The following is a 487,587-nucleotide window of genomic DNA, read 5'->3' as shown; positions in this document are numbered from 1 at the left end:
CAACCCCTGTGTTTTCTTGGTAAAAAGATCCATTGAACTGAAAAAAATTTTGTTGTAGAACTAACTCAACTAAAAGACATAAATTATCATTTATAATTGGGAAATATTGGCACAGTCCTTAAGAAGATCTCTCTCCAACAACACACAATCACCTGGGGGGATACTTGGGAATAGATTAGAGACCTTAAACGAGACTAGAAAAGTTGCGGATGGTAAAGTTACATCTTTTAATTCATCCTCTAGTTCTGAAGAATTTTTTATAGAAAAGGAACTCTTAATTTTAGTGGGGGAAAGTAAAATGTGATTTAGCCAAGAGCCTAAGTTTTTCACAAGGAGAAGAACAGTAAGACACCATATAGGACGAATAGGGATGTTTTGCTTATGGATTTTGGGAAGGCTGTATAATAGAGGAGTGGATTGGTTAATAGGCGTGAGCTTAAACTTATTAGTCCCGAAAAATTCTAAGGTGCCTGCTACTTGTTTCAGTGTATTTTTAAACTTGAAATGTGCGAAAAATTGTCAGAAGACAATAATGAATCTACTTTTTCGACGTATTAAGTCCCATTCAAAATTACTAGACAAAGGCATCTGTCTGCTTTGGTCAGAGTCAGATCATAGCTCTTTATTTTACTTTTTAAGTCCGTTAAAGTTTTAAGATTTGGATCAAATCTAGATGGTAAATTCTTTAAATTGTTGTAATAATTGCTTAAACAAGAAACCGTCTGAGACCTAAGAGTTTCTTTACGGGTAAATTATTTAAACCAGAGAATATATTTTCACAGTCGATCGCCAACAGTTCTAAATCTTGTTTTTTTGGACTTTAAAAATTGTATTTAATTCCAGAGTTTAACAGTTGTATTTCTTTATCTGTAAAGACAGTGTTGCTTAAACTAAGCGATCTAGGGTGAAAATTGAAATCAAGAGTATCATGAGTTTTTTTTTTTGAAATTCAGACATAAAGAAAGAATGACTAAAGCTTAAGTTTGTAATGGATTTATCACTACCCTCACAAAAAGTTGAATTAAAACATTCGCTTTTAGCCGAGTAACGGTCAAGATAGACTGTGGTTTGGTTTTGGTTAACTGAAGTCGATTTTTTTTTCTAGATTTTAAAATATGAGCTTTGTTTTTTAAGCGATAGAATTTAATATATTTTTGATCATAAATAAAGTTTAAAAATTGTAAAATTAAGGTCTCCCATTCAGCATCATGCAACAACGAATTTAATCTAAAATATAAAAATTTTAGTTTGAGATCAGAAATGTTTAAAGTAATGTTTCTTAATTTCTTCTTTTAACCCTACTTTTGTAGCTGAATTTATAGCTTTAGCGGCTAAAGTTAAAGGGTTGTTGGCCTTCAGATTGACAAAATTAGGTTTTAGATTATTTCTTACACATTCTTGGTTGAACCAAATGTAGATTTTCTAATTTTTAAATAAATTTAGTGGAGAATGACAAAGTATTTTTAGTTACCCATTGAATTCCCATTAAGTTAGAACATATTTTTTGTTTTATTTTTGTAGTAATTGGCTAACCAGGTTTATCGGAAATTTTTTATAAATTTTTGCTGATTTATAAGAAAAAGATCTCTGAAACATGGAGCTCTGATGAGGTAAAATTGAAATCCTAATATTAAACCTAATATTCAAGTTAAGGTACAAATCAGAAACATGATCAAATTTTCGAAGTAAATAGATGAACTTCAACCAAGACTCTCTCTCCCATCTCCAGAAAATCCATAAACTGAATCACTATAATTAAAAGTTCTGTGAAAAGGACTCTTAAGGTGTTTTTTCAATCTCAGTTGATCGTCTAAAATAACTCCCAAATTTTCAGCAGAGCTTAAAAAAATTATAAATTTGCTTATCGTCAGCAAATGTCTGCATCTTACAATGGTTAAGGGAATTTAAAATATCTGCAGTATAAATTATGAATACTAAAGATCCGAAAATAGAACCTTGAGGGACACCGCAAGTAATACTTAGTTGTTAATAATATGATTTTAATAATAAACATGAATCAATATTCAAACGGTAATATTTAAGCATATTTCTGTTCCAGGCTCTAAATATCAGTTACATTAGAAAGTGCTACTAAAAAAGTGTTAAAATGTCTTCTAAAGCCGCCTTGCGTATCTGGTATCATATGATTAGGAATACAAGATACAGATATCTGGTTATAAAAAATTTGTTCAAAAATTTTAGGGACTGCAGGCAACATACTTAAAATATGAAGATCATTAAAGATTGCAGGAGTAGAAGTTTTAGACAGAAGTTTTCCCATTGAATTTTTCTATTAATCGGGAAAGTAACTTACTTCAATACAACAATCAAAGATGTATGATGAATACAAGTCAATAAATGGGCTGCAACACTTTAGCATTACTAAGGAAATTTTATTAACGCGTTTGTTTTTGTATTATTTAAAATTTGGTTAACTTCTTTCGTATTTGGGCGTAGTCGGCCGCCATATTAGACTTCCAACTTTTAAAATTTTTCGACAGATGACGCAAGTAATATGTTATTTATAAATCGTTACTTTTGTAAAAGTCCACCGTTGGCTGTAGCGCCACTGTAAGCTGTGGGTAGAGGGAAGGCGGCGGCGGGTGACCAGACGGAAATAAAATTCTGGGAATTATATTTATTTCATTATTTGCCTTTATTTTTGGTTTGTACAGAACCGTGTTGTTTTGAAGGGTAAGTTACGTGACCAGTAGCCCTTACCAAGCATGTTAACCGGACCTTAGCTAGTAACTTCTATGCTTATGTAGCCAACGCCTTTTTAAACTTATAAATATACCTTAAACTAATTTTGTAAACACTTCTCTTTCTTGTATCAACCTTTGTACATTAAAAAGTCGTCCTGTATATTAAAGTTGTTTTTTTTAAAAGAAACTTGTCTTGATCAACCACAAAACTGGCGCAGTCGATGGTAGGATTTTTCCGAGAAACTGGCTAACCTTTTCCAAGTTTCTTTCGCGACGCGATTTACGGCAAAAACGAACAGTTTTTACAAAAAAAGTACGGTCGTCTGATCTATCGTATATCACCGGTCAATTGGGACAAGATACCTGTACAAGCTGTAGAAACTAAGCGATCGAGGCAGTTTCCTCAAGAAGAAGCAACAAATACAGTATCCTGGGAGTCAAAACCTATAGGAGCCCTAGACGTAAGCTAGATTAAGAAGAAACCTCAGAAAATGCAAATCGTCATGATAATGTGAGTAATATTGTTTATTTTCCAATTGAATTATCTATTTCTTTGGAGTGATTTATATTTGTATTTTTTTATCGATATATTGAGAATTTTCAAACGTATATTGAAAAAATATATTTAAATTTTTAATTCTAAGAAAAATATTTTAAGTTTAAGTTGAAATTATTAAAAAAAAATGGCACAAGCAAATAATGCTGCAGCAGCCGCTGTTGAACCAGCCATTAACTATCAATTATTTAAATTATATCTGGATGCAATTCCAAATTATGAAGGTAATCCCTACACACTTGCTAACTTTATTGGTAATTGCGAAAGCCTAATTCAAAATTTTGCCCGTAGAAATGATGATCAGTTTAATAATTTCATTCTCAGAGCAATTTTAGGAAAACTTGGTGGAAGAGCTTTAATGATGATAGGTTTTAGAGTAGAAATTAGAGATTGGCAACAAGTAAAAGATTCTTTAAACCTCTGTTTTGGAGATCAACGCGACATAGATTGCCTAGTCCAAGATTTAATTGCTTTAAGACCAACTAAAAACGAGAGTCCATATAATTTTGGTATGAAATGCCAAGATACACGTAGTCTTGTTATTTCTAAATTAAATACTCTTACTATACCTAATGCAGAAAAAATTATTAGACAACGTAGTTACGATGATTTAGCCCTTAAAACTTTCATTAAAGGTTTACCTCCTTCTATACAAACTACTATTCGATTAAGAACACCCGACACTTTAGAGCAAGCTATGGCATTCGTCATAGAAGAAGAAAACTTTTTGTATAGCTCTAATAGATCAAATTCTCTAAATACACAAGGACAAAATACACTTACACCAAGACACACACCCATGGGAAATAATATGTATTCCCAACAAAACTTTCAAAGACCAATGTTACAACCCATAAGATATAATAATTTCCCTCCTATAAGACAACCTTATCAATCAAATTATAACCCCCATCAAAATTTTCAAGCACAAAATCATTTCCATAGAGAAAACCAATCCCGACAATTCAGGTTATATCCCAACAATAATAATCAATTTTCACAACGACCACAAACTAATAATTTTGGTCCTTTCAATCATTCGAATCAACAAAACCGACAATACTTCTTGCAAAGACCTCAACAATTTCAAAATAATAATCAACCTCAAAGAGATAAACCAGAACCGATGGACACATCATCTGGCAATACACATTTAAAACCTAATCCGAATAAAAGACCTAGATACGAATTATATCACCAACATATTATTAATAACATGCAATTTGAAAACCCATATAGAAATAATGATTATTATTCTGATAATAATTATATGTATTCCAACCCACAATTACCATATGATAACGAAGAATTTGAATCTTACTATGATTATACTGAACCCCCAAATTATTCATACCCTGTATATGATAATCCTTATCCAAATATGCCTTATGCTGTGACGGAACAAAATAAAAATTTTGATACATTCCCAATACCACCCGTTATTTTACCCAGTAACCCAAATCAAAACGATTTAGACGATAAAGAAAATTTTTGCAACAATGTCTCTTAACCGAACCTGACCTAATAATAAATTTAAATGCAATCAAAGCAAATCTCCCGTATATTTTTATACCACAGATTAATGCAAATTTTTTAATTGACAGTGGCAGCACAAAATCTTTAATAGACCCAGAATTAGCTCACAAATTTTATCGAAAATTTATATATAAAGAAAACTTTCATATTCAAACAGCACATAAATAATGAAGTAGTCGAAATACCCATTTATAAAATTTTCAATTTAAAAGAATATCACAAATTCTTTTTGTTTAAATTTAGCGAAAAATTCGATGGTTTAATAGGTATTGATTTATTAAAACAATTAAATGCTAATATTAACATGAATACTAAAGAATTAGAGACACCATATTCAACAATAAAAATTATTTTTGAACCTGAAAATTCCGACCAACTAATTGAAAAAAGTGATAATAAAATAAATAGTTATTCGATAACTATTGAACCTACAGTACAAAAGATCATAAAAATTCCTGTAACACAAAGAAATGGTATAGGAATATTAAACTATTTTTCTTTTCAACAAGGTTTAGAAATGCCAAAAGCCTTAGTCAATATAAAAGATAATTTTGCTATAACCTCTCAAATAAATTCAAATGAAATTCCAATAAAAATAAATATTCAAGAAATCTTTTGAAACAGAACCATTAAATTTAATTGACGTAAATTTTATTGAAAAAATGGAAGTAGATTTTAACCCAACTCTTGAACATGATAACTATCTAAAAGAAAATTTAAAGAACCTTAGATTAGACCATTGTAATAAAGAAGAGAAAGACGCATTAAGAAAATTATGTTTCGAATATAGAGATATTTTCTATTGTGATAAAATCCCTCTTAGTTTTACAAACGAAATAAGACATCAGATACAACTTACCGACGAATCCCCGATATTTATAAAATCTTATAGATTACCTGAAGTCCATAGACAGGAAGTAAAAGATCAAATTAATAACATGTTAAAACAAGGTATCATCCAAGATAGTAACTCACCCTGGTCCAGCCCCATTTGGGTCGTGCCAAAAAAAATGGATGCCTCAAAAAAGAAAAAATGGAGACTTGTAATTGATTTTAGGAAACTAAATGAAAAAACAATCGACAATAAATACCCCCTACCCAACATAACTGACATTTTAGATAAGCTAGGTAAAGCTAACTATTTCACTACCCTTGATCTTGCGAGTGGATTCCACCAAATCGAAGTCGATAATTTAGATATCCCTAAGACAGCCTTTAGTACCGAAAGTGGACATTACGAGTTTAAACGCATGCCCTTTGGTTTAAAAAACGCCCGGGCAACCTTTCAACGCGTAATGGATAACATACTTCGAGGCCTTCAGCATGAAATATGTTTAGTTTATTTAGACGACATTATTATTTTTTCCACCTCTCTAGAAGAACACATTTCAAGACTAAAATCAATTTTTGATCGTCTAAGAAAAAGTAACTTTAAACTTCAATTAGATAAATCCGAATTTCTTCATACCACAGTTCAATACTTAGGCCATATTATCACACCCCAAGGAGTAAAACCAAACCCCGACAAAATCTCTGCCATTAAAAGATTTCCAATTGCCCAGTCACCGAAAGATATCAAAAGTTTTTTAGGTTTACTTGGATATTATCGTAGATTTATCCGAGATTTTGCTAAAATAGTCAAGCCAATGACTAAATGTCTTAAAAAGGATGGTAAAGTCATTCATGATAAAGAATTTATTGACTGTTTTAATACCTGCAAGCAAATTTTAACTAATGATCCCATATTAATGTACCCCGATTTTTCCAAACCATTTATTCTGACCACTGATGCTAGCGATTATGCTTTAGGAGCTATTCTTTCACAAGGTACTATTCCACACGATAAACCTATCGCTTATGCATTCAGAACACTTAATGAAACCGAACTTGTTCGATGGAGATTAAAACTCGAGGAATTTGACTATAATATAGTTTATAAAAAAGGAAAATTTAATACAAACGCCGATTGTCTTTCTAGGATTAATTTAAACGCCTTATAAACAGCATCTATCGAAAATAATCCAGGTGACATAGATCAAGAAATATTAGATACTATTCGAAATGTTTCCCAAAACTTACAAACCTTACAAAACTATCAAAATCCTTTAATAGAATCGCAACAACAAACAAATCCTCCGAAACGTAATGAAAATATTAACATCCGAAAGAAAATAAACATAATATCTGACATCCAATTAAACCCACCAGACATAATAAACAAACCCGGAACTTCACACTCGTCTACTCAGCATTCTACCGCTAACTTTACGACAAATGACGGAATTAAAATATACGATGAAATTATTAATAATAAAGTGAATCAAATTATCGTTATGCCTAATATTTACCCTCAAATACACATATCTCGTGATACTTATGAAAACCATAAAATAACAACAATAAAAATTCCTCCTACGGATAATGAAAAAATAATTTTTAATTTCTTAAAAGAAAATACTGACACGAAAAATGTATATTGCATTTATTTTCATATAGACCAATTATACATAGATTTTTGTAACGTTTATCTTAAATATTTTTCTGAAAAAGGTCCCAAGATAATTAGATGTACAAAACGTGTTAATACCATTAAAAACTTAGAGGAACAAATCATGTTAATTAAAAACCATCATGAAGGTAAAACTAACCATCGCGGCATTAACGAAACCCTTGAATATCTTAAGAGAAACTATTATTGGAAAAATATGAAAACATCTGTAAGTACATACATTAATTCTTGTGAAATATGTCAACGCTCAAAATACGCCCGAAAAACACCGTACGTACCATTAATGCTGACGCAAACAGCTTCGCGACCATTTGAAATTGTACATATAGACACATTTACTTTTAATAATAAAAATTATCTAACTATTATAGATGCATTTACGAAATTTGCCCAAGCTTTATGTATAGATGGAAAATCAGCCATTCATATTGCTGATGCTTTAATAAAGTATTTTACATGCTTTGGCGTTCCACAACAAATAATATCCGACAATGGAACTGAATTTAATAATGACGCAGTAAAAGAATTATTAAAATTACACAAAATAAATGTGCACTTCACAACACCAAATCATCATGAGTCTAACGGTATTGTAGAAAGACTTCACTCTACGATTATCGAACACTTAAGAATATTACTAGAACTTTTGCCTAATGAACAAAAAAATATAATGGACTATGCTATAATAGGATATAATAGTTCCATTCATAGTGCCACCAATTATACTCCATTTGAATTAACTTTTGGTCATTCCCTATCAAGAAACCCTAATGAAATATTTTTGCCCCATACTTTTTATAGTGATTACACAGAAACCCATAAAAATATAATGTCCCACGTTTATAACGAAGTTTCAAAAAAATTGCATTCCGGAAAAGAAAATATAATAGCTAAACATAATATATACGGTAATAATAACGAAATTTTTAAATTAGGACAAATAGTATTTAAAAAGAATCCTAAAGGTAGAAATAAAAAAGACAACAAATTTTTAGGTCCCTATAAAATTACTAGAATTTTAGACAAAAATTGTGTTGAAATATCTACTAATAATAAAAATGAAACAACTCATATAAAAGAACTTAAAAAGCCCCCTGTTGTTACAGATCAACCCTCTGCAGCATCGCAGCAGGAATAAAAACACCAATCATCCACAATCTAAATTCCAATCCTGGTATACTCCCTTTAAAATTGGGTAATGCTCAAAACAAAATAGACTCATGGACTTTTATACAAATATACGACATTAATAACATAACTAAACAATTTAAGTCATTACAAGTTTACTACACACTCATAAAAGAAGTAATTACAAATAATACTAACGAACATAAATTAGGAACAGAATTTTATAACACTTACCACATTGTAGAAATTCTTATAAATAAAATACATTCTCAAATTTTTCAAATAAATCCACATTTTAATAGAAAGTCAAAAAGAGGATTAATAGATGGTCTTGGATCAATTATAAAATCAATAACAGGCAATTTAGATCAAAATGACGCTGAACGTTTTAATCAAGCCATTGAAGCTCTAAGAAATAATCAACAAAATATCAAAACTCTTGTAAAAGATCAAATAACTCTTTTTGAAAAATCAATACTAAACTTTCAAAATACTACAAAAACATTAGAACGAAATCAATTAATATTAAGTGATCAAATAAAAGAATTCCAACGTTTTATTTTAGAAACTCATAATGAAAACCTAATAACTTATTATTTTCTACATTCTCAAACCATTATATCTCAATTAATATCTTCTCTTCAAATAATTTATGATATTCTAGAAAGAATTGAAGTAGGAATAACCTTCTCTAAAATAAATACTTTTCACAATGCAATTATTGATCCAAAAACATTACTGAATGAAATTAGAAGTGTAGAACAACATCTAGTCAATAAAAAAATCCCTTTTCCGAGCATTGTAGAGAATATTTTAATTTACGAAAAAATCATAGAAATCAAAAGCGTGTAGAGTGTAAAAGTGTAGAAAATCAAGTTACGTTTATCTTAGAAATTCCAATTGTCGAAGAGAATAAGTACAATTATTATCACTTATAATCCATTCCTACTCCTCTATCAAATACCTTCAAAACAATTATTCCGAGTTCCAAATACCTTCTTTTAAATGAGCAAAATTACGTACTTGTTAATGACGCTTGCAAAGAGGTCTACAACCAAGAATACTTATGCCTGGACCTCCATACAACAAAAAATGACAACCTAGCTCCATGCGAAGTAAAGCTGTTACAATATGATAAAAACACCTCCAGTTGCAGCCAGATTCCCATGAAGATTCAAGATATAGACATTCGCAGAATTGAACTAAATAAATACATTGTAGTAGTGCCAAGTGCAGTTGTTGCTATCCAGAATTGTGACGGAAATAAAGACAATATACCTTTAAATGGCACCTATCTAATCGAACTAAGCAGTGATTGTGAAATCAATATTAAAAATACTATTTTACACCGCTTTAAATATGCAAAACCTAGTTTTAAAAACATAGAATTACCTAATTTAAGTTTTAATATTTCTGAAAATGCTGACTCTGACATAAACTTCCAAGATTTAAAACTAGAAAATATAAATAGTAATGAAATAAAAACAGTTTTAAATACCCTTAAAATACAAAAGCAAAAACTTAATGAATTTTCGGAAATTCCAGCTGTACGAATAAATAGTGTTAGTTTTTATACTATATTACTTTATATTATTATAATAATTTTAGCATTTTATGTATTGTATAAAACATGCTGGATGAAGAGAAAATTCTTGAAGACAACCCCGGAAGAAACGGTCCAGAACATTAAACTAACCGATTTTCCAGAAGAACTCTGACTACCCCATAGTTCTCCAACTCAGAGGGGAGGAGTTACGTGACCAGTAGCCCTTACCAAGCATGTTAACCGGACCTTAGCTAGTAACTTTTATGCTTATGTAGCCAACGCCTTTTTAAACTTATAAATTTACCTTAAACTAATTTTGTAAACACTTCTCTTTCTTGTATCAACCTTTGTACATTAAAAAGTCGTCCTGTATATTAAAGTTGTTTTTTTTTAAAGAAACCAGTCTTGATCAACCACAAAACTGGTATAAATAGACTATAAGCTGTTTGAAAAATTAAAATATTTTTGTTTTTGTATTAGTAGTCAATAAGAAAAATATTATATATTGATTTGTTGAACCCAAAAATTATGAAAGGTTTATATATGTTCTATGCAGGGTGGAATCAGGACAGATATGATTAAATAGCGAATGCTTTCTAAAATTAGGAATATTTTGGTGTTTTCCATTCATAAAAGGAGCACTGTATGTAATCTTTCTGTAGTCTAATGGATACATTCGGGGTAACGTAACTAGTAAGTTGTATTTTACTAAAGTCTAGATTTTGTATTTTGCAGATAATAACACCTTAGAGCAGCCCTCGGAGCAGCCGATGATCATAGATTACTTCGAAAATGAACAGATAGCACAAAAGATTGAGGTATCGGCATCAACAGAAAAAATACTGTGTGAAGAACCAGAGCCGGAAATTTCTAATACAGTTTTCACAGACCTCACTAACTTAAATTCTGAAGGTTTAGGTTTTTTACCCGATGGCGATGGTAAGCCAACTAAAAATGAAAATTTTAAATTTTTACAAAGACGTAAACACCTATTGTATTTTCTTCAAAACACATGCAGAATAGGGAAGTTTTAGAGATCCTTTCACAGTCCAGTTATACTTCTGATCCTAAAGAATCATCGGACTGTTCACTTAAGGATCCGGATTATAGGGATGATTCTTCCTCTACGTCTTCTAGCTCATCGTCATCTTCTAGCTAATCATCATCAGAAGATTCATCATCTTCTGGCTCATCAGAAGAAGATATTGATGATCCAGATCAAGCCGTTGCCGAAGTAGAAATAAAAAAGACCAGAAAAAGGAAAGCGAAGTCAGTCCTATAAAACTCTTGGTAAAGGAGACAAATAATGTAATGACACATGCTCCCACAAATGCAGCAGCAAGTGTAACGAGGAAAAAAGAATGACAATATTTAGTGCCTATTGGAAAATAAGAGATATCTTTAAACAGCGCATATATATATATCTATATATGTCTATATATATATATATATATATATGCGCTATATATATATATATATATATATATATATATAATGTCTAATATATATATATATATGTATATATATATATATATATATACATATATATATATATATATATATCAACCCTTATACAAGACATTAATCCTAAATATAGGTATACCCATGACGGTAATGGCAGAAGGAGCAACCACGCATTTTATTTTCTTAAAGACGATACTAAAATAAGAGTATGCAAGCAGTTTTTTATAGCTACTCTGGGCATTACTAGCCGCTGCATACGTACGGTAAAGACTAAAATAAAGGACGGTACTTTAGGAGACGATAATAGAGGGAAACATGCTAATCATAAAGGGGTTTCTGCAGAGATTAAAAATAGTGTGCGCTCCCATATTTCTTCTATACCCACTATAGAGAGCCACTATACCCGAGCCAATTCTGAAAAGGTTTACATTGAAGGGAGCAAAACCATAGCTCAACTTTATCGGGATTACAAATTAGATTGTGAAGGCAAGGGAAAACCCTTTGCTAATCTCACTATGTATAGGCATATTTTCAATTACGAATTTAATATTGCCTTTTTTTCTCCTAAAAAGGATCAATGTCAGACATGCGTTTCCTTCCAAAACTCCAGTGAGGATGAGAAAAAAGCCTTAAGGTTATGGAAGTAGATTATACTTGTCACATTAATGAAAAAAATTTAAGTAGAGAGGAGAAAACCAAGGACAAAGGCAAAATTTCTTCATTATTTCAAGTGGCTTGTTATGATTTACAGGCTTCTCTTCCAACACCAAATGGACAAGTATCATCGTTTTATTATAGATCGAAACTATTTACGTATAATTTTACGGTATGTGATATAACAAAAAAAGGACAAGGATCCGTTAATTGTTATATGTGGCATGAGGCCGAGGGAAAAAGAGGGGCAGTTGAGATAGGCACATGTTTACTACAGTACCTCAAAGAAAAAGCTGAGATGGCTAAAAGCAATCAACTGGAAATTACCTTGTACTCCGATAACTGTGAAGGGCAACAAAAAAATAAATTTATTATTGCTGCTTTTCTTTATGCTGTGGCAAATTACAACATAAAATCCATTACTCAAAAATATCTAGTAACTGGACGCACCCAAAATGAAGATGATAACGTTCACTCGGTAATAGAAAAACATATAAAACGTGCACTAAAATCTGGCCCCATTTGTACGCCATCACAGTATGTAGGCTTAGTCAAACAGCTAAAAAGACAGGAACCCCATTTAAAGTGTTTTAGATAGCACATTCAGACTTTTTGGATTTAAAAAATCTGACAGAGCAAACCTGTTCTACTTTTAATAAAAACACTTTGGGAGAGAACTTTAAAATTTCTGATGTTTCAATACTTAGGGTAGAGAAAGAAAATTTAGACTGCTTTTATTATAAAACCTCTTTTAAGGATGATGAATTCAAAGTTGTCAAAATTACCAATGAAAAACGAACAAGAAAATCGGCCAGTTCAGTAGGTTTGACAAACTTTCAATTCAAACAAGCTTACACTTTAGCTATTCCAATCGCTAAAAAAAATACGATAATCTCATGTTTTTATTACGAACAAATGCAATAAATAAGACTCATAGTCACTTTTATGAAGGGTTAACATTTGAATAAAAATGCCTAGTTATAATAGGGAGAGAATAAAAAGTTTATTTTATAAATTTTTATAAATAAAGCCTAGGTATGCTTTGCTTATCGTGCTGTTATATTTATTTTATCCAAATAGCCTATTCTTCATACATGTATATGCCGCAATATTATTGTTTCAGTTGAAAATACACAAACATTTACAAACAATATTACAAACTTTAATTTCGTCAACAGTGGCACATCTTACAAAGGTCGCTTTTAAAAATAAAAATAACAAATACCATTATTTTCTTTCAATTTATGATTGAAAAACTTAACAAGAAATTACTGTTATACTTCAAATTTCTTTGGGTATTACACAAATAAATACCTACTTAAAATCAATGAAATTTAAAAAGTCATTTTACTCAAATATTTCACTTTTTGAGTTGTGCCACTATAGTTGCCAATGAGCGATATGTGTATTATATTTACCTTTTACCATCTATTGTATCACAAACATTTTCTCCCATAGTGTTTCTAGTATCAATAAAACCGTTGCTTAAAAACTGAATTAAAACTCATTTTATGTGGCGACCTAAACATTGATTTTTCCAGTGTGTGTGCTGCTCAAGAATCTCTCCAGTCCATTTTCGACTCTTTTGGCTTAATCATGCACATTAAATCACCTACCAGAATAACTAAAACCAGCTCTAGTACAATAGATTATGTCGTATCTTCCTTTGAGCCAGATTTCGTCCATTGTACTGTCTTAAGCCCAGGTTTCTCAGACCATGAAGCAATGTTAACAAAGTTTTCCATAACTAAATTTAAAAGTAAAAATGTTCCACGCAAATTAGGCCGTATTTTCTCGGATAAAAATTTTTTACATTTTAGGCACCTTTGTCAATCAACTGACTGGAATATTCTCTCTGACGACGTTGATTCAGAATTCTCTAGATTTGTAAAAACGCTATCTAGTCTTTCTCACAAGTCCGTTCCTTTGAGACCTCTTAAAAAGAAGCAACATAACCCCTGGTCTACCCAAGGCTTGCGTACATCTGCTAAGAACATGCGCTTATTATCTCATCTTAAGAAATTTTTAGACAGCGCTTTTTTTCATGAGTACGTAAGACTTTACAAAAAGATTTATCAGAGAACTTTAAAAGCCGCCAAGGATATTTACTATAATAGGAGACTGGCTAAATCTAAAAATGTGGCTAAGGAAACATGGTCGATTGTTAATGCTTTGAGAAATAAGCCTTCTTTGTCGAATACTATCTCCACTTCATCTGAAAACCTTAATGATTATTTTGTAAATGTGGCAAATAATTTAATGAGTACCTTAACTCCTTCCCATGATCCACTTTCATATCTTCCCATTGCAAATGAGAATTTCCACAGCTTCTTCTTTACGCCCGTAGTGTTACCAGAGCTTTGCAGTTCAATTAGGGAAATCAAAAACAAGGGCTCTTCTGGAATTGATGGAATTACTCTCAAAATGTTTTCAAATCTGCCCGAATGTACATTATGTCATCTTATTACTCTAATTAATCAGTCTTTTCAAAAAGGTGTTTTTCCTAACTGCCTTAAGTTGGCGATAATAATTCCACTACATAAAGGAGGAGATAAAGATCAGTCTTCCAACTATCGCCCTATTGCTCTTCTTCCCACACTTTCAAAAATTATTGAAAGATTGGTTAAAAAAAGACTTCAATCATTTTTGCTAAAATATAAAATACTTACTTCCCATCAATTTGGATTTTTAAATAACAAATGCACAAATGATGCTATGTTTTCTCTTTTTAATAATGTATACTCTAGCTTAAACAACCAACACCCTACAGCAACAATTTTCTGTGATTTTTCTAAAGCCTTTGATTGTGTTAATCATGACATCTTATTAAAAAAGTTGCAATATTACGGGTTCAGAGGAGCGCCTTTTGAATGGTTTAAGTCGTATCTATAAACAGAAGTCAAGCTGTGAGAATTGATTCGACTATGTCTTCTTGCAAGCCAATACAAAGTGGAGTGCCTCAAGGTTCCGTACTTGGCCCTATTTTGTTTCTTATCTTCATCAATGACATTGCTAATCTAAATATTAACGGTAAAGTCTGTCTATTTGCTGATGATAGTAGTTTTACCTGGAGTGATCCGGATATTTCTAAACTTCATAGAACCGTATCAAGTGACTTAACTACTATCAAATCATGGTGCGACTCTAATCTCCTTTGTCTTAACATTTCCAAAACTAAAATGTTGTCCTATAAAAATACCTTGCAATCTTTTGTACTTGGTAATGCAACAATTGACGAAGTTGATTCTGTAAAGTTTTTAGGGCTAACTGTTGAAAACTCGTTAAAATGGGACACACATATTGACTTTTTATCAAGAAAATTAAGTTCCGCTTGTTTTGCGTTAAGATCAATTTCTAAGGAGCTTAGCCTGTCTACTTCTAGAACAGTTTATTTTGCCCTTTTTGAATCGCACCTTCGATACGCCCTTCCATTCTGGGGTACATGTAGTGCAACACAATTTGACCGTATTTTTAGACTACAAAAGAGAGCTTTACGTTATACACTGAGACTTAAATACAGAAGTCATTGCCAGCATTTCTTCAAAAAATTTCAAATATTAACTTTTCCATCTTTATTCATATTTGAGTCCCTTTGTCTAATACGCAAACACGGTTCAGCATCTGATAGGCCTTCCCATAGTTATCTACTTAGATACACGGAACATGATCTATACCTGCCTACCCCACATTCAGAGTTGGTCAAAAGTTCCATATTATATAATGCAAAAAAAATGCACAATCATCTGCCATTGGAAATTAAATCCATCACATCTTTTTTTGCATTTCGTAAAGCATTAAAAGCATTCTTACTGGAGAGAGCTTTTTACACAGTTAACGATTTTTTTTTGTAATCATTGATTTGAAATTTCGCACTAGCAGATTATGTATTTTTACTATCTGTACATGTTTAGGTATACTGCTTTTTGTAGCTATTTTAGGATTTTCTATAATTTTTTACTTTTTTAAACATTTTTTACATTTTTTTTTAACGTAGAGAGATTTTTTAATGATCTTTTTTTTTGACATTGTATACATTAAATTGTATATTTTATAATAATATTTTTGACTACTTACAATTTCTAAATTGTATTAATCTGTATATATTGTAGATAATCTATTCTATTTATTTATTTATATTTTTTTAAATTTTGTTTTGTTTTTCTTTTTTTTAATTGTGTTTTGTTTGTTTTGTTTGCATTTTTTTTTTGTTTTACAGCTTTGTCTACAAATTGTAACAATTTCTTGACAATAAAGCATTGATTGATTGATTGATTGTAAAATTGATTGTCTGCTTGAACGTGCGCCTGTAAATCTTAAAGCTGCAGGATCGTTCCCTACTTAAAATATTTTACGTTTTTATCTGTTTATTTTTTATATATTCTTGATTTGTTGTTAGTTGTAATGTGATCTGTGTAGGTGGTAGGTAAAATAGTAGATAATATAGGTAGTGGTAGGTCTAGGTAAAAAGTTATTTTATAAGCGTTCTTTCTGAAAGATTTTTTATTTATTTTTAGGTCTAATGATGCTTCGATAGCAGCGAAACACGTGTAGCATTTATAATTATATTTATTTAATGAGATCATGACTTTTTTTTTTGGTCTTTTGAAGAAAACTGGACTATGTTTCTATAAGTACATAACATAAAATCCACTAATTTGCGGATGGCAGCTCTCTTATAAATCCTCATCTAAACGAGAAAGAACTTTTTATAGACACTGTAATAAAATTTTATATCTTGTATTAAAGTTTTCCGTTGTTATATATCGTCTTTTTAATAGATATTTGTTTCAATTTAGCTTTCAAATTTTATTGAACATATTATGCCTTTATGAAATTTATAGTTGATTTTTGTTACATTTACTTTCATCTTTTTATTATATTTATTAAATTTTTGTGAATATCCTACTTTTTAAAAGAAAAGATATTTTTTGTTAAAACTGGTTTTATAGATACTTTGAGTTGTATTCCATGAACAATATTGGTCTTTGCAAATTTCGAAGCAATTTAAATATGCAACGCAAAAAAAACGGACTCGTCCGGACTATTCCGGCTAGTTAAAATAAAATAGATGATCATTATTGGCAATTATAATCGGCAAATCTACGCTCAAGTTTATTTAAAGTAATTTTGTTTTAAATTGAATTAAAGAAAAGTTAATTAAACGACTTATCTTAAGAAAATTGCATATGTTGTAAATTTATCTTCATGCAATGTTTTTATGTGCACCAAAGGTTAACGAATTATCGCAGAAAACGTTCTTAATTATTAATAATTGATTTATAGCAAAACAGATTAGTTCTGCCATCGTATTTGCGCAAATTTTACAGTTTAAAAGTCATTTAATCGAATAAACAATGTACGTTCAATTTCTTTTTATTATGGGTTGTTTTTTTGTGGTTTGTGCTAAAGGACCTTCAGAAATTGACAAATTAAGAACGGACTTTTGTTATATTAAATCTGCACATTATATCGTTCCAAATAAGAGGATTTTGCTTCAAAAATTTTATGAATTTGACCAAAAAAATATTCAACCTGTAGGTATATTTTCTGTTTTCTTAGATATTTTTTAAAGTAATTTTTCAAAAATATTTTAGGTTTCCAGAAAATATTTAACGTCTTTTCTTAATACTGATAATAAAACTGCTACTAAGATATTACGGTATAACTTAGAAGAAATTGAGATGGGATATAACAAATCTTTAAGACATTTAGGAAGTTATGTAGATAAAGTTTCTACGCGAGAGTCTACATTAAACTATTATCTTTCAAGAGGTTCTCGATTGATTCAAACCAGTTTAATAGACATTTTCGGAATACTGGGAGATGTTTTGAATACAACTTTAAAGGTTATTTAAAGGATTATTATGGGTGCTAAGAATTATATAATTTTTAAAAAAATATTCTAGAGGTATCTCATTTTAAAGGTAGTTCCATATTTCTATATTTAAATTTTAAAATTCATATATCTATTGCTAAGAGTCCTAGTCAGCAATTGATATATCAAGTCTACTGTAGCATGATAACCATTACTTGTTTTTAATATTGTAACGTAATTCAGTATTCAATAAATTCACTCTTTTTTTGCTTACTTGTTTCCAAGGTAAAGAAAACAACTGATTAGAATGTAATGAAACGCGGTTCCTTTTAAAGGCCCATGGAACAATGTAGAAATTTTTAGAATTTTCTACATTGTTTTTGCCGATGGAGAGATAATAGTTCTAAAAAAACACTGACAATCAAAGCAAGCAAGTTAACAAATTCTAAAAAATGTTTAAACTACAGGGATTTAAAATAATATAACCTAAATTTGGGCAGAAATGGGGTACTCAAACAAGATCATTTCCTAAAAACTAAACACTATAGGTAAAAATAAAAAACTAAACGTAAGTAGACGTTTAACTAAACTTAACTAATCAACTTACGTATAAAATATTCAAATGCTCTAGTGTACTCGACGTACTCAAAGGTTTTAGTTTTGTGGTGTCTCCCAGTAATAATATCACAAACGAAGTTCATTACCAAATATTTTCCGGGCGTTTACCGTGTCTAATTGATTTTCAGCAATTGGCATAGTTATTAAAACTCAAATTTCCTTCCTTGGTCCGACTGGATCTCTCTAGGGACACCTAATCGGCATATCCAGTTGTGAAATAGTTCTTGGTATGGGATAAACTTCTGAGCATTTCTTAAAGTAATCCATAGCAACAAGAGCATGTTGATTTCTGGATCTGCTAATAGAATTCGTTCAAAGGGTGCACCAACACGATACTGCATCATTTTTCCTTTTGTCCGAGTTCTTGAACTCTTGATTAAGGAACATTGCTCAGACTGTCGGCATTAGCGTTATCATTATAACTATTCAACCAGTAAAAACTTCATGACTGTTTAGCCAGTAAAACGTTTCTCTCACTTTTGCCAACTAACTTCAAAAGGTCCTCCGTCAACACTGTCAGCTTCAAGAACTTGAGATCGTTTTCGAGAAAGAACTATAAGATATGTCTTTTCTATCTACGCTCTCCCAGACTCTATTTAACAATCAATCTTGTATAACCAGCAAATTTTATTGAGACCAGTAAGCTTTTAGTTCTGAGGATTTGTCAGAAATATCTTGCCATTGCGGCTTTGCTATTTATCAAGATTTTACCTTATAAATTAGTCCAAATACTGGATCATCACACTAACTCTGTATTAAACGAGTTGCGTTTTACTCTTCAGAATTATTAAGGAAATACGATGACAAGCAAATACCTGTGAAAGTTGCTTTGATTCCTTTTTAAGACCATGTTGACATGTTCTAATGCAACATCTTCTGGATTAAGCATCAGGCGTTTGGTGATATTCGGCTTTCCTATTTTCTATTGTAAAATGACACTCTTGTAATCGTTAACGCCATCTTGCTTTTTATCCTTTAGGGTTTTTGAAATTAAATAGTCACTTTAAAAAAGCATGGTCAGTCCTAAGGATAAATCGTTTATATGGTCAAATATTTCTGAAAATGTTTAATAATGGAAAAACCCAGGTGTATGGCCTGAACCAGTCTCTAGTTTTCATGCGAGGCAGTGCTGCAACTATTTATTGTTGCTTTTCCCATTGTAAAGCTTACGTTAAAGTCTACGTTAAAAAAGTCTTGGCTAACAATAGGGCTTCAAATCTCTACAAAAAATCTGCTTCCCTCCATACTATCAGAAAGCATACTGACTGCCCAGTATATCACGCGTACTTCAATTCTTATCGTTCATTGTATCGAGATCTTATCCGCTACCAAAAAAATTGCACTATTCTAAACAATTGAATGAGAGTCCAAACAAACTGAATAAGCGTTGCAGAATAGTGAATGGTATTATCTGCAGTAAAAACAACTCCAAACCTGCTGCAAATGCAAAAATTAACATTAACGAACTTAATATTTTATTCTGTACAGTAACCTAAAATCTCCAACAAAATCTTACTACATTAACTAAACCACTTAGCTATCTCACAAATTTAATAGTTCAAGATTCTTTCTTCTTTTTACCTTCTGACTTAGAAGAAGTAATAAGCATTTTAAACTAGATGAAAAACAAAAATTCATCAGGTGAAAATGAGATCACGGTCAAGATTTTACTTAACTTGCCGGATATTGCTCTAATGTCTCTTGCTAAAGGAGGCGATTGGTTTTTCATAAAAAATGCGCGCCTTTTCTGGTTTTTTGAAGTTCGCCAAAGTGATTCCTATTCACAAAGATGATAATCTGGATGATCCATCTAAGTTTTGGCCTAATTCTCTTCTTTGTACACTATCAAAGTTCTGTTTTTATCTGAAGGGTTATCAGCGAGTTTTTGTAGGTTCTGAGATCTCAGAAAACCACGAGATATCTGGGGTGTACTACACGGATCAGTCTTGGATCCAATCCTTTTTCTTTTGTATGGACCTCCAGAGGATTTGAGACTGGTTGACTCAAATAGCTTGTCATTTAACTTCAATAAGATCAAAATTTTACAAAATTCTGACGTTTAGGAGTAAACTTGGGGATGTGTCCATTGGCGGTAATCAAGTTGCTGAACACTGTAGCAGCAGTTCTCTTGGTGTCATCCTTAATAACAACCTTAAATTTTCCAACCATATACTTGATCTTGTCAGTTAAATATTAGCTGGCTGCTTTGCCATTAGAGTCACAACTGAAAAGCTTAATCCCGAGATGGGTAGGACTGTATATTTTGCCTTTGTCGAGTCTCGTCTTCGCTACGGTATTTGTTTTTGGAGGAATGCTAGCAATTATTTTATACAGTCTCTTTTTCTTTTGCAAAAGAGAGCCCCCTCAGGTATATTTGCAAGGCAAAACTTCTGGATTCCTACCATCCTCTACTTGCTCGAGAAGACTTTCTAACAATCACCTCAATACACACTGAAAGTTGCTAGTATATGGTAGAGGACTCCAGGTATGTGACATGACAGAAGGGCAATCTGCAACTACCCATTTTTACGTCCGCTCTTATTCAGAAATTGATTTTTTACGATGATATAAGAATATTCAATCACCTGCCATTTAACATCAGAGACCTTGTAACGCTCGAATGATTTAGACATAGGCTTTAAGAGTATCTACAATGTATGTTTTTGTATTAGTAAGCTTTTGATTTTCCTTCTCTTTTTTGTATACTGTTCAGTTTTCTTAAATTATATAACCATTTTTAATCAAATAATTCATTTTTTCATTCAGTTCCAAATTGTCATTAAACTCTAACTTTTATACTCTTCAACTCATTTGCACTTGGCTCACTGTGTAGAAACAGTTTTGTAAATTATTCATATTGATATGCATTTAAAAGAATGTTTTGAGGCCTTATAAAAAGTGTGCGTCCAGCATAGCAGAATTTGCTCGTTGGAACCAAAAGGCATACGCAGCTCGCTCTCAAGTTGCAAAACAAGTAGATCGCTAATCGAGTCGCTAACGTGTTAAGTACCATTCGCCACAATACCGCGTTTATGGGATTAAAAACCTAAATTAAATTACCTTTATAATTAATTAAAAGCTGGCCAGCTAACGTGAGTGAAAGGGTAATCCGAGTAAACTATTTTTGAAAGAAAACCAGGTAAGGTCTCAAAACCAACTCCTTTTTTTTAATAATTATTTTCAAACACAAAATTACAGTCCACTTTTCTCAACAGTGAGCCTTCGTATAGTTATTTGAATTTTACTTAATTTTTATTTTTCGATCATAAAACTAACAACTATATTAATTTGTTTGTAATGTTTTTATTCTGTTTTTTTCTTAATTTTAAGCTGCTTTAGTAAGAACAAATATTTGTTCCTAAGAACTTCTACTGCCAATAGCTCTGTTTCAGTCACATAATACTCTTTAGCCCTTAAAACGCTTCTTCCTACTCTCCTGACCAACTAAATACCATTTTGTGCGTGAGATTATGTAAAAATTTTCTTACAAATCTTCTGTAATATTGGTCAAATCCCAGAAAGATTCTTAACTGGTAATAGTCACTGGGTTGTGGGTAATTTTTATTGCTTCTACTTTATCTATCTCTATTTCAGAAGTGTATAGAGCAATAAACTGGGGAATTCCGTCCTGTTTGGCTACATTTCGTGGTAGTTCATAGGCGCAGGTACTTATAATATTTATGAATTTAATTTTCACGGATTAAATGCCTTTATTTTGAAAGAGATTAAATACTAAATAAATACTTTTAATCCTTTTGTATACCTTTTGTATATATTTAGGTACCTATCTTTTAACGCTTTGTAACATGCAAAAATGGGGTCAGGTAATATATACAGACTATAAATACTTTTAAATCATATTTTAAACGTTAGTAGTCACTGCTACGCTGTAGTGTAATCACAATATTATTATCCCAATATTTAAAAAATGGAGGTATTCAGTCCAACGAAAAGATGTACTAAAAATTCTCCACTATCGCTGAGTGAAAAAGTTATTATTTTAAATGTACATGATTGTATAAAACACGATTACCCTAGTTTTACTGTGCAAGAAATTGTTGAAAAATGTTCTCGAATGAGTGGAATTGGAAAGTCCACCATTTTCAAATTGTTGCGGGAAAGAAAAGTAGCAGGTCAAGTGGAGTCTCCCAAGCAAAAGCCAGGACGACCTACAAAAGTCCTTGATGAAAATGCTAAATGTATGATTCGAAGAAAAGTTTACTCTTTTTATTTTAAAAAGGAAATACCCACCCTAGACAAAATTTTAATGGAGCTTGGCCGAGATGACAGTATTCCGTTGATTAGTAGAAAACTTTTATGGAAAACTTTAAAAAATATGGATTTTGCCTGGGAAAAGCATAACCGCAAAGCACTTTTACTGGAAAGCGACGAAATTGTTTGTTGGAGACGACAATACTTGAGAAGTATCAAGCAGTACCGCAGGGAGCAAAAGAAAGTTTTTTATCTTGTTGAGACGTGGATTAACGAAGGTTAAATAGTCCAAAAAATGTGGCAAGACAAAAATATAACCAGTGCTCGCCAAGCTTTAATAGAAGGCCTGACTACGGGTATTAAAGTACCTTCGGGAAAAGGAAAAAGACTTATAATCACACATATTGGAAGCGAAGAGGGATTTTTAAAAGAAGATCTGCTAACCTTTGAGTCGACTCGCACAGGAGATTACCATGAAGACATGAATTCAGACGTTTTCGAGGACTATTTTGGTGAAATGATAAAATTTCTTCCGGCTAATTCGGTGGTGGTTATGGATAACGCAAGCTATCATTCACGGCGAATAGAGAAGACGCCATCTTCAAGTTGGAGAAAGCAAGAAATTATCGATTGGCTGACTGCAAAAGGTATTGCGTTTGAAGCAAATTTGATAAAAAAAGAACTACTGGCAATAGCAAATCTACACAAAACTCGTTTCATGAAATACGCCGTGGAAGATATGGCCGAAAAATATAATATAACTGTACTGCGCTTACCGCCATATCATTGCGAACTAAATCCTATAGAACTGATATGGGCGCAGGTAAAAGGATTTGTAGCAAGACAAAACACGACTTTTAAAATGAAAGATGTTAAGCTACTGTTTGATCAAGCCATTACGGAAGCGACACCAGAGAATTGGCGAAAAGCAGTCCAGCATGTAATTAAGCAAGAGGACAAAATGTGGGATTTTGACAACCTCATCGATCAGACAGTCGATCCTTTAATTATAATGTCAAGAGGTGATGACAGTTCGTCAGATGACGAAGAAGACTACAATCTATTATAATTTAAAATTGTTATACACTGTTCAAAAAGTGCCAGATCCAAAAGTGACATTTTCAACTGTTTTACTCTACATATTATGTTCAATAAATTTGTGAAAAAAATATATTATTCCATTTAAACAAAAGTAACTTTCTAAAATAAAATAGCATTTAAGTACATTAATTATAAGGTAAAAAACAAGTCCCAGTTGCACGCCTTTGGCGAACCGTTTTCAATGTTTATCAGTGAGTAACAATGGGCAAAACTCATAAATTGACCCAAAACCGGGTGGCACTACCTGCAATCAACGAAAAGAAAGAATTTTACATTGAAACTAATACCCAACTAAGGTAGTGGCATAAAATATTGATGGATCACCAGGTACCACTTTTGCATACCTAATGAGGTTTTATTGCTCTACACACTTCTGAAATAGAGTATAGATCAGTTAAATTTACTAGTTAACACCATTTTCTAATATTACATAGCCGAGGTATCAAACTTCTTTTTGAAATAAGCAACATTTTTTACGACTTAATTTCAGGTTGGCTACTTGGAGCTTAATAAATACCTCTTCAATATTATTTAAATGTTTTTCTCAGTATAATAAGGCTACCCAAATAAAATAAGCATGATTCCCAAGTCATTCCACGTAACACAATTTCTATAAATTTTTCAAAAGTGGCTAGAGCATTACAAAGTCCAAAGTGGATAACTTACACTACCAAAGTCCTATTCCAGTCGAGCATGTAGTTTTTTTCCTTGTCTTCTGAATGCATTTTTACCTGCCAGTATCCACTCTTTATCATTTCAACGCTTGAAAATGAAACGCTTGGTAGCATCCATAAAGCTTACGCCCTATAAAACTGACAAATGGAAGTTTTTCTAGTTATTAGGGTCTGTCCTTTAATTCCTTGATTTTTTTTGGAACACGTTTAAGGTGCCCTTCCTCCTTACAATTTTAACAGCGAAATAATCTCATGCCTTTTCGTGTTTGCCTTTAGAGTATCGTTCAGTTTAAATAAAATTAGTAATGCGTCCAGCTAGCGTATTTACTACGGCACATTGTAAGGAACAATGCGGTAGATTTTTACTAACGAGATCAGTTGTACTCGGGGCATCAGTTTAACAAAACGTTTTCGGTAAAAGTAAAAAGGAATTCATTAAGTTATTAATAAATATGCAGTTAGTATTAATACCGGTGTTTTATTCTAGTTAAATAATAGCCCGGAACATTACAGCCTTCTAATTGTATGAAAATCTGTCTCATATTTCAGTCCACGACTTTCAAACTACTTATATCAGCTTATTATAGTAAGCCATTATTAGAGCATGGTTAGTCTGCATCTTGAACTCCGTCAATAAAACAATTTATAGAAATTTGTTACCAAAACTCGGTTGGGGCTGATGGGTAAGCCAGATTTACTAATCAGATGGCATTTTGGGGCACCAAACTTAGTATTTTTTTAGCTTCTGCTCTTATGCGTAGTTTAAAATTGGTTATCTTTTCTTCGCTATCCCGGCGATTTCCCTAACAGCGGCTTAAAACAGATTTAAGTAGGTACTCTGTTTTTTGCCGTCGAATTTTGGAGGTTTAACTGTCATAATTTGTATTCCAAGATCGAAATAAACAGACGCATATTTTACTTTTACTTCTAGTTCTCGTATATTTTTTTGTACTTCTTCTTCAATTATTACTTCGAAGTGAATTACTAACTCTCTTTGTTCTCTCATCTCAAAATCTTCTTAAAATTATGAATCTCGTTCTTTTCGTTGCCGGTCTCGTGCCTCTTGTACTTTTCTCTGTTTACGATCTCTTTCCGCTTGTTTTACTTTCTGCTCGTTAAACCTCTTTAATAGCAACTTTATTAATTTCTCGGTCTCCATCTCCACTAAAATAAAAAAAAAGGATATCTGAAAATTCCCCTAAATGCGACTTTTAGATATCCTTTACTTCTGATACTAATTGTAACATAATTCAGGTACACACTCCTTCTGGAACACACTTACTTCAGAAATACTATTTTATATCAGGAACATATATATTGACGATGTTAAAACTTTAACCTGATTCGCATTGACTGTTGTTTAATTATTTCCAAAATAAACAACAAAACCAAAGTTTACAGAATAGAATACTATTCTATTCTGTGATCTATTCTGTAAACTTTGACAAAACTGATTAAAATATCACGAAGCGGGTTCCTTTTAAAGACTCATAAATAATTTTGTAATGATTTGAATTTTTGTATATTATTTTTGTCGAGTAAGATCAATAATTCAAGAGAACACTCACAGTCAACCAGGTATACAAATTTTAAAGAATTTAAACTACAGGCATTTACAGTGATGTAATCTAAATAACCAAAATTTGGGACCCCATTGAGGCTCTTAAACAAGATAAACTACTAAAAATTTAGACACTATAGGTAAAAATAATAAACTAAACGTAAGTAGAACCCTAAATAAACTATTCAACATAAACTACAAAATACGAGCAAGACAGTATAAGAACAATAAGACTAATTAACGTATTTAAATTTTCCTAACAATATTTTCGGAATAACTTCAATTAGGGGTTCAATAAGTCTAAAGTTTTAAAATGGCCTATAGAGCCATCTTAAAAAAAATTACCTAACACGCAAAGTGATTATACTGTTAGTTTTCTCGCGTGCTAGTAGTGATAAAAAACTTTTTTTTAGGGATCTACTGATTATTGGTGTAATAATGGAAACGATACATATAGCAGGTTATTTCAAATTTATCACGCTGTTGCTATAGCAGAATTTAAAATTTATTTTATGTTGTGCTTACAAGATGTGTTAATAGGCAAATCTATAGGTAAGGAATTGAAGAATTAAAAGAAAAAAAATATTCTTTTTATGCCTCAGACTGAAAGGCTATAGGTTAACAAATTGAACTTTTCACTCTTTTAGGAGACATGAAAGCGTTATTGGAAACAAAAAAAATATTTATTAATATCACAAAAGGTGCAACAATAGATATACGAAGATGTGACCCATACAAATTTATTAGAGGCAATAATTGTTTATTTTCAAACTCTCGAGACTCCTTTTTTCTGAAATTTTCTTTTTAGAAACTAATTATCTTCACTTCACCAAACTGCTTCAAGGTTTTTTGAACAACATTTATGATGACAAAATGACTCAAGGAAAGTTAAAAAATCAGTGTACAGGCGATAAAACTATTGAATGTATGACAGTAAGTTCTTCTGGCAAAGTTTGCATTTCAGTAAGTACCAACAATATTAAAATCTTAAACTATTTAATAAAATATTCCCTTAAAGAGTTTTAAGTACAGACGGTACGACTTTATTCTACAAAATAAACAATTTATGGGAAAAAGGCAGTATTGTTCTCAATCAAAACTAAAGAAGTGGAATGGGAAGAACGAGTTATGCGTATGTGATGCTTTTGGAGCTAAATCTGATAGATATATAAGTATTAGAATGTCAAGTTCTAATATACTAGAAAATTAGTAAGTAAAAGACCATAATTATTTTTTTCTTACTAAAATGAACCCTAATTATTTGTTTAAAAAAAAATAGTGCACTTAAGACCACACGATTGAAGTAAAACTTTAGCTCAATTCATATGTACATTTATGCACAATTTCCGTACGTAATTTTTTTCTTACTTGATGGTCCTGGACCACCACTTTCATATTCAGAGTCTGTATCATTGCGTGCCATAATTTCTTATTATTTACCCAAAAAAATCACAAAATATGATCTTTAAAATGTATTTATAATTTTATTCACTTTAAACGTAGAATAATTAATACATTTAAAAATAAAAATTAATTTATAAAATTGTTCAAGAACGAAATGAAATTACAGAAGAATCAAGAAATCACCGTTCGCGTAACGCGAGTAGACTCGCAAACGAACTATATATATATGTATATATTTCTATACTACTGACAAATTCTCTCTATCTCCACTAACTCATATCTCCTTCTCAACGATCGCTCGCTTCGCCCGATCACACTTTTTCTAACCCGTTCATTTTACTTCCCAACTCAAATGTGCGTAAAGAAGTTTAACTTCAAAAACAAAAGACTTTCTCAGATCTGGTTGACAAAGAGTGAAAAATGTTGCGTTAAATATACTTTTCAACAGTACAAATCTTTAAAATAATTTTAATCTTAATAAAAAATACCTTAAAAACGAATATAAGATACTCGTAGTATAGAAATTATTAGTGCTTTAACTTTCGAATTATAATAGAAGTTTCAATTTTAAATCTTAAAAAGGGTACTTTTCAACATATCTAAATTATTCAGAACTTCATGGCGGAAACAAATTTTGCATTTTAATTTTTCAAAACAACGGGCTTTTTGACAGCTATTTAAGACCGAGTTATAAGCAGCTACAACTATGAGAAGCATTTTATTAAAGAATCCCATTCTGAAAGTAAAGTGAATGGTTATTAATGAATATACTTTCTTAGAAAGAAGTCTTTTCTCCGTAAAATTAAATTTTAATCATGTTTCAAAAGTGATGCATTTCGATAAAATCGGTTCACCTTCATCGGATTCAACACATAGTTTCGCTCATTACAAACAATCAAAAACATAAGTATTAAAATAGCTTATCGAAATGCATCACTCTTGCAACAAGATTGTCATTTGATGTTGTGCACAAAAGAATTCCTTCTATGAAAGTGTATTCCTTATGAGAAGCACTGTTTTAAACATAAGTATACAGTTGGCGAATCTATTAAAGATATCAATGGAGAATATCGAAGGCCTTTAATTACTATTTAACTCTTTAAGGTGTAAAGTATGAGTTAGATCTGGGGTCAAATAAAACTCAGGTTTTAGCATTAAAATCTAAAACCTGAGTTTTATTTGACCCAGATCTAACTCACTTAGCAAGAAGCATAAAATAATTAATTTAAGCTAATGCAAACATGTTTTAGCTAAAAATACTAATTTGGAGCTGTGTTTTATTCAAAAAACTAGTGACAAATAATTATCTCAAAGGATCCTTTTTGTGTCGTATGTACCCTTCCGCATGCACATTTTTTTTACATCAAAGCTTATACATTAACATTAGGGTGACAGAAGTAAAAGGGTTATTTAAAAATACGCAGTAACACATTCCTTCTAGAATTTGTGTCATTTTAGGACAGCTTTTTCCTCCAGTCCTAAGCCAGTATCGTTACAACTATCTCTATAGGCATATACTTCGAAAGCTAATATAGCTAGTATAAGCATGACACATTAACCAGACTTTAAATCTCAGTGAAATAAGAATAAAGAACGTCATTTAAAATCAGGCATACTTTTATCCACTGAAAAAAAACGAGTTGGGGAAAATTCCGCTGAATTTGCCTTTAAAATAAACAAATAAGCAAATGTCGAATTTTGTATAATTTGTCAAATTTTGGAGTACCTCTTGGTAACATTTTACTATTGCTGCAAGATGCAAAAATCTTAACGTCTTTAACAATCGTTTAAGTGTCATACCTCTCACTATTCTCTCATAATGGAAATTTTCGATCATTAACCAATATAGTTAATAAGAAAAAACGTAATGAAGCCCTGTATAGATTAATATCCCTAAAAATGCTCTAAATTCGTTGAAGCCTAAAGACAAATTATTGCCAAGTTGAGTTACATAAAGATTGGACTATTGAATTATCTCACACAGAAAAAAGACCGTAAAAAAATAATGAAAAATATTGTATAAGATTACGAATGTTAAAGGAATAAATAAAATAACCACTAAACAATATTTCGAGATCCTAAGCTCCCTTATCAAAGATTACACTAAACACCAAAAACAAACCATACATCTGCGAAAATAAAATAGTCTTAAATTATTATGGTTCTAGCTGCTTTAGTCACGGCTGCCTTCAAATTGTATTCAAATACCAAACGTAGTAAATGATCACTAAATGATCACCTTAGCGAGTAAGTTAATATACTTTTACTACCTATATAAACCATTATAACGAAGCCAAATTTAATTAAATTAAATGTCTCGGCTTATAAAGCTTTGCATCACATGCCCTGCGCTCATCCGAGCCAATTCAAAATTTAATTACGTGTTTATACGTTTATATCAGTTTTGTTTTTACTGTTCGTATTTTTTGGAATATCGCCGACAAAAATTTAGCGGGACCGAGTTTTTGTGCCCCATTATTGAGTACTTCATCAGGATCGAATGACGACAGTGATATAATTACAGAGCATACAAAAAAACGGCAAGCTAAAATTTAACGACCCCACTGGAACTTTTTTTTTTAATTCGATATCTGCAAAAGTCGTTTTTTCCAGAAGAGCATTTTTTCTGTTTCAGCAAAACGTTTATTGCTAAGATGTTTAACTAACATAAAAAATTGTAAATAGGCATAAACAAGAATAAATACATACAAAAACACAGTTAATAACATTTTGTATTTATTAATAAAAATAAATGAAAAATGCAGTTTTCATAACTCGATAAGTATGTACACCTCAAGTTTACCAAAAAATAACTTTTAATTAATAATAGGTAGGCAAAATTCTGGTAAATGTATAAAAGATGCATATATTTATTATGTAACTGCTCTCAAATATCTATCTCTATATCCTCACATGGATCGTCATGTTCTTTAACAGACTTTTCAAGAATGTCACTGTTATCAATAACACCACCAAGGACATCTTCAAAAAACAGTTTTGCTTCATCTGTGAGCTCGACACCTCCCAGCAGCGTTCTCAAATCATTTTTCTTCAGATCGCTGATACGATTCATTGCTGGCAGTTCAGCGGATGTTCCTATGATGTTGCACCTTTAACATTTTTTTTTGAAGACATCTTGACATTTTTTTTGAAGACTTGTACGTCACTACCGTAATAGGTAGTAAAACATTTTTTGTAGAAGACTTATCATCAGAAATTTTCCAATCCTGGTCCAAAATATTGACATTTTTATGTTTGTTTAGGATCTCATAGTACTCTCATGGTACTATGATTTCTTCCTTTCTACGATATTCTTTTACCCTGCCAAAAACTCTGTCAGCAGGCATGAAATTATGGCCTCTTATAGGAAAAAAGTGTTTAATCTTACTAAAAAACTTTTTTGCAAAAAAAATTATAAGAACAGTCAAAAGGATGCTGTCTTTGTTTTGGAAACAACATGAATCGAAAAATAGGTCCAAATTTAGCTCGCTTTTGCCCTCTTCAGCAATTTTTTTTCTAGTTGATGAAGGTACTGCAGCAGTCTAGAAGATATCTCATTGCAACCACGTCCTGACTGAGTTTTTAGCCAAACAAAGAAGCTGATGTCCTCATGAGTTTGTTGTGACGTTGGTGACGTACGATGCCTAAACTGTATAGCCAAACTTCTCGTGAGTAGAAAATTTCTCCAAGAGACATTTTCGACAATGGCTGGTTCTGTTGACAATCGAAGCAAACTTTTGTTGTGTGATCTTTGTGGTTATTTAAATATCTAAAAAAGGTTTTTGCCCTCATTTTGTGGAGTTTATTACCTTGTGCGTAAATCATTTTTTTGCTCTAATATCTTAGTTTTGTTTTTAATTTTCACCAAAAATTCTTTACAAATAAAGCATTTATACTTTCTCGGCATTTATAGCTATTTATGTGCTCTTTAATTGCATTAGTAATATCTTTATCAATTTGTTTGAAAATAATATTACCTTAGATATCATTTCTACTTAATTCTCCCGCATGACAAACTACTGTTGTTGTTTTACACCTCCGGACTAGCTTGTACTGCTCTTGCCGGTCTTTTGAATGATCCTTTGTCGAGATTAGGCGCCATCTTTTTATAATTCTGGGTCGCTTCTAGGTGCTTGGACTTGTGACTCACTCGGAGAATAGGAACCGACTGGTCGGATTAAGGTTTGGTTGCTTGTATTTATGAGGTCTGGGTATGATGTTATTGGGCGCGAGCCTGTAGAGCAGACGACGCCCCTCAGACTACGGAACTTTTGGCTGGTGAGAAAAGGTCGGGCGGAGGTGTGAACGTATTAGTCTTTAACGGTGTTTTGGATGATGTTTGGGTTTTTGACGTTTGGTTTGGGTTTTATGTGGGGTTTTGTGGTTAGTACGGATAGGATTTAGGATTTGAGCATCCAAAAAGGAAATGAATGAACACTGTGGGGACTTAGACCTCTGCTCCTAGTAATAGTTTAAACGCCAGGTTTGAGTTTAATTTTTCAAGTTTTCCCATCAGGGTGTCGATTTTTTGAACATCCCTTCAGGCAAACTTAGAAGATTTAAGAGGCTCGTGTTATTGATTGAAAACTCAGGACGTTTCATATGCGATTTTGTAGTGCCATCCTTTCGCTCCGTCCTCCTAGTATTAGAGTCCGAGTTGGTCTTTCTCAAGGTCTCGGCGAAGCTTTTTTGTTTGTTTATGTTTTTTATATTCGGATTTTTTGGGCAGCGCCAATAGCTCGCCGGATGGTAGCCACCGTAATTGCAACACTCTGTCGGTGTTGCCTTTTCACAATCTGAGTAGTGGTGTTCGCCCTTGCATTTATGGCAACGCGGCTTTGCCTTGCAATTGCTCATGACGTGTCCGTATTCTTGGCAGCGATGACACTGCCCAATTTGCTTCCTGTTATCTATTGTATAAGTCTTTAAGCGCTCAACACGGACTCTAATATTTAATATGTTTCTTCGGCGACCTGGGCCTGTTTTAAACCAACCCAGTTCCTCAGGCTCGAACCTCATTATTCTAAGTTCGTCCTCCACTTCTTCTAGTTTGAAGTTTTGATCCAGTCCCCTCAGTATAACATTCAGTTTTCTGTCCTCTTCAAGGAAGAAGGAATGGAATTCCATTCCCATCTTCCTTGAGTAGTTCTGTAAGAGCCCTATGATCTTTGGGTGTTTTGGAGAAAAGCGCTAATCCTAATCTATCTTTTTGAACTTTTGCAATGTTAATTTTATTTTCACAAAATAATTTAAATTTTGTGGCCCAGTTTTTTGTGTCTCCTAACACTACCTTGGGTACTTTCTTTATGTTGGGATCAGCACTCTTCCATTTTCCCGCTAAGCAGAGGTTGTTGTAGGGGCATGTATAATGGGTCTGCATATATAATGAGGCTGGCACCCTGTTTGTTTTTTTTTCAGGGTTAAACGGTTCCGAAGCCGGCATGTCACCGTCTTGTGAAGGCGGAGACATGCCCGCGTCTTCCCTGGTTCTTTTCTTTTTCTGTTCGCTTTGGTTTTTGTCGCTAGCCAGCCCCTCTGCGCCGTCTGGCGCTCTTCGAGCTTGGCGTTTTTGTTAGTAAGGGCTTTGATTTCGTTCACCTTTCCCTCGAGTTTACAAATTAATTCCGAGATCAGCTTGTTAAGAGAATGGTTTTCTGAGATCAACTTATTAATCTTATAGCCGAATAGTTGTAATCTCTTAGTTAGCTGAGAGTTTTTAAGTTTAACCTCGTACATCCCTTTTTCATTTTTCTCAATTAGCAAATCTCTTTCCCGAATTATTTCCTCGAGTTTGCGTACTCTTTCCTCACTTTGCCTCAACTCCGTACTCTGGGGTGGCGCTTTGCCAGCTCCCAGGTCGGGGTTTGGAGTGGTTTTGAGTGTTTTGGATAACCTGGGATCGGTGCGGGATTTTGTTTGGGGTTTTAAGAACTTTGAGGAGTCGTCCGAAATCTTACCCCGTTCTCTCTCTTGTTTGCTTCTTGATCTGTAGTCGCTTTTCGTGAACCTGCCCGTCTGGTATCCATCATATAGGTCCATTTTATTATCGTCCTCTTTTCTCTTTCGGCATGGGTTTTGCCCCCCATTGGCAATGGGGGCGAGTCGACGTTTTTCTCCGCCGTTTTTGCTTTGGAGTGTTCTCTGCTTGATGAGTAAATTGGGTGTATGACGCTGTTGGGAGCAACTGCTAACTGCAACTAATGAACTGCTAACTGCTCAACTCAACTGCTTGACAAACTACTCCTTCTTTCTTTCTGTCAACATGGTCGCAACCAATATCAGCATCACTTAACCTCTCCTTGCTATAACGGTTGCTTTTCGACCTTTTTTTAGAGGTGCGTTGTGTGCATTGTGTAATGCCACGTGGTTAAAAAAAAGTTGTTAAACACAACTTTACTCTACACCAGTCAAAATTAAACTAAACATATTATTACAGACACAGAGACATTAAAACAAGAAAAATCACAGCGACGTATGACCAACGAAATAATGTGTGAACTTCTCGAGTTTTAAAATGCCTATTGTAGTTATCGAGTTTTAAAAAACCGCCGCATATTGGTAGTGCTATAACATGTGTACTTTTCAAGTTTTGTTATATCTGACTTGACTAGTAGATTGGAGGTTAAATTTCGATAGAGATTTAGTATAGAACTCAAATTTGATAAAAATGTAGTAAGCGAGTTTTAAAAAAACGGTCCTCTTGTTATCATTTTTTTATGATCTAGCACACGCAGTTCATCGGTAAAACTGTATCTTGCAACCACTACCATCTTATTTTGAAATCAAAACTAAAAGCGGTATGATTAAAAGGGACAGGGCGATGAATTTTATATACAAGCGGTTACAAAAGCGGGTGACATTCGAGTAGCAAAGCCATAAACTCAGCACCAACAAGTAAAGTAAGATAAAACGGATAAGTCGGCGTTTGCCCCTGCGATGTTAAAATTTGAAGGGTAATTAAGCATCGCATAAACTCGGTCATTACTTGCCTTACAAAACCGAAGAAAAAGCACAAACAGTTTCAAAAGTAAATAAAACGGAACAAGACAAAACAATAATAATTACTATGAAACCTTAGCATGACAAATAGAAAACGCTATGCTTGGAAGAGGCAAGTTAACTGTCAAAAGGTGTCTCACGTAATTCACTATTAATTCATCATTAAGTGTCAAGGACAAAATGTAAACAATGAAAAGAATTACTAGTGAAAACCGAAAAATACTGTGTACTCTGCTTGTACGGTACGGTACGACTCTACTGCAACGAATCTGTCATAATCGGAATGGTAGTCGGACTTGAATGGAACCGTCGTCGGACTCGGAATGGTACCCAGCCTGGTGAACCTAATGCCTGTTATATCCATGGCTGGAATTTAGAAACGTGAACTTTTACGAACCATCTTCGGGATTAGCACGGAAGTTGAGCTTTTTATCGCGAAAACGGCATGAATAAACAAGAGGCGATATTATATGGTAAACCAACTTAATTTCAGTTTGCAAAACCAGGTATTTTAGATAAAAACATGGGGAAGTGTTGACTACACATGCCCAAGAAAACCGGGCTTTTCTGCAAAACTATGGGAAACTATAACATAATTTATCATGCTTATTGCACAACAAGGCATATCCCTTCTTTTAGGAGGCCTTTCTATGGTATCTACGCTTTAGTATAAATAGAGATGTGAACAGTGCATATATAATAGAAGAAAATTCATGAAAATAACTGTAAAAAACAAAGTCTATTAATGAAAACTATTTGTTCTAGGCATTCAGTGTTCCTCATTGTCCTAAGAATAACCAGGAGTGAAAATAACAAAAACCAGGGATCACAACACAGTTGACGGAGAACTGGGTACAACCCATTAGAAATCTAACCTATACTAGTACCATCCGGTCTACAAACCTCTTTAGTTGATTAAAGAGGTATGAGTATGTTTATAATTACAAGCCACCTACAACCCATAGGTAAAGCTTAAAATACACGTCACTTTCAAGTAAATTATACATTCTGGAATGTAATATTAACAGTGCAAAGTTTTCTAGTAAAATACTGCCTAGGCTAACCCATATTTCTAATAAAAACAAAATCTTGTAACTTCATTACAAATGATAAACATTTTCACCTATTTGGATTAGCTTTGACAACAACAGAACGAATAAAGGACTTCATGTTTTTATTTTCCGCATTGAAAAACAGAGTATCTTCATTTTATTTATACAATTTAACTTGTAAAGTTTTGGTCTGTGATGCAGCTAAAAGTATACAAACTGTTTTTCCGAGCACTTTGGAAAAGCAGGTGGAACTGATGCAACTATAGGAATGTGCTGGGCTCGTGCGAAAAAGAATATGCAATGAAAACTAGAGCAAAGTGTGCAAAAAAAGTAAAAATAAATCCTAGAGGATATGCCTTACAGTGCGCCTTAACTCAGGAATTTGATCGTGCCTGCGGAAAATTCATGGCAAGTGGAAAAACGAGAAGAATTTTTTGTTATTTTTTAAAAGGGAATGACTTATACTAAATCGGTTTTGGTATTTGGGCGTATCTGCGGAGACTCCTGCTTTGAACAAAATTTTAGAATCTTTTAAAGAAACAATAAAAGGTGAAGGATTGGTCTAACGAGTACGTGATTAATGCTGAGAGATGTTAGATGTGTCTTGAAAAGACGTGAACTGAAAATTACCAATGGGCAAAACTGTCGAAGCAGGTGCCATTAAAAATTAGCACTGAGCAGGTTTGCTCTTACATGATTCCAGCTGGTTCCGATTTAGAATGTAAAAGTTATAAACAACCATGGGAGAATCTTGACGAGTACAAAGAGTAATATTTTAGCGATTTGGAAGTAATAATAACCCGAGAAAAAGAAAATTGGCTTCGTGGCACATGCAGCTGCCCAAAGTTTCTGAAAGATTATATTCGCAAGCATCTCCTTGGATTGGCAATTCGGCTTAAACATGTCCAGCCATCTTCAGAGACAATAGCGATTCCGATTGGCATGAAACGAAAAAGAAGACGACCAGCCAAAATTATGAAATCATTTATTATGCAGTAAGTTCGAAAATAATTTCTTATATTACTTACCTTAAAGGCAGTTTGTTGAATAAACACTAAGACTTAAAAAAAATAATGTGTTTTTTTGGTAGTAGTTATTAATTATGATAACAATATTATTGGGTCAAGCTTCAGGAGTTCTTGTACTATGTTTGGGTAAACAATGATTTATCTACAGTAATTTTCTTTTTTAGGATAACGAGGTGTTAAGTAATTGGGTGATAATTTAGATTAAAACGTGTTAAATTTTCCACTTTTGGGTTAACAATTACTAGTTTAGGGTCGTTTGCTTTAATAAACCCATTTTGATGTAAAATGTTTGGTTATAGTTTTACATTAAAATGAGGTTTAGATTATGGTGATCCTTTACTATTTTTGGCGTTATATTTTACTGTACCTGGTGGTAAGTTAAACATAAGCCGAATATTAATATAATATTCAGGACCAGTTGTTTGGGTAAAAGTAGAGCAAATTAATGGATTGTCAGCATTTCTTTGACGCTTCTACAAGGAGTTTCATATCTTTTATATAACGCCAAACTATTTTTACTTAAAGAAAGAGTATATTTGTCGTCCCTATCTTTTTCACTTTCACTGCTGAAAGATGTAACTCCCTAAGGTTTCGTAAATTTTTTGAAACTGACCATTAAATTTGCGGTTGGTATAAATTTTCTTTCTCTTGGCAATCGATCATTTCAGTTAATTAATATCTTGAATATTCCCCTTTAAAGATAATGCCATACTGCCGACGTAGAAATTTTGAAAAGATAAGTATATTTTTTTATATTTTTAAATTAATTTAATTTAACTTTATTTATCTTGATAATGGTAGTGATGAACTACCGAAATGTTTGTTTAAATTAGGTATTTTTTTATTAAATTGTAATATGTTGGGAGTTTGGGGAAAGTTGGAAATGAAACATGCTACCTTGAGAACGGTTAAGAAGTAACTATATTTTTAAAAGCTTTTACTGGTCGATTACTGTTTATACATTTTTGACATTACCAATGTAATCATAATAAGTGCCTACGTGATGGCATAATTAATATGTTTTTAATAACATTACTAATCTACTTACAATAAGCACGTTATAATATACAGTATGTAATAATTATATTAATACCTAAACTATACCTATACTACTCCTCCTATGCAAAAGACAAAAAAAAACCTGAAAAACAAAATTTAAATCTCCAGGTACATATATAAACTTATTATACAAAGTATGGCTTGACTCTATTCTTATGTAATAATTTATTAGTATTTGACCGTTAAACAACGCTTCCATTTTTGTTTCACCTTCATTTCTTATTAAAACTTTGTCTCCTGTTTTATAATTAATTGCTTTTGTTTTCAAGTCGTACGTTTCTTTTCTTTTATTTTTAGACTTTACTAAAAAGACTAAAAAGTAATCTATTTTTGCATCAGCCTAAGCCTGCTCCAAGCGAAATTTAAGTTCTAACGGGTAGTTATCAAAGTTGTACAAAGGATCAACTTGTCGTTTTACATTTGAAGGTAAATTACAAAGCTTCCCAAAAGTGGTTCATACGGCGTATAATTTGTTTCTGTATGAACAGTAGTATTAAATTCAAAACTTCAAAATTGTACTTAAGAACTCCATGAATCTGAAAACATAGCACATTGCATTCTTAGAAAAGCCCCTAAACTTTTATGCGTATTTTCCAAACTATAAGCTGTAGAACAAATTTGCTTAACCTTAAGAAGACTGCAAATTTCCTTTAATGTTATCGATAAAAACTCCGTGCCCCTATCTGAACCAATTTCTTGCGGAACCCCATACCACAAAACTAAGTTTTCTATAAAAGCTTTAGCAACTATTGTCGCTTCTGTTTTTGAAGGTGGTAGACAATGGTACAGTGAAAACATTTTGTCGGACTTGCATTGTCTCATTTATTTATTTAATGTAACACGACGTTTCGGTTGGTAAGTATCTCCAACCGTTATCAAGTGTAAACTTTTTTTTATTGTCGCTTCCTTATTTTTAATGGGATAACATTTAACGAATTTCGTAAGTTTGTACTGTAATGTAAGTATGCATACATTATTTTCCGAATCTGCTGTTAGTGGCCCAACAAGATCCAAAAATACCTTTTGGAACGCTGATGATGCGGTCGTAGTGATGGTGATAGGCTCAACATAAGGCCTTGAATGTTTGTACCTCTGACACTCATCACACTTCCTAACAAACTCTTAAACTTCCCTTTGAAAGCCATTCCAAAAGTAAAATTTTTTGATATTGTTGTACATAGGGTTTATTCCCGCATGTCCACCCGTTGGCAGATTGTGAAAATCGTTTAAAATTATTTGTCTCATATCTTTACTTTCTACTTTTTGTACGTCTCTTATTATTGATAATTTAAGTTTCATATTTTTAATTTCTCTGGGATCCCTTAATATATTATTAATTAATAACTTATTTTTGCTATTTTTTAGTATTATAACTTCCGGAACTTTAAACATCTCGCAGATTTTATTTAAGTCCCTCAACGTTGCACCAAATCCTAACGCTGAACAGGTATCATTAATATTAATATTTTTATTAAATTCATTTACTGGTACACAAAATACTTCAACAAAATTTTGCGGCGATTTTAATAATTCTACCACTCCAGGGTGATCAAGCCTCTCGTGAATAGTGTTATTAAACCTGTCGTCAGCGATTTTTTTATTTTGTTGTCGAGTATTTGCATTTATGCATTCCTCATTACCTGACATATTTTTTAATTCACCCGAAGTGATTGCTATGCGAGACAGCGCGACGGCTGCTACATTATTTTTATTTTTAAATATCGCACCTCAAAATTTTATTCCTCTAAAATCAATCTAAACTTTATTAAACGACTCGAAGGATTAGTCATTCCGAATAAATAAACCAGCGGTCGGTGATCAGTAAATATCACAAATTTCCTACCAAATAAATAAGTCCTAAATGTTTTTACCGCGAAGCAAATAGCCAAAAGTTTCTTGTCTATAGTTGGATATCGTCTTACGTCAAAGTTGAGACTTCGACTAGCATAAGCAACAGGCCTATCATCACCATTGCACAAAACTGCTCCAAGTGCAACATTTGAAGCATCGGTTTTAAGAATAAACGTGTTAGATTCTGCAAAATCGGGATACTGCAGAACAGGAGGATTCATAAGTGCTTGCTTTAACTCTTCAAACGCTTCTTGACACTCTGAATTCCACCGAAATGGTAACCTTGGTAACCCTTTTCTACTTAAATAGTTAAGAGGTGATGCAATTTGCGCGAAGTTTTTTATGTGTGTTTCTGTAATAGTTCGCGAAAGCTACAAACCTTTTGGTTTCCTTTTCATCTTTTGGAACTGGAAATTTTAAAATAGCTTTAATTTTTTCCGGATCTGGAGCTACTCCCTCTTTTGATATTAAGTGACCCAAATATAATATTTCTTGCTTAAGGAAGTCACATTTTTTAGGATTTACCTTTAGGTTAACTTTTTGTAGTATTTCTAATATTTTAACTAAATTCTGATTATAATGAACCAAACTATTGCCAAAAACTATTAAATCATCTAAATAAACAAAACATAAAAAATTATTTAAACCTGCCGTAGACATAGCCCTCGAAAAAGAACTAGGACTTATTTTAAGCCCCATAGGAAGCCTTGTCATTTAGAATTGGCCCCTATCAGTGACAAAAGCGGTACATGACCTACTTTGTTTTTCAAGTTCAATTTGATGGTACCCCTGAGAAAGATCTAAATGTGTAAAATATCTTGCCGCTGACAAAAAATCCAAAATATCAGTTATGCAAGGCAAAGGGAATTTATCATCCTGTATACAATTGTTTAATTGGCGGTAATCTAAAACTAAACGCCATTTTTTATTTCCTTGGTTATCAGCATGTTTTAAAACAACTAATAAAGGAGCTGACCAGGGTGATCTAGCTGCCTCAATAATTCCCTTATCCTCTACTTGTTTATTTACCTCATGCCTATGAGCGTTTGGCAATCGATATGGTTTAACATAAACAGGCGGTTTTCCTTGTTGTAAATGTATTTTTTGTTTGTATATATTAGTAGTAGTAAATTGATCGTTATCCAAATAAAATACATCTGAAAATTTTGAGCAAATTTTCTGAATTGAAAACTTCTCAGATTGTTCTAAATGGTCTAATTGTAATAAATCTAATATTTTATCTACTCTATCTACAGTTTTTCTAGAACTTTTAAATGCACAAATTTTGTAATCACTCAACGATTTAATTTTCGGCCTAAAATTTTAATATCTACGTCATCCTCAATATTTTAATGGGTATTTTATTAAGTTTAGGGCTCGCTACGGCACTAGCAACAAAAATTCTCTCGCATATCTCTTCTGGTAATACTATATACAATACTAGCATCTCCACTTAAATAATCAACATTAATATACTTAATAATTTCACACCTTGCCCGAATGTGTAATAAAAATTCTTGCTTTGACTGCATCGGTATGGATATTTTTTCATTATTTTTCCAGAATGATAGCATAAAATCTTCAAAACAAATTTTGACTGAATATTTCACAAAAAAATCTGAAAACACATTAAACTCGTCATCAAACGAATCTATTAGCAAAAAATCGTGACACACTTTCATATTATTATTGCGATACCCTATTATTATTGCGATACCCTGCGAATACGTTGATCCCGAAATACCATTAATTTTAACTTTACTTGCATAACTTACATTTTTAAGGTTTTCAACTTGATCTTTAAAAAGTACACTGATAGATGCTCCTGTGTCGATTAAAAGTTTTAAATTTTGATTTTCATATTTTGGCCAAATAAATTTAACCCATTTATATTAGTAATATATTCTTTATTGGGGACGAAAAGATTTTAACCCTGAAGAACCTGCGCCATCTTATACACTACTAGGCTGTTCTTCCTCATTCAAGTAGTATGACTTATTTCCTCTATAACCTCTGTTTGACTGAAAATTACCTCTATTTGAATGGAAATTGCCTCTATTTGATTGAGAATTGCTTCTTGGGCTATAACTATTTTCTTTCTATTTCCGTTTCCCTTATACGAATTAAAATTTTGACGAAAATTGGAGTTGTTATTAAAATTTCTTACCTTATAGTTTCCCCGTGGAGTAAAATTATTTGTACCTCGTGAATAATCTTGCCTACCAAAATGCGATTGACCTCGAAAATTGTGATTCCTACCACGCATATTGTATAAAGGTTTTGAACTTCTATCTAACTCCTCGTCCTTTGCTCCAGCAATGGCCTCTGAGAGAGATTGATAATTCCGCGACCTTATTATAGTACGCAAATCATTGCTATGTAAACCATTTGTAAACGCATTTATGGCTATTCTTTCGTTCACCGGCCTAAGAATATTTGCAGTTTCCGTGTTACCCTCAGATTCCGAAATTGTAAGCTCAACCAAAATTTTTTCTATTGATTTGCCAAATTCGTTTAACGATTTAGACCCCTGTTTAGCAGAATTAAGTTTAACTGATATTGCAGTTGATGATTTCTTTGAAATAAAATGCAACCTAATATCTTCAATCAAATTAGCATTATCGCGATATGTTTGTTTAAGTTTTATTTTTGCTCCTTCAAAAAGACATGTATTCAATACATATGTGGTTAGCAACTTTTTACCCTCGTCATTCAAAAGCGAATCATATGAACAAATTGCATCAATGAGCAACTTCGTAACAAGCTCAGAACCATTCATTACAGGCAGCAAGCTAGCTGCTGTTTTAAGGTCAAAGTTTTCCCCCATTTTTTCCTCTTCCGAACAACTACAATCGATATTTAAGGCAGAGTTACTATCGCTCTGTTTAGACGATTCCGTTTGTTCAGTTTGAGCTAAACTTAGCCTACTTCCTAAAATACTACCTATAGCCTCGACATATTTTTCTATATTTTTTACATATTCCCTTACTTCACTAAGAACTTTTTCTTCATGTAAATCACTATTAAATCTTAATTTTAAATCTGCAAATTCATTTTTTACCCTATCTAATTTACTCACATAACGTTGTGTCTTTCCTATGTCCTTCCTTCTATCGTCTGGATCTTTCCCTAAGTTCCTGTGGAATATCCTGACTTCCTCTAGGACGTACCTAAATTACCACTGACCTAAAGGCACTGACATAGACACAAACAATACACATTTTCACGACTTGGTCTACTCCTAATCACTTCTTCTTCTTCACCTCCAACCGTTTTTTGCATCTTAAGTGTGGTACTGGTAGTAGTGGTAAAAATGTAATTGCATTGACTAAAATTAACTTCTCCTAATCTTCCCTTCTAAAGACTCCTTTTTTCTCCGGTTAAGCAGGGTCGCCATGTAATATGTTGGAAGTTTGAGGAAAGTTGGAAATGAAACATGCTACCTTAAGAACGGCTAAAAGTAACTATATTACTAAAAGCTTTTACTGGTCAATTACTCTTTATACATTTTTCACATTACCAATGAATGTTATCATAATAAGTGCCTACGTAATGGCACAATTAATATGTTTTTAATAACATTACTAATCTACTTACAATAAGCACGTTATAATATACAGTATGTAATAATTATAATAATACCTAAACTATACCTATACTACATTCCACTTCTCGTTGTTCTTATCGTTTTTAATTTTAATATTCATAACAAAGTTAGGTAGGATATTAAAAAGACAAAACGAGCTTAGAGATAAATAGACTAAACCTCAGCTTCTGGGTATATAAAAAAATCTGTTAAACCTCAAGTAAATTATTGTATTTAAAACTTATTGAACTTAAATTAAATATAACGAAAGGTATCGTTAAAGATTTAAGTACATATTTCTTTTAAATACGTGTATAAGTCTATTTTCTTCTTCTTTTTAATTTGTGAGCGTGTGAGATAATATTGTCTAAATTGATTTTTACTATAAGTGACGTAATACCCTAATAAAATAGGTAACTCATTATAAATTCGACACAACAATACTGATTTTCTTCACTATTATTGGTTATTTTTGTTTTTTCAAATTTGGCTATTATTGAAACAAAATATTAAATCACAACTTTGCCCAATAAAATCCCTCAAAATTATGATCCCAGTTTGAACAAAGTATACTTAATTACAACTATTTTATAAATCAATATAAGTTCACTTAGTTTTCAAAACACATTTCTTTAAATATATTTTTTTTATTTTCTATGAATAAAACAATTAAATCAAAATTGAAAGGTTCCTCTTAAAACTATATTTTTACTAACTATGTAGTAAAGTAGTAAGTAGTAAGTGTTTTTTTTTTTCGTTGATAGTATTAATAAAAAGTGGATTGTGTAACCACGCGCGACTATTTAGAAAATACACTAACGTATAGGCCACTGTTGAAAGTAAAACAAAAAAATCTATCGATTGATACACTAGAATACTACTTCCTCTACCCAGATTGTGATCGCGTCTAGCCAAGTGAAGTATTTAATTTTTAACCCAATAACACTTGAGATCCAAGCTATTGTAATGGCATAAATATAAAATTTATTTATTAGAATATAATCTTTAGTTTGTTGAAATTTAGGAATAAGAGATCTAACATTTATGTGGTTAACTTTTATATTAATATTAAACTTTTAAAAGTGCTTAAGACTCAACACGACATTCATTCATTCCAAGTCCCGAAGCTGCTCCATGATTCAAAATGAAAGCAGAAAGCGTTGACGTTTTAGATTGCAGTAAAGGGTTACTTAGAGAAGGAACTCATGAGGAACTCACGTTAATTATTATCAATACTGTCAAGGTGAAAAAATGTTTACGGTGCCGAAATCTTTCTTTTATGTCTCAAATACGAAACCGTCATTTATAATTTTTTTTTAATATAGAAATAAAAATTTGTACTTTTAGTGTCATAACAGGGCTAAGATTCAAAAAATCCAAGAGAGTACTGCACTTGCAAATCCAAGAGGGCAGACTCCTATCAGATGGTATCATTCAAGAAAACTCTATCCACTGGGTACCGCTTAAAGATTTTAAAATAACAGACGATGGCATCTATAATGATATTGACATGTATTCACTTACCAATAGGAATAGAACTATGGCCATTGATGAGTTTAAAATTGAGGAAGATAATCATGCGATTACTGGTAAGTTTATTAGAAAAAAATATTCATTAATATTTATCCCAACAAAATATGTTTTTTTGACAAGCTGCGATTTTATTTGTTAACTTCGTAGTAAAATAATATTAAGGAATGTATTCAATAGATTAATTTTAATTTTCCTTGCAAAATCATATTATTTTTATATATTAAATTAAAATTTGAAAATAAGAGACAGTTTTCTGGCAAATTTTTGCAATTAGAAGCAAGCTACAATAAAATAAACCGAATTTATCTACCATATGGCACGTATTGATTAAAAACAAAACGCTTCTTTTGCATGAAATTCGGTGAAAAATCTGTATCTTTTCGGTTCGGTTTAGAAATATAAAAAATAATGTTATCATAATGATTACTATTCTGATTGTTATTAAGAAAAAGAAAAACTCCGTCATGATGCATCCTGTGGCTCCGACTCCATAGAGCATCACGCGGAAGGGCAATAATGACAAAATCGGCAAAACTCAAGTGCCTCAAAAGGGAACTCGGAATTTGTCCTACTCGCCCGAACGGTAAAAACCGGTACGGCCAGAATTCTTACATTTTCATCGCAACAAAGCGTCACAAAATAAAAAGTAAGATAAGCGCATGCAGATCACTGGACGGGACGGATAAGTCACAGCTTATAGGTCATCATTATTGTTGATCTTTTAATCCCGGAGGAGCGACGCCTTCTCAGGAAGAAACTTTAAAGAACATTCAAATATTTTTAGATAGGTTTTAAATCTTAAAATATTCGAAATATTTAATTTCGATGCGTCTTAAACAGTGGGTCTGACTAACATTAAGTCATTTATCGAAAAACCTGATATGGACTTGGCTAAGCCATCGAAAAATAGTCAAAGGTGAGTCGATGTGCTAAAGATCTTTGCGACGCAATGATGAGATAGATAAAATCCAAAAATATTGTTTTCTTAATCTAAGAGTTGATCAAAGTTCGTCTTCCTCTTATAGCGAAAACTTCTCTATTTGTTTCTTTAATGAATCGATTTCGAATTGACGAATAGATCACATAGAGAAATTTATTGAAGATTACTGTTAATTGCGGGTACAGGACCTGAAACAATCCAATCTAACTTAATTTTTTATAGTATAGGGCAACCCTCATTTAATTTAATTTGTCCCACCGAAAGTAAATCATAAAAATGTTCAGCACCAATCAACAAATCTATGGGTAAGCTTTAATTGAACGTTGGATCAGCTAATGATATTTTTGTAGGGATAGAAATTAATTGGGAATTAAAATTAAAAGATGAGGTATTTGATGTTATTCTAGAAATTACTAGACATAAAAAAATCAAATTAAAATTGTTGGAGTTTATCTTGACAGTTGTACGATAATTTATTGTTAAATAAGTTTCATTAATTCCAACAATTGAAACATTTATTTTAAATATTTGTACCTAGTTTGCAACAAATATTTTCAGAAATGTAATTGCTCTGTCAGCCACTATTAAGAATAACTCAGCATGAGTGAGGATTTCTAGATTTATTAAATATTGCTGTTGAAAGAAAGATCGTTCATTAAATATTTGGGAAGATACGCAATCCTGTGCTTTAAAATGGATTCGGTCGACTCTCGATTGCCGTTCAATTTCGTTTACCGTTTGGTGCTGCCACGAAGCGGCAAATCCAGGTACGATTCATTTAAGCTTCTTGGACTTGGCTTCTTTGACTCAGGTTTCCAACAACGCTGATGCGACCAATTACGTATTTATTATTATTATTTTAAACACTTTACTTCACAATGGTGTTATTTGGATGTTTAAGTGATGAGTGATGTACTTTAATTAATTTTTTTTAATTTCTTAGAAATTACAAAATACCAACACCTGTTATTGAGACAAAAATGAATAAATGAAAAAAATATACATAAAAAGCTACTTTTTACAAAATTATTAAAAACGTTTAATACAAGTTATAACTCCAACAATAAACGTTGATTTTTTGTCCATTATATAGTCAAGAATGTCAAGTTTTTAGATAAGACGCCTGTTACACTTAATTTACTAAAAACTAATATACAACAAATATGTGGGACAAATGTTAAGATATAAGTAGGATTTATGTAAATATAAGACTTAATTTCTATGGAAATATTAGTCAATTTTTTTTCTAAAAAGTAAACTAAATTGGCATGTGATTCCATATCTGAAACACTGTGCAGCGTAGTAAGTGATCCATAAAATACAACTTTTTTGGATGAAGAATATTAAAAAATAAATACCTTCATTTGAAATTAAAAACAAAAAAGTTAAAGGGGTTTTAAGTAAGGGTGTTAAAAGCACTCCAAAGAATATGAAAAATAGGATACATTTTAAGTTGCGATACAGGCAAATCTTTAATTATTAATTATTTCAACTACACGTAAAACTAGAAAAAGTTAGTAAAAAAAAACAAAAATTTTGTTATACAGGATGTTCGAAAATAAGGATTACTGCTCATCCTGAGGATCTCGGAAATGGTAGAAGATACAAAGTGGTATAATTAAAGGAAAGTTGAGCATATTAAATGAATACGTATTGTGACCACACTTTTTCCTTTTACGATGACATCTTTAAATTCAAAATACGACATTCTGTCTTTAGAGAGCCATCATCAGTTTAGTTTTTCCTTAGCGGCGCTATATTGGCCATTCACAACAAAACTGTTGTTACTGATAGGATTCCAGAGGATTATTAGAAGGAAATAGCCAATACACTTGAAAAATTAATGTTTTGGGGTGGTTTATTGGAAGATGGTATTCGCAGCCCAATATTTATACCAGGAAGTTAAACTGGCGACATGTATGCTGAAATGGTACAGAAGTCTATTGGATTGTGACAAGATGGAGGACATTCTCAATATGTAGTTCCCATAAGGCAAGAGTTGGAATCTTCATTATCCTAACAAATGGAGTGGAAAGAGAGGGCCTATTAAATGGCCACCTAGGTTTCCGGACCTAGGACCTTTTGACTTTTTTTTGTGGAGTCACCTAAAATCTGTGGTTTTTAAAATGCAACCTGAGTCACTAGATCAACCCAGCATAGTTCAGAAATTACTCATTACTTATTTTTATTCCAAAAATTTTGTATACATATCAAATGTTATTTCTCTAATTATAGTTAGTTTACAAGAAATAATAAGTATAAAGAAATAATATTTATGAGTATAGGAAGTTACTTATTTCTAAACGACAAAGCCAAATAGAGCTATATAAACTGTCTCTGTCTACTTGAAAAATTTAATTTATGGTACCACAGTTTAATTCTCGCATTAATAATACTTTCTACTTGCAGACTCCCCGTACGAATGTTTTGAAGTTTTCACTCTTATATGCAATGTGTAATAATTATACCACTATATCAAAGGACGTCGATTTATTTGCGGAATCTCTGGCTAGTATTAAAAAATTATATAAATAGGTCGTGAAAACATGTATCGATTTCTATTAGTAGAAATTGATTTTTGTTAAGTATGAATTGCAATTTTGTTTTTTCTTATACTGCCTTGTAATTGGGATTTTATCTGTAAAGTAATGTTTTTTTAACAAGTTTATCGGGACCGCAATATATGACTATTTGAAGTTTTTAAATTGTCACCCTTTATAAATGTGATTAATTTAGTGTTTGATTCGACATAGCTTTTAAAATAACATTTTTTTCAACAATTTTGTTTAATTCCGGAAATATTCTATTTTTTTTTAATTTTAAAATTGCATTTATTCAAGTAATAAATTGCACATTTTTTCTATAATTTAACCGTCCCGGGATCTTCTACCGCCTCCGAAACCCCATCCTTATCTTGGACACCCTATATTGTTAAATTTTTGGAATTTTGGGCCTAAGGCTAGTTTAGCTAAGCCGCAATATTTTTGGTGAATCCTGTCTAGTTATTACTTAAAGTCCATAAAATTTATATATTTAAGATTTCCTTGAAGAAGTAAAAGAAAGAAAAATAGAAAATGGCTCTCCTCGAAAATAAGAAACAATTTTGTTTAGGAACTCGATTTAGTTTTTGGAGATAAAAAGAATAGTTTTTGGTGGGGTTTATAACTACATTTTATTTAAGATTTGCTAATAAGATTTTAAGTTTCCTATTTCAGGCTATTATACATCAGAATCTAAATTGATAACTATAAATACTTATCAATCTGCCATGGACATAGGTTTACTATATTTATTTTAGTTTTATCTAATAATATTTCATAAATTTACTTGAATAAATTATTAGTTAATTTTACAGTATGATAAAGTTCATTAAATGCTTTTATTGTTTTGACATAAATTTTAAAAAATGAACTGGTGGCCATATTAGAGAAAATACATTATTTGATTTAGTAATCTTTATTAATTTGAAATATTTCTTTCTATCTCTTACTTCTGGTTTATCCTTTTTTAAGTAATATTTAAAATTCTTTTCAGACATAAGGTTTCTCTATTAAGATTTTTGTTGGAGTTCAAATTCATATCAAGTTCAAGAGAAAGACTGGCAATATGTTTAAGGTAGATTTTTTTTATTCAAGTATTATATAATATTATACACATATTATATGTACATAACATATTATGTATGAACTGAGTACTCGATCATTTTCTTCTGCAGTTCAGTCTAAAACTGTGAACGAATAGTTGTTAATATTTCTTCGATTTGCCACGTCTCCATACGTAGGGCTATTAATATCGTAGGCAATATTTATTGGCTGTGGTGACGGTATATTTATTTGTGGATAAGTGATGACGCTGTCATTGGAATATACCTTTGGTTGTTATTGCCTTACTCCTGATACTAATTCGGTTCATCCGAACTTACGGTTGAGTAGGCGGGTGATGAGCTAGACGTAAAATTTGATTTTAAATCGCCAGCAGTGTCGTAAGATTTTAATTCTGTCTCTGCAAATAATTTTGCTAATTGGTATTTTAATTCATCCCGACATCTTGGAGACAATTTTTTGAATGTTTCGGCATAGCTGCTAAACAAATATGATCTATTTCATCTTGCTTGATTTTTTCTTGTTACTTATATAGTCGATCACTTTATCTATATCTTCTTGGGGCGGCCTTTTTAATTGTCTTCACTTACTTGACTGATGGACTAACTCGGAAGATACTGTACATTTTGACGTTGAAGGTGGCACATTTGAAGAAGGTGTTGGCTCTAATTCTTGGGATAGGAACAAGTTAGGTGATGCTGGTTCGGTAAAATTTTATGACTCATGGGAATCTAAAGATGTTGGAGCTGGAGATAGTGCACATACTAATAAAACATTTGAACAAGTAGCCTGTGGTACATTGAAATCGTCTAAAAAACTCCAAATATAGTGAATATTTTTCATGGCAGATCCAGTGGTTCTTTTTATATATTTTTTATATTTTGTGTAGCCATCTCATACTGTTTTCTATTTAGATTTAACGGCGTCATCTGAAATAAAAAATTTTAAATATTTTACAAGTATTTACGATTACAGCTTTATACCAAATGACGAGAATTTTTTGTTGTGTGTGTAGGAAACTTGAAAATCGATAAAACATTAAATTTCCTTTTTAGATACTTGACCACTGGTGACTCTTACCAAACAATTGCTTTTTCTTTTCACGTAGGACGTAGTGCGATCTATTTTAAAAAATGTCAGCAAAGCAATTTATAACAATTTATTTTCTATATACATCCCACCCTCAACAAAGAACATATGGAAACAATCGGAAGTTGGTTACAGAGAAATATGGAACTTTCCTAATTGTGTAGGGAGCATAGATGGAAAACATATTGCTATAAAATGCCCCTTCAAATAGTGGATCCAACTTTTTCTGCTGTAAAAACTTTTTTTTATCGTTTTGCTCGCGACCGTTGATCCGTTTTACAACTTTATAGTGGTTGACATAGGAAGCTATGGATGTTTAAGTGATAATGGGATATTTGAAAGTTCGGCGTTCTATTGTAACGAAGTTACAAGATTTTGTCTTTATTTTATAGTAATATGGGTTAGCCCAGGCAGTATTTTATAAGAAAACTTAGATAGTTTTGCGCCGTTAGCATTTAACCTCTAAATTTATAATTTACATAACAAAAAGGTACATTTTACGCTTTACCTGTGAGTCATGAGGAGCTTGTAATCGTTAATATACATAAAAAAACCAACTTAAAGAGGTTTCTAGCCTGATAGTACCATGGAAAGGTTCGATTTCTTATAGATTACACCTAGTTCTCCGTTGACTATGTTGTAGTCCCTGGTCTTCATTGTTTTCAGCACTGGTTGTTCTTAGGACAGTAAAGAACCACAAATGCCTAAAACCGATAGGTTTTTTATCACTATGCTTCTAGTTTTCCGATTATTTTCATGAATTTTCCTTTCATGCTGTTGCGATGTTTACATATTCTATTATGCAAGTTTCAAGATTTAACTACATTGGGAAGCCCTGTTAAATGAAGGGTCATGTCCTGTTTGGCAAAATATAATATAAATCGTCATTCGGTTTCCTTAAAAAGCCGGTTTTTTGGTACACATGTGACCAACTTCTGTCCCCCTGTTTTCACCTAGAAATATACAGTTTTGAAAGCTGAAACTAAGTTTGTTTACCATATAAGGTTAAAGCCTATAAATCCGTACCGTTTTCATGACGGAAAACTCTATTTCCGTTAAGTTTTCCCAATTGCATTTTTATCTAACGATTGATTCCGAGGACGTTCGTAAGTCGTCGGCATCCAAATTCCTGCCAAGGGTAGAAAAGAGCTCCAGGTCTACCAAGCTGACACATTCATCGCAGTAAGGTCGCACCATATCTTTCGAGCCAATTACCAGTAATCTTTCCATATTTCGAAACCGTTAAATTTTCAATATTTACGTTAAACTTTGTCTTGACGTTGACACTGTGAATTGGGTTAGGTAAGAGGAACTTGACCAGCCGCTTCCAAGCTCGCGTATTAAGATCTCTATCAAATCCGTTTCTATTAATATCGTTTCGTCCCGTTCCGTTTTATTTAATTTTGAAATTGTTGTTTGGGTTCATCTTTCTTCGTGTTTTGTAGAGCACGTAGTAGGCAGGTTATATTGATAAAATATACCGCTTAAAAATAAATATATTGATAAATGTACCGCTCCGTTTAATTTATTTTATTGATAAAAACTACTGTTTGGACACTATCGTTCTTGGTGTTTTGTAGGGCAGGCAGTAGCCGCGTTTATTATTACTTGTTTTCTTAAAGTAGTGAAAGACAAGTAATAACCGAGTCCGTGATATTATAATTACTATCCGTATATTAACAGAGCAGGAGTAAATGTTGACATATTGATTCTTCGCTTGATTGGTGTTGAGTTACCAGCTTTGCTTCACAAATGTCATCCGTAACCTCTTATACAAAAGCATCATAACCCCGTTCTTTAAATCATATTGTTTTGCGTGCCGAATTTTTCGGTACATTTTCCCAAATAACTGCCTGTGCCTAATTCATAGAAATTGGTAATGGGGGATTGTTAGATTTTATGGACACATTTGTTCATTTATTTTTAAGCAACCAAACCTGTTACTGTATCTGTAATAATAAAGATAAATAGTAATAAGATCTCATTATAACCGGACAGTCTACTTTTAATATCTACCTGATTTCTCCACTGTTTAAAGGCTTACCCGAGAGGCTAGAGGGGACCCTAAGATCCTTTAATTACTTAGAGTGGCGCCCGAGGCATTTTTGTCAACTTTTCTCCTATAACTGTACAAAGAAATAGTGAGGGGGGTTGACGGATACCCTGCGACGTCAAAAGTTAGAGGGTGGACTTACGTCAAGTACGTAACGAACCCCGCTACACTACCGTGAATTTCTTACTGACAAATCATTGATACTACCAAAATATCTTCCTGGTACAGAAGAACTTGTACCACACGTTTTAATAGGTGATGAAGGGTTTGCTTTAAAACCGTATTTGATGCGCCCTTTTCCGAGAGCCACGGCCATACATGAACCTAGAAAAAAAAAACTTTATTTATCGTCTTTGTCGTGCACGACGTGTTGTCGAAAATGTTTTATTTTGGATCAGAAATAGCGAATTTTTCACAAACCTACCGTTGATAATACCATGCACGTTGTTGAAGCAGCTTGTTGCTTCCATAGTTTCTTTCATTAGTTTTATTTAAGTCAGAATGATGACACATCAAAGCTAGAAAAAAGATACTGTTGAGTATAGGTACCTCTTGATGGGTAGCTTAAAGTAATCTCGAAGCATTTCATATGCACAAGGGGATATAATATATAACATAAAAGACATTACTATAGTTGATGGGCAATAACGTTTTTTTTTTAAACAAGTAAAAGTATTACTCGATTACAAATGTTACTATCTTTTTCACCCTCTAAGTGGTATGAATCAGAACTTTCCAATAAATTTAACGCCTGTTTTAAGAAATCTGAACTTTGGTTAGTAAAGTCATAAAACTTCTCTAGATATGAAGAATATTATAGCATTTTTTAGTATTTTACATTTTTTGATAGCTTTAAGTATCCATGCATAATAATATAAAATTGTTTATGTTAGTTGGTCAAGGTGTTTGCGATGGATTTTAAGCTCACGTTTGTTATAAGTTCGCAAGGTCGTAATTGGCAAATAGTTGAAATTATGATTACGTTGCTCATCTTGATTTTTATAATTACCACGAATTGTTATCTTAAGATTGATATAAATAGTTGTTAATTTTTATGAATAAAACAGTATTGAGTTTTACTCCCAGTAGTCTCTTATTGCTTAACCTACTACGACCAAGCCACCTGTCTTAAACCTATAAAACCTAGAGTGAGGCTGCTATAGGGTAGTAGGAAAAAAAAGGTTTAGGAAAAACCTCTAGATCTTTTCAGTATGGTTTATTAAGATCACAATAATCGGAAGACTTATACCTAGTTGATAGATTTTTGAGTTGAGACCACCTACTTAATTTCAATTCGAAAGGTAAAATCCATTTTAGGTAATTTTGGGACAACTCATTGTTTTTTAAAAAGACTTTAGGTCGTAACATGTAGGTCGCTATCTATTGATAATAGTTTATTAATAATATTTATCCAAGCATTATTCAAGTTTAAAGTATAGAAATATGGTTTTGTATCCCCAAAAATTTTTACATTCCAAATCTTTTCATTCATTCCAAAATTTTCTCAAAATATGTTTATAAATAAAACAAAACCTAAATTTTTTGATGTGAATAAAGCATTAACCTTGTTTTTTAGGCATAAGTTTCTAGTTTTAGTGGAACACAAGATATTCACAAAAAATCCCAAATCACACAGATAAAAGCACAACATAAAAATCATAATAAAGTGATATGTAATATATACTTTAAAATCGATAAATAGCACAATGACTTACTTAAAAAGCGGGCCGGCTTCACCTTTTTCTGTTTACAAACAAGGTGTTTGTTTTTATAAAAATTTGTCACTGTTTCTTTAGTATATAACACACCGAAACTGGCTGGGAGATGTTACTAAGACTCTTAACTACTAAGACTTCTCACTAAGAAGTTCTTAATAAAAATTACATTCACTTTCCTTTCCGAAATTTCACTTAAAAACTCAAAGAGGAATTCAAACGATCCCCATATAGTCCCGTGAGAACTGAAATTAAAACAGATCTTAAAGCTATGTTGCCGATGTTATCATTTTGTGGCTTGAGTAAAGTCAACAAAATACCAAATAAAATATTTAAGGTAAACAAGTAAATATAGTGAAGAAATAGTTCATACTTGCAGTGGAGTCTTAGGTTAAGGTAAAATGAAAATCCTTCAGTCTCCCTCCACTTATTTATTAAACATTTAGTTAGCTTAAAATTCCTTACATGTTTCGGACACAGTGGTATTCATCATCAGGGGGTACTAGGAGGTACTAGTATAAGGAAATAGTTATGAATAAAAAGCAAACACACAAAAAAAACCTATAAAATTAATATAAGGTACACTTACAAAGGTTTAAAATTGGTAACAGGCACACGCCCCAGGGTTTAATTATATATCAAAAACCCTCTATTTATTACTATTGTTTTCAATTTTAATTTTTTATTTTTATTTGTTTACATTCTGTTGTTGACAAGCACTGTAGGTGACATCTATGAGAGAAGTTCTAAAAGTGCCATGGTATCTGATGGTGTGTTAAATTAATTTAATTTAATTAAATAATTTAATTTAACTATAAATACTACAAACAAAGCTCAGGTGCAATGGGTTCTAGCCTGTCCCCTCTTTTAGCTGAATTGTTTATGTCAGACTTGGAAAATAAAATAAAAAATAGTCCCCTCTTTCAACACATTTTCTTTATCAAACGATATGTGGATGATATTTTTACCTTTTTTAAGGGTAGCCCCTCTGACCTTCAAAATTTTATTACGCTCTTAAACTCTTTACACTCATGCATTATGAAATCAACGAATCTTTAACATTTTTAGATCTTAAACTACCACGTATAAACAATAAGATCAAATTTTCAATATTCCGTAAGCCTATATCCACTGACAGTACCATCCCTTATAACTCAAATCACCCTAATAGCCAGAAATTCGCAGCTTTCCATTTCAACTTATTTAGACTTTTCTCGATTCCCCTAGATAAAGCTGACTTTAACACAGAGTTAAATATTGTGAAATAAATAGCTTCTAGCAACCATTTTCCCTTAAAATTAATCAATAAAATTTATTTCAAACATTTAAATAAGCATTTAAATAAAAAACTGATAATCAAATAATCAGACGATCAAAAATATTATCCAATCCCCTTTTGGGGTTCCATACCAAATCAAAAATATATTTAATTCACATAACATCAATATTAGCTTTTAAACTAAACATACATTAAGATCCTTTGTTATCAACTGTAAGGACAAAATCCCGCCAGAACAAAAATCAGGAGTCTATCGGATAGGGTGGTCGTGTGAGAATTGCAATCCATTTTACATTGGACAGACCAGTAGAAGGTTTTCTACACGTATCAATGAACATTGTAGGAAGATTGAGAAGAGCAAGAACCGAAATATTTGCCCTGCAAGCATCAAATCTAACTTTGCAAGACATGTTTATACTAACAACCACAGTTTTAATCCAGCTATTGACTTAAAGCTTTTACGTTGCTGTCGGAAAAGCAACAAACTTGATCTGTTGGAAATACTCGAAATAAATAAAGCTACACAAAACACTCACCGTTACTGTGTTAATAATCAAGTACATCAATCTTGTACTCACTTTTTCAACTCTTCATAGTCTCTTAATACATCGTTCTTACCCTTTACGATTACTTTTATATAGTACTTACCGTTGCTTTCCTTCTCCACAGCGTACGAGTTATTATGTTAACCGCGTCATGTAATATGTTCTCTATAAACCTTCTACTTTCCTCTTGCTTTTACCAAAAAAAAATAATTGTAGTAACACACTATTAGATACCATGGCACTTTTAGAGCTTCTCCCATAGATATCACCTACAGTGCTTGTCAACAACAGAATGTAAACAAATAAAAATAAAAAATTAAAATTGAAAACAATAGTAATAAATAGAAGGTTTTTGATATGTAATCAAACCCTGGGGCGTGTGCCTGTTACCAATGTTAAGCCCTTGTAAGTGTATCTTATATTAATTTTTTAAGTTTTTTCTGTGTCTGTTTGTCTTTTATTCAGAACTATTTCCTTTTAGTACCCCCTGATGATGGACATCACTGTGTCCGAAACATGTAGGGAATTTTAAGCTAACTAAATGTTTAATAAATAAGTGGAGGGAGACTGAAGGATTTTAATTTTACCTTAAGTAAATATAGCTTCAAGTAAATAAATAGTATGTAGGAAAATGTATTAATCAAACTATCTCAATGTGTACAACATTTACAGCATTTAACAGTAGGTATATTTTAAAGAAAACCTGTGTTTACCTTTAAGAACACCAAACAATGTCAAACCAAAACAAATGCATCTATGAATAAAATAGGGATCTATCTAAGGATTAATATATTTGATTAGGTATTATTATAACATGTTAACGTATGAAAATTTGAAAGCTGCCACGCTGCACATACGACGTCAGAGTAAAATAGAGCTTGGCTGTGCGATTTAACATCGAGTGGTCTTTATTATTTAGGTGGACGTGGACTTTATTATCCAACACTTTGCTCTTGTGGTTTAAGAAGGCCTATAAAACACACACACTTAAAAACGCAAATAAGCCAATGAACAATTCTGTAACATTGGCTTATTTGCGTTTTTAAGTGATAGACAAATGAATTCTGTTTGTCAAAATAGGCTCCAAGGTACTGTACCTCCTCAGTAGCTACTTTTATAAAAGGTAAAAAACACGAAATCTACAGCATCACAAATATATTTAATAAAATTACGAAGGTTACATGTTTCGCTCGACTAGAGCATCATCAGACCTAAACAATAATTAAAATTATGTAACCCAAAGAAAAGGAGAATTCAACAAAAACTTACCATAACATACACAAAACACCTGACATATAAGTAAACAAAGCTTACAATAAAGTGGCACTATCTATGTACAAAGAACTCAACTAAACAATCAAATCACTTTATACATTTTAGAAATCTAACCATCATTTAAGAGTCTAGAACCACTTAAGGTTATTAAAAACTAGGTGGCCATCAAAATCAAATCTTTCATTAACACAGGACAGATATGGGCCTTTAAAAGCTTTACTAATCTCCATTGTCTCCAACAAGCCTAGTTTTTTACTTTTGTTGCATTGATGCAGTATTTTTATATTTTGGCTGTCAGGAAAATTATGTTTGGAGTCGAGGAGGTGATTAGCAAAAGCTGATGTGATTTCGGTATTTTTAAATTTATTATATTGGGCCTTGTGTTCACTAATCCTAGTAGAAATCTTCCTACCAGACAGGCCGACGTACACTGCAGGGCACTCTTTACATCTAATCTAAGAGGGAAAAAGTTACTGACTGCTAGTTGTTTAATGGTAAGGAATTCTTTTTTAAAAGCTTCACGAGAAAGTGGGATGTTAAAAAGTCTGTAAAATAAAGAATGGAAAGCAGCAAATTTATGTGAGGACGGTGATGTTGAATTATACTGTATAATATTATCTGTTGTTGCTTGTTTACGAAATATTTCAAAGGATATCTTATTTCTTTCCCTCTTAAGTAATAAATCTAAGAATGGCAAGGTGTTGTTCTGTTCCCGTTCGATTGTGAACTCAATTTTAGAGTGAAGAGAGTTGACATAATTGTGGAAATTTGTAAGCTCTACCTCACTTCTATTCCAAATCAAACATATATCATCCACATAACGTTTATAAAAGTTGATGTTATTTTTAAAATTACTGCTCATTATTTTTGTTTCTAAGTTGCTAAGAAATACTTCACTAAGAAATGGCGATAAACAAGAGCCCATTGCTAGGCCTTCTTTTTGTTTGAAAAAACGGTTGTTAAATTGGAAAAAAAATTGTCTAACACAGTAGAAAAGAGCAAAAGTAGATTGTCCACCAAGAGTGAATCAAGTTTCCCCCTGAGAAGATCTTTGACTAAGACCAGACAATCAGCGGGTGGAATGCTTGGAAATAAGTTTTTCACGTCTAGCGATATAAGCTGGGCTGTATCTGGAACATGAACATTCTGAATGCTTTTGGCAAATATTACTGAATTTGTTACAGATTATGGCGTTTTGAAGTTTGAGACATTTTTAAGAACGATGTTAAGCCAAGATGATAACTGGTAACAAGAGGAGTCAACAAAGGAAACCACAGGTCTATTTGGCATGCTAGTTTTATGGACTTTTGGCAACCCATATAATAGAGGTGTTTTAAAGTTCATGGGATATAGTTTTTGTTTTGTGGAATTAAAATATTCTAAGGTTACCAAGGTCATGTCTAAGACTTTTTTTAATTTATTAAAGAATGGACCTGTCGGATCTCTGTCGACCTTTTCAAAGTTTTCTGTGTTTAGAAAATCCATTACTTTATTTATGTAATAGTCTCTTTTTAAGGCAAGTAAGCAAGATCCCTTATCGGCTTTTATGAAAACTATATCGTTGTCCCTCATTTTCTTTTTTATAGATCTTAATATTTTGTTGTTGTTTTGATTTATTCTCTGTTTATTGTTAAGGAAACAATTTTGATTTAAAAAGGAAATTATTCTTGCTCTTAAAATGTTCTTATTTGATATATCCGTTGACTGTAGAGCATTTTCGGCCTCTACAGCCAATGTTTCCCCCCCAGTAGCTACGTTTACAACGCGCGAAAATATTAGGTCCATGAATCAAATAATAGACCATTTTTATTTAGTATAGCCCTGTTTACAAGTACTGATTTTGAGGGTTAAATTAGTGCAGGATTATCTCTAGGATCAAAATTTCAGTTGAAGTGAGTTTATCAGTTTAGACGAAGAATTATAGGACATAACTTCTAAATCTTTATAAGTTTTATTGTTGTTTAAAAATAATAAAAATAAACTAATAATTTTTTTAACGCTTACCCTTGCCCTTCTCTTCGTCTTCTTCTTTAGTTTTGTTTATTTTTGTATAAAAAAATTTAAACCTCCTAACCTAACATCCAATAAAATGTCAAACTTGTCATTTTGGTACTTCAAAATAAGTCCTAGGCGTTTACACTGAAAAAAAATTTAATCTACCCTGTTTGGGAAGCATTCGGATATCAAATTTTAGTGCGCTGCCATTTACACCGAAAAAATAGTCCTCATGACGTCATTTGATCCAAGTATTAAATATTCGGTACACGCGTTGTAAGCGTAGCTAGTGTCAACATAAAAACCTTAAAAAAAATATTATAGAAAATCTAAATTCGAGATTTTTTGTTTATGTACATATGCATGATATATTAAAAATTGTTTTTTTAATGTAATCAAATTAATATTATAAATTTATATTGCGCAGACTATTAATGCGACTTTTGAATAATGTTTTGATGGTGGTGCGTCGCCGAACGGAACATAGGAAAACCCATGTTAATTCTAAGGGGGTCAATAGGCTTCCCTGTACATTTTATAGAAAAAATATACTAAGATAACTTTTTGAAGAGACCAATCTAGCAAACCCTTGTGCAAAGTTTCAAAAAATTTTAATAAGCGAATCTTGATTTATTCAATTAAATGTAATTGCAAAATTAGCAAATTTTTGGTTCAGGTAAAACGAAACAGGCACCAGTAAAATGAATATTGTCACTGACGTGAGGAAAAGTGTCAATAAATCAGTGACAGTCAATATTTGAAAACAAGTATGAATTATTTAATCGACGAAAAAATAGCCATAATTAAGTGGCATTATGCGGGAAACAGTTTTAGAGCAGTATCCGAAATGTTTTTAGTTTATTTCCCCACCAAGCCCATTCCGTTCATTTCAACTATTAAAAAAGAGCAAATAATGATAGGAATTTTTTAAGAAATATTAGTTTTACCGATAAATGTACATTTACCCTCAACAATGAACCAAATGTTCAGAATTGCCGGTATTGGAGCCAAGAAAATGAACATCGCTTATTTCATACTCGGACACAATATCTCCAAAAAACAAATGTATTCGTGGGAATTATCGGAGACCATATCATTGGACCCTTTTTTTATGGACTATAACCTAACAGCTGAAACCTATTTGGACATTTCAAAATCAAATTGGACCCGCCTTGGAAGAAGTTATTCAGGAAGATCAAATGATCTGGTACCAAATGGATGGTTGCCCGGCCCATGATGCCCGTAAGGTTAGAGAGTGCTTGGAAAATGCTTTTAACGGCAATATTATTGGTCTACGTTACCGGATACTTTGGCCAGCCAGGTCACCTGATCTTTCATCGAATGACTTCTTTTTGTGGGGTCATTTAAAAAGTGTAATTTATAAAAGTGTAAAATTTGAGAATCTAAACCAGTTACAAAACGCAATTTCGTTAGAATGTAATGAAATTTCCCAATATCGGTTGGGATATTTTATTGGGATATGATCGGTTAGGATATTATTGATAGTTGTTAATGGGGGGTTGTTTCAACATTTGATTAATTGATGTTTTTATGTAATTCTCTATTATTTTAAAAAAAGTTATTGTATTTTATTTTATTTTTCCACACTTGGTAAAATATTAAGAATTCTGTTCTCTTTTTTCGGATCTATTTTCGATCTTCTGAGTTAAACATTTACAATTATTTATTGCAATGTCTTTGGACTCGAATTTACTAACAATAGGTTTAATGGTTGAAATAGACCAGATATAGGCTTGATTGGAAAATAAATTGAAAAATATTTCAGATACTGCTATTGGTTTAATTTAATTCTAAGTATGATAAAATTATTTTTTTAATAATCGATAATAATAATTGTTATTGGTGTAACTTCATCGTTATATTAAATAAAAGTTTAGATAAAAAAGTAATGTTAACGTGTCTTACACGTTATATGTACAGGGAAGCCAATAATTGACCTCCTTAAAATTTACATGGGATTTCCTATGTTCCGCTCGGCGACGCACCACCCGGTATAATTGTGCATTGTGTTACGAATATAGGTTTGTTGTGAGTGGGGCCCCGTGTGTTTCTCCACTGCGTCCCTAGGTCTATTAAGGATATGAATATAAAATTATATAATTAATAAATGAAGTTTTTAGTATCTTCGTGTCATTTTAGAGTATTCGGCAATTTTTATTTTTTTAATTTTATTAACGATTTTAGGACAAGATATAGTATAAATAAGCAAAACACTTAAAATTCTACTTAGATTACCGCCCTCGCCTTTTTTACAGTTGTAGGAAGTGGAAGCGGTGGAGTTCGCCTCTAAAATAAAAACGTCTCGTCTTCGGTTTTTTGCCATTCAATTCTTTACTCATTTTCTTACAACTTTTGAAATAAAAAAGTTGGGCGATTAAACGAAATTTTTCTACTTTTCTTGCATTATGTTAAAAAAAAAGAATATATATATATTCTTACAATAAAGGATCAACTTTTCTTTTTTCAGGAATCGGGTTTCAGCTAATAGAAGGAAAACTTCAGTTGGTAGCGACAGTAACAAAGTACAACAGTTCAACTTACAAACTGAATATAACAGAAGCGAAAAACATCTATAATAAATCTCTGAACAGGTAAATAAAAAAAAATAGGCAAAGTAAAAAAAAAATCTTTATTAATTATTATATTTATTTCACAGGGTGTTTTAAAATTCCGTGCAAGTATTTTAACAACGTATTGCTGGAATTAAAAGACTTTTTTTTCTATAAACATATATTCAAAAATGCCTTTCCTCAAAGCTACAGCCCGCGCAAATTTCTTGAAGAAATCGATTATTTGCAACCGTGGCTACAGTTATGCATCAAATCTCCAGAAATTTTGCAGATCTATGTTTTTTTGGTGCTCTTCATTTCCGTCCTAAAAATGGTATATCTACCTGACGACATTTTATTTTTTCGATAAGAAATTCTAGTTAGCCTTGAAACAATCTAAAATTTTAATCTCTAGCATCTTATCTATACTCATTTTCAAAAAAACCGCTGTTAAACGAAAGGGGAGCCGATTAAACTCTCAAATTAAAAAAAACGAAATGGGCTATGATTGCTTTAATTTATATTTCTGTTTAATAACTTTTTTGGCATTATGTAAATACTTACAGTTTTTACCTCTTGTCACTTCGATGTAGTTAAAAATAGTTGAGTTTTTCGTTTTACTGTAAATTTTCTGTTTATTAAGATTAAAATGGAAAATGAACGATATTTGTTTGAACATCTTGCTGATATTCATTTTGTTTATGGTCTGGCGGATAGTGGTGCGCAATAGAAAGGGTGTAGTTAATAAGATTTTCTAATCTTTTCTAATCGATGTGTCCCTAATAAGCGATCTCTTACAAATCCTCATCAGCATCTCTGCGAATTTGAAAGATTTCAGACTACTTGAGGCAATGCCGGCAGACCACGAAAAGTCCGCAACTCAGCGACAGAGCCATCTATGACCATCCTAGCCTTATAGTGCTAAAGTACTAGACAAATAGCATGAGATTTGTCATGTAAGGATCTAATGGGTTTTGATCAAGATATCTTGTATCTTTATCAGATCCAATGGATCCAAGGTTTGCTACCTTAGGGTTTCCCGCTATATTTGGAATTTTCGCACTGGGCACTTCGCATGTCCACGAGAAATTCTAATTTTTATACCGTATCTTTTTCACAAGCGAAGCTCAATTTAAGTTTAAATTTTTATTATTAAAATTTTTCCAATGTACATGCTGGGGCATTCGAAAATCCAACGAAATCAGACAATTACATCAATAGCAACAATTTAGTCTAAACTTATGGGCAGGAATAAATGAAGATGAAATAGTTCGTCCCTTCTGTTTTCCGCGAAGTTTAAATGATAAGTGATATTTACTTAGACTTTCTACAAAGCGACTTACATGGCTTACTGCAAAATGTGTCTCTTTCATGTTTGGATAACAGTGCGCAATTTTTTAGACATTACCCAATGGATGGATTGGTCGAGCGCTTCCAATATCTTTTCTAGCCTCCACGCTTCTCGGATATTTCTATCTAGGCGCTTATTTTTTTTTTAACAGGGACATCTGAAAGGCCTAATTCACGTACGGGGCAGGTAAGAGAGCTTATGTGAAGGAAAATACAAGGTTGTATCGCAGCAGTAGTAGGTTATTTCTAGCATTTTCTATAATAAATTAAGTTTAATATATTTTTAATAGTAATACGTTTTAGTTTAATAATTAGATATTATAACATAAATAAAAATTAAAGCAGTCACGGCCAACTGAATTTTTTCTAATTTGACAGTTTAATCGGGTTTAATAATGCTACGCTTTGAATTACCGGCGATTTTCTCAAAAATGCTTAATTGTATAGAATAATAGATAAAAAATTACAATTTTAAATTTGTTCATGGCTAACTAGATAATGTGCTAGAATTTTAAATCTCTTATCGGAAACATAAGATATGGACCTTTATAAGGCTAAGCGGCTCTGAATCATCTCCTAAAATTGTTTTTTTTATAATTTTTGGGACGAAAAATGTCAAAAGCACCTAAAAAACCGAGACTTGCAAAATTTCAGAAGATTTGTTTCAAATATTTGATTTTCTTTAAGCAATTTGTGCAGGCTGTAGCTCTGAAGGGGTGCATTTAAGGGCAAGTCTTATTGTGACTATAACAATACGCTCTTAAAATATTTGCACCGCAGGTTATAACACATTGTATAAGGTATAATACTTATGTATTAATATTCACAAGTAGCAATTTTTTTTAGGAACAATAAAAATTATATTCTCTTTAAAAAGCCAAATAATAGATAATCTCCTACGTCATATTAAAAAGACATTGAAAGCAAAAAAATGGCGATAGATAAAAAAGAGGAATGACTACAAGATAAAATAAATTTATGTTAAGTAATTGTAATTTGCAGAATTATTAAAAGATGTATATAACTATAACTCCGGCGCTGCTCCCTAGTTGTCGATTGTCTGAAGTCTTAATGTTCGAGGCTTTGCGGCCGACCTGGTTATAATATTAAGAAGTAAGAACGACAATGTTATCTCAACACGGAAGCAAAGAGCACTTATCCTTATCAGTACATGGTGCTGACACTAAATAAATGTCAATAGGGAAAACGGTAGGGCTTTTAGTAGAAGTCTAATATTTTGGTATCGTTCTTGACCAGCAACTTAAAACTGACATATAGAAAAAACTACTAAGAAAGCAACGACAGCAATATACGCCTCCCGGCATCTCTTTAGTAAAACATGAGTCCTTAACCCTCCATCAATTTGTGGTTCTAGCGTTGATTGAATATTTGGGAAGATACGCAATCCTGTGTTAAAAAGTGTACCCGGTCGACTATCGGATTGCCGTTCAGTTTCGTGCACCGTGTGGTGCTGCCGCGAAGCGTCAAATCTAGGAACGATTTATTTTAGCTGCGTGGACTTGGCTTTTGGCTTCTTTGAGTCAGGTTTTCACCGACGCTGGAATATCCGGTTTCGCGGCCGTGTTGGATATTTTTTTAAGACATGGGATGATGCTGCCAACTATGTTTTTATTTTTTTTTTTAACATACAACACGGTGTCATTTATGTGGTGGTCAAGTGATAAGTGGTGTACTTAAGGGTGGAGGCATATTGAAATTTCTTAAAAGTTAAATTTTATAAACAAATAATTACCAAAATATGTTTTTGAGACAAAAATTAATACAAAAGTATATATAAAAAGCTATTTTTACAAAATTACCACAAAGTTTAATACAAGTTATAATTCCAACAAGAAACATTACGTTTTCTCCATTTTGTGTTCAAGAGGATCAAGTTTTTAAATAAAAAGCCTGTTGCACTTAATTAACTAAAAACTAATATACAAAACATATGTGGAACAAATTTTAAGATATAAGTAGGTTTCACGTAAATATTATAAAGAATAATTGAAATAATTCATAAGACTTAATACCGATGGTAAAATGACTTCTTGATCAATAATTTTTTGTAAAAAGTAACCCATTTTGTCATGTGATTCAATATCTGAAAAATTGTGCAGCGTAGTGAGAACTGTAAAGTAAGGGGTTGTGAGTGAGGATATTAATAAGAATAGAAAATAGGCCACATTTTAAGTTTTAAGCGACACAGGAAAATTCTCAATTACCAGTTGTTACAACTATACTTAAAACTATAAGAAGATACCTAGTAACAAAAAAAACAAACATTTTTACAACTATGCTTAAAACTATAAAAAGATAACTAGTAACAAAAAAAAAACCAAACATTTTCTTTAAAGACCTCGCGTCACGGTTATACAGGACGTCAATAGAGGTGGTATAATTAGCGGAAAGTTAAGCAATATAGTTTCCTTTTATAATAAAATCCAAATACTTCCTAAATTTTGCAAAAAACTTAAATTTGGCAAAATCATTTTAATTTTTTTCTGGCGTTATTTCAAAATATATGACAAAAGTATTTAATAAATGAATAAATTATTCTGACCACAAGACAAGGGCGATGATGATAACAGCGCTTTTATTTATTTTGTTATTGCCAATATTTAAATGCGCTGTGATCTCGTATAAATAACTAGATAAATCGGATAACAACACCATATAATAGGGTAATTTAGGTGGTCAAGTAACGTATTGGAAGGTGCTGAAATCTCTTACAACTTAAATTTTATTAACAAATAATAAATAAAAAGTTACAATTCCAACATTATGCTTTCTTCATTCTGTGTTCAAGAGTGCAACGTTTTTAAATTGACTTAAAACTAATATGCACAAAATATATGGGGCAGATTTTTAGGATATAGGTAGGTTTCACGTAAATATAAAGAGTAAATTAAATAATTATAGATTTAATATCTATATACGGTACTATAGTTTTTTAGAGTCAATAATTTTTTGCAAAAAGTAGCCCGTAATGTGATGTGATTTTTGATACGGTGAGTGATACGGGTTTGTGAAACCAGCCAATATCTCAAAAACTGTGTAGGGTAGTGAGATCTGTGAAGTACACTTTTTTTGAACAAAAATATTGAAAAATACATACATTTAACTGAAATTAATATAAAAATAAAATCGCAAAATTTAAAAGGTTTTGAATAAGGCTATAACAACACTATAAAACATAGAAAAAAGGCCACATTTTAATTTGCAATACAGGCAAACACTTAATTACTAATTCTTATAACCATACTTAAAACTAGAAAATGTTAATAAGAAAAACAAATATTTTGTTTAACAGTATGAAGGATCTCATCGCGATTATACAGGATGTCCAAAATAAGGATGAGCAGTAAATGGTTTAATTAGGCGAAAGTTGCGCAATATAATGGTTGAATAAATTCAATCTAAACATTTGAAAAATGCCAAATACTTCCTAATATTTAGGGAAAAAGTGAAATTTGGGAAAATGGTTTTTTATTTTTTTCTGGCGTTATTTAAAATTATAAAATAAAATCATTTATACATTATTGTAAGCACTTTCTCTCCTTTACAAGTTAATATCTTTAACTTTTAAATACGACGTTTCTTCTTTAGAGAGTCATAATCAACTTTGTTTCTTCTTGTCGACGCCATGTTGGCCACTTGCAGTTTTAAATAACCCTTTTAATTACTTTTTCAACGAGGTAATTTCTAGTGTAGCATTGGAATCATCCCTATTAAATATTATATACCTCTCTCTTTTTTAAATACAATTTCGAATTTCAAAAAATTAAAAACATACTTTATTCATAAATACATGGTACCTACTTGTTGACATGGTACTTCTATGATATAAAATAGGCTCATTAATCGACATATTACTAACACATAATTTAAAAACAATACACAATAGTGGGTTCAACATACTAGTAGAAACAATAATAACACAAAATTTATTTTCAATTTCAAAGCAAGACGACTTAAAAATTTTTTAGAGTAACATCACAAATTCTAACCTTTACATCTTTACTAAAAACTAATTATATGTTATTGGCCTATTCCTAACTATCTTCAAAAAATTCTAATGCTATAAAATTACTTGCTTTTAAGAAGTTTCGTTAAGGACTTTTTAAAGCGAGGAGAACTTCTAGAGACTTTTATGACATTTAGAAAATGATTAAAAATTTTTATGCTCAAGTAAATAAGAGAATTCTTAGTTCACTTTTCGGGATAGGCATTGAAATATTGTATTTTTTTCTGATATTATAATGTTTTAAGGAGCCATTATTTTGAAGATACGATTTATATTTTTTGTGTATTCGGCAAGCAGACTCAACAATAAACAAGCAACACAAGGAAAGTATCTTTAAATAGGGCTCTGCATGTCCTGTGGAGATTTATGACACATATATTTAATGGCTTGTTTTTTAAAAACAAACATCGAGTCAAAAAGCCGTTTACTAATAACTCCAAAATGCTATTCCATACCGTAGGTGTTTTTGTGTGAAAATAAGTTCCAACTTTCAACCAAAAAAAATAGAAGATATGAAACTAACTATTGAAACGTTTATTCAAATTCGGTATTTTTATTTAAAAAGTAGAGCTTCTCGTTGTTTTTATCGTTTTTAATTTTCATATTCATAACAAAGTTAGGTAGGATATTGAAAAGAAAAAACGAGCTCAGAGATTAATAGATTAAACCTCAGCTCCTAGGTATATAAAAAAAATATATTATACCTCAAGTAAATTATCGTATTTAAAACTTATTGAACTTGAATTAAATTAAATATAACGAAAGATATCATTAAAGATTTACGTTCATATTTTTTAAATACGTGAATAAGTCTATTTTCTTCTTCGTTACAATTCTAAATTGATTTTTTCTATAAGTGATTTTTCACTGTATAAAATACAGTGAAAACTATTTTTGCGTGATTACTTAATTGAAAATTAAGACTTTATCTCATTCATGGCACCCTATTTAAAATTAAAAAAAAAAAACAAAATTTTCTATGATTATAATACAAAAAACTAGCAAATGGGGTATCATTGTTTTTTGAATATGATTTTCTATTGAAATACGTACTACCATACCGAGTGTCCCATATCAAATATGAAAATTCGTGTCACACAAAAAACAACTGACTGTTAAAATATGCTCTTATTAAAGATTACTTACCTTTCCAAAATTTGGGAACAGCCGTCTTATGCAGCATCGTTCGTCCACCACTTAGGCATAAATGTAGTCTTTATTAAAATGTTTTTCACATTTATTAATAAAATATTTTTTATTAAAACCTCATCCATAACATATATTTCCTGGTTTTCACAATTATTTATCCACTCAGCGAGTATTTCTGGCTTTTTAAAAGGGAACTTAAAAAAACTTATAGTATTGTTTGTCCTTTTCTTCACGTTACTGCAGCCACGATAAACGCAAATATTTATTTTAAATGACAACATATTAACTATTAAGTTTTATTTAAAAACAAGCAAAATAAAGGAAATCCAAATTTAATAATTTAGGTGTGTGCGAAAACTCCTAAGCCTGTTCGTCCGCTCTCCAGAGTCCAGACAATGAACTGATACAGTATACACGAGATTTTTAAACGAGACCGGGGCGCGCTTCTTGTTGCGTCATCTATCCGCCAGCCGCTTTTAGTGGTACGATTTTGCCCGTAAGGTTGCGCATCTTCCCATATTCTCAATCAACGGTTCTACCAAACTTTTGACAAACCTATTATAACCTACGTTTATTGTATACTGTAGAAAAAAAAAACAAAAACAAACAAAATAACAGTACAGTGAAAGATATCACAATTATTAAGATTTGCTTATCTGAGAATAAGGGAAATAATTATAAAAACTTCCCTTCAGCATCTTTTGAAACCTCACCTAATCTTCTCCTGCTGCATGCAATCATAGAAAAGTGAAAAATCCGGAGAAAAAACTGTGTGACATCTAGCGGTTGTCTGTCGAAGCTAACGCCACGTTTGTTTTATAGAAAACTTCTCGAGAAGCGTCAGCTCAATGTCATAGTTCATTCGTTAGCCGTTAGATGGCGCCACCCATACATTTACCAATTTTTTAACTCTTCAGTGACGTACTTTAATAACTAAAAGCCTCTTCTACTTACGTTACCCAATCACATATTAATGCACTATTGCTATATCAATCTAAAGCATTATTTAACTTTCCACTAGACTTGTGTTGATTCGGGGGAATATTTTATGAGGTCATACAAGCGGCATCCCGCACCGCCAACGGTAAAAAGTTGGGTTATGTTCCTTCGTGTGTATTGTTATTTACCAAGAAATAATGTTAAAATTAAACATCTTGTTACATAATAAAATAAATATTTCAAACAACATTTTTTTTCGTGGGAAGATCACACAAGTCTAGTGGAATGTCGGATTATGTGAAGGGATGCTAGAAACGTCAAATTTTACATGCATGAAGAGTAAAACAATGATATCTAGATGCTTTAACTGTATTATAGTCTGCTATAATACAGCTAAAGCATTTTCCACGAGACTTCTACAGCATTTTTTAAGATATTTAAAGCTTAAAATTTGAAAAAATTTTAAAGCTCAAAAATTAACCAATGAACCAAGTTATAATTTGACTTTACCTTTAGCACACTTAAGGGCTGGGATTCTAAAATCACGACTCGACACGATTACTCGATATGACTGATTCTTTTGATTTATGACTGATTTTCAGTCGTGAGTGTCTTGCGGATTGCCTAGTTTTTAACGATATGTCGACGACACGCTTGGGTATATCGTATACACCAGACGATATAGCTTCTTCCTTTTTTAATACGTGCATAATGTAACAGCATCCTTTTACGTATTTGTTTCATTTATTGTTTACCAATAGTCATACCAGGCATTTTTAGTAATTATATATATTATCTATGATATCAGGTTTTCATTACTATATCAAGAAGCTTTCTTAAACACAACTAATAGATTTAATTCGACCCTATTTTCCACAACCTTCTGTTAATAATAGAGGCAGAGGAAATAGAGTTACCATTGAATGGGCAGTTTTAGTACATATATCAAGATTTTATGCCACATATTACCAAAGAAGCATTGGACAAGATTTTAAATTTGAAATTAGCGAAACTACTACAAGTCATTGGATCGATAAAATTACTAAAATTATTGACAATCACCTTGCTGACCGATTCATTAATTTTTCAAATATAAGAGATTAGAGAAATTATTAAATTAACATTTATAGAGAGATCCAATTTCCCTGGTATTCTAGGTCCTAAGGATTGCACACATGTTGCCATATTAAAACGTTTAAACATACCAAAAATGGATGAACACAACAAGTTTTTGTGATTTTCCATGAATTCAATTATGATTTTTTAATGGATAGTGATGGTTTTAAACGACAATTTTAAGTTAATTAAAGAAATAATATATTTAAATAAAAAACACGAATGCGAAAAAAATTAATAAAATAAATGAAAACTCTTGTTTATCAATAGAAAAGACAATTGACGCTTCCATCTGTCAAATATTAGGGAAAATAACAAATATATACCAAGAAACCTAAATCAAATTGAATAAAACGAGTTTAGCCGACGATTGAAATATAGAATCACCCTTGTCGTCACGACTGGGTCGCGATCGAATTCGAAGTCGTGATTGTATCGAGATCGAGTCGTGATTTTAGAATCCCAGCCAAGGGTACTGGATTTGACGTTGCTCTAAACTTGGAGACAGCACCTAGGACGAGTAAAATAGGGCATGTAAAAAAGACCTGACAGATACAAGTAGTAAGCACTATACTTATATACAGCATCTCGTGCCGTTAAGTCCTTAAGTCGGTACAAAAACTAAAAATATCAAAAACAAGCTGCTTATATGAACAAATGGATTAAAGATATAAGTAGGTGTCGGATCCGGAGTTTACGGGCCGTTTACGAGGTATGGGCATTCCTAGGAAACACTCCTATTATCGTTTAGAAATGAACACTATCATTATATCTCTAAATGTGGAAAAAAATGTCAGATAGCCAAGTTACCGTAAAAGAGATTGCATCATACAGAATAAATTCCCAGCTACTACGAGATTATCCATTATTAGAAAAAATATACCTTGGCAGAGACAGGCAAACCGGCTCATTACACAAAATAGTTCTTTAATTTATAAAAAAAAAAACTAGATAAAAATGGTCGTTGAACCTTCTTCCAGGACATGGCACCAACTCAAGAAAATAGAAAAACCAATAACAAATAACGGATTCTGTCAAATTAAAGTAGAAAGATGGGCTCTGCAAATATCAAGGACTTGCTAAGGAATAGTAAAATCTAGTTTTCTTTAACTTTCTAACTTTCATTGATTTATTTTAAATTTAGCACGACCTGTCGGTGGGAAGTATCTCCGATCGTTACCAACTAAAGGCTAACAACAATTATTCTATAGGCTTATATATCAGCTGTGTTATCTCAAAACAGTTTTAATATTGACCTTAACTTTTTATTTCACTCTCCACACGTATTTCGCTAATGATGTAAGCATTCAGGAGTAGATTAAAACTTTAAGTTTTACTATTTTTTCGATTAGAGTGTCCAACCAAAGGTTCCAATCATAGGATGTGTTATGTAGAGGTGTGTGTTCTGACAGCAGGAATCTAACAGATGTTTGGGACACATCACTGGACTGAAGATTCCTTGGTTTTGCATAATATATGTTTCTTTCAGGAATTTTCTTTTCCTCCAGTGTTGCTCATTGCACAATTTTTTTGCTTTTATACAATGTATATTGTGGGTATTCAACCAAGTGTATTCTATCCCTGTTTTAGAAACTTCTCCTATTCGATGCTCTTTTGTGGTGCACTTTAAGTGGTTGCTTTGTCTCGTCTATGTATAGCTCTCTACCTTCACAAAGGATTTCTTGGTATACGTAGTTCTTGGTGTCTAGAAGCCATTATGGCTTTGTCCTACATACAATACCTCGTATAGTTGTCTTCCAAGTGAAGGCAGTCACAAAGTTCTTCAAAGTCTTGCTCTATGTTTTCTATTTTCCAGTTGAGATCAACATTGTTGTTGCATAATGGCTGCTACCTTCTCTCACAAGGTTTTATTGATTCCCACTTTTATTGACCAGGATGATTGGAGTAATGTAGCCATTCTTCTGTGTGTGTGTTGGTTGTGTTGGTCGAAAGACTAAGGTTCTTAGGTATTATTTATTGTTCTTTGCAAGAACATCTAAAAGGGGTAGTTTCCAACTCGTAACTTAATCGTAAACTTGGTGCTGGGCTTAATGTTCCTAACCAAAACGTCGAGCTAAATCTAAAACAAAGACAATGGAACTTTAAAAGTTTGATTTTACTGCTTCCCCAATGTCTGTCAGATTCAAAAACAGATTACTAAGGAATAGTTAAAATACTTTTATTGAACCAGAGAACTTGAGAAAACTCAAGCACTGGGACAACGTGTAGAAAAACAAGTAATTTAGAGCGACCCCACTATATATCATAACTAAACTTTTTTGTTCTATTTTATGCAAAAATATTTTACTTTATATAAAAATGTGATATATTTAATAAATTAGTGAATGGTTTTGATTCTAAATCTAATCACATTATCTATATTTTTATATACTCTAATCACATCTTATACAAACAAAACTTATGTTACCTGATTACCGCGGGTTAAGGTTTGGGAACCACCTTGATTTCGCTATTTTTATATACTCTAATCACATCTTATACAAACAAAACTTATGTTACCTGATTACCGCGGGTTAAGGTTTGGGAACCACCTTGATTTCGCGATGCGCGCGCTTTCTCATGGTGTTGATTTAAACCATCCACAGTCACTTATGCTGTTTTTCCTATCTTTGACAAAGAAATTGCTGCTATTTATTTATTTTTTTCTAATTTGAACTTACTAGAAAAATTGCGTTAAAAATTCTAATCTGCTTTTAGAATTGCCAAATTAAAAGGAGTTTTAAAATCACCACCAATATGTTGTACTTATTGTAATTTTCACCAGTAATGGTTTTTAACGCGTGCATCAATGATGGCTTTGGCTGGTACGCATTTCCTCTTCATACGCAAAGTCTGTTCTGATCTGTGCTCTTAAACGATAAGTCTCAGAATCTTCTCTAAAATGAATTTGTGAAAGACGAAACTTTGATAATTTTCTATTATCAAAGTTCTATTACAAAATTATTTTCTATAATCTAATTTTCTTTTATGTGTGTTAATTCATACTGGTCCTTCAAGCACCTATTATAGTATTTTTAAACCGAACCAAAATGTACAAAATTAAAATTATTTCGATTGGTTAATCGAATCATTGCTTTGAAGTCTATAGTTTATACTAAAATTTAAAAAAAAAATATTAATTTCAAGACTTATATTCTACTAAATATTTGTTTACCTTTTTTTGTATTGCAACGCTCGACCAAGTAACGTTGCCACGCTAGTGCCGAATTCTATTTTTTCGAATTCCCATCAGTTTCAGCGTATTCGTGTGACACAACCTAAAGTTTTTGTTCTTTTTTATAATTATATTTTATATATTAATTTTTATATAATTATTTTTAGATATTTGGACTTTCATTATAGGATATTCATATATGGATAATAGATAAAAGTTCACCTCATATCAATATATAATAATTTATTTTGTGAAATTTAATGTTATTCCGGCGTTGTTTTGATCTGTGTCTATTTAAAAATTTTCCAATTTATTTTGAATTGCTTTTCCTGTTAACGTTTATTAATTGGAACATTAATTTGTTTTTAATGCTTACCATTCGTAGTTGAGATTATTTCTACAAATTATCAAGTAGCATCTAAATTAATAAAAAGGCGTCAGTCTTATATAAACTGTGTAGAAGTCATAAATAATTTGGCTGTTGAGTTTCAAAACAATCCTTTGATATGAATTGAAAGCCCGCTTAGAGGATTTTCGTAGTATTTATTCTTTATTTGAGACCTTGCACTTAGACATTTTATCTTGTTCTGATGATGACAAACAGGATGAGTAACACTCTATTGGGAATGACTTGGGAATGATAAAATGAAGTTTTAGTATGATTGAAGTATGATTCATTCTGTAATTAGAGAGATACTTCCTTCAGTATAGATTTTATTGTAGAAAATGGCCGAAGCGCAGCAATACCTCCTTCGGTGAACTACTAACATGATCGTTTGATCATCAACATGATCTTGGCTTATCTAGAATCAAAGTCTCTGTATATCACAAATATTTCAAAACCTACAAATGGCTGTTCAATATAAAGCAGCTAAAATAATTAAAAATATTTCCTTAACCGAAACTAATTCTCCTGTACAATCAAATGATTCAATTGAGCATTTTAAAAATAAAAGAGTCTTAAACCGATTATTGGCTTGCTATATACGGGTATCCAGAAACTCTACTGACAAACTTTACAGGATGATTCTCTCATAAAAAATAAGAAAACAATTTATATGCATGTATATTCTAAACGTCTTACTTTCGGATCTACACGGTAATTTAAAAAAAAAATTAATGCGCATGTCAATAAATAAGCATATAGCAACGTACTTCAGAATTATTAAAAGTTTCTCTAAATTTTGTTAATAGGCTAAAATAAAATGACAGAAATAATAAGTTGTTTGTATCTAGTAGTTATAGTAACTTTATTGTAAATATTTTCGCGTAAATATTTTCTGACATTAAAAAAAAATTAAAAAATTAACTTTAATAACGATTTATTTTAAACACGAAAAACAATGTGATAGGAAGACACCCATTATTAACGTTGATGATAAGCAAATTAGTTTAGCGATAGTTGAAGAAAATCCTGAAATTAGTGTAAGGAGCCTTAACGATTTTATTTGAAGAGTTCAGGAGCTTTAGCAACGAAAATTTTGCCTTGTTTAGAAATTTTCAACTGGCTGTAAAATTTAAAAAAAACATGATCATCAGTTTTTTTCTAAGATTTTGTTTAGTGATGAATCCCTTTTTACTAAGAATCGAATTTGTAATATTCACAATGTCCATATTATTCAAATGTTAAATAAAATTGTCATATTTTTAAAGAAGTTCATCAACACAAATTTAAAATTAATATTTGGATAGGAGTAATTAGTAATATTTTATTAGGAGCTCGTCGAACTTCCTGACCGCTTAAACGCTAATATAGATTTAAATTTTTTACAAAACTTATTACCACAACTGCTGGATAAAGTGCCTTTAAATATCCATCTAAATTATTGGTTATTGCTGCCTGGCACACTTACTGTCTTGAATTAAAATTAAATCAGACGTACCAAATTAAATGGATAGGAAGAGGTGATCCGATTGCTTGGCCTTCTAGATCCCCCGGTCTCAATCCCTGTGACTTTTGCATTTGGGGGTATTCAAATTTTAAATAATGTTTATGCCGTTCTCATAGAAGCTCGAAAATCGCTTTGAGAAGGAACTGGACAGGTTTGCAATACATTCAGAAATGAAGTTGGGATTTTTCAAAGAATTCGCTGTTCGTTATCAAAAAGAGCAAGACCATGTATTGAATCAGATGGTCATCATGTAAAACACTAGGATTTAGTGTATCTGATAAAACTAAAAATTGTATGTGACAAAATGACATGTAAGTATTTGGTTTTGTGATATTTTATTATTGTTGCTGTTGTTATTATATTTTTTAAAAATAAAATAACGATTTTCCATTTCAATTCTATTTAGCTTAAAATCCATAATAAACAAAATTTTTTAAACACTAGGATTTAGTGCACATACTTTTTTATATATTTAGAATTTATACTTGAGGTATGTTTTTTCTTCCAGTTATCGTATCAAATAATTTAAAAATCCATTAATTTTCCAAGAATATAAAGTTAATTTATTTTAAAATAATAAACTTTAAAATTATTTTTATAATTGCTCAATAAATATGATCAGATTGACAAACCCAAAAATGGGGTTTATTAATTTACGCAAAAATAGTGGCTCAAATTACAAAAAGTCACAATAAAAATATGCCCAGAACTAAATAGGGATTTAAAAAATAATATTTATTTCAGAAAAATGCAGTGGCGTACTCTTTTTATTAAAAAATATTTACGATAAACCCCTTATGGGCACTATTGGTAAAAATTAATTTGTTGAGTACACGTTAAAAAAATCCTCCCTGAAGCATAAAATATATTTGCAATTTTTTAGAAAAAAAAATTACATTGGTAGTAAAATTATTTAAAACAACTTTTTTTTAAATTTTTACATTACTACATTCTGCAGATCCGAAAGTAAGATGTTTAAGACATATAGAGAAAAACTTATTTTTTGTTATAGAATCATCATGTAAAGTTTGTTGGTAGAGTTCCTGGATACCCGGTTTTCACTTCATTTTAAATAAAACATGTAGAACTTTTAAAAATACTGTCTTTCTGAATAAGCCAAAAGCATTCTTTCATTCTAATTCTAGACATAACGAATCTGGTCTCTCTGGATGTTCTGAAACTGAATTGTGTTTAGTTTGTTCCAAAAAACATCAAACTTTTTATAAAAGGTAAAAACACAAAATCTACAGCATCACAAATACATTTAATAAAACGCAGTAAAACGAAGGTTACATGTTTCGCTCGAGTAGAGTCAGGGGTGTCGTCAATGTCATCGACTTGATGATTGACGAATAACTTGTGAGACTCTGTGTTTTGTGTATGTTGTTGTCTGATGATGCTCTAGTCGAGCAAAATATGTAGCCTTTGTCGTTTTATTAAATGTATTTGTGATGCTGTAGATTTTGTGTTTTTACCTTTTATAAAAGTGTATGACCAGCATCTTTGGGATAATGGATGAATTTATCGAGTTACATCAGACTTTGTCGCACTTTCAACCATTCAATAATGTTCCCTATTTTAAGTTGATTTAGAGAATCTAAGAACCTCTTTAGTTTAACACAAATAATATCCCGATTAAGCTCTAAGAAGTTATTTGACAATCTCAAAAAATCCATTTTTGTACTTATATTGCTTGAAATATTTTTCTTCTTTAAATCTATTCAACATATTGTAGCTTGTTGCTTTCCGCGTTCGGAGTAAAAAAAAGATTACTTCCATTGCTCATATGCAGTAAGAGCCAAAAGTCCGGAATAAATTTATTTAAAATTCAGAGGTATGTTAAAAAAAAACGCTCGGATACGTCGATTTTTATTTTTAACTGCGGGTTTTCTTACTATAATTTTATGTATACAGGGTGGTCCAAAAATAAGTTACGACCATCAACTTCAATTTTTGAAATGGAAATACCTATTTTTTATTCTGCATTCTTAAAGAACAGAAAATTCTAGACATATTTCATGTACAATGTCCTATACCTATCTTCATTTGTTTTTGAGTTATTGACAGTTGAAGAACGGCATATTTGCACTTTTAATTGAAGCTTTTTTAAAACCATGAGAGATTTACGCCTGAAAGCAGGCTAATTTAATATTGCCTGAAAAGATGAATAAGTTAAGTGAAACTGAGAGAATAGAAATACTAATTATGATAGGATGTGGTGATCGTATTAGGACCCAACACCAGGTTTGTGAAATGTTTAATACCAAGTATCCTGGTAAGACAATATCTCGGTCTACCGTGAGCAAACTAGAAAGAAAATTTAGGGAATTAGGTCACGTCAGAGATCGACCCAGATTGGGTCGTCCCTCAATTTCCGAGGAAAAGAAGTTAAATGTTGTTTTGTCCATTGAAGAAAATCCTCATACACCGACTAGACAGGCAGCACTAGATAACGATGTTGGAAAAACATCTTTAAGAAGGATTTTGAAAAAGGCTAAATATCATCCCTATAAATTAAAATTAATCCACGAACTTAACGAAGATGATACAGATCGTCGATTAGAGTTTTGCGAAACTATAATGAATGTCTGCCATAACGACCGTCTTTTTCCTCGTAGAATAATTTTTTCTGACGAGTCGACCTTCTGCCTCAATGGTACAGTGAACAGACAGAACTGCCGTTACTGGTCTTCCTCCAATCCAAATTGGGTTGGGTTGGGTTGGTTGTGATTGCTGTGTAGTGAAGCTCATACCCAATATCCTCAATGTGTGAATGTTTGGGCCGGCATTATCAATGACTGAGTCATAGGTCCATTTTTCTTCGAAGGTACCTTAACAGGTCACCGTTATTTTGAATTCTTAAGGAACGAACTGATTTCCGCTTTATGTTTGATGTTTCCAAATGCAAATAATCCCAATATTCCAGAAGCTTCAATTTGGTTCCAGCAAGATGGCGCGCCGCCACACTTCAGCAGAGCCGTGCGCCAATATTTAAGTGAGGTATTTCCGGGTCGATGGTTGGGCGAAGGGGTAAATTGGAGTGGCCTGCTAGGTCCCCCGACTTGACTCCTTTGGACTTCTTTTTGTGGGGTTATTTAAAGCATAGAGTGTATGTAAATAAACCCAACAATTTAGAAGAATTGAGAAACAATATAAGAAATGAGATTCAACAAAATTTTACCTCAAGAAATGATACGCAATGTTCTGAGAGAATTCGAATCAAGACTCGCTTACTGTCAAGAAGTTAATGGGGCTCAATTTGAACATTTAATTCGGTCTAGATTAGAATAGTTTCTTTTTGTTCAACATTTATACAATACTTTTGATTAAATACATTAATATATTGACTGTTATTTTAGAAATTCAACCGTAAATTTCTCAGTACCTGTTGACACTAACTAGCTATTGTCAACAGATGGTTTTAAAAAAGCTTCAATTAAAAGTACAAATATGCCGTTCTTCATTTGTCAATAACTCAAAAACAAATGAAGATAGGTATAGGACATTGGATATGAAATATGTCTAGAATTTTCTGTTCTTTAAGAATACAGAATAAAAAATAGGTATTTCCGTTTCAAAAATTGAAGTTGATGTTCGTAACTTATTTTTGGACCACCCTGTATACATATGATTATAGTAAGAAAACCCGCAGTTAAAAATAAAAATCGACGTGTCCGAGCGTTTTTTTTTTGAACATACTCCTGAATTTTAAATGAATTTATTCCGGACTTTTGGCTCTCACTGTATAATTGCAATTTTATTGGCTCTGTATTAAGTTTTAATGAGACATATCAAGCTCCCTGTGTTATTGTAAAGATTTAACGTCTTAAAATTAACATACCTTATCCTAAATCTTTTAGAAAATGATGATGACTATGGAGTGGTCTTTCTGATGAGGATCCCAATTGATGTTGGCAATTAATTCAACAACTACACCAAAGCTTTTGGAAATGCTAGTGGTTTTTGGACTACCTAAATATATTGCAACAACGCAATAAAAAGACCATACTTTTCTTAGAAAATTAATTCTCTTGTCGCACCTCCTCTAAATTGGTCTATTGGTCTATTGAAAGGGATCTATTACAGTCTCACTAATATTCCTGGAGTCATGCAAGTTCGTACTGCGAAAGGGCTGTTGGATCGATCACTAGTAATGGTCTGCCTTCTACCGTCTCAGAAACTTTGAACACTGTCCCTTTCTTTATTATGTTTTTTTTTTTATTTTCTGATTTTAATTAATGTAAGAAATATAATTTTTAATTGAATAATAGAAAAAAAAAGTTTTTAATTATATATTTTATTTACCTAAAAGAAAAAAAGTTTAGTGGGTCACCAAAATAAGAGTTTTTGAATTCACTTCCAATCCAATTCTTCCACTCGTTTTGATTTTGACCAAGAACGAACTTTAACATGCATCAATGATGGCTTTGACAGGTGGCTCCATATGAAGAGCCTCTTGTATCTGCGTTCTCAACCGATAAGCATCAAAAGCAGCTCCAAGATATTTTTATGAATGATAGAGTAGCATGTATTTTTAAAACTGGCTTGCTTAACTTAATCTGTAGTGAATAACACCGACAGGTAAGGCGTTATTGCTGTTGTAACTTTAATAATTTTATAGTTTTCCTTTGTGTGTGACACACTGGCCCTTCAAAAGCCTATTATAGTATTTTTAAACCGAGCCAAGAGATACAGGTTTACCACATACTTCATGCTGTGTTCTCACTTTTGGCTTCTGATTTTCATCGAAACAAATCAAGTTTCACAGCTTAGAAGTGACTGTTGATTATCACATGCCTCTTGGGCAAGAAGCGTGTGATAATGAATTTTCAATGTGTCTTACCTTTAAAACGTAAAATTATTAAAAAAAAAACAAATATTACAGCAATTTGTGTGTCCAATGAAGACTGAAGATATTGCGTGCAAACTCTGAGAGGGGGCGCTATTAGCGATTTTTTAATAGCTTATACAATATACAGGACCATAGTAGAAAATATTTGTTGTTTGTTAAATGTTAATTGAAGCATTCTAAAAGACAAAAAGAACATTTTACAAATAATAAAGTTGTTTCAAACATCAACACAAATTAGCTGAAAATTTTAAAATAAATCGAATTAAACAAAAATTTTTTTAGAACGGATTTAACCCCAAAAGAAGCAGACATTCCAATTTATACAGATAAGAATTCCGAAATCTTATCCAATGGTCCGAGTTTTCTTAATTTCACCAATACCGATATTAATAAGGATGTCGCCCAAACCACAATTCCTTTCTTTGATGCACAAGAAGTGACTAACAGGCCCGCAAGACCTTTGGTGGGCGCAGGACTCTATTATAAAGGCCGAAAAGGTTATGGGGGCTTTATAGCGCCCATGATCAAAATCGCCATAAACTTGTGAATATATAAGTTTTTATACATTTTTATTTGTTTATACAAACTGTTCTCTACAAAGAGTACTAGCTCCCTAACTCCTATTCGTAAGAAATATGATAGTAATTAAGTACTATAGGCTAAAGAAATTATTATTAGTCATTTTAATGTATTTAGAATAAAGGTAGAGTACAGAAACATTTTTGATTGTTTTTTAATGTTTTTTTACACTTAAAAGTGCAACTGCTATGTTGCTGAGATTCAGAATGGGTAATTGTTTTAATATTCTTCATGTTTGTGCTAAATCTAGATGTTATTTGTGAAAGAAATTGTAGGGCATTGGGTGGATCTGAACTGCTATGTATTATTATTTTAGTACATCTAAATACTGCTAAATTATTTAATTATGTGAAAGCCGAAGAAAGAGCTTTCTTGACTGCTTTAATTTTGATTCATGAATCAAAATTGAATGAATGCAAAGTTTCAAAATTCATAAATATAATATTCTTAAAGCTCAGCCAATCAGATTTTTACATTAACTGATAATATAATTTTCTACACCGATATCTATGCAATACAAAACAAAATTAAATTTATACTTTTACATTTAACATAAATGCAGTAAGACCACATTGCCATTAATATTATAATACCATTATTACTCAATCTGACACAACATAAAAAATCCATTACATTAACAAAAAATAAGTTATTTATTGTACTGTAGATTTTGTGTTTTGTGTTTTTGCCTTTTATAAATTAAGCACTATCTAACTACAGATTTTTCTGATTTTTATTATTTTTTGTAAGACAACCTTCAAGTCATACATTTAAACGCAAAACTATTTTTCTTATGATTTGATAATAAATTCTACATTTTGTTACAGCAAGATTTCTAAAATTTTAGAATATTCTCGAAAATTGAAATTGCAGTTTTTAGTTTCCAGACAGATTTGTCTGAAAGTGTCTGTGCTGCAAGAGTTCTCAATAGATTGGCACTATTTGGATCGGCAGCTCCTACAATATTTAAACTCCAAAGTTTCCGACTTGCAACATAAGATTGAAGCATAGATGTAAATATCTCCGCACCAGATAAATACTCCAATGTTAAATTTGCGGTCCTGAGTGAGCTCTAGTATCCCAAGCCAAAATATTAGTCTGTTGCCAAATTGAGCATCCCGGTTCGTTGCGTGCCTCTGCGTTACGGCGGGTAATAAAGGATTTTGAATCTTGGGTATTTAGTTAAATTTATAAATTTAGTGTGTCCTGTTTGGGGTACTGACTAAGAGGTTTTTTTACATATTTTTTTCTTGATGAAAGAAACCGCAAAATAGATTATTCATGGAAGGAACTATAGATACATACTTATTGTATATGTATGTCAATTAAATTTATATTTGAATTAAAAACAGTACTCTAATAAGTCCTATAGTTATAATAACAGAATAAATTTAAAGCATCTTTAATTATATTTTTGTTCCATAAAATGTATATCAATGTAGAAATTTTATTGTAATTATACAATCGTAATTATATAATAAGCATGATCAGGAAAATACCCAAAACCCGAAAACAGATATTGGGTTTTTTCCACGCTCACATGACCTGCTCTCGACGCATGAGAGCATTCCAAATACCCAAAAATAATTGGGTTTTTGGGTCTACGCAACCCGAATGGTATATTTTTTTCCTTAGTGTGTTATTATAAAAAAATATTTTCGCAGTTTTGTCTCGTTCGGCTACACTTTAAAGTCTTAAATTAAAAATGGATAAAATAAATTCTAAAAAACCTCAATGTGGAAATAAATGTGAATATTTAAATTGTGGCAATTCACGCAGAAAACCTACCGTTAGGATGTGTAGGTTTCCAGTGAAACTTAAGAACATTTGCAATCAATGGATATTAAATTCGGGTAAGTAAAATTTTAAGTGAAAGTACAAGTTCTCTTCTTATGCTATTCATATTTAAACAAATATCTTTTCCAATTCCTAAAAAATAATTGTTTATTTCTTTTCAAAAATATCCTTAAATAAAACTTTTGTAAATTACCTATGAATGTGCACGTGCACTTTAAAAAAAAACTTTAAAGGAAAATGTACCTATTTGTTGCTATATTTATGACCAATACAGCAATCAATTTGCAGTTTACCCTTTATATTTTGTAAAAAAGCAGAAGCTCGAATCAAGGCTTAAATAATTAAAATTATTTAGATTGTTTTCTAACTTCTATTACAACTAAACGTATTTAAATAGTTTTTACTATTGCTCTATTAACTATTAAGATTTTTTTAAACGCTAAGTTGGTTGGATTTCCAGTTGAAAACTTACGTGGTAAATACATTTGTAGGAACCATTTCAACAATGAGGACTTAAATTCCAAAGTTTCCGACTTCAACATAAGGTTGAAGTCCTTGCAAACTCGCTCGAAGGTCAATTATCCCTCCAATCTCTCAAAAATCTCTATAATAACCAACAGAATTTTAATTTATATCCAAACAACCCTCCCAAATCTAACTGTAATCCTGATAGCCCAAATAACCCCAGCCGAATCAAAATATAAAGACGCCAAAATAAAAAAGAAAGCACAAAAAAAACAGCCGCCCGGTGTGGAGTGTACTAATAGCCTTACCTTGAAACATTGTTGACATCCATGTTAGTGATCTAATCGACTTAATCATTGCATACTGGATTTTAGAAATCCGCTGATGTCATCCTCATCTCTAAAAAGGGAGAATCAATGACAAATTCCTCAGATCCAGCAGTCTTTTCTCGGTGATGAGCAAAATTCCTAATCATCTCTCTTCGAGAAATAATAACTGCAACAGACATGAAATAAAACGGTCAATTTGGTTTTCACACTGAAGAATCTATCACCTACCAGAAACCCGGCTTGCTTCCACATTCTCTCCGGAGCAAATCGTGCATTGCACACCGAAGTCATGTTTCTTAATATTAACAAAACTTCCTAGAAAATGGTACAGGACGATTTATTACATATACTCGTTGCAGCCACTTTTCTCGACGACCTTGGTAAACTTTACCTTTCATATCTTATAAATCGATTATTTAGATATTTCAATATCTCTCCCAGACACATGTAGAAATTCAAGGGGTGGATGACAGAGCCTTGCGCATAATATTAGATGTACATACATATTAGATGTACCGGGTGGCCAACTAAGAATGGACGTCGGCGATATCTCAGGCCCTAATAGTCGTAGCGCCTTGAAAAAAAAAATTTTGTAATAAAAGTGGCCAAAAAAAAATGCTGGAAATTATTTTGAAGTTTATTGGTCAACCGCTAGAGTGCGCCACAGCTTCTTTAAATCATAAAATTGCATTTTTGCCAAAAACCTTTTAATAACGTACACCTCAAAATATTATATTAATATTCTGGGAAGATTTTCTCACAAAAAAGTTTTTACAAAAATTTCTGTCAGTTGTCAAATAAAGTGGTGGGGGGCGTTTTTAGCTTGAATAAAGAAAACAGCTGAAAATCAGCTATGACTGAACCGATTTTTTTAAGCATATTTTTTTTTAAGTCTATTGTTGCCTTATTTTTTCAACCAAAAAAAAAAATTCAAATTGCTTTTCCTAAAATCCGCTAGAGGACGTTGACTTGTGACTAACCCTTTCTGACGGATTATTTCAAAAACCTCAAATGCAACTATATGTATTTTTTTACGTCATTAAAAGCGGGGAAGAAAACTAAAGAAACTGGTGAAAACGGCACTTCGATATCATTTCTTAAACAAAAGTTATAAAAAAAAGTGTCCCTTCGAAAATAAAAATGACGAAAATGGCGATAAACTCCTATTTGCTTAGACAAACTGAATAAACTCCTTTTATATAAGTATTTTTTTAAACAAACAAACTCATAGTACTCTTTTAGAAAATCCGACATACAGGATTGATCGTTATACGTTTATTTATACAGGGTGTTAACTAAACCAAGTTGACCAAATGGGCCTATTTTGGGAAAACTGTGCATAGGAAAGTTGAGTTAGTAGGCTATGGAAACAAAAGTGGCAGGTAACCATGGAAGCAAAATATGTAAATATTTCAGTTAAATGTCATTTTAGCGTCTCTTCTTGGGATTGTTAAAGCGTTTTTAAGTCTCGCTAATAACATCCAATAGTTTTCTTGTTAGTTCGCCGTATTGTGAACTTTGTTTTTCCAGTTTTCCGTGTTGTTTCACTTTTTCGTGTTGTGCCAGTTGTTCGTATTGTTCCAGTTTTTCCTGTTTTGTTTCGGTTTTTTGTGTTTTGTTCAAGTTTTTTGTTCCTTAACTTTTTATCTCTGTTTTTCGTATTGCTTTGTTTAACAATGCTTTACACAAACGAAGAGGCGTTTGACATAATAGGTACTTATTTTGAATGTATGAGAAATGCCACAGTTGCTGCAAGGGTGTATGCCCATCAGTATCCTGATAGACGCCATCCTACTGCAAAATTTTTTCTTCGAATCACACATCGTTTGCGAAGGACTGGAAACGTTCGGCTGCCCGTGTTTCGGAGACAACGCAGGGGACGCACCGAAGACAACATAATAAATGTTTTAGCCTACGTCGAGTTTAATCCTCACTTAAGTACTAGAACAATAGCGCACGACCTGGGAGTAAGTCGAACTACTGTTCAGAATATTCTTAAGGAGTACACAGTACAGGTAAGCGATCTTTTGGATATTAATCTCCACTATACGCGATGAGACTTAATTTTCCCAATGAGAGTTCATTTTTTGATGATGATGCTTTAAATGTAAAATTAATTAAATTTTACACGAAAAGCACCAGATTGGTCTATTCTGTTGAATCAGCAGTCATCATCTTGTTCCAGGTTTCATCCATATCATTTAGTCCTGCATCAAGAATTAAGTGCACAAGATTTTGACCGAAGGCTAGACCATTGTCACTGGCTTTTGGGTATGATTGCAGAGGATCCTCAGGTGCTTTCAAACATATTGTGGACAGATGAGGCTACATTTCACAGCAATGGAGGCGTGAATCTCCACAATATTCATTACTGGTCACCAACGAATCCGCACTGGATGCGAGAAGTCCAGCATCAAGGCCGTTGGTCTTTAAATTGTTGGGCAGAAATATTAGGAGGTCGAATTATCGGCCCATTTTTTTTTAACAACGCACTAAATGGTGCAAATTATTTGCAGTTTTTAAGGGAGGAATTGCCAATTTTATTAGAGGATGTGCCACTTGAAATTTGCCAACGAATGATGTTCCAGCACGATGGCTGTCCAGCACATTTCGCCCGAAATGTTCGGGAGTTTTTAGATGCTACCTACCCTGGTAGATGGATAGGACGGGGCGGTACCTTTCCATGGCCGGCTAGATCACCAGACCTAACGTGCCTGGATTTTTATTTATGGGATCGAGTTAAAGAAATTGTTTTTGCAACAAGACCTACGAGGCTACAAAATATGATTGGCCGGATTAGGGATTGCATGCAGACCCTCTCATTTGCTGAGGTAGAGACTGCAGTTCTGTCTACCGAACAAAAGATGATTCAGTGCATAGAAAATGATGGAATGCATTTTGAACATTTGGGGAGGCACTAAATAAATTATGTGTATAACATATTATTTATTATACCACCTAAGATTTCTTAAAATTGTATGTAGAATTTAAATATCAAATAACATATTATAGTGTTCTATTTAAAATAAGCAAGTTTTCATCTACATCCGGTATCATCAAAATTGTTACAAGTGTCAAATTATTTTATTGTTGTATCTTTAATTAACTTTTCTATGGTATGGTATGGTGCCAAATTTTCAAAACTTTCCTATAGAACAACTATAAACTGTATGCACAGTTTTCCCAAAATAGGCCAATTTGGCCAACTTTATTTAGTTAACACCCTGTATAAATAAAATCAATTCTATATCTCGGATTTTCTAAAACACTACTGAGTTTGTTTTTTTTTTAAATACTTAGTTAATACGAGTTTATTCAGCTTGTCTAAGCAAATAGTAATTTATGGCCATTTTTATCACTTTTATTTTCGAATGGACACTATTTTGTTAATAAGTTTAGTTTAACAAGTGATATCGAAGTGTCGTTTTCACCACTTTCTTTGGTTTTCTTCCCCGCTTTTAATGACGTAAAAAAATATATATAGTTGCATTTGAGTTTTTTGAAATAATCCGTCAGAAAGGGTTAGTCACAAGTCATCGCCCTCTAGCGGATTTTAGGAGAAGTAAATTAATTTTTCTTTTGGTTGAAAAAATAAGGCAACAATAGACTTAAAACAAAAATATGTTTAAAAAAAATCGGTCCAGTCATAGCTGATTTTCAGCTGTTTCCTTTATTGAAGCTAAAAACGCCCCCCACCACTTTATTTGACAACTGACAGAAATTTTTGTAGAAACTTTTTTATGAGGAAATCTTCCTAGAATAATAATATAATATTTTGAGGTGTCCATTATTGGAGATTTTTTGGCAAAAATGGAATTTTAAGATTTAAAGAAGCTGTGGCGTCCTCTTGCGGTTGACCAATGAACTTCAAAATAATTTCCAGCATTTTTTTTTGGCCACTTTTATTACAAAAATTTTTTTTTCAAGACGCTACGACTGTTAGGGCCTGAGATATCGCCGACGTCCATTCTTAGTTGGCCACCCGGTACATACCATATGTATAACCAAATATTCTGCAAGATCTCCAAACAAATACATCGCCACCCTTCATCCGAATGCTATCCATTCAGGCCATAGGACCAACAACTCCGAAGTCGTCCTATGGTTGAAACCTTTTGTGTGACGCTTAAATCTTAACAGTTTTACGACTAACCAAAACTCTTTATTTTATTCTCGATACGTATTTCGCTTATGTTAGTTACACTTATTTCGCCTTCTTTCTTCTTTTTCGGAGCATCCTGAACTAAAACTACTTACAAGTGGTCTTGTTCTAAAGATGTAACGAGTAAAGCGAAAAATCTAATAAAGCATGACTGAACAAAGCATAAACATTAACTAAACTAAACAATTGACTGTAAGAATTTGGACTTTTATGCTATAAAGAATGGTTTTTTGAGTTTTGAATATTGCAAATCTTTCGTACGCATCTAATTTTCGATTTCTGTTAACAATTTTAAGTAATTTTAAATTATTTATTCCTCCAAAATGGCCAGTATTTAAAACATGTTCAGCCAAACTTGACTCTTTAACTCTTTTTTAAATCTTTAAAGACATTAAGTACTACATAATAATATGCATTTACACGGTATTATATTTTAAATTTAAAAATATGGAGGTGAATTTTCGACTTATCATTTCTTGGCGACCTTTTGTAAGTATTGTCTATTTTACATTATGTCTATACCAAATACATAACATACTACCAAATGACATACACGCAGAAAAAAATAGTTGTCTCTGATACATGTACAGGGTGTCCCATTAAGAATGTTCCTCTGCTGTATCTCAGGCCCCAATAATCGTAGAGCGTTGAAAAAAAAAGTTAGTATAACAGTGGCCCAAATAAAATAGCTGGAAAATATTTTGAAGTTCATTGGTCAACCGCTAGAGGGCGTTCTAGCTACTTAAAAACTTTAAAGTCTATTTTTTCCAAAAAACCTTTAATAACTTGCATCCCAAAATATCATCAAAATAATCTACAAGGTATTCCTGACAAAACTGTTTTAACAACCATTTCTGTCAAATGTCAAATAAAGTGGTGGGGAGAGTTTCTATCTTAAATGAGAAAAATGGTAAGAAGTAAGCTTTGGCTGCACCGATTTTTTTTAAACAACTTTTATTTAAAAGCTCTTTTATTGCTTTATTTTTCTACCAAAAAGATTTTAGAAGACCATTATTGGAAAATTTTCCTAAAACCCGCTAGGGGGCGTCTACTTCTAACTTACGCTATTCGACTGATTATTTTAAGAAACTCAAATGCAACCAGGTTTACGGTGTTAAAAGCAGAGAACAAAGCTTAATAATTTAGTGAAAATCGCAATTTATATCACGTCTCTAACTAAAGTTACAAAAAAAAATGAAGTGAAAACATCAAATATGGTCGTTAAGTTCTATTTACCAGCCGGGTTAAAAAAACTGGTGCCAGCTTTTTAGAAATTCCGGAAGGTGGCGTTTATTTATACACTTCTTTATACAGGAAGTTTCATTGGTAATAAATCAGGTAATAAATCAATGTTTATGGGAAAACTAGGAAAACTATTCATAGGAGCGTTTTAAATATTTATCAACGTCGACGCGCCATTGTAACACGACAAAAATATTTTGATAGTTTTGGCACTTGCTACCGATTAAACTGAAAAAAGATAAAAATCTTGCTTATTTTAAATGGAATAAAATATATAATTATTTTAATTCCTACACTAATCTAATGCCTGCCGAGGTGTTCGAATTGTTTTTTCGAATTTTGAACTCTTCGTCGGGTTGATTCCACGGCTGCCTCTATTTCTGCGGCTGGTAAACTCCGAATAGCGCTCCTTATTCACTTCATATTTTCATATTTCATATTTTCTCTATTGGTAGGAATCGAAGAAAATACAATGGTTTTTATTCTACCCAATAAATAAAAGTCAAGGCAGGTTAAATCTGACGATCTGCAAGTATATGCAATGTAATCTAATAATGTTTCTATAACAATAAAATTACCTTGCCGGCCAAGGGAAAAAGCTACCTCTGCCAATCCACCGATCAGGGTACCGCTGATTAAGGAACGTTCGCACTTGTACCGCGAAATGAGCCGGGCATCCGTCATGTTGTAAAAACATGTTGGCTCTTATAACCAGAGGCACCTCTTCTAATAATGCTGGGAGCTCATTTCTTAAAAATCCAAGATATCGTTCTCCAGTTAGGCTCTCATCAAATAAAAATGGACCTATAACCTGAGATCTTATTACACCGCACCAGACATTAACACTCCACCTTCCCTGATGCTGGATCTCGCGCATCCAACGAGGGTTAGTTTCAGACCAATAGTGGATATTATGTCTGTTAACTCCTCCGTCACTATTGAACGTTGCTTCGTCTGTCCATTAAATTTCGTTGAGAAAATTTGGATTTTTGAGTAACATATTCTCCATCCAATGACAATAATCTAGTCTTCTGTCATAGTCTTCTAGATTTAATGCCTGGTGGAGTACTATATGGAATGGATAAAATCTAAAAAAATTTAATTAAGTAAGTATCTAGGCACCTATTTTTGACAAATTGTCTTATACCTGTGTTCCTGCAAAATTCTGTGAACTACAGAACGAGTTATGTCTAAATCGCCTGAAATAGTTCTGATGCTTAAGTGTGGATCAAATTCTACATAGGCCAAACAATTTATTATGTTTTCCTCTGTTCTCCTGCGACCTTGTCTACGGTAGGTTGGATGGACTATACTACCTGTTGTCCGAAAACGACGGGCCAGACGAAGAAATATGCCTCTACTCAGACGCCGGTTTTGAGGAAGACATTGAGCATACAGCCTTGCAGCTATAGTAGCATTTTCAAAACATTCATAAAAAATTTTGATAACATTTACCGACATTTACCGACTGACAAAGACAGACGCATTTTAAATTAAAGTCAAAGAATAAACTCTGATCGAAATAAATAACTAATTTTATAGGACCACTAAAAACTTTTAAGCAGCTGTCACAGGGTTGTCACCGGCCTTTTTGTTTTTTAAACAAATGCAAAGCCAACTTATTATTAAAATTGGCATAATTTAATTACCTATTTATACTTGAATAAACTGCTAACCGATAGTCTTATATAAACTTTAATTTTTAGTTTCTTTATGAACACAACTAATATGTTGCTGTATTTTTTTCAATATTATTCTTTTAACTTATTTTAGCACATCATGTGGTATTATTTGTTGCTAAGTTGTCCAAAAATTTAAAACGTTCCTATGCATAGTTTTCCCATACTGAATAGATTTATTCCCGCTGAAACTCCTTTATAAAGAAGTGTACCTATAAATAAACGCCACCTTCCAGAATTTCTAAAAAGCTGGTATACCAAGATTATTTCACAAAGATTCATTTAGACACCAGTTTTTTTAACCCGGCTGGTAAATAGAACTTAACGACCATATTTGATGTTCATTTTCTAATGAACGCATTTTTTTTGTAACTTTAGTTAGAGATGTGATATTAAAATGCGGTTTTCACTAAATTATTAAGCTTTATTCTCCGCTCTTAACACCGTAAAAAAACACACATGGTTGCATTTGAGTTTCTTAAAATAATCAGTCGAATAGCGTAAGTTAGAAGTAGACGCCCCCTAGCGGGTTTTAGGAAAATTTTCCAATAATATCTTTTTGGTTATAAAGCAATAAAAGAGCTTTTAAATAAAAGTTGTTTTAAAAAAATCGGTGCAGCCAAAGCTTACTTCTTACCATTTTTCTCATTTAAGATAGAAACTCTCCCCACCACTTTATTTCACATTTGACAGAAATGGTTGTCAAAACATTTTTGTCAGGAATGATTATTTCTGATGAAGATTTTTTCGATAATATTTTGAGATGCAAGTTAATAAAGGTTTTTTGGAAAAAATAGACTTTAGAGTTTTTAAGTAGCTAGAACGCCCTCTAGCAATTGACCAATGAACTTCAAAATATTTTCCAGCTATTTTTTTTCGGCCACTTTTATACTAATTTTTATTTTCAACGCTCTACGATTATTGGAGCCTGAGATAGAGCCGAGGAACATTCTTAATGGGACACCCTGTACGTTTCTGTGATTTCACGAATAATAATTTATTATTGGTGAAGATAGATATAATAATATACATCATTTTATAATGAACTTGTAAGTAGGACTATTAATATGTTTTAAGAGGTTTTTAAAATCTGTGGAATTGACATATTTTTCGGCAATACGTATTCTCTCTTTAAAAGATTTAATTTTTTTTCCATTCCATATATTTCATTCCTCCAAGATGTTAATTTAGTATATAATTTTTTGGCCTTTGGTGTCAACTCAATGGAACGATGAACATTTAAACTTTTTAATGAAAACCTTCTTTTTTCAGGACCTAAAAACATATTTTTTAAATATTCAAATAATGCATTTGTTTAAAGGAATATCAATAAAATTGGCAATAAAAAAAAAAGAATAAGAACTAGTGAGGAGAAAAAAATAAATAAATATAATAATAATAAATGAATTATATAAAATAGATATAATAAATGTATACATATGTAAGTATACTCACGTTTCTTAGCAGATTCCTTTTTCCTTGAGGCATTAGATACAATTTGTAATAATGGTACTTTTTCAATATCTATTTGATTGTTGGAATTTTCTATTATAGCAATTACTTCCATATAAGATGAGGTATTTTCAGGGTATAGAGAGTATTTTCCTCATATGCTTTAAATCAAAAAGATATTTTTGATTTAAAGCATATTAGGATTTCTCATCAGCTATTTCCATAGGTACCTCTAAGATATTTTCTACCACATTAGTTTGGTTGATAGGTTCTAAAAGTTTAGTAACTTTAACATATTTAGCTTTTAACATATTATGGACCCATCGACGGAATCTTTAAAAAATATTTATTATATATTTTTAGATACATATTATGAAGGTCTAATAATTTTTTGGTGAGAAGTGCTAAAAAAAACTTTTGGGAAAAGGCAATAAGCAGTACTTGTTATTTTAACAAATGTTAAGTAAAATGAAAAGATTTTAATTAAAATATAAACAAAATCCAAATCTAATTGAAACATAATTAGGTATCAAAATGCATTAATTTAAAAGCATGGTCGACGTCTTCTCAACGTTAATTTTAAAAACAAATATTTCAATAATTATAACATTAATTCGTTAATGTCATCATTATTTAATAATCATTATGTAAAACATATATTTAAGCCATTTCAGAAGTGACAAAAAATATGCAGAAAATATCAAAAATGTATATAAATATATTCTATTCTGAATTTTGAAGAAATCTTACCTTTTGCATAATATATTCCATTTATTATATGTCCTTTATTGCTTAATAATAGCTCAGCATTATAAGCACCATACCCTAAAAAATAAATATTGCTTTAAATATAAAGTTGCTTTCCAGATGATATAAATTAATGTAAATAATTTTTACTCTCAGAAAATCACGATGTTAAAATTAATTTAGTTTTATAAATAAGATCTACATATGAAAACATCTTGTCGAACTTGCATTGTCTTATTTATTTAATGTAACACGACGTTTCGGTTGGTAAGTATCTCCAACCTTATCCTTTCACAAACTAACAGGACATTACCTATTCTATAACGTCCTGTTAGTTTGTTTTTTTAATAATAAAACACAACACAAATTGCCACAACAATATATAATAAGAAACTAATCACTATTCACATAAAAAGAAAATCTATTATGCGGATAAATATCATAAACTCGCACAAAAATATGAATTCTAAATGTTTTCTGTAATTCCCAGCCAACTACCAGGAAACGAAAAGTAAGCACACTTTTTTGCATATAGTGCTACCATCTGTCAGTCAAAATAGAAAACAGAAAATAAAATGGGACAGTGTTACTAGCGCCAAAGAGGACGCGATCCGAACCTTTCCCGTGGCGCAAATCCCCATTTATGTTTTTTTTCTATTTTCCTCTTTGTGTTCTGTGCTCCGCTCCGTAAACAGCTGCGGAGCTATTTACATCTGTGGGGACTGTGGGTCAAACATTAGTTGGTTGGCTAGTTCTACGCGTCGCTGCTGGATGCATTTTCGCCGATCCTAATAGGCTCAGTAATGGGAGGCATTTAAGGAAATTTGATTGGTTAAGAATTTGTGCCCGTTTTTAAATATTTATGCATTGAAATAAAAATAAAAGATCCTGATATTTTAAAATAATTCGAATTCTCGTTAAAGCATCAGTATATAAAATTATAATTAATAAAGAACGTTTTTAGATATATGCGTATACCTACATGGTTGTTTTTATAATGTTTATGGGAGTTAATTTATATTCTTTTGTAATGTTCCTACGAAACATTACAAGAAATATAAATTATCTCGGTGTTTCTATAAATATGTTCCCATATTGCTCTGGGACATATTAAATGCCACAATAAAATACACCCTATAGTTTACGACCCCTCTCCCCTTATTGCGATTTTGCTCAAATATAAAACTAACATTCTTATTTTTTGTGCTGTTCTTTTAAGGTGTAATTCTTATTAAGTGTGTGTCCAAATTCGAAGATGATAATAAACTGGTAAAACGTAAACGCATATTCACCACACGGAGAAAAACGAAATTAGGAAAATGTTTGTTGCTTAAATCGAATTTTCGTTGTTTATAGCAAAAAGAAACTGAAATCTATTCATAATCCTAAAATATCGCAAGTAAGGATACATATTATACATGTATTAAAAATAATATATGGATTTAGTACTGACATGATATTTAGGGACTATTTTATTATTTAATCTATCTACTATACCTACTCAGCTACCTTTCTAGATAGTTATATATTTATATATTTGGGGTAAAATCCTCTCGAAAATAAGTAAACAAATAAAACAAATTTTAGACCAGGAACTTTTATTCAAATTAAAATACAAATATATTTGTCCGGTGTACTTAAACTTTAATCATTAAGAATTTACACATTTTTCTATAAAAAGTTACAATGTTTAAAATATATCAGTAATACAGACGTTATTTTAAAACCCGAATATATTTTAATTTTTTTTACATTACGTAACACCAATACTTTTGTTTAAATAAACTGCAGTTTGTAAATTGTGTGGAGTTTTTTTGTTAACAGGTAAAGAATTAAATTTAGTGTTATGGTGATCTTGTAAATTGACATTAAGTTTTATACCTTACCTAGGACGACCAGCTGATATTACCTTTTTTCCGCTTAAACACTTTTTACGTCGACCAATTGCTGTAGGTTGAACACCTATAAATGAGGAATGTTTTCTTCTTAATTGTTTATTTTGTGCTGTTTTCTTTCCATATTTAAAAGGTACAAGTCCACTATATTTACCAAATGTATGTAATGCACTAATAAGACCAGTTTCTGTGTTTGCAAATTTTTTTGTATTACTCAGTTTTTTTTTATACTGCTATGCTGGGACAAAAATATTTGGTTGGTTTTGTACACCTTTTGTTATTCTATCAAACAAATTTTCAAGTTCCATTTTTTCTGTATCCAATAGCTCAAAAATATTGTTTTCATCTTTCTTTTGAATTAAAGTACTCAAGGGTTCTTTATAAGTTTTCTCGGGAATTTCCAAAGGCTTCAGTACGCTACTACTTGGGTTACTAAGGACGTTATTACTTTCAAATATTTCTGTATTGCTTACGGGGACAGGAATTTCTTTCAGCGGCTTTAATCAATTACTAGGGCACTTTTTTCCTGTGTCTATGTAATAAATTGTTTGTTTGGCATTCTCAGAAACTAAATTAAAACCACTCTCAAGCTTGTCTTCGATATGAAGAATCACAGCGGATGCATGTGAACATAAACTGCCTGTTGTGCCTTTAGCACAAGAGCAGGTACCATTAATAATGTCTACCCAATATTGGTTCTTATTTTCACTAGAAATTAGGTTAAAAACACCCTGCATATCAATACATCTCTGAATCTAATAGAACACATTGCCTCTTTGTTTGGGTAACATCCTTTTTAACATAGCTTTTGGGTATCGACCATTCGTAAAATCTATGAGTCTTTTTTCCATATACATTTCATAGCGAGTAAGAATATAGTCAACCAGCTGAATGATACTAAAGGCCATAACTCTGTTTAGGATACAGTCCTTTAGAATTCGGAAAACCACCTCTACATAATTTGTTGTGTTACTACCTCTTAACATATATTTTTGTCGATAACAGGTAGCCCAGTCCTCTTTGTAATTCCATAATTTTAAATAATGGTTTATGAAAAGAGGATACTTTTTTGAGACATTACTGTTGAGAATTACTGTATGGTGCTTTAAAGCTTCTTCTACATTTAAAGCATAAACAATGTTTTTTATCATGAAATATAGCTCTTGTCGATTAGATTGCAAAATGCCATGCTTGGTGACACATAACCAAGTCCAACATGCTTTTAAAAAATGAAATTGGCACAACAAAAGCACAGAACCAGCAAAATTTTTGTTTAAGGGATTTCTTTCTTTCAGGTCATTGTCAGTTAAAAATACTGTAGGGTTTCTTTGTTTATAAAATGAGTCAGGCGGTAATATATTTTTCATTTCCTGTAATGCTTCATCAAAAACATACTTCTTTTCAGTATCAGTTATGATGACTCCAAGTGGCAAGCCACCTGCCACTGTTGGTGTTATAAAGAAATATACTCGATGTCTCTGTTTGTCCATTCCACCAGAAGTATCGGCCATTACCAACTCTCGACTTTGACTTATGTTTTGATGAGCTCGAGACATAATTGGAGTACACAAAACTACAAAATAGTGATTATCATCTTTGGTTTTGCAAAGCTTTGCTCTTCCTTGACTATATGTTTTAGTGTATTCATCCAATTTTGCTTTTAAATTTTCTAACATCAAATTTCCTAAAATAAAATAGGTTTATCGTTAAAACCCACCACTGCATAGGTAGATCCAGGTTTTTCAGTTTGATTATTTGTTTATGTTTTAGTTAATATAACTAATAGTTTATGTTTTAGTTAATTAGTTAGTTGTAGCTCTCGCAGCCTCACAGTAATATTTTTTTTCATTACGATACAACATTATGTCTTTTTGTACAACCCTGTATGTTTATATATGTAGATGTTGTACCTCCCTAAAATAAACCCTGGATCTACCACTTTATACTTTAAAGTAACAGCAAAATGTTAAGTAAAATTACCTGTAAAACATCCATACTCTTTTGAAAACTCCTTTTCAAACAATTTATGTGCTACAGAAACATAAATTGTTGTCGGGACATAATGAGACTTTGCTGCTCTTTCATAATAATTTTCTGGATTTTCCAGCAACAAATCTGTTTTTAAACAATGCAAGGCCGATGAAGGGTTATGACTTTGTCGAAAAAGGCTCTGAAGTTTTGCCCTGGTCTCATCTGACATGTCACGATATTTTAAAACTGCTGTGCACTAATAATGCAATGATTATGCGTAGCAACAAGATGGTCTACATTTTTAGCTCTAGATTTAGCTATATACCTAAAAATAGTAAAAACATAGGTAAAAGCATCCACACTTTTATGGAGTTAAGATTTTAGCTTTAAAATATTACAAACCTTTTAATGACAATATTAAGCTTTGCTGGACAATCTGTATTTCGTGTAGATCTTATTCCCTTGACTCTTTTATCTTTAAGATGAATGCAACGTAGATCAACCTTGTAAATATTAATTTTTCCACAATTTGGATATGTAGCAGCTTTTCTCCAGCTGGTTTTCGTGTGTTGCTCATAATTCTTAAGCCAAACCTATTGAAAGTATAATATTTTAAAAATTCAAAAAATTAATAAAAGTGTTTAATTAAGTCCAATGCACTATTTGCTACTGAACTGATTTGCTAGTGAACCAGAGCCTTTACAGTATTATAAATAAATTGCCTTTAGTATACACCATAGATAAACAGTTTATAGGGGTTACTACTAAATATGTATAGCCTAATGGTAAATTCAGCAATATATGTTCATCTACGTCCATTTTTTTATTATTTCCTCCTGTAGATTTTCAATTTTTCAATTTCAATTTTAACTCTGACCTAATAATCAATAAACACTTTAATCACACTAATAACCTGCACGGCAAAGTGAGTAAAAAACAAAAACAAAACAAAGTATCACGTGATCGCTTTTAACCAATCAAATTCGCCTACACGTTTTCCATTACTGAACCCATTAGGATCGGCGAAAATGCCTGCTGGATCGATATCACCACAGTTCAGGCACAAGTCGATGGCGCGGCGCGAGTATCGCGCAATCACTGCAATCTCAAGCCTCGTCCCGAGATGGCGCCAGGAGTACATTTTAATCTAATTTTAATAATTCTCTAGTTTTATATAGTAAATAAGTATAGATATTGTATTATCTTCCTTAAAAAAATTAAATTTTATCACTTACAGCAAACTTGTTTTTTTTTTACCCTTTATATGTCAAACGTCGAAATCATCATCAAGAATCGAAATTATATTGTTCTTTTATAACAATAAATTCAGTTTTTCAAATCATGTCGGGTTAATTATATTACTTTAAATTAATTAATATATTTTTATTGTGAAGGAAATGCAGCATCCGTATGTACTGGAGGTAAACGTATGTTTCTAAACAAAACAATAGTAATAACTCAAGCCATATACTAAAATTAGGTTTGTAAAAAAACGTAATAAAACTAAAATATTGATCATAAATAACATAATATACACATCTATCTATCGATTATTATAGAATTGTTACAATTTGGAGTCTAAGAGTAATGAACATTTCTTAAGCGCTCCACCTTCTTACAAATATAATTATGATGGTAACATATTATTTTTAACTTTGTACGAAACTACGTATTTCTTCCTTAACAGACAACAAATTCAGAACGGTGAGCATCATGGGTGCACTACGATTGGTGTAAGTCTATTTCACTTTAAGATAGTTGCCATTGCTCTGTTCTGATCAAACTGCAACTGTTCACTTTTATATTTTGGTAAATTCAATCAAATTGTTGGGCTAAACTTTATAAAAATTCTGCGGTGCTGCAATGCTGTTATACCTATTAGAACAATTTTGCAGATATTGATAATTGGTTTCGATCGTTCATTCTTGAAACCAAACGAATTTTGGAGGAAACGAGGAACATTTTCTAGTTATATAATCAGCATATGCATTAAAATTTTAGATTAATTTGAAAGTAAATTTATATTTTGGCTATTTTGCATAGGCATGTCTGAACTACTCAAGTCAGTTGTGCTACTACCTGTGCTTACAGAAATTCCAACATTATTTTTTTGTTCATGTAGGAGAGAATTGTGCCTTTTTTTACAAAATTTGCAGGGAAATCCACGACATTTGGCACTAAAGTGACCAGTACACAAGCAATTGCAATACAATTTTAAAATTTTAATCTTTTCCCATCTCTGTGGTAATGATAATGTTAAAAATTCCCTACAATTATAGATCAAATGATCTTGCACTTTACACAAATTACAAGTGCCATCCTTTGTGTCACTTACAAATAAAGAACGAGAAAAAATCTTTTTATCATTTGTCCTTATCACACTAAAGCAGATGATAGATGGTGCACCATTTAAGTCATCGTGGTTTCCAAAAAATTTGTAGAAAATTTTCTAGTTATGTTATCAGCATGTGCATCTAAATTCAAATGCATGTGCATTCAAATTACCATTACAAAAACAAAAATTCAAGCACTACGATTGGTGTAAGTCTATTTCACTTTAAGATAGTTGCCATTGCTCTGTTCTGATCAAACTGCAACTGTTCACTTTTATATTTTGGTAAATTCAATCAAATTGTTGGGCTAAACTTTATAAAAATTCTGCGGTGCTGCAATGCTGTTATACCTATTAGAACAATTTTGCAGATATTGATAATTGGTTTCGATCGTTCATTCTTGAAACCAAACGAATTTTGGAGGAAACGAGGAACATTTTCTAGTTATATAATCAGCATATGCATTAAAATTTTAGATTAATTTGAAAGTAAATTTATATTTTGGCTATTTTGCATAGGCATGTCTGAACTACTCAAGTCAGTTGTGCTACTACCTGTGCTTACAGAAATTCCAACATTATTTTTTTGTTCATGTAGGAGAGAATTGTGCCTTTTTTTACAAAATTTGCAGGGAAATCCACGACATTTGGCACTAAAGTGACCAGTACACAAGCAATTGCAATACAATTTTAAAATTTTAATCTTTTCCCATCTCTGTGGTAATGATAATGTTAAAAATTCCCTACAATTATAGATCAAATGATCTTGCACTTTACACAAATTACAAGTGCCATCCTTTGTGTCACTTACAAATAAAGAACGAGAAAAAATCTTTTTATCATTTGTCCTTATCACACTAAAGCAGATGATAGATGGTGCACCATTTAAGTCATCGTGGTTTCCAAAAAATTTGTAGAAAATTTTCTAGTTATGTTATCAGCATGTGCATCTAAATTCAAATGCATGTGCATTCAAATTACCATTACAAAAACAAAAATTCAAGTTGATTGTAAATATTCCTTCTAAATATTTAATTTGACTCTCAGGTTTTATTTTTTTATTATTTATTACAATGTTAATATCTTTTACATTGATGCGCATTAATTTTCTCTTTTTCCGAAAAAAAATTTTGATTTTGACGTGTTTGGACAAAGACTATGACTACAAAGCCATTTAAATCACTGATTTATTAAGAACTTTCTGCATTTCATTTTTGTAATATGATAACATGAAAAAATTATAGTATTAATATCAAAGCGCTCTATTTATAATCATTTATAACATTAATATGTTCTTAATATATAACAGAAATAGAAGACAATACAGAAACATAGCCAGAACAAAGTAGCCCTTATGTGATAATATATAATATACAGTGCTTTCATTTCAAAACAATCCACACTTAATAACTTTCTTAAAAAAAAAAAAAAAAAAAAAAAAAAAACACGTCAAATTAGATATACAGGGGGGCGTTTAATTATGCATTTACTGAAGTTAATTAATAGACTAATATGTCAAATAGAAACCCTCATCGTGTGATACATCATAGTAAGGAGCGTAAAATTCTCTATTCAACGGTACCAAAATCGGTTAATGTGTAAGCAAATAGTTAGCGAAAATGTCTAGAAATAATCAATATTTTATTTACGCCAAACTTTGGTATGTCAAATGGCTACCCCATGGTGCGATACATAATTTTAAAGGGCATTCATTATGCTATCAATGGTTGTAAAAAAAATAATATTGATTGACCAAGAAGCAATTAAAGTGTAAATCGGTATAGGGTAGAAAAACAAATTTAATTAGTTTAACAAATTTATTTTATTAAATGTTCAAAATACGCGCCGTTATTAGCAAGACGATAAAAAAGCCTATTTTCAAACTCCTTACGAACATTGGCAAGGGTCTGCCTGCTAATTTCTCTGCATTCTTGAAATATTCTATTTTTTAAATTCTCAATTCTCTCAGATGGGGTTTTATAAACTTTGCTTTTTAAGTAGCCCCAAAGAAAAGAGTCTAGTGGGGTTAGGTCCGGAAACCGCGCAGGCCATTCGATTGCACCACGTTTGCCAATCCACTTTTCTCGAAAATTTTCTACCAAATTGTAGTGCGCGGGAGCTCCATCCTGCTAAAAATGTATATTATTTTCATTCAATAATATAGCACCATGTTGATCTACTTGATTTTCCATAGATTGGATGATGGAAGGGTATATTGCATTTTCTAAAAGGTTTAAATAAATTTCGCCAGTCAAATTTTCTTCCAAAAAAAATGGCCGATTATTTCATTCCCATAAATTCCTGCCCAAACATTAATTTTTTGGGGATATTGGGTATGGCCTTCCCGAAAAACATGCGGATTTTCATTATCCCAGTATCTACAGTTATGTCTGTTCACCGGGCCATTTAAAAAAAAGGTCGATTCGTCACTGAAGCAAATATTCTTCAATAAATGGGGATCGTCGTCAATTCGCTGGCGAATCACTTCACAAAATTGAATTCTCCTATCAAAATCATCTTCTCCGAGTTCATGAAGAATATGAATTTTATAAGGAAAGAACTTATTTTTTTTTTAAACTCTATGTACGGAACCAGTGGAAATATTTGTTAGTTTTGCGGCCTGAAGTTTGTATATACAGGGTTGCTCAAAAATAAATTACGACCATCAACTTAATTTTTTCAAATAAAAGCACCTTTTTTTATTTCATTTTTGAATTTCGCGTAGAATTCTGCGTATGTTTCATGCATCAAGTCCTATACCTAAAGTCAACAGTTATCGGAAAAAAGACGACCAAACATTATTATTGAAGTTAACCTAATGAGTCACCTTATCGGAAACGTAAACGAGAAAAAATAGGAATTCTGTGCATGGTTGGGTTTGGTGATAGAACACGTACTCAAAGAGAAGCTGCTCAATTACTCAATGAAATCCATCCTGATCGTCCTCCGATATATCAAAAGGTGGTGAGTAGAATAGAAGCTAAATTTAGAGAATTCGGTCATCTGAGATCTGCCAAAATCTGGTCGTCCTGCTCGAGATGAAAATGAACAACTTGACGTTTTGCTTTCTTTAGAAATGAGTACTGCTTACAAAACAAGTGCAATCTAAATAATAATTTAGTAACAAATATTATTTTTTCCGATTCTGTTTAAATCGTTCTGTTTGAATGGTAGTGTGAACAGACAAAATTGTCGATATTGGGCAACAGAAAATCCGCATTGGATGATGGAGGTAAACACCCAGTACCCTCAAAAGCTAAATGTGTGGTGTGGAATAGTGCGCGGAAGAGTAATAGGTCTTCTTTTCTTTGAACAGACTTTAACGGGACAAGTGTACTTAATTACTAGCTTTATTTCCAAATCCATTTGACCCAGACTATCCTGACGAAGAACTAATTTTCCAACAAGTTGGCGCTCCTCCGCACTACGCGTACATTTCTATATCTAGACGACTTGAAAGAGAGAATTCGCAGAGAAGTGCGTGCCATAACTTCGGAAATGATTGAAAATGTGCAACGAGACTTTATTGATCGCCTTGGATATTGTCAAGCCGTGAATGACAACCATTTTGAACATTTAACTTAATTTTTGTCCTTTTTTTATTTGTTACATAAATCGTTTTTTTTTCTATTACTGTTGACTTTAGGTATAGGACATGATGCATGAAACATACGTAGAATTCCACGCGAAATTCAAAGATGAAATAAAAAAAAGATGCTTTCATTTGAAAAAATTAAGTTGATGGTCGTAATTTATTTTTGAGTAACCCTGTATATACAAACTTTACTTACAAAAATGCGCAACTTGAAATAAAAATCGACGGGTCCGAGCGTTTTTTTTTTCGAACACACCCCTGAATTTTAAATGAATATAGACATAACTTTTGGGATGCACTGTATATATATATATATATACAGTTTGGCCCAAATTGGGTGTACATGTATGTGTATCTTGGAAACTATAAGAGATAGAAAATTCGTTAAATGGGGAAAGTTGTAGGGCATTTGGTTACCAATTTAGTGCCGCTTTCAGAACGATTTTATCTTTTTCCGATTTTGAAATATTTGGAAAGAATTAAAAAGTTGCAGTATGGAAAAAGGGCTGTATTTTTTCTATTTCAACGTATTTTTAAAATCTGTAAAAACATTATTAGGACAACTTTTTAAGGACAACGCATACCTGAATTCAGTTTTTGTTTTCGACGTTTCGGTTCTGAGTTTCCATCTTCAACTTCTTTTTTTCTTATGGCGCCCATTTTGTTTTTTTGCTGACTTAAAAAGATCTTTTTCTTCCCTTTAAAATGATGTATAACACTTTATGAAAATATTTTGTGTTTAAGTCAAAAAACTAGATAGTTTATTTTTCGCTGAGTTGGCCATGACTTTTATTGGCATTCTGTTTTTGAAGGTGGTAGACAATGGTACAGTGAAAACATCTTGTCGGACTTGCATTGTCTTATTTATTTATTGTAACACTACAGTGTTACAATAAATAAATAAGACAATGCAAGTCCGACAAGATGTTTTTTTTATTGGCATTTTGTCATACACACAATTTTTATTAACTTGCTAATTTATACTTTTACGTAATTTCTAACTAAGACAATTAACTACTTGTAACAATAATATTAAATTAAACTATTCAAAATAACAGCCATTTTTGTTAAAACATTTTTCACATTTCTTTAAAACACTTCTAGTTATCTTGCGCAGGGTGTTTCTATTTATATTATTTAAGACATTCCAAACCCTATCCTCTGGTTGTTCGAGTGTCACAGGAGGTTCAAATTCATAACATATCCCCAAAGATAAAAATCCAGGGGTGTAATATCTGGAGACCTAGCTGGCCAATTTACAGCACCGCGGTTCGCGAAAAGTTTATTGTTAAATGCTTGCGTTAACAAGTTTTAAACGTCCCGAGTATTGTGCGGGGCACCCGCCCTGTTGAAACCACACATCACTCCGTATTTGTTCATCAGGTATTATAGCTCTCACGGCAGGTAATATCTGCTCTTCCAAAAGATTTAAATATCTTTGACCCGTCAGTGTTTGGTTATAAATAAAGGGCCCATTAAGGTGATTATCTAAAAACAATTATAGCATTTTACTGGAAAATTATTTTGTGGGGTGGGTAATTAACTTACCGTACATACCACACCATACATTAAATCCAAATCTTACTTGTAGTCTACGGTCAGCTACTTCATGAGCATTCTCAGTAGCCCAAAAGTGACGATTATGCCTGTTAAATACTCCGCAGTTGCTAAAAAACGTTTCGTCGGTCCAAATAATTTTCCTGCTGAAATTAGGTATTTCTTGACATTGCCTTACAAACCAGTTTGCAAATTCTAATCGTCTTGGGTAGTCTGTATCCCTTAAACCTTGAACAATAGTAAGCTTATATGAATGATATTTATTTTTTTTAAGGACTCTTTGAATGATAGTCCTTGGTATATTCATATCAAACTCGAAAAATTCATCCATTATCCCAAAGATGCTGGTTATACACTTTTATAAAAGGTAAAAAACACGAAATCTACAGCATCACAAATACATTTAATAAAATAACGAAGGTTACATGTTTCGCTCGACTAGAGCATCATCAGACCTAAACAATAATTAAAATTATGTAACCCGAAAAAAGGAGAATTCAACAAAAAGTTACCATAACATACACAAAACACCTGATATATAAGTAAACAAAGATTACAATAAAGTGGCACTATCTATGTACAAAGAACTCAACTTAACAATCAAATCACTTTATACATTTTAGAAATCTAACCATCATTTAAGAGTCTAGAACTACTTGAGGTTATTAAAAACTAGGTGGCCATCAAAATCAAACCTTTCATTAACACAGGACAGATCTGGGCTTTTAAAAGCTTTACCAATCTCCATTGTCTCCAACCAAATATTAAGATCTATAAAAAAGAAAATGAGGGACAACGATATAGTTTTCACAAAAGCCGATAAGGGATCATGCTTACTTGCCTTAAAAAGAGACGATTACATAAATAAAGTAATGGATTTTCTAAACACAGAAGAATGTGAAAAGGTCGACAGAGATCCGACAGGTCCATTCTTTAATAAATTAATAAAAGTCTTTGACATGACCTTGGTAACCTTAGAATATTTTAATTCCACAAAACAAAAAACTATATCCCATAAACCCTAAAACACCTCTATTATATGGGTTGCTAAAAAACCATAAAACTAGCGTGCCAATTAGACCTGTGGTTTCCTTTGTTGACTCCCCTTGTTACCAGTTGGCTGGTTTACCTTGGCTTAACAACGTTCTTAGAAATGTCTCAAACTTCAAAGCGCCATATTCTTTAACAAATTCAGCGAATTTTGCCAAAAGCATTCAGAATGTTCACGTTCCAGATACAGTCCAGCTTATATCGCTAGACGTGAATAACTTATTTCCAAGCATTCCACCCGCTGGTTGTCTGGTCTTAGTCAAAGATCTTCTCAGGGAGAAACTTGATTCACTTTTGGTGGAAAATCTACTTTTGCTTCTTTCTACTGTGTTAGATCAAAATTTTTTCCAATTTAACAACCGTTTTTTCAAACAAAAAGAAGGACTAGCAATGGGCTCTTGTTTATCGCCATTTCTTAGTGAAGTATTTCTTAGCAACTTAGAAACAAAAATAATGAGCAGTAATTTTAAAAAGAACTTCATCTTTTATAAACGGTATGTGGATGATATATGTTTGATTTGGAATGGAAGTGAGGTAGAGCTTACAAATTTCCATAATTATGACAACTCTCTTCACTCTAAAATTAAGTTCACAATCGAACGGGAACAGAACAACACCTTACCATTCTTAGATTTATTACTTAAGAGGGAAAGAAATAAGATATCCTTTGAAATATTTCGTAAACAAGCAACAACAGATAATATTATACAATATAATTCAACATCACCGTCCTCACATAAATTTGCTGCTTTCCATTCTTTATTTTACAGACTTTTTAACATCCCACTTTCTCGTGAAGCTTTTAAAAAAGAATTCCTTACCATTAAACAACTAGCAGTTGTTACTTACCATTAAACAACTTTTTTCCCTCTTAAACCTTAACTTTTATAAAAATATTCATATCAGTTGCAGCTTTTCAGGTCGATGTTTTCGGGTTGGCATTAAAATGGGCTAAAATGTTTTCATCGCGAGCTTCATTGTCCCTTTGATAATTTTCTGGCGTCGGTATTTCAAAACTTCCATGAGTTTTAAGGTTCATGACAAGCCTAGCGAATAGTCTTGGACCTGGCTGTTGTCTCTCAGGATACAGTTCCAAATATCTAGCGATTGCAAGATTTGCATTTCTATTACATGTAACATTCCAATATGTCAAATTTTTCTTCACTGGTATATCGCATGGCTATTTTCGGAAATTAAAAATTTAAGCAAAACTCACTAAAGACAAACGAAAACAACTAGATACGAAAAAACTATTAAACACTAACAAGAACAAGAACAAAAAATTAACAAGATAAGAACTACTAAACAAGATAAAAAGTTAAATCAAATAAATAATATTTTGCAAATCTATCAGTAAATGACGCTAAATCATTAAGCAATAATAATTGTTTATACGACAAATGGCCTCCGTAGTCATGGCCTCCGCATTCATGGCCAACTCCGCGAAAAATGAACTTTGTAACTTTTTGACATATTTAACTTAACAATTTATAACAGAATGAAATATTTTCATAAAGTATTATACATCATTTTAAAGGGAAAAAAAGATCTTTTTAATTTAGCAAAAAAACAAAATGGCCGCCATAAGAAAAAAAGAAGTTGAGGATGGAATCTCAGAACCGAAACGTCGCAAACAAAAACTGAATTCAGGTATGCATTGTCCTTAAAAAGTTGTCCAATAATGTTTTTACAGATTTTAAAAATACGTTGAAATAAAAAAAATACAGCCCTTTTTCCATAATGCAACTTTTTGATTTTTTCCAAATATTTCAAAATCGGAAAAAGATAAAATCGTTCTGAAAGCGGCACTAAATTGGTAACTAAATGCCCTACAACTTTCCCCACTTAACCAATTTTCTATCTCTTATAGTTTCCAAGATACCCATACATGTACACCCAATTTGGACCACACTGTATATATAGTATATATATATATATACGATATGATATAAAATATATGATTAAATATACGATTCATAATATATATATATATATATATATATATATATATATATATATTATATATATATATATATATATACTTAAAAGAAAATATCACATATATTATATTATTATGAAAATGTAAATACGTTAATTATTCTGCTAGTTTTTGTACAATTTTATTAGTATTCTGTAGCTAAAGTTGATTCGTAGGGTTTCTTTAGGGTTCTACTTACGTTTGGTTTATTATTTTCATCTATAGTGTTTAGTTTTTAAGTAGTTCATCTTGTTTGAGAGCCCCATTTTGGCCCCAATTTAGGTTATTTAGGTTATATTATTGTAAATCCCTGTAGTTCTAATTTTCTAGAATTTGTATACTTGCTTGCTTTGACTGTCAGTATTCTCCTAAAATGATTGGTCTCTTTGGGCAAAAACAATGAAGATAATTCTAAATATTTCGAAACTGTTCCATCGGGTTTTAAAAAGGACGCGCTTCGTGACAAATCATTCAGTTTTAATTGTTTAGTCAGTTTTTACCTTGGAAACAATTAAACAACAGTCAAGGCGAGTTAGGTTAGCGTTTTTGACGTTGACAATAAAAGTGTGTTCCCGAATTTCGTTACAATTGGTGTCAGAAGTAAAGGATATTTGGAAGCTCATTTTAGTGGATGCCTTTAACAAGAACTCAGGCCAAGATGGAGACCGAGAAATTGATGGAGCTGCTATTGAGGAAGTTTGACGAGCAAAAAGTAGAACAAGAAGAACGAGAGCGTAAGCAGAGGAAAGAACAAGAAGAACGAGACCGCAAACAAGAAGAAAGAGACCGTAAACAAAAGGAAGAACAAGAAGAACGAGACCGTAAACAAGAAGAACGAGACCGTAAACAGAGGGAAGAACAGGAAGAGCGAGATAAGAAACAGGAAGATTTACTTAAGACAATTAAATCTGACCTGAAGAAAGAAAATGAAGACCTGATTCGAACCATGAAAGATGACTTACTGAATTTAAAAGATAATCTTAAAAAGGAGCAGGAAGAACGAGACAGAAAACAAGAGGAACGAGTTTTACAACTTAAAGAAGATCTGGAGAAGAATCAGAAACAATTAATGACTAACTTTGAAGCAACAGTAGAAGAAGAATTGGGACAAGTACAAAAAAAGATCCAAGAACTAGAGATGAAAGTAAAACAGACCCCTCTTTATCCCGATCCTAGAATGCAAACAATGATGAAAGTAAAGCCACCAAAATTCGACGGCTAAGAAGCATGGAGTACCTATTTGAATCAATTTGAGGCCGCTGCTAGGGGAAATCGCTGGGATAACGAAGAAAAGGCAATCAATCTTAAGCTAAGCCTTAGAGGAGAAGCTACAGAAATATTAAGAATGGTGCCATCTGAGGATCAGCTCAATTTCGACGTACTGGTGCGTACCTTAGAGATGAGATACGGTGAAGCCCATCTACAACAAGTGTACCAGGCTCAATTGAAATCTAGAAGACAACAACCCGAGGAAGGGCTTCAACAGTTTAAGGCCGATGTTGCTCGATTAGTAAATCTGGCTTACCCTTCAGCCCCAACAGAGTTCCGAGAACAAATTTCTATAAATTATTTTATTGACGGAGTTCGAGATCCAGATACTAACCACGCCCTAAGGATGGCTCATCATAAAAGTATTTCAGAAGCTTTGGCCCATGGACTAGAGTATGAGGCAGCTTTTCAAGCAACTAGAAGGCAGACACGAATAAGACAAATCAGAACTCCGCAAAGTGATCTCGAAGATCGCCTAAAGAAGATTGAATCATTATTAGCGAGGAAACCTAAAAGACCATTGCAATGCTGGAATTGCAATGAGGAGGGGCACCTTAAACGTCAATGCCCCAACCCTTTAAGAGATCCAAGGAACCAGGAAAACTTCAACTAGTCAGCTTTATGGGGCGCAAGCTGGCTGGGTGCTACCAAGCCCGACGTATAAGACTAAACCGGCTGCCACATCCTGGAGAGAGCTTGGTAGTACCGGGAAAAATATGCGGCTGTGAATGTGAGATGGTAGTGGATACAGGATCAAGTCATACTATCGTGAAGCCGAACATCGTAGCACACTGTAGGCTTTCAGCACCACCCAATTTAATTCTGGAGTCTGCAAATGGAAAAAGGATCCCGATTCTTGGATTGCATGAAGCTACAGTCACCATTGGCTTAACAACATTTCAACAGCCAGTATTAGTGGCAGAAATCATGGATGATGTCATATTAGGATTAGATGTTATGAATGCTCAGCAGTTTAAAATGGATGTATATAACCGGATATTGACGACGAGAAATGAAGAGATTTTTATGCACCACCTATATGAAGATAAAGTAAATACCAGAGTCGTTAAGTTATTCAAAGATATTACCATACCAGCAAATTCAGAGGTGGTGATTAATGCTACAACTGGAGGAAAAGAGGGAGAAACTGTTTTGATTGAGCCCATGGAAAACTGCAAACTATATGGTAAAGAAATTTTTCCAGCCAAAACTTTATCTACGCAGAAGAAATCTACTGTTTTGGTTCGAATGGTAAATTTAAAAGGATATGATCAACACCTGAAACAAGGAGAGAACATTGGCGTATGCTCTGAAGTAGTGGCAGTCATGAAAAATGCTGATAGAAGTCGTTATTCAAACAGACCTTTTCCTGTATGTTTACAAAACCTATTTGAAGAATCATCTGCCAATTTAACCATGGACCAGTGTAGTAAATTGCGACGTCTTCTTGAAGAAAATCAAGATGTGTTTTCCTTGCACGATAATGACCTGGGAAGAACTGATTTGGTGCAGCATCGAATTAACACTGGAGACAATGCTCCGATTAAACAAGCACCTCGAAGAATTCCGATAGCTAAACAAGGAGAAGTTTCCTCAATGCTTCAAGAAATGAGGACACAAGTAGTGATAGAACCTTCTCAGAGTCCTTGGACATCTCCAGTTGTGCTAGTAAAGAAAAAGGATGGATCCACTAGATTTTGTGTAGACTATCGGCGACTGAATGACATTACCAAGAAAGACAGTTATCCCCTACCAAGAATTGACGACACCCTGGACACGTTATCAGGTTCACAATGGTTCTCAACACTCGATCTAAAGAGTGGATACTGGCAGGTAAAGATGCATCCAGAAGATAAAGAAAAGACCGCATTCTCGACTGGAACGGGACTTTGGCAGTTTACAGTAATGCCCTTTGGACTCTGCAATGCTCCAGCTACCTTTGAGAGACTTATGGAAACAGTTTTACGTGGAATGACTTGGGAATCATGTTTAGTTTATCTGGATGACGTCATCATACTGGGAAAAACATTTGAAGATCATTTAAAAAATATTCAAGAGGTATTTGTTAAACTGCGAGAGGCCAACCTGAAGCTAAGTCCTAAAAAATGTTGCTTATTTCAAAAAGAAGTTCGATACCTTGGCCATGTAATATCAGAAAAAGATGTCAAGACTGATCCAGATAAAGTAGAGGCAATCGAAAATTGGCCACGACCCACTGATAGACACCAGTTAAGAAGCTTTCTGGGCCTTTGTACCTATTACAGAAGATTTGTAAGAAATTTCGCTAATCTTGCAAAGCCTCTACATAAGCTCACGGAGGACAAAATGGTATTTAGTTGGTCAACAGACTGTGAAGAAGCATTTCAACGGTTAAAAAGAGCACTATGCACATCTCCAATTTTAACATATCCGATTCCTGGACAACCTTTTATTTTGGATACCGATGCGAGTAATGTTGGAATTGGGGCCGTTCTATCACAAAAATATGAAGATGGCGAGCACGTGATAGCTTATTTCAGTAAAACGTTATCAAAACCAGAAAGAAACTATTGTGTCACCAGACGAGAGCTATTGTCAGCAGTAAAAGCTATTGAACATTTCCATAAATATTTGTATGGTCAACGATTTATCCTTAGAACCGACCATGCTTCGTTGAAATGGCTGTTTCAGTTTAAAAATCCCGAAGGACAAATAGCAAGGTGGCTTCAACGATTACAAGAGTATGACTTTACAATAGAACATAGGAACGGCGCATATCACCAAAATGCCGATGCTTTATCGAGAAGACCCTGTATTGAAACATGTCAACATTGTTTTAAAAAGGAATCAAAACAGCATCCAGAGATATTTACTTGTAATCGTATTGGCCTTCACAGTTCTAAAGAGTGGGATGTAGCTAGTTTAATCCAAGATCAGTGTGATGACCCAGTATTTGGTCTTATTTACGAACTGAAATCTCGAGAAATTTCAAAACCAGAATGGAAAGACATTTCTGACAAATCTCCAGAACTTAAAGCTTATTGGTCTTAATGGAATTCATTGGTTATAAAAGATGGATTATTAAAAAGAGTCTGGGAGAGCGTAGATGGAAAAGAAAAGACATATCTGACAGTCCTTCCTCGAAAACGTATTCCGGAAGTCCTTGAAGCTGTTCATGGCGGTGTCGGCGGAGGACATTTTGGAGTTAGTAAGACCTTGGCAAAAGTGAGAGAACGGTTTTACTGGCTGAACAGTCATCAAGATGTTGAACGCTGGTGCCGACAGTGTGAGCAGTGTTCGTCAAGCAAGGGCCCAAAAACCCGGACAAGAGGAAAGATGATGCAGTATCTTGTTGGTGCACCCTTTGAACGAATTGCCATAGACGTAGCAGGACCCTTTCCTACTAGTAGCTCCGGAAACCGATATGCTCTTGTTGCTATGGATTATTTTAGTAAGTGGCCCGAGGTTTATCCGATTCCAAACCAAGAAGCAACGACAGTAGCTGAAGTGCTGTTCCAGAACTTGATTTGTCGATTTGGTGTACCCAGAGAAATACATTCAGACCAAGGAAGGAACTTTGAGTCACAAATATTCCAACAAGTATGCCAGTTGCTGGGAATCAATAAGACCCGTACAACCCCACTACACCCTCAGTCTGATGGAATGGTTGAAAGATTTAACCGCACATTTGAAACCTATTTAAAGATGGTAGTAAACTCTAAGCAAACCGACTGGGATACCTGTATACAACCATTCCTATTGGCATATCGTTCTTCTATCCACAAGTCAACTGGAAAAAGCCCGGCAAAAGTTGTCTACGGTGATGAACTTCGTTTACCTTTGGACATTATTACTGGAAGACCCCATAAGTCTGAAACCCTTGAGGAGTATGTCGACCATTTACAGGAGCGTTTACAAATTGTTCACGAACAAGCACGGGATAAACTTCATCTAGAAAGTAACAGAATAAAATCACGTTATGACATAAAGGCAAATTCTACCGGTTTTAATCCTGGGGATAAAGTCTGGTTATACAATCCACGGAGGACGAAGGGCAAGTCACCAAAGCTCCAGAAGGATTGGGAAGGTCCATTCAATGTGGTCACCAGAATCAACGACGTGGTGTACCGTATCCAACGACATCCGACAGCGAAGATGAAAATTGTAAACATCGTCCGGCTAGCGCCCTATCATGACTCAGGTGGTCCCATGTTTGATCGGGACGATCAAACTTGAGAGGGGAGCAGTATTATGAAAATGTAAATACGTTAATTATTCTGCTAGTTTTTGTACAATTTGATTAGTATTCTGTAGTTTAAGTTGATTCGTAGGGTTTCTTTAGGGTTCTACTTACGTTTGGTTTATTATTTTCATCTATAGTGTTTAGTTTTTAAGTAGTTTATCTTGTTTGAGAGCCCCATTTTGGCCCCAATTTAGGTTATTTAGGTTATATTATTGTAAATCCCTGTAGTTCTAATTTTCTAGAATTTGTATACTTGCTTGCTTTGACTGTCAGTATTCTCCTAAAATTATTGGTCTCTTTGGGCAAAAACAATGAAGATAATTCTAAATATTTCGAAACTGTTCCATCGGGTTTTAAAAAGGACGCGCTTCGTGACAATTCATTCAGTTTTAATTGTTTAGTCAGTTTTTACCTTGGAAACAATTAAACGACACTTAAGGCGAGTTAGGTTAGTGCTTTTGACGTTGACAATAAAAGTGTGTTCCCGAATTTCGTTACAATATATATATATTAAAAAGGAAGAAAATATCACGCTCTCGAAAACCTTTATTGATTTGTTATTGATATTAATTACAAAAATATTGTTAGAATCACAGTATTTCTGCAGTTGCTCTTTCCTAGGAAGTTCTAATACCTTCTCATAAATTTGCACAGTATTTTCATCATAGACCCTGTATAGTTAGTACGTACTATTTTTTCATTAACCCTAAAGAAAATCTTTATTTAAGGTTACAGCAAGTGTTTTTTTAATTCTCTATATGCCAAATGTATCGAAATTATATATTTTTTTATATAAATAAATTACTTCTAGATTTTTAAATTATATTGAGTTTCTCAGACAACTTATATAGTAAATAAGCATAGATACTGTTTTATAATCCCTATAAAAATCCTTATAAAAGTAACCAATAGAATTCTAAAATAAGAAGCAGCCATTCATTAACTTCCACCGTCGAACATAACAAACCAAATCTAATCTCATCTATTAGGATTTGCACGTGGCGCCATCTTTTAAAGCTGCTGGAACATATAAATTGAAGTAATCTTCAACCAAATTAAAAAGATCAAGGACTCACCCTATAGCATAGCACTAAAAAGTAAGAGAATAAAAAACCTTATGTCAGATTTGTCTAAAATTTGGCACATCGATTCTAACATATATTCCGCTCACACCTTCTATTTTATTTTTAAATATTCGATTTTATATTCAAGAAGCAAGCCAGCCTAAACGACTGGTGAGGGAGGTCAATAATAACGAACCACAAAATGTCAATTGTAATGGATCGCCCAACAAAATAGGTGTGAGCGGAACCAAATAAAATATACTTTTATATAATATACTGACCATTTTTCACCTCATTCTCAAAAAAATGTCACATAAGATTTTTTTCTTTTATATTTCTAAAATCCGAAGCACGATTACGCTCCTATCTGATTTATAGCTTGATTTTATTTAAAATCCTTTATTTAAAAACATGACAGCTTAAATTTTTGTTTAATATAGTTCCTATCTGCTCTGTAAACTGTATTCATTGGAAAACAATCCTGAAGTATGAATATCATTAATAGAAGTCAATACTATTATAACTAAGGTGAACTAAGTACTTTGGAACTTAACCCTAACTTGTGATAGTGCATGTGAAAAAAACTGTTAACCATCAAACAAAATAATCAATTGTCAAAAATTGTTAGCGCATAAAAGTTTACAAAAATGGAAAGAAAACAAACTTATCTGGTTGCAATCACCATCTTAGAAGGCCGTCATTATATTTGGAATAATATGAACTCGGCTGTTATGGTAAGGGTTGGAAAGCAGAAAAAATCAACTGCTGTTAAAAAAGATAGCGATTGTCCATATTATAATGAGGTAGGTAATTTCTCAATAAAAAATTAGACAAGTAATACTAAAAGCTTAACTGAATATCCGCGTTTTTTGTTTTGTTTCCAAATTCAGAGATTTCTTGTCCCGTCTTGAGTAGGTAAAGGTCTTGAGTCTATGTTTTGTCTCTATATTTTATGACATGTTGTCGGCGCAGTTTAAAAGGTGCATTGACAAAATAATATAGGAACAATTATAAATTTAGTTAGTGTTATTATGTAGTGGAAGTGGAAAGCCCATATATTACCTTTAAATTAATAGAACTCTATGAACGTCCATTATAGACTTTTTTAAAAAGCTAATACAGTAACAAATATTTGTTTGTATAGCATTAAACTTAAACTCAGTGGAAGATATTGAGAAGAAAATAAGGAATATTAACATCCAGTATACGAGAAAAAGATGGAACCACAAAAATGTGAGCTGCTTAGTGTCTTCCGAGAAAAATATGTACTTCCAAAAAGTCTGCAAGTTGGATTAAAAAAAAATATACCTAAGTAGAATTTTTTTATTTTAAAGCAAATGTTTCACAAATTAACAGTATTTCCAGGGTGCTCGGCTTTGGTTTATGATAGTTCTTGCTATGAAAGATTCTAGGGAGATTGTAATTGTAAAACATGTTAATACTGTTTTTTAGAATAAAACATTCCTTCATTGGATCGCATACCTGCATAGGAAGGTAAATTTTGAATCGACATTTTTTCTCCGTGTCTCACGCTCGTTACTAATTAAAACTAAACGAGAACACTGATAATATAGCCAGTGAAAATCAATTGGAAATTATAAAGAACATGCAAGCAGAATATACTGTGGTGAATGATTTCAAACGATAGTTTTCTATAAGCGCAAAGGAAACATCGAAAGTATATTAAACAAACTGCAGAAAAAGCTAAAATAAACAAAGCTGATAAATGAAAGGATGCATTACAAAATATGAATTGTAGAAATGAAGAAGTCTACTATATAGTGACATTGTTAGATAGAAATAAATAATTATTGATCAAATCTGACAGATAAACTCAACAATTTGGTGAATTAGTAACTCAAAGATTAAACAGTCTATGTAAACTATATGCTCAATCCACGGTAGAACTATGTGATACTGCAATGGGCAAATTTAATTAATCTGAGAAGCCAGCATAGGCCAACATTATAACACCATTTACAATACATTAATTCTCTAATACCATCCACTAATCACATAGCGTAAACATGTCGGCCTCGCAGACATACAACATTTAAAGGAGAAAATTTTATTTTTATTTAATTGGTACATGGGTATGAGAACAGAATTAGACAAATTATTTTTTATGTGTTAACAATTTCATTTATATTAAAAATATTGAACTTGAATATTAGCTTTTAGCCTTAAAATTTTTCCCGTGAATGTGAATCAATAAAATTCGAAAATGCTTAACCTTTTGTTATTAAGACTATTAATTAATGTTTTTTTTCAAATAATATTCTGAAAATTTGCTGAATTAATACTTTTAAAAGAAACATTATGATGTATTCGGATTTACCTAGTGAAATCGTAAAGCTACTGCTAATCTTTTTGTTATACTTATAGCATATCTAATCTTTTGGCAGCTGCCGCACCAATAGGGCATATCAGTTTTTCGAAATCTTCAGTGGACATTCGTAAAAAATGTTTAAAGCTTGCTCGAATCTCACCTTTTAATCTAGTATTAATCCTGCCGTAAGTCCACTAATCAATCTTCTATGGAATAAATATCTCGATTTTTTAAACTTGGTATAACCATGTTATATATAGATAAAACATTTCAGTTTTGTTTTTTCAATAGTGGATGATATGAAAAAATAGAACTACAAAGTACTAGCAATAAATCTTTAACTTTTTTCTATTTCTGCTTTATCTAGTTTGTCCCAATTTTGTTCCTTGTCATTCGCAGCACTTCTTATAGGGGGGCAGTTTTAGTATAAAAACATAAAGTCAGTAACACGCGATCTTTCAGTAACATTCTTCTTTCTATTTCTTACATTTTTTTACATTTAACTGGCTTCACACGTAAATCTTACATCTCTCTTAAATATTTTTTATTACTAAAATCTTTTTTCTTTTCTCTTCAAAGAAAAAGCATTCATACAAACTATTAGTTTTCACTGATAGAAGGAACTATCATATACTACTTTATATTATGTGTAACCTTTATTCCTCTTTCGGCATCGCGGAACAGCAAAATTTTAGATAATATTAAATAATAATCAGGTTTCATAGTTTTCCTTTGAAAAACTATAAGGTGCCGTTTTTTAACAGTTAGATTAGAAAGTATTTTCAAAATTTTATTTAAAAAAAAATGTATTACAATTATTTTAAATTAAATTTCACCATGAACTTATAGGCCTGACAAACAAAAAGCTGATATGCTTATAATCGAGCGAAAAATTGCAAGCATACCGTATCCAGATTTTTTTCCACCATTTGGTTCCTTAGTTCTTAAGATTAATTAACATCGTTTAAAACATCAGTAGGTAAATTTGACTTTACCTTTACGTAGGCTATCTACCTCGACCGAATTGATGATTTTAATTACTTATACATTTTCGTCAGTTCAATATTTAACTTTGATAGTACCGTAGGTTTTCAATTCTTAGCAGCAATTATTTTTCGTATCAGTGGAATTGCGAACTTAATAATAAAATATTCTCTAGTCAATTTGAACCCAATTTAAATGTTTTTTTTCCAAACATCTTATGAGGCGTTTTAAAATAAATCTGTATATTAAATAGTAAATGTAATTTATTTGTTTTAGTACTTTGTCTTCGATCTGGAAACTACGGCAGAAAAGTTGCTTGAAAAAAATATCGTCTTGACGGTAAGTCATCTTCGTTAAATTTAAAATGTATAGCAAATAAAATGTGGCAAAAATTACAAAATAAAAAAGACATATCTCCCACTTTTATTAAGATCTACTAACTCTCAACTTAACTTATTCTGGGAGATTCTTTCGTAAAAGGACTTTTTTCATCACTGCTTTCACAGACTTTTGTCCATAATCTGTTAGGTCCAGACTGTTGTCCATAATCATAATCTGTATAATCTAACACTGGGTCATCACATACCAGTTAATTCCATTATGACGACAAGCAAGTATCTTTGACTGTCATTTTAATTTGTTTTTAAGACAATGTTAAGATATTAAATACAAGATCTTCTGAACAAGGCAGCGGCCTTTTTTATGAGCTGTTTTATTTTTTTTAATATTTAAGAAAATACTTGTAGCCATCTTCCTTTTGTCAGGGTATGGGTTATAAGCTGAAGAAAAAATATCAGAAAACATGGTCAGTCCTAAGAATAAACTGTGATCATACAAATATTAATGGAAGTGTTCTATAGCTTTTACTGTTACCAACAGCTCTCATTTGGTCACACAAGAGAATATAGATTGGTTTTGATAGCGTTTCACTAAAATAAGATATCACTCATTCGCAATCTTCATCTTTTTGGGAAAGGGCGGCCTAAAATTAGAGATGTACTTACCGATAAAACACTAATTTGTTTCCTATGAGCTTAAGTGAAAATTTTTAAAATGCGAAAATTCATACAAATTTTCTGTAATAATTTCTTTGTTTGAAAAACCCAATTTTAATCACCTTTTATTTTAATCGACTATATTAATTATTTTTAGGTTATTCAACCCCGGACATTCTGTAGAAGGCGAAAGATTTTAGGTTGCGTGAAATTGGATATTGCAACTGTGGTTAATCAAAAAAGTGAGTATACAAACCATAAATTAGGTCTTATTCAAACACATATATTTAAGTAGTGATGACAGACTTAAAAGTCTAAGTTTAAGGCCTTTTTAAGACCCAGAGCTGCAGTTGTAATTGTCGACATGTAGTAGATCTAAGTTATTGAAATAGTCCAATGTAATTTGGTGAATTGCCTACACCGGCAGCGCGGTGAGTATATACCCACATGTATTTAATGAATGTATATCATGCAGTATATACATGTAGGTATCATAAAGAAACTCAGGAAAAGGAACAACTGTCAGTCTTTAAAAAGTTATAATTATTTCAAAGAGAGAATGACAATGCTTCCCTATTCCTTGATTTTGCAGTTGCGCTTGATGTTGAGAGAGAAAGTGCACGCCGTAGGTCTGTTGATCTCGACGTTTTAATTACGATCAAACGATAGTTAGTAGAGAAGGAATAGAAAGAACGCTATCGTTCTCTTTTAAACATTGACGTAGACTTTTTATTGCAAGTTATTACCTTACCTCATCCAAATTCCTCGTGGGCCAGGTTATTGTAAGATAAAAACGATCACTTTAAATCAATTGGGAAACTTCTCTGAACGAATCCTAATTTTATAAATATTACTGTTTATAATTTCTAAAATAAAATGGTATTTTAAGTTTTGAGAAAAAAAGAAAAGCATCTGATTATATAATCTGTCCAGTCCAATCTGCAGTGAATAACACTAACAGGTCGTTACTAACACCGTAAATATGATAACTTTTTATAAAAAGTTACACATAAAAAATACCCACTGGTTCTTCAAAAGCCTGTTATAGTATTTGTAAACCTAACCAAAGGATGTAGAACTTCTATTAATTTTTTTGAATTATGTCAACTACATTAAATGGAAAACCGAAATATAGTACTTACAAAATAAAGTATATACTTACAAAGTAAATAGTACTAAGTAAGTAGTACTTACAAAATATATATATATATATATATATATATATACAGGGTGTCCGGAAAAAGGAAGCCAATCCGCCGGCCACATGTAGGGTGAACCAAAATAGTGCGACTTTCGTTATGTAATTTTTTAATTGGGCGCTCGGTATTCAATATACAGGGCCTCAAAATGAGTAATATAAAATCGTTTTTTTGAAGTAAGTCGAGTGTTTCATAAGATATTAAATTAAAATTTGGTGTGAGGGTGTTTTTAGAACGAAAAATTAAAATCCGTTCACGGATTCGCTATACCTTGTAGAGGGCGCCACCTGCGGTATATTGCATGCGTTAAAAATACCAAAACTTTTTTGTACTACTGTATAATAAAGTTTTAGTGAAAAATTCAAATTATCCAATCTTTCCTTGTAAAAAAAGTATTCTTAGTAAATGCCGGCCTTTCTTGAAGAAAATCGATTATTTAGAATACTGACTATAGTTATACGTAAAATATTTTAAAAATGTACAAGTTGGCTTTTTTTGTTTTTTTTTTTAGTACTTTTGATTTTTCCGTCTCAAAAATGGTGTAAACCCAGATTCAGAGGGGACTTACTCCTATGATGACCCATATCTTAGGTATCTGATAAGAATCTTAAAATTTTTGAAAAACATCTAGTTGAATTGAAAAAATCCAAAATTCATGTTCCATTTTTTCGATACAATTAATTTTATTTGACAAAAATGAAAGCAGTCACGGCCCACTTAGTTTTTTCTTATTTGATAGTTTAATCGGGCTTAATAATGCTCCTCTTTTGTTAACAGCGATTTTCTCAAAAACGGTTAATTGTAACTTAACTAGATGGTGGTGCTAGATTTTCAATTTTCGTATCGGAAACATAAGATAGGGGCTATCAAAAGGGTAAACTCTTTTGAATCAAATTACGAGACAGTTTTACTACTAACCAAAACTACTTACAAATCTCCTTATATACTAATGATGTAATTAATAGAGCGAAAAAAGCAATGAAGCATGCTTTCTTATCAAATCTTAAACACTAACTAAACTATATAATAATAAAATGTTTATTTTCAAATTCAATATAACAAAAAAAATACAAGTAAATTTAATAAAAATTGGTTCGGCAATAAATACATAATGCCCCAAGCCCTCAGGAGCTAGTACGCTGTGCGAGGACTTGCTGATAATTGACTATAAGGGATTGGACCTTTATCTCTGTTAAGAATGTTTTTTTGATTTTTGAATATTGTTAAACTTTCGTATGTATCTAATTTTCCATTGGTATTAACTTTTAAGATGTCTATCCCTACAAGGTGACCAGTATTTAAAACATGTTCAGCCACACTTGACTTTTCAACTCTTCCATATTCCACATGAGCTACATGTTCTTTAAATCTGACATTAATTGATCTTCTTGTTTGTCCTATGTACTTTTTATCATATTGGTTGCAATTAATCTCATAGATCTCAGATTTTCCATTAGTATTTATTTTATTTATTGAGTTTTCTAAAAGATTTCGTAACTTAGCCGAACTTTGATAGACCATCAAAGTTCGTCCAAGTTACGAAATGTTACGAAGTTACGAAACCTATTGAAGCCTCTCGTTAAGATAGGATCGTATGATATTGCAACAAAAGTTTGCTTATTTTAATCTTTTGAATTGTGGTAGAGTTTTTAAAATTAACTTTAAGCCTATGTCTTCTGATCAGCTTATCAATAATCTTATCGTCATAACCATTGACCCTAGCAATTGTTTAAATTGTTGCTTTTTCTTTATTAAATTATTCTAGCCTAAACAATCAACACTCCACAGCTACAGTTTTCTGCGATTTCTCAAAGGCATTTGATTGTGTTAATCATAATATTTTAATTAACAAACTGCAACACTACGGGTTTAGAGGATCTTCTCTCAAACGGTTTAAGTCATATCTTAGTTTCAGAAGTCAACTCGTAAAGGTTGATACGACAACATCTTCATGCCAACCAATGGAATGTGGTGTGCCGCAAGGTTCAGTTTTGGGCCCTATTTTGTTTCTCCTATTTATTAATGACATGGCCAATCTGGATATCAGCGGCAAAATTTGTCTGTTCGCCGACGATACCAGCTTTACTTGGAGCATTCCAGATATCGTCTCTGCATGCAACTATATCTAACGATTTACTTACCATTAAGTCCTGGTGCGATTCCAATCTTCTATGCCTTAATATCTCTAAAACCAAGGTTGTATCATATAAAAGTACCATTCAACCTTTTACTCTACAAAATACCAGTTTGGATATTGTTGAACCTGTCAAGTTCTTAAGACTAATTTTAGACAGCTCTCTAAAATGGGAATCTGATATCGACACCTTATCTACAAAGTTAAGCTCAGCATGTTTTGCCCTAAGATCTATTTCCAAAGAATTAAGCTTTTTAACAACTAAATCAGTTTATTTTGCCCTTTTTAAGTCACTTCTTCGTTACGCCATTCCATTTTGGGGGTCATGCTGTGCCACTCAATTTGAGCGCGTATTCAAGTTGCAAGGGAGCGATACGCTATTTACTGGAACTTGACAGTACAGCTCACTGTCAAGAATACTTTAAAAAACATAGAATATTAACTCTTCCTTCACTGTTTATATTTGAATCTGTTTGCTTAATCCGAAAGCATGTGTCAGAATTTCCAAAGAGGCCTTCTCATAACTATCCACTTAGAAAAGTAGAGCATGATATTTATCTGCTAACCCCACGGTCGGAATTAGTAAAAACTTCTATACTCTATAGAGCAAAAAAAATGCAGAATCATCTTCCTTTTACGATTAAATCTATGACAACGTTTTCCTGTTTTCGCCATGCCTTAAAAGCATTACTATTGGAAAAGGCTTTATACACAGTAGAAGACTTTTTAATTATAAGAATCTTTCCTTTTAAATACCACACACACACTGGCCCTATTTACTTTATAGTCTCCATCCCTAGAATTAGTTATACCTATATTGTGATAATAGTCGTAATTTAACTTCAACTTATTTTGTATACTTCTTTTACCTAATTTACATTTTTGTATTGTTTTATATTCTTTTTAATAGCAACTTCGGACTTTATAAACATTTAGTTGTATAAGTAATTTGACCATGTACAATAGGTTATCTATTTTGTATAAAATCTAAATGTCTTGTGTTTTTGTGTTTTTGTTTTTTGTGTACTCATATGTTTACTTGTATGTGTTTATTTATTTATTTTTATTAGCTTTGTCTACAAAATTTCTTTTCTATACATATAAAATTTTAACTTATTATTATTTTTGATGACAAGAGTATCTAAGAATGGAAGCTGGTCATTTGTTTTTTGTTCGAAGGAAAATTTAATAGATGGAAAACAGTTATTGAGTTGTTCTACAAAATTATCAATATTGCCTTTCATTCTCCATTAAAATTGGATTTACATCATTTTTGGGACGGAAAATGATAAGAGTACATAAAAAACGGGAACTTGCAAAATTTCAGAAGATTTGACGCATAACTATAGTCACAGTTATAAATAATCGATTTTTATCAATTAATTTGTGCGGGCTGTAGCTCTGAGCGGAAGCATTTTATTACACATGTTTATGGGAAAACAATATCTTATTTGACTTCAATAATACGCTCTGAAAATATGTGCACCGAATTTTGTAACCCACTGTATATACGTGTTTACATGCATCTTCTATTTTTTCAGCTCGGGCATCTTACTAGAAACATATCAAAGGTAAAAACTCCAAGTCATGGTCTTAATTAAATAAATATAATCTTATAGGCTACACATGTTTCGACAACTTTTAGTTTTAATGTGATCTGTGTAGTTGTAGGTCCAGGCCTGATGAAGTATTTCTGACCTAACAGCTGCTCTACATATTATTTCCCTATATGTTTTATTATGTCCAAAAAATTATTTTTTCATATTTTCTTTGATCTTAAGGAGCGTGCTTCGTGAAAACCATTCTATTCTATTCGAGGAACACCGTTTGATACTTCTTTGAAAAATAACTCGTCAGAAGTTTTGCAGAAATGCCGTCTAGGAACATCCTTACGACAAGAGGTTCCTACTATTGCCAAAACTAACTCATGTGACAGTGGCGGCATTAAAGCGTAGCTGTCCACTGAGCTGAAGACCCGCAAACGATAAGAGTGCCTACATGAAACAATAGCACGGGAAAACAAGCAAAGCGCTCGAGGTTCGCCACTGACTGGGCGTTGCACACAGTTCAAAGAGAGTAGAAAAATATAGTTTAAGTCTCTAAAAAACATTAAAAGTGGTTTTGTGATTCTGCCTCTACAATATACTATCCAAGGATCTAACTCTAAGTACCATTTGGCCATCAAATTTTTAACGCCTTAATGTGCTTATTCGCCCATTTGGTCTTCTCAATCTTTCTAACAGTTTCAAAATTTTTCTGATGACCTCCATGGTAGGCGTTGCAAGATAAAGTTTGCCAGGTATTTGGTCTATTATTATATATTGAAAAAAGTCAATTTTAGATCATATGGTGAGAGTTTCTTTTCATCTAAGTATATACATATTGTTTTCTTAACGAATTGAGTTTAGAGTGCAACTTAATTATTTAGTGAGAATGTTCTGAATTCTATATTCTGGAATACTTTCTAATGTTCCCTAGTACTTTGTTTATGAAGTTCTCTTCACTTTTGGTGGGTATTATAATCCATCATATACAGGGTGTCCCGATAGTAATGGGACAAAGAACAACAGTAGATTCCTTATGTCAAAATAATGTGATTCAGGTCAACTTGCCTTATCTGACTTTAGTAGTAACTAAAATTTTACAGGGGTCAAAATATAATTTGATTTGTCGTATTTTTTTTTTCATAGGTCCTAAACCAAATGACATACTGACATGAAATTTAAAAAATAAGAGTCTTTTAAAAAGAAAAATAACATTTTGCATACAGTTTTCGTGTTTTCAGTAGAGGGCGCTCGTTGCGTTAGTTTTTACTTTTTTAGAACCCCTTTTTTTCAGCCCCGTATATCGGTTTAAAAAGTATCAAAATAAATTCCTTTTATAATTTTACATAAAAAATTTATACTTTATTAAATTCACTAAGAGCAACCATTTTTGATATAATCACCGTTATTCAAAAAAATTTTAAAATAATATTTATTTACTACTTTATTTAAATCGCATCTTTGACAGTTGGCGTTGGAGACAATTACTTGCATTATTTATGAGAAACTTTTTGAATGTCATATAAAAATTTTAAAGCGAGTAAAAAAAATTTTCTCTTAATTTTAATGATTTTAAGTAAGGCCTAGGCATAATTTGTTTACCAATTTGGAGATGCGTGATATGCTTTGTGTTTGCACACAAGTAAATTTTAATAAACGGCATGCAAGACGCAGGTTTCAGAAAATATTTTCAGATAGACAACAACCAAACCATAAATTATTTCAAAGAAATTATAGCCGACTAGGAGAAACTGGATCATTTCAGTCAAAAATGCCTGTTTTAGTCTGCCCAAAAAATATTTCCCAAAAACAGGAAGAAGAAATTTTAGTCCGCATAGCAGAAAATCCCGGGTTAAGTACTAGGCGAATAGCGGCTGCTACGGGTGTAGGCAAATCAATTGTTGGTAAAGTACTTCAGAAAGAAGACCTCTATCCATGCCACTTTACACCAGTTCAGTGTTTGATCCCACCAGATTTGCCAGTCAGAATGCAGTCGTTGGATTGAAAATATGCAAAACGCAGATCCTATGCTTATTAAGGGTGTGTTATTCACAGACGAGGCTACATTTACTAGACGCGGCGTATTTAACTTTAAAATGCTCATACCTATACAGCAAAAACTAAAATTGACGAGAAATCTAATACAATCTTAACACCAACAATATCTATACCGGGCTCAAGATCAACACTTTGATTTACATCTATTTTAAAAGCATTAAACTTTTTATTAACGGCTATCAGACAGCCCTCATCTCGTGATTTTCCCGTATTTAGAAAATCTCTATCGGCTAGAAAGACATTGTACACAGCCGCAACCACTTCACCATCAGATATTGGCGAATCGAGCCATGTCTCAGTAAGCGCCATTAGATCATACCAACACGCAGAGGTGCTATCTAATAAATCTGCAGTCTTTGTTCTCAAGCCACGTACGTTCTGATAATAGACCAAAAAGCGCCTACTAAGTCCGGTACTCGGTGCAGTATAATAATTTTGGTTGCTCGCAGTAGGCGTCATCAATACGGGCGGGGTCAATGCAGGAGCATAGTTCAAAATCGTTAGATGGGCAGGTACAGAAACAGCACCTTGACCTATGAAATTATCGATTAATTGCTATTGGCCGAGAATATTTGCCCGTAGTTTTGCACACGCATTCTTGAAAACCGAACAGACCGATATATCCCAAGCAGCATGATCCGATTTGACAGTGTTGCCACGATCATGAGAATTATGATTAACACAATTAGAACATTTTAATGTGGAAGATTTGCATTCTTTTACTGAGTGATTTTCACTACATCTGGGACAAATTTGAGTTTTAATGCAATTTTTGGAAGAATGGTTAAATTCATTACAGTTAAAGCAGCGATTTACTTCAACACCATCAAATACAGAGCACGCATCATATCCCACAAAAACAGTGCCCACCTTTATGATCCTATCATATGTCGCTCTATCTAATTGAACAACAGCCTGAAATACCTTGTCGCTTTTTTTTGTCGTACATATTTTAAAAACATTACATATGGATTCAGAAAAAAATACATCTTTATTTATTTGTTTAATTAAATTAAGAAATTCGTCATTATTATAATTTTCCCTAAAACCTACTATACGAATCCTAGGACTAATTCCGTGAAGCTCCTTAATCTCATAGGAATCAGATAACTTTTCTTGAGCCATCTCTCTAAACTTTTTGTTTTCTGCCTGACTTTTACAGCCTACGACAATGGAACCATTTTTAACCGCTTTTACTTTGGTTAACTATAAATTCAATTCCGATGGGTTAATTCGATGGGTTATATCTTCCTTGGTCTTTTCAGTGGTCTGGGCTTGGTTCTTTGGCACTACCAAGACAGCAGGTTGAGTGTTATTTTTTGCTATACTTGAATAGCTCACCGGTGCAGTAGTCGCCGACTTGACACTTAAGATCTTCTCAGAGATTACAGTAACTAAATCAGATTTTAGGGATTCAAAAGCAGCAGTAAGAGAAGCCAGTGATGATTGTACATGCTCATTTACGAGAAGTTTTAAACGTGATTGGTCAATGGAAATACATTTTGAAACACATTCATCACACTTCCAGGATAAACCTCTTACTTCAGAAATCAAATTGGCAACATCGACGGACTTGTGAACGCAGTTGATATGCGAAGCGTTTTTACATTCACCACATGGCAGTTTTTTTCGTGATGGTATGGATTCCTCACAAAAAACACATAATATAGACATATTTGGTCTATTGTTTGCACTTAAATCACTCTTTTAACACATTTACTGTTCACTAATTAAGTAACAACATATGGCGTTGGATTGGCAGTCTTACAAAGCACTACTAGTGAAAATTTCTTATTTCTGCTATTAATCTTAACACACTAAGACTGTGAGCAATTACGGAGCGAAACGACAATGCTGCTGGTTGATACGATGTTTTTTGAATATGATGTTTTTTATATAGTTAATTTAGAATATTTATAGGACTCATAAACAATTGATTTCAAATATCCCCAAATACAGAAGTCCATAGGGTTTAAGTCTGGACTACGCGCAGGCCAAAGCAAAGGTCCTCCACGGCCAATCCAACGTTCGGGATATTGTCCGTCAAGGTAATTACGTACCTGTCGAGAAAAATGCGCTGGCGCTCCATCTTGCATAAAATACATGTTCTGTCTAATATTTAATGGTATATCTTCTAAAAGACCTCCAAGTTCATTTCGTAATAAAATTAAGTATGAGTCTCCGTTCAAATTAAGTAGTTCATGGGGGCCTATTATATGGTTTCCAATAATACCACCCAAATATTAACTTTCAATTAATGCTAGAAATGACGACTGACAACTGAATGGGGGTTTTCAGTATCCCACATACCTATCTTCCTCCGCCAGTATATCCTGAAACTTTGGAAAATCTGTTTGAGTGTCTCATGAACATCCCTTGACTGCATTTTTGGTAATAATATTTGCATATTGGGTGATTTTAATCTACCCAATTACGTTAACTGTAACAATTCTCAAGATAAGCATATTTTAATACTGGAAAACTTTATAACTTTTCTTAATTGCAATCAAAGCAACTCTATACAAAATTCAAATAACAGAACTCTTGATTTGGTTATAAACAATAATGAAAATTGCATAGTGGAAAAATCTTTGGATCCGTTGTTAACCGAAGATACTCACCATCCTGCTCTTGATATTTCGTTAAAATATTGCCACTCTATGAATTTTAAGCGTAAGACACTTTTTAACCTACAAAATGCATTTAACTTTAAAAAAGATAATTTTCCTAATTTATATGATGCCTTTTCAAAGACTGATTGGTCATTTATGGAAGCTACGGTTTCTGTGGAGCATCAGTTTATGGTCTTTTATGATTTAATATTAAAGAAATTGGACAGTTTTGTACCAAAATATCCTAATATACCTAGGAGAAATTTTCCACCTTGGTTCACAAATAGTATTATAAGGGATTTAAAGCTTAAGAGTTTTCATTACAACAAATTTAAAAAATATGGAAGAATCGATGATATAAACACGTTTAAATTGTTACGCAATAAATCTAAAAGAGATATATCTAAATCTTACTATCAATACGTTTCAAATGTAGAAACCAGTATCATAAACAATCCTAACAAATTTTGGAGTTTTATAAAGAATAAAAAAAATACAAGAGATATTCCTAAAGATATGTTTTACAAGGACACTCCTATAAAGGGCACCCTTGAAATAGTTAATTCCTTCGCTGACTACTTTAAACGATCTTTTTTAAATAATAATTTACACCCTAATTCTCATCATACCCCAAATAACTCTCTTAATATAAATATTTCTTGTTTTTCAGAACGCGAAGTACTCAATGCTTTAAACAAATTAAAACCTAAATTTACAACAGGACCGGATCTTATTCCTGCATTTATTATTAAGGACTGTAGGCATATACTTGTAAAGCCTTTACTTGTTTTGTTTAACAACTGTCTTTTATCGGGGTCTATTCCTGCATTATGGAAAGTTTCCAAGGTTTGTCCTGTATTTAAAAAAGGTAATAAGTCCGATATATGTAATTATAGACCTATATCTATAATTTGCAATTTTTGTAAAGTTTTTGAATTTTTAATTCACGATAGAGTTTTTCCGTTAACCAAAAATATTATTATTCCCCAACAACACGGATTTTTTAAAGGAAGGTCTACGAGCACAAACTTTTTGCTTATAACTCAGAATATTGCTGTGGCAGTTGATAATGGGGAACAGATGGATGTTATATACCTGCATTTTAGCAAGGCTTTCGATCAATTGAATCATAGTTTAATTGTTGATAAGCTTAGTAATTTTGGATTTTCAGCTGTCTCTCTGTCAATTGTTTCGCTCATATCTATGTGGTAGAAGTCAGTACGTGGAGTTATACGGCAAAAGGTCAAGCTCCTATGATGTAGTTTCCTGGTGTCCCGCAGGGATCTGTGCTTGGACCGCTACTGTTTAACTATTTTATTAACGATATTGGTGAAAAACTAGATTGCGATTTTTTACTTTATGCAGACGATATCAAGTTATATAATAAAATAATAATCTCGCAGATTGTCATTGATTGCAGGATAATCTCGACTTGGTAAATGCTTGGTGTGTAGAAAATGGTCTAAAGTTGAATATTTCTAAATGTAATGTTTATGACATATACCAACAAATTAAAACCGTCTACAACTACAAAACGACTACATTAATACGCACAAATTCTTTTAAAAACTTGGGAGTGTACTTTGATACCAAACTGTCTTTCTCATACCATATTGACACAGTAGTCTCAGAAGCGTCAAAATCATATGGATTTATTTATAGAAGCACTAAGGATTTCAGAAATCCAGATGCTATAAAAACATTATATTTTGCATATGTACGATCGCGATTGGAATATGCTTCGGTGATATGGTCGCCGGCTTATAATGTACACATTGACAATCTAGGGCAAGTGCAAAGGCGCTTTTTAAAATACTTATGTTTTAAGTGTGATAATGTATACCCACCTCAGGGTTTTCCACATGATGATCTGCTTCAACGTTTTAATATTTGTTCCCTAGAAACTCGACGAACCTATTCTGCTCTTATGACATTGCATAAATTACTTAATTATCTAATCGATAGTCCGCCATTAGTGTCAAAATTATATTTTTTTGTGCCTCGTCTCAATAATAGACATCATACCACGTTTCACCTCCCTACTCCTAGAACAAATCTACTTAAATTTTCACCAATTTATACCATGTGTAGTATTTACAATAATGATGCTCATTTTGACATTTTCAATATTACAAAGGAAGCCTTATGTCGCTCACTTGAACACTAAGCCACAAGTAACCTGAGTTTGTATTAAGCTATTTTTTGTAAATAATATAGCCATTTCCGTTAATAAAAATTGAGGTTTATAGTCAGCACATTAGGTTTTGATCGTTTTTGTTACTTATTTTCTATGCCTCTTATTACTTTTTATGCAATTTTTTAGTTAGCTTAGAAGATTTTTGTAACAAGTTATATATACATTTTTCTTAGTTAGCATAAGTTATATTTATGTATTTGAAGGTCTTTCCTGCCTTGTAGATGGGTATTTATTTACCTGTAAGGCTTGTATTGTAAAATAAATAAATAAATAAATATAACATTTTGTAAATATGTTAAAAAATAACGGGGATCTGGTCATTTGTTAAATGTATTTCAAAATGTATTAAAGTTAATGGTGCGCATTTTGAACAGTTAGTAGCGTTATTTGTAGGTTTCTTTATTTATTATTATTTTTGGTATATTTGTTTGAAAATAAAATATAAAAAAAATAAATAAATGTCATTTACTGTGGTTATAATATAAAAATTAACAAGTCGTAATATTTTTTTTATTTAGTAAATATTCTAATTTTACATAAATATTAATAATCGTAGGTATTAATTTAATTTTATTTAAGATTGCATTACTAAAAATCTAGTGAATTTAAGTCATTCACATATAATGAAAACCTAAAAGTGCGATTATTTTTAAAATTGTTGCTCCTAGCGACGTTAATAAGGTATACATTTTTTATGTAATATTAAAAAAGAAAACTATTTTGTTACTTTTCAAACCAATGTACAAAGCTGCAAAAAAGTTAGGAGATTTAAGAAAGTAAACACTAACGCAACGAGCGCCCTCTACGAAAACACGAAAACTGTATACGAAACACTATTTTTCTTTCTAAAAGACTCGTATGTTCTAAATTTGATGTCAGTATGTCATTTGGTTCAGGACCTATGAGAAAAAAACTATAAATCAAATAATACTTTGACACTCTGTATTTCAGTTACTAGTTAGGATCGGGCATGTTGACCTCGATCACATTATTTTGATGTAAGAAATCTACTGTTGTTCTATGTCCCATTACTTTCGGAACACCCTGTATATGTATAATATAGCGAGTCTCGAGAAATCGCATTAATCGATAGTAGGAAAACTATCATTAGGAAAAATCTTTATAACATCGCAGTAACTCCTAAGGAAGATTGCCAGCGGAGGATCAGAACTTCATTCAAAGAACTTAACTCTCACTCAATAAGAGACTCCCATGAGGAAATTTTATGTAGATGCCAAAAATGGCTAGAAGAGCATTAGTTGAATATTTTAAATGTATATTACAAAATTATTTTTGTATTATATATTTAAAATAACCTTCTATTTGAATATTTTCTTTCGTAATAACTATTTAATTTTTCTGGTAATTTTTTTCTGGTTTATTTTTTCTGGAAATAGGGTTGCAAATGCCACAAATGCAACATACCCCTGAAAAAACTTTCGTCCGCGGAAAAATTATAATTATAAAAAAATCTTTGTCACCTGCAAATTGTCAATAATAAATGTCTATTATTTACAGAGAATGCAATAAAGATTTTTTTATAATTATAATTTTTCCGCAGACGACAGATGTGGTTCCTAAAGACACCCTTCATATTATATTTTCCATCTACCATAATTTTTCGCCTTATTGGATTTCTTTCTGAGGATCTTCCTCATCTTTCCATGCTCATTATTCCAACAGTTCTGTCACAAGAAACTTGTCTGTAAACTTGTCACAATTAACTCATCCAAGTTCCTTGAAATGTCTGAACAGATATTTTTGTAATACGTTATTTAAACAAAGGTTCACGTTCCCCTGTATATCTAAATTGATATTTAGATATACAGGTTATAAGTTAGAGCTGGTTCTATGGTTAAGGTAGCTAACCACTTAAATCTCGTCATATTTTGACCTTAGACAAGTTACAAGTTATGGTAAATAATTTTTGCATGTTTTAGATTCACAATTTTATCATAAGTGGGCTGTGTTAGCATCTCCCAAAGTGGATGGTGCCACTGGTCCCACAGGATATTTGAAAATTGACATTGCTGTTTTATCACGAGGCCAAACACCCAAATTACCTTTGCATATCATTAATGATGAAATTGAGGGGTAAGTCTATAGAGTAAATATCTTACCTTGTTTTGACTATGCATTTTAATAATAAATATTAACTAAAATCGTTTTTCTAACTGTATCATCAGTTTTTAAAAGCAAACAATAAAGGTGATTCTTAAAAAGATTCTTAAAAATTTTTTTTGTAAGCAGAAGTTCATTCTTGAAGTGGAGGCTAAAATATAGCGAATATATTATATATATCAAAATACTATTTGATAATCATTATGTGAATGTTGTGTTAAACGTCCGGTCTGATGATGCCCTTGGGGGAAAGGGGGAAAAACATTAAAGACATTAACTGATAATGTAGATTTAGACTTTTTAGTTTAACTAAGATTAATCAGTATCTTAGAAAAACATGGATTACTTTTTTGTAGTCTTTTACAGAGCTAGAGAGCAAATTAAATAAGAAGGTAACAATTTCCAACAATACATGTAAAGAGTTTTATAGTAAAAAAAATTAATGATAAACCTAACTTTTTTCCTTATTATTATACATTTAATTAAATTTATTTAATAAATTGTATTGGCAATAATTTTTTTCCTGTTTGTTTACCTACATTATGCTAGGTGAATGTTAATAAAATGTTTTTCTTAATTTTTTTTAAATTAAATATTGTAGGGTTTTTTTTCGTTCATTAGGTGTGAATTAAAACAATTGAAAATAGTCAACTTACTACTTTTCAAAATACTTATTTTCACAGTATTTATTTACAACGATTTACATCTGATTAAAATCTCGCGCCAATAGTTCGAACTTTACTTCACTGACTACTATCGGTGATGCGGTTCCTTATATACTTTACTTGGCACAACGCTTCTCCGGAAAATTCCTGGTAACCGTCGAGACGTCGTGCGGTGTATCAATCCGTTGTGTCAATCCGAAAAGACGGAGAATCAGCTGATTTCTTGGTGTTTCCAATATCGTTACACTGCCCCTTCGTAAACTCATTTCATTTCGGAGAAATTCGAAACATTGCGAATGTTGATATCAGCAAAAGGTTCTCGTCTTGCAACTAGACGTCTTGTAGAAATAAGAATCAACGGTATTCAGAGAACGACGTTGGGCATCCAACAGCAGACCAGGATTTATACTTCTGTAGAATTAAAGACCACTCTTTATATGCTGTGAATCATCCTTCAGTTCAAGTTATCGAATGCGCACGCGAGTTTGACAATTCCTAGACACCTCAGATCCTCGCATTCGCCCAATTTAATAAAAGAGCGTTAGTGTAACTTTCGGTTAAACTGGAATAATACGGCAAAATACGTGCTTCAATCTTCGCTAATTAGATGTAAGAAATGTTCAAGGCACAAGGAAATATTGACTGTTTTAGTGAATTAAAAAAAATATGTATTTAGTCAACTAGAATTAGATCTAACAAATACTAAACATCATGTATACAACTAACATTATTTTATTTTAGAAATCTTCTTACGCCAATTGGATTTGTGAGCGAAAGACAGAGGGCAAAATTTCAATTTGACGTGTATCGCTGCGAACACTTACAAACCAAAGTAACTCAGTTAATCGACTTTCCTACTAAACAAAGCAATGCCAGTGGAGATACAGCCAAATTCTCGATATATGTCAAAATTACCTTTGCAGGGTTTTCGGTAAGTAATTAAGTTCGCTATTGGCTTAACAATATATGATTTAAAAACTTCAATTTAATAAAAATGTAAGAAAAATTGACAAGCAAGATATTGTAGAACTTAACTCCATTACAGGCTTTACATGATGCCACAAGGAACTCATTATTCCTTGTATCATCCCTGTGCAACCAAAATTATATATTACCCTTATGAACCTCGTTTGCAACATTTTTGCCCATAAAGTTACTGTAAAATTCTGGTTCTATTTAAAAGCGTGATAGGGACAAATTATGTTATGAATTTTGTCTTCATTTAAATAACACTCATTTGTAAATCTGTGTAAGAATAGTAGAAGACTGTGGAGCAAAAGCAAAAAGGATGCACCAGCAATCAGATCAGGTCATGTCAACAGCATAAATGTAAAACAGAAAATTAGTCTAAGAATGGAATCTTGTGGCATGCCGTACTTTAACACTAAACTTTAAGACTTGTATCCCTCAAAATAAACGAATTGATTTCTATTGTTTAGTTAGGACTGGAGCAGTTTATAACTATTACTATAAAATTTACAAAACAAAAGCTTTTGAACAAAAATGACACGCTTTATACAAATTTGAGCTAGTATAGATATTATATACCTGTAATGTAATGTGATGTTAATTTAAGGATATTAAACCTCACGCGCAATGTATTTTTTAAGGAACCTAAACATCCAAGGGTGCTTAATTTCTGTAACTGCGCTTGAATGCTTAAGGTAACAATGTAATATTAGACATAGACATAATAGAATAAAATATTGTAGGTATATTACAACAGTAGGTCATGAATATGCAACAATGTACTCTGAGTGACTGAATAAATTAATAGATTATTTACCTGCTTTAAAAGGAATCATGTAAAAAAGAGTTTCATGTAAATTGAAACTATTAAAACACTAAAGAAAACGAAATTAAATTCTTACTTTGTCAAAAAAAATATCCCAAACACTTAGTACATCTTAACATTATAGGACCCAGTGGCCACTTAAGCGAGGTAAGTGGCTGAATATCAGAAACTAATAATCGTAGAACCTTCAAGCAAAAAAAAAAATGTTATAAAAGCGGGCAAAAAAAAATGCTAAAAAATATTTGTAATTTTTATAAATTTGTAATTAAAAATTTGGCCGGCCGCTAGACACATTTTTCATTTCGGCAACATTTCCGCACAAAAAAGTATCAATACGAATTTCTGTCACTTTTCAAATAAACTGGTGAAGGGGTTCTTAGCTCGAGCACAGTATAAATAACAAGAACACAGTATAAAGAACAAGTTTCTAGTTTATGTTCGGTGGCTGGAGTGAGAAAAACTTTCAGCTGTTTCGCAGCATCGGCTCTGGGTGGGACCCATTCTTTTAAAATAAGTTTTGGTTAAAATTCTTTTTACTGCTTTATTTTTATATAAAAAAATATTACTGTTCGCTGTTGCTAAAATCCGATAGTAGACGTTGACTTGAAAATCTACCTATTCGTCAAGTTATTTGAAAAAACTGAAATAATTTTTAGTTTATCTGTTAATAGGTTTTCTGATGCACTACATTTGGAAAAATAAGAAATTTCTGAAAATAATTTTTGAAACTTCTGTAAAGATAAAATTTGTACCAAAAGATATTAGCTATGTATAAAGAAACATTAATATCGTGTTCACTTGCCTTGTAATTCCATAACAATTGTCTAATCGACATTTTTAATTTTAAATTTATTAATTTAAAAATTCTATTTTTTACTTAAGTATATAAAACTGTTTATCTTAGTCCGTCAAGGTGCGTAGTATAGTTTATAAAAACATAGGTCTGTCACCCGAATCACGAACTATTTAGTTTTTATATTTAAAACTAATTAATTAGTTTTAAATATAAAAATTAATATTTATTTAAAATAATTCAGTATTTAGTTTTTTAAAATAATTTGCAAAGTTTTATCATTGGAAATGTAGAGAGAAAACATCTTAGTTTTGAAAATTACCACGAATTGTTAGTTTAAGACTTATATAAATAGTTGTAGTTTTGAGTGAATAAATCAGTATTGAATTCTACAATCAAGTGGTTCTGCTACGTTATTGTTTTTCAGTGCGAAGTTAGAAAGCGTCTGACTTTGATGAGGGTAAATGTATTACTCGCAATAAAATTTCGCAGAATATTACACGAGAGCTCAGGTAATTCTAAATAGTTTTTTTGAAACAAGAATTACATACATCAGAATACAACTTATACATCGAATCGTAATCTCATTTAAAGCTCTGATAAAACTAAAAAAAATTAATCCCTATACAAAAATAAAATTAGGAATTTTAAAAATAAACGCTCAAAAAAAAGCTCAAACAGACCCTCTTTGGCTTAACAATAAATTAACCTACTATAATAGCCATTTCGTACCTCCAAATTCTGGAGATATGAAATTGGCAAATTCACCAATTTTCTTTCGCAACTTCTCTAAATTTGTTGGTCTACAAAATTCGTGTTTGTAAATGGTCTGCTTAAGATCAGCCCAAAAATAAAAGTCATTTGGGGAAAAATGTGGAGATCTAGGAGGACATTTAAGTTCGCCAGTACCACTAATAAGACTGCTTTAACCATAACTGCATTATGAGCCGGACAGCTGTCTTCTCAGTCAGGGGGGATTCCAATAGCAGAATTAAAATCAAAATATTTTTTGAGGTTTAAAGTACCATTATTAAAAAAATGGCCCTGTAATATAGTCGCCTAAAATACCAGCCCCTTCAAGTTTTGAGTATACTGAGTACGAAATTGAATACTTTTCATTCTCCCGAGATGTGAGAAGCTCATTTTCCCGAGACCAATATCGAACAACGAAAGGTTTGTATTTCCCACGTAATGGAAAAAATTTATCTTAAAACAGAATATTTCCTAAAAATTTTAATTTTTATTTGCTTTTTCCGTCATGGATTCACAAAATTCCAATTTTCGCCGCTGGTCTTCAGGAAATATCTTAAGAGCTTTAAAACGTTTGAAACATTGATACCCATATTTTTAAATATGGGTTTAATACTTATTCTATTTCCAGATACTGTTTTATGGTCCATACCCAGTTACTCTCAAACACCTCTACTTGATCATATTGGATACACTTTCAGAGCACTACAAACTATTTCTTCTAGTCGTTCTTCTTAAAGCTTCCGATAAAAAATTGTTATTGTTTAATGTGACATTTATGACAATGTATGTTTTGTAAAAAATAAAAAGAGATATTTTCTGTTTAAAGACTAGTAGCAAAGAATGAAATTTTGAGAAAAAATTAGCACAAAAGTCTTAAATTGTGTACTCAGTATCCTCAAAAATGAATACTTCTACCTAACCGTCTAATTATTGGGACTGACGATATTAAATGGCTCCTAAGATCTCCAGATTTATACCCAAATGACTTTAATTTTTAAGATTATTTTAAGAAGGCCATTTACAAACACGAACTTATTGAATGAGTGCAAAAAATATTTTAGAAATGTCTAAAATTTCGCATATTTTGTAAAATTTTATTGTGATATATATATGTAGTTTTTTTAGTTTAGGTTCGTCACCTAAATTTATTTAGGTTTCTACTTATGTTTAGTTTAATAGATTTGAGTGCATCAAATGATCCGTAACTAAATTTATTGCAGATCCTGGTAGTTTGATTTGTTTAAAATTTCTGTTACCAATCTCTAAAAGAGACCACCAGTTTCTTATTCCATTCCATTATTTATCTTAAAAATAGTTAAAGGTGAACAGTCGAAGCAAGTCAAGTAAAAGTTTTCTTTTACTCTACGTGGAACATATTCCATCCAGTATCTGGGCTACTCTAAACAACTTCTGTGCCCTTCTCTAGAATCTATGCTTCAGTAAGAGCTTCTTTTTCTTTCCCAATTTTTGTTTTTGTATGTTCTGGATATAGGAGAGTTCTACTTCCTTTATGCTAGCAGTCAGTCTGGTGCTGGCTTGTCTTATTTCTTGCTTCATCTACTAAAATTCTTCAGTATTTTTTACCAATTGGCAGTCTACTTTGAATGGTATATCACAGTCTTCTATGGAGTCTGATATGTATTAGGAAGTGTCTGAATCTGAAAATCTGCCACATGCTTGTAGAAATGTATGCATGTCGCATGATCTAACACTCTAGCATTAGAGTATTAGAGCATACGAATACTGCTATCCGTTACAATATTTAACTTAATTCAACATTCATAACTTAATTTAAACCAGATCTTAATAAATGATAATTTAAAGGTAAAAATTTGGTGCCTAGCCTTTATAGCATTTTTTCCCGAAAGTTTTATACCTCTTTGGGTTGTTACTGCGTTTCCCTTTTGGAAATGCGAGTTTTATTTGCAACACTGCTGTCAACTTGAATTTGATGTGTTTTAATTTTTTATCTAGTGAAAATTAATCAAAGTAATATCTTTAACTGTAATTTAAAAATTACCAAAACATAAATACTAATATTTGTTATTCACCAAATATAAAAAGTAGCAACTCAATTATTTTCTAACATAGATGATGGAATACAATTTTATATTTGTTTATATATACCCTTTTCACTTGAAAATGCATTTTAACCTCATGAACATGTGACAGACAGTTCTCTAAAAATTAGGAAAAAAACTTTCCTAAAAACTCTAAATTGAGATAAGACTGACCAGGAAACACTCACCAATCAGTTATAAGTTTATAAATCAATTATATAGTTAGGAAATGTTATTTATTTTTTCTTAGGTTGCTACAAACGTCAAAAAACATTCTTTGGACCCATTCTTTAATGAAAAACTAAGCATTACGGATTTATTTCCCCCCTTGTGTCAAAGAATTAAAATTGAAATGATCCAGTCCAAAAATATAATAGCAACACACTACATCAACTTAAAGCATATCTCAAATGATACAGTTGAAGGTAAATTGAAGGATATTATATTTTATAATAGTTTAAATTCTAAAGACTTCTAAAATATTTAAGGTTATTTGCCCACTTTCGGACCTACTTACATATATTTATATGCGAAACATCCATTAGATAACTACGTTGGAACGCTTTTATTGTCTATGAATACCGAACTTCAGGAAAATCCAACCGCGGCAAGTGCAGCTCAAAAGGGTAATGTTCAACACGGCTTGGCTCCTTTAGATGAAGTAAGCAATATTTTTTAAATATAACTTCTATTAATTAACACTTAATAATAAATACACATTATCTTATAAGTTTAAATTTATTATTTACTATAAAAAAATACATAGAAACATAGAGACTAAAACGATTTTAAAATTACAAAGTTCGTTGCTTACCGGAAGAAAGCAAAAAAATCAGGGCGTAATTAATTGTTTTTTAAGAGTTCTGAAATTTATATCTTTGATCAGATTTTCTAAAACTCATATTTTCCCTAAAAATATACCTGAAATATCCCTTTAAAGTAATTAAATTTACAAGTATAAATGGCACTCTTGGCTTTGATGAAATTTCAAAATTTGCGTTTTCATTTTCATCTGGCTGTGCAACAGCATCATGAAAGTGCAAAAGACTAAGGTCTTTCAAACTAGACAAATTAATATTCTCCTTCAACTAATTTCCACCTAAACTTCGTTGGGTCAATTTTAAATTTTTCAGAAAAAAAGTGGTTTCTTCATAAGCAAACTATAAAAAGTGTTACAGTATAAGGTGCTGATCCTACAGTACTACAAAGTTGAAAAACGATACATCGCAACTAGCAATTTTCTTAGAATTTTTTTTACATGACGTACTTCGTAAGTTTCGCAAATATTCGCGTTTTATTTTTCGCACTAATTTTCTTTACACTATACATATTCTGCACATGAACTCTATGGTTTCAAAAATTTTAGAGAGGGTGAGTTAAACAGTGTTACACAATTAGGCAAAACCATTTTGAGAAATTTTAAATTTTTTCAGTAATTTAGGTTTTTAAGGTTTTTTTTTTCGGGTTTCAAAAAAAGACAGGGTTCAATTCACAACCGGTAAAAGCATAAAATGTATGCAAAAACTTGTATAACTGTGTGCGAGTTCGAACTATGCAGGACTACGAATAAGCCATTTAGAGTTATCGACAAAAAGACACCTGCCGCATCAACACTAGCGTTAAGTCCTCATCTATGTATACGTGGAATGCCTTTGGAAAGAAAGCGGGCTCAAAATATCAAGTACAATGTGATAATAAGGAATTTCTTTCTAAACATGTGGGATGGAAACATCTATTTTTGATATATAGATGCCACATATTGTTCGATGAGATATTTCATTTATTTCCATATTTCAAATTAATAAAAAATAATAATAAACTACATTTAGCTAATGCCAAAGCCAACTTTTTCAGCTTAAGTGAATCCGCGTTGCCAGTACCTAAGAGGTAAAATTGCTCCACTTTAGTTGTAAGCCGAATATTTTTATCTTAATTAGGGACATTTGAGAGGTGGCAAGTTTTTTTTTTACTACTATATGTCAATTTTGTTATATTAAGATACCTATTCGGCTTGTAAGTCATTTTTTGCTTATTCTGTTAGTAAACTCAAGACGAAATAAACTGTTTTAAAAACAAATCCCAATCAGGATTATGAAGTGCTCATTGGCTGCCGGACTAAAACCACCGGTGGCAGTGAGGGAATAATAGCAGACAACAATGACGCTAGTGTTAGTGTTAGCCAGTGTTTTCCTATTTTTAGAGCTAAGCAATTCCTATATTGTTACGTTATTTTATAGATCGAAATATTTCCATTTCAATGCCAAATCATAAGTAGGCCTTTGTTTTTAAAACAATAAAGATAATGCTTTATTGTCAAAAAATGCTACAATTTGTAGACAAATCATAATTAAAGGATAAAAATAACACAATACAAGAAGCAACAATAAAATACACATAAAGAGAAAACAAACACACAATACTTTTGTTTACATCAAAATTTTATGGGATCAAAATACAAGAAAATAAATAAATTAGTAAATAAATAAGAAATAAAAATGAAAAATCAATATATAGTAAAATGTATATAAGGTTAAAAGGTAAACACGGTACAGTACAGAGCAAACCCAATTTAAATGCCTTGTAAACTAATTCATCCCGAAAAATACAAAGCTAATCACCCCTAAAAGGTTTTTATTCCTGAAAATTTCAACCAATTTGGAACATAAATCCTTTAACTCAAATAATACCCATTTTCCTACGAATTTTTGACTTTAAAGTTGTACCACTTATCGAAAGTTATTAAGGAACATCAGATCAAAACAAATTTAAGGATTCATTTATGTTCAACTCAACAATAAATAAAATAAAATTAATATATTTGATTTTCATTTAAATCCTTTAGAAAATATTGAATTTAACACACTTTGATATTTTTGTGTATTATTCTTTTAAGGAAAAAGTATTTACGTTTGAAGAAACTTTTCTCTTTGTGACTATACTTGACGCAAGTAGCATATTAAAAAAATATCACGATAAACTGATATCATTTAGATTAACATTTGGGCATATTATGACAGAAACAAATATTGAAGGATCTAGCGTAGATGGACTGCCAGCGAATGTCACTGTAGGTAAGGCATTTTCTATTTATGAAAATCTTGTTTTATTAACTTATTGTGGTCTAATTCTTGCAGGACAAAAACCACAGAAGAGCGGAAAAAACTTTTTCTTCCTTGACTTTGCCGAAGAAAAACCGTGTTTGAGAATTAAATCAAAATGGCCTGACTTTAGAAAGCGGATGTACCATGCTAATATGTTGGAAAAAATATTCAAAACAATGGTAAAAATAATACAAGATGAGAAATATTATTAAAATAATTGAAATCTGGAAGATTTTTTAGTCATTCATTTAACATAATTCGTAATATATTGCGGCATATGATAAAACGTCGAGTAAATATAATCCTTTGATAGTTTCGTTTTCAGAATTTTCAATAATTTTCCGTATTATTATCATTTGGTATTCCTCTAAAGCATAAAACTTATAGTCTTTTGGTTAAATGAAGGTTTGACAAACATACTTTATCAACGGTCCTTCGAGCAATGTTATAAAAGAGTAAATATGTTATTTAATTTCATAGTTTATGTACTATTTTGCTCTTATTTAGTAGTTTAGGTTGGTAAGTTTTACTTAGGATTCTGTTTATGCTTAGTTTAAAAGTTTTACCTATACTGTATAATTTTAATAGTTCATCTTGTTTGAATGCTTTATTTGGACCAGTTTAGGTCACTTACGATATTTTATTGTAAATCCTCGTAGTTTGAATTTTGTAGATTTTATGTTTTTGGGGGGTCAATATATTCTTGAAATTATTAGTTTCTGTCGGCTAAAATGTACAAACTTCGAAGTATTTTAAAATAATTCCATTCTTCCTTAAAAGATATTTCATACTTTAACCAGTTTTTTTATCTTGTAAACAATTAAAGACAAGCTAGAACAACTAACGCTCTTCTAACAATGCGAGTCAGATGAAAATGTTGTTATCTGACCCTAACAATAAAAAAAACTGTATTTCTAAATATTGTTACAATAAGTTATATTAAGGCTCCAGCTACGATTCCTTTTTAAAGAATTTTTATTGTAAGGTCCTCTAGATCCAAAAAAAATTGTTCTAGTTAGCTACTGGAGAACGGTAAATACATAATGCATACGACAAAAAAATTTAAAGGCTTAGATGAAATAATGCCGAATTCAATATATATATTTTTTAATTGAGTTCTACTCAAAAAATATTTGATTAACCGCCGGGAAAACATTTTTTTTTTCTCTAATATTACATACTATAGAACACTAATCCGCTTTAATTTGGGACAATGCTCCGTAAATAAAACAATATTCGGGTTCATGTAAATTCCTGCCCTATATAGCAAAGGTTTAAGAAGTACTCTTCGCGCGGTTCTCTCTGATTTTATTGTTTTATTTTAATTAAATTAAATTATTACGTTTCTTATGTTGAAATTATTACATTATATTAAACTATTACTTCTTATAGAATGTCCTAATTGAGTTGTTAAGAAAATTCGCTACTTAAATACTACTGCTAATACTAATGCTACTAAATAATATTAAAGTACAATAAATTTTTTGACCGCACGAAAACTCCTTCTTCTTGCGAAAAGAGCCAGACGGTTTTCCGAGTATCTTCTTCCCGGCTTGAAAAATAATATTTTGTACGTATTTGGTTATTTTTTTTAGTTTGGTTTTCGATTACTATTCGTTACGATAACATAAAGTTTAAGTCCGTGGCCGTCGTGGATTGTTACGATATTTTATATCAGCAGAATTTACTTTTTTATGTGTTTTAATACCGTGATAAAATGTTAATCGAACCAGTGATGTACAGTCTGTGTTTTTATCTAAATAAAAATCCGATTAACCTTCCGGAGCTCGAATACATTGATTTTGGCATTTTAACAGAACTTATTGCTACAAAAAAATTAAAATAAACATTTAACAACACATAAAAACTTTCTAGAAATTAAAAACAAAAATGTGTCTCATTCTGAGCGGCATTCATAACAAATAACAAGTGAATGCTCTAAACAAACACATTTGTGGCATTCAACACAAAAAAACGAGAAGGTCTATTTTTTTTTCTATCGCAGTATGAGCAACGTCCACGTTGTCCTGCTGGTAGGGGCTCAGGTGTAGGTGTTTCCAGTCCGAAAAGTTCTTTTATTCTCAACTGCGTAGCCTTAAAAATAGTTTGCGTCATTCGACGGCGAATATAGCCCTCCACTAATTGAAATGACAAAGATCGCAAAAATTTTCTTCGTCGTATACTTTCATTATTATTCATTGAATGTTGAATGAACAACAAAAGAGTTTATTCCCGATACATTGAGTAACGAATAGAACACAACCATGGGCCATCTTCTTGTATTACGTGCACAGTTATAAGACGCACATAGCTTGACAGTCAACACCTCCTTTAGATGAGTTGTAGTCCAATATCATATCTGGTTTTCCAGTAGAAGCATCTATTATCGTATCTCATCTATTTTCGTATCTCTTATATTTACCGCCAAAATGCATACTTGATAAAAGCAGCACGTTTTTTTTGTTTTTTGGTGTATATGATACTAAAGTACAGTTATGACGAAAGGCGAACATGGACGATAAAAGTGGACGACCCAAAGGATTCGAAAATTCAGGTGGCAATTCCCTTTTGTTTTTTCTAACTGTACCTAATAAAGTTAGCTTGAAATCGGACTGAAGGGAATTGAGTAGCTCCATACTGGTAAACTAGTTGTCAACTGTAATATTACGACAGGTTCCTTTTATTGATTGGCACAATCTCTGCACCACTGCAGTGGAAGAATTACTCGCTTGGAATGGACCCTCAGGCTGCTTTCCTACGTAAACCTCCATGTTGCAGGTGTAGAAAGTCTTGGCGTCTACCATAGCAAATATTTTTAGCCCATATTTATTGGGTTTGCTAGGTATATACAGCCTAAAGTTGCAACGCCTCCGAAATGCTTCTAGCTTCTCGTCTATTGTTAGCCATTCAAAAGGTGTATAGGCTGAATCAAAGTTACCAACAACTGTATCAAACACTGTCCGGATGGCGGCTAGCTTGTCAGTCTGTTTTCGTTCGTCTCTAGTTGCCAAATCATCAAAACGTAAATGATCTAGCAGAAATCAAAATCGACATTGGGACATCGTTAGTCGAAAAAGCTCGACACCAGTACCATTCTGTGTCCATATTTCCTCAATATTGAGTCGATTAGAGTTTAATACCCCAGATAAATAAAGTGTTGGGGACTTTGGTGTCTGGCTTTATGCGGGAATAGGTAGGGAATAGGAAGGTATGAAGCATTATCCATTACTATGACAGAATTGGACTTAAGGTTCGGTAAAAGCTGTTCTTCCGTCCATTTTTCAAAAAGGTTGGCTGTCATGTCTTCGTGGTAATCTGCTGAAGATTGTTTTATATTTTTTGCCGATAGCAATAAAGCATTTGATATAAAACCATTCTCACTTCCGGCATGCAAAATTATAATTCTTTGGCCTCTAGAACAAGGAGCATTTAAACGGCATTTCATGCTGTCATCCACCCACCCGTAATTAACAACATCGTGAGTGTCAAACCACGTTTCATCTAAGGTTACACTATAGGTCTGTTACTGCTTCGATATTGCGTTATTTTCCGTAAATATTCGTGCCTCAATGATACAAGGCGAGAAGATCCCATGACAACCATCCTTTTATCTAATTTTTTGTGTTTAAAACCACAATCTAGTAGAATTTGTCGTAAGGTGTGAAGTGATTCATATGTATAGTCTGGATAGTTTTGTAACTTATTATGAATCATTTCCATTGTTGGAACTTTATTTTCCTTATAAAAATCATAAATGATGCGACGAATATATTCTTTTGTGCTGATGTCAATTTTCTTAAGCTTTTCACCAACTCGTTTGCGTTTGAGCGATCTATTACATCATCGGTTTTAACCACTCTAACAACAGCTGTGCGACTAAGCTTCGTCAACTCGCAAATTCTCGTACAAATTTTATTTTTAGACAAATCGCGCTCATTAATACTTTCACTTTTTAAACTAGAGTACATATTTAAGATAATCCTCTGAGTTTGAACGTGCAAGTCTTTATGCGGAAACTCAGGTTGTATTAAGTCTAGAAGAAAAAATTATTTTTAGAAACAAAATTAGAAAAAAAAGATTTGGTATCATTTAGTCCTAGTAAGAGAGAGAGTTCAGAATTGAATGATGTGAACTTGGCATTGTATAAATCTCTATTTTATGGTCGTAAATTTGCACAGGAAGGTGTTATTGAATAAACGTTTTCCTAACTCCCGCATAAATACAAATTTGTTTATTTGTATATTTCATAATTTTTTTTTAAACATAGTAGGACCCTAAATGACTCCAACAAAATTTGAGTTTAGTGGCCGTTTCCGGGAAATTTTTAGCAGAATTTAGTTATTAATTTTAATGTCAATACCATTTAACCTTGAATTCTTTCTTAAAAAACAGTACTGTATTTTTTCATATTAAGCAAATATTAACCATATATCTTTTAAGGTATATTGTATTAAAAATTGTAATTCAAATTTAAAATATATTCGGTTGAAAATGACACGTGTTTATAAATTGATACTGTCTTAAAATTTGATAGGTAAAAGGTCATAAACTACCCCATTATAAAATCCCTAAAAATATTTACCACAACTATTCGATTCATTATCACTAGTATCAAAAGGCCGCCAAAATGACATCTTTATTGTTCAAAAGTTCAGACGAAAGTAAACAAAACAAAACAACAGTATATAACAAATGGAATAACAACAAGAACTACAGTATAATATAAATGCGAAACCGATTTTAGGGTGAGCCAAATCTGCACTAATTGTTATAATTGTTTCCAAATACAGACATATATATTATGACACGCATCTTAAGTAATGGTTGATTCTTCGAAACATTATTTCTACGTACAGGGGTGGTCCAATAGCGCCCCAACAAGAAATATAAATTGAAATATTTTTCATACAAATTTTTTGATGGCCCATGTTTAGGCTTAAAAATGCGCAACTTTGCCCTAAGTTTAATCAATTTCGTATCTCTTATATTTACCGAGATCCCAATAGTAAGCTAGGAATTTGTAACACGCCGTTTAATATATAATATCTAGTAAAAAAATGAAGTTATAAATAATAGAACGCAATACAAGTTAATATTTTACTTACATATATTCGTTTATTTGAAGAAAAATGTAAAATAACAATAATAAAACGTATAAAACAATGCATTTCCTATATTTGAGCGCGTGACTCTGTTTCCTATTCCCCGGCCCGTCCACAATTCAATCCCAGCAGCATCGAGGGAATCTCGTATCTTCGTCTGTTTCACGTTACCCGCGCCAAACTTGCCTATCTTTATCTGACAAATATTGATTGTTGAACAGGCCGGAGGATGTGGAAAGACTGGAATCGACCGTAAAGATATACAGGAATCGATCACTAAATATCGTAATAAATTTTGCAGTTTATTTTAATGCGTATATGTAGTATGTTGATTGTATTTTGTACATACTCAATTTTGGAGCTTGACCAAGTAACTTCACCTAAACTATAATAACATTTTTTTTTTCTTATTTTTAGATTTTAAGTATTCCTCCTGATGAGTAATACACTTTTGGATCTAATCAAGATAATTTTCATTACTTCTCCACTTCGATTAAGCTACCTCCAAAACATAGTTTTTGAATGCCTTATCGGCTTCTTCGGGGCTTAAAAAAGTTAGCCACACAATTTGTTCTTGATAAGTCGGAACAAAAAGTTATCTGGAGTCTACAAGGAGTTATCTGGTGCTAAATCAGGGCTTTATGGAAAATGTCCATCAATTCAACGTTTTGGCCTGAAAATAGGTAGTTCTTTCAACCGCTATGTGAGACCTAGCATTGTAGTTACAAAAAATAGTGACGTTGACATCTGGTTTCCATGTTCAAATTGCTTATATACTTTTTCATACTTACCGTTATACGTTATTTTGACGGTACGGTTACCACATCTGCAGTTATTCTGAAGAACAGGAAAGAAGCAGGAAGAAACATCGCTTACTTCGATATGCTCGATATATTATAATAATAATATAATATTCTATATATTATAATAATAATATCCTTTATTTGCTAACAATATTAAATCATCAGCCTACATTCACTGTTCTCAATAAGCAAATTATTGTATTTTTTCACGAACACCAAGGAAGAAAAGTATAAGGTGGAATGGGTGAGTATTTTTAGTCCACTGAAGTAAGGCCTACAGGAGGTTTTGTAGCTCAGGTCTAAAAATAATGTATGATATACTTTTGATTTCTAAATATATAAAGCTTCTCTGGCCGACCTCCAAAGATAGTAATAGATTTCATATTATTTAGGGAATTACTATATTGCTTCTGGAAAAAAGCATATTACTTGCAATAAATACCATCGACTGTACCTTTCCTAAATTAAATTGAGATCATTTAGTATTCTTAAGAATTTAATACATGAATCGTAAGAATTGCTGTTTTGTTTCAAGCTCAGATCTATAGATCCAAACCACTTGTGGACATGTTTTACTCAACTTTTGATGCAACGCATCTAAGCATTGAGAATTTCTTCATACCAGATATCACAGCATTTGTTTGAGATCTTTTTAAATATTAGGGGATCAATTTTTGTTCACAAATAAATGTTTATGCAATATTTTTTGTTGATACCTATCATAATAACCTTAAATGTGCCTCAATCTCACGATAATCACACAACAATCTACTGTGTTGGTGGGACTCATTATAAGTACAGCCTTTTACAACAATGGCAAAGAATGATCCTTTATCACCAAAAGTGGAAGTAAATTGACCAATATACGATGTTGAAGTCAAATATTGGTGCAATTCTCGTACAAAATTATATTTTTTAATATATAAAGAGTAAACCAGTTTAAAAAAATATATATTTTGTTAAAATCTTTAGATATTTGATGCAAACAATGTATCTGAAAAGTTATAATTTAGGCTCATATTTAATTACAATTCACCTATTTTGTAGAAGAATAAATTGCAAGATATAGAACAGATGTTTACAAAGCATTCTCGATCACTCTCTCAAACAATAGATGAGCTGTTAAGGGATGCTGGAGATTTTTTGTTCAGCAGTCTTACTAAGTATGTCGAAATAATAGCAACAAGTTACGACGTTGATTATGGGACGCAGTTGGACAGAGAAAGAAAAAGATTATCCTTAAGTCTTGTAGTAAGTAGCATTATTTAATACACAATGTTTATTTCAAATCTAAGTTACCTAAATATATATTCATTAAGTTTGTAAAACCTTCAAACTATTGAGCATTTCGTTAAGGTGGATTATATTTTTGCTAATGATGATTATTTTTTTATTCACTGATTTCCAAAAATACAACTTCTATAACAAGAACTATAAATATATGTTCTCTATGAAAATATTTGGTAATTTAAATCTAAATCAAGGGTAGATGTAGCTTCTAACCATTCTAAACAACTCGTCAAAATTTAATAAGAAATTGCTGTCTCGCGGGTGTCAAATCCTGGAGCTGTGGTCAAAGTTGCTAAGCCCTTTCAGAAGAAATAAACAACTTCGATTACACAAGGTCAATACCACTTAACGCAGATTATTATTTAAAATTTAGATGACAAGGTCACTTCACTTATATCAGTCACGTCTTAGTTTCATCGTTATTTCACTCACTCTCATCCCATTCATATCTGTGACGGCTGTTTTATATCTCTTGATAAAAAAGAAATGCGAGAGAAAGTAGATTCATAAAGCGTAGGTATAAATATTGCCTTATAGGCATAAAGAAACCTGATAGAAACCCAAAGAAGCATGATAAATGTTAAAAAACTAGATAGACTTAAATCAACTTGGTTAATTCCGGCAACACCACAAAGTCCGGCACACCACATCGTTGATCCTGTCATAAAGTGCTTTTATCCTCTTACTTTTCCAATCAAGTTTGTTTCATACGTGTTCATAAGTTATTTGCAAACGCTCTTGGTTGACGTACTCCTCAAAAATCGGAGAGCTTCAGCCTTGTTGGATCTCTCGATAATAAAATCTAAAGGTAAATGAAATTCATCTCTGGAGGACACCAAATTGGTAAATCCATTTTAGCAATGGCTTTTCGACTTCTATAATTGCTTCTTGGCTTGGAACCGCAGACGACTTACTAAAGCAATCCATAGCAACAGGAGCAAATCGAATTTCAGAGCTGTTAGTCGGAAATGGACTTGTTACGTCGACAATTCGTTGGAGGGTCCAACCAGTGACTGCATTATTTTTCTTCTAGTCTGGATTCTTAGGTCTTAGCTGATTAATATTTCTTACACTGTCGGCGTTCAACATCGTCATGGCTGGTCAAGCAGTAAAACTTCTCTCACTTTTACCAAGATTAACTATCTCCAAAATGTCCGCCACCAACACAGCCATGGATAGCTTTAAAATTTCTGGACTGAATTTTTGAGGAAGGACTATCTTCTTCTCTTCTCCATCGACGCTCACCCAGACTTTTTATTAACAAGCTATCCTATATAACCAACGAATTATATTGAACTTATTCTATAAGCAATTAGCTCTGGGGATTTGTCAAATTTCCTCCTATCCTTCAAAATTTGTTAATGTCAACGAGCTGCCAATAGCATGGCGGAAAGCAAATATCTCTTGTTATTTGCCTGGTTATTGTTTCAATTAATTTTAAGAATGTACGGACTATTTTTTCACGTTTAAGACAATGTTGTTATGTTTTAGTTTTGTAGTCTATGTTCTATTTTAAAATCATACTTTTAAAGCCATTGTAGTATATACCTGGGTATTTGTATAAATTTGCTACCAATAACTTTGTGGCATACTAGTTTCTTTCCGACTTCGATAGCGTTTTTATATCAATAAAATGCTTGTTTGCTTGTGGTAAAATAAAAAGTTTGCATAGTGAAAGCACTATCCTCTAAGACACTTTTTTATAGTCTATTGGCCAACTAAATACCACTTTTTCTTCTGTGAATTTATGTAGAACTAATGGTAATATATATTCCTAAAATTATATTTTTTATTATAATTTAGCCGCGAGAGCGTCATAATACGTTATATATCCATAGACACTTGCAGAAAATATCGCTAGGGTATTAGTTCTTAGTTAGTAGTTCTTTTGGATTAATATTTCATTAAATAATATATAAATAAAATCAAAAATTATATTGATGTTTTTACAGAATTCAATTCTTGACAAGATTCCAGTGTTCCAAACAAACAAATCTAAGAAATGTATCTACAGGCATTTGGAGGATTTTCAAAACATGATTGAAACCCTAATAGAAGATGTAAGTATTTTTATTTAAATTTCTAGTAAATATAGCTTTAATAAAGCATATTACTCAAGGGTTAGATTATTATTTTACTTTATTTAAATAAATCTAACTCAATTTTCTTCTATGATATTGATATTTATGACTTTTAGAGTCTTTTTTTTATTTCAATAATTCATTTCTGTCGCGAAATGGAAAACGAATAGAATTATTTATTTATAGCAGCACACAGTTAAATTTTTTTATTTCTTCTTGGAAAATATCGTTATGCATAAATATGCATTGATCCTTTTTTCATGAAACGAAGCATTATTATTATTACAATGATACTCTTCGACAAATTAAAAAAAATGGTCCATTTCGCCAAGTGACCCCAATATGGTTTTAAATAGGTGAAAAGACTCGGTCGATTACATGTTTCAATTTTTATGCTGCTGTATGGAAAAACATCAGTGTTATCATATAGCTGATTCGTTGTGGGGGACTTCGAGAATTCCACCCGTTATCTATTTTCTATTTCTCGTATTGATATCCATTTCACTGGGCCAATAAAACCCAATGCCACTTGCACTACACTTTATTTAGGACAAATTCACCCCAATCCCATTACAACCCCAATTAAAGACTAATTATTACACATGCACATTATTGCAAATCAAAGGCAACATTTCTCTTGACTCCTCGTCACCGACGACTACTCTCTCAGGATAGGCCCTTACAAGCCGGTGTCATAACAGGCGGGCGGGGTGGTTTCCTTTATTACATAGCGCCGCTGTGAAGAACAGTGGCGTAACAAATTGAAATAAATTTTGTTTATATTTTTTGTCGATTTAAATTGAATTACGCAACATACCGCCGGCATTGAAAGAATCACCTTCTTTCAACAAAAAAATTAATCCTAATATGAATAATTTCAATTTAAAAAGAACTTAATCTACAAGTTAACATATTATTCTTATTCACTAAAAGGGTACTAACTATTTAAAAATTAAGCCAGTGGCAGAATGCACAATTTGGCTACAGCGCGCTTAAAATTACCATGGTCAGTCTTGACCAACACAACCCGAGTTATATTATCACTGCCCGGATATAATTCTAAAACCCGACCTAGGGACCACTTTAAAGGCGGTAGATTTTCTTCCTTTAACAACACTAAGTCACCAATTTTGATGGTTGGACCAGTAACTTGATCCCACTTAGAACGTCTAATTAGTTCACTGAGGCATTCCCTTTGCCAGCGATTCCAGAAATGCTGAACCAGCTGTTTCACATACTGAAATCTATTCAACCTATTCGGATTCACTCACCAACGAGTCTCCAATTAAAAAATGTCCCGGAGTCAACGGCGAAAGATCATTTGGATCATTAGATAAAGCGCTAAGCGGCCGGGAATTTATACAGGCCTCAATTTGAGTAAAAACTGTTGTCAACTCCTCAAAAGTTAAGGTTGCATTGCCTACAATGCGTTTTAAATGGTATTTTGCCTGTTTTACCGCAGCCTTCCACAAACCACCGAAATGAGGGGATCGAGGCGGTATAAACTTCCAATTTATACTATCTTGAGACAATTGTTTGATCACCTTATTATTAAAATTTTCATTATTAATTAAATTCATAAAATCCCTCATTTCGTGGTTAGCGCCCACAAAATTTGTGCCACAATCAGAAAATATAGTTTGGCATTTGCCACGCCGGCTAATAAACCGTTTTAAAGCATTTAAAAAGGCGCTAGTTGAGAGGTCGGAAACGACTTCTAAATGAACGGCACGCGTAACGAAACAAATGAACACACATAGGTAAGCCTTTAAAATTTTTCTATTTCGCAAAGTTGAAGTCTTTATGTTAAAAGGACCTGCGTAGTCCACGCCACAAGTAAAAAAAGGTCTAGCAGGTGAAATTCTCCGCTCAGGCAGTTCACCCATCAAAGTATGGATGCTAGAGGGATTAACCTTAAAACATACAATACATTTACGCAGTACTCTTTTGACCGCACTAATACCACCCAAAATCCAAAATCTGTAACGAATGTTCGCTAATAAATTTTGGGCGCCCATATGCAAATTCTTTTTATGTTCATATTCTATTATTAACTTACTAAAATTGTTATTATCTAAAATAATAGGAAATTTTTTATCATATGAAATTAAAGCCTTTCCAATGCGCCCACCTACACGCAAAACATTATTATCATCCAAAAAAGGATTTAATGAAATTAACTTACTTGATCGTGAAATCAGTTTTTTATTTTTTAACGCCTTAAGTTCTTCTGGAAAATCAGAAGCCTGAGAAATTTTGCAAAGAACCCACAAAGCTTTCTCTAATTCATTTACCGTTAAATTTCCATTTAATCTCTCACCCCCTTTCAAACGAGAATTATTACAAAATCTTAAACAAAGCGCGGTTACTCTTTGAAGCCGCAGAAAACTTGAAAATTTATTTATTAATTCATTACCTTCACCTAAAGTACAGTGTAGAAAATGAGCCCTTACACCCTTTATTTCTGGCAAATCTTGCGTGCAAATTGTCAAATCATTTTGATTAGGCCAATAATTATCATCCATTTTTAACCATGCTGGTCCGTGCCAACATAAATCTGAATTTATCAATTCAACTACGCTACAACCTCTCGAGATGAGGTCGGCCGGATTATCCTGACTTGCCACATGATTCCACTTATTCACTAATTTATTCTCTTGTAATTCTGCAACTCGGTGGCTCACAAAAATACTCCATTTACTGGGATCCGAAGACAACCATGCCAAAACGATCCTGGAATCGGTCCACCCTATAATTTTATTAATTTCCATTTTCAAAGAATTTACTGTTTTAGTAATTAATCTTGACAACAACAACGCCCCACATAGTTCCAACCTTGGGAGGGTTATCGTTTTTAACGGTGCGACCCTGGACTTGGCACAAAGAAGGTAAGTATGTACTTTATTTTTGTAGGATATCGATCGCAAAATTATACACGCACCATAAGCCCTTTCAGACGCGTCGCAAAAACCATGTAATTCTACTTTAATAGCATCTTCACTCATTACATGTCTAGAAATCTGAAGATTATTTAAACATGGCAAGTTCTGGAAAAAACGCCTCCAAGACTCATGGATATTGTGGGGAAGCTCTTCATCCCAATCAAGCTTGCCCCTCCATATTTCTTGCATGATCATTTTTGAGACAATGATAATTGGACCCACCAACCCAAGGGGGTCATAAATTCTAGATTTTATTGACAAAATATTACGTTTTGTAACTTTCACAGGATAATCTAGAGAAATTACATACTGAAGGCTATCTTGCCTTATATTCCAAACTAGCCCCAATGTTTTGGTAACTTCTTTATCCACTACATATTGATTTATATTGTCTGCTTCCTCATTTTGAAATATCTCTATTCTATTTGACACCCACTTCCGTAATTTAAATCCGCGTCCTTCTAAGACCTGTGATATGCCTTTTTTTAGCTCTATCACTTCTTCTACTGACGATCCCCCCGTAAGAAGATCATCAACAAAAAAATTTTGAAATATCTCAAAAGCAGCCTTTGGAAAAGCTTCTTGCTGCTCCATTGCTGCCTCATGTAATGATCTAATTGCCAAATAGGAAGCAGGTGTAGTGCCATAAGTCAATGTATTCAGGCGGTAATATTTGAAGTCATCATTTGGATTGCTTCTCCATACTATTCTCTGTAAATTTCTTTGATTGGGATGTACCCATACTTGTCGGTACATCTTCTCGACATCAGCTCCCAGGACGACATTGTGTTTCCTAAATCTTATCAAAATGGAATACAAGTCATCCTGTATAGTTGGCCCTGCTCTTAACATCTCATTTAAATTAACACCTCTATTGGTCTTCGCACTGGCGTCAAACACTACTCGCAACTTCGTAGTGGTACTGTCTGCTTTCACCACTCCATGATGTGGCATATAATATTCAGCTTCCTTACATTTTATTTCTTCCTTCGATATCTCAGTCATTTGACCAAGCTCTTCGTATTCCTTGATAAATCGAGAATATTCTTCCTTTAAGTCACTATTTGCATTTAACCTTTTATCTAATTTAAGAAATCTTTTTTCAGCAATTTCCTTCGAAGAACCAAGATTATCTAAATTTCCTTTCACAGGAAGCTGAACAATAAATTTTCCATCTGGTCCAACTGTGGTTGTTTGTTTGAAAAGCTCTTCAGATTCATTTTCTTCTTTACTTAAGAGATTCCCTTCATTAACTTCTTCTAATTTCCAAAACCTTTCTAATTGGTCACTTATATTAATCTTTGATGAAAAGCCACAAACACTTAAACAACTGTTAACAGGCACTTCACTAATTTCACCATTTTTATTATTACAACTATCAGGCACAGTACCACTTACTATCCACCCCAACCTTGTTTTTTGTAGAGTGGGCATATTCTGATTACTTATTTGACCAGCAAGTAAAAGCTCATAAAATACACTCGCCCCTAACAACAAATCAATTTTGGCTGGGATATTAAAACTTGGATCAGCTAAGCTAATATTACAAGGTATTTTCAATTTATCTTTATTTATATGCACCGTTGGAAGTTTACTAGTTATTTTATTTAACACAAAACATGTTAACAAAACAGAAAATTCATTTATTTTTGATTTAATATAAATTTCCACAGCCTTATTTGTTTTAGTTATTGATGTATTTATCCCCAATATGCTCATATTTATTTCCTTGACATTTAAATTAAGCTTATTAACAACTTCAGAACTAATAAAATTCGATTGTGAGCCACTGTCTAACAGTGCTTTCACATTATGTGTAGCCCCGTTATCATCAACAATCAAAACCTCAGCTGTTGATAACAACACCTCGCCTTGACTACAATTATTCACACTCAAACTACTATGGGTGCTTACCGTTTCACCCTGAGGTGTAGCTCTTATTTCAACTTCACTATTATTATTTGATGAAGCATTATTGACATTATTTTTATTTACATTATTTTTAGGCTCAGTCTTTGAAAAATCTAAATGCAATAGAGTGTGATGTGGTTTACCACATTTATCATAACCCTTAAAGGAACATCTCGTACTAATATGATTACTCTTAAAACAATTTAGGCATAAATGTAATCCTTTTATTTCATTTATCCTTTCATATTCCTTTAAACCTAAAAATTTAGGACATCTGAATATTAAATGTCGATTGCCCTTACATATAGGACAAAGATTATTATGCCCTTTGTCACCCGAGCTACCCCCTTGACCTTCTGTAGCTACAAAACTATGAACACCCTTCGAGCCCTTGAACCCAGTAGACTTATTTTGTGAACTATTTGACCCAGTTAAAGAACCACCCTGACTTAACGATTTTTTATGAGACTCTAAATTTTCCAATACATGCCAACGTTCATTAACAAAATTAAAAAAATCTTGGCACTTAATATCACTTTGTTTGACACAAAATGTTTCCCATTCTCTCATGGAATGTATATCTAACTTGTTAGTAAACATGTAAATCAACAGGGTATTCCAACTGTCCACGGGTTCATTTAAACTTTTCAAGGCTCTGATATTTTTCTGAATACTGTCAGTTAGAGTGCGCAAATCATTAAGAACATTTTTCCCTACCATGGGTAACTCAAAAAGAGCCTTAACATGACTCTGAATTATAATTTTTTTATTTTCGAACCTATCTCGTAACAACTGAAAGGCAATATTATAATTTGCATCACTTATTTCAATAGAATGAACCACCTGAGCAGCCTCGCCCTTTAAGCAGGATTTCAAATAATAAAACTTCTGTACGGGCCCTAAAGAATTATTATTGTGAATTAAAGCCACAAAAGTATCATAAAAACTTAAACAAGAGTCATAGCTCCCACTAAAGGTGGGTAAATCTAGTGAAGGGAGCTTCACATAGTTTTGTTGAACATTATTTATATTATTTATTTCACTATTATTATTTATTTGAACATCACCTTTTGAAAGGTCCTTTAATCTTTCTTGAAATTTACATACAGTTTCAAAATAATTTTCTTCGAAATCTATTCTTTCCGAACCATCAGACGGCTCTATAAAATCGATACTTGATTGTAACTCTTCAAACTTGTCCCATAGAGTCTCACACCTTTTAAGGCGAGCCTCTATGATTAACTTGGACACAGACTCATCTACATTTGTAATAAAATTATTAAACTGATCCAATTGGGCACAAATTTGTAATTTATCACTAACTAATTTATTTAAATCTTCTTTATCTTGAGCAGTAGGCATTGTTGACAAATAAAATCTTACTTATTAAATTACAAAAATTATTATTTTATAGTTTTTGCGCAACACTCACAAATATTAATATTATTTATCACTTAGGTATATCTCGTTATTGTTTATTCTATTTACCTTATACTTACTACTTTATTTACTTTATAGGAATAACTTCCTTTATTTACTTATTAATTTATTATTAAATTTACATATTATTTATTTACCTACTTATTGTTTATTTTACATGAACTGTGAGAGGATGGGGAGGAAATATCTACTTACTTCTATTTCCTAAAAATAACTTACTTTATTTTAGTCAACACACTGACAGGCCTTCTTATTTATTTAAATTCTACTTATTTATTTTATTATTATTTATTCAAAGGCCCTTATCTATTTATTTGTTATTGCCCTATTTATTATTTTACTATTCTTATTTATTTATTGATGATTAATTAGTATTATTATTAATATCTATTAATATTAATTAATTATTATTATTTATTTATCGACTATTATTCGATATTTATTTATTTATTACTTCTATTTAGGTACCTATTATTAGTTATCCATTAATTACTTATATGGATCATATTTATTAAATTTATTATTTATTTATTAAGTTCTTATTTATTTTACTGTCAAGAAAATACCACTTAGAACGCACTACATAATAATTGACAACAGCCCTAACAAATATACCCTATTACATTATTATTGTATAAACTGTTTAAAAACTTACCCGACCGCTACTGACCTACCTACCATGATCCTTATTTATATTTACTTGACTTGACCGTAGGCAGTTTGTCGAGATCGACGGCTTTCGTTCTTCTCAATATATAGTGAAATCTGGAGTTCCCCAGGGAGCAAATTTGGGTCCTTTGTTGTTTATATTGTTTATTAACGATCTCGCATCAATCATCTCTTGTTATAAATTGCTTTTTGCCGACGATCTGAAAATTTACACTAAAATTAACTGTTTAGCCGACTGCCAACATCTTCAAGAAGTATTAAATAGTATTAATAGCTGGTGCCAGAATAACAGACTTTTTCGTAATGTATCAAAATGTTTTCTTGTTTCCTATTGTAGAAATAAAACTTCTATACAATATGATTACCATATACAGAATCTTCCTTTAACAAGATGCCATGAAATCAAGGATTTGGGTGTAACGTTTGATGAAAATTTTGACTTTAAAAGCCACATTCAGAATATTGTACTATCATCATCCAGGTCTTTGGGGTTTATTATTAGAAATTGTCGTAATTTTAACGATACCAGCGTGGTACTATTATTATATCAATCTTTTGTACGCTCAAGACTCGAGTATGCGTCACTTATATGGCATCCAATATATGAAACTGAAATCAAAAACGTTGAATATATACAACGCAGGTTTATAAAGTATTTGCACTATAGGGAAGATGGCGTTTATCCAGCCAGAGGCACTTGCCAAAATGCCATGCTTGGACGGTTCAATATGAAAACCTTACTCGATCGTCGTGTGATAACGGCTATAACTTTCTTATATAAGCTAGTAAACAACAAAATAGACTGCATTTCACTCCTAAATCAGATTCGGTACATTGTCCCAAGGATAAACTCCAGAAATTCTCGCACTTTTTATTGCAACAGGGCATTAAATAATATTTTCAAGAGAGCTCCGATTTTTTACATATCTAATTTGTTTAATACGCTTTGTAACTACAACATAGATCTATTTGTTGATACGCTATCTTCTGTGCTGAGGCTACTCAATCAATAACCTAGTATTACAACCTGTAAGTACCTGTCTAATGCTGTTTGTTATTTAGAAGTGTGGCATAAAGGTTTGTTGAGTTCTTTTTTTTTATTTTTCTTTTCTTTTTGTTTATTCTTTAAATTAGTTTTAACTGTTTTACTTTACTACTTTGTTTTTTTGCATTTAATTTTTATTCTGTTATTATTGTTTTGATTTGTATTTTTTTTTTCTGCATTTCCTGTAAGTGGGTGACCGTTGGAAATAAAGACTTATTTATTTATTTATTTATTTGACCTTTCAACTTGCAAAACACCAATTTCGTCATCATCCATTCAACCAAATGATAAATCGAATCCAGCGCTCTCATTCGCCAGAACAATTATTCGAATAAAAACGGTTGTTACCAAGCGGTATCAGGAGCCGACAGGTACGGATTCGGATTACGGATTACTGTTGCTATGCGGTGCCGGGCGCAGCCAAAGAAACGAGAATGATGCAATCCCAAATTTCACCAAAACTACAATTTCTAGGGCTAAATTGGGTATTTTCTTGCCTTCTGATCCAATATTTCATCACTTATTGCGACTTATCACGTCGGGGTCACCAAAAAATGTGAGGGACTTCGAGAATTCCACCCGTTACCTATTTTCTATTTCTCGTATTGATATCCATTTCACTGGGCCAATAAAACCCAATGCCACTTGCACTACACTTTATTTAGGACAATTTCACCCCAATCCCATTACAACCCCAATTAAAGACTAATTATTACACATGCACATTATTGCAAATCAAAGGCAACATTTCTCTTGACTCCTCGTCACCGACGACTACTCGACTCACTACTCTCTCAGGATAGGCCCTTACAAGCCGGTGTCATAACAGGCGGGCGGGGTGGTTTCCTTTATTACATAGCGCCGCTGTGAAGAACAGTGGCGTAACAAATTGAAATAAATTTTGTTTATATTTTTTGTCGATTTAAATTGAATTACGCAACATTCGTAGTATGCAATAATCTAGTACCTAAGTGTAGTCTGAGGTCAAGTTACTCTACATCGGAGTAGAGTAACTTGATAAGATTCTCAATTAAGTCTGTATCACTATGGATATATATAATAAAATAAAATGGCTTATAAGTTTGATATACCCATCTATTTTTATTATCAGCATCGGATATTAGTAGTTGTCGTAGCAATCATACTTTTTGTTTCTTTTTTTTCTAATTAATTCACTAAAATTGCACATATAATTGAACCAGTAATTTTCTCCGATGGACACAGTTTGCATTAACAAAATAAACTTGTGTCTGAAATACAGTAATGTACGACTGTTAAATCCGCAAAGGAATTTAATTATTTAATTTATTTTCTATTTTGTTTCATCTTCTTCATTGGAAGTCATAGCCGTTCATTAATTTTTTTCTTACATATTTCATTCTATGCCGCGTTAAAAATACTTATAGCTTAATAACTTACCGATGATTTTAACCTACAAAAAAAATAGCTTGTAATAGCTTAAATAGCTTGTAATAGCTTAAAATCATCGGTACCAGTGAGCATTAGAGAAACCTTTTCCTATTAAATTTTTTGTTCCGTATTTTTCGTGGTGTAAAATTACATAGACAATAATTGGTGTGAGAAGCAGAGAGGTACCTCCATAAAGGAAGATGAATCAGAACAAGGTAGGCCTAGGCCTTCAACAGTATTTTCGGGTATTTCGTATTTTATTTAAGTGCGATTTATTTTTTGTGTGGTCCACTATCGAAGGTAAAGCTTTTGCCTTAAATATATATATTCTTAAATTTCGCGATAACGACAAAAATTTAATAAATGGTCGATAATACTCAATTATTTCCAACTATATACATAACTAACCCTAACCATTGGCTTTGCTCGCATAGAAGAAGAATGAATGAATAGACTTTAAGTAAGTAGTACCGAATGATGCCACATCATATGACTCTATTGTTTAACATTCATGTAATGTTTTGCAATCAAGTTCAATTGTAAAATCAATTGTAATTGCAAAATCAAAGATGAATCCGCGATTCAAGCCATACCTATAACCGTCCTCGGGTAAAAAGTGCGCCTTTTTTCGCATTATTCCACAGTGCAGTTTATGCGTAATGCTTTCACTGGGAAAGTATATTTACATTTATACAGGGTGAGTTGGGAGGAACGCACCAAACTCCAGGTGAAAATAATTTTTAAATCTCAAATTATAGCGTAATTAAAATATTTTTAAAATTTGCTTGCTTCGTATATAAATGCTGTAGGCACCGATTGTTTAATCTGTTTTGTTGTTCTGACATTAGTATTAGCGAGTTTGACGCTTTGTTTTTGGAGTTTGTAAGTCGTATAAAATGCCACACATCTATTCTAATTTAAAATATATCAAATATGGTTTTGATTAGGACTTTTGTAATGGAAATACTACAGCTACAGTTTAACAAGACCGTCGACGTGTTTTACACCAGAAAAAATCGGTTAAAAATGTACTTATCAAAGTCTTTAACAAACTTTGCGTGACCGAAACTCTACTCAGTACTAACATAAATATTTTGAATTTGGTATAAGATGATGCAAGCGACCAGCTTACGAAGAATTGCTACTTAATTGGTCATTCCACAGAAAAGAGTAATCAACAGGCTTCAGGAGCAAGGTTTATATCTATACTAGGCAACAGTCGAAACAAATTTTCACTGCAAGTGTGCGGTAAATGCATGGTGTGGTATGGTCGACCGTTGTTTAGCAGTTATTCCACGCCATATTTCTATTATGCTTGTAATAGCAGTTTTGAGCCTTTTGTAGTTAAATAGATAAACCTTTTTGTAGAATAGAAACATTTTGTTAAAATATTAAGTAAATTAAAGGTGAAAATAATTTAAAAAGAAGAATAAGATAGAATTATAAGAAAAATAATTGTTTATACATCACCCTAGTATTTTAATCAGGCCTGTGCTCTACATAGATATCCCTTGACCATCAAATGACATCAGCCAAGCACTTCCTCGTTTCTACTTTCCCAGAGCCCTCACCACCAAGATCATCTACGGATACTTAGTCAGGCAACAGGGCCCCCACCACCGTAGCCAGGGGAAGCATTTTTCAATTTTAAATAACTTGGCGCGCTGGAACGACGCTAATTTTAAAGAGAATGCGGACATTGATTATAGCAACTACATCGTCTCTTAATGTTCTGGTCAAAGACCTATAGTCTATGAAAAAGTTTTCTTAACTTTGCCTGCTGGCCAAGCTGAGTATTTGCGGCAGTAAGTAAGGACATGCAGGAGATTCTCGGTATTGGAGTACATTCTGGCTATTAGAGGAAATCCAGGTGGGCTTGGTGAGCAAACAAACTTTTCAGGCTTACTACTGAGTATGGTTCTATACAATATTATCACCCAACGGTATATAAAAAATGTAAATTTATAGACTTATAACAGTAAGGACCTAAAAAAGTGTTTCCAGAATAAACGATTTAATCAATTTACAAAATTTATTTTATTAAGTGCTCAAAATGTGATCAGTTATTCGCGAGACAATAATAAAGTCTATTTTAAACTTTTTCACGAATATTGGCAGGTGTTTTTTTTCGCTAATATCTCTACATTCGCTAATAATGCGATGCTTTAAATCATTATTATTTTCAGGTCGGGTTTTAAAAACGTTTCCTTTTAAATACCCCCAAAGGAACAATCTAATGGTGTTAAGTCTGGCCCGCAGCCATTCAGTTGTACCACACTTGCCAATCCGTATCCCTGGAAACTGTTTATTAAGCCACTCTTGAACTGTCAAAGCGTATTGCGGGGGAGCTCTATCTTGTTGGAAATACAAATTACTTTTGTTTCATATCTTAACACTATTTTCATTCACTTAGTTTTCCAAATATTGGACGATTGAAGGATATATTGTATTATTCGAGGAGGTTCAAAAAAATTTATCCAATTTGCTATATTGTTTGTAATTAAAAATAATGTTATTGTAAGTAGCCACTTGAAATGCCAAAGTATGCGGTTGATAAAATATCAATTTTTTCCGGAAATTATTGCTTACTATTCGCTTATAAGTTAACCAAATTAGTTTTTCGGTCTGGTTAAATAGGAGATTGTATGCTCTTTAAAATAATGTATTACACTTCGGGTAGCCATTTAAATTACAAAAGTTGGAAGTCGATAAAATATCTATAATTTTCAGACATTTTTGGTCACTATTCGCTGGTACGTCAACTGATTTCATTTTTGTTGGCAGTGCTGCTTACAATGATGTATCACATGATGGGGGTTACCATTTGACATATTATAATGAGATTTCTATGTTAATCAACGTCAAATGTTTTTTATGTTATTTGTTTAAATGTATTGGTTTAAATTAGGTTTACCCTCTATTATTTTATATGCAACTTAAAAGTAAAAGAATAATGAATGTGCTTTGTGTGTTGTCTAACTTAGAAAATAAGATAGATTAGAAATTAAGAATTAAGAGATAAGACTTTGTACACAATAATATTTTGTTAGTTACAAATAAAGCTATTTTTTGACTTTAACTTTGATTACCTAAAGGTAAGGAGGTGATTGAGAGAACTTTGTTAAATATAAAATTAAACGTCCTCCTGTATATCTAGATTATTAAGGGTGGATCGTTTTGAAATGAAAACACTGTATAACTGTCCAAGCGCTGTCCCCAGCCACCCTCTTCTCGGAGCACCACACTTTAACCAGAAGTCCCTCTTTTATGAGCTGGAATGCTGGTTAAAGTTAAAAGACTATTCTCTGGAGTCTGACTAGCATGAAAATAGTGGCGCTGCAAAGGTTAACGTGGCGTCACCCTCTGCCAGGGCCATAAACTCCCTGGATGCTGAACCTTAGGTCGAGGCTAACCGGTAACTGCAGTTGCAAGATGGAAAGAGGCTTATTTAACTGGTTTAAGGATAAGCCTGCAGTTCGCCGCGTAGTAAGCAAATGTCGGGACCGGGATAGAGTTCACCTTTGAGGTCACCACGCACGGGTGTCTGCGGCCCTCCTTAACACTACTCTCTAAAGTCAGTTGGAAGATGAGCGGGTTAAGCGAGCAGCCCTGTTGCATTACTCCCTGTTTCTCTAGTGATAATTTTGCAATCCTGTTATAAATAGGACCTTAACAATATCAATGAAGTTCTAGGAAATGCCTATATCGATGAAAAAAGACAAAAGCTTTTAAAATGGTCATTGGCCCCAATCAAATCTTTCTGGCTTATAGCGGTTCATTCACCATATAAAACGTTTAGTGTTTAATATTTTTTAATTTTTCGCTTTTTATTCATATTTATAATCGTATATAACTTAACCTATTTTTTTTGTGAACGTCTATAAGGTGTGTTTTTTTGTTTTTTTTTCTACCTTTAAACTTTTTTATGCATAAAATTTTTATATTATAAATTGTTTCAGGCACAACCTTGTTGGCCAGATATTTTTCTTTGGATGATAAGCAACAATAAGAAAGTTGCATGTCTAAGAGTACCAGCCAGGAAAATTGTATATTCACAAATAGAGGAGGAAAAGGGTGAATTTTGTGGGCAAGTTCGTCCAATGTTGTTTATAGTAAGTTTATTTTTTAATTTAGATCTTAATGTTGAAGAAGTACTTCATTCTTGTAGTAGAGTTAATAGATTAATGGGTAACTAAAGATACTTCGGTCTTTCTCCACTAAATTTATTTAAAATTTTAATCCTACATGTTTCGGACATATAACATGTCCATCATTAGGGATAACAAATTAAGAGGGTTCCGTATACATCTTACAGATCTAGACGAGGTTAAAAGGTTAAAACGAATTAAGATACATGAGAATGAGACCAAACATGAATTTACAAAAACTTTAAAATAAATAATAATTAAAGTAAATGATAATTGTTTTGTAAACAAGAACTGAGAATAAAAGAACCATATAAATTTTCATCAAATTGTTGAAATTGTTTGAGAGTAAAAATATTAGTAGTTAAATTTTCAAACTATCAAATAAATTGTTTAATAGTTTGAAAATTTATATGGTTCTTTTGTTCTAAAAATAATTCTAGTTGTGAAAGGATTAGTATCATCTTTAGATCGCATTAAACTGCAAACAGAAACTCAGTCAGAGATGTGTAATTATTTTAGGTATTATGGTATGATTTATTTCAAGTGCCGCATTGGTACCGTTTGAGTTTTATTACTAAAAGATTTTATTTCTTAATGTTTTTTTTTGTTTTTTTGTTTCTTTAAGACAGTAAGTTTATTGAATAAATTATACCAGTATTATATGCATTAGCAAAAAATTTCGTTAAAAAATCTAAAAAAATCTTCTGGGTTTTTTAAATTATTTTATTTCCATGTAAATAAACCAAATATATTGTTCCTCCATAAATAATTTGTATATTATATAAACAGCATAATATTTTTGATAATTTCAAAAATAACGCGGATTAATATTTTGCGGGCTATAGATAATGTACAGGGTGGCCGTTTTATTAGGGGCCTATACCTTTTCTCAGAATCTACAGGCTGGGCAAAAAAAATTCTTACAGAAGTGTTTTCGTTTTAAGCGAATTTTTAAATTATTTGAGTTTCATCAATACAGGGTGTTCAAAAAGTGCTGCACCGACTTTAACACCAGAATTTTAAATCCCATTTAAAATTCTGGTGTTAAAGTCGTTAAAAAGTTAAAATCCCTGTCTAAAGAGGTATTATGTTCCTATATCGAAGTAGTTCGGTTTCGGAAATAAAAGCAATTTTCTGTAAAAAGCGGAATATTTTGACATATTTGCTTTAGTTGGCCATGAAAGGTCATGATGAAACATGTAACAAAAAAAAGACATGACTTCATCAGTCATTTTTTTAAATGAAATGCTATATTTTTTATTGCATTTATGAAATATAGGCGAAATTCCTAGCAAGTTTCGTATAACACACCTTATCTCAAAACTCAACTGTTTCCAACCAACTTAACCAACAAGAAAGCAAATAAGCACGTCTATTTACAAATTAAGATAAATTGGAGGATAAAATGTTATAAACTGTAAAAACTCTTATTAATGTATCAAGTATTCAAACTGATCCCCATTTACTTTTTCGCAGAAAGCAAGACGGTTTACAAACTCATGTGAAGCACTATCAATTATTTCGGGTGATATACGTCTAATTTCATATCTAATTCTATTTTTCAAATCTTCTATGTTGCTTGGCTTCTCAATATAAACTTTACTTTTCAGGTACTCCCATAAAAAATAGTCCCAGGGATTTAGGTCTGGTGTACTGCCTGCTGAAACTACAAATTATGTGTAGGGACAGCAGGGTCTTGTTCGTCTGGGTATAGGGCAGCCAAAGCACGGATAAGATCTTCTTGAAGAAAATCAAATAGCGTTGTCCTGTTAAGTTTTGTTCGAAAAAGTATGGCCCTATTATTTTATTTTCCACGATACCAGCCCAAACATTAATAGATATTCGGTACTGTGTATGAGCCTCAGTTACCCAGTATGCATTTGAAACTGACCAGTACCGACAATTTTGCGGATTTACGACACCGTTTAAACAAAAAGTTGCTTCGGAGAAGGAAGAGCTGGAGAACGTGCTGGCCACTGAATTAATGGACTGTTTCGTCCTATCCATCGATTCGGATAATTCTGATTTAGCCGATTCCGCACTACCACTGCATTGTGGATAGGCGCACCGTCAAATTGTATGTGTAAGTTTTTTGTTTCGGCTAACGGCAAATCATCGATTACGTCACTAAAATCACCTTCCAGGAATCGAAGAAAATTAAGTCCAGTTAGATTTTCATTAAAGAAAAACGGCCCGATTATACGTTCGTTATTGTATCACCCAATGGGGATTTACGTTACTCCACATTCTAATATTTTGAGATGACACAATGCCGTTTGTAGTAAATGTTGCCTCATCGATGTATAAAATATTTTTCAAAAATGTAGGGTTAGCCAAATACTCGCCTTGTAACCACAAAGAATATTCCATCCTGCGTTCTTCATCCCCGTGTCCCAAAGCAAGCTTCTTGTTATTTTTCTTTAAACACCTCCATAATTGATTGAAAATATTTAAGTTGGCGCACTAGCAACTCTAATGCTAGATTGGGGATTAGCATTAAAGTATTCAAGAATTATTTGGTTATTATTATTTGATCGATTACGATGTAAATGAGGATGTACGCCGCCTACTGAACCAGACTGATCAAACCCGTAGTTTATTCTGGCTATTGTTGAATGGTGGATGTTTTTACCAGGATGTCTCCTGTTAAATTCCGCCGCAGCTTCACGAAATGTTCTAACTCCATCGCCAACTAGCCGCACTACTTCAACTCTTTTGTTTAAATTATAATATCCCATAATTGTTTGACAGGCAGTCAAAATGAACTAAATGCATGAAAACTTTGACAAACTGTCAGGAACATTTTCTTTCATAGCATACTTGGGTAAAATTCTCACAAAATAATTTTTAACCAGACACAATCATATCTTTGGAATTTAACAAACAAACTCATAAAAAAACAAACAAATTGAGCCCAAAATAGTATGATAATATGATCGATTGTTGTTAATTAAAGGATGTTTCCAACCTTTGTGTTCTCAAGACGCATGCCAGTTAGCCAAAAATTAAAAAAATATTCGTATTTGATTAGAATGTTATTGCGCCTTTTAAAAATATTTGACTCCAATTTATTTCAACACCCTGTATACTATCATAATCCAATTTGGTACACTTATGTTTTAAGTGGTCCTGAATAATAATCCAGTACCATTTTTCAAAAATAAATATCGCTAATACTACTTCTCGATTTTTCGCACTTCAAACTTGAATACAGTAGGCCATGACCTGCTTTCTCTAAATGTCGAACTTGGCTCATAAGTGCGATATTTGACCATCTATCCAACAAAAAAAAGTTTTTGAAAATTGGTCAAGAAACAAAAATTTTAGAGGGGTGGCTAACCCTTAAGTGGGACACACTGTATATATCGTTTTGTAAGCTAAAGAAGTTTTTGTACTCTTCAGGAAAGCTACCCCTGCAGCTTTTAAGGGTAAATCACTTGGTAAATTAACTGAATTATCGGCTGCTGTGTTTTTAATTAGTGCATGAAATCCTAATAAAAAAAATATTTTTACACACATACTTAATTTAATAAGTATTAGGTATAAATAAAGCTTATATGAGTAACACTAATACTTTTGTGCCAAAGCTGTATGTTTTACACACAGCCCAAGCACAAGTTTTAAAAGGTTGTTTTTTTAGCTTACATAATGTAGTAAATAATCATACTCTATAAATATACTAGAAAAATATATTTAAAAAAAATTACCTTTGAGGTAGAGCTAATTTTTTTAATCTGGCTACTGATAATATTATGTCCCTTATATAAGAAACCACTTCTAAGTTGATTTCCATTAATGAAATCCATTGTTCCCTTTAAGCATGGTCATTAGGCAATCTATAATAAGTATTTGATATTTAATCAAAAAGCAAAAAAAAATACAGTAATAAATTAATATGTGGTGCCAATTACTATATATATTATTGTTAGTTGCATTAAGGTAAAACGTAAAACAAAAAAAATAATCGACCAAACTTTAGGGAAAGACAAAATTAACTTTATATGTAGATATCAATATCTAAATAAATTTCAAAATTCTTCAAAGGCAATAAAAAATTAGTAATTTCTATATTAATATCTATATTAACGTCTATATTAAAAAACATAACTACATATAGATAGGTACAGTCAACAAAATTGAAAATGTCCCTCGCTCCGTGGCTCTTTACCCATTTACACGTAATTTAAGCACAATTTGGATACACTGTATGAATGAAGAAAGTATAGCGGCATTTTTCGGAAATAAGTAACGGGGGCTGATGCGGGGGCAGCTTATGCGATCGATGCCGTTATACAATGTTACATTTGTAACATTGTCTGTAAGGTACCATTCTAAATTTTAAGATCTATTTTTAAGGAGGGTTTTTCCATATTAATTGGCGGCACGGGGATGCAGTATAAGGTGGTAATTATAAATAAATTTGATGGTAAGTAGTATTGTAATGTCGTTTGTGTTTATAAGTGCCTCGAGTCTATTTACGTGTTTAATTTTTTTAATTTTTTAAAGTGTTTTATGAAATATTTTTTTAATTTTTCATAATGCCAAGATTGCCTGGACAGAGGGAGAGTACCATGGAAATACGTACTAGAATTATTGTTATGCATGAGATGGGTGCCACCTTACGAGAAATAGCAATAGCTACGGATCTTTCAGTAAGCTTTTTTTTGTATGCATTTCGTTTAAATTTTTTGTTAGGTAAAATCTATTTAAACTAAACTATGAAATTTGTCAAAAATCTTCAAAAATTCTCTTTAACTTTCATTTAAAAAAAAAGGTTTGTTTTTATACGGAACCAACTTTTTTGTGATATCCCGAAATAAGCTAATAAATTTAATAGATCAAAAACGAAAATTATTATCTCATCGTCCCGGGAATCTATTCAAATAGGAGTGATTTCGAGGGTAATTTATAATTTTTTCATTAAATTTTTTATTTAGAAAAATAGCTGAAAATTACATATTTTAAGTTTAATTTATCGATAGATATCTAAAAAAGTTATAAAACTTACCTATATTTTTTAACAAAGAAAAATATACATGTTATTGGGTCTATCAAAATAAAAAATGTTTTTGTTTTATTTTTAAAGTAAAATCATTTTACATATGATTGATTGTTTTTTTTTTGAGGTAGTATTTTTTAAATCCAAGCAACCCTTATACAGGGCGAGTTTTTTAAAGTGTTGCAACGCGATATCTTGAAAACATTCAAGTTTTTTCTAAATATTTAAAAAACGAAGGTATAGTTTTTTTTTAGATAATAAATAAATTTAATGCAGTACCATACCTTAAAAAAGGTATTAATGTGTTTAAAGGTTTCTCAAAAACGGTAGTCGAATGTAGTATAGATTGGCGATATTTTGAATTTTAAATTTAATATCTGGCTCACTACTGCACTAGTTAGGGTTAAGGGGAGTGGCCCTATTAAAAAATGTTTGTTAAAATAATATTTAGTCCAAAACGCACCATGAGCCAATCCACTACCTATTTACCGCATTATTTGTATCCATCTAGTATATTTTTATATCTGTATTATTATTGTATTGATTATTATACCTGTGACTGTGAATGGGTTCTTTTATGCCAAATTTAACCTTATAGCTCGTTAATTATATTTATTCGATTTAGTAATATGATACATATGTATATGCATTTTACGATATTAGACTGAGCATTGATATAAGTGAGCTTTGACATAGGTAATTTACGAAAAAGAAGAGAAGAATTCTATCGCCTGCTTTTATTATAATTTAAAATAATTTTGTCTCTTCGCGCCGGTTGTTATTTTTAAACATGAAGGTTTTATAAAACTCATAGCAAACATTTTAATCTGAAATATTTTCACTTTGAAAACTTTGTCAATATTTTCGCTTTATTTGCTTTTCACCATATATTAAAAAAAGTTGTCATAGAAATATATTTTGACGTAACGCTCTGAATGTTTTAAAAAAACACCAACAAATAATATAAAATTTTATTATTGTTAAGAGACGCTGTTATTGCTTTTTTAGTACCTACTTTATTAACTTATTCTTAATAATAAAATATTAACTGCTATTTTTTATCTATACCTATACATATAAGCCACCCCTTTGCTAAACTGTTGTCACTAACCTAATAGTATAATAGATATCTATTTAATTAATTAATACTAATTACTGCATTTGCTTTTAAACAGGTCAAACAAGTTAGACGCTGGATCCAACGTCAAGAGGCAGAAGGGCATGTAGAAACCAGACAACATCCTGGAAGGCAACCTGTATTGACCGAAAATATGAGAGAAGCTATTGTTACCCAAGTAAGAAATAACCCTTTCACAAATAGCCGGGTGGTCAAAGAAACCATGAACTTGGATGTTAGTATGCAAACAATTAGGAATACTCTTCGTTCAGCGGGAATAAATTGTAGACGACCAGCCAAAAAGGCCAAATTAACGGTCGACAACGCAGAGCGAAGGCCTAGGTTTGGTCAAGAAAATATTGACCGAGACTGGTCAAATGTGGTATTTACCGACGAAAAAACGTTTTCTTCGGACATAAGGTCCCATCAATTAGTGTGGAGACCTCCAAGTACCAGATATGATTCCCATTATGTCGAAGAAACTGAAAAAAGCGGGAGAATATCATTGTCATTATGGGGTTGGATGACCCAAAATGGACCCGGAATGCTGGTAACCACGCCACCCCGAATGAATTCCGCGGACTACGTGGACATTTTGGAAAATTCTTTTCTGCCTTCATACAGAATATTATATCCGGCTGGACCAATATCCTTTATGCACGATAATTGTCCAACTCATACCTCCCGTATGGCGAGAACATGGTTTGAGGAACATCCGGAATTTAATTTAATTCCATGGCCATCCAGAAGTCCCGACTTAAACCCCATCGAAAATTTGTGGGCTGAAATGGTGAATTCTTGGGATACTTTTAATCAAGGCCAAATTAGATCGAAGGAAACGTTACTAGCCCACGCTCAAAGAGTTTGGGAATCTTTCAGAGGGAGACCCGATTTTAGTAATTACGCGGGATCAATGCGGAAAAGGCTGCAACAATGCATTAACGCAAATGGTTTTTATACCAAATATTAATTAAGAAGCCTTACCAATACCAAATACACCCTGTGATATTAAATAATTATTATTTAAAAAAAAAGGTGTAAGTTTCGAAAAAAACACAATACATAGGCTATTTAAAAGTTTAAATAGAAAAGTATTTTTATTGTAGATTTAAATTGTAATTATACTTACTAAAGCTTGTTAGGAGTAGTGTTGAATGTTATTAATTGTTATTAAGATGTTATACTTAAAGAACTGTAATTTGTCATTAAATAGGAAATAAAATGTTCGCTTTGAAACTGACCTTTGATCCATTACTTAAGGTATACTTATAAATAAAATGTGAGGAAAAAGAAACAAAAATCTGAATTTTTTTTCCCATATTATGGTAGTACTTAGTACATGTACTTAGTTTTACTGCTCTGGACAGGGTATTCCAAAATAAGTAGTTTTGGTAGTATCTCAGCTCATATTACGTTATTAATGCTAGGAGGCGGTGCTAACCATAGCGCGCTATTTTTTATGAAACCCTTAATGCCTTAAACAGGTTTGAGTTCGTTTTTCATTTCCTAGACACAGGATGAAAGAGAAAAATCTCAACATATACAACATATACCTATAGTTTCTGCTGTAGCACTTAAAGTTTCTATTATTATAATGTTTCCTTTTTTTATGATTACCTATATTTTGGTTTACACTTACTGGTTGCTGCCAGAATTTAAAAAAAACTATTATTTTATCATAGAATTACATCTGTTTGTTTACTTATTTTCAAATACACACCATATATTTAAAAATAAAAAAAAACAAATAGGTATTTTTTTTAATTATATTATTTTATACAATAACGCACACTTTAAAAGTAAAAAATAATTTAAAATTTGAATTGGTATTTTTACTTAAGTTGCATTTTATTTTTCAAATGTTGGGTGAGTAATATAAAGTAATACTTTGATAAAAAAAAATTCAAAGAAAACATCGATTAGGATTTTTATGTAATGCATAAAAATGTAAAAACGATTTTTTTTTCTATTTATTTTGGCAACAAGCAGCATTTGACAACAAAAATATAGGTTGTGAAAGATCAAGCAAAAAAATAATAATTTGGAGTTAAGAAATATAGTGTCCCAATAAAAAAATAACTGAAGGTAATTTCTCAAAAGTGATGAACCAAACAGAATTTTGAAGAGCGCATTTAGCCAACGTATAAAACACTATAGCGCATTGTCCTAAAAACTTTATATAAGGAAGAAAAACAAACTGATCGATTTTTTTAATATCAGCTTGCATAGCCACAAAAATATTCGAAACGTCCCATTGCAAAAACCCCAATCTACTGAAAAATTAGTTCCGTCACCCCTGCCTATTTATACACGACTAAACTCGATCGATACTCTACACCCTACCGCCCGCCGTACGCTACCCCTTCCAGTCAAAAGCCATGTTGCCAAATTGTAAGGCAACGAAGTCCGAGAGCAGATGCGAGAGACATTTTCAAATTTGCCGACTGTACATAGTTATAATGCCTTTTTTCTGCCAAAACAACAAAAAAATATATAAAATAATAAAACCCTGTAATAAAACCAGGGACAAAATTCTAGTTTTATAGCCTATTAATAGATGAATATCTTCAAAAATTTTTTAGATTTAAGGATATAAATATTTTGGTATTTTACGCACACTTTCAAATTTTCAAATGTTTTATTAGTATGTGCACAAGTTTTTATTAGGTTTATTTCTATAAGATCCCCTATTCTACATTTATGATGATGGTAGCCATGATGTGATATTATGAAAGTATCGGTACTTACTTGTGAAAAGATCGGCTTGAATCGCCTTTTTATCATGATGCGGCACCAACGACACAAGTTTATGCCATCCTAGCAATTTAAAAAAATACTAAAATCTGGCCTTTTTTCCTTTTTATGCCAAAAATGAAAGAAAATACACGAATCTTGAATATAAACAAAAAGTCGTTTGACAGATGACACTACGCATATGGCTCAGGCGCTTAAGCTTGTTGTCGCTTAAAATTTTTTAGATGCAGTTTTAGGGATAAGAATGTTAATAATTTTGTTTTTTGTTGTACTTAAGGATGTACTTTTGTTGTAATTTATTTTTAAAATAGGTTAATTGTATTATTTATACTTTTTATTTTAAATTTTCCTATAAAATACAACACAAATAAGTTAAATTAACGTTATAATGGTTGTTAAAAAAAGCTAAAAATTTCCTCCGTTGGAAATTTGTGTCGACTTGAAAACTCGAGAATCGGCAAATATGTATGTAAACAAAACACCCCTCTTGCCCATGTGCACATGTTGGACTCAAACAAAGTTGTTGTTTACTAATTCTAGCCTTTCAATATTCTACGGGGCTGGCCAAGGGATTGTTCTATTTTGCCCCGTCCAATGTATTTTAACTTATTTCATTTTCTATTAGCGGTTGTATTTCAATCCCATATCTAAATATCTTCTTGAATTTAAATTTTCAATAAAGATATTTATCATATAATTTTTCAGCGATAAATTCCCCACCACACCTTTACGGATCGTCTTTTCCTGCTTTTTCGTGTAATGGGTATTTTTCCTATTTAAAATTAGTGTTGATGTATAAAAAATTGACTCTACAGTCTATATAATTTTATTAAAGACATTTTCATTATTTCATCACATTTTATTAATCTTGAATCACGCTTCTTGTGATGTTTAACTCCAAAGCGGCTTGCCTGGTGGATGTTTCGGGTATATCCTCGAAATGTAGAAGAATTTCTAGCTCGTTCTCTTTTGTAAGAACTCTTCGGGGTCTGTTCTTAGGTTTTGGGAGTAAACTACTTGCCTGAATTTTGCATAGATTTTGCGAAATGACTGCTTTTGCGGAATTTGCCGTAAAGGAAGTCTTTTATACTCTCTGAGCGCCAAAGCTGGACTTTTTGAATTTGTTAAAAAAGATTCAAGCATATCTACTTTTTCCTCCACTGTATAAAACTTTTTAAGATATATTTCAATTTAAATAATATTAATAACTACTACGTAAATTTATTTATATATCAAAGTATTATTCTGTAGCTATGGATATGACAACCGCGGATATTAACTATTGTTATTTCACAGCCTACTACGGTAAAATACTAAATTAGCAAAATTTAGTTGAAATTATATTATTGCAATAAAATTCTAAATATTTTATAAACAATTATATTTTGGTATAGGACATTAATTATCAGCATTACAAAACAATGTCTGCCGAGGACATAAATTTGCTAAAAAAAATACAAAACCTTAATTTGTGTATAAACTAGACAAAATTCGGATAGGTAGTTCTTAAAGTTACCTTTATTTCTCCCAAAGAATCTAAAAATATAAAAATATTCGGGGTGTTCCATTTAAAATTCTGGTGTTAAAGTCGGTGCAGCACTTTTTGAATACCGTGTATTGATGAAACTCAAATAATTTAAAAATTCGCTTAAAACGAAAACACTTCTGTAAGAATTTTTTTTGCACACCCTGAGAAAAGGAATAGGCCCCTAATAAAACGGCCACCCTGTATAAAAAATAAGTAATAATATCACTAACTATTAAGTATTTATTTTGTATTATTTTTTTAGACAAATGAAATAAAAAACGCTACTGAGTGTAAGAGTACTAAGTAACTAAAGTAACCAATAACGAGTGCTGGTATCGAAAGTAACTAACTTTACATCACTAATTTCGTATCGCTATCACGATACTTCTAGGTTTACAAAATAGCTGTTGGAATGTTTTTTTGCTATTTTAGGCATTCAACTAAATTGTTTACCAGAGACTTTACACTCAGATAAATTTTATTATAAGATTTTTAACAAAATGTGATTTTAGCAGAAACCTTGAGGCTTTCCCTCAAGGTTGAGTCACGAACCTAGTGACTATTCACTACGGTTTGGAAAAAGTAATGCCTTTTGCAAGCCAAGCCAACCAGTTGTAAGCTAGTATTAAAACTTGTGACTAAAAATTTTAGAAAAATATGGCCCTATGATGGAATGACCAAAGATGCTGTTATGAAATATAAATACTCAGTATTGCAAATATAAGGCTTAATGCTAATTGGATTCGTCGGCTGTTAAGATTATAAAACGATAATACACGTTCCACTTAACATGAAACCCAAAAAGCAAATTCACCAGAACTAAAAAAATAATAATTTAAATAAATTAATACAAATTTCAAGGTTTCTCTTCGGATATTTACCTGTTAGTTAGATGAACTTATGGTCTGGGCAGCGAAGCTATTGAAATAGCTTCTCTGTCCCTTCTCGCTTAGTCTGTACTAAAAGCCCAACTTTCTCTTTACCCCACTTCTACAGTGTGTACTGAGTTAGAAAGAGGTTTAAGCCAACCACTGGTTAGAAAGTGGAAAAGGGTTTGGCAGGAAAGGAAAGAATAAACAGGTATTAACTGGATGACGCGGGAATGAGGTTCGCAAAAAAAATTGCAATTCCATCTGCTCTGACTAGGCATCTCTCAACCTGCCATGCCGTTCAATAATGTTAATATAATAAGTTCATAGGCAATGAGTGCCATTGACATAAAATATGAATTAATAGAGATATTTAAATAGATAATCCGAATCATGGTTATCTTAAATTTTGCTAAATTTAAAAGCAAAAAAAAAGTTTTATTATTGAGCAAAATAAATGAATAATACTGAAAATTAGAAATATAAGTGGTGACGTCATAAGAATTACTGATCCTGTAAATCAAAGGTAATACATTATACAGTGCTTTTATTTCAAAATGAACGACCCTTATTAACTATTTGATATATAGAGAAACATTTAATTTCATATTTAACAAAGTTCGGTCAACGTTCTACCCAACGGTGTAAAACAAATGTGAGTTTATAGGCTTATATATAGTAAGAGTGTAAAAAGGTGTTTAAAAAATAAATAATTCTATCAGTTCATAGAATTTATTTTATTAGGTTCCCAAAATGTGCTCTGTTATTCGCGAGACAATAATAAAGTCTATTCTAAAACTCCTACAAAACATTGGTGTCTGTCTGCTAATATCTCTATATTTGCAAATAATTTGATCCTTATTATTTTCCATTTACCACTAATATTTTCAGGTGAGGTTTTATAAATTTTGCTTTTTAAATACCCTCAAAGAAAAATTTAGTAGTCTGCCGACCGTGCGGGCCACGATTGCACCACGTCTGCCAATCCACATCCCTGGAAACTGTTCATTAATCCACTTTAGAACTGTCAAAGCATAGTACAGGGGAACATCATCTTATTGGAAATAAAAATTAATTTCGTTTAGTATTCTAATACCACTTTCATCCACTTGATTTTTCAAAGATTGGACGATTGAAGGATAAGCTGTATTTTCGATATGGTCTAACTAACTTTGTCCCGTTAAATTTTCTTCCAAAAAAAATTGCCGATGATTTCGTCACTGTGGATTTTTATTACCCCAGAATCTACAGTTATGTCGGTTTTGTACCTATTACGTACTGCAAAAAATACAAGTAAAAGAATACGTCACATATTATACCGCAAACAATTTTGGGAACAATTCAAAATACCATTTGTTATTTTGGTGGGTCGTTTTAAAATGAAAGCACTGTATAAGAAAATAATACATTATATAAAAATAAATAACACAATACAGAGTAATACAGAGTTATCTTAACAATGTGAAAATGCTTAAAGGTAAGAAAACACCTTAAAATCTATGTCCGGATGGTTGCCAAGATGTTGCTAACTTAGCCGGTGGAATTTATCTACCTAAAAGATAAGGAGAATAAATTAAAAGATAGGAATGGTTCTATTGATTTATTTGCTCAGCAGTTTGTAAGTGAAGAAGAACATCTAAATTGTTAGATATTTTACATGTTACGGTAATGCCTCTCTGGAAGACGACGTTAATAAAAACACAAAATTAATTTTAAGAAAATGGTACAAATTAATTTGGCTATAATGGTTACTTGTCTGTTACACATACACATTTTGAAACTACAAGTGAATGTCCCATACAGACAGTTTAGTAAGATCCAGAATTTACATAAAATATCAAGCAAAATGAGTTTTCTTTTATAAAAACTAATGTAAATACATTTCACAATCTGATGTAAATTAGGCTTCTGAAAAAAATTATTAAGCATTCTAAATGTTTCACTGTTTACTGAAGACATCTGGTAAGCTTATACTCATTAATATTAAGAGCATCGATAGCTGCTTTCCCACTAAACGAAGTATCAAATAGCTCCATTTCATCAAAATTTCCTCCATCAACAGGTTCAAAAAATTTAATAAAATTAGAATTCAATGATCGTATATTTATATAAAAAAAATTCAAATAGTTATCTCTCAAAATCATAACTAAAATATCTATTCAACGTTTAAAATTTCTCTCTTTTTACTATCTATTATTGTTACCATATTCTTTAATATATATATTGTTGCCTTTTCTTGATTTAGACAGAAGAAAAAAACGTAATCATTTGCAAAATTGATGTTATGATGTGGGTTGGACTGGAAAAACAAAAAGATGAATGTTTTAAAAAAATTCCCAGTGGCTTTAAATATGAAGGAAGGCTGTTACTTGCTGAACAAAAATATGTAAGTAGTATTTTATTTTTTTTAATTAACCTTTTTATAAGATGTCTAGTTTTTTTGTTTAAATACACACGAGTGTGAAAATTACAAAATTGGATTGGAATAGATCGAAATTAATTTATATCAAATACATGTATATTAAATACAAAAAAAGTTAAAAAAAACAGACCTAAAACAAAATAAAACTGAAAAACTCAATTAAAATATTTAATTTAAAATATTTCCGACAAGGCTTTTGTTCTTGCCAGTGAAGGCTGAAAAACAAAATGTATTTTTTATTAAATTTGACTTGAACGGCTATAGAAAAGTTGATTAAACAGAAAATTAAATTTTCTACATTTCACGTTATGTATCTAAAGGTGTACGACCAACAGTTGTACAGGAGACAGCAGTACTTATTTTTGTATTTATATGTAGACGTAGAAATGTGTAGATTTATATATATATATGACTTTTGTAGTTATATGATCTGTTATTGAATTAATGTACAACATTCTTTTCGTTGTATTTCGCTCTTCAATTCCTATTATTCGGGCTATAAAAATCATTGAGAAAAGAGTACATAAAACTTTATTTATTATTACTTACCCGCTGATCTATAAGAACAGTTTGGTTTTAGTATAATTAGTGCTCGTCATTTAAACGTGTCGGCTCGACGGTATATGGTACCTATAATATGGTATCTTCTGTTATCACACCCTCGTTATTATTATTTGATACATTAAAAATCCTTCAGTTTTGGGAAAAAACTGTCCCAAAATCAATCAGTAGTTTGACGCTCGGGTGTCGGAATACTTCTGTCGAAATTATCTGTGTCTCCCTTTTAGAGGTTCTGCACTCTCTTTCTATCTTGTACTGAAATGGGTTTGAACCTATTGCTCTCGAAGTTTAAGTGGTGTTGGGTCGTATGATTTATACAAGATGTTTTTAAAGTTAAGTCGTTTATTTTAAGTACCTGTAGGCTCGTCAAAAAGAGTTAATATACCAAAAATCACTTATATAAAAGTTTACACATTTATATACACATATATAAAATATTAAAAATGTAAAAATATAAGAATGTTAAACAAATTTTTTGATTGAGCTTTGAGCCTTGGCAAATACGTTGTAAATTCTTTTAGTGTTTTGTTTTCTGCTCTTGCTATTAAAACATCAAAATTTGTGTTATTGTATGGTTGTCGTTACGAATCTTTCGTTCAATCACTTTTACTAGTCTTTTATTAGTGCGTATTTCATTTATAACTAGTAGAAATAATACTTAGCTTTGGAGAGTGCCAACAAAATGCAATGTGCAGCTGCAGCATACACATTGTATACGCAGAAGGTTCCTTTAAGAAATCATCCGGCCCCACATATGTTTGTAAGTTGAGTTATTAGACTTCATGACACAGGATATATAAAAGAACAACAAGGAGGCTACGCTGAAAGAGTAAGCTGAAATGCTATAAATTAAGGAAGATATTTTAGAAATAGTCGAAGACCATTTAAAAATTAGAGTGTTTAAGACGACAAGAACGATAATATTCGATCATTATCAATGGGTACAAGCCATATAATCTGAGGATCATTCTAGAAGAGTTTATTTTCGCCAGTGGCTTTTAGAACAGTTCTGCAGAAATAAAGATTTTACGGAATTAATAGATCTAATCTAATAGATTTTTATTAAATGTTTGGGCTGACGTAGTAAATAGCATGCTTATTAGAGCTTATTTTTCTACATCTAGACTGACTGGTGAAATTTATGTAGATTTTCTTTGACAAAAACTGCCACAATTATTAGATGTTGGTCCTCTAAATATGATACAGAATATGTGGTTCCTACATGATAAGGCTCCATCGAATTTTACGCGAAAAGTTCATGAACCTCTAAATAATGAGTCTCCGAATAGACGGGTTTTGCGATTTTTATCTGTGGAGCTATTTGAAGCAGTGGAGTATCATGATGAAGCAGTAAATACTCCGGCAAAACTTTAAGAGTATATTTTTATAAAAACAGAAACCATTTAACTTAATAAAGATTTTTTAAAAATAATTTTCTATAATGTGTAATTCGGCCTTCTTGACATAATATTTTAAATCTAGAATAAATGCTACTTAGATTTTATTACCTTACCATTGCTTACCGCTTTTAAAAACAAAGTCAGTAATACATTCAGTTATGTAGTCGCCTAACAATGTCAGAAACTTTTCTAACTGTGAACGATTTTAAGTTAAGTATATGTCTAGCATTTTAGTCGTTCATCTAGCTTTATATTATTAGCTTCTTTTTATCTTTCTTCTCATCTAGTGTTATTAGTTGAGCGCTCCAAAAATATTTAATATCTTTTTGGTATCAATATGTGTCAGTGTTTTAAGTTGACATAGGATCCTTACGCTTTCGATAGGATATAACTTTTTTTTTATGTATTTAAGTAATGCATGATCCTGTGTTTTGTTGCTTAAAGATATACTTGCTTAAATGATTATGAGCACTTTTAATTCTCATTTCAATCCTTGATTGAAATGAGATTAGAAATTAGATTGAAATGGTTTTAAAATAGCTAGTTCTCTTCTCGTAAAAGGAGATATTGTATTGTTTTTTGTGCTTTGTTCCAGAATCTACAATAACGACTGACAAGACATAGGTTACATGGATTATTCAATTTTTTTTTATGTCAGATTTACTGTATATATTTATTTTTATTATTATATAAATAGATTTGCTATTCTATTCTATATGAAGTTATATAAAAATAATTAATTATTAGGTTTTTTAAATAAACAGAAAATTTTTTGTTGCACAGTACTGTTTTAATGAACGTCTAAAAGTAAATTTTGTCATTGTTAATAGTATATTGTCCTTTTTATAATATTCGCTAAAACATATGCAACTATCTATGAAATGCATTTAATTATTTTTTGTACCATTTTTATAAAGGAACATGTTTAATTTAGATTAAGTGCAATTTTATTTATTTTTACCCTCATTTCTAACTGAATACCTATCAGTGGATCCAAAAATCATCATGCCACTTTACAAACCTTCCATTTTTTACTTTTTAAAGAGTAATATAGAGTGAATCTTCTGATTATAAGTTACTTTAACCAGTCATAAAATATTTTTGTAGTTTATACTTCTTTGCAATTTGTGGTTAACCTAATTGAAAGCTGACTCTTCAGGGCGCTCCTCCTATGTCAATAAAACCTAGAAGTTTAATATATAACCTATGATCTGTAGTACTAGTATATTTGTCGTGATGAAAACTATGTGTACAAACCTTCATAGATTAAGTAATTTACTGCAGCTTAATAACTTATAATATAAGTTAGGTCTAACATTATGCTTAAGTGTCCATGTTTCTTTATTTCATTAAATTTGCAGTCACAAAATTAAAACAATATAAAACCAAATATATTTTTTAGTTATTTGAAGGTCGAGCCTACATATTTGAAGGGGAAGTGGAACCAGGATTCGATGAGAGTGGATTGGTGGATTCCTTTATTCAGGTTGCGTTTGGAAAAGAACAAAAAGAAACTCAAGTTAATTAGCTTTTCTAGCCTATGCCTTTTTCTAAATAGTTATTCTAGGTGAAGAAACATGCTCTAGTTCCTGTGTGGAATCAAACATTGACTTTTTATAATATATATTTATATGGATCCAAGGAGCACATAAATCAAAATCCGCCGAGTTTATTAGTACAGATGTATGACGAGGACCCGGTAAGTATATTTTAACGATACGTATCTAGATTTAATTATACTAAAAATATTTATTAGGACTTTAAAAATATATGTATGAAAATCACTTAAACTTGGCTAGATGCAATTAAATTTTTCAAAAAAATCTAAAAAAGCAATGTGTTGAAATATTGAATAGGTTTTAAAATAACACTAATTCTCTAGTGAATAGGTTATAGAACTTACTTAAAAAGTCTATAAAATAAAACTACATTAATAATAAGAAAAAGGAATTATTAATATTAATAATATTAAAAGGAAATTAAATTGCTTTATGTATTGCGATTAAAGTGATTCCTTTTCTTGTTGTCGGAACTGTCTGATCACAACGAGGCGCGTTCCTGCGACATCAAATAAATTCTTGATTTTTAATTATTTATATTTTTTATAGAAGGCATTATTTATATTTATTATAGTTGAGATATCGAAGCAAAACTTCTTAGAGAAAAAAAAGCTTAGAGAATCTTCTCAAATATACCGCTGTGGTTCGATGTGTGTGACGAACCAAAATCGAGAACGCAGCATATGTCGGTTGTTAGCAACCTATTTATAGTTCGCGCTCGCTGTTAATTAATCGATTTAATGCCCGTATCTTCTAACATTCCCAAGGGATTTTAATATTTTTTTGTCTACAATGAATACCTAAATCCAATTATGGTGGTCCCAAACCTCTGAAAACTAAGTTTTTTTTGTGAAAATTAATTAAAGTGCTAAATGAACGAACAAGGCTTTAACTCTCAAATGATTTGGATAAAAAATTTTTATGTAATAAATAATAAATAGCTAAATCGATTTCAGATGGTTGCATGTCTCTACTTGGCGTACGTCAATGTCGCATTAAAGTTCTGCCCAGGCAACCAAATGACGTCTCAAAACCGTGACAAAAACGTCAACAAATAACTATAATGACGTTTTTACATGACCTTATAATGACTACAAAAATCACGTGAATAAGTTCCTCCAAAATAACGTGAGTTAGGTGAATGGGACGTCTATTACTGACCATTTAAAAACGTTTTTACTGACGACATTTTAGTGGCGCTTGTACTATTATTTCAATGTTGAGTTTCTAAAGAGCCGGAAAGGCTTTTTTAATTTAGGTACTGAAAATCAAAATGCAAAAAACCTCTAAACACTTTTTATTCTTTTTTTTAAGTATTCATACATCAACTTCTTGATAATAAAATGGTTCTTTCAATAGCAGTTTAAATAAGTAATACTTTCATGACTGTAGGTTTTGCCATTAAAGACCGGTGCGGTGACATGTTAAAAAGTAAGAAATCATAAAAACATTATTCTATAACAAAATTAAATACAAATTCTCGTTCCAACTATTATTTATACAAAAGGTACTAAAATCAATACTAAGCATAAATATTAAACATAATAAAATTTATAAACCAATATTAAAATAAGGTTATTACGATTGGGCCCTGCATTATAAAGAATCTAGAAAGACCATCCGGCAACTATCAATAACCAAACGGAAATGCTGTAAGAGTGTGGTGCTAATAAATTATAAGACATCACAATATAGGAAAGTTATAATTGATGAAAGATATAAATTAATAGTATCAGATTATTGATACCTACTTACCCGTATATTGCAATAGTCTACTGCAATAAACATCACAAAATACAACTTTGCATCAAAACGCACAAGTGTACGGATGCCATCGACAAACGGAAGAGAACGTAACTAAGATGATCGATATTGACAGATTACACGATAAAGGCGCAGCGCTGCTAACACTTCATTATGATTAAACCTTCATAACTTATAAAGTTTAATTACTAATTACTAATTTTTCTTGCAGGAATGATTTAATATGTCCATAAATATTACTAAGCCTGTCCAGGGCTTAATAATCTTTTTACTATTTTACTACATGCCACACTAAATCAAAATTAAATAGACTGGGTCTAGCTAGAAAATATCTTATTTGGCAACACCGAACGCCATGCCGGTAAAAGGGAGGTCGATTCTATACTAAGAAATGTAAATATGGTTTTGACTTATAAATTAATGAATGAATCATTTGATAATTGATTTGTCATTCTATGGTTGCCTATGTGGTTCGAATAGTAAGACCGAAATTGTATTGCTTCTGATCCAGGTTGCGTGCGCTTGTTGCGCATCATCACAGGTGACGTCTCCTTGGCAGGAATTTTGGGCAGATTATACTGCGCGAAAAACATATGCGTCCAGTGACCGATAATATTGTTATTTATACCGGCTTTATTAAAATTAAACATAAAAGGAATAAAAGGATAATTAAATCTAATTTAAACTTAAGTGTATTATGTAGACACACTCTCAAATAACTCCCAAAACGCCCAAAGGATTTGAATAAAATTTTTTTCTTTAATAAATAAAAACTTCTTATAGTTATTAATTAACTTTTATATAGAAAAAAGTGTTATTTAAATCCTGGAAGTCTTGGGAGTTAGTGCTGTATATATTTTTTTACATCTAACAATTCAATAATTTTTTAGGAAAATACTTTCGTTTGTAGAAGTTAATTATATATAGTTATCTAAAATTATACAGTACTTTCATTTCAAAACGATCCACCCTTAATAACTTTCTTAAAAAAAAAAACCCTCACCTCACCTCCTCACCTCCAGCTAACCTCACTTTAATATGTCAAATGTCAACCCCCATCGTGTGATACATCGTAGTAAGGAGCGTAAAATTCTCTATTCAACGGTACCAAAAAAAATGAAATCGGTAAATGTGTAAGCAAAAAGTTAGCGAAAATGTCTAGAAATAATGAATATTTTATTGACGCCAAACTTTGGTATGTCAAATGGCTACCCCATGGTGTGATACATTATTTTAAAGGGCATTCATTATGCTATCAATGGTTGTACAAAAAATAAAATTGGTTGACCAAGAAGCAGTTAAAGTGTAAATCGGTAGGGTAGAAAAACAAATTTAATTAGTTTAACAAATTTATTTTATTAAATGTTCAAAACGCGCGCCGTTATTAGCAAGACAATAAAAAAGCCTATTTTCAAACTCCTTACGAACATTGGCAAGGGTCTGCCCGCTAATTTCTCTGCATTCTTGAAATATTCTATTTTTTAAATTCTCAATACTCTCAGGTGGGGTTTTATAAACTTTGCTTTTTAAGTAGCCCCAAAGAAAAAAGTCTAGTGCTAGTAAAAGTTTTTGGGGATATTGGGTATGGCCTTCCCGAAAAACATGCGGATTTTCATTATCCCATTATCTACAGTTATGTCTGTTCACCAGGCCATTTAAAAAAAAGGTCGATTCGTCACTGAAGCAAATGTTCTTCAATAAATGGGGATCGTCGTCAATTCGCTGGCACATCACTTCACAAAATTGAATTCTCCTATCAAAATTATCTTCTCCGAGTTCGTGAAGAATATGAATTTTATAAGGAAAGAACTTATTTTTTTTAAAAACTTTATATACGGAACCAGTGGAAATATTTGTTAGTTTTGCGGCATTTGGTATAGACAAAGTTGGATCCATAGCAAATTGTCCTAGTACTTGGCATGCTTCATCGACAACTCTATTTTCATATTTTTTCTAATTGCAAATCGATCCTGTCTCTTCAAATTTTCGTATCAATTCTAATACGTATTTATGGCTCACGTTTTTATCTTGATACCTTTCATTAAATGCTCTCGCGGTTCTGCGAGCACACCGATCTTGAGCTCCATAAAGGAAAATTATTTCTATTCTTTCGGCTAGCGTATACACCATTTTATTAACTCACTGTTTTAACTAAAATTGAAAAATTGCACGCGTCAAACTGACAGTTTTAACAATAATAAATCGCCTGCTTTTTAAACGCCCTAAAAATGTAAGGTATTGCAGTGTTTTTTTGTACCTGTTAGGTAGGTTTCGCAAAAACTATAAGTAAAATAAATACACATACAAAGTTATAAGACTGAATTACGTGGTGGCCACAATAAAAACTATTTTTAAAAACAATTTATTTCGACTGAAGTACAAATATATCTAACTAGTTCTTGTTCCTTGTGTCCTATATATACAATCTTAACTTAAAGATAAGCAATTGCTGTCAAAGCACTGTAAGCAGTAATATAATATAGTTAAAATATATAGAATAAGCAAAAGGGGGTATATAACTCCTCCGTCCTAAAATAAAAGCATACCCTTTAGGGTGTGGTTTTACAAACCTAAAATATAAAATTAAAAATAAAAAGAATAAATCGATTATTACACAATTATTTCATTTTCGTCATTATCGGGTATTCTGTCATTATCGGGTTTTCTCTTTAAAACAAATAGGTAAATCCATTTTCCTATAAAAAATAAACGAATTAAAATTATAAATAAATATAGCAAAACAGTCCAAAAGTTAATTGATTGGATATTAACAGGGTCTTTAATTTCTTCAAGGCGTCTTCGTTGATCTTGAAGTGCAGTGGAGAACTTCTTGGTTTCTTCCAAGCTAATAGTGTTAAGGTCCAATGTAGGAGGGTTGAAGATTTTCTTCTGGTTGTGGAAATGGAAACTTAAATTTAGTTTCGGTAGAGACACGTCATCATAGTTCAGCTTGCTGGGCTTGTATGTCCTAAGGATAAATGACTTAATTTGGACGGTACATTCGTTAGTGGCTTCAACAAGGTAGGAACCATGTAGGGGTACATTATCCTTGGAGTTTGGACAAGAGACTGGAACAATCAACTGTTCTGGTATGGATAACAACCATTTTCCATCCATGATTTTGTTAACTTGAACATCTTGGAGTTCTATCCGGAAAGGGTGACACGTAGTGGCGTTTTCTTGGTACTTAATCAGTTGAACAGCACAAGGAGGATCTTGGCTGATGTAGGCGGTATGAGTGTCTTTACATAGATACTCATTAAGTTGTAGCTCAATACATAGTTTTTCCATATAAGAATATTTGCTATCGCTAAGCGCTAGGAATGGTTTTTGGGGTAGGTTTAGGAAAAATTGCTTATTTTGGTCTTCAGGGATAGGTAGAGGATATAATTGATAGTAATGATAGACATCTGATTCGACCAATGGCAATTCCAAAATGAAAGTGATAACCGCGCCTTTTGAATATGATTTTATTTCAATGATTTTTTCAAAGTTTAAGATATTATTAATATCTGTTTCTAATGGCAGGCTATCAATTGTCAATTGATTGTTGAATGCTTTGATTTCATTTATCAATTCGATAGGATCAATTATTGAGTTATGTAGCGTGTTAAGCTTAGCAAAGGATATAGCTATTTCTGTTTTTTCTAAAATATCATAAATAGTTTGATACATCATAGATACCTGGTTAATCATTATGTGTAATCCTAAGTATTGATTGCTATTTGTTTGATTGAGAGCTACTTTTTTGATTGTTGTTTCCAATTGTAAAATACGACTTTTTAAAATGTATTGGTTTGCAGAAACATTCGATATAATATTTTGAAATTCGTTAATAGATTTTTCTAATAAAGTTGCTTGGTTAATCGAAGCTTCTTTTAATTTATTTTGGTTTTCTTTTAGTTGGCTTATTAAATTGTCATATCTTTCCGCGTCGTTTTGATCAAGATTTCCAGTTATTATCTTTATTAGGGATCCAATAGGGTTGAAAATACCTCGTTTTTGTTTTTCATGAATGTTAAAATTAGGGTCAATTTGTTTTATACTTTTCTCTATTCTTTTTTCATAAACAAATAAAGGTAACAAAGTATTTTCATATTCTCTCATATAAATATAGTCTGTCTTTAAAGCATTAATTAATGTTTCAGCAAATTGTTTTAAAGTCCTAAATTCTTTAATTAGGGGTGTTAAGTCTTGGATTTGTATTAGTGACCAGTAATTAGTTATTAGTTTTGTTGTGCCTAGTTTGTATGGCAATATACCGGGATTATGGTTTAAGTTATGGAATTTTACTCCGTTTGCATTGATGTAGATGATTCCGATCCATCTGCAACAAGGGGTACTATTTTAGATTCATTAACATGAATTATTTCCGTTTTATTATTATTTGGGTTCATTATTTCGATTTTGTTATTATCTAGTATTTTAGTTAAAGTAAAAGGTCCTTTGAATTTCGGTTTTAGTTTACCAATACGTTTTTCTTGCTTTTTATATACTTGGCAACCTACGTGTGGTATTTGTGGTTTTTTATTTTTATTATGTTTTTCAATTACCTTTTCCTTTAAGTTTAAAGTGTCACTTTTAATTTTTTCGTATAAAGCTTTTGTTTTAATTCGATGAGAATTAATGTATTCTGCATAGATGTGTGCAGGCATGAGTTTCATAGGATCTTGTGTGTCAGTGTGTCCTAATATTAATTCGTAAGGGGTGAAATGAGTACTAGAGTGTATTGTGCTGTTATATGCTATGATTGCATAAGGCATTAAACTTATTATGTCTTCATTCCTGTCTTTTTCTTTAGAAGTCTTATATGTTCGATTAATGTTGAATTTAATCGTTCAACAGGGCCGTTTGATTCGTGATGTTGAGGGGTTGTAAAGTGTATTTTTACGTTATGAGATTCTAGGAGTTCTTTGACAGTTTGATTTTTAAATTCGGTACCGTTATCTGATACAATTGTTTTGGGAATACCGCAAAAAGAAAAGAATTGTACTAAAGTTTGTACAACTGAAATTGTTGTGCCAAAATATGGTAAGGCTTGGCCGTATTTTGAAAATTTGTCTATTATGACAAGAAATTTCTCTTTTCCTATTAATAATGTATCAATGTGTATTATTTCGAATGGTTTAGAGGGAGTTTCTGTAATTAGTAAAGGAACATTTGGGGGTCTCCTATTATATTTTGCTCGTTGGAAAATTTCGCAATTGTCAATATAGTTGGTAATATCATTTTTCATGTTTTGCCAATAGTAGGTTAGTTTTATCCTAGTAAGGGTTTCTAATATTCCACGGTGATTAGTTTTTCCTTCGTGTGAAAATTTAATTATTTGTGTACGTTCATCTGGTTGTACATTATTAATTAATTTTGTACATTCGACTACTTTTGATTCACTAAAATGGTTACTTAATACGTCTTGGAATAGTGGGCGTAAATTGGGTGATAAGAAGTATAGAAAGGTGGTCTTGTTAGTCATGTATTCTCTAAGGAATTTAAAGATAACGTTTACATTAGCGGGTATTGTTGCATAAATAATTTTTTTGTTGTCAAAGGTTTCAGGTTTAATATTTATATATGCGTCATATGGGGATTTTTTTATAATAAATTGAATATTTTTATTATTAATTATTTCGTCTAGGATTGGGATTTCTTTTAGTGTTTCATTTACGTTTGTACTATGAATGGTATTAGAGGCATATGAAATATCGGGAGGTCTTATTTGTATGTTTTGAAGAATTTTAATTTTAGGTTTTTTCTTCAAATTAGGATTTGTCTCGATGTTTTCTAAAGTTTCAGATACATCGTTATTACTTAAATTATTCGGGTTAAAATTATCTATGTTAAAATCTTGTAAGAATTGATCGATGTCATTTAAAATATCTCCAGGGTTGTTAAGTATAGATTGGGTTTCTAACGCGTTTAGTTGGATACGAGATAAAGCGTCAGCGTTTGTGTTTTGTTTACCGCTTTTATAGATAATATTATAATCGTATTCCTCGAGTTTTAGTCTCCATCTCATGAGTTTAGAATTGGGTTCTTTTAGATTGAATAACCATACAAGGGGTCTATGGTCTGTATAGATAGTAAACTTTTTTCCGTAAAGATATGGTCTAAAATACTTACAGGCCCATACAATGGCTAATAATTATTTTTCTATTGTCGAGTATTTTTGTTCTGTTTCATTTAGTGTTCTGGATGCATAAGCTACGGGGTGATCATTGGGTGGTGTGTCTTGGGAAAGTACTGCGCCAATAGCATAGTTTGATGCGTCAGTAGTTAAAACAAATGATTTTGTAAAATCGGGGTATTTTAATATTGGTGCATTAATTAGTAGATTTTTTAGATGGTTAAAAGATTGAACAAAAGAGGGTGTGTGGGTTACGTTACTGTTCTTTTTAAGACATAAGGTGATGGGTTTAGATATTTTCGCAAAGTCTTTGATAAATCTACGATAGTAACCGGCTAGACCTAAGAAAGATTTAATTTCTTTCTGTGTTTTAGGGATAGGAAAGTCTTTTACAGCTTTAATTTTGTCTTCGTTTGGCTTTACACCGTCTTGTGTTATTAAGTGACCTAGAAAACTTACTTCAGTTCTTAGAAATTCAGATTTGTCAAGTTGGATTTTAAAGTTCGATTGTCTGAATCTATCAAAAATTAGTTTTAACCGTTCAATATGTTCTTGAAGAGAGGTGCTATAAATAATTACGTCATCTAAATATACGCAACATATTTCATTTTGAAATCCTCTTAAGACATTATTCATTACCCGTTGGAATGTGGCAGGTGCATTCTTAAGTCCGAATGGCATTCTTTTAAATTCGAAATGTCCGGTGTCAGTGGAAAATGCAGTTTTGTGTATGTCGTTAGGGTTCATTTCAATTTGATGAAATCCATTTGCCAAGTCTAAGGTGGTGAAGTACTGTGCTTTACCTAGTTTATCTAGTATGTCGGATATGTTTGGGAGTGGAAATTTATCGTCAATCGTTTTGAGATTTAATTTACGGTAATCGATTACGATTCTCCATTTCTTTTTTTTGTTTGAATCTAATTTTTTTGGAACTATCCATATTGGACTAGAATAGGGTGAGTTTGAATGTTGTATGATGTTATTTTTTAACATCTTATTGATTTGGGACTTTACTTCGGTTTTATGTACTTCAGGATATCGGTAACTTTTTGTGAAAATAGGTGAGTCATCGGTTAAGTTTATTTTGTGATTGATTTGATTAGTGAAAGAATAGAAGATATCTCGATATTGGTAGCAAAGATTACGTATAGCTTTATATTCTTCTTTGTTACAATGTTCGAGTCTTAGATTTTTTAAATTGGCTTTTAACTTATCGTCAATTTCTTGATTTATATTAGTGTCTGTTTCCATTTTTTCTATAAAATTATTTTCCATTTCATTAATTAACTCAATGTCAAAAGGGTTAAAAAATTCTAATTTCATAGGGGTTTCACGAGTATTGGTTATTATTGTGGTAGCATGAAAATTTTCGATAGTAACAAGGGCTTCTGGCATTTCAGCTCCGTTAAAATCTGTATAATTAATTATACCTACACCGTGTTTTAATTTAACAGGTATTTTGACCTTTTGAGACATACGCGGTTCTAAGATAACAGAGTTGCATTTTTGTATGATCTCACGTGCGTTGCAATTTTGATTGTCTGAGGTTTTTGCTGTGTCAAATTTTAAAGGCAATGTTACACTGGGTGTTTCTAAAGTGGAGTTTTTGAAATTAATTATGGCATTAATATCCATAAAAAAGTCAATTCCTAGTAAACCGTCGAATTTATCCGAAAAATTGAATAAATAGAATGAATGGTTTTTATTTACGTTAAAACAGGGAAAAATAGGAATATCGATTACTTCATTATGTATAGAAGTTCCATGTGCAGTTTTAACTGTAAAATATTCATTAAAGATGTTATTTGGATAAAGATTGTATGCTATAGATGGTTTTATGAAACTTTTACCACTTCCTGTATCTAATAAAAACTTAGCGTTTAGTTCAGGGATGTAGAGGATTGGTAAGTTGGTGGCTACATAAGTGTTTAAAAATACTACGTCACATTGTTTTGTGTTAGAGTTGGGAGAAAATTTTCCTCTTCGTTATTAGGATTTTCTTCGATTGAGGGCTCATTATTGTCATCTGGATTTTGACAGAATTGTTCATAATAGAATTGGTTGTAATCAAAATCAGGGTCATAGTTGTTAAATGGGTCATAAGGGTTATTTTCCGCATTATTCGCAGAAGAATAATTATTCATTGAATCAAGGTTATTATTAAAAATTGGTTGGGGTCTTGTTTGGATAGATCTAATTCTGGAATTAGATGAAGAAGTATCCATAGGTTCTGGAATATCGTTATTTCTGTTTTGATTAAAAGGTCTAAAGTTATTATTATTATTATGATTTGGTTGATTGTTTGATCCAAATCTATTTTGTCTGAATTGGGCTGAATTATTACTTTGTCTAAAATTGGGGTTTTGTTGGTTAAACCTCTGAGGGTAGTGGTTGCGATAATTATTATTATTAAAGTTCTGATTTTGTCTCTGTATATTAGCGAGGCGATTAAATGAATCGTTATAACTTAAAGGTAATACTACAGGTTTGTTGTGATTTTTATTTTGTGAATTCGATTGGTTATGATGTTTATTTGAATTATTATGGTTTGATTGGTTATTAGAGTTACTATTATTACTAGAGTTTGCTCTGTTTTTGAATTGTAAGAAGTTCTCTTCTTCCCTTACAAAGGAAAGCGCTTGTTCGAGGGAATCAGGATTTTTTAATCGGACAATTAATTGCATATGATAATTTAAATTGTTAATAAACGTTTTTAAACAAATATCGTCGTATTGTGTGATTTTTAAAAGTTTAATATCTGCTGTTGCATTTGAACTGTTTATTTTTGTAAAAAGAAGTGATCTCGCGTCTTGAATTCTTTGACCAAATGAAGCTGGATTTTCGTGTCTTTCTAATTTCATACTAACTATATCTTGTACTAAGCAATCTTCTGATCTTTGATCTGAGAATGTTATTATTAAAACTTCTTTAATTTTATGCCAAGAATCTCGTTCTGTTCGAGGAGCCATTAGTTCTGCTGCTCGACCTATTAATTTTCCAATTATCGTATCGAAAAGACAAATGTTAATCGGGTTATTAGGTTCTGTCCTATTTTGGTGGTTAGAAAGAAAATGTTCGCATGAAGCGATAAATCTATTTAGAGTTTTTGAATTGCCGTCATATAAAGGGATGTTATCAGCTTGATAACGTATCAATTGGTAATTGGGTTGTGCCATTTTAGGTTTTTGTCTTAACTTTAGGTTATCAAAGAGTTCAACTAAATAATCTGAATCTTCCAGGTTGGAATTAAAATATAAATATATGCAATAAAATATATAAATAAGTCAAATCAGAAAAATATCAAAAATATCAATAGGTTAAATAAGGATATTGATAAAAAGGAGTACTTACGATAGCAGTAGTACTGTAGACTTCAAATACATTATCTTATCTTATGGGATTCGGCGATGCTGTCCTCCTTCCGTACCAATAGGGTTCTGGACGATGCGTGTTCACGGTCCCCTGGTCAGTCTTAAGCTATGGACTCAAGGCGATGTTTGTCCCGTTGTCCGTACTAATAGGGCTCTGGACGATGTCTGTTCACGGTCCCCTAGTCTTGAGATACATTCGGCTTCGACGAAACTTCTTCTGGACACTACGCGTTTTCGATAGGCTTGTTAAATTGTTGAAACAAACGAACGGACGACTTTTTCGGCTTATACTCAAGATTTCAGTATAGATTCCTACTCTCGACACGTACTTTTAGCCTATCCTACCGACTGCGCCAATTACGTGGTGGCCACAATAAAAACTATTTTTAAAAACAATTTATTTCGACTGAAGTACAAATATATCTAACTAGTTCTTGTTCCTTGTGTCCTATATATACAATCTTAACTTAAAGATAAGCAATTGCTGTCAAAGCACTGTAAGCAGTAATATAATATAGTTAAAATATATAGAATAAGCAAAAGGGGGTATATAACTACTGCAAAGATTCTTGCAAAAAATGTGAAGATACTCTTTTTTCTCGCAAATACCGGTACACATTCTTTACTTAAAAAAATAAATAATTTGCCTGAACTAAATGTACTGTTTGTTACCACACATTTTAACTTCTAAATTGCTTGTATTTTTTCTTATGATCTATTATAAAAAAATGTAAGAATTTTAAAATGATGTAGGTACCACACTAAAAGTATTCATTTAATATACCAAAGTTTGGAGTAAATAAAATATTCATTATTTCTAGAAATTTTCGCTAACTATTTGCTTACACATTTACCGATTTCATTTTTTTTTGGTACCGTTGAATAGAGAATTTTACGCTGCTTACTATGATGTATTACACGATGGGGGTTCCCATTTAACATATTAAAGTGAGGTTAGCTAGAGGTGAGGAGGTGATTGACAGAACTTCAGTAAATGCTTAATTAATCGTCCCCCTGTATATCTAATTTGACGTGTTTCTTTTTTTTTACGAAAGTTATTAAGGGTGGATCGTTTTGAAATGAAAGCACTCTATATTTGTCATTTATTACATAAAAAAGTTTTATTCAAATCGTTTGAGAATTTTAGGAGATACGAGGGTTTTATCGAATAATTTATGGTGAAAAATAGGTTGCTGGCAACCGATATATGCTGGGATCTTAACTTTGATTGTTGGGTATTGATCGGCTAGTTTGAATGCATGCATCTACCACTAGGGCGCTAGAAATCAATCAATATCCTCCAAGCTGCCATAGTGAACTCTAAAAAGAAAATGATAAGCAAAAATGTCATTTAACCTGCATAGTCACTGTATAATCCTTTTATACTTACTTGAAAAGGCCAAATATTAAGGAACCGCAAAAACTTATATTGAACACTGCCGCCGTCAGAGGCGTGCCGTCGTTAAAATAAAGCGGCTGGATAATGTAATACGCTAATCTTACTATTTTCAATAATTTTTTTTTATAATAGTTTTACTAACAAAATATACCTATTTTTAGATGTATACAGAATTTGTTGGACGAGACCTAATCACTCCCAATATAGTATTTCTTAACAATAATGTAGTTGACAATAAAGAGTCAACTTCTAAGAAAACAGTATTGAAGTATTATAATATGTACAACCACGATGAAGTTCTTGGAAAGATTTTGGCAGCATTTGAAATAAAAGAGGTAAATATCTTTAAATTTGAAATGTTAGAAAAAAATAAATTCTACATCTGGCTGTATTATTGTGGATATAGAAATAGTTAAACGGTTGTATTGGGTAATCATTTTTTATTTCATTATTAAATCGCTTTTAAACTCGTAAATATTTTTCTTAACCTGAGCCCAAATATAAAAAAACAACGAGCAGTAGCCTCCAATCTTAACCTCAATGATGCTTGATTGTCATATTACGTCTTCAAATATCTTATAGTGTCTAATCATTAAATATACAACCTGTATATAGTGTAGTACAATATAATTATTTATTTATCATAAAGTTTAAAGTGACAAAAGTTCCAAATCAAAATATTGTTTGAGCCACAGAAACCGAAGCTGTGCAAGGAAAAAAATATCTTTTTCAATAAGGCAATAACCTATATAAAAACTTTTTCTTATTAAATCCTAATCAAGACAAAACTCCGAATGAGTAAATAATTTTATGATAAATATTTTGAATTCATTATAAAAAATTTATATTGTACGATTGAAAATATTGCAATTTTGCCAATTTCAAAATCTCTTTGTTTTGATATAAATAATAACCATCTAAATCGATTTTAGTTGGTTGCAAACTTCTAAAAACAATCCGAAGGCAGTTAGGTTGGTCTTCCTTTTAGGTCATCAATCTCTCCGAGGAGAGAACAGTCATATTCTCTAGGAAGGTTCAACCTGAAATTACGGTTTTGTTGATTGACTGGATTATTATCTGGAAGCGTCACAAGTAAACCGCGAGAAGTTTTATTAATTTTATTTAAATAGAACTATCATAGCCCTGGTTCGTTATATGATGTGTCCAAAAAGCCTGGAAAAATACCTTTTACAGGTACGTGTCTTAATGTAAATCAATTACCTGGTTAAATAATGCTCAGACTCGTCAATTCTCTTTTATTTTTTTGTATGTTTTTAAATTTCTGAAAAATATGCAGGGTAGGTCAAGAAGATTGAGCAGCTGTGAACTTTATTCTTTTAAATAGAACAGCCCATAATTAGTGCAATTTTGGATTCGATGAGAAATTCTAAATATACATTTCATTTATAACACCCTATACCAATCTTAAATTGTTTTCAAAATATCAACAATTAATAATCAACATTTTTAAGAACTTTACCAGGCTGTAAAATCTAAACATTGATTTAGAATCTATCATAGAATTTGTAAAACCTCATAACATAATATACAAGGTTTCCTATTTAAAAAAATGAATGTTGACGTCATAGTTTCTACTTGAGGCACTCTGTATTATTTTTTTTTATTTTAAAAAAAGTGACAACATTAATCGAGGTGAAAAATAAATGAAAAAAAAAAAATAACAATATAAATTTTAAATAAATTTGATCCTTTCATCGTGAATGCACTGTATATTCTAAATAGTATAATTTAAAAACTAATAAACAAAAAAAAAACATATTTGATGTATCTCAAAATAAAATCTGACCCCTATTATCAAAAATTAATTATGTGCGCCCGCCTCCTTGGATTATGGTAGTACAACTAGAGCCGGCTTTTGTTATAGCTGTATTTTTTTCTTTATATTCTTTTTTTATTTACTTTGGTAATATTCAAATTACTGGTAAGACTACCGGTAACCAAAACTCTGTATTTATATTTCTATTATTATTAACTGGTTTAAGTAATTTTAAGTTGTTTATCACTATACAGTGACCAGTCTTAAAACATGTCCAGTCAAACTTGACTTTTCAATTCTTCCATGTTTCACATGTGCTACATGTTCTTTAAATCTGACATTATTTGATCTTCTGATTTCTTCTATGTACTATGTCACAATCGTTGCAATTAATTTCATAAATCCCAAACTTTTTATTGGCCTTTATTTTATCTGTTGGGTTTCCTAAAAAATGTTGTTACTTGGCCGAACTTTGATATATTTGTTTCTGAAAATCATGTTAAGATAAGATCATATGGTATTGCAACGAAAGTTTGCTTATTTTTATTATTTTATAATAGGGTAGAGTTTGAAAAAATTAATTTTAAACCTATGTCTTCTAAACAACTTATCAATAATCTTATCGTCATAAAAATAAAATATAAAATAAAAATTGAAAATTGACCCAAGCAATTGTTTTAATTGTTGCTTTTTCTTTATTGAATCTGTTATTACTTAGAGAAAATGAGACCAAACGATGTACCAAGAAATGCATGCTGGCCATTTTATATTAAAAACAATAGTTAGAGTCACTAGTTTGTGTTCAAAAGTATTTGTTTTTATTCTATAAATATCAAATTGGAATTGATTATTAATTTTGATGACAAGAGTATCTAAGAATCCATTATTTGTTTCTTGTTTGAAGGTAAATTTAATGGATGGAAAATAGTTATTGAGTTGTTCTACAAAATTATGAATATTGCATTTACTTACAATATATCTTAACATATGTTAAACAAACTCGTGGAAAGTATTGACATCTATTTTATGCATTTAACTCAAAATAGTTTATGAAGAGTTCTGCTAGGAAGGGAGATAGGAAGGGCCATGGCTACCATGGTCCCTTCGAGTTGTTCATATAGTCGCCTTCGCTCTTATCGCGCGGGTTCAAAGGTCACCACGTAATATGAATCAAATTGAAAAATCAGTGGCTGCCAAAATGTTATTTCCTTGAGAGTTTGACAATACATTGAACGCCGTCATGTGACATATTAAAGCCGCGTATATACCTTAGATCATAATTATTAACTGACGTGATGCCTTTAACGCCGTAAAAATGTCTGCGAAATACTACGTATCCGAGATTCGACATGTAAAACATACGTTGATTATTTCCCTTCATACCGTGAAAAAGCCAATAAGTATAAAGCTTGTTGGGTATACGCCTCATCGGTATATGCCTAGAATACGCGATATTCTGCTAGTTGCCAGACCTAATATTTACTTTTCTTTTTTGAAAAATTGTCTGAAATAGACGGAATTTTCAATAACAATTTTTCTTTACGCAATAATATGTAAATCTAAGCATTTTATATCTTTTTACGAGAGCAAAAATGCCTCTCTAGCCTTTCATTAAAATTGTACATATTTCATTTAAAAATTGTTGTTACCTAAACTTTTGACAAATTAGTATACGATTTAGCATGACCCTATGTATGTGCATAACATACTAATTTGTCGATTTCAGGGCACAACGTCTAATTTTTAACGATTATTTGATCTTGTCTTCTTTGTTTATGTATGATTGTGTTTTTTTGTAATAATTATTGGGAAACTATACATTTTGGTATAATGACAAACAATTAATTTGTATTGTGTGTGATGCAGTGCAGTCAGAGACCAGAAAACTACTTTCTTTGTTTCAAGGCAAGTTCATGTTACAATCTCACTTTTAAAATGACATTTTAATTTTATGATTTATTATTTGTCGTTTGACCCAATCTATACGTTGATACACAGAAAATTGAAAAAGTTGTGTTATCTTTTCTTTTATATCAGTTAAAAGTCAAAAAAATATAAAAAATAACTAAAAAAAACTGGTAAATGCGGCGGGCATTTCTATCTCCCAGGGCATTCACCAATTTATTTACTTAGCTTTTTTTAAAAAGATAAATACGAGACGTTATGACAGTTCTTTAAAATGTCGTTTTCATATGAATATTTATTTATTTACACATTACAAGGCAAAAAAAGATTGAAACTAACTATTAAAAAAATGGAGAATGCGCCGGGCATATCTATCTCCCAGTGCATTCACCAATTTATTTACTTAGCTTTGTTTAAAAAAAAAATTTGTACTTTTTAATCATACCTATATAATAAACGAAATGCAAAAAGAAAACTAATTATTTTAATAACGAAAAAGAAAATAAGGGATTGCTTAGAATGTAGAAGAAGAAGTAGCTAAAGCGCTTGGAATTTTAGAATTAGTTTAAGAATGGTGCAAAAGGTTGTATATGAAAACAAGAACAATCTTATTTCCAAGCAGGAAACAAAGTGTAAAAGGAAGAAGCCAAAGACTGAAGATTTAAGTGAATGTGTAAAAATGAAGTAACAAATTTGACTAAAAAAAGAAACTAATTATAACTATCATTATCACTAACAGAGTCGGAAAACTTTTCGTCATTTTCCGAATTTTCTTCAAATGGAGCAATGATCAATGGTTCAACTTGGATATCGAGTACTTTTTCTCTCTTCCACCAGATTCTACTAATGTTTTCTGTGTGATCCACTAATTTCCGCCAATACTCCTTTGTGATGTGATTCAATGCCTCATTCCAAACAGCTTCAACCTGGTCAGATCTAAGCCCAGCACCCACATGCTTCTCATAAGATTTTGACCCTGCCCATATAAGCTCAATGGCACTAAACTGACAATGGTATGGTGGCAATCTTAAAACTTCATGGCCATATTCACGTACTATTTCGTCAACAGCATATATTTTTGGTCTTTTCAGCGATTTTGCAATTGAAAGAAATTCGGATTTTAGCATATATGGCAAGGGATTCTGATTTTCTTTTACTAACCATTCATAAATTTCGCTTTTTCTCCAACTTCCATTTGGTTGTTTATTCAAAATTCTTGAATGATACGACGCATTGTCTAATACTATTAAGGAAGGTTCTTGCAAGTTCGGTCTTAACTGTTCCTTTAACAATTTTTCAAACATTTCGCAATTCATATTGTCATGATAATCCATACTTTTAGACTTAGAAGAAAAAATTAAACTTGCACCTGGAACGAATCCCGTTGAAGACCCGACATGTAAAATAATAAATCGTTTTCCCTGACCACATCCTTTTTTTCTTTTCACGCTTTTCACAGATTCATCTTGCAAAGATTTTATTCCACTCCCGTTTGAAAATATCCAAGTTTCATCTAAGAATACCACTTTCCTTAACTTTGATTTTTCATTTTGTTTATATTGTCGTAAAAGTCCTATTCGTTGGCTCACAATATTTGGTAGTTCACACAAATATCTTCTATTGCAGTCTTTTTTATAGCGAAAACCAATGCTTTTAATTAATTTTGATAAAGCAGAAAGTCCAATTTCCAAAGTGCCGCGTTGCTTTAAAACTTCCCTCAGAAATGGCAGCGTTATATTTGTTTTTAGCCTTTATAGTTCATAAATCCTATCCCTTACTTCCATTTTTACACATTCACTTAAATCTTCAGCCTTCGGCCTTTTCCTTCTACACTTTTTTTCCTTCTTGGGAATAAGATTGTTCTTGTTTTCATATACAACCTTTTGCACCATTCTTAAACTAATTCCAAACGCTTTAGCTACTTCTTCTTGTACATTCTTAGGCAACCCTTTATTTTCTTTTTCGTTCTCGAAGTAATTAATAACATTAAGTACCATTTTTTTGGCTTGAGGATTTAGAAATCCACAAAAAGGCTTTTTCTTTTCCATAATTTGAAATTTAAATTATCTTGTGACAAATAATTTCAATCGAAACGAGACAGGCATGTTTGTTATGAAAGTAATTGTTTTAGAACCACTGACATTTATCATTTTATCTTCTTTTGATACATTAACGCTGCATATATCTGTTTCGTTTATCTGACGCCTTGTAGTTAACAAACGTTGTTGTGCAAATTGAAATGAAACGTAACTACAAAAGTTTTTCGTTGATAATCCGATACACCCGCACGATAAGAGCGATTTTGACTATAGTATGAGTTGTTTGATATATTGAAAAATACAACATATTGGTATATTATTTTCATTTGGTTAGTAGTGCTTATTTGGTTTTAAGTGGGTTTTATTGTGGTAATAATTGGTATACGATACAATTTTAATATCAATAAATTTATATTTTTTATGCCGCATATAACGCTATGCTGAAAAAAATATCTGCATCCCTATGCAAATATAAAAAAATCTGGTTTTATGACCAAACTTTCCTTTATAGAGATTTGCAACCTTCTCAAATCCATTTAGATGGTAATTATTTATACAAAAACAAAATTTCATCCAAATCATTAAAAGGTTTTTCTTTTTTTTTAACATCTGAGCATTCTATATTTTTTTACAAAAAAACTCACGTTTGTAGAGTTTTACAACCAAACCATCTCAAATCCATTCATATTTATTATGCATATTAAAACAAAGTTTTATATCAATATTACCCATTTTTATACGAATAGGATGTGTACTAGCGCGTGATGAGTTAGAAAATATACTTACGCACAGTCTGATGTAAAAAGTAAAATGAAAGTATATAATAAAAGAAAAAACATTAAAAGAAATAAATACACAGTGATAATCGCACTTTCACTGCTACGTTGAGGCCGTGCAGACTTATAATTTATCAGTATCATACGTATGTTAAGGTAGTTATTGACTTGCAACAGAACACTACGAACAAACCAAATCCGCCGCGATCTCCAAACAATCTGCAACAAAAAATTTTGCCCGGAGTGTTCCGGCTGTTTACGCTGTTCGCTACGTTTCGACCAGTAACCAACACGTGGCACCGTATCCACTGGCCGCCTGCCAATAAACTAATTCCGTTTGAGCAAATTTCATTTACCGACCAATCTCCGAAAATGTTTTGCGCATATTGCTTCAGATGTGCAGGTAAAGGATTCTAGCGCTTTTAAAACCGCCTGACTGTTACTATAAATCTAGGTGGTTCTGTTTTCAAGTTGCATTTGGTTAAGCATTCTTGCACAGATTTCAATGACAGGTACTTCTGTTTGAAAAATTGATTAGTGTTTCTCAAGGCAGATAGATACTTCTGTCCTTGGTTTACTATAGTATATTCGAGCTTCTACTCCAAAATGGGTTTTGAAGTTGTCTGAATATACTCAGATGTCCGCTTTCTCTAGTTTTATCCGTTTCTGTTATCAGTTCGCTCGGTCTGCTATGCTGACCGAAAATGAAGTGTTTTTCTTGGCATTATGTCTGATGACATACCAAGTGTGCTATAACTGCATACCTTCCAAACCAGTTCAGTTGATTCCATCCAGACTCTGTTTGCCGATATGCTCTTTATGACATAGTGCAGCTTGTAAGTAGTATGTAGTTTTTATGGCTTCCTCCTACAGGTATGTGTGCAGAGGGGTCAGTCCAAATAGTTCTTTCATGGCGGCGGTCGGAGTGGTTCTGGTCGCTTCTGTTAAGTCTTGTTTGGGCCAGTTGTTGTATTGCTTTGCTCCACTACACCATAGATCCGTAGGATATCGTAGGTCTCATGACCTGCGTGTATAACCACTGCATCTATTTTGGGTTCATTTCTCAGATTTTGCCGCATATCCTGTGATAATTTCATAGGGACAGTTTTGCTTTCTTGATTGTTTCATAAAAATGCGAGTTCCAATTAAGAGTCCTATCTAAGGTTATCCCAAGATATTTCGCCTTTGTTGCAAATTCAATAGTTTAACCTCTCAAGATTGGTAGTTTGAGTTCGCCCATATTCCTTTTTCTGGTGAATAGCACTATTACCGTTTTATACAGATTAATGGACATTTACCTTCTTGGTAGGCATATTGGTGGACATTGAGCGTTATAGTCCTTGCCTTCGGCCCTAAGCTTAACTAGGCGTTTGCGTTTTGTCCCGTTAAGTTTCCAGAGGGTGATCGGAGCATCTTTGGGGTTCTTACATTCCCCAGACGCGTCACGCTTACCCTTCTCAAGACTCCCGGCATTGTGAACCCCCGGAAAGCGTCTTACTCCTCCTTGCTGGTCCTCAACCTCGGGTGTCCGAATAGAGCGATTCTCTCCTTCACTTTTGGTCATTATCATCGGGTCCACCTTCATTCCAGAGTTCAAAACACCTTCTGCAGGTGTACCTTCGGGTACTGGTAGTTTTTATCCATCACTTTCACCATCACACATAAAAATTTCTCTAAAAGAGGATCGTGACTATTGCCCATCACGTTAGGGTCTTTAATTATTTCGTTTCGTTTCTTCATAATAAGTCCCACCAAGCTGTCCGTGGACATCATTCCAGACACCTGATTTAAGGGCTCAGGTGCCATACAGACCTTGGCACGATAGCTTTCACCTTGGCTTAATTAAGCCCAATACCCCAGAAGCCCCACCCCGCAGAGCAGAGAGAAAAGAAGAATATAGCGCATTGTAAGAAAAGGGAAATCTAGAACTGTGGTCAGATTGTCCGAAAGCGAATAGCGGAAAGTAGAAAAAGCAGAATTACACCCGAACATAGTAGAAGTAAAGGGCGTTTTTAGTCGCGTCAACACCGGAAAGATTGTCGATATCCAGTCTCCAGATATCCAGCCGAGTTTAGTTTCAACAGGGTTACCGCCTGAAGGATGCTTCCATGGCTCGCATACCTCTGATCTTTGTTAGGGGGTACCCGGCAGTGTTGACAGACCGTTGTGAGGCATGTCGCTGCTCCTACCCCAAGACCGTCAGAAATCACATGGATATGATAGGTGAGGGTAGGAGGCAGTCTGGGCCGAAGAAAAAGTGGCTAATGTTGCAATGTTGCATAATAATAAAATGTAGTATTTACTGAGTGATCCGTTGATCTACATAGCATCTAATTCTTTGTATTGTCGGAATTCATAATGCCATTTCAAAAATACCGAAAGTCGAACTGCGTGGTAGAAAACCGTCATGTTGCATTGTCGGTTTAAATTCTCGTATAACTTGATTTTTGAAAAGACGGTTCATTGGGTAGCATCCTAAACTGCTAATGTGTGGTGATTCCCGTCAGAATCGGCGGTTATGAAGGATTTTTTTTTAAAAGACGTAGAATATTCAGTTTAGAAACGTGTTATAAAACAAAAATGCTGGTTGTGCATGCCCTTTTTACTGGTTCACATATTCGGTGATGTAACTGCTTCAATATAAAAGAAACGTGGACTGTGTTTTCAGGTAGCGCTAGAGTCGGGAAAAAAGACACTTCCGATGAGAAAATTCCTATAATACACTATTTATAGCAATTTACACGTTTTATGTATACGATTCAGCATTTTGCTGCTTTAAAATATAAAATAGAAAACTAAAAAAGATTTCAGTGTGCTTCTTGCGGACTTTTAGAATGCACTGACGAACAACGCGGCTTACGCGCCCAAAGTCAATGTCACATCAATCACTTGTCACTAAAATCAAATCACTGGCGTAGCGTCGCGTCATAGGCGTGCACGTTACTTACAAATACTAACACAATTCAAAAATACATACAAATAAAAGGTTGTTGGATTTGTTTCCAACATGCTGGGGGCCTTAGCAAAAGAAAGACAATCCCAGTCCCAAGAAAAAGTAAGCAATAATGCTATTAAAATATTTTGACTGAAATTAGTCATTAAAAAATTGGACTACAAAAAAGTCTCAAAAAAAAAATTATTGGTCATTTAGAAACCTTAAAAATTATTCGATTTCATAGTCTTAGAAAAAGTTTAGTTAAATTAAAACATTAAAAAAAATTTTTTTTTTGACTATGTTATTAAATGAGTCTTTAAAATATCTGGCTTATTAAGAGTCTTAAAAATTTATTTAGCTGTCATCAGCATTAAAAATATTTGATTACAAATGAGTCTTAAAAAATGTTGACCAAATAAGTCATTTAAAAGATGTGACTGTATAAGTAATCTAAAAAATTATTTGACTAAAAAATTAGATCTCTTAGGAACCCTTAAAAATATTTGGACTAGTCATCTAGTCTTAAAATTATTGACAACATAAGTGTCTTAAAAATATAAACTTTGGTTCACTTCAAATAAGTCTGAAAAATTATTATTTCAAATCAAAATGATTTATTAAAGAATTAAGGAAGAATGGAATAAAAGAATAAATTTTTAATTTATGGGCAGAACAGCAATTTTGGTAACAGAACGCAAATAAATTCCTGTCTTGGTTTTTACCTCGCAAACCCTTACTTTGTTGTCCCTACCAGGGACAACCCTAATGATTCTGCCCACAGGACATATGTAGGAAGGAACATTGTCTTCCTTTAAAAGCACGAGCATGCCTTCTTTGAGGTTTGATTGCTCAGTGCGCCATTTTGGTTGCTGAAGTTGAGCCAAGTAGTCCTTGTGCCACTTCTCCCAAAAATGCTGTTGCATTTAAATAGCCTCCAGAATTTTAATCGATTTTGAGGAATTTCGGTCAAATCATGTTCAGGAAAGCTAGTTATTGGCGCCCCAACCAAAAAATTTTCAGGGGTTAAATATTCAAGGTCTGTAAGATCATTGGACATAGGCATTAACGGCCTTGAATTTAAAATACCTTCCACTTGAATAATTAAAGTGTTTAGCTCTTCATATGTAAGAACAGAATTGCTCATTACCCTTTTAAGGTGAAACTTGGCACTTTTGACCCCAGCTTCCCAAAGACCCCCAAATACAGGTGAGTAGCTAGGAATAAAATTAAATTTAATTTTTTTCTCAATGGAGAAATTAATATCTTTCGGATCCTTAGAAAATTTGGAAAACGTGTCCTTTATAGCATTATTTGCACCTTTAAAAGTTGATCCGTTGTCACAAAAAACATTTGAAGGTTTACCTCTGCGGCTAATAAACCGTTTAAAACAAGCTAAAAAATGTTCGGTTGTTAAGTCAGATAAAAGCTCCATGTGGATAGCTTTTACTGAAAAGCATACAAAAAGAGCAATATAAGATTTAGTCTCAATTGATTTACGAATACGAGATTGTTTTATTAAGAATGGACCACAAAAATCCACTCCAACATTTTCAAAAATTCGAGAAGAACATACTCTTTTTTCAGGTAAGAAACCCATTAGTTGTTTTGAACACCTTGCCTTATGTTTGAAGCAGGTTACACATTTATGCAAAATCTTTTTTACTTCTCGATTCCCATTTACTACCCTATATTTTAAATTAAGAGAACTAAGTACATGGCGTGGGCCAGCATGCATTAATCTGAGATGTTCCCTTTGAATAACAAGGTAGAAGAGAGAAGAGTGAAACGAGATAGAATGTTGAGTGTGGTCAAAATGTGAGGATGATTGGAAAAAATACAAAATTTTGGAAATTATGAAGGTTTTTCTACATACGTTAAATACGTAACTATTGCCGACTTGCACAAGGTTTTTTAGCTCTTGATTTTACTATAATTGAAAAATATATATATTGGGGCAATTTTGGAATTTTTTGGGTGCTAAAATTGTAAATTTATAGGATTCTTTATCACTTTGTACCCCTATAATTACATATTTTGTAATTTACACACACGAAATATAAAACAATAACCTTATTGACGAAAATGGGAGTGGCTTCACTACGTCCCCAGTAGTATTTTTTGGTTTTGCCTGGAACACTTTTTAGTTGGATGGGTTGGCTGTGGACTCAATTTTAGATCATAAAGGCATAATATACCGAGTTAGATTTTACATTACATAAACAAAATACATTTATCAGGTGTTAAAAAATAGGTATTATTTATTTAAATTATTTGATATTTTATGTAATTTTAAATATAATAAATATACATTTTGAAAAAAAACATAATTTAAGATATTTAATTATTAATAAGTAAATAATAACGATGAGGTTTAATGTACATTAACTTATAGTCAAAACAATAAATATCTTTAAATTCATTATAGGCATTAGGAATAGGAATAAGGCATAGAAATTATAGGCACAAGCACGCGGGGCTCCCGCCCCGCGTGTTTGTGCCTATAATTTCCATTTTCTAACTATTATCGCATTCCCTAAGTAGGGCTCAAACGACTACCCAACCCACTATTTAGCGCCAACCCAAGGTTCCAATCCCTTTTTGCAATGCCAACTCCACATGTGCGCCAACCACACAGTCCCATGTGCGCACACGGGGCTGCCGCCCCATGTGCGCCCGCCTTGTATGCGCACACGGGGCTACCGCCCCGTGTGCATATTTTATGATTATATAAATAAACAAATACTTACCTATAATGAGACAGGACAGAAAATTACGATAATCGTACTAGTACAGTAGTCACTCCCAATAAATATGTGACATTTTGACAGTTTTTTTAAATTTATGAATAAATCCGTATTTGCATATTTGATATTCCTGATTTGCGTGTGGAAATTTCTGTTTATCACCTAAAGAAGTGATGTAAATCCTTCTAAGTTGCAGAATTTTGTTACTTAAGGCTTTAAATTTAAATTAATAGCATATATAATGGTCAACGTGATGCCTAGTCGCAAATAGAGTGTAGTTAAGCCGGGTGTAATTGTGGATCATACGTAAGTAGAAAATCCTTTATAATTTTTAAAATTTTGCATTTTTTTACTTCATCCTCACTTTTTTATCAATAAAATGTTCAAACTCAACATTCTATGTAAAAATTTTCAAAAAAAAATCGTTTTTTAGACGTCCCTTTAACTTTAACGGAGCCATGGGATGTTTTTGATTATAAGATATTTTTGCATTTTGCAACCTCCCACCAACTCTCAATATTCCATCAAAATCTTAAAAAGGGAAGAGAGAATTAATAGAGCCTTTTATTGGCAAGTTTGTTAGAAGACATTTTAGTTCTTGGGCAAAGTGGTGAGCTTGTTTGCATTTAAGAATTATTTTGAATGCATTATCTAATTCAGGAATAGTTATATAACCTGAAGCTTTTGTTTTATTTTTAAGACAATTAAAAAATCTTAGCATATAAGCTACAATTTTCTCAAGTTTAGAAATTGAAGAATAGTTTTCAAAAAATGACCTTTCGTTGTAAAAATGTACCTTTTATTCAGGCAAAATTTCAACAATAGGAGCCAAAGTTTCTGAATGAACAAAACTTTTATTTTGCAGTATGGTTGGCAGTTGGACATACAACCATATTTTATTGAGCTCAAGCTCTGGAGGTTGAAGTCCTCTAGACAACATGTCAGCTGGGTTATCTTTTGTATTAACATAAAGCTATTTAAATTGGGATGAAAGTTCATGGATTTTTAAAACTCTATTTCCTACATATGGATTAAGTTTGACTGGAGTTGATTTTATCCAAGCCAAGACAATAGTTGAGTCGGAATATAAAAACACTTTATTTACTTTGGACTTTAAAAGATCATAGACTTTCTTGGATAAAGTTGAAAGCAAAACAGCAGCATTAAGCTCCAGTCTAGGGACAGTTAATTTTTTATCAATTGGAACAATTCGAGATTTCGAACAAATAAGATTGACATGAATTCTATCAAGGAAAATTGTTCTTGAATAAAGAACAGCGCCATAGGCAATTGTAGAGGCATCACAGTAACCAACAATTTCTATGCACTCGGCATTTGTAAAATACAAACTTCTTGATATATTTAAGGTAGGCATATCGAGAAAATTATTTAAAAATTCTTGCCACTCATCAAATAGTTCACCTGGCAAAACATCATTCCACTTAATTTTACTTATCCAAATTTTTTGCATAAATATTTTGGCAGTTACCAAAACTGGACCGGCTAGACCAAGTAGATCATAAAATTGTGATATAAAACTGACTGGCCTCTTTGTTAGAATTAGCTTTGCATCAAGAACTGATGGAGATTGAAGTTTGAAATTGTTAGTTTTTGTGTCATAAGATAAGCCCAAAGTCTTGACAACAAAATTACTTTTGCTTATGTTGACATAAGCTAATCGACATAAGCTAAGTTGATAAATCATCTAAAGTATCATGGCCAGTGAGAACATCATCCACATAGGTTTCGTTTAAGATTGCTTGTGATGCCAGAGGAAAATCCCGACGTTCCTTGTTAGCCAATTCAACCAGACATCTTGTCGCTAAAAAAGATGAGCTTTTTAAACCATAAGTAACAGTTTGTAACTGTAAACATAAAAGAGGGCCATTTGGTTCTCGCCACAAAATATTCTGTAAGCAACGATGTTCTGGATATATTAAAATAATTCTGTACATTTGTTTAATGTCACAAAGGATAGCAAATTTATATGTTCTAAAAAGCACAAGAATGTCAAAAAGTTTACTCTGTACCACGGCACGATTGTAAAGAAAATCATTTATATATTTTTGACCTCATGGACCCATCCAAAACTACCCTCAACTTTGTAGTTTTCTTATCTTCACGAATTACTGGGAAGTAAACAGAGCCACTATTAAGATCATATGAATTTAAATCAACAATTTTGGCATGGTTCAATTCCAAATATTCATGAATAAATTTTTGATATTGAATAAACAGATTTGGATTGGCCTTAAATCGTTTTTCAAGATTTTCGAACCTCTTCAAAGCAACTGAAAATGAATCGCCCAAATTTAAATCAGTCATCTCTTGCTTTAAAGGTAATTTGACTTGATATTTATTGTTGATAACTTCAATTGAGTTTATATAGAGATTTTCACAAGCTTCTTTAAAGACTTCTGGAACCTTTTCGGTTTCCCAAAATTTGGAAGTGACATTTTCAACATTTTGAATACATGTTAGAGAGGTCAAATTGCACACTCTTTGCGAATTAGGGATTACACCACTTACAATAAAGCCAAAAAGAGTATTTTAAAATATTACATTTTCAGTTTCAATTTTCTCAGAAAGCAATATTTTAAAAAATATATATGAAGAAAGCAAAATATCAATTGGACTTGACTTATTAAAATTGGGGTCTGATAACTTAATATTTTCAGAAATTTTTAAATTTGAGAGATTAAAATTAGTTTGTGGCAAATTATGTGTAATTTTGTCCACCACAGAACACTTTGCATCTAGGTCAAAATTATATGAACAAGACTTAATATTTAAATTAACAGATTTTTGTAATAATTTCTGCGGAATTTTGAGTAATTCCAATTACACTTAAATAATTATCAAATGTTTTTAATTTTAACTTTTTTACTAGGTTACTTGTTACTAAATTTATTTGAGACCCAGTGACTATTAAACATTTTACCAAAACAAATTTATTATTTTTTCCCTTTACCTGAATAACAGCAGTAGGAAGCAGGACATTTTTAAAGCACTGATCAACCGAACCGAGAGTAACAACTCTTTGTTTCCCTTTGGGAGAACTACTAGATAAAACTTCATGAGGCTGATCCAAATGCAACAGGACATTGTGGCTTCTCTGACATTTTGTGCATTTAAATGTCATTTTACACTTACCTAAATGGCTACTTAGACACAACTTACAAAACTTATACCTGTCAATAAAATTGATTCTATCCGTTACACTAGTTGCCTTAAATTTTTACAATAAAAAAGTTTATGATTTGTTAGGGAACAATAAGGACATTTTGATTTATTTTTCTGTATTTCAGGTTGGGTTCTTAAATGTATGTGGGATTTATCTTTTGTGGGTTGAGTTTCTTGGGCACTAACAGCTTCTAAGGCTGTAGCCCTATTTTCAATGAAGGATAAAAATTCCTTTAAAGTTGGTAACTTAAACATGTCTCTATCTATTTGATATGCTCAATTAGTATATTGATCAAGCTTTTTTGAGAAAATGCAAAGAAGCAACATATCCCAAGTGTCAGCAGGTTGGTTTAAATTTTTAAGAGCACCAAGCTGTTGTTTCATTTTACTAAAAAATCCCTTAAAGCAGGGGCTGTACATTTTTGAATATTTGGGATGTCTAGAAGTTTATATATGTGATTACTAATAAGCATACTCTCATTGTTGTACCTATCATTAAGTAAATCTAAAGTGTCGTGATAAGAAGACTTTACAGTAGGTAAATTATTAATTAAACTTAAGGGTTCTCCCTTTAGATGTAGTTTTAAATGACATAATTTTTCTACATTGGTTTTTCTGGTGTTTCGATGCACCAGAGCTGTGAAAATATCAATGAATGGCTTAAATTCAATTAAAGTGTCATCAAAAATGGGGATGTTCAACCTGTTTAAACTTACATCTGGGATATGGTTTTCCTGAGCCACATTATCAATTATTGTTGGGCATTGTGACAGTAACATTAGGTGCACCTGGCTTAGGAAATAAAGAATCTATTACTGCAAGGCAGTCATAATAAAGAACCTCAATTTCATTTAAATCATCATCATGATTCGGGTCTATTACCAAAATTTCTGCTTGCAAATCTTGAATTTTGTCAAAACTCTCAGAAAAGTTGTTTTTCTAACAGAAAATGATTCAAATTTTCTTAAATCAGATTGGTCACTTACATGTTCATTGATGTACCTTGATATCCTTTCAATGCAAGCAATTGCCTGCTTTTTCTTGCTTTTTAGTCTTTTCAACTCAGTGGATTCAGGCGGAGACATTTTAAACCCTTAAAATCTAAAATAATTACAATATACCAAATAGTTTACAACAAATTGAAAATAATGAAAATGGAAATCGAAAATGTAAATAAAAACCCAGTACAATTACAAATGTACAAAATTTTGACAGTTCGGGTTAAAAAATAGTAAAAACGGTAAATGTACTAAAAATCACTAAATGTACAAAGTTCGTACTAATGAATGTACTAAAATCAATAAATGTACTAAACACTAGCTTCAAGATTTATGTACAAAAATGCCGCTATAAAATATAAATAATTAAATATCTTGTACATAAATGAAAAATCAAAACAATTTGTATTAAAACACAAGTGCAAATCACAAATAGAATGTTTATTTGTTGGTTTATTTTGATACCTTAATACTTCCAGTAACCTTAAATTGAGGTGGCGCCATCTGGCATTCCTTCCGTCAATTGTCCAGTTCTGGTTTGTTAAAAACGCCAGCTGTGCGCTGCGTGTCGATGTGGATTTCTGAATAGGTCGTAAACTCACCGCTAGGTGTCGCCACCGGCGTGGCTTTGAAAATTCCTTTCCAGGTTCCAGGAAAAAGGTGAAAGCGCAACAAATAGGATTTTTTTCTCACCAAAACTGCTTCTTGTAGGCTTTTCTCCAATATCCGGCTCGAAATACCAAAAATATGTGCATGCCCTTTTTACTGGTACACATATTCGGCGATGTAACTGCTTCAATATGTAGTTCAGTTCAGAGATCTCTTAGAATCTTTGATGTGCCGCAAACAGTCCGTGTGCCGGTGTTGCTTGTATTGTCACATGACATACAAGTTTAAATCGCAAAATTTTATGTGGAAAGAGTGTCAAAGTAATATTCTAAGCGATATTCAAACATTCCATTAAATAAATAAATGTTTTAAACATACTTTTTTAAATTTATACATTTGATTCGTAACATTTGAATTCAGACGTCCACGTACTATTTTGTTAGACGTCTGACCTCAATCACAGCCACTCAAGCGTGAAAAGTTGCACAATTTATTTGTATTTAAAACTTTATTATTCGGGATTTTTGGGTTTAGTTTTATTAAATTAGAAATTCAGGATAGTTGATAGCAAGATTATATTTAATTTAACTATAAGATTTAAGTACGTAAAATCAGTTTAACCAAAAATTTTAATTTAATAAGTTTAGTTTTTAGCGCCAGCAGTGGGATGTTTATAACAAGTGATGAGAGAATAGGTGGTACAAATTACTTAGGCCAATTTATTCTGTGGATTAAGGCATTAAAGATTTACTTTTTAACACAAAAGCGTAAAATGTTTTGGTTCTTTCTTATCTTCTAAAAAATTTTAAACTTATTTAATTAATAAAAAAAGGGTTTTCTTACTATGGCAAAAAAGGTACTTTTTTCCCAGAGAATGCAGGAAGAAGCAGTCCTTATTATATTGCTGAAGGACAAACAGAGGTAGTAAAATGTAAAAAAAAAATATACTTGTTTAATTAATAAAAAAAGGGGTTTCTTACCATATGCAACAATAACTAGTTTAGCTACAGATCTTTAATTTCTGCATCAGATTCATAATTATTCCAATTTATAATGAAACGGTCCCCTCCATTCAAAATAATTTGATGCAAATTACGATATTCCTCTTCGTATCTTATAATTTTTTGACTTTCTCCACTCTTCCTCTCCTAAACTCATAACTTCTTCCTTAATCAAATTTATAACTTTTTTATCAAATTTTGGATACTTATTTTTCCTGCGAATCCTCCTTTTTAGTTGTCCCCAAATCAACTCGATAGGATTAAATACACAATAATATGGAGAAAGTCTGAACACAGTATGACCATACTTTTTAGCTATGTTATCTACTACATACTGCTTTTCCCATGATTTGGTATTTACAACTTTCAATAATTGTTTCTTTGTATAAGATTCATGGAAATAGAGATAATGTTTTAATAAAAATGTCTCAATTTCCAATTTATGTGAAGATGTGTTTGGGATTTTTTCAGAAAGCCTTGAATGGTATGATGCATTATCCATAACAATCACACTGTTTTCCTTTAAATTTGGAATTAACGTTTTCTCAAACCAGGTTTCAAATATATCTGCATGCATGTTTCTATGATTTCATATATGGATCTTTCTTCCTCTCGAATTTTTTAAATATTTTCCAAATATTCTATACGCCACCTGACAATTCGAGTACCTTCCATTACAGCAGCCCTTTTGTTAACCATCTTAAACTTAAATCCAAGTTTTATTAGGTATCTATGCAAGGTTAAGACTGCGAAATGTTTGTCCCTTGCCGATAGGGTGTCCTTAACCATCTCTATAGTTGGAACCTCCTTATTTTTGTATTTAGAATACACGACTTCCCTTAGCAATTTGGCAATGTCCAAAGTCCCTTTGATTGTCCTGCATCTTTCCTTTTTTTCTGTCTTCCCTTTAATTAATTATCTTTTTTTTACAAAATAGCATATTGTACTATATGGAACCCCTGTTAAAACCACTGTTTTTTGCAAAGCACTACAATCATTTGTGATTCGAGGATCATTCCTTAGATTGTTTACATTTAAACATATTTGTTTGGCGTCTGTACTTAAACATTTACGTTTTAAAACTCCTTGATTTTCCCCTGTAGCTTTTACTTTCATGGCTTCTTTCTCTGTTTCCTCAACACTATAAACTGAACCATCAGAACTATATGAGTCTAAATTACTTTTAGACACAGATCAATGAGATCAATCAGATCAGATCAATTACTGATCACTCTTATTGTTTTCACCACAAATATTATTGTCTTTTTTGTGCACCCACGGTCTCCATAAGCCGACACAAACACTGTTCTCATTTGCCAAATTTTCCTCTCTATTTTCCCAGGGTCGAAACATTTTAAGGTCTTTAAGTATACTTCCTCACAGTAAAAACTGCAAAAAATTTAGACGAATACAGGCCAAATTCTAAATTCTCCACTTTTATAAACGTGTAAAAAACCAAAACCGGCAAAACACATCAAATAATAAGCTCACAAGACCCCCTCCCAACTATTAAAGGTGATAGACCCATCCTTAAAGATCTCTTTAAAAACACGACGAAAGTAATACAAAAACGGCCCAAAAATTTATCTGGGTACGGCCCCGTAATCCTCAAAATCAGTGGGATAGAGAGAGATACACAATCACTTGCACAACTGAAAGTAGGAATCGTCAGACCGCAGGTGTTTTATCTTTGTTTAATAGACTAGGTAAAAAGAGGTGACAGCCTGGGAGTACTGCAAGTGCTTAAAATGATTTGTAAAATGCTTGAATTTTAGCCCGCGGTCAATTTTTTGATATTATTTTCTTTTTAAAAATGGACATTTTCGAAAGAAAAAAAATAGCGTTCAATATGGGGTTTTACGTATATTTAAAATGATTTCATAGATAAATTATATAAAATTTTGCCATTTAAACATGTATATCATGCGACAATAAATACGACATAGACGCATGTACTATTTAGTGCGGCATCTGCGACACATCAAAGATTCTAATAGATCTCTGAACTGGACTTTAAAAGAAATGTGGACTGTATTTTCAGGAAGCGCTGGAGTCGGGAAAAAAGACACTGCCGATGAGAAAATTCCTATAATACACTATTTACAGCAACTTACACGTTTTATGTATACGATTCAGCATTTTGCTGCCCTAAAATATATATAATAGAAAACTAAAAAAGATTTCAGCGTGCTTCTCGCGGACTTTTAGAATGCACTGACGAACAACGCGGCTTACGCGCCCAAAGTCAATGTCACATAATCACTTGTCACTAAAATCAAATCACTGGCGTAGCGTCGCATCATAGGCGTGCACGTTACTTATAAATACTAACACAATTCAAAAATACATACAAATAAAAGGTTGTTGGATTTGTTTCCAACACTGGTGAACTAAAACAAAATGCTGGTACACGTATCAAATATTACTATCAAATTGGCATTTCTTGTACATTTACTAGGAAATAATATGGGGCCTACGAACGTTCGAGAAGAAGGTAATTTTAGTAAATAACCTGCGGCTGTTTTACCGTGACGCGGATACTTTATTTCATTGACCAAGTTTATAAATTAAAATTATCTTTACTTTTCTAAGAGCAATAGTCTATTATTCATATATAATTCTATTTTTTTCTCATTTCAGATATCCCAAGCCGCTAAAGCGCCAGAAGATGAAATATTACCAGTGCCTTCTTACTTAAAACCAATTGTCGAGTCGTACAAGGTAGAAATTTTATTTTGGGGTGTCAGACAATTGAAAAAAGTTAATATGATACGCATAAACAGGCCACGGGTAACTTTTTTTTGTGGAAATAAATCCATTGACTCAACAGTTATCGAAAATGCAAAGAAATGTTCTAATTTCACAAATAACGTTTGTTCGATTATCATCGTAAGTATTTTGAATATCTTGTTTGTAAGTGTGTTTTAAATTACAAGATTAGGGAAAAAAATACTTTCATATAGATTTTATATGTAAAGATGAGAATCTATGTAAGAAATGAAAAACAATTTTTTTTTATTTCTTAACCACATGGTTCAATTAAGTGACTAAAAGAAATCATGTTATGTCAAATATTTCTTTTACTCGTTCGTTACTTTTTAATTTTTTTTCAAGTTTTTTATTTTTAATTCAATTTTCCATATGATATTATAATTCATATTATATCCAATATTAATATACCATAGACCATATTAATTCAATGGTCCAAAATATGAAGGTATTATTATCTATTAAGGTAGAGGAATTCGTCAAAAGTCGGGAGACGCGTTTAAAATCAAGTATGACTTCTAGTGCCGCTGTTTTTTGGATGGGTTCTGTTAAGTGGCATAGTGTCTCTGTACATGTATAGTCTTGTCTAATGTCGTTGTCTACAACTTTCTCTCCTTGATCATATAAAACATTTAAAGTCTTACTAGATGTTGCATTTTAATTTGCACAATTGTAGTAAATGTCTATACTGTAAATGTCTATACTTGTGTATCTATACTTCTTTACCCCTAATGCGTATTATATTAATTTATATAAAATTGCAATTTTTACTACCTGATTTTATTATTTAAAGCACTAATAATTTATTAAATTTTGAAGAAATGTTAAAGAGTTAGGAGTCTCTAGTTATTAATAAGTTAGTAACATTAACAAACTTGTTAGTAAAGCGATATGTAAGACTTTTTTACGATTAGTTTTATGAATTATATTTTCTACTCTCCTTAATAGAACACTGGTTTACTGTAGATATTTTAATAAAAGATATGGTAATTACAATAAAAATAAATACATCGATATTCTAAGATTGTAACCGAATTTAAAAAGAACAAAGGTGGAGCACACTCCACTGTTGAAGTCTAGCATGTGACTAACTACAAGAATGATAGACAGAACCAGTGGCGAGTTTATTACACTTAATAAAAATCTTAAACTTAGTTTTAAGCTAAATCTAATAACTTTATTTAAACTTCGGCATTGAAGGTTATAAGCGTATTATATAATATACAGATGTCCCTTGAGTGGTAAACTACATTTGCTTGTGCTCCTACTGTTAATGTAAATTTTGAATTGTACAGTAGCAATTAATTACTTTTTTTAATTACTTTGTTGTTTATTGGTGGATTTGTAATAGAGTTATTATGAATAATTTGATCAATTTCTCTCTTAAAGCTCAAAATATTAATCTTAAAGTAATAAGTGCACGTGTAGATGATCTGTTAAAGCAGTTTAATGATGCGCACGGAATTTATCAATCATAAACAAATAGAACTAGCCTCCAATGGCGACAAAAATATCGGTTTAATAAACAAATTAATCACATTTCAAGAGAGTATGACATTATCATTAGAAATAAGAAAGATTAAGTTGGACGTCACTGACCTGGAAAAGAGAACAAGCTGTATATAACTAAACAGAAATTTGAGTTCAATCGTCTTGTATGGCGTAGAGGAATCCTCTTCCATGATCTATTTAATAATGTAGTAACCCTATTAATTAAAAAAATTATCTAAAAAAATAGATCAACCGCATATGTCATTCTGTTACTGTTTTGAAAAAAATATCGCAAAACCAAAACAAGAAGCGGCGACCACTTTTAGTTCGCTTTACCTGACGTTGGATGCGCGATCAAGTGTTTTTAGTTAAAAAACGGTTAAAAGGTTCGCAGATTTTAATAAGAAAACTATTGACAGCGGTGAACTATATTAATATTAACTGTAACCTGTAAGTAATATTTGAATACCTACGCTTAAGATAACCTAAAACTGTCTGTTTTATTTGCATAGGAAAAAACATAACTTTAGGTCATATTCATCAAAAAGGTTATCGAAAAAAGAATCTTCATTAACTAAAAATATTTAAAGAAACATTATATAAGTTATTCCCATATTATGAGTTATTCCCATATAAGAAAAAAACCAACCAAACTTACCAATATTGTCAGATGTAGCTGATTTTCTACTTCTAAGTATTAAATCAGAGTGTGATCCTTTTTTGTATGATCGTGTCTTTACTTGTACTAGGCTGATCAGTAATATCAGTAAAAATATGTTTAAACTAAATTTAGAAGTGGTCAAATCTTTTGAAAGTTACTAATAGTATTTTCAACGGAAAAGACATCTTTTGTTAAATCATGTTTGGGTGAATCATTAGTAAAATTGGTCTATATTTCACTCTTTGGTTGCACATTTTTACCTAAAATACCAATATTCTATAGCTTACTATGTATGTACGTGTACAAAGACATAGTTTGGAATTATTGTATATATAGAAATAACTTTCTTTTTCTTACTAAATAAAACAGTTTTCCTGTTTGGGAATCAATTCAAGGACACACAGTATAAACAACAGTAAAAACATAATACGAGCAACAGTTTACAAATATTATGTATAAAGCTATTGTACTATACTTAATTAATTTTTTTTTCGGAACAAGACATCTTTGTTTACGAAGTGTTTTATATTTTCCTACCTTCTTGTGCTTCACACGTTCCTGTTTGTTGTTTTAATAAGGAACAATTATCTTTTCTTCTTGGTAACTGACATCATTAGAGATCGTTTATAGCGGAAAACTAGTAAACCACTATTCCCAAATCAACATTTAACCAAAAAAACAACCTTAACATAACCTTTAAATATAAGTACATACTAAATACTAGACTCTTTCTGGTGGATAAAGGTGATATGTTACCTTAGCACGTTTATCCAAAAAAACTCCAAATAGTGGTTCATGATACGTTTAACCTCTGGGAATCTTGTTTTGTTTTAATATTAGAAGAAAAAACTCGTAAATATAAAATATATGTGATCTTTTATCAAGAAAAGAATTTAAATGAATTTTTATTAAGAAATACGATTTTTCGTTAAATGTGATGACCTTTATCCACTTGTGTCTTCAATTCTGGTATACCAGACTCCAACCAATATAATAATAATCAAGAATCCTACTTAGAAGAGGATCAGAATTAGTACTCTTAACTTAAGTGGACTTTTAGCGGCTAAACTCATAGTAAATACCCTGTTAGTATTCTGTAAACACTATGGTACACCTTTGAGAATAGATTGCGATTACAGACCTCAATTTAACAAAACGTTGTTAAAATATCTTTGTCGTTTATTTTACATAATAGCCCTTTCGAAATAACACCAATTTTCGAAAATTAATTTTGACAGGTTAATATTCTGAATACATTTTCTTATTTTTAGTTTCTGCAGCCTATTCGCAATGTTTTTATCCCAAACATTCCTTGCCCTAAAAGCAACAGAATAAAAATATTTCTCCGTGAAAAAGGAAATATAAAAATGTTCATTATAAATGGTCTTTTTTAGTATATGAGGAATTACTTCCAAAAAAAGAAGCAGAATCAAATAACGAAATTATTTTAAAGCGTCTATTAGTTAACTTTAATAATGCACAGATACCTAAAATGACTACTTTTTAAAACAGAAGTCCAAGCCCACATAAACCTTCTTAGCCAAATTTTTGATTAAGCAAACATAAAATTAAAAAAAAATCAATGGCGATACAAAAAAAAATTTCCTTCACAGAAACGTGGTATTCTAAACCAAAGTTTACAGAATAGAATACAAGTTGGGTCACTCGACGCCATTATTAACGGAAATTTAAATGGGGACGCCAGCTCTTTGAAAATCATCGTACAAGGGCATCGCCGCTTCTGCAGGTGTGAGCTATAAAACGAGTGTGGAGACCGGGGTAATAAAAGCCAAAACTTGGCTATTGATAGTGTTTACCTGGGTGTAGGGGAACGCTGGAAATTCCATAGGCTTTTCATAGCCAATGCACGAGTAATATCTAAAAACTAATATTTAACGCTGACATAGCAATAAGAGTATATATAAGTAACCGTAACGCATTAAACAGTAACATTAATATAGTGCAAAAGCCTAGTTGCTGTTCATATTAATTTTTCCATAGATTTAAGTACGTTTTTGTAACAATAAAGTTTTTTTAAAAGGAACTTCGCCCAGCTGTGGTCTTATTTCACGAGTAACCTATTTGCATCAATTTATTACCTTTTTGTTTGTACCTATTTGATCATGAACATATTTGGGATTGTAGGATATAAAACTAGGTATATAGGTTATCAAAGACTGGTTAAAGTTTTATTAAAATAAGTAGGTACATTATAATTGGACGGAGATGCTGACCATTTTATTGATATAATAACTTTCTTCTAAACATATTTTTTAACCTAAATACGAAACACATCAACTTATATAAAATAATTATTTAGTATGATACCTAAGTACTACGAGTGTTTACAACTGTTTTAATATGTTAAGCTTGCTTACATCAACATCTTTACCTTTTTTTAGATTTTTCTTTTTTAATATCGGCATTTATAAATTTTAATGTATAATAGATACGAACCTTTATGTATAAATTTAAAAAATAATTAATGGGAAATTCATTGCAGGGATGCTTAAAGGTAACGTTAGAAAATAGTTTTTTAAGATTATAGCCAATTGGTTCTTGCGCTGATAATTTATTAAATTTATTAAAAAAATAATATAGGGCATAATATAGGACAAAGGGGCCCTATAAAATGGCCTGCTAGATCTCCTGATATAACGCCGTTAGACTTTTTTCTATGGGGTCATTTGAAATCTAATGTGTTTACTCCCTAATCTGAAAGTTTAGATGAACTTCGTCAATGCATCATCGACAGCTGCCATGATATCCCACAACATGTTTTTGAAAATGTCCGTCAGGAATTTGAACATCGCCTATATCATTGTTTGGCCAAAAACGGGGAACATTTTGAACACTTATTGAAATAAAAACTGATATTTTCATGTTTTTGTTTTCTATCTGAACAAATTAAGATAAACAAAGATTTTTCTAATTTTCTCGAAAACGAATCGACCGATTTAAAAAAATCAAACAAGTCAAAATAAAAGACCTTTTAAACAAGCTATTACTCGATACCCCTTGCCATTTAAAATTTTTAAGGGGATAACCCTGGGCGGCAGAGGGTAAAAGGGGGTGAAGTAATTTTAGGTTAGAAAGTTATCCTCCTTGACAAACCTGTTGACGTATTTCGGCGATTTTTTTTAAACAGTGGTTTTCGATAAATCCGTGGTGGGAAGTTTTTAAATGAACACCCTTTATATAAAATTACAACATACATGATATGATGATAATAAGTTTTAAAATGAAATAAATAAATTAATTTAAAAAGTCCTCCTTGTTAATTTTTTTTTAATTGGTGTTTTATTTAAGTTATTTCTAAACATTTTAGAATATGCCTTGTCAAGAAAAATATCCTGACGCTTTTCAATTTAAACTATTTGATAGCAGGCGATTTGGCGTTTATGTTTTTGCGGGAATCAGTATAAGCGACACTACACCATTTCTTTTTACGCCAATGACTGTAGACGAAAGAAACAATTTACTGAATACTATACAGTATCAGTCTGATAGTTTTCTGATGAATAGTATCACAAGTAAATGTTTTTTACTTAAATATTCTACAATAGTAATCATACTTACATTATCTGTAGGTTCGGAAATATTTGTTGATAACTGGGATAAAGCCCTTATAAAAAAAGATGAACCATTACCTCAAGAATCATCAAGAACAAAGTGTTGGTCCAAATTTGTAAACATAATTCGGAAAATTTACTCGTTTAGAAAGTTTACCAGATCAACAAAAAGTGATTATACAATTCTTTCTATAGATGATCAAGAAGAAGATGAAGCTGATTTTGATTGGTGGACTAAATTTTACGCCTCTATAGATGTGAGTATAGATTACCTTAAACGTTTTCAATTGATGTGGTTTTGCTAATAATAAATACTCTTTATATATCATTTGTATTTTAAGCGTTTTCAAATTATATTCTAGCTATCTATATAAAATTATTAAATGAACATTTTGAAAGTCGAAAATTTAATTCGGTAAACAGCCTTAATGATATTTAAGGGGTGATAGTGTGAAGAAAGTAATTGGGCATTCAATTTTTAAGTCAAGAAGACCCATCCGGTGAAATAAACGATATTAAATATTTTCACCTGCAAATGACTGTGCTGAGTTACTGATAAAAGGTCGGAGTTTTATAATCATTCCAAGTTACCATTCCTTTATTTTAACATAAGTGTAAGAATAACCGAAACTTACACTCATAATAAATCTAAAATATAATATTATTTTTAAGAAAATATCACTGCTATAGCACGAATCTCAGTATAGCAAGGAAGTGCGCTTCACCATTAGCGGTTTGCTTCACCATAAGTGGCCAGGCACTCAGGCAAACTAAACCTTGCAGCCGTCTTTTGCCAGTTGCATCAGAGGCTTTGCTATTAGCAGATTAAGAAAACTATATTGCAGTATCCGTAGTTTAAAATTTCCTGTTTGCATTTTAAGATAATGATGAATACTTCAGTTTGGAAGGCTTTTGAACATTGCTCCCTGAGCGAGTTAGACCTGGTGGTATATGGGCTCTTATTGCAGAAGCTTGCACAAACCTCTCTCATTCATTATTGAGCCATCTGTATACCAGGCAGTAAATACCTGTTTGCTACTGCAGTACTAGTAGAGCCCCGCCTCTTCTTTACCTGCGAATCCCTTATAGTTGATTGTTGAGAGTCTCATATAGTCACATCGCATCAGAAGGAGAGAATATTCCTGTATGTTCTGCGACAAGATTTTAGCGTGGTTAAGCAGCAATATCTTAGATAATAAGTAAATCAGAAAAAGTATCGTAAATCAGGAACCCAGTCCTTCTGTAATACACTTTTGTGTCAGGAACACACTATATATTTTTATCAAGATTGACAAAATACAAAACCTTCACCTGACTTCAAACCTGACGGCATTAACTATTGCTTAATTGTTCTCAAGGTAAACAACAAAACTGATTCAAATGTGATATAAAAAATACCTATATTTTCAGATGTTTGTTCTGATGCCGGCACCATTGGTTTGATAGTTTGCGAACCTTCATTTGCCAGAGGTTTGCATTGGACATGATGTTTCTCTTACATGAATCAAGGTTATACTATATCTTCAATACTATAACCTTGTTTACATACAGATTTTTTGCTTAATATAAGCAACTTGTTTATTTTCCCGTCATAGCTTTTAATTATATCTGCGAAGCTTATTTCTTTCGCAGTATTTCGGGATATTATCCTGCGATATTTAAAAAAATGTTCCTTTAAGCATTCCTTTTTCATTTTAAAAATGTCAGTTTTGAGAGCGTAACTGACAGATTCTATAGAGATTAGACGAAACTTTTCCTTTTCTTAATGATCATATCTATAAAATATGGCCCTTGGGATAAAAAAAACGAGAGTCCCCTCTAAGCTTGGTAAATAATATCTAAAACCTTTTAAAAATCTTGTAACGTATTTACGAATTTCTCTAAACTGTAAATATCCAGGTTATACTTCTTATTAGATATCAAGAGCGCTTCTTTAACTTTCAATTCTCTGCCCCAAGGGAATTTGAAGTTATTTTATTTCGACCTTAAGAGCACTTATTTCTGTAATAGCTCCTGTTGTGACCTGTAATTTCTTTTAATTTCTTCTTTATTGCATGTTTCTGATTATCTGCGCTTTGCCTAATAATATTTTGCCTTAAATTGTATAAGTTCTCAACAGTTATATCAATATCCAAATCAAATAGCTCTGACATCTAAAATATTGAATAGTTAAAGAGGATTAGCCGCATTAGTATTATATTAAATATAAATTATTATATGTATTTAATTGTTTTTTGTTTTAGGAAGTAGATTCCAATTTAAAAAAGAACCAGATTCCTCCATCACATCGACGTAAGCTTAAGGTAATTATTGCAATTTTATTAAATTCTATATTATCAATATAATAATTTTGTATTATATTATTGTTTCCCTTTTAAATTTATTATTTTTAAATTGAAATTGAAGCAATTTAGAATATCCAAGAAATGTTGATTAATTAATTTGATCATAGAAATGTATTTTTTATTTGCTTTTAAAAAGTTGCAAATATGTATGGGTTTATATCTTGTTGAAAATATTTTTGATTTGTATTTTGATATTTGTGCATTTCTTGCTTATGATATTTTTATTTACTGATGTTGTTTATTTTTTGTTTCTAATTCTGTATGATTTATTCCTGTTTATGTGCAGACGTAAATATTCAAAACATTATTTACATTTCAACTGTAATTTTTCTCTCTTTATTTACATTGTGTTACAAGCTTATTCTTACCTTAATTATTTAAGTATACATCTCGCTTATTTTTTTTAAATTTGCATTTGAAATATCAATTACACTTCAAAATAAAACTACTGCAATAAATATCAAATATTTTTTTTTTAAAATTAAAAAAAAATATATAATAATTTTTATATTTTATGGATGAATAACTAATACAAATAATTTCGGTAAAAGATCAAGTTAATTTTAACAGTTATTTACAACTTTCTGGCAACGTAAATAATACTATTTATAGTGCAGAATTTTTTAAGGTCGATCATTTTATCCTCCAGCACTTTCATAGTTTCCTTTTTTTTTGAGGTATTCTTCGCAGAAAATTTTATTGAAGTTGCTAGTTCAGTTGTTATAATTGTCTCTGAAGGTATAGTATTACAAATAGCTTTCTAGTAGTAAATAATTTGTATCCTATTCCCGAATATTTCTTTTCTAATTTTGTTAATTTATTTATTTAAAAGTATAAGATTATAATACTGATATTAATTTATATCAGGCAAGAAAATCTTCAAGAACGGCCTTGGATGACGAAATTATGAAAATAGCAATTTAGACAAATTCTGACATGGTCGAGATACATCTAAATATTTGCAAATGAAAATGCAAGAGAAGTACATAGATCACTATACAAGTCAAATAGTACTCGATTAAGTAAACTATTGTCAAAGTCACTTGATGCCAAGTAAATACCATTGACAACTAGTCCTAGATGGAATAAAGCATTTAATAATATCCCAACTATATCACTTCTCAATACACTTATACAAAAAAGAATTCCATCCAACATTCCAAGAAGTTAATTATAGTCGTCACCGGTATAATTTGTTTTGGACAGTTGTCAAGGTTATCGACATAAATTAAGTCTACCGATGACTATACCTAGGAGTCGTTTTCGACTAAAAATTGCTCAAAAAGGCTCACAGAAATTGGGACTCAAAACTAAAATGAAACTTATGGCTGTATAACGTGGTAGTAAGATCACTGTTACCATATGGTTCAATCGCCTTAGAATTTCAGAGAGCCCAAGTTAGAGATCAAGCAAATACATATAGTGCCCAGTGCCACGCCTTTCGAATTCAATAAAAAAATATTATTAACTTTATCTAGGCTATAAAGAGTTTGTAGGTAATAAATTTCTACATGTTGGCGTAGCATAGGGCCGTGTCAATAACGTCAATTTCATTCTAATCTAATCTATTAGCTTTTAATTCATAATCCGGCCGCTATAGATCGCTTAAGGCAGCTGATCTCCGCATTTATCAAATGAGGTGACACGGGCGCAAGATTGAATAATAACTGGGTTCGCAAAGTAGCTACATCGGTGCTGTCGGTATCTCAGAGTACTTTGGGGCTAAAATGTAGCTCGCTCTGATTGGCTACTCTGAACATATTCTATCTTTGTTTTTATGTTTATTCACCTTAATATCACGTTTTGCAAAAGAGAATATTTTTAAATGTAGATGATTAACAATTACCCCAATAATTATTAATAATATATAATAGGAAAAAATAAATAATACTATCAAATGCCAAAAGGTTTGTTGTGCCAATTAAAGTGAGGTACGTTTTTGGCCAACAGCGACGATGTAGCTATTTTCTGAATCTAGTTATCGTTTATTTATAACTGGTTTAGCATACAGATCAGTCTCCTTATAATAAGACTAGAGCTTATTGATATCGCTTATTAATAACTCTAAAAAATTGTACAAAATCATTTATTTTTTAGGTGTTTCCTAATGAACTGGAGAACCAAGCTGAATTTGAGGGATTTTCCGATATTCTTACTTCATTTGAGATATTTAAGGGAAAGAGAACCGGCGATGAAATCTTAGATGAGCAGCTAACGACTGCTGTCTTGAAGGGGTAAATATTAATTTGTTATAACTAAATCTTACAGGAACGCATAATTTAGTAACAAGTATAGCAAATATTTATATAAATGATTATTTATTACCATTTTACATGTACTGTCATATCATGTCAATAGTGAAAGAAATTTTGTTTGGCAACATCTATGACTATATAGAATTTGCCAAGCAATCTCTATGTTTCCTGTAAACATAGATTTGCAAATTCTTGGCTACAGATACAGAGTGATGAAATTTCAAATTTTTCGGTTTTTCAATTACTGTTATTCTTCTAAAAATAGCAATTTAGACGAATTCTGACATGATCAAGATACATCTAAAAATTTGCAAATAAAAATGCAAGAGAAGTACATAGATCACTATACAAGTAAAATAGTACTCGATTACGGAAATATTCGAATATTTACACAGTCTTGTAATAAACTGGCATTTTCAACAAAAACAGCAATAACGCAGCTATACTTTTGGCTTCTCGATCATACTGTGACGAGAAGCTATTCGAAATGCATAGAGCACCACCCCGAGAGCAACATAACCAAAACAGAAAACAACAAAAATTCCTTATGTTTCAGTTATTAATTAACAAGTTGTTTGGATCTGGCATGCTATATCTTTATTTTATTTAAAGGATGCAGGCGCTTCTATCTCCGAATTTTTCTTTAATGACTGCAGAATTTCTGCAGATGTTATCTTAATAGTTTTGCAGTAAGCCCCAACTTTCTTTGTAAAGCCTTTTTTTATGAACCCAACACTTTACTAAATATTTATGGGCAGAAGAAAAACTTCATGGAATTGGGAAAACCTATTTTTCGTGAAATGTCAAGGGATTCTTTTTTTGTCTGACCTACTCACTAGTAAATTTTATTTGCACTTTTTAAACCGAGCCATAAAATATAGTATTTCCATGACCTGCAGGATTTTTAGGTTGGCTAAAGACTATTTAAACCAAATATATCACAAACAGTGGATAGGACCTATGGTCTTCAGTCTTGTCCCTCTAAAACTCTTGAGCTAAATAGCATAGATTTTTTTTTAAATCTTCGTTATAAAACATCACCGAAAAATAGACTACGATACCGAATAATAAATGAATTTGAAACCATAAGAAATACTTCCGAGTTATTTCAAAAAAATGTGAGAATCAATGCGAAAAAATCGGCCTGTAAAAAAGAAGAAGTTACTTTCAAAAAAACAGTATTCGAAAAAAAGTAGGAGAAACTCCTGTAAATCCTTAAGTACTTACTGGTTTTTTTTGCCAGTATTATAGACTCTTTTGTATCATAGACCTATTATTTACAATGTGATTTTAAAGTTTAACAACTTATACGGTGCATACGCAGAAATAGCCAATTAAGAAATACTATAAGTTATATGTTACACTTTAAAACCATACTCCACATTTAATTCTCAAATTTTAGTTAAATACATTACAAACACTGCTATAAGTAGATAAGCGTGATAAACTTCAGGAGGAAATTCAGCATAAAAAATGTGTGTATAAACATGTCACCAAAAGATACGGAAAATTGGATTTTTTCTTACAAACTGAAGATAAATCAAAATTTACTGGGTTTTATAAGGTAGTTATGCCGCATTTCTTAATATACATTTAAGAATTTTATATTGATCATTAACGAGGTAACTCTTGATATTCGCAATGTAAAAAATTGTATCATATTTCAAATTAAAAACTAATTAAATTCCTCGTTTATTATTTTTTAAATACTCATACCTTCTTTCATATACAAAAAGTAAAACATCTAAACGTATTTTCTTTTTTTAAATACAATATCACAAATACCTAATAATATTAATATTAAACGAAAACAACAACAGAAAGTAATTCTACTAAGAAAGATTACATATTGATTGACGTATTCTTGCATATATTCCAGGTTGGTTTCTTATTATCCCATCTAGTTATAAGTCGATTCCTAAGGTCTTTAATAATTTTGATCAAAGTGCAATAAACTAGAAACATTAGAAAATCCGAAGATATCCAGACTTCCCCTACCTATGCAACGTTTCGACCGTCTTTACCATTTATCACACCATCTTTTGTCATACAAAAAATGAGATGAATATTCACATGACTCGTTATTATCGTTATTGTTTTATTACCTCAAAAAAACTTTATTTAAATATCTTAACCGGTTTAAAATGCAAGAAATATATCGTTAGTCTGTAAGAAAAATCTCCATCCCGTGTCTCAGAAAACGAACCATTTGAGAATATACGTTTATGTAGCATATTCTCGCTATTTTTTAATTCAGAATCGGTCCTTGGAATTTTTCGCAATACTAACACCCTGTATTTATGTTAGCCTGTTAAAGCTTAAAAGAATGGTTTTTAAAACCAGTACTCAAAATAATGCTATTTACCACAAATTTTGTGGTAAATAGCAAGTGGCTTATTATATTAGCGCTTATGAAGCTAATACATCTAACGAACTTCTCTAGTTAATTCAAAGTACGCTGCTAGGTCGGATGCTGCAGAAAGTCTAAAACAAAAATGATGCAAAAGTGAAAACTACATTGGGAGTTTTGCTCAATTATCATTTAAATTGAATTAATGTTTTTCAGAGTGCTTCTTCAACTTTTGATCAAATATCTATGGCAGAAAAGTTCTTAGGAAAAAAAAAATTATGGATAATAAAAAATAAAAATGAGAGTGGGATTTCGAAATAGGTGGTTTGTCAAAGCTGAATTTATTATCAGTTTCAACTATGTTCTAATGTCAACTATAATTGTGAGTTTTTGAGATGATGCTTTAAAATACTATTCGCTATTGACTGCGCAACACATATTATGTCTTTAATGTGACCTCAAAAGACAATGTATTTCAACCACGCTTTGCATTTCCAAATTTTTTTTACTTTCGTCTGGAAGTTTGATTTTCTTTACCTGCAAAACTCCTATAAGCTACAAGGTTGTCTTTTAGACGCCTAAACATAGATCTACCAGGTTGTCATCTTTTTAGATATTCATTTCAATCTGTTTCTTCAATTTTATATTCTTATCATATTTTCGACCAATAATCATTTTAAAATATTGGAAATTGAAAAGAAATATTAAAACCTACTACCATGAAATCTCAATTTTGGTAATTTTAATTATTTATATTGATAAAACATAAACATTTTATATCTGGTTGAAGAGCATTTCTAAAGAAGGATCATTTGAAAATGGTACAATTTAATATGGCGCCTATAAGAAAAAGAAAATTTAATTTCGGCCACTTTCAGCAAAGTGAGCCAAGATTATTTTTTACTTTATTTTCAAATTCACGCTCATTTCTTATGCCAACACTAAAAATCTAATTTTTGTATTTGATATAATAAACAAGATATAAAAGATTTTATGACACGCACTTCTTTCTTTTTTACCTGTGTATTCGTTGTTATTGAAAATTCAAAGAAGTAAATGACAAATAATTTTTTTTTATTTACTAGATTGCGACTGTTTCCTCATTTGGTCTATTTGGATTTTTAACGATTTCCAATATTCCCATGTACATAATTTTAAAATGGACACCTCGTATCCATTCTTGTAGGCAAAGACACACAACAGATGCAGATCAATGACATGACAGGTCTTAAAATGTAAATTGCTCCCCAATCAAAATTTCTGAATTTTTTATATGTTTTGGTTTATGATAAAAAATTACTTTTTTATCATTGCTATAAAATCTCAGCTTTACTGGGTGTATCCGAAAATTGAGCCCAAAAGTGAAAATCTGTGTTATGACTATTTTTTTGAATTGAACTACAAAATCAAAACATATAACATTTTTTACTATTTAAAGACATCAGAATAGAAAAATACAATAAGGAAACCTTTTACAATACAACATTTTCGATGCAATAACTATATATCTTTACCGGGTTCCTGAAAAGGAGATGAATTATTGTGATTTTTTTAAAATACTTTCTTAATTATTCAAATTATCATTAATTAAAATAAATATTTATGGATAACTGTCTATTGTGTAATTAAATGAAAGTCATATTATACAGAGTCAGTTTAAAGTTATTAAAAAAAAACTTTGTTATACAAATTTAATATATACATAATAATATTTTTAAATATTGATTATTGCCTTGTTCTAGCAGAGAAAATCAAAACCTCATATATATAAGAAATAGCTGAAATGTAGTCAATTAGGTTTTTGAAGTATTTAAATACATTGTATGTTATGTGACGAAAAGTAAAAATCATACCATTAATCAACAATAGTTTTTTATTTTCTTTTCAACTACCTAATCTATAATTTTAATATTATTGTGTCTATAATCTGCATATCCGATACGTTGTAGCAAAGCATCTGAAGGGTACTGAATATGGTTTTCATGTCGGGAATATCCCAAATACCACAACACAGACGAGACATAGGTACGTACACCTAATGTTCGGCCACCGGATTTAAAAGTACAATATAACTCCGTAATTAAATTGTCTATATTTTCGTTGTATGCTGATTGTACAAGGTGTGTTTTAGCTTTTGAGTAAATCTTAAATCAATTCGAGTACAAATTAAATGATTTTCAAATAAGTGATTTTGAAAGGCATTTTCATTATTCATACCTCTATTCGTTTTGTCTTTAATGTAGGATGCACTAATCAAAACAACCAAAACATTTGGATCTAATGTAGTTAAGTGGCAGTTGCGGAAAAAAGTCATTATTTAAATCCAAATCAGCACAAGGTCCTAAACCGAAACGCTAATCCAACCCTTCTGTATAAATCTGTAGCTGATTAACTTTTTGAAGCTCAATAATATTAAGCATTGTTATAACTAAGTCATTGTTACAACTAGTAATTAAAAAAGTAAAATCTGTATTGATGTGACAAATTTATAATGAGTCACTTATTTTATTGGGTATTACCGTTGATTGAAAAGGGAATCGCCTCTTCAATCAACGTCCCTTGTAGCAAAAATGAATTTAGAAATTACTATCTCACATGCTCAAAAATTAAAAAGGAGAAGAAAATAGACCTATTAACGTATTGAAAAGAAATAAGAACTCAAATCTATAATAATTCTTTATTTAATTTAAGTTCAATAAGTTTTAAATACAATTATTTACTTGAGGTATAATAGATTTTTTTATATATACCTAGGAGCTGAGGTTTAATCTATTAATCTTTGAGCTCGTTTCTTTTTTTCAATATCCTACCTAACTTTGTTATGAACATTAAAATTAAAAAACGATGGAGCAGTTTCGAAATATTTAAAATTCCTTCATTGTTTTTGCCGAGAGAGATCAATAATTAGGACAATACTGACTGTCAAAGCACGCAAGTATACAATTTCTAGAAAATAAAAAATATAAGAATTTACAATAATATAATTTAAAATAGGGTCAAAATAGGGCCCTCAAACTAATTAAGAACTATGATGAAAATATTAAATCAAACGTAAGTAGAACCTTAAATAAACCCTACGAATGAACTTTTAACTATAACATATGTAAAATAAAATAATGATACAAAAACCAGAAGAATCATTTACGTATTTACATTTTTATAATACTGCTCCCCTCTCAAGTTTAATCATCCAAGCTCGGAAGCTGTTAATCAATCAACAGCTTCCGAGCCATCGGAGTCATGATAAGGCGCTAACCGGGCGATGTTTACAATTTTCATCTTCGTCGTCGGACGTCGCTGGATGCCGTACACTACGTCATTAATTCTTATGACTACATGAAACGAACCTTCCTAATCCTTCTGAAGCTTTGGTAAATTGCCCTTCGTCCTCCGTGGATTATATAACCATACTCTGTGCTCAGAATTAAAACCGGTAGAATTCGCATTTATGTCATAACGTAATTCTATTTTGTTACTTTCTAGATGAAGTTTATCCGAAGATATAGTCTTTTTACTTTTCAAGGCTTTTCGCCTTGTCGGGTCTTCAAGTAATAATGTCCAAAGGTAAACGAAATTCATCACCAAACACAACTTTCGCCGGGCTTTTTCCAATAGAGTTGTGGATAGAAGAACGACATGCCAATAGAAATGGTTATATACAGGTATCTTAGTTAGTTTGCTTAGAGTTTACCACCATTCTCAAATAGGTTTCCATTGTACGATTAAATCTTTCAACCATTCCATCAGACTAACGGTGTGGGGGGGGGGGGAGGGAAGGTTGTGCGGGTCTTATTAATTCCCAGCAACAACTGGCATACTTGTTGGAATATCCGTGACTCAAAGTTCCTTCCTTGTTTTGAATGTATCTATCTGGGAGCTGCTGTTACCCCTTTTTTGACCGTATTCTCCCTCATATTAACGACTTTGGTATGCATTTGCGTCATTTCACATGGTATTAGGCTTATAGAGAGATCTTTGATGATAGTGGCCTGTTCTAGGAAAATAATTCCTTGATCTTGCCTTGCCTCTTGTCTGTTTTTATAAAACACTGATGCACTAGAAGATATGGGTTTTTGGCACTGCAGTTTTTAAATTTTGACAGGGCTTCCTGAATAGTTTGGAAGGTACTAGCTTTCATAATAATTTTTACCTTTTGTAACATTGCATTTGACCTGAGAGTCTTGGCCGTTGTATTTGTCGTATAAGTTTCTGCGACTTGTTCCGAAACTCCCTCGCCTATATAAGCTCTTTTCAGCTTTTGTGCTAGGCCTTCCATTTCGGAGAGGTATTTTTCGTCATTACGTCGTTGCTTTAAACCTACAAGTTTTGGTGTGACGGACTGCGAACTTTCCAGTTTTATGGAATTTTTTATTTTTGCGTAAATAAGATCAAACGTATCGCTATCTCTTACCAAATCTCTTGCCTTACCAATTAATTTCGTTTTAACATAAGCGACAGCAGTCGCTTCATGAGTTTCGATATTAGCTTTAAGCAGTGTTAATGCATCGAGAAACAAAGTTAGCTTTTCTCCTGAACCGTCAGATTCGTTAGGCAAAATCTTGCTTGCATGATTTTGATTTTTTCTGTATTGTCTGTTTATTCGTTACGGCTACCAGTAAGTCAAAGTTTTGTATATTTGGAAAAAAATGTCGGATAAATCCTATAGACATCAATGTGAGGATTTCTATAAATAAGGAGAGGATTGCTTATAAAACCAAAATAAGTTACTTGGACACAATTTTGAACGTCAACTTAAATTTTCATTCCCATGCTGTTTATGTAATAAGAAAACTTTCAAAGAAAATTGTGTTTTTAAAAAGAATGGAAAAAAAGACTGTCAATGCATATTAACTTAATACTTTACCATATTTGTAATATTGTTTCTTTTTATTATTTAACCTGCCACAATTTAGGATTGATCGGCTGGAGTGAATACAAAATAGAGCAATGAGGCTGATTTTCGATTGTAATCTTCATAGTTTTAGCTTATATTAGCCTGAAAGTTTTTGGAGATGTGGATAAATATAACACTAGAAATTGTGATAATTTAATCTTAACAAATAGATTTTATAGATTTCAGTTGCCTAATTTAATCCTTCAAAAAGTTAAGTTCAATCTTCCAGTTAAGATTAAAAACTGTGATTTAAGGTCAAAAGGTCAAAATGTTATATGTATAAAAGTTAATTTAAGGTCAAAAGGCTATTGACAAGATTTATTTTAAGTAGGGAATAGTGAGTATGACTTTTATATTTTATTATTTTTACCACACTTATTTTATTTCAATTTTTAACCCTATGATAAGCTTAGATTTATTTTTATTTATTTACGGTTTTAGCCTAAGCTTACGTTTTATTGTTCAGTTAAATAAATATTACAAATTCTCGTATTCTTAAATTCCTAATTGTTTTTTATCTACTTATTTGCAGTTCTGTAAAAATTTATAAATGGCCACCAGAGGACGGAGATGAAAATAATTATGTCACTCCAAATGGTTCACTGGTTAAAAATGGTTTATTTAATGAGGCTCCAGCAAATACCCCTATGCAATATGTTCTGAGGTAAGTAGCTAAAATTTGTATGTAAATACATTATGATCAACAAATAATAAACATATTAGTGGAAAGTGTAAAAAGCATAAATGAAAATTTTGTTCCCTTTTGACGAATACAATCATAAAACTAATAAAACAATTAAACTTGCTTTATTTATATATGTAAATAGTATATAATAGATTAATTAATTTTATCTACATTAAATACTAGACGACGAGTACCAAAAGCTTACAAGTATGCAGAATTATGCCAGATGCCAGATTATGTTAAGAATTATTTATTTTCCAAAGTTTTTTATTGCGAACTAAAGAAAATAAACCTTAAAACTCTTCTGCAACATTTCGACTTGTATATTATTCAATGTTTTACGTACCTTGGCACAAATCTCATATATATTGGTTGGCACATTCATGACTGTGCCTTTACATATCTTTTCTTAACTCCTGATTTATTTTCCGCGAGATATCCCTGAAGGAAAAAATGAATTGGAGATAAGTCGGAAAATTTATTTCGTGCCTTTATGCTAAAGGTAAGAACAGTGAAGGTATCTTGTAAAAGGTTGCCAACCATGTTTGCGTTATGAGCAGGACGACCACCTTGTTGATATCAAATTATATTCAAATTGATACTTAGCCACATTCTTACTCTTTGTAAAAATCATCTGTTCCCCGATCCCTCAAAACATTGAGATATTTCTCTCCATTAACGTTGTTGGTATGGTTTGGGCTGCTTTCAAACCCGCAACACTTAACGTCTTTCTTTATTTTTCTTAAGAATATACAGGATCATCTGACTAACCTTAAATAGACGTGACACCAAAACACGCAAGGTAATAAATACTTCATAAAACAGTTTAATCCTGTATAAACGGGCTTGAATCTAATCCACTATATAATTACAAATTTAACAGCTTTTCACAAAAACAACTAATAAATCGGGCCACTTTATGGGGAGAAAATTTGCATATATATCAAAAAATACGATCGGGCGAAAAATATATCTTGGCAGGCCCAAGTGTCTTCTTCCATGATTAAGAATCATCTGAGAAAAATCAGCGATTGACCACCAAAAAAAGGTGATGCAACTTTCCGTTAAAGCCAGAACCTACGAGGAGGTATAAAGGAGCTCGTCGCGAATATCAAAACGACGAGGAGTACTTCCGCGAGAATGACTATGACAAATATATATATTTTTTTAAACTTCCACTCAGAAAGGACTAGCAACTCAATTTTCTAGAATGCCTGCCCATACATAAAGATTTTTTTAGGGTACTGAATAAAATTACAATTTTTAATTGCTTATTTTCTATTGGGTACTCTATTGGAACAGATGGATAGTTATTTTTTTTATCCATAAAGAAAAAAGCCTAAACCATTAGTGAATAAAATATTCTCTATGAATATTTCATTCAACTTCCTCGACACGAGCATTTAGTTTCTGAATATTACTCGTTTGGGACTTTGTACTATCGTCTTTTTGTGATTTTTATATTTTTTTATAGTTAGGTTATTATTTCACATACTAGACTATTTAAGCAGATAATTAATCACTTAAAAACTTAATATTTTATGGTATGACGCAACACACGTCTGTTAAGTTTGAGAGTGCCATTTACATCCTCTAATAAGACGTCGTAATTTTTGGTTTTCTCCTTGTTTTAGGTATTGATCATATGCTTTAGTATATAGACCAGTAGAAGTACCTACAAAGTGCAAATTGAGACTGAAAGGTACGTTTTTTTGCAAACAATGCGTCTATTGGTTCTATTTATGAATCCGGAAAAAATTATTTTGTCACATATTCTGAAATTTTTGCAAATCCCAAAAATTTTCAAAAAAAACAATGAACGACTAAAGTTAGGCGGTTCATTCTATTATAGGTTTTAGTTAAATAAATTCTGCACAAAAGAATGTTTTAATCACTTTTTTGATACACCGCGTAGTTTACCTGCAATTTTAAGTAAAAAGTTAAGTCAGTAGGAGAAGGAGTACAGCATGTAAGGGAGGGGAGCCTAGTTGCTTTTGTTAATTGGCCTGGCCTCGGTCGCTTTATTACCGTACTCCCAAATTTGTGGTTTTACCTCTAAATTTAGAGTTTTGTAAATACATCAGTGGGATTTTTCGGGTAATAAATATTTAGTATGAATTTTTTTGGGATTCAGTTTTTTGGAGGGAAAAATTTTATTATCCTTTTTAAAAATTTAAATTTTTTGGGTGACATAATTAACAAGAAAAATTAACTGGAGATAAAATTAATCTCTTTTTTTATCGCGTTTTTATCGCCCATATCTTTCTTTGGATCACTGTGCATATGAAATAAAAAAAGTTCTTATTCAACCTTATGTCCGATATCAACCAAAAGTGTCATTTTAAGCAATGTCAATTATAATTTGTAATATCTGTCAACACTGATCTAATAATTTTATTCCGTACTATTCTATCGATAATCGCTCTGGCGTCAAAATTTTTGTGCGCGAAAGCCAACTATCCTGCCCCTCATCCGGATCGGCGAGCCCAAGGTCCCGTAAGAAAACAAAAACGAAGTAGATAAAAAATAAAAAAAAATACAATTATAAAATTGCAAATATCGACGCACCATCTTTTCAATATTTACAGTGACTGTTGACAGAAATTGTGGACTAAAATTTTAAAAAGCTTTTCTTATCCTCTCTTTCATATTTTTGGTGTGGTCGGAAAAAAGAATCTCTCACATATCCCCATAAGAAAAAACCCGGCGCTGTCAAATCCGGGAATCTTGGAGGCCACTCAATAGGACTACCCCTTCCTATTCATCAGTTATGAAATATATTATTTATAATAATTATCTAGTTCCACGGTGAAAATGTGGCGGTCCTCTATGCATTTAAACACACATAGTTCTTCGAAGGTATAGAGAATTATTCTTCCATAATACTGAAAAATTATTATTTGGTAACTTTAAAAATCTTGTTCCATTAAAATTTGCATCAAAAAAATTATAAAGCGACGATTATGGATTACTCTAAACGCATACGGTTTGGAATCGGAGTAATAATGAAAATTTGGGTCTGCTTAAAGAGCCTTTTTTATGGAAAGTACAAAATTCATCACTAAAAAGAACACTATTAAAAAAATCGGTATTATTCGCAACTTTATCCAAGACCCACATACAAAATTCAACTCTTCTATTAAAATCATTTCCCAAAAGTTCTTGGAGACGATGAATTTTTATGGGGCTGAAAGTAATAATTTAAACCTAATTTTTGAACGTCCTGTAGAAAATAGTGACTTTTTACAAATAAAATATAAAATGTATGAAAACAATTCCCACCATAGATAAAAATGTATGCTTAAAAAATAAAAAAGTAAAAATGTAAAATGTCACCAGTGGGAAACGATCCAGCAACCTTTAGATTCACAGGCGCGCGTCTAACCCATAGGCCATCAAGTAACATGATAAAACATGGGAAACAAAGGTTGCTGGATCGTTCCCCACTGGTGACATTTTACATTTTTACTTTTTTATTTTTTAAGCATACATTTTTATCTATGGTGGGAATTGTTAACTTAACCTAGCTTTTCTTTTGTTGTTAGTTGTTATGTGATCTGTGTAGGTCTAGGTAATGAGTTTTATAAGCGTTCTTTTTGAAAAATATCTTAATGTATTTTTTTAGGCCTGATGATAGTCGTAAGGAGCGAAACACGTGTAGCTTTTGAGCTTTTTTAAGAAATTATATGGATTTGATGAAACCGTGATTTTGTGTCCTTACCTTTGTTTTTGTTAAAATTTTGGGCTATTGCAATGATTGTCTCAATTCTAGTTCTGTTGTCAGTATAGAATAAGTTTAAATGCTCAGTTTGCGCAGTCATGAAGGTAAACTATTTGGGAACAGTCTGATAGTTACTAGACAGTTTTTCAAGCTATATATATCCCCTATTACCATGAGGTAGAGTAGCTTCTTTAAGCAAATTGTACTATTGAAATACTGAAATCTGTAATATGTTAGATCTGTAAGTATAGAAACATTGACTTACATTGATAGATTTAAGAGAAATCAAGATCTAAAATTTCACCTCAGATATTTTAATTATTTTTAACGTTTTTAATTTATTTTTAAATATACCTATTATATATTCATTTTTACATGTATGTATTACACAACTATTCTTAAAGACTGTAATTTAAATTAACCAATTTACCATATTTCCAATTTTTATAGTAGATTATTTTAAAATTTAAATTCTGAGCAAAGGCTTAACTATTATTTGAATTTGTTAAAAAACTATACTTTTCCAAAAAATAATACACAAGAGCAATAAATTTAAATAAGTATGTTGTATTTCACCGTTTTCCACTAGCAACAAAATGGTTCAAACGCGTTTCATTTAAACCATTTTGCACCGGTGCGGTATCCTCTATACGACAATGTAAACCCTCGTAAAAAAATAATTGACTTTGACAGCGGCTTCTGATCTCATTTTGTCAAAGTGCCGACGCGAAGTTATTTGACTTATACAGATTGGCCAATGGCCACATTTTATTTGTTAAAAATTCTTTTACTCTAACCGCATTATAAGCAGAACAGTCATCTTCCGAAACTGTCCGACCGAATTCTAGGACTCCGTTAGAATAAAAACAGAGAAATCTTTAAATTTGCTGCCTCACTCTTGTGACGGCAATATATGTTGGTGGGACCAAGATGAATTTCCTTCCCGTACAATCGTGTGGTTTTTACTTATTGTCCGTATACGGTTCCGTTATATAATTTTGATGTTGTTATTGTACTAAAATCGAACTCAGATTTCAATATATATACAAAAATTTTAGTTATTTAAGTGATAAATTATTTAATATGAAGACTAAAATCAATTACTAGGGATAAATAAAAAATTGGTTGGTCAATTTTTCTTTTATGAGTTTTTCATATGGCATAAAAATATTGTAATTCTAAATTTTTTAAGCAATTTTCTTAGTAAGAATTTCAAGAAAAATACGTTTTCTAATATGAGAATGCAAATAAAATTGTTAGTTTAATAACTTGTAAGCAGCCTGATCCATTTTTTTCAAATTTTGCTTACTGAAAGCTTTAACTGTGCACAATTTGATTTTTTTCTTTCAATTTGAAAAGTCATTGCAATTCTTCCTTCATTATTGCGTTTTTGTTTGTATCAGTTTAGATAAAGTATACTGAACCAAATCTTGATGTTTTTTTTGATATTATTTAGTAATGCGTATCACTCTTTAATGCTGGTATTTCCTGATATTTTTCTTTGAAATTGTACTTGCAATACCTAACACAGTATTTTTTACTAACCGCATTGTTTCTGATCTCATAAAAAATACTTAATTTTTGATCATGACACAATTTTACTGGCAGGCATCTGTCCTGTTTTCCCCCACTCAGTGGTGGATAGGGCTCCCGTTATCAACGTCGTTTTTGACAACTGAAAAAAACTGAAAATGAAAATTGAAAAAAACTGAAAATGAAGGATGGAAAAAGTAAGTTGCGGAAAAATAAAGTCAATCTTCAAGTTTATGTCTAGTGAAGAACAGCGTACCTGAAAACGGAAGAACTTCTTAAAGCGTTTTCATGACGTAAAAAAAAGATTTTTTGCAAACTCCTTTACTAAAGGTCGCTTGGCGCAGAAATGATGACCTTGGCAAAAGTGGTATTGACTGATTGATTATTCGAAGAAAAAGACTAAATACATGACAAAAAGTCCAAAAAAACTGTTAAGCGAGACATGTTTGCTCATTCTATAGTGTCAACTGTCCGTCAGCTTTTGTCTACTTTACACATCCCTGTCCAGCCAAATTGTCGATGTGTTGTGTAATTTGCGTGTCAGTTCTTTATATTAAAATAGTCAATTATATGAAGCATCCACAATTATGGACCGCCTTCCGCCTACTATTGATGACGGTTTTACGCAATTGATCACAACGTCATTATTTTTAATTAGCATAACACTTTCCATTGCATCAGTGCATGGCATAACTCTATATAATTCGTTATCGTATGCAAGTATTGTTAGGAGATTACTTAGTGAAAAACATGAAAATTGTTTCAAGGGATAAAACATACTTCATGTGAACTTACTTACAAATATATTAAAAAACCCCCTTCTGAAATGACAACTATAAATATCTCTTTGCAGCATGCTATTAATGAAACGCAAAAACTACAGCAAGGGATCACTATTTTAACTTTCAATTAACCATTGGATATAAAGTGCCCTGCTACTGTTAGACTTATGATAGTTTTTTACGTAATAGTATGCACCGCGAAGGTTTTCAATTGCCAATGTCGCTCTAAGGAGCAGTATTGTCGACCAAATATTTATACCAGGAAATTTCGATGGCGACTTGTATGCTAAAATCCTACAGAGGTCTATCGAACCACTAATAGTGCAAGAATTTGGAACTCAAAGGGACATATACGAAAATTTATTTTTAGAAGAACGCCTACTATAATTCCAACAGAATGCAGCACTTCCTCATTATGTATGTAGTTTCCGTTAGGAAATATCAATTGTTATTTTTCTGATAGGAGACTTTTGTGCTTTATTTCAAAAATAAATTCGTCACTAACTTTACCCAGGGGTGAAGTTAGTAACGGTGGTAAGAGAGGTGGTGCTTTTTTCAAGAAGCAATAAATCCTTAAATTAAAAAATATCGGTTTTTAATTATTTCTTAATTTCTTAAAAATGGCTGCATATAATTAAAAAAAAAAGATGGATTACAAAGAGAATTTAATTACCTTTAAAATAAGGTATCACTTGACCCCATAATTCCATTTAACATTTTAAGATTGGAGCTCATCTCCGCGAGGGGATTGAAATTGTAAAAATAAAAATCGACGAGCCAGAGCGTTCTTTTACAAGCGGTATATGAAATATCAACTTTTTTTCATTTTTCATTGGCCCACCCTTTCTTATCTATTAAGGCAGCCATTTACATAGACAAATTTAGTAGACATCAAATTTAAAGGAGTTCTTCAGAAATATGGATACTATTATAGGATAAGGTTATTTTGATGCAACTACAAACTAATTTAAAATAACAATTAACTTACAACTACAATTTCGCGAATTTTCCCTTCATCCTCTTTGTTGAAAAAGTTGTTTTATGTCTACGTCTTTTAAACATTCCAACAGTCTTTTAAACATCCCGATAATGATAGTAAAATGAAATAAATCGTTGTTGGTATTGTGTATTGATTATTGAGTAGTTGGTGCCGCGCGACGAAAAGTCAACTAAGTTGAGCAAACGGCGCTTTTGTTAGAGAGGGAAATATTACTGTAGTAGAATAAATTAAAATTAAATTGGCATTTTCATTTTCATATTGAATATTCAATACATGTTCTTGCAATAACATTACACATTATCCATAAATAATTAATAAATTTATATAATCTACGTATTGTATGATTTAATTGGTGCATCAATCTTATTATTACAAATATTTTAATACAAATCTCACAGCTCTTACTACCTTATCTGTCAAAACAGTAAATAATGTCTAGCAATACTATATTCTGACTGCGGATTAGTTGAAAAACAGAATAGCATTTTTGAAAATAAAATTTTCAATCAATATGGACATAATTTCTTAATTACTACACATAAAGTGCCTAAGCATATATTGGAAAAAAATAAAAGTGTGCCTTGTCTGCCAGAACAAGTGCTGATTGACTTGCCATCTTTCGTCCTGTTACTTAGCAATAGCAACATGAGTTCTAATAAATAAAATCTTATCATTTAAGAAACATTAGATCTAAGTACGTTATTATGCCTGCGAAATGTTCACATCATGAATATGCAGATATATTCGTCTATGGCATCTGCAATGGGGTTTCGATACAAGCAGTTAAGGAGTACCAGCGTATCTTCTAAATAGAATGATGCCGAATAGAAGAATTTTCCATAAATTTTTGCTACTAATGTAGAATCTGGGATGTTTCGAAGGAACGCAAATCGAAGGTGGCATAGGTATGTTTTGTTTACTAATAAGGCAAATGTTCACGCATGATGCTATTAATAATAACTTATGTTCTGAACAAAGTTTAAGAACACTAATTTTATCGAAAATTAAAATACATATTCTTTGGTTATACATTTTGTTTAATTTTTTTTTATTTTGCTATAATAAAATCAATGCGTCCTAATTTTTTACAATCAGCTGAAAAGTTATGATCGTTAAAAAAAGTAAAAATGTAGATGACGCAAAGTTGGCACCTCCTACAAGTAAGAGCCATACTAAGAATAGATTAAAATTGGTCATACCAAAAATCATATCTTTCGAAAACAAAGACCTTGCAGACCCGTATTTACATATACTTTTATGCTTATTTCTAGGACCTGAACATGTACCTTAAGTATTGACATTTCCTTATGAATGTCCTTATATATTGAAATAAAAAGTGAATTAGAATCACACAAAAAGTGAAATAGTCAGCGATCGCTAGTGTGACAAAACATAGCTACTTTTTAAGATCGCCGAAAGAAACAGACTAAAAGAAAAAAACAAGAAAGTGTTATTTGGCCACTTTGAAGTTAGACTAAATTAAGGACTGAGAATCATAAGTTCCACTAAGCACGTGCTCTACGATCTATATGCAATGAATAAAGCCCTGAAGAACTTACAAGTTCAACGGGACACCATCTGAAAGATAATTAAATTTATTATAAGATGGGTATATTTAAGTATTTGAGTAATTTTTTATACCGGGTGTTATCAGAAGTTAAATGTAACATTTGGGAAATGTGCAAAATTAGTGGTTTCTTCTTCGTTGTCGTTTTTCTAAAATTGAGTAAATTCGTGTTTTTTTTTTAGCAAAAACTACTGCATTTAATATGCTTTCCAACGATATACTTACTTTTGTAATAACGATTTGTTTTCACAGAAATATCATGGACAAAAGAAAGAAAACCACAAAAATTGAAAATAGTCAAATTTTATACTCAACAATGCGGTGAGTACTTATAGATCTATCTTCCCTAACGCAACAACTCCACAAATTTCCATTCGAGAAGCCGTAAACAAATAACATATTGCGATATTTAATCTTTAAGAAAAAAGGCAGGTTTTCCTTTTTTTTTGTAAATGGCAATGAATCCGCAAAAGAAGGAAATTCACAAACCACTTTTAAAACAAAAGCATAGATATTTATAATTTGACAAGAACTGTCATTTGGTTTTCACTTCGACTTAAAGTAGTTAAATAAGTAATTTGATTTAAACGTACTTAAAAAAATAATGCCTAGTTTCACAAACATTGAATATCGGGACATCTTATTTATTTATGATGTCGCAAATGGAAACTCGAGGGAGGCATCAAGGGAGTATGCGCTTCGTTTTCCTAATAGACGGCAACCCCATAGAAGTACATTTGCAGAAGTTTTCAGACGCTGGGGAAACTGGTTCCCTTCGATGTTTGCGGATTAGAGAAGGTGGTAAAAATAGTCAACGCTGGAGACAAGAACCTGCGATTATGAGAGCTGTTACAGAAGATAGATCTAGAGATATTCGCCGCATTGGTGCTGCTTTAAGGATTCACCATTTCACTGTACATACAGTTCTTAAAAAAAAAAAATTGCATCCATTTCATTTGAAAAAAGTCCAGGATTTATTGCCAGTCGATGGTGAGGTGAGGCTTCAATTCTGTAGGTGGTACTTAAGTTAAGTTAGTAATAAGTTACAAGAGTGGGGAACAGATCAAATATTTTGGACAGATGAAGCAACATTTACAAGAGCCTGAATAATGAATTTAAGAAATAACCATATATGGCATACAGAAGACCCTCACGCGACTGTTGTTTCACATTTTCAGCATGAGATAAGGGTCAACGTATGGATAGGATTAATGAGAGGTTGCCTTTTCGGGCCTGTAATACTTCCTGATCGGCTCAGTTCCAATGAGTTTTCAAATTTATTAAATAATGACCTTGATGACTTTCTGGAAGAAATTCCCTTAGCCGCTAGACAGGAACTTTGGTTTCAAATGGACGGATGCCCAGTCCATAATGGCAGAATTGTGCGAAATTCCTTGAATTTTGCATTGGGGAGAAATGGATCGGAAAAAGATACAGTCCGGTAAGATGGCCGCCCAGAAGCCCTGACCTTACGCCCCTTGACTTTTATGCCTGGGGCAGATTAAAATCTAATGTTTATAGTATTAACATTAATACTCGAGTCGAACTAATTAATCGAATTATTGTGTTGCAATGAAATGCGACAAAAACGCGTGGAACTTGAACGGGTTGTTGATAGTGTCAGAAGAAGATGCATCAAATGTATTAAACAAGAGGGAGAAAATTTTGAACAATTGTTATAATTTTAGGTTTGTTTAATGAAATTTTAATTTTTTAATTTTGATCAATCAAGAAATATAAAATTTGAAAATTTTCAATTTTTGTGGTTTCCTTTCTTTTGCCCATGATATTGCTGTGAAAACAAATAGCTATCCCAAAGTAGGTATATCATTGGAAAGCATATTAAATGTAGTAGTTTTTGCTGAAAAAAAAACATGTCCCTATTTACGAAATTTTAGAAAAACGACAACGAAGAAAATACTACTAATTTTGCACATTTTCCAAATGTTACATTTAACTTCTGATAACACCCGGTATAAATAATACCTAAAAACTTTAATATACCCATCTTATAGCAAATTTAATTCTCTTTCAGATGGTATATCTGAATTTTATGTGGTGGTAAGAATAACGGAGATGTTTATATGAAAAAAAAACAAAGAAATTTGATAAAATCAGAAAATGTTAAATACCAGAAGAGCTAACAACTTTTCGAAAAAATGTTATATGTTTTTTTTATTGCAAATGATTTGTTTAATCCCCTCTTAAAATCTGAAAGAGAATCTGAAAAAGTTTGGCTGTTTTTATAGTAGACACCTTATATATATAACATAGTATAACATATATAACATAATATATATATTATATATATATATATATATAATATATAGATATGCAGTGGAAGAACGTCAAGTAAAAGTTGGTGAGGGAGCAAGTTTTCATGTGTTAATTAATACGAGACAAACAAGTCTTAACTTTTACTGTATTATTATTTCCTTTATTTTTATTCTCTATAGTAAACAATCATAACAGTTTAGTATGAGCACCAAATGATGCAGGTTCAAGTACTCATTTTTTACCTACGAGACATGAGCAGGTCTACCATGCGGATGTTCCAATTGTTTCTTTTAAATTATCCGACAAATGTAAATCAAAAGGTGTCAAATCGGACGTAGCTGCAGAGCAGTGACTAGGCAACTGAACAACTTTCTTATAAATCGCTCAATTTCTGATTACATTGATATCTGAAAATTATGATTTTAATAAAGAAAATTAAGATCTAAAATTTATTTTAAATATTAAGAATGTAAATTGGCAATCTTTTAACTTATTTTTTAGGGTTTATTGCATTAGAGGATTAAACTTAAGACCAAAAGATTTAAATGGAAAATCTGATGCATATATTCAAGTAAAGTTAGGGCACAGAGTTATAAGCGATAGAGATAATTATATACCAAAGGAGGTAAACCCAATATTTGGAAGGTAAACTAAATACAACTTATATTTTAATACCCTAGAAAGAAATATTTTAGATGTTTTGAATTTCAAGCCTCATTTCCAGAAGACACTTTTGTTATAATAGGTATTTATGACTATGATATGACCTCAAAAGACGATTTAATAGGAGAGACTAAAATTGACTTGGAAAATCGTTATTTTACCAAACATCGAAGCAGGTGTGGAATAGCAGAATCCTATTTTACGTAAGTATATTTTATAACTTTTTGCAATGCAATAAGAATGTAGTAGTTCTTAGATAGTGAATTAGAACATAACCTAAGGATTATCAATGAGTGCAAATTTTAGTAGCATAATGCTTTGGTTAATAAAGACCCCTGGATAAAAAATTTATATGAAATATGTAGAATTTAAACCAACAAATTATTGTTTATAAAGAAAAAAATTAACGTAGTCTAAAGCTTAACTGTAGCAGAGGTCTTTTAAGATTGCCCTTAACGATAATATATTTTCTGTGATCGGAAGTCACAATAATGCGTAAATGCGTAATAGGTGATATTCTCTTTTAGTAAAATGTATTATAGCGTTTTAACACATTCGCTAAGTGTGAGTTGTTTACACACCACTAAAGACTACTAGAAATATTTATTTCCTACTATTTATGTCCGATTTAAATATCATTCCAATCTTTTAAGCTGAACTTAAATTGAATTCTCAACTGACTGCCATCGGCGACTTATATACTGACCATCTTTTCAAAAGATTCGTTGAATTTCATGCGTCACTAGAGACTTGCGGTGTGCCCGCTTCTGTCACCGCTCTAATTCTATAACGACGAAGCACAGCTGGTATTCGTGGCCTTGCTATTAAACTGCCTCCTTCCTAAGCTCAGTTCAAGTTCCCTCTCTTGCAACTGGACATCGTGTAGAAATTCAAATCAGGGATTTTGTTCAGAGAATGATGCTGGAAAGTATAACAGCATACTAGAACTTTAGACCGCATGAGTTCTTTTCCCATCACTATTCAAGCCGGAGCCTGTTCTGTGCTTTGGATGGCCGATCGATACCTACCCCAGTCTTTTTGGTGGCTAGTCACTACTTTGGACAACCACCGATTAATGGTTCTGTAAATTTATTGTACCATGCTATCTGACTGCGATTGTAATGCAATAGACTTCATTTACTTTATTCCAAACATCTTACAGATGTTCTGGATCAATATGCATTCTTTTATTAAAGCGCCGGCGATAATACAGGCTTCCTGGTTTGGTAAGATTTTAAAGGTAAAGTTTTTATTAAACGGCAACGTTAATAACAATCCTTTAAAAGGGACTTCCCATCTGGTACTGACGCATCAAACCTTTTGCTTTTTCTGCAGTCGTTTATTTTCCGCACATACAAGGTATTTCCTGCACGTCTGCTTTGCGATTGACCCAGTAAACTCTTTCACTTACTTTTCCCTTAGTCTTTAATAATCCTGGTTGTTCTTCTGACACACCGGCATAAATTTCCTTTAGCATTTTTAAAATATTACTATATAATTAAGGCATAATGATTTCCTTCTTTACTCTTGGTCATCGTGATCAACTATTTTCCGTTGCAAAAATCCATCTTCTAGAAATAGAGAGTTCCACGATGCCAATTTCATACTTGACATTTCTTTAGTCCAGAGAAGTCTAGAACAGTTTAAGAAATTTTTAAGATTTTTCATGTGGTTCTCAGATAATTTTGTTGCCACAAAAATGTCATTAAGGTAAACCAGGCAAGAAAGCAGGACAGTCCGCCTAAAATTGTTTCCGTCAATCGTTCAAAAGTGGCAGGGGCAGGGGTATTGCATAGTCCAAGTAGCATGATGTTAAGTTGTCCTAATTCAGCACCCATAGTGAAATCCTTCTTTTTTCAATCTTCAGGGACCAACTTAACTTACAACCTCCACTTTTTAAGGCTAGAGTGAAATAGACCTTCGATTCAGCCTGGTTATCCAAAGTGGCATTAATGCGAGAAAGAGAATATACTACTATACTATTTTTTTTAGTCATATTATTAAGCTGGCGGTAATCTTATGGTCTCCCCAATCTTATGTAATCCCTCTATGGCAAGGTTGTGCTGATAGGTTGTGGGTTTTAAAAGGACGGTTCTGTGGGCGTCACACACATTTAATTAGTGAATTCATTAACCTACTAACATTCCCTCGTGTGTATCAAATCGGAGCAAATAAAATATTAGTACCTAGTGCTTCTTTTTCCTGTGGTTCTGGCACTTACTTGGTGTACCTCAATTTGCCCTTTTTGTACTCCCTCTAGGTAGCTCTTAGTCCGCAACAATGTACGAGGTGATTCAGTACATTTTAATAGTTCAAATCAATCAGCTGATCTACAATAAATATCAAATAGCAGATATCAAAAATGAAGATATCATAACAAAAAGCAGATATTGTACAGTTTTCCATTTATTTAAATTAATAACCGTTGAGCGCCACTGACTTGTGACCGTTGCACCAGTGTTCATGCGCGCGTCGAAAATAAATGTATCGGCAAGTTTCGCGAAATAAAGACAGAAGCTGCTTAGACGCCGCTAAAGGCAGTTCTCAGACCAATTTAACTTTTCTACATTTTCTGGCATTTTATGTATAAGTTTTGAGAATAAAGGCAGTGTTTATTTCATATTGTTCACTAGCTCAATCCCACTAAGATCCAAGATGTTGGTCCTTCGAGCCGGATTGTGGATTGGTTGTATAGACAGTTTATGTGCTAAGACATTTGGCAGTTTAGTACAAAATACCAGTGTTCGGCAGTTCGGCATTTTGCAGACTTGCAAACATCTATCGCAGTTTGGCAGTAATTTTGGAGTAGTTTTCCACGACGCTGGATGAGGCAATATTATTAAAGGGCAGTAAGTCCTTATCCTATTCCTTTATGTATATCCTATTTTCTTTATTTATTCCTTATTTACTTATATGTATTCCTGGCTCTTCTAGAAGCTATTGTATTTCCTGACAAGAACAAAGACAGAGAAGTTTGGGCAAAAACTGACAAGTTTAATTATTTAGCAATTAAATGAGAGTGATGCGTGCAAGTTTTCGACTGGAAAATTGCACGGACCACTTTCGGATTTAACCGATACTTACAAAAACATATTAAAAAAAAGCAATCACCAATGTAATGAAAACATTTGTCAACCAGTAAATTATGAGATACCTGGAATTCACCGACGAGTCTGACATGAAAACATTTTAAATAAACTGTCTGTTTATGGTTTGCAACCAAGTCTCGTTGCTTGGCTTGAAAGCTTCCTCGAGAACCAATCCAACCAGATTGTTGTTGATAGACATATATCGCACAGATTTCAAAATGATCCTGGTGTCTGGTGTCTCCCAGAAATGCATCTTGTCCCCTACCCTCTTTCTGTTATATATAAACGACCTTCTCAACTAGACTTCTAATCCAATTTACAGATTTGCTGATGTATTAAAATACTAATGTTCTTCAAGTTAACCAGATGACTTCAGCCAACACTCAGTGCCATAGCCGTCGCAAGGTAATTCTCTTAAATAAACTCCTTAACATTATTTTGGAGTGAAGTGAGTGCAATCTGATTGAGTTTAACGCAGCTAAGACTCAGACTGCTGCATTTACAAAGAAGGCTTCCTCTGCTCAAGCCTTATTATATCAAGTCTCCAATTACTTTGCCGCTAGATGTGGAAACTGTTTTCAATTTTATCTAGATTCCAAAAATTAATTAATACACGAGATATTTTATTTAAAAGAAGAAAGTTGGTTTTAGCTTACTACTACATAAAACATCCTGTATATAACTTTTATTATAAAATATACGCAACTAAAAAAACCAATGTACGTGTATGAGGGTTTTTTGAACCCGCGATATTAATTTCTTTTTTAAATTAATTTAATTTTAAATAAACCACTGGAGTTTAAAAATATAAAAAAGCTTAAAATATTTAGACAAAATAGAGACATAAAATATATTATAAAAAAAAAAAAAAAAAGATTACTTAGAATAAAAAACAGAACAATATCTTTATTATCTCGATAATAATATAGTACTACCTTTTTGTTATAATATAAAGTTGTTTTTTGTTACATTATTATATATCTTCCAAATTAGTCCCTTAAAGTGTTCTAGAGAACACGGCATTATGGTATTACCATGACGTCCAATATTAGCGGACGGAACAGCAAGAATTAAGCGACGTCTTCAGTTTTCAATCGACTAAACATGTTTTAATTTATAATAATTTTTACTCTTATCTTTTGTGACCAAACGTTAAGCGTTTTTGTTACATAAAGAACATATTAAAATATATACTATCCGCTATTTCTTATTGTTTTTGACCACTGTATCTTAGTGTTTCCTTTTTCTTTTTTTCTGATAGCCCCTTTAGATGTTTCTCAAATTATCCTATGATATAAAATCCTCATGATTTTACATTATTTACAAATCAAAAAACCTGCAGTACTTATATCTTAAATTTTTTAATATTAGCAAACGGGGTGGCCACTGTTGGCGGACCTTCGCTGCTATATCATTCTTAATGTGATTGTATACAGGTGGGTTCAAAATATTAAAAAAACTTACTTTATCGATTATAGTTAACTGTTTGCACCCATAAAATCAATATAGTCTTATAGAGTTAGGTTGGTTCCTTCACTCAACAAATGTTGAAATAGCGTTAAATTTTACAAAGTTTTCGATTTCATTCGATTTGAACTAATAAGATTTTAAAATGTTAATTTGTGGAAAGATAAGGGAGCCAATATAATAACAGAAAAGTACGATTGCTTTTAACATACACAGGACAATTATAGTGCATTAATTGAGATGCCCAACACGTAAGTCATAGTATAGGTTATTACCCTAATTTAAATATATCAATGTGAATTGTCTTCTCAATTAGATAGTATATATCAAACTAAGCTAATACAAAAATAATAAAGTAAACTAAATATTTAAAATAAGAAACCAAATTTTCAGTTCGTTAAAAAATTCTACTACACCAATGTATTCTTCCACAACTGTATCTGTGTTTCGAAAAGGAACTTATGGGGTGTGCCATATCTATTAAAAGTTTTAAAGCAAAGTTGTCGAATTGATTCCCAAAAACATAATATTTTTTAAATCTTGTATATGCTATTAATTAATTTATTCTTGTATATGCTTATGAATTCTCTAAAAACTAAAAAAAATTGACCTTTTTGTAGGTTCAATCTTATTGAGTTTGAATAAAACTATTATAATATCGGATCGCAAGTGATTTGGATTAAACTAATGCTGCATACCACAACTATTTCCGCATATCTATTAAAATAAAATCAATATGACAACATAGCACAGTAGAGGTGCGGGACGCAATCAACAGGTTATCTGAGTGGCTCGGTTGCTACAATAAGAAAATCATAGCCCTTTCGCGCCCAGTAAATTTTTAAACTGGTTAGCTCCCCAACCCAGATCTGTTCGAGGCATAGGTATTTTACGTCATCGTCAGGTTTTTTAGGAGGCGGTCCTCTACGACAAACAGAGACGTAGGAATATTTATTATTTATTTTGTGCTACGAGTCATATACATATATGAGACTTCATGAAACCATTAAAGTTAACCATTATGTTATTTAAATTTTATACTATACGAATAAGACGACACGACTTGCAGATGTAGATCTGATGTCATACGAACGATCTATCTATACAAATAGATTAAAAAATTTTTTTGCTTCCAAAAAAAAATTATTACTCGTAAGCTTTTTTTTTGTTAAATACCGGGTGCCTCTGATTAAGTAGGCACTAATGGTATCTTTGTTAATTATTGTCGGTTAAATTAGCACACCAGTAGCATTCTTTTTGTTGATTAAACCAAACAAACAAAATTGAACATCGCGTTTTTAATAAAATATGAATAATGTACCTTTGTTAAATAGAATACTCTATATTTTTACATAAATCTAAAGATAATCATTTTCATTATAAAAAAGTTTACTCATACTTTAAAGTTTAACGTAAAAGTAACAAAGTTATAGCAATACTAATAATTTTTCTAAATTTCGTCGTTTGTGTTGAACTTTTTTTTTGTTAATCGTCCTCTTCGTTTCCCTTTTTCCTTTTCTAATCAACTTCCAGTTTACCTTAAAGCAGCAAATGGTAATCAACATCAGCCATACAAATTCAAATAATACGCTGATAGCGTATATAGGTAGTATATAGACTTCTTGGAAAAGCCCCCACTAGCTCCTATCAATATCAATGCTCCTTTCCTGGGCTGAGCTGTGGAAAAACCAACTAGTGATATTTCTGATCCTCTCCAAGCTTAGAAGAGGCCACTCTTATTACTTCCAAAAAGCCATCTCCTCCTGATGAAATCACAGACCGCAATTGTCTCAGGAGGAACTCCGTTAGGACAAACATCCATCCCATTCCTTAAAAACTAACTGTACAGGACTAACCGGAGGATCAATCAGGTGGTCAATGAAACTGGAGGAGATCGAAAACTACTGGTAGGACTACCTCATGGAGTTCTAGAGTTTAAGCTTGCTCAACACCTCATCAAACGGAGAAAAAAATATGTGCCGAATATTATTAGGGTGATAAGAACAACAGAAAAGCGCTGTAACTAACGCTGTAACTAGCGGTAACCCACTTATAAGAAAGGGTAATCTCCATAGAAAAATCAACCATAATTGTATAGGTTTTGATAATTATAAAATTTTGATCAGTTTAGGAAATAACCAATTTAGTGCAAATGTATTTAAATGGCAAATATATGTATAAATATATCAGAACAGAATGTAGACATTAATGGACAGATATATATTTTGTTTTATAGCAGTAACTACTTATTAGAAATCAAGTTCATATTAAAGCATAATCCTGACTAGGTTGATATTGTTGGTACCTTGATCTTCCATTGTGAGGTTGTACAGGTGTCTAATTTCTTTCGGTTGCCTTGGCCAATGTCGATCTGAAAATTAGAATGAGACTTTATTATGTGTGATGTCTGCAATAGTCAGTTGAGCAGAATTTGCTGCTCTTTCTTTTCACATAATTTATTGTCGGAAAAGTGTAGTGAATCTTCATTTCAATAAAATAGTAAACAAAGTAACTGTCAAACTCAAATATTGATTTTCTTCTCAAGACCTCTTTAAGTTTTATTGTGGCTGGTACATACTTACAGTACTACTTATTTCATGCAGGAATTGTCTATATTTTCAGTAAGATTCCAAGATTAACAGATGACTTAAACATGGTAAAATTTGGAGGGGATCCATTTCGACAGGTTTGGGTTAATGGGTCATTTTTCAGCTGAGAGTTAAAGACTTCAGCTGGTTTTGCTTTGAGCGGATTTACAAAGGAAATACCTCTAGATCTGATTTTTTTTGTGAGTTAAATTAAAGTTTTGCCGAGGGCAGTTTTAAAGAAATAGACTAGAGAGTTTTTAAGGTTTCCTGTGTTATTTTGTCATAAAAATTCCAAAGAAAGGACACATTCCAACCTAGGTAAGTTGCACATGGCACATGGTCAACTTATTCCTATAATTTTTCTTATAACCCATTAAATATTCGCATTTATTTTTATTTTAATTTAAAGTTTATAAAGACATCCAACTTTTTAAAGCGAAATTTTAATAAAAAGAAAATAATTTTGCTCACCTCAGAAATTCCTCAGTTCAGTTTCTCACATGTAGTTTTGTTTTTAGGCCTTTTTCTCTTCTTTCTTTTTTCTTCCTTTTGTTCTCTTTCTTCTTCTTTTCCTATTTGTCCTCTTATGACTACCACTTGGACTTCCTCATCTATTTGTTCAACTCATCACTGATATTGTGAAAGATTTAATGGAATTTTAAGGTCTGAGCCCCATCCTTGAGCTTCTTCTAGATATCCTGAAATCCATCACATAGTGTAGTACCGGCTGAATCACTTTGTCCAACTACCTCAGAAGACTCTGTCCTTTCTGAGACACACCAGATGAGCTCCATGGCCGTCTAATCATCAACAAGGCGAGAACAAGGACCACAGTTATCACAGAATAATATAACCATTTAGAAGTGTAAAACAAAGGCCACACACATTACTTTTGCCATAGTTAGTACTATTTGAGTAATTTATCGCATATATATTTACTAATTTACTTTAATTTTTGAGGCACCTTGTTGCTATAATCTTTGTTGGGAACTGAGTATATACGTATATGCGAGGTATAGTATAAGTTGTACCATATTTATTTAACCATAAACCGCCGGTTGTTTGATTTGTCGTTTATAAATTGCTTTTATACACTCTAGATCAAAGTCCTATCAACATTTATTAGATTTACTGTAGTATATTATACTAAATACTAACCTAACTAAATCTTTTCTTTTATGTTTATTATGATTTTTGAAAGATAACCTAACTTTCTAAGTTAGACAAGGGACTTTTGGTGCGAGTCCATGAGTTTTAAGGTGCTTTCACACTAAAGCTGTAATTTAATAGCCAATGTAAAGGGTCAAGATAATTAATTGTATTTATAAATCTCCCTGTCTGTTCTTCCTTGTGAGATTTTCTTTCAGGTTTATAGATATAGTGCTTTTAGTAATTTCCTGTTTTCTTGGTCATCGGGATTTTCTTATCAATCTGGAAAAACAGGTGGCGCTTATATTTTATTGAACTCTTGTGGAATCCACGCCACTCTACCAAAGTGGTTAGTGCTAGTCGGGGCGTTAATGCTAATCCCTTTGAGAAGATCCCCTGAGCTGTCTCTATAGTCTATAGTAAGTCTCCCTCCTTCCATTGGTTCCCTTGTACCCATTTTCTAACCCTGACTTCCCATACCTTTACTCTCCCTTTTTCTTTCCTGTTATTACCCATCCGTCCATTCAAATTTCATTTAATCCAGGTAAATAAGATAAAGTATTAAAGTAAAATTAAAGCATTGGATAAAGTATTGTAGTAAAGTGTTGTTATTAATCATAATTATTAATTATTATTTTTATTTTTTTTTTATTTAACAGCGCAATCAAATTCGTAATTGGGGGCTGAAGAATTGGCCTGACAAACAACTGAATGAACTTGCTAGAGATTTTTACACAGTAATTTTTCATTCTAATGGAAATCCGCAAATATCCTAATCCGGAAGCAACGTGCCCGAAACGTTACAGGCTCATGAGCCCTCCTATTATAGGGAAACTCGTGGAAAGACTAATTCTAAAAAAGCTAGAAATATCATGGGCTCGAACTACAACTTGTTATCATTTGTGGGTACCGAATAAGACTGGTTTTGATCTAGGCAAAAATTTAAATCTTTTCACATCTCACCAAATACTAGGAAAATTTTCACAAGAATCACCCTTTTGACATTTTCTTGTTTACCTACATCTACCTGTCCGTCTTCTACCAGTTTGTTGATAATACAGACCTGATATCGGCTGTACAGAAATGTTGTCTTGAAAAAAATTGTTAACTTATTCTTATTAATTTAACACTAATCTCTATAGAATGTAACCTCGTTGTTTGCTAGCTTCATCAAATGAAAAATATAATTTAATCCTTCTATTTAAGCTCAGGATACTGTAAGTGGCGGGACCAGAAGAAGCCCACGGATATCTTAAAAAATGTATGTAAAAATTGGGGATTAAAAGCTCCAGAATATAAAGATCTTTCAGTTTGCATTAATTCAAAAGAGTTTTTTGCAACTGATTTTACACGTAAGTACTTTATATTTTTAAGTTTAAAACTTTTGAATTATTTTACAATTATTATAAATCGTCACTGGACATCAGAACTAGTTTGTATCTGCAATTCCCAAAAATTACTTTTTACGACAGCTCAACTGCGATATGGTAGTATGGCTTGTGAGATGGAATATCGCTGCAGCGGGCTTGATGTTATTATATATTTCCTTTATATATTTATATATTTTTTCCTTTTGCATGTCAAAAAGGTGGAATTTTGTCGAACGGTTATGCTATAGAGAATACATTATTATTCAATTTTGAGATAGAGTAGAGCTTGTTACACTGCGGAGAGTCTTATTATTGACGCTTGGAATTATAATCTTAACAAAATTTTACTGTAAAAATCTCATGTAAATTTTAAGGGAGTCAATTATTGTTTTCCTTGTACATTTTAGAGAAAAAATGTAAGATAACTTTTTGAAGAGTCTGGCAAACACTCGTACAAAGTTTCAAAAAATTTTAATAAGCAAATCTTGAATTATTCAATTAAATGTAATTGCAAAATTACGAAATTGTCAGTTCATGTAAAAGCAGACACCAGCCACAAGCAAACAATTTGTTATAAGGCTTTGTCAAATCTGACGTACAGCCGAATACAAGAAATGTTTTTTTTTTTCGTTTTATCAATCTCACAACCATACATTCAAGACTCATTAACATTACTTTTTTATCTAAACTTTTATTTAATATAACGATATAACGATGAAGTTAAACCACTAACAATTATTATTATCGATTATTAAAAAAATAATTTTATCATACTTAGAATTTAATTAAACCAATAGCAGTATCTGAAATATTTTCAGTTTATTTTCCCATCAAGCCTATCTGGTCCATTTCAACCATTAGACATATTGTTAGTAAATTCGAGTCCAAAGACATTGCAATAAATAATTGTAAATGTTTAACTCAGAAGATCGAAATTGGATCCGAAAAAAGAGAGAACAGAACTCTTAATATTTTACTAAGCGTAGAAGAATAAAATAAAATAAAATACAATCACTTTTTTAAAAATAATAGAGAATTACATAAAAACATCAATTAATCAAATGTTCAAACAACCCCCCATTAACAGCTAAACAATATCCTAACCGATCATAAAATTCATTTCTAACGTTACTAAGTTGATATTGGAAAATTTTATTACATTTTAACGAAATAACGTTTTGTAACTGGTTTAGATTCTCAAATTTTACACTTTTATAAATGACACTTTTTAAATGACCCAACAAAAAGAAGTCATTCGGTGAAAGGTCAGGTGACCTGGCTGGCCAAAGTATGAGGTACCGTGGACCAATAATATTGCCGTTAAAAGCATTTTCCAAGTACTCTCTAACCATACGGTCATTATGGGCCGGACAACCATCCATTTAGTACCAGATCATTTCATCTTCCTGAACAACTTCTTCCAAGGCAGGTTCACTTTGATTTTTAAATAACTCCAAATAGGTTTTAGCTGTTAGGTTATAGTCCATAAAAAAGGGTCCAATGATATGGTGTCCGATAATTCTCACGAATACATTTGTTTTTTGGGGATATTGTGTCCGATTATGAACAAAGCGATATTCATTTTCTTGGCTCTAATGCCGGCAATTCTGAACATTTGGTAAAACAAATATTTTAAAAAAAATCCTATCATTATTTGCTCTTCCATCATTTCAAAACAAAATCCCATTCTTCGCTCTTCATCTTCTTCCTGCAGCTCTTGATGTTTTTCGAATGTATACGAATAATATTTCTGTTTTTTTAAAGTGCGCAATACCGTTGTATGATGTTTATTTACCTCTTGCCCAAGAACCCTCGTACTAACCATCTTGTTTTCCTCCAAATTCAGTTGAATATTAAATTCTCTGTTCTCTGTTTGGATTCTAGTCGACTTTAGGTATCTCCGAATTTTAACATTTTTGAATATGAAATAGTAAGCTAATCTTCTTTGGACTATTTTAAGTAAAAAAAATTGGAGGACGAATAACATTTTCTTTAATAAAATAATAAAAACAAAAAAAATCATGACAATGTGTACCTATGTACTATATAAACTCGTTTTCGAACATTCGCCGCAAGCGCTTTATGGCTTAATGGTATTGGGAGTGAACTATGAGCCGGTCGGCCTGGATTCAGATTTCAACTGTGCCAGTTTTGCTTTTTTTTATTTTTTTTGCGACTAAGAATTTTGTAGTTTTGGAAAAATTATTTAATTTAAACGAAATTATACATAAAATATGACCAAAAAGACGAAATTGTTTATATAACATAAAAAAAAAAAGATTTTACCTTTTCTTGTAATTAAGTCCCTTTATTTTCGTGTAAAAAAACATACCGAAGACACCCATAATGTATTATTTATTGTTTTGGTACTTTTTAGATTTCGATCCTAATTAAAAATAATTTGAAATATAGGCATATTTTATTTAAAATTAAGTCTAAAGAATATTTTTCATATAAATAACAAAAACAAAATTTCCTTCCACCTTCCTTCATTATTCTTTTTTATTGACGTTTGACATAACGCCACGAGGTGACAGCGTTGCCATACATGTTCTTTGATTAAATAATTTTTTATTTCTTCTATATGAATGTTTTTAGTGTTTTGGGCTCGGTTTAATTGCATTGGGTTGATTTTGGGTTGCGTTAGCACACGGGAGGCGTAAGCCCCCCGTGTGCCTCGGTGTTGGGTTGGGCTGGGATGAGATGAGATGAGAAGGGTTGGGATGGGATGGGATGGGATGGGATGGGATGGGATGGAATGGGATGGGATGGGTTGGGTTGGGTTGGGTTGGGTTGGGTTGGGTTGGGTTGGGTTGGGTTGGGTTGGGATAAATTGTTTTAAGTTAGGATGTTGAGCACATGGGGGGCGTAAGCCCCCCATGTGTTTGACATTTACGAGCCCTCTCATATTTTTTCATATGAATAGAATCTCAAAATGTTAGAAAATATGGAGGCTACGAGCCTTTGCATAAGGGAATTAATTTTTTGCTTGTGTACAAATGTGTGTAAAAGTAAAACCCATTCACTATTATAGTGTAAAAACACTGCTAGCATTTTGGCAGATAGATTTAGATGTCTTTCATGTTTTCTCTTATATAAGATATGCTTTTTAGATGTGCTTGTTGCTTATTACATATATACACAATTTGGCAACTGCGAGATCATATGTCAAAAGTTTGACAATGTAATTATCAATAGCAACGAGTTTCGATCATCAAATAGAGTAGAGTAGACCTCATTTTTGACATAATTTAATATTATTTTTTAGCGTCCTATGTGAATGATCCGCAAATTTTTTTCTCTCAATCTATTCTTTTCAAGGTACTCTTTATGCTCAAATTTTAAAATATTGCAAAATCGGAGATACTTACACAAAGTCGACAAGACCCCTCTGTTTGTTTGGCTCTATTTTTGATATCCTGAGTTAACCATTTACAATTATTTATTACGGTACCTTTGGACTGCAACTTATTGACAATACGTTTAATAGTTGAAATGGACGGAATGGGCGGTGGGGAAATAAACTGTAAACATTTCAGATACTGCTTTAAAACTGTTTCCCCCATAATGCCACTTAATTATGGCTATTTTTTCGTCGATTGAATAATTCATACTTGTTTTTAAATATCAACTGTCACTGATTTATTGACAGTTTTCCTCACGTCAGTGGCAATATTCATTTTACTGGTGCCCGTTTGGTTTTACCTGAACCGAAAATTTGCTAATTTTGTAATTACATTTAACTGAATAATTCAAGATTCGCTTATTAACATTTTTTGAAACTTTGCACAAGGGTATGCCAGATTGGTCTCTTCAAAAAATTATCTTACATTTTTCTATAAAATAAACAGGAAAGCCAATAATTTACCCCCTTAAAATTTACATGGGTTTTCCTATGTTCCACTCGGTGACGCACCACCCGGTATACTTATATAAAAAGTTTTTGCCGCGAATTGAACATCTAAAAGTCAAACATTAAAAGTTTAATTCCATCCTACTTTTATCGTTGGTTTGCTCTCATTTCATTATTTTAGAATAGTGTATTCTGTACAAATCTTTACAGTACCAATCTTTATACTTTGAGAAACTTCTCTTAAGACTTATGCGGCTCCAAGAAAATGCTACCTTAGACCAAATATACAATACCCAAAGTGAGAAAAATAAAATATTCTTAGGATACGGTGGAGATTTTATCGCGGATAACTTATTTTATAGTTTATAAGTTTACTTGTTTTCAGCAAGCGAAGACAAAGAGTTCGATAAAGAAGTTTTGGCTTTAGAAGTTTTAAAAAGATGGCATGAAATGCCTGTGGTTGGATTCAAACTAGTTCCTGAACATGTTGAAACCCGATCTTTATTTGCACCGGATAAGCCTGGAATTGAACAGGTAAAAAATTCGTTAGCACAGTAGAGAAAGTCTATAAATAACAGGTTAACATCATAACTTGACTAATAAGCATTATTTTAGTAACTTTAGTAAATTCTTTATCTTTAAACATATTAAAAATGATTTTGTTTACTATCACATGTATTTACAATAGAAGAATTACATTACTTATCAGTTCTCGGTAAATACTAATTAAATAAATTGAACTAAATAAAAAATGGTAATATTATAAAATCTTATATTTACTTGAATTTTAGTAGATCAAGAATTCCATTTCAGTTCTATATAAGACTCTATATGAAGATGTTGGTATTTCCTACTCTTAAGGCCCTGTATTACATTTTGCAGGTAGAGTAACTCTTCGATCCTAAATGTTTGGCCTCGGCATGTCGAAAAGATCCCGCGGCATTTGGTATCGCGCTCCCGGGTGGGCTCGTGTCCTGTGGGACGGTGTGATGAGTGGATTGTTCTGAGTTAGCGCCCTTAGGAGATATTATCTGTTCAGTTTTGTGATATGGTCTTCCACTAGTTCTGTGTTTAAGAACCTATATAGAGTTTTGTTCGTGACGAACCAGGATGCTCCTGTGACGATGTGACATGTAGTCTCTATTGGTCCATCCAAGCCATTAACTGGTGGAGGTTGGGTTGGAGACGTGGTCACAGGTCGGTCCTCCGAGTAGCTTACGCCATGATTGCCGTATCATCGATAAACTGGGAGATAAGGGTTGGCTTTGTTATGGGTAGTCCGAGTGGTTGGTCCAAGTGGTGAACCTTGTGGAACTTCTGCTAGGATTTGTCGGGAATTGACTAGGTGGTTGTGTACAGAAGCGCGAGACGACCTGTTCTGCAAGAAGGAGTGGACTAGTCTTATCTAGTAACCGTAAAAGTTCGCAAGTTGATGTTTGCGTATCAGGCTCAGGAGATAATCTGTTAATTGCTTGCTCCGAACGCAGTTACGTACGGCAGCGTGACATTATATCTTATTCATTTTTTTAGCCATATTGTCTTCGCTGAGTTCTTAACCTCTTCTTAATGTACATTTTTTAATGTTGGTAAAAAACACAAGTTTTTACCAACGTAATAATTCACAAAAACACTCAAATGCGTCCTTTTTCCTTTTTTAACCAAAAACAAAAAAAAAACACAGAACTTAACACAAAAATTGAATGTAAAACAAAGCTATTTGACAAGATGTTATTTTTTTTTTGCTTTGAAGATGTTATTTTTGTGCTTAGAATAACATAATTATATATATTGTTACTTTTTCTTAATCTATATTGTTACTTTTTCTAAATCTTACAAACGCGAAGAACTTAAATTAACATTATTATATGTATTGGCATATAGCTAAAAATATCTTCTTTTAAAAAATATCTTCTCTTGCTTAATATACATAGTTATGCTGGCAACAAATAATCAAAATAAGTGTCGTTTATAGGGGACGTTATAATAAAAAAAAACTTGTGTATTGAATATATTTTTTTTATGGGAAAAACTACCAAAAAATAATTAATAAATAATTTGTTAAAAAATTACATTTACATTAGTATAGTTCTTTTATTCTTACTCGAAGGAACCAAATATTAGGCCACCGCAAAAAAATATATAAAACTCTGCCGCCATTAGAGACGTGCTATTGTTATAAAGCGGCTGCATATTATAAAAAAATCTTAATATTGTCAATTAATTTTTTTTACAATAGTTTTACTTACAAAGTAAACTTTGAATGATTTGATCTGATTAAATTTTTATCAGTTCTACATCTGTTTTTTGGTTTAACAGATTTAGAATTAATACTAATAAAATGTATTGTTACACACAGACCACTTCGTTTTTGTTTAATTTTAAGAGATTAATCGGATTTAATAATGCCCTTTTTCATTTATCAGCGATTTTCTCGAAAGCGCTTAATTATATAGAAAAAATGCAAGAGACAAAAATTTTATATTTTTACATGACTAACTAGATGATGTTGCTAGATTTTTAAATTTCATATAGGAAACATAAGATATGGGCCTTCAGAAGGGTAAGCTCCACTAAATCCTACCCTAAAATAGGATTTTCACCATTTTTGAGACGGAAAATAAAAAGGCAGGCCAAATTATTATGTTGCGGTGTGGGTGGTAAAACCGTATATTCGTTTTCTGTTTCAATTACGTGTTCTACCCAATTTTTCCATATTTTCGAATTCTGCAGTAGCTTGGCGTATGTTGTCAATAGCTACCGCACTCAATATTGCTGAAGTGTCGAACTTTCGGAGCTGTTTTTTTAATTTATCTAAAACTAATTCTTAGAGGCTATCTTAAAATATTATGTCCATTACTTTTGGCAATATTATCATAGGAGACTCATTTTTTAACTTATCTTAAATTATATTTAACAACTCCTTGTTAAATAGGATTTTGTCGGGAACAGGAATTTTCTTAAAATTTATGCAAGACCTCATAATTTTTTTTTAAAACCAGTTTTTGGTATTTCATTTAAAATTCTTGAATGGTAAGATGCATTATCCGTAATATTTTCCTGAGTTTGGTAAGAACTGATTAGAGAACCATTTTTCAAATAATGCCAGAGTCATAACTTAATGGTAATCAGCCAAATATTGAGAAAAATTTATCGCAAACAAAAATATCGCATTTTTAATAAAATCTTCTCTACTGTTGCCATTAAGTAGATTGACTCGTTGACTTGCGCCATGCTCTTGAGCATTCAAAACACAATTCGTGGAATTATTACACCAACTGTATTTATCTACCTCATGCGTATCAAACCATGTTTCTTCGATAAATATTATATGTCTATGTAAGTCACAGGGTAACAGGATACTGCGCAACTGTTTTAAAATAATCTAAATATTAAAATATTAGAGGACTTTTTTTGCGGCGGCATGACATGGGCATTGATCTGCTATTAAGGACTGATACCGATGCATATCTGCATCGGCGATCTCTCTTTGCAAATCCTCAGAGGAATAGTATGCTGCCGGAGTATAGTCCAATCAGTACAAATTAAAAACGCAAAAATAGAAAAAAAGCCATCAAACGTTTTCGACCGAACGCCACATTACCGGGGTTAACTAATAAAAACACCGAAAAAGTACGCATAGCACAAGATTTTTCTCATTTCTGTGGTTATCAAAGAGGTTATTAAATTAAGTTATGTTCTTAAAGGCATGCGTACGGCGGCATCGTTCTGGACAAAGAATTAAATATCGCCTTTAAGCCGATGCCAACATCGGAAAATGTATTACACTTGCTCTTCAAGTGCACTTAATACTTATTAGATTAGATTAGATGTATATATTAGATGTATGCTGGCTTTTCTTAGATATCTGATTCTAGCTTTATAATTCGCTTTACTTCTTTTGTGTTATTATTTTAGTTAATGTTGGTATTGTTGTTATCGTTACTGTATTTTTTAAATTGTTTGATTAAAATGGCATTTTGGCGACTATTTGAAGTCGATGATGCTTCTTCAAAAGCTTTGGAGTTATCTTCTTTTACTCTGGAAAGCCAGGAATTTAAACATAAACACTTTATTTGTTTTAAATATGTTGATTGTCTTCGATGCGAAAATATGGATCACCCGGAAGCAACAATTTTAACCCGAATTCAACAATTGTCGCTAATATCTTGATCTACAATTTATCGTGTTGTTAAAGTTATTAGTTAGAGTAATTATAGATCATTCCATAAAGCGGAAGCAGGCCAACTAACACTAGAAGTTGCAAAAAATTGACAACGTAACCAAGGACGTTAATAGTGTATGGTTTTTATGAAGACAATTTAGTGCCAACTTTGGAAATTATAAAACACAAACTAAGTGAATATCCAGACTATGCTTACAGTAGCTTAGAGACCCTCCAAAGTATTTTGGTGAAGTACGGATATAAGCATAAAAAACTTGACAATAGGATGATTATAATGGAATCACGGCGTATCGTTGCACTTCGTCAAGACTATTTAACAGCAATATTGACAACTATCGTCAATTGAACAGAAACATAGCGTATTTAGATGAAACGTGGTTCGATACGCATGACGTTGTTAAGTTTTGTTGGATAGATAAATCTAATAAATGTGTTCTGCGTTGCTCACGGGGATAACGTGTAATTTTTCTCTATGCTGGTGGAGAAAATGGTTTTATTCCGAAAGCACTGCTTTCATCAGCAAAAAACATTGTAAAATCATCGGCCGCTTACCACCAAGATATGGCATCAGAGTTATTTGAAAAATGTCTCACAGATCAGCTTTTGCCAAATATTCCACCTAACTCTGTTATCGTAATGGACAATACTTCTTACCATTCCCGAATATTAAATAAAATACCGAATACCAGTTTTAAAAAAGGAGATATTTTAAATTTTAGAAAAATTACCAACATTGACATTCCAGAAAAAGTTCCTATTAAAAAAATTTACTGCAACGAGTACGTTATTGACAGTATTTCTGCAAATCATGGACATACTTTACAATTTTTAACCCGATGGAACTGGTTTGGGGAACCACAAAAAAACAGCTAAGGAAATTTAATCGCTCGCCTACTCTGAGTGGGAAATAGATTTAAAACATTTGCCAAGTTGTACGAAACTTTGAAACAAACGTATGGAAAAATTGTATTGAACACGTTATTAAAAAGGGGAACGAATATGTTACTTTGATCCCCATGCCACTCTTACAAATTACCACAGTAATTCAACCTGATATAAATTTTCAAGAAGAGTCAGACTTTTCTGAATAAGCAGCCAGCGATGGTAAGTTTTTAATTTGTTGTAATATTGTATTGTAAAAAAAAAATTGTGCAATTTTGTCACATTCTAAAAAATTTGATGTAGGATGCGACATACTTTCATTTAACTGTTTTTCAGTTATAAGTTTTTAATATTATATGATATTAAGCATAGTAGAAGAAAACTGTCAACATGGTGCAACAAAAATTTCCTATTTTAACTTTTTAAGACCTGTGAAATGCCGTTAATTTTAAATAATCTCAACTGTCAAAAACACTTTTTTTGAAAGATGACAGAGAAAAAAAAGATTAGAAAGAAAAGTGGAATTTCTTTAGTTTTGGCACCATAGCGTCCATAACCTCTTAAGTTCGTAACTAACAGTGGAGAAGCGTACGAGTAGACAAAGTAGACACTGTCTACCCAAAATTATCCAGTTATTTGCCATTAATTTATCACGTAATTATTTGATGTAATTGTTGAATTAAAATTAAAAAAAAAACACAGAACGTAGTCGCTCTCCTTACTATTATTATATAATATCTAAACATGATTAATCCAAAGACGCCCCCGCCTACCACACCAATTAAAATAAAAATGTAGGGCTGACACCCAATTAATGTATACGACCCCCAGGAAGACACCTTGATATTTGTCTTCCGAAATTTGGAGCAGAAATCGAACTAAATAGTAAATACGCATCAAGCAGGTGACGGAGGTCCGGCCACATCAGTATTCAGCCACAGAAAACAGACCAAGGATAGAAGACAAACCTCTGAATAAAGTTCTGCGGAACAAAACGCCACAAAAACGGTGGATGCGATTCGAACTAGCAAAGATACCTGTAAAAATGCATACCGGCCCCTTCACCAAATATGGAGAAATGAACATTAAAAATCTGTTGAAATAATAATAGACAATGTTAATTAATTTCCCTATAATATTTCAATCAATATTCAGGTAACCTGAATATTAGTACATTTCTTTTAGAATTCCAGTTTACCTCCGAACATCAATTGAAATATTATAGAAAAATTAATTTTTGTTGCCTATTATTATTTCAATCAACGATCTGAAAAAGACATTATCAAAAACATAAATAAAATTCAAATATAGAAGTAACAAAATATTTATTGAAATAAGTAAAGATCTTAAAATCAATAAGTACTACATAATAATATGCATTTACACGGTATTATATTTTAAATTTAAAAATATGGAGGTGCATTTTCGACTTATCATTTCTTGGCGACCTTTTGTAAGTATTGTCTATTTTGCATTATGTCTATGCCAAATAATCATTATTTGCCTGTTATGATAACATACTACCAAATAACATACATGCAGAAAAAAATTGTTGTCTCTAATACATGTACGTTTCTGTGATTTCACGAATAATAATTTATTATTGGTGAAGATAGATATAATAATATACATAATTTTATAATGAACTTGTAAGTAGGACTATTAATATGTTTTAAGAGGTTTTTAAAATCTGTGGAATTGACATATTTTTCGGCAATACCTATTCTCTCTTTGTAAGATTTAATTTTTTTTTCCATTCCATATATTTCACTCCTTCAAGATGTCAATTTGGTATATAATTTTTTGGCCTTTGGTATCAACTCAATGGAACGAAGACTGATGAAACTTTTTAATGAAAACCTTCTTTTTTCAAGACCTAAAAACATATTTTTTAAATATTCAAATAATGCATTTGTTTAAAGGAATATCAATAAAATTGGCAATAAAAAAACGAATAAGAACTAGTGAGGAGAAAAAAATAAATAAATATAATAATAATAAATGATTTATATAAAATAGATATAATAAATGTATACATATGTAAGTATACTCACGTTTCTTAGCAGATTCCTTTTTCCTTGAGGCATTAGGTACAATATCTTTTTGATTTAAAGCATATGAGGATTTCTCATCAGCTATTTCCATAGGTACCTCTAAGATATTTTCTACCACATTAGTTTGGCTGATAGGTTCTAAAAGATTAGTAACTTTAGAACATATGGACCCATCGACGGAACCTTTAAAATAAAATTTATTATATATGAAGGTCTAATAATTTTTTGGTAAGAAGTGCTAAAAAAAACTTTAGCTGATAATTATTGGAAATCTATGCCTCGTACTATCCTGATTCACACAGCTACACAATATTTTTTTGGGTGTGACTGTGGAGCAGTAGAAAACATGATTATTTATAGAGAAACTAAAATTTTAAAACCTTAATATTAAAATAAAAGAGAGTATATAGAATCTTACCTGAAAACTAGGTCTTTATTAGACAAATAATAATAGTTTTGTAAATTGCAACCCTAATCTGGAAATTTACCACAGGTTACAGCACTATAATCTATTCTATAATGTCCTGTTAGTTTGTTTTTTTAATAATAAAACACAACACAAATTGTCACAACAGTACCTATATAATAAGAAACTAATGACTATTCACATAAAAAGAAAATCTATTATGCGGATAAATATCATAAACTCGCACAAAAATATGAATTCTAAATGTTTTCTGTAATTCCCAGCCAACTACCAGGAAACGAAAAGTAAGGTAAGCACACTTTTTTGCATATGTACGTTTCTGTGATTTCACGAATAATAATTTATATACACACTTTTTTGCATATAGTGCTGCCATCTGTGAGTCAAAATAGAAAACAGAAAATAAAATGGGACAGTGTTACTAGCGCCAAAGTGGACGCGATCCGAACCTTTCCCGTGGCGCAAATCCCTATTTATGTTTTTTTTCTAGTTTCCTATTTGTGTTCTGTGTATTCAGCCTATTACCGTTGATGAGAATATTACCGTTGATTGAGAATATGGGAAGATGCGCTATCCCCATGCTAAGAATCGTGCCACCTTATTTTTCCGTCCCCTTACGTCTCAACCATTGGCTTGTGGTGCCATCTCGCAGCGCGCCTTAAAATCGGTCGCGTCGCTTTTTATATTCTACCGTTTACCAGAAATTTATTTTGTAACTGGAGTTTTCGCGATGGTCTATTCTGATATGTATTTATAGTTATAATAAAAACGTAATAGTATTAATATAATTAATATAAATACTTATAACAATCAAATTTATAATACAGATGTACTCTGATTTAAAATAGAAAAACAAAATTATACTTAATAATTAAAACACCAATAGCATTTTGAAGCAACGCATATTTTTATTCACATAAAGATAATAACATCAGAAAGACATTTTACTCTAATTACTTAAAGATAAATGTTATTAAAAAAAGTTTTTAACAAAAACGTAAAAGTATTTATCGTTTTTGTTGCAATTCTATTGCAAATTAGAAACAGAGATCTAAAGGAAATGTAATATTATTACCCTTTATTCTGTATTTAATTTAAATGATAAAAATAAAATTTGAAACTTCAAAAGAGCCTTGTGAGTTCAGTTTAAAAAATCAAATTATAGGTTTGATAAAATTCTAATTTTTCTGTGCATTTTTTTTGGAAAAATCTTTAATATCATTTGCATTAGATTTACATTTCTCAGACTCCCATTTTTTTTTATATATTTGCATTATTTTTATTAAAATTTTAATTTTTTTAGAGTTTTTCAATATGTTCTGGACCTAAGCTAAAAACGTTATTATACATCTGGTTTAACAACAATTTATAAAGAATTAAATTTTCCCATTAATATATGCGTTAATTTTAAAAATTCATTTGATAAGTCCGGCATAATCTTTATTAACCAAAATATTTCTTTTGCATCGTTAAGGTTAGATTCCTGTATCAAAAATTCCCCATTTTTTTCACATTTTTTTTTAAACTTTTTTTCCATCTTCTTCAAACACTTCGATCGTCTTAAAATAGTCCAGTCCATGTTTTAAATTATTTAATGAAATAGGTTTTTCATTCGATAGAGGACGCCTATTTGGATTTGCATTAAATAAAATTTTACTATTTAACGCATCGAAAATGCCATTAATATTTTCTAAAAAATCTGCGGTATGTCGCGCAGTAATACTATCAAAAGTATTTAATTGGGCTGCTGACCTTATAGCTGCAGCAATGGAATGGAAAAAAATTTAAACAGCATATTTTACTCTCATTTTTTGAAATTTATTATAGTCTAATTTAGCTTTTAATACAATTTCATCAAATAATACGTATGTTTTACTCATTGTCTTTACTTTTATAAAAACTTTTTTTGTTAGTGCATTCTCGAGACCTGCTTTTAATTTATTTACTTTCAATAATAACTGAATGGTGCACACTGACGGAAGGGAAGACAGTAAATTATTCTTTAAAACTGTATAGCAGCTAGGAGATTTATAATAAATGGAAAGAGCTAAATGTTTTTCCCTTATTTTCCACAAGTTCCTTTTTCGTGTTGGTAGCTGCATATTAATAAACGTTTTTAAACTAGGACTTTTATTTTTAAATATATTATCTAAAAGACTTTTATCTATGATTTTTTTCGAAAATTTTGCCTCTTTTTAGCTTTAATTTATCTTATATCTAATGTTAAATTAATTTTACGCAGATTGTTGACGGGGTTGTTATTTTACTCAAGTTCTCTTTCTTGTCTTGTTGGACTTCTTATTTCACATTTTCTTTTCCTTACGGATTCAGTGCATAACCGCTTTTGACTATAATTGAATAAATTTATATCGTCATTCTTATCCATTCTTATTGGCATCATCGTCGACTACTGGGCTTCTTTTTCTGAAATATGTCTTGATATCGTATGCTAAAAAACAAAACAGATATTAATTTGTGATTTTATTTTATAAAAACATAGGTAGAATATATGGCTATTCCCTAGTTTTTTTTTATATAACGTTTCCTGCTTATTTAAATAATTTGTTGTCATTCACTTTAAAAATAGTGATTTATTACAAGATGCATTGTGCGCTAAACATCCTCTTCATACTCCAAAAATTAAGAAAAATATATAATTAGGTTTTAAAATAAAATTTTAAGGTTTTGTGGTTTAAATTATAGTTATGTAATTTTGTGATCGATTCTAAATATAATATAGAATGAAAATAAAAAGCTAAGTTAAAATAAATATAAATATTACTTACCATATGGCCGAATTTCAGATGGCACGTTCCAAATCGAAATTTCCAAACGGTTAGGGCTGCTATTTGAGTTAGTAGGCAATAAATTAGCACCTGGTTCTAAAATTTAAATTAATAGATGATAATATTTAAGTTTAAGGAACAAAGATTAATGTCAGGTTTATACAAATTGCATTAATACATAGTGTAAACTTTATTGATAATGCTTACAGCTAATAATGCCTAAATCACTTCTGCTTTAGTGTTTTGATTTTCCAATAACAGACAAATTGAACATAAAAATTATAAAACAATTGGCTTCTACATTATGCATAAACGTGTTTATTTAGTTAAATTACCTTTATTTTATGAGTTAAAAATTATAAAATAAGAATAAGTTTTAATATAAGCCCGGCATAAATATATTAAATAAAAAAAATATAACTTTTCATACCTTTCCATGTACAGCTGATTTCAAAAGTATTTTTCCTTTATTACCATTAACGATATATTTTTTATCAAAATGTTTCTCACAAACAACTCTATTTTTTAATAGCATTTCGTCCATGAGGTATGTTTCAGGATTTCCAATATTTTCTAACAATTGATTAAGTATCACTGGTTTCAAAATTGGAAATTTAAAGAAACTTAATACATTGTTTTTATTTTTTCTTTTATGATTGCATCCACGACAAGCCCACTCACTTTACTTAAACTTACCATTGTCTCAATTTTAAATTCGAAAAAAAAAATTAACCACGCAAAAACTCCTCGATAAGAAACTCGAACCGCTCTTTGGTTAAAATGTGATAAACAGCTGGTAAAATTATTTTCAGGCACTCTAACCAGTGCGCCATCTCTCCGCTGGACACTTTTGCGGGCAAGATTTAGTCCATATAGTTGCGTATCTTATCTTCCTATTATTCAATCAACGCTATTACGTCTGCGAAATTTACTCTCAGGAAAGACATTCGATCTTTTGTCTATCAAAGCCGACCAGCTATCAGTGTTGCCGTTTCGGTACAATTGTAATGGTTGCTTTCAGTACTTCGGTACAACTTTTTCTTTTTTACAAAAATTCGGTACAAAATACAAAATACCGCATATGTTTAAATATGCTTTTCTTTAAGTGAATAAAACATAAATAAATACCTAATTTAACTTAAAGTTTATTTTAGATTTTTTGAAGATCTCATAATTGAATAACTATAGGATACACTATGTGCCGATGTGCGATCAATGCCATCTATCATATCTATCATCAAAGTCTCAAGGCTACAATTTTTGCTGTTTGATGTAATGGAAACTGTAATATGCCACGTTTTGACGATTTCACAAAATTTACCTTACATTTTCACCGGGTATTCCCCTGTTTTCTGTTATAGATTATGCATAAGCGCCACGAATAATTACGAAGTAAGAGTTTTTTTACCAAGAAAGAACTTGATTTATGAAAAAAATACTTGTTATTAAAGTTGGTATAGTGGTTTTATATTTAAATAAAATGGACAAGTAAGTAACTAAAGAGGCAAAAATTACTTCTTAAAAAGGCTTTAGCTATTTTGTAATTTGAGAATAGCTTTCCAGTCTTTTAATTTATTTGTTTTTACATTTAATATTTAAAGAATAAAGGTAAAAATTACAATAAGAAAGCTAAATTTTTTGTATTAAGGGTACAGTTAGTCAGGTAGAGTTACCATGCAGCTTTTTAATTTAATTTGCATTTAGATTTGTTATTCGAAAGCCCCCCTCCTAATAATAGCACATCAGAGTCTTCTCAGCCGTCTACTTCAGGTTTGTCTTAGCCATTTAGTCCAGTTCCAGATATTTCGCAACCATCTACTTCAACACCACCTTTGTACAGTGGATCTCAAGCTATTTCTTAACAAATAGTTGATATAGTGATCATTCCAAAAGCGAGAGACATGAAACGCCTGCCAAAAAGCGAAAATTATATGATGTAAAGTTTCGTGAAAATTGGCAAATGGTAAGTAAGTTTAATTGATAGTATGGCTTTTTAATACTTTCTTTTCAGGATTTTAAATGGCTTATACAAATGTCTGAAAAGTCCTTCTGCATATCATGCCAGAAATCCCTGGTAGGTGACAAAAAACATCTGAAACGTCACGAATCTTCAGAGACCCATAAAAAGGTTCTGAAGAGTACCCAAGGCACAAAATGCATTGATGAAACATTACTTAATATCCCTAACAAAATAGCCCAGGATCAAGTTAAGGTAGCAGAATTGAAATTATGCACTCTTGCTGTAGAACATAATTTGCCATTTAAAATTTTTGAGCATCTCCCTTTGCAGTTCCTTGCCTCTGCCAGAAAAAATATAATAAAATCAATTCAATGGTCCCGTACGAAAGCAACGGGTAGTAAAGCAACGAAAGCAACTTAGTAATTGAGAAATTAGGACCATTTGCTGAAATGTCTGATGCTAATACTTTAAAACAATCTTTCTTTAGCATCATTATCGATGAAACTACAGATGTTTCAACAAAAAATGCTAAGTAATTATTGTTAGGTATTTTTATGAAAAAGAAAAAAAAAAAGTAGATTCTTTTTTTGGTTTAATAGAATAAGAGCAAGCTAATGCCGGAACAATATTTAATGCAGTAATTTTAAATATTACAAAACATGAAATTCCAATAAAAAATATAATCGGATTCGCTTCAGATAATGCTTCAGTCATGATGGGCCACCTTAATGGAGTAAAAGCAAAATTTCTTGAAATAATACCAAATATTTTTGTTATGGGTTGTTTATCACATTCATTATATCTATGCGCTTCTAAGATCTGGGCATTTTTACCAAATCATGTAGCGGATTTTGCCAGAAGAGTTTATAATTATTTTGCATACAGTGCTAAAAGGCAACATGACTTCAAAGAATTTCAGTGGTTTGTAGGCAGGCAGACCCACATAAATTATTGCGCCCTGCTCAAACGAGGTGGTTATCTTTAGAAGCAGCTGTGAAGCGTATTTTGGAGCAATAGGATGCTTTAATTTTATATTTTCAAAGTGAATTACTTGAAGATATATACGGAGCAAACGAAATTTTAACCGAACTAAACAATAAAGAAATTAAACTATATTTTTATTTTTTATCGCATATTCTAAAAATAGTATGTAAAATGAATTTGGAATTCCAAAGTGAACGTCCTAGAATGACGAATGAGAGATACATGGATACGAATAGAGAAATACATGGATCCCTACAATAACTGCTAATTATAAGATGATTTTTAAATTTTACATTAAGAACGAAATTGTTGATAGTCTTGATATATCCCGTATAAATCCAAAAAACCCAGATTATTTGAGAAATATTGAACATATTTACTATGGTGCAGGATTTGAACTTACCTTGGAAAAAAACACAAATCTATCAAAAATTGAAATACATCAAATTCGTCTTAACTGTCTTAATTTTTATATTAACTTGTGTTATGAAATAAGAACAAGGGTAGATTTTTCTAACAAAATTCTTAACCAAATATCAAACGTTTAGCAGCAGAGTTTCCCAACATAATTAAAAAAGAACCCCTTGAAGACCTAAACCTAGAATGGCCCCTTTTAAATGAATATAAAATTAATGAGTAAATTAATAATAATGAGGAGGTCATTTTGCTTGCATATAGAAAAATTTTAAAATTACACTGGGGAATTCGTATTTCCTAATTTAATAGTTTTGTTCAAAGCAATTGTCAGCTTACCCAATGGAAGCTCTACTAGTGAAAGAGTGTTGTTAATGTTAAGTATAATTAAAACTAAATATAGAAACAAACTAGAAACAAAAACTGTAGAGGCGCTCTTATTTAGCAAAGAATCTATAAAGGGAAATAGGTACTTTTTTTAATTAAAAATGAATGAAAATGAAATTTTTAATTAAAAATGAAAATAAATGTGTTTTTTTTTTACTGTTTAAGTTTTAAGGCATTTTTAACAGATTATTTAACCATGTTTTTAGTTTATTTTTCAATTAAGTACATTTTGTCCTGAATTCAGTACATTTAAAAAAAAATCAGTACATTATAAAATTCCGCTGCGGCAACACTGCCAGCAATTTTATTATGCTGTTCAGGGTTATTGTTTATGGACAGGCTTGATTTGGTCGGCCGGCCCTAATACATCTTCAGATTTGTTTTGTTTTGATAAATCTGCATTTGGCATTTGGTCCGGGCGCGTGCTATAGTAATTTAATAATTAGTGGTATTTTTACTATTTTTATTTTTGGGTGTATAGAAAAGGTTTTTTAGTGGATATTTTAGTGGTTATTTATGAACCAGTGTTCGATATTGGCAATTGTATTTTAGTTGTGTTTTTTTGTAAGTATTTATTTTAGCTATCTATCTTTTTATGGTAGTAGTAATTATTTTTTTCTTTTTTATATCACTACATAATTTTTCTCTTTGAGTTAATATTTTATGCGCTTTCATTCTCTATTTCATTAAAGTGAATAATATTGAATACACTTTTGTTTCTAATTAACGATTTTTATTGTTTGTCTACCCGAAAAAAAAGTTGAGGCTTCGCCACTGATAATTAATCTATTAATTTAAAATAATAATTGTAAAAACACCTTGAAAAATAAAAAAAATATTAATATAAAATATCTTCAGATTATATTTAGTTGTATTTCAAATTTATATATGGGCTGTCACTGACTACTACAAAAACTTAAATAAAATGTTTTTGCTTTTTCATTTTGGTCTGGTTTAACTATACCCTGATATCAAAGTAATTCTGGAAAAAAGGTTTAAAACTGGCTCGGTTCTATCCGTCTTTTTGTCAGCATAGTTTCATCATTTTTATAGTCACACAGGGCCAGGTGAGAATATACAAAACAAAACTACTGTGGTACAGAAGTATGGTATCTTTATATATAATTCTTATATTTTTGTACTTTAAATAGAGGTTCGGTTACCATACAATTTTTATTACAGATGTAGTTTTAAATAATGAAATCTTGAATTCTATTTATATATATCTATATATATAAATAGAATTTAATTATATTATATTATATATATATATATTATATATTATATATATATATATATATATATAGCTTAGCTGTTATGTATATATCCAACCACAAGTTATTTTGTGTGAATTTTTCTTTTAGATACTGTAGCTTTGACAGAGCAGTACCTAGTTCATTTCATTAGTTTAAAAAAAGGAGTTTCGAAAATTGTAAAATTATCAGCTAGGTATTATTTTTTTAGGTAGCTTATTTCTGATGTAATTTAATTTTAAAAAAATTAAAAATATAGATTTACAAAAGCAAATTTAAAACTATATTAAATCAATACCTCAGAGATTTATAAAGAATGTGTTATACTCCAAGTCAATTTAGTATTTATTGATCATAGATTATTTAAAGTAATTTAAATTTATGTTCTTAATATTTTTAGATTTGGGCTTAATTATTTTAGCTCAACTAAAGTAATTGAAGATAATAAAAAAAGAAATAAAATTTACTGCATTTACAGATTTATTTGGATTCTTAATTCAGTCCTTGTTTTACTGAAATATTTAACAAACTCCTTGTATAATAAGGTAAATAACTAATTTTTGACAGTACAAGGGGGGTATTTCATGAAAATCATGATAAATATTTTTTATATAACATTTTGCAGTAAAATTTTGCTACAACATATAGTTTAATGTTTCCTTTAAGCAATTAATGCAACGAAAAGCTTTAAAAATATAAATAAATGGCAAAAAATATTAAAAATCAGTTTTGTCAAAATTCCTGTTATTGACATCATCATATCCAAAAAAACCAATGATTGACAGCCAATAGTAGTCACTAATAAAAGACCAGTTAAAAGTACTGTGATATTAACTACTACAACTTTGACTACTACAAAAACTTAAATAAAATGTTTTTGCTTTTTCATTTTGGTCTGGTTTAACTATACCCTGATATCAAAGTAATTCTGGAAAAAAGGTTTAAAACTGGCTCGGTTCTATCCGTCTTTTTGTCAGCATAGTTTCATCATTTTTATAGTCACACAGGGCCAGGTGAGAATATACAAAACAAAACTACTGTGGTACAGAAGTATGGTATCTTTATATATAATTCTTATATTTTTGTACTTTAAATAGAGGTTCGGTTACCATACAATTTTTATTACAGATGTAGTTTTAAATAATGAAATCTTGAATTCTATTTATATATATCTATATATATAAATAGAATTTAATTATATTATATTATATATATATATATTATATATTATATATATATATATATATATATATATATATATATATATATATATATATATATATATATATATATATATATAGCTTAGCTGTTATGTATATATCCAACCACAAGTTATTTTGTGTGAATTTTTCTTTTAGATACTGTAGCTTTGACAGAGCAGTACCTAGTTCATTTCATTAGTTTAAAAAAAGGAGTTTCGAAAATTGTAAAATTATCAGCTAGGTATTATTTTTTTAGGTAGCTTATTTCTGATGTAATTTAATTTTAAAAAAATTAAAAATATAGATTTACAAAAGCAAATTTAAAACTATATTAAATCAATACCTCAGAGATTTATAAAGAATGTGTTATACTCCAAGTCAATTTAGTATTTATTGATCATAGATTATTTAAAGTAATTTAAATTTATGTTCTTAATATTTTTAGATTTGGGCTTAATTATTTTAGCTCAACTAAAGTAATTGAAGATAATAAAAAAAGAAATAAAATTTACTGCATTTACAGATTTATTTGGATTCTTAATTCAGTCCTTGTTTTACTGAAATATTTAACAAACTCCTTGTATAATAAGGTAAATAACTAATTTTTGACAGTACAAGGGGGGTATTTCATGAAAATCATGATAAATATTTTTTATATAACATTTTGCAGTAAAATTTTGCTACAACATATAGTTTAATGTTTCCTTTAAGCAATTAATGCAACGAAAAGCTTTAAAAATATAAATAAATGGCAAAAAATATTAAAAATCAGTTTTGTCAAAATTCCTGTTATTGACATCATCATATCCAAAAAAACCAATGATTGACAGCCAATAGTAGTCACTAATAAAAGACCAGTTAAAAGTACTGTGATATTGTATATTTTGGAAATATACTACAAAAGCTTCATTTAAACATAATGAAATACAAACATCTATGCACATGCATACAATGACATGCATTGACCTTGATATATTATTTTGTTTTAGTACTTAAGCTTCAAAAACATCCAAGAGTAATTTGAATTCATATTTAATTCGCTCACCAGAAGATAATAAATCAGGGGTAGGCAACACACCAATAACACTATTTTTTTAATATATTATTATGACACATCATTTTCATCACACACAAACATTTTTTTGTCTCCACCCAAAGATTTCATTGATATTACCCTAATGTCATCATTGTCAACTAGTTCCTGCACAATACAAACATATCGGTATGTAGTGCTCTTTCTTTTGCCACCAAGAAAATTCACTAAAATACAATTTCCTATTTGAATGTCTCCGTTAGAAACTTGGCAAAAAGATTTGTTTGGATCTTCAAAGGGGTCTATATCATCCGAACTAGTTCCACTCTCTATTTATTCTTCTTCCTCACCAGAACTTTCTTCTTGTGGCTTCTCTTTCTTCTTTAAAAGTTTTTGTTCCCTTTCAAATTTCCTTTTTTCTTTTTCTTTATTTTCTCGTTTTGTTGTTTGGCATGATACTTTCTCCATGCATTAGAGGTGACAACAGATGGAATTTTTTCCCTCATTTTCCTTTTTTTTGTTTGAGGTTTTGGGTCGGGCCAAAATAACGCCTTCTTAAAAGGAGTTGGAACATTTGATGCATTAAGGGTTTGAAAGGAGAATTTGAAACCCCTCAATCATGACCATTTGCTGGTCATGATTGTTATTATAAGATGTGCTCGGCTGATCATCAGTTATTTTTGTTGAAGTGCAAAGATCTTCGGCAACAGAAGCAGGAGCAAGATTAGTGGGAGAATGGCTAAATCGATTATCTGCAACCGAGTCCATGGCCCCTTTTTCATTTGTTACTTCTGCATGTTGAACATCTGAACATGTTTCTAGTGTCCAATTTTTCCAAATTTTGAATAAATGCTTATCTTCCACTGGACCATCCCAAGAATGTTGGTTTAAGGAGTTCCTGAATGTAATTAGCTTTTCTTGGTCAATCCTGTACATTGTAAACATTAAAGGGGCATAAACCTGAAGATTTAAAACCATTTTGAATGGTTTCTGGTTTAATGTGTTCCAGCGCCTTTTTAAACACACCTCCAAAGTGCATCTTCTGAAGCCTATTGCCAAAGTTCTCCATCCTCCAATTCTGTACCTCATTTCTGTAGGCTAATTTAAGGGGCCTAAATACTGCAATGTCTGCAATGCTGAAGGAAAGTGTGTAGAATTGGGATATATCACTGCAGAATGTTGATAAATGGCGAGTTAAATGGGACACATGGCCATCTACAAAAAAGAGAACAGGTTTTTGAATCCCCTCTTTTATGAGCCATGGATTGAATATATTGGTGATATATTCATAAAAACTGCTTGAACACATTCACCCATTTTCGGATGTAACCAATGCCCAATCTTTAGGTACACTTGAAGCTATGGCACATGGAATTCGCTCATAGGCCAAAACTATCATCGGCGGTGCAATTTACGAGCTGCATTAGCTGTTACCAGTACAGTTTAGTTTTCTTTATCATCTCCTGCTGCACGATAAATGTTTTTGTCTCCTTTTTTTGCTAACACTTTTCCTCCTTTGGGTGAGAGGTAAAACGCGCTTTCGTCAGCATTGAATACCCTTTTGGGGTCATCAGTTACTTGATAGAGATCATGGGACGTTAGATACTCCTTTATTTCCTAAAACAATTTACGAATTTGTCCTGAAGTTACACTTTCTCTGGATGTTGTCAAATTCTGTGATATTCTTTGTGAAATTTCCGGATATCTCCTCAAAAATAGCAAAAACCATTTGTCGCTAGGACGATTATTGTTAGTAAACGATTTTGCCCGTTCTGAATGACTCATGATTTTTGGAACTGAATCTAAAAGCTGCATTTTTGAAACGGGAAAATGTCTTTCAGATAGTTCAATAATCCATTTAACCAATAGGGTTAAATAATTTTTAATAATATTCCTTATGCTTGCTAAGTATTGTTGAGGGCCCCATGGTACAAACAATTTCAGACTTTCCTTGCATCTTATGAAGTAGGGTTGTACGTGAAACATGGTGGTTTCGAGCAGCCACTGCAACTGGTACACCCACCATTGCTTACTTCCGCCAGTGCAGCTGTCATTTCGTCAGAGGCATAATTTCTTCTAGGCGATATTTCTGAAAAAGCAGGACTTAAATATATTAGTTTTGGCTCATCTAAATATTGTCATCATTAAACCAGTAATGGACACAAGTGTCAATTACAGGTTTAATGATGACAAATGGTTTAATGATGGAAACCAGTAATTGACACAAGTGTCAATTACTGGTTTCCCTACTTTGTTTAAAAAAAATAAAATATTGGCAACATTGTCTTGATACGTATTTCACACTCAAAATATGATTGGTCAAAAGTATTAAAAACCAATAGTTGACAGTTGTGTCAATAACTGGTGGAAGGAATAGTCCTTGAAACCAGTTATTCTTGTAAACAAATAAATATGGGGAAATTTTTTAATTCATTTTATCTACTTTTAACCTTTTAAACAAAAATAAACCACAGAAAATAACAATACATACTAATGCAAAATTTTTAAAATGGGTCACAAAAATTTACTTACTTTATTTTTTACACTAAGGAGCACAAAAAACACCAAAAATTTGGAACACAGGATTTTATTTTAGGGAAAATTGTAGAATTGTGTCAATGATTGGTGAAATGTCAATAACTGGTTGTTTACCTTAAGTAGGCCACATACTCAAGATGCTCTAGAGAATTTATTTTCTGTAATAAGAAGTGTGTGAGTAGATACAAAGCAAAGTATCGTTGATGATGATATATCGTTGATCGTCGACATGTTCAGATGATGTATCATTCTATTTAAGATTGTAGGGGTGTATCTCACCCTGTTCAAAGGGTTGCAGATAAGGGTGAGATAATATGCTTGTTTTTGTTCCCCTATCATTTTATAGATACTATTTTCAGCATTTTTTATTCAGTTTTTCATTTTTAATATATAGCCATTTCAAGTTTTTAAATTAAAGTCATCCTGTATACAATTTTCATAAAATCATTTCACTTTCTTATGAGCGCCATATTGGAGTTTTGCAATCTTAAATAGGCCCTTTTATAACTTTTTCAACGATGTATTACACTTGCATTTTCAACATGTAATTTCGGTAAGAGCTCCAGGAGCGAAAGTGAAATATGTATATAATTTTATAGGAGTGATTCGTAATACTCATTGGAAATACAGGATACCTCATTGGTAATTAAAAGGGCAATTTAATACTGCAAATGGCCAAAATGTCACCGACAAGGAAAAATAGTTGATGATGGCCCTCTAAAGAATGTAACGTTGTTGATTTTAAATTTAAAGGTGTCCTCGTATAGGAGAGAAAAAGTGGTCACAATAATATATTATCTTAATAAATAATTTTGGGAAGTATTTGAAAGTTTTTAGGGTTGCGTTTAATCAAGAACTATTTTGCGCAACTTTTCTCTAATTATACCACCTCTATCTTTTATCGTTTCTGAGATCTCTATACTGCTGATTCTTATTTAGGACATCCTGTATAACGATGAGGCGGGATCTTTAAACAATTTTTTTTGTCTCCCTCCAAATTTTTTTTCTAAAACGTTTTTTTGTTACCAACTTTTCTAAGTTTTAAGTATAGTTGTAACAATTGGTAATTACGGAATTGCCTGTATCGCAAGTTAAAATGTAGCCTATTTTCCATATTTTATCGAGTTCTATTAATACCTTCACTTAAAACCCTTTATCACTACTCTTTTTGAGATACTGGCGGGCTTTACAAACCAGAATCACATGACAATACGAATTACTTTTTGCAAAAAATTAAATGTCGAAATATTAACTGACTAAAAGGTTATATTACCATAAATATTAAGTCTTATGAATTATTTTAATTATTCTTTATATTTACGTTACTACTTATATCTTAACATTTCTCTCACATATTTTTTTGTATATTACTTTTTAGTAAAGTTAAGTAATTAATTATTTGTTAATAAAATGTAACTTTTAGCATGCCTCTACCCTTAATTAGTATAGATCACTCGTCACTTGACCACCTAAATGACACTATTGCATTATATTATGTTTAGAAAAAATTAATAAAAACGTAGTTAGACGTAGTAAAAACGTAGCAGCTTTAATAAATTGTTCCTGGGTTTGCCTTGGGTTGCACTCGGTAAATAAAACTGGAAGGTAATCGATAGTTAACCGGGTACATTTTAAAACACAGGATTGCGTATCTCTTCAAATATTCAATCAGCGCTATTAGTATTAAATTATTTTAGAAATTAGACTAAAATTGGATTTTTTCTTAATTAGGGCAAACTACAACTTTGGATAGACATCTTTCAACGACTAGATATACCAGTACCTGAAAAAGTAGATATTAAACCACGGAAACCTATAGCATATGAACTTAGGGTGATCATATGGAATACAGAAGAAATTAGTTTAAAGGAGGATGACTTCTACACTGGTGAAAAAAAATCGGATATTTATGTTAAAGGGTAAGTTGCAATAAATGTAGAACTACTGCTTTTTAGCCCATTCTTTAAACCACTTGGCGTTTTTAAACAATTTTATAAATTAAAACAAGAATTTTATAACTTATAAATTATATTGTGTTTATTTTCCCAAAATGATTTAGGGCAGTTCTACTAAAGATCTGAGAAATTATAAACAAAATTTAAAATGAAAAAAACGTCGTGTTACATTAAATAAATAAGACAATGCAAGTTTGACAAGATGTTTTCACTGTACCATTGTCTACCACCTTCAAAAAAACAAAGTTTAAAATATTAAAATCTAAATACGCTAATTTCTCTCATAGTTTTTGTCCTGTTTTGCTCTTATTTTGTAGTTAGTCAGTTATATTTATTTTGGGTTCTACTAAGGATTAGTTTACTATTTTTACCTATAGGGTCTAGTTCTTATGAGTTACCGGTATTACTAGTTGGGACTCAATTTATGCTATTTAAGTTATTTTATTGTAAATTCTAGTAGTTTGATTTTGTAGACTTTTCTAGACGTTGTCAATAAAAAAAGAATGTTTCTAAGATATAAATTTGTGTAATAATAATAAATCGTCTTTTAATAAATACAAAAAAATTACAATTTTCTAAATACAAAACAATCTATTCTATCAGACATCCAGTTCTAGCGATGGCAAAGTTTAACTGCCGTTGCTACTCTTAGTCAACTACTATAGTACTACTAATTGTTTTAACATAAGAACAATAAGGTCATAATATACCATAATATATGAGCGTACTAAGCTTACTTACTGCATTATCTACAAATGCAATTAAAAAAAAAATCACATACCAAATATAATGCTAACTTCAAAAAAAAAGTAGGATAATAAAGTGAAAGCAGGTACTTAACATATTATATTTTACACTATTACATTACGAAAAAATGACCACTAAGTTTCTTGACTTAATATTAATAACTTAGACCTATTCTTAAATTGATAATTAATTAAAGTTTTTAACTCATTAGGCATTGCATTGTAAAATTCAATGCCGGTATATAGTGCACTGAAAAAGGTGCAAAACTGTTTAAAAAAATTTTTTGGAGGTACAACCACATGTGGTCTTTACAAAATGATAGAGTAAGTCCCTGGCTACCTGGAATCGGCAATTACAACATTTTTTTACCAGGGATAACATTTTTTATGGCGAAATTTGTCAAAAATCTGTCAAAAAGATTTTTAATACTTTTTTAAACATACTTCGCGATATCTCGGAAACTAATTAAGATATCAACTTACTTTTTTTTTCCTCAATAAAAGAAATGTTAGCGAAAATAACTGCGGTATTTTTGTTAGTGTGAAAAACTTAGTTTTTTTGTAAAACTAGAAAAATATTTAATATCAACATTTTCGACATAGCTATTTTCAGTAAGCGAGAAACTTTTTTATTTTAAGATATTTAACTATACTATCTGCGTATGAAATAAAGCCATAAGATCAACAAAGTTTTAAAAAAAAATCACTAATCTAAGTCTTTTAGTTTTCGAGTTATAGCGAGTTGAACTTGAATGTTTTCTCGCATCCGATGAAGCATCGTGCATTTACAGCAAACAGTTTTATATACATAATTTATTTTATACAACTTATTTATTACTATTGTTAAATTATTCATTTTATTTGCAAATAAAAGTTAACATTTTAAAAATATCCTACGTAATTATTACCTTAGTTAATAATCTTCGCAATCTGATGCACTTTCCTGCAGGCTTTTACTGCAATTTGCATATTTACAATCACTGCAACATTTTAGCCATTGTGAAATGTAAGTACATTTTTTATTGTGACACGTTCTATCGGAACATGGTATCGACAAATTTTTTCGAACTTCATCAGGCACTGGTTCCTGAGAAGAAAAATTGGCTATCCAACTATTTTCCCCTAATGTCCATCCGTATAGAGTCGGATCTTCTACTGGCATCTTTGGAATGTGGCTATTATACCAAATTTTTAATTGATACAGACACCTAAAAGAATAAAAGATATATTTAAATATTTATAGTTATTTTTTTGTTAGGTAGGTATATTATAAAAGTATGGGTGATAAAAATATATTACCTTTTTAAATGTTGTCTAAAAGCATGATCAGTAGGAGGCAACTCGGAAGCTGGACGATTTGATTCTCTTGTCAGATACCATCGTAATTGATTCAAGGAAGCATTATTTTTGTTTTTGTTTTTATACAAATGAAGTGTATACTTGATACTAACTTGCATTGCTTTATCTTCTGATTAAAATGGGAGATTTTCCAGATAATTTATCAATCAATATTTTTATATAATACATCAAACGCTGTTTTCTTGCCTATTTTATACATTGCATTTGTTGTGTCGCAGCCAGTCAAGCAATGAATTACCAATAGTTTTTTACACATTCCTGCACCTACATTTTTCACAATATTGTTAATAGATAAGAAATGTAAGTTTTTGCCATGTCCCAATTGTATGTATATATTGCTTAGGGACATATTTGATATTTCACAGAACAAATGTAAAAGTAAGATCAGGACACCGAACAGATTTTACCAGAATTGTATTATGTGGTTTTAGCTCTGCTAAAACGTGGAGTATCAGTCCTGTATCAGCCTCTTCCTGACTGCTGTTTAGATCTTCTATCTCTTTTGGCCCTTTAATTTTATTTATTTCAAAACAAAGTTGGAGATTTTTAAAGCCACCTGCTACAACTAGGATTTCATAATCGTTTAGTAAATTTGGTACTTCTGTCAAAAAATAGTTTGTTATGAATATTAATAATGATCGTTTGTTCGCTAAAGACCTTATAAATTCTCGGTATTTAGGTACTTTTCTAGAACCGGCGACGTTGAATTCACTATTGCAATCACCACGTCTTTGTCGTTCTCAATTTTTTAACGAATTAGCTAAATAAGTATCAAACACTACTGTAATTCTTTTTGCTCCATGTTTTCTTCTAAATCATTGAAAGTGACAAAAGTAGAAGGATGTAACTCTTGAAATGTTACCATTCCATCAACAATAAAGGAGTCTACGGACGGACAACTTGTTAAAGTATTAGTAAATGTTTCAATTTTTTTCGCAAGTTCCGACTTTGCTGTTTTTCTCATAGAACCGTCGTCGTGAAACAGCGATGCCAGCACCACTGTTAGTTCATAAGACATAAAGACAGTATATTTACAAGATCCATTTCTTGAAATCTAGCTGCACAAATAATTCTCCGAAACATACATTCTGTTCCAATATTTTTTTTGAAAAAATAATTTTTTTGCCTTTATCATTGTTAAAAGTAGAAATTTTGTTTCGTTTGATAGGATTCCAAAAGTTTTGTTGTAAAGTATTCAATAAAGTCTTCACATGCCCCTGTGCTATTTCAAAAAAAATATTTAAACTGTTATTAGTTTCTTCATCCGCAATTTTTCCTGTGCATATATTAATTAACTGACTCGGCACATGTTGTAAATCAAATGGGTTACATCAATCATTTTCCAAACTTTTTGTCATTCGCAGAATATCATCCTCATTTTTAATTGCCATTTTACCTCCTTCTTTGATTTGTGTTTTATTTTCAGCAATAATTAGATCTAGAAATGTAAAAATGTATCAGAAAAGATGGCACGACAAGATAATAAAGTAAACATTTTACCTCAAAATTTTTTTGAATATTCTCCTAAGACGTGTCTAGTTGTTATCCAGCGAAGAAGAGCACTAGGTTTCTGAGAGAATCCAATAACACCTGCCGAACTTTTACAGTCCTTATTTACTGATTGCTCAAGAGCCATGTCAGAAGCTACACAATTAAATATTTTATCGTTGGTTTTTTTAACAACGAAATTACCATTTACTAAATACTCATACATGGTCGGTGACTCTTCTTTCAAGTTTTCCATATCCGATAGATACACAGGAACCCATTTTAAATATAAATTTCTTTCTGCTGCTGAGAAATACGAAAAAATATCATTTACAGCGCATAAATGAGATTCGAAATCTTCATTTCTCTCTGATCTTATTAATCGCCAACAATGTCCAGAAGGTCGACTGCTTCAAGAAATGAGTACCAGTATTTAAAGGTATTTGAAATAGATGATCCAGCGATAATAAATTTAGACATAACTTATTGTAAAGGCTTTATTTTCTCAATAAAAATTTCAAAACATTTTTTGTCAAATGCAGAATTTTGAAAATTTTCTATAAGGGTTTTTATATCTTTCTTTAAGTCAGGTGTAATAACACACGTATCTTCATCTAAATCATTTTGCCATTCAACAAAGGATTTAAAGAATAAGCGGGAAAGTGCATCTGCAGCTAATGTTAAACCACAAATAGCTCTCGAATATTGTTTTCCTTGCAGCATCATTTTGCAAGTAGCTTCGGCATAAACATCTGTTTCTGTCAAAATTGAGAAAAGACCACCGTCACTAAAAATATGACCGATACTTGCTATTAGAACCATATTGATGTGCATTCCTCCAAGAGTCAGTGTAACTTTTCATGTAAGGCGTTAGGTTTATTCCATAAAATTTCACGAGCCTTTGAGTATATAGCTAAATCTGCAGTTATAATTATATGATTTTGATTTATTGTCTTAGCTAGTTCAACTAATCGTAACATTTACGTATATATATGGTATCATAGCATGTTGGTGGATTATTCACAAACGGCAAATAATATATATCTGACATGGAAATTTTGTTATTAGCTAAGATGTTATTGAAGTCAGTCCAGTTTAGAAATGTTTGTGTATCTTTAAAACATCGTAACAGTTTCCATATTAAATTAATTTTCTTTGAATAATCGTCATTTTCTCGATTTAATATAGCAGATTTGATTTCAAAGGAATCTGGACGTTTGGCAGGTTTTGGATAATGTGATGGTTCCTGAATTGTGAAATCAAGTTCTTCTGATAATTTAAGGAATATGCTCCACCTTTGGTAATATTTTCATCGACAAATCTACGAGTATCGGAATGTTTTTTCGGAGAGATTTTTTTGTTTGCTACGGAAGTTGTTAGCTGTCTTATATCATTATGCAACTGCAACTTAAACCAATATTTGATAAAATGTCTAAAATTTTCTGACTTCGTACTAAATGATAAATATAAATTCCTAGGCCCATTTGAAAGTTATTTCTTCTAAATGTTTTGTCATGAAGACTCATAATTATGTTACATGGAACAGCTGCTTGTGATATTATTTTGTCGTTCACACTTTCATAGCAAATATCATCTTTTAACCATGACACAAATTGAAGCAACTCGTTAGGAACTTGCTTTTCAAATTCTGCCTGATTCATATCATCTGGAATTGGATAGTTGTTGTTCTCCGGGATATTAAATTCTTTAATTTTCTTCTTTAAGATTCCCGCCGCTTTATGCAAAATAAGGGTTTCATTTTCTCCAATAGTTCGCAGATTTTCGTTTACGTTTCTTTTAGGAGATATATTAAAAAACTATTTGACTCTGATTCTGACAAAAGAATTTCATCTTGGTCCCTGATTGGTTGAAATCGTGTAGTCATATCGTGTTTATTTTGACAAGCTTATACAGGGTGTCATTGAAATGGTGTAAAAAAATTCGGGGGGTGATAGTACTCCTAAAAATTTTAAAAAAAGTTCCTATAACTATAGGGTGGAAAATGCATATTAAGGGAGTTAGGGGCACTAAAAGGGTAAATTTAAAAAACGGTTTTTTGAAATTGTAGGCTTAAAAAACGAGATAAAATTTCGAAAAAAAATCCTCTGCCATAAATTTTGACCCAAAATCAAATGGTGATACTGAAAAATAATTTGGAAAATCGGAAAGGGTAGTTTTTGCAAGGGTAGGGGGTTAATTCGTGAATAACTTTTTTTAGGTTATTTTCTTCGCAACGTGGGTTCATTTTTTAAAAACTACATACTTTTTCCTACAAAAAAGGTACTCTTGTTGCACATCGCCCAGAACGATGGTTTTCGAGAAAATTGAAGGCAAAAAGTTTGCCCTGATGGGCTGCTAACTGGTTAAACAACATAAACTTATGAAAGTTATGGGGTTTCAAAAGTAAACAAGTAGTTATTAAATAATAAATTGAAAAATCTAAATTTCATGATTTTTAAAACATCGTATTGCTTTAAAAAAACGAAATAAACCAATTACCAAAATTCCTGTGCCGATTAATACTGAAGAGCAACTACGTCAACGCATTATCGACTGTTCCAATCAAATTCGTACAACCCCAGGGATATTCCACAGGGTACGCAGATCATGGAGAAGAAGAGCAGATGTCTGCATTGAAATGAATGGTGATCACTTTGAACATTTACTATGAATGAATTAAGAAATGCATTATTTTAATAAGGAATTTTGGTAATTGGTTTATTTCGTTTTTTAAAGCAATAAGATGTTTTAAAAATCATAAAATTTAGATTTTTCAATTAATTATTTAATAACTACGTGTTTACTTTTGAAACCCCATAACTTTCATAGGTTTATGTTGTTTAACCAGTTAGCAACCCATCAGAGCAAACTTTTTGCCTTCAATTTTCTCGAAAACCATAGTTCTGGGCGATGTGCAACAAGAGTACCTTTTTTGTAGGAAAAAGTATGTAGTTTTTAAAATATAAACCCGCGTTGCGAATAAAATAACCTAAAAAAAGTTATTCACGAATTAACCCCCTACCCTTGCAAAAACTACCCTTTCCGATTTTCCAAATTATTTTTCAGTATCACCATTTGATTTTGGGTCAAAATTTATGGCAGAGGATTTTTTTTCGAAATTTTATCTCGTTTTTTAAGCCTACAATTTCAAAAAACCGTTTTTTAAATTTACCCTTTCAGTGCCCCTAACTCCCTTAATATGCATTTTCCGCCCTATAGTTATAGGAACTTTTTTTAAAATTTTTAGGAGTACTATCACCCCCCGAATTTTTTTACACCATTTCAATGACACCCTGTATACTGCCAATAACACGTTTTATGATATTTTGCATCATATGCAAAGAGATCCTCGTAACCAGCTAATTTTGAAATCATCTCAATATCTTGTCGTTTTTCTGCAGCTTGGATTATTTTGGAGTGCGTAACTTTGCCGGTTCCTGAATAAGAAAAAAAAACAAATAACGTCATTTTACTTTATAAATAACGGTTAATTTAACCTAACAAATATAATAGCTTTTCACCAATCCAAACTACCAACTAAGTTGCATCAAAATAGCCTGGATAGTTTTTGAATTTTAGGCATTGGTTGTATAGCCACAGAAAAATCGTCAAATATTTATTTTGGCGATTAATTTGAGATTTCAGGTTAGCGCAAACTTCTATTCTTACGAAATTTATCAAAAAATCAAAAAAAACAACCTACCTGTTTTTCCAGATTTGTTACATATTAGACACATTTTCCTAGGATTCTATCTTTATGGTATCTTGTGCGAGACGATGACGCCTCGGTCGCTTCGTTTTCATTGCTTTGAGAAACACAATATCCAAGATTTTGCAAACTAATAAATGTTTGTCTGCAGGTTGAATGAAATTTTACCTTAAGCTTCCCGGCTAGAATGTCATATTTTTGTTTCAAAATCTTCTGGGAACAAACGTCTTTCCTTTTTTCTGCTGCATTTATAATTGTTTTTAATCCTTGTAACCTTAGATTTTGTGGTACACTTTTGTCATTTTCTTGCAGAGGTTGCTCACAAAATAGACACTCCATTTTAACAGAAAAGAATATCAAAACAACAAACAGAAATGTCTATACAGTTAATTGAACGAGTATAAAAATAGAATTGAATATAAGTATAAAAACACATAAAAAGCATTAACTCCCGCACCCTCACTAAAAAGTCTATTACGGACGGGTTTTCACTGGCTTAATATTCGTTTATGTAGGATATATCAATAATACTGCTGTCGCGCGGCGCGGCCGCCCGGCCCGGCGTAGGCAGTAGAAATCTTTTAAACCCGGCTACGAAAAGCTTCGATTTTAACTCGCTATAACTCGGAAACTAAAAGACTTAGATTACTGATTTCTTTTTTTTTAAAACCTTGTTGATGTTATGGTTTTATTTCATATGCAGATAGTATAGCTAAATATCTTAAAATAAAAAAGTTTCTCGCTTACTGAAAATAGCTATGCCGAAAATGTTGATATTAAACATTTTTCTAGTTTTACAAAAAAACTAAGTTTTTCACACTAACAAAAATACCGCAGTTATTTTCGATAATATTTCTTTTATTGAGGAAAAAAAAAGTAAGTTGATATCTTAATTAGTTCCCGAGATATCGCGAAGTATGTTTAAAAAAGTATTAAAATTCTTTTTGACAGATTTTTTGACTAATTTCGCCATAAAAAATGTTGTCTCTGCTAAAAAATGTTATAATTGCCAATTCCAGGTAGCCAGGGACTTACTCTATCATTTTGTAAAGACCATATGTGGTTGTACCTCAAAAAAAAATCGAGAAGGAAGCGACTTTTTCCCCGTTTTTTAGTCCACTAATAAACAAAGCTATCCAATGGCCTGCCTAAGAATGTATCGTAGTCCTCAAAATAGATTATTCGTTTAGTGCGTAAAAAGAATTGTTATATGTTGGTAATAATAGTAAAGAAAATTAGTCATATAAAAACTCTTGGATTCTCACCTTCTACAGAAATTCGATATTTACATTCTATATATAACTTTCTGAATTCTATTTTTTATCGTATTCAAATAAGGTACTTTTTTGAAGTTGTTGGCTCATATATCTACTAGAATATGAGAAATTGTATGGAAAGATCTGCTTCAAAGATCTGAAGTAGTTTTGAGTAGTTAAGAGAATTCATGACCTACTATTAAAAAAACAAATATAAATATAGTTTTTGTGATTTTTGAAACTAAAATTTATTAAATATTAGGTTCATCATCAATACATCAATATATTCAGAAAAGAAATTTCAAGAATTTGACGTTAAAATATACGTCATTTTTCTGCCTTATAGGGTGTTCCAATTATAAAATACCTAGTTTATGTCCAATCTTTAAAACAGTGCTCTAAAAAATTTTTTTAAATACGCCATTGACTTTTATGTAAAAATATCTATTATAAGCAGTTTAATTTTCAATATTTCTAAGTGTAGTAGTCAAGACATAACAGTCTGACAGTCAAAACAAGTAATTACATAAATAAAAAGATCATTATTAATAAAATTAGATAATAAAATAACCTACATTGGCGCCCACAGATGACACTATTAAACTGAGTTTAAGTAGAATTCTAATTGAACTAACCAACCTAAACTACAAAATAGGAGCACAAGAATATAAAAACTGTAAGAATAATTAACTTATTTTCATAACACTGTTCCTCTCTAAATTTTATCGGCCCTATCAATTATCCATAGTGAAAGAGGGAGACACCTGAGTCATGATGATAAAGCGTTAATCAGAAAATGTTTACCATTCTCATCTTCGTTGTCAGACGTCGCTGGATTTGGTATTACATGTCATTGATACTAGCGATCACATGAAATTAAGCTTCCCAATCCTTCAAAAGCTTTGGTTATTTGCCATTCGTCCGCCTATGGATTTTATAATCAGATTGTGTACCTAGGATTAAATCCGGTAGAATTCGCGTTTATGTCATAACGTGTCTATTACTCTTTTGTTACTTTTTCTCTGGTCAGGGTTCTTGGGCTCCTGACAGATACTTTTTTTTTTACTGTCGGCAGCCCTCAATATGATCATGACTGTTCAACCAGTAAAACCTCTCTCTCACTATTTATTACCAACTCCAAAATAACCTCTTATCATTCTTTGCATTTTAAGATCGCGAAGAACAGGGTCGCTAATTTTGGATACTTCGTTAACGAATCACGTGTCGAGGATGAAATAAAGTTTAAACTGTTTTGTGATATGAGTCTATTGACGCTCAAAAAACCTTTTTCTTTATAAAAATGTAAATGTAATAATAATAATAATATTAATAAAAATAATAATAATAATAATAATAATAATAATAATAATAATAATAATAATAATAATAATAATAATAATAATAATAATAATAATAATCAAATGGACTAAAACGGATTTGAAAGAAATTCAAAGGCTCACGCGTACCCTTATGACCAAACATAACTGTCACCACCCAAAGTCATCAGTTCTCCGAATGACGTTGGCGAGAAGAGAGGGAGGACGAGGTCAAGTCGATGTTAGCAATCTACTATTCCCGATATAAGTAAAGTAAGTAAGTAATTTACGAGAGTTTTTCTACACCAAAGCTCGAACCTCAAGCCTCCATAATACCGTTGCGAAGGCAGACAAGAACTATTCGCCTCTTCACCTCGCCTCGCCTGAACTAACGTCTGAAGTAAAATCGGACACTACAAAGATGGAGGAATGGGCTTAAAAAGAGTTACATGGTCGACATTATCACGACTTCAACCAACTTAATATCGACAAGGAGGCATCCAACAGGTGGCTCTCTCGAGGCGAACTCTTTCCTGAGACAGAAGGGTTAATAATAGCAATTCAAGATCTTTAAAGAAAAAGCTTATTACTAAGTTCACTACAAGAATGCTACGAATCCCGAAAACAAGTCTTAATAACAGAAACTTATTTAACGCTACTAATACATATGGAGTCCGGTCATTAATCTTTTGGTATTATAGGATGGACTAAAACGGACATCGAAAATTTACAAAGAAAGGCTAAATCACTCCTAACGAAAGCCAATACGCGTTATCCGCGCAGTGCCGTAGAACGAACTACGTCGACATATAAGAGGAAGAGGAATGGCCGACATAGAGAAGAGGCTGAAGTTTGTATGGGAAAACAACTACATGATGCCATGTTCACGAGATTCAACAAGAGTATGTCGACATAGCGGCGTCGAATTACTGGTTAAATTTTTTTGCGGTTTTTCCCCAAAACTGAAGGGTTTCTTGTGGCTGTCCAAGATCAAGTAATACCAACAAAAAATTATTTAAAGTTGATCGTATGTGACCAACGGTACAAAGTGACAAATGTAGGTATGGATGTGAGACAACGGAGTTTATTCATCATGTCACCGGAAGGATGTAAAACTTTTGCACCAACGGAAAATAATGAACAGTATGATCTAGTTGTAAAGATACTGCATCAAGAGCAGTTAAACTAAACCTCTTATCAGCAGCCAAGGTACCATATTATTGTGTCAACACAAGAGTAATACACTATTATCCACATCTCGAATAGTAATAAAGTTCATGGGAATGCAGATAACGTCAACTAGTTTAAGAAACATATTATGTCATTTTAGTTTAAATGTATTACTTGAAAATGAAGGTAAAAACAAAGTCCGATAACAGCGAAAGGACATCAGACCCCATCAGAGCTTTATCCTTCTGATATGTGGGATAAGTGAATGATCCATAATTCCCCAGGGAGGAGTGCGATTGCCGTTTGGCATGAAATTTAAAATAATAATAATAGTAATAATTTTTATTTAGCATAAATATTTACATACAAAAACCAATAATTTTCCAAAAAAACATTAAAAATAAAAATACATATAACAAGTTATATTTCTTATTGTGCGAAGCACGTTTTAAAAAACAATTTTTATTTGACAATTAGTACAAGCAGCAAGTATGGTACAACGAAGATTGAGGCATAAGGCCGTTACATATTAATATATAGACGAAATTAACAAATACAGCGAAAGATGATATAAAGCAACGTTAATATTATAGTAAGAAAATATATATACATTGGAGTGGTCAATATTGTGGCCATAACTACCAATTATAATAATTTTTATACATTTAATTCAATAACATATTGTAACGAAATTCGGGAACACACTTTTATTGTCAACGTCAAAAAAACACTAACCTAACTCGCTTTGACTGTCGTTTAATTGTTTCCAAGGTAAAAACTGACTAAACAATTAAAACTGAATGATTTGTCACGAAGCGCGTCCTTTTTAAAACCCGATGGAACAGTTTCGAAATATTTAGAATTATCTTCATTGTTTTTGCCCAAAGAGACCAATAAGTTTACGAGAATACTGACAGTCAAAGCAAGCAAGTATACAAATTCTAAAAAATTAGAACTACAGGGATTTACAATAATATAACCTAAATAACCTAAATTGGGGCCAAAATGGGGCTCTCACACAAGATGAACTACCTAAACACTATAGATGAAAATAATAAACCAAACGTAAGTAGAACCCTAAAGAAACCCTACGAATCAACTTTAACTACAGAATACTAATAAAATTGTACAAAAACTAGCAGAATAATTAACGTATTTACATTTTCATAATACTGCTCCCCTCTTAAGTTTGATCGTCCCGATCAAACATGGGACCACCTGAGTCATGATAGGGCGCTAGCCGGACGATGTTTACAATTCTCATCTTCGCTGTCGGATGTCGCTGGATACGGTACACCACGTCGTTGATTCTGGTGACCACATTGAATGGACCTTCCCAATCCTTCTGGAGCTTTGGTGACTTGCCCTTCGTCCTCCGTGGATTGTATAACCAGACTTTATCCCCAGGATTAAAACCGGTAGAATTTGCCTTTATGTCATAACGTGATTTCATTCTGTTACTTTCTAGATGAAGTTTATCCCGTGCTTGTTCGTGAACAATTTGTAAACGCTCTTGTAAATGGTCGACGTACTCCTCCAGGGTTTCAGACTTATGGGGTCTTCCAGTAATAATGTCCAAAGGTAGACGAAGTTCATCACCGTAGACAACTTTTGCCGGGCTTTTTCCAGTTGACTTGTGGATAGAAGAACGATATGCCAATAGGAATGGTTGTATACAGGTATCCCAGTCGGTTTGCTTAGAGTTTACTACCATCCTTAAATAGGTTTCAAATGTGCGGTTAAATCTTTCAACCATTCCATCAGACTGAGGGTGTAGTGGGGTTGTACGGGTCTTATTGATTCCCAGCAACTGGCATACTTGTTGGAATATTTGTGACTCAAAGTTCCTTCATTGGTCTGAATGTATCTCTCTGGGTACACCAAATCGACAAATCCAGTTCTGGAACAGCACTTCAGCTACTGTCGTTGCTTCTTGGTTTGGAATCGGATAAACCTCGGGCCACTTACTAAAGTAATCCATAGCAACAAGAGCATATCGGTTTCCGGAGCTACTAGTAGGAAAGGGTCCTGCTACGTCTATGGCAATTCGTTCAAAAGGTGCACCAACAAGATACTGCATCATCTTTCCTCTTGTCCGGGTTTTTGGGCCCTTGCTTGACGAACACTGCTCACACTGTCGGCACCAGCGTTCAACATCTTGATGACTGTTCAGCCAGTAAAACCGTTCTCTCACTTTTGCCAAGGTCTTACTAACTCCAAAATGTCCTCCGCCGACACCGCCATGAACAGCTTTAAGGACTTCCGGAATACGTTTTCGAGGAAGGACTGTCAGATATGTCTTTTCTTTTCCATCTACGCTCTCCCAGACTCTTTTTAATAATCCATCTTTTATAACCAATGAATTCCATTGAGACCAATAAGCTTTAAGTTCTGGAGATTTGTCAGAAATGTCTTTCCATTCTGGTTTTGAAATTTCTCGAGATTTCAGTTCGTAAATAAGACCAAATACTGGGTCATCACACTGATCTTGGATTAAACTAGCTACATCTCACTCTTTAGAACTGTGAAGGCCAATACGACTACAAGTAAATATCTCTGGATGCTGTTTTGATTCCTTTTTAAAACAATGTTGACATGTTTCAATACAGGGTCTTCTCGATAAAGCATCGGCATTTTGGTGATATGCGCCTTTCCTATGTTCTGTTGTAAAGTCATACTCTTGTAATCGTTGAAGCCACCTTGCTATTTGTCCTTCGGGGTTTTTAAACTGAAACAGCCATTTCAACGAAGCATGGTCGGTTCTAAGGATAAATCGTTGACCATACAAATATTTATGGAAATGTTCAATAGCTTTTACTGCTGACAATAGCTCTCGTCTAGTGACACAATAGTTTCTTTCTGGTTTTGATAACGTTTTACTGAAATAAGCTATCACTTGCTCGCCATCTTCATATTTTTGTGATAGAACGGCCCCAATTCCAACATTACTCGCATCGGTATCCAAAATAAAAGTTTGTCCAGGAATCGGATATGCTAAAATTGGAGATGTGCATAGTGCTCTCTTTAACTGTTGAAATGCTTCTTCACAGTCTGTTGACCAACTAAATACCACTTTGTCCTCCGTGAGCTTATGTAGAGGCTTTGCAAGATTAGCGAAATTTCTTACAAATCTTCTGTAATAGGTACAAAGGCCCAGAAAGCTTCTTAACTGGTGTTTGTCAGTGGGTCGTGGCCATTTTTCGATCGCCTCTACTTTAGCTGGATCAGTCTTGACACCTTTTTTTGATATTACATGGCCAAGGTATCGAACTTCTTTTTGAAATAAGCAACATTTTTTAGGACTTAGCTTCAGGTTGGCCTCTCGCAGTTTAACAAATACCTTTTGAATATTCTTCAAATGATCTTCAAATGTTTTCCCCAGTATGATAACGTCATCCAGATAAACTAAACATGATTCCCAAGTCATTCCACGTAAAACTGTGTCCATAAGTCTCTCAAAGGTAGCTGGAGCATTGCAGAGTCCAAAGGGCATTACTGTAAACTGCCAAAGTCCTGTTCCAGTCGAGAATGCGGTCTTTTCCTTATCTTCTGGGTGCATCTTTACCTGCCAGTATCCACTCTTTAGATCGAGTGTTGAGAACCATTGTGAACCTGATAGCGTGTCCAGGGTGTCGTCAATTCTTGGTAGGGGATAACTGTCTTTCTTGGTAATATCATTCAGTCGCCGATAGTCTACACAAAATCTAGTGGATCCATCCTTTTTCTTCACTAGCACAACTGGAGATGTCCAAGGACTCTGAGAAGGCTCTATCACTCCTTGTGTCCTCATTTCTTGAAGCATTGAGGAAACTTCTCCTTGTTTAGCTATCGGAATTCTTCGAGGTGCTTGTTTAATCGGAGCATTGTCTCCAGTGTTAATTCGATGCTGCACCAAATCAGTTCTTCCCAGGTCATTATCGTGCAAGGAAAACACATCTTGATTTTCTTCAAGAAGACGTCGCAATTTACTACACTGGTCCATGGTTAAATTGGCAGAAGATTCTTCAAATAGGTTTTGTAAACATACAGGAAAAGGTCTGTTTGAATAACGACTTCTATCAGCATTTTTCATGACTGCCACTACTTCAGAGCATACGCCAATGTTCTCTTCTTGTTTCAGGTGTTGATCATATCCTTTTAAATTTACCATTCGAACCAAAATAGTAGATTTCTTCTGCGTAGTTAATGTCTTGGCTGGAAAAATTCCTTGACCATATAGTTTGCAGTTTTCCATGGGCTCAATCAAAACAGTTTCTCCCTCTTTTCCTCCAGTTGTAGCATAAACCACCACCTCTGAATTACCTGGTATAGTAACATCCTTGAATACCTTAACGACTCTGGTATTTACTTTATCTTCATATAGGTGGTGCATAAAAATCTCTTCATTTCTCGTCGTCAATATCCGGTTATATACATCCATTTTAAACTGCTGAGCATTCATAACATCTAATCCTAATATGACATCATCCATGATTTCTGCCACTAGTACTGACTGTTGGAATGTTGTTAAGCCAATTGTAACTGTAGCTTCATGCAATCCAAGAATCGGGATCCTTTTTCCATTTGCAGACTCCAGAATTAAATTGGGTGGTGCTGAGAGCTTACAGTGTGCTACGATGTTCGGCTTCACGATAGTATGACTTGATCCTGTATCCACTACCATCTCACATTCACGGCCGCATATTTTTCCCGGTACTACCAAGCTCTCTCCAGGATGTGGCAGCCGGTTTAGTCTTATACGTGGGGCTTGGTAGCACCCAGCCAGCTTGAAGTTGAAGTTTTCCTGGTTCCTTGGATCTCTTAAAGGCTTGGGGCATTGACGTTTAAGGTGCCCCTCCTCATTGCAATTCCAGCATTGCAATGGTCTTTTAGGTTTCCTCACTAATAATGATTCAATCTTCTTTAGGCGGTCTTCGAGATCACTTTCCGAAGTTCTGATTTGTCTTATTCGTGTCTGCCTTCTAGTTGCTTGAAAAGCTGCCTCATACTCTAGTCCATGGGCCAAAGCTTCTGATATACTTTTATGATGAGCCATCCTTAGAGCGTGGTTAGTATCTGGATCTCGAACTCCGTCAATAAAACAATTTATAGAAATTTGTTCTCGGAACTCTGTTGGGGCTGAAGGGTAAGCCAGATTTACTAATCGAGCAACATCGGCCTCAAACTGTTGGAGTCCTTCCTCGGGTTGTTGTCTTCTAGATTTCAATTGAGCCTGGTACACTTGTTGTAGATGGGCTTCACCGTATCTCCTCTCTAAGGTACGCACCAGTACGTCGAAATTGAGCTGATCCTCAGATGGCACCATTCTTAATATTTCTGTAGCTTCTCCTCTAAGGCTTAGTTTAAGATTGATTGCCTTTTCTTCGTTATCCCAGCGATTTCCCCTAGCAGCGGCCTCAAATTGATTCAAATAGGTACTCCAAGCTTCTTTGCCGTCGAATTTTGGTGGCTTTACTTTCATCATTGTTTGCATTCCAGGATCGGGATGAAGAGCAGTCCGTTTTACTTTCATCTCTAGTTCTTGGATCTTTTTTTGTACTTGTCCCAATTCTTCTTCTACTGTTGCTTCAAAGTTAGTCATTAATTGTTTCTGATTCTTCTCCAGATCTTCTTTAAGTTGTAAAACTCGTTCCTCTTGTTTTGTGTCTCGTTCCTCCTGCTCTTTTTTAAGATTATTTTTTAAATTAAGTAAGTCATCTTTCATGGTTCGAATCAGGTCTTCATTTTCTTTCTTTAGGTCATCTTTCATGGTCCTTATCAGGTCTTCATTTTCCTTCTTCAGGTCAGATTTAATTGTCTTTAGTAAATCTTCCTGTTTCTTGTCTCGCTCTTCTTGTTTGCGGTCTCGTTCTTCTTGTTCTTCCTTCTGTTTACGGTCTCGTTCTTCTTGTTCTACCTTCTGTTTACGGTCTCGTTCTTCTTGTTCTACTTTTTGCTCGTCAAACTTTCTTAATAGCAGCTCCATCAATTTCTCGGTCTCCATCTTGGCCTGACTTCTTGTTAAAGGCATCCACTAAAATGAGCTTCCAAATATCCTTTACTTCTGACACCAATTGTAACGAAATTCGGGAACACACTTTTATTGTCAACGTCAAAAAAACACTAACCTAACTCGCTTTGACTGTCGTTTAATTGTTTCCAAGGTAAAAACTGACTAAACAATTAAAACTGAATGATTTGTCACGAAGCGCGTCCTTTTTAAAACCAGATGGAACAGTTTCGAAATATTTAGAATTATCTTCATTGTTTTTGCCCAAAGAGACCAATAAGTTTACGAGAATACTGACAGTCAAAGCAAGCAGGTATACAAATTCTAGAAAATTAGAACTACAGCGATTTACAATAATATAACCTAAATAACCTAAATTGGGGCCAAAATGGGGCTCTCACACAAGATGAACTACCTAAAAACTAAACACTATAGATGAAAATAATAAACCAAACGTAAGTAGAACCCTAAAGAAACCCTACGAATCAACTTTAACTACAGAATACTAATAAAATTGTACAAAAACTAGCAGAATATTTAACGTATTTACATTTTCATAATAATATTTTTATCAGTATTAGTACCATATACCTAAGTAATAAATGTTTTATTGTGTATCGTAAACCGATAAGTTTCACAAAATAAAACAAATTAAGTTATTATAAAATGCATATATTTAATAAAGAAAAAATCTGTCACATGTATTCAAGTTTCCAAGGCAAGTTGTGTCCTAGTTAAATTAGGCTCATTGTGGGAAATCCCGGTCTTCAACATTTTGCAGCACCTCGGTTTTTCCAGAAACAGGGGTATCCCGGTTAATCCAAGGATTAACACCCTTAAGGATCAATATCTTATTCTATAATACCCTGTAACCCTATACTCGTACATTAATTAATATACTCTTATTATGTAAAAATATAAGATACATATGCACTGGAGGTTAATATTAATATATAGTTCTAAACAAAAAAATTGATGTTATCAAAATGTGCAGTGCTCAAAAATAATCGAATACAGAAATTAAAAAAAAAATCCTATATTCGCTTAATATATGGTATTTGCAAATATGATAAGTCACGCTTTTAACCAATCAGGGTGGTTGTCTATGAGTGAGAGAAGATATTTAAATATCTTTTAATAATTAAATTCCCCCATACTTATATAATAAAATTTGATTTACAAACTGATATAAATAATACAAACATAAGGTTTAAGGATAAGCGAACAATTCCAGTGCATTTTACCTTCCTGTTCGAACAATCCTTTTCATATCTTATTGCTAAACGTCTAAATGAGTTTCCTGCAATTGTACTTACTATGTCTCCAGTTAATTTCAAAAAATATTATTGTTATCGGACTCTATCTTACTCTTAAGGTTGAGCAGTTTCATGTTTTTAATCAGGCTCTTTGGTATTATTCCTTTTGTTGACACAATAATTGGAACTGTCCGCACTTCTCTCATTTACCATTGTCTTCGTATCTGGTGCTCTAGATCTCTAAACTTAACAATCTTTTCATTATGTTTTGCTTTTAGGTTGTTATTATTGGGAATAGCTACATCAATAAGGATTGTCTTCCTAGAAATTCTATTGATTAGGATTAGGGTCAGGCCTATTGTTACTTACTCGTTGGTCTGTGAGTACAGTGCGATCCCAATACAATTTGTGTTGGTCATTTTCAAGAACTGATTCCGGCTTATAGTTATAATATGTTACCTTGGCTGCCGATAAGAGGTTTAGTTTTTCTGCAAGCTCTTGATGCAGTATCTTTGCCACTCGATCATGTCATGATGTATTACTTACTACTGCAGTGGTTTTCCCATTCAAGCTTGCATTTTTTCTTGCTCGGTGCGATGGTGTATGGGCAGCTCAAGCTCCTATAGTTTAAGTAGTGTTGAGTCGTCTGCTTCACATACGGCACGATGAATGTGTGATGTTTTAGCCTTTCTTAAGAAAAAGGAACGCAAGTTACTAATTTGCTGAGTTAGCTGCTTCTCTATGTTGGTCATTCCTATTCCTCCCATATATCGAGGTAGTGTAGTTCGTTCTACGGCACTCCGCGGATGATGCTTATTGGCCTTTCTTTGCAAATTTTCATTTTTTGCAAATTTTCATTTTCATTTCTTTTCAAATTCCGTTTTACTCCGTCCTATAATACCAAAAGAGTAGGTAAAGTAAATTGACTCCATATGTATTAATAGCTTTAAAAAAGTTTCTGCTGTTAACACTTGCTGTTTTAAGAAGTAGTCGCATTCTTGTAGTGAACTTAGTAGTCAGCTCATTCTTTAGTCGGATAGTTCTACTATCATTCTTTATAGTTCTTTGCGCCTACTTTATTACTAGATATTTGTAGGATCCTTCTTCTTCCATAGTATTAATTATCTGACCGTTTTCTGTTTGAAAGTCACCTGGTAGTTTACCCTTAATAATGTTTACAGTTCGGCACTTATCTAGTTCAAAAGTAATTCCTATATCATCAGAGAATTTTTCCACTATTTTAAGCATTTGATCTAGTTCATTTCGTGCTGCTGCAATAATTTTTAAGTCATCCATATAAAGTAGATGGCTTACTCTTGTTAGATCAAAGAATAATAGCTTTTTTAGGCCAAATCCGTACCTAGTTAAATTGAGTTGGCCAACCAAAGTAGACTTAAGGCATTTCCTTGGAATATACCCCTACGAATAGGAATCATATTAGATCCAAAGCAGTTACCATTAGGCACCTGAAGTTTTATTGATGTTCACCAAGATGCCATAGCGAATTCTTAAAAGGAAATTATGTGGTTATCTATTTTGTATAATTTAAGTACATTAATAAGCCGTTTATGTGGAACTGCTCAAAAGCTTTTCGGGAGTCAATGTATGTTATGAAAAGGTTTCTCTCTCTTAAATGCCTAATTGCAAACTACGGAGTCGAAAATTAGCTGTTCTTTACACCCCATGGCACCTCCGGTACATCCTGTCTGTTGAGTCGCTATGATACTATTTTGGTCACAATTTCTGTAAATTCGTTCTGTAATGCAAGATGTAATTATTTTATAATTACATCGACGAGTGTGGTAAGCATGGTATTGGCCGATATTTAGCCGGACCTTGAGTATTTTGACAGTCCTTGGACAAGACGTAAGTGGTACCTTCTGTTAAAAAATTGGACAAATTTTGAGGATTAATAAGCACGTCGTTTACAAGGTCGGTCAGTTGATGTGTTGACCACAATTTCTTAATCAAGTAATTTTGGACGTGATCTGGGCCTGGAGCTTTCCAGTTATCTAGTTTTTTTTATGACGTTAGTCACTTCATCATCTGAAAATGATAAATATGTTATTGGATTATATGCTTGGCTCTTTGCTCGTTCTTTAGTCAGCCATTCAGTATCGAGGTTGCATTCACTAGGTATTGTTAATTGAGTGCGCCAGAACTCCTCGATGTTTTCTTTTGTGGGGTAAATGCTAATGGCGGTGTTTATCAGAGAAGTCCCACTAAGCTTTCGATAGAATTGCTTCTCTGAGCGTTCAAAAAGTAAATTATCTTATTTCCTTTTAATACTGGACTTATACCTTCTTAAGCGACCTGAAAAAATAGATAGCTTTTGTTTAAGGGTGTCTAGGCATTGTTACAGGTACAGTTTTCTTGGTCCTGCTGTGTATGTTGTTGGGTCTGACGCATTATTTTCTCTACCCTTTTTTGTACTTTTCGGGTTCTTGTACCTCCGATATATTCCTTTAGCCGGCCAATGTCTTTCTTAATATCTTCAATCTTTTTTTGTAGTCTCTTTTCCCATGGCGGTGTCGGTCTTTCGTTACATGTAACATTTTGCTGGTTATTTATTATTTTTAATTTCAGGGTTTTAATAACAGCGGTATACTCACAGTAGACTATCAGATGAAGCTGTTCAAGTGTTGTAAGACTATAATTAGGTATAGTTCCTTTTATGTTAGCAGCATTAAGAAGAATGGCCAATTTGCGGGAAGAGTTAACTCTAGAAAGAGCTGGTCTGGTTGAGGGGTTTGTGCCATCATACTCTGCCAGCGCCCTTTTAAACTCTGTTCTAAGTTTAGAGTGCATTTCATCATTATGTTCATTATTCGGGTCCTCATCTTGGGTTTCTTCATTTATTATCATGTATATTATTTATGGTCTGGCGGGTGTAAGCTTTCTTCCGCTTCTGTTCTCTCTTCGTCGGCATTGTCTTGAAAATTATCCCTTCCTTCATTTAAGGCCCCTTGGTCATTTATTTCTGCTGCAATTTCCCTTTTAATAAAGTTAATTCGCGTTTCTAAGAATGACGCGGTATTGGTCAGTGACTCTCTGCTTAGTCACGTTCATATTTGGATATTGTTTGCAGAATTCGGCATGTAGCTTTGTTGTCTTGTTGTCTGTAGCCAATCATTTGTTGCTCCAGATTTCTTACGTTAAAGAAAAAACCTGCGCAACACCTTCAGCAGGTTGGGTCCTGGTTGGTGTTTGATGACCCTGTGCAACTAGAGGTTGTGGTTGTATTATTATTATTATTATTATTATTATTATTATTATTATTATTATTATTATTATTATTATTATTATTATTATTATTATTATTATTATTATTATTATTATTATTATTATTATTATTATTATTATTATTATTATTATTATTATTATTATTATTATTATTATTATTATTATTATTATTATTATTATTATTATTATTATTATTATTATTATTATAGATTTTTGCCTTGCGGCAATCACACTCCCGTTTTACGGGGAACATTCACTTATCCCAGATATCTAAGATATCAAAAGGATTAAGCTCTGAGGGGACCCTTTCCAGGTTATCGGGCCCTGGATGGTGTTCGGTCTTCTGTACCCATGAACTTTCTGACGACCCGTGCTGTCCCCAGTAGCACCACTTTTTGCATGTTTTTGTAGTGGTGCTCACTTAGTCCCAGTTGTTTGAGGTTCTCTACAAGGGTTTTTGGTATAAGTCCAGTTGACGAGATTATTATCGGAATTGTTTGAACATGCTCCATCTCCCATTGCCGTCTGATTTGCCCTTTAAGATCTCGATATTTGATGATCTTTTCATTGTATTTTCCTTGGAGGTTATTGTTATTAGGTATAGCAACGTCAATCAGCGTGGTTCTCCTTAGTCGCTTATCCACCAGGATAAGATCTGGTCTATTGTTGACAGTTCTTTGGTCGGAGAGAACAGTTCGGTCCCAGTACAATTTATACTCGCCATTTTCAAGAACCGGCTCTGGATTATAATTATAATATGGAACTTTGTCCGTCCTCAAGAGGTTCAGTTTAACTGCAAGTTCTTGGTGCAGTATTTGTCTCACGCAGTCATGACGTGCCTTATACTCAGTTTGGGCAAACGTTTGACATCCTCCCGTTATGTGTTGGATGGATTCTGTCACTTGGCATCCATATCGACATTTGTCACTCTGTACTAAAGGATCCGAAATAATGCACTTCAAGTAGTTTCTAGTTGGAATAACTTGGTCTTGTATGGCCAAGAGGAAACCTTCCGTTTCGGGAAACAGTTGTCCTGAAGTTAACCAGTAGTTCGACGCGTTGGTGTCGACATGTCCCTGGCTAACCTCGTTTACGTGTCTCTTGTACAGTGGTTTTTGTGCCCATGATCGATGTTTTTCTTCATCAGTGACGTGGTGACTTTCGATTCTTCAGTTTCAGAGGTGTAGAGTCATCGACCTCGCATATAGCACGGTGCAGAGCAGACGATCTAGCCTTTTCATGAAAGAAATTTCTCAGAACTGAAATTTGTCGGTCTAACTGTTTGCCAATGTCTGCCAATCCTCTACCTCCCTGATGTCTTGGTAGCGTAGTTCTTTCTGTGGCACTTCGAGGGTGGTGTTGTTGAGCCTTAGTCAATAGTAATAGCCGTAGTAATAATGTTCGTGCTTTCCGTTGCAAGTTCTGGATGTCCGTCTTGCTCCATCCCATTATTATTATTAATATTATTATTATTATTATTATTATTATTATTATTATTATTATTATTAAAATTATTATTATTATTATTATTATTATTATTATTATTATATTATTAGTGCCGTAACCAGCCTTTTAAAAATATTTACAGAATCACAGTCTCTTATGCTTGTTGGCAATGTATTAAAATATTCTAAGCCTCTGTATAGGACAGAATTTAACATCTATTAGTATAAAATTGTTACGATTTCGAGTCTTATAATGATGAATGTCTCTAGTCTCTGAAAAACTGCACCTTTCTAAAATGCATGCCTAAATGCTCATTTACATGGTATAGTAGCATATTATTTTTAACTTTATACAAAAACACGTAGACGCTAATCGTAAGTTTTGCTTAACAGATAACATATTCGAGAAGATATGCATCATTATGATTAGTGTATATCTATTATGTTTTAAAATAATTTTCATTACTCTGTTCTGAACAAGCTGCAACTATTCAATTTTCAAGTTTGGTAAATTATATAAAATTGTTGAGCAAAATTCAAGATGCTGAGTTGCAAGGCTATTATACAATATCATAGTTTTATAGTCGTTGATAATTGTTTTCCCACACTTGCATGACACGGCTTTTTTTGGAACATCTTCTAGTTATATAATCAGCATGTGAATAAAAATTCACACGCTGATGAACAAAGTGAAAAAAAAGTTACAATCAAATATTAGTTCTAAATATTTAATTTCACTCTCATATCTTATCTTTTCTTTACCTACCACAATATTAATATCTTTCACATTCATGTGCATTACTTTTTTTTCCCAAATAAACAAAATTTAGAATTTTATGTGTTAAGATAAAGACTATTACTGCAAACCCATTTAAATAAATGATTTAAGTCATTATTAAGAATTCTTTATATTTCATTTAGATTTCTCCAAATTAAATAAATCATAGCGTCAGCAAAAAGTTTTATTTTCTAATCTTTTACCGACATTAACGATATCCGATATACGGACCTAAAACTATTTCCTAAGATACTTTCTCTTATTAGTAACTCATTTTATTAGTAACTCATTTTGAACGCAGTTTTTAAATTTGACTTTTTGTAACGTGTTTTGTAAACACAAAACAGAAAATCTATAGCATCAGGAAATTACGTGACGCTGTATATTTTTGTGTTGTTTGCTTTTTATAAAGCGTATAACCTGCATCTTTGTAATAATGTATGAATTTTTCGATGTAATCCCCATCTTTTCTAATTTTCTTCTACAGATTAGCTCGAATGTTCTCTGAAAATCCAGAAACATAAAATAAAGTTCTCCTTATCCAGCAGTCCTATTTTAAGAAAATATCACATATATTAATTACAGCAGATTCACACGAGTGACGCTCAGGAAAATCTGATTGATTTATTACGAGAGTATCGTTAGAATCACAGTGTTTCTGCAGTTGCTCTTTCAAGTTCTAACACCTGCTCATAAACCTCAACAGTATTTATCGGTCTTATTGTGAGAAATAGTATTTTGTACTTTTGATACAGGCATTTTTGATGATACTTTCCAAGCCTCCGAAAACACTCCGCTTGAAATTAATGTAATTACTACATTTAAAAGTCGATTTTTAGTTACACTATATACGTAAAACAAAACCTTTTTTGAAATTCCATTTTCTCGGTCTCCGATATTCTTCATGTTTTTCATAATTATTTTCATTTCAGCCACATTTCTTTAAATGTTGAGAACTCAGAATATTGAATTTTAGGAGGCATAAAAAAGGTGTCATAAGAGAAAGAATAATTTGGAATACTGTTTATAATATCAACAATACTATTTATAAAATATTTATTTCATTCTGTCGCAATTTGTAAATCATTTGACCATCAAATTTAATTTCGCTTGGTAATAAAAAAAAATTCCAGGAAGTAACTTTTTTAGATTTTTTCCATATTTCATGAGCATTTTTTTTTTTAATTTTCATCAATTATTTCTCTAAAACATTTATTTTTTTTTATTTATAATTTAATTAACAAATAAGTTTCAAACTCTTTTATATTCCTTCCACTTTTCATCATCTTTTTCTACAACAGCCCTAAGATATAAATTGTCTCTCATTCATCTTTCAAGGATATCAAATGTAATTTAATCATTTTGCAAATATTTGTACTTTATAATAATGGTTTTATTTGGACACATAGAATAATATAGGAGATCTAAAAACTATATGTTGGAACAAGCAGTTATTATTATTCTAATATTTTAAAATCGTAAATATAAAATAATAACTTTTTTTTATGATGTATGGAAACTTTATACGGGTTAATTATATATTTTATTTTAATTACTATTTAATTAATTGTTTGATTATCGAAAAATACTGACGACTAAGTAATGGAACAAGTAAGGCGTAATGTCGCCCTTATTAGTTTAGTGTCTCATAAAGAGGCTTATTATATTTACAAAAATTTCTAAAATTAATTAAAAAAAAACTTTTCTATATTTTTATTAGTCAAATTAAATTATAGTAAATTGAAAGTCATTTCAATACCAAGTGTCAATAATATACGGATATACATATATTTTGATTTGAGATAAAAGTAGCCCTAAGCAACCATTGATTTTTTCAGCTTTTTAGATGAGGCTTGCAATTCGCAATATACGGACGTACACTACAGATCGTTAACTGGCGAAGGAAACTTCAACTGGCGTTTTGTTTTTAAATTTAATTATTTATCATCGGAAAACAAATTAGTAATAAAGAAAAAAGAATCTGTATTTTCTCAAGATGAAAGTGAAACTAAACTACCTTGTGTCTTGAATCTGACTGTGTGGGACAATGATACGTTCTCAATTGACGATTTTATAGGTAAAATTTTTATATTTGCTATTTAATAGTGTTTGATTCTCATAACTATAGAATATTTTTGCAGTATATGTACTTGCGGTCAACGATAACCTACTTTCTGTGATCGGAAGCCGCAATAATGCTTAATTAAGTGGCATAATCCGGACGCGTATGGCCTTTTAATAAAATTTATTATTAAAATTTAAATGACAATTTTCTATCAAAAAATATAATATAGTCGATCCGTAAAAATCAATACGTAGTCTCTGACTAAATAATGAGCAAATACAGATTAGAGAAGAAATACAACAGCTTTATTAGTAACAAACCGCAGTTTATTTTCCATGTATTTTTAGTGGACTTATAAGATACATATAATACATTCTTATATACAGGGTGACAATTTAAAACTTAAAATGGTCATGAAAAAACTCTTTTTTTTCTATTTAAAACAAACCACCCTTAATAACTTAGGTCAATCTAGATATACACGTTTAAATTTTATATTTGACAAAGTTCTATCAATCACCTCCTCAACTCTCTTTATTATGTCAAATGGGAATTGACCTCATAATCTGACACATCTTTATAACCTGCATTGAAATGTCTATTCAACAGTGAAAAAAACATAAGAAAAAAAATTAAATCGATTGACGTACCAGCGAATAGTAAGCTAAAATGTCTGGCAATAATGAATATTTTATAAAAGTCATATGGGGTGTCAAATGGCTATCGTATAGTGTAATACATCGTTCTAAAGGGCATACATACGTGTATAACAAATTTGAGTTCCATCTTGTTAGAAATATAAATTATTTTCGTTTAGTATCTTTAGTATCTCAACACCATTGTCATCCACTTGGCCTTTTAAAGACTGAACGATTGAAGGATATATTATACTATACGTTTTTACTGGTTTTGGCCAAGAAACCTGGGAAATTGTTTGCCATTTAAAATAATGTATGACACTATGAGGCCACCATTTTACCTACCAAAGTTTAAGTTGATAAAATGTCTTTTACTACCATACATTTTTGCTTACTATTTATTTATATGTCAACCGCCTTTGTTTTCTTTAGTTTGGTTAGATAGGAGATTCTATGCCCATTAAAACGATGTATCACCTTGCGTGGCCATTAAAAAAAAGTTTGAGGTGGATGAAATATCCATTATTCTCAACCACTTTTGGTTACTATTTGCTGGTACGTCAACCGATTTAATTTTTTTTTGAACTGTCAAATAGAGATTTTAATTACAAAAAAAAGGAGAGGTTACTGGCTTTAAGAGCTATTTATCCACCAAAAATTCGACCGAGTTCGCTAACTACTTAAAAAGTATAAGTATACAAGACAACGTAATTCTAATTTCTTTAGATGTCAAGAACCTTTTTTCCAATATACGACCTACTGACTGCATTGAATTAATAAAATCATAAATAGCAAATTCTAATATACCCATGCTGAACTCTTCACACTTAATTTGCGTTTTCCGCAATAAAAAATTTCGTTAAAGTATACCTCAAGTAGAAACTAGGACGTCAACATTAATTTTTTTTAATGGAATACCCGATATATCATAACACTTTGCAATTCTACGATATATTCTGAATACTTTTTGTATAGCATACCATATGTCTAAGATCAGCGGTTTGTCAAACTTGGCGCAATAGACTACTGAAACATATGACATTAAAAAATAAAACTTTATACAAAATTTATTGCAACTAATGTTCAATTGGTTTTCCATTTACTTCAATGCATTTTTGAAGCCAATAAATAACGAATATATAAATGTCGTATAAATGTCGAATTCTTTGCTTTAAATCATCAATATCATTTGGTTTATTCAAGTAAATTATAGGGGTTATATCCGGTGGCTACTAAATCGGTCTTCATCGTTTAATCCATCTGTTAGGAAAAGTTGAATCAAGAAATTGTCGAACGACGAAGGCAAAGTCAGCAGGTGCTCCTTTTTTTTGCTTTTTAGATAAATACATTTTATTTTATTATATATATGGTAGCAAAACCATATGGTATACAAAAGCAGAATATATCATAGAATTGTAAAACGTCATAATAGCATCATAAGCATCCTGTATGCTCTATTAAAAGAAAATTAATGTTGACGCTATTGTTTTTACTTAAGTATAGAATATTTTTCTTTTAAATAGTGGGCAAGTGACAATACTAATCGATTTAAAAAAAACTAAATTTTAAATGAATGATCCTTTTTTGGTGAATGTACTGTAACTGAATAAAAAAAAAACGCTGAAAACAGTTTTTATCAAACGAAGGAGGAACAAAACCAATCATATTATCTCACTCTCATCTGCCACCTTATATAAGGTAAGATACACCCCAAAAATCTTAAATAGAAAGAAAGTCGAGTGGTACATCATCTTGAAGCTGTTGAAAACTGCTTTCGAATCATACCATAGAAAACCATGTTTCAGAAAATTCTTTTTTGTTTATCATCAAGGAAAACAATAAATAAAAATACATTTTCTTAAATTTTTTTATTATTATTTCATTAAATGGTCAAAATGATGGTGAAAATCAAATGATATTGGCATATCTCTTAAGAATTCTAAACATGTCAATCTCATACGTATTTTGTATTGGTTTAGTTGAAATGGTTTTTTTGCTGAAAAAAACGCATTGTTTATAAATTATTACTTTAGATTCTTTTTAAATTTGCTTTAAAAGTAACTTGTACTAGTATTATTATTTTAAGAACAGTTGACTAACAGTTCACTTTGAATGAAAATCCTATTTTTTTAACAACATGTAATCATTATAACCATTTATGGTTCACAGGCGACATGTATGCTGAAATGCTACAGAGGTCTATCGAGTCACAAGTACTGCGAGAATAAGAAAACAAGAGTTTTCGTTAGGCAATTGATGATCATTATCTTAACCAGTGGATTGGAAGAAAAGGTCTTATCGAATGACCTCCTAGATCATCATCAGTGCTAATTGTCAGTTACGCACCCTAGTCTCCCCTTTTTTAAGTATTGTACGTATTTTCACATTATGTGGTTTGTTATTTGTATATTAAATAATGTTTTAATTTGTGATAATGTTGGTCCCGATATGTGGAACTCTTGTTCATAACTGACAATTAGCACTGATAATAGCTCATACTCCGAAAGCGCTCTGCCAGGTTAATAATAAATTTGCTCCGAATATATCTGGTTTAAATATTTCGTAGTTACTTTCAGAAAAAAATTTATCCATATTGGAAGCCATGTCTACTTCATCAAACTTGCATGTTGATTTATATTAATGTCTAAGTTAATTACATCTTCATCAGAAGAATACTGTGAGAATTTGTCAAAAGTACCAATAATTTTGTAAAAATCAGTTTCCCAGTAAAAACTTTTTGACATTGGAGAACTAAGACTGTATATGACCAATGTTTTTAATGCAGCAACAAATTGTAAACAAATAGGATTGGAATCTTTAATAAAATGTTGCCTTATTTTATCACAAAGATTTTCAATAAGATCTTGATTAAGATTCCTAAGCTTTCAAGTCCCCTTTTCCACTTCTTTAATTTAGGTAATATGTCAGATTATTTTTTTCAATGAGGTAAATCAACGAATAATACACAGCGGTATTGTTTATAATTATTATTAATGAACTGTGACCTATTAAGTGAATTAAATAAACTATCCATCAAATGACAAAACTCAGTAGTGTGAGTCGCTTCAGATTTTAAATCACCTAATAGTATTATCTTAATCTATATACTAATACTATACCGTACTGGCAAATTAATATTACAGATAGGATAGCTATATAACTTGAGTTGTTGACCTTCAACACTAACCTTCATTACTCAAAAGATGTCATTAAAATTAAAATGTTTCTCCTTAAGCTTATTAGGGCATTTATATATTCTTTTTAAATTGTTATCTCGAAAACCTTGCTTTATGTGCAAACTTTTACTTGCTAAATTCAATTTTGTTTTTAATTAGTGGATTTCTGACGTTCTTAAGCAAATATGGTATTTGAGAGATAGTAAAAATAGATTGCCTCTTAACAACAAATTGCTATTTAGTTGGCTATTCTTTTAGAGCAGGTAAATTAGTACGACCTTGATGACAAATAGTTGCACAGATCTTCATTCCAATTGACTGCAAGGTTTTATTGTAGTTAATTATTAAATTTTTTGAAACCTTTGTCTTAACTGTATATTGTGCAAAAAATTGGACACTGAGATATTTTTTATGGTTTTTTAAGACAGTGAATCATGAATACAAGAGCATTATTTGCTTGATTGATGTTTTCACCCAGAGAACCTAAGTCTTCAAACCCTAAAATTCTTTGACTTGATTTTTCATAAAAAAGAACTTAGAGATATTTGATCAAATATAAAGGCACAACAACGATCTACTTCACCCATGGCTTTGTGCCTGCAATTTCAGGTGTTCCAAAATTGGTTTGATTTATCCACAATTGAAAGATGTATTGAAGTATATTGGTTGAAAAGTTCTTGGAGATAGTAATTGGAAAAAGTACCTTATATTCTTGTAAACCCGTGGACTGCGTTTAAGAATTAAGAGCGGAAAAGCTTTGTCTTTCACTGACCACCTGCATTTAGCACTTGAGAGTTAATGAATTCTTTCGTTACTTTATAAAGATTCTCTTCTATAAACTGAAACCTTTAATCGTTAAACTTTAAAGAGACTTTAAAGAAGCAATATGTGCTCTTTCACTGTTCAGAAGTACTGTCAATTTAGATAACTTGCACATGGTGGATTTATGGACATGTAACAAAATGTAAAAAGGCCTACACTATTTAAAAAAGGGGAGACGTTAGGGCGAAAATGACAATTAGGACTGATGGTAATCTAGCAGGCCATTCGATAGGATCTTTTCTTCCAATCCAGTGGTTAAGATAATAATCATCTATTGCCTAACGAAAACTGCATAATGAGGAGGTTCTCCATTCTGTTAAAAGTTCAGTAAGCCTTCTTCTAAAAATACATTTTCGTGTATGTCCCTCTGATTATCTTATTCTCGCACTATTTGTGGCTCAATAGACCTCTGTAGCATTTCAGCATATATGTCACCATTTTGTTTTCCTGGTATAAATATAGCGCCGAAAATATCATTTCTCAATATACCAGCTCAAACATTTTTATAAGGATAAAAGCCTCTGCTCCAGCTTTGGTAACAGTACCTTGGTTTCACCTGATACCGTACGAAAAAGGTTAGCGGATCAGAATTTAACATACTCGTGTACCTGCTACAGGTCCTCTATTAGAGGCGGGTCATCGAAGGCTGTGCCTGGAGTAGCTCGAACTCATGCAGATGGGGCATAAGCAAATGGCGAAATGTTCGTTTTACAGGCGAGTCTCGTTTTACGAGATATTGACCTGACGGATGTCAAAGAACATGAAGAAGACACAGAGCAAGATACTCTTAATGTTATAACTCTCCTAGAGTGCAATTTTTTTGGCGGGTGTGGGGTGGTATTTCATTAGAAGTCGGCACAGACCTTGCTACACTTCAAGCGGGTATTAGCGACGATAGATACATTAGGGCGTGCTTATAAGAACATAAGGTGCCTTATAGGCCATTTATAGGAGAACATAACGAGGTCATATTTAATAGACATTCACATTAATGTATTGGACTGGCCTCCAAGAAGTCCAAACCTCAATCCTTAAGCACTTGTGTCATATACTGGGAAGAAGAGTTAGGCAGAATTACGACAAGTTTCAAACTACTCCCTTCTCTAAATACGTGCATGTTTTCACCATTCCTGTACCAACAATTTTGCCAACTTTTAATTGAAATTAAAGATATATTCATCAATAAAGCAAATATTTTTAACTAGTCGAGGTTCTGCCGTAATTCTATCTGTTAATATTTCACAAAACTGGATTGTTCTGCCCGGATCGTCGTCACCAAGTTCTGGCAGTATTTGCAGTTTATAGGGATAAAACTTGATGAAATTTAAGATTAGGTTCCTTTCTTAATAATTCACTAGATAACCTAGTTCTAATTCACCCGGCATTTCAGTTTGCGCTATTTCGTCGTTTAATCTCGGTTGATTTCTCTTTTTATTCAGGACAGAGCCAGTTTCTTCAAATTTGGCTACTAGCTAGCGAACATACTTCGGGATTAAATTTTAACCTGGATGCCTTTTGTTAAAAGTTTGAGTTGTCCTTTTGAAAAGTGAAACATTAATCTTAGTTTCTTTTCGTATCTTTAGTTTTAAATGATCAGTTTGTTGCTGACCTCTTTTATTGCAAGTTGGATTGCGCTTCTTGCAGCATCATGATTGACCATGTTCTGTGCTAGAATTATCTCGGGCCTGTTTTAATTTTTGGCCAGCTCCGTGAGATCCTCCCAGCAGTATTGTACAGTCTGAGACCTAGTCTCGAACTGTTTAGAGCAATTGCTGCTGCCTCGTTTCCTGTAATGATTGCAAAGGGTCGGCCCCTTGGCGCCCCTTCTTTTATCAGTTGGACATAGGCTTAGATTCCTATTATATTTGCCTGTAAGTCTGTTACTTCCAGGCCCAAGTTCAGCATGAATGCCTGTTATTCATCCTCTAGCACGGCTACTGCTACTTCGATATTCAATCGTGTGGCCATAGTATACCATACTAAGTAGCCGGCTTGCCTAAGCCGGGTAACTTCTGTTCCCAGTGGTCTTTTTCCTTTGATTACTAAGGGCCTGTCTAGCTATGTAACCTTGGTATTGTCCGATCTTCGTGCCATACGCCCAAGGTCTTGTATCTTGTCGAATAGGGCATAGTGTCAAATTTTCGTTATGAACGTTGCGCCATTCGACAGTAGCCTTCTTTTTCCCGAATATTACTTTATTTCGTACTACAAGATGTTTGTTAGGAAGATTGTTAGATGTTTTTTAGGACAAGAGTCAGTGTCGTTGACATCGCTCCTACTATACCTAGATACGCTATTCTTGTGCTATGCAAATTTCAAATACGCCATCAATGTATAAGAAGGCTCCTAGGGTAATTTATTTGTAGTTTAAACATTTTTCGACCCTCTTGGTTATCTCGTGGATCGCTAATTCGCAGATTTATCTGCATTATAGACATCTTGGGGTCGATGTAGAGGGCTAGTCCGTAATACATCATCGCTGATATACCTTTCTATAAGCTTTTTTTCTGTTTTTAGGAGGAATGATGTAAATAAATTGCTGCTAATGCTTGCTGTAGCATGGAAGGTATAATAACATCTATTCCGGTAGACTTAAATCGTTTGTTACAAAGTCTTATAAATCTACAAAATTTATTCTTATTTATTACCAAATTCATTTCATTTGGTTGATAGATATTTTCTTAATTATATTAATTGACGCATAATGTAATAAGTAAGTGCTAATCTTCTCTCAAATTTCATCTTTATACGTTGTAGGCATGTAATTATTGTAACTTGTATCATATTAAACTTTATTTTCGCTGGTTTACAAATATCTAAAATTAATAATTTTGTTATTTGTTGTAATTATTTATTTAATTACAAAAAAAATTAAATTATTATTAAGAAAAACTGTCAATTTGTTAATTTTAATTTGCAGTAAAAAAATAACTAATAACTATATACACGGGCCCGCAAAATTAACCGCACAACGAAAATTTGGTTCAAATTCAATCCGTAATAACTTTTTTAGTATTACATTGAGTTTGATAACTTTTAGGCCGTTTTATTGTCATCATTTTTACATATCGAAGCTACAAACCATTTCCAACGGAATTGTTATTACACAGGGGCTAATAAAAAGTCAAATTTTATTCCAAACTTTTAAACACCCTGTGAAAAAAGTTCACAACCGAATACTAATTCTTTTTGCTGCATTTTCAAGCCCTATCTTTTCTTACTAACTTGTTTTAACAACTTGATTTATTCCGATATCTGTATTCCTCTTCAAATTCAAAAGATGCTTTATTATCATAAATACACGGTATTTGCTGATAAAGCTACTTATAATATAAAACATCGACATTTAACAAAACACATAATTTAATTAATTCTAGACGAAATGAGTTAAATATTATGAGAGTAACATCACAAAAATAATATAAAATATAACATGACAAAAAATCAAACCATTAAATCTTTATTAAAAACTAACTATGTCCTATGGGCATATTCCCCATTATCTTCAAAAAACTCTGTTAGGCTGTAAAAATTCTTGGTTTTAAGCAGTTCCGTTAAGGAGTTTTTAAAGCAAGGACGACTTTTAGAGGCTTTGATGCAATTTGAAAACTGGTTAAAAAGTAAAAAAGCCAATTTTGCAGATTATAATCCCACTTCATTTGAAATCACCCTAATAGCATAACATACTCTAGGTAGTTTTTGCCGGAGTAGTGGTATATTTTTTCAAGTTGTGTGTAGAAATCTTAAATTAGTTGATGAGGTTTTAAGACCATGTGTAATCCATGGTTTCTTAGGCTTTATTTTTATCTTTTACTTGGGAAAACTCATATTGAAAATGCTCAGAACAAAGTTACTAAATTGGTTAAGAGAATCAAGAGAACAATACAGTACCGTCCAATCAGTATTATTGATATTTTTCTAAAGCGTCTAAAATTCGCCTCGCTGTAGAGTCAGAACTGGCTCGTGATCGGACATCCCAGAAGGAATAACCTGGACACAATTTAGCCCAGAGACCAGATTTAAACAGATATAATCGATGAATGTTTGGGAGCATGGTGTGATCCTTGTTGGTTGTTTAAAAACCATTTGTAATTAAAAGGAGCCAGTAGATTTTTTAGGCAGATTCATGCGAGTCTGCTATATAATCAATATTAAGAACGCTACAAACGATTAACTTTGCTTCTACTGGAAATAGTGACAAAAACATTTTAAAGAGTGTCAGAAACTCCCTTATGAGAGGACGATAAATACATATAATATAAAAGTTAAGAGCTTTTACCACGGAAAATTCAAATTTACCCTCAGTAATATATGCATCAAACATTTTAAAAGTAGTTATATCAAATTTCGTTAAAATATTGTTATTTGCTAGAATCATAGTGCCACCATGATCCAAACTCTTTCCTGCACTATGAAGCAACTACCGTATAGTTTATTATAAAACAAGGCTCACCAAGTCTTAGCCGGTGTTCAGATAAAAATAATATATCCGGCGAACTCAAAGTATTTACAAATATTTAAAATTCATTTAAAAGTAAAAATAACATGTATTCACTATTTTTGAACTCTTGGGAGCCCGAGCGTTATTTATAAAAAATGTTCATTGGTATTCGGTTTCTGAAGTCTTATCTTTCCAACTTGCCCAACTCTCTTTTATTACGGTAAATGGTTTAAAATCGTTTGATTTAAAAAGGCTTTATTAGAAATTTTATTTAGTAGGTCCAAAAAATCAGTATTATTTGAAAATTTCTTTAAGCTATTAAAACAGAGGACAATTTATTATTAATAGTGCTTACATTTTTTTATAGCGGGAATCAAGACCGTCGAAATTCTTTGAATGAATAGGAAGATTGCAAACAATTAGATTTTCCGAAAATCGATAAGAAATAATAACATTTTTGACAACATATTTGAAAGAAAAAGTCAATATTTCCTCCAACTTGATTGTTGCCTGGCAAGCGAAAATAACAGTAAGGAAATATTCATTTCTGTACTGTAAGGAAATGTTATTTCCATACAGTAAACTTTAGAACATAAATGCGAACAGGTTTTTTCCTAAACAATTTTATTTTTAAAACTTTCAGCACAAACAAGGTTAACATTATATTTTAAAATTATTACTTATTATTTGTTATATTTACTGTTATTTGACATTTAGTACAAGTATTGAAAACTGGAAGAACTTGGGAACTAATAGTATTATTTTGTTGAATATTTTCCAAACTAATAATTTTATTTGTATGACAATAACTAATATTGGGCGTTACTGCAGTATTAGAAATATTAGATTTACTTTCTTGATTTTTTTCTGCTGTGAAAATGTTATTTGCCACTTCTTCCTTATTAGTAAGAGACTCTTCTATATATCCTTCAGCGACGTTTGTTGATTTCCATCCACCCAGTCTCTTTAAACTAGTAATATCTCCACCAGAATCAACAAGCATTGTGGCAGAAGACCGACGAAAACAGTGGCCGGTATATTCTTTCAAGTTTGGTAAATTCAAATAACTGGCCACTATTTTAGACATGTTTCTAAATTGGTGAATTCCTACTACTTGTCTACAACCTTTTTCATTTTGGTACTTAAAAAAAACCGAGTGGTATTGATGTCTCTTGGTCTTAAAGAGACATACTTGCGGTATAGATTTAAGTACATTTCGTTTACTATAAATGATCTTGATGTATTGGTTTTTGAATCCGGTATGGTAACTAAAAGTTTATATAGTAGGTCTTGTATATCTTGTACAGTCATTTTAACCAGCTCGTCCATTCTGCAAGCTCCGGAATGCCCGAAGTTTTAGATATATCCACATCATGTCTAATTGCAAGGGTTGCCTTCAGCATTGAATAATTGACCCATAAAGTTAAAGATTTCATATTGGAACCAAGCTCCAAGAAGTATGCGCCATTACAACATTTTCCGAGAAAGAAGTTACATTTTTATTCGTACGGTAGTCCATGAAGCGGTTGTATGCATAGTTATACTTATTTCTAGATTTTACTGGTAACAATTGCAATGATGCAGCATTCACTGCCTCCGTGAGTTCTGGGGGGGGGGTGCCAGAAATGGAACAGTCATCATCACTCATCATTTTATACGTTACTTTGGCTTTTTAAAACGTTAAAAAATCAACACTTTGGAAAGACGCCACAAATAAACTTTTCACTCGTCAAGTTTGACAATTTAAAATTATGTACTTCGTTTCCGTAGTTACGAAACAATGTTTCATGGCTTCATTTATTTAAGGGAAAAATAATAATGTTGATTTGAAATTTTTAACATGATTAGTAATAATTTACCGTAATTTTAATGAATCCCGATTTTCGGAAAAATAGTATGTAGACCTCGTAGGAAAAGCCACATTCCCGGACTCCGTATTGCCAGTCTCGGCTTGCGCCTCGACTGGCAATTTTTACGATCGCCCAGGAATGTTAAGCTTTTCCTACTAGGTATACAATATACTATTGTCCTGAAACATTTATTAGCTAACAAAATTATGTAAGACATCTTAACGAAGGTATCATTTACGCCAGCTTAAACTATAAAATAGTCTACTTTTTACTTGTATTTTAAAGTTTGCGAGTTCTCTCGATAAGTAGGAGTAGATGTTTCTTTGAAAATCATCTGTAAGAACAATGATTCTGTTTTTATTTGACACTGGTTGCACACTTGTTATAGTTTCCATGCATTTGTCAGGAGAATCAGAAATATTGGAGTTCAATTGAGCAGTAGAGAGTGAAGAAGAAATGCATTAGACTGGGTGGTTTAGAGAATCACGCATGTTGAATAGGTCAAAGTGAAGTTTTTTCAAATCATTTACGTACGTTTTGTATTCTTCTGTCAAAGTTCAATAGTAATATTTATTTCACTTATCATGATTCTATAATCAGTCAATTTTTTATTTAATTTTGACAACTTTTCGCGAAAGGATTGCGTTTCATCTTGTAGTTTTTTATTTTATTTTATGAGGGTTTTTTTTACAGGAGTTGTCACAAAATGCTCCAGAAACTTCATTTTCACTATGTCTAGCTTTAAAGATGTAAGAGATTTGGCATTCAGAGCAGGAAAAAGTTGACATTTTGTCTTGCAAAAGCAAGAAGAAATGCAACAATGACACTGTAAAAAATTACAAACACTCTCTTAGTATCAGCAATAAATTGTGAAAAATGGCTGATCCAAAACCATAAAATTCCCAGTAGCCCTGCCGACGTCAAACACCTATTCAGTTTACTGGAGGAACAAGGTCAAGTTTTAGGGATGACAGGTCAGTTAAGCAATACTCGAAATAAACGCAGGTCTAAAAAACAAACACACGAGCACGTTGAACTTCGGAAAACTAAATTAGACTAAACCAAAACAAAACAAAACAACAGGCAATCAAGTCCGGTCTTTCTCTCACGAGCTTGAATAACAACTCTTATTCTTTCGGGCATGGATTCAATTAAAGAAGCAATCACATTTTGGGGTAATTGTTGCCAATCGTTTGTCAGTACTTCTTCTAGCGCAACCAAAGTTTGAAACACGTCATAGTTCTCCCTAACTCTCCTTCCGAGTATATTCCACAAGTGCTTAAGGGTTGAGGTCTGGACTGCTTAAAGACCAATCCAATACGTCAACGTCGATTAAATATTACCTTGTTATGTTCTCCTATAAATAGCCTATAGGAGAAGCCCATGTTCTTCTAAGCACTCCCTAATGTATCTATCGTCGCTAATACCCCATTGAAGTGTAACAAGGTCTGTACCGGCTTCTAATGAAACACCACTACAAAATTGCAGTCTAGGAGAGATATTTGAGAGTATCTTTCTCCGGGTCTTTCGCCATTCATTTATGTCCCAATCTGCATGAGTTCGAGCAACTCCAGGCGCAGCTTTCATTGACCCGCCTATAATAGAGGACCTGTAGCAGGTACGCGAGTATGTTAAATTCTAATCCGCTAACCTTCTTCGTACGGTATCAGGTGAAACAAAGGTACCGTTACCAAAGCTGGAGCAAAGGCTGTTCGCTCTCAAAGAACTTAAAGAAGGAGAAATCAATTCTCAACTACGTTTTTGGCCCTTCGTCTTCCCTGTCCAGCTCTACCTGAACAAGAACCCCTTGGTATCGCATCGGTAACCGTTCGTACTGCGTGGATAGCCAAGGCTTCCTGCAATATAGCTAATCGGACGACTATCGTCCTGTAGAGCAACGGCTTGTGCTACTTCTTCTGGGATCATCATTTTTAATCGTATCGCTTACGCAACAACTCCGAAATAAACTTAAAAAACGCTTGAAAAAATTTAAAAAAGGTACAGCAAAATTAAGTCTGTAATTCGTTGACAACAATATTTTTATCATGCCACGGTCTAATGGAAACTTCTACATACTTCTTTTGTCATAACAGCCAGCTTTGCAATATTTTAAGAAACAAATTCTTCTTACTAAAGCATTATTACATTGTTTCCTGTAAGCCAGTGCTTTCTTTTTAAGAACACAGATATCACAATGAATCAAAAAACATATTGTTCAGAACAGATGGAGTTAGAAAATGCAGCAAAAAGAATCATTATTCGGTTGTGATTTTTTTCCACAGAGTGTTTCAAAGTTTAGACTAAAATTCAACTTTTTATTAACCCCTGTATAACAACAAATCAGTTGGGAAATTTTTGTAGCTTCGATAAGAACAATTATGTTAATAAAACGGCCTAAAACAAAAATACCTAAAGCAAAATATTAATAAAATCTCAATAAATACTCAAAAAGTTATTAAGGATTGAATTTGACCAAATTTTCATTGTCCGGTTAATTTTGCGCTCCAGTGTATTAAAAAAAAATCCTAAAGTAATGTTTTTTTACAAGCATTTTAGTTGTTTTCCTAATTAAAACTTATCAATCAATTAATAAGTTTCTCATCTATTTTTTTCGATAAAAACAAATCTTTCAAAAAATTTAGGGTGATGCAAAACTTTTTTGAATCTATGTGTATGAATTATTGTAAAAAGACTTATCTTTAAAAAAAAAACTTGTTTTATAGATACTCTGGGTGATGCATCTGTAAAAATATTAGTAAGATTTAAATATGCAGCGAATAAAAATTCTCATACGTCCCGACAATTCCACCCAGCTTAAAGAAAACAAGTTATTTGTTGACGGCAACGATAAACAAATTACTGTACCTGTTTGATGAAATAAATAAATAAGTTTTTGAGATAATATATAATAGAAATATTTTTGAGATTTCTATAATTATTACTATAATTATCAAATAAATAATGCTTAGTTTGTAAATATCGAAATCCCAGTAAATATCAAAAAACTTTTTCTATTTAAAATGTGTAAATAAAAAAATAACAAATGTTGAAAATAGCAGAGTAAATGAGTATATCCTTAAGACTAAAATAACGACCTTCGAATATAAGACGAGATTTCAAATTGAAATCAATTTTCTAATTTCCTAGGTTCGATAGCTCTAGAGCTCGCTAGGATGCCACGCGGAGCGCGCTCTGCTAACAAGTGTAACTTGTCCATTATGGAGCCCACCGCCAAAAAAATTAATTTATTTAAAATCAGAAGAACTAAAGGATGGTGGCCTTTTAAAGCAACTCATACCGCTACCGGAGAGCAAGTTATCATGGTAAGTTTAGTATGATGTCCTTTTTCCTTTTAAAAAGTGTATGATAAATGTTGTTCTTTAATTACTGGTACTTTTTTTAAATCGAGCAGGGAAAAGTAGTATCACTTATTAAAAAGTTTATTTATTTTAAAGTGTGATTATTCTGTAATATGTTCATCGTGTAGCTATAGGGGATAGTCCAAATATGGACAAATAAAACAACCATTTTCTACCATATTCCAAATTAGACTATATTTTATGATATATTAGGCGGTTACACCAATTGTTATTATTTACATATTTCCCTTATGGCATCAACCCACTTAAACTAATTACATCAATACATATAGTTGCTTAACACTCTTAATAGTTTACAATACTTAAGACATTAACCCCACGTGCCTTATAAAATATTTAACCTACTTATACCTATCTTACACCTACCGCGCGAAGGATAAAAACACACACTTGCATACAGTGTATTTTTTGTTATTAAGAAATATATAAACTAATATATAATTATAGTTTATATAACTATATATAATTATATAAACTCTAAGATTTATAAACCATACCTTTACTCTATTTTTATGTACTTCTACCTGTCCCCTGTACACAGCATCCATTTTACTATTTCTTGGACTATGTTTTAGCATTATCTTACTACTTACACTATATACAATTTCTTTACTATTTACATCGCATTTTTCTTTTTTGTTACTTTTTGATACCATTAAATTATTTCTTACGTCACTCTGCGTTTGTTGTAATCTATATTTTAATTCTATTAGATTGTTATAAAAATTATAGATGGGATCAATAGAACGTCTAGAACTATAAATAAAATTTATAGCGTCACTTAATTTTGAATAATTTCGCGCCTTTACGATGGTCAAGTCGTTATTTTGCAATCCATTAGCAAAGGCGGATATCGCTAACTTCTCATTTACTATGGCCAAAACAGCCAAACTGTCATCATCGCTATCTGCCTGACTAATAGTAAGGTGTACAACTAGCTCCTCTACTTGCTTTCCAAAAGCCTCAATTGATTTTGAACTCTGCTTACTATTATTAATGCTGTCTGCTTTGTTATGAAATGATTTTTAAGATCAGCTATAAGAGCACCGCAAGAAGTTTAATTATTGTTCAGATTTATTTTGCGATAAAAGAGTTTTAAAAATATAATTTATTAGCAACTTTTTTCCATCATCATTTAGTAAATAAGCATATAATTGAATGGCTTCAATAAGTAACTTTGTTGTTGATTCCAGCCCATCCATAAACGTCAGCATATTCGCCGCTGTTTTTAAATCAACATTTTTCTGACATAATTTTATCTTCCGAACAACTACAATCACTATTTAATTTAGTATCAATAATATTTTCTTTTGATTCTGTAGATTCTGGTCGTTCAGTTTGATGTTAACTTAGCCTATCTTTTAAAATATACTCTATACACGTAAAATATTTTTCTAAACTATAAATATATTCTTTCTTTTCGATAAATGTGTTTTCATCATGCGTACTTTTGTTAAATTTTATTTTTTCACTTTTTAATTCAGTTCTATTGCTCAAGTTCTTATAGGTTTTCACAGAAAAACATAAAAAAACCTTCAACTGTCTAAAAGGAAGTGTCATCCTTCATTTTTTTAAATGATACTGACACCTTATTAAAAAGGGATTTTAATTTTCTATACATTGCTACTTAGATATTAAAAATCATAGTACGCTCATAGTACGCTCATTTCAAAAATAAGATAATTAGAATATCAACAATACATCTGATAAAAAAAATTAAATGCCACATTGCAGAACTTTCTATGTTACATAGAAAGTAAACAACTTTGGCTTTTATGTTTACCTCCACAAATAAAAATCTAGAGGACTTAGGTCTAGTGATCGAAAGGACTACTCAATTGCACCTCTTAGACTAATTTAGATTCTTCTGGAAAAATCATCAAACTCATTGTTTTTGATATTATTTATTATTGATGATTTTCTGTAATAAATCCAAGAACATATCGTCCGTAAAATTTCTAGAAACCACAATAACCTTGTAATAAATAAAACACACTACTTGTACACTCATTAAAAATCTTGTAGCTGGTTTCTATCCGTATATGCAAATTAATTTACGTACAGCAAAAAAAAGTTGCTGGTATCTTTCGACTCCTCAATCTTTGCTGAATGAATTAAATATTAATGGTGCAAAACTATCTAAGTTTCTAGTAAAATACTGCCTGGGCTAAGCCATATGTCTATAAAATAAAAACTAGATATTGTAACTTTGTTACAACCTACAATGGAATTTCATCAACTTAGATTTAACTTCTGGAAATGATGTGTCGTAAAAAATTCTTGGATTGGTAATAGCCAAATAATAATATTTGTGATATTTCAGTAAACCATACCTACTCATTTGAGAACTGGAAATTACCGATTTATTTTATGTTTATAAAATAAAAATGCTTAGAAATGTCTACATTGTTTTTAACGATAGAAATCAATCATTTTAAGAGAACAGTGACAGTCAAAGCAAGCAAGTTCACAAAGTGTAAAAAATGTCTTTTACTAGGATTGACAATAAAATAACCTAAATAACCTAAATTGGAGGCCCAAAGCTAGATTCTATAGATGATAATATTGAAATTAACGTAAGTAAGACCCTAATTAAACTTAACTAACTTAAACTACAAAATAAGAGCAAAATAGTACAAAAGCTATGAGAATAAATAGTATATTTATATTTTTATCACAATATGGTTTTAACAATCTGTTTTTGAAGGTGGTAGACAATGGTACAGTGAAAACATCTTGTCGGACTTGCATTGTCTTATTTATTTAATGTAACACGGCGTTTCGATTGGTAAGTATCTCCAACCGTTATCAAGTGTAAAACTCACGTGTGAAACGCCGTGTTACATTAAATAAATAAGACAATGCAAGTCCGACAAGATGTTTTCATGGTTTTAACAAGGTGCAGTTTATTACTGCCCTATTACTAAATCAATTTTTCACAATACATCAACAAAATAAATGATCGCCTTGATTTGGCGACATTAGACTTTTTCTTATAGGATATGTCCTAATCTTCAGGAGCTTCCTTAAATATTTTTGTCAGTAAAATGACCAGAAAAACCAAGCATGATTGCATTTTTGCTATTGCCAGTACCTACTCTTCAGATCCAGCCCCCCACACATTCACATGCACACAGATACACACACACACATACACACATTGATCGGCTGGTATATAGTAGCACAGGGAGTGCCGAGAGGATGGTAGTTTGAACACAGGAATCAGCCACTTCGGGCCCTGATCTGGTAATAAACATTGGATATAGATATCGGTGTCTATATTGCCCCGAGCGAGTTCCCATACGTCCTCGTATTCCGGTATTGGTAAAGTGTAGATCGATCAGGGAACTGGGGTAGGGATTAAAACATCCCGAGGGTATACCCGCTCTTGATTAATACAACCCGCTCCTCTGTTTATGAAGCGCTGGCAAAACCAAACTATGGAATTATCAAATTCTTCTAGTTTCCCACCCTTCTCAGGGTCTAATAAAAGATTCTATTCCATTCTTTAAAAAGTAATTCATTATTTCACGCAAAGAAAGCAGTTTTGAAAAAGTATCACCATTTATTATACATAAAATGCTTACATCATTAATGGGAGAAACGCAAAACACACGAAAGTTAAGGAATGGAACTCTAATGATGAAACGAAAAACAGCAAACAATCCGAAAAATTAAAAGTTATGAATAAATTACACAATATGGAAGTCTCAGTAGAAACTCACAGATCACTTAATATAGTAAAGGGAGTTCTCACTAGCAATGATTTACTTAACTGTGAAACTGAAGAAATATTAGAAAACCCTCAATTACAAGGAGTTACAGAAGTGAAACGCTTCAACAATAAAGTAAATGGACAAATTGTTCCATCTGCCACCCTACTTCTCACGTTTCAATCTTTAAAACTTTTCAAAAGAGTAAAAGCAGGATATCTAAATATCAAAGTTAGACCATTTATCCCAAGTCCTTTACAATGCTTTAAATGTCAGAAATTTGGTCATAGATCAGAAAATTGTATAAACAAAGAAATTTGCCCCAGATGTGGAAAAGAAACACATCAAAAGAATCAATGTAATCCACCACCTATCTGTATAAACTGCGAAGAACAGCATTTCTCTAGATACAAGGGCTGTAAGATTTAGAAAAAAGAAGAAGGCACACAAAAGATTAGGGTTACGGACAAAATCTCCTTTTTTGAAGCTAGGAAAAAATATAATGCACTAAATCCAACTTTTACAAGCTCCTTTTCTAAAATTCTTCAAAAACAGCCAGAAAAAAACAATAAAATCAACACTCTCGAAACGATCCCCTCCCCCACTCCTCTTTTTTTTTTTTTTTTTTATGGTAAACACAAGCACAAAACGAAAGTCCTATGTCACTCTTGGAGTGGTGCTTGCGCGAAGATATTTGTGGGCATTTATCTTGAATCGCTGCAGGTTGTATGCGTCGGGAAATATGTGAGGTGGAAGCCCGTTCCACAAAGAAGATGTTCTCCAGATGAATGAGTCCCGATACAGCGACGTCCTTGTGGTAGGCAGGTGGACTCGATGTTGATGAGCCGCAACTGCTAGACGCGTCCTTCTTGCCGGAACAGCCCTGGGTGGAATCAGGCCTGCCAGCTCAGAGGAGCACTTACCGTGATAATAACGGTAGAATAAACAGAGATCAGCCACCTTTCTCCTGTGCTTCAGACTATTCAGACTCTTTGTCAGTTCTGGTTTGTCGATAAGACGAATAACTCTCAGAGCTCCAGACATGCGAGCAATACTCGAGGGAAGGGCGTATTTGAGTCTTATAAAGAGTCAGTAGCTGTTCTGGTGTATACAGTTTTTTCGTTTTGAAAAGCACTCTCGAGTTTTTTGGAAGCTGCCCTGGCGATCTCGGCAACGTGGTCATGCCAGGACACACTGTTGGTGACTTCGACTCCTAGAAGATGTAAAGATGATTTCATTGGCAATGTTTTCCCTGCCATAACGAGCTCCGGGCCATCAACATTAGTCTTCATCGTAAATACTGCAGCCTGCGTTTTTTTAGCGTTAAAATTGACCAGATTGTTACCGCCCCACTCCAAGATTGCTCTAATATCGTTGTTGGTTGAAGCTACTTGTTGCTGCCTAAGATTCTGAGAAGTTGCGGCTGTCGTTGGTTTGGCGGACTTAAATGTGGAAATAAGTGTGCTATCGTCCGCAAAGCTGTAAATTGGATTGACAGTGGTTCCTAGCAAATCGTTGATATATATCAAGAAAAGGGTGGGGGATAGAATGCATCCTTGAGGGACTCCAGCGTTAATGTTAAATTTGTCGGAGAGGTGTCCATCGACGGCTACTTGGATTGTTCGTTGTTTAAGAAAACTTTTAATCCAATTCAATAATGAGTTTTGTATGCCGATTGAGGAGAGCTTGGTTAGTAGTCCCTCATGCCACACTCTGTCAAATGCCTTGAAAATGTCAAGAGCGACTGAGCGGGACTCGCCGTGCTTCTCCATGGCCTCCGTCCACAAGTGTGTGGCGTAAGCCAGAAGATCGCCGGTAAATCTAAGCTTTCGGAAGCCGTATTGATGATCGCTGATTAGTCCAGATGATTCCAGATATCTTAACAGTTGTTGGTTGACTGCTTTTTCCATAATCTTCGATATTACTGGAACTAGTGCAATCGGGCGGTAATTGGACGGCATTGTCTTCTCACCCTTTTTGGGTACAGCTTGCACTTGAGCAGTTTTTCAGCTTGTTGGAAATGAGCCCTGTTTGTACCATGCCGTGAACAGTCTACATAAGGGAGGAGTCAATTCGTCTGCACAACGTTTTAGTACTAGGGCTGGAATTCCATCGGGTCCAGAAGCTTTGTTTGTGTCTCTTTTTGTTTTGTTTTGTTTTGTTTGTGACGCTTTTAAGAATTTTATTTATAATTCGTTGGGGAAACGAAATTTCTCCCATCAATGAATTCACCCTTGGCAAATATGGCGGTGTTTTGCCTTGCGAGTGCAGAGTAGAATTGGATGCGAAGAGTTTATCCAGTAAGTTTGCTTTTTCCCTTGCTGTTACCGCGATAGAACCATCATCTGCTGTTAGGGGTGGCAAGGCAGACTTAGCAAATCCTTGACTAACGGCTTTCAATACCGACCAGAAAGATCTTGTTCCATTTGGGCAGTTTAGCAATTTGTTTTTGATCCTGTTGTTGTGACTCTCTTTGCATTCATCAATAATTCGCTTGCAGCTATTTCTGGAGGTTAAAAAGTTCCTCCAATTTTCGGTGGAAGGATGTTGACGCCATTTGCGATATGCTGCGTTTTTAGTGTTTACTGCCTTTTTGCAATTCAGGTTGAACCATTGCTTGTTGTTTGATCCGCATTTAGTAGAAAAAGGGATATAAGCTTCCATTCCTGCCAAGATCGTCTCTGTAATTTGGTTTGCACATTCTGAGATGTTATTGGTTCTAAAGCAGACTTCTTTCCAAGGGAATGAGTGATAAAATTCCCGAAGATGGTTCCACTCTGCTGATTTATAGTGCCATACCTTCCGCGGCATCGGAGGATCCTGCGTTTTAACATCCAACTGGCAAGAAACTGTTATCAATTTGTGGTCCGATGTTCCTAGGGCGGCCTGCACTGATACAGTCTACGAGTCAGGATCTGAAGCCAAGACCAGATCTAGCAGACTCGCGAACAACATTTATAAAGAACAAATATTCCTATTATGGGTTTCAGTGAATCTTCAAAAAATATGTCTTATCAAAAAAATAATAAAAATAAAACCATATAACAATAAATTTGTAGCCAACGCAAATTTTCTGCTACACAATAAAATTACAGAAAAGTTGCCATTTAGTAAATCTGTAATTAAATTAGTAGTTAATTGAAAATTTAATTAGTTATAATGTAGTAAATAAATAATATCATTCGATTATCCCACTTCGAGACTCTACAAAAAAATTAGATTAAAAGTTTAAAAATTAAAAGTTTAGGGATTATCTTCTCAACCTTCGACAGGGTACAAAGTGGAAATCAACTTTAAGGGACTCACTCAAGATTTGATCAGTAGTGCTGGTGATGGATGACTTCCCGTGGATTATTGTGATTACACGTGCTATTCAAATACTTTGCTTATTACCAGTAAACTGGTAAATCTCTTCTTTAACTTCAAAAACTGTAGTTTTCAAGGGCCACCGGAATGTTTATGCCCGCTTGACCAGGAGCAAAAATCGTCTCTCTTTCTCTGTGTAGCACATCGCAAAAGTAGTATCGCTTGTAATCGATGAAGAAAATAAATCAAGATTTTTTCTAATAAAAATCGATCAATCAATGAATAAAATCTTCAAATAATCCCCATAATCTATTGCCGAACTCTTCACGAATATTTTAGAGAGTGGCAATATCATGATTGCGATATGCATTAAATATTTTTTCACGTAGACCGAAGATAGATTTCAGCTAAGTGACGTAGACTTTTTGTTTTAAGTAGCCTCATATGAAAAGTCCAGAGATGTAAGATCGGGCGACCTGGCTGGCCACTCGGTAGGCCTTGAACGACCAATCCACTGATTAGGGTAAATATTATTCAAATATTTTCTAACATTTCTTCTAAAGTAAGTCGGTGCCCCATCTTGTTGAAATACTGTTTCCAACTCGAATTCATGAGGATTGTCCTCAATAAATTCAAGGATCGTTGGTAGAGGTAAAGACCATAAGGCATTCAGTGGGAGCTTCCAATAATGTATCGCAACCTCTTTCTGTTTAATTTTATTTTTTAAAATGGCGTCTTGCGGCCTTTTTTAAGTTTTGCAAAATAAGTTAGGGATCAAAAAGTACTTCAAATTTTTATGTAAAGGCATTTAAAAGAGGTTGTGATATCGCTTTTAAAAGTTTTTTAGTGTTTTTTCTTTGAATTTTTAGTTTTGTTTGGACCAATTTTTTTTTTAAATTTTAGGCTTGATGATGCTTTAGCTAGAGCAAAACACGTGTAGCCTATTACTATATGTTTTAAGACTGTTACTGTGTGTTTTCTTTATTATCCTCAATTTTGTATGTTGGTCTCTTTGAGAAGAATGGATGAGATTTTTGTATGTATAATAAAAAATATAGTTAATGTTCCTAAGGAGTTTTATTTAAGTTTTAGTGCTCTTCATTTAATTTTCTAGGCAACACTGAAGCGGACGGGCAGTAATTTTAGACTATATCAAATAGATCTTTAAATGTAGTTTACGTGGACATAACTAATAATATAATTAACTTACATATAATTGCATATACTTTACTTTATAGTCGTCTATTTGTCGGTGGTCTATTGGCCGTATATTTAACTATTTAAAGAATATGGTGTTGAAATAAGTAAACTAAAGTATTTTTTCTAGGGGAAGCTTGAAGCTGAATTTGAGATACTGACAAAAGACGAGGCAGAATTAAATCCTGTTGGGATCGGTAGACAGGGTCCAGAGGCCTTACCACCTCCAAAGTAAGTACTTGCATTATTACTATAAAATTAACTTTATATAATAATTGTCAAATCCAATACATCATTTTATTTATTGTCTACGAATTATTGTTATTAATGATAGTCTATTTTCTGTGATCGGAATTTTCAATTATGTGTAATGAGGGGCTAACGAAATTTATTATGCAAATTTAAATGCCGATATTTTTGTATATGAATAACACTCTATAAAATGGATAGTAAAAAAGAAAAACATTTTTAAATAAATAGAAATTTTAATAAAACAAATATAATATAATTGACTCCTAAGAATCAATACATAGTCTCCAGACTAATAATGAATAATGAATAATAAGCAACTGGCAACCTTTCCAACAGATTTATTGGTAATAGACCGCAGTTTGTTTTGAATCTTTTTTTAACGGATTAACAAGCCACGTATATAACGTGGATGTGTTGCAATTCCCTTCCCCTATCTAAAATTTTCTATTTTTTTATCTCACTCCCACGTCCACAATTTTACATCCTTTATAGAAATTAACTACGCCATGGGTTTGCCAAGTAGAGAAAATCTTCTACAAGATTTCAGGATATTTAATTTATTATTTGTTTCTATATTGAATTTTTGATTTAATTCATGAAATAGTAAATATAAATAAAAACATTTGATGTTAAAAATAATTCGTGCTTGAGAGAATCTTCAACCCTTCACATTTACTCCGAAAATAATGTCTAGAATCATCTGGACAGTGACTCAGTCTTCGAATATTCTATTGTCTAATATTGAAAAAAATGAGCAAGTAGAAAATGCAGAAAAACATTGAAATGCAAAACGGATTTGATTCAGAAAAAAATAAAAAATCGCACTTATTTTCAGTTTGCTTGTTAAATTTTGGTAAGAAAAAAGCTGTACTAATAGTAATTCAGCTGGGCACTAGTAGTTAGGAAATGGAAATAAAAATTTTTGTAAGGATGTAGTTCATCGAAAATGCGTGTTAAATTGAGAACATCTCGCGCGATTTACTTTTAATATAACATAGACAGATCTGTGACCCCGACATTTTCACAACTGCGCTTTAGAAAATTATATTAAATATTGACCAGAAAGGTAATAAAAATAGGTATACAGGGTGTCCCGGAAAATGTGAAAAATGTTTCGGATTCGAGTGGAAATAAAATAATAAAAAATAAAAAAAAATAATAAACTAAAAGAGTATATAACTATGGTCTTTTAGTATATAACTAAAAGACCCCTCTGGAAATCGGGTTTTCTTGAACTTTTGAAGTATTTGGTATATTTTATTAAACATTTTACGTGAAAAACACTACTAAAGACCTCTTAAAATGGAGTCCTTAAAACACATTTACCTTGTTTATTTTACCAAGAGCGAACTAGGTCGTATATTATAATGCTTAAATTTTTAACACCCTATATGATGAAGACTCTGACATAATAAATATGGATAGCCCTAAACTAAAGAAAAGGCATTATTTACCTTTATCAATAAAATGAACTTTGTATCAATACCTAAGGCGGAAATAACGGAAAAAACCTAATAAGGAATCACGGTTTTATTTAAATAAAAAGAACCTTGATATCTTCTTCAGCGAAGTAACAGAAAGTTCCATTTTAAGTTGTTTAATCTGAAAAAGTACATATTAAAGTGCTTATCAATTTCTACTAGATATAGAAATATATATACACCAATCCCGTCAAACTGTTTTACGTTTAACAAAATTAAACGAAGAAAACTCGACTTCGATATTTTCATTTTTGATTTACGTTACTGGCTGAACAGAGCAGAGATCAACTGGTTTGCATCTATCGTCGTACTGAAGTAAAATTTGCGTTGAGTCAAACAAAACGAGTATCGGCGATCGCCGCGATCTATTTCTATAAAACTGGCCAGGGGATTTCCAGTAGATGTTTTATACAGGGAGGCACAATTAAATTTTCCTCTTTTGGTAAGAATAGTCTTGCAATAATGTGCTCTATTTTTAATTTCTTTTATCCAATTTGATGTATTGGACTCTGTATTTTATTTTGAACTTTCGTCTCTCTGTCAAGGTTTCTGCGAGATGAAATATATCAAAGCTCTTAATACAGCGCATAAATTTTCTGGTACAGTCTGGATTATTCCGCCTAGGTCAAAGAAAATAGAATATCGTTGATAGCAACTTTATCAGTTATGTCAATATTACACTTTTTTTAAATGGTTACAAATATTGCGTATAATAACAAAAAGTATCATTTGACTACTAATTTTAAGACTAATAATATATTTAAAAATAATGTATTCAATGTATGTAAAATTTCAATAAAGAATTTTTAACCCAAAAATCTTTAGTTGGAAAAAGTTCATTTATATAATTTAATACCTAACTAGAGGCAAAATATTTAAAGAAATATTTACATTTTAAATTATAAACCTAATTTGTATATTTTAAGTATATAAGTAAATCAAAAAAGTCAAATAAAGTTTGTGAGTTATGGAGGTGGTAGTTTGTGAGTATTATTTCGTTGACATTTGAAACTAAAGTGTAAAGAGCGAGAACGCTAAGTTTAGGAATTACTAAAATTTACTAGAGATTTTGAATCAAAATCCTTTTTGACAAATCTCAGTGTGTGATAATGATGTTCCACACGCGATTGATTTATATTTCATAATAGTATTAATAAGAGAGCTAAAACAGAACTTATAACACGCAAAAATTAATAAACAAACCACAAAACTCGGAGTAATCTAAAACCTTTAAAACTGAAAATATTACCTTAAATAACTAAAATAATGTTAAAAAAGTCACACAATGTTTAAATAAATCAGAGATATTTTTTAAAAACTTTTTTTTTATTTTAGCCGACCCGACACTTCATTTACTTGGTTCAGAAATCCTTTAAAATCATGCCAGTTCATTGTCTGTAAGACTTGGAGACGTTATATTATTGGATGCTGTTGTTCATTTCTTTTAGTTTGTTTCTTTGCTTTGGGCATTTACGCATTACCTAGTGCATTTATCAACAAAGTATTAAATGTACTTTAGGGATTTAATCATACAAAAATCATCATTGAAGTTGGTGAGTACATGCAAGTACATATAAAAACATAATATAATAAACAAATTAATATTTATAATCATATATATGACAAAAAATTTAAAAAGAGAAAAACTTTTTAAAGTAATTCGAGTCAGTCAACTTTTGAAGCGTTACTAGTAGTGCAAGTAGTGCGTGTAACACCTTCATCAATCAGTTGTGTTATTAGTGACCTTATCTTTGATACACAAATTGCTGATTCTAAAAATTCTAGAGAATTTTATCTTTATGGGTAACTAGGAGGGATCTAGTAGTCAATTTATTGAGGTTTTAAACCTCTACAAAAGGTCTCGAAACAAATAGACCTACAAAAGTTCTACAAAAGATATATAGATAAGTTACTGGCAGCCGACATATTATACTGCGTCCTCATTTTGTTTGCTCGAAGCAAGTGGCGACACGAATCAAGTTTCACGACTCTAAAAAAGCTTTAATAGTGTAGATCAAAATAAGCATGCAGTTAATAAAAAAATTAAATACTATGTAAAGAACTCAGTGGTTCTTTTCTTGTAATGTATGTCTTTATTTGCTTTAATTTAAGGTTGTTTTATGCAAATAATTTTTTTTAAACATTCTTTTTACTAAAAAATATATTACTTATATACTTTTGATCAACTTCTGCTCCACAGTGAAATCGAGTAATAATATTTACATATATTTTTTGAGTTCAGTCACTGTATTTTCATTGTGAAGTCAACACATACGATAGATCATTAATATAATTTGTAAATAAATAAATTAATATTATTTTCATAATATTCATTTGTCGTGTTTGTGAAAAGTAAATTAAACATTTGTTTATAATAATAATAATATTTTATTACGATGATTTTAAATCCATATACCGCCAAATACATAGATGTAAATACATAAATAAACATAAATATGCCCTGAAGCTGTAAAGCTTGTTAGGACAAGAAAAAAAAAACAAAAGTCGTGAAAAGTTGATATATAAAGTCACGCTCGGTTTAGCGTTCATGTTTTTCAGAACTTTCACATCGCACAATCGATATTTCTGGTTCTACTGGTGGTTCAAATTATCTTAAGCATGTTTCTACTTACAAAGCATTATATATTATATTATTAAATGCTTTTAGTGTCGCGTTCTAATTTTTCGCATGTGAGAATTTTTTAAATGCTATAGCTGGAAGAGAAAATTTAGATGATGGTGATTTTGTATAGAATAAGTAATAGATATTGGAAATGAAAATGTTAAAAAAAATGGATATCCATGTATTCTATCTTTGGAAATCTAATGCTGATTTTGATTTTGCGAATGAGATTAGTTGTGAACCTTGATAAAAAAAAACAAAACTTAAACCAAAAAGTGGGTCTATTATTAGAAGAAAATCGAGGTCTCAAAGTGAATATTAAAAGGGTATAAACAACAATCAAATGCACCGGCTCTTATTATGAATATAGTTAAATCATTCTATACTGTACCTAATAATATCACTAATAATATTTAAAATCATCTTTTCCATCTCATCCATGTTCTCCAAGAGACTACACAAAATGTAAACAAACAAGCAAACAAACAAAAAACGATGTCACGGTCTCATAAGCAAATTTTTATTGGCTGCACGTGTTTCGCTTTGTATAAGCAGGCCATCATCAAGCCTAAAAACAATTAAAAGTTTTATTTGCAAAATAAAATAAAATTTATCCTTAGGACCTACACTGTTTCGATAAATTTGATCCCCTGGAGATATTTTTCTGAAAATTGGTAGGCAGATTCTAAGAATCCATAGTGTTTCTCCTATATACAGTTTAAATTTTTAACCTTTGGAGTTCATGCGGGATTTAAACGGAATATTTTTTTTTAGAAAATAATACGCTACTGGTTTTTCTTGTAAAAAAAAATCTTTATTTTATTTAAAGCGTATCTGGTCATTTTTCGATCAATGCACGATTTTCAGCTAAAAAAATAAAATTCAATATTTTAATTATTATTATAAAATGCATTATGTTTTATGATAATCCCCCTAAAAAATGACAAAAATATCATCCACGTGTCCTTTGATAAAGAAGATTTGGTGAAAAAGAGGACTGTTCTTAATTTTCTGTTTCAAAATAGACATAAAGACCTTTGCTAAAAGAGGAGATAACTTTGAACCCATAGCGACGCCCGTGTTTTGTTGGTACAAAGATCCATTGAACTGGAAAAAAAGTTGTTCTAGAACTAACTCAACTAAAAAACATAGATTATCAATATAAATTTGAGAAATACTGGCACAGTCCTTAAGAAGATCCCTCACCAACGATACACAATCATCTAAGGGGATACTTGGGAATAGATTAGAGACGTCAAATGAGATTAGAAAGGTTGCGGGTGGTAAAGTTTACCACTATTATTGGTTTTAACTAAATAATAAGGACAGCAATGAAAATAATGCCAAGAAGTCAGACACTGATTGATTATCTAATTTCTTCTGCTAAAGTGTGTCATATAATTTGGCACTGTACAGGGTTGATCGACTTTAAAAAAATGCAGAATCGACAGTAATCTTAGTTTGTAACCCCTACACACATCTATTATCTGTTGTTTACATATCCTAGATATAATGTTTGTAAGCTAAAAAATTAAATTTAACGTCTATTTGTTTATTTTTAGATACAAATATCAAATGCTGCTGGAATACATTTGTAAATAGTTAATAGTTATTTCAGATGTACATAATTGTACTAGAAGTTATGCGGCATAGGCAATGGTTAAATTCTTGGTCAATAGATGTAATACAATTCAAATGCTCAACATAATTCACATTAGAGGCTTGATACAATTTAGCAACAACTACTTAAATATATCGACCAATGGATTTCTCTCTTTATCTCTTTCTCTCTCTCTCTCTTTTTACACCTTTAGTGGCCTAGTAAAGGTCCGTAAATACCCTAATACTCTGAACCCACTTGAAAACTACCTGTATTATTCTCGCTAGGTATGAGTTCGATTGTCGTGTGTTGATGCAACAGGTTAAAGTGTGAGTGTAAATAAGGTTAAATTAAGTATACAGAAAGATAGCAAAGATAATCCATGGTTTACAACTGCCATAATGAATAACTTTCTTATCTTCGGATTTAATAAATGAACATCTTTTGTATTGTATGAGTTTGTTTCATTTATTAAGTTAATTGGTTAAGCTTCATATAAGCTGTGGTCCCTCGATGAACATACAGTCCACTAGTACTCTGCAGTGGCACAATTAAACAATTGCGTCTCCCTCTTTTTTGAAAAATAGCAATTACTACTTAGCTATTTTGTTCTATATTTTTTATATTAATTGTATTTTTAATATTAATAATAATGACGGTTATTAATCCATATAAGCTGTACGGCGTGGAAAAAAAATAGGTGCATCAAAAAACAATTTTCTCCGCATCCTAAGAAATGTAGATGCTATTGAGGCACAAAATTAACAATATTTAAAGATAAGAAAGTGAAGAGAAGAAGAAGAAGGGACCAAATTAAAGACTTTGCTTTTTTAATCAGGAGAAACGATTTTTTAAGATTTTGTAGTAAAATCTAATGGAATTAGTTTTCTGCATCCTCTCATCTTAAGCATCCATTTATTTATGTGAAATATTGTGGCATCTACGGATGCCAAGTATAAATCTTAGATAAGAGCTTTGTAAAACCTGAATTAGTTACATGTATCACACATACTGTGTCACAAAAATTAAAAAGGGACAAAAATAAATATTCACATATTGTTTTTTCGAATCTTGTTTTAAATCTAAAAAAATAATTTAATCTTTTAAATAAATAATTGTGTAAATATAACATTTTTAAAGTTAAATAAGCTATTTTGAGTTTTAAGGTGATACTTATGACTTATTAGAAAACCGAAATTCCTTCCTTGATCTTTAAATATTATTTCCGCGTTGACATTGTTTAAATTTTAATTTAATATCACAGGGAAAGAGAACTGCAATGGATTTCATTGAATTAAGTCTCGATGATAGATTACTCGCCACTCCTGACAGACTCCTAGGATCCCTGTTTATATCAATGTTAGCTTCCTGTAGTTGAAGAGCATCAAAATTAAAAATTAATTGGGTATCGTCCGCATATATGTAGTAATCATGTGATACTAAAAACACTTGTACACGTTAGAGTAATAGGTGGAATATAAAAAGGGATTCAAAATGCTTTGCATCTGATTAGTCAAATACGACCTTATTAGATCCAACGCCAAATCAGACAACCCAATATGTTTTAAAATAGAAAGTAGCATCTCATGATCTAAAGTGTCAAAGGCTTTGGAATAATCTAACATTACGAATACCGATGCTCCATTTCTATCTAAAGATTGAAAAATTGTGTCTGTTACCTCAGCCAATACAGTCTCACGGTTATCCTTCTGTCTTCATGGTTCTTGAAATACAAAGAAGAACTAATTATAAGTAATGATAAATAAAATATTACACTAAGTACTAGACTATGTTGATGATGAAAAGAATAGGTTATATTAAGGATTAAGTTATAAAATAGAGTAGCAAGTAAACACAAATTAAAGTCATTTAGTAAAGCAATCTATATTATTTATAAGTAACGATGTATTAATTTTGCGTTTTATTTTAATAAAGTTTTTATTTTTTTATATCAAATGGAAGCATGTTGTATATTTTTTACACTATGCAATGAAAAAGCATTTTTTTACATTTTCCAAGTTTTACATTTTATGTTACTGCTTCTTTATTATAGTTTGCCCTAGTGTTAAATGTATGGGTTAGAAAACTTACTGAGTTGTCTCTTGATATGTATCTATACATATGTGTATTTTAACATATAATTGATTTAATTTTAATATATTAGCTTCACAGAAAAGAGCAGTAGATGAGTATAGTTTAGGTTTTTTTAAAACAATATTTAATATATATTTTTGGGTAATTACTTAAGGTTCTATAATTGTTTTATTTATTGCTCCCCATACAGCAATACAATAATTTAATATAGTTTCTACGAGAGATGAATAAACTAACATAAAAGCCAATAAATCGACTAATTCATTTACGAGTACATATACAAGGAACAAAATGGTCCTAAGACTGAGTGTACCTTGTGGCATACCGAACTCAACCGGTAAAGGATCACCTATACTGTTATTAACTTTTACACTTTAGGTTCTGTTTCTCAAATAAGACTCCAAGAACTTAACCGCAACGCCTTTTATGCCTATTTTATCTCGATGTCTCACATCGTCAAAAGCTTTACTTAAATTGGGAAACATTACAAGATTAACTTTTTTATTATATGGTTTTTTTGTTGGTATGGTATTCGCATTAAGATTAAAAGCTATATTTAACAAAATAGGATAGTGGCCAGATATATCACTATAAACAATTTTCAAAAAATACCTCTGTGTGTTTTGCTAAATTTTTAACAAAATGATGATCATTATAAAATTATTGCTGTCCTTCCCTGACTGTAGTCGGTTTATCTAGTAGACTATTTAAACCATGCATTAGTAAAATATTTAAATATTCTACAATTTAGTATATGCATATCGATGTCTTTCGGTACCTTTCGGTTTTTTCGGTACTATAAGTATAATAAATCGTTTAGGAAGGCAGCCTATATGTCTCCGTAATACTCACATCATAAGCTTTTTTTATATACAATTTCCCTTATAAAACTTCTTTTACCTACTGTTACAATCTCGCAGTCTCTCACACATTCGCTCTTTATGTATAAGATAAATACATTGTATTTGTTAATATAAAAATATATAATATTATTATATTATATTATTTTAGATATATTATTATAAAATAATTCATATTTTGAAATTTGAAAATTATTTTTATTATGAACTAAGTGAGTTACTGATATCGCTATAATGTCAAAATTAATATTGCTAGAGCCTAAGTATTCTAACGAAATTTAGGAACACACTTTTATTGGCAACGTCAAAAACACTAGCCTAACTCGCCTTGACTGTCGTTTAATTGTTTTCAAGGTAAAAACTGACTAATCGATTAAAACTGAATGAAATGTCACGAAGCGCGTCCTTTTTAAAACCCGATGGAACAGTTTCGAAATATTAAGAATTCTCTTCCTTTTTTTGCCGAAAGAAACAAATAATTTAAGGAGAATCCTGATAGTGAAAGCAAGCAAGTATACAAATTCTAGAAAATTAAAAAGTACAGGGATTTACAATAATATAACCTAAATAACCTAAATTGGGGTCAAAATGGAGCCCTCAAACAAGATGAACTACTTAAAAACTAGACTCTACAGATAAAAATATTAAACCAAACGTAAGTAGACACCTTAAATAAATCCTACGAATCAACTTAAAGAATACTAATAAAATAGTACAAAAACTAGGAGAATAATTAACGTATTTACATTTTCATAATACTGCTCCCCTCTCAAGTTTAATCATCCCGATCAATCAATGATAGGGCGCTAACCGGGCGATGTTTACAATTTTCATCTTCGTTGTCGGATGTCGCTGGATACGGTACACCACGTCATTTATTCTGGTGACCACATTGAATGGACCTTCCTAATCCTTCTGGAGCTTTGGTGACTTGCCCTTCGTCCTCCGTGGATTGTATAACCAAACTTTATCCCCAGGATTAAAACCGGTAGAATTTGCCTTTATGTTATAACGTGATTTCATTCTGTTACTTTCTAGGTGAACTTTATCCCGTGCTTGTTTGTGAATAATTTGCAACGCTCTTGTAGATGGGCGACGTACTCCTTAAGGGTTTCAGACTTTTGGGGTCTCCCGGTAATAATGTTCAAAGGTAAATGACGTTCATCACGGAAGACAACTTTTGCCGGGCAAGTTTTTCCAGTTAACTTGTGGATAGAAAAACGATATGCCAATATGAATGGTTTTGTTGGTTTGCTTATAGTTTGCTACCATCCTCAAATAGGTTTCAAATATGCGGTTAAATCTTTCAGCCATTCCATCAGACTGATGATATAGGGGGGTTGTACGGGTCTTAATGGTTTCCAGCAACTGGCATACTTGATTACTGTTGTTGCTACGGTTTCTCATGTTTGTCATAATTTAGAATAATAATAATAATAATAATAATAATAATAATAATAATAATAATAATAATAATAATAATAATAATAATAATAATAATAATAATAATTTCATAATTTCATATACATTGTCATATTTTTAGTCCTCATTTCAGTCCCTTAGTCAGCCCTCGAAAGACTTACTCTTCCCAGATCCAAGGGTGGCAGATGACTAACTGATATTTCTTTTGGAATAGTTGTTACTCAAAGTTCTTTCTTTGGTCTTAATGTATTTCTTTGGGTACAGCAAATCGACAAATCCAGTTTTGGACATCACTTCAGCTACTGTCGTTACTTCTTGGTTTGGAATCGGATAAACCTCAGGCGACTTAATAAAGTAATCCATTGCAACAAGAGCATATCGGTTTCTGGAGCAACTAATAGAAAAGTTCCTGCTACGTTTATGGCAATTTGTTTAGAGGATGCACCAACAAAATACTGCATCATTTTTCCTCTTGTACGGGTTCTTGGGCTCTTAATTGACGAACAATGCATTTCATGACTGTTCAGCCAATAAAACCGTTCTCTCACTTTTGCCAAGGTCTTACTAACTCCAAAATGTCCTCCGGTAATACCGCCATAAATAGCTTCAAGAATTGCTTGAAAAGCATTTTAGATTTTGGCATAAAACTCGGTATAAGAAGGTTTTGTGGTATGAGAAACAAGGCTCTATTACTTTTTGTGGCCAAACATCTAAAAGTAGTATTTAGATAAATAACTTTTTTGTGCTTCCCTGTATGCAACAACAGACCGAAAACTTTTATTTTCTCGTATTTCTGCAACAAAAAAAGGTCACTTAGAAGCGTCTAAAGTAAATAGTTAGAGATAAATAAGATTAATTTTAGAGATATTTGTTTTTAAAATTGCCAGTGGTGATAAAACATTTTTATAACATAATAATCAACTTACTTTGAATAATATTCGAGTAGTGTTGCTACGGTTTCTCATGTTTGTCATAATTTAGAATAATAATAATAATAATAATAATAATTTAATATTTTTCATATTTGTCATATACATTGTCATATTTTTAGTCATCATTTCAGTCTCTTAGTCAGCTGTCGAAAGACTTACTCTTCCCAGATACAAGGGTGGCAGATGACTAACTGATATTTCTTTTCTCTTCAAACAACAAGTAGCAGATCTTCAGAAATACTTGCTCACTATGAGGGAAACCTCTTCTCTTCATAGAGCAGTGGTGCTAGCGGATAACGGATACACACCCTTGAATCTCCGTGCAGGTATAGCAGAACACTTACTGTAACAAGATCAGAGCACATAGCCATTAAAGTTAACACATGGAAGCAGAAAGCAATACACGAAAAGCATCCTCACCAACTTAATGCCGAACATGTCGATTATGAAACGTCGAACGTCGATTGACTCGTGGAGATATATTTCCTGAAACTGGCTTTATGATGGCTATACAAGACCAAGTCATTGCGACAAGAAATTACCTTATGTATATTACTAAAGATGAGAAATTAATCGACGATCGATATAGAAAATGCCTGCGCGTACCTGAGACAATTCAACATATAACATCAGGATGCACATCTCTATCAGCTGCCGAATATCTGCACCGACATAACTGTGTGGCAATTATTCACCAAGAACTGGTAAAACTTTATCACCTAATTGCGAAACTTGCCCCTATTACCAGTACAAACCAGAAACTGTACTTGAAAAAGATGACTTTCGCCTCTACTGGGATAGAACTGTTTTGACCGATAGGACGCTGACTTCAAACAGACCAGATATAATCTTAATAAACAAAGCCCAAAAGAAAACCTTTCTAATTGACATAGCAGTGCCAAATTCCAATAATGTCCTAGAAACGACACACACTAAACTTGCTAAATACGCAGATCTAGCTCACGAGATAAAACAACAATGGAGACAAGATAATGTATAACTCCCTCTAGTTATCTTATTCACTGGTATTGTCCCTTTAACACTGTCCAAAAACCTTAACGCATTAGGTCTTTCCTCCTGGACGATTGTCACTATACAGAAATCTGTTATACTGAATACATGCAACATTGTTCGAAAGTTCCTTAATCTACCATAGCAAAATTCATCTTGGCTTCAGGCCGATGAAATTGACAACACCGCTATCAGCCAGCTAAAACAGAAAAATAATAATAATATCATAGGTTTGTTGAATATTCTGATATGCATTTAATGTACAGATTGACAAGATGTTATGATAATTACATCTTCTCAACTTTAAATTTCGCAGCATTCAGAGGCAGATTGTTATTTCTGCACCATGTATTGCGGAGCCTAATATTGTTTTGCATTTCCGTAGAAGTATTATGGAATGTCTCAAATAATATTAATGCTTTAATATAATTTTGCATCGTCTGCATATAAAAAACTATTCACAGTGACCTGTTCTGATATACAGCATTAAAGAAAAGCGGCTCTAATATAGAGCCCTATGGAACTCCAGATATTGCTCTCTGAGCTAAACTACCACCCCAACAATCAAAGTGCTGAAGGGAAACATTAAAGTAAGAATAGACTTTTTTAAGCGGAAAGAAGTCATTCTTTTGTTCAAGATTATTGAGAAGAAAACTATGATCTAGTCATTAAAAAGCCTTTGAGAAATCTGTATAAATAACTTCAACTTCTCAATTCGTAGTGGTAGATCTGCCTTTCATAAATCCTTGTGGACGATAATCTTTAAAACCTCTCATTGAAGAATACAAGGCTGACATTCAAGATATTTAGAAAAGTTATTTATTATTGGAATAGACTAACAGTTCTTAATGAGATTTTTATTTGTTTGTGGAAACAAACAATTTTTCATATTATCCTGAAAGACCAAATGAAAATTAATGAAAAATCTTTTAATTTCGGATTTTACGTACTAATTTATGCTTTAAAAGGACCAGCCTGTAACGCTCACACATCCAAAGGATAAACATAGAAAGAAAAATGTAAAATTTACGGCGTCAATAACGACTCACCTATTATATTATTCGCTGCAGATTGGGTCAGTTAGTTTTTATAAGCACATGTTCTATCTTTCACAAAAGGGCGTTTTCATGACGGAGACGCTTTCTGATGTTTATCAGTTAAGAGCACAAATAAAACAGGGCCTTTTGTCCAAAAGGCAAACGCGCACTTGCCGAAACCATCATGGATGTAAGTATGCATTACGAATCTATATTGCTCAAACTTAAAATGAGTCGGACAACTGGAATGGCGGTGAATTAAAAAAACTATTTTAAATTGATAATCCCAAAAAACTTAGAATTTCAATTAAAAATAAGTTTATATTAGTTATACCTATTAAATAATTAATCCACTAGGACAGGCAATCTACCTACCAATCTAGTTAAGTGTTAAGATTGACTTTACGGGTGTAAATCTTTAAAAGTTAACTTACATTTATAATAAGTGGTTTTAATTGTAAATAATATTAATATATATATATAATTTTTAATTTATTCTAATGTAAATCATTTCCGTGCGCAAGTACGCTTAAACAATTTCACTATTTTTTTGTAGGCATGGTGACCGAGCTCAAATACGTCATTTATCAATTGACAAAAAAAAACAAAAGAATGCAAAATTTGATGAAGAAGACCCCATAATGTATACATGCCAATTGCGAAATCCTATACAAAGATGCTGTAGAAACCCGATTCGAGGTTCCAAGTGCATTCAGTGTAAACACAAATTCTCTAAAGACTGGAAAATTTTTCTAATTTTACTTATTCTTATATTTGTCGTTTTTATAATAATATTAGTTTTGTATCTTGAAGGTTATATTCCATACAGTCCAGAATGTAGTATTAGGGTCAAGAAAAGGGAATCTTACAACAAAGGCTTTGATCCTAAAAAACTTAAAAAACTAGAAGACGGATATAATTATCTTATATAATTATTTATTAACTTTATTTATTGTTGAAGTACATGTAAGTTAAATGTTACTTAAAAAAAAATAAAAAAATCAAATAATCATCAAAATAAATTTAAATAAAGATATTAAAAGTGTTTGCTATCAAAAGGAACGTCACCTTTCCAGCACAAGTCATATGAAACGTTAAAAAAAAACGCAAAGTTACAGACCCATTAGTCTGCTGCTGTATTCACTGGGAAAAATCTTTGAAAAGACGGTACTAAGCAGATTATGGGAGGAGCTAGATGAACTCAAAATAATCCCGGAAGAGCAGTGCTGATTTACAAGAATATTATCAACTGAGTTGCAGCTTGCACGGATATAACAGAGTCTGGTGGATTCTTTTAATGTGAAGGGATCTAACGCCATGATCATACTCGACATCGAAAAAGCCTTCGATAGAGTGTGGCATGACGGTTGATCTATAAGTTGCAGAAATTTGGGGTGTCTGCAAGGTTCACTAAATTTATTAAAAATTTCCTGAAAGACAACTATCGCCTTCTATAACAGGATGAGAGCGGAATTTCCCCAAGGCTCTCCGCTCGCACCAAAACAAGATAACTGGTAACCTTTCCCCGAAGCCTAATTACTCTTTCCTATCTTGAAATGTTAGTTGAATGAAGTTAAAATCCTTTAATCCAGCACCCAGATGCTACAGCGAAAAGAAGTATAGGAGCCAAAAGTACCATAGCACGCAGTTGCAAATGAGAAGACCAGCAAGAGCAATAACAGCTAGTCCGAAATAAACTAGTGTAAAAAAGGAACAAAGGAACCTAGCTATCCGAGCCAACTGTCCTCTCAGGTAAGGAGACCGACTGAGTAACTGCAGGTAATTTGTCGGTTCCCCTAAAGGGCAGAGTTACCCCCTTACAAGGGTATTCCACCCTTAGGCAGAGACCAGCGGTTTATGGTCCAACTGGTTCCTACCTGAGGGTAAAGGATCAGCACGAAGTGGTTATCGAATAACTGATGATTTCCCTAGATTTTGAGCTTGTATCTATACCTAAAAATTATTTCTATGACTCATAGTAAAATAAAGATGAAATACGCTTAATTGCTAAGGTTGCATTTTGTGCTTCGCAAATTTGGTTGGTAAATTGATAAGTAATTATAAATTTTTTAGAAATTATAACAGTGGAAATTATTTGTTTTATACTGAGTGTAATTAATTTGCTTGACAATATTGTTTATCATGCTTGGATATCAATAAAACAAAGTTTTAATCTTAAATGCACATCAACAAGTTAAAAAAAAGGAATCACTCATAGGGACTATCAGTAATCACTCAATAACGTTAAAGTTAAACCTATGAAGATACGATCTAGTGCTGATGATATTTTAAGCCAGGCTGGTTTGCTTACAAGCATTTGCTTTGGCTTACATGCACTGTAAGAAAACTGAAGAAGATGCTTCTGGCTGAAATATACTTATGCCAGAATACTCTTTTAAGTTAAAAGCACACTCTTTTTATTATCATGCAATTTTGATGAAGTGCTTTGCTTACAATTTTTTGAACACATTTGGCTTATACAAGTAAATGTTCGCCATTAAAAAGGAATATTTAATTAATTAATATAAATTGAATATTTATGATATGAATATTTTTTCTTAAAGGAAGTCTCTCTACAAAATAGATGCCAATCTTGTTTTAACAGTTATGCATTTTATGAATGAAATATCATCATCGGACTCGACACTTAGTTTTGATAACTGAAAACAATTAAAAAAACATTAAAATATGAATATAATTTTTTTCTGAAAAAAGTCTTCCTTTATAAAAATATCTAATTAAAAATAATAATACTTTATAAAAATATATAAATTACTAACTTATTAGCTATATTTGAATTTTCCGGAATTTTCCACTAAGCAAATTAATTAATGACAAGAAAAGTATGGTAATTCTACACAAGAATTACCATATTTTAGGTATATAACTTATAAATTAAAAATTAATTTGACGATTATTTGACATTCAATTTATAATTTATCAATAAATGCTTTGACTTTTTTTTTAAATCGTAAAGTCTTATAAGTGCGTAAAGTAATTTTATATTTGTTTAATGTTTTCTTCGGTAGTTGAAAAATATTCAGTTTAAAGCTAGCATGAACGCCAATGGTAAATATAAAAATGTATATTATGTATAGGAAAAACGCTATAGATGCTTAGAAACTGTAAATAATGTCTAGAAAAATATCTACAGCGGTATCAAATTTATCGAAAAAAGTAAGTTTTTTTCTTTCAACTTATCCTATACATACATTAAATAATATGCAAGTTTTAAACTTTTATTGGAAACGAACCTAACTAAGTTGTTAACATTAAAAAAATAAGTAAACTTGAGAAAACATTGAAAGGGATTTTTTCCAATAACATGATGTAGTCTCCAACTTTCTCTCTTTCTCATTTTAAAGAGTCTACAAAAATAGAATGTTATTCTTTCAATATCAACCAACAAGAAGCAACGCTTACAGAGGAGTAAAGAATTAGCAAAGAAAACTCTGATGTATGTATCGATCATTAACACGATTAGCCCTGACATTCTGATCTAAAACTTTTCGTTTAGTAGGCTATGCAAAATTAATTAAAGCAGAATCATCTAAATCTAGAGCAATAAGACTAGCACTTCAGAATGATCACATAGTAGATAAGCTAAAAAAATATATAAAAAACGTAAGCAAATTAATATTTTGATAAAAGGCATAAGCAAATTAGTTATTCCCAAGAGCTAAAGAATAGCTCTGGCTAGAAGAGCTAAAGGTCAAATAAAATATAAAAATCAAGTATATAGAGGTTAGCCCTAAAAGAGTATCTTTAAACCAATAAATTCACTCTCTTGTAATATAATCGGGCTGCCTACATATTAACAAAATATTCGGGGCTGCAGCAGGAAAATGGATTGCATCTACAATTCGGTGGCAAACTTCGGTGAAGACAGACAAAACAGTTCTACTACTATACATACCTCCCTTGATCACACTCGTATACTATAAACAATAAATTGAACAACAATGAATGATGGAGGCATGTTGGATCTGATATCTGATACTCCAATATACAACCTGATGTTATTGAGAATGAGGTACCAATATCCAGGGTAGATACTTAACATCCGCTAATACGAACTATGGTGGGTGGTAGTGATCATCAAAAACAGTCTGAGGTTTGTAAGAGCATCACAAAATCATTTATTTTTAAAAAGGCCACCCTATTGTACAATAATATTTCAACTAAAATAAATGACTTCTATATTCTTTTCAGGATGCTGCGGGAAATTTTAAAACTCGAAGTCGATAGGGCATATACGGATTATATTAGAAAAATTGAAGAAAATACAAGGTGTTCCTTAAAGACGTGCTAATATTTAAGAGGGTGATTCCCTACTTACATGTTTTAAGAAAAAAAAGTTTCTATGCACATACGTCCTAAAAGTCTTTTGAGATACAGGGGGTTAAAGTTTTCAAAAAAAACCGTTTTTTAATAATAACTTAAGCAAAATAGCAGACTTTTTTATGAAATTTGGTACACGTATTCTATGCATCAAGACGGATGAGCGGTCATATTTACAGTTTCTCGAAGAAGAACTGCCTGAGCTTCTTGAAGATGTGCCACATCTGTTAAGAAATCGAATATGGTACATGCACGATGGTGCTCCTGTTCATTTGAGTTTAATTGTCGGAAACCATTTAAGTACCGTTTATCCGAATCCAGCAAGATCCCCCCACCTCAATAGCTCAGATTTCTTTTTGAGGGGGCACATTAAAACTGTTGTTTTTAAAGTAAAATTAGGTTGGTATTTTTGAACTAATTGCCAATATTAATCATACTCAATAGCTCAAAAAAGAAAAAAAAAACATTTAATGGTATTTAACATCAACAACTTACTTTTTAAGACAACGGCTATTTCCATTATCGATGTTTATGTATAAAAACGTAATTTATTCATGCATAACTAGATAATGACAAATTTGATATTTAAAATCACCGCTCGTTGCCCAAAGCAACCAGCAATAAGAAACATGCATAAACGACTCCACAACCTTATTTGCGTTAGAGAAAGACGCGTTACGGCACTTTTTTACTCCCATTTACTTTTTAAACGCGTTAAAAGCATGAGTATTTCTTAAATTATTTAAATTTGTTAACTTTTCATACTTCTTGTAATAAATCTGATTCCTTAATTTGCTTGCAATCGACGAACATTCTCACACTGCATCAGATTTTTAGGGATCTAGAATTTTTTTTTATTTTCTTAAGCGAAAACCATATGTCAGACGAAAAAAACCATATGAAAAATTATTATTTTTTTCTAAGCAAAAGCAGTGGCGTAGTATTTTTTTACTAAAAATATTCAATAGAAGACCTTTTTTATACATCAAAAAATGCATCTTGATGCATAATGTATTTTATACACCACATTTCATAAAAATATCTACAATATTGTTTAAGGTATTAAAAAAAAATGTGGTTGGGTCCAGAGTTGCCCAGGGTTCTAACTTGAGCCCTTTATTCGTACTATTTATAAATGAGTTAGCTGTCTGACATGCCGAAAACTCTTTTTTTGCCGAATATTTCAAGGTTGCATCTTAGTTCCTTTAGAATTAATTAATTTAATAATTCATGCACACTTTTTACTATTACATATATGATATATATCTAAACGCTTTGTAGTGTCATATTCAAAAAAAAAACTTATTAACTATAATTATAAAATAAATTGCCATGTTTTAACCAGATGTAAATCAATTAAAGATCATGAAGTTTAACGAATTTACATTCAACGAATTTACTACAGGTATTTGCAAAATGCAATTTTCAGCACCATCATTAGAGCCTAGGTCATGGGTTTTATCATGAGAAGCTGCAGTACAATTGAATACCAAAAAACGCTAGAAGTACGTCTTCAACATATCAAAATTAAATCAAAATTAAAATATGCAATGTATTATTTGGCATCCAATCATGATCACGATTTAAGCCAGTGTGTTTTGAAAAAACCGTCATATAGACTGTATACATTTATAGGGAGTGCGGGTTTAATTCACTTGGCAAACCCTATAATTTTATTTCCAACGCCCAATGAGGGAAAATAATAAATCGCATATGTATACAGTGTGGTGACTTTAACTGGAATAAATTCAGTTAAAACTTATCAAAATTTATCTGGCAAAATTCCTGAGACCCGTCGATTTTTGTTTATTTTTTTTCACATTTCAAGATAGTTTTTGTATTTTTTCACCCACCCCCCTGTAGTCCAAATTAACCCCAACTTTTTTTTTCAAATGGAAAGCCACTTTTTTTAAACTCTCATTAAAAAGAGCCCTTTTTCTTGATTAAACTGCCCTATTTATTTTTGTGATTATCTAAAGGAGAAATACGAAAAAAAAACATTAAATTATTAAAAGTTGCGTTTAATATATAAGATGCTTAAAATGAGCACCATTTACTTGTTGGCAAAGCCCAAGATGATAATAAAAATCGTTTCTAACATTTTCTAATACTTCTGGAGATATTTGTCGGATTTCTTGCCTAATACGTTCTTTAAGGTCGTCTAGATTTCTTGGTTTGCTCATATAAATTTGATTTTTCAAATGTCCCCACAGAAAAAAATCAAGTGGGGTGAGATCGGGAGAACGTGCCGGCCACTCGATTGCACCACTTCTACCAATCCATCTGTTTGGAAAATTGTCATCTAAATACTGGCGTACATTACGGGCATAATGTGGGGGAGCACCATCTTGTTGCATCCAGATTCTTTCACCATACAAATCTGGATCGAACTGACTCGGATATAAGGCACGTAAGACTGGAACTAGTTCATGTTTAAGATATTCTAGATATCTTTCCCCAGTTAAAGTATCATTGAAGAATATGGACCCTATAACTTGCCTGCCAATTATGCCAGCCCAAACACTAGTTTTCTGGGGATATTGTGAATTAGTTTCCCTTACCCAGTGTGGGGTCTCGTCAGACCAGTAGCGACAGTTCTGCTTATTAACATGGCCGTTTAGGGTGAATGTAGCCTCATCAGAAAAAAGGATCCACTCCGAAGATATGCGATTTTCGTCAATGGCGTTTATCATTAATTCACAGAACTGAACTCTAAGACTATCTGGATCGTCTTCCAATAACTCTTGAACGGGTTGCATTTTATAAGGTCGTTTGTTTGCACTTTTTAAAATTTTTAGCACAGATTTATGAGTTTTCGCGAGCTACTCTTCTGGCTGCAGTTACCGGATTTTCTTCCATCGCTAACAATACATTCAATTGGGTGTTTTCTTCTCGAACTTCTCGAAATCTGCTTTCGATTTTACTAACCGTACCTTGGTTAATAGGTGGCAAATCGGGATATTTCTGCCTGAATAAGTGGACAAGCTCTAGCTGAGTACGACTTCTGTCCCCATAACTAATCATCATTAAGATTTCAATCTTGTGGGATTCGGATGAATAAGTCATTTTTTCAATATAAGTTAACTTATTTAACAACCGGTTGAAATTCACTTTAACAGTGACACTACAACAATGTCAGGAAATGTCTCGATACCAATAAAATAAACAAACACGCCAAAAATTTACCAACACAAAATATTTCGAGACTTTTAATAATTTAATGGTTTTTTTTTTCGTATTTCTCCTTTAGATAATCACAGTAAATAGTAAGTAAATAGGTCAATTTAATCAGGAAAAAGGGCTCTTTTTAATGAGAGTTTAAAAAAAGTGGCTTTCCATTTGAAAAAAAAAAGTTTGGGTTAATTGGATACCCCCCCCCTGTAGGTGAAAAAATACAAAAACTATGTTGAAATGTAAAAAAAAATAAATAAAAATCGACGGGTCTCAGGAATTTTGCGAGATAAAATTTGATTAGTTTTAACTGAATTTATTCCAGTTAAAGTCACCACAAAATGGATATTTAGCAAAGAGAAGTAGCTCGACTTACCTCGAATACTAATAATAATTTTTTTTTATTTATTATACTATATTCATTAATACATCTTAAACCAAATATATATTATACACAATGGAGCATAGCTCTGTGTGTGAATAAGGGTATCTAATTACTTTAATATATATCTATTTTTTACAATACAAGAAGTTTGAATAACCTATATACTACATATAATTTTTTCACATAATGTATCACTTTGATAATTATAATGCAATAGATTTATCAATAAATATTTTTATATATTAAATACAATATTATTAACAATCAACCAATTGTTTAATTTATTTTTAATTTTTTTATTAGTAGTTTTTAGTTCATTTGGTAATATACTAAAAATCTTTGGCACTGTATATAAAAGGCTTCTTTGAAATTTTGTAAGTCTTGCATTTGAGCTTACTTCCATGGTTACCTACCATGTTGAGAGTCCATGATTTATAAAGTTTCGATGTATTTTTGTTTTTAAGATAAACCTATTGACTTAATATAAATCTGGTTTACTGTTAACCCTTCTGCATCTTAAATTATTGGATTGAAGACACTTTTGAGAGATTGTTAATTAGTACTATAGGTCAATAGTTATTTAAAGCCTCTTTGGTTTCTGATATATAGGAGTAATAGTACCATATTTAAAAATCTGTGGAAAATAACCACATTTAAATATTAAATTTATTAAATGTAAAGTGGCTCGATGATATAGATGTGATAATTTTTTATATTCTTAACAAGTATACCACCAGCTAAAGCTAATTTTTGTTGATAGGTGTTAGGTACATAGATTTTTCCATACTGTTTTTATCTCTTTTAAATTTTATTTGTTTTGTATTTTTTATTTCTTTGGCCATAATTTTACATTACTAAAATAATAATTAAAAGCATCTGCTACCTCTCTATCATTATCTATAGTTCTGCCCTCGTTATCAATCACCTTGTAGCTGTTTTAAAGGTTTTTTCCTTTTCATTGTCTCTTTTATGATTTTCCATGTTTGTCTAATGTTTTGCTTTGATAATTCAATTTTTCGAGAAAAAAATAATTAAATTTTTTGTTAGTTTTATTAGGTTACTAAGCCGATCTCTGTATATTTTGCAGTTTTTAAATAATTCCTCTGTATTGAATTGTGCTTATTTTCTTTAGTTTATCGCGTTACCTGAAGTCAAAAGTCCCTGTTTTATCCATGGTTTTAATTTTGTTTCTTTACTTTTTAGTCATACGTTTTTAAAATTGTATTCACAAAAAGATTAGTGCAACGATCCACATCTTTACATTGCAAAACACCCATCCAATTTTGCTCTATAATAAATAAGCTAAGTCTTTTATAGTTTAACCTTTTGATAACATGATTTTTAGGAAAGCTTTTATTTAATGATTTTCAATTATTATTTAATAGGATAGGAAATAAATAATCAGAAATTCCACTGTACATAACTCTCGACTGTACAGCGATGTCCCCTACATGTCTTACAAAATAGTGGTCAATGCATGAAGGTTGTTGGCCATTTCGTGCTCTAGTAGGATTATTTATGGCATTAACACATTTAAATATTGCACTTTTTCAATTTTATTTGTTTGCATTATATTAATGTTTATGCCTCCCAAACAAATTTCAATATTAAAAAAATTGAGATACATTTTGTACAGAGGTCACCTAACTGAGATATAAAGTTATTTTTATCCAACGACAGAAGCGGATAGTGCCCTATTAACCCTATATTTTTGTTATTTTTATTTATTATGGCTCTGACAAATTTTGCATTTCCTACAGTAATTATTTTAGTCGTTAGAAGTAATTATTTTACATTCCCTAAGTATATTGGTCTTAACATATAGGATGAAGCCATCACATTTGATTATTGTACTCTCGTTATATAAGAGATCATATACTGGAATTTGAATGTGTTCGACATTTAAAACCTTGTGGATTTCCAAAACACCATAATAAGAAATCGAACGCATCATAAGTAAAAATTAAAAGATTCCAAATATGCTGAGTCCATGACAATTTTTATTTATACTGCATATGTTTATATAAATATTATTGAGATCATCTAGCGTATATTTTTAGTTTAAAGGATTATCACAATTATTAAGGTAGTAATCTAAAATACTGTTATAATCATGCACTATTTTTACTGTTAAAGAAAAATATACCCATATTTATATTGTTTTTATTCCTTTAAGGATTATTGTACCTGCTTTGTTGGTCTTGATCATTTCATTAACCTGCTCAGAAGTTTTTATTCAAATGGCCTTCGCTGTTTGGTTCAACCTAGTGTACACAATGCTCCCACGCTGCCATACAAATTGATATCCGTATTATCTTAGTTGATATGAATTTTGAGAAGTTTATATACCGCAGCTGTCATTTCCTCATTTATGAAAATATTAGCAGCAGTATCAATAGCACAAGAGGCACCTGTTACGTTTTCCTTTTGGTATCTCTTTTTTAACAGATCATATTTCTTTTTGGAATCTGAACATGAAACCTGCACCGATGCCTGGTTCTCCGCCTGCTTAACAATTCTTATAGAAGTTATATCCTTGAACACCAAAGTTTCATCCATAAAAGTTTGAACTTTCATAGTTTTTTCTCGCACGGAGACTAGATCTTCTTTTGGGTCGTTGCACAAGCTGGTAATAACAATATTTTTCTATATAGCCGCGCTTTCCTGTCTCTGAACATAGTTTCTCACATATTCTAGTTTTGATTTAAGGACTTGATTTTCATCTTGTCGAGTTTTAATATCCATTTCCATTTTACAATTCTTTTCTCGCTCCTCCTCGAGCAAACTATTCCGAAATGTAAAAGAATTTTGGAATTCCCTGAACTCCCTACGCATGTCCTAAATTTCAGTAAGAATTTGACGGTCCTCAGCCAGGGTGGAAATACCAGATGATAAACGACCAGCAGTCATGGACTCATGAAGGAGACTGTCTAGATCGTTATCTACATTATTTTTAAAAATGCCATTTTACTTTATAATAAATTACTTCACCATAAATAAATTATTCCTCCTACCCTCACTTACTTGACTTGGTTGCTTTTTGGCTTTCCTTTTTGCGCAAAACCAAGATATTTTGCTTTTCTTTGGCGATTATTTTGCTTTCGGCCTAGCTCGGCCTCATCTACACCGACATAGTCTGGGTGAAATCATATTTTGCATGTTCCACAACTTATGCTAGCTTTGGATTTAACTGGATGTTTTATTTGATTAATGGGTTTTGTGTAACCCAATACTGTCATACCACCAAAAATCCCGGTAAAAAAAGATCGTAATTTAATACCTTTATTCAGCAGCAGGTAGAGATTTTTTTTTAAAAAGTAGATAGTTATATTGTGAAATTATTTCAAAACCTAGGCCAGTTCAGTATGCAATGCCAATACCTGTTTACAAATTCTTCAAATATACCTATTATAAGGTTGGTTTATTACAAAAGTTAGATATGCTTTTCTTGGTTATTTTAGAAGAAAGATAGAAAAAAAAAAATATTAATAGAAAAAAGAAATCAGAACATTTTGTATTTAAATTTATTATTATTAAATATTTTTAAATTATCATCTATGGAATTATACAGTGCTTTCAGATCCACCCTTAATAATTTTCTTAAAAAAAAGAAAAAAAAAAACGTCAAATTAATTATTATCACCTCCTCACCTCCAGCTAATCTCACTTTAATATGTCAAATGGTAACCCTCATCGTGTGATACATCATAGTAAGGAGCGTAAAATTCTCTATTCAACGGTACCAAAAAAAATGAAATCGGTAAATGTGTAAGCAAATAGTTAGCGAAAATGTCTAGAAATAATTAATATTTTATTTACGCCAAACTTTGGTATGTCAAATGGCTACCCCATGGTGTGATACATTATTTTAAAGGGCATTCATTATGCTATTAATGGTTGTAAAAAAATAAAATTGATTGACCAAGAAGCAATTAAAGTGTGAATCGGTAGGGTAGAAAAACAAATTTAATTAGTTTAACAAATTTATTTTATTAAATGTTCAAAATGCGCGCCGTTATTAGCAAGACAATAAAAAAGCCTATTTTCAAACTCCTTACGAACATTGGCAAGGGTCTGCCCGCTAATTTCTCTGCATTCTTGAAATATTCTATTTTTTAAAATTCTCAATACTCTCAGGTGGGGTTTTATAAACTTTGCTTTTTAAGTAGCCCCAAAGAAAAAAGTCTAGTGGTGTTAGGTCCGGAGACCGCGCAGGCCATTCGATTGCACCACGTCTGCCAATCCACTTTTCTCGAAAATTTTCATCAAGCCACTCTCGAACTACCAAAGTGTAGTGCGCGCGAGCTCCATCCAGTTGAAAATGTATATTATTTTCATTCAATAATATAGCACCATATTGATCTACTTGATTTTCCATAGATTGGCTGATGGAAGGGTATATTGCATTTTCTAAAAGGTTTAAATAAATTTCGCCAGTCAAATTTTCTTCCAAAAAAAATGGCCCGATTATTTCATTCCCATAAATTCCTGCCCAAACATTAATTTTTTAGGGATATTGGGTATGGCCTTCCCGAAAAACATGCGGATTTTCATTATCCCAGTATCTACAGTTATGTCTGTTCACCAGGCCATTTAAAAAAAAGGTCGATTCGTCACTGAAGCAAATGTTCTTCAATAAATGGGGATCGTCGTCAATTCGCTGGCACATCACTTCACAAAATTGAATTCTCCTATCAAAATCATCTTCTCCGAGTTCATGAAGAATATGAATTTTATAAGGAAAGAACTTATTTTTTTTTTAAACTTTATGTATGGAACCAGTGAAAATATTTGTTAGTTTTGCGGCCTTTGGTATAGACAAAGTTGGATCCATAGCAAATTGTCCTAGTACTTCAACTTGGCATGCTTCATCGACAACTCTATTTTCATATTTTTTCTTATTGCAAATCAATCCCGTCTCATCAAATTTTCGTATCAATTCTAAAACGTATTTATGGCTCACGTTTTTATCTTGATACCTTTCATTAAATGCTCTCGCGGTTCTGCGAGCACACCGATCTTGAGCTCCATAAAGGAAAATTATTTCTATTCTTTCGGCTAGCGTATACACCATAATACTCACTGTTTTAACTAAAATTGAAAAATTGCACGCGTTAAACTGACAGTTTTAACAATAATAAATCGCCTGCTTTTTGTACCTATTAGGTAGGTTTCGCAAAAAATATAAGTGAAATAAATACACATACAAAGTTATAAGATTGTAAAGATTTTTGCAAAAAATGTTAAGATACTCTTTTTTCTCGCAAATAACGGTACGCATTCTTTACTTGAAAATACAAATAATTTGCTTGAACTAAATGTACTGTTTGTTACCACACATTTTAACTTCCAAATTGCTTGTTTTTTTTTTGAAGATCTATTATAAAAAATGTAAGAATTTTAAAATGATGTAGGTATCACACTAAAAGTATTCATTTAAAATAATAAAGTTTGGCGTAAATAAAATATTCATTATTTCTAGACATTTTCACTAACTATTTGCTTACACATTTACCGATTTAATTTTTTTTTGGTTCATTTTTTTTCATTTTTGTAAGATGGTTGCATTATATGAAAAGGATCTTTTATACATAGATGTTTTATGTAGCGGGATGGATAATTTGTTTTTCCTTCTAATATTTTGTCTATAAATGCTTGTCCTTGGCAGAAATGTATTTTTAATAGTATTCGAGGTGTTAGTGGTATTAAGAAGCTTGTGTACAAAATTTGAAAGATGTAGTTTTCTACGGTTGTCCATATTGAGCGAGTCAGATTCTACAATTTTATGAATAATATGGTTATGCTTCCTGATTCTATATATCAATCGATAGCATGTATTCTGTACCCTTTGTATTTTCTATTTATCGAGAACTGTAAGACATGAACCGCATGCGTATAGCCAGTTTCTACCATTGTACAACGCACTCATTCCAAAAGTCGCGCTGTATCGTGGTATACATTGGCTAAGAAAATCGAGCGTAAACGAAGGACAAATCCTACCACGATACAACGCTCTGCGCTAGGTCGCGGTATACATTGACCAAGAAAATAGCGCGCAAGTGAAAGACAAAATCAAAGTTTACTGAATAAAATACAAGTTGCTTCACTGAGCTCCACGCGCCGAATTACCTCACATTTCCACAATTCACCGCCCCTCACTTCATTTGCCGGGAGACGCTCCAACAATCGAATCTGTTGGGTTACACAGTGAGTAGAGTTTAAATCATTTTGATGTGCGAGCGTTTTATTACTAGTTGTACCGGGTGGACTCAGTGGACTGGCAAATTATTATAATCTATTATATTAAAATGTCGACTTACTGTTCGGTAGACAGTTGTTTTACAAAGCGTGGAAGTGGTTTGATGTTTTTAAGATGTCCGAAAAATGAAAATATATAACAAATAAGAATATACCCTTAGGTAACCAATTACATGCCAGGTTATAGTACCGCTCTGTCTTGAGAGGGTGTGTTGTGACCAAAATAACGTGCGCAGTTTCGTTTTCACATAAAATATGAAAGTTGGATTTTGGTCAATTTCTTATTTTATTCTTATATTATTTTGCTATATAAATGCGTTATGGAACTTTTGTACATTTAACTCTTATTTTATTTCTTATTTTACTTTATTTGTCTGTATAAATCCAGCTTAAGAGACTACATTGTTTACATTTTAAAATGGCAAAATATATTTTCCTCATCAATCTTTTGTCCTTCTTTTACACTTTTGCCAGAGCTATTTACCCGCTTTTTAAGTATTAAAAAATGTTATACCTTTTAAAGGTTATTTGAATCGGAAACATAACCGAGCTTATAATGAAAAAAAACTAATCGAAAATTAATAAAATTCATAGAAAAATCGACTTAATTTAAAAGCAAAAATATTAATAAAAGCAGCAGTCAATACAAAAATATCTTGGAGCATTAAAAAAAGTAGTCACTTTGGCAACGTTGCGCTACAGTCTTACGCATGTTTTACTATTTTTCGAGTTTTGTCAAAAATTATGAATGAATGAATCCCGAGCGATGTTGCCAAGGAATTAAAACAAATAAACGCTTTAAATTATTGAGTCTAAGGGCGTATTTTGTGTTTAGAGTGTGTTTTATCACTTTTTTGTAGTTTTCGTACTTTTTTGGAGAAAATTAATGCCAAAATAAACGATCATGGTGCATTCTTGTGTAGTAAAGAGAGTAGAGCATTAAAATCCAAATTTAACGTTTCATCGGTAAGTTTATTTGTTTACGTTTAAACAGCAAAAGACTTTATTATTTTTACCACCAGCGTCGTCACATGAAAAATATTAAGGTTAATTAATTATGTAATGAAATTTTTCGCCTCTATTTAAAATTGCACAAGAGCGACGAAAACAACAAATTAAAAAATAGAAAATTATTTGTACAGTACACAATCGTAACCCGATTTGTAAGGGAGGGAAAATGAAAATTACAAATTTGTCGATTATTATAATATTATGTGCACTAGTGAATAAGCTCTACCCCACTGGCAACAAACCAAACAAAAATTAATTGAAAATATGCATTGTTGCCAAGGGGTACTAACAACACTTTCTCCATCCTTTTCTCTCTCACTACTAATTTTAAAACAATAAAATTCCACATTTTTGGGCTGGTTATGAATGAAACATTACGTTTATTACTTATAATGTCTTTGGTAATGCTATTTTAAATCTGACAAAATAACAAAAACGTGTAGTAATCAATTATTTAAAATTCAAACATGTCATTACTTAGTAGTTCTGTCTATCTTTAGTTGTTAAGTTTAGTAACAGTAATATATGCATTTTTTTCACACAAACTTTTGACTTTGGTTCAAAAAGAAATCCTAATGAAACCAGTCGTACCAAAACAACCTTTAATAAGATACCTAAATACCTAATTATTATTAAAAAAAAATTAACAATTTAGTTCTTGAATTACGTAAACTTTGATAATGTAAAATTTATTTAGTTTGGCGGCTATAAAAACAAATAATATTCTAGTTAGAAAGTCAATTAAAGCGCAAGAATTAAAAGAGCGACAGCGTTCCAGTACAATTTTTAAATTTTGATAATTATTATCATGGCATTATTCTTGAGTTAAATTTTGAAAATATTCCGTACATTCTTCATCAGTATTCGCAAAAATCACTAGTCTGAACGCTAACATATTTTTTTTTCTGTCTGTTTTTTCTATGCAGTTATGGGACTCCCACAACCACCGTCAAAATGCTTGGCAAACATGGAATGTGCATAGAAGTAAGTGTAATTGTGGAAAAACTGCTTTAAGAGCATTCCTTTTATTAATGCTATCATCAATTAAAAAAATTCCAGGAAAAACCTGTCTTCCAAAACTGTTGTTAGTAGTTAGTAGTTTCTAATGGTTCTTTTACGGCCGAAAATGCTAATGTTTAGTTGCTTTCACTTTGGGCTGTATGCAACACGATAGCTAAAGGAATCGCGCCAATTTTATTTGCCGCAAAAAAAAAATGTGACGCATGTATTGGTTTGATCACATGATCCACTTGAATCCACAAAAACTGCTTGCTGAGCGAACCGACATTCATTAGCCTTTTTCATTATGAGTGTGACAACTGTTATAATTAAGGAATTTTCACGCACAAGGACTGTAACACTATTTTGCAAAAAATCATATTGCTTTTCCTTAAGGACCGATACTACACTTTTTTCATCGCGATCTCCATAGTTTATATGCCTGAAAAAGAAAAACATTGGTAACATTTATTTTTATCAGTAATTATTATTATTAATATCTATTTCATATATTTTTCAAACTCCATTATCTTACAAATATTTAATTTGCCTCTCCCGTGAGTTTTTTGCGCATCTCCAAGTAAAATCGGTAGTTGTTTTGTATCTTCTATGGATTCTGTAACGCTAATTTCATGAAATATTCTGGCTGCACTAGCGGTCATTTCATCTTCAAAATATTTTAAAAATGTTTCTTCTGTACTTTTATCCATCCTTAAGTAGCTGAAAGGTTCAGCTACTTGAATATTATGTGTGTGCTCAAAATTAATCTGTAATAATATAATAAGATTATTTCTGTTTTTGAAAATAAACTTAATGGTCAAATTGTGTTTTTTTTTCCTTTCAATAACTAAGATAGTTGCTTTTCTGTAAAGTGAGTTTACGGACGATAATTTTATGTAATAACGTCATAAGAAAACATTAATGATATTACTGCACTTGCCAATCGATGTTATTTTTTTTCTTAAAATTCAACTTTTTTGATTTTATTGAATTTGACTTTTTTAAAAATTTATTATTTTCTGAAAATTTGATTTTTTTGAAAATTTGACTTTTTTGAAAATTTTATAACACGTTTTTAAAGCAATAAACTTTCAATTTTAACCATTCATCCGTAAAATACGAAATAATGATTGACCAATGAACCTTAATAACCATATTAAGCCCTCTCTTGAGTAAAGGATCATTCCTTATGCTGTTCCGATTAATTTTCTTTACAACAATTTTAAGCGCAGCACGACATGATTTATCACGGTCACGTTCTCTTTTTTTTTTAAATTTTTTAGTTTATTAAAAGTGCTATGTTGACACTCATATGTTATGCGATAGTCATGTTTCTGCGGGTTAGAACATGTACGGCAAATAATCCAATTTGTATGCGTTGCTTCACTAAATGATGTCATCCATTGTTGACATGCCAGTTGTGATGTTCCGATATAGCGTGATAGCCACGTCACAGCGACAAAACGATTCTCATTGGTTAAGCGTTGTATCGCGGTAGGACTTGTCTTTCACGTTCGCGCTATTTTCTCGGCCAATGTATACTACGATACAGCGCGACTTTTGGAATGAGTGCGTTGTACAGGGTGGCCAAATAAGAATGCGAGGTACTGTATCTGGGAAACTATTCATCGTAGAAGCTTGCGATAAAAAAATTTATTACTAAAATGGCCAAGAGAATGACCTGGAAAATATTTTCAAGTTTCTAAAATGGCCGCTAGGGGGCGCAACTGCAATCTTGAATCTAGAAAACTGATGTTTCTGTAAATTTTGCTGAATTAACCTAACAAAAAAATAGCTGATTATTAAAGTAGAGACTAATCCGAACCTTTTTTATTTGAACAGTTTTGCTGTATCTCTAAAAATAAAGTGGTGGGGGGTGTTTAAAAGTTGGCTTAAAACACACCCTGTATACTAAAAACGCCTTAGTCGATTTTATCAAACTTGGGCTAGTTGAAAAGAGCTATTATTAAGCTACGAATATTATTATATTTTTTTTTTTTAGTTTTACATCTCGCCGCTAGAGGGCTTTTTTCGGCTTTCTGACACAAATGACTAATTTTTTCAAAAAACTTAAATGCAATAGTATACATTTTTTAATACAAAAAAATAGCTTAATGACGCCTAAATATACTTGCGAAAACCGCATCTTAATATCTTCATCCTAACCTAAAATTTAGGCCAAAGAAAATTTTATATGGAAATCCCTTAATACTTATAAAAACTACAAAATAATTTATTTCGAATTTCTTTTATAATGTAAGTTGTGGCCCTATAAAGGACCGATTTTAAAAAGAAAGGGTTTCAATACCCCCGTAAATGCTCGAAATGCTGACCATCACGCTCTATGCATTGCTGAAGCCTCTCATGGGTAGATAGAACTGCAGCTTCAATTTCGGCTCTCGGTATGGTATGTATTGCATTACGAATGCGGTTTTTCATATCTTCTCTAGTCGTAGGCTGAGTCTGAAATACAATGTCCTTTAACCGCCCCCATAAATAGAAATCAAGACAGGTTAAGTCTGGGGATCGCGGAGGCCATGGAAACAGGCTTCCTCTTCCAATCCACCGCTGTTGAAAAATGTTATTAATATGCTCTCGCACATTCCTAGCAAAATGTGCTGGACAACCATCCAACTGCAAAAACAAATTTTGCCGGACTTCCAGTGGCACATCTTCCAGCAACAACGGTAATTGATTTACCAAAAAGTCGAAAAAAACATTGCCATTTAGAGATTGCTCAAAAAAATATGGTCCAATAATGTTGCCTCCAAGTATACCACACCACACATTTAAACTCCAGCGCCCTTGGTGCTGAACTTCACGCAAAAAATTCGGATTTTCTGGAGACCAATAATGCATGTTATGCAGGTTGACTCTACCGTCACTATTAAATGTGGCTTCATCGGTCCAAAGAATTTTAAATAAAAAATCTCTGTCCTCGCGTATCATGCCTAATATCCAATGGCAATAGTCCAACCTACGGTCAAAGTCTGCTTCTTCCAATGCCTGATGTAAATTAACATGATATGGGTGCATTCTATAAATATATTTAAAAAAAAGCTGAACTTAAATAAATCCATATATGGCGATGGCTATTAGAATTTACCTATTGTCCTTCAAAATATTTTAAATCGTTGTTCTTGATATGCCTAATTCAAGGGATAATGCTCTTGTGCTAACATGAGGATTTCCTTCAATATATCCCAGTACGCTGTTAATATTGTCCACATTTCTTCTAATTCCTGGCCGTTTAAACCTAGGCCGAAAACTACCATTGGCTCGTAAGTTCGCCACTAATCGGGGAAAAAATCTAATATCGCAAGGACTTCGATTTGGATATCGAGCAGCATAAACTCTTTTTGCTACTGCAGCATTTTGAAGACATTCAAAATAAACCGCAAGCATATAAACAGCTTCATTGTTCGTAAAACGCATTTTGCAAAAACAAAAAATGCTCAAGTAACGTAAAACTTTTGACAACTTACTATTGACAATTTGAGGAATGTTTATAATTTGAGTAGACATTTGTTTTGTTGCATTCCATGGCCTGCTTTCTAATAATTATTTTTTTCGTATTATATCCATAGTGAATATATAACATAAAATAGGTCTGATTTTTGATATAAGCATTATTAATACTTACCTTTTAGTGATATTAGGTAATATTTTCAAAAATGGTAAATTTTTTTTTCAAAAGTAGTGAATTTTAAAAAATTCCAAAATAATTAGTATAAAAAAATTAAAATTTAAGGGTATAAAATATTCTTTGGCCTATATTTTAGGTTAGGAACAAGATATCGAGTTGCGGTTTTCGCAAGATTATTTAGATCATTTAGCTATTTTTCTATGAAAAAAAAATCATATCAACGCATTTAAGTTTTTTGAGAAAATTAGTCATTTGTGTCAGAAAGCCGAAAAAAGCCCTCTAGCGGCGAGATGTAAAACTAAAAAAACATGAAATATAATAATATTCGTAGCTTAATAATAGCTCTTTTCAACTAGCCCAAGTTTGATAAAATCGGCTAAGGCGTTTTTAGTATACAGGGTGTGTTTTAAGCCAACTTTTGAACACCCCCCACCACTTTATTTTTAGAGATAAAGTGGTGCAGCAAAACTATTCAAATAAAAAAGGTTCGGATTAGTCTCTACTTTAATAATCAACTATTTTTTTGTTAGGTTAATTCAGCAAAATTTATAGAAACATCAGTTTTCTAGATTCAAGGATGCCGTTGTGCCCCCTAGCGGCCATTTTAGAAACTTGAAAATATTTTCCAGATCATTCTCTTGGCCATTTTAGTAATAAATTTTTTTATCGCAAGCTTCTACGATGAATAGTTTCCCAGATACAGTACCTCGCATTCTTATTTGGCCACCCTGTACAATGGTAGGAACTGGCTATACGCGAACCGTATATAAAGTCATCATAGTGTGTAGGTATAATCCGAGGGAAGGAAATCGCGTGACTCTTCCAAAAATGCAGGTGATTAATAATCCACTCACGCCGGTTATATGTTAATTATTAATTGACAATTTGCCGGTACCGTAAAGCATTGTTGTAGTGACTATCTACAACAACCGACGCGAGGTCGATTCGGTACTATCGATTTTCGATTCTCCCTTTTCGGGAGCACCCACACATTATTTGCGTTATTTACATACGTCCTTTCGTAAGGGAACATGGAGTACGTAAGGATAAGATTGCAAAGGGGTTTGTAGGTAATAAAAGGAGATAATCGTAGAACTTGTATTAAATTAAATAGTGAAATACATTAATTTAATTTTTTTTAAAAACCTTTATTATAAACCAATTTTAATCTGAATATGCAAAATCTGTGAATCATTAATAAAAGGTGAAATCTGCTTTTGAATCCACTTGCTTAGCAACCACAGAAAAAAACAATACTAATCCTAAAAATAGCGTATTTGTACTTAAAAAAAAAGTAAAACTAATCATTCCCGCCTCCATGAAATGCCCCAGCATTTCATAAAATTGCAGTTGGAGATGACAGAGGGCAAAGTTTTATCAAAGGATTATAAGAACCCTTGGTAGTCTATACAACTGCAATCCGAGATAATTTATCAGCATAGTAAATTAATTCAGTGATGCGACCAAAGAGCCACTATAGAGGAGGTGACTTTTCATCTTTCATGACTACCAAGTCTTTTTCACTTACAGAAACTGATTCAATATTCTATTTGGTTCTCTGTCGTAAACTATACAAATATTCAGCTTTTCACCGTTTCCACAAGTCTTGAAAACATCTTGTCGGACTTGCATTGTCTTATTTATTTAATGTAACACGACGTTTCGGTTGTTAAGTATCTCCAACCGTTATCAAGTGTAAACTGACAGCAAACTACTATTCTATATAGATCTCCAAAAGTTCCATCACCCCGTCCAGAGGCCCAAGAGGTCCTCCCCCCCAACTCTTCTCACGGATGACTTTCCTTTCCACATCGCTGCACACATCTAGTATATAAGCCTATAGAATAGTAGTTTGCTGTCAGTTTACACTTGATAACGGTTGGAGATACTTACCAACCGAAACGTCGTGTTACATTAAATAAATAAGACAATGCAAGTCCGACAAGATGTTTTCACTGTACCATTGTCTACCACCTTCAAAAACAGTCCAGAAGTCTTGCTGTAGACACATCAAAAGTTGCCACATGTCCAATCGTTTTAATTAAATGTTAGTCAAGTCGGGGTCAGGTAGAACAGTACGATGTTCCTAAGCATAAAAAGTGCGCAGGTGTCAAGACAGCGAGATCATTTGGACCACTAGAAACCTCATTTATTGGTAAAACATTTCGTAACAAAGGATCTTTCCTCTCCACTATTCTTAATTCCGCGGCCTGTGTGCCAATCATTAAAGGCATGTTGTACCTTTGCCAGCCCAGTGCTTAATATGACCTCTTAGTCGTTCATCAGTATGGCTACCGTGGAGGTTTTATTGTCTCACATATGAGGATAAAATTTCTAAAATTTTATTGGGTCATTATCTTGTGATTCTCCACAAAGAAAGTGCGGCTTCTAGCACAATAAATAAACCAAATGTAATCATTCGAAACAGCTACTTTCCATTGGTCGCAATTTAATGAAGAGCTTTGATTTTTCTGTTGTAAGTACATTTAAATGTTTCCATTTAATTTTTAATTTTTTAACTTTAGTTACAACTCTCATATTTTATTGTGCATTTTTTTATCTCTCTATTTTAAAGTTGTATTTAAGGAATTGAAAATTTATTATTTATTAAATAATCTAAGAGTTTAGTTTTAATATTCTTATTTAATTTGTTTTTAATGTATTTTTAGTGTCTTTTAGTTGTTAATAATTTTTTTTAACCACTGTATAACATCATGTTTTAACTTGTCTATAAAAGTTTTTTACTATGTTTTTTCAAAGTTTTGTAGTGGCCTGAAGAAGGTCTAATATAGGCCGAAACGTTACAATTAAAGGAAGCAAATTTTGAAAAGCTTAGATTTTACTTTACCCTTTATCTAAATAAACCCTTAACAATTAACAAAATTAAACTGGGTCACTAAAACAAAACAAAAAATCTACATATTTTCCTGTGGGGTTCTATGAAAAATAAAGTTTAACCTGTTCACGATAAAAGAATTGGAAACTAAGAAGGCTATTTGAAAATCCAAATAGATTATCATGTTGATATAAACCATTTGTTAATCCAGTGGCGTCGTAAGTATATACTTGAAAAAATAATAATAAAAATTAAAAAGTGTCTTATTTTATTGACTCATCCTGTATTAATATTTATCAAAATTAAAAAATTAGAAGTATCTTGGATACAGAGTTTTTAATCTAATCTAACAGATTTGAAATTTAATCTAATCTAACAGATTTGAAATATATAGTGGGTAATTCTCTGGATTGACTGAAATATATTCTGGATAAATCTTATTTAGATCTTATACCTAAAGATAACCTAAGATAACCTAAATGTTCAGTGTTAAGAAAATACGATAAGTAAACCGTTTAGCAAATGCTCTGATTTGCCTTAAATTCAATTTTTTTAGAATTTATTTTTGATATGCAAAATAATTTTTAAAATTTGTTGTTTTTTGTTTTAAATTATTGTGTTTTAAAAAAATACGAGTATGTAAGTTTATTTCTGTTACCTATATATAATTCGAATGTAATTTGAATTTGATATATAGAACTTATATAGGATGCTTAACATTTTTCTGATGTATTGTTTTTAAAAACAATGAGTGTCTAACCCTATTAGTTTAACCTATTATTCGAATTTCATTTAAATTTGGTATTTAAAGCTTATATGAGATAACCTAAATGATCCTTTTGACATTTTGGACATACTCAGTGTTTAGAAAATACAATGATTAAGTAGTTTAGCTATTGTTCCGATTTGCTTACAATTTAATTTGTAGAGTTCATTTGATGTTTCCTAAATTATTTAAAAAATTTTGATGTACCGTGTTTAAAAAAAAATGCAAGTATCGAGCTCTATTACTGTTACCCATTATTATTTAAATGTGTGCTATACATGCTATATATTTACCAAGATTTGGGATGTCTCATTTTGTATAATTTTAAAATATTTATATTCTAATAATTATGCTTTTTGTAAATTTTAGGTATTTACTTGTTAATAAAATATTACTAAAGTAGCCCTTTTTTGTTTTTTTGTATTGATATTTCAAACGCCTTAGAAAAGAAACCTTTTCTGGTATCAATAGGAATTATGAAGGAGAACCAGGAAAAAATAAAGATAAACAATATTAAAAACACTTATTAAATAAGGATCATCCAGGTGAACATCTAATAGTTTATATCCACAATAAAACTATTAATTCATTACAAAAATAGGAACTCATGTTTATAAAGGGAACTTAAATACATAATATATTTATACAGTGTAACTTAAAGTGGACGGATTATTAGATATACATATTATCATAAATAAAATCAAAATGCTGTATTTAATAAGATTGGCATTTACAGCAGCATTTTGAATTTCCATAATTTTTTGCCATTATTGTAAGATTTTCATTAATTTCCTTTAGAAGTTTTAGAGTCTCCTCATGCATTATTAAGAGTGTTTTATTATCATTCTTCATAGCTATTTTGCTAATTATTTTATTTGGTTTATTTACCTTTCCTATAAACTTTCGTTTTATACAATTTTTTTGTGAGTGAGCTTCTTCACTGCCAATTGCTACCAAAGGAGGTAATTCAGATATCTGAGCTTCTATATTTTCATTAACTTGTGTGGATTGTGGTGCTGTGGTGGATGTGCAAGTACATCCACCACAGCATTGGATTGTTGTCCCCGAGGCTTTTCTAGTATTACCTTTTTTTTCCATGCTTTCTTGAGTCTGGAATTTTTTAGTTCTGTGATTTAATTACACTAAGGAGTAATAGAAATAGCAATTTATAAACTCTTAGATTTTTACATGATAAAACAAACATTATGTTTCACAAATTAATACTTTACCACTAATAAGGAGTAAGTTGAGGTACTGGACCTCCTTCACCTGTCCTGTTCTTGGCCAGTTTCATAGTTTAAGCCTTTACCTTAACTTTGCTTTTCCATTTGGAAAATGCTTTAAACCAAATAATCACAATTATTATTGCATTGACAATTATTAAAATGTTAAAATTTTACATACTACATGTATACAGTGCTTTCATTTCAAAACGATCCACCCTTAATAACATTCTTAAAAAAAAAAAGACACGTCAAATTAGATATACAGAGGGACGTTTAATTATGCATTTACTGAAGTTCTGTCAATCACCTACTCACCTCCAGCTAACCTCACTTTAATATGTCAAATGGCAACCCTTATCGTGTGATACATCATTGTAAGGAGCGTAAAATTCTCTATTCAACGGTACCAAAAAAAATGAAATCGGTAAATGTGTAAGCAAATAGTTAGCGAAAATGTCTAGAAATAATGAATATTTTATTTTATGAATTTTTTTTTTTTTTTTTTTAAGAATGTTATTAAGGGTGGATCATTTTGAAAGGAAAGCACTGTATAGTTACCCAACAAGTCTGTATCTTGTATATTTATATCATATAGCTTTAACTGTAAGTATCCCTCTATCCACTTATCTGGGGTTTTAGACGCATAACCATATTTATTGAGTGGCGGCTGCTTCACTCCACAATTTCTTATAGTGTTGCCGGCCATTTACCCCAGCAAATGCCTTGGTAAGAATTTCTGCACAGGGCTGGTTTTTGGAGCTCTGTTAATTGGAATTGGAAGATCCATTTTATCTTAATTGTCCTGAACCACAGATAAACAAAATGTTCTTATATACCTCAATATGTAAGTAGGCAAATATTTTCTTTACTTTAAGAAACCCCACAAATTAAAAATTATCACAAAGAAGAAAAATAAAATAGTACGTAGCTATATTAATAAAAACCAACCTAAAAAAAAGTAAATAATAAATTTCCTACCTTACGTGATCTACTCCATGAAAGTAGGCAGAGATAACTAGAAATTCGACATACAATAGAGTGAAAAGAAAATAGTAGCTCTTTAATAAGGAGACCATTTTATCTGTCCTTATTTAAAGAGGTTCCGAGCGCACGCGATCAGTGGCGATCCAATCCGATTGTAGTTAAGGAGTACAAATGGCCAAGCGATAAGGATTATAGAGAATCGCTGTCGCTATTTTTGTTACAGAGTTCCCCCTGGTATCTTAAAAGGTATTCTTTGATCTTTAGGAATTTCCCTTCCAAAGTTTCATCGGAGTTCGTTGTTTTTTTATATGACTGTGGCCACCAAACGAAATTAATGTAAAAAAATATTAAAACTAGTAATTTCATTAGTTCCGCCCTTATGTATAGAAAATCAACCAACTTTGCTAGCTTTTACAATAAGATCTGCGTACTCTTTAGGTGTATATATTTGGTCGGTTCTTCTTAAAAGACGCTTTATTGATCCAAAGTCGCGGTTACATAGCAGAGATGAATGGCCGCGTATAGGGAAATAATGATTGAGTTTTTTTTAAATTGACGTCTGTCACTTAAACCGCAGAATCGTGTGATTTTTGTTTTATCCTGCCGCTTCATTACTAAATAGAAGTTTTGTTACAGTATTTGGTACTATAGTTTGTATGTAATGTAACAAAAATGAACACACTTTATCGGGGTATTTATTAGCCTCTTCTTCATGGTACAGGTAAAGTTTTTCTTTATTCGGTTTTAAATCGTGTATAAAAAAGACATTCACCAAAAGTTGCCGGTTGTAAAAACTTCTTGAACTGGTATCAGGGGTAGAGGTAGCTTCTGCATATAGTCAAAACACAAAGCCACTACATTATCGTCCTGGTTCTCACTTGCCGTTTTTAGACTGCTATAGAACTTCTTTGCCATTTTCTTTTGAATCATCAAGTCCGCTGCCACATTTCTTTTGGCATTTTCGCTTAAATCTTTTATTTTAGCACTTAAACTTTCACATTTGCTTCATACATCTACTTGTGGTCGATCAATCGAATGAATTACCAAAATTTTCTTTAAAGTAGAGATAATAGAAATTGTTTTTTACAATATCTTTTAAGTGAGGGTTATTACTTGTAAATATTTCATAAATTTTCACAATGTTTTCAAGTCTAGCATCTAAGTATTTTCTCAAAGTTCCCCCCCATAAATAGTTTCCTTTACTTGAAGTTTTGAAAATATGCTCATGAACTTTAATGCAAACGTCCCCTGAAATAGCATTTCCACTGCGATTTTTACCTCGCGTATTAGAAAGGATTTATTTTCAACTAAAGGATTACAAATCCGACGAACTGAGTCGGCAGAAACTCCATGAACTTTGGTGTATGACCTTCTCGTTTAAAAGTAAGTAACATTTGCTCGAATACTTACATGTTATAGTACTGGGAATAGACTTTTTTGGGACCTGCTTTCCTGCATATGTTACGTAGCATTCATCTTTTACACGTGCTTAACGTATAACATTCCGTTGGTAAGTATTTTCATGCGAAATACCTCTCCTTTTTGTAACAGGTTCCTCGTCCGAACTACTCGCCATTATATTTCGTTTGACAACAAACACTTTAATACCAAAACAACTTCTTAATGCTAACAACTTACCCAGAGTTTTACTATAAAGTGGCAAAATAATAACACCTAGGTACGTGTATTCTAAGGTACGTATAAATCCCAAATGTGGTGCGATTTAGGGATTTGACGTGTCAACTCACTTATTTATAGCGCGGTTATTTATAGGGTTTCTGCACTAAATTATTTATTTACTTATAGACTTTATATTTTTGATTTTACCTCCATTTTGGTATTTTTGGTCGATAGGGGGTTTCTGAAATAATTGATTCAAATATGGTTAGATACTCGATTTTTTTCAAAACACCATATAAAAAAAATGTAAAAATTATTTAAAATATATCAAATGAACTCGCGGAACAATAGCTAAACGGTTTAGTTATCGTATTTTCTTAACACTGATTATGTCCAAAATGCAAAAATAATTATACGGTGTATCCTATATAAGCCTTAAGTACTAAAATTTAAATCAATTTAAATACTAGGTAATAGTGAATCAGTTGTTGGCCCATAGCGGCTAAGCCCATAAAGTAACAAGAGAAGTTTCTCAATCTTCGGTCTTGCGCCCAGACGTCTTTTGGACTACTACTTAAGCAGTCTCGCGTCTTATCTGGGGGATTTTTCTAGGCTCCTGCGTCCGTCAAAACTTCTGATCTTAATATTATGGTATATTTTTTTCTTTTAAAGCTCAAATTATATTCATCTTATAATTATGTCAATTAAAACAATTCAATGTTACGCTTTATTATGTATTGCTTCCGAAGTGATCACTGACGAATTCAGGTACCTTTAAGTTATAAACATATATATACAGGGTGTCTCACGACGAATAGACGCAATCGATATCTCGGAAACTAATTTTTCAAAAATTTTGAAAATTTGGCAACATGGCACTGTCGATGGGGGCTACACAACTAAAATATTTTGACAGTTGTGACGTTTCCGGTTATACCGGAAGTATGTGTCAACTTCGTTATTTTAAATGAAACACCCTGTATATTTTTACATTTTTGGCTTCCACGTGAAATTCTAGGTATATTTTGTGTATAATGTCCTATACCTAAGTGTAACCGTTTTTGACATATTTTTAATTTCATGTGAAAAACTATGTTTATAAGCCCTAACATAATTACCGATTACTCCCTTTTAGTAGCCTTTATTTATTGGTTAGTTTTGGTTTTATTTTAAAGGAAGGACCAGTTTAAAAGAAAATTTTAATATTTGGTCAAAAAAAAGATACAGGGGGGTCAAAAACTAGATTTAAAAATAAAAATGAAAAAATCATTAAAAGTCAATTTTTTTAAATGGAAACCCCCTATTTTTATAATTTTTTCATAAAGATAATTAAAAATAAGGTTAACTTTGTACGAGGTTATCCATTCCAAAAATTGATAGTTTCCGAAATATTGGCAGTTTAAATTTGGCCAAATATTAAAACCCGTATAGTAACACGACTCAAGGATTGTTGATTAGTTGAGCATGACGGTTGTCATAGTAACCGCTAGAAGCGGCAGTAAGATAATGGATTATAACAGAAATGTACCCTTTTTAATTAAATTAAACATTAAATTACACTTTTACGAAGAAAACTTAAATAGCAAGTCACTTATAAATTTAATGCATATAATCCTTTATCTTACTGCCGCTTCTAGCGGTTACTCTGACAACCGTCATGCCCAACTAATCAACAATCCTTGAGCCGTGTTACTATACGGGTTTTAATATTAGGCCAAATTTAAACTGCCAATATTTCGGAAACTATCAATTTTTGGACTAGAAAACGTAGATGTTCTTTAATGCGTGTAGAGATTTTTCTTCCAGACTGGCCAATGTATACTGCGTTGTAATCGTCACATTTTAAAGAGTAAACTCCCGATTTAGAAAGGATGCCTGCCTTGTCCACTCTACTGACCAACTGGTTCTTTAAATTATTGACTGTCTTAAACGCGATTTTTACATTTAGGGATTTAAAGAATCTTACTAAATTTACGGAGAACTTATTGAGTCATTATTATGAAGAATATTGTGGGTTAATTTATATTTATTTAAAAATTTGTAATAAATTTTGTCTATTGAATGAAGGGGAAATCCGTTGTTGAGAGCAATATGTTTTATAATATTCAATTCTTTAGCGAAAGCTTCTTTTGACAAGGGGATATTAAACAATCTATAGAAAAATGAATTAAAGGAGGCATATTTATATGAGTAGGGAGAATTTGAAGAGTACTGAATTACATTATCGGTGGTAGTGGGCTTACGATATATTTCAAAAATAAGTTTATTGTTGCATTTCTTAACTAGAAGGTCAAGAAAAGACAAACAACCATCTTTTTCTTCTTCGATTGTGAATGAAATGTTAAGATGTAAGGAATTTACGAAACTAAGAAAATTTGGTAGGTCTTCTTCCCTGCCATTCCAGATTATAAAAATGTCATCCACATACCTCTTATATATCGTGAGGCAATCTCTAAACCTACCCTCAACTATTTCTCTTTCTAGATGACTCATGAAAATCTCGCTTAGCAGAGGGGAAAGACAAGAACCCATAGCCAAACCTGAGACCTGCCTGAAAATTATATTGTCAAACTGGAAAAAATTTTGGTTGATCACTCACTCACAATTTGGTTCTCCGTAAATTTAGTAAGATTCTTTAAATCCCTAAATGTAAAAATCGCGTTTAAGACAGTCAATAATTTAAAGAACCAGTTGGGCAGTAGAGTGGACAAGGCATCCTTTCTAAATCGGGAGTTTACTCTTTAAAATGTGACGATTGCAACGCAGTATACATTGGCCAGTCTGAAAGAAAAATCTCTACACGCATTAAAGAACATGTAGCGCTTTTTGAAAAATTTAAAAATACCAATGTCAGTGATACCAAATCAGCGTTTGCGAATCATTTGCTGGCCTCTACTCATAAATTTTCTCCGGGGGTGGGAGCTGAAATGCTTCATAAATGCCCTAAAGGTAAGAAGCGTGACCTTCTGGAGAAAATGGAAATTACAAAAGCTAAAAAGAGTCCTGTTCTCGTGTGTGTGAATGACGTGTTTACTTTTGAACCTAATTTAATTTTTAACAATTTAATTTAGCTAAGTATCGTTTAACATTTTCCTTGTAGTCACTTTCTTCAATTTACATTGGCTAAGGTGTTAAGTTGTTTTAGCATTAGGTCCGTATAGCCGATAGGTTTTACACGTATACTTATAACCTTGTTGTACCGGGTTCGATTCTCGTTGAGTCTATGTTTTTGCGTTCCAGTTTTTATTTTTTATTTTTGCTTTGTACAATTATAACCTTAAAATTATTGTTTATTTGTACTGTAATGTACAAATAAACTGTAGATGTACTGTGAAGTGTGTGGATGGCTTCTAAAGGTTTTTTATTATTTTATGTAAGTTTTTAGTTTTGTTTAAGTAGTATTTTTATTTTAGGCCTAATGATGCTCTAATTAGAGCGAAATACGTGTAGCCCGTTTAATTACATGTTGTGAGACCGTGACTTTGTGTTTTTATTTGTTTTTCGTCAATTTTATATACAGGGTCTTCATTTGAAAACTTCCCACCACGGATTTATCGAAAACCACTGTTTAAAAAAAACCGAAATACGTCAAAAGGTTTGTCAAGAGGGACAACTTTCTAACCTAAAATGACTTCACCTTCTGCCCCCCAGGGTCATCGGCTTAAAAATTTTATGTGGCAAGGGATATCGAGTAATAGCTTGTTTAAAAGGTCTTTCGAAGTCTTTTATTTTAACGTTTGATTTTTTTAAATCGGTCGGGTCGTTTTCGAGAAAATTAGAAAAATCTTTGTTTATCTTAATTTGTTAAGATAGAAAATAAAAACATGAAAATATCAGTGTTCAAAATGTTGCCCGTTTTTGGCCAAACAACGATATAGGCAATGTTCAAATTCCTGACACGGACATTTTCAAAAACATGTTGTGGGATATCATGGCAGCTGTCGATGATGCGTTGACGAAGGTTATCCAAACTTTCAGGTTGGGGAGTAAACACAATAGATTTCAAATGACCCCATAGAAAAACGTCTAACGGCATTAGCGCCGTCTTGCTGGAAACCGCCGTGGTTCGATGCCTCTCGAAACTTTGTAGGTAGTTTTCACCATTGGTGCCATTTTATTTGGTGTTCCGTATTTCCATTTAGAAATCTCTCTTAGGGCTTCTTAAGTATGAAGATGTAAACCGCCGACTATGACCCAACAGTGGTAATGATTTTCCCTTAAGCCAAAAAGTAGATAATAACTTCGCCGCCCTTAGCCCCGTCAACCCTCATCATGCCTTAAGCCCTATATGGTGAAAAATAGCTCATCACGGGCCCTCGCCTCCGAAAAAAGAACATCATGGAACTTGAGCAGTAACTAGTCTTTTTTTTCTCTAATTGATCTTAAGAGTGCGGTCCACCACGTGACAAAATCGGTTTCGAAGCGCGACAGTAGTTTCGTGGCCGGTGCAGTTTTCGCTGAAAGTAGCAACACTGACTGCCATCATTACCCACTCCGCCGTTCCCTTCTCCTTGATATATCGAATCTCGATTACCAGGGACGCAAGTCAACTGGTCTTACTTCTTGTTAGATTTATTAACTACTTTTTATGTTTTAATGTTTTACATATGTACATACAGGGTGTTTCGGGAGGAAAAGGAAATATTTTGGGGGAACATGGTCAGAAGCAAAATAAGATAAATTAACTCATATGTTTTAATCCGATTCTCGACCGTTTCAGAAATAATCGGTTCTGAAGTTTATTTGTAAGATTGTTGGCCGTTTTGTTCAAACGTGGCATAAGGATTTTCATCTGACTACCGATGTTCATTGTGTCGATTATTAATTCCATTGCGGGTAAAATAAGCTTCATCGCTAAATAAAATGTAATTATGTAGGTCTCGATTTTGTGAGATCCATTCACAAAATTGAACCCCTAAGCCAAAATCACCCTCTTGAAGATGTTGAACCGGTTGAATATGGATAGGCTTAAAACCGTTTTTCCTAAGTGTCTTCCAAACGTCTACATGTGATGCTAATCGAAGTTCTTTTGTATTCCGCCTCGTACTAACACTCGGGTTCTCTTCAGCCATATCCAGAACATTTTCTTCATTTTCTACATTTAGTCCGCCTCTCGTTCAGAATTAATTCTTATGCTTGGAAACATTCCTGTTTCCTGAGCGTTTGCAAAAACTGTCTGAAAAACTTTTCGATTAGGAATTCTTTGATTTGGAAAACCACATCGGTATTCATCAACAGCACGTAATGCGCTACCATTACAGAAACCATACACGAATATCATGTCAGCATACTCCCTATGGGTGAATGTGTGAGGCATTACGTAATGGAACCATTTGCAACGAGGTTTCAGGCTAATCACGCGCAACTGGGATATACACTAAACTAGTTTCAAACCATTCCAAATATTGTGCTAGAACAAACCTAATGATTATATTGTATTATAATAATATGTTTGATTCTTCTGCTTTGTCTCTAAGTGGTATTCCTTTTGGATAAAGTGGATCAACTAATTCCGGTAAAAGGTAACGTTCATAAAAATATTTTAGTTTGGGCAACATTTTAACTCTCCAAAATTCTTCATTACGAGGAATCTTCTAGAAAAACGACTATTAAAAATTATAAGGCAGAGCTATAATGAATAATGGTGATGTTTCATATTTTAAAAATCATAATACATTTTTCGAAAAAGAAATACATTATGTAGTATGTAGTTAAAGTAAGAGTTAAAATTATACCTTTATCGCAATATTATTGATCTTATAACATTTTTTTTTAAATGTCCTCAACGAAAGTTAAAGTTTAATACTGTTAAAATTACGGATTATCGGTTGAATGAGAACTTATTAAAACAATGATTTACCTTCTATACAATTAATCCAAGAGGGCTCCATACTATAAAAAAACAGAATTTTCTTTTTGTAACTTGCAACTGTCCCTGGATTTGATAGTAATAGTTGTGGTTCCTTTTTAGATGTAAGGAACCATTTTCAATGATAGCAAATGTAAGTTTTTTTCTCTAATTCTCATTTCAGTACTAATTTTTGAAATTACAAATGGGCATTTAATTTTAATAATTTGAACGGAGACTCGTACATAGAGATAAACCATTAAATGTTAAGCAGAACATGTATTTTATGTAAGATACATGTTCGCGCATTTTTCTTGACAGGTACGCAATTATCTTGACGAACAATATCCCGAACGTTGGATTGGCCGTGGAGGACCTTTGCTTTGGCCTGCGCGTGGTCCAGACTTAAACCCCATGGACTTCTGTATTTGGGGATATTTAAAATCAATTGTTTATGATAGTCCTATAATTAATAATCTAAATGAACTAAATGTAAAAATTGTAAAATCTGTAAATATGTTAAAAAATAATGAGGATCTTCTTTTTAAAATACGGCAGATATAAGAATTAACAAAAGTAATATTTTTTTTAAAATAATCTTAGGTATTAATTTTATTTTATTTAGGATTGCATTGCTAAAAATCTAGTAAATTTAAGTTATTCACATATTATGAAAACCTAAAAGTGCGATTATGTTCTAAAAAAGTAAAAACTAACGCGACGAACGCCCTCTACCAAAAGCACGAAAACTGTATAAAACTCCAAGTCACCGGTCTCAAATAACTTTAAAATTGTATAATAAATAAAATCGCTAACATATTTCGCTCTTATTACGAGCATCTCTAGATCATATACTGGGACACCTTGTACACTTATTAATTACAAAAAAAACATTATATTTATAGTTTAGGTGAAGTTACTTGGACAAGTATAAAAACTAAAAACATTTAGCACGCGGCGTTTTCTTTATAGGGTATTGGCGTGCATATAATTTTTGTTTCTCTGGCTTAATATATAAAGTAACAATTTAGTTAAAAGTTATTTTACAACCAACAAAAACATTTATCAAGTCACGCAAAAGTCGTGGTTAGATTTAATGAAACATATTTTTTACACAGTTTTTTTTGTTAATTATTAAAAAAATTCTCAAAAAGGTGGGTGGTTTGTTGTTACATAGGTATAAAATAATGTCGTGGCCGTGCTGCAATAGAATATTGTTATACTTGCCTCCGCTGATATTTGTTTCGGTAAGCCCAAAAATTTCCGCTGAACAATGAATTTTCATTGAAATGAAATTGAAAATGAAATTTTTGGGCTTATCGAAATCAAATATAAGTGAAGTTAACTATGTATTCATAATTTTGCACCCACATTTTTTTACGTCCAAAAATGCTTATCTATTTAGCATCACTATCCATCTCTTCAGAACTGGATTCGTCATTGGCATGAATTATAATTGGATTCATTCGCGGTATCTATTATATCTATTTAAATTATTGTATTTAAGACTTATTGAACTTACATTAAAGTAAATACAACGAAAGGTTTTGTTAAAAATTTAAGTTCAAAAATATTTTAAATATGTGAATAAGTCTATTTTCTTCTTCTTTTCAATATTTGAGCTTATGAGATAGTATTTTCTAAATTGATATTTAATATAAGTGACATAATACCCAAAATAAGTGACTCGTTAATTTTAATGTCAAAAATTTAATTTAACCTTGAATTTTTATCTTAAAAAAACAGTACTGTATTTTTTTTATTAAGCAAATATTAATTATATTTTTTAACGTACATTATATTTAAAAATTATAATTCAGGTCTAAAATATATTCAGGTCAAAAATGACACGTGTTAAGAAATTGATGCTCTCTTAAAATTTGATCGGTAAAACGATCATAAACTAACAGATTATGAAATACCTAAAAATACCTATTTACCACAACTATTCGATTCATTATCACTAGTATCAAAAGGCCGCAAAAATGTAATTTTTATGGTTCAAAAGGTGAGACGAAAGTAAATAAAACAAAACGTCAACAGTATATAACAAATAGAATAACAACAAGAACTACAGTATAATATAAACGCGAAACCGATTTTAGGGTGAGCCAAGTCTTCACCATGCTAATTTTAACACACTCACAAAATTCAAAATTGTTTTAATTATTACCATATACAGACCTATATATTATGGCAGGCATCTTAAGAAATGGTTGATTCTTCGCAATATTATTTCCACGTACAAAAGGGGTGGTTTAATAGCGCCCCAACAAGAAATATAAATTTAAATATTTTTTAAACAAATTTTCAAATGGCACATTTTTAGGCTCAAAAATGCGAAACTTTGCCCTAAATTTAACCATCTTCGTAACTCTTATATTTACCGAGATCCCAATAGTGAGCTACGAATTTGTAACACGTATAATATATAATATCTAATAAAAAGTACGTTTATAAATAATGGAACACAATAAAAGTTAATATTTTGCTTATATTTGTTTATTTGAAGAAAACTGTAAAATAAAAATAATGAAACATATAAAATAATTGCATTTCCTATTTTTGGGCGCGCGACTGTGTTTCCTCTTTCCGGCCCGTCCACAATTCAATCCCAGCAGCATCAAGAGAATCTCGTATCTTCGTCTGTTTCACGTTATCCGTGCCGAACTTGCCTATCTTTATCTGACAAATATTGATTGTTGAACGGGCCGCCGGAGGCTGTGCTGGAAAGACTCGAATCGACCGTAAATATATACGGGAATCGATCACTAAATATCGTAATATATTTTGCAGTTTATTTTAATGCGTATATGTAGTATGTTGATTGTATTTTGTACATACTCAATTTTGGAGCTTGACCAAGTCACTTCACCTAAACTATACCAGACGTTTTTTGAAATACGTTTTTTACTTTTTATACGTTTTTTATATATATATATATAAATTAAAATTCTTAATTAATCTTAATTTTTTACCTTTATTTTATTTTATTTTTTTGTTTAAATTTTAATACCATCATGTATATTTACTTAGATTTTTTGCCTTACAACTTTCATTAATTCATTGTCTCTAATCAATTAAAATATTAATTTTACTAACCACCCTATTTAAGTTGAGTTATTGTGTTTTACTACTGAGTGAGTGGCTATAACTGAGACAACTGACCATACAGAGAACCCACGAAGCCGTCCTGATAGGTTTTTTTTTTATCATTTACCAGGGTTTCTGGAACGTATCAAATCTAGGCTGTTCTTGTTATTTAAAAATTTAAAATCAAGACCGTCGAACAAACTGAACTCCCTAAAAATAGTCCCTGTAAACCGGTTAGTCTTGTCAGATTTATGACATAACAGAGTTCCATACTTGTATTTTTTAAAACACTATACATCAAAAGATTTAAAAATATAGTAAGCGTATCTCAAATCAACTCTAAAAATTAAATTGAAGTTAAATCGGAAAAATGGCTAAACGGTTCCGCTATCGTTTTTTTAACACTGATTATGTCCAAAACGCAAAAAGAATTATATAAGGTTTTATACACAATGCATAAGCCTTAAGTACTAAAACCAAATTCAATTCAAATACTAGGTAATAGTATTTCACTTACAATATTTCAGAGTTTTAAATTGGCATAAACATAGTATTAAAAGATTTAACATGTTTAAATGCTCTTATCGACTATAAGACCAAAACTCTTACGGCTCAAAACATGGAAATACCTTTTTCTTTAGCTTATAATAGGCCCTTTGAACAACCAGTAGAAAATAATTGCAATAATTATTAAACTATTCCAGTAAACTTTAAAAATGGAATAGCAATTTTACCTTCTTTTAATATAAAGGAACATGTTATTCTAGATAGCCGTATTACTGTAAGAAATGGCCTTTGTAAAATACCCAATCCAACCCCTAAGGTAAGCATTAGTTTTCACGAAAGAGTAAAAGTTATTCCCCAAGAGCAATTTGATATACTGGACCCACCACTCACGTCTCCAGAAAAATTTAACCCTACTTTACAGCTTAGGCTAGACCATCTTACGCCACTAGAAAAATCAAAAATTGTCCCACTTTGCCATGAATATGAAAATATTATGTATAACAAAGACTGTGACTTAACTTTTACAGGTCAAACAAAACATACTATACGTACCGACAATGTCAGACCCATTTACGTAAAATCTTATAGGCATCCCCTCGTGATGAACCTTGAAATTCAATCTCAAACTCAAAGACTAATCGGCAATAAAATTAAAGGACCCTCGATTTCACCCTATTCCGCTTCTGTTTGGATCGTACCAAAGAAAAGAGACGCTTCAGGTAAACAAAAATATAGGCTAGTCATTGACTATAGTCGCCTAAATGACGTCATAGTCGAAGAGAAATATCCCCTTCCTCAAATAGTCGAAATTCTGGACAATCTAGGAAAATGCACATATTTCACCACCATAGACCTGGCCCAAGGATTTCACCAAATTAAAATGGATCCAAATTCTATAGAAAAAACAGCTTTTTCAGTCAACCATGGACACTATCAATATCTTCGAATGCCATTTGGGCTAAAAAATGCGACTTTCTAGAGGATGATGGATGAAATTTTAAAAGATTTTCTCTACAAATTCTGCTTCCTATATATATAGATGACTTAGTCATTTTTTCTAAATCTCTCTCAGAACATCTAGACCATATTAGGAAAATTTTCCAAAGGCTTGGAGAAGTGAACCTAAAAATTCAGTCCGATAAGTCTGAATTTCTATGTAAAGAAGTTTCATTTTTAGGTCATGTAATAACTCCCGATAGAATTAAACCTAATCCATCGAAAATCAAAGCGATTCAACGTTATCCCATACCAAAATCGCAAAAAGAAATTAAGGCTTTTTTAGGTCTTATTGGCTACTATCGCCGATTCATCAAAAAATTTTTCAACATTACTTTCCCTATAACTAAATGTTTAAGAAAAGGCAGCGAAAAATGCATAGGTAACGAGGAATATAAGCATGCCTTTCAAAAATGTAAAGAACTTATTACAAGCTCTCTCGTGTTACAATACCCAGATTTCAAAAAAACATTTAAATTAACAACAGATGCCTCGAACATTGCGCTAGGAAGTGTGTTATCTCAGAATGATCGCCCTAGCCTTTTATTCTAGAACCCTTAATTCAGCTGAAAGAAACTATTCTACAATCGAAAAGGAACTTCTCGCCATTGTTGACTCTACCAAACATTTCCGACCTTACCTTTATAGATAGAAATTTATTGTGGAAACCGACCACAACCCTTTAGTTTGGCTCTCAAAAATTAAAGAGCCCAATTCTCGCTTAATTCGATGGAAAATAAAACTCGAAGAATTTAACTTCGAAATTAAATACAAAAAGGGAAAAGAAAATTTTGTCTAAAAATCTCCTTTGTCTTCAAATAAACGTCCACCAAAAAGAACATGACCAACAATCTAGCACCCCTACTATGTCGATAACACAGTAGCCAATTTGTGCGAATGTGATTTAGCAGGCTTTGTCCTTATCGAAAGATATAGTCTTTCACCGACTCAGTTGCCGCAAACAGACATACGCGACAATGATACTGACGGGACAGTTCATTCAAATAACGATAACAATGGGAAAAGTTTACCAATTTCAGAATTACCAGTCAACTATGCATCAAGTAGAGTAATAATTGCATACGGCGATAATTTTCAACACACTCATTCAAGACAAATCGCCAAACACATTCTTAAAATCTTAAAAGAGATAATTAAACCCGACACTCTTTTTACCATCTTCATTCGGGATGAAGAATTAAAATTTCAACGTATTGCTAATGCAAATTTAAATACGTCTGCTAAACTAATTTTTTCAAATAAATATCTCTGCGATATAATAAATCTCTCACAACAATCTGACATTATTTCTGAATATCACAAGAAGAACCATAATGGTATTACAGAAACGTATAACACACTTAAACAAAATTACTATTGGCCCAAACTTAGAGATTCTATTACAAACATCATAAATAAGTGCGAAATTTGTTTACAAAATACATACGAACGGCATCCTTGCAAAATCGCCTACGAAGGACCCTTGTTATCAGAAAAAGCCTTTAAAACATTACACATTGACATTTTTCAATTTTTAAATTGTCAATTTTTAATGGTTATAGATTTCTTTTCCAATTATTTTGAACTTAAACATGCATATGAGAAACAAAAACATAACACACAAAAACAGAATAAAAACCGAGAGCCCCCTCCTAATATTTCAGAAAATACAGTAGTTTACAAGAAAACCAACCTTAGAAATAAAATGACTCTAACTTACACTCCCATAAAAGTAATAGAAACTGACAGAAACAAAATCATTGGTGTGTCAAAAAAAAACCTACTACTACGGTAGAAAAATTAAAAGACTTAGAAAGAATACCATTTTTTTACAGCCTCCTGATCCTCCTGACCATACTAATACTGCTGATTAGTGCTGAGACACCATAATTCCCTATATAAATAGAAAAAGGAATATTAATAATTAACATTAGATCCGTATCAAAGCTAGTTGCTGTTCGGCTAATCGATCCATTTAAAGTTAGGTTTTAATTAATCACTTATACAGTATGTGTAACCCTTTTGTAGAAAATAAAAGTTTTTTAAAAAGGAAGTTGCCGGCTTGTGTATTTAATTAGCGTATCTCAAATCAACTTTAAAAATTAAATTGAAATCAAATCATTGAAATCAATCATTGACATTTCATTTAGTTTTACTTGTTTAGTCTGTTTTTACCTTGGAAACAATTAAGCGACAGTCAAGGCGAGGTGGTTAGAGTTTTGAAGTTGCCAATAAAAGTGTATTTCTGAATTTCGTTACAATACTAAAAAAAATTAATAGGCATTTGCCAAATAAACTTAAAATAAAATTAAAAATAAAACGGAATAGCTAAATACTTTAGTTATCGTATTTTCTTAACACTGATTATGTCTAAAAGTCAAAAATAATCATATGAGATATCATATTGTAATGACATTCAGGAACACAGTTTTATTTAACTTTAAACTTTTACCTAATTCGCCTTCACTGTAGTTTAAATATTTCCAAGGTAAATACAGACTAAACATGTAAAACTGAAAGAGACATTTAATTTTTTTCTTAACACAATTTGAAGTAAATTTTTTAAATATTTTTATTTTCATCGTAAAACAAAAAACTAAACAACAAGTAAAATTAAACACTACAATCTAACTTAAAAGACTTTATACATAATAATAATATATATGTATAATTATTCGAATAGTGATCTCACTTAAATTTATAATAATAAGCAAAAGACAATAAACACAAAAAAGAATCAGGACCAATGCTTTCTTCTTCCAAATCGTCTAACTCATCACTTTCATCATCATTCTCTTATATAATTAAAACTGACCAGATAATAGAGGACATACCATGGTATGTCCTCCATTATCTGGTCAGTTTTCTAATACCTATTCTTTATATCTATAACATGTCTGACGTTATTTTTCCAATGATTGGAACTGACAGACTTGATACCCTTATATAATAAATCTAAAAATTTGGTATATCACCAGTATTATGATTTCTTATATACTGGGGGACACGGAAAAAAGGGAACACGTAATAACTTTTTTACTTTTCAAGATAAACAAATGAAATTTGGTATATCGATCATATGGATGCACATTATTGGGAACAATCACTTTTCAAATGCGGTTTCTTTTTCCCAATAACTTCGGTTGATAAGCTCATAAGAAGAAAAAAACTAATTTACAAGAATTAATGAACAGGAAGCATTGTAGTAACACGCCTGCCTATTATTTTTAACTCATATAACACATCATATTTTGCCAAACATCATATCACTATTTGAGAATAAAAGAACAAATTAGGTAGTCCATACTTGCAGTGGAGTTAATAAGTCAAAGGGTAACTAAAATTGTTTCTGTCATCCTCCACTAAATTTATTTGAAAAATCATCTATCCTACATATTTCGGACATATAAGATGTCCATCATCAGGGATCTATAAAGAACCGAAGAAACTTATAAGCTAACGATACAAAGTGTGGAAATATTCTTCTTTATAGATCCCTGATGATGGACATCTTATATGTCCAAAACATGTAAGATAGATGATTTTTCAAATAAATTTAGTGGAGGATGACAGAAACAATTTTAGTTACCCTTTGATGATATATTTTATTTAACATTTACGTAACATAACATAGGTACACACAAACGGTAAACAAATAGAAAAAATATGAGGTTTACAAATTATTTTAACATAACATGTTAAAATAATTGCACGGCGAAATCACCACCTTCTTGTCTAATGAAAGTACGTATGCGCCGGAATATAGCGCAGCATATCAACTTTTTCTTCATTGGTAAACATTTCAAATATTATCAAATTTATTTAAATAATAAATAATAAATGCGCTTGACAAAATGTCAACAATCAGTCTTGACAATTGAAAAATAATTGAAGAACCGTCAAAACGCAGCCTATTCAAGCAATGAAAGCCTTCTATGCTATTTTTATTGATTAAATGCGTTTCTTTATGTGCGCACATAATAAATCGTAAAGCTCTAATTTTCTTTTTGATTCATCAAAATTAATTTTGTTGTCTTTGAGCCAATTTACTATTACACCTTTTGTCGACAATACTTGCTAATACAGAGTGATAGGGGGCATTGTCCATAATAACAATAGTCTGTTCTGGAATATTTAAAAACAGTTTTTCTTCTACCCATTTCGTATTGTTTCGTTCATTTTGCTGTGATAATTTCCTGTAGATAGTCCAGCTTTAAAAATAATCCATTTTTGTTTTCGGAATATACTACAATGTAGAACTCGAACTAATGTTTTCTGCTATTCCGAATATATCATTAAAATTTTGCGCCGATTTTGACATCTCCAATAAAATCCATTATTTTTTAATAATCTTTGCAGCGAGTCTTTTTCATATGAAAATTGAATTTCCTCCTTAATTTTTGCCAGCATCTTTCCTAAAATTGGTATTACTTTATATTCTGTATGAAATTTCTCAATAATTCTTCTTATTACGCCAAAATCAGCATCATTAATTTTTTCCAGTACTGATAATCTTTTACGTGTTTTTTTCTGGAGGCGATAAAGGCTCTGTAGGAACAAGCTCACGTTGATGTTGGTCTTTTTTTCTAATTCTAATTATAGTAGATCGCCCTACTCCGCAATACATAGTTGCTTGTTCTGTTTTATTGTTTAAGTGAAGCTTAAAAGCATTATTGTTAAAAACATTATGTGTTAAGCATAAATTTACTCAAAGAATGTGTTAATGAATGAATGAAGCTTAGAGTTTTTCTGTAGATTTGGATACTGTTTCAATTGTCTGCGAATCGTCAGTTAAGTTTTTGCTTTACGTGGATGCATAGTAGACCAACACATATCTTTTCTTTCTCAAATTGACGAGATATGCAGCAAACTATTTACACTGTATTTTTCATAATTTACCCTTAAAAGGCATCTAGGAATGAAGGGTCTATTAACTGTGTACTATGGGATAGTGATTCCTCTCTTGACCTCACATGTTACTGTTTGGGGTAATAGATCAGAAACACAAAGGGTATTTGTATTCCAGAAAAGATTTATGAGACTGATTTTTGGTTTAAAAAATATAATATTGTAACTAAATTCGGGAACACACTTTTATAGTCAACGTCAAAAAATCTAATCTAACTCGCCTTGACTGTCGTTTAATTGTTTCCAATGTAAAAACTGACTAAACAATTAAAATTGAATGAAATGTCACGAAGCGCGTCCTTTTTAAAACCCGATGGAACAGTTTCGAAATATTTAGAATTAGCTTCATTGTTTTTGCCGAAAGAAACCAATAATTTTAGGAGCATACTGACAGTCAAAGCAATCAAGTTGAAAGAACTCGTCCATTATCTCAAAGAGACCTACGTAACTAGAGAAAAAAATTAAAACTCCAAGTCTCAGTCTCAAAATGTCTTTTTAATTATTCAGGTGACATGTTTCGCTAAAGAAGCATAATCAGACCTTATAGCTAGATGACCTGCTAAGTACCTAAATAATGTTTTGTGTACCTAATAAATAGGTTGTTGTCTTCCGAAGGGTGATTTTGATCTTGAAGTGCCAGAAAATTTTGGTAGTCGCTTTCAGGTATTACGGTGTCTTGACTAATTTCCTCGTTTTGGTTATTATGAGAATAATAATTCTGATCCTCTTCTAAGTGGGATTCTTGATTATTATCATATTCGTTGGAGTCTGGTATATCAGAATTATTAGAATTCATATGATGGGTACAATGTTGATTGTTGTTTACATAGCTTGGATTTTTCTGAATAACGGAAGGCGTATTGAGTTGAGCTAGGTTGGGGTCGATTGTAATGAGTCTACGTTGGTAGAAAGCATTCAGCTTGTGGCTGATGTATATTTCGTCTTTGTTGCATACTCTGGTTATGAATATCATTACTGTTATAAGATTAATTAGATCGCTGTGTTTGAGAAACGTAACAGTCATACCAATGACGTAAAACGTCAATGTCCACTGTCCGGACTATACTATACCAATAGTATAGTGCTATACGGCCACAATTTTAACATTTAGGTGGTTGAAGTAAAGGTCTACTAACAGTTTGTTGTTGAGGTTTTGGAAGTATGACCGTCCTAGGGGAGGGTTTTTGGGTTTCAAAATAAGAGAGTTGCAGTTCTCTACGAATTCTCGATTGAGCATCTAAAAGATCTCTTGGATTTCCAGCATAATTATTTGGCCTAATCTAGGTTCCAAACCAGTAAGAAGGGTATTTAGAGCCATAGTATCTATTAGATTGCTTTGAGCAAGTTTTTGATCAACATTTAGTAAATTAGATAGATTTTTGTATGGAAGCATGCATTTTTGAGTTTAGAATTTCTAAGCGATTAAAAAATGTAAGAGGGGATTCATTTGAGAGTTGCCTAAGTCGCTATAGGTTTTGAATAAGAGACGATAAATCTCTAGAATCTCCAAAATGAGGATTAAGAAGTTGCTTTATTTCTGCATACGATTGGGGATTTCTTGAATTTATTAGTTGGGCAGCTCTGCCTTTAAGTTTATTTTTTATAAATCGAGTGAGTAAAGTTTTTTGATCATTTATAGCCATATTATTTGCACAATCGCACAAACTAATAAAGGTGTTTAAGGATCACCTTCATCACTATTTGATCACCTTCATACTCAAGGATAATTGAAAATATCTGCGAAAGTTTGTAGGGTTCAATTTCTGTTTCTTCGTTATCTATTTTAGCGGTTGTTGCCATAAGAGTTTCTTTCGGTGGCATTTTGGTAAATAGATTTTATTATATTAAAATATTTAAACCTAAAGATATATAAAATATTTAAATTAAAATGGGTAACCTATATCAGATTATTGAACAAATGGTATCAACGAATCGTTTATATAAAAGAAGACGGGATGATTCGATTACTTACATTAAAGCCAGATGCATGGAGTTGTCTTGTTCTCTATTGGTCAGAACAAACAGAGGTTTTCCAACCATGTTCCACTGCCTATGGCAATGAGTGAGAACGCCTTGTTTGCTTCCTGGGAGTCCTGAAGATAGTCCGTTGTCCCTTTAAGGGATTGGAATCCGCCATTAATAGTTAGAATTTTCTTGTTCTGTTGACGTTTTACGGATCCTACCGACTGCGCCAATTGTTATCACTTTAAAACTATATTTCGCTTTTCAAAAAAGGTTTATTTAATATTAATATAATAATTATATTATTTAATTAAAATAATTATTAAAACTTCAAAATTCAAATGGACATAATAGTGCGAAATAACACACGTGTGTGGTTTTCTATTTACATATACATAGATAATAAACCAAACGTGAGTAGAACCCTAAATAAACCCTGCGAATCAACTTCAACTACAGAATACTAATAAAATAGTACAAAAACTAGGTGAATAATTAACGCATTTACATTTTCATAATAATATTTTAACAATGCCCGGAATTTATATATTTAAATTATTGCTATACATATTTGAAAATTAGAACACCAGAGTAAGTGATTTTAATAAATATAATGTTAGATCTAAGGATGCTCTTTATCTGAAAAAATTTAACTTTGACACTTGCACACTTTTAGAAAAAGATGGAGGTTTCTAAAATAGTAGGTGTGCACCTATGTAGGTAAAGGGCTACATTGGCAGGTTCTAATAAAAAAAGCGATTAATAATCCTGTGCCCAAATCATTTACCAATATGAATATATATCATAAAAAGTTAGATTAAAACATGTTTGATTTACCTACTGTTATCAAATTAGCTCTTTAAGATACAACTGGTAAATAATAAAAAGTCCACTCGTAAGGTGTAAAAAGGATTAGCGGAGTCACATCCCTAGAATAGTCATCATAGCTGACTATGGGAATTGTCTCTATATATATATACGATCGTCGTTAGTGATTGGCATTAGTTCCGTGTCAAAGCTCGCTGTTCGGGATTATTGTTCACCTTACTTTTGTACTCCTAGTTAACCTTATTTTAATAAATGTTTTTTTAAAAGAAGCTCCGTCGATCTTGTTATTTAAATAGGGTATAGGTGCAGGTCATAAATTATTAATTACTTTATAAATATATAAGTATTAAATTTCCGTTTCCTTGATAATCCAACTATTATGATAAATTGATAATTAAAATAATATAATACCTGTATAGATATATATATATATATCTATACAGGTATTATATATATATATATATATATATATATATATATATATATATATATATATATATATATATATATATCCTATATATATATATATATTTATTCTAGGGATTAATTACTTTATAAATATATAAGTACTAAATTTCCGTTTCAGTGTGTTCCATATGTGTTACATATATATATATATGTAACAAAATTCGGGAACACACTTTTATTGTCAACGTCAAAAACACTAACCTAACTCGCCTTGACTGTCGTGTTTAATTGTTTCCAAGGTAAAAACTGACTAAACAATTAAAACTGAATGAATTGTCACGAAGCGCGTCCTTTTTAAAACCCGATGGAACAGTTTCGAAATATTTAGAATTATCTTCATTGTTTTTGCCGAAAGAGACCAATAATTTTAGGAGAATACTGACAGTCAAAGCAAGCAAGTATACAAATTCTAGAAAATTAGAACTACAGGGACTTACAATAATATAACCTAAATAACCTAAATTGGGGCTCTCGAACAAAATGAACTACTTAAAAACTAAACACTATAGATAAAATTAATAAACCAAACGTAAGTAGAACCCTAAAGAAACCCTACGAATCAACTTTAACTACAGAATACTAATAAAAGTAATACCAAAGCTAGAAGAATAATTAACGTATTTACATTTTCATAATACTGCTCCCCTCTCAAGCGGTCCCGACGTGGTGTACCGCTGGATACGGTACACCACGTCGTTGATTCTGGTGACCACATTGAATGGGCCTTCCCAATCCTTCTGGAGCTTTGGTGACTTGCCCTTCGTCCTCCGTGGATTGTATAACCAGGCTTTATCCCCATTAAATTAGATAGGATTAAAACCGGTAAAATTTGCCTTTATGGTATAACGTGATTTCATTCTGTTAATTTCTAGATGAAGTTTTTCCCGTGCTTGTTCGTCAACAATTTGTAAACGCTCTTGTAAATGGTCGACGTACTCCTCAAGGGTTTCAGACTTATGGGGTCTGTCAGTAATAATTTCCAAAGGTAAACGAAGTTCATCACCGTAGACAACTTTTGCCGGGCTTTTTTCCAGTTGACTTGTGGATAGAAGAACGATATGCCAATAGGAATGGTTGTATACAGGTATCCCAGTGGGTTTGCTTAGAATTTACCACCATCCTTAAGTAGGTTTCAAATGTGCGGTTAAATCTTTCAACCATTCCATCAGACTGAGGGTGTAGTGGGGTTGTACGGGTCTTTTGATTGATTCCCAGCAACTGGCATACTTGTTGGAATATTTGTGACTCCTTGGTCTGAATGTATCTCTCTGGGTACACCAAATCGACAAATCCAGTTCTGGAACAGCACTTCAGCTACTGTCGTTGCTTCTTGATTTGGAATCGGATAAACCTCGGGCCACTTACTAAAGTAATCCATAGCAACAAGAGCATATCGGTTTCCGGAGCTACTAGTAGAAAAGGATCCTACTACGTCTATGGCAATTCGTTCAAAGGGTGCACCAACAAGATACTGCATAATCTTTCCTCTTGCCCGGGTTCTTGGGCCCTTGCTTGACGAACACTGCTCACATTGTCGGCACCAGCGTTCAATATCTTGATGACTGTTCAGCCAGTAAAACCGTTCTCTCACTTTTGCCAAAGTCTTACTAACTCCAAAATGTCCCCGCCGACACCGCCATGAACAGCTTCAAGAACTTCCGGAATCCGTTTTCGAGGAAGGACTGTCCGATATATCTTTTCTTTTCCATCTACGCTCTCCCAGGCTCTTTTTAACAATCCATCTTTTATAACCAATGAATTCCATTGAGACCAATAAGCTTTTAGTTCTGGAGATTTGTCAGAAATATCTTTCCATTCTGGTTTTGAAATTTCTCGAGATTTCAGTTCGTAAATAAGACCAAATACTGGGTCATCACACTGATCTTTGATTAAACTAGCTACATTCGACTCTTTAGAACTGTGAAGGCCAATACGATTACAAGTAAATATCTCTGGATGCTGTTTTGATTCCTTTTTAAAACAATGTTGACATATTTCAATACAGGGTCTTCTCGATAAAGCATCGGCATTTTGGTGATGACCTATGTTCTATTGTAAACTTGCATCGGTATCCAAAATAAGTTTGTCCAGAAATCGGATATGTTAAAATTGGAGATGTGCATAGTGCTCTTTTTAACCGTTGAAATGCTTCTTCACAGTCTGTCGACCAACTAAATACCATTTTGTCCTCCGTAAGCTTATGTACAGGCTTTGCAAGAATAGCGAAATTTCTTACAAATTTTCTGTAATAGGTACAAAGGCCCAGAAAGCTTCTTAACATATTTGTATTTAGTGTGTTTTCTTACAACTTATAAAACCATAATGGCCCATAAACCAAGAAACGTACACTTTTCCGAATTGATTGAAAGAAGGCGGATATTGTTGTAATGTTTGGTAAGTTTTAGATATTATTGAAAATAGTAAATACCTGTCAATTCTCAACTAGGAAAATGTGACCCCAATGTTAGTTTAGCCGCTAGACGCTATGCCCAGGCATTCCCAAACCGATTTCATCTCAAAAGAAAATATTTTTTTTTAAATTTGATTAACCGCCTAAGGGAGAAGTTTCAGCAAAAGACGCAAGGGTAATTGCGGCCGACCTCGTGCGGTTTAACCAGGGCAAGACGATATTTTAAGATTTGTCAAAGAATCAACCAAACATTAGTACTAGGGTTTTGGCTGAACGGGTGAGAAATATTGGGAAAACCGAGACACAATATTTTACGGAGTCAACAACTATTTTCAACCCATTTCATCTTCAAAAAGTACAAGGTCCTTTACCCGACGATCCCGAGGCAAGACTTGCTTTTTGTAGATGGTTATGTGAAACGAATAATAGAAATGTGGATTTTTTTATAAGGTCGATTCTGTTTACTGCCGAAACCACGTTCACGAGAAACGGCATGACAAAATATCCATATCGAACACATATGGGCTGAAGAGAATCGAAGGGCCATGGTTGAGACACATCATCAAGTAAAGTTGTTGTGGATAACTTTCTTTTAGGACCTGTCATTTTACCAGGTAAATGGACTGGTGATTTATTTCTGTTGTTTCTACAAGATATACTGCCCGATTTTCTTGATAATTTACCTCTAAATTTAAGACAAAATCTTTGATTTCAACTCCACGGTGCTCTGGCACATTTTGCTATAAATGTTAGGAACTATTTACTCAAGTATTTCCTAATGACTGGATTGATCGGCGTCGAGATGCTTCTGTTCCGTGGCCACCCCGTTCGCCCGACCTTCGACTATTGTATTTTTCAGTCTGGCGATGTATAAAAGACTTCGTGTATGTGGTTTCCATTTTAAAAGAGGATCATTTAAGAGAAAGAATCATTGTAACTTGCATGTCAGGTTGAAACCAAATATTTTATACAAAGCCTTAGATTTTCATTAATATGTGTATTAATTTCATTAATATTAATATGTGTGGTTTCATTAATTTCATTCATTAATATATTCAAAATAACAAATGAATGGAGGTCACGTAAAACAAATAATTTCGGATCATTATTGTAAGATTTTTATTATAATAAGTAATTTAGCATTAACTTAGAAAAATAATTTACGTTTATTTTGTTAACTTGTTAAAATGTATTTAGATTTTAAAATTAAGATATCTCATAAATGGATTCTCAGGCCGACATTTACCAAAAATACTTTTTTTACAAGAAAAGATTGGATAATTTAAATTTAATATCCTATGAAACACTCGACTTACTTAAAAAAAAAACGATTTTATATTTCTCATTTTCACGCCCTGTATATTGAATACCGAGCGCCCAATTAAAAAATGGCATAACGAAAGTTGCATTATTTTGGTCCACCCTGTATGTGGCCGGCGAATTGGCCTCCTTTTTCCGGACACCCTGTATACAAATTTATCATATACCAGTTTACCTTGGTTTAATTTTTGTGTTTTTTTTTCAACTTCTGGATAAAGAATATATAAAAAAATAAAACTCAACCCACATGAATTTTCACACGTCTTATGTATTAAATCATTAACAAGATAATTAAGTAGTCACATTATAAATTTCATGTTTATACCTATGTCATTTTATTATTACCATTTTCACAAAACTGTTTTTTCTTGCCTTAGCAGGCAAGATATAAGATAAATGTAAATATTAATATTTTTTGCGTTTTGAACATTGACATAAAATATGGAATATAATGTATAATTTGGACATAATGTATAATAAAGTACGATATAAGAAAGTACGATAACTAAACCGTTTAGCTATTGTTCCGCTTTGATTTCAATTTTATTTTGAGCTTATTTGGGATATGCCTATTAATTTTTTTAGTATTAAGAGCTTTTATAGGATATCCTATATGATTCTTTTTGCGTTTTGGACATATTTAAAGAAAGACAGTGTTAAAAGAAAACGATAACTACTATGTAGCAATTTTTACTATTTAATTTCAATTAAATTGTTAGCGCTGATTTGAGATTCGCTTACTAGATTTTAAATCCTTTGATGCACTGTGTTTTCAAAAAATTAAAGTATTTAACTAAATTACTAATATCTAGTATTTGAAATAAATTTAATTTTAGTACTTAAGGCTTATATAGGATACCCCATATGAACACTTTTGCGTTTTGGACATAATAAGTGTAAAGAAAATACAAAAGCTAAACCGTTTAGCTATTTTAATTTAATTTTTTGGGTTCATTTGAGATATGCTTACTAATTTTTAAAATTTTTTGACGTATTGTATTTTAGAAAATACAAGTATGAAACTCGGTTACTATTTAGTACTTCCGATTTGATTTCAATTTAATTATTAGAGTTCATTTGGTATATGCAAAATTATTTTTTAAATCTTTTGATGTATTTTAAAAAATTTCGAGTATCTAATGTTATTAATGTTACCTTGTATTTGTATTTAATTTAATTTTAGTGACTAAAGCTTATATAGGATATCCCATATAATTATTTTTCGATTTTAGACATAATCAAATTGGAGAAAGTACCATAACAAAATCGTTTAGCTTTTGTTCCGGTTTAATTTTAATTTAAATTTTAGAATTCATTTGTCTTGTGCATACTAATTTTATAAATCATTTGATGTAATCTCGTTTAAAAAAAATCGAGTAACTAACCATATTACTGTTACGTAATAATAAAATTTGATTTAAAACTAAGAGCTTATATAGCATACCTCATATAATTCTTTTTCCGTTTTCATCATAGTCCGTAACAGTTATATTACTGTTACCTAGTATTTCAATTTAATTTCATTTTAGTAAATAAAGCCTATTAAGAATATTCCATATGGTTATTTTTAGATTTTGGACATAACCAGTGTAAGGAAAATACGATAAATAAATTGTTTAGTTAATGATCCAATTATATTTTCATTTCATTTTTAGAGTTTATTTGGGATGTCTATTAATTTTTTTAATATAAAGAGATAATATAGGATACTCCATATGATTTTTTTGCGTTTTGAACATAGTCAGTGATGTAAAAATAAGATAACTTAACCGTTTAGCTTTTGTTCCCATTTGATTTCAATTTAATTTTTAGAATTCATTTGGAATACGCTGAATCATTTTTTAAATCATGTGATTTATTGTGTTTAGAAAAAATTTGAGTATCTAGTATTCGAATTTAATTTAATTTTAATAAATAAAGCTTATATAGAGATAACTTAACCGTTTAGCTTTTCTTCCCATTTGATTTTAATTTAATTTTTAGAGATCATTTGGTATATGCTAAATAATTATTAAAGTTTTTTAATGTATTTTGTTAAAAAAAAATCTAGTATTAAACTCTATTACAACTGTTACCTAGTATTCGAATTTAATTTATTTTTTTTAATTAAAGCTTATATAGGATATCCTGTATACTTATAATCAATGCAAAGAAAATACGATAAATAGATCGTTTAATTATTGAAACGATTTAATTTAACTTTATCTTTTAGAGTTCATTTGGGCTATGCTTCTTAATTTTTCAATTTTTTTGGTGTATTGTGTTTTAAAAAAATATCAGTATCCAACTCAATTAGTGTTACTTAGTGTTGGAATTTATTTTTATTTTAGTAGCCAAAGCTTGTATAGTATTGTAACGAAATTCGGGAACACACTTTTATTTTCAACGTCAATAACATTAACCCAACTCGCCTTGACTGTCGTTTAATTGTTTTTAAGGTAAAAACTCACTAAATAATTAAAACTGAATAAATTGTCACGAAGCACCTCCTTTTTAAAACCCGATGGAACAGTTTCGAAATATATATATTATTACCCAATAATTTTAGGAGAACACTGGAAGTCCATGTATACAGTCATGTATACGAATTCTAGAAAATTAAAACCACAGGAATTTACAATAATATAACAAAATTGGGGCCAAAATGGGTCTCTAGAACAAGATGAACTACTTAAAAACTAAACACAGAGTTCATTTGGGCATCATTAGATGCTAGATTTTTTCTAAACCAGATTACATCAAGTGATAAAAAAAATAGTATGCACAGCCCAAATGAATTTTAAAACTTAAATTAAAATCAAATCGGGTCATTAACAAAACGCTTTAGAAATCGTATTTTCTTTAAATCGACTATGTCCAAAATCGAAAAATAATTATATGGAATATTTTATAAAAGCTTTATTTACTAAAATTAAATTAAATTCGTATACTAGGTAACAGTAATAGAGTTAGATACTCGAATTTTTTCTAAACACAATACGTCAAAAGATTTAAAATTTAAATTATTTAGCAAATACCAAATGAACTCTAAAAATTAAATTTAAATCAAATCGGTTCAATAACTAAAAGGTTTAGTTCGTATTTAATCGTATTTTCTTTGCACTGATTGTGCCCAAAATCGTATAATTTGTTTAACCGTAAATGATTTAAAAAAAAATGTTGATGTATTGTGTTTTAAAAAAATAGTCATATCTCATTAAGTTTTGGACATAACCAGGATAAAGAAAATCGATAACTATTAGCTATAGCTATTGTTCCGATATGATTTCAATTTAATTTTTAGATATAATTTGTTTAATTCTAAATGATTTTTAAAAATATTTTGAAGTATTTTGTTTTAAAAAAATATTCATATCTCATTCTATTACGGTTATCTCTTATTCGAATCTATTTTAAAATTAGTATTTAGGTTACACAACATGACCCAAATGATCCTTTTTAAGTTTCGGACATAAATAGCTATTGTTCCGATTTAATTTTAATTTAATTTTTAGGTATAATTTGTTTAACCCTAAATAATTTTTAAAAATATACTCTATTACGGTTATCTATTATTCGAATATAATTTAAAATTGGTATTTAGGTTATACAATATAACTCAAATAATTCTTTTTATGTTTTGGACATAACCAGGGTTGAGAAAATAGAAGAATTAATCCCTGTAGCATTGTCCGATTTGACTCCAATTTAATTTTTGAAGTTTAAAGTTTGAAGTCTGGTGTATTGTTTTTTTAAAAAATAGTCATATCTCACTCTATTACTGTTATCTATTATTCGAATATAATTTAAATTTAGTATTTCGCATATACAAGATAGCCAAATGATATTTTTTAAGATTTCAACATAACCAGAATCAAGAAAATACAATAACTAATAGCATTGGCTATTGTTACGGTTTAATTTTAATTTAATTTTTAGATATAATTTGTTTAACCCTAAATGATTTTTAAAAATATTTTGATGTATTGTTTTTAAAAGAATAGTAATATCTCACTCTAATACGGTTATCTATTATTCAAATATAATTTGAAATTAGTATTTAGGTTATACAAGATGACTCAAATGATCCTTTTTAAGTTTTAAACATAACCAGGATAAAGAAAATCGATTACTATTAGCTATAGCTATTGTTGCGATGTGATTTCAATTTAATTTTTAGATATAATTTGTTTAACCATAAATAATTTTTAAAAATATGTTGAAGTATCGTGTCTTAAAAAAAAATAGTCATATCTCACTCTATTACGGTTATCTATTATTCGAACATAATTTGAAATTGGTATTTAGGTTATACAAGATGACTCAAATGATCCTTTTTAAGTTTTGGACATAACCAGGGTTAAAAAAAATAGAAGAATTAATCCCTATAGCATTGTCCGATTTGATTCCAATTTAGTTTCTGAAGTTCATTTGATGTACTTCAAATTAATTTTAAAATTTTTCTGATGAATTGTTTTTTAAAAAAATTATCATATCTCACTCTATTACTGTTCTCTATTATTCGAATATAATTTATATTTACTATTTCGCATATACAAGATACCCAAATGATGTTTTTTACGGTTTGAACACAACCAGAATTAAGAAAATTAGATAACTAATAGCGTTAGCTATTCCGATTTAATTTTAATTCAATTTTTAGATATAATTTGTTTAAGTCTAAATGATTTTTAAAAATATTTTGATGTATTGTGTTTTAAAAAAATAATTATCCCTCACTAGTTATGTACACAATTGTGCCACACTACATATAATATTTTGCTTATGTATATGCTTACTCAGTTATATTGTATTTTATGCTTCATTTGCATTATTTAGTCTATATAATCAATTATTATATTAAGTTAAGGCAATCTACGTTCTTGCTTAGAGTACACTGTATCGCGGCTTGTCAAAATAAAAGTATTTTAAAATGGTATTAACGTGATAGGAAACATAACTGGCGCAGTCGGTAGCATCAGGGCAGTTTTCGGTTGAGATTTGCACGTCATCGAGACAATCAATCGTAAAAACGTTAGTTTTTACTCTTTAGTCCTGATACAAACGTGGAAGCTGAGACCAAACCTTATCAGAATCGCTCTGAGACGAGAGATCAGTGGAAACACCATTTTGGCAGCACGACCACAGCACCTTAGCAACGCGGGGATTCATCTGATTGGAAAAAGGTAAGTGCCAATTTCCTTTCAAACCCTTTCCCTTACTTTGGATTGAGCGAGTGGAAAGTTAGTTTTAAGTTATTATTATTTTAAAAATTTCATTGATACATATATTTGAAAAACTTAATTTTAATTTATCTTTACCAATTGAACATTATCGAAATTACCATTGAGCTTTCTTTTGAGCAAATCCTATTGAAATATACTCTCTCTTTATCGTCAAAAAACAAAGATTCAAATAATTTAGTAGTATAATTAATTTTAGAATTGAGTTTGTATTATTTAATCAATATTACTATTTTTATTTTATTCTATGAGTGAACCAAACGTTGACGCATTAGCTGAAGAATTTTTCAAAACTCTTAAATTACAACAAAATTCGCTTTTAGAAACAATTAATGAACAATCCGAATTTTCTAATACAATGACCACTACACGATCAAATTCTATATATTACTTACTTTTATTCGAATATAATTTAAATTTACTATTTCGGATATACAATATAGCTAAATGATGTTTTTTACGGTTTAAACTTAACCAGAATTAAGAAAATATGGTAACTAATAGCTTTATTTTAAAATTAATATTTAGGTTATAGATCACCCAAAAATGATCCTTTTTAAGTTTTGGACATAACCAGGATTAAGAAAATAGAACGATTAACCATTATAGCATTGTCCGATTTGATTACAATTTAATTTTTGAAGTTCATTTGATGTACTGTAAATTATTTTTAAAATTTTCCATATGAATTGTTTTTTAATAAAATAATCATATCTCACTCTATTACTGTTATCTATTATTCGAATATAATTTAAATTTACTATTTCGCATATACAAGATAGCCAAATGATGTTTTTTACGGTTAGAACACAACAAGTGTTAAGAAAATATAATAACTAATAGCGTTGGCGATTGTTCCGATTTCATTTTAATTCAATTTTTAGATATAATTTGAATAACCCTAAATGATTTTTAAAATAAGTTTGATGTATTGTGTTTTAAAAAAATAGTCATATCTCACTCATTTACGGTTATCTATTATTCAAATATATTTTAAAATTAATATTTAGGTTATACAAGATGACCCAAATGGTCCTTTTTAGGTTTTGGACATAACCAGGGTTAAGAAAATAGAACAATTAATCAATATATCATTGTCCGATTAGATTCCAATTTAATTTTTGAAGTTCATCTGACGTACTGTAAATTATTTTTTAAATTTTTCATATGAATTGTTTTTAAAAAAAATTATTATATCTCACTCTATTACTGTTATCTATTATTGGAATATAAATTAAATTTACTATTTCGCATATACAATATAGCCAAATGATGTTTTTTACGGTTTAAACACAACCAGAATTAAAAAAATATAATAACTAATAGCGTTAACGATTGTTCCGATTCAATTTTAAATTAATTTTTAGATATAATTATCTATTATTCAAATTTATTTAAAAATTAATATTTAGATTATACAAGATGACTCAAATGATCCTTTTTAAGTTTTGGACATAACCAGGGTTAAGAAAGTAGAACAATTAATCATTATAGCATTGTCCGATTGGATTCCAATTTAATTTTTGAAGTTCATTTAATGTACTGTGAATTATTTTTAAAATTTTTCTTATGAATTGTTTTAAAAAAAAATAATTATATCTCACTCTACTACTGTTATCTATTATTCGAATATAAATTAAATTTACTATTTCGCATATACAATATAGCCAAATGATGTTTTTTATGGTTTGAACACAATCAGAGTTAAGAAAATATAATAACTAACAGCGTTGGCGATTGTTCCGATTTAATTTCAATTCAATTTTTAGATATAATTTGATTAACATTAAATGATTTATAAAATTAGTTTGATGTATTGTGTTTTAAAAAAATAGTCATATCTCACCATTACGGTTATCAATTATTCAACTATAATTTTAAATTAATATTTAGGTTATACAAGATGACTCGAATGATCCTTTTTAAGTTTTAGACATAACCAGAATAAAGAAAATCAATTACTATTACCTTTAGCTATTGGTCCGATATGATTTCAACTTAATTTTTAGATATAATTTGTTTAACCCTAAATAATTTTTTAAAATATTGTGATGTATTGTGTTTCAAAAAAATAGTCATATCTCACTCAATTACGGTTATCTATTTTTCAAATTTATTTTAAAATTAATTTTTAGTTTATACAAGATGACTCAAATGATCCTTTTTAAGTTTTGGACATAACCAGGATAAAGAAAATCGATAACTATTACCTATAGCTATTGTTCCGATATGATTTCAATTTAATTTTTAGATATAATTTGTTTAACCCTAAATCATTTCTTAAAATATTTTGATGTATTGTGTTTCAAGAAAATAGTCATATCTCACTCAATTACGGTTTTCTATTATTGAAATTTATTTTAAAATTAATATTTAGGTTATACAAGATGACTCAAATGATCCTTTTTAAGTTTTGGACATAACCAGGGTTAAGAAAATAGAACGATTAATCATTATAGCATTGTCCCATTTGTTTCCAATTTAATTTTTGAAGTTCAATTGATGTGTAAATTATTTTTAAAATTTTTCCTATGAATTGTTTTTTAAAAAAAAATATTATATCTCACTCTATTACTGTTATCTATTATTCGAATATAAATTAAATTTACTATTTCGCATATACAAGATAGCCAAATGATGTTTTTTACCGTTTGAACACAACAAGAATTAAGAAAATATAATAACTAATAGCGTTAACGATTGTTCCGATTTAATTTTAATTTAATTTTTAGATATAATTTGATTAACCCTAAATAATTTTTTAAAATATTTTTATGTATTGTGTTTCAAAAAAATAGTCATATCTCACTTAATTACGGTTATCTATTATTCAAATTTATTTTAAAATTAATATTTAGGTTATACAAGATGACTCAAATGATCCTTTTTAAGTTTTGGACATAACCAGGGTTAAGAAAATAGAACGATTAATCATTATAGCATTGTCCGATTTGAGTCCAATTTAATTTTTGAAGTTCATTTGATGTACTGTAAATTATTTTAAAAATTTTTCTTATGAATTGTTTTTTAATAAAAGAATTATATCTCACTCTATTACTGTTGTCTATCATTCGAATATAAATTAAATTTACTCTTTCGCATATACAAGATAGCCAAATGATGTTTTTTACGGTTTGAACACAACCAGACTTAAGAAAATGAAATAACTAATAGCGTTGGCGATTGTTCCGATTTAATTTTAATTCAATTTTTAGATATAATTTGATTAACCCTAAATGATTTTTAAAATAAGTTTGATGTATTGTGTTTCAAAATAAATAGTCATATCTCACTATTACGGTTATCAATTATTCAAATATAATTTAAAATAATACTTAGGTTATACAAGGTGACTCAAATGATCCTTTTTAAGTTTTGGACATAACCAGGGTTAAGAAAATAGAACGATTAATCATTATAGCATTGTCTGATTTGATTCCAATTTAATTTTTGAAGTTCATTTGGTGTACTGTAAATTATTTTTAAAATTTTTCTTATGAATTGTTTTTTAATAAAATAATTATATCTCACTCTATTACTGTTGTCTATTATTCAAATATAATTTAAAATTATTATTTAGGTTATACAACATGACTCAAATGATCCTTTTTGTGTTCTGGACATAACCAGGATAAAGAAAATAGAACGATTAATCAATATAGCATTGTCCGATTTAATTCCAAATTAATTTTTGAGATTCATTTGGTGTACTGTATATTATTTTTAAAATTTTTCTGATGAATTGTTTTTTAAAAAAATGATCATATCTTACTCTATTACTGTTATCTATTATTCGAATATAAATTAAATTTACTATTTCGCATATACAAGATAGCCAAATGATGTTTTTTACGGTTTGAACACCACCAGAATTAAGAAAATATAATAACTAATAGCGTTAACGATTGTTCCGTTTTAATTTTAATTTAATTTTTAGATATAATTTGTTTAACCCTATATAATTTTTCAGGTAATTAAAATGACTTAAATGATCCTTTTTAAGTTTTGGACATAACCAGGGTTAAGAAAATAGAACGATTAATCATTATAGCATTGTCCGATTTGATTCCAATTTAATTTTTGAAGTTCATTTGGTGTACTGTAAATTTTTTTAAAAATTTTTCTTATGAATTGTTTTTTAATAAAATAATTATATCTCACTCTATTACTGTTGTCTATTATTCAAATATAATTTAAAATTATTATTTAGGTTATACAACATGACTCAAATGATCCTTTTTGTGTTCTGGACATAACCAGGATAAAGAAAATAGAACGATTAATCAATATAGCATTGTCCGATTTAATTCCAAATTAATTTTTGAGGTTCATTTGGTGTACTGTAAATTATTTTTAAAATTTTTCTGATGAATTGTTTTTTAAAAAAATGATCATATCTCGCTCTATTACTGTTATCTATTATTCGAATACAATTTAAATTTACTATTTCGCGTATACAAGATAGCCAAATGATATTTTTTACGGTTTGAACACAACCAGATTTAAGAAAATATAATAACTAATAGCGTTGGCGATCGTTCCGATTTAATTTTAATTAAATTTTTAGATATAATTTGATTAACCCTAAATGATTTTTAATATTAGTTTGATGTATTGTGTTTTAAAAAAATAGTCATATCTCACTCTATTACGGTAATCAATTATTCAAATATAATTTTAAATTGATATTTAGGTTATACAAGATGACTCAAATGATCCTTTTTAAGTTTTGGACATAACCAGAATAAAGAAAATCGATTACTATTACCTATAGCTATTGTTCCGATATGATTTCAATTTAATTTTTAGATATAATTTGTTTAACCCTAAATAATTTTTTTAAATATTTTGATGTATTGTGTTTCAAAAAAATAGACATATCTCACTCAATTACGGTTATATATGATTCAAATTTATTTTAAAATTAATATTTAGGTTATACAAGATGACTCAAATGATCCTTTTTAAGTTTTGGACATAACCAGGGTTAAGAAAATAAGACGATTAATCATTATAGCATTGTCCGATTTGATTCCAATTTAATTTTTGAAGTTCATTTGATGTACTGTAAATTATTTTTAAAATTTTTCTGATGAATTGTTTTTCAAAGAAATAAAAATATCTCACTCTAATACTGTTATCTATTATTCGAATATAATTTAAATTGACTATTTCGCGTATACAAGATAGCCAAATGATATTTTTTACGGTTTGAACACCACCAGAGTTAAGAAAATATAATAACTAATAGCGTTGGCGATTGTTCCGATTTAATTTTAATTCAATTTTGAGATATAATTTGATTAACCCTAAATGATTTTTAAAATTTGTTTGTTGTATTGTGTTTCAAAAAAATAGTCATATCTCACTCTATTACGGTAATCAATTATTCAAATATAATTTAAAAGTAATATTTAGGTTATACAAGATGACCCAAATGATCCTTTTTAAGTTTTAGACATAACCAGGGTAAAGAAAATAGAACGATTAATTATTATAGCATTGTTGATTTGATTCCAATTTAATTTTTGAAGTTCATTTGATGTACTGTAAATTATTTTTAAAATTTTTCTAATGGATTGTTTTTTAAAAAAATAAAAATATCTCACTCTATTACTGTTATCTATTATTCGAATATAAATTAAATTTATAATTTCGTATATACAATATAGCCGAATGGTATTTTTTACGGTTTGAACACAACCAGAATTAAGAAAATTTAAATAACTAATAGCGTTGGTGATTGTTCCGATTTAATTTTAATTCAATTTTTAGATATAGTTTGATTAACCCTAAATGATTTTTAAAATTAGTTTGATGTATTGTGTTTTAAGAAAATAGCCATATCTTACTCTATTACGTTTATCAATTATTCAAATATAATTTAAAATTTATATTTAGGTTATACAAGATAACTCAAATGATCCTTTTTAAGTTTTGGACATAACCAGGGTTAAGAAAATAGAACGATTAATCATTGTTCGATTTGTTTCCAATTTAATTTTTAAAGTTTATTTGATGTAATGTAAATTTTTTTTTTAATTTTTCTTATAAATTGTTTTTTTAAAAAAAGAATTATATCTCACTCTATTACTGTTATCTATTATTCGAATATAATTTAAAATTACTATTTCGCATATACAAGATAGCCAAATGATGTTTTTTACGGTTTGAACACAACAAGAATTAAGAAAATAAAATAACTAATTGCGTTAACGATTGTTCCGATTTAATTTTAATTTCTAGATATAATTTGATTAACCCTAAATGATTTTTAAAAATATTTTGATGTATTGTGTTTAAATAAAATAGTCATATCTCACTATTACGGTTATCAATTATTCAAATATAATTTAAAATTAATATTTAGGTTATACAAGATGACTTAAATAATCCTTTTTAAGTTTTGGACATAACCAGAATAAAGAAAATGGACTACTATTACCTATAGCTATTGTTTCGATATGATTTCAATTTAATTTTTAGATATAATTTGTTTAACCCTAAATAATTTTTTAAAATATTTTGATGTATTGTGTTTCAAAAAAATACTCAACTACGGTTATCTATTATTCAAATTTATTTTAAAATTAATATTTAGGTTACACAAAATGACTCAAATGATCCTTTTTAAGTTTTGGACATAACCAGGGTTAAGAAAATAGAACGATTAATCATTATAGCATTGTCCGATTTGATTCCAATTTAATTTCTGGAGTTCATTTGATGTACTGTAAATTATTTTTAAAATTTTTCTGATGAATTGTTTTTTAAAAAAATTATCATACCTTGCTCTATTACTGTTATCTATTATTCGAATATAAATTAAATTTACTATTTTGCATATACAAGATAGCCAAATGAAGTTTTTTACGGTTTGAACGCAACAAGAATTAAGAAAATATAATAACTAATAGCGTTAACGATTGTTCCGATTTAATTTTAATTTAATGTTTAGATATAATTTAATAATCCCTAAATAATTTTTAAAATTAGTTTGATGTATTGTGTTTTAAAAAAATAGTCATATCTCACTATTACAGTTATCGAGTATTCAAATATAATTTAAAATTAATATTTAGGTTATACAAGATGACTCAAATAATCCTTTTTAAGTTTTGGACATAACCAGAATAAAGAAAATCGACTACTATTACCTATAGCTCTTGTTCCGATATGATTTCAATTTAATTTTTAGATATAATTTGTTTAACCCTAAATAATTTTTTTAAATATTTTGATGTATTGTGTTTCAAAAAATAGTCATATCTCACTCAATTACGGTTATCTATTATTCAAATTTATTTTAAACTTAATATTTAGTTTATACAAGATGACTCAAATGATCCTTTTTGTGTTTTAGACATAACTAGGATAAAGAAAATAGAACGATTAATCATTATAGCTTTGTCCGATTTGATTCCAAATTAATTTCTGAGGTTCATTTGATGTACTGTAAATTATTTTTAAAATTTTCCTGATGAAATATTTTTTAAAAAAATGATCATATCTCACTCTACTAGTGTTATCTATTATTCGAATATAAATTAAATTTACTATTTCGCATATACAAGATAGCCAAAGGATGTTTTTTACGGTTTGGACACAACAAGAATTAAGAAAATATAATAACTAATAGCGTTAACGATTGTTCCGATTTAATTTTAATTTAATTTTTAGATATAATTTGATAATCCCTAAATGATTTTTAAAATTAATTTGATGTATCGTGTTTTAAAAAAATAGTCATATCTCACTATTACGGTTATCAATTATTCAAATATAATTTAAGATAATATTTAGGTTATACAAGATGACTCAAATGATCCTTTTTAAGTTTTGGACATAACCAGATTAAAGAAAATCGATTACTATTACCTATAGCTATTGTTCCGATATGATTTCAATTTAATTTTTAGATATAGTTTGTTTAACCCTAAATAATTTTTTTAAATATTTTGATGTATTTTGTTTCAAGAAAATAGTCATATCTCACTCAATTACGGTTATCTATTATTCAAATTTATTTTAAAATTATTATTTAGGTTATACAAGATGACCCAAATGATCCTTTTTAAGTTTTAGACATAACCAGGGTTAAGAAAATAGAACGATTAATTATTATAGCATTGTTGATTTGATTCCAATTTAATTTTTGAAGTTCATTTGATGTACTGTAAATTATTTTTAAAATTTTTCTAATGAATTGTTTTTTAAAAAAATAAAAATATCTCACTCTATTACTGTTATCTATTATTCGAATATAAATTAAATTTATAATTTCGCATATACAATATAGCCGAATGATATTTTTTACGGTTTGAACACAACCAGAATTAAGAAAATTTAAATAACTAATAGCGTTGGTGATTGTTCCGATTTAATTTTAATTCAATTTTTAGATATAATTTGATTAACCCTAAATGATTTTTAAAATTAGTTTGATGTATTGTGTTTTAAGAAAATAGCCATATCTTGCTCCATTACGGTTATCAATTATTCAAATATAATTTAAAATTTATATTTAGGTTATACAAGATAACTCAAATGATCCTTTTTAAGTTTTGGACATAACCAGGGTTAAGAAAATAGAACGATTAATCATTGTTCGATTTGTTTCCAATTTAATTTTTGAGGTTTATTTGATGTACTGTAAATTATTTTTAAAATTTTTCTTATGAATTGTTTTTAAAAAAAATAATTATATCTCACTCTATTACTGTTATCTATTATTCGAATATAATTTAAATTTACTATTTCGCGTATACAAGATAGCCAAATGATGTTTTTTACGGTTTGAACACAACCAGAGTGAAGAAAATATAATAACTAATAGCGTTGGCGATTGTTCCGATTTAATTTTAATTAAATTTTAAAGATAATTTGATTAACCCTAAATGATTTTTAATATTAGTTTGATGTATTGTGTTTTAAAAAAATTGTCATATCTCACTCTATTACGGTAATCAATTATCCAAATATAATTTTAAATTAATATTTAGGTTATACAAGATGACTCAAATGATCCTTTTTGTGTTTTGGACATAACCAGGATAAAGAAAATTGACTATTATTATTTATAGCTACTGTTCCGATATGATTCAATTTAATTTTTACATATAATATGTTTAACCCTAAATGATTTTTAAAATTAGTTTCATGTATTGTGTTTTAAAAAAATAGTCATATCTCGCTATTACGGTTATCAATTATTCAAATATAGTTTAAAATTAATATTTAGGTTATACAAGATGACCCAAATGATCCTTTTTAAGTTCTGGACATAAACAGGGTTAAGAAAGTAGACCAAATAATCATTATAGCATAGTCCGATATTGTGTTTTAAAAAAATAGTCATATCTCACTCTATTACGGTAATCAATTATCCAAATATAATTTTAAATTAATATTTAGGTTATACAAGATGACACAAATGATCCTTTTTGTGTTTTGGAAATAACCAGGGTTAAGAAAATAGAATCATTAATCATTTTAGCATTGTCCGATTTATTTCCAATTTAATTTTTGAGGTTTATTTGATGTACTGTAAATTATTTTTAAAATTTTTCTCATGAATTGTTTTTTAATAAAATAATTATATCTCACTCTATTACTGTTATCTATTATTCGAATATAAATTAAATTTACTATTTCGCATATACCAGATAGCCAAATGATGTTTTTTACGGTTTGAACACAACAAGAATTAAGAAAATATAATAACTAATAGCGTTAGCGATTGTTTTGATTTCATTTTATTTCAATTTTTAGATATAATTTGATTAACCCTAAATGATTTTTAAAATTAGTTTGATGTATTGTGTTTTAAGTAAATAGTCATATCTCACTCTATTACGGTTATCAATTATTCAAATATAATTTAAAATTAATATTTAGGTTATACAAGATGACTCAAATGATCCTTTTTAAGTTTTGGACATAACCAGGGTTTAGAAAATGGAACGATTAATCATTATAGCATTGTCCGATTTGATTCCAATTTAATTTTTGAAGTTCAGTTGATGTACTGTAAATTATTTTTAAAATTTTTCTTATGAATTGTTTTTGAATAAAATAATCATATCTCACTCTGTTACTGTTATCTATTATACGAATATAAAGTAAATTTACTATTTCGCATATACAAGATAGCCAAATGTTGTTTTTTACGGTTTGAACACAACAAGAATTAAGAAAATATAATAACTAATAGCGTTGGCGATTGTTCCGATTTAATTTTATTTCAATTTTAAGATATAATTTGATTAACCCTAAATGATTTTTAAAAATATTTTGAAATATTGTGTTTAAATAAAATAGTCATATCTCACTCAATTACGGTTATCAATTATTCAAATATAATTTAAAATTAATATTGACCCAATGACCCAAAATACCCAAAAGACCCAAATGATCCTTTTTAAGTTTTGGACATAACCAGGGTTAAGAAAATAGAACGATTAATCATTATAGCATTGTCCGATTTGATTCCAATTTAATTTTTGAAGTTCATTTGATGTACTGTAAATTATTTTAAAAATTTTTCTTATGAATTGTTTTTTAATAAAATAATTATATCTCACTCTATTACTGTTGTCTATTATTCGAATATAATTTAAATTTACTATTTCGCATATACAAGATAGCCAAATGATGTTTTTTACGGTTTGAACACAACAAGAATTAAGAAAATATAATAACTAATAGCGTTAGCGATTGTTTTGATTTCATTTTATTTCAATTTTTAGATATAATTTGATTAACCCTAAATGATTTTTAAAATTAGTTTGATGTATTGTGTTTTAAGTAAATAGTCATATCTCACTCTATTACGGTTATCAATTATTCAAATATAATTTAAAATTAATATTTAGGTTATACAAGATGACTCAAATGATCCTTTTTAAGTTTTGGACATAACCAGGGTTTAGAAAATAGAACGATTAATCATTATAGCATTGTCCGATTTGATTCCAATTTAATTTTTGAAGTTCAGTTGATGTACTGTAAATTATTTTTAAAATTTTTCTTATGAATTGTTTTTGAATAAAATAATCATATCTCACTCTGTTACTGTTATCTATTATACGAATATAAAGTAAATTTACTATTTCGCATATACAAGATAGCCAAATGATGTTTTTTACGGTTTGAACACAACCAGACTTAAGAAAATAAAACAACTAATAGCGTTGGCGAAATGATTTTTAAAATTAGTTTGATGTATTGTGTTTCAAAATAAATAGTCATATCTCACTATTACGGTTATCAATTATTCAAATATAATTTAAAATAATATTTAGGTTATACAAGATGACTCAAATGATCCTTTTTAAGTTTTGGACATAACCAGAATAAAGAAAATCGATTACTATTACTTATAGCTATTGTTCCGATATGATTTCAATTTAATTTTTAGATATAATTTGTTTAACCCTAAATTATTTTTTAAAATATTTTGTTGTATTGTGTTTCAAAAAAATAGTCATATCTCGCTCAATTACGGTTATCTATTATTCAAATTTATTTTAAAATTAATATTTAGGTTATACAAGATGATTCAAATGATCCTTTTTAAGTTTTGGACATAACCAGGGTTAAGAAAATAAGAATTATTAATCATTATAGCATTGTCCGATTTGATTCCAAATTAATTTTTGAAGTTCATTTGATGTACTGTAAATTATTTGTAAAATTTTTCTGATGAATTGTTTTTTAAAAAAACATTTAAATTTACTATTTCGCATATACAAGATAGCCAAATGATGTTTTTTACTGTTTGAACACAACAAGAATTAAGAAAATATAATAACTAATAGCGTTGGCGATTGTTCCGATTTAATTTTAATTCAATTTTTAGATATAATTTGATAAACCCTAAATAATTTTTTAAAATATTTTGATGTATTGTGTTTCAAAAAATAGTCATATCTCACTCTATTACGGTTATGTATTATTCAAATTTATTTTAAATTAATATTTAGGTTATACAAGATGACACAAATGATCCTTTTTGTGTTTTGGACATAACCAGGGTTAAGAAAATAGAACCATTAATTAAGGTTAAGAAAATAGCATTGTCCGATTTGATTTCAATTTAATTTTTGAAGTTTATTTGATGTACTAGAAATTATTTTTAAAATTTTTCTGATGAATTGTTTTTTCAAAAAATAATCGTATCTCACTCTATTTCTGTTATCTATTATTCGAATATAAATTAAATTTACTATTTCGCATATACAAGATAGCCAAATCATGTTTTTTACGATTTGAACACAACCAGAGTTAAGAAAATGTAATAACTAATAGCGTTAACGATTGTTCCGATTTAATTTTAATTTAATTTTTAGATATAATTTGATAATCCCTAAATGATTTTTAAAATTAGTTTGATGTATTGTGTTTTTAAAAAATAGTCATATCTCACTTAATTACGGTTATCTATTATTCAAATTTATTTTAAAATTAATATTTAGGTTATACAAAATGACTCAAATGATCCTTTTTAAGTTTTTGACATAACCAGGGTTAAGAAAATAAAACGATTAATCATTATAGCATTGTCCGATTTGATTTCAATTTAATTTTTGAAGTTTATTTGATGTACTAGAAATTATTTTTAAAATTTTTCTGATGAATTGTTTTTTCAAAAAATAATCATATCTCACTCTATTACTGTTATCTATTATTCGAATATAAATTAATTTTACTATTTCGCATATACAAGATAGCCAAATCATGTTTTTTACGGTTTGAACAAAAGCAGAGTTAAGAAAATGTAATAACTAATAGCGTTAACGATTGTTCCGATTTAATTTTAATTTAATTTTTAGATATAATTTGATTAACCCTAAATGATTTTTAAAAATATTTTAATGTATTGTGTTTAAATAAAATAGTCATATCTCACTCATTTACGGTTATCTATTATTCAAATATAATTTAAAATTATTATTTAGGTTATACAAGATCGAAGTTATACAAGACAAATGATCGTTTTTGTATTTTGGACATAACCAGGATAAAGATAATAGAACGATTAATCATTATAGCATTGTCCGATTTGATTCCAAATTAATTTTTGAGGTTCATTTGATGTACTGTAAATTATTTTTAAAAATTTTCTGATGAATTGTTTTTTAAAAAAATGATCATATCGCACTCTATTAGTGTTATCTATTATTCGAATATAATTTAAATTTACTATTTCGCATATACAAGATAGCCAAAGGATGTTTTTTGCGATTTGGACACAACAAGAATTAAGAAAATATAATAACTAGTAGAGTTAACGATTGTTCCGATTTAATTTTAATTTAATTTTTAGATATAATTTGATAATCCCTAAATGATTTTTAAAATTAGTTTGATGTATTGTGTTTTAAAAAAAGTAGTCATATCTCACTATTACGGTTATCAATTATTCAAATATAATTTAAAATTAATATTTATGTTATACAAGATGACTCAAATAATCCTTTTTAAGTATTGGACATAACCAGAATAAAGAAAATTGACTGCTATTATCTTTAGCTATTGTTCCGATATGATTTCAATTTAATTTTTAGAGATAATTTGTTTAACCCTAAATAATTTTTTTAAATATTTTGATGAATTGTGTTTCAAAAAAATACTCAACTACGGTTATCTATTATTCAAATTTATTTTAAAATTAATATTTAGGTTATACAAGATGACTCAAATGATCGTTTTTAAGTTTTGGACATAACCAGAATAAAGAAAATCGATTACTCTTACCTATAGCTATTGTTCCGATACGATTTTAATTTAATTTTTAGATATAATTTGTTTAACCCTAAATATTTTTTTAAAATATTTTGATGTATTGTGTTTTAAAAAAATAGTCATATCTCACTCATTTACGGTTATCTATTATTCAAATATAATTTAAAATTATTATTTAGGTTATACGAGATGACTCAAATGAACCTTTTTGTGTATTGGACATAACCAGGATAAAGAAAATCGATTACTATTACCTATAGCAATTGTTCCGATATGATTTAAATTTAATTTTTAGATATAATTTGTTTAACCCTAAATAATGTTTTTAAATATTTTGATGTATTGTGTTTTAAAAAAATAGTCATCTTACTTAATTACGGATATCTATTATTCAAATTTATTTTAAAATTAATATATAGGTTATACAAGATGACCCAAATGATCCTTTTTAAGTTTTGGACATAACCAGAATAAAGAAAATCGACTGCTATTACCTATAGCTATTGTTCCGATATGATTTCAATTTAATTTTTAGATATAATTTGTTTAACCCTAAATATTTTTTTAAAATATTTTGATGTATTGTGTTTTAAAATAATAGTCATAGCTCACTCAATTACGGTTATCTATTATTCAAATTTATTTTAAAATTAATATTTAGGTTATAAAAGACGACTCCAATGATCCTTTTTAAGTCTTGGACATAACCAGGTTTAAGAAAATAAAACGATTAATCATTATAGCATTGTCCGATTTGATTCCAATTTAATTTTTGAAGTTTATTTGATGTACTAGAAATTATTTTTAAAATTTTTCTGATGAATTGTTTTTTCAAAAAATAATCATTTCTCACTCTATTACTGTCATCTATTATTCGAATATAAATTAAATTTACTATTTCGCATATACAAGATAGCCAAATCATGTTTTTTACGGTTTGAACACAACCAGAGTTAAGAAAATGTAATAACTAATAGCGTTAACGATTGTTCCGATTTAATTTTAATTTAATTTTTAGATATAATTTGATTAACCCTAAATGATTTTTAAAAATATTTTAATGTATTGTGTTTAAATAAAATAGTCATATCTCACTCATTTACGGTTATCTATTATTCAAATATAATTTAAAATTATTATTTAGGTTATACAAGATCGAAGTTATACAAGACAAATGATCGTTTTTGTATTTTGGACATAACCAGGATAAAGATAATAGAACGATTAATCATAACCAGGGTTAAGAAAATAGAACGATTAATCATTATAGCATTGTCCGATTTGATTCCAAATTAATTTTTGAGGTTCATTTGATGTACTTTAAATTATTTTAAAAATTTTTCTGATGAATTGTTTTTTAAAAAAATGATCATATTTCACACTATTACTGTTATCTATTATTCGAATATAAATTAAATTTACTATTTCGCATATACAAGATAGCCAAATGATGTTTTTACGGTTTGAACACAACAAGAATTAAGAAAATATAATAACTAATAGAGTTAACGATTGTTCCGATTTAATTTTAATTTAATTTTTAGATATAATTTGATAATCCCTAAATGATTTTTAAAATTGGTTTGATGTATTGTGTTTTAAAAAAATAGTCATATCTCACTATTACGGTTATCAATTATGTAAATATAATTTAAAATTAATATTTCGGTTATACAAGATGACTTAAATAATCCTTTTTAAGTTTTGGACATAACCAGAATAAAAAAAATCGACTACTATTACCTATAGCTATTGTTCCGATATGATTTCAATTTAATTTTTAGATATAATTTGTTTAACCCTAAATAATTTTTTAAAATATTTTGATGTATTGCGTTTCAAAAAAATAGTCATATCTCACTTAATTACGGTTATCTATTATTCAAATTTATTTTAAAATTAATATTTAAGTTATACAAGATGACTCAAATGATCCATTTTAAGTTTTGGACATAACCAGGGTTAAGAAAATAGAACGATTAATAATGATTAAGACATGCTATAATGATAGCATTGTCCGATATGATTCCAATTTAATTTTTGAAGTTCATGTGATTAAAATTTTTCTTATGAATTGTTTTTTTAAAAAAATAATTATATCTCACTCTATTACTGTTATCTATTATTCGAATATAAATTAAATTTACTATTTCGTATATACAAGATAGCCAAATGATGTTTTTTAAGGTTTGAACACAATCAGAGTTAAGAAAATGTAATAACTAATAGCGTTAACGATTGTTCCGATTTAATTTCAATTTAATTTTTAGATATAATTTGTTTAAACCTAAATAATTTTTTAAAATATTTTGATGTATTGTGTTTTAAAAAAATAGTCATATCTCACTCAATTACGGTTATCTATTATTCAAATTTATTTTAAAATTAATATTTAGGTTACACAAGATGACTCAAATGATCCTTTTTAAGTTTTGGACATAACCAGTATTAAGAAAATAGAACGATTAATCATTATATCTTTGTCCGATTTGTTTCCAATTTTATTTTTGAATTTATTTGATGTACTGTAAATTATTTTTAAAAATTTTCTGATGAATTGTTTTTTAAAAAAATGATCATATCTCACTCTATTAGTGTTATCTATTATTCGAATATAATTTAAATTTACTATTTCGCATATACAAGATAGCCAAATGATGTTTTTTACGGTTTGGACACAACAAGAATTAAGAAAATATAATAACTAATAGAGTTAAGTGTTCCGATTTAATTTTAATTTAATTTTTAGATATAATTTGATAATCCCTAAATGATTTTTAAAATTAGTTTGATGTATTGTGTTTTAAAAAAGTAGTCATATCTCACTATTACGGTTATCAATTATTCAAATAAAATTTAAAATTAATATTTAGGTTATACAAGATGACTCCAATAATCCTTTTAAGTTTTGGACATAACCAGAATAAAAAAAAACAACTGCTATTACCTATAGCTATTGTTCCGATATGATTTCAATTTAATTTTTAGAGATGATTTGTTTAATCCTAAATAATTTTTTTAAATATTTTGATGTATTGTGTTTCAAAAAAATACTAAACTACGGTTATCTAAAATAAATTTGAAATATTAATTTCAAATTTATTTTAAAATTAATATTTAGCTTATACAAGATGACTCAAATGATCCTTTTTAAGTTTTGGACATAACCAGGGTTAAGAAAATAGAACGATTAATCATTATAGCATTGTCCGATTTGATTCCAATTTAATTTTTGAAGTTCATTTGATGTACTGTAAATTATTTTTAAAATTTTTCTGATGAATTGTTTTTTAATTAAATAATCATATCTCACTCTATTACTGTTATCTATTATTCGAATATAAATTAAATTTACTATTTCGTATATACAAGATAGCCAAATGATGTTTTTTAAGGTTTGAACACAATCAGAGTTAAGAAAATGTAATAACTAATAGCGCTGGCGATTGTTCCGATTTAATTTTAATTCAATTTTTAGATATAATTTGATTAACCCTAAATGATTTTTAAAATTAGTTTGATGTATTGTGTTTCAAAATAAATAGTCATATCTCACTCAATTACGGTTATCTATGATTCAAATTTATTTTAAAATTAATATTTAGGTTACACAAGATGACTCAAATGATCCTTTTTAAGTTTTGGACATAACCAGTATTAAGAAAATAGAACGATTAATCATTATAGCTTTGTCCGATTTGTTTCCAATTTTATTTTTGAATTTATTTGATGTACTGTAAATTATTTTTAAAAATTTTCTGATGAATTGTTTTAAAAAAAAAATGATCATATCTCACTCTATTAGTGTTATCTATTATTTGAATATAATTTAAATTTACTATTTCGCATATACAAGATAGCCAAATGATGTTTTTGACGGTTTGGACACAACAAGAATTAAGAAAATATAATAACTAATAGAGTTAACGATTGTTCCGATTTAATTTTAATTTAATTTTTAGATATAATTTGATAATCCCTAAATGATTTTTAAAATTAGTTTGATGTATTGTGTTTTAAAAAAGTAGTCATATCTCACTATTACGGTTATCAATTATTCAAATAAAATTTAAAATTAATATTTAGGTTATACAAGATGACTCAAATAATCCTTTTAAGTTTTGGACATAACCAGAATAAAAAAAAACAACTGCTATTACCTATAGCTATTGTTCCGATATGATTTCAATTTAATTTTTAGAGATGATTTGTTTAATCCTAAATAATTTTTTTAAATATTTTGATGTATTGTGTTTCAAAAAAATACTAAACTACGGTTATCTATTATTCAAATTTACTTTAAAATTAATATTTAGCTTATACAAGATGACTCAAATGATCCTTTTTAAGTTTTGGACATAACCAGGGTTAAGAAAATAGAACGATTAATCATTATAGCATTGTCCGATTTGATTCCAATTTAATTTTTGAAGTTCATTTGATGTACTGTAAATTATTTTTAAAATTTTTCTGATGAATTGTTTTTTAATTAAATAATCATATCTCACTCTATTACTGTTATCTATTATTCGAATTTAAATTAAATTTACTATTTCGTATATACAAGATAGCCAAATGATGTTTTTTAAGGTTTGAACACAATCAGAGTTAAGAAAATGTAATAACTAATAGCGTTGGCGATTGTTCCGATTTAATTTTAATTCAATTTTTAGATATAATTTGATTAACCCTAAATGATTTTTAAAATTAGTTTGATGTATTGTGTTTCAAAATAAATAGTCATATCTCACTCAATTACGGTTATCTATGATTCAAATTTATTTTAAAATTAATATTTAGGTTATGACTCAAATGATCCTTTTTAATAAGTTTTGGACATAACCAGGGTTAAGAAAATAGAACGATTAATCATTATAGCATTGCCGATTTGATTTCATTTTAATTTTTGAAGTTCATTTGATGTACTGTAAATTATTTTAAAAATGTTTCTAATGAATTGTTTTTTAATAAAGTAATTATATCTCACTCTAATACTGTTATCTATTATTCAAATATAATTTAAATTTACTATTTCGCATATACAAGATAGAAAAATGATGTTTTTTACGGTTTGAACACAATTAGAGTTAAGAAAATGTAATAACTTATAGCGTTGGCGATTGTTCCGATTTAATTTTAATTCAATTTTTAGATATAATTTGATTAACCCTAAATTTTTTTTAAAATAAGTTTGATGCATTGTGTTTTAAAAAAATAGTTATATCTCACTATTACGGTTATCAATTATTCAAATATAATTTAAACATAATATTTAGGTTATACAAGATAACTCAAATAATCCTTTTTAAGTTTTGGACATAACCGGAATAAAGAAAATCGACTACTATTACCTATAGCTATTGTTCCGATATGATTTAAATTTAATTTTTAGATATAATTTGTTTAAACCTAAATGATTTTTTAAAATATTCTGATGTATTGTGTTTTAAAAAAAATAGTCATATCTCACTATTACGGTTATCAATTAATCAAAGATAATTAAAAATAAATATTTAGGTTATACAAGATGACTCAAATGATCCTTTTTAAGTTTTGGACATAACCAGGGTTAAGAAAATAGAACGATTATTCATTATAGCATTGTCCGATTTGATTCCAATTTAATTTGATGTACTGTAAATTATTTTTAAAATTTTTCTGATGAATTGTTTTTTAATTAAATAATCATATCTCACTCTATTACTGTTATCTATTATTCGAATATAAATTAAATTTACTATTTCGTATATACAAGACAGCAAAATGATGTTTTTTAAGGTTTGAACACAATCAGAGTTAAGAAAATGTAATAACTAATAGCGTTGGCGATTGTTCCGATTTAATTTTAATTCAATTTTTAGATATAATTTGATTAACCCTAAATGATTTTTAAAATTAGTTTGATGTATTGTGTTTGAAAATAAATAGTCATATCTCACTATTATGGTTATCAATTATTCAAATATAATTTAAAATAATATTTAGGTTATACAAGATGACTCAAATGATCCTTTTTAAGTTTTGGACATAACCAGGGTTAAGAAAATAGAACGGTTAATCATTATAGCATTGTCCGATTTGATTCCAATTTAATTTTTTAAGTTCATTTGATGTACTGTAAATTATTTTTAAAATTTTTCTTATGAATTGATTTTTAAAAAAATGTAATGTAACATGAAAATGTAATAACTAATAGCGTTAACGATTGTTCCGATTTAATTTTAATTTAATTTTTAGATATAATTTGATAATCCCTAAATGATTTTTAAAATAAGTTTGATGTATTGTGTTTTTAAAAAATAGTCATATCTCACTCAATTACGGTTATCTATTATCCACATTTATTTTAAAATTAATATTTAGGTTATACAAGATGACTCAAATGATCCTTTTTAGGTTTTGGACATAACCAGCGTTAAGAAAATAGAGCGATTAATCATTGTCCGATTTATTTCCAATTTAATTTTTGAAGTTTTCATGATGAACTGTAAATTATTTTTAAAATTTTTCTTATGAATTGATTTTAGAAAAAAAATTATATCTTACTCTATTACTGTTATCTATTATTCGAATATAATTTAAATTTACTATTTCGCATATACAAGATAGCCAAATGATGTTTTTTACGGGTTGAACACAACAAGAATTAAGAAAATATAATAACTAATAGCGTTGGCGATTGTTCCGATTTAATTTTAATTCAATTTTTAGATATAATTTGATTAACCCTAAATGATTTTTAAAATAAGTTTGATGCATTGTGTTTTAAAAAAATAGTTATATCTCACTATTACGGTTATCAATTATTCAAATATAATTTAAAATTAATATTTAGGTTATACAAGATGACTCAAATGATCCTTTTTAAGTTTTGGACATAACCAGGGTTAAGAAAATAGAACGATTAATCATTATAGCATTGTCCGATTTGATTCCAATTTAATTTTTGAAGTTCATTTGATGTACTGTAAATTATTTTTTAAATTTTTCTGATGAATTGTTTTTTAAAAAAATGATCATATCTCACACTATTACTGTTATCTATTATTCGAATATAAATTAAATTTACTATTTCTCATATACAAGATAGCCAAAGGATGTTTTTACGGTTTGAACACAACAACAATTAAGAAAATATAATACCTAATAGCGTTGGCGATTGTTCCGATTTAATTTTATTTCAATTTTTAGATATAATTTGATTAACTCTAAATGATTTTTAAAATAAGTTTGATGCATTGTGTTTTAAAAAAATAGTTATATCTCACTATTACGGTAATCAATTATTCAAATATAATATAAAATTAATATTTAGGTTATACAAGATAACTCAAATAATCCTTTTTAAGTTTTGGACATAACCAGAATAAAGAAAATCGACTACTATTACCTATAGCTATTGTTCCGATATGATTTAAATTTAATTTTTAGATATAATTTGTTTAACCCTAAATAATTTTTTAAAATATTTTGATGTATTATGTTTTAAAAAAATAGTCATATCTTACTCAATTACGGTTATCTATTATTCAAATTTATTTTAAAATTAATATTTAGGTTATACAAGATGACTCAAGTGATCCTTTTTAAGTTTTGGACATAACCAGGGTTAAGAAAATAGAACGATTAATCATTATAGCATTGTCCGATTTGATTCCAATTTAATTTTTGAAGTTCATTTAATGTACTGTAAATTATTTTAAAAATTTTTCTGATGAATTGTTTTTTAAAAAAATGATCATATCTCACTCTATTACTGTTATCTATTATTCGAATATAAATTAAATTTAATATTTCGCATATACAAGATAGCCAAAGGATGTTTTTTACGGTTTGGACACAACAAGAATCAAGAAAATATAATAACTAATAGCGGTAACGATTGTTCCGATTTAATTTTAATTTAATTTTTGAAGTTTATTTGATGTACTAGAAATTATTTTTAAAATTTTTCTGATGAATTGTTTTTTCAAAAAATAATCATATCTCACTCTATTACTGTTATCTATTATTCGAATATAAATTAAATTTACTATTTCGCATATACAAGATAGCCAAATCATGTTTTTTACGGTTTGAACACAACCAGAGTTAAGAAAATGTAATAACTGATAGCGTTAACAATTGTTCCGATTTAATTTTAATTTAATTTTTAGATATAATTTGATTAACCCTAAATGATTTTTTAAAATATTTTGATGTATTGTGTTTCAAAAAAATAGTCATATCTTACTCAATTACGGTTATCTATGAATCAAATTTATTTTAAAATTAATATTTAGGTTATACAAGATGACTCAAATGATCCTTTTTAAGTTTTGGACATAACCAGTGTTAAGAAAATAGAACGATTAATCATTATAGCATTGTACGATTTGATTTCAATTTAATTTTTGAAGTTCATTTGTTGTACTGTAAATTATTTTTTAAATTTTTCTGATGAATTGTTTTTTAAAAAAATGATCATATCTCACACTATTACTGTTATCTATTATTCGAATAATAATTAAATTTACTATTTCTCATATACAAGATAGCCAAAGGATGTTTTTACGGTTTGAACACAACAACAATTAAGAAAATATAATAACTAATAGCGTTGGCGATTGTTCCGATTTAATTTTATTTCAATTTTTATATATAATTTGATTAACCCTAAATGATTTTTAAAATTAGTTTGATGTATTGTGTTTCAAAATAAATAGTCATATCTCACTATTACGGTTATCAATTATTCAAATATAATTTAAAATAATATTTAGGTTATACAAGATGACTCAAATGATCCTTTTTAAGTTTTGGACATAACCAGGGTTAAGAAAATAGAACGATTAATCATTATCGCATTGTCCGATTTGATTCCAATTTATTTTTTGAAGTTCATTTGATGTACTGTAAATTATTTTTAAAATTTTTCTGATGAATTGTTTTTTAATTAAATAATCATATCTCACTCTATTACTGTTATCTATTTTTCGAATATAAATTAAATTTACTATTTCGTATATACAAGATAGCCAAATGATGTTTTTTAAGGTTTGAACACAATCAGAGTTAAGAAAATGTAATAACTAATAGCGTTGGCGATTGTTCCGATTTAATTTTATTTCAATTTTTAGATATAATTTGATTAACCCTAAATGATTTTTAAAAATATTTTGATGTATTGTGTTTAAATAAAATAGTCATATCTCACTATTACGGTTATCAATTATTCAAATAAAATTTAAAATTAATATTTAGGTTATACAAGATGACTCAAATAATCCTTTTAAGTTTTGGACATAACCAGAATAAAAAAAAACAACTGCTATTACCTATAGCTATTGTTCCGATATGATTTCAATTTAATTTTTAGAGATGATTTGTTTAATCCTAAATAATTTTTTTAAATATTTTGATGTATTGTGTTTCAAAGAAATACTAAACTACGGTTATCTATTATTCAAATTTACTTTAAAATTAATATTTAGCTTATACAAGATGACTCAAATGATCCTTTTTAAGTTTTGGACATAACCAGGGTTAAGAAAATAGAACGATTAATCATTATAGCATTGTCCGATTTGATTCCAATTTAATTTTTGAAGTTCATTTGATGTACTGTAAATTATTTTTAAAATTTTTCTGATGAATTGTTTTTTAATTAAATAATCATATCTCACTCTATTACTGTTATCTATTATTCGAATATAAATTAAATTTACTATTTCGTATATACAAGATAGCCAAATGATGTTTTTTAAGGTTTGAACACAATCAGAGTTAAGAAAATGTAATAACTAATAGCGTTGGCGATTGTTCCGATTTAATTTTAATTCAATTTTTAGATATAATTTGATTAACCCTAAATGATTTTTAAAATTAGTTTGATGTATTGTGTTTCAAAATAAATAGTCATATCTCACTCAATTACGGTTATCTATGATTCAAATTTATTTTAAAATTAATATTTAGGTTATACAAGAGACTCAAATGATCCTTTTTAAGTTTTGGACATAACCAGGGTTAAGAAAATAGAACGATTAATCATTATAGCATTGTCCGATTTGATTCCAATTTAATTTTTGAAATTCATTTGATGTACTGTAAATTATTTTTAAAATTTTACTTCTGAATTGTTTTTTAATAAGATAATTATATCTTACTCTATTACTGTTATCTATTATTCGAATATAATTTAAATTTACTATTTCGCATATACAAGATACCAAAGGATGTTCTTTGCGGTTTGGACACAACAAGAATTAAGAAAATATAATAACTAATAGTGTTAACGATTGTTCCGATTTAATTTTAATTTAATTTTTAGATATAATTTGATAATCTCTAAATGATTTTTAAAATTAGTTTGATGTATTGTGTTTCAAAATAAATAGTCATATCTCACTATTACGGTTATCAATTATTCAAATATAATTTAAAATAATATTTAGGTTATACGAGATGACTCAAATGATCCTTTTTAAGTTTTGGACATAACCAGAATAAAGAAAATCGATTACTATTACCTATAGCTATTGTTCCAATATGATTTCAATTTAATTTTTAGATATAATTTGTTTAACCCTAAATAATTTTTTAAAATATTTTTTTGTATTGTGTTTCAAAAAAATAGTCATATCTCACTCAATTACGGTTATCTATGATTCAAATTTATTTTAAAATTAATATTTAGGTTATGACTCAAATGATCCTTTTTAATAAGTTTTGGACATAACCAGGGTTAAGAAAATAGAACGATTAATCATTATAGCATTGCCGATTTGATTTCATTTTAATTTTTGAAGTTCATTTGATGTACTGTAAATTATTTTAAAAATGTTTCTAATGAATTGTTTTTTAATAAAGTAATTATATCTCACTCTAATACTGTTATCTATTATTCAAATATAATTTAAATTTACTATTTCGCATATACAAGATAGAAAAATGATGTTTTTTACGGTTTGAACACAATTAGAGTTAAGAAAATGTAATAACTTATAGCGTTGGCGATTGTTCCGATTTAATTTTAATTCAATTTTTAGATATAATTTGATTAACCCTAAATTTTTTTAAAAATAAGTTTGATGCATTGTGTTTTAAAAAAATAGTTATATCTCACTATTACGGTTATCAATTATTCAAATATAATTTAAACATAATATTTAGGTTATACAAGAAAACTCAAATAATCCTTTTTAAGTTTTGGACATAACCGGAATAAAGAAAATCGACTACTATTACCTATAGCTATTGTTCCGATATGATTTACATTTAATTTTTAGATATAATTTGTTTAAACCTAAATGATTTTTTAAAATATTCTGATGTATTGTGTTTTAAAAAAAATAGTCATATCTCACTATTACGGTTATCAATTAATCAAAGATAATTAAAAATAAATATTTAGGTTATACAAGATGACTCAAATGATCCTTTTTAAGTTTTGGACATAACCAGGGTTAAGAAAATAGAACGATTATTCATTATAGCATTGTCCGATTTGATTCCAATTTAATTTGATGTACTGTAAATTATTTTTAAAATTTTTCTGATGAATTGTTTTTTAATTAAATAATCATATCTCACTCTATTACTGTTATCTATTATTCGAATATAAATTAAATTTACTATTTCGTATATACAAGACAGCAAAATGATGTTTTTTAAGGTTTGAACACAATCAGAGTTAAGAAAATGTAATAACTAATAGCGTTGGCGATTGTTCCGATTTAATTTTAATTCAATTTTTAGATATAATTTGATTAACCCTAAATGATTTTTAAAATTAGTTTGATGTATTGTGTTTGAAAATAAATAGTCATATCTCACTATTATGGTTATCAATTATTCAAATATAATTTAAAATAATATTTAGGTTATACAAGATGACTCAAATGATCCTTTTTAAGTTTTGGACATAACCAGGGTTAAGAAAATAGAACGGTTAATCATTATAGCATTGTCCGATTTGATTCCAATTTAATTTTTTAAGTTCATTTGATGTACTGTAAATTATTTTTAAAATTTTTCTTATGAATTGATTTTTAAAAAAATGTAATGTAACATGAAAATGTAATAACTAATAGCGTTAACGATTGTTCCGATTTAATTTTAATTTAATTTTTAGATATAATTTGATAATCCCTAAATGATTTTTAAAATAAGTTTGATGTATTGTGTTTTTAAAAAATAGTCATATCTCACTCAATTACGGTTATCTATTATCCACATTTATTTTAAAATTAATATTTAGGTTATACAAGATGACTCAAATGATCCTTTTTAGGTTTTGGACATAACCAGCGTTAAGAAAATAGAGCGATTAATCATTGTCCGATTTATTTCCAATTTAATTTTTGAAGTTTTCATGATGAACTGTAAATTATTTTTAAAATTTTTCTTATGAATTGATTTTAGAAAAAAAATTATATCTTACTCTATTACTGTTATCTATTATTCGAATATAATTTAAATTTACTATTTCGCATATACAAGATAGCCAAATGATGTTTTTTACGGGTTGAACACAACAAGAATTAAGAAAATATAATAACTAATAGCGTTGGCGATTGTTCCGATTTAATTTTAATTCAATTTTTAGATATAATTTGATTAACCCTAAATGATTTTTAAAATAAGTTTGATGCATTGTGTTTTAAAAAAATAGTTATATCTCACTATTACGGTTATCAATTATTCAAATATAATTTAAAATTAATATTTAGGTTATACAAGATGACTCAAATGATCCTTTTTAAGTTTTGGACATAACCAGGGTTAAGAAAATAGAACGATTAATCATTATAGCATTGTCCGATTTGATTCCAATTTAATTTTTGAAGTTCATTTGATGTACTGTAAATTATTTTTTAAATTTTTCTGATGAATTGTTTTTTAAAAAAATGATCATATCTCACACTATTACTGTTATCTATTATTCGAATATAAATTAAATTTACTATTTCTCATATACAAGATAGCCAAAGGATGTTTTTACGGTTTGAACACAACAACAATTAAGAAAATATAATACCTAATAGCGTTGGCGATTGTTCCGGTTTAATTTTATTTCAATTTTTAGATATAATTTGATTAACTCTAAATGATTTTTAAAATAAGTTTGATGCATTGTGTTTTAAAAAAATAGTTATATCTCACTATTACGGTAATCAATTATTCAAATATAATATAAAATTAATATTTAGGTTATACAAGATAACTCAAATAATCCTTTTTAAGTTTTGGACATAACCAGAATAAAGAAAATCGACTACTATTACCTATAGCTATTGTTCCGATATGATTTAAATTTAATTTTTAGATATAATTTGTTTAACCCTAAATAATTTTTTAAAATATTTTGATGTATTGTGTTTTAAAAAAATAGTCATATCTTACTCAATTACGGTTATCTATTATTCAAATTTATTTTAAAATTAATATTTAGGTTATACAAGATGACTCAAGTGATCCTTTTTAAGTTTTGGACATAACCAGGGTTAAGAAAATAGAACGATTAATCATTATAGCATTGTCCGATTTGATTCCAATTTAATTTTTGAAGTTCATTTAATGTACTGTAAATTATTTTAAAAATTTTTCTGATGAATTGTTTTTTAAAAAAATGATCATATCTCACTCTATTACTGTTATCTATTATTCGAATATAAATTAAATTTAATATTTCGCATATACAAGATAGCCAAAGGATGTTTTTTACGGTTTGGACACAACAAGAATCAAGAAAATATAATAACTAATAGCGGTAACGATTGTTCCGATTTAATTTTAATTTAATTTTTGAAGTTTATTTGATGTACTAGAAATTATTTTTAAAATTTTTCTGATGAATTGTTTTTTCAAAAAATAATCATATCTCACTCTATTACTGTTATCTATTATTCGAATATAAATTAAATTTACTATTTCGCATATACAAGATAGCCAAATCATGTTTTTTACGGTTTGAACACAACCAGAGTTAAGAAAATGTAATAACTGATAGCGTTAACAATTGTTCCGATTTAATTTTAATTTAATTTTTAGATATAATTTGATTAACCCTAAATGATTTTTTAAAATATTTTGATGTATTGTGTTTCAAAAAAATAGTCATATCTTACTCAATTACGGTTATCTATGAATCAAATTTATTTTAAAATTAATATTTAGGTTATACAAGATGACTCAAATGATCCTTTTTAAGTTTTGGACATAACCAGTGTTAAGAAAATAGAACGATTAATCATTATAGCATTGTACGATTTGATTTCAATTTAATTTTTGAAGTTCATTTGTTGTACTGTAAATTATTTTTTAAATTTTTCTGATGAATTGTTTTTTAAAAAAATGATCATATCTCACACTATTACTGTTATCTATTATTCGAATAATAATTAAATTTACTATTTCTCATATACAAGATAGCCAAAGGATGTTTTTACGGTTTGAACACAACAACAATTAAGAAAATATAATAACTAATAGCGTTGGCGATTGTTCCGATTTAATTTTATTTCAATTTTTATATATAATTTGATTAACCCTAAATGATTTTTAAAATTAGTTTGATGTATTGTGTTTCAAAATAAATAGTCATATCTCACTATTACGGTTATCAATTATTCAAATATAATTTAAAATAATATTTAGGTTATACAAGATGACTCAAATGATCCTTTTTAAGTTTTGGACATAACCAGGGTTAAGAAAATAGAACGATTAATCATTATAGCATTGTCCGATTTGATTCCAATTTATTTTTTGAAGTTCATTTGATGTACTGTAAATTATTTTTAAAATTTTTCTGATGAATTGTTTTTTAATTAAATAATCATATCTCACTCTATTACTGTTATCTATTTTTCGAATATAAATTAAATTTACTATTTCGTATATACAAGATAGCCAAATGATGTTTTTTAAGGTTTGAACACAATCAGAGTTAAGAAAATGTAATAACTAATAGCGTTGGCGATTGTTCCGATTTAATTTTATTTCAATTTTTAGATATAATTTGATTAACCCTAAATGATTTTTAAAAATATTTTGATGTATTGTGTTTAAATAAAATAGTCATATCTCACTATTACGGTTATCAATTATTCAAATAAAATTTAAAATTAATATTTAGGTTATACAAGATGACTCAAATAATCCTTTTAAGTTTTGGACATAACCAGAATAAAAAAAAACAACTGCTATTACCTATAGCTATTGTTCCGATATGATTTCAATTTAATTTTTAGAGATGATTTGTTTAATCCTAAATAATTTTTTTAAATATTTTGATGTATTGTGTTTCAAAGAAATACTAAACTACGGTTATCTATTATTCAAATTTACTTTAAAATTAATATTTAGCTTATACAAGATGACTCAAATGATCCTTTTTAAGTTTTGGACATAACCAGGGTTAAGAAAATAGAACGATTAATCATTATAGCATTGTCCGATTTGATTCCAATTTAATTTTTGAAGTTCATTTGATGTACTGTAAATTATTTTTAAAATTTTTCTGATGAATTGTTTTTTAATTAAATAATCATATCTCACTCTATTACTGTTATCTATTATTCGAATATAAATTAAATTTACTATTTCGTATATACAAGATAGCCAAATGATGTTTTTTAAGGTTTGAACACAATCAGAGTTAAGAAAATGTAATAACTAATAGCGTTGGCGATTGTTCCGATTTAATTTTAATTCAATTTTTAGATATAATTTGATTAACCCTAAATGATTTTTAAAATTAGTTTGATGTATTGTGTTTCAAAATAAATAGTCATATCTCACTCAATTACGGTTATCTATGATTCAAATTTATTTTAAAATTAATATTTAGGTTATACAAGAGACTCAAATGATCCTTTTTAAGTTTTGGACATAACCAGGGTTAAGAAAATAGAACGATTAATCATTATAGCATTGTCCGATTTGATTCCAATTTAATTTTTGAAATTCATTTGATGTACTGTAAATTATTTTTAAAATTTTACTTCTGAATTGTTTTTTAATAAGATAATTATATCTTACTCTATTACTGTTATCTATTATTCGAATATAATTTAAATTTACTATTTCGCATATACAAGATACCAAAGGATGTTCTTTGCGGTTTGGACACAACAAGAATTAAGAAAATATAATAACTAATAGTGTTAACGATTGTTCCGATTTAATTTTAATTTAATTTTTAGATATAATTTGATAATCCCTAAATGATTTTTAAAATTAGTTTGATGTATTGTGTTTCAAAATAAATAGTCATATCTCACTATTACGGTTATCAATTATTCAAATATAATTTAAAATAATATTTAGGTTATACGAGATGACTCAAATGATCCTTTTTAAGTTTTGGACATAACCAGAATAAAGAAAATCGATTACTATTACCTATAGCTATTGTTCCAATATGATTTCAATTTAATTTTTAGATATAATTTGTTTAACCCTAAATAATTTTTTAAAATATTTTTTTGTATTGTGTTTCAAAAAAATAGTCATATCTCACTCAATTACGGTTATCTATGATTCAAATTTATTTTAAAATTAATATTTAGGTTATGACTCAAATGATCCTTTTTAATAAGTTTTGGACATAACCAGGGTTAAGAAAATAGAACGATTAATCATTATAGCATTGCCGATTTGATTTCATTTTAATTTTTGAAGTTCATTTGATGTACTGTAAATTATTTTAAAAATGTTTCTAATGAATTGTTTTTTAATAAAGTAATTATATCTCACTCTAATACTGTTATCTATTATTCAAATATAATTTAAATTTACTATTTCGCATATACAAGATAGAAAAATGATGTTTTTTACGGTTTGAACACAATTAGAGTTAAGAAAATGTAATAACTAATAGCGTTGGCGATTGTTCCGATTTAATTTTAATTCAATTTTTAGATATAATTTGATTAACCCTAAATTTTTTTAAAAATAAGTTTGATGCATTGTGTTTTAAAAAAATAGTTATATCTCACTATTACGGTTATCAATTATTCAAATATAATTTAAACATAATATTTAGGTTATACAAGATAACTCAAATAATCCTTTTTAAGTTTTGGACATAACCAGAATAAAGAAAATCGACTACTATTACCTATAGCTATTGTTCCGATATGATTTAAATTTAATTTTTAGATATAATTTGTTTAAACCTAAATGATTTTTTAAAATATTCTGATGTATTGTGTTTTAAAAAAAATAGTCATATCTCACTATTACGGTTATCAATTAATCAAAGATAATTAAAAATAAATATTTAGGTTATACAAGATGACTCAAATGATCCTTTTTAAGTTTTGGACATAACCAGGGTTAAGAAAATAGAACGGTTAATCATTATAGCATTGTCCGATTTGATTCCAATTTAATTTTTGAAGTTCATTTGATGTACTGTAAATTATTTTTAAAATTTTTCTTATGAATTGATTTTTAAAAAAATTAAAATATCTCACTCTATTACTGTTATCTATTATTCGAATATAAATTAAATTTACAATTTCGCATATACAATATAGCCGAATGATGTTTTTTACGGTTTGAACACAACCAGAATTAAGAAAATTTAAATAACTAATAGCGTTAACGATTGTTCCGATTTAATTTTAATTTAATTTTTAGATATAATTTGAGTAAGCCTAAATGATTTTTAAAAATATTTTCATGTATTGTGTTTAAAAAAAATAGTCATATCTCACTCATTTACGGTTATCTATTATTCAAATATAATTTAAAATTATTATTTAGGTTATACGAGATGACTCAAATGAACCTTTTTGTGTATTGGACATAACCAGGGTTAAGAAAATAAAACGATTAATCATTATAGCATTGTCCGATTTGATTTCAATTTAATTTTTGAAGTTTATTTGATGTACTAGAAATTATTTTTAAAATTTTTCTGATGAATTGTTTTTTCAAAAAATAATCGTATCTCACTCTATTACTGTTATCTATTATTCGAATATAAATTAAATTTACTATTTCGCATATACAAGATAGCCAAATCATGTTTTTTACGGTTTAAACACAACCAGAGTTAAGAAAATGTAATAACTAATAGCGTTAACGATTGTTCCGATTTAATTTTAATTTAATTTTTAGATATAATTTGATAATCCCTAAATGATTTTTAAAATTAGTTTGATGTATTGTGTTTCAAAATAAATAGTCATATCTCACTATTACGGTTATCAATTATTCAAATATAATTTAAAATAATATTTAGGTTATACAAGATGACTCAAATGATCCTTTTTAAGTTTTGGACATAACCAGAATAAAGAAAATCGATTACTATTACCTGTAGCTATTGTTCCGATATGATTTCAATTTAATTTTTTGATATAATTTGTTTAACCCTAAATAATTTTTTAAAATATTTTGATGTATTGTGTTTTAAAAAAATAGTCATATCTCACTCAATTACGGTTATCTATTACTTAAATTTATTTTAAAATTAATATTTAGGTTATACAAGATGACTCAAATGATCCTTTTTAAGTTTTGGACATAACCAGAATAAAGAAAATCGATTACTATTACCTATAGCTATTGTTCCGATACGATTTCAATTTAATTTTTAGATATAATTTGTTTAACCCTAAATAATTTTTTAAAATATTTTGATGTATTGTGTTTCAAAAAAATAGTCATATCTTACTCATTTACGGTTATCTATTATTCAAATATAATTTAAAATTATTATTTAGGTTATACGAGATGACTCAAATGAACCTTTTTGTGTATTGGACATAACCAGGGTTAAGAAAATAAAACGATTAATCATTATAGCATTGTCCGATTTGATTTCAATTTAATTTTTGAAGTTTATTTGATGTACTAGAAATTATTTTTAAAATTTTTCTGATGAATTGTTTTTTCAAAAAATAATCGTATCTCACTCTATTACTGTTATCTATTATTCGAATATAAATTAAATTTACTATTTCGCATATACAAGATAGCCAAATCATGTTTTTTACGGTTTAAACACAACCAGAGTTAAGAAAATGTAATAACTAATAGCGTTAACGATTGTTCCGATTTAATTTTAATTTAATTTTTAGATATAATTTGATAATCCCTAAATGATTTTTAAAATTAGTTTGATGTATTGTGTTTCAAAATAAATAGTCATATCTCACTATTACGGTTATCAATTATTCAAATATAATTTAAAATAATATTTAGGTTATACAAGATGACTCAAATGATCCTTTTTAAGTTTTGGACATAACCAGAATAAAGAAAATCGATTACTATTACCTGTAGCTATTGTTCCGATATGATTTCAATTTAATTTTTTGATATAATTTGTTTAACCCTAAATAATTTTTTAAAATATTTTGATGTATTGTGTTTTAAAAAAATAGTCATATCTCACTCAATTACGGTTATCTATTACTTAAATTTATTTTAAAATTAATATTTAGGTTATACAAGATGACTCAAATGATCCTTTTTAAGTTTTGGACATAACCAGAATAAAGAAAATCGATTACTATTACCTATAGCTATTGTTCCGATACGATTTCAATTTAATTTTTAGATATAATTTGTTTAACCCTAAATAATTTTTTAAAATATTTTGATGTATTGTGTTTCAAAAAAATAGTCATATCTTACTCATTTACGGTTATCTATTATTCAAATATAATTTAAAATTATTATTTAGGTTATACGAGATGACTCAAATGAACCTTTTTGTGTATTGGACATAACCAGGGTTAAGAAAATAAAACGATTAATCATTATAGCATTGTCCGATTTGATTTCAATTTAATTTTTGAAGTTTATTTGATGTACTAGAAATTATTTTTAAAATTTTTCTGATGAATTGTTTTTTCAAAAAATAATCGTATCTCACTCTATTACTGTTATCTATTATTCGAATATAAATTAAATTTACTATTTCGCATATACAAGATAGCCAAATCATGTTTTTTACGGTTTGAACACAACCAGAGTTAAGAAAATGTAATAACTAATAGCGTTAACGATTGTTCCGATTTAATTTTAATTTAATTTTTAGATATAATTTGATAATCCCTAAATGATTTTTAAAATAAGTTTGATGTATTGTGTTTTTAAAAAATAGTCATATCTCACTCAATTACGGTTATCTATTATCCACATTTATTTTAAAATTAACATTTAGGTTATACAAGATGACTCAAATGATCCTTTTTAGGTTTTGGACATAACCAGCGTTAAGAAAATAGAGCGATTAATCATTGTCCGATTTATTTCCAATTTAATTTTTGAAGTTTATTTGATGAACTGTAAATTATTTTTAAAATTTTTCTTATGAATTGATTTTAGAAAAAAAATTATATCTTACTCTATTACTGTTATCTATTATTCGAATATAATTTAAATTTACTATTTCGCATATACAAGATAGCCAAATGATGTTTTTTACGGGTTGAACACAACAAGAATTAAGAAAATATAATAACTAATAGCGTTGGCGATTGTTCCGATTTAATTTTAATTCAATTTTTAGATATAATTTGATTAACCCTAAATGATTTTTAAAATAAGTTTGATGCATTGTGTTTTAAAAAAATAGTTATATCTCACTATTACGGTTATCAATTATTCAAATATAATTTAAAATTAATATTTAGGTTATACAAGATGACTCAAATGATCCTTTTTAAGTTTTGGACATAACCAGGGTTAAGAAAATAGAACGATTAATCATTATAGCATTGTCCGATTTGATTCCAATTTAATTTTTGAAGTTCATTTGATGTACTGTAAATTATTTTTTAAATTTTTCTGATGAATTGTTTTTTAAAAAAATGATCATATCTCACACTATTACTGTTATCTATTATTCGAATATAAATTAAATTTACTATTTCTCATATACAAGATAGCCAAAGGATGTTTTTACGGTTTGAACACAACAACAATTAAGAAAATATAATACCTAATAGCGTTGGCGATTGTTCCGATTTAATTTTATTTCAATTTTTAGATATAATTTGATTAACTCTAAATGATTTTTAAAATAAGTTTGATGCATTGTGTTTTAAAAAAATAGTTATATCTCACTATTACGGTAATCAATTATTCAAATATAATATAAAATTAATATTTAGGTTATACAAGATAACTCAAATAATCCTTTTTAAGTTTTGGACATAACCAGAATAAAGAAAATCGACTACTATTACCTATAGCTATTGTTCCGATATGATTTAAATTTAATTTTTAGATATAATTTGTTTAACCCTAAATAATTTTTTAAAATATTTTGATGTATTGTGTTTTAAAAAAATAGTCATATCTTACTCAATTACGGTTATCTATTATTCAAATTTATTTTAAAATTAATATTTAGGTTATACAAGATGACTCAAGTGATCCTTTTTAAGTTTTGGACATAACCAGGGTTAAGAAAATAGAACGATTAATCATTATAGCATTGTCCGATTTGATTCCAATTTAATTTTTGAAGTTCATTTGATGTACTGTAAATTATTTTAAAAATTTTTCTGATGAATTGTTTTTTAAAAAAATGATCATATCTCACTCTATTACTGTTATCTATTATTCGAATATAAATTAAATTTAATATTTCGCATATACAAGATAGCCAAAGGATGTTTTTTACGGTTTGGACACAACAAGAATCAAGAAAATATAATAACTAATAGCGGTAACGATTGTTCCGATTTAATTTTAATTTAATTTTTGAAGTTTATTTGATGTACTAGAAATTATTTTTAAAATTTTTCTGATGAATTGTTTTTTCAAAAAATAATCATATCTCACTCTATTACTGTTATCTATTATTCGAATATAAATTAAATTTACTATTTCGCATATACAAGATAGCCAAATCATGTTTTTTACGGTTTGAACACAACCAGAGTTAAGAAAATGTAATAACTGATAGCGTTAACAATTGTTCCGATTTAATTTTAATTTAATTTTTAGATATAATTTGATTAACCCTAAATGATTTTTTAAAATATTTTGATGTATTGTGTTTCAAAAAAATAGTCATATCTTACTCAATTACGGTTATCTATGAATCAAATTTATTTTAAAATTAATATTTAGGTTATACAAGATGACTCAAATGATCCTTTTTAAGTTTTGGACATAACCAGTGTTAAGAAAATAGAACGATTAATCATTATAGCATTGTACGATTTGATTTCAATTTAATTTTTGAAGTTCATTTGTTGTACTGTAAATTATTTTTTAAATTTTTCTGATGAATTGTTTTTTAAAAAAATGATCATATCTCACACTATTACTGTTATCTATTATTCGAATAATAATTAAATTTACTATTTCTCATATACAAGATAGCCAAAGGATGTTTTTACGGTTTGATCACAACAACAATTAAGAAAATATAATAACTAATAGCGTTGGCGATTGTTCCTATTTAATTTTATTTCAATTTTTATATATAATTTGATTAACCCTAAATGATTTTTAAAATTAGTTTGATGTATTGTGTTTCAAAATAAATAATCATATCTCACTATTACGGTTATCAATTATTCAAATATAATTTAAAATAATATTTAGGTTATACAAGATGACTCAAATGATCCTTTTTAAGTTTTGGACATAACCAGGGTTAAGAAAATAGAACGATTAATCATTATCGCATTGTCCGATTTGATTCCAATTTATTTTTTGAAGTTCATTTGATGTACTGTAAATTATTTTTAAAATTTTTCTGATGAATTGTTTTTTAATTAAATAATCATATCTCACTCTATTACTGTTATCTATTTTTCGAATATAAATTAAATTTACTATTTCGTATATACAAGATAGCCAAATGATGTTTTTTAAGGTTTGAACACAATCAGAGTTAAGAAAATGTAATAACTAATAGCGTTGGCGATTGTTCCGATTTAATTTTATTTCAATTTTTAGATATAATTTGATTAACCCTAAATGATTTTTAAAATTAGTTTGATGTGTTGTGTGTCAAAATAAATAGTCATATCTCACTTAATTACGGTTATCTATGATTCAAATTTATTTTAAAATTAATATTTAGGTTATACAAGATGACTCAAGTGATCCTTTTTAAGTTTTGGACATAACCAGAATAAAGAAAATAGATTACTATTACCTATAGCTATTGTTCCGATATGATTTTAATTTAATTTTTAGATATAATTTGTTTAACCCTAAATAATTTTTTAAAATATTTTGATGTATTGTGTTTTAAAAAAATAGTCATATCTTACTCAATTACGGTTATCTATTATTCAAATTTATTTTAAAATTAATATTTAGGTTATACAAGATGACTCAAGTGATCCTTTTTAAGTTTTGGACATAACCAGGGTTAAGAAAATAGAACGATTAATCATTATAGCATTGTCCGATTTGATTCCAATTTAATTTTTGAAGTTCATTTGATGTACTGTAAATTATTTTAAAAATTTTTCTGATGAATTGTTTTTTAAAAAAATGATCATATCTCACTCTATTACTGTTATCTATTATTCGAATATAAATTAAATTTAATATTTCGCATATACAAGATAGCCAAAGGATGTTTTTTACGGTTTGGACACAACAAGAATCAAGAAAATATAATAACTAATAGCGGTAACGATTGTTCCGATTTAATTTTAATTTAATTTTTGAAGTTTATTTGATGTACTAGAAATTATTTTTAAAATTTTTCTGATGAATTGTTTTTTCAAAAAATAATCATATCTCACTCTATTACTGTTATCTATTATTCGAATATAAATTAAATTTACTATTTCGCATATACAAGATAGCCAAATCATGTTTTTTACGGTTTGAACACAACCAGAGTTAAGAAAATGTAATAACTGATAGCGTTAACAATTGTTCCGATTTAATTTTAATTTAATTTTTAGATATAATTTGATTAACCCTAAATGATTTTTTAAAATATTTTGATGTATTGTGTTTCAAAAAAATAGTCATATCTTACTCAATTACGGTTATCTATGAATCAAATTTATTTTAAAATTAATATTTAGGTTATACAAGATGACTCAAATGATCCTTTTTAAGTTTTGGACATAACCAGTGTTAAGAAAATAGAACGATTAATCATTATAGCATTGTACGATTTGATTTCAATTTAATTTTTGAAGTTCATTTGTTGTACTGTAAATTATTTTTTAAATTTTTCTGATGAATTGTTTTTTAAAAAAATGATCATATCTCACACTATTACTGTTATCTATTATTCGAATAATAATTAAATTTACTATTTCTCATATACAAGATAGCCAAAGGATGTTTTTACGGTTTGAACACAACAACAATTAAGAAAATATAATAACTAATAGCGTTGGCGATTGTTCCGATTTAATTTTATTTCAATTTTTATATATAATTTGATTAACCCTAAATGATTTTTAAAATTAGTTTGATGTATTGTGTTTCAAAATAAATAATCATATCTCACTATTACGGTTATCAATTATTCAAATATAATTTAAAATAATATTTAGGTTATACAAGATGACTCAAATGATCCTTTTTAAGTTTTGGACATAACCAGGGTTAAGAAAATAGACCGATTAATCATTATAGTATTGTCCGATTTGATTCCAATTTAATTTTTGATGTTCATTTGATGTACTGTAAATTATTTTTAAAATTTTTCTTATGAATTGTTTTTTATTAAAATAATTATATCTCACTCTATTACTGTTATCTATTATTCGAATATAATTTAAATTTACTATTTTGCACATACAAGATGGCCAAATGATGTTTTTTACGTTTTGAACACAACAAGAATTAAGAAAATATAACAACTAATAGCGTTAACGATTGTTCCGATTTAATTTTAATTTAATTTTTACATATAATTTGATTAACCCTAAATGATTTTTAAAAATATTTTGATGTATTGTGTTTAAATAAAATAGTCATATCTCACGCATTTACGGTTATCTATTATTCAAATATAATTTCAAATATATATTTAGGTTATACAAGATGACTTAAATGATCCTTTTTAAGTTTTGGACATAACCAGGGTTAAGAAAATAGACCGATTAATCATTATAGTATTGTCCGATTTGATTCCAATTTAATTTTTGAAGTTCATTTGATGTACTGTAAATTATTTTTAAAATTTTTCTTATGAATTGTTTTTTAATAAAATAATTATGTCTCACTCTATTACTGTTATCTATTATTCGAATATAATTTAAATTTACTATTTTGCACATACAAGATGGCCAAATGATGTTTTTTACGGTTTGAACACAACAAGAATTAAGAAAATATAACAACTAATAGCGTTAACGATTGTTCCGATTTAATTTTAATTTAATTTTTACATATAATTTGATTAACCCTAAATGATTTTTAAAAATATTTTGATGTATTGTGTTTAAATAAAATAGTCATATCTCACGCATTTACGGTTATCTATTATTCAAATATAATTTGAAATATATATTTAGGTTATACAAGATGACTTAAATGATCCTTTTTAAGTTTTGGACATAACTAGGGTTAAGAAAATAGACCGATTAATCATTATAGTATTGTCCGATTTGATTCCAATTTAATTTTTGAAGTTCATTTGATGTACTGTAAATTATTTTTAAAATTTTTCTTATGAATTGTTTTTTAATAAAATAATTATATCTCACTCTATTACTGTTATCTATTATTCGAATATAATTTAAATTTACTATTTCGCATGTACAAAATAGCCAAATGATTTGTTTTTTTTTAAAAATTATCATATCTCACACTATTACTGTTATCTATTATTCGAATATAAATTAAATTTACTATTTCTCATATACAAGATAGCCAAAGGATGTTTTTTACGGTTTGGACACAACAAGAATTAAGAAAATATAATAACTAATAGCGTTAACGATTGTTCCGATTTAATTTTAATTTAATTTTTAGATATAATTTGATAATCCCTAAATGATTTTTAAAATTAGTTTGATGTATTGTGTTTTAAGAAAATAGTCATATCTCACTATTACGGTTATCAATTATTCAAATATAATTTTAAATTAATATTTAGGTTATACAAGATGACTCAAATAATCCTTTTTAAGTTTTGGACATAACCAGAATAAAGAAAATCGACTACTATTACCTATAGCTATTGTTCCGATATATTTCAATTTAATTTTTAGATATAATTTGTTTAACCCCAAATTATTTTTTAAAATATTTTGATGTATTGTGTTTCAAAAAAATAGTCATATCTCGCTCAATTACGGTTATCTATTATTTAAATTTACTTTAAAATTAATATTTAGGTTATACAAGATGACTCAAATGATCCCTTTTAAGTTTTGGACATAACCAGGGTTAAGAAAATAGAATGATTAATCATTATAGCACTGTCCGATTTGATTCCAAATTAATTTTTGAAGTTCATTTGATGTATTGTAAATTATTTTTAAAATTTTTCTGATGAACTTTTTTTTAATAAAATAATTATGTCTCACTCTATTACTGTTATCTATTATTCGAATATAATTTAAATTTACTATTTTGCACATACAAGATGGCCAAATGATGTTTTTTACGGTTTGAACACAACCAGAATTAAGAAAATATAACAACTAATAGCGTTAACGATTGTTCCGATTTAATTTTAATTTAATTTTTACATATAATTTGATTAACTCTAAATGATTTTTAAAAATATTTTGATGTATTGTGTTTAAATAAAATAGTCATATCTCACGCATTTACGGTTATCTATTATTCAAATATAATTTCAAATATATATTTAGGTTATACAAGATGACTTAAATGATCCTTTTTAAGTTTTGGACATAACCAGGGTTAAGAAAATAGACCGATTAATCATTATAGTATTGTCCGATTTGATTCCAATTTAATTTTTGAAGTTCATTTGATGTACTGTAAATTATTTTTAAAATTTTTCTTATGAATTGTTTTTTAATAAAATAATTATGTCTCACTCTATTACTGTTATCTATTATTCGAATATAATTTAAATTTACTATTTTGCACATACAAGATGGCCAAATGATGTTTTTTACGGTTTGAACACAACAAGAATTAAGAAAATATAACAACTAATAGCGTTAACGATTGTTCCGATTTAATTTTAATTTAATTTTTACATATAATTTGATTAACCCTAAATGATTTTTAAAAATATTTTGATGTATTGTGTTTAAATAAAATAGTCATATCTCACGCATTTACGGTTATCTATTATTCAAATATAATTTCAAATATATATTTAGGTTATACAAGATGACTCAAATGATCCCTTTTAAGTTTTGGACATAACCAGGGTTAAGAAAATAGAATGATTAATCATTATAGCATTGTCCGATTTGATTCCAAATTAATTTTTGAAGTTCATTTGATGTATTGTAAATTATTTTTAAAATTTTTCTGATGAATTGTTTTTTTAAAAAATGATCATATTTCACACTATTACTGTTATCTATTATTCGAATATAAATTAAATGTACTATTTCGCATATACAAGATAGCCAAATGATGTTTTTACGGTTTGAACACAACAAGAATTAAGAAAATTTAATAACTAATAGCGTTGGCGATTGTTCCGATTTAATTTTAATTTAATTTTTAGATATAATTTGATAATCCGTAAATGATTTTTAAAATTAGTTTGATGTATTGTGTTTTAAAAAAATAGTCATATCTCACTATTACGGTCATCAATTATTCACATATATTTTAAAATAATATTTAGGTTATACAAGATAACTCAAATGATCCTTTTTAAGTTTTGGACATAACCAGAATAAAGAAAATCGATTACTATTACCTATAGCTATTGTTCCGATATGATTTCAATTTAGTTTTTAGATATAATTTGTTTAACCCTAAATAATTTTTTATAATATTTTGATGTATTGTGTTTTAAAAAAATACTCAACTACGGTTATCTATGATTCAAATTTATTTTAAAATTAATATTTAGGTTATACAAGATGACTCAAATGATCCTTTTTAAGTTTTGGACATAACCAGTGTTAAGAAAATAGAACGATTAATCATTATAGCATTGTCCGATTTGATTCCAATTTAATTTTTGAAGTTCATTTGATGTACTGTAAATTATTTTTAAAATTTTTCTGATGAATTGTTATTTCGAAAAATATTCATTTCTCACTCTATTACTGTTATCTATTATTCGAATATAATTTAAATTTACTATTTTGCACATAGAAAATAGCCAAATGATGTTTTTTACGGTTTGAACACAACAAGAATTAAGAAAATATAATAACTAATAGCGTTAACGATTGTTCCGATTCAATTTTCAGATATAATTTGATAATCCCTAAATGATTTTTAAAATTAGTTTGATGTATTGTGTTTTAAGAAAATAGTCATATCTCACTATTATGGTTATCAATTATTCAAATATAATTTAAAATTAATATTTACGTTATACAAGATGACTCAAATAATCCTTTTTAAGTTTTGGACATAACCAGGGTTAAGAAAATAGAACTATTAATCATTATAGCATTGTCCGATTTGATTCCAATTTAATTTTTGAAGTTCATTTGATGTACTGTAAATTATTTTTAAAATTTTTCTTATGAATTGTTTTTGAATAAAATAATTATATCTCACTCTATTACTGTTATCTATTATTCGAATATAATTTAAATTTACTATTTTGCACATACAAGATGGCCAAAGGATGTTTTTTACGGTTTGAACACAACAAGAATTAAGAAAATATAACAACTAATAGCGTTAACGATTGTTCCGATTTAATTTTAATTTAATTTTTAGATATAATTTGATTAACCCTAAATGATTTTTAAAAATATTTTGATGTACAGTGTTTAAATAAAATAGTCATATCTCAATCATTTAGGGTTATCTATTATTCAAATATAATTTAAAATTATTATTTAGGTTATACAAGATGACTCAAATGATCCTTTTTAAGTTTTGGACATAACCAGAATAAAGAAAATCGATTACTATTACCTATAGCTATTGTTCCGATATGATTTCAATTTAATTTTTAGATATAATTTGTTTAACCCTAAATAATTTTTTAAAATATTTTGATGTATTGTGTTTCAAAAAAATAGTCATATCTTACTCAATTACGGTTATCTATGAATCAAATTTATTTTAAAATTAATATTTAGGTTATACAAGATGACTCAAATGATCCTTTTTAAGTTTTGGACATAACCAGTGTTAAGAAAATAGAACGATTAATCATTATAGCATTGTACGATTTGATTTCAATTTAATTTTTGAAGTTCATTTGTTGTACTGTAAATTATTTTTAAAATTTTTCTGATGAATTGTTTTTTAAAAAAATGATCATATCTCACACTATTACTGTTATCTATTATTCGAATAATAATTAAATTTACTATTTCTCATATACAAGATAGCCAAAGGATGTTTTTACGGTTTGAACACAACAACAATTAAGAAAATATAATAACTAATAGCGTTGGCGATTGTTCCGATTTAATTTTATTTCAATTTTTAGATATAATTTGATTAACCCTAAATGATTTTTAAAATTAGTTTGATGTATTGTGTTTCAAAATAAATAGTCATATCTCACTATTACGGTTATCAATTATTCAAATATAATTTAAAATAATATTTAGGTTATACAAGATGACTCAAATGATCCTTTTTAAGTTTTGGACATAACCAGAATAAAGAAAATCGATTACTATTACCTATAGCTATTGTTCCGATATGATTTCAATTTAATTTTTAGAGATAATTTGTTTAACCCTAAATAATTTTTTTAAATATCTTGATGTATTGTGTTTCAAAAAAATACTCAACTACGGTTATCTATTATTCAAATTTATTTTAAAATTAATATTTAGCTTATACAAGATGACTCAAATGATCCTTTTTAAGTTTTGGACATAACCAGGGTTAAGAAAATAGAACGATTAATCATTATCGCATTGTCCGATTTGATTCCAATTTATTTTTTGAAGTTCATTTGATGTACTGTAAATTATTTTTAAAATTTTTCTGATGAATTGTTTTTTAATTAAATAATCATATCTCACTCTATTACTGTTATCTATTTTTCGAATATAAATTAAATTTACTATTTCGTATATACAAGATAGCCAAATGATGTTTTTTAAGGTTTGAACACAATCAGAGTTAAGAAAATGTAATAACTAATAGCGTTGGCGATTGTTCCGATTTAATTTTATTTCAATTTTTAGATATAATTTGATTAACCCTAAATGATTTTTAAAATTAGTTTGATGTATTGTGTTTCAAAATAAATAGTCATATCTCACTTAATTACGGTTATCTATGATTCAAATTTATTTTAAAATTAATATTTAGGTTATACAAGAGACTCAAATGATCCTTTTTAAGTTTTGGACATAACCAGGGTTAAGAAAATAGATTACTATTACCTATAGCTATTGTTCCGATATGATTTCAATTTAATTTTTAGATATAATTTGTTTAACCCTAAATAATTTTTTAAAATATTTTGATGTATTGTGTTGCAAAAAAATAGTCATATCTCACTCAATTACGGTTATCTATGATTCAAATTTATTTTAAAATTAATATTTAGGTTATACAAGAGACTCAAATGATCCTTTTTAAGTTTTGGACATAACCAGGGTTAAGAAAATAGACCGATTAATCATTATAGTATTGTCCGATTTGATTCCAATTTAATTTTTGATGTTCATTTGATGTACTGTAAATTATTTTTAAAATTTTTCTTATGAATTGTTTTTTAATAAAATAATTATATCTCACTCTATTACTGTTATCTATTATTCGAATATAATTTAAATTTACTATTTTGCACATACAAGATGGCCAAATGATGTTTTTTACGGTTTGAACACAACAAGAATTAAGAAAATATAACAACTAATAGCGTTAACGATTGTTCCGATTTAATTTTAATTTAATTTTTACATATAATTTGATTAACCCTAAATGATTTTTAAAAATATTTTGATGTATTGTGTTTAAATAAAATAGTCATATCTCACGCATTTACGGTTATCTATTATTCAAATATAATTTCAAATATATATTTAGGTTATACAAGATGACTTAAATGATCCTTTTTAAGTTTTGGACATAACCAGGGTTAAGAAAATAGACCGATTAATCATTATAGTATTGTCCGATTTGATTCCAATTTAATTTTTGAAGTTCATTTGATGTACTGTAAATTATTTTTAAAATTTTTCTTATGAATTGTTTTTTAATAAAATAATTATGTCTCACTCTATTACTGTTATCTATTATTCGAATATAATTTAAATTTACTATTTTGCACATACAAGATGGCCAAATGATGTTTTTTACGGTTTGAACACAACAAGAACTAAGAAAATATAACAACTAATAGCGTTAACGATTGTTCCGATTTAATTTTAATTTAATTTTTACATATAATTTGATTAACCCTAAATGATTTTTAAAAATATTTTGATGTATTGTGTTTAAATAAAATAGTCATATCTCACGCATTTACGGTTATCTATTATTCAAATATAATTTCAAATATATATTTAGGTTATACAAGATGACTTAAATGATCCTTTTTAAGTTTTGGACATAACCAGGGTTAAGAAAATAGACCGATTAATCATTATAGTATTGTCCGATTTGATTCCAATTTAATTTTTGAAGTTCATTTGATGTACTGTAAATTATTTTTAAAATTTTTCTTATGAATTGTTTTTTAATAAAATAATTATATCTCACTCTATTACTGTTATCTATTATTCGAATATAATTTAAATTTACTATTTCGCATGTACAAAATAGCCAAATGATTTGTTTTTTTTAAAAAATTGTCATATCTCGCACTATTACTGTTATCTATTATTCGAATATAAATTAAATTTACTATTTCTCATATACAAGATAGCCAAAGGATGTTTTTTACGGTTTGGACACAACAAGAATTAAGAAAATATAATAACTAATAGCGTTAACGATTGTTCCGATTTAATTTTAATTTAATTTTTAGATATAATTTGATAATCCCTAAATGATTTTTAAAATTAGTTTGATGTATTGTGTTTTAAGAAAATAGTCATATCTCACTATTACGGTTATCAATTATTCAAATATAATTTTAAATTAATATTTAGGTTATACAAGATGACTCAAATAATCCTTTTTAAGTTTTGGACATAACCAGAATAAAGAAAATCGACTACTATTACCTATAGCTATTGTTCCGATATATTTCAATTTAATTTTTAGATATAATTTGTTTAACCCCAAATTATTTTTTAAAATATTTTGATGTATTGTGTTTCAAAAAAATAGTCATATCTCGCTCAATTACGGTTATCAATTATTCAAATATTATTTAAAATTAATATTTAGGTTATACAAGATGACTCAAATGATCCTTTTTAAGTTTTGGACATAACCAGGGTTAAGAAAATAGAACGATTAATCATTATAGCATTGTCCGATTTGATTCCAATTTAATTTTTGAAGTTCATTTGATGTATTGTAAATTATTTTTAAAATTTTTCTGATGAATTGTTTTTTTAAAAAATGATCATATTTCACACTATTACTGTTATCTATTATTCGAATATAAATTAAATGTACTATTTCGCATATACAAGATAGCCAAATGATGTTTTTACGGTTTGAACACAACAAGAATTAAGAAAATTTAATAACTAATAGCGTTGGCGATTGTTCCGATTTAATTTTAATTTAATTTTTAGATATAATTTGATAATCCGTAAATGATTTTTAAAATTAGTTTGATGTATTGTGTTTTAAAAAAATAGTCATATCTCACTATTACGGTCATCAATTATTCACATATATTTTAAAATAATATTTAGGTTATACAAGATAACTCAAATGATCCTTTTTAAGTTTTGGACATAACCAGAATAAAGAAAATCGATTACTATTACCTATAGCTATTTTGTTCCGATATGATTTCAATTTAGTTTTTAGATATAATTTGTTTAACCCTAAATAATTTTTTATAATATTTTGATGTATTGTGTTTTAAAAAAATACTCAACTACGGTTATCTATGATTCAAATTTATTTTAAAATTAATATTTAGGTTATACAAGATGACTCAAATGATCCTTTTTAGGTTTTGGACATAACCAGGGTTAAGAAAATAGAACGATTAATCATTATAGCATTGTCCGATTTGATTCCAATTTAATTTTTGAAGTTCATTTGATGTACTGTAAATTATTTTTAAAATTTTTCTTATGAATTGTTTTTTAATAAAATAATTATATCTCACTCTATTACTGTTATCTATTATTCGAATATAATTTAAATTTACTATTTTGCACATAGAAGATAGCCAAATGATGTTTTTTACGGTTTGAACACAACAAGAATTAAGAAAATATAATAACTAATAGCGTTAACGATTGTTCCGATTCAATTTTCAGATATAATTTGATAATCCCTAAATGATTTTTAAAATTAGTTTGATGTATTGTGTTTTAAGAAAATAGTCATATCTCACTATTATGGTTATCAATTATTCAAATATAATTTAAAATTAATATTTACGTTATACAAGATGACTCAAATAATCCTTTTTAAGTTTTGGACATAACCAGGGTTAAGAAAATAGAACGATTAATCATTATAGCATTGTCCGATTTGATTCCAATTTAATTTTTGAAGTTCATTTGATGTACTGTAAATTATTTTTAAAATTTTTCTTATGAATTGTTTTTGAATAAAATAATTATATCTCACTCTATTACTGTTATCTATTATTCGAATATAATTTAAATTTACTATTTTGCACATACAAGATGGCCAAAGGATGTTTTTTACGGTTTGAACACAACAAGAATTAAGAAAATATAACAACTAATAGCGTTAACGATTGTTCCGATTTAATTTTAATTTAATTTTTAGATATAATTTGATTAACCCTAAATGATTTTTAAAAATATTTTGATGTACAGTGTTTAAATAAAATAGTCATATCTCACTCATTTAGGGTTATCTATTATTCAAATATAATTTAAAATTATTATTTAGGTTATACAAGATGACTCAAATGATCCTTTTTAAGTTTTGGACATAACCAGAATAAAGAAAATCGATTACTATTACCTATAGCTATTGTTCCGATATGATTTCAATTTAATTTTTAGATATAATTTGTTTAACCCTAAATAATTTTTTAAAATATTTTGATGTATTGTGTTTCAAAAAAATAGTCATATCTTACTCAATTACGGTTATCTATGAATCAAATTTATTTTAAAATTAATATTTAGGTTATACAAGATGACTCAAATGATCCTTTTTAAGTTTTGGACATAACCAGTGTTAAGAAAATAGAACGATTAATCATTATAGCATTGTACGATTTGATTTCAATTTAATTTTTGAAGTTCATTTGTTGTACTGTAAATTATTTTTAAAATTTTTCTGATGAATTGTTTTTTAAAAAAATGATCATATCTCACACTATTACTGTTATCTATTATTCGAATAATAATTAAATTTACTATTTCTCATATACAAGATAGCCAAAGGATGTTTTTACGGTTTGAACACAACAACAATTAAGAAAATATAATAACTAATAGCGTTGGCGATTGTTCCGATTTAATTTTATTTCAATTTTTAGATATAATTTGATTAACCCTAAATGATTTTTAAAATTAGTTTGATGTATTGTGTTTCAAAATAAATAGTCATATCTCACTATTACGGTTATCAATTACTCAAATATAATTTAAAATAATATTTAGGTTATACAAGATGACTCAAATGATCCCTTTTAAGTTTTGGACATAACCAGAATAAAGAAAATCGATTACTATTACCTATAGCTATTGTTCCGATATGATTTCAATTTAATTTTTAGAGATAATTTGTTTAACCCTAAATAATTTTTTTAAATATTTTAATGTATTGTGTTTCAAAAAAATACTCAACTACGGTTATCTATTATTCAAATTTATTTTAAAATTAATATTTAGCTTATACAAGATGACTCAAATGATCCTTTTTAAGTTTTGGACATAACCAGGGTTAAGAAAATAGAACGATTAATCATTATCGCATTGTCCGATTTGATTCCAATTTATTTTTTGAAGTTCATTTGATGTACTGTAAATTATTTTTAAAATTTTTCTGATGAATTGTTTTTTAATTAAATAATCATATCTCACTCTATTACTGTTATCTATTTTTCGAATATAAATTAAATTTACTATTTCGTATATACAAGATAGCCAAATGATGTTTTTTAAGGTTTGAACACAATCAGAGTTAAGAAAATGTAATAACTAATAGCGTTGGCGATTGTTCCGATTTAATTTTATTTCAATTTTTAGATATAATTTGATTAACCCTAAATGATTTTTAAAATTAGTTTGTTGTATTGTGTTTCAAAATAAATAGTCATATCTCACTTATTTACGGTTATCTATGATTCAAATTTATTTTAAAATTAATATTTAGGTTATACAAGAGACTCAAATAATCCTTTTTAAGTTTTGGACATAACCAGAATAAAGAAAATAGATTACTATTACCTATAGCTATTGTTCCGATATGATTTCAATTTAATTTTTAGATATAATTTGTTTAAACCTAAATAATTTTTTAAAATATTTTGATGTATTGTGTTGCAAAAAAATAGTCATATCTCACTCAATTACGGTTATCTATGATTCAAATTTATTTTAAAATTAATATTTAGGTTATACAAGAGACTCAAATGATCCTTTTTAAGTTTTGGACATAACCAGGGTTAAGAAAATAGACCGATTAATCATTATAGTATTGTCCGATTTGATTCCAATTTAATTTTTGATGTTCATTTGATGTACTGTAAATTATTTTTAAAATTTTTCTTATGAATTGTTTTTTAATAAAATAATTATATCTCACTCTATTACTGTTATCTATTATTCGAATATAATTTAAATTTACTATTTTGCACATACAAGATGGCCAAATGATGTTTTTTACGGTTTGAACACAACAAGAATTAAGAAAATATAACAACTAATAGCGTTAACGATTGTTCCGATTTAATTTTAATTTAATTTTTACATATAATTTGATTAACCCTAAATGATTTTTAAAAATATTTTGATGTATTGTGTTTAAATAAAATAGTCATATCTCACGCATTTACGGTTATCTATTATTCAAATATAATTTCAAATATATATTTAGGTTATACAAGATGACTTAAATGATCCTTTTTAAGTTTTGGACATAACCAGGGTTAAGAAAATAGACCGATTAATCATTATAGTATTGTCCGATTTGATTCCAATTTAATTTTTGAAGTTCATTTGATGTACTGTAAATTATTTTTAAAATTTTTCTTATGAATTGTTTTTTAATAAAATAATTATGTCTCACTCTATTACTGTTATCTATTATTCGAATATAATTTAAATTTACTATTTTGCACATACAAGATGGCCAAATGATGTTTTTTACGGTTTGAACACAACAAGAACTAAGAAAATATAACAACTAATAGCGTTAACGATTGTTCCGATTTAATTTTAATTTAATTTTTACATATAATTTGATTAACCCTAAATGATTTTTAAAAATATTTTGATGTATTGTGTTTAAATAAAATAGTCATATCTCACGCATTTACGGTTATCTATTATTCAAATATAATTTCAAATATATATTTAGGTTATACAAGATGACTTAAATGATCCTTTTTAAGTTTTGGACATAACCAGGGTTAAGAAAATAGACCGATTAATCATTATAGTATTGTCCGATTTGATTCCAATTTAATTTTTGAAGTTCATTTGATGTACTGTAAATTATTTTTAAAATTTTTCTTATGAATTGTTTTTTAATAAAATAATTATATCTCACTCTATTACTGTTATCTATTATTCGAATATAATTTAAATTTACTATTTCGCATGTACAAAATAGCCAAATGATTTGTTTTTTTTTTAAAATTATCATATCTCACACTATTACTGTTATCTATTATTCGAATATAAATTAAATTTACTATTTCTCATATACAAGATAGCCAAAGGATGTTTTTTACGGTTTGGACACAACAAGAATTAAGAAAATATAATAACTAATAGCGTTAACGATTGTTCCGATTTAATTTTTAGATATAATTTGATAATCCCTAAATGATTTTTAAAATTAGTTTGATGTATTGTGTTTTAAGAAAATAGTCATATCTCACTATTACGGTTATCAATTATTCAAATATAATTTTAAATTAATATTTAGGTTATACAAGATGACTCAAATAATCCTTTTTAAGTTTTGGACATAACCAGAATAAAGAAAATCGACTACTATTACCTATAGCTATTGTTCCGATATATTTCAATTTAATTTTTAGATATAATTTGTTTAACCCCAAATTATTTTTTAAAATATTTTGATGTATTGTGTTTCAAAAAAATAGTCATATCTCGCTCAATTACGGTTATCAATTATTCAAATATAATTTAAAATTAATATTTAGGTTATACAAGATGACTCAAATGATCCTTTTTAAGTTTTGGACATAACCAGGGTTAAGAAAATAGAACGATTAATCATTATAGCATTGTCCGATTTGATTCCAATTTAATTTTTGAAGTTCATTTGATGTACTGTAAATTATTTTTAAAATTTTTCATATGAATTGTTTTTGAATAAAATAATTATATCTCACTCTATTACTGTTATCTATTATTCGAATATAATTTAAATTTACTATTTTGCACATACAAGATGGCCAAATGATGTTTTTTACGGTTTGAACACAACAAGAATTAAGAAAATATAACAACTAATAGCGTTAACGATTGTTCCGATTTAATTTTAATTTAATTTTTAGATATAATTTGATTAACCCTAAATGATTTTTAAAAATATTTTGATGTATTGTGTTTAAATAAAATAGTCATATCTCACTCATTTACGGTTATCTATTATGCAAATATAATTTAAAATTATTATTTAGGTTATACAAGATGACTCAAATAATCCTTTTTGTGTTTTGGACATAACCAGGATAAAGAAAATAGAACGATTAATCATTATAGCATTGTCCGATTTGATTCCAAATTAATATTTGAGGTTCATTTGATGTACTGTAAATTATTTTTAAAATTTTTCTGTTGAATTGTTTTTTAAAAAAATGAGCATATCTCACCCTATTAGTGTTATCTATTATTCGAATATAATTTAAATTTACTATTTCGCATATACAAGATAGCCAAAGGATGTTTTTTGCGGTTTGGACACAACAAGAATTAAGAAAATATAATAACTAATAGTGTTAACGATTGTTCCAATTTAATTTTAATTTAATTTTTAGATATAATTTGATAATCCCTAAATGATTTTTAAAATTAGTTTGATGTATTGTGTTTCAAAATAAATAGTCATATCTCACTATTACGGTTATCAACTATTCAAATATAATTTAAAATAATATTTAGGTTATACAAGATGACTCAAATGATCCTTTTTAAGTTTTGGACATAACCAGGGTTAAAAAAATAGAACGATTAATCATTATAGCATTGTCCGATTTGATTCCAATTTAATTTTTGAAGTTCATTTGATGTACTGTAAATTTTTTTTAAAATTTTTCTGATGAATTGTTTTTTAATTAAATAATCATATCTCACTCTATTACTGTTATCTATTATTCTAATATAATTTAAATTTACTATTTCGCATATACAAGATAGCCAAAGGATGTTTTTTACGGTTTGGACACAACAAGAATTAACAAAATATAATAACTAATAGCGTTAACGATTGCTCCGATTTAATTTTAATTTAATTTTTAGATATAATTTGATAATCCCTAAATGATTTTTAAAATTAGTTTGATGTATTGTGTTTTAAAAAAATAGTCATATCTCACTATTACGGTTATCAATTATTCAAATATAATTTAAAATTAATATTTAGGTTATACAAGATGACTTAAATAATCCTTTTTAAGTTTTAGACATAACCAGAATAAAGAAAATCGACTACTATTACCTATAGCTATTGTTCCGATATGATTTTAATTTAATTTTTAGATATAATTTGTTTAACTCTAAATAATTTTTTAAAATATTTTGATGTATTGCGTTTCAAAAAAATAGTCATATCTCACTCAATTACGGTTATCTATTATTCAAATTTACTTTAAAATTAATATTTAGGTTATACAAGATGACTCAAATGATCCCTTTTAAGTTTTGGACATAACCAGGGTTACGAAAATAGAATGATTAATCATTATAGCATTGTCCGATTTGATTCCAAATTAATTTTTGAAGTTCATTTGATGTATTGTAAATTATTTTTAAAATTTTTCTGATGAATTGTTTTTTAAAAAAATGATCATATTTCACACTATTACTGTTATCTATTATTCGAATATAAATTAAATTTACTATTTCGCATATACAAGATAGCCAAATGATGTTTTTACGGTTTGAACACAACAAGAATTAAGAAAATATAATAACTAATAGCGTTGGCGATTGTTCCGATTTAATTTTAATTTAATTTTTAGATATAATTTGATAATCCCTAAATGATTTTTAAAATTAGTTTGATGTATTGTGTTTTGAAAAAATAGTCATATCTCACTATTACGGTCATTAATTATTCACATATAATTTAAAATAATATTTAGGTTATACAAGATAACTCAAATGATCCTTTTTAAGTTTTGGACATAACCAGAATAAAGAAAATCGATTACTATTACCTATAGCTATTTTGTTCCGATATGATTTCAATTTAGTTTTTAGATATAATTTGTTTAACCCTAAATAATTTTTTATAATATTTTGATGTATTGTGTTTAAAAAAAATACTCAACTACGGTTATCTATGATTCAAATTTATTTTAAAATTAATATTTAGGTTATACAAGATGACTCAAATGATCCTTTTTAGGTTTTGGACATAACCAGGGTTAAGAAAATAGAACGATTAATCATTATAGCATTGTCCGATTTGATTCCAATTTAATTTTTGAAGTTCATTTGATGTACTGTAAATTATTTTTAAAATTTTTCTTATGAATTGTTTTTTAATAAAATAATTATATCTCACTCTATTACTGTTATCTATTATTCAAATATAATTTAAATTTACTATTTTGCACATAGAAGATAGCCAAATGATGTTTTTTACGGTTTGAACACAACAAGAATTAAGAAAATATAATAACTAATAGCGTTAACGATTGTTCGGATTCAATTTTCAGATATAATTTGATAATCCCTAAATGATTTTTAAAATTAGTTTGATGTATTGTGTTTTAAGAAAATAGTCATATCTCACTATTATGGTTATCAATTATTCAAATATAATTTAAAATTAATATTTACGTTATACAAGATGACTCAAATAATCCTTTTTAAGTTTTGGACATAACCAGGGTTAAGAAAATAGAACGATTAATCATTATAGCATTGTTCGATTTGATTCCAATTTAATTTTTGAAGTTCATTTGATGTACTGTAAATTATTTTTAAAATTTTTCTTATGAATTGTTTTTGAATAAAATAATTATATCCCACTCTATTACTGTTATCTATTATTCGAATATAATTTAAATTTACTATTTTGCACATACAAGATGGCCAAAGGATGTTTTTTAAGGTTTGAACACAACAAGAATTAAGAAAATATAACAACTAATAGCGTTAACGATTGTTCCGATTTAATTTTAATTTAATTTTTAGATATAATTTGATTAACCCTAAATGATTTTTAAAAATATTTTGATGTACAGTGTTTAAATAAAATAGTCATATCTCACTCATTTAGGGTTATCTATTATTCAAATATAATTTAAAATTATTATTTAGGTTATACAAGATGACTCAAATGATCCTTTTTAAGTTTTGGACATAACCAGAATAAAGAAAATCGATTACTATTACCTATAGCTATTGTTCCGATATGATTTCAATTTAATTTTTAGATATAATTTGTTTAACCCTAAATAATTTTTTAAAATATTTTGATGTATTGTGTTTCAAAAAAATAGTCATATCTTACTCAATTACGGTTATCTATGAATCAAATTTATTTTAAAATTAATATTTAGGTTATACAAGATGACTCAAATGATCCTTTTTAAGTTTTGGACATAACCAGTGTTAAGAAAATAGAACGATTAATCATTATAGCATTGTACGATTTGATTTCAATTTAATTTTTGAAGTTCATTTGTTGTACTGTAAATTATTTTTAAAATTTTTCTGATGAATTGTTTTTTAAAAAAATGATCATATCTCACACTATTACTGTTATCTATTATTCGAATAATAATTAAATTTACTATTTCTCATATACAAGATAGCCAAAGGATGTTTTTACGGTTTGAACACAACAACAATTAAGAAAATATAATAACTAATAGCGTTGGCGATTGTTCCGATTTAATTTTATTTCAATTTTTAGATATAATTTGATTAACCCTAAATGATTTTTAAAATTAGTTTGATGTATTGTGTTTCAAAATAAATAGTCATATCTCACTATTACGGTTATCAATTATTCAAATATAATTTAAAATAATATTTAGGTTATACAAGATGACTCAAATGATCCTTTTTAAGTTTTGGACATAACCAGGGTTAAGAAAATAGAACGATTAATCATTATCGCATTGTCCGATTTGATTCCAATTTATTTTTTGAAGTTCATTTGATGTACTGTAAATTATTTTTAAAATTTTTCTGATAAATTGTTTTTTAATTAATTAATCATATCTCACTCTATTACTGTTATCTATTTTTCGAATATAAATTAAATTTACTATTTCGTATATACAAGATAGCCAAATGATGTTTTTTAAGGTTTGAACACAATCAGAGTTAAGAAAATGTAATAACTAATAGCGTTGGCGATTGTTCCGATTTAATTTTATTTCAATTTTTAGATATAATTTGATTAACCCTAAATGATTTTTAAAATTAGTTTGATTTATTGTGTTTCAAAATAAATAGTCATATCTCACTTAATTACGGTTATCTATGATTCAAATTTATTTTAAAATTAATATTTAGGTTATACAAGAGACTCAAATAATCCTTTTTAAGTTTTGGACATAACCAGAATAAAGAAAATAGATTACTATTACCTATAGCTATTGTTCCGATATGATTTCAATTTAATTTTTAGATATAATTTGTTTAAACCTAAATAATTTTTTAAAATATTTTGATGTATTGTGTTGCAAAAAAATAGTCATATCTCACTCAATTACGGTTATCTATGATTCAAATTTATTTTAAAATTAATATTTAGGTTATACAAGAGACTCAAATGATCCTTTTTAAGTTTTGGACATAACCAGGGTTAAGAAAATAGACCGATTAATCATTATAGTATTGTCCGATTTGATTCCAATTTAATTTTTGATGTTCATTTGATGTACTGTAAATTATTTTTAAAATTTTTCTTATGAATTGTTTTTTAATAAAATAATTATATCTCACTCTATTACTGTTATCTATTATTCGAATATAATTTAAATTTACTATTTTGCACATACAAGATGGCCAAATGATGTTTTTTACGGTTTGAACACAACAAGAATTAAGAAAATATAACAACTAATAGCGTTAACGATTGTTCCGATTTAATTTTAATTTAATTTTTACATATAATTTGATTAACCCTAAATGATTTTTAAAAATATTTTGATGTATTGTGTTTAAATAAAATAGTCATATCTCACGCATTTACGGTTATCTATTATTCAAATATAATTTCAAATATATATTTAGGTTATACAAGATGACTTAAATGATCCTTTTTAAGTTTTGGACATAACCAGGGTTAAGAAAATAGACCGATTAATCATTATAGTATTGTCCGATTTGATTCCAATTTAATTTTTGAAGTTCATTTGATGTACTGTAAATTATTTTTAAAATTTTTCTTATGAATTGTTTTTTAATAAAATAATTATGTCTCACTCTATTACTGTTATCTATTATTCGAATATAATTTAAATTTACTATTTTGCACATACAAGATGGCCAAATGATGTTTTTTACGGTTTGAACACAACAAGAACTAAGAAAATATAACAACTAATAGCGTTAACGATTGTTCCGATTTAATTTTAATTTAATTTTTACATATAATTTGATTAACCCTAAATGATTTTTAAAAATATTTTGATGTATTGTGTTTAAATAAAATAGTCATATCTCACGCATTTACGGTTATCTATTATTCAAATATAATTTCAAATATATATTTAGGTTATACAAGATGACTTAAATGATCCTTTTTAAGTTTTGGACATAACCAGGGTTAAGAAAATAGACCGATTAATCATTATAGTATTGTCCGATTTGATTCCAATTCAATTTTTGAAGTTCATTTGATGTACTGTAAATTATTTTTAAAATTTTTCTTATGAATTGTTTTTTAATAAAATAATTATATCTCACTCTATTACTGTTATCTATTATTCGAATATAATTTAAATTTACTATTTCGCATGTACAAAATAGCCAAATGATTTGTTTTTTTTTAAAAATTATCATATCTCACACTATTACTGTTATCTATTATTCGAATATAAATTAAATTTACTATTTCTCATATACAAGATAGCCAAAGGATGTTTTTTACGGTTTGGACACAACAAGAATTAAGAAAATATAATAACTAATAGCGTTAACGATTGTTCCGATTTAATTTTTAGATATAATTTGATAATCCCTAAATGATTTTTAAAATTAGTTTGATGTATTGTGTTTTAAGAAAATAGTCATATCTCACTATTACGGTTATCAATTATTCAAATATAATTTTAAATTAATATTTAGGTTATACAAGATGACTCAAATAATCCTTTTTAAGTTTTGGACATAACCAGAATAAAGAAAATCGACTACTATTACCTATAGCTATTGTTCCGATATATTTCAATTTAATTTTTAGATATAATTTGTTTAACCCCAAATTATTTTTTAAAATATTTTGATGTATTGTGTTTCAAAAAAATAGTCATATCTCGCTCAATTACGGTTATCAATTATTCAAATATAATTTAAAATTAATATTTAGGTTATACAAGATGACTCAAATGATCCTTTTTAAGTTTTGGACATAACCAGGGTTAAGAAAATAGAACGATTAATCATTATAGCATTGTCCGATTTGATTCCAATTTAATTTTTGAAGTTCATTTGATGTACTGTAAATTATTTTAAAAATTTTTCATATGAATTGTTTTTGAATAAAATAATTATATCTCACTCTATTACTGTTATCTATTATTCGAATATAATTTAAATTTACTATTTTGCACATACAAGATGGCCAAATGATGTTTTTTACGGTTTGAACACAACAAGAATTAAGAAAATATAACAACTAATAGCGTTAACGATTGTTCCGATTTAATTTTAATTTAATTTTTAGATATAATTTGATTAACCCTAAATGATTTTTAAAAATATTTTGATGTATTGTGTTTAAATAAAATAGTCATATCTCACTCATTTACGGTTATCTATTATGCAAATATAATTTAAAATTATTATTTAGGTTATACAAGATGACTCAAATAATCCTTTTTGTGTTTTGGACATAACCAGGATAAAGAAAATAGAACGATTAATCATTATAGCATTGTCCGATTTGATTCCAAATTAATATTTGAGGTTCATTTGATGTACTGTAAATTATTTTTAAAATTTTTCTGTTGAATTGTTTTTTAAAAAAATGAGCATATCTCACCCTATTAGTGTTATCTATTATTCGAATATAATTTAAATTTACTATTTCGCATATACAAGATAGCCAAAGGATGTTTTTTGCGGTTTGGACACAACAAGAATTAAGAAAATATAATAACTAATAGTGTTAACGATTGTTCCAATTTAATTTTAATTTAATTTTTAGATATAATTTGATAATCCCTAAATGATTTTTAAAATTAGTTTGATGTATTGTGTTTCAAAATAAATAGTCATATCTCACTATTACGGTTATCAACTATTCAAATATAATTTAAAATAATATTTAGGTTATACAAGATGACTCAAATGATCCTTTTTAAGTTTTGGACATAACCAGGGTTAAAAAAATAGAACGATTAATCATTATAGCATTGTCCGATTTGATTCCAATTTAATTTTTGAAGTTCATTTGATGTACTGTAAATTATTTTTAAAATTTTTCTGATGAATTGTTTTTTAATTAAATAATCATATCTCACTCTATTACTGTTATCTATTATTCTAATATAATTTAAATTTACTATTTCGCATATACAAGATAGCCAAAGGATGTTTTTTACGGTTTGGACACAACAAGAATTAACAAAATATAATAACTAATAGCGTTAACGATTGCTCCGATTTAATTTTAATTTAATTTTTAGATATAATTTGATAATCCCTAAATGATTTTTAAAATTAGTTTGATGTATTGTGTTTTAAAAAAATAGTCATATCTCACTATTACGGTTATCAATTATTCAAATATAATTTAAAATTAATATTTAGGTTATACAAGATGACTTAAATAATCCTTTTTAAGTTTTAGACATAACCAGAATAAAGAAAATCGACTACTATTACCTATAGCTATTGTTCCGATATGATTTTAATTTAATTTTTAGATATAATTTGTTTAACTCTAAATAATTTTTTAAAATATTTTGATGTATTGCGTTTCAAAAAAATAGTCATATCTCACTCAATTACGGTTATCTATTATTCAAATTTACTTTAAAATTAATATTTAGGTTATACAAGATGACTCAAATGATCCCTTTTAAGTTTTGGACATAACCAGGGTTACGAAAATAGAATGATTAATCATTATAGCATTGTCCGATTTGATTCCAAATTAATTTTTGAAGTTCATTTGATGTATTGTAAATTATTTTTAAAATTTTTCTGATGAATTGTTTTTTAAAAAAATGATCATATTTCACACTATTACTGTTATCTATTATTCGAATATAAATTAAATTTACTATTTCGCATATACAAGATAGCCAAATGATGTTTTTACGGTTTGAACACAACAAGAATTAAGAAAATATAATAACTAATAGCGTTGGCGATTGTTCCGATTTAATTTTAATTTAATTTTTAGATATAATTTGATAATCCCTAAATGATTTTTAAAATTAGTTTGATGTATTGTGTTTTGAAAAAATAGTCATATCTCATTATTACGGTCATTAATTATTCACATATAATTTAAAATAATATTTAGGTTATACAAGATAACTCAAATGATCCTTTTTAAGTTTTGGACATAACCAGAATAAAGAAAATCGATTACTATTACCTATAGCTATTTTGTTCCGATATGATTTCAATTTAGTTTTTAGATATAATTTGTTTAACCCTAAATAATTTTTTAAAATATTTTGATGTATTGTGTTTCAAAAAAATAGTCATATCTTACTCAATTACGGTTATCTATGAATCAAATTTATTTTAAAATTAATATTTAGGTTATACAAGATGACTCAAATGATCCTTTTTAAGTTTTGGACATAACCAGTGTTAAGAAAATAGAACGATTAATCATTATAGCATTGTACGATTTGATTTCAATTTAATTTTTGAAGTTCATTTGTTGTACTGTAAATTATTTTTAAAATTTTTCTGATGAATTGTTTTTTAAAAAAATGATCATATCTCACTCTATTACTGTTATCTATTTTTCGAATATAAATTAAATTTACTATTTCGTATATACAAGATAGCCAAATGATGTTTTTTAAGGTTTGAACACAATCAGAGTTAAGAAAATGTAATAACTAATAGCGTTGGCGATTGTTCCGATTTAATTTTATTTCAATTTTTAGATATAATTTGATTAACCCTAAATGATTTTTAAAATTAGTTTGATGTATTGTGTTTCAAAATAAATAGTCATATCTCACTTAATTACGGTTATCTATGATTCAAATTTATTTTAAAATTAATATTTAGGTTATACAAGAGACTCAAATAATCCTTTTTAAGTTTTGGACATAACCAGAATAAAGAAAATAGATTACTATTACCTATAGCTATTGTTCCGATATGATTTCAATTTAATTTTTAGATATAATTTGTTTAAACCTAAATAATTTTTTAAAATATTTTGATGTATTGTGTTGCAAAAAAATAGTCATATCTCACTCAATTACGGTTATCTATGATTCAAATTTATTTTAAAATTAATATTTAGGTTATACAAGAGACTCAAATGATCCTTTTTAAGTTTTGGACATAACCAGGGTTAAGAAAATAGACCGATTAATCATTATAGTATTGTCCGATTTGATTCCAATTTAATTTTTGATGTTCATTTGATGTACTGTAAATTATTTTTAAAATTTTTCTTATGAATTGTTTTTTAATAAAATAATTATATCTCACTCTATTACTGTTATCTATTATTCGAATATAATTTAAATTTACTATTTTGCACATACAAGATGGCCAAATGATGTTTTTTACGGTTTGAACACAACAAGAATTAAGAAAATATAACAACTAATAGCGTTAACGATTGTTCCGATTTAATTTTAATTTAATTTTTACATATAATTTGATTAACCCTAAATGATTTTTAAAAATATTTTGATGTATTGTGTTTAAATAAAATAGTCATATCTCACGCATTTACGGTTATCTATTATTCAAATATAATTTCAAATATATATTTAGGTTATACAAGATGACTTAAATGATCCTTTTTAAGTTTTGGACATAACCAGGGTTAAGAAAATAGACCGATTAATCATTATAGTATTGTCCGATTTGATTCCAATTTAATTTTTGAAGTTCATTTGATGTACTGTAAATTATTTTTAAAATTTTTCTTATGAATTGTTTTTTAATAAAATAATTATATCTCACTCTATTACTGTTATCTATTATTCGAATATAATTTAAATTTAATATTTTGCACATACAAGATGGCCAAATGATGTTTTTTACGGTTTGAACACAACAAGAACTAAGAAAATATAACAACTAATAGCGTTAACGATTGTTCCGATTTAATTTTAATTTAATTTTTACATATAATTTGATTAACCCTAAATGATTTTTAAAAATATTTTGATGTATTGTGTTTAAATAAAATAGTCATATCTCACGCATTTACGGTTATCTATTATTCAAATATAATTTCAAATATATATTTAGGTTATACAAGATGACTTAAATGATCCTTTTTAAGTTTTGGACATAACCAGGGTTAAGAAAATAGACCGATTAATCATTATAGTATTGTCCGATTTGATTCCAATTCAATTTTTGAAGTTCATTTGATGTACTGTAAATTATTTTTAAAATTTTTCTTATGAATTGTTTTTTAATAAAATAATTATATCTCACTCTATTACTGTTATCTATTATTCGAATATAATTTAAATTTACTATTTCGCATGTACAAAATAGCCAAATGATTTGTTTTTTTTTAAAAATTATCATATCTCACACTATTACTGTTATCTATTATTCGAATATAAATTAAATTTACTATTTCTCATATACAAGATAGCCAAAGGATGTTTTTTACGGTTTGGACACAACAAGAATTAAGAAAATATAATAACTAATAGCGTTAACGATTGTTCCGATTTAATTTTTAGATATAATTTGATAATCCCTAAATGATTTTTAAAATTAGTTTGATGTATTGTGTTTTAAGAAAATAGTCATATCTCACTATTACGGTTATCAATTATTCAAATATAATTTTAAATTAATATTTAGGTTATACAAGATGACTCAAATAATCCTTTTTAAGTTTTGGACATAACCAGAATAAAGAAAATCGACTACTATTACCTATAGCTATTGTTCCGATATATTTCAATTTAATTTTTAGATATAATTTGTTTAACCCCAAATTATTTTTTAAAATATTTTGATGTATTGTGTTTCAAAAAAATAGTCATATCTCGCTCAATTACGGTTATCAATTATTCAAATATAATTTAAAATTAATATTTAGGTTATACAAGATGACTCAAATGATCCTTTTTAAGTTTTGGACATAACCAGGGTTAAGAAAATAGAACGATTAATCATTATAGCATTGTCCGATTTGATTCCAATTTAATTTTTGAAGTTCATTTGATGTACTGTAAATTATTTTTAAAATTTTTCATATGAATTGTTTTTGAATAAAATAATTATATCTCACTCTATTACTGTTATCTATTATTCGAATATAATTTAAATTTACTATTTTGCACATACAAGATGGCCAAATGATGTTTTTTACGGTTTGAACACAACAAGAATTAAGAAAATATAACAACTAATAGCGTTAACGATTGTTCCGATTTAATTTTAATTTAATTTTTAGATATAATTTGATTAACCCTAAATGATTTTTAAAAATATTTTGATGTATTGTGTTTAAATAAAATAGTCATATCTCACTCATTTACGGTTATCTATTATGCAAATATAATTTAAAATTATTATTTAGGTTATACAAGATGACTCAAATAATCCTTTTTGTGTTTTGGACATAACCAGGATAAAGAAAATAGAACGATTAATCATTATAGCATTGTCCGATTTGATTCCAAATTAATATTTGAGGTTCATTTGATGTACTGTAAATTATTTTTAAAATTTTTCTGTTGAATTGTTTTTTAAAAAAATGAGCATATCTCACCCTATTAGTGTTATCTATTATTCGAATATAATTTAAATTTACTATTTCGCATATACAAGATAGCCAAAGGATGTTTTTTGCGGTTTAGACACAACAAGAATTAAGAAAATATAATAACTAATAGTGTTAACGATTGTTCCAATTTAATTTTAATTTAATTTTTAGATATAATTTGATAATCCCTAAATGATTTTTAAAATTAGTTTGATGTATTGTGTTTCAAAATAAATAGTCATATCTCACTATTACGGTTATCAACTATTCAAATATAATTTAAAATAATATTTAGGTTATACAAGATGACTCAAATGATCCTTTTTAAGTTTTGGACATAACCAGGGTTAAAAAAATAGAATGATTAATCATTATAGCATTGTCCGATTTGATTCCAATTTAATTTTTGAAGTTCATTTGATGTATTGTAAATTATTTTTAAAATTTTTCTGATGAATTGTTTTTTAAAAAAATGATCATATTTCACACTATTACTGTTATCTATTATTCGAATATAAATTAAATTTACTATTTCGCATATACAAGATAGCCAAATGATGTTTTTACGGTTTGAACACAACAAGAATTAAGAAAATATAATAACTAATAGCGTTGGCGATTGTTCCGATTTAATTTTAATTTAATTTTTAGATATAATTTGATAATCCCTAAATGATTTTTAAAATTAGTTTGATGTATTGTGTTTTGAAAAAATAGTCATATCTCACTATTACGGTCATTAATTATTCACATATAATTTAAAATAATATTTAGGTTATACAAGATAACTCAAATGATCCTTTTTAAGTTTTGGACATAACCAGAATAAAGAAAATCGATTACTATTACCTATAGCTATTTTGTTCCGATATGATTTCAATTTAGTTTTTAGATATAATTTGTTTAACCCTAAATAATTTTTTATAATATTTTGATGTATTGTGTTTTAAAAAAATACTCAACTACGGTTATCTATGATTCAAATTTATTTTAAAATTAATATTTAGGTTATACAAGATGACTCAAATGATCCTTTTTAGGTTTTGGACATAACCAGGGTTAAGAAAATAGAACGATTAATCATTATAGCATTGTCCGATTTGATTCCAATTTAATTTTTGAAGTTCATTTGATGTACTGTAAATTATTTTTAAAATTTTTCTTATGAATTGTTTTTTAATAAAATAATTATATCTCACTCTATTACTGTTATCTATTATTCTAATATAATTTAAATTTACTATTTCGCATATACAAGATAGCCAAAGGATGTTTTTTACGGTTTGGACACAACAAGAATTAACAAAATATAATAACTAATAGCGTTAACGATTGCTCCGATTTAATTTTAATTTAATTTTTAGATAAAATTTGATAATCCCTAAATGATTTTTAAAATTAGTTTGATGTATTGTGTTTTGAAAAAATAGTCATATCTCACTATTACGGTCATTAATTATTCACATATAATTTAAAATAATATTTTGGTTATACAAGATAACTCAAATGATCCTTTTTAAGTTTTGGACATAACCAGAATAAAGAAAATCGATTACTATTACCTATAGCTATTGTTCCGATATGATTTCAATTTAGTTTTTAGATATAATTTGTTTAACCCTAAATAATTTTTTATAATATTTTGATGTATTGTGTTTCAAAAAAATAGTCATATCTTACTCAATTACGGTTATCTATGATTCAAATTTATTTTAAAACTAATATTTAGGTTATACAAGATGACTCAAATGATCCTTTTTAAGTTTTGGACATAGCCAGGGTTAAGAAAATAGAACGATTAATCATTATAGCATTGTACGATTTGATTTCAATTTAATTTTTGAAGTTCATTTGTTGTACTGTAAATTATTTTTAAAATTTTTCTGATGAATTGTTTTTTAATTAAATAATCATATCTCACTCTATTACTGTTATCTATTATTCGAATATAAATTAAATTTACTATTTCGCATATACAAGATAGCCAAATGATGTTTTTTACGGTTTAAACACAATCCGAGTTAAGAAAATGTAATAACTAATAGCGTTGGTGATTGTTCCGATGTAATTTTAATACACTTGTTAGATATTATTTGATTAACCCTAAATGATTTTTAAAATTAGTTTGATGTATTGTGTTTTAAGAAAATAGTCATATCTCACTCTATTACTGTTATCTATTATTCGAATATAAATTAAATTTACTATTTGGCATATACAATATAGCCAAATCATGTTTTTACGGTTTGAACACAACAAGAATTAAGAAAATATAATAACTAATAGCGTTGGCAATTGTTCCGATTTAATTTTATTTCAATTTTTAGATATAATTTGAATAACCCTAAATGATTTTTAAAATTAGTTTGATGTATTGTGTTTTAAGAAAATAGTCATATCCCACTCTATTACGGTTATCAATTATTCAAATATAATTTAAAATTAATATTTAGGTTATACAAGATGACTCAAATGATCCTTTTTAAGTTTTGGACATAACCAGGGTTAAGAAAATAGAACGATTAATCATTATAGCATTGTCCGATTTCATTCCAAATTAATTTCTGAGGTTCATTTGATGTACTGTAAATTATTTTTAAAATTTTTCTGATGAATTGTTATTTCGAAAAATATTCATTTCTCACTCTATTACTGTTATCTATTATTCGAATATAATTTAAATTTACTATTTTGCACATAGAAAATAGCCAAATGATGTTTTTTACGGTTTGAACACAACAAGAATTAAGAAAATATAATAACTAATAGCGTTAACGATTGTTCCGATTTAATTTTAATTTAATTTTTAGATATAATTTGATTAACCCTAAATGATTTTTAAAAATATTTTGATGTATTGTGTTAAAATAAAATAGTCATATCTCACTCATTTACGGTTATCTATTATTCAAATATAATTTAAAATTATTACTTAGGTTATACAAGATGACTCAAATGATCCTTTTTGTGTTTTGGACATAACCAGGATAAAGAAAATAGAACGATTAATCATTATAGCATTGTCCGATTTGATTCCAATTTAATTTTTGAGGTTCATTTGATGTACTGTAAATTATTTTTAAAATTTTTCTGTTGAATTATTTTTTAAAAAAATGAGCATATTTCACACTATTAGTGTTATCTATTATTCGAATATAAATTAAATTTACTATTTCGCATATACAAGATAGCCAAATGATGTTTTTACGGTTTGAACACAACAAGAATTAAGAAAATATAATAACTGATAGCGTTGGCGATTGTTCCGATTTAATTTTAATTTAATTTTTAGATATAATTTGATAATCCCTAAATGATTTTTAAAATTAGTTTGATGTATTGTGTTTTAAAAAAATAGTCATATCTCACTATTACGGTCATCAATTATTCACATATATTTTAAAATAATATTTAGGTTATACAAGATAACTCAAATGATCCTTTTTAAGTTTTGGACATAACCAGAATAAAGAAAATCGATTACTATTACCTATAGCTATTGTTCAGATATGATTTCAATTTCGTATTTAGATATAATTTGTTTAACCCTAAATAATTTTTTATAATATTTTGATTTATTGTGTTTCAAAAAAATACTCAACTACGATTATCTATGATTCAAATTTATTTTAAAATTAATATTTAGATTATACAAGATGACTCAAATGATCCTTTTTAGGTTTTGGACATAACCAGGGTTAAGAAAATAGAACGATTAATCATTATAGCATTGTCCGATTTGATTCCAATTTAATTTTTGAAGTTCATTTGATGTACTGTAAATTATTTTTAAAATTTTTCTTATGAATTGTTTTTTAATAAAATAATTATATCTCACTCTATTACTGTTATTTATTATTCGAATATAATTTAAATTTACTATTTTGCACATACAAGATGGCCAAATGATGTTTTTTACGGTTTGAACACAACAAGAATTAAGAAAATATAACAACTAATAGCGTTAACGATTGTTCCGATTTAATTTTATTTCAATTTTTAGATATAATTTGATTAACCCTAAATGATTTTTAAAATTAGTTTGATGTATTGTGTTTCAAAATAAATAGTCATATCTCACTATTACGGTTATCAATTATTCAAATATAATTTAAAATTAATATTTACGTTATACAAGATGACTCAAATGATCCTTTTTAAGTTTTGGACATAACCAGGGTTAAGAAAATAGAACGATTAATCATTATAGCATTGTCCGATTTGATTCCAATTTAATTTTTGAAGTTCATTTGATGTACTGTAAATTATTTTTAAAATTTTTCTTATGAATTGTTTTTTAATAAAATAATTATATCTCACTCTATTACTGTTATCTATTATTCGAATATAATTTAAATTTACTATTTTGCACATACAAGATGGCCAAATGATGTTTTTTACGGTTTGAACACAACAAGAATTAAGAAAATATAACAACTAATAGCGTTAACGATTGTTCCGATTTAATTTTATTTCAATTTTTAGATATAATTTGATTAACCCTAAATGATTTTTAAAATTAGTTTGATGTATTGTGTTTCAAAATAAATAGTCATATCTCACTATTACGGTTATCAATTATTCAAATATAATTTAAAATAATATTTAGGTTATACAAGATGACTCAAATGATCCTTTTTAAGTTTTGGACATAACCAGGGTTAAGAAAATAGAACGATTAATCATTATAGCATTGTCCGATTTCATTCCAAATTAATTTCTGAGGTTCATTTGATGTAATGTAAATTATTTTAAAAATTTTTCTGATGAATTGTTATTCCGAAAAATAATCATTTCTCACTCTATTACTGTTATCTATTATTCGAATATAAATTAAATTTACTATTTCGCATATACAAGATAGCCAAATGATGTTTTTTACGGTTTGAACACAACAAGGATTAAGATAATATAATAACTAATAGCGTTAACGATTGTTCCGATTTAATTCTAATTTAATTTTTAGATATAATTTGATAATCCCTAAATGATTTTTAAAATTAGTTTGATGTATTGTGTTTTAAGAAAATAGTCATATCCCACTCTATTACGGTTATCAATTATTCAAATATAATTTAAAATTAATATTTAGGTTATACAAGATGACTCAAATGATCCTTTTTAAGTTTTGGACATAACCAGGGTTAAGAAAATAGAACGATTAATCATTATAGCATTGTCCGATTTCATTCCAAATTAATTTCTGAGGTTCATTTGATGTACTGTAAATTATTTTTAAAATTTTTCTGATGAATTGTTATTTCGAAAAATATTCATTTCTCACTCTATTACTGTTATCTATTATTCGAATATAATTTAAATTTACTATTTTGCACATAGAAAATAGCCAAATGATGTTTTTTACGGTTTGAACACAACAAGAATTAAGAAAATATAATAACTAATAGCGTTAACGATTGTTCCGATTTAATTTTAATTTAATTTTTAGATATAATTTGATTAACCCTAAATGATTTTTAAAAATATTTTGATGTATTGTGTTAAAATAAAATAGTCATATCTCACTCATTTACGGTTATCTATTATTCAAATATAATTTAAAATTATTACTTAGGTTATACAAGATGACTCAAATGATCCTTTTTGTGTTTTGGACATAACCAGGATAAAGAAAATAGAACGATTAATCATTATAGCATTGTCCGATTTGATTCCAATTTAATTTTTGAGGTTCATTTGATGTACTGTAAATTATTTTTAAAATTTTTCTGTTGAATTATTTTTTAAAAAAATGAGCATATTTCACACTATTAGTGTTATCTATTATTCGAATATAAATTAAATTTACTATTTCGCATATACAAGATAGCCAAATGATGTTTTTACGGTTTGAACACAACAAGAATTAAGAAAATATAATAACTGATAGCGTTGGCGATTGTTCCGATTTAATTTTAATTTAATTTTTAGATATAATTTGATAATCCCTAAATGATTTTTAAAATTAGTTTGATGTATTGTGTTTTAAAAAAATAGTCATATCTCACTATTACGGTCATCAATTATTCACATATATTTTAAAATAATATTTAGGTTATACAAGATAACTCAAATGATCCTTTTTAAGTTTTGGACATAACCAGAATAAAGAAAATCGATTACTATTACCTATAGCTATTGTTCAGATATGATTTCAATTTCGTATTTAGATATAATTTGTTTAACCCTAAATAATTTTTTATAATATTTTGATTTATTGTGTTTCAAAAAAATACTCAACTACGATTATCTATGATTCAAATTTATTTTAAAATTAATATTTAGATTATACAAGATGACTCAAATGATCCTTTTTAGGTTTTGGACATAACCAGGGTTAAGAAAATAGAACGATTAATCATTATAGCATTGTCCGATTTGATTCCAATTTAATTTTTGAAGTTCATTTGATGTACTGTAAATTATTTTTAAAATTTTTCTTATGAATTGTTTTTTAATAAAATAATTATATCTCACTCTATTACTGTTATTTATTATTCGAATATAATTTAAATTTACTATTTTGCACATACAAGATGGCCAAATGATGTTTTTTACGGTTTGAACACAACAAGAATTAAGAAAATATAACAACTAATAGCGTTAACGATTGTTCCGATTTAATTTTATTTCAATTTTTAGATATAATTTGATTAACCCTAAATGATTTTTAAAATTAGTTTGATGTATTGTGTTTCAAAATAAATAGTCATATCTCACTATTACGGTTATCAATTATTCAAATATAATTTAAAATTAATATTTACGTTATACAAGATGACTCAAATGATCCTTTTTAAGTTTTGGACATAACCAGGGTTAAGAAAATAGAACGATTAATCATTATAGCATTGTCCGATTTGATTCCAATTTAATTTTTGAAGTTCATTTGATGTACTGTAAATTATTTTTAAAATTTTTCTTATGAATTGTTTTTTAATAAAATAATTATATCTCACTCTATTACTGTTATCTATTATTCGAATATAATTTAAATTTACTATTTTGCACATACAAGATGGCCAAATGATGTTTTTTACGGTTTGAACACAACAAGAATTAAGAAAATATAACAACTAATAGCGTTAACGATTGTTCCGATTTAATTTTATTTCAATTTTTAGATATAATTTGATTAACCCTAAATGATTTTTAAAATTAGTTTGATGTATTGTGTTTCAAAATAAATAGTCATATCTCACTATTACGGTTATCAATTATTCAAATATAATTTAAAATAATATTTAGGTTATACAAGATGACTCAAATGATCCTTTTTAAGTTTTGGACATAACCAGAATAAAGAAAATCGATTACTATTACCTATAGCTATTGTTCCGATATGATTTCAATTTAATTTTTAGAGATAATTTGTTTAACCTTAAATAATTTTTTTAAATATTTTGATGTATTGTGTTTCAAAAAAATACTCAACTACGGTTATCTATTATTCAAATTTATTTTAAAATTAATATTTAGCTTATACAAGATGACTCAAATGATCCTTTTTAAGTTTTGGACATAACCAGGGTTAAGAAAATAGAACGATTAATCATTATCGCATTGTCCGATTTGATTCCAATTTATTTTTTGAAGTTCATTTGATGTACTGTAAATTATTTTTAAAATTTTTCTGATGAATTGTTTTTTAATTAAATAATCATATCTCACTCTATTACTGTTATCTATTTTTCGAATAAAAATTAAATTTACTATTTCGTATATACAAGATAGCCAAATGATGTTTTTTAAGGTTTGAACACAATCAGAGTTAAGAAAATGTAATAACTAATAGCGTTGGCGATTGTTCCGATTTAATTTTATTTCAATTTTTAGATATAATTTGATTAACCCTAAATGATTTTTAAAATTAGTTTGATGTATTGTGTTTCAAAATAAATAGTCATATCTCACTATTACGGTTATCAATTATTCAAATATAATTTAAAATAATATTTACGTTACACAAGATGACTCAAATAATCCTTTTTAAGTTTTGGACATAACCAGGGTTAAGAAAATAGAACGATTAATAATTATAGCATTGTCCGATTTGATTCCAATTTAATTTTTGAAGTTCATTTGATGTACTGTAAATTATTTTTAAAATTTTTCTTATGAATTGTTTTAGAATAAAATAATTATATCTCACTCTATTACTGTTATCTATTATTCGAATATAATTTAAATTTACTATTTTGCACATACAAGATGGCCAAAGGATGTTTTTTACGGTTTGAACACAACAAGAATTAAGAAAATATAACAACTAATAGCGTTAACGATTGTTCCGATTTAATTTTAATTTAATTTTTAGATATAATTTGATTAACCCTAAATGATTTTTAAAAATATTTTGATGTACAGTGTTTAAATAAAATAGTCATATCTCACTCATTTAGGGTTATCTATTATTCAAATATAATTTAAAATTATTATTTAGGTTATACAAGATGACTCAAATGATCCTTTTTAAGTTTTGGACATAACCAGAATAAAGAAAATCGATTACTATTACCTATAGCTATTGTTCCGATATGATTTCAATTTAATTTTTGAAGTTCATTTGTTGTACTGTAAATTATTCTTAAAATTTTTCTGATGAATTGTTTTTTAAAAAAATGATCATATCTCACACTATTACTGTTATCTGTTATTCGAATAATAATTAAATTTACTATTTCTCATATACAAGATAGCCAAAGGATGTTTTTACGGTTTGAACACAACAACAATTAAGAAAATATAATAACTAATAGCGTTGGCGATTGTTCCGATTTAATTTTATTTCAATTTTTAGATATAATTTGATTAACCCTAAATGATTTTTAAAATTAGTTTGATGTATTGTGTTTCAAAATAAATAGTCATATCTCACTATTACGGTTATCAATTATTCAAATATAATTTAAAATAATATTTAGGTTATACAAGATGACTCAAATGATCCTTTTTAAGTTTTGGACATAACCAGAATAAAGAAAATCGATTACTATTACCTATAGCTATTGTTCCGATATGATTTCAATTTAATTTTTAGAGATAATTTGTTTAACCTTAAATAATTTTTTTAAATATTTTGATGTATTGTGTTTCAAAAAAATACTCAACTACGGTTATCTATTATTCAAATTTATTTTAAAATTAATATTTAGCTTATACAAGATGACTCAAATGATCCTTTTTAAGTTTTGGACATAACCAGGGTTAAGAAAATAGAACGATTAATCATTATCGCATTGTCCGATTTGATTCCAATTTATTTTTTGAAGTTCATTTGATGTACTGTAAATTATTTTTAAAATTTTTCTGATGAATTGTTTTTTAATTAAATAATCATATCTCACTCTATTACTGTTATCTATTTTTCGAATAAAAATTAAATTTACTATTTCGTATATACAAGATAGCCAAATGATGTTTTTTAAGGTTTGAACACAATCAGAGTTAAGAAAATGTAATAACTAATAGCGTTGGCGATTGTTCCGATTTAATTTTATTTCAATTTTTAGATATAATTTGATTAACCCTAAATGATTTTTAAAATTAGTTTGATGTATTGTGTTTCAAAATAAATAGTCATATCTCACTTAATTACGGTTATCTATGATTCAAATTTATTTTAAAATTAATATTTAGGTTATACAAGAGACTCAAATAATCCTTTTTAAGTTTTGGACATAACCAGAATAAAGAAAATAGATTACTATTACCTATAGCTATTGTTCTGATATGATTTCAATTTAATTTTTAGATATAATTTGTTTAAACCTAAATAATTTTTTAAAATATTTTGATGTATTGTGTTGCAAAAAAATAGTCATATCTCACTCAATTACGGTTATCTATGATTCAAATTTATTTTAAAATTAATATTTAGGTTATACAAGAGACTCAAATGATCCTTTTTAAGTTTTGGACATAACCAGGGTTAAGAAAATAGACCGATTAATCATTATAGTATTGTCCGATTTGATTCCAATTTAATTTTTGATGTTCATTTGATGTACTGTAAATTATTTTTAAAATTTTTCTTATGAATTGTTTTTTAATAAAATAATTATATCTCACTCTATTACTGTTATCTATTATTCGAATATAATTTAAATTTACTATTTTGCACATACAAGATGGCCAAATGATGTTTTTTACGGTTTGAACACAACAAGAATTAAGAAAATATAACAACTAATAGCGTTAACGATTGTTCCGATTTAATTTTAATTTAATTTTTACATATAATTTGATTAACCCTAAATGATTTTTAAAAATATTTTGATGTATTGTGTTTAAATAAAATAGTCATATCTCACGCATTTACGGTTATCTATTATTCAAATATAATTTCAAATATATATTTAGGTTATACAAGATGACTTAAATGATCCTTTTTAAGTTTTGGACATAACCAGGGTTAAGAAAATAGACCGATTAATCATTATAGTATTGTCCGATTTGATTCCAATTTAATTTTTGAAGTTCATTTGATGTACTGTAAATTATTTTTAAAATTTTTCTTATGAATTGTTTTTTAATAAAATAATTATGTCTCACTCTATTACTGTTATCTATTATTCGAATATAATTTAAATTTACTATTTTGCACATACAAGATGGCCAAAGGATGTTTTTTACGGTTTGAACACAACAAGAATTAAGAAAATATAACAACTAATAGCGTTAACGATTGTTCCGATTTAATTTTAATTTAATTTTTAGATATAATTTGATTAACCCTAAATGATTTTTAAAAATATTTTGATGTACAGTGTTTAAATAAAATAGTCATATCTCACTCATTTAGGGTTATCTATTATTCAAATATAATTTAAAATTATTATTTAGGTTATACAAGATGACTCAAATGATCCTTTTTAAGTTTTGGACATAACCAGAATAAAGAAAATCGATTACTATTACCTATAGCTATTGTTCCGATATGATTTCAATTTAATTTTTGAAGTTCATTTGTTGTACTGTAAATTATTCTTAAAATTTTTCTGATGAATTGTTTTTTAAAAAAATGATCATATCTCACACTATTACTGTTATCTGTTATTCGAATAATAATTAAATTTACTATTTCTCATATACAAGATAGCCAAAGGATGTTTTTACGGTTTGAACACAACAACAATTAAGAAAATATAATAACTAATAGCGTTGGCGATTGTTCCGATTTAATTTTATTTCAATTTTTAGATATAATTTGATTAACCCTAAATGATTTTTAAAATTAGTTTGATGTATTGTGTTTCAAAATAAATAGTCATATCTCACTATTACGGTTATCAATTATTCAAATATAATTTAAAATAATATTTAGGTTATACAAGATGACTCAAATGATCCTTTTTAAGTTTTGGACATAACCAGAATAAAGAAAATCGATTACTATTACCTATAGCTATTGTTCCGATATGATTTCAATTTAATTTTTAGAGATAATTTGTTTAACCTTAAATAATTTTTTTAAATATTTTGATGTATTGTGTTTCAAAAAAATACTCAACTACGGTTATCTATTATTCAAATTTATTTTAAAATTAATATTTAGCTTATACAAGATGACTCAAATGATCCTTTTTAAGTTTTGGACATAACCAGGGTTAAGAAAATAGAACGATTAATCATTATCGCATTGTCCGATTTGATTCCAATTTATTTTTTGAAGTTCATTTGATGTACTGTAAATTATTTTTAAAATTTTTCTGATGAATTGTTTTTTAATTAAATAATCATATCTCACTCTATTACTGTTATCTATTTTTCGAATAAAAATTAAATTTACTATTTCGTATATACAAGATAGCCAAATGATGTTTTTTAAGGTTTGAACACAATCAGAGTTAAGAAAATGTAATAACTAATAGCGTTGGCGATTGTTCCGATTTAATTTTATTTCAATTTTTAGATATAATTTGATTAACCCTAAATGATTTTTAAAATTAGTTTGATGTATTGTGTTTCAAAATAAATAGTCATATCTCACTTAATTACGGTTATCTATGATTCAAATTTATTTTAAAATTAATATTTAGGTTATACAAGAGACTCAAATAATCCTTTTTAAGTTTTGGACATAACCAGAATAAAGAAAATAGATTACTATTACCTATAGCTATTGTTCTGATATGATTTCAATTTAATTTTTAGATATAATTTGTTTAAACCTAAATAATTTTTTAAAATATTTTGATGTATTGTGTTGCAAAAAAATAGTCATATCTCACTCAATTACGGTTATCTATGATTCAAATTTATTTTAAAATTAATATTTAGGTTATACAAGAGACTCAAATGATCCTTTTTAAGTTTTGGACATAACCAGGGTTAAGAAAATAGACCGATTAATCATTATAGTATTGTCCGATTTGATTCCAATTTAATTTTTGATGTTCATTTGATGTACTGTAAATTATTTTTAAAATTTTTCTTATGAATTGTTTTTTAATAAAATAATTATATCTCACTCTATTACTGTTATCTATTATTCGAATATAATTTAAATTTACTATTTTGCACATACAAGATGGCCAAATGATGTTTTTTACGGTTTGAACACAACAAGAATTAAGAAAATATAACAACTAATAGCGTTAACGATTGTTCCGATTTAATTTTAATTTAATTTTTACATATAATTTGATTAACCCTAAATGATTTTTAAAAATATTTTGATGTATTGTGTTTAAATAAAATAGTCATATCTCACGCATTTACGGTTATCTATTATTCAAATATAATTTCAAATATATATTTAGGTTATACAAGATGACTTAAATGATCCTTTTTAAGTTTTGGACATAACCAGGGTTAAGAAAATAGACCGATTAATCATTATAGTATTGTCCGATTTGATTCCAATTTAATTTTTGAAGTTCATTTGATGTACTGTAAATTATTTTTAAAATTTTTCTTATGAATTGTTTTTTAATAAAATAATTATGTCTCACTCTATTACTGTTATCTATTATTCGAATATAATTTAAATTTACTATTTTGCACATACAAGATGGCCAAATGATGTTTTTTACGGTTTGAACACAACAAGAACTAAGAAAATATAACAACTAATAGCGTTAACGATTGTTCCGATTTAATTTTAATTTAATTTTTACATATAATTTGATTAACCCTAAATGATTTTTAAAAATATTTTGATGTATTGTGTTTAAATAAAATAGTCATATCTCACGCATTTACGGTTATCTATTATTCAAATATAATTTCAAATATATATTTAGGTTATACAAGATGACTTAAATGATCCTTTTTAAGTTTTGGACATAACCAGGGTTAAGAAAATAGACCGATTAATCATTATAGTATTGTCCGATTTGATTCCAATTTAATTTTTGAAGTTCATTTGATGTACTGTAAATTATTTTTAAAATTTTTCTTATGAATTGTTTTTTAATAAAATAATTATATCTTACTCTATTACTGTTATCTATTATTCGAATATAATTTAAATTTACTATTTCGCATGTACAAAATAGCCAAATGATTTGTTTTTTTTTAAAAATTATCATATCTCACACTATTACTGTTATCTATTATTCGAATATAAATTAAATTTACTATTTCTCATATACAAGATAGCCAAAGGATGTTTTTTACGGTTTGGACACAACAAGAATTAAGAAAATATAATAACTAATAGCGTTAACGATTGTTCCGATTTAATTTTTAGATATAATTTGATAATCCCTAAATGATTTTTAAAATTAGTTTGATGTATTGTGTTTTAAGAAAATAGTCATATCTCACTATTACGGTTATCAATTATTCAAATATAATTTTAAATTAATATTTAGGTTATACAAGATGACTCAAATAATCCTTTTTAAGTTTTGGACATAACCAGAATAAAGAAAATCGACTACTATTACCTATAGCTATTGTTCCGATATATTTCAATTTAATTTTTAGACATAATTTGTTTAACCCCAAATTATTTTTTAAAATATTTTGATGTATTGTGTTTCAAAAAAATAGTCATATCTCGCTCAATTACGGTTATCAATTATTCAAATATAATTTAAAATTAATATTTAGGTTATACAAGGTGACTCAAATGATCCTTTTTAAGTTTTGGACATAACCAGGGTTAAGAAAATAGAACGATTAATCATTATAGCATTGTCCGATTTGATTCCAATTTAATTTTTGAAGTTCATTTGATGTACTGTAAATTATTTTTAAAATTTTTCATATGAATTGTTTTTGAATAAAATAATTATATCTCACTCTATTACTGTTATCTATTATTCGAATATAATTTAAATTTACTATTTTGCACATACAAGATGGCCAAATGATGTTTTTTACGGTTTGAACACAACAAGAATTAAGAAAATATAACAACTAATAGCGTTAACGATTGTTCCGATTTAATTTTAATTTAATTTTTAGATATAATTTGATTAACCCTAAATGATTTTTAAAAATATTTTGATGTATTGTGTTTAAATAAAATAGTCATATCTCACTCATTTACGGTTATCTATTATGCAAATATAATTTAAAATTATTATTTAGGTTATACAAGATGACTCAAATAATCCTTTTTGTGTTTTGGACATAACCAGGATAAAGAAAATAGAACGATTAATCATTATAGCATTGTCCGATTTGATTCCAAATTAATATTTGAGGTTCATTTGATGTACTGTAAATTATTTTTAAAATTTTTCTGTTGAATTGTTTTTTAAAAAAATGAGCATATCTCACCCTATTAGTGTTATCTATTATTCGAATATAATTTAAATTTACTATTTCGCATATACAAGATAGCCAAAGGATGTTTTTTGCGGTTTGGACACAACAAGAATTAAGAAAATATAATAACTAATAGTGTTAACGATTGTTCCAATTTAATTTTAATTTAATTTTTAGATATAATTTGATAATCCCTAAATGATTTTTAAAATTAGTTTGATGTATTGTGTTTCAAAATAAATAGTCATATCTCACTATTACGGTTATCAACTATTCAAATATAATTTAAAATAATATTTAGGTTATACAAGATGACTCAAATGATCCTTTTTAAGTTTTGGACATAACCAGGGTTAAAAAAATAGAACGATTAATCATTATAGCATTGTCCGATTTGATTCCAATTTAATTTTTGAAGTTCATTTGATGTACTGTAAATTATTTTTAAAATTTTTCTGATGAATTGTTTTTTAATTAAATAATCATATCTCACTCTATTACTGTTATCTATTATTCTAATATAATTTAAATTTACTATTTCGCATATACAAGATAGCCAAAGGATGTTTTTTACGGTTTGGACACAACAAGAATTAACAAAATATAATAACTAATAGCGTTAACGATTGCTCCGATTTAATTTTAATTTAATTTTTAGATATAATTTGATAATCCCTAAATGATTTTTAAAATTAGTTTGATGTATTGTGTTTTAAAAAAATAGTCATATCTCACTATTACGGTTATCAATTATTCAAATATAATTTAAAATTAATATTTAGGTTATACAAGATGACTTAAATAATCCTTTTTAAGTTTTAGACATAACCAGAATAAAGAAAATCGACTTCTATTACCTATAGCTATTGTTCCGATATGATTTTAATTTAATTTTTAGATATAATTTGTTTAACCCTAAATAATTTTTTAAAATATTTTGATGTATTGCGTTTCAAAAAAATAGTCATATCTCACTCAATTACGGTTATCTATTATTCAAATTTACTTTAAAATTAATATTTAGGTTATACAAGATGACTCAAATGATCCCTTTTAAGTTTTGGACATAACCAGGGTTACGAAAATAGAATGATTAATCATTATAGCATTGTCCGATTTGATTCCAAATTAATTTTTGAAGTTCATTTGATGTATTGTAAATTATTTTTAAAATTTTTCTGATGAATTGTTTTTTAAAAAAATGATCATATTTCACACTATTACTGTTATCTATTATTCGAATATAAATTAAATTTACTATTTCGCATATACAAGATAGCCAAATGATGTTTTTACGGTTTGAACACAACAAGAATTAAGAAAATATAATAACTAATAGCGTTGGCGATTGTTCCGATTTAATTTTAATTTAATTTTTAGATATAATTTGATAATCCCTAAATGATTTTTAAAATTAGTTTGATGTATTGTGTTTTGAAAAAATAGTCATATCTCACTATTACGGTCATTAATTATTCACATATAATTTAAAATAATATTTAGGTTATACAAGATAACTCAAATGATCCTTTTTAAGTTTTGGACATAACCAGAATAAAGAAAATCGACTACTATTACCTATAGCTATTGTTCCGATATATTTCAATTTAATTTTTAGATATAATTTGATAATCCCTAAATGATTTTTAAAATTAGTTTGATGTATTGTGTTTCAAAATAAATAGTCATATCTCACTATTACGGTTATCAACTATTCAAATATAATTTCAAATATATATTTAGGTTATACAAGATGACTTAAATGATCCTTTTTAAGTTTTGGACATAACCAGGGTTAAGAAAATAGACCGATTAATCATTATAGTATTGTCCGATTTGATTCCAATTTAATTTTTGAAGTTCATTTGATGTACTGTAAATTATTTTTAAAATTTTTCTTATGAATTGTTTTTTAATAAAATAATTATGTCTCACTCTATTACTGTTATCTATTATTCGAATATAATTTAAATTTACTATTTTGCACATACAAGATGGCCAAATGATGTTTTTTACGGTTTGAACACAACAAGAACTAAGAAAATATAACAACTAATAGCGTTAACGATTGTTCCGATTTAATTTTAATTTAATTTTTACATATAATTTGATTAACCCTAAATGATTTTTAAAAATATTTTGATGTATTGTGTTTAAATAAAATAGTCATATCTCACGCATTTACGGTTATCTATTATTCAAATATAATTTCAAATATATATTTAGGTTATACAAGATGACTTAAATGATCCTTTTTAAGTTTTGGACATAACCAGGGTTAAGAAAATAGACCGATTAATCATTATAGTATTGTCCGATTTGATTCCAATTCAATTTTTGAAGTTCATTTGATGTACTGTAAATTATTTTTAAAATTTTTCTTATGAATTGTTTTTTAATAAAATAATTATATCTCACTCTATTACTGTTATCTATTATTCGAATATAATTTAAATTTACTATTTCGCATGTACAAAATAGCCAAATGATTTGTTTTTTTTTAAAAATTATCATATCTCACACTATTACTGTTATCTATTATTCGAATATAAATTAAATTTACTATTTCTCATATACAAGATAGCCAAAGGATGTTTTTTACGGTTTGGACACAACAAGAATTAAGAAAATATAATAACTAATAGCGTTAACGATTGTTCCGATTTAATTTTTAGATATAATTTGATAATCCCTAAATGATTTTTAAAATTAGTTTGATGTATTGTGTTTTAAGAAAATAGTCATATCTCACTATTACGGTTATCAATTATTCAAATATAATTTTAAATTAATATTTAGGTTATACAAGATGACTCAAATAATCCTTTTTAAGTTTTGGACATAACCAGAATAAAGAAAATCGACTACTATTACCTATAGCTATTGTTCCGATATATTTCAATTTAATTTTTAGATATAATTTGTTTAACCCCAAATTATTTTTTAAAATATTTTGATGTATTGTGTTTCAAAAAAATAGTCATATCTCGCTCAATTACGGTTATCAATTATTCAAATATAATTTAAAATTAATATTTAGGTTATACAAGATGACTCAAATGATCCTTTTTAAGTTTTGGACATAACCAGGATTAAGAAAATAGAACGATTAATCATTATAGCATTGTCCGATTTGATTCCAATTTAATTTTTGAAGTTCATTTGATGTACTGTAAATTATTTTTAAAATTTTTCATATGAATTGTTTTTGAATAAAATAATTATATCTCACTCTATTACTGTTATCTATTATTCGAATATAATTTAAATTTACTATTTTGCACATACAAGATGGCCAAATGATGTTTTTTACGGTTTGAACACAACAAGAATTAAGAAAATATAACAACTAATAGCATTAACGATTGTTCCGATTTAATTTTAATTTAATTTTTAGATATAATAATTAACCCTAAATGATTTTTAAAAATATTTTGATGTATTGTGTTTAAATAAAATAGTCATATCTCACTCATTTACGGTTATCTAGTATGCAAATATAATTTAAAATTATTATTTAGGTTATACAAGATGACTCAAATAATCCTTTTTGTGTTTTGGACATAACCAGGATAAAGAAAATAGAACGATTGATCATTATAGCATTGTCCGATTTGATTCCAAATTAATATTTGAGGTTCATTTGATGTACTGTAAATTATTTTTAAAATTTTTCTGTTGAATTGTTTTTTAAAAAAATGAGCATATCTCACCCTATTAGTGTTTTCTATTATTCGAATATAATTTAAATTTACTATTTCGCATATACAAGATAGCCAAAGGATGTTTTTTGCGGTTTAGACACAACAAGAATTAAGAAAATATAATAACTAATAGTGTTAACGATTGTTCCAATTTAATTTTAATTTAATTTTTAGATATAATTTGATAATCCCTAAATGATTTTTAAAATTAGTTTGATGTATTGTGTTTCAAAATAAATAGTCATATCTCACTATTACGGTTATCAACTATTCAAATATAATTTAAAATAATATTTAGGTTATACAAGATGACTCAAATGATCCTTTTTAAGTTTTGGACATAACCAGGGTTAAAAAAATAGAACGATTAATCATTATAGCATTGTCCGATTTGATTCCAATTTAATTTTTGAAGTTCATTTGATGTACTGTAAATTATTTTTAAAATTTTTCTGATGAATTGTTTTTTAATTAAATAATCATATCTCACTCTATTACTGTTATCTATTATTCTAATATAATTTAAATTTACTATTTCGCATATACAAGATAGCCAAAGGATGTTTTTTACGGTTTGGACACAACAAGAATTAACAAAATATAATAACTAATAGCGTTAACGATTGCTCCGATTTAATTTTAATTTAATTTTTAGATATAATATAATAATCCCTAAATGATTTTTAAAATTAGTTTGATGTATTGTGTTTTAAAAAAATAGTCATATCTCACTATTTTGGTTATCAATTATTCAAATATAATTTAAAATTAATATTTAGGTTATACAAGATGACTTAAATAATCCTTTTTAAGTTTTAGACATAACCAGAATAAAGAAAATCGACTACTATTACCTATAGCTATTGTTCCGATATGATTTTAATTTAATTTTTAGATATAATTTGTTTAACCCTAAATAAATTTTTAAAATATTTTGATGTATTGCGTTTCAAAAAAATAGTCATATCTGACTCAATTACGGTTATCTATTATTCAAATTTACTTTAAAATTAATATTTAGGTTATACAAGATGACTCAAATGATCCCTTTTAAGTTTTGGACATAACCAGGGTTACGAAAATAGAATGATTAATCATTATAGCATTGTCCGATTTGATTCCAAATTAATTTTTGAAGTTCATTTGATGTATTGTAAATTATTTTTAAAATTTTTCTGATGAATTGTTTTTTAAAAAAATGATCATATTTCACACTATTACTGTTATCTATTATTCGAATATAAATTAAATTTACTATTTCGCATATACAAGATAGCCAAAGGATGTTTTTTACGGTTTGGACACAACAAGAATTAACAAAATATAATAACTAATAGCGTTAACGATTGCTCCGATTTAATTTTAATTTAATTTTTAGATATAATTTGATAATCCCTAAATGATTTTTAAAATTAGTTTGATGTATTGTGTTTTGAAAAAATAGTCATATCTCACTATTACGGTCATTAATTATTCACATATAATTTAAAATAATATTTAGGTTATACAAGATAACTCAAATGATCCTTTTTAAGTTTTGGACATAACCAGAATAAAGAAAATCGATTACTATTACCTATAGCTATTGTTCCGATATGATTTCAATTTAGTTTTTAGATATAATTTGTTTAACCCTAAATAATTTTTTATAATATTTTGATGTATTGTGTTTCAAAAAAATAGTCATATCTTACTCAATTACGGTTATCTATGATTCAAATTTATTTTAAAACTAATATTTAGGTTATACAAGATGACTCAAATGATCCTTTTTAAGTTTTGGACATAACCAGGGTTAAGAAAATAGAACGATTAATCATTATAGCATTGTACGATTTGATTTCAATTTAATTTTTGAGGTTCATTTGTTGTACTGTAAATTATTTTAAAAATTTTTCTGATGAATTGTTATTCCGAAAAATAATCATTTCTCACTCTATTACTGTTATCTATTATTCGAATATAAATTAAATTTACTATTTCGCATATACAAGATAGCCAAATGATGTTTTTTACGGTTTGAACACAACAAGGATTAAGATAATATAATAACTAATAGCGTTAACGATTGTTCCGATTTAATTCTAATTTAATTTTTAGATATAATTTGATAATCCCTAAATGATTTTTAAAATTAGTTTGATGTATTGTGTTTTAAAAAAATAGTCATATCTCACTATTACGGTCATCAATTATTCACATATATTTTAAAATAATATTTAGGTTATACAAGATAACTCAAATGATCCTTTTTAAGTTTTGGACATAACCAGTGTTAAGAAAATAGAACGATTAATCATTATAGCATTGTCCGATTTGATTCCAATTTAATTTTTGAAGTTCATTTGATATACTGTAAATTATTTTTAAAATTTTTCTGATAAATTGTTTTTTAATTAAATAATCATATCTCACTCTATTACTGTTATCTATTATTCGAATATAAATTAAATTTACTATTTCGTATATACAAGATAGCCAAATGATGTTTTTTAAGCTTTGAACACAATCAGAGTTAAGAAAATGTAATAACTAATAGCGTTGGCGAGTGTTCCGATTTAATTTTAATTCAATTTTTAAATATAATTTGATAATCCCTAAATGATTTTTAAAATTAGTTTGATGTATTGTGTTTTAAAAAAATAGTCATATCTCACTATTACGGTCATCAATTATTCACATATATTTTAAAATAATATTTAGGTTATACAAGATAACTCAAATGATCCTTTTTAAGTTTTGGACATAACCAGAATAAAGAAAATCGATTACTATTACCTATAGCTATTGTTCCGATATGATTTCAATTTAGTTTTTAGATATAATTTGTTTAACCCTAAATAATTTTTTATAATATTTTGATGTATTGTGTTTCAAAAAAATACTCAACTACGGTTATCTATGATTCAAATTTATTTTAAAATTAATATTTAGATTATACAAGATGACTCAAATGATCCTTTTTAGGTTTTGGACATAACCAGGGTTAAGAAAATAGAACGATTAATCATTATAGCATTGTCCGATTTGATTCCAATTTAATTTTTGAAGTTCATTTGATGTACTGTAAATTATTTTTAAAATTTTTCTTATGAATTGTTTTTTAATAAAATAATTATATCTCACTCTATTACTGTTATTTATTATTCGAATATAATTTACATTTTCTATTTTGCACATAGAAGATAGCCAAATGATGTTTTTTACGGTTTGAACACAACAAGAATTAAGAAAATATAATAACTAATAGCGTTAACGATTGTTCCGATTTAATTTTCAGATATAATTTGATAATCCCTAAATGATTTTTAAAATTAGTTTGATGTATTGTGTTTTAAGAAAATAGTCATATCTCACTATTACGGTTATCAATTATTCAAATATAATTTAAAATTAATATTTACGTTATACAAGATGACTCAAATGATCCTTTTTAAGTTTTGGACATAACCAGGGTTAAGAAAATAGAACGATTAATCATTATAGCATTGTCCGATTTGATTCCAATTTAATTTTTGAAGTTCATTTGATGTACTGTAAATTATTTTTAAAATTTTTCTTATGAATTGTTTTTTAATAAAATAATTATATCTCACTCTGTTACTGTTATCTATTATTCGAATATAATTTAAATTTACTATTTTGCACATACAAGATGGCCAAATGATGTTTTTTACGGTTTGAACACAACAAGAATTAAGAAAATATAACAACTAATAGCGTTAACGATTGTTCCGATTTAATTTTATTTCAATTTTTAGATATAATTTGATTAACCCTAAATGATTTTTAAAATTAGTTTGATGTATTGTGTTTCAAAATAAATAGTCATATCTCACTATTACGGTTATCAATTATTCAAATATAATTTAAAATAATATTTAGGTTATACAAGATAACTCAAATGATCCTTTTTAAGTTTTAGACATAACCAAAATAAAGAAAATCGATTACTATCACCTATAGCTATTGTTCCGATATGATTTCAATTTAATTTTTAGAGATAATTTGTTTAACCCTAAATAATTTTTTTAAATATTTTGATGTATTGTGTTTCAAAAAAATACTCAACTGCGGTTATCTATTATTCAAATTTATTTTAAAATTAATATTTAGCTTATACAAGATGACTCAAATGATCCTTTTTAAGTTTTGGACATAACCAGGGTTAAGAAAATAGAACGATTAATCATTATAGCATTGTCCGATTTCATTCCAAATTAATTTCTGAGGTTCATTTGATGTACTGTAAATTATTTTAAAAATTTTTCTGATGAATTGTTATTTCGAAAAATAATCATTTCTCACTCTATTACTGTTATCTATTATTCGAATATAAATTAAATTTACTATTTCGTATATACAACATAGCCAAATGATGTTTTTTTAAGGTTTGAACACAATCAGAGTTAAGAAAATGTAATAACTAATAGCGTTGGCGAGTGTTCCGATTTAATTTTAATTGAATTTTTAGATATAATTTGATTAACCCTAAATGATTTTTAAAATTAGTTTGATGTATTGTGTTTCAAAATAAATAGTCATATCTCACTCAATTACGGTTATCTATGATTCAAATTTATTTTAAAATTAATATTTAGGTTATACGATGACTCAAATGATCCTTTTTAAGTTTTGGACATAACCAGTGTTAAGAAAATAGAACGATTAATCATTATAGCATTGTACGATTTGATTTCAATTTAATTTTTGAAGTTCATTTGTTGTACTGTAAATTATTTTTAAAATTTTTCTGATGAATTGTTTTTTAAAAAAATGATCATATCTCACACTATTACTGTTATCTATTATTCGAATATAAATTAAATTTACTATTTCTCATATACAAGATAGCCAAAGGATGTTTTTACGGTTTGAACACAACAACAATTAAGAAAATATAATAACTAATAGCGTTGGCGATTGTTCCGATTTAATTTTATTTCAATTTTTAGATATAATTTGATTAACCCTAAATGATTTTTAAAATTAGTTTGATGTATTGTGTTTCAAAATAAATAGTCATATCTCACTATTACGGTTATCAATTATTCAAATATAATTTAAAATAATATTTAGGTTATACAATATGACTCAAATGATCCTTTTTAAGTTTTGGACATAACCAGAATAAAGAAAATCGATTACTATTACCTATAGCTATTGTTCCGATATGATTTCAATTTAATTTTTAGAGATAATTTGTTTAACCCTAAATAATTTTTTTAAATATTTTGATGTATTGTGTTTCAAAAAAATACTCAACTACGGTTATCTATTATTCAAATTTATTTTAAAATTAATATTTAGCTTATACAAGATGACTCAAATGATCCTTTTTAAGTTTTGGACATAACCAGGGTTAAGAAAATAGAACGATTAATCATTATAGCATTGTCCGATTTGATTCCAATTTATTTTTTGAAGTTCATTTGATGTACTGTAAATTATTTTTAAAATTTTTCTGATGAATTGTTTTTTAATTAAATAATCATATCTCACTCTATTACTGTTATCTATTATTCGAATATAAATTAAATTTACTATTTCGTATATACAACATAGCCAAATGATGTTTTTTAAGGTTTGAACACAATCAGAGTTAAGAAAATGTAATAACTAATAGCGTTGTTCGATGTAGCGAGTGTTCCGATTTAATTTTAATTCAATTTTTAGATATAATTTGATTAACCCTAAATGATTTTTAAAATTAGTTTGATGTATTGTGTTTCAAAATAAATAGTCATATCTCACTCAATTACGGTTATCTATGATTCAAATTTATTTTAAAATTAATATTTAGGTTATACAAGAGACTCAAATAATCCTTTTTAAGTTTTGGACATAACCAGAATAAAGAAAATAGATTACTATTACCTATAGCTATTGTTCCGATATGATTTCAATTTAATTTTTAGATATAATTTGTTTAACCCTAAATAATTTTTTAAAATATTTTGATGTATTGCGTTGCAAAAAAATAGTCATATCTCACTCAATTACGGTTATCTATGATTCAAATTTATTTTAAAATTAATATTTAGGTTATACAAGAGACTCAAATGATCCTTTTTAAGTTTTGGACATAACCAGGGTTAAGAAAATAGACCGATTAATCATTATAGTATTGTCCGATTTGATTCCAATTTAATTTTTGAAGTTCATTTGATGTACTGTAAATTATTTTTAAAATTTTTCTTATAAATTGTTTTTTAATAAAATAATTATATCTCACTCTATTACTGTTATCTATTATTCGAATATAATTTAAATTTACTATTTTGCACATAGAAGATAGCCAAATGATGTTTTTTACGGTTTGAACACAACAAGAATTAAGAAAATATAATAACTAATAGCGTTAACGATTGTTCCGATTTAATTTTCAGATTTAATTTGATAATCCCTAAATGATTTTTAAAATTAGTTTGATGTATTCTGTTTTAAGAAAATAGTCATATCTAACTATTACGGTTATCAATTATTCAAATATAATTTAAAATTAATATTTACGTTATACAAGATGACTCAAATGATCCTTTTTAAGTTTTGGACATAACCAGGGTTAAGAAAATATAACGATTAATCATTATAGCATTGTCCGATTTGATTCCAATTTAATTTTTGAAGTTCATTTGATGTACTGTAAATTATTTTTAAAATTTTTCTTATGAATTGTTTTTTAATAAAATAATTATATCTCACTCTATTACTGTTATCTATTATTCGAATATAATTTAAATTTACTATTTTGCACATACAAGATGGCCAAATGATGTTTTTTACGGTTTGAACACAACAAGAATTAAGAAAATATAACAACTAATAGCGTTAACGATTGTTCCGATTTAATTTTGTTTCAATTTTTAGATATAATTTGATTAACCCTAAATGATTTTTAAAATTAGTTTGATGTATTGTGTTTCAAAATAAATAGTCATATCTCACTATTACGGTTATCAATTATTCAAATATAATTTAAAATAATATTTAGGTTATACAAGATGACTCAAATGATCCTTTTTAAGTTTTGGACATAACCAGAATAAAGAAAATCGATTACAATTACCTATAGCTATTGTTCCGATATGATTTCAATTTAATTTTTAGAGATAATTTGTTTAACCCTAAATAATTTTTTTAAATATTTTGATGTATTGTGTTTCAAAAAAATACTCAACTACGGTTATCTATTATTCAAATTTATTTTAAAATTAATATTTAGCTTATACAAGATGACTCAAATGATCCTTTTTAAGTTTTGGACATAACCAGGGTTAAGAAAATAGAACGATTAATCATTATAGCATTGTCCGATTTCATTCCAAATTAATTTCTGAGGTTCATTTGATGTACTGTAAATTATTTTAAAAATTTTTCTGATGAATTGTTATTTCGAAAAATAATCATTTCTCACTCTATTACTGTTATCTATTATTCGAATATAAATTAAATTTACTATTTCGCATATACAAGATAGCCAAATGATGTTTTTTACGGTTTGAACACAACAAGGATTAAGATAATATAATAACTAATAGCGTTAACGATTGTTCCGATTTAATTCTAATTTAATTTTTAGATATAATTTGATAATCCCTAAATGATTTTTAAAATTAGTTTGATGTATTGTGTTTTAAAAAAATAGTCATATCTCACAATTACGGTCATATCTCACGATTACGGTCATCAATTATTTACATATAATTTAAAATAGTATTTAGGTTATACAAGATGACTCAAATGATCCTTTTTAAGTTTTGGACATAACCAGTGTTAAGAAAATAGAACGATTAATCATTATAGCATTGTACGATTTGATTTCAATTTAATTTTTGAAGTTCATTTGTTGTACTGTAAATTATTTTTAAAATTTTTCTGATGAATTGTTTTTTAAAAAAGTGATCATATCTCACACTATTACTGTTATCTATTATTCGAATATAAATTAAATTTACTATTTCTCATATACAAGATAGCCAAAGGATGTTTTTACGGTTTGAACACAACAACAATTAAGAAAATATAATAACTAATAGCGTTGGCGATTGTTCCGATTTAATTTTATTTCAATTTTTAGATATAATTTGATTAACCCTAAATGATTTTTAAAATTAGTTTGATGTATTGTGTTTCAAAATAAATAGTCATATCTCACTATTACGGTTATCAATTATTCAAATATAATTTAAAATAATATTTAGGTTATACAATATGACTCAAATGATCCTTTTTAAGTTTTGGACATAACCAGAATAAAGAAAATCGATTACTATTACCTATAGCTATTGTTCCGATATGATTTCAATTTAATTTTTAGAGATAATTTGTTTAACCCTAAATAATTTTTTTAAATATTTTGATGTATTGTGTTTCAAAAAAATACTCAACTACGGTTATCTATTATTCAAATTTATTTTAAAATTAATATTTAGCTTATACAAGATGACTCAAATGATCCTTTTTAAGTTTTGGACATAACCAGGGTTAAGAAAATAGAACGATTGATCATTATAGCATTGTCCGATTTCATTCCAAATTAATTTCTGAGGTTCATTTGATGTACTGTAAATTATTTTTAAAATTTTTCTTATGAATTATTTTTTAATAAAATAATTATATCTCACTCTATTACTGTTATTTATTATTCGAATATAATTTAAATTTACTATTTTGCACATAGAAGATAGCCAAATGATGTTTTTTACGGTTTGAACACAACAAGAATTAAGAAAATATAATAACTAATAGCGTTAACGATTGTTCCGATTTAATTTTCAGATATAATTTGATAATCCCTAAATGATTTTTAAAATTAGTTTGATGTATTGTGTTTTAAGAAAATAGTCATATCTCACTATTACGGTTATCAATTATTCAAATATAATTTAAAATTAATATTTACGTTATACAAGATGACTCAAATGATCCTTTTTAAGTTTTGGACATAACCAGGGTTAAGAAAATAGAACGATTAATCATTATAGCATTGTCCGATTTGATTCCAATTTAATTTTTGAAGTTCATTTGATGTACTGTAAATTATTTTTAAAATTTTTCTTATGAATTGTTTTTTAATAAAATAATTATATCTCACTCTATTACTGTTATCTATTATTCGAATATAATTTAAATTTACTATTTTGCACATACAAGATGGCCAAATGATGTTTTTTACGGTTTGAACACAACAAGAATTAAGAAAATATAACAACTAATAGCGTTAACGATTGTTCCGATTTAATTTTAATTTAATTTTTAGATATAATTTGATTAACCCTAAATGATTTTTAAAAATATTTTGATGTATTGTGTTAAAACAAAATAGTCATATCTCACTCATTTACGGTTATCTATTATGCAAATATAATTTAAAATTATTATTTAGGTTATACAAGATGACTCAAATGATCCTTTTTGTGTTTTGGACATAACCAGGATAAAGAAAATGGAACGATTAATCATTATAGCATTATCCGATTTGATTCCAAATTAATTTTTGAGGTTCATTTTATGTACTGTAAATTATTTTTAAAATTTTTCTGTTGAATTATTTTTTAAAAAAATGAGCATATTTCACACTATTAGT

The 487,587-nt window shown here is 30.1% G+C and overlaps 2 protein-coding genes and 1 long non-coding RNA gene across 9 annotated transcripts; 2 read left to right on the top strand and 1 right to left on the bottom strand.

Moving 5' to 3' along the window:
- The first annotated feature begins 17,435 nt into the window (after positions 1-17,435).
- On the top strand, positions 17,436-80,873 carry LOC126747251 (uncharacterized). 3 transcript variants are annotated; one of them, XM_050455774.1, is made up of 9 exons: positions 17,436-17,632; positions 17,693-17,944; positions 26,493-26,631; positions 26,727-26,828; positions 26,888-27,042; positions 27,098-27,288; positions 44,406-44,647; positions 61,573-61,696; positions 80,437-80,873. In XM_050455774.1, exons 1-9 carry the CDS (start codon positions 17,453-17,455, stop codon positions 80,699-80,701), a joined length of 1,650 nt encoding a protein of 549 aa, XP_050311731.1. In that variant the 5' UTR covers positions 17,436-17,452; the 3' UTR covers positions 80,702-80,873. The 3 variants fall into 3 exon arrangements, with proteins under 3 accessions (XP_050311731.1, XP_050311732.1, XP_050311733.1); XM_050455775.1 differs by lacking the exon at positions 17,693-17,944; XM_050455776.1 differs by lacking the exons at positions 17,436-17,632; positions 17,693-17,944 and adding an exon at positions 26,173-26,239.
- LOC126747252 (uncharacterized) lies at positions 49,327-51,339 on the bottom strand. The gene is made up of 3 exons (XR_007664137.1): positions 51,249-51,339; positions 50,731-51,175; positions 49,327-50,062 (listed from the first exon to the last, which is right to left on the bottom strand). It is a non-coding gene; the product is annotated as an uncharacterized LOC126747252 (long non-coding RNA).
- A 33,273-nt stretch (positions 80,874-114,146) lies between the features above and the next one.
- Positions 114,147-342,390, top strand: LOC126747250 (otoferlin). Of its 5 annotated transcripts, XM_050455771.1 has the most exons (33): positions 114,147-114,342; positions 117,129-117,191; positions 118,005-118,089; positions 131,532-131,685; positions 133,119-133,308; positions 138,029-138,203; positions 138,267-138,439; positions 140,672-140,849; positions 140,913-141,058; positions 147,832-148,035; positions 150,027-150,134; positions 163,532-163,684; positions 177,233-177,373; positions 180,773-180,889; positions 180,938-181,069; positions 193,749-193,922; positions 214,195-214,443; positions 219,804-220,008; positions 220,066-220,304; positions 222,291-222,350; positions 224,490-224,626; positions 232,424-232,555; positions 243,958-244,101; positions 244,152-244,322; positions 253,619-253,764; positions 258,021-258,169; positions 279,470-279,657; positions 305,287-305,525; positions 319,588-319,763; positions 328,167-328,267; positions 331,105-331,166; positions 331,218-331,322; positions 341,905-342,040. In XM_050455771.1, exons 1-32 carry the CDS (start codon positions 114,187-114,189, stop codon positions 331,286-331,288), a joined length of 4,818 nt encoding a protein of 1,605 aa, XP_050311728.1. In that variant the 5' UTR covers positions 114,147-114,186; the 3' UTR covers positions 331,289-331,322; positions 341,905-342,040. The 5 variants fall into 5 exon arrangements, with proteins under 5 accessions (XP_050311728.1, XP_050311727.1, XP_050311725.1 ...); XM_050455770.1 differs by having other exon boundaries at positions 331,105-331,322; XM_050455768.1 differs by lacking the exons at positions 331,105-331,166; positions 331,218-331,322 and having other exon boundaries at positions 341,905-342,390.
- The last annotated feature ends 145,197 nt before the right edge of the window (positions 342,391-487,587 follow it).

The sequence above is a fragment of the Anthonomus grandis genome, chromosome 19, assembly GCF_022605725.1.
Source record: "Anthonomus grandis grandis chromosome 19, icAntGran1.3, whole genome shotgun sequence".
In the NCBI taxonomy this organism is placed as follows: Eukaryota; Metazoa; Arthropoda; class Insecta; order Coleoptera; family Curculionidae; genus Anthonomus; species Anthonomus grandis.
This window is presented reverse-complemented; position numbering and strand designations above follow the sequence as displayed.

What these genes read in the sequence shown, in the direction of transcription:
- LOC126747251 (XM_050455774.1), top strand. Translation starts at nt 17,453, where the DNA reads ATGTACGTTCAATTTCTTTTTATTATGGGTTGTTTTTTTGTGGTTTGT. An exon ending in TCTAATATACTAGAAAATTA is followed by an intron (nt 27,289 to 44,405) that starts GTAAGTAAAAGA and finishes TTGTACTTTTAG; the next exon opens with TGTCATAACAGGGCTAAGAT. An exon ending in TATAATAAATCTCTGAACAG is followed by an intron (nt 61,697 to 80,436) that starts GTAAATAAAAAA and finishes AAATTTTTTTAG; the next exon opens with AACGGATTTAACCCCAAAAG.
- LOC126747250 (XM_050455768.1), top strand. Translation starts at nt 114,187, where the DNA reads ATGGAAAGAAAACAAACTTATCTGGTTGCAATCACCATCTTAGAAGGC. An exon ending in ATTGTCCATATTATAATGAG is followed by an intron (nt 114,343 to 117,128) that starts GTAGGTAATTTC and finishes TATTTGTTTTAG; the next exon opens with TACTTTGTCTTCGATCTGGA. An exon ending in AATTTTACGCCTCTATAGAT is followed by an intron (nt 220,305 to 222,290) that starts GTGAGTATAGAT and finishes TTTTTGTTTTAG; the next exon opens with GAAGTAGATTCCAATTTAAA.